General features: G+C 40.8%; 3 protein-coding genes and 1 long non-coding RNA gene across 14 annotated transcripts; 2 read left to right on the top strand and 2 right to left on the bottom strand.

Moving 5' to 3' along the window:
* Nucleotides 1-131,804: 131,804 nt before the first annotated feature.
* On the top strand, nt 131,805-345,703 carry HS3ST5 (heparan sulfate-glucosamine 3-sulfotransferase 5). Of its 6 annotated transcripts, XM_075414188.1 has the most exons (5): nt 132,634-132,869; nt 245,458-245,665; nt 312,410-312,547; nt 338,702-338,840; nt 343,973-345,703. In XM_075414188.1, exons 4-5 carry the CDS (start codon nt 338,734-338,736, stop codon nt 344,901-344,903), a joined length of 1,038 nt encoding a protein of 345 aa, XP_075270303.1. In that variant the 5' UTR covers nt 132,634-132,869; nt 245,458-245,665; nt 312,410-312,547; nt 338,702-338,733; the 3' UTR covers nt 344,904-345,703. The 6 variants fall into 6 exon arrangements, with proteins under 6 accessions (XP_075270302.1, XP_075270303.1, XP_075270300.1 ...); XM_075414187.1 differs by lacking the exons at nt 132,634-132,869; nt 312,410-312,547 and adding an exon at nt 131,805-131,854; XM_075414185.1 differs by lacking the exon at nt 312,410-312,547.
* Nucleotides 328,611-397,564, bottom strand: LOC142360578 (uncharacterized). Of its 2 annotated transcripts, none has more exons than XR_012763186.1 (4): nt 397,412-397,564; nt 374,076-374,194; nt 332,188-332,299; nt 328,611-328,896 (listed from the first exon to the last, which is right to left on the bottom strand). It is a non-coding gene; the product is annotated as an uncharacterized LOC142360578 (long non-coding RNA). The 2 variants fall into 2 exon arrangements; XR_012763187.1 differs by lacking the exon at nt 397,412-397,564 and adding an exon at nt 396,529-396,588.
* On the top strand, nt 396,846-420,029 carry HDAC2 (histone deacetylase 2). 3 transcript variants are annotated; one of them, XM_075414181.1, is made up of 14 exons: nt 396,846-397,027; nt 404,628-404,740; nt 405,187-405,304; nt 406,247-406,321; nt 406,621-406,759; nt 408,497-408,638; nt 412,324-412,416; nt 412,526-412,634; nt 414,044-414,184; nt 416,075-416,183; nt 417,726-417,856; nt 418,755-418,910; nt 419,383-419,440; nt 419,645-420,029. In XM_075414181.1, the coding sequence occupies exons 1-14, from the start codon at nt 396,976-396,978 to the stop codon at nt 419,673-419,675; spliced, it is 1,467 nt and encodes a 488-aa protein (XP_075270296.1). In that variant the 5' UTR covers nt 396,846-396,975; the 3' UTR covers nt 419,676-420,029. The 3 variants fall into 3 exon arrangements, with proteins under 3 accessions (XP_075270296.1, XP_075270299.1, XP_075270298.1); XM_075414184.1 differs by lacking the exon at nt 396,846-397,027 and adding an exon at nt 397,607-397,681; XM_075414183.1 differs by lacking the exon at nt 396,846-397,027 and adding an exon at nt 397,713-398,961.
* A 50,079-nt stretch (nt 420,030-470,108) lies between these two features.
* On the bottom strand, nt 470,109-477,304 carry MARCKS (myristoylated alanine rich protein kinase C substrate). Of its 3 annotated transcripts, none has more exons than XM_075414191.1 (3): nt 476,997-477,304; nt 474,576-474,748; nt 470,109-473,467 (listed from the first exon to the last, which is right to left on the bottom strand). In XM_075414191.1, the coding sequence occupies exons 2-3, from the start codon at nt 474,672-474,674 to the stop codon at nt 472,712-472,714; spliced, it is 855 nt and encodes a 284-aa protein (XP_075270306.1). In that variant the 5' UTR covers nt 474,675-474,748; nt 476,997-477,304; the 3' UTR covers nt 470,109-472,711. The 3 variants fall into 3 exon arrangements, with proteins under 3 accessions (XP_075270306.1, XP_075270307.1, XP_075270305.1); XM_075414192.1 differs by lacking the exon at nt 476,997-477,304 and adding an exon at nt 474,994-475,408; XM_075414190.1 differs by lacking the exon at nt 476,997-477,304 and having other exon boundaries at nt 474,576-475,408.
* Nucleotides 477,305-576,716: the final 99,412 nt, after the last annotated feature.

A 576,716-nucleotide genomic window follows, 5' to 3' on the forward strand; every position in this document is an offset into this window, starting at 1 on the left:
TGGATAATTTCTTCAGATTCCTTTTCCACTCTTCTATTGCAAACAACTGAATGAAAATGTCATATTTGCTCTTTCCAGAGAGTGCATAATTCCACTGATTTCTGTGATATACCCATTCCACATCGTAACACATACAGAAAACATTACACATCCAATGATTCTTGTGCTCTTTTCTGTAGAACCTCTGGTGGAAGTTTTCCTGCCTGTATTATATCCTGAGCTTTCTTCACGTCAAGTCCTGTTTCGTGTGTGCTTTCGCATGTCTCTGACTTCCTGTGGGCTGCTGTGTGATTGCAGCAACATGGCAATTCTCTTTTTTGTACCTATATTTGGGTATCATACATTCAGATGCACTGTTGTATAATAAAACTGAACAGATCAGCAGCAGTGCAGTTTATACACGTGAATATTAGAAAGTTGAGTTTCTTTTTTCCTATCTCTCCCATTCCTCTTAATCTGTTTTCTGTTGTCCAAAGCTTTTCTATCATTCATACGTTTCTGCTCCTGCTGCTGGTCGACGTGAGTTATACAAAGTTCGGGTTACCTTCAGACTAAATCTCAAGTATCATTACATTTAAAAGTCTGCAGACTACATCTGCAAATATACTTTTCTGCTAAAAGTTTGTCCTGGTTTCATTACTCCTCTATTTCTGTTACTACATCTCTGTTGCAGTCCTATGATTCTTTGAACTTTGGCTGGGTAAAATTTAACAGAGACAAAATTAATCTTCTGTTCATCATTTTGTGGATCATAAAAGCAATACCACAGTTCCACATGGGTGGATGCAGAATTTGTTCACCTGACGTCCAAGCAAAACTGAGTGTCAGCTGCAAATAAGTCTGTTTCTATGAGAAAAAATATGTGCTTTTTAAAAAAGAAAATCAGAGTGAGTACTCAACACCCTCACTCAGGTACAGAAATACACAGAGCACACATAGCTACCAGAAAGTGCCAGACATTCATTACCACTTGATTGAAGACTAGTTTATCTTTAACTGGGTGTCCTGCTTGTTTGAAGGCCACTGACAGCTGTAAGTCACATTACACAAAGCAGAACAAGGCTGTTTTGATTTATTTATTGTGGTTGAATATTTTCATCAATCTGGAAAAAAACTAATGGAAAAGCAATTTTTATATGCTTAACTAATTTGTAATGCTGATTGATAGCCATGCAACAAGGATCTCCTAAATCTGAAATGACGTGTCTCAGTGGAGCTTTAACCTGTAAATAAAGCGAAAAGCAATTAATGAATTAAATTTATATTCTGTCCTAAGAGAGTGAACCAGGTTTGTTAAATTCCATCTGTATACTCTTGTTCAAATGCAAATAAAAATAGGTTAATTTACATTGCTCAAGAATTTACTTTTCCCTGTATTATTTATATTTTGAAAAAAAATGGTCCAAAACCCCAATATTTTAAATAACATTGAAGAACACTTATATGGAGTCATATACAATACTTAAATACTTGTGTTAATTGTTTCTTAAATACAGACTTAGGATATTTTGTTGTTGGTTTTGTTGGGGAAGTAGGATATTTATTTTCTGTGAAACCTGCCAGGTTTGTACTGTTTATATTTTTCTGGAATTTTACAAAATTCCCCCAAAACAAAAAATGCATTTTTTATTTTGATTGTGAGTTGTTTTTTGTCAGTTGTGGTGGATGTCTAATTGTCCAGAGGTTGAATAAATGGTCCCTTGAGTTCTGTGCCCAGATCTGCCATGGACGTCATACTAGTAACTCTTGGAAGCAAAGCACTTACTGAATTTTGTTCAGCAATACATCACAAGCGTAAATTTGATAACTATAATTACCCTCACCATTCTGCTAGTTGTTTGGTTTTGCTCTGAAATGGATTAGGAATGCTTCCAGAGCCAGTGACAACAGACAAAGGCCTAAGAATCAGGTTTTTATTGTTTCTCTCCTGTTAGTTACTGCCTCCAATTTTATAAACATTACCTGCAGGAAGTCTGGAGTCAGGTTTAGTATGTTCTAACATGCCAAGAGAGAGGAGAAGTGAAAATGTGGTTAATTGTCAGACACGCTGTGGCTGAGCTGGGCCCACAGTAATGATCACATAGTGATGCAGACATATTTAGATTCAAAAACACAGAAGCTGAGTAAATACTCTGCTTTTCAGCATATCTCCCATCCACTACAGGGGTAAGAGATGGAATTCCATTTTTGATGCAGGGACTATATTGTCATATAACTTTAAGCACATGTAGTGAGGCAGGTGATGCTACTTGGGGTATGACCGTACCCTTGGCCTAACCTGATAACACCCACCCTTAGCATGAGTACAGCTCAGTTCTTGGTCACCGTACCCACTATTTTCACCAGAATGAGTCGATCTGTGCTCTTCTTGTTAATGAACGTCATCCCTCCTGATGTGTTCTGCAGGGTTTTATAGAATCTCTGGTAGGCTGCCCCTCACAAGACACTCCAGCAACTACTATGGTGGCAGGCCAAATGTCCTCTTTGTTTTGCGTCTATTTTAATATGTAGGGAGATGTCAAGTCCTTTGCAAAGGGTCTCTTTCAGCTCTTGGGAAGAGAAAGTGTTTCTTGATAACTGATTGCAGAAAGTCTGGTAAGAGTTAGTACATCACTACGAGAAGGACTGAAGTGTAACTGAAATGGTCACAGAATAATGTGAGGGGAAAAATAGTCAGCTTAATTTCTCTTCAAGTGTCATGTTTACCTGTTTCCTAGTGATTCATGGCTGTTGGTAACAACTCTTGAGGCAGCTAACAGCTAGCAGAAACCTGAGAAGCCTTCCAAAGTCCCTGGTACCAATTAGACCGTTGACTACGGTCTGGGCACAATAAAGCAGAGAGGCGATCCAAATCAGCAGCAAGACATTCAGCTCAGGCTGGGAATACCTGCTTTTTGTTTACTGCAGTAGATGGTGCAAGTGTGGCCATTTACCTTCTCGGACTTTCCTGGAGTAACCATGGTAGATGCAGGTGATTATTTTCACTGGCCATGCCCTGCACTGGCTGCCTACAGTTGGTTCCATCTTCTGTTTGAACTCCATTTTCACCTATTTTCCTGGGTGAGGGCTCTCTGTGCAGCTCTGTGTATGTGTGTGTGTGTGTGTGCATGGGGGTCCAAGTGCAGCCACTGGAGCAGGACAAGGGGTCATAGGGACCATTCACCAGCACCGGGAGTGGCTGGGGACACACACACTGGGAGGACACACACACTGTGCACATTGTGGGGGTTCCCGGGCCAGCCTGTGATTGTGTGTGAGTGTGTCTCTGTGAGAGAGAGACAGCTGGAGGAGGTGGCTACCATAGGGACAAGAGGGTCCTGGACAGCTGCCAAGGAGACCATGGGGCCTGGGGGTCGACTAAGAGACCCCTTTTTGAGTGCACGTGTGTGCTTCTGTGTGCATCTTTGTTGGAGACGGTGGTTGAGGAGCCAGGGCAGCTGCTGCATGATCCGTCTGTCTGAGCCTTGTTACACACAGTGTGTGTGTGTGTGTGTGTGTGTGCACGAGTGTGAGAGTCTGCACCACTGGCTGGAGTCAGGCTGCCGCCTCTGGGGCTGGCGCGCCCAGATGCCACCAGCTGGGAGACTGGGATCCAGGGATAGCTACTGGGCAGACTGAGTGTCTGAGCCCAGTTGTTGGAGGATCCATATTGTATATATGGGCAGTTGTGTGTGTGTTCATGTGTGTCTGCCTGCAGGGAATACACGCTCAGCCATGCTACTGGTTGGAGCTGGAGGCTTGGAGCTGCAGTAGCCTATCCCCTTTTGGGGTCTTGGATTTGGAAACCCCTAACAGCACCTCTAGGAATACACAGTCCCAAATGAGAAACAGAAATTCCAGGCCCAGCTTCAGAAACGGACGGGGATCTCTGAGTACATCCACCAAATACTTTTTACCACAAAATGAGAGAGACTCAGCCTGAGCAATTAACTGCACCTAGTGAGCCTGGACGCCTGTGAAGAGACCCTTAGGAACATGACTTCAGACTCGCTGAAGTTCTGCTTCTTACCTTATCTATTTCCAAAAATCAATATTCTTGTCAAAGGAAGGCCAGAAGCTATGGGATAAAATTAAATAGGATGTCTTCTTTTCTTATACTTTCTCCATTAGAAAGGGGAGCTTCCTTGAACTGTCTGATCACCAGCAGCAAGGTAGGAACTCTGTTCTCCAATAGATTATTCCAAATCTTTATGCTCTTTGAGGAAGCAAGGAATTGTTCTGGACTAGTGAGACATCCTTACTTGACTGTAGATTTCCAATCTGTAGTAAATTCATCTAGTCTAAGTCAAGTCAAAACTAAATATTAAAAAAAAAAAAAAAAGTGGAAATTCTGAGAAAATTTTATTGTACATTTATTGCCTAAATATCTCTTTCTGTTAGCTCTGGTCAGAAAAAAGTTCCAAAAAACCCTTTACTTCGCGGCTTAAAATGTTTTTATGTGGTTTCAAATCTAGGAACTTCAGTGACACAGTCATTGGGACAGTTCATCTAGGAGACCTAAAGCAACTGGTACATTAAATTAGAGCCAGCCCATATGCTGGTTCTTCTTTAGCCTTTCCAATAGCTGGCCGCCTCAATAAGGCATTGAAGAAATTACAGATTATTAGGGAATTCTCAGTCATTTTCACTTTCTTCAGGCTTGCTCGATGACAGTGATCATGTAAGAAGGCCTAGTCCAATGAAGTATCAGAATATGTTAAATGATTTTCCTACAGTCATGAAAACAGGCTGCAGGTTGCATAAACATGCCCTAACAAAGTAGAAAATTTCTTCCATTGTCTAGTAGACTCTGAGACAATCTATTTGTCCATGATCAAAAAGTACAGCATAGATATCCCAAGCAGTATAACACACACCTCTATACTCCTCTGTGCACAAAGTCAACCTCTGCAGAGAAAGAGCAGAATTACAAAGACTTATGGTAAAGATATGACAGGCAGTGGCAAGAAACACTGTCTTCATTGGGGACTGACTAGTATCAGCTTACACATTGCTATGTTAATCTTTCCCTACCCAATGTCTGGGACTTGATTGGATTCTGTAGGTTTTCATGACAGTCATATCATCCATTTGCAATGCACATTTAAATAGCAATGACAGCAGTACTCTCAGTTTTCATTTTCTTCATCACTTGACTTCCTATAAGTTCAAATAATTGTCTTGAATATGGTGAGAATTCCAAGACACAAGTACTTTAATTTTCTCCTTACTGTTCTATTCTCATTGCCTTTGCAGCACCGTAGCATTGTGAAAGAGGTGTATTTTACATGTATTACTGTGTTAACCCTCCTTGAAACTAAGAACATTTTTTTTGTTTGTTTTTCTCATTTGTTATGTATCAGTACCAGTGATCTCAGCACATCTTGGATAATTGCTTCCTGCTTGTCAAAACAGGACAAACATAAGCTATTCCTTCTCATAGGTCATCTATGATTTAATTATACTGAGGAAAAATGTGCATTTTAAAAATAGCCTCTAGATTTCTCAAAACATAATAATTTGAATTTATTATACCTTTAAACAAATATGTATTTTATAGTAACATTTATTCTTGAAAAGTTTAAGCAATAGTTACTATGTATAAGGCACCAAACCCTGTGAGAGGCACCATACGTTTTTCAAGTCTTGCTGAAGCTACAGAAATAACAGCCTTTTCCCTATCTGTATAGATGCAATCTGTTTGTTTTCTCTACATTGTATACAGAAGATCATGCGAATCAGTTGTCTGAAAAATTTATGGCAATTAGTCTAACTGGTGCCTAGGAGACATCCATACAAATGGTATAATGAAGGCTCAAAGTAAAATTACTGATTATTTCTTTTATTGCACTATCAAAGAAACAGGCCAGCACTTCATCTGTGAAGATTTTGATTTTATGACATTTGTGATGTGCAAGTAGGTTGTGAAGGCTATATGTGGAGACAAAAGCACATTGAAAGGGTTTCTTTCTCCTTTTTCAAAGGAACTTCACCTAACACCAAGCTGCTTGTGTAGATGTAGCAAAATCAAGCATTCAAGGCACTCCTATAAGGTACAAGGAAATGTACATTCTTACAACTTTGTGCCTTGCCAAGGCAATTACATACCATGAATTGAGTTTCAAGGTTGGTCACCTCCTGCAATTCTATTAGAAGAGTTGGGGTATCTGTCATCTATTTTTGAAACCTAACTCCAACAGTGTAATAATTATATGAGAATCTCTGGTTTGATTTTGAAACATATGGCTTTTAGCTCACCACACTGTAGTGAATAATCTGAGCAGTCAATCTCATTTTGGAACAGCAAATACTCATTTGAGGAAAAGCCTCCAAACTTACCAATAGGTCTGCCTTTCAGTGCTGTGATTTGGGGAACAAAGTTTTCTCATTTTGAAAATATTAGAATGCTATTATTTGGCTCACAATAGTGAATTTTTTGTACATTGGGGAGCCCATGGAATACTTGCATAGCGTATGTTCACTAATGCAGGGACGTTGTGACTGTAGTAGGACAAGGTAGACCATGACACGTACATCTCACAGCTCTGTCATTTGCTTCTTGGAAATACTTGCTGTTCATAGAGTGGCAGCTAACTACAGAGCCCAGGCAAGAAGTTCAGAGGTGGCTAAAAAATTTCCATTTATCCAGAGAAGACTGAACACATGACAGATATCTTTAGATAAAAAGATGGAAATATATAGTTCCTTTATCTACTGGACATAGAAGTAATGGCCTAAATTTTCAAAAAAACGATATTTAACTTGTAGACAGACATTATGTAAAGATATGAATCCAGCACTTTATGCTGCTGTCTCCAGTTATTTGATTTCACCTCTCTTCTAGGGAATGTTGCCCCGCATCAGAGGAGGCAGACTGGAAGTGTGAGGCCTCCTCAGATCCCGTGACGTAGTCTAGCAGCTTGGTTCAAACTACCTCCTGCAAGAGCTTGACTTTACACCACCAGTTTTCGGAGGTACTTAATTCAGTCAGAGTCTCTTCTCTGGTGCAGTTGCACTGATTTAATCAAAATAGTTTCTGTGTCAGTTTATGGTTTCTGCAGATAGGTCCTGGAAAACTTAGTTGTGCCCAAGAGTTTATTACGTTCTGTTGTTGTAAGTGTACTTGCCTCATAAAAAGGCATTACTGGAGTTTCTGCTTTAACCTCACAGTTCCTATCCGTGTCCATCAGTCTGAACTGCTACAAGTCTGTCCTAAGCGATAACATCTTCAACTGCCTCAAGTAATCTGACCAGGTTGCGAGTCTTTTAATAATTACACTAATGGTATCAGCAGCTCCAGGCAGACACGCTCAGGTTGTATTTTCAGGCTTTGCTTTGCTACATGCAAAGGCAGAAGGATTTTTCTTTTTGTAGCAAGATACTGCTGATGCTCTGATCCTATCCTGTTTCTGTAAGCGTTGGGCTCGGGAACTTGACTCTGAGGACGGACCTCCCCGAGCCTGTGGATTTGACTCAAGCCTCATACCCTCGTGCACATGGTCTTGCCTCAGACTGTCCCAGACTGGAGGGCTTGCTCTCACGTTTTCAGTACAGGACTGCAGTGCATCTGCAGCTCTGTGACCCCTACACCAAATGCATATGCCATTAAATCTCCCAATCTGGTGATCCGCTGTGCCTGGAATGGGTGGGTGGTGGAAGAGGAGAGAGTTCACTGCTCTTTATTGCTCTTTGGCCCTGTAGCTTCTTCGGGGGTTTCACATTAGAAAGCACCCAAGGGATGTCCTCCAGACGCCACATAGTACTGTGCATCCTCACCGTTGTATAACTTTGCATGCTAGATACATCATGTCCTTTAATGCATGCGTCGTTGCACATGGAAAATGAAGAAAACTGGAAGCTGGTAAGCATTTCACAGTCTTATGTCGAAAACTCAGGCACGAAGGCAGACTGTCTCTGACCCCCTTCTCGATATGCAAGATTTCCCTTCAGTACTGGTGTGAAAAAATACATACAGAACTATCAAAGATGGCATTGTGTTCTGTCTTCTTAGGCAGCCTTCAGAAATCAGAATGCACTGACTTTTTTTAAACTTCAAAGTGACTCCAATTCTTTTAAGACAAATGTAAAAACAAGAACTATAAAGGTATTGCCTTCATTAAAAGGCATCTGTTTCTCAGCTACAGTACACTTGTTTCTTCTTTATTTCAAACGTATACGAGAATGTGTTTTCTTGGTGCTTCCTGAGGTGCTTCCTGACAAATAGCCCTTTCCCTGTTCAAAATGAAATGTTGTGTGTATTGGGGGATGGGGAAAGAAATTAACGTTTTGATTAAAATTTTAATTATTGTAGAAATCCTTCTTTCTGAACAAGCTTCCCCATGCCCCACACTTGGGCATTATTTGTTCCTCTTTAAAAGTGCCCTGAAAATGCAGCTCTGGGGATTCGTTGTATTTTTATACCAGCTCTTTAAACAACTCTACCATTATTACATTCTGGTGTGTGAGTGATTCAGTATTATCTCTTAGGCTTTCATGATCTTGTTCCCCAATCAGCGCTTTTGTGTAACAAGCTAGTGAAATTAGAAATATGATTAGAAAAATGTGACTACATTATCTAAAACTTATACACACTTTTGTATTGCTTCAGCTTTTTAAGTCCCGAGGGAACTGACAGCGATTAGGATCTATTTCTAGTGAAGGTACAGTTGGGAATAAGGGTGGTTTGAATAAGTGAATCAACCTTATTATGACAGAAGCTCCAATAGAGATGTGCATTAGAGTATATTGGATTCCACTTTTGAAACCACAGGAAACCTTTGCATAAGTACTCACATTTCTGCCTGGACTAAGCAAATATAGTACTACAAATAAAATTTAAAAAATCTGAAAGTCAATAGTCCTTCCCGTCTCTGTTTTTACTGTAATACCTTACAGATAGTATCGCACAGTCAGAACAATATTTTTAATTTGTGAGTTTAGCCAGGATTAGTATAAACTTTTAGCAATATGGTTATTGCCTGGTAAACATCCAAATCCTCACATTTAAAAATAGTGTCCTTTTTTGCAAACGGTTCAAAAAATACAGTTCTTCTTACTGTGGACTAAAGTGAAATAACCACAAAAGAAGCAGGATGCAATTTTCACTCTGCCTGTTTATCCATTACAAGCAGGCCAGGCCTCAGGGGAACATGAATAGGACCATATTCACATGTTTACATAACACAGTTCACATGGTTTTAAAATGCTGGAATTATTTTAGCTAGCATAAATTTACTTTCGCATAGATGAGTGGGAGCAGGAAAAAGGGGAGGGGAGGGGGGGAATCAGTGGAAGTAGTGATCCTAAAGGATCCATTGAGAAAGCCTACTGGGACTAACGACGGAGCCAAATCGTCTGGAAAGGAGTGAGCATGACCTGGCCCAGACACTAAGTCAGAAATGGGGGCTCTGTGGAGAAAAAAGAGATACGTGATTTGCAACAGTACAAGAATGACCAAAATGGGTCAGGCCAAATGTCCACCTAACCTTCTGGCCTGACCACGGCTAATATTGTCTGTAAGAAAACAATATAATAGTGAAGGAAAGAAAAGAACAATCTCACTGCTGGCACACCTTGCCAGTTTCCAGCAATCAACAATTTATGACTAATATATGTTTTACATGATGTTTAATAGCCACCAGTACATATAGTAATGTAAATTATACATATATATCTTCCATGTAGCTCTGAAATCTCTTTCCAAAACTAATTATCCTTTTGGCCCTCACAACATCCCAGAGTAGCAAGTTTCACAATATATTTATTGTCTCCTTCTCCATGCTGAAAAGGATTTAATTAACTTCCATCACTTTCCTCCTCAACTGCTTCTTTCCTGAACTGAAGAGGTATCACTTGGTGAACTTCTTCTGTGGAAGACGTTTGTACCTCCGCTTGCGCTTCTCTGCTTCTTCCTTGGTTCTGCCATATTCAGCTACAGGTATAAGGACCAGAACTGCAACATTCAAAAGGCACCCACCCTGCAGGGCTGTAGCACCTTGATGGTTTCTGCTTTCTGAACAGGCTGCCAGCTGGGGTCAGGGAAATGAAAGATAAATGTGTAGATATTTGAGGAAATGACAGCTGAAGAAGAAGGAGGGATAAGTAACTAGATGTGGCGCATGGTATATAATAACTAGAAAAAACAGAGATACTTCTCCATGTTTAGTTATGAACGTGTAAAACATTTAATCATATCCATCATAATTTAACAAATTATTTTATAACATTTTACTCTGTATTGCACAGTAATTTTAAAGTTTTTACTAACCCAGATGTTTACATCTAATCAAGGTAACTTGAAAGATGTGTGGAAGATTGTGAGAGGGATTGTATGGAAGGAAACAAGAACAGTGACACACTGAGAACTCTTCTAATGAGAAAAAATCATCATATAGCTTTATTTAATATAATCTGAAACCTAATTTTAATTCCTACCAGTGGCAGGAAACTAAACCTGTCAGCTACCTGCAAGGACACTCACACATAGGTGTATAAGCCACAGATTCAAATCCAGCTCAGGATGACAATAACTCAGTAATGAACTGATACTGCAGCTATTTTGTAGTCCATGTGAAATAAATTCAGCCAGTCTCTCATTCCTAATTGGCAGGTGCCTGAGCCTAAAGTTTCTTTGTTATTAGTGCAGCTGGTAGCTGACGTGTGGTGGGATACTGGTTTCTGTAACCAGGGAGTAAAGTTATGAAAATGTAGGGATGATGTTTAACTCTTGGCAGCTACGATATGGAAAGGATTCAAGCTGACTCAGTCTTCAGTATTTTCAGAGAAAAAGCAAAGCAGCTAGTAGGGGCTTTGTGAAAACAAGCACTGCATTGTGCCATGGTGTGGTGACTCTAGTTTAGTCAGCACATTTGGTGAGTACTAAATAGGACATTTAAAATATGCTTATTATTTATGTACTCTTTCAAATCTATATTTTAAAGAGAATTTTTGCAGCAGAGAAAGTTTCACAGTAATGGTGACAATCTTTTCTCATTCTTTTCCTGGAAGGTAAAATGCATAAATATGAAAAATTATGTTCACATTTTTCAAGAACCTTAATAATATTTTATTAATTCCTTTTAAAAATGGATCTTTGTGCATACTGTGTCATTGTTAATACCATACACTGCATACAGCAGTGGCTAACTGGTTTGCATTATGAGTCTTGCTTCTTTGGCAACATGTACACAGACCCCTTCAATTCCTAGTAAATGCAACTCGAGTATATTGTAGCTGGAGAAAACAGATACTCTACTGCAATACAAGCTATGGCTTTTGATACAACTGATACACACTGAGCCGTATGTAACACCTTCCTTTATGCTTTCTTTCTTCAGTAGTATACATTTTGTTTGGCTTATCTGTGTACATTAGCTCACTGGTTTAACCACACTTGTTCAAAGGAGAAGAGTCATGAATATTTCATATTCCTGTGCTGTTACTTTTCCACAATATATAATGGCATTTATCTTTTTTTTTCCTTTTCTTTTCTTTGTAATGCAAAGACAAACATGTGAAGTATACTCTTAATTCTTACAGCCCAAACAACCTCATATATACTGCTTCATGTCTCCTAAAAATATTTGAATTGTTTCTGAAGAGTTTTCCTACCATTTTTAAGGAACTGTTAGAGCACTTAAAAACTTACACAGTAAAGGAAGTGAGTGTTACATTAGGGGAGATCACCTGTTCTCTAAATATGTCCACAAATCCTGTTGTTTTCTGGGCTGCCACTGTGAAGTGCTGTCTCTGTACAGACAAAGGCCATGTATATGAACATATGTGACTTTGCTCTCCTAAGGCTGCCTGTGGTAATGGGATTAGCTGAGAACCATTTTGCTATCTGTGTTTTTCATGACCCACCTACCATTTTCTTTCCTAGGTTGTTTCTTACGTTTTTATTTTTTTTTAATTTTGGTCCTGACTCCTGTTAGAAACCTTCTACTCCCAGGATATAACCCTTTCCCTTAAGTATTCCTAACACTTGCCTCAAACTGCTTATTAAATTCATGAAGGAAAGAAATATAATTATATAAGAATATGTGAACATAATAAAAGAAGCAGCTGTTTTAAAATGGATCTATCTCATAAATGTAGCTCTAGTGAGAGGGGGAGGAGGGAAGAATGAGAGGAATCAGTGTATCAGCCCTGGGGAAAAAGTGGACTAAATTAAAAAGGCAATTAAGAAATGCTGAACTTCTGCCGTGTCAATGAGCTTCTATGGTAGATAAAATCATGACGAAGAAGAACATATTCATGCCTATTGTTGTAGAACAATGAAGTGTGTCCTGCTTGTAATGCTGTTGTTTTAAGCATATCTCATAGTGTTTCCATTATTGTGTGTGAGCTCAGCAAAACCAGACGATAGACATGGCATTTTTGGCAGAAGAACAAAGGACACTTTGCTTCAGCTAGTAACAAATTGCTTTCATTAAGAACAAATGGTCTTGGAGTATTTTTCTGCTGTATGTTCTCCATAAGATGTCAAGCACAAATGATAACCCAATGTTTTCTCTGAATAATGGGGTAAAACCTAGATGTGACTCGCTTTAGAACACGTTTAGTGTTTGTGTGGATGGGCAAAAGAACTTGCAGTCTCCATCCTTTAAATAACGAAGTACGCTTAGACTGCAACTGGTTTGGACTCGAATTAAAGCTGACCATTTTAATAGGTAACATAATTAGAATGGTGATTTGCTCTGGATACACCACCATTTAGCAGTATCCTGATTCACTTTCTTAATGTGCTTTCAATGCTGCCTTTAGTGGTGTTATAGAGATGTTGTACAGCAGCAGTTGGCTGTCCTGAGGCAAAATGTCTGTCAGCATTCCTGGTGAATCTACATTTTCAAAAGAGGATAGTGTAGCTTGGCATTCTTTTAAAATACATTTCCTTCCCCTCCTCACAAAAGAATCATTCAGGTGATATGCGAACTCAGTTTCTGGAGATAAAAAATGATTAATAGGTTGTCACTGAACAGTTAGACAATATAAACTTTTTTTTTTGTGGCTTGTCTCTCTCCATTTATTTTTTTTTTTTAATTTGAAGTAAGGACCTTTATACTCAGAAATGAGGAAAGACTATCACATTGTAACGTGAAATGTATCTTTTGGGATGTTTCAATTTAGAAATGATTGCAAAATGATACTTAAGATTTGAAAAATTGGTTTTGATCATGTGTTTCATCCTCTGTTTAGAATATTATTTTGTGAAGTATGTTACCACATTACTTCTTGACTATGCATTTGTAAATATTTATTTTGAAAATTCAGTATCTCAGCTGTATAAAATAACTTTAGATTTCCATTCCAGATGCAAATGCTGTCTGATAAATCTAATAAAAATTGGTCAGGCAAGGATATTTAAAACTCCCATTGGTTCTGCAACACAGGTCTAATACAAACAGAACAAGAAAAAAGATGGAAAAGCTAGGCAGCCTGATACAGCAGCATCAAACACTACATATTCTCTTTCTGCCAGCCCCAGATCTGTAGAGCAAATTAGGAAGGAAAGAGATGGTATGCTATGCACTAAAATGTGCCTTTTATTCTTCCACTCAAAACTGATGTACATTGAATAGCCTAGGGTTAAGTCTAGAGGTTTTTTGAGTAAATATAACTCTTATATTTATAGTTTCCCACATTCCTCTGTAATAGCATATTTCATAATTGCATTATTAATGACCCAGGGAAAAACAAAAATTAATCTATCATGTTGTCAGGAGAAGGGGAAATAAAGTACTTAACTTCATGAAGAATAAGGAAAAAAACACTTTAAAAAGAACATAATACATTGAACCTCCATTGCAACTGCTGTGTAAAAGAAAGGGAGCAGAGCGCCTGACTTTTTTTTTTTTTAATGGCAACGAGTGACGCTATGCCTCATCTGTTGACAAGGTATAAGCTGAATTGCTTTTCAAAATGTGGAGCTCAAAAGAAATTTATAAAAAAATACACTGAAGGTACGTGAAGGCCAGAACATGCAAATGGGAATGAAATTTGAACCCTACAATCTTCAAAATATAGTGCAATGATTCTAGATGCTGTTAAAAGACACTGAATGACACATAGCCCTAAGATAAGAGGGACTGGTTATCATAAATTAAAACCTAATAAACCCCCTGGAGGTCAAATATTATATGGCCTTATTTTCCAAGCCCCTGGAGAATAATCTTTTACTATATTTTATATGAAACACGTTTTTCTGGACAGAAAAAGGGAAAGTCTTTCCATTTGTTTTCACTAGAGAAGAGCTGGGAAGTCTCCAGGATTATGTAACAGCTTGACATGAGTTGTGACAGTTGTGTGGAATGGCAACTGGAGGACATGTAGCTGCATGCAAACAGCTTTTGAATTGCAACTGATTTTTATGAAGCCTTTTAAGGTCTCAGAGCACACAGAGTCAGAAGTGGCCAGCATGATTGGTATTATGTTCCTTTCGGACAAAGGAGTCTTCTAAGTCATCAGAATACATGTCTGACTTTCATATGAAAGTGCCTTAGGAGAATAGAGTAGCTGAAATATCAGGGGGAGGTTTCTTTTCCCCGCAAGAAGCAGGAGCTGGAGCAGAATAAATTCCCTGTGAGAACTGCTGGTTCCCATGCTTAAGGCTAGGGAAATACTGTGCTTGAAGAGGAGGAAGAAAGAATCAAAAAGAAAAACTGTTGGAATGAAAGGAAACTTTTGTGACTGACAGAAAAGTCAGACAACAAGGGCTGTGGGATGTGGGGTGCTGGCTCAAGAATGACTTGACAGTTCAGAAGATGCGCCTGAACTACTGGAGTGAAAATCCAGAGTGGGCCCTGAAGATTTAAAGGAAACGCACACAATCTCCCCTTCACAAAAGCAAACAAACTAACCAACCTACCTGTTTGTTGATCTCCAAGGCAGGGCTTCACACAGCAACAGGTTTTAGTGTATCATTTGTACTGATATGCTGATTAGAACAGCCAGTAACTGTGTTAAAAATCCTGTACAAAATCTGTTAAGCATATCTGAAGGACTGACCATCAAAATGGTTGTAGTGTTGAAGCTGTGAAAAGGTTCTGTATTTTTGGCACGGCTCTTTAAAGACACTTAAGAATCTAGGGGTGATTGAATTTATTTCAGCCAGACATAGCTGGGCTGTTAAGTCGAGCTCTCTTTGCAACCTTGACAATACACCCTAAATTAGAGGTGACGCTTAGAACCTGCTTGGGCTCAATAAGCCAAAAAGACACAGTTCTGTACTGGGATAAAATCCCAAGCACCTGATGACTTTCCAGTCAAGGGGAGTTTGGCCTTTGTCCCATGTTTTCAGTAGAGGGAACATTCATTTTCCTTGGTAGTCCATCCAAGTGTTTCCTGCTGCCAAAGAATGTAATCTCTGCTGAATGTAGACACTTCATGGGAACTGACCTCAATTCAGCTACTCAGAACGTTAGCTGCTAAAAAATGGAAAAATAATTGGAATATCTTCCCCCTGTAGCATTTCATACCATAAACAGTAATTTCTGATATTAAAGGCTGATGACAGATATGGTATCAGTCCATTACTGTCTTTGTAAGGTGTGGAGCCTAGCCAGCAGAAATCTAACGAATTAGAAAATAACTAATATTGACTTGCTATTAGTTCATTAAGAGATGACTGGAGGAAGGTTAGATGTTTGCTTAGATCATTTATTTCTGAGCAATATGTGATCAATGCATTGGAAGTTCACCAGGAGTTTGTCTTTGTGATAGAGGCATGTGTCATTTGCACCTGTGGCAATAATATTCCACTGCATTTCTTCCTATCCGGAAAAGATTCATTCAACTCTTGGAATATATGTTTAATCAGTCATCCATTAAACACTATTTCAGGCTGAAGACTGCAAACTCTCTGGAAAGAACCTCACTGAGAATGAAAGATAATAATGCTCCTCTGAGCTACTCATAGGAAACTATGCTCTTAATACCATAGACAAAATTCAAAACATGATCACCGAGGTACTGGTCTGGATTCTTACAGTCAGCATAGCTGGAATGTTCATAGAATCATAGAATAGTTCAGGCTGGAAGGGACCTTTAAATGTCATCTAGTCCAACCTACTCTGCAATGAGCAGGGACATATTCAACTGGATCAGGTTCCTTAGAGTCCCATCCAACCTGACCTTGAATATTTCCAGGGAAGGGGCATCTACCATCACTCTGGCAACCTGGTCCAGTGTTTCACCTCCCTCATTGTAAAAAGTTTCTTCCTTATATCCAATTTAAATCTACCCTCTTTTAGTTTAAAGCCATTACCCTTTGTCCTATTGCTACAGGGCCTACTAAAAAGCCTCTTCCCATCATTCTTCTAAGCCACCTTTTAAGTACTGAAAAGCTGCAATGAGGTCTCCCTGGAGCCTTCTCTTCTTCGGGTTGAGCAAACCCCACCCAACTCTCTCAGCTTTCCATCACAGCAGAGGTGCTCCATCCCTCTGATCATTTGTGTGGCCCTCTTCTAGACCTACTCCAACAAGATGCTATACTCCAGGTGAGGTCTCACCAGATCACAGTAGAGCAGCAGAATCACCTCCCTTGACCTGCTGGCCATGATTCTTTTAATGCAACCCAGGACACTGCTGGCCTTCTGGGCTGCAAGCGCACATTGCCAGGTCATGTTGAGCTTCTCATCCACCTGTAGCCTCAAATCTTTCTCCTCAGAGCTTCTCTCCATCCACTTTCTGCCCAGTCTGTATTTGTGCTTGAGTTTGCCTCGATCCATGTACAGGACCTTGGACTTGGTCTCGTTTTACCTCATGAGGTTCACACGGACCCACCTCTCAAGCCTGTCAAGGTCCCTCTGGATGACGTCCCATCCATCCAGTGTGTTGACTGCACTACTAAGCTTGGTGTCCTCTGGAAACTTGCTGAGGGTGCACTCAGTCCTATTGTCCATGTTGCTGTTGAAGATGTTACACTGTGCCACTCCCAATAGTGACCCTTGAGGAACATCGCTCATCACTGGTCTGTACTTGGACATCGAGCCATTGACCAGGTCTCTTTGAGTGTGACCATCCAGTCAATCCCTTATCCACCTGGTGGTCCATCCATCAAATCCATGTCTCTCCAAATGAGAGAAAAGGATGTCGTGTGGGACAGTGTCAAATGCTGTCCTGGGTTCAGCCAGGACAGGGTTAATTTTCACCAGAATCCAGGAAGAGGCACAGCTGGGTGGGCTGAACCAACCCCAACCTGGCCAAACTGAGCAGGGTATTCCATACCATGTGCCATCATGCCCGGTTCCAGTGGGGGGGGGGCGGCGTGGCGGGAAGTCTCTCGCGGCTCAGGAGGGCACAGCGGCGGTGCGGTCCGAGAGAGCGGTTCTGTTCTGCGGGCTCTGTTCTGCGGGTTTGTTCTGTGTAATCCTCTTATCTGTATCGTTGTTGTTCCTGTTCCCTTTGTTTGCTGTTCTGTTAAACTGCCCTTATCCCAACCCACCAGTTTCTGCCTGTTTCTTTCCATTCTCCTCCGCACCCCAGCGGGGGGAGGGGCGGCCACGTGGCGCTTTTGTTGCCGGCTGCAGCCAAAACCAGAACAAATGCTTTGCTCAAGTCCAGGTGTTTTATTCAGAAACTCACTAGTAGCAACTTAAAATGCCACTTTTAACTATGTAACTAGATACCACAATACACAAAAATGGTCGAACTCTGTCAATTAGTTGTCTTTTTTTTTTCTGTATGGAAACTTAAATAGTATAGGTTAGAAGGCAGCATGGAAAGTTAGCATTGCATCTGTGTTATTTTCCTGAAAATACAGCAAGGTATTTCTGCTTATCCTGAAAATACTTATGCTATTAGATCATCATCTGGAACACTATATCCTTAAAATCCCTGGGAAGGAAAATGAAATACAACTATGAGACAGATTATGTCAAAAGTACAGAATTATCACATTAATGCACAATAACTCGTATGTGGAAGCCAAGATCAATGACTGATAAACTTGATTATTATCATAAGATTCAAATGAAGCATAGCACTGTCAGAAGTCAGAGAATATAGATACCAGGTAGTAGAAAGAAGTTTGAGCTAAGGAGGTTTTCTATGTTTCTGCCTGAAACATGCTGAAGTATAAAAAAAATCAATTGCTAGGTTTTCAAGAATTCTGAAAGACTTCCCATTGCAAAGTGAGGAAGAATCAGTGAAAACAAATGTCAGAGGGGATCCTACCTTGCCTTGGCAGCAGACATGAGCCATGTTCTCCAACAAGTAAGTAGCACTTGAATTCCTAAATCTTAGTGTGGTCATAAATGACAAACACAATCTTGACACAAGTTGGAGGCACTGGCTGCTCCCCTTTAACATGCTGGCAATGCTTTTGACTTGTTGAGGGAGAACTTAAACAATGTAAAATTCTTAGAGCCTGACAATTCAGATTTCTCTTAATATAGTGATTTCACTAAGGATATGTCAAAGATGAATAAGACTCACCGAGAAATAAGTAAACTAAGAATTATTATTGGTCATTAAATGGCATTTAGTTAAAATTGGTTAGTAGTAAGTAGCTTTGTCAAACCTTTTAGAAACACTTTCTTTGTGCAGATCTTGAAATCCTAAATTTTGGGTTGTAATAGTGGCCCAAATTCCATTTCAGATAATCATTACTTTTAACTAAATCACAATAATTGGAAAATTATAACAGTAAAGAAACCAATGTCAGTGTAACCACTATTTTGCAAACTCTGGCCTAAAATTTTGAAGGAACAAGAGATGGTATAAATGAAAACTGGAAGGCTTTTACCAGTGTAGTGGTGATATTGAGTGAAGAATTTGTGCTGCATATTTGCATAGTATATAAATAAATGAAAGGCAGAAAACACTTCTTCAGATGATGTCAGCTTAGCTTTGCTTATTGCTACTGCCTTCATAGTGCTTATTCTTCTGTACCCAGAACACCTATTCCTGAGAATTTTTGACTTAATAGAAATACAAGCTTAGGCGTCCAGAAGTTAATGGAGGTTTTTTTCTCACTATGTGATATGTATCCAAACATTGCTATACAGTGCAAAGATGTACTCCTTTCACTGAATCCAACTGTTAGTGTCCCACAAAGGGCATCTTTTTATGTCCAAGTCCATCTACATGTCTGCATCCAGCCTCCTTGCAGTCTTCCCATTGGTGTGCATGACCCTCTCGGTGAGCTGGGCAATGCAGGTACCTGCACGCTTGCCTCTGTGATTGCCCTGCCAGCCAGAGCAATTCTCATCTGCAAAGTACTGGACTCTGATAGCAAAGCTTCTGTGCCTGTGTGCAAATACTACGCAACATCAGCTGGAATGAGATAAACGGATCCATGTACATCCCGCACTGCTTTGTCATAGGCAGTGCCAAGAAACAGCTCGGCACAGATAAAAGGTGTTGCTGAAGGCAGCCTTGCAAAAGGGCATTGATTATCTGAGAGATGTAGCACAGTTGTTATTAGAGCAGATAGGAGTGCTACCTATGGGCCACATAAATATGAAAAGCTGTTTTCTATTCTCCAGCAGATTTCCTCTACCATCAGATTCCTCTGGAAAAAAGGGATAGATAAAAATAAATTTTCCCATGCCAAAAAGTTAAGAAAAATAATGTATGCTATAAAAGCCTGAGGTTTGCTATTCCTGAAATAGATTAGCAGATTTCAAAGTAACCACGCAAAAGAGGAGAGTTTCTTCATGAGGCTTATTTCATGGTGTGGTATGTCACCGGACTGTGTGACAGGTATCGGTTACAATTTGCTCAGACTTTTTCTGGAGTCTTCTGGCATACTCTCTCCAGAAGTCTCTAAAATTAGGTGTTAATGTTAATTGAAGCAAACCTATTTTTACTCCAAAAATATATAAGTAAACAACAAGACATAACACACTAATTAAAAAAAAATACAATAAAAATTAGAAGTGAAGACAAATCTTGACTTCCTAACCTAAGTTAGGTTTCTCTGGAGAGGCATTCATGTTCTCCAGACTTATTTTTCAGTTGAGCAGTGTTCAGTTGTTGCCTGAATTAAACTTCACACTGTGCCCTGCAGAAAGACTGTGCTGACCTCCTAGGAAAGTCTCACTCTCTCCACTACCTCTGAGGGCAGCTATAGACTCTGGAGCTAATACATCCCTTATGCCTCTGACCACCTCTCTATTTCCAGTCTTGCATTTTCTCTGCTTTCTGTGTTAATCCTTCTCTGCTTACCCTCCTACATCTTGGATATTTCTCCAAAATGGAATAGTCTCCGTTGTTCTCAGTGAAGAAGCAATTATCCCAAGAGGGTGTAATTGGCCTAGAATGCAGTTGGCAGTGAAGTGCAGGAAGCCACAATGAACTGTAAACAAATCCATTAAACAATCATACTATCTATCACAGATGGCAAAAGCTGTTATCACCCAGTTGGTTTCCAGTATACTGGCATGCCTTATACAACTGTTTCATTTTACCCAATTATTTCATATTCTATTTGGTATTGGCATTGCTACTTTGTTTTCCATTACCATTTTACAAGAGAGCCACGGGCCTGAAGCTTCTAGTTTTGCCATGTCAAATAGCAAGATTGGACAGGTAGGCGTCATGTTCATGTCTCAGGTCATGTTCTAACACCTGTACGAAATATGGACTTCTTTTTAACTGTATTTTTCCCTTGTGAAGAATCTTGATGACAGGCCTTCACGCCCAGACATCTACAGAAGTGTATGATAACCATTATTTCAGAAGAAGTACAGAAATTAAACTGAGGAAATCAAATATGCTGCAATTATTATTTAAAGAAAACAGGGCAGATAGCTGCACTAGTACTTGTCTAAGAAAAAATTAAGTTTTCACATTTTTCACTGGTCAAGAACAAATTATTATTGATCCAAAGAGACAACCCATTTCAACACATTATACTTTGCAGGAAAGAAGAAACAGGTTAATGAATATTCTAAATTAGGCAGCTACTGGTAGCAGTCCTAAACTGTTAGAACAATGTATATGTTAAGATAGCATTATAAAAATTGAGTCAGCAGCCTTGACAACTGTGGTTTGGGTGCCATTTGCACCAGGGACAAACTGTTCCTAATTGAAGAAAATCCTGAATCTTTTCAATATTTCCTCTTTGGTCTCTATAATCTACTGTAGATCAGATAATTTGAACATTGTTAAACCATTTGCTTGAAAAATTAAGATATTTCACTTGAGGTTTCTGTGACATGGAAGACAATGTCTCAGTCTGGATTTTTGAGGGTTCTGTGATGTGGAAGACAATGTTTCAATCTGGGTGTTTTGCTCCAGATCGTTGTGAGTCAACCAGCTGGTTTAGTAAAATAGAAAAGCCTTGAAAGACTGATGTAAAACAACGGGAATTTTCTATTTAAAAAGAAAGATATGAAGATTTAGGGAAAAAAGAAAGTTCCTCCACCTGTGTAGTGTACATGAGGGTTAATAAAGAAATTGTTCCCTCACTTCTGTTCCATAACTGCTATCAGATCACTGGAACTCTGGCAGATTAGCAGTGACTCTGGGGATCTGCTGGCTTGCCAGGTTTCTTGATTAGTTTGTAGATTTTCCTGTGGACCTTAAAAGCACTGCAGTGGGTGACTTACTGCACAGTCAAGAACTGAATAACTCCTCCCAGTGTCATTTCTGCATCTCAAGAGCCTGTTGTCCCTCCAATATGGGATTAAATACAGAGTTTGGGTTAAAACTAAACACTTAATCTTTCCAAAGACCTTTTTATAAGGCTAACATATTGCAAGAATGAAAACGGTATAGCTATGCTTTTAGGAGAAAAATAGTATTAAAAATCTATCAAATTAATTCAAAAGTATTGAGCCAAAAAGTTTTGCAGAATAAATGTCAGCTGAAAAAATTCTTCCATTCCACTTTTCCAGAAACTTGCTACTGACAATAGAAATGTCACTGAATGCCTTTGTCGTTGGAGTTCATAGGGTTACAAAGAAATTACATCACCTAGCAACAGAAACATCTATTTAGGATACAAGGATCAAATGCATTCTTTTAATGTGTTGTAGATCCCCAAGGATATACACAAATAAACTGCTACAGAAATCCACATGGTCTGCAAGGCAGTCTGTTTGTTTGTCCTTCATGTATCAGTGCCTTTCATTTGGAAGACTTTGGCCTTTCACTAGCAAAACTGATAATAGTCTCCTTGTTATGTAATTTATGTGTTTATTTTCAGGCTGAAAATCTGTGCTTAGTTATTTACTCTACGGCTTTTAGTAGGACTGAAAGTCTGACACTCACTTTACAGATCCTTCCAGCCAGCTCATTGCCTTTTCTCCAAAACAATATTTTATTGAATTTTGCAATTTTATATATTTATAACTAGAGTGGGGGAAGCAGCAAGTTTACTGGTTTGTAGGAAACTTTCTTTTTTAAATTACAAAGGTGTTTAAATTCTCAGCAAACAGAAGTTCTCAGCCCAGCATCTCCTCAAACACACTGGCACGTTGCGGGTTTTTCAGTCAATACCAGTGATGGCACTTCACTGAATAAGACATTCCCAGGGCCTTTGCAGTCAGGCTCTTCATCCTCATCTGCCCTGTGGCCATGGGTCTTGTAACTTTGTAGGCCCAGTTCAGGCTCACCACGAATGAAAATGGTCCTTCACAGGATCAGTCAGAGTAAAGAAATGGTTATACAGACCAGTATTGATAAATCTGAACTGATTGCAGAAATCCATGGAAAACCCCTTTCTGGGTATTAAATAGAGAAATTCAATACTTTCTCCTGTTCTGTCTCTGCCCTCTGAGTAACATGCTGGACTAGTAGTAATCTCATTGCACTGCGGGGGGGGGGGGGGGGCAGGGCAGAACAACCTGCATTATCCTCAAAGTTTTATAAGTCCAAAGTGAGTTCTGACTTTTCTGTGTGATTCTCTAAGTGTGTCTCTTCTCTTCCTGCTTTGTGCTTGAGTTCCCAGTCTGGAAAAAAATAATAATAGTAGTACTTACTTTGATTTTTACTCTAGGGTGAGATCTTCAAATGGGTTAAACATCTTTGGAAATCTTCCCATAAGCCGTTGAGGTTTTAAGATCAAAATCTTTTCCCAGAGACTAGGCTAAATTTCTTTTTATTCATTCCTAACTGATAGCTGTCTCATCAATAGCTAAAGTGTAGATGAAGCCAAAGGTGGACTGAAGTGTGATTTGAAAAGCTATGCAGTTGCATAGTGACCTATCAAATCATCAAGTGAGTGCAGGCAGTATTAGGTTTCCTAAACCGTTGTAGTCCTCCTGGAAATCCATGTAACTGTAGCATCGACAAAATTCAGTGGGCAGAGGACCTCGCACTATCAGTTTCTGGTCTCTAGTGCAGCCTCTAGTGGAGCTTCTGTTCATCACGAAGGAGAACGAAATCTAGCCTAAAAAGTTCCTGTAGTTTATTCCAGCATTTGTATTATCTTTTAAAGTGATGAGTGTATCTATGGCATAACCAGGCAATTTAAACAGAAAGCTATCATAAAAGAGCAAAAGCCTAGTTGGTCAGGTATTGACAAACTAGTCTCTCAGATGTCAAAAGTTTTAGTCAGCCTGGGAAGTCTGATTATTCTACCCTGCTCACACCACGTAATAATAAAAATAATAATACTGTAAATTTAGTTTATATCCAGGATTACAACATAATCTAGCCACATAGTTGGTAAGTACATCAAAAAATAAGACTAGTTTTCCAAGTCAAGCACACAAATGTTACTATAGACTAACATACTTGCAAGGCTGATATACAGAAATCACTTGGATACGACTAGATGACATACCAAAGAATTCTTAAAGAGTGATCATTAATGCACCAAAGCAGTATAAACTCGGTGAAACAATCAGAAGACATTAAAGAAAGGCATTTTTATGACTGCTTCAGTTCTGTTCTTCATATAAGTCAAGGCAAATCACTGTCATATCACATTTTTTTGCTGTGGGATGATGTGAGGGAAATAAGTGGCTCACTTAGCTCTTTTGTGTAACTCATTTAAAATAACTCAGATTAATGGAGACCTGTCTATTTTACCCTTGTAGGGGACGATAAATACTAAGAATTATTACTGAAGCCATTCAGCTGCCCATTAATAATACATTAGCAAATACCATATGATCAGATTTCTTTGAAGTATGTTTTTTTTACACCAGCTTGCAGCCGAGCCAAGTGTTGGCTTAAATAAGAGCAATATTTCATTCATGAATGGTAAGCATCCTGCTAGATTCTACCAGTACACAGGATGTAAAAGAAAGAAAAAACAGGTCCCAAAATACCTGAAATACTATTGTATCAAAGCTGAGGTAGAAAGGAGAATATTTTCCAAACAGACAAAGAACAGAATATCACAGAAAGTACAATGCTTCTTTTCTTGATTTTTCTTGAAGGCTAATGGCCCAAAATTTCACTCTGCTTAAATAGCCCAATTCAATCCCGCATTGTGCCATGAAGAATTCTTCATATTTCAGGGGTTTCTTTTCTTTCCTTTCCTTTCTAGAGCAAGATTAAAAAATAATAATTTAGACCCTTTGGCAATGAGTATTATTTTTATTCTCACTCCCTCGGGGGCTGTCAAATTGTCATGGAAATCTTAAAAAGATAACGTCCTTCCCTGGAATTGCTTTTATTCTAGAAGAATCTGTGGTCTTTTTAAAATTTCTTAGGAGATTAAGCCTTTTCTTTCCTGAAAATGGCCAAAAGTCTATTTTGCGAGTAATGACTGTGCTTTCTTAGGTCTAAATTTGCCCTGCTTATAAGGAATAGTCAGTTGTCAAGTTCTTGCATTTTTTTATTGGTGATTGTAGGTAACATCCTTCTTCATGAATAATAGTGAGCAAACCTAAAAGGAAGCTATTTCTTCTTCTCTCTTTCCGTAGGAAAGATTTTTTTTTTCAGAAAACATTCTTCTTGTTACATTAGTATTCACATATACTTCTTATTTCTCGATTAGACAGGCATATCTTTCTAAATCATGCCATGCCAGGACATGTCCTGTAGTAGCTATTCACTAATTTGAGTTATTTGTGTAATTAATTCAGTCTCTGAAATTGGAATTCCTTAAAAAATAATTTTAAAAAAGAAATCTGGAATTTTCATACAATGCTTTTTTTTATTTTCTGATTAGTATAAAAGTCCATTATATTTTTCAGTCTGTGTGGTTTTGATTTCCTTCTGCTAAGAAAACTGCTGGTCTTACATATATATATACATACATTTGTCTGTGTGTCTGTGTGTGTACAATAGGCAACACAATTTTTCACCCCTGGGATTTTTGGGAACTTCCAAGGTGATTTTTTTAAGAATTGCTGATATACAGTCCATGAATTTTAGAATTTTAGATAACTTCAAGAAAAACTCTGCTAAGGATAAAAAAAATGTATTAAATGTTACATTTGTTACACATTAGAAAATTAGATATATTAAATTAGGCCAATAAAATTTTATGGAAGTATAACTTCCCTGACACAAAAAAACACTGCAGATTTAAAGTTCTCTCCAAAGTATTTTTTCTTGTTTTCATTTGTCTTCTTTTTCATTTTAATCTGATGACCTACACAGCAGAAGGGAAAATTCAGCCAGTAGTCATCTAACTTGACTTTAATTGACATGCCACATTGTGACCTCCATGTAAAAAAAAACTTCCACTCTCAGGCTCTTGGATTTCTTAGCCTCATGGAGCAATATTTTATTCAAAACTTGCATATTTTTTAACATAACTACAAAGTGTGAAAGTTTCTTTGCCTCACTGTTCCTACAAAACCAAACAGATAGAAATGTTTGTCATCTTGAATCTTGTCTCAGTAAGTACCCTAAGAGGAAAATTGCTCTTGGATGCTATAAACTAATTCTTGATGGAAAGGTACCTCAAGGAGTAAGGGGTTGTAAGGCAATAAATTGTAAGGTAAACCTTAGTACTGGAAGGAACCCTGAAATGGAGGATTATTCCTCTAAGGTAAGAAAAATTCATGTACATCAGCTGCAGGTTGCAAGGCAGGAGCGCATAATTTGTGTATTCTTTTAAAACACCCGACCCTGGGAGAAGTGAACATTTGGTGTTAATTGTGGTATTTACTTTTGTCTTTTCCTAAACAAAAGGAAAAGGGAAAACAGATTGTGACGATCTGTTAAAATTTGCGATGGTACTTCACCAGAGAAGTTACCCTCTTCTTCGTTGCATTTGCAGAGCTTCTACTAAAATCAATTCCTGACTTCGACAGCAAAGGTATAATTACTTCTCATTAATTAAAAAAAAAGTCAAAACATCACTTTTATTTGTCTTCACACACAGAAACAAGGCTTCATTATGAAGACAAACAGGAATAGATCTGTAAAACTGCATACACGAACCCACTGTGTTTTCAAATTTCTGTGTTGGAAGATTGAAAGAAATACATCAAATAACAAACCACTTTACACATTAATTGATAATCCACACAGAAAATAAATCTCTTGTATTTATGATAAAACATTTACAATATGCCTGATTGTTTTCTAAACATGAAATTAACTATTAATCTGGTGTAATTGTTTATACATTATAACACATCAGCAAAATAAATAGAAAACTTCACAAAGCTTATAAATTTTATGTAAACCACAAGGCTGGATGATGTAAGATCAAAAGAATAAATTTTGAGAGATTGCAGAACACATGGAAGTATGTTCTGTTAACCTGGATTTTAGGATATCAGAGGTACTTAATTAGTCTGTCTCATAGAAGAAATCCTGTGAAGTGTTCTAAATGAAAAAAATATTTTTCTAAGTTGACCTGTAAGTATACCATGAATTTTTTTTAGTTCCTCTTATATGTCTTTGTATACTGCCTTAAAAAGCATCATTATTTACACTCATATTGAGATGGCTATAATTTTGCTAAAAAATTAAGCCCAAGTTTTGCTTGTTTAACTCTCCCTGAAGCCAGGATAGAGGATTTATTTTTCATTTGATACTTCTTAATTAAATGATAACTTAGCAACCATAATTGTTTCTAAAACATTACTCATCATAAGTGTCAGGGTGTTAGTGTGTCAGCATAAACTCCTGGAGCAACTCACATTGATTGATTAGGAACTACTATTTTATTCACTGTCCTTACATATGCTTTCATTCCAGAGTAAACAACAGTAGCTAATAGACATGGAATCTCACTGCTCTGTGATCGAAGACTAGCTCTTAGGACAAGAAGTAAATGCAGGTCTAATCTTTCTACTGCCTTTTAGAGGTACTTAACATTGGTCTACAAAGAGCACTGAATGAAAAGAATTAGTAATGGAAGAGACCTACTAAGTCATTTGTCTACTTCTCTGTCAAAGCAAGATTGCTTGTGTACGATATACTATGTTTTTATGTGTGATGTCCAGTCCAACCCTAAATTATTCAGCTGATCTGTTACTGTTTCCATTATATCCTTAGACATACCAGACCTATTTTATAATGTAGGTCAGGTTTTACTTTGCTTTATTTCATTTCATTCCTATAATAACATACTTTGCAATAACTTACACAGTCTTCTCTCCCCTTGTACATGTACTTCTCAGATGCCTGCTGAGTTAGCCAAGCTATACCAGCGTGATCATTTTTCTTGGCCATTCAGGCTGTGAAATAATTCTGCCTTGCATACAAGATCACAGGCTTTTACACCGTATTACACTTAAAGATCAAATCTAATTTACTGTCTATCAAATTCATCAAATATTATTAGGTTCTTACATGTTTCTAATGGCATTGTGCTCTTCTGTGCAGCATTATTTTCATATACATTATCCAAGTCACATTTGCAAACCTGTGCATTTAATGCAAGGAAACTTACCCTAGGGGAGCAACCTGCCCTACAGCTGCTGAGTGCAGTTCTGCTTCACTTTTTTGAACTATGTACACTAAGCAACAGTATCTTCTTGGCTCCGTAGGTGATATATTAATAAATTTTGCTGTAATCCTCTTTGTAATCCTCGCTGTAATGTCTCTGACATTAAATATTTACGTATCTTTTTGTCCCTGCCTTCACCTGTTTCTTAGTGTGTTGTATCTGTTAGACCAAATAATTTTATTTTTGGCACGTATTTTATCTTTTCTTTAAAAATTCTGTTAATCTAACTCTGATTTGGAAGAAGCAGTGAAGAGATAGCTCATTTATACTCTAGTTTAGGAGAAACCATTGCAAATCCTATCTGTAGTATTGTTAAGAACTGCCTGCACATATGTAATTGAAATGAAACACCCAAGGAAATTACATTGGCTGGGATGGCTGCTGGAATTGGGGTAAGAGAAGCAGAGCTTTTATCCTTCTTAAACCATTCTGGACACAGCTGTGGGGCGATATGACTCAAAGGAGTTTAACCCCTTATGTTGGCAGCAGATCTGAGAAGTCTGCTGAGGAAAGGGAGGGAAGGCAAGAGGGGTGGGAGGCAGCATGCAAGACTTCTTCCAGATATTGCTGTGCCCTGAGGATGTGCCGCCTTATTGTTAGAGGGCAAAAGTTCTGTGTAAAATGCTAGTACAAGAAAGGAAGTATTTCGAGAAAAAAAAAAAATTCCTTTAATAAACTGTAGCATTCACAATTGCCAGAATCAATATTGCTTAACAGGTACATCCTAGTGAAAACTAATAGCTATTACTACTCTCTTGTATTTTTCTCTTCTGAGATAATTCTTTGCACTATTTATGAGAGCACAAACTCTTTGCTCAGGATTGAGAATATCACCATCAATTATAATGTGCAGCACATGAGGAATATTATGGAAGATCAAAGCACACAAAAACCACAGAAATCTTTCTTTAAAAGCCCACTTCACTTACAGGCATTTTCTAAATAGAATATTCAGCCCTCCTCCTTTTATACACTAGAAATGCAGAGTTCTAGGTAGCACTTACATACAGCAGTAGGAAACCTGTTTCATAAAGTAAATTTACCTTGTTGTGTATTCCAAGTCCTCCATTTAACAGATTTTTTCACATGAGTTCTTAACATGTTCTTAACAACTACCATTTGCTGAGCTTCAGACTGAATATAATCTCCAGTCAGTCAATGAACAATCCTATACTGCGTCTGTCCTATAACTGTACTTGCCAGCTACAGCTAATTAATAAGAAGTCACATAAGAGAGTTTATTGTGTAATAGCTGAAATCAGTAGATTTACATCATCTGAAGGTCTGATCCAATGCCTCAATAAATAAACTGGGGGGGTGGAGAGAAAAAGAAGATGGAAACAGCAAATCGTTATTAACCGTCTTTCATTAAGTGGCACCGATAGCAAAAAATGTAGTAAAATAATAGTTGGCTATCTGACAGCACTAAGCTGCAGCATTCTGCCAGGCTTTAAGAAAGATCAGAAAAAACTATCACAGTGACCTTAAGGAAGGTGAGTGGAAGTGCAGAGAGTATTTCTTTGGGAATAGCTGGACTGCAGAGAATACCATTTTCCTACTGCTTTGGTTTTGAAGGTCCATCTTCCTTCAGCCCACCAGAAGTTTTTGTGGACTGTAATTGATCAGCCCTGTAGCCAAGTCACTAACGATGATCTCTGATTATTTTCTTGCTCAGGAGAGAGCATGTGCAACTTTTCCCATATCCCTGGTATTAGCATATTTCCCAGCTATATACATCCAGCAGCTGCAAGTGTCTTATTTAATTCCTACAACAGCCAGATGCTGGGAATTTGGTTTTTGTGCTTTGTTTTGTTTTTCAAATAACCCTTTGGTGATTCTGACCGTTACCAGATAGCAGAAATCAGACTAAATGACCACATAATCAAGTAAAGCAAGTACAGCTTTTAGCATGTGTATCTAGTTAATAGCTTTCAAAGGAGTAGTTACAGGACTAGAATAAAGAAACCAGAAGACAATATATAAAATATATAAAAACCAGAAAACAAGCTTATTTTGAATTATGACTATCACAAAGAAATCTGAATATTATCTGTTTTGAGGAGTCTGAACTTCAACCACTGTTGTGCAGTAGAAAAGGAGAGCCAACAGCAAGGATCTGTCTCTATCATTTGTAAAGCAGTATCTTTGTTCCCTTTCTGAACAAAACAGTCATGGCCACAGGGATCTGTTTTGATTAACCAGTAATCTGTGATGTCTTCCTGCTTTCACAGCTCTGTTACGAACCCAAGCCTTGACAGCAGCAAGACATTCTAGCAGAGACTTGCTGTACACAGACTTCTGAAATTGTATCCAGGAGTAGCTGTGTGTTTGAGAAGAATGGATGAGAATACGTTGCAACCAGACTTACAGCACCTTACAATACTTACTTTCTGAGAAAATTGGCAAGCCCAGCAAATATCCACCACACAAGTTTGGTTTTCTTTTGTTTTGCTTGTCTTCTTTGTGGTCCAATACCTTTCCAGCAGGAATAATTTAATGCTGAGAAGTGTACTACAAAGAGAAGTGCGGCAGAAGTTCTCATCCTAATTCAGTCCTTTGCCTTACATGATGCCAAGCACATTTGAAATCTAAACAACAATTAGCTCAGCTGGTAACAAAAGTAGCAAAGATGAAGAAATGTTCTCTGTAGAAGACAGGAAATAAGAAACATTAGACAGGCGATGGATGCAGTAGGATTCAGTGACAGGGCAATGTGCATTGAGGAATGTGATTGGGGAGCAAAGAGGAATGAAATACAATGTAGAAACAGCAGCACTAAAGAGGAATGAGGCAGAACAGAACATTATTAAGCTAATGGTTTGAAGGGATAGGATACTTAATTCACTGTGGATGGAGGCAGTACAATATGCACAGTATGAAATAAGACATTATAACAAAGACAGAGGGAAAAAGCTAGAATGTATTTCCCTGAAGGATTATGTTATTTGTTCAGAATAATGTATTGCAGTTTTTTGGACTACATTCTCAAGCACAGAAATGTCATTTATCTCAAGAGTTATCTGCTACATACATAATGTATACGTACAACTATTTATTTATGCACACGTGTATAGATACATACAATGACTTTAGTAATTATTGACAGCAGAATTAAGAAACTCTGACTATATTTCTAGGACATAGATACAACTAAGATTATTTTCTGGAAATAACAAATTCTCAAAAAGGCTGAACACGTTTCCCAGAGTGAGACACTCTGCATGTTTGAATTAATGGTCCTGAGTGCTCCCTTGTTAGTGCTAAACATGTAGTTTAAATAAAGAAATCACATACTAGACTCCAAATACAATTTGCCAGCTTTGCTTCTGGGAAGTGTGAAAGCAGTAGAAGTGAGAGTCATTTATTCACCGTCTGTTCAGCAACTCACCTCTTTATCACACAGAGGTGCAAAAGATGCAAGCTTAGTAAGTTTTCAGACATCAGGCTGGTAGAAGTGAAGATAGGGCTTTTTTACTAATCTTACGAACATAGTTTTGCTGGGTTTCCGTATGCCCCAGACCCTAACAAGATCACTAGCAATGTTATTCATATCATCCCACTACATCTCATTTTTACAGTCAGATCTGTGTAGTTAATATCTTAATACTTACAGGGATTAATTGAAAAGTATGGCAGTTAAGTGATTTGGGGTGATTTTTTTTCAAGGATTATGAAGTGAGAGGGAGAGGACGTCATAAGGGAGAGTGTCATTCAGAAAGGAGACTGAATAGCAGACAGGTTTTCAAAACTTTCTCACCATGTAAACTAGGCTGCACTAGTTCTTAATCCAGTTGTTCATACCGTTTGCCTATGTACATATGCCTAGAGAGGTATTTACAGTGTTACAGATATTACAGTGTGTATCTACAGGTGTTTGTTGTGCAGTCCTGATCTGCAGACCCTTCTACATATTATCATAATAAAAAGCTATAGTTTTTATCTTTCATAAAAGCGAGCTTCTTTGTGTTTGCGGAAAAAACCCAAAAAGAACAAAAAAAAAAATTAAAGACTTCTTGATTTGTGATAGTTCTGCTTTTTTAATACTACATTCAGGTGAAATAAAAAAGTGTGCATACAAGTTTCACAAAACCTTACAGAAGCATGAAGAATGCCTTCTTGAAAATTTAGCATTACTGTGATCTGAAAGAATAACTTGCTGCAGATAGAGGAAATACCATTTTTCCCCATCCAGAGTACTGATAATAAAACAGATTTTTATCAGAAAAAGAGAGTAGTGTGCATCATATTTATATAAATTAGTGACACTCTTCTTGTGGTGTCATATTCTGTCTCTCCAGACAGTGCAATACAGAATGAGATCTCGCACACCCCTGCACTCAGACCTGATCTGCAGTAACTCAAGTGTTTCCACAGGAGATGATAAAATCTGAAAGCGGTTCGCTACCTCACAATAATGTGATTAATGGATGTCATCACTCTACCTGTAGGATGTTCAGGTTTACAGATGAGTTTGAGTGCAAACCAGACATCACGGTCGATAGGAAGTGCCCTTTCTTGCCCCATCTACCTGGGTACATTGTCCACATGATTGCCTTTCTCACTGCTAGCACTTTTACACCGCTCCTAGTTCTTATGATTAATTCAAAAACTTCTCTTTCTGCTGCGAATACAGACTTTTACATCTATTCTTAGTTGGCCATCTTTGCTGCCTGCTTTCAACGGAAGTTGAGGATGAACAGGCAGTGTTAAGTGGTGCCTCAGTGGGAGTCAGAAGCAACAGGGGGACAAAAAAAAGACAATGAGAGTCATACAAACAGGTTCATTCTGCTGCTGGGGAACTGAGGAGCAGCTCTTGGACTCCCACACAAGCAATCTCATGGTCTTCACTGGGCTTGCTCATGGGGGAGAATCAGGAACTGGAATCTATCACACAGATAAAAAACATAACATATTGTGTAATTTGAATCCTTAGTGAGACTGCAGGGCAGCAAAGCTGTGCTGAATTGCAGGTGGACTATACAGTACCCTCCCTTGGCCACATCCAAAGCATCCAAAACCACATTTGCCCAGGTACTCCAGAGCAGCTTCCACCAGAAAATATTGTGCTGCACAAGTTATTGTTCATCTCTGCCTTCCTCCAGGAGCTAAAAGAGGAGGGTAAATCATGTCTAGCCTCTGTACCTGCCAAACAGTACTACCGCTCTGGGAAGCAGCCTGTCGCATCTACTAGTAATGAGCACAGAGCTCAGAGCTCCCAACCGGGGAGCAGCAGTATCAGTGCCATCCCCTGGTGCTCTTCCCACTGTGATAGACAGTGCAGTACCTACTAAGTCTTGTGGCTGCATGCCAGCACCTAACCACAGCAAGTTTATACACTGTCAGAATAAAGCTCTGCTCAGACAAAAATAAATGCATGCATGTGGCCAGCAGGACGAGGGAGGTTCTCCTTCCCCTCTACACTGCCCTGGTGAGGCCTCATCTGGAGTACTGTGTCCAGTTCTGGGCTCCTCACTTCAAGAAAGATGAAGAGCTACTGCAGAGAGTCCAGCGGAGGGCTACAAGGATGATGAGGGGACTGGAACATCTCTGCTACGAGGAGAGGCTGAGGGAGCTGGGCTTGTTCAGCCTGAAGAAGAGAAGGCTGAGAGGGGACCTAATAAATGCTTATAAATATCTGAAGGGTGGGTGTCAGGAGGATGGGGCCAAGCTCTTTTCAGTGGTGCCCAGTGACAGGACAAGGGGCAATGGGCACAAACTGAAGCACAGAAAGTTCCGTCTGAACATGAGGAAGAACTTCTTCCCTCTGAGGGTGACGGAGCACTGGAACAGGCTGCCCAGGGAGGTTGTGGAGTCTCCTTCTCTGGAGATATTCAAGACCCGCCTGGACAAGGTCCTGTGCAGCCTGCTGTAGGTGACCCTGCTTCAGCAGGAGGGTTGGACTAGATGATCCACAGAGGTCCCTTCCAACCCCTACCATTCTGTGATTCTGTGATTCTGCGAAATGCCTGAATGCAGGTGATGATATTGGCATTTTTTAGTATGTTGAAAATATTAGAATTTTCAAGAAAGTGAGGAGGTGACCTTCTTGATGAGGTCCTTTCTGCAGTCTGTCTAGCAAGTGGCTATGTCAATGATCCTTGATCCTGACAACCCATGAGGCAGCTATCCCAACCATACAGAGCTTCTTGCCCCTGGCAGCAGAGAAGTCTAACAGCATCCTGGGCTGGATTACATAGACCATAGCCAGTAGACTGAGGGAAGCAACAGTAACCTTTTACTCAGTGCTTGTTAGGTTACATCTAGAATATTATGTCTAGTTTTAGGCTTTCTAATGCAGGAAAAACATTGATAAACTGGGTCAGTTCAGGATATCCAACAGCAGCCTTTCAATACCTGTGGGGAAAGTATCAAGAATATAGAGACGGCTTTCCACTGCAGTGCATGGTAGGAAGATAGGGGACAATGAATTGAAACAAGAGATGTTTAGAATTGGAGGGGATAAGAAGAAAATAAAAAAGAAAAAAAAAAAGAACTAAACTAGTCATGGAAAGGAACAGATTCATCAAGGCAGGAAATCTCCATCCTTGGAGGTTTTCAAGACCCAACAGGACAAAACCCTGAGCAATCTGTTCTCAGCTCACAGGCGACCCTGCTGTGAGGAAGAAGCTGGATCAGAGACCTTCTGAGGTCTCTCCCAATCTTAATTGTCCTTTGATTACTATGATTTGGATTCCATCCCATAGTTTTATTATGCCAAATATAAGATCAGTAAATGGGACTTTACTTCTTATACATGGGATTTGAATAAATTAAAAATAGATCCTAAGAGTTAACAAAAACAAACCAGGAAGTTCAGAGGGAGGTCTAGTGAGGAGAGATCAAAGTTCATGAGTGAAGATCTGAGATCAAATGAGACATGTATGACTCTTACAAGTTATTTAAAGAAGGACTCAGTTATGTGTCTTCTAGAAGTTCACTCCTCATCTCTGCATTTATTTGTGATAATTTGGGGTTGATATATGTAACTTTACAGGGTGCAAGCCAATGCCTCCTTCTCCTTTCTCTTCAGTGAAAAATTGCATTTCTGGGAAAAGGCAAAGAAGTAAAAAGACAAAACTGTATTAAAGAAACAGTTTTATTTTTCCATGTACCTATTATTAAATATTAACTTTTCATTGCTTAGAAGCTTTACCCCATAGTCTAGTAAATCTAATCAAGCTCTAATTAAATGTTAATGTAGAGTCAGTGTGTTAAAAATTCGTAACGAGTGAGCAGACTCTGTGTTTCAGTCAGCATGGTCTAATCGACATGATCAGATCCCAGCTGTGGAAATCCTCTCACTTGACACACTGGCAGAACAGCTCCTGTTGGCTCTACATTTAGAACCACTCGTGTAGGTGGCAGTACACTAGTTTGGGACACAGGGGCAAAGGCAGAACTATCTCCAACCCATGGGCTATGTCCAGCCCACACTCTAGGAGTTGAACCAGGCTATTAGCAGCTGATGTAACAATGTAAAAAGCAGTTGATGGTCCGTACCTATTGACACACAACACAGACACTTGTACTGCATTTTTAAAAAGGCATATCTCACTTTTACATTTTAAGAATCAATTTAAAGTTCAGATTTTGAAAATAGAAAAACCTGAACTCAAACTCTACTTGACAGAATGATCATTATTTCCAATAACATTTTTATGAAAAAGGTGATTTCTCATTAATAAAGTAATTTTGGAACTGTTAATAAAAAATTACAGTAGAAAAAAAAGGTTAGATTTTTTCTTTAATAAAAAGTACTGATGAAATGCCAAGAGCAGTACAAAATGAAGTTTTCACAAGAGCCTTTATAGTCGTATTTGTCAGTTCTAAAAGAACACCAAATTAAATGAAGTTGTTTATCACAGAAGGAAACATATTAAATTATTATCTCCTCTATTGTTGCTCATTTACCTGTTATCTCTGTTTCATTTTAGTCTGCAATTTAGTTTATGTAGGTAACTGAATACCTTACTAGCCAATACAACCATGTAGTCGTAAAGTTTCTTCTGTGACAAGTTTTTCCTCTTCTAATTGTAACACCTCAATTTTATGTCTTCAGCCAAATTCGATGCTCACTGGGGCACAGACTGTTCCTTTTCCTGAGCTTCATAGGGAAATAATGCAGAATGTTGGAAGATGTGGCATTGCACTGCGTCAAAACATATCTGTTCTTTACTTTAGAGGACATACACGTTCCTCCCCTTTCTGTCTACTAAGCATATCACTCCCACAAGCAACCCTCATCCAGCACATATCTATTCTTCCTTGCATTCATGTGCTCTTCAAAAAGTATGCAATCTTGGTGCTCAGCTGAGGGTGGGACCTAGAACTGTGCCTGACCCTTTTTTGCATGCTGGAAAGATGAAGGAAATTTCCTTACTCCTTGCCATGAAAAGTCTGGCCACGCACAAGACAAAGCACAGCTCTGCTGAAGCCGTCACAGCCTGAATAATTAATTATCTTGGTGGAAATAACCCTGACAGCCATTTTGCTTGACTCATAACCTTGTGCTGTGTCTGCAGAAACACCAGCATTACAGCCAAATCTCTCTTTAAAGTTTTATGGTTCTGCAACAGTGCTGAGTGGGTCGAGGTCACTACTGCAAATGTACGCTGTGTGTACATTATTTCTACTGTTTAAGTTTGGCTCTACAATGTAAAGAAAGGCAAAACCCAACAGAAATTATTAAATAACAATGTCTGCAAATATGGCTTTTGTCATCACTGATGCTGCATAGAATTGCTGGGAATGTTTTCAGAGTCATTGTACCTGCCTATAAAAATACTGAAAGTAATTATCTCTTCCCACTAGAAGAGTCAAGCAAGAGATTGTTTCCGCATATGTTTTAAAAGAGTCTTGTCTCTGAGGCAATATTAGTATGTACTGAATGTTGATTAAAAATTAAGAAGCTTTTTCTGGGAGACCACTCATTAATTCTCCGGATTGCTTTTCTTTCCGTTATGTACATATTCCTGCATTTTATCCGACACAATGTGAAATTCTGTCTGAGACAGACTGCTTTGACTTTGTTCTTTTTTTTTTTTTTTTACCTAGGGTTTTATTTTGTTTTATTTTGTTAAAAATAGAAATTGATTTTCCAGATATTGTCAAATATCAACACAGTAGCTAGAGATTCTGGACAAGACTTTTTGTTGATTCTGTTGGTACATTAAACTCAGTTTTCCTCAGTTCTGGTATTTAAGATTCCCTGCACCAGTCATCATTACATGGGTAGGCTTATGGTACAGTAACGCGTGTATGTATGAGATCTGGTGATCAATTTCCCTGGGTGATTGGTTTGCTTGCCAGGGAAGGACCAGGGAATAGGACTATATCTCCTGGTCCACCTGCAAGTCATAGAATCATAGAATTGGAATAGTTTGGGCTGGAATTGACCTTTAAAGGTCATCTAGTCCAACTCCCCTGCAATGAGCAGGGACATCTACCACTAGATCAGGTTGCTCAGAGCCCCATCCCACCTGACCTTGAAAGTTTCCACGGATGGGGCATTGACCATATCTCTGGGCAACCTGGTCCAGTATTTCACAACCCTTAATCCAAAAAGTTTCATCCTTATATCCAGTCTAAATCTACCTTCTTTTAGTTTAAACCATTACTGACCTCTGTGCCAGGCAAGATTATGGAGCGATTCATCCTGAATGCACTCACCGGGCATGTGAAGCACAACCAGGGGCTCAGGCCCAGCCAGCATGAGTTCAAGAATGGCAGGTCCTGCTTGACCAACCTGATCTCATTTTATGACCAGGCGACGCACCTAGTGGATGAGGGAAAAGCTGTGGATGTTGTCTACCTGCACTTTAGTAAGGCCTTTGACACTGTTCCCCACAGCATCCTCCTGCAGAAACTAGCTGCCCATGGTTTGGATGGGTGTACACTTCGCTGGATAAAGAACTGGCTGAATGGTCGAGTGCAGAGAGTGGTGGTGAATGGAGTTAAATCCAGCTGGCGGCTGGTCATGAGTGGTGTTGCTCTGGAGGGCACAGTTCCGGGTCTGGTCTTGTTTAACATCTTTGTCAATGATCTGGATGAGGGATTGAGTGCTCCCTCAGTATGTTTGCAGATGACACCAAGTTGCGTGGATGTGTTGATCTGCTTGAGGGTAGGAAGGCTCTGCAAAGGGATCTGGACAGACTGGATTGATGGGCCGAGGTCAGCTGTATGAGGTTCAACAAGGCCAAATGCCGGGTCCTGCACTTGGGTCACAACAACCCCATGCGATGCCACAGGCTTGGAGAGGAATGGCTGGAAAGCTGCCTGGTGGAAAAGGATCTTGGTCAACAGCCGGCTGAACATGAGCCAGCAGTGTGCCCAGGTGGCCAAGAAGCCCAACGGCATCCTGGCTTGTATCAGGAATAGTGTGGCCAGCAGGACTAGGGAGGTGATTGTGCCCCTGTACTCAGCACTGGTGAGGCCGCACCACGAGTACTGTGTTCAGTTTTGGGCCCTTCACTACAAGAAGGACATTCAGGTGCTGGAGTGTCTCCAGAGAAGGACAATGAGGCTGGTGAAGGGTCTAGAGAACAAGTCTTATGAGGAGTGGCTGAGGGAACTGGGGGTGTTTAGTCTGGAGGAGAAGAGGCTGAGGGGGGACCCTATTGCTCTCTACAATTACCTGAAAGGAGGTTGTAGTGAGGCAGGTGTTGGTCTCTTCTCCCAGGTGACTAGCGATAAGACGAGAGGCAATGGCCTCAAGTTGCATCAAGAGAGGTTTAGATTAGATATTAGGAAAAATTTCTTTACTGAAAGAGTGATCAAGCATTGGAATAGGCTGCCCAGGCAGGAGGTTGAGTCCCCATCCCTGGAGGTGTTTAAAAAATGTGTAGACGTGACACTTCGCCATATGGTTTAGTAGGTATGGTGGTGTTAGGTTGATGGTTGGACCTGATGATCTTAGAGGTCTTTTCCAATCTATGATTCTGTGATTTTATGATTCTATGATACTCCTTTTCGTATCACGACAGGTCCTGTTAAAAAGTTTGTCCCAATCTTTCTTGCAAGCCCCCTTTAAGTACTGAAAAGGTGCAACAAGGTCTCCCTGGAACCTTCTCTTCTACAGGTTGAGCAAACCCCAATGCCCTCAGCCTTTCCTCATAACAGATGTGTTCTATCCCTCTAGTCATTTTTGTGGCCCTACTCTAGACCTGCTCCCACAGATCTACGTCTTTCCTGTGCTGAGGGCTCCAGAGCTGGACGCAGGACTCCAGGAAGGGTCTCACCAGAGCAGAGGGGCAGAGTCACCTCCCTTGACCTGCTGGCCATGATTCTCTGGATGCAGACAAGGATACAGTTGGCTTTCTGGGCTGCACACTCAGCTTTTCATCCATGAGAAAATATGAGAATATTTTCTCATATTGTATGAGAATAAATGCATGAATGAATGGAGAAAGTAAGTTTCTGAATTAGATTTTTATATTCTGAGATACAGTATTCTGATAGTAAATCTTTAAAGAACATAAAAGTTTTGTTTCTGAAAGATTTGGTGAAATCGGAGGTAATTTCTTTTCTGTGATCAATTCCAGTTCAAACTCACTGAAAACTGATGAAATCTCAGTGCTGTTTAAATCAGTGACAAAGATTCTTCAGTGGAGCAGTGACTTAGTTATCTTCATTAATGCACCTTGGATGAACAGAGGTACATTCATACTTTGAAATTATCAGAATGTATTAACTTCTCTGGAAGCACATTTTTACAGTCACATGCATTAAATCTTAAGTGTGTGGTTTCCATACAACTGAGATCTTATAAACAACTTCATGACTTCTTTTTTTTTTTAATTTGTTCTTTCAGTGCATTTTAGTGCTCGTTTACATGGTTACATGCTTTCTTGTACGTCCGGTACAGCTAACTAGTTACAAAAACAGGTCTGGGTTACGTTGTGAAATATTAAAAGCAGGAGTGCTTTATTTCTTGCTGTGTGTAGCGTTGAATGACGCTGTGTTGAAGCCGCAGCAAAAAGAAATTAAACCCAGGTTAAAGAGCATTTACCATCTTCAATGTTAGTCCTGGAAGTGAGTGAGTTTCTATTTTTCATAACGCATTTTATTTTCTGCTACACTACTGGTTGAAACCAAGGAGCATAATCTCTGTCTTTTACTGTTCCCTCTTCAGCCCCCCGCCCTCCCCGCCGCAGGGCACACGTTTTTGCAGGATCAGTGTGAAAAGAGCGCTTACATTTCTTCATTCAAGTGGCTGCTAAAATAGCTAGAACCATTGCAAGCTGGAGCAGAATTTGGTCCATTCAGTTGACTAGGCTTTCTCTTCTGCTTGATTTCAAGCGCCAGGAAAAGGGTCTTGTGTGTGGAAATGAGAGAAAGAGAGAGAGAAAATCCCGGAGGCAAGGATTTCCCAAAGAAAGAAGAAAGAGCAGTCAGATATGGCTGAAGTAGTTTGACCTTGACAAAAAGTCTGGAGAGCAAGTTTCCATGTAGCAGCTGGTTTCCTGGAGTGCTTGAGTCTGACTATATGCAGGGAATCACAGGACTGTGCTGTACATTCCTTGCAAATGTACAGGCTATGCTGCAGAAATGTCTGAGTCTGGCCTCTGTTTTCTGTCCCGTGGGAAGATCAGCAGCAAAGTTCCACATATTGATTATTTTGTTTAGAAGTAGTCATATTTTTTTTAATTTACTAGCAAAAAGAAATGCAAAAGCCCTGGCATTTTCACAGACTGGAGAACAAACTGTTTTACTTTGTGATGATGCATTAATCCAAAGCACTGCTGCTTTGATAATGATTAAAAAATGGACAAATAAAAAGCCCACTGTAGAAAACTTAGATTTATGTAAAGCCTTCTGTACAAATAATGATCTTGGAGCACTTTATTCAAGAGTCAGAGAAAAACAAACATCGCCTTGCTCAGCCTGGGGGTAAAAGGTAAGATGCTGACAGAGACTTATAATATGAAAATAATTTGCTGCACTTCATTATTTTCAAAAGGGAAGAGAACAAGCATGACCTGATGATGATTAGCAGCAAGCAATCACAGACAGGCTCCAAGGAATTGGTAGTTGCCTAAGCTTTTGTACAAAACACATTTTTGGCTGTGATTATTTGCATTTATTATACATTGGATACTCTTTTTCTTTTTTTTTTCCTTTCTAGCTCTCCAGATGAAATTTAAGTACAAAGCAGCCAGATTTGTACCTAAAATATATCTCAATAGACTGCAACAGCATTAAAGAGATTAACATGCTCTGTGAGTTAAAAATTTATCTTTTTGTATAAGGGTTTTCATGAAGTTCTGCATGGAAATTATCAGTCTAATGAAAACACATAAACAAGGTTGGATGTAGAAGACATTGATTTATCTTAACTCTCTGTTGGGGCTGTGGTCCCTTCATCGAAGGCAGCATATGCTGAGACGGAATCTAAAAAATCCATTTCCATGTGCTTTTGACAACTTTTCCACAAATGTGACAATGATGCACTGCACCAAACTCAAAGACCCAGTGCTGCTACCCACTGTGCTTGAGAACTTCAGAGATTAAGGGTAGTAGTGAACTGATCTAACAATTCCTTCCAGGTTGGTTTTAGTTCTCCCTATCTGGTTAACAACCAGGAAGGAAGAAAATGCATTTGTCTCAACGTCATTAAGAAGAAGCTGAATCTAATGACTTTGGAACAATAATGGAAATGGCTGACTCACACGAGCTCACCTGTGTAAATATGCAACTTAGAGAAAACATTTTCAACAGTTTAGCATCATTCACACGGAACATCAAATGTATTTTTCTACCAGTTATTATATGGAAAACACAAATGCTTATTGGGCTGAGGCCCAGTTTAAATTAGAATTATACATTACGGGCAAGAAAAACGTGCATTCAGTAATTGGTTCATACCTTTCTTTGTATCAGTACCCTCTAGAATGGGTGCTGTAGGCTGCATCGGGATTAGTCATAGAAAGGGGAAAAAATACTAAACGTTTGGTGTATATTCAGCTTCTCTAGACAGAATCCATTGCTCCATCTTTTCCTTTTTTTTTCTTTTTCTCTTTTTTCCTTCCTTGCGAGCCTGCCTAAATTTTGGAGGTGATTCTGGAGAGAGGAGAAATTTCTAAAAAAGAATTTTAAGACAGTACTATGTCTCAATAAAGGCAACTAGACTGATACGTGGGGAAACATCTTTTACTGGAGATCAGACTGGATGTACTCAGATGCCTAGTCTTCTTCCCTAGAAATACCTTTGTTGACAAATTAGCTTTTCCTGGATTAGGGCTACTTTAACTCCAACTAAAAGTGAAATCTAAATAATAAACCACTACAGTAAGCAACACTCTCTTCCATGGAAGTGTTCTCAAAATCTTGATCAGTGCTATTTGGCCTTTCCAAAAGTTCGTCTATGTTTGGCAGTTGATTCTTTTAGTATTCACTGGGGTTCAGCCAGGAACAATCGTAAGGTGTTTCCAAGTCTGTTTTTCTTCCTCGTTATGAAATATGTATTTTCCTAAAAGAACTTTTTAATATATTTTTTTTCATGTCCATGGTGAATGCTCTGCTTCCTTACATACAGGTGGTTTTAGAATAGACAGCCTGTAGGTTACCTAGGCAAACCTAGGAATTTCCTGTGTTTAAGATATCACTACTTGTGCAAGGAGCTGTATTCTCCTTAGAAATGTTGATATGAAATTTTTAGGACTGTGGAATGAGGAGCATTGCTTTTCATAATGAAACACTGCAGCACATTTATTCTCCCTTCGCATCCCACCCTCCTTAACTGTCCTTTCATAGGTGTTTAGATTCTCCAGTTCCAAACTCTGAGTCACTTTCAGTCTCTTCATCTACTTAGCACATCGAATATCACAGCTTAGGTAACTCTCTCAGTGTTTAAGTCTTGGAATTTGTTGGATTCCAAACTCAGATTTGAGCTGCATGTTATAGGAATTACCGTAGCAGGAACCACCTGAACCAATGGGGGACAAGTCTTACAAGAAACAGTGCAAGTACAGCAGTGACCTGACCTGAGCTGGCCTTGGTGCCCGGTAACACCATGTAGCAGACCACCTCTCCTGTCCTGAGTGACCACCATAACAAATGGAGCCCAAAGCCATAGACTAAATGGACTCAGTGGACATTTTGTGGACATTTATGGACATTTTACTATGTTTCATAGGCATGGTCAATAGACTAAGGGAATGATATGTGTGTATTTTATCAAAGAATGGGAAGGGGGGTGGTGGGTAATGAGGATGTATTGGATAGTGTGGGACCTGAACATGACGTAAATCGTATGGAATAAGGGATGGAGAATGTGCTGGTTTTGGCTGGGATAGAGTTAATTTTCTTCGTAGTAGCTAGCATGAGGCAATGTTTTGGATTTGTGCTGAAAACAGCATTGATAATACAGGGATGTTTCAACTATCACTAAGCAGTCTTTACACAGAGTCAAGGCCTTTTCTGCTTCTCACATCACCCCACCAGCGAGTAGGCTGGGGGTGCACAAGAAGTTGGGAGGGGACACAGCTGGGACAGCTAACCCAACTGACCAAATGGATATTACATAACATACAACATCATGCTCAGCATACAAAGCAGGGGGAAGAAGAAGGAAGGGGGGGAACATTCAGAGTGATGGCACTTGTTTTCCGATGTTACATGATGGAGCCCTGCTTTCCTGGAGAAGGCTGAACACCTGCCTGCTGAATGGGAAGTAGTAAATGAATTCCTTATATTGCTTTGCCTGCATGTGCAGCTTTTGCTTTACCTATTAAACTGTCTTTTTCTCAAATCATGAGTTTTCTCACTTTTACCCTTCTGATTCTCTCGCCCAACCCATCAAGGGAGGAGTGAGTGGCTGTGTGTTGCTTAGTTGCCGACTGCGGTCAAACCATGACAGTTGTATTCTCTCTACTTCTTTCTGAGGGTGTGTTTACGTGATCTCAAGTGAGGGAGTTTGTTTAATGAAAATATTTCCTACAGCTGGAGATTTCTGCTGCTCAGCTGAGACACTCTTACAGTGTGTATATGTTCCTTTTCTGTTGTCATGACAGGCACAGTTGATTAGCTGAGCCCAGTTCCAGCTTACCTATGCTCTCCTGTCAGCATTCTCATCCTATCAAGCAAGAACGGTGCAACCTGAACCTGGGTCTTCACTTGTGAGTAGTGTGTTTGGCTCACTGTGCCACCTAGTCTTCAAACACAGTAAATATCTCCTTGAATACCGATCATTTACAGCCTTTGGCTTTGCATCTACTAAGCGTTTCAATACTTGGTGTTTGCATTAAATTCTTTTTGATACAGTTGTAAGATTCATCCTGAAGATTCCCTGACCTCACAAGCACATACAGCATCAGTCAACTGTGGAGAGATAAATGACATAGATAGAAATCACTGTTCTTCTAACCAAAGAAAGAGAAAAGGACTGGCAGTGAAATCAGGGTGGCGGGGGGGTGGGGGGAATGTGTGTGTGGAGTTGTTTGCTTTTTTTTTCTTTTTCCTTTAAACTAACATCTTGGCATTGAAAAAGACAATTGGCACTACATCAGGAACCTAAACACCGTTTCTCCAAGATGTATTTACTAAAGCACAATACTCACAATAAAATCTGCTCTAACAGTTTTGCAGTACAGAAGAATCAAGTTGTGATCTCTCCCATGCAATCAATATTCTGTTTTGAACTGACTGTTGTTATTCAAAGAAATCAAACGTAAAAATCTATACTGCTTTCCCAAAGTTTTTCTTCTCCATTAAACTTTTCAATGCCAAGTGTTGAAAAAATATCCAGAAGTATGTAGATTCTAAGAAACTTTGAGATTTTAGGTATTCTAAATTAACTCTAGATTAACACTACATATATTGTACAACTTCTTTTAAAATTAGATGCATTAGAAGCAGGTGGGCTTTTTATTTATTTAATTAATAGGAAGACAAATCTACATAAAACTTCTAGCCCTGTAGAAATCTGTAGAGTCTGGAGATAAATGTAATCATCTGGAACTAGATTTTGGTGTCATTTGACGTGTGGAATCAAACTTCACAACTCAGAGAGTTATAAAGCAGGTATGTTTATTGCGGCGCTGGGTGCAAGGGGGATCCCTCCTCCTAACTTGTACACCGAGTCATGAAGCATGCACCTATTTATTACAAAGCTTATCTAAATAGGCTGGATTATTGTAATTATTTCTAGGAATTCATTATCATACTCCACCCCCCTTTAGCACTTGCGCAGTGTCATCTGGTGGTCGTCTGTGGGGGTCTTCTGGATGAAGGCTCGTAGTCTTCCTCACTGTGTGCTTTCACCTTTGGCTCAAAAATTCCTGAATTGTCTGTGTTGGCTGAGTCCCAAACCATAGAAACAGTTTCAGATAGAGAGTTGCTTCTTACAGACAACAAAGTTCTGGTTATCAGTCCTTGTTTCTCTTTGTCTGTCTCACAAGCAGTCCTTGTGAGCTACATTTGAGCCACAACAGTCCTTGTTAGCAAGATTACAAAGAACAGAACTAAACTGAATAACAGTGTTTAACTCTTACCTTAACATAGCTGCATAGCTATATAACAAACTAAACTAAAGCTATAGCAAAATCGAACTAAATGTCAATTTCCCACATCACATTTGCAGTACTGTGCTAGACCTACTTAAATAAATGGAATTATTCTACACTCGTAGTTCAGAAGAGGTACAATTTCAAAGCATTTCAAAGTACAGACTTTTACAGCTTTTTAATGGCAAATGGACTTATATTCCTCATTTCCCTTAGATATAGCAAATTTTACACTTAATAGCAGATAAGGAATACCAATATTAATAGCAATAATAAAACAATTTAATGTTGAAAAACTGTAATGACGCAATTCACTTTTGCCATCTGAAGTTATTTACAGTTATTTTCTCCTCTGCTATTGTAACAATTAATATAGAATTCCCATGTGTTTTGATTACAATATCTATGTGCTTTTCATTAGCCTTTTAGAAATATACAGTAACAGATATTACAAGAGTTAATACAAATACATGAAACACAATACTTTGTGCTTGACTTTCAGTGAAGTCCATGGGAAGGTAGGCTTATATGAGATCAAGTGGAAGATGTGAAATGAACTTACACAAAATAAATCACTGACAGAGCTTCTGACAGGCTTTTTGGGTCCACAGAGGACGTGAAAGAACAAATAGCCTGGTAAGGATGTTGGGTTCGGGTTCTAGAAATAAGACCACATGAACAGACTTAAAAGGCTTCTAACCCTGAAAACATTATTATTATTACCACTACTGCTACTACTATTGCTTTTCAATAGGCAAATGCAGTAAAGAGATATGTCATTCTAGATAAAATGTATTTGTTTTCAGAAGAGGAATAGCAGGACTCTGGTCCATTTAGTAAAGGAGAGCAGATGTTATTTCCCCCTTGCTTTGTTGGGAGGGCAGGCAAATGCCCACTGGTTCTCTATCATCTCAAAAGACTAATTAAGAAACATTCTACCTAAGTGGTTTTGGTTGTCATTGTCTTGGCTAGCATGATGAAATAACTGTGCTTCTATAAATCTTTATAGTCCGACTATTATGTCCTGAGAGAAGTTACTATCCTATATTAATTTGTGTCTATCTAAACTTATTTTGAAGGGAAATATAAAAAGAATCTTAATTTTACATTAAACAGAGCTGGCAAAAATATGCTGAGGATTCTTTATTCCTTTTCTGAAATCTGTGAATGGCTTCCTAAACTCTCCTATTTCTCCATACACATTGTTTTAGTCACTTATAAATAAACATGTCACAGAATCACAGAATCACAGAATCACAGAATCACAGAATGTTCGGGGTTGGAAGGGACCTCTGTGGGTCACCCAGTCCAACCGTCCTACCGAAGAAGGGTCACCTACAGTAGGCTGCACAGGACTGCGTCCACGTGGGTCTTGAATATCTCCAGAGAAGGAGTCTCCACAACCTCCCTGGGCAGCCTGTTCCAGGGCTCCATCACCCTCAGAGGGAAGAAGTTCTTCCTCATGTTCAGACGGAACTTCCTAAGCTTCAGTTTGTGCCCATTGCCCCTTGTCCTGTCGCTGGGCACCACTGAAAAGAGTCTGGCCCCATCCTCCTGACACCCACCCTTGAGATATTTATAAGCATTTATTAGGTCCCCTCTCAGCCTTCTCTTCTTCAGGCTGAACAAGCCCAGCTCCCTCAGCCTCTCCTTGCAGGAGAGATGCTCCAGTCCCCTCATCATCCTGGTAGCCCTTATCTGGACACTCTCCAGTAGCTCCTCTTCTTTCTTGAAGTGGGGAGCCCAGAACTGGACACAGTACTCCAGATGAGGCCTCACTAGGGCAGTGTAGAGGGGAAGGAGAACCTCCCTCGACCTGCTGGCCACACTATTCCTAATGCACCCCAGGATCCCATTGGCCTTCTTGGCAGCCAGGGTACACTGCTGGCTCACGGTCAACTTGTCTTCCACCAGCAGTCCCAGGTCCCCCTCTCCACAGAGCTGCTCTCCAGCAGGTCTGCCCCAAGCCTGTACTGGTGCATGGGGTTGTTCCTCCCCAGGTGCAGGACCCTGCACTTGCCCTTGTTGAACCTCATCAGGTTCCTCTCTGCCCAACTTTCCAGCCTGTCCAGGTCACCCTGGATGGCAGCACAGCCTTCTGCTGTATCTACCATTCTTCCCACTTTTGTGTCATCAGCAAACTTGCTGAGGGTACATTCTAACTCTTCATCCAGATCATTGATGAAGAAGTTAAACAAGACTGAGTCCACTACTGACCCCTGAGGGACACCACCAGTTACAGGCCTCCAACTAGACAGCGCTGCTGATGACAACCCTCTGAGCTCTGCCATTCAGCCAGTCCTCAGTCCACCTCACTGACCACTCATCCAGCCCATACTTCCTGAGCTTCCCTAGGAGGATGTTATGGGAGACTGTGTCAAAAGCTTTGCTGAAGTCGAGGTAGACAACATCCACGGCTCTCCCTTCATCTACCCAGCCAGCCATGTCATCGTGGAAAGCTATCAGATTGGTCAGGCATGATTTCCCCTTGGTGAATCCATGCTGACTACTCCTGATAACCTTCTTTTCTTCCACTTTCTTGATGATGACCTCCAGGATGAGCTGCTCCATCACCTTTCCCAGGATGGAGGTGAGGCTGACCGATCTGTAGTTCCCTGGGTCCTCCTTCTTGCCCTTTTTGAAGATTGGAATGACATTGGCCTTTCTCCAGTCCTCGGGCACCTCTCCTGCCCTCCAGGACCTCTCAAAGATGATGGAGAGTGGCTCAGCAATGACATCCACCAGCTCCCTCAGCACTCGTGGGTGCATTCCATCGGGGCCCATGGATTTGTGGACGTCCAGGTTGCTTAAGCAATCCCTCACACAGTCCTCCTAGACCAAGGGAAAGTCATCCTCTCTGTAGGCTTCTTCTCTTACCTCCGGGGCCTGGGATTCCTGAGGGCCTGCCTTGGCACTGAAGACTGAAGCAAAGAAGGCATTCAGTAGCTCTGCCTTCTCTGCATCCTCCCTCACCAGGACACCCACCTCATTCAGCAGCGGCCCCACATTGTCCCTAGCCTTCCGTTTGCTACTGATGTAGTTGAAGAAGCTGAACATATATTGTATTGGTATGATAACTACATTTAAATTTCTTTGTAATGTTCCTGGTTACATATTTTCTGCTGTGTAGTTATCTCCAGAGTTCATTACATGCCTGTATTGTTATCCAACAGAACAGGAGATTATACCAAGTTACTGCTTGTGTTAGAAGGATCAAACTCATTTCCACATAAATTTTGAGAGAGTCTGATATGATCAACTCTCAGCAGCCAATATCTTCCTGCTGTATGTCCAAGTAGAATTATTTTCCTTGGGATGGCTTATTAGAAATGCATACAGATGGGACACTGAAGTTCTCAAATTTTCCCTAACATTATCCCTATCTCTGTATGATTTTATTATTATCCCTCACTCAGGAATTCCTGGAATAAATAATTTGGGTCTCAATTAGTTGCAGCAACTGAGAGTTGAAGCTATTAGCAAGCTTTTGGCAAATAGCTGGGCATTAGTATTTATTACAGACACAGATGCATGAGAGGTGCAATCAATTTTGTCTTTGTTGGATTTCATCTCAGTGAATTGTTCATTGATTTTGGAATTTGAGAGGATTCTAGGAAACTATTAAACAAATGGGCAATTTTGGGAACTATTTTATAACACATATGACAGTCTAGACAATAGACATCACGCCATTTACAAAAAGTTCCTTTTCTGCCTCACTTGCTGAACACTATCTTCCATCTTATTACTTATTAACCTATGATAAATTGTGTTATTTAGACAATTTGTTCCTTGGCTATAAATGAAAATAAAAAGAAACATGGAAACACCTCATACACAGTTTTTATTTGGTCGTCATTATTTTTCTTCCCATTAGTAGTCTATTATTTTAAAATTTTGCTCCTAATACTGTGTAATGACTTCCCTGGTGCATTAGAATTCCAGAAGAAAAATTTATTTTAAAATATCCTTTTCTTCCTGTGTTTTGGGGATTGAGCTGTTTTCCCCTCTGTTTCTGAAATACACGGAATTATTTAACAAATTTCATGGATTTACACAATTAGTTTAGCCAAGGTACATTCTCTAAGCTTTGCGTGGGATGCAATTGTACAATTTGGTAACAATGCGGAGATAGAGAGTTTTGCAGCAGCTTGAATTTTCAAACCCCCAAAATTCTAGAAAGAAACCCAAATCTCCCCAAAACAAAACTCCCAAAGTGAGTTGAACAATGCATGAAACTTCTAGGCACATAAACATATTTTAGAAACCGTCTTTCAAGCACTTTAAAAATGTGACGCTGTCACATTGTTATTCATCAAACAGTTAGATTTGATTATATCCTATTCAATATTTGTTGTAGTGTATCATTTAGAAGAGCATTCATTTTCTCTTCTGTGGCTGTTAACTGTTTCACGGCCATGAAAGAGTGTAGATATTACTGCATAAAATGTTTCTTGCAACAGGGTAGGAAAATAAGGAAGAATCTTTTAAAACAGGACTCATTTTTCCCTCCCAGAATGTAGAATTTTCACTCCCAAATTTTATGCTATCCTTTACTGGCAGCAGAGTGTATCTGCCTATTTTAATAGTCTAATATATCTCATCTGCAAAAATTATGTCTTCTAATGCAAATCTATGCATTTCCTCCAAGATAATGGTGTGGGGCTTTTTGCCTGTGCACTCATCAATATAAATTTTAACATTATTGTCTTTAAAGAGGATGGGATTTTTTTCAACTAGAATCTATCTAGGAATCAGCATAATTCAGTTATATTTTTTTAAGTCTGTAACACATAAAATTTCTTCTTATGCCAGCTTTCATCGCATATATCTTTTATTTTCTTGTGAGATGATGGTTTTGTTTAAAAATTAATTTTTCATATTTTCTTAAAACCAGTCATTGCTATTTGAGCTGATACACTGAAATATAGGAGTATAGGCTGCCGTTAGTCTATGTCTGCATTTGTTCAGATACTATAATGCCTTCTTATCAAACAGTTATTGTCTTTACTGTTTCTTTTCCCCTTAGCTCTAATACAACTATAGCACTCTAATCTTTAAAGCAGCCATATTTTTAATGATTGTATGCTAGCTGAGCATCTCCTTTTCATTTAATTTTCTTAGTCCACCCCTTCTTCAGAGAAAATTTCGTCTCAGATAGAAAACTTACCAACCTTTCCTACCAATCATTGCCCATAGAACTTTACTTTTCCCCAAGATATGGGGATTTTTTTATAGCAACTTTAAAAGGTACATTTGAAAACTTTTGCTATTTTAAGTAGAATAAACATCCTTAGATAGTAATAAGCTGACGTTCTTTTTTTTCCCATGCTAAAGATGGCAAATAAATATTTTTACTCATGAGTTGTTTAAACATCACTGCGCAATAGGAATCAATTTCTCCCATATGTGTCCAGTCTTAGACTAGCAGCAGGAATACATTGTTGTTTATAGAATAACAATAACAAAAGCTATTGTGGTACATCCCTTCCTGTTACACTACTGTGTAACATTACTTGTAGTTACCTCTTGAGTCTGAATCTGCCTTACTGACTGATGTGATAAATCCTTACACTGTTTACTTAACCTACTCTACATAAAACTGCTGGAGACTCATGTACTGACACTGCTTGGTATAAACAAATTTTGTTTTAAAATACAAGTTTTAGAATTGTAAGTGTCCAAGAAGGACTTTAATGGTCTTTCTAAACAGCTTTTCTCACTTCCACTTGATGGCTTGCTCTAGTTGTTGTCTTTACTTTTCACCACTTACCAAAGACGCCAGTTTAATGTTTTCTGATTGTGAGGCTTCTGAGACATAACCTATTGCCAAGTCAGTGGAGATCCTTTCCTGAGGTCATTTAGCTTTTTAGGGTCTTTTGCTTCAAAGTATAATTTCAGCCTTTTAGGAATTTTTACCCAGGAGCAAAGTTCTGTGTTACAGTCTCTAATTTTATCACAAGTGACAGACATTATCAGCTTAGTTGAGCACTTCATTGACTGTTTTTTAATGCGAGGGAGGAAAAATCTTGAAAAATATCTGGTCCTTCCACTTATAACACAACATTTCATATCCTAATGGCTCTCATTAAGTGATTTGTGTTTTCAAAGCAGTGAAGGCAGGTAATGTTCCTTCAAACAAATGCTAGGTGATTATATATTAAAATTTATTTCTTTCCCCTTTGTCACAGTTTTCTTGACATGATCTCAAATATTTATTTTCTGAGAATTTCTTTTTTATTTTAACTGGGAATCTCTTTAGCTTTACATTGTTTTTTGCCTGCTGTTCTCCAAATATTGCATTTTAATATCATATGATATTTCTACTTCTATCTGATCTGATTGCCTAATGCAGATGATTTCCATCTTTGGATTTGGGATAGTCTGTGTTTTTTCCCATGGACCTGTGGCTCCTTTAGAGGTTTTGCAGATTCCCCTGTGGTTTATACACACTTGTTCTTCTCAGTCTCTTGCAGAGCTCTAAGAGGCAGATCCTGGACCCAGGTGGCCTGTACAGTAGAGAGCAACGTCGCTGGCTTAGTGCACCTGGGAGTTTCTTTAAACCTCTTCCAGCTTCAGTTGGTCTATTCTAACTTTCCAGTTTTGTCCGTTCCTAGAAGCATATTTGTAACTCCAATACTATTGATTTTATGTGAGGTAAATAATCATTAATATCTGTCTTTATGACAAAAACTTTCCTGTTCAACGTCAAGATTTTTGTTGTTGTTGTTAGTTTGTGATATCAAACTGACCCTAGAGACTTTCAGTTCCTCACTTCACTGCTTAAAAGGATAAGTATATGGGGATTTTTTTGCTGGTTTTGATTTTTTTTAACTTCATTCCTATACCTGGTCTCAGCTATCTCCAGACACTTTTTAGCTGGGAGTCTCAGGTTTCCTAAGAACTAAAGTGTGGTTAGGGACACTGCTTTTCTCTGACAAATCCAGGACCTTTGCTCTGCTCCATTGCAGGGAGTAAAAAGTAAGCGGACCAGTGGACCAAGGTTATCTCTCTGATGCTTAGATCCTTTCTCTGAATGGAGCAACCTGGTTTCAGCAGTCGTCTTCTTGATCCAAGACTGTCAGTCATGCCAGTGCTAAGCATGGGGGATGCACCAAATGAGGGCTGTTCTGCTCAGACCTCCTGTACACCAAGACAAGTGCCAGTGAGCTGAGTCAGGAAGAAAATTAAAATTAGTCCTTGACCACACCCAATGCGGTTGATTAAAAAAAAGTGTAATCATCCTTGAATGAAAGGATGTAAATTCTCTTGCTTGAAGAAAAATTATATTGAATTCAACTGTGAAATTACAGACACCAAACTGACTGCAACACTCACTACAGTTCAGTCTGAAGTTTAAGTGTATGTTATAACATCTGTGTTACAGTCCAAGAGGGAATTTAGGAAGACTTTTAAACAAGAAATAACACAGTAGATTTGATATTGCTATGATGTTCTCATACAAAGGGAAAATATCAACAAATAGAACCGGAGTTTCAAAATTTATTTTTTCAATAATTGGTTGCCTGCAGGAAAATATATTGTATTCCAGTGTCTTAACTGGTGCATGTCCATGTACTTCTACTTGTGTTCTGTCAGTTTACAGTGGCTGAAAATTTTGTCAAGCATTTTATTGACTTTCCAGCAAAGAGTTAAAAAATCAACAATGCGATTAAATTCAGATGCTGAAATTTTAAGTGAGGCTGATTCAGTCACTCAGAAATCAGAATTTATAAATCTTGAACGACACAGCTAAGCCCATTAAAGCAAGAAATCAGCACCAGGACTACATAAGTAAACATGATACAATTTTGGAACTTAAGATATTTTGGTATTATAAAGAAAAATATTAAATACATCTACTGAAACTTCATTTATTTCATTATGAAGAACCAAGGAAAAAGGAGAATAAAATGTCTGTCAAGTGAGCTGATTGAGACTGAAATGACGAACAGAAATTTATGCCTCCAATTGTACCATGTGTCCTGTTAGTTCTTAGAGGATTGATCAAATGATTGATTTATGGCTTAAGTAATGATATTTGGTTTTACTGAAAAATTTCAGCATTAAAAAAAAATAAGCATGACTCAGGTCACGGGAGGTGTGAAAATGGCCAAGAGTAATTTTTACAATGAATGAGAAAAATATCTTTCTTTGACCTTGAATTTTTATTGACTTCTGTCCCTGCCCAACATGAATGTCTGCATCTATAATAATTTGCATAATGCTGTTTCAAACCCATGCATTTTCTCTGAGCAACTGTTATTGGAAGATCCAGGAGAGACTGAATTACCCAAATTTCAGTAAGGAGCTCCCTCTCACTTCTCTCCAGTCCCTCCAGTTTGAGTTGCTTAATTCTTTTCCTTCCCCTCACCTGTCCATGTCTGATCACCCTCCATTACTAACTACTAGTGCCTGTCTCAGAGGAAAACTGTGCAACAGAAACTCTTCTCTTAAAGAAGTCCAAGACCTCAGAGGACAGGAGCGACAGCACAATGAAGAGAGGCAGGGATAGCAGCCTACATCCCTGACAGAAAATATCAACATGTGCGTGACACCAAAGCCATGGCATAACTGTTAGTATCCATGACCATATGTGGTCTTTCTTCACCACACACACAGGGAAGTGTCAGGATCCTCCACTCAAGGTGAAGACACTGGGCTAGGGACTTGGCAGTTGAAGGCCTCAAGGGTAGCTGTGGCAGGTGACGCTACTGAGGGAAATGGGAATAACGAAGAGCATATTCAGCACCCTAAATTGTAGGAGGGCAAATTTCCAGCTCTTCAAGGAGATAGTCAGAAGGACTCCCTGGGAAACGGTCCTCAGGGACAGGGGAACAGAACAGAGCTGGCAGGTCTTTAAGGATGTATTCCACAGAGCGCAAGAGCTCTCGATGCCCAAATGTAAGAAGTTGGGCAGAGAAGGGAAGAGACCGGCATGGCTGAGGCAAGAGATGCTGGTCAAACTGAGGAAGAACAGGGAACTGCACAGGCAGTGGAAGCAGGGACTGGCTTCCTGGGAAGAGTATAGGGAAGGTGCCCGGTTGTGTAGGGATGGGGTCAGGAAGGCCAAGGCACAGCTGGAGCTGAACTTGGCAAGGGATGTGAAAAATAACAAGAAGGGCTTCTACAGGTATGTCAGCCAGAAAAAGATGGTCAAAGAAAGTGTACCCCCGCTCATGAGCGAGACCGGCGAACTGGTAACAGCAGCTGAGGAGAAAGCTGAGGTACTCAACAGCTCTTTTGCCTCAGTCTTCACTGGTAAACGCTCTCCTCACCCCTCCCGAGTTGATGAATGGCATAAAGGAGACCAGGAGGGTAAAATCCCTCCAGCTGTAAGTGAAGACCAGGTTCGGGACCTCCTGCAGAACCTAAATGTACAGAAGTCCATGGGACCTGATGAGATGCATCCCAGAGTCCTGAGGGAACTGGCTGTTGTAGTTGCCAAGTCACACTCCATGATATTTGAAAAGTCATGGCAGTCAGGGGAAGTCCCCAGTGACTGGAAAAAGGGAAACATTGTGCCCCTTTTCAAAAAGGGGAGAAAGGAAGACCCTGGGAACTACCGACCTGTCAGCCTCACCTCTGTGCCTGGGAAGGTCATGGAACAGATCCTCCTAGAAGATATGCTAAGGCACATGGAGGCCAGGGAGGTGATTTGAGACAGCCAGTATGGCTTCACCAAGGGCAAGTCCTGCCTCACCAGCCTAGTGGCTTTCTATGATGGTGTAACAACAAGGGTGGACAAGGGAAAACCAATGGATATCATCTATCTGGATTTTTGTAAAGCCTTTGACACGGTCCCCCACAACATCCTGCTCTCTAAATTGGAGAGCCACGGATTTGATGGGTGGACCGTTCGGTGGATAAGGAATTGGTTGGATGGTCGCAGCCAAAGGGTAGTGGTCAACGGCTCAATGTCCGGATGGAGACCAGTGACGAGTGGAGTCCCTCAGGGGTCCGTACTGGGACCGGTGCTGTTCAATATATTTATCAATGACATGGACAGTGACATCGAGTGTACCCTCAGCAAGTTTGCAGATGACACCAAGCTGAGTGGTACGGTTGAGACACCAGAAGGACGGGATGCCATCCAGAGGGACCTGGACAAGCTGGAGAAGTGGGCCTGTGTGAACCTCATGAGGTTCAACAAGGCCAAGTGCAAGGTCCTACACCTGGGTCAGGGTAATCCCCGCTATCAATACAGGCTGGGGGATGAAAGGATCGAGAGCAGCTCTGCTGAGAGGGACTTGGGGGTGCTGATAGATGAAAGGCTGGACATGAGCCGGCAATGTGCGCTGGCAGCCCAGAGGGCCAACCGTGTCCTGGGCTGCATCAGGAGAAGCGTGGCCAGCAGGTCGAGAGAGGTGATTCTGCCCCCCTACTCTGCTCTGGTGAGACCTCACCTGGAGTACTGCGTTCAGCTCTGAAGCCCTCAGCACAAGAAGGACATGGAACTGTTGGAGCGGGTCCAAAGGAGGGCTATAAAAATGATCCGAGGGCTGGAGCACCTCTCCTGTGAGGACAGGCTGAGAGAGTTGGGCTTGTTCAGCCTGGAGAAGAGAAGGCTGCAGGGAGACCTGATTGCAGCCTTTCAGTACTTAAAGGGAGCCTAGAGGAAAGATGGGGACAATCTTTTTAGTAGAGACAACAGTGACAGGACAAGAGGTAATGGTTTTAAACTAAAACAGGGTAGGTTTAGGCTGGATATAAGGAAGAAATTCTTTACAGTGAGGGTTGTGAAACACTGGAACGGGTTGCCCAGAGAGGCAGTGGAGGCCCCATCCCTGGAAACATTGAAGACCAGGTTGGACAGGGCTCTGAGCAACCTGATCTAGTTAGTGGTGTCCCTGCTCGCTGCTGGGGGGTTGGACTAGATGACCTCTAGGGGTCCCTTCCGACCCAAAACTTTCTATGATTCTATGATTCTATTTCTAGGTGAGTCTGTAGCTTACAGCTGAAGTCCCGGTCTGTGGAGGTAGAAATAGCTGGAAAGAAGCAGAGAACATAGATGTTTAATTGTTCAGAAAGACAAAGACATAGGGAGATACATTCAAAGATGTAAGGAGATAAGGATTTGGGAGATTAAGATTTGTAATTGAAAATTGTCCTCAGCTGGGCTCTTGGCACGGACAGTGAGTGACTAACTAGTACATTTCCTTTTTCAAAAAAAAAACCAAACGAAACAAATAAACACCCCCCCCCCCAACCATTTAGTGAAGATAATGATTGGAACTTCACTCTTTACAGATGCCACCACCTGATTTTAACTCTGGAGATCTTGATGCATCTTTTGTCCCTCAGTACTGATCTTCTCTTTCTGTAGATGTGGAAATTCTTCACTCTTTTCCAAGGTTTTTCACAGAAGACAGTATAAAAGAGTAGAAAAAAATCTTACTGTTCTTTTTCTTGTTCTATTCCTATATGCCCCAAAGGAGATATGAAGTGGAGAAACTGAGCTTACAAAAAAACTCTGAATGAATGCCTTTCCCCAGAAGGCAAGGAAATAGGAAAAAAAAATTATTTAATAAGAGCTGAAAGGTTGTTAAGAGAGCTGGAGTTTCTTTCATTATTAGAAGAATACTTCTAACAAAGGCTACTTTGCCAAATTAATACTGTAGCTACTAACCCAATCTTTGAAATTATTATCCCTACAGATAAATATTGAGGAAATAAATAAGACTTTATTCTCTCTCTGGGAAGTCTGGAAGGAGGAGGTATTACGGAAAGTGTGACATGGTAGATACTCCAACCAATCTTTTGTAGTTAGGACTGTAATTTCACATGGGACCCAGCCTTACTTCCTGGCAGTTTCACAAGACCATTCACTCTTTCCTGAAGTGGTTAACTGCATAGTTTTTATGTTGTGTGACATATGCCAGGTTTTTGCTTTGCTTTCCATATGAAAGCTAGTTTCAGCCCTGTGTTCATTCTTGCTTCTTTACTTTCAGTATTAAACCAAGGATAGAAGTTTATAAGTCACTTACCATAAGATAGGATCCAATATTTTAAAAAGTTATGGGTAAATGTGACATATATTTCACTGCTTGATTATCTGCATCTCTTCCATCTGAAGAGAACACTTTTGTTCAATAAGAAATGCTTATGTTGATTCTCAGAAGAGACGTGGCTATAAAAGTGTAATATTATCTGGATCCTTCGAGATTCACCATACCAATGATTTTCTCAGTGCATTACAGAACCAGATACTGCTGTAATATAATGCAAATATGATCTGTGTTTAAATGAGAATACCTGAACTAACTAGCTTACCATAGTCTATACCACAAACCATCTTGCAAAACTGGAATCTCCTCTGAGCCAATCTTAGACAAGGAAAAGACATAAAAGTTTTGTACATGCTAACACCCTTTCCCTCTTGGGATTTGTCAAGAATCACTTTCTTCACCTCCTGGGGTGGAACACAGCAGCTATTTGACTGTGCACACAATGGTTTCAGAGAAGAAATGAAGATTAACACATTGTTCAGAATGAAAGGAAACCTTTCATAAGCCTAATGTAAACACTCAACAGGGCTGACAATTTGTCTAATGCTGTACGCTTGTGAAAGGCTTTATTGCATGTTTAATGTGGCAAAACTATTGCTTTTATGTAAATGACTGCCCTGTAACAAGCAAGAAGAAGTTCCCTTAGCAGAATGAGAGATAAACCTTGACTTTCCCATGGCTACTCTTGTTTTTGCACAAATGTTATTATACTGAGTCAATAGATACCTAGATGGTAAAACTGATGCACATAGGAAGAATTAATCAAAAAAATATCTGAACATTTACTCAAGGGAAACATATTGCCTAAGATACTGCTTGCCAAAATTTCTTTAGATCAGATCTTCTGCTAAAATAAAATATTTCTTTAGGTTTTTCATAGGAAAATAATGAATCAATTTAACTCTGCTTAGTTTAAAGTTGTTAAGATTACAAACTATGGTGGTCTGGTTGCAGGCCCCAGTAAGTATTATTAAGACAAAACATATATTCATCATGTTTGATGTCACTTTCATAAATAAAATTATTCAGGTATATAGTAACTTAGTAATCAATTTGCAGAACAGCTACATGCCAAACTTTGTGGTTACTTGTATGTGCAATTACTACAGTAGGACAGTCAGACAAGGTAAGTAACCTCATTCAGCACCTCATTCAACAAGAATTGCAAAGTTCTGCGCTTAGGGTTGAACAACGCCATGCACAAATATATTCTGGAGGCCACCCAGCTGAAAAGCAGCTTGGCAGAAAAAGACATGGGGTTCCTGGTGGTCACTAAGTTGAACATGAGCCAGCAGTGTGCCGTTGGGCAAAGAAGGTGAATTGTATCCTGGGCAGCATTAGACGAAGTATTGCCAGCAGGTCAAGGGAAGTGATCATTGCCCTCTGCTCAGCATTGATGAGGCCATACCTGGAATTCTGGGTTCAGTTCTGGGCTCCTCTGTATAAGAGAAATGTGGACGTACTGGAGAAAGTCCAGCAAAGGGCCATGAAGATGATAAAAGGACTGGAGTATCTCTCCTATAAGGACTGGCTGAGGAACGTGGGACTGTTCATCCTGGAGAAGAGAAGGCTCAGGAGGATCTTCTCAATGTATACAAATACCTGAAGGGAGAGTGCGATGGTACAATGCGGACAGAGCCAGGCTCTTTTCAACGGTGACAGGACCAGAGGCAGTGGGCACAAACTGAAGCATAGGAAGTTCCCTCTGAATGTCAGGAAACTCTTTTTAGCTGTGAGGATGACCAAGCACTGGCACAGGTTGCACAGGGAGGTTATGGAGTCTTCATCCTTGGAGATATTCAAAACCCAACTGGAAACAGTCCTGGGTCCCAGCTGTAGGTGGCCATCATTGAGCAGGCAGGCTGAACCAGAAAACTTCCAGAGGTCCCTTCCAACATCAACCATTCTGGGGTTCTGGGATTCTGTAACTGCACGCGTAAGGGAATATGAGGACATACGTGTACTGTCTGTATCTGTACAGAGGGTATTTGCATTTCTGTACAGCATGATGTATAAACACACAGCATTTTTCACAAAATACAATATAATGCACTGCAAAGGCATCTTAAGTAAAAACTGGATGTAGGAACACTTACTATGACAATATAGACTTCCTTATTTAAGGTGGGTTTCATCTGACAGTTCTTCCTGCCATTTGAGGTTTGTTGTCTCATGAAAATCGTAAGAACTCAGAACATCACCCATATATTCATCTGGTTTTACCTGCCAAGAATAATATCAAGATGACTAGGAAATAATGTAATGCTCTGACAAAGACTGAGTACCTTGATAAGGAGTTTGCATTCTCTGATGCAGGAAGATAAATTACAGAGGTTTCTCTCCACTTTAATGCTTTTTAATGATAGCACAAACAAGGTCAACACTGAAAAATAAATAAAAAACTAGAAAAAAATGTTAATTATCAACTACATTCCCACCTGTCTGAATTACAGAATCACAGAATCACAGAATGGTAGGGGTTGGAAGGGACCTCTGTGGGTCACCCAGTCCAACCGTCCTACCGAAGAAGGGTCACCTACAGTAGGCTGTAGAGGACTTTGCCCAGGCGGGTTTTGAATATCTCCAGAGAAGGAGTCTCCACAACCTCCCTGGGCAGCCTGTTCCAGGGCTCCGTCACCCTCAGAGGGAAGAAGTTCTTCCTCATGTTCAGACAAAACTTCCTGTGCCTCAGTTTGTGCCCATTGCCCCTTGTCCTGTCACTGGGCACCACTGAAAAGAGTCTGGCCCCATCCTCCTGACATCCACCCTTCAGATATTTGTAAGCATTTATAAGGTCCCCTCTCATCCTTCTCTTCTTCAGGCTGAACAAGACCAGCTCCCTCAGCCTCTCCTTGTAGGAGAGATGTTCCAGTCCCCTCAGCATACTTATAGCCCTCCGCTGGACTTTCTCCAGCAGCTCCTCTTCTTTCTTGAAGTGGGGAGCCCAGAACTGGACACAGTACTCCAGATGAGGCCTCACTAGGGCAGTGTAGAGGGAAGGAGAACCTCCCTCGACCTGCTGGCCACACTCCTCCTAATGCACCCCAGAATGCCATTGGCCTTCTTGGCAGCCAGGGTACACTGCTGGCTCATGGTTAACCTGTCATCCACCAGGACACCCAGGTCCCTCTCCGCAGAGCTGCTCTCCAGCAGGTCCACCCTAAACCTGTACTGATGCATGGGGTTGTTCCTCCCCAGGTGCAGGACCCTGCATTTGCCTTTGTTGAACCTCATCAGGTTCCTCTCTGCCCAACTTTCCAGCCTGTCCAGGTCACGCTGAATGGCAGCACAGCCTTTCTGGTGTATCCACCATTCTTCCCACTTTTGTGTCATCAGCAAACTTGCTGAGGGTACAGTCTAACTCTTCATCCACATCATTGCTGAAGAAGCTGAACAAGACTGGGTCCAGTACGGACCCCTGGGGGACACCACTAGTTACCAGCCTCCAACCAGACTCAGCGCCGCTGATGACAACCCTCTGAGTTCTGCCATTCAGCCAGTGCTCAATCCACTTCACCGAACACTCATCCAGCCCATACTTCCTGAGCTTCCCTAGGAGGATGTTATGGGAGACTGTGTCGAAAGCCTTGGTGAAGTCGAGGTAGACAACATCCACGGCTCTCCCTTCATCTACCCAGCCAGTCATGTCATCGTGGAAAGCTATCAGATTGGTCAGGCATGATTTCCCCTTGGTGAATCCATGCTGACTACTCCTGATAACCTTCTTTTCTTCCACTTTCTTGATGATGACCTCCAGGATGAGCTGCTCCATTACCTTTCCCAGGATGGAGGTGAGGCTGACCGATCTGTAGTTCCCTGGGTCCTCCTTCTTGCCCTTTTTGAAGATTGGAGTGACATTGGCCTTTCTCCAGTCCTCGGGCACCTCTCCTGTCCTCCAGGACCTCTCAAAGATGATGGAGAGTGGCTCAGCAACAACATCTGCCGGCTCCCTCAGCACTCGTGGGTGCATTCCATCAGGGCCCATGGATTTGTGGACGTCCAGATTGCTTAAGCAATCCCTCACACAGTCCTCCTAGACCAAGGGAAAGTCATCCTCTCTGTAGGCTTCCTCTCTTACCTCCGGGGCCTGGGATTCCTGAGGGCCTGCCTTGGCACTGAAGACTGAAGTAAAGAAGGCATTCAGTAGCTCTGCCTTCTCTGCATCCTCCCTCACCAGGACACCCGCCTCATTCAGCAGCGGCCCCACATTGTCCCTAGCGTTCCGTTTGCTGCTGATGTAGTTGAAGAAGCCCTTCTTGTTGTTTTTGACATCCCTTGCCAGCTTCAATTCCAGGTGGGCTTTAGCCTTCCTCGTTGCATCCTTGCATGCTCTGACCACATTCCTGTACTCTTCCCAAGTGGCCTGCCCCTCCTTCCACATTCCATGGACCTTTCTCTTCCACCTGATCTCCACTAGAAGCTCCTTGTTTAACCATGCAGGTCTCCTGCCTCCTTTGCTCGATTTCTTTCTCAGGGGGATGCACCGCTCCTCAGCATGGAGGAAGTGATGTTTAAACAGCGACCAGCACTCAAGTTTGAGACACTGTTGGACCCTTGTCTTTCTACTTTGATGTTGTCATTACAGTTCAGTGTGCATATATTAAATTTTGGGGAAGGAGGACAGTGTGCAACAATGTTTTGCTCACTTGTAATCTATTGGAAATTTTTAAACCCAACATAATTTAAAAACTTTCTGCTCTATCTTTTTTTCAGGCAGGAATAGCTTTTGCTATCTATGTTACTATGTGTCTTATCATCCTAATGTTCCTATCTTCCTAAGTGTTTGGCTAATCAGTATATTAAAATGATGCTCATAATTTTAATTTTTTTAGCACAAATTATTCTGCCGTTGATTCTTCCTATGTCACTTTTTCACCCTCTAACTTGTGACACATGCTTAACATCATTGAAGCCATTTTGTTTTGGCTAGAACATGTCCCCAGAGTTTTAGTGCAAATAAACGAGGAGAGGAGGAAAAGAAACAAGGTGAGCTTTAGAAGATGGGGCTGAAGATAAGAAAACAAGATACGAACTGAGAATTGACAAGACAAGTAGACAGGAAAGTGCAAGTGAAACAGCACTTGCATTTGAACCTGAGTGTAATCGCAGGCAGATCCAGAAGTGCCAGAATAACCCACGCACGGCAAGTACTCCTCTCTCGTTAGGAGACTCTGTGCTGTGGATTCCAGGATTGACTGCAGGAGTACCAGCACAGCACGTACAGACCCGTAATCACTTTCAATGGCTCCATTGTTTATGACTCATCTGAGAAAGGATGAGCAGCAGCTGAAGGTAACCACAAAATGAACATCTTAAAGTCATAACAGGCTGGTTTGTGCCATTTGTCCTCTTTGTTACCGTCTGCCATGTGTGTAGATTAATGTAAGGTTATTTCCTACTCTTGCTGCAGCCTTTTGCTATGATAATAACGTATGAGAATTTGAATGTCTAGCATGTCCTTGGAGTACAGGAGCGTTTGACATTTTCCATTTTAGTACCTAGCTCTGCCTTCCCCAGAAATAAGTATGGCTGTAAATGTTGATGAGTGGAATGAGTAGCCAACCAAAATTAAGAATATTATAAAGGGCAAGGTAATTTACCACTGCCATTCTCACTGTGTCATATTCTAGACACTGAACACCATCACTGCAGTAAAAACATGGCAAGATCACACAGGCTTTTGGGTTCATTTGTTTTTTGTTGTTTTGGTGCTTACTTCAAAATAGATGGTGAAAATAGCAACAAACAAACTAAAACCAAGACACTTTCTTTCCAACGCACAGATACTAATTGAATGGTCTTTGTGCTACAAAATGGTTTCCATTTACTTTACATCTGAAATTACTTTTAGAAAGAGAACATAACTGAATAAGGTCCACAGAAAACAAAATCTATAAGACCCAGCAGTAATAAACCAAAACTGTTCTTCACAGTGATTTATTTTAATTTTATGTGGCTTTTTCCCATATTTTTTTTTTAATCTTGTACACATCAAAATGGAAAATCAACTGTAACAACATCATTCTAAAGAGAAATGGAAATATGACAGTTGTCAATCCAGCCCAAAATGGTTGCAAAGGATTTATGCATGTTCTCATAAAACACAGCTGTGATATTGCTGTATTTGAGCCGAATACAAACTGTAATTTTAATGACAAAATGTTTCTGTTGTATAAAGCTTGCACAAAAACATGATTTCATCTAATGTTTTGATCTCATCAAACTGGAGAAAACTGCTAGTCGACCCCAGACATATGCTTCTATTATTAAATCTAATCTATTTGTGTATCAGTTGCACTTCTGTTAGTTCACTGAGCATTGCAAAAATATATGCCCTGAATTATTTGAGACAGATTCTTTTAGCAGAGGAAATAACAGATCAGCACATAGGACTGAAGAAAGCCCTTAAGCAAAAGCATTTAACTGGAAAATAAAAAACCCGGTGTAGACAGGACAGACATCATTGATGCTGTTCCTTTCAAATTTTCTTGAACAGGAGTACATGGCTATCATGTCCAGTCCGGCATGCTGTGATATCACTTTGCACAGTAAATAGGAAAATAAAGTCAGCCTATCCATCCTTTACGATTAGCTTGCCAGACATTTTCCATACTAAAATATCTGTGTCAAACTGACTTTCTTAAAGAAAAATAGCTAAGCTTGAAAAAAGCCTTAAGAAAAATGGTACCATTCTGAGCTGTGCTTACAGTCTTTAAAAGTGTTTTTTAAGTACTTATTTTTATTGAAAAAAGACACATAATTACAGACTATAATTATCCTTTTAATTTAGAAAAATATGATAATGAGGATATAGTAAGTAGTTGGATTTTGGTGTGATTTACAGTTATAAAATGGCATATTTATTTTGGATTCTTTTCTGACTCTTTCGAACTCATGCAGTTGCAGGTTTTTGACCAAGCCCATCTTCATAAGGGTTTATTTTATAGTGTTATGTCAAAATTTGAGTGAAAGAATTAAAAATGTTGAAGCATTGTTAAAATATATGTTATTTTGTTGATTTATTTTGCTATAAATAAAACATATCTGGTGTTGCCTAGACAACTTTACTGTAAGAAGAAGTGTTAGCAAAATAGGTAATGGTTATGAGTGGGAAAATAAACACAAAAGAAAGCCTAAATGCAATTCAGCAGCTGATTGGTCTACCAGTCAGACATTAAATATATTTTTAGAGACAGGGGTTAGTTTTGTGCTTCATTTTTCCCACGTTCTTTTCTCCTTCCTCTGGCTGAAATGTACCTTGCTTTGGGGACAACCTGACATCCTGTTATTGGTTAACAGATGTCATTTTTACCTCACACATGCAGGATCAGGGCTTCTGAAGGCAGACGCCTTTGGACTGGTTAGTGACTGCAAAACAACATAAGTATAAGTTTTATTGTTGGTTATTCATTGATTTTAGGATCTGAAGTGTCTTTTAATACCGATTTATTTTTCATTAATTGCATATAATTTGGTTAAATGGAATGATATTTAGAAAAATATCGGATGAATCATTAAATCAGTATGAAGTTTTAGGTTAATGACTTTTCCCCTTGTGTCTCTAGACTTAGCCAGGAGATTTGTTTCTCTAAAGCTTTAACACATCCTCACACTGCAGGAACCCTTATCTTATAAAATTAATAATCCTAATATTACCCAGCTGGATGGGTTTCTCTGCAACAAGATTTCTCGAGTAATTTGCTGAGGTGGAGGTTTTCAAGGACATGCTTGGAAATCTTTAGAATAGTGGAAGCATAGGAACACACTATCAATCTTTCTTTCTAAAGTCCTGAAATGTCCATCTGCTCTACTATCTTCTGGAAGATGAACCAGATTCTGCTATAAGGGCAGAGGAGACACCTGGAGCTAGTCTGGTCTTTGTGCTTCACTAACACATTGCATTTCAATGACCTTTGGCATTTTGTTCCTGGGGTGGTAGCCCAATGCTGTGTAACCAGCAAAGGGAAGACAAGGCAGCTCTGGTGCTTCTGGAAGGTCTTGGCCTGGAGATCCTCTAGTATCATGCAGCACAGCTGGGTTTTGAGGTCATCCGAACTTTAGCTGAGCTCAGATTTACTACATTCAAATAAAAATTTCTTCATAGTGATAGTGGTCAAAATCTGGAGAGACTGTGCAGGGAAGCAGTGGAATCTCCATCCTCAGAAATACTTTAAAAATCTTGGATAAGACCCTGAGTAACCTCATGCAATTTCAAAGCTAGTCCTACGTTAAGCAGGGGATCAGACTCAGTGGTCTCCTAGGGTTCATCCAAACCTATGCAATTCTAGGGAGTTGGGTCTTGCAAACTTTTGAGCTCCAGAGAAATCTTAAATGATTATGTGAGAAGAATTTTACTGAAAGTACAAGTCCTGATTCATCTGGCGCTTACTTGTATACCAAGATGACATAGTCTACACTTGATGAAGGCTTCAGTTTCTACAAATTTACAAGCTACTATAAAGCCAGAAAAATATTATTCATTACTATTGTAGCTCAGCTTTTATTACTGAGTAATTGTCTGACAGTAATTCCTTGTTTAACCTGCTCTTTTTAAGGGCAACCAATAAAGAAGTAACAAAATTTAGGAGATTCAAGAATTTAAGTAGTAACAGGATTTCATCTAGTTGCAGAAAGGATCACACAATGGCATTTCTTCTTTCTCACTATCCTTTGATAAATACTGTGCTAGACCCTTTTATACAAATCACCTTATTGGCACCTAGTATGAAGTAAATGTTTTTTGCTTATGACAAGATTCGATTTTGCTGGAGTAATGAAGAGGTCATATTTATTTTTCTGAACGGGGGACAGATCATGATACAGATTTTTAATATATTTTTTTCTTTTTACACCTTCATATTCTTAAATAAAACTAGAAGAGAATTTAAAAATATGTATTTCTGGTGTTTTCCTATTGCTCAGATGTTCATATATGGTAACTGTATTTCTGGAGTCAGTATATATCTTTTTCTGCTTAAGATGCACAGAGGATCTGGGAGATAAGTATTCATAAATGGATTTTTCATTTCTTTTATTTGAAATACTGATAGGCTCTTCTTTTTTTGACAGGCTTGCTAATGGCTTTTCGGGTGCTAAAAAAAAAAAAAAAGAAAATTCTAACTTTTAATGTCATCCATATTTACTGAAGGTTGCCATAATCTGCAGTTTTTCTGCCTGGAATGTGCCGTGCTTATCATAATAGCACCGTGATATTTAAGAATGTTATCCTTGCCAACTTGTGGAGGAGCCTTGCTAAAAATGATTTCTTTGTTTTGCTGACACGAAAGCAAAAGTGACGAAATTGCAAGAAGCTGGGGAAGGAGTGGTGGAGTCTGGTGAGGGAGGACATATTTCAGTAACCTCTTTGCAATTTTAAGATTATCTCCTTTGCTTCTGCAGTGTGTGTCCTGGAAGGAGGTAAGGAGCAATCTGATCTAGATGAATTGCTAAAATATGTGGTTAAGACAGCCTGGAAAGAAGGACTGCACCCTGCAAGAGGAGCACACTGCACTGAGGTGAAAGAGTCCCCTTCTCCTCTGAGGAGGGTGTGGGAACTCAGGGAGAAAGGGACCCTTCCTAGCCCCCCTTTACTTTAACTGCATCTTGCTGTCAATGAAGGCACCAAATCACAGTATTTGTTGTATTGTCTCTCCCCTACAAACCTAGACACTGTGAATAGGAGTAATTTCATCTAATTAGTTGTCTGAAAGTTCCCATTTTAATCAAAGTAAGTTATTACTTACTATCAATGATTGAGAGAGCCTAGAGGAATGAAAGAGAGGGACCTCCATAGTGCAATTATTCCCATCCTCTAGGGACCAATTCAGACCACATAGCACAAACATCTCTCATAAAACGGGATGAATAGCTCTCCAGAGATGCCCCTCTTTCTCTCCGCTGACTATAAAGGAAGTGGTAGGCACCTAGCACTGATGAGAGAGAGGCACTGGATACCAAGCCAGATTTAGGTAAAAAGAATTCCCTTCTGAATTTCTCGTATTATTGACACTGTCAAATAAAGTCAGGGTAATGAAATGGATTTTGTGTATCACTTTTATTTACAGGCAAACATATATTCCCTAAAATACTAAAGGTGAGAATATATGCTGTAGAACTTCATTTTTCTATCAAAAATTCAAATAAAGTACAGTACTAATAATTGCTAAGCTAAGAAGAACATAATTTAAAGTACAGCTAAAACTTGTGCCCTGATCTAGAATTCATGACAGGTAAAGTATTTTTGTTTACTTCTCTTTGTCTCAGATTCCCTTTACTTAACAATAAATTTTCAGCTATCTAGAAGAAGAAATGGTATCAAAAAGAGCAATAGGGATGATGAAAGATTTGGAAGATCTTAGACACTAGAAGAGATTAAAATGATCAGTACTCTCCAACCTGAGGGACAAATATGAAGGAGACTAAAATAACAACAAATATGAAAAAGTAAGAAGCGAGCAATTACACACTGCTTCCTGTGGTGAAATCACATGGAGGAACAGAATAAGCTAATTAGGGAAAAAGATTGAAATAGAAAAAGGGAATACTGTCTAATTCCACCTTGTTTGATTGAAACAGTGGACCTCTTTGCAACAAGATCTTGGGAGTGACTGAAGTTTACATGGACTCAGAAAGTATTCAGAACTGTCAAAGTCTATTAAATACAGTCTATTCCACAAGAAATCCCCAAATGGCTCATTGTCAAAAGCTTCTATGATATTTCAGGCAAAGTATCACAGTATTGTTGTCCTATTCATGTGTACTTTCCTAAGACCCTCTACAGAGAAAAGCTGCTCAGCCAATCAGAGCCTGACTTGATTCAATTCAGAAGAATTGTTCAGATACCCATAGAGCATTCTGGAACCTCAAATTTGAAGGTCCACAACATTTAAAGCATGTTATAATTATGAACCTAGACTACTATCTTTATTCACTGAAGCTGAGAAAATGTTTTAAAGACAAGTGGTGTTCCACTGGTATCAGATAATTGACTATGGATCACAGTGAAATAGTATCATTGTTTTCTCTTTATTTTTGTTGACTTTCAAATTCATATACTTAGAAGAGTCTTTAATTTCTTTGAAATCAGCCAACCTAGATAAACACCCTGCAAGACAGTATCTTCACTTGTGGTTTTGTCATGTTTGATATTCTTCCTTACTGTTTTATTTTTAACAAATAATGTCAATTCAGCTCCCTGCCAACATACCGTTAAAAACTTAGTTTGACAGCTATGCTACTAGCATGCTGGAAGCATGATAACTGAGATATACGTAATACCTGACTACGGCCCCATAACAAAAAGGACAACTCTTTTTCAGATTTCCAATATACTATCAATGTAGAAGAAAAATCCTGAAAGACATTACTGCAATGGACTTGCAAAACTTTTGTCTTATCCTTCAGAGCTGTCACTGAAATCAAGCTTCCTTCAGCTTCAAATTATGCATCGGTAGTTCAATACTAAATATTTTTATATTGCATGATGTGTGGGAACACTAGCAATAGTGACAGATCACAATTATCATTCAGAAAATCCCTTGGGGCCATGACATTGATTTTATGCTCTTTATTATGTTTGGCGTATCCTTCCTACCACTATAACCACAGAAAGTGGCAATTTTCAATTTGGCAGTTCAGAACTGATTGGTTGTTTTTCTCCTGTAATTGAATGTGGTCATCCCTAAAACCACCAACCAATTTCACAAGCTTCTATTTTTTGTGGATGTGGTCTTGAATTTTTTAATGAACTTACTTTCATTTAAAAAATGTACCAAATAAAACTGCAATTTATTCAATGTTGATGCCAATGGACCTGGGGCATTTCATCTCCCCTTCGAAGCTTTTTACATAGAAAAAATATTTCCCTTTGATGTCTTCTTTTAACTACTGGCAATTACTGTAGTATCGTACGTATCACTGCAAAACATTGATAAATCATATGTGAATATGTTCTATGCCAATAGCTGCAATTTTGTCTGAAATAATCACTCCAGGTTCGCTTTACTGTGACTGGAGATGAATAGCCATGCCAGAGCTTGACTTACAGTCATCTAAATAAGTCAGAGGTATTGACTCCAAAGTTTCTCTACTTCTCTCTCTCTTTTCTCCAAAGAGACTCCCACCTGGATCACATTTTTCTTTTGTGGGCATTCAAAGTCAGGTGACATGAATCTCACTTTTAAAAATGCAACAGCTAAATCAAAATATCCAAACATTCAGATCTCAGCTGCTACGTGTACTTACAGGTGCTAGTTTATTCGGTATGAGCACTACAGTGTGTGAGCACTTTGGTATAAGGTCCCTGAGCACTAGTTACCAGATGCTTACCATACAACAAATCCTTTATTTGCAAAAGTGGAAATTTGTCTTGTTCTTCTTCCTAGTCTGGAATTCTCCCAGATTCTGAGTATCATTACCAATAATACAGATGGTTTTGAAACAATGTCCTACTTGTCTTAGCTTACAGCAAGCATGCTCTTCATTGACCAGAGACAGTTTTAGTGACTGAAAAGATGATCTGTAATTTTGTTTTGTATAATGCACAAAGAACCTAGAATCTGCTCACCCCTTCCAAAATGTTGAAGCATGGGGAGAAACCAGCAAGTCTTGAACATTTTTCTTGCCCTTACTGGGCAAGTAACTACACCCAGAATCACACTGACTGCTCCTGTAGGGTGTATGCTAACCTCTAACATATTCATGTGAAACTTTTGTCTTCCTATTTTTTAACATGGTGATAATCAGAACAAATTGATTTTGTTTCTCAGATTGCTAAAATCCTCCCAACACTTTCTTCAGCACCAGTGCTGAATAAATCATTGTAATGTTCCCCTGAAGTGAATTGAAAATTAATTTACACAGCTAAGATGATCCTCCTAATAACAGGGTACATGGAATGGGGAAATTGGAAATCATTACCCAGCAAACATTATCTGCATTATTTTTGTAGCTGCTTTAGATTGCATTGTAATAGAAAATTAGGAGACTGGCTGTGAAGAAGTTTAAGAGGGTCCCCTGAAGAGCTTCTGCTTTAAAATTGATTCTTTAAGAAAGCATTAAAAAGCTATTGGAATTGATTGCCTGCTAATATAAAGGAAAAACTCTTTGCCACCATTTGTGTTAAAAAAGAGCATCTTCATTCATGCATGTTATTAAAACTACTGGCCTGAAAGCCCCTGTAGAAAGATAAAGGATATGGATGGGATATTAAAATAGCAATCTTTACTTTATCTGGGATTTAAAGTTAATATGTCGCTTTTATTAATTCAGCAGGAACCATTAGTTAGGATGTCAAATAAGGGACTTACAATTAAAATACTATAGAACAGAGGTGTCTTTAGTAAACAGTGAACCAGGAATTCTTCATTAATCTTCCAAGCATGAGGTATACCCCTGCAAAGAATAAATCCTGCATTAACAGTTTTCTCTATTTCCTGGTTTGCTATGAAGCAGCAATAACAGTCAGAGCTGATAACACCCCTGATTAGCTCTAGCAGCTTTCACTGCTGTGGGGTGACGGTGAATCAGATTTTAGGCAGCAATGAAATGGGGTCCACCATATCTTGTTTACAAAGACTCAATTGAGTGACCTCTGGAAGATGCCAGTGTATGTAACACATTTGTAATATTTAAAAAATACATGGAAATATAATTTGCTTTCTTGACATTGAACTGCTTAAAGTTTTTCATGGTTTTCTGATTTCTAACACATTTGAAAAAAATTTCCCTTGTCTTTTTTAATTTGCAATAACAGGAAACATTAAAGGGCAATGAACATTGAGGAAAAACCTTAATAATGATCCTATCAGAAAAACACAAGTTTTAATGCAGCAATTTACACGGGTGCATTCTTCAGTTTTCCTTTCCTTTATAAAGGGAAAGAGAAATTGTGCAAGAGGGAGCACCATTTTGGGAACTTTGCCCAACACAGGTATCAAAGTGAAATCTTGTCAAATAAAGTTGCAAAGAAACTCTAGTTGATTAAACTTTATTTCAATTGCAGATTCAGAGAGAAAAGGGATAGAAACAGAAGAGTGACAGACCAGATTAGCAGCCAATATGGAGATTAAAAAGAAATAGCCCCATCAGGAAAGTGACAAGCCAGACACAGCGGAAGGGCACCTAGCTGATAATAGCAGCCAATGTTTATTTATATTGGATTTTACATGTCCAATACTAGGAAAATATTTTCAGAAAATGAAAAACAGTTGGCAGGAAGCAGGGACGAATAAGCTTAAATGGAAAGTGAGGGTGATGAAAAGTGAATAAGGATCTTGCCTATGATCAGGACGTGATACAAGGACAGTAAATCTTTTTCCAACATTTTATACCTTTATGATGGGAAGGAAGATTATTTTGTAACTCAGCCTATGAACCAACACTAATTCTTCAGCGGAGTAGAGCTGAAAAGGAAAATGGAAATGCTGCAAAGAATTAAAGTATAGAAGTTTCTGTAAAGTGAGATAAATTTCTTGGGAATCCCTGGTTCAACTTTTGTGCATATCAGGTCTAGTTCCTGGAAAATAAGATGTAATGCAAACCTGCAAGGATTTTATCATCTGGCTCAGAATTCCGTACTTAATTTAGTTTGTTAGACAAATAACAGGAACTTCTGTCCCCAGGAAAATTCTGAAATTTTGGCCTCTGGCTTTGCCAATCAGTGTAGAAAGTCCTCACATCTTTGCATGAAATAGTACATTCTGAAAACATTAAATTAAATTAATAAAATATAATTTTAATGATGAACTCAATATGATGCATTTTACTTGTCACAATAAAATTGACTTTGCTGAAATGACAAATACTGATATTAAAATAGGCAAAAATCCATACACTCTATGAATAATTTTAATTTTTTTCATACCAACCTTTCCTGGCAAAAAGCACAACTATGCCAATAAGCGTTCCACCACTTCTAGTAATAACTCTTTTTTTATGTTTTATTTGTCTTGGAATGTAAGTTTTAGGAAAAAAGTATAATTCAAAAACGCTTTCTTGTGAGGAAAATCAAGTGTTTTTAAAAAAGAGCTGGTAAAAAACGATGTTAAAACCTTAGAGGATGCACTGGAAACAGGAAAAACTTTTATTTACAAGGAAGAAACATTGATTCCTGAGTGATGAAAGCTATACTACAAAGATGGAAAAGGTATACATGCAATTCTGAACATACTTACAACAAAACTTCTTAGAAGTTCACCCTCAATTATTTACTGTAAATAAGTGTTGTGACTGTCAATGATGGAAGGATCTAATTGCTTGTATCCACCATCAACAGCCGAACCTTCATTGATGAGCAAACACAAGTTACCTATAAGCTTCCATTGTGTTATGCTTGCCATTCACAAGTCTGGAGGAAAAGGAGGAGGATGATAATAACGAAGAAACACCCAAAGTCTTCTGAGAGCAAAGTAAGAGAAAAAGCCAGTTGCAAATTTCCTAGGCAGATATGATGAGGTAGGATGAGAAGCTGAGTTCAAAAAATCCCTGCACAGGAAGACAGCTAGATGTATCAGTTGTCACAAGGTAAGCTGGGATGTAGATTTACAGCATTTTTGCTACTCTAACAACAGTCGGAGTGCTTGCTTTCACTCTGCAGTAAAAGTGAGATAGCTTATCCGTCACTGAAGAAGAAAACTACCTACATTCACCATGGCATAAGAACAGGCAGTTATTACAGAGTAGCTGATATCATAAATTCAAGCTGTAACTTACACCTCATTAACCTGTTCAAAGACTGGGACTCTAGTAAGATAAGCACTGTACAAACACACAGGGGTAAATATTCTTTGTCAGAAAGAACAAAGAAAACAAAGGATGAGTTTAAAAACAATTATCTGAATCATAGAAATCAGATGACTTGCTAAAGGACATATCTTAAGACATGAAGTCACAAACCTGGGACTTGAATATTTGTCTTTGAAATTCCAGTCCTAAGCCCATCCTTCCTTATCTCAATAGTACAAATCCTCTTCTGCAAACAGAGCGTGCATTTAAAATTTATGGATGTTCTTTCACTTTGGCATTGCTATAATTTGCTGAAGTTACATCCGTACCCAAACCTGAAAGAAGAAATATTGGGTAAGAACACGTCCAGTATACTCACCAAAGGGTCACTGCAGCACACTTGTGGGAGGTTATCTTGTTTTGCTACCTGAGGAGATCCAGGCAGCTTCTTGGCCAGGTCCCAAAGGAACAGCTTACCTGAGGGACTGCTTGGGAATGGGAAGTGCTTGTGCTACTCGTATTTGTTTAAAATTATAACTCACTTTCTCAGCTGCTAACTGTAACGGTGCGTGCTGAAACAGTTAAACAGGAAGGTGTGCTTCTTGCTGTGACCCTGAAACAGATGCTGCACCAAGAAACAAGCTGGTCACTCCGTGCTACACCTGCAGACTCACTGTAGAGCTACAGGAGGTTATTCACAAGACCTCATGAGTCATGTCCTTCTCTCCTCCCTCTCTGCTTCCATGTCAGCATCCAATGCTGCTTTGGCGTCTCTTGAGACATCCTCCTGAGCAACAGAAGTAGCAGGGAGCAAGGCTTGCCCCTGCCTTCACCCTCCAGGAACACTTTGCTGAGGAGGGTTCTGGACTACCACGCCTAGGCCCTAACCCTTCCCTCATGTGTGGTTGGTTAGCATTTTGGAGAGCCGTGCAAAAATATTTAGGAAATTGCATCAAGTTGTAAAAAACGCAAATCAAGTAAAATAAAATCATGCACACCAATTACTGGTGCATTATGTGGCTTTTTGTGAGGGGGGTGGGGGGTTAAGCTGGACCAATACATACCTATACAGCAAGGGATATTGCTTTATGACATGTTGGGAAAAACTGCTGTAAAATCCAAATAATTACCCTTAAAACCCCCTACATTAACAGATTCTTTTTACGACAGTGATGTATGATATATTTCTGTTATGTCATAGACTGTGAAAGTAATTTTACAGATAACCTCTCCTTTCACTGTGTTGTATACTTTCTGTGGCTTCCTTGATTTTGAGATGGATCTGGGTCTTCCAAAATTACAGTAAAAGATCATCATTCTATTTTTCTCCTTTTCTACTTATTGTATTTAAACAGCCCACTTGCTAGCAGCCTTTATTTTTATTGGAAACTTGCATCAAAGCATCATTCCAGGCACATATTGGACATTCAACAGCAACTCTGCATTGCAATTACAAAGGAAATCAGCATCCCCTTGTAATTAAAATAATAACATAGCACTGCCTCTTGCTAGTTCCTAATGCCTATCTCTCTTTTGCTTATTTTTTTCCCTTGAGTTACCACAGTGAACAGCTGTGGTCATATATATGATACACCTGGCAGCTTCAAATGTCCAGATGCCAAGCTGATCTTCCCAGTATTGGCATTCATTTATGAATTTAGCTTTATTTGACATGGGGATTTTGCCTAGAAAAAACGTTCCAAGTGACAATTTTCAGAGAGGGAAGATGCTTAGCAGGAATAATTAACCTCTCATTTGAAATTTATTTTGAGTGGTCAGAGGTATCATAATTAAATGGGAAAGTGAATTGTGGGACTAAAGGAATCTTTGCCTGTTTGGAATTCATTAATGAAGGCTTTAATAGTTAATGTTGAACATTTAGGTAAATCTTCAAAGTGAATTTTCCATACGCCTCCCTTGGCAAATGGTAAGGCCCCTCATTCCATCTCCACTGATGGTTAATAGACAGGAGTAGGTTAAAAGGTAATAAGATTTGCTTTTCTGGAGCACTCAATTCCATCTAAAAGTGCCAGAAGGCATCCTCATGACACCCTCACAAGACATACCGTATCATTTTCCTCCCAATTTGCTGCAAAACAAATTGAGGAACAAAGAGGTTAAACTACTTGCCCATGGATTCATACAAAGCCTAGGGCATAGCCAGGATTAGAACACAAACTTCCTTGCTCCCACCCTATGTTTTGCCAGAAGACCATTCAATACTTGGTAAACAACAGACTTGTAACTCAGCCATGGAGAAAATACTGCAGTAAAGTGGTTTCGTTTTTTTCCATTTCACAGTATGAGCAAGGAAACTTCTGAGCCAAAGAAATGACAGCATTTTATAAAGAAGGGATGCAAATCTTAAATGTTTCTGAAATTCTTCAGCTCTGGGACTATCAGGTACTGCTCATTTACAGATCATATAACATTATATATACTGGATGATTAAATAATTGAAGAATTCATAAACTCCAAGGGTAGAGTTCACGCTGTTTAGGATGGCAATTAAAGTCTACGCTTGAATTATTGCAAAAGTGAAATATCAAGTCAGAAAACATTAGTGCCTTTGCAGTATTTTCTTCCTCTGGCCTACCAGTCTCTGAGATTTCCCTTCAAGCAGTCATGTCATTGTTAAGTCACACCTTTATTTAAATTACGTAAGGTCCCCTCTGTAGACTATGGCATTGCGTCCCTCTTCTTGTTGAGGCAGAGAGAGGCCATGCATATCGTCTTACAGAAATGGCATAAAGAACTTGTTTTGTGGGATTTTATTTAAATGTGCCACCTAAACCAGCATCAAGATCCAAGTCTACATGGCATATACACAGCATGCTCCAGATTTTCCAAACTGCAATAAAATCAAACCTTCTCTCTAAACAGAAAAATCCCTAGTCTTTCTTTTCTTTAGAAAGTCAACGTTTTATAGAAAACTGTGACACCACCAAATGCATTTCGCAACTTCAACTTATCTTCAACTTATCTCCCCATCATTTGCTTGTATATTTTATCTGAATCACAATAAAAACTAATCTAGAGCCTAATTCTGTACTGTGCTGTGGCTTTTTCAGGTGAATTCTGATGCCCCAACATGGGAAAGTTCCCAGGAAGACGGAGGGTCCCTGAATTGCATTCTACATTATCTCCCACTGCAATCCTGGAGACTGTCAGGAGCATTTCTAAGGAAAATCAGTCATAACTGAATATAAAGTGCTGTATACTAGAAGGTAAAGATCTATTGTTTTCCATACCTTATGAAATAAACTGGTCTTCAGGCAGTCCCAAATTCAGTGAGATACAAATGGAAACAAAAGATTGATTTCTGTCTGGTATCTGCTTCTTACAAAGGCTTGGAATAAAGTGAACAGTTTAGCAAGGGTGAGTGTGGGACACGACAATTTACAAACATTTAAAAATATACTACTATTTGTAACTAAACATATTACAGAGAAGCTCACATTAGATGACTTCAAACACCCTGAGGGAACACAGACCAAGCTAAAATGTTTGGCTAGCAGTAGGTAGTACTCGTTTTAAATACAAATAAGAGAATTTACTGATTTTGTGTTCCTTTGTGCAAAGAATGGTAATAAGATGTTGAACTTTCCATAAAGTCTCTTACTTGTGAAAGTGCTTGGTATAAGAAAAAAGCTTACATTAAAGTCTGAAGCTGCTAATAACTATAAAACCAATCAAAGAAAGTACAACCAACAATTTCAGTAATTAGAATCTACAAAAAATACTTAAGAAAATTAAGTGATTATTATGCGTTTTCATTTAAAGTGCAATTTAAACAAGAACCTTGGTTGTTCTCCAGTGCATTCCTTTCCTAGTGTTTATTGTGAGGTACGCTAGTTGCACACTGTGAAGGTATGGTACTAACCACAATATCAGGACTTCGTCTAGTCACATACCCCCAGACTTACTGTTTTACTTTTTTTGTCATTTTAGGGCATGGAGTTACTCTAAAATCATGAAATATAGTGGAGTGGAGATTTTACATGGGCAAATACTGACCTACTCATCAGATCTCAATAACTTGCAAGCCTCCAGAATGGAATGAAAGTCTTTAAAACAAATCTAAGGGAAAGGGGAAAGAATTAAAGGCATAACTGTCTTAAAACATGGCAGAAATTTCCCTGACAGATTATGCTAGATTAATCTGGTAATTTGCTTTGAAAATACAAAGGATTTCTCTGAGCTGTTCTTTTAAGCATTTTATATGGTATTTTGGGAGAACAAATTGCTTAACATAGAGAAGTTGTGGACTAGTAAAGTTAGACAAAAAGTAAAGGAAAGGGAGAAAATAGGTGAAAATGCAGAATGAAGCTTATTAGTAAAGAAACAGTACTGGGAGCCATCTATTTTTTTTTTTTTTTTGTGATCTTGGTGCAAAAATAAGCTTGTTTTAATGGAATTTACTGATGCCATGAACTTGGCAAACATCCCCAATGCAAGAGAGGTTTGAAAGACCTGATGACATTGGTGCTTTACGTAACAGTAGTGAGATAAATTCCAATCACGCAAAGGGCAATGTCATACACTTAGGGGCTAACATTGAGAACTTATAAGCAGAAATATTAGAAAAGAAGTTCTGCGTGTACCAGTGATGCCTGTGAATCCTAGTGATATATGTAAAAAGACAAATGTAATTCATACTTGTATCAGATGAAGTATTTCCGGAAGGATCAATGGCATTTGAGTGGCTTTATATGAGGTACTGCTGACCACTTTTGGAGAACTATGCAGTATTTAAGATGACTCGGCAAAGAACAGGTGAAGAAAAAGGATGTTGCAGTCATCAGAGAACCATGAGGCCTAGAAGAAGAGTAAAACTGGGTTTGTTTCAGGTAATCTAATAAAACAGAGGCTAAATTATATTGAATTACTATCTATAAATACACAGAAAGGGAAACACCAGGGCAAGAGAGGATCTATTTAAACTAAAGGATCCTACTGACACAAGAACAAATGGATAGAAACTGGCCATAAATAACTCTAGTGTGGAAATCAGAAGGAGGTTTCTAGTCATTAGGAAAAAGATATTCTGTGTAATATCTTTCCAGTAGACTTCTTCCCTCCTGCACTCAATAAATTCATGAAAGGGATTATGAAGAATGAACATATCACAGAATCACAGAATGTCAGGGGTTGGAAGGGACCTCTGTGGGTCACACAGTCCAACCCTCCTGCCGAAGAAGGGTCACCTACAGTAGGCTGCACAGGACCGTGTTCAGGAGGGTCTTGAATATCTCCACAGAAGGAGTCTCCACAACCTCCCTGGGCAGCCTGTTCCAGGGCTCCGTCACCCTCAGAGCGAAGAAGTTCTTCCTCACGTTCAGACGGAACTTCCTGTGCCTCAGTTTGTGCCCATTGCCCCTTGTCCTGTCACTGGGCACCACTGAAAAGAGTTTAGCCCCATCCTCTTAACATCCACCCTTGAGATATTTATAAACATTTATTAGGTCCCGTCGCAGCCTTCTCATCTTCAGGCTGAACAAGCCCAGCTCCCTCAGCCTCTCCTCGTAGGAGTGATGCTCCAGTCCCCTCATCATCCTCGTAGCCCTCACCTGGACTTTCTCCAGTAGTTCCTCATCTTTCTTGAAGTGAGGGGCCCAGAACTGGACACAGTACTCCAGATGAGGCCTCACTAGGGCAGTGTAGAGGGGAAGGAGAACCTCCCTCAACCTGCTGGCCACACTCTTCTTGATGCATCCCAGGATTCCATTAGCTTTCTTGGCAGCAAGGGCACACTACTGGCTCATGGTCAACTTGTCTTCCACCAGCACTCCCAGGTCCCCCTCCACAGAGCTGCACTCCAGCAGGTCCGCCCCAAGCCTGTACTGGTGCATGGGGTTGTTCCTCCCCAGGTGCAGGACCCTACACTTGCCCTTCTTGAACTTCATCAGGTTCCCCTCTGCCCAACTTTCCAGCCTGTCCAGGTCACGCTGAACGGCAGCACAGCCTTCTGGTGTATCCACCACACCTCCCAGTTTGGTGTCATCAGCAGACTTGCTGAGGGTACACTCCAACTCTTTATCCAGGTCATTGATGAAGAATTTAAACAAGACTGGGCCCAGTACGGACCCCTGGGGGACACCACTAGTTACAGGCCTCCAACTAGACTCAGCGCCGCTGATGACAACCCTCTGAGCTCTGCCATTCAGCCAGTGCTCAATCCACTTCACCGAACACTCATCCAGCCCACACTTCCTCAGCTTCCCTAGGAGGATATTATGGGAGACTGTGTTGAAAGCCTTGCTGAAGTTGAGGTAGACAACATCCACGGCTCTCCCTTCATCTACCCAGCCAGTCATGCCATCGTAGAAAGCTATCAGATTGGTCAGGCATGATTTCCCCTTGGTGAATGCATGCTGACTACTCCTGATAACCTTCTTTTCCTCCACTTTCTTGATGATGACCTCCAGGATAAACTGCTCCATCACCTTTCCCAGGATGGAGGTGAGGCTGACCGACCTGTAGTTCCCTGGGTCCTCCTTCTTGCCCTTTTTGAAGATTGGAGTGACATTGGCCTTTCTCCAGTCCTCGGGCACCTCTCCTGTCCTCCAGGACCTCTCAAAGATGATGGAGAGTGGCTCAGCAATGACATCTGCCAGCTCCCTCAACACTCGTGGGTGCATTCCATCGGGGCAAGTGGATTTGTGGACATCCAGATCGCTTTAGCGATCCCTCACACAGTCCTCCTAGACCAAGGGAAAGTCATCCTTTCTGTGGGCTTCTTCTCTTACCTCCAGGGCCTAGGATTCCTGAGGGCCTGCCTTGGCACTGAAGACTGAAGCAAAGAAGGCATTCAGTAGCTCTGCCTTCTCTGCATCCTTCCTCACCAGGACACCCGCCTCATTCAGCAGCAGCCCCACATTGTCCCTAGCCTTCCTTTTGCTGCTGATGTAGTTGAAGAAGCCCTTCTTGTTGTTTTTGACATCCCTTGCCAGCTTCAATTCCAGGTGGGCTTTGGCCTTCCTCGTCGCATCCCTGCATGCTCTGACCACATTCCTCTACTCTTCCCAAGTGGCCTGTCCCCCTTTCCACATTCCATGTACCTTCTTCTTCCACCTGATCTCTGCTAGAAGCTCCTTGTTCAACCATGCAGGTCTCCTGCCTCCTTTGCTAGATTTCTTTCTCAGGGGGATGCACTGCTCCTGAGCGTGAAGGAAGTGACGTTTAAAGAGTGACCAGCACTCTTGGACCCCCCTGCCTTCGAGAGCCCTGGCCCACAGGATTTCTTCCAGTAGCTCTTTGAACAGCCCAAAGTCAGCCCTCCTGAGGTCCAGGGTTTTGATCCTATTTATCGCCCTGCTTCCTCCACGCAGGATCCTGAACTCGACCATTTCATGGTCACTGCAGCCGAGTCTACCTCCAACCTTCACATCCTCAACCAGTCCCTCCTTGTTTGTTAATACGAAGTCCAGCAGAGCGCCTTTCCTTGTTGGTTCCTCCACTACTTGCATCAGAAAGTTATCATCGATGCTCTGTAGGAACTTCCTGGATTGCGAATGCCTAGCTGTATGGTCTTCCCAGCTGATGTCAGGGTGGTTGAAGTCCCCCATGAGAACCAGGGCCTGTGATGTGAGGCTGCTTGCAGCTGCCTGTAGAAGGCCTCATCAATTTCCTCCTCCTGGTCAGGTGGCCTGTAGTACACACACACCGTAATGTCACCCTTATGAGCCTGTCCCTTAATTCTAACCCATAAGCTCTCAATTTGTTCCTCATCTGCCCCCAGGCCAAGCTCAATGCATTCCAGTTGCTCCATCACATACAGAGCAACTCCACCACCTCTCCTTGTTGGCCTGTCTTTCCTAAAGAGTCTGTAGCCATCCATGACAGCATGCCAGTCATGCAAGCTGTCCCACCACATTTCTGTAATGGCGATCAAGTCGTAGCCGTCCTGCTGTATAATGGCTTCCAGCTCCTCCTGTTTATTGCCCATGCTACGTGCGTTGGTATAGACACACTTGAGCTGGGCTGTCAGTCTCACCCCTGACCCTGGCACGCCAAGCCTGGGCTCGTCCCTAGTGAGCAGGGCGATGTCCCCTTCCCCCTTCAAACCTAGTTTAAAGCCCTCTCAATGAGCCCCGCCAGCTCGTGGCCAAGAAACCTTTTTCCCCTTTGAGACAGCTGCATTCTGCCTGTCGCCAGCAGGCCCGGTGCTGTGTACACCTCCCAGTGATCAAAGAAGCCAAAATTTGACTGATGGCACCAGTCCCTGAGCCACCTGTTAACCAGGTGAGTTTTCCTGCCCCTTTCAGTGCTGTTCCCTGCCACTGATGGGATGGAGGAAAACACCACCTGCGCCCCTGATCCCTCAACCAGTCGCCCCAGTGCCCTGAAGTCCCTTTTGATGGCCTTGGGACTTCTCTCTGTGATCTCGTCCCCGCCAACCTGCATTACCAAGAGCGGGTAATAATCAGAAGGCCACACCAGACCAGGGAGTTTCTTCGCAACATCCCTGACCCGGGCCCCAGGGAGGCAGCAGACTTCCCTGTGGGATGGGTCCGGTCAGCAGATCGGGCCCTCTGTTCCCCTCAGAAAGGAATCACCTATGACAATGACCCTCCTTTTTTTCTTAGCCGAGGCAGTTGTAATACGTGGGGCTGTCTCACTCGTTCTAGGCAACCCCCTGGATGGAGTTTCACCTTCACCCACATCTTCTGTGGCCGGTCCCTCACCTTCCAGAGCCCCGTATCTGTTGCTTAAGGCCAGCTGGGCAGGTGAGGGAGGCCAGGGGGAGATTCGCTTGCCCCCCCGAGCAGGGACCCGTTTCCATTCCCCCCCCGTCTCTTAGGTCCCCCTCTTTCTGCTCAGTGGCAAGAGGGTAGGGGGTTCTCTGCTTCTCGTGGAGCCACCTCCTGCTGCCTCAGCCTCATGGAGGGCAGGGTGCGGCTCCACCAGTCGATCTCCCTCTCACACTCCCGGATGCTCCTCAACCTCTCCACTTCCTCTTTCAGCTCTGCCACCAGGCTGAGCAGATCATTCACCTGCTCGCATCGAACACAGCAGTTGGCTCTGCTGTCCGCCGGTACGAGCGCCAGGCTCAGGCACTCCCTGCAGCCAGAGACCTGGACAGCTGCATGTTTGTGCGGGACCTCCGTCTGGGTCCCCACGCTGCTTCTGGCAACAGCTTTCCCGCGGGTAGTAACCATAGTCAGAATATCTCCTGGATGGGCGATGCCCACTACTTGAGTAGCCAGGAGGGGGGGCTGCACCTTGCCCGCTCGCCTTCCCTGCGCGAACTGCCGCGCGAAATGCCGCGCCGCCTCCGTTCGTCCGCGCTCCCGGGGGCTGCTCTCATCCGTGAGGGGGTTTGGCCGCTGTCATCGCCCCCGCTGAGTCAGAGCTGCCGCTCGCTGGCACCTCCTGCTTTCCCGCTCGGGGGGGGGGGCTGGGGTCTCCTCTCTCTCTCGGCGCTTTTGCCGCCTCGCCGCTGCGGTTTTGCCGCTGGAGAAAGGGTCCCTCGGCGCGAGCCGCTGCTCCAGAGCCCTTCACCTTCAGTAGCTGCTTGCAGCAGCGGACATTTAGACCCAAAGATCCAGGAGTTTCCAGTCTAGGTTAAATGCCCATTCCTATTTTACTAAATGAAGAAAATCTGCTCCACATGACATGTCATGCCACAAAACAAAAAAGTTGAAGCTCTGTCTTTGCTGGTTGATGGGTCAAACTGCATGGTGGAGGAATTTAACAGAAAACAAATGTTCTGTAAAAGGTGTGAAAATAGAGGTTTTGTAAAATGCTCAACTGCAAATTGCTTTATGAAACTGCTGCTTAATAAGAGAGATTACCTGGAGGGGCAAATCTTGTGACCTAATCTGTAAAAAAAATCTGATGATGTAAAGTTCCTACATGTTCCCTTTAAAATTTACCGGAGAGTTGTGGCAGCCTGGGAAAGCATGCTGCCTAAGAATTTAGACCATTATTTATTTATTTGTACTCCGATTTATGTCAAAGCAAGAGAAGAAGAAACACTAAACGTTTTAGTGTAGTGAAGCTTGGCGTTTGACTTCGCTTGTAAACAAGGTGAATGAAAAATGTCTTGAAGCACTATACCTTCTGCGTCTGGCATTTATACAGCAGATTACTGGCACTCTCACTGACCTTGGTAGCTCTGCAGAGGACACACTCTATTTTCATTTAACCGAGCTGATTTAAAAAATCTCTTGTCTATGCACATCCATATCGAGGTGAAGCCCAACTTACCTCCATCATTGTGTCAAAGGGATTCATCTGAACTTCATCATACTTTCAGCAAACCGTATTTTGCAAAGGTGTGATTTCAGATGTTAAGTGTATTTAAAAGCCCTCTGTTTCAAAACCCCCAAGCTCTTAAATGTGCTTGTAGCCCAATGGGTTCACTGTAAACAGTTGTGGGAGTTGTTACATACACTCAAGAACCTACCAGATCAGAGGATGTAAACATTAAGGGTCAAGCTTTCCTGAGGCTCTTCTGCAATTGTGAGGAATAGCTGGACACAAGTTTTCCTCTACTTACAAGTTCTGTGTAAAAATTGTCTCTACCGCTTCAGAGAAATAAACTTTGAAAAGCAGGCCGCTGCCATCAGACTTGCTGGATGGTAATGGAAGGCCAACTGGCATGAAAGGTTCAGGGGAAAAGATGTAGCACTCAAAAGCAAACAGAGACTTCCTGCACTTTCTTTGCTTGGCATTTCACTGTACCTTTAGAAATCAGGTCTCCAAAAATTCCCAGAAGACTAGGCACCTCTGGGCCATCTAATCTCAGCAACACTTTAAAACCACAGTTTGGCTTTTGCTGCAATGCACTGCTATACTTGAAGTTAGAATAGTGGTAGCTGTAGCAGTGATCCTAGTCTCAATTTCTCTTACTGTTCTACTCACAAGAAGACATCAAATAAAAATGCAAAGAATGAAAATTAGTTCTTCTGGCAATATATTTTTTGTGTGTTTACTTCCATTACAGTTTTCATTATAAAGGAAAATTAGTTGGTGCTTAGAATCCAAACCCTTTGAGAAGAGAAACAAATATCTGAGAAATAAAACAGCCAAGATCATGAATCACAGAATCACAGAATCACAGAATGTTCGGGGTTGGAAGGGACCTCTGTAGGTCATCTAGTCCAACCCCCCTGCCGAAGCAGGGTTGCCTACAGCAGGCTTAAATATGAATTAATGTATTTCTGACCAATGGATATTATTAAATATAAACATATTAATACGTATGTACACCACTGTATGTATATTAACCTTCAAAAGCCTCTTAAAAGGTCTATTTCACTACATAGTAAAATTGATATCTATCAAAATGTGTTATTTAGACATAACAGAGTCTATAACACTTCTTTTGAATGTAGCATTTACCATTCTAAAAACAGATCTGGTAACTGCGCTTACTGAGTTTCTGAAGAGCTTTATTTCATGGACTTCGAGAACAGAAGAATCTTTTTACAGAATAGAAGACTCTCTTCTTTCATCAAATAACACAGTAGTCCAAAGAGTATGTTAAGTCAGATACAGCTGTCTAAAGTGTATTCTAAGAATCACTCAAAAAATTATATATCTGCAATTTAAAGTAGCAGGCTAACTGAAGAATGACACATTTTTCCAAGAAGTGTTTACCAGGTAATGATTCTTATTTTTTCTGTATGTTTTTTGTCAAAATTTTTCACAGATATTTTTATCAAAAGCAGAAATAACCAAAACCACCATGCAGTAGCTTTGTTCTTGCAGTAGAAAAATAAAAACTAAGCCCTTCCCCAGTCCCAGCAATATTAACAAGAAAAAAAATGAGAGAATGTTGGCTTTGCATTTACATCATTTTCAGCAGTCAAAAACATTGATCAAAATGTTCCCTAAAACTAATTAACCAATTGCAATCAATAGCAGTCTCAGTATTTTGCTCTTTTAAGACAGTTTTGTTCATTTGACATGTTTAATTTTGGCTGCCAAGCACAGAATGAGCTTTCTAGTCATCTAATTACCTGAAATTATGAGTATCTTCCTGACAGAGAATGCCACGGTCACAGTTAGATAGTCAGGGTGGAAGTCTTGGCTTTTGTTCCAGTCTTTATGTTGCTGATGTGACACAAAGCTGACCCACTTGCTTCAGTGCCCAGTCCTTAGCCTTCCTCAAAAGCATTATTGAAGAAAGAAGTGTAGGGGCGAAATGTGGGTGGGAAAAGGTAGAATGGTGTGTGCAGTGCTCGGCTGGAACCTTGGCCGTGAATAGCATGTGCAGCATTGTAAGTTAGAGTATCCTAAAAATAATCTTGTATTATGGAGCAGATTTTCTTCACTAGACAAGAAGTGTAAAAGCATAGGGAAAAGGCTGAGGCACCCCCTCCCTAGACATTTCTTCAGCTACTTTGAAAGAATGAAGTCTCTACTAACACCAGTGCAAGCATCCAAAATATCACATTTTCCATATACCAAAGGCATGAAACAATGAATGCCTGCTTTTTAAAATTCTTTACTATTTAATGGCAACCAGTGCAGGGTTATTTGAAGCAAATGTATATTTCAGTTCTCCCTTTGGAGTAATATTTTCTGTTAACTTAACAGGTTAAATAGTCTTCTATTTCTCTGCTAGAACCTGGCCTATCATGCTTATTGACATGAAGGAATTAGAGACTGGGGAGGGGGGAATCATAGAATGTAGGAATGGCAATTAGCATGTATATTAATGTTTAAAGAGTGTTATGTGCCTACGTAAGAGATGTGGCATAGTTTGCTGTATCGGTGCTATTTCTATACTGCAACAGCTCCTTCAGGTCACACAGCAAGGCAGCATCTCATTTAAAATGCAAGAGGGAACAAGGAGACATTGTTTCCATCTATCTTGTAGTTTCAAATATGATCTTAGTTCTTGGAAGTAAATTTATATGGTTTCACCTATCTCTCCAACATACAAAATTTCAAGAGATGTCAATTTATTTTTTGTACGTATTTTTGAGTGTATTCATTCTGAATGCTGGTTTTCATGTTTTTGCAATTTCAGATTGCCTGTCTTGGACAACTTGAGATATAATTAATCACACAGGAGTAGGATTACATGTTTAACACTTTACCTATATTTTGAAAAAATCGAACTCTCCAGAGGCTGCTCCATTTTCAGTGTAGCAATGTGTATAAGGGACTTATCAGCAGACATGTTTGAGCAGATATACGTAGCTTTACAGCTCCTCATTGGCTTCAGAACACAGGAAAAAAACACAGACTTGGTTACACTAATGAAATAGAGTAACTTGCTTTATAGAAGTTTTTGATGGGGAAAAAACAGTGAATTAATGACTGTTTGTTAAAATCTTTTCATGGTTAAGCTATGTTTTAATTCAGTATGGCTGACACATGATATACATTCACAGCAGGAATATAAAAGAAAAACTAATGAATATTAGGGGAAAAAAATCAGCAAGTGAAATCCCTGGAGATTATTTCTTTCTTCTGCAGAAAATCCAAGCATCAGCTACTGCTCAGAGGAAGTTCTGCAGCAAATCAGGGTGAAAATACCCTTCAGTGCTCTATCATAGCAGGCGCTCTGCATGGGATTCATCCGAACAAACTTAGAATTCTACATCTGAGTGAGGCTTCCTTTTTAGTCCCTGCAGAGAAGTAGGGATTTCTATGCTGAAATTTCTCTCATCTTGAACTAAACATCTGCATTTGGTTAGATGAATCTTGCTATAAAAATGCCTATCTCTTTCTACTGTGCTGCTCTCTCCCAGAGAGCTCAAGATGACCAGGTCAGATGTATGTGTCCGTGTTGTACTTTCTGACCTTTAGATGACAAGAATCCCACCCTAACTGCCACCTCTGCATTAGTGGCTAACTACATCTGCAGCTGCTTGCAATTCCCTCTTACCTCTATAGCGGTCCAGCTATATGTCCTTAGGCAGCTATGCACAAAAAACACTCCCTGCAATGACAAACCTGAGCTGGGTACTATTGCTGTCCCAGCCTGTATCGTCAGGTAAAGACTCAACAAGTCCATATGGGAGGAGTACTGACTGACTGGATAACGGCACGTGACTTCCACTATAGTAAAATAAGAGTAATGGCAAGTTAAGGTCATAAGGAAAAAACAGAGAGAGGAATTTGGTAAAAAGAATAAAACTACTTCTAAAACATAAAGCTGAAAAAACAGTTCAGCTAGGTCCATAGCAAATGACACAAAATTATGTTGTAAGGTGAAAAACTAGAAATAATTTTGATGATTGTTATAAAGCACAGTCCTTCTCCTTTGTACTCCGAGCAGAAGTCAACACAAGGCTGACCTGTACAATCCTTCTAAGGGTGTCCTGAGCTTTCACTCCTCACCATTTCTCTATAGCCATTAACTACACTTCTCATACTCTTCTTTGAACTCTGTGTTCAAGCAGATATGCTGTGGCTATTTTTTAAATTATTTTTCACATACTTCACTCAACCATCTTCCTCTCTCATTCATCCCAGAAACTGATAAAAATGATAAATTGACCTTTTCATTTGACTCAAATGTAGGAACTTCCTGATACTGCTGATGCAGCCCAGTCTTCTCTCCTGTTCTCAGTTCCACCTGTGCTGTGGACACTAATTGAGAGGGAAGAGCACAGCTGTTCATTAAAGCACAATGTGTACAAGAGCTTAGCCTCCTAAAGGAGTCCTTCCTTCGATCTGTTTCAATATGTATTCCTCTTGCGTATTTTCATATATATATATATAAAAAGAACAAAAAAAAAGAAAAAGAAAGAAAAATAAGACCTCAAGTCTAAGGGTACTAAATTCTTCTAGGGAAAGAATATTTGTTTATAAATGCCATCCATTAATTTATATTGAAATTATTGCAAAAGGTAGTTTTCTACATAACCATGATAGCTCAGAAAAGAAATATACATCAATAGGTGCAAGTAGTTGACATATCTAGAAACAACCGCTTAAGGAGAATTAAAATCAAGCATGCATGCATGATGGAGTAGGAGTATGTTCTGGACAGCGCCTTGCACTGGCAGCACCCAGGAGAAGACTAGAACACTAGAGGTGCCTCCAGCCCAGTATGTTATCTCCAACAGCGACCCAAAACAGATGGCAGAGGAGTAAGAACTAGTAGCCATTATTTCTCCCAACTAATCCCCTAGAGTTCAACAGTTTTCAGCTCAGACCATTTCCTGAACCAGATAAGATTTCTCTTCTTAACAATCCCCCATAGACACCTCTTCCAAGAATTTATCCAGTCTCACTTGAACCCATGTATCTACAACATCTTTTGGCGAGCAGCTTTTCAGGTCTACCACCTAAAAATTAGGTAATTCTAAATGCACCAGTTGTCAGGTAAAATCAGAACAGAAGAGTAAGACAAAACTAACAAAGAGCCATCCATCTTTAATTCTTACAGCATATACCCAGAACAAATACTGAGGATTTTCACAAATCTGTTGCACTTTCAGATACAAGCCATCAATTTACAAAATATTTTTTTATACTGCAGCAGTATTTATGTTACTCAAAATTTCCTGCTACTCTCTCCAGATGGCTCCTTCGCATAACCACTGATGGTCATTCTGTAAGGTTTTGACTCTTTGTATTGACATAATTCATTTGATATTAAAGTCAATGTTACTTGCCCTGAATTTATAAGGCTGTCATCACTGTGGCACTTCTCTGTTTGCTTGCTTGGTTTTGCCAGAATGTCGTAGATGGAGCTTGAATTTTTGCTGACTTATCCCAGTAAACTACTAACCCCATCCTGTTTCTAGACTTTTCAATGGAGAGTACGTCTTTTTCTTTGAAGAGAACCCAAATTATGTTTTAACAATTTCTCAGCTGCATGAGGGGCAACCTACCAAATCAAAGTTTTAGGCCTGAACTTTACCTTTTTAGGTTGGCTTTGAAATCTGCTGTGTTCCTTTTGCTTTGTGAATCCCTTTACTTGTAAGAGAGCCTACAGCCTATAAATCACTCTTCAGAAATATCCACCACAGTATCTGACAAAAAAGTAGTGAGCTTTGTGTTTGAATCTTAAAAGGAAATATTGTCAAAAGGGTACTGTAGAAGCTAGTAGAAGAAATGATGAATTACTTCAAATTATCTTTTTCAAGAAGAATAACTTAATAAAGATTTTTTGAGATACAGTGAAAATATAATGCTCTGATATCCTGAGTAAGTTGTAAACTATCAACAGCTTTTGCCTTAATAAATATTATTTTTCCCCATGTTAAGTTTTTTTTAAGTCTCAGGTGCCTGGGTTTCAAGGACTAACAATACAGATAGTGTGAGAAAGAACACAGAGACAGTGTCTTTGCATCTTAATTATAGCAGCCCTCTTCTTTCCAGCACTGAACCAAGCTACACCCAGAGCATGGGGAGATAAATGTGGGAGCTATAAGCTTGACGTCTAATATCTGCTACTGAAGATTTGGGATTTGATTTAGTGCCTCTATTGGAAGGTTTGAAAAAAACAGGTCTTCCATCTTCTTTTAATAAATTCATTTTCAGACCTGCAATTTACCTTTTTGGCAGTTTTACGATTCAGGACAATGGGCCTTTTTTAGTTGTGCAATTTTTTTGGCTGTTTCCGTTTTCTCTCACATTTATAAGCAGAAAAGTGTTGTTCAGTAATTTGCAGAATAGGGAATCAGAGGACATTCATAGCTCCCCAGCTGGAAAAACTTTACCATGATTCCTGATTGCAGAAATTGTTGGGGGACTATTTGACATTTTTTAATAGTGACAAACCGATACTTGCACATTACCAGGCCACATTATATTAACTCCATATACGCCTGCAATATTGGAATTTCTGAAAAGTAACAAATTCTGAAGTGACATCATACAAATAGCTCCCAGTAGAAGGGAAAAAAGATTTTCTGCAAGGAGGAAAAGAATCCCCAAATAGTATGGCTTTGCTTTTATTTCCCAGTAATCTAAAAATAAAAAGACATCAGAGCAGGGAGGGAGGAGGGGGAAGGAGATGTTTAAGAGGACAGAGATAAACTCTGGAGACTAGTCATCCTGATGAGTCTGAGACCTAATAAACTCTGGACACCAAGAGTTGGCAGAACTTGTGCAAGGCCACCAACACACACATCAACAGCGGGTTGTGTGATGACCCAGCCCACATGAAAGAATGTGGTGGCTGCTGTGGACAGACAAAGGCAATAGGATTACATGTTCACCACCCCTTGGGGACATTTGGAACTCGTACCTAGAGGCCATTGATGCATCAGTGTGATCTTCCACTTCTGAGTGGACTTCTCAGTCAGTCTCCTCATTCTTGCTCCCACCAGCTAACTATGAGTGAATGTGCGAACTGTGTGAGGAAACAACTAAATGTACTATGTCAACAGCTATCTGGTACTAATAACAACAGCTAGATTCTTTTAGCAACAACAACTAAATAAACAATAGTCATCCCAGTATATCTTGGTTATGATCTGTCCCCTTGACTGAAGAACCTGTCAGCAAAAAAGGAGGTAACAAGAGCAGCCATCACCCTTCTGCATACATGCACTGCATCCTGTCTGGTTTTGAGTAACACCTACACTATAACTGCAATTTCTTAAAAAATTGTACATTCTAACTCAGAAAATTAACAAGAGTGACACAGCTGTTGGGTCAAAGACAGCAGTTTCTCTATTGCACTGACGTTTCACAAACCTGATTCGACCAGTTTTTATATAAATTTTAATTGCTTTTAAATAAACTGTAAAGGAAGAAGAAAATAGTCTGTATTCTATGTAGATAAAGGTAGCATCAAGTAACCTGTCTTCCGTTGACCAAAAGAAAACAAAGAACTGCTGAGATTGATGTAGTGATTCAGTTGTGTCATATCACTATAAAACACAAGTAACATCATAGTGAATCCATCCTGTTAAGTCTACAACTCACTGTAGATGTTCTGTGCTCCAAGTTCCATTTCTTTGTTTGGAAGAAGCTGGTATGAATGCCCCTTGGCCAGAAACCAACCCCAGCGTGTCAGTCCTTTCATGTCTTGCTTGTACACAGATCTAGACAGGATCCCAGCGTGTGACTGCTCCATGTGCAGATACCAGTCCTGGCTTTAATCTCCCCTGCCTTTAGTAGTGCAGACAGGATGATCAGGGTGATAGGATAATAGGTGTTTATGGGATTGTTTCTATAGGGAAAATATCTTCCATATATCAGGATCAGTAACAAGAAAAAGCTTGTGGTATGTTCTTATTCAGGTTGCTCATGGGTCGATGTAAAGAATGTGTTGTTAGCTGTAGCATGGCTTTGTTTTCATTTAGATACTTTTCTATGGATTGTAGGAGGAATTTTGGAAAGATGCTGTGCTTAGCATTTATCTAAGAAATGAAATGAAATCACAGCATTATTTATACAAGAAAACATTTGACTTCACTTTCTCCAGATTTCCACAGCAGTTTACTATGTTATTATAAGGGAAGCACAACTGCTTTTATATTGCTGTTAAATTATGTTGATTAACAGTAAGAGTCAGGGTTCTATTCTTGTTCTTTTGATTCTTGCAGTCAACATCCTTTTCAGTAAATGAAAGTCCCACAGGGCATCTTTGCCCTTCCTATTTACCTATTTGTCTAAACCCAGTAAGAATGGCAGAAATACTCACAGGCTTTCAGTGGGGAAAAAGAAAAAAAAAGAAAGAAAAAAGAAAAAAAAAAAGGCACAATAAAACCTCAACCCAAACAATATAATTAGGACAATTAAGGATCTAGCCTCCACTCAGTATGCATACAGAACCCTGATTAACATTATCGACAAATACAGACTCACAGACTGGAGAATAGGTCCCTTAGCTCAGAAGATGGCATTACTCTTGTATCTGAATGTGTCCTTTTAAAAAATGACCCTTAAGTTTATCCCACAGCAACTATTTTCCCCTTTACTGCATATTTGAAACTACTTTGGTCTGAAGTGCTGTGAGGAAACTAAAATCTTGTTATAAAAATCCCCACAGAATTTGAACCACATGTTTAAAGAATCACTTGATATTAATTGCAGGATAGGTGGAAATAAATTCTGTGGTACCCATGTGGACCATCTCACAGATGGCAAGGGGGCTATACAGATGTAACAGTGAACAAAATCCGTCCAATTTATGCTCCTTAATGCAACACTGTACAGGAGTATTTTTGGAGAGAGTAAAAAGGAAAAGAAGAGGGATGGGAAACCAATCTTGTCCCCTTGTTTTCTTGAAAGCCATTATGATTAATGAATCATTGGGTTTTTCCAGGTCTGTATTCTGCACTAACAATAACAAAAATGGAAACATCTATATGCAGATACAGGCTCCAGTAAAAAAGCTTCTCAGACAATTACAGAATCTTACTTCTGTTACAATTTTCCACATTGTAGAAGGGAGGAAACCTATCTTAGCAAACCATTTACTGAAACGATCTCAAAACCTATTTCATTAACTCATGTTCCTCATATCAGCTGACAAGGAAAATATTCAAGGTTTTGCCTTCTCAGCTCTTTTGATGGGCAAAATATTACACCTCCCTCACAGATGTGCCATCATGCAGGGCTGCTTTCAAAACAGTTTAAACAAGAAATGCTGTACTGGCAATTAAATTCAATCACTCTGTTTAGCTAACACATCCCGAACAAAAATCTCTTCTTTTTGCTGGTAGAATACAGATGGGTTTCTAACTTGCTGCATACACTTGAGGGCCATCAGGTCATTTCTACCTAGATATACCAGAGATAGTCCATTGATTTGATACCAGACACTGTAATTCACTTGCGTATATACAGTTCAATATCTCTTGTATTCCTCTGTGTGAAGTCTGTTATCTCTTCACTAAAAAATAGATGTGTTTAATCCTGGTAGATTGTGATTCTTCTGGAAAGTTTACTGAGAATGGAAAGTAATTAAATAATTGGTGTGTAGCCTAAGAAGGGTAATGCTCTTAGTTATCCTTACAGAAAAAAAATAGTCTACTGAGGTCAACTGGAGTCTTTTAGATGGCTTCACAGAATTTTATGGCTAAAAGGAATAATTAAATCTTCTAGTCTGAACTCCTTCATACTAAATTTCATCCAATTAGCTTTAAAGTGTGTTCACTAACTTGTTTTTTGCTAAAGCATGTCTTTCAAAAAGGCATCCAACCTTGATTTTAGGACCTTAGCATTTGAAGGACTGGCTGCGTCAATACATATGTTGTTCCAGAGATTAAAATCTGTGAGAAAATAACATTTGCAAACATGTGCTTTTCAAGCATTTGAATTTTCTTGATTCATTGCCATTGTGCTTCCTATCATTGATAAGTTTTAGCCTTTTACCACCCACTATTTTCCTCAGAAACTCATTCACAGAAATAAGTAATTTCTCAGTCCCTCTTTTAACAAACATAACAGAATTTGTCTGTCTTCATAAATCTTTATCTAGTTCTAGTTAATCAGAAATTACCTTGAACTAGTTTCTCTAGTTTAAGGTAATCTGTCTGTATGAGACACAAAATAGATTATTTTACTTCCACTGTTTTTAACATAAATTTAGAAACAAGAACAAAAGAGTGGTTTGCAGATAATAGTCTGATTTAAGCCACATTTAGATGTAGAATTACGTAAATGTATCTTAAATAAAAGTCACTAATTACTCTAAAATTTGTTTTACCCTTTTACTACAGCATCACATTGGACAGTTTCTTGTCTGCTGTAACCACTTCTCGGAGGCATTACTTTCCAAAGTTACAGCCCCTCATTCTGTAATAACAGTTATACACTTCAGGTTTAGATGTATAACTTATACCTATGCAAATATAATTCTAAATTATGCTACTACTACGCACTTTGGGCATTTTCTACTGATCTTCAGCTGCCCCTCTCCTTCGTCTAATAATGAACTGCTGTACTGGGTGCTAGCATGTCACTAACACCTAAAGCTAGCTCCTTTTAACTCTGCATAAAGTTAAATAGAAAATAAGAGCTAGCGACTGGCACGAGTGAGTTTCGAGGTAGTGAGCTTGTACATTTGACTGAAAAGAGCAGGAAGCGCTGCAATAGCAGATATATTACATCATTCTCAAATGCAATTGTGCCAGCAGCAGCAGCTGGGAAGAGTATGGGGTTCTAATTACACATTGCATCAATCTCTGTGAACAGAAGCAAATCTCCTTCCTAGGTTTCGGAGTTGCAGCTTGCTTGGAGAGGCATAATGAGTCAGGATTAAACGTTCACTTACAATAGGATGACATTATAGGATGTAAGCAGATGTTGCATGTAAGAGCTCTAATGATATATATTTCAGTTCACCAAAACTTCAAACTTCTAAATTAAGTCATTATTAACCTAACTGTAAGCATAAGGATCCCTGTCTTTATTTTGGGATGCAGAAACAGTGATTGGAGGAATGTTCTCTGTGCATGGTAAGCAAGATTATAAACCATCTAGAAACGAAAGAAATACTGGAAGAGGGTTTTCACACAAGAGTAAGACAATGAATGCTGAATACAAATAGTGAAATTATAATGCTAAAATTCAAAGTTTACGAGATGATACTGAGAGGTAAGCATGTCATTATATTATTTTTCTGTTATAGTTTGGCTGTGGCCGGCAACAAAAGCACCACGTGGCCGCCCCTCCCCCCGCCGGAGTGCGGAGGAGAATGGAAAGAAACAGGCAGAAACCGGTGGGTCGGGATAAGGGCAGTTTAACAGAACAGCAAACAAAGGGCACAGGAACAACGATACAGATAAGGAGAAAACACAACACAAACCGCAGAACACAGAGAGCCACTCTCACCGCCCGCCACCGCGCGCTCCCCAGCCGTGAGTTCCCGCCGCGCCGCCCCCCCCGGAACCCAGCGTGACGGCACATGGTATGGAATACCCGGCTCTGTTTGGCCAGGTGGGGTCAGCCCGCCCGGCTGTGCCCCCTCCTGGATTCTGGTGAAAATTAACCCTGTCCTGGCCAAATCCAGGACATTTTCCCATCACAGCAATAAGACCCAAAGTACCCAAATTAAGATAGAACTGTTCTAGTTCCTTCAGTTAGGAAATCTATGTTACTAGCAATGCAATTGTAGTTCTGAGAGGTAAATGAAATTGAATTAAATAAACCTGACCTCAAAGCACACACATTATAGTCCAAGGGTTTGGTTCAGCTACACGTCCATTTTGTTTGCTTTTTATTCCTATTGCTCTGACCTCATCACTGCTGTTGGCTTAAAAAAAAAAAAAATCTACTTTATAAGGAAGTTTATTCAACAACAAAGAACCTATTGAAAACCCCTTTAAAAAGTGTATAAAAATCACTAGTAGGGGTTAGATGGATTTCCTCTGCATCATCTGTACCGTGAAACAAGGTATACTGATGCCCTTGTGCTCCCCTCTGTTGTCTAAAAGCCTACATCAAGACACATAACTCTCCAGGTGTTTGGAAGTCTAAGCAAAGTCTTAACAAATGGCAACAAGGGAATTATTTAGAAGCAGAAGACTAGGTACCTAAGCCAGGCTTCTGCTTCAAACAGCTGGCAGACCTGAGGGATCCTTACCTCAGAAGATCATTAAAGCCAATGCATCTGAGCTTCTGCTGATCTCCAGGCATCACATCTTCCATGAGCATCCTCTCATAGCAGGACATGCTGCTACGCTACTCTACACCAGCCTTCGTCTGCTGTAAAGGACTCAATGATACGTGTGAAGTTAGGACTGCCTGGCACTAAGACTGGCCTTCAGAATCAGACAGCTATAACCAGACACTGAAAAACCCTCCCTCTCCCATGCCAAGGAAAGTTCTAGTACAAGACTATTGACAACATCATTTGCTTGTAAAAATGTCGTTCGGATTGTCAGTTCAATTGGTGCTAGAAGACAAACAAATACAAGGACTAGAAAGCCAAAATAATCCCTTGTCTCCTGTTTGATGAAAAGGAACAAAAGGGGATCTGAGAACATTTCAGTTTTATATTCCTAATTGTTCCACAGAGTAGCTATCTGTGAGCAGAAAGCATTATCTTGCTTAATAAGTTTTCTTGCTTGCTAAAAAATAATCATGATCCTACAAAATTTTTAAAAGTCAAATAAAGCTTTTAAAATGCTTTTAATGGAAGTCCTTGGATAAATTTTATTGTAAACTCTGTGGTGCTGTATAGAAGCATCTTTCAAAATAGAGCTGCAGATAAACAATGAGCCCACTAAACAACTACTACTTGCTTCAGCAGTTACAGTGCTTCAGAGCAGTTTTACTTCCCTACTCCTCTTCTAGCAAGAGAGCAGTTCATACCTTCATCCCTGTGAATGATCTACCTTGTACACCATTTGTATCAATAAAGTTTTTTTAGAGTGGGGATGTCAGGGAGTAGCAGGAGCTTCTCTTCAAAGGAGGATGAGCAGGAGCCACAGCTCACTCCAGGACAGACCGTGTCCTCATTGGCAGGCACCACCCTGGACTACACAAGCAGGCAAGCAGGGCAGGGTGATCACAGCAGTGGATCCTATCAGAGTCCAGTGAAAAAGAGAAGAAAGTGAGATGATGAGTCAGGTCCAAGGTCAAGTCAACCCAGGAAATTCAGCCAACATGAGTTGGGGACAAGGCACAGATACATCTAAAACACAGCTCAGCAACAACGGCAGGCTGAGCTGAAACGGGGCACCCAGGCCCATGTGTAGGTGAGGGTCTCAGGTGGGGCTGGTCAAAGCCACTGAGGGCTATCGGAGTCCTGAGAGCCTTGACACAGGGACCTCTTCTTTTTCTTTTTTCTTCATGCTAGGTACATTGCTTCTGAGATGTAATTATAATGTACTTACTATTCTTATATTTTGACAGACGTGTACAGCTGTGCTCTTCAAGTACTTAAAATTCGTATTAACATGGGTTTATTCATTTCAGTAAGAGCAATACGCAATACTTATTCATAAATAAATATGAAATTGGGTCATATTAGTTCAGTGACAGTGGTTTATTTGTGCCTCAAAGCATCCTATGCAAAATTAGCCAGAAAATATGAAGAAAAATTCTCTTAGCAGTCTTCTAGGATCTATGTACAGAAGGAGGTAGGTTTGTCCAGCCACCCACTGTTGCAATGTCTTAACCACTGAGCGACACAGTCTCCAGGAACCGCAAAAACTCCAGTGCACTCTGAGGGCCCCTGCTCGCCATTTGTATTCACACACCTGCTTCCAGCAGCACAGCTCCATCCCTGCAGGCACTTCCCAGGCACAGTATGTTATTTTCATTGCTATGGCATGGAGAGCTTGAATTTAACACTGAGATTACTTTTATTTAAACACTGCACAACTCAAGCAGTGAGAGTTTGGCTTTGACTGCAGACCAGAGCCTCAGGCTTTGAAAATAGAAGCAAAACTTTGTTCTCTATAGCTACAACCCACTTCCTCGCTGAAAAATAGCAACTACTCCATGCAGAGCCTGTGCAGAAGTTGTGCATCTTCACAAGCATAGATTTTTATTGAAAGGAGTCCCTGCATAGAGAAAATGTTACTATTACAGAGGTACTAAATAAATGTAGTGACACAGAGCAAGGACAATTAGCTAAATTTAGAGCACAGATTCAAATCCCTCCACCTTACATTGCCGATTATGTCTATTTTAGGAGCATAGTTGCCACCAGAGAAAGACAGTTCCACAAATAAATCAGAATGCTAGTGGCCTGGAGGTGCTATATTTTTTCTACTGTCTATACACAGAGTCTAAGAGACTCTTCTTATTCAAGTGGCCCATGGTAGGTGATTTCATCTGAGCCTAGAATAGTACCTGGTAGAAATATCCCTTCTGCAAATCTTTCTTCTTTTCAGGCCATGGGCGCTTGATTTTAGAACAAGATCATCCTTTCTTTGCTCAATCAGATGAGAGTACAAAGATTATTCTTTGCCTCACATAGGCTGCTCAGGTGTTTGTCTTCTGACCAACCCAGGTTTCTGTATGCCTGAAAACAGTACTGGGAGGAGATGTGGCTGCTAGGATAGGCATGGTTTTGTTAGACTAGTCCTGCTGTAAATCCAAGAGTTTTAAGTGATCTGAATTTTCTTGGATTTATTCTTCATTTTATGTTCTCTCTGCAAGGGAGTACCAAAATATTGCCTTGAAATAAAATTTTATTTTTTAATTCTTCTTCTATGTGTGTAGGTTACACAACAAACACTGTTTTCTTTGTCCTCTCTCTTAATTACTTAGCCCTTTTAGAGGCTTTTTTTCCTATTTCGTTTCACAGCCATGTCCACTTTCCTTTGATGTCTTCTGCTCTGTGGCCACCGTTCTTGAAGAGCACTTTTTCCCATCACCCATCCATCTATTCTTTTGTTTCCATCTTGTCTCAGCAACCAGAATGTGTCCCTTTTTATTGTTTTTTTTTTTCATTCTTGCTTTTTAGTTTTATGTCTAAATTTTTTTTATCTCTTTGAATGTCTTTATGGATTCTGTTGACACAGAGAAAGCAAAAGTTTCATTATACTGGTTTTTAATACTACTTGTGGATTACTTATATCAGACCAGTGCCTTTTAAACCAGTTAATCCAATACCCTTCAAGTCAAGGAATTTTGCTGTTCTCCTGAAGAACTGATTTTATCATCTTGCTAATATTATAAATGCACTGCCTGGCTGCTCAGTCAACATCTCCATTAGAAATGCTATTCGTCTTACAACTCAACCATTTCAAATTGTACTTGGACCAAAATCTGGCCTAGAAGTACAGGGCCACTTACATTGTTTTGTTCAAATCTGAAAAGAAAAAACAAGGTCCTTTCAAAAGCCCTTACTATTCTGAATCCAACAAAAAGACTGTCATGGTAATGGCTAGACAAAAGCTATTGCCTGCCCTGTCTTCCTTTTCCATTCCAAGCTAATATTACTGCACATAACAAGTGCTCTTCTGATACTTCATCTTTAATTTAGACTTCCCTAGAATTTGTCAGCTTAAGCCGGAGACTTAACACTATTTTTATGCAGCTTTTTTGTACTTAACAACAGACAATCCATTCTTCTGCGGAGCAGTAAACAAGCTCACTGCAAGATGCCAATTGGGAATCACAATGGGAAATAACTGATCTCCTGTGTGATATTAGCTAAACCAGTGTGTCCTACAGCCAACCTTGAGACTTGGTAAAACATTGTTTTGTGAGAGATTAACTCACACTTAATACAAACTGCAGCAAACCCCATAAATTATTAGATAATACAGAGGGGTTTTAAACAATTTCAGTTTACTGAGAGGCGATTAAAGCTAGCAATCCTATATATCTGTCAAGAGAAGTCTGTGTATTTATAATTCACATGTGTGTATGAAGTTAAAAGCGACTTTAAATCTGACCTCTACTATTTTGTGGCCACTGATATTAGCGTAATCCTGAGATACTGACTGATTAATATAGAGATACATAAGAAAAAGTGAAGGATCAAGCTTACTTGTTTTCTCAGGTGGCTATGAGCTGCTGTGGTTCACATCAAAACAAAAGAACTGTAAATCTGAAATAACTGTCAAAGGGGAGGGGGTGAGTTTCTGACTATTTTGATTTAGAAAAATAGTCCAAAGCAGCTAAAATGTGCTGGTGATGTTTGCAAGCAATCTTAGTGAAACATTTTCATTACGCAGTGGTAAGATTGAAAGAAAGAAAGAAAATTTGGAAAAAGCCAACTCTTTACATCCATAAAATACTTGCCTCCTCTCTGAAAACAACCTGAGATTATAAAAAACATCAAACCTAAGTCTAACTGGGGTTTCTTTTTGTTTAGTGGTGAAAAAGTATAAGAAAGAGAACTTATTTTAAAACTTAATAACTAACAAACTAAGGATGATGCATCATCCTTGAGTTATTTTTAGGTTATTCAGGTCATGGAGAAGGTAAAACAAAATGTGGCAAAGGGAGAATTACATAAAAGGAAACCGTGACTCAGGATGCCTGAAAAATACCTGTCTTCATTTAAACAGATTAGTTGGGGCCACATGATTCACAAGCTAACGATTGTTCTTTCGTAAGCAGACAAGGAAAAGACTGGTTATTTTCAGTTGTTTCATCTCAAAGTAATCCTGGATGTTGCTGCACAAAGCATGGTTACATTCAGTGTGAAAGGATACTGTAAGGAAAATCAAGGAACTCCAATGGAGGGAAAATAAGAATTAGCAGCATTAGTAGTGGTCCAGGTCTCTTCCAGCATCATATTTCATACAATCAGGAGGCTGTAACTGGAAGCATACCAGCTTCCATCAGTCAGCATTATCCCATTTTCTCTTGCCACCCACTGTCTGAGAATTTCTATCTTGTACAGTTCAAGTTGCTCTGCCACCTGTTAGTGTTACCTTGATAAGTACCTTGCCTTTCCCAGTTAAAATGCATAGTAGGTCATGCATATGAAAAGGAGTCCTATTTCTTGTAAATGATCAGAGAACACATTATGTCCTGTGGTCATCAAAAAGCCCCTGTGAATATGTCCAACTGTTCCCCAGCTCAGGTAATGCTTAAAGTTGCACAGTATGGGCTTCAGGTATCGCTGCTATTAAATGCTTTTCTTTGACTGGGAAACTTTTATCAGAGAAAGCTATTCTCTGCCTTACCTCCTGGACAACACCATAAAGCTGGAGCTTCTTTGCTGCTATTTCTACAATGTACTTGCTACATTTCAATTAGTCATTCTTTCCTTTGCATATATGGAGATATATAGATATAGATACAGATATAGAAGTGGAAGTTCCCCATTTCATTCTGCAAATGGAAAACTAATAGCAATTGTCTTCATTTCTTGCTTAGTTACATTTGCAGGCACAGATTCCTTTTTAAATAGCATATATACAAAATGTGCTATTTGAGCACTGACAATATATGCCCTCAAAACCCGCTGTTACTTGAGGAGGAAAAACAACAGCAGAAGTAATACTTCCATATGACAAATTTATGCGCAATATTGTACCACAGTACAAACCAGGAACTTGACTCTTCTACTCTGCTTAGAGGCTCCCTGCACCGTAGGTTTCAGGGTAGGTAGGACAGCAACATCTGCGTAAGGGCAGTGCTACCTCCACATGCCTGGAGAGGGGAACAAGCAGTGTCAACACAGACAAGGAGGTCAGCTTGTGGTGGAAAGGCTTTCTTCTCTTTTGGGATCCTGAAGCCATGGAGAAGCAGCACCTGATCCTAGAAATGGTTTCACTAAGCAGTGCTTCATGCTGGAGCTTCACGGTAATTGTGTGGCTCAGGACTCAGATGTGTTTCCAGGAAAGCTTAAAATGCAGTAAGTGCTAACAGATTGTGACAGGCTTATATTTTCTGTTTAGTATCAGACATGATTCCCTGTGTAGTAATGTGGGTAAACATATAAAAATGATGATATTTCTATCATAATGCACTTTTGTCAGGCTGTACATGTAGATTAATAGGAAGCAAGCGGAACAGTTTGCCTCAAGGTCCATCACTTGGAGAGATTAGAGAGTCCAAACTTTTTACAGTAGAATATATCATAATATAGATAAGAGGCATACAGAGAGCATATATTCTGTATATAGTGGAGGGAGACAAAACTTTTGGCCTGGGTCTCTTTGATCCTTTGTATATCATTACCTTCACAGGAAAGCCTCAGCCAGGAACAAACATCTCCTCAAACTAGTCTCTTAGAAGAATGCTACGTGGCTAGGTCCTATTTAAAAAAAAAAAAAAACCACCAAAAAACACAACAACAAAAAATCCACCCCACAGTCCCCAAAAAAATCCACCACACATTTTTTTATGCCTCGCACATTTCTAAGGGCAGAGCAAGGAAATGCTGCTTAATTTCCATCACCTTGCTTCATCAGGAGGTAAGAGTGAATTCATTAACCTATCCTGCATCTCCTATGCTGAAAAATGTACACTTCAGAAGAAACAGCCTAAGGAGTTTATACTCTACATCTCTAATTTTCTAGAATATTGACAGTGAAGCCTAAAGCAATTTGGCTCATATTATAAGCATGTTTAGAGCTAATCCCGGGCCCTAAGTGCAGCCCAGAGGGGACTTTCTGAAATGGGAATTTCTTGGCCAAAAATGCAAAGAATTACATTGTTCAAGCCAAGCAGTGTAGCAAAATGAGGTCAAATAATGCTAAGTACTGTATTATTGACCTTCCCTGTGGTTTCTCTGTGTAAGCATTGGGCAGAATAACATAGCTGCTAATTAAAGTTTGTACATATTGTACAGCTTTCCAATATCAATATGATTTTCTTTTTGTCTCAGATAAAGCTAGAATCAGCATGTTAAGGGTCGTGTCCACTGTACATTTGAACATATTTGTAAATGTTTGCCCTTGAGCAAGTTACAAGGTTTGTAATAGTGTCCCAGGTGGGGTTTTTTGTTTGTGTTTTTCTCTTCATTTACTACAAGTCATATATTGCACAGAGGAGCTGGCTAAATTCAATCTGATATCTAGTCTGACTTTGGTTTATTGCTGCTATTTGATTCAAAGAATTATCTAACCCATGTGTTGCTTTAGCATTGGGCTTTCTCAGTAAATGCACTAGAACTTGTTGTTTTTCTGAATTCCTGGATGTGTATATGAAATACTTTGTACTTTTTTTCTCCTCATTAGCACCCTAGCTGATTTCTCTTGAAGTACTAAATAAAATGACACTAAAAAGTAGAGCAGCAAACCCCTGTTTGTCATCCTTAACAGCAGGAGGTGTTATTTCTTGCATGCAATAATGCATAGAAGTTTTTATCAGGGAACATACCAACAATCAAGTGCCAAGAGATTAAGTATGTGAAATAAAGGCCTTTTACATTTAAAGTTCAGTGGGTAGTAGAAAAAGACAGAAAATAAGACAGTGGAAAAATCCCAGAAAGGGAAGAAAGAAGTCAAGGCAATAGGCCCATTTGATACGATCAGCAGCAGTCATAATACACTCATTATCTAACCAAGTATGTTTCACTGGAATCCCAAATCATTAGACGAGCAAATATTTTGCCTTTAGAAGAACTCTGAATGATCTGATAATGGGAACATGGCACAGTATAATTGTCTCATGCTTTAATCCTGGCTTTTTCACTGCATAGCTCAGGACGAATCACTTTTCACCCCTAGCCATCTTTTAAGTGTGAATAATTATAGCTATCCTGCTTCACAAAGGTGGTATTAGGAACAATTTAATTGATGCCTGTGTAGTGCTTTAAGAAACTTGGGTGGGTAGATCAATGCTAAATTAGAGCAGGCAATTATATTCAGCCTGAGGGAGAGAAATCAATATCCATATGGCAAGGCAGGAGGAATACTTTCATGGGCCTGTTTTAAATCTCCCTTACTGCACTCTCACATCCCTGTATTCTGTGTACTTCCTTGGAATTGGTTCTGGACAGCACTAGAAAGACAAGAGCATGGTCAGACCCGATGAGTCCACAACTGTGAGGAACAATGGCCAAAATGCTCTGTGTGGAAGAGAAAGCAAAGAGCAAAAGTAGTTACAGGTAAAACTCTTCCATACCGTGGAGCGTATTTTGATTTCTCCACTTTTACACAGGCTTGGATTTTTATCGAGTTACCTTTTAGGGAAATATTTTTGTTACACTTCTAGAGGAAAACTGAAAATGCTGACACTGAGTTTTTGCATTTTATGGCATTGTCTTTCTCTTTTCCTTCCTTTGGAATAACAACCAAAACCTTTATTTAGTTACTGTGTTCCTAAAATTCTTTCTTAAATGAAGTGATGTATGACCTGAACTTTCAAAATCAAGCGGAAGAAAAAAATTTCTAAACATTATTTTTATGCCTAAATACATAAATTCAACTAATAAATATTTTTTAAATATTAGATCTACCTCAAAGTAATACTGAAACAGGAAAACAATACTTTAAAAATATTTTTCTCATGAGCAATGCAGGGGAAAATCCTGACAAATTTTATGAAAAAGCACAGATTTTGTAAAAAGAAAATACTATACAAAAAAGGTTTTAAGTAATTTTGTTTCTATTCACATGACCCAGATCTTAATTTTGTTGTGATCTCTGCACCACTCCAAAGGGTTCAGAGAGCTGTTTTATCCAGCGAGGACTGTTCTGGTGTGGGGCTGAGTTGTAGCAAATGCAGCGATCCACAGTTACTAGCACAATTCTTCTGGGCAAAGGGCAGAAGTTGGCAGCTGAGATTATGTTAGGCTAGCCCTGAAGCTTCAGGCCGCCTTCACGTCTCAGATCCAGTGCCAGAATTAAACAGCAACTCAGATTTGGGCATGGAGAGTACAGCATATTAATACCGACAGATGTCTTCCCAGAGAAAGCATATAAGCAGGCGTACATGTGTGTTGCACTTCGTGCTCCTGAGAACCACTAGAGAGCCTTTCAAGTCAAGACTGGATTAGATTTGAACACTGCTCCTTTTCTCCTGGTGTTTATTGTTAATGAAATGCATGTTTTGCAAACTTGGTGCAAAAGCACATTGAATTTTCACAAGTTAAAAAGGCTGGATCCTTTCACAAAAAATGTGTTTCTGCCTGAACTCTTTCTCTTTACTATTACTGGTGATGCTGCTGCTGGTTTTGGGGACTTGCAATTAAAAGTTAAGTGAAAGTTTTTTGTTTATTTTGCAGTAGAATTCTTAAATATTTATGAAGGACCTTAAGTCTAGCTTGCCTTGAGGAAATATAGATGAATTAATAATTTATGTGGTTGTTTTGCAGAAAATTAAAGGTTGGGAACAAGTGTTTAAAAATTAAATCATCCACAATCTAAGACAGCAGATGTTATTTTGTTAAAATCTTGCAAACAACAAAATACAATGAGGTGTTATCTTCTCCTTGGTCCAACAGAAATCTTCACGATTCATTACAATTGAGCAGATTTTAAAGCCTGAGGCTAGCTAATGTCAGAATAATGAAGAGGAACTTCAATTACGTAGCCTAGTTTTTTATATTTGTTTTTTGTTTTATTTTATTGCCTGCAGTGAGAAAGACTCTGTATCACTATATTACATAGTGATTTGTAAGATGTTGCACTCGCACAAAAATCACTGCCTATTTCATTAGTAATCCCAGAATGGAATCTCCTGGAACTAACATGTGTTTGCGTCTACCTGTGTAAATAATAATAATAATAATAATAATAATAGCAATAATAGTAATAACAATATTTCATGGGGAAAAGAGATCCTGCAGTTACACAGCTTAATAACTTAATGATTCTTACTCTTTTTTACAGCATCACTTTTTTCTTCTTTTTTCTTTTTATCAATGACAGTTGTCTCTAACTCTCACTTACTCTAGTCATCATAGTTATCCAATTTCTGGTCAGCATCATAAATCAATGGACTAGGAAATATGGCTTTCAGACAGGTTCTCTAATGGATTTCCTTTTTGGCTTTGATGAGCTGCCCTGACAATACACTTCCAAATTCTACTTTTTTATATTTAAATGCCTTCAATGATGAAATCTATGTATTAGAAGTCGTAAACAAATTGTTTTGCTGGAAGTAAGGCCAGGCATGCAGTCTTCTGGAGCTATCTTTTTACAATAAAATTCTCTTTACAACTTCAGTATCTATGTCCTAAACACGATCTTATGGTTAGTCCTGCTTCTCGATCTGTTTTCAGTGCAAGGCTTAGAATCATAGAATCATAGAATTCTTTGGGTTGGAAGGGACCTTCAGAGGTCATCTATCCCAACCCTCTTGCAGTGAGCAAGGACATCTTCAACTAGACCAGGTTGCTCAGAGCCCCGTCCAACCTGGCCTTGAATGTTTCTAGGGATGGGGCCTCCACTACCTCTCTGGGCAACCCATTCCAGTGTTTCACCATGCACATCGTAAAAAATTTCTTCCTTATACTCTGTCTAAAACTACCCTCCCTTAGCTTAAAATCATTACTCCGTGTCCTGTCAGGGAACTTCTGCTAAGGTCAACGCAAAACTCTCACAAAAAGAAAAAAGTAATTATACCAGAACTTGAACAAGATCCGCTCTATGAATACAAATTCTAAGAGGTCTGTAACTGCAGAACTTTAAACCAGGATCCAAAGAAATCATACACTGATTTCTCCCCTCCTTTTTTTTCCTGTTTGACTGTGACTTCAACAGCATGTGTAAAACTTGGTCATTTCGGCAGTGTAAAGACATGAGCATATCAGTCAGTAGCCACAACTGTACAAATAAAAGAGATTTTTTTACCCTTCAAATAAAAGATCTGTACAGCAGAGCAGATGAGAGAATTTTGTGCTTAGATTCCATCTAATAAGAACCCAAAGGATTTCACTGCTATTAAAAATGTAAGTTGAGACATCTTCAATTTAAAAAAAAAGTATATGTAGGGAAAAACCAGTCATACAGAGGTACTCTTTCAAGATACTGCATGAGGATTTAGCAATGTGACTCCCAAGATGTGAATAAAGACAGAACAGCTAAAAACTTGTACATTGCTTGATAATATAATTCAGCTCAGCAATTTGGCATTTTCTGTTCAGAGGAAGCCAAGTATTGGCAATTTATCTACACTGATGCTAAATGATGTTTGGTATAGATACATAATACCGTAATTGCACAGTAATAATAAATGAGAAACTCACAAAAACTACACACATAACAGTTCATAGACTCAGTCTGTTCCGTTTTCCTTCTAAGTGTTCATCTTCAATCAGCATTTAAAAAAGGAAACTTTTTTTCTTGGGATTTTTTCTTGTTCTAAATACGAGTTGCTGTTTATGAGATTGACTATTCCTAGTGATTTCAGAGGAAGCTAGGTTTGCCCAGCACACATATCTTAATAAAATGGCAGCACTGTGAATAAACTGGAGTACTTGAAAGTAGAATCACTTTTCTAAATGTTAAATGTAAGGGACATAATAAGCAGATTGATTTGATAGCATTAGAAGCTTGCATCTCCTGACATTCTCTAGACGTGTATTTCCATATATGTAATCTTTCCTTTTTTTAATGTTCTTTCTACTGAGCAAATTAATTTCACATTCCTACTGCTGGGGTTATTTTCATCATTTATCGTGTCAGTGTTATTCAACACAGTCAAACCATGAATCTAGTGCCTAGTTTTTAAAGGTCCATTACGAGATGCCGACCATTTTGTTCTCCCTTTCCAGACACAAAATGCAACTTCTGAATGTGATCAAGTTCTAAAGGTTTCCTGCGTGATGCAAAACATTTCTGTGACAAGTAGTAGTACTGCAAAGAAAAAATACTAGAAATGTTCAGATTTTGGAACAGCTGGTTTGTTTTTCTGTGAGATATGGCTGAAAACCACAGCTGTAGCACACAGAAAACATAAGGGGTCTGAAATTTCTTCTTGTTTACTAGTGGTTCAGAGGGGAGAGGAAATAAAACCTTTTGAAATCTGTCATGGAACAGAGGAGACCATCCAGTACGCCTCAAAATATCTGGCAACTCACTAGTTATCGAATATTCCTCACACCATGAAGTTCAAGGGTCACACCTTTACTCAAAATCATCTGAAATTAAAATCACTCCTTTCCTCTTTCCTGATAAAATTTCTGTGAAGACTTTCTATGAAGTATTTTGGTTGCAATGAATCATCATCTCATAACAAGGAAAAAATAATTTTGGACCGACACTGTTAACTACTGCATTGTTAAGTACTACAAAACTTTATGCAGTTGTGCCTCTAAAACAGACTAAAATTGAAATTGTTTAAATGTCTGAAGCTCTGTTGACTTCAGCAAAACAAAACCCCTTTTAATTCAATTGAAGTTCTGGCCCAAAGGATCTAAGAAAAACTGTCAAGCATTAAACGAAAATAACCTATAATTGTGTTTCTCAAAAAATATCCTTTTATCTAGAAACAAAAAGTAAGACACAGCAATGTTTTGAGAAGTTGATAATGTATCTGACACTTCTTCCAATTTCCAAATGATCTGGAATTCACAAACAGCTGGTTTGCATAATATCTACAAGCATTGCAGATTAGATGCAAGCCATCACTTTCAACGGGACCAGCCAATCTGAAAGTGCATTCTCCTTTACATTTTAGCAGTCATGTCTCATTACACAGCTAACGTTCTATTACTCTGTCTAATGTAACATGACATGACTGGTAAAATTTGAAGAAGCAGACAATTTTTCATATTAGAAACCTGCTCTTCCTCTCTCTGAACTGGTTGTCGATTCCAGTTTGAATGCACCAAACTGTAGTCTTGCCTAAATCACCTATATGGGAGAGCTTGCTAATGCAGCAGCTATCTTACTATCAAAGGAATAAAAAAACCAAGCTTGAACAGCTTGGCATGTCACTAAATAAAAAAAATAAAGCATGACATATGATGTTTGTTTCTTTGCAATTGCTTTGAAAGCCTGTTATGGTTGAATATAAGCTTTTTCTCTTCTGTTTATGTATTCTACTACCCACACATACAAAATATAATCGTGTTGCACTTTTTTAATTAAGAAAAACATCACACAGATAGATATTAAGGAAAATATATTGCAAAGTTTGAATCTTTTTGGAAGCTGAGTACTAAGAGTTGAGAGCAGATGGAAATATCTTAGTCCTGTACATATGATGTGATGTGTATTAAGTCTTTAGACCAATGCAATTCCTGTTACCTTTGGCAAGTGGTCTGTTTTAGTAAAGATTTTGAACTGTAATGAACAAAATACTGCTTTGGCATATCTGTCTGGAGGATGAGAAGGGCTGATGCTAACCTGAATGGCAGCTACAGCAGAATCTTCAGGTGGATTGGGGTTGGGGCAATCCAAAACGCAAGTACAGGCTGGGTGGAGAGTGGCTCGAGAGCAGCCCTGAGGAGAAGGATTTGGGGGTACTGGTGGATGAAAAGCTTGACATGAACCACCAATGTGCACTTGCAGCCCAGAAAGCCAACCATATCCTGGGCTGCACCAAGAGAAGTGTAGCCAGCAGGTCGAGGGAGGTGATTCTGCCCCTTTACTCCGCTGTAGTGAAACCCCACCTGGAGTCCTGCTTCCAGCTCTGGAGCCCCCAACATAAGAAGGACATGGAGCTGTTGGAGTGGGTCCAGAGGAGGGCCACAAAGATGATCCGAGGGCTGGAGCACCTCTCCTATAAGGAAAGGCTGAGAGAGTTGGGGCTGTTCACCCTGGAGAAGAGAAGGCTGCGGGGAGACCTTCTAGCAGCCTGCCAGTACCTGAAGGGAACTACAGGAAGGAGGCAGCGAAACTTTTCATAAGGGTGTGTAGTGATAGGACAAGGGGGAATGGCTCTAAACTAAAAGAGGGCAGATTTAGATTAGATATGAGGAAGAAATTCTTCACCATGATGGTGGTGAAACAGTGGAACAGGCTGCGCAGAGAAGCTGTGGCTGCCCCCTCCCTGGAAGTGTTCAAGGCCAGGTAGGATGGAGCTCTGAGCAACCTGGTCTAGTGGAAGACGTCCCTGCTCATGGCAGGGGGGTTGGAACCAGATGATCTTTAAGATCCCTTCCAACCCTTACCATTCTATGATTCTATGATTCTATGATTTATTGATTTGACTCTACCTGTTGTCTTCAGCAGGGCTAAGTGATATACACCATTATTGCAGTCTAAAGATTGGGGACCACTATACAGACTTAGGTCTATGAGATTTCCAATTCATAGAATCATAGAATCATAGAATGCTTTGGATTGGAAGGGACCTTTAGAATTCATCTAGCCCAAACCCCCTGCAGTGAGCAGGGATATCTTCAGCTAGATCAGGTTACTCAGAGCCCTGTCCAACCTGGCCTCAAATGTTTCCAGGGATGGGGCCTCCACTGCCTCTCTGGGCAATCTTTTCCAGTGTTTCACCAACCTCATGGTAAAAAATGTTTTCCCCATCTTTCCTGTAGGCCCCCTTCAGTTACTGGAAGGCTGCTAGAAGGTCTCCCCGCAGCCTTCTCTTCTCCAGGGTGAACAGCCCCAACTCTCTCAGCCTTTCCTTATAGGAGAGGTGCTCCAGCCCTCGGATCATCTTTGTGGCCCTCCTCTGGACCCACTCCAACAGCTCCATGTCCTTCTTATGTTGGGGGCTCCAGAGCTGGAAGCAGGACTCCAGGTGGGGTTTCGCTACAGTGGAGTAGATGGTCAGAATCACCTCCTTTGACCTGCTGGCCATGCTGCTGGGGATGCAGCCCTGGACACGGTTGGCTTTCTGGGCTGCAAGCGCTCATTGTCGGCTCATGTTGAGCTTTTCATCCACGAGTACCCCCAAGTCCTTCTTAGCAGGGCTGCTCTCCATCCCTTCATCCCTCAGCCTGTATTGATGGCGGGGGTTGCCCCGACTCAGATGCAGCACCTTGCACTTGGCCTTGTTGAACCTCATGACGTTCACACAGGCCCACTTCTCCAGCGTGTTCACGTCCCTCTGGATGGCATCCCATCCTTCTGGTGTGTCAACTGCACCACTTAGCTTGGTGTCAGCTGCAAACTTGCTGAGAGTGCACTCAATCTCGCTAAGTCATTGATGAAAATCTTAAACAGCACCAGTCCCTGTAAGGGCACCTGAGGGACACCACTTGTCACCGATCTCCATTTGGACATTGAGCCTTTGACCACTACCCTCTGGCTGCGACCTTCCAACCAATTCCTTAGCCACCAAACAGTCCACACATCAAATCCATATTTCTCCAATTTAGAGAGAAGGATGTTATGAGTGACTGTGTTGAAGGCTTTACAGAAGTCCAGATAGATCACATCCGTAGCTCTTGCCTTGTCCACTGATCTGGTCAGGCCATCATAGAAAGCCACTAGGTTGGTGAGGCAGGACTTGCCCTTGGTGAAGCCATGCTGGCATTCTCTAATGACCTGCCTGTCCTCCACGTGCCTTAGTATAGTTTCTAGGAGGATCTGCTCCATAATCTTCCCAGACACAGAGGTGAGGCTGACAGGTCAGTAGTTCCCAGAGTCCTCCTTCCTACCCTTTTTAAAAATGGGTGCAATGTTCGCCTTCCTTCAATCACCAGGGACTTTGCCTGACTGCCATGACCTTTCAAATATCATGGAGAATGGCTTGGCAATGACATCAGCCAGTTCCCTCAGGACTCTGGGATGCATCTCTTCAGGTCCCATTGACTTATGTATGTTCAAGTTCCTCAGGTAATCCCGAACCTGGTCTTCCTTTACAGTGGGAGGGGCTTTGCCCTTCTGGTCTCCATCTTGCAGTCCATCAACTGGAGAGGGGCGAGGAGAGAAGTCACAAGTGAAGACTGAGGTGAGAGAGTTGTTCAGTACCTCAGCCTTCTCCTCATCTGTTGATAAGAGATTGCCATTCTTGCTCATCTGGGGGGGGGGGGTATGCTTTCTTTAACCTTCCTTTTCTGGTTTACATACCCATAGAAGGCCTTTTTGTTATTCTTAGCATTCCTGGCCAAGTTCAGCTCCAGCTGCGCCTTGGCCGTCCTGACCCCATCCCTACACAACCGGCCAGCATCCCTATACTCTTCCCAAGATGCCTCTCCCTGCTTCCATTGTCTGTGCAGTTCCCTCTTGCCTGTTAGTTTGACCAGCAGGTCTCAACTCAGCCATGCTGGTCTCTTCCCTTCCTTGCCTGACTTCTTACACCTGGTCTGAATAAGCCTCAGTTCTCTGTGAGGCTAGCATCCAGAGAAAAAAGAAAACTTGAATGTCTGAACTTTCTGAAGCTTGATATAAAAAATATTTTAATGAGACACAATAAATCTCATGATGATCTTTCCTTAAGGAACACGGGAAAATAACCAGATTCACCTAGAATATTTCTGATGCCAACAACTGTTACTTAACACTTCAAGATATTTTCATGATCTCAAAGATGACTGGGTCTGATTAAGTCATTAACAATAACAGGAGAAGGATTACAGAATCAGTAATAAAAATTAGCCTGATAAAGAGTACCAACAGTCTTACAAAAGGGCATTCTCCCAAGTTTATGGCAATCATATGTTTGGTTAGATCGTAGAAATTCTAGTGCTTCTAGCTAGTGGTACCAACATTCCTAATTGCATATTGCTGGAAACAAAAACTGTTAATAAGACAATTTAGCAAAGCCCTATTGCATAAAAAAGGGCCCCGACAAAAAAAAATTGTGCTCTATTCTGATGTCAAGTGCTTCTTTCTTTCTCTGTTTTTTTCTGTCAGTCAATCAGTGTCTTTGGAGACAATTTCCCTGTCTTGGTAGTAGTCAGGTGAAGTATTAATTGGGCAAAGGTATTTTATGTGATAGAACTCTTATGGGTTTTAATGCATCAAAGCTGCACAATCATGAAGCAGAGCCATAACAGCTGTTTGTTTTTCTGCTGAGATTTTGGAAACCTTCTGAAATTTGTAAGATGAAAAATAACAAAATTAATTCTTTTCATACAATGATTTTAGATACACATTCAGTATTTTTGATAGCCATAACAATATTTTCTTTATTTAAGTATACATAAAATATATACAGTGTATTTACATCTGGCACCAGAAAATCATCAGAAATACTTTAATTTTTTGTTTAAAATTTGTCAGAAAAATAAATTTTGTTGTGTGGCCCTCTTGTAAAGAAAGGCTCTTTTTCAGTTTACGAAGAGAATACTTTCATGTTATAATACTGAATACTCTAAATACGTAGTATTGTAACAACCAGAACATTACAAAGTTTCCTAAACTGTGAAGTTATCTATACCATGCTTCAGCAAAATTATTACTTGTTTATATTTTATTGAGGTAACAAAAATAGTAAGTGGTTTAATCTGCAGAATAAATCCCCTACACGCAAATAGGATTTTTTTCAGTTGAAAGGCCATTATAAAAGACTGACATTAAAAAATACTCCTAGATTTTACCCCAATGTAAATAACAGTTTTTACTGCAAATTTTTCACTCAGTAAGGATATGCACTTACATATATATGTTTTTCGTACTTACAGAATAAAAAGAAATTATGAAGTAAGTGTGACAGAACTTAATTTTTTTTAGTCATACTGCTAATGAAAAAAAGGGATTGAAAGGAGAAAGCATTATACATTAAATATTTGCTAAAGCAATGAATAAAGATTTCTTTACGTAACCACTAAGACATATTCAGATTTTTGTACATGTTTGAAAATTGTACACTGGAACCCATCAAAAATATATTGTCACTCCAGCTGTTTTTTCTGACTGACCTAATTTTTATCTTTCTCAGCTTTCTTTAGATTTTTTTTATTATTTAGATCTCCCGTTTTTATAAATAATGTATGAAAATTAAATGTCTGAATATCAGAATCCAGCAATTTGAATATTTCTTGTTGTTTTTATTTCATTCTCACCTCATACTGTTAATATGCATTCAGAATACAGTATTTACTGTGCAACACACCTATCTTGCAGAGCAGCCGCTAAGACTACAGACAGGTCCTTGGGACATCCATTCTTGGACAACTAATTCCATGCAAATGACCATAAGGTGGCTTTACACAAACAGAGGCAGTAAATACTGTGATGGTCTAAAAAAAAGAGCTTTTGATTAATAGCTTGCCAGTATGATCTCACTGGGAGCTTAAAAAAAAAAGTGGACAGGACATAAAAAATTATTTAGCAAGTCATTTAGCTTAACTGTTAACTAAAGCAGGATTAGCTATGCCTAAAAAATTCCTGACAGTTATTTCTCTACACTGCACTCCAAATTTGCAGTGCAAAAGAATCCCTAACCTCCACAAGAAATCTGTGTCCCTATTTAACCACCAAAAATACACTTTTTCTCTCCTGGGCTGTAAGCCTTACAAAGGGATCATTCCTTGCAGAAGGGAAAAAGAAAAGGAAAACCGTCTTTTGAAAAGGTGTGTTTAGAAGAATGAAAAGCAATAGCCCAAGCTACTGTCTGCTGTGGACTTCATCAGGAGAAACAGTGTTTTCTTCTTCTGAAAGGCAGTTATTTATCATTCTGAGGGGGACAATTTTTACATTTTGCTTTCCTCCAGAAATATTATCCCCCAAACAGTCCATATTTTCAGTAGTCAGTTTCTCTTCTAAGTCTCAGATTTACTAGCTTCCTAGCTATACATATATATGTGTGTGTCTCTATGTACATAGATATAGATATTCGTATTCCAATCCCACACATATTTTAACTCTACAAAAGAACATATCCTTGCTATCATGTCAGTGTGCCAGCTGACTATGTATCCTTTTTTCTTGGTTGCCAGCACTATTACAATGAAATTGTCTCCACTTGTGATCTCATATTATAAAGATTCCCAAAGCTCTGACAACTCAAGGCACTATGATATACTCCTCTTACACTGTTAAAGCAGACACAGGGAGCAGAGTTCTCTGTAGAGCACAAGAAAAGATTTATAGACATGGTGAAAGAACACTTTCCCTGCTGACTTCTTAAAATAATTATGACTTTCCATGAATCTCTAAATCAAGTGCAGAATGACAAAAGCATAAGGAAACAAGCCACAAAAATACCATTTACAATAAGCCCTAGTGGACTTACTTCAGCAACATATCACATCCTTAGATGAAAAAGGTACATAATTATTTCAAGAAGACATATATGACTTAATGTGAAAAACAAGTGTTTATTGTGCCTGCCATGGTTTCCAAAACTTGCTTTCAGCCTTGATTGTTGTGTTACTATAATACTATAATGTGACGGTACTAAATATTGAAAGAGTGAACAGATACAAAGTGAGAGACACATGAAAGGACACTATGTGACATTAAATGAACATATTAGATTAACCAGTTCTAGCAGTCATGAAGAAATATTCTTATTTAGAAAAAATATAAACACCCCTGAAATTTTACAGAGACTATTGCAGCTCTTCATTCAGGCTGAGTGAGAAAAGTCTCTATTTCGTCTGATCTGCCCGCAGCAGCTACATGGGCTTATCAATACATGGGGTTAGGGAGCCACTGTGTTTTCAAGGGTATCAGTGACTTCTCACACTGCCATTTCTGCCTAAGCCTAATATATCTTACTGTGGCAGTACACACTGCTGAATTAACACCCTTCATTCTTCGTGTTAATTACACAGAATAAAACCATTCAAGATTAGTTGTTAACTTGTCAAGAAACGGTGGGGACAAAACCACCCTTCTGTTATATGGATCACAAACTCAGAATTTCTCTCTCAGGTGCTCTCTGATGGCCTCTCTCAGCTGCACAGTGCCTTGATGGGCTGTAAAACCATCCTCATCTCTGGATGCTCAAGTGCTTCAGCTCACCAACGCAGCCCCTCACCCTGCAGCCAAGGTTTCCCCTCAATCTTGCAAGCGCTGGGCAACACACACAACTCCCTCATAACAACTGGGCTATTTCATCTGGTGGAGGGCACCCAGCTCACGAGATGTCATCAGCAACCCTTTCAATGAACAGACTTCATTCACAGTCATCCTTAACTGAATATTTCCCTCATAGCTGATGTCTCCCTGGCAGTGTCGCTCCACCTAGGTAGGTAGGCTGAGATACACCATTCTCCTTGGGTTTGTAACCCCAGTTTTTCTGACCTTCAAACACTGGCACAGCCTCAGATGCTGTCTGTGGTTTCATGGTATGAACCTGATCCCTGCTTTTCAGAGACAGATTGCTAAAGCCATTCAGGTAGACCCCTGCCATTATATAGTAGTACAATCAGTTAACAAAACCAGATCCAGTGAAAACCACTAAATGAAGGCACTAAAAGATGATCTGGACACACTCATTTGGCCTCATTGAAACTCATACAGGTGGCCTCAGCCCATCAACCCTGCCTGTCCAGATCCCTCTGAAGAGCCTTCCTATCCTCAAGCAGATCGACACTCCCACTGAATTTAGTGTCATCTGCAAACATACTGAGGGAGCACTCAATCCTCGCATCCAGATCATTGATAAAGATGTTAAACAAGACCGGATCCAGAACTGAGCCCTGGGGAACACCACTCGTGACTGGCCGCCAGCTGGATTTAACTCCATTTACCACAACTCTCTGCGCTCGGCCATTCAGCCAGTTCTTTATCCAGCGAAGTGTACACCCATCCAAACCACGGGCAGCTAGTTTCTGCAGGAGGATGCTGTGGGAAACAGTGCCAAAGGCCTTACTAAAGTGCAGGTAGACAATATCCACAGCCTTTCCCTCATCCACTAGGCAGGTCACCTGGTCATAGAAGGAGATCAGGTTGGTCGAGCAGGACCTGCCTTTCATGAACTCATGCTGGCTGGGCCTGAATCCCTGGTCGTGCTTCATATGCCCGGTGAGAGCACTAAGGATGAATCGCTCCATAATCTTGCCTGGCACCAAGGTCAGGCTGACAGGTCTGCAGTTCCCAGGATCCTCCTTACGGCCATTCTTGTAAATGGCTGTTGCACTGGCAATCCTCCAGTCATCTGGGACCTCCCCTGTCACCCAGGACTGCTGAGAGATGATGGAGAGTGGTGTGGCCAGCTCCTCCGCCAGTTCCTTCAGCACTCTTTGGTGGATCCCATCCAGCCTCATAGACTTGTAGGTGTCCAGGTGGCATAGGAAGTCATTAACTGCTTCATCCTGGATTATGGGAGGTTTGTTCCGCACTCCTTCCCTATCTTCCAGCACAGGGGGCTGACTACCCTGGGAATAACCAGTCTGACTACTAAAGACTGAGGCGAAGAAGGCATTAAGTACCTCAGCCTTTTTCTCATCCTTGTTGGCAATATCTCCTCTCGCATCCAATAAGGGATGGAGATTCTCCTTGGCTGTCTTTTTGTTGTTGATGTGCTTGTAAAAACATTTTTTACTGTCCCTTACAACAGTGGATAGCCTGAGTTCTAGCTGGGCTTTTGCCTCTCGAATTTCCTCTCTACATGACCTAACGAGACCCCTGTACTCCTCTTGAGTTGCCTGCTCTTTCTTCCATAGGTGGTAGACCCTCGTTTTTTTCCTGAGTCCCAGCAAGAGCTCTCTGTTCAGCCAGGTCGGTCGTCTTCCCCACTGGTTTGTCTTGCGGCACATGTGGACAGCCTGCTCCTGTGACATTAAGACTTCCTCCTTGAAGAATGCCTAGCCTTCCTGAACCCCTCTACCCTTTCAGGACTCTCTCCCAGGGGACCCTCTCAACCAGCATCCTGAACAGGCCAAAGTCTGCCCTCCAAAAGTTCATGGTGGTGGTTTTGCTGGCCACCCTCTTTACTTCACCATGAAACAAGAACTCTAACATTTCGTGGTCGCTAAGACCACCAGTCCTTCTCTGTTAGTAAACAACAGGTCTAGTGATGCACCCCCTCTGGCAGGCTCATTTACCAGCTGTGTTAGGAAGTTATCTTCCACACACACTGCAGGAACCTCCTAGACTCTTTTCTCTTTGCTCTGTTGTATTTCCAGCAGATGTCCGGTAAGTTAAAGTCCCCCGCGACAACAAGGGCTAGCGATTGTGAGACTCCTGCCGGCCTCTTGTAGAAAACTTTATCTGCCTCTTCATCCTGGTTGGGTGGTCTATAACAGACTCCCAGCAAGATGTCTGCCTTGTTGGCTTTCCCCCTCATCTTTACCCATAAGCATTCGACCATGTCATCACAATCGTCAAGCTCTATACAATCGAAGCAGTCCCTAACATACAGTGCCACCCCACTGCCTCTCTTTCCTCGTCTATCCCTTCTGAAGATCTTGTAGTCATCCGTTGCATCACTCCAGTCATGAGAGTCATCCCACCACATTTCTGTGATGGTGACCAAGTCATAGCTGTCCTGCTGTACAATGGCTTCCAGCTCCTCCTGTTTAATGCCCATCCTGCATGCATTGGTGTAGATGCACTTGAGCTGGGCTATCGATCTCATCCCCAATCCTGGCATGCCATGCCTGGTCTCATAGCTAGTGAGCCTGGTTATATTCCCTTCCCCCTTTGAACCTAATTTAAAGTCCTCTTGATGAGCCCCGCCAGCTCATGGGCAAGAATCCTTTTACCCCTTTGAGACAGCCGGACTCCACCTGTCGCCAGCAGGCCCTGTGCCATGTAAACCTCCCCATGATCAAAGAAACCAAAATTCCACCAACGGCACCAGTCTCTGAGCCATCTGATAATCAGGTGAGTTTTCCTGCCCCTTTCAGTGCTCTTCCCTGCCACTGATGGGATTGAGGAAAAAGACTGTAAGCAAGACCTGTGAACACATCCCATTTAGATCAAGGCAGCAATGAAAGTTGTGCTCGTATGTTTCTGATGTTGTCACTGTAATACAGCTTCTTCTTCTCCCTTGTCAGGGAAACAAAACATAAGAAATAGCTAGAAATAATCAGAAATAGTAAAAACTCCTGATTCTGGGGCAAAAATTCTCCAGTTCATATAATAGATCTGTAATGCTCCCTGCATCCTACCAACATTTCTCTCTAGAAAGGACTGGCCTAAGATGATCTTAGACTCAGTGGATTTTCAGTGGGTTCACTAACCTACAAGTAGGTATGTTTTTTGAAGTCCCAGTACCCTTTACAAAAACCTTTGCATAGGCAAAGAAAACCAACCAACCAAGCAACAAACTGATTTTCTTTTCTTATTCTTTGATATGTATAGAAAAGCAAATAGAAAAATTGAAAGATCTGGAAATGCTGTCATGTAGAAATATACAAACTGAAGATGAGTACATTTAACTTACTTTGTATTTAGTTTTATTTCAAGACTTCATTTATTTCAAAGTTCACAGAGATCTAGTTTTGTTGCATTATATGTGGTAATTTTCACTTCTTCTTGGACTTCACCACAATAAAAATTGTATCACACTCAACAAAATCAAATAAGAAAATGCTTTAATTAACAATACTAACCATTCTTTAACTATTGAAATCTTGTCTATATTTTGATTGTGTTTCTATTAGGCTTGCTGATAAAAGATAGGTATCAAATACCTGTAAATATATATAGCATGAAAAAATTGTGCTGCTTTTTTTTGCTATATTAATTTAAAGCTATTTATAGAGATGTTTTTACTGAATAAGCAACGCTAATGACTCACTTTTCTTTTAGACACGTTACACAGTAAATTATGAAGTTTCATAGTGAGCTTGCAGACAAGAAATTAAAATGAACAAGGTTGAATGTTCATTTTACTTTCATCAAATTCAGTGAAGAATTGAATTGATATATTTTCCTATGTGTTTATTAATGTGTGTATATTATATATGTATATAGAGAGAACAATGAATAGCCTATATTTATTATCAACAGACTATATATCATTACATACTACTGTATTACACAGAACATACCATTTTTATATATTAAGTATGGATATTTCAGTGTACCAATCTCTAATTTGTAATGGCAGCAACAAGTTCAACCCTAAAAGACAGAAGAAAAGCTCAAGACAAAGTCTTTATATAATTTTTTCCACTGCTAGCTGTAAGGAGACAAAAAAAAAAGTTATTTTTTCAGTGAGTTCAAACACTACAGAGGCTCACTTTTAAAGTGTAGGCCTCTGGTACCCCTTTAACACTTCAGCAATACACAGTACATTTTCTCTTGTGCTCCCTATTACATTCACAACATATGACGCATGGCTGTTGTGTAATTAAATGCTTTACTCTTGACACTCATACAGAAAACATTCACGTTTTAATGGGAAGTGCTCTGTGGATGAAAGAAATAAGACCTATTTGTCATCCTTCATTATGTCAATTCACCATAATAAATTAACAGGGAAGAAATATTTTCCATATTTCCACCGTACATTCTATACCTCTTCCCTTTCAGCATTTTAAGAGACCGATCTCTTTAGGGAAATAGTGCAGGAGTACTTAAAAGCACTTTGCAATCTGATGTCTGAATTACATTCTTGTAAACTCTGTTTGGCATTGGATTAATATCTAATTTTGCTCTGACAAGAATAAGCAGAACTTGTGCCTGCTAAAGTGCTTATTTAGGCTGAATATGAGAACATTTGTTTCTCTGTGGGAAATATACATATAAAGCTGCAAAAGAGAGCCCGAGCTATGGAAAAAAAAACCCTCTTCAAGATGCAGTAACACTGGCAGTTCATGCAGCTGTGTACAAAAGAAATTACACAACATACATGAATTTTTTAATAATCCATTTCAAACTCTATGCAATATATATGATCAGTCACAAAAGTAATAAAGATATATGAATTATTTTGACAGAAAATGTAATGGAAATGGGTAGGAAACAACATATATCCTCCATTACATGAAAAGTGTGTTGTGAGATACACAATTAATTGGTAAAAAGATCTTATGGGAACATTGTATAGTCACTGCCCACCATAGTAATCCTGACTACAGGACTTCAGAGAATATTTATTAAACTATTGCATACTGTAGATGATTCTTGGTTAGGTCATGACCTAATTCTATGTCTTTTTTACTCTTTGTATCACAGCTGCTTTAGAGCTCTTCAAAACAAAACAAAAGCCAATTGGTCTTTTCGTTAAATGCCTGGGGAAATTTATCTTTTTCCTGACTCCTCTGTCTCCTGTTCATTACAAGAGACCTTGTCTGATGTGTTCTCTTTTTCAAAAAGTTAATCTTGATTCCGCTGAAATCAGTGTGAGAATGACCCTTGGATTTTAGTGAAAGACCATGAGTTCACCTAACTCCTTGAAAATTGCAGCTCAAAAGGTAAGATTTTCACAAAGCTAGAGTTGTCCACAGATAGCAAACTAGAAAGGATCACCTTGATTTCATAGTTTCCCCACATGTCATTGAGTACTTAACTACTCTAGCATCAAAATCATAAGTTTTGTTTTGCTTGAATATCTAAGCAGCCACAAATAGGTGTTTTCCATTTTTTGTTTTTTTCAACAGCTGAAAAAGCGTTCTCACTGTAATAAAGCAATGCGACAACAGCTTCTTGTCTCCCTGAGAACTGAGATTTTTCCTGTTCCATATATTTCTTTGACAATGTAAATTTTTTTCCCAGACAATGTAATGTATTTTTCTATTTAGTCATTGGATAGGTATATTTGATATAGTAACACTTGGTATACTATTAGTATATCTGGAAAAAATATTATCATTAATAGAGAAATTGTAAAATTGGCAACGATGCAATTTTAGGGAGAGCAGCCCACAGAGGTTTCAGATGGTAGTATCAAGATGGTTCACAGAATCACAGAATCACAGAATGGTAGGGGTTGGAAGGGACCTCTGTGGGTCATCTAGTCCAACCCAATCTTGTTTAGATTTAAAAGCCTCCTGCCATTTCTGCCCAGAAACTTCCCCCCCCCTTTTTCTTTTGTATGCAGTTACTGTCTTCATTTCAGTTTCCCCTACAGACGTTTCTTTCCAGTTCTGCCCCACGCTTTGTCTCTAGCACTTCAACTTTAACTTAAGCATCAGTTCTGCTTTTGCTTGCAGATTATTTTAGCTGCAAAAGTTTCATAGGCTGAGATAGCTTTCTCTATATATATATCTGTTTAGGAAATTACCAGGTTTTCACCTGTTCTTTTTAACTCTGGTGTTAAAATTTCATTTACTGAAACCAGTAGGGAGATGAAAAAACTTTACCATGCAGCTAAAATTTTATCACATCGTGGTTAGAATTCAATTAAATTCTTTATAATGCTTTCTTAGTCCTCTCAGAGATTGTTCGCTTTCTAGTAAATACATGGGCTGCATTGTTTTGCATAGGTCTGTCCATATTTTTCCATTTTGACATTTTAAGTTTTGTTTCTCACATACATGAGATGTGAGAGTTGCTTTCTCCTGCGAATAACCAAATCTCGTCATCCCTCAATGACACATAGACAGTTTCTCAGCTTTTCAAAGAAGACAGAGTGCTGAGAACCTTTCACAATTTTTCTTTCAGTGGCTTAATCAGAAACATAGATGATGCAGTTTTTAAACCATCAGACATCCTCCGGTTTCACTGGAGAATTTATTGGGGGAGAGGAAAAACACACAAACAAAAATGTCAAGACCCTCTCACTGCATCTAAAAGAAAACAAAAAAGATAAGGAGAGGGGACTTGTGTACCCAAGTCCCTCAGAATATGATCTTGGAACTCATCTGGTTTATTGTTTTCAATCTGGCACAGTTTTAGATCCGTAATGATAAAGTTTGTCGATGCTATGAAAGTGGAAGGTAGGATGAAGGAGATTAGAACTGAATACCAAAAGATCTGGATGAACAGAAATAGGACTAGATTGAAATGCAAGGTCATGTACGTGGAGTTAATAATAAAACGTTCTCCGGTATGCTGGAGGCTTATCAGTTGGAAATGTTTTGTAGAAATGGGGTGCGATAGTCAATCTCCAAATGAATGAACTGCCAGTATCATGCTGCATAAAAATGGCAAATGCATACTGAGAATGTATTGCAAAAGGTGAATCCATCAGAGACAGGCAAGCATCGGTACCATTACACTAGGCCCTGGTTAAACCTTGGATGACATACAGTATTGATTTTTTTTGGCAGGGAAAGGAACCCTGAATGAGAACAGGTGCAGAGAAGGTTATGGAAGAAAACAGGAGGAGAGGCCCAATTTTCAGGATGAGCCTGAAACTGTTTTCCTGGTAGGAAAATACATATAAAAATGCAGCAGAGAGGGAGGTGACTGAGGTCCATAAATATATCAGTGGATAAATATAAGAAAAAAGAGAGAATTAAATGATAATATTGAAACAAAATCTTTCTAGATGGACATAAACATACTGAGGTGGGAATGAAAAAGGCATCTAGCCATTACACCGAACAAATTTTACAGTGGCTTTCCAGTTAGACTTCATAGGAAGAAAGCTTTTAAAAGAGATCTTGGTAGATCTAATCCCATCATGAATGGGATTATTTGACATATGCCTGAGCCAGGAGGGAAGTGGGATACACGATACATGTCCCTTCCATTCTCACCAGCAAGACTCCAGGGGCATCAAGTGCGCTAAAATGATAGTATATGGTTCTGTAATCCCTAAAGGTACAGAGACTGAACCCAGGTAATTAGTGATGTGCGTCTCTTAAGGGAAAACTGAACAATACCAAAGCTCATATTCCCAAAGTTGGACTTGAAAGGTTAAGATTAATTTGTACACCAGCTTCTAAATATGGCATCTACAAGGACTATGTACACTTTATAGGATGTCACCTGCAACGCAGGTGCCACTTATCTGTATTTCTGCCAGCTACCTGTATCATGAAATGCAAATTTACTAAGCATGTGATGCTGCGTGTTTGGATTTTTTACCAAAAAAATCTGTTAAATATGGAAGTAAACATAAACAGTCACGCTCACGGGCAGCTCTTGAAATACATTATTCAACACATACTTGTATGTATTTACTGCTTTTTCCTGTAAACCTAGAGTCTGAGTTAAAGAAATTCAGCTGTTTCCATTGTCCAGAGCTTGTTGTAGATCGCTAGTTCAAGGAGGAAAACACATCAGCTAGGAGAGGGTGCCGAGATGTGCACGATGAATTTTCTGAATTCTGTAGAGAAGAGCGGAGATCCCAGCTCTGCAGCATCTCTCCACTGGGATCGAGTTCTGTGGATTCAAATAGGCACATAGCTCAGTCAAAGTTCAGAGCAGCAGTCTGCAGCATGGCTCCAACAGAACTGGTAAACTCAGAAAACTACAGGTGGTTACAGAAATTATGAAAAAAACAGGGTCCCTAGCTTTATTCCCCACAGTTCTGACCTGAATTAGGCTGGTTTTGGCTTACAGGTGAATCAGGTGATTGTCCATCTTGGTCCGGTAAAGCAATTCTTGGCCAACAAGATCCTAGCCAACAAGAGATCAGTTCAGAGGAAATATTTGCTTGGTGATTCTCACAAAACTTCCCACAGATGAAAGTCCCCACCTCTCGGTTTTAGCAGAGAAAAAGGAGCCCCCCTATTGTAAGTCAATCAGTCGTTGTCAAGCTAAACGCTTTTGATTTTCAGATTCGGTGGAAAATGAGTACCAAAATAACTGTAACTTTTTACATCCCATTGAAATTCGCTGAAGACCTAATTTAGCAAAATCATTTTCTTCTTGTGGACAACAAAGGAAAAAATGGTCATATTTCACTTTTTCTTCAATCCTTGTTCCAAACCAGAAAACAGGAGAGATTAAAGCCTTTGACACGGTCCCCCACAACATCCTTCTCTCTAAATTGGAGAGCCATGGATTTGATGGGTGGACTGTTCGGTGGATAAGGAATTGGTTGGATGGTCGCAGCCAAAGGGTAGTGGTTAACGGCTCAATATCCAGATGGAGAGCAGTGACGAGTGGAGTCCCTCAGGGGTCCATACTGGGACCGGTGCTGTTCAATATATTTATCAATGACATGGACAGCGACATCGAGTTGTACCCTCAGCAAGTTTGCAGATGACACCAAGCTGAGTGGTACAGTTGAGACACCAGAAGGACGGGATGCCATCCAGAGGGACCTGGACAAGCTGGAGAGGTGGGCCTGTGTGAACCTTATGAGATTCAACAAGGCCAAGTGCAAGGTCCTACACCTGGGTCGGGGTAATCCCCGCTATCAATACAGGCTGGGGGATGAAAGGATCGAGAACAGCTCTGCTGAGAGGGACTTGGGGGTACTGATAGACGAAAGAATGGACATGAGCCGGCAACGTGCGCTGGCAGCCCAGAAGGCCAACCGTGTCCTGGGCTGCATCAGGAGAAGCGTGGCCAGCAGGTCGAGAGAGGTGATTCTGCCCCTCTACTCTGCTCTGGTGAGACCTCACCTGGAGTACTGCGTTCAGCTCTGGAGCCCTCAGCACAAGAAGGACATGGAACTGTTGGAGGGCTATAAAAAGATGATCCGAGGGCTGGAGCACCTCTCCTATGAGGACAGGCTGAGAGAGTTGGGCTTGTTCAGCCTGGAGAAGAGAAGGCTGCGGGGAGACCTGATTGCAACCTTTCAGTACTTAAAGGGAGCCTATAGGAAAGATGGGGACAATCTTTCTAGTAGAGACAACAGTGACAGGATGAGGGGTAATGGTTTTAAACTAAAACAGGGTAGGTTTAGGCTGGATATAAGGAAGAAATTCTTTACAGTGAGGGTTGTGAAACACTGGAACGGGTTGTCCAGAGAGGTAGTGGAGGCCCCATCCCTGGAAACATTCAAGACCAGGTTGGACAGGCCTCTGAGCAACCTGATCTAGTTAGTGGTGTCCCTGCTTGCTGAGGGGGGGTTGGACTAGATGACCTCTAGGGGTCCCTTCCAACCCAAAACGTTCTATGATTCTATGATTCTATGATTCTGTCCTGGCATCACAGTTGTTAGAAAACTTGGAGAGAAAACGAAGGGTTTTCAGCCCCCAGCAATTTCCCTCTCCTGTACCTCTGCTTGGATCCTTTCTCCCCTTGTAAGTGCCATATTTTAAGTCCTCAAAAAAAATGGGATGACAGCACTAAAAGTGAAGTGGGCTGTCGACTTCAAAGCTAGAAATTTTCCAGGGACTTCTAGATAGTAGATGAACTTTACCAGTTTGGCTCCAAAATAAATGTTTAGCAAATTTTTAAGTAGCAGATTAATCTGAGATTTAGAGTTTCACTACGCTTCAAGAACCAATACTCAGTTATGACCAAAGCCCAAAGCATAGGTGGGTTCCAGTTTAGCTTGTATGTGGATTGTGAAGGTATTTTTTGTTTCTGCAGGACCCCTCCTCATCAGCGCACAGGGTGACTTACCTCTGGGGATAAAGTGGGGAGTGTCTTCTAACAATGCTGCCATCTGCTTTCTGCCTGCCTTTAAAAAAAAAAATTAGAACTTATACATTGAAAGAAGTTTCATTATGCATTTCAATGAATGTTTCATGGTGACATGAAGAGTGGGATACTATCCCCTTGCATCACTGAGAAGTTCCAGCGGTAAGCTGAAAAAGCCACCAAAACTGGAGTGTTCACGTATTTCTCACAAGTAATGAGTATTTTATTTTTGTATGCCCTACTTAAAAGCCTTCGTCTCATTTGTGGAACTGCTCACCTCTCAGCTGAAGTTAGCGCAAAATAGCTGTTCAAAAAGTAAAATGCTAATTTCTAGATAATTTACATTTGCACTCAAAATTGGTGGATACTCTTGCTTTAATTTGTTCTGTCTCAGTTCTCATCTCTACAATGGGAATGGAATGGAAGCACTGTGAAAATAAAGTCACATTCATTTGTGAGGTATGCAGATGCCATATTAACTAGTATCAGAGAAAATCTTCTGAAGATGCAATGAATACTTTTTCTCAGCAGAGTTTGAATAAATTGGTAAAAAGTGTCTGATCTGCACAAAGACCAATGAAAATAAAACATAACATCACACAGCTGCTTAGTCATTGAGCAGGACTCATCTTCTGCAGTGATAGATGTCCTATGATGATGGAAGAAAAATTAATACAAAGTTTTACAATTTTAAACTGTGTCATAATGTATATCCACAAGTAGAGAAGGAGAAGATTAATAAAGTCAATAAAGGCAACTTCAGTTCTAATGTTGCCTAACATGACAGCAACCCTTTATTGTAAAAAGAATTAGAAGGTCCCCTTCTTCCCTTTTCTTTTCCTTCCTCTCTCTCTTTTGCTTCCTTTCCATTTTCCATGCCTTTTCTGTTCACCAAAGAAGAATGAGCATAGATATTGCAAAAAATGACCTGATACCAACAAAGATTCATCGTCGAGGTCGGGAAGTTAGACCTACAGGATATGTTTCTGCCAGTAGAGCTAACGTCAAGCTTGACAATGGTAACAGATGGTCACCCCTTGTGTAGAGCAGCACCAAAGGAGAGCGAGGCGCACATTTTGCCAACAGGTTTCACAGATATTTATTGATAACAGCGAAATGCTGAGGTTTAGGATGGTTGGTTCATTTCCAAGATCTGCATGGCAGTATGCTCTGGTATTACAGACTTTTCTGTTCCTTTTTCTGCCTTCATGTCTTATTCCAGTTCTCTTGCTCTCTCCCCCACTTCTGGGACTTCATTCTCATCTTCACATCTTCACTGGCTTGTTTCCACCTGACTTTTTTCACTTAGCCAGCTATGGTCTTCAGTATTTAGATTTCTTCTTTTTCCTTATCAGCATATCCAAAATTAGAAACTTCTCACATAGTTTTCCCATCTGACTGCCACACAGACAGATCTGTTGTCTCTTCCCATGCGCTTTTCTTGCGCCTAGCTGTTAATCATCTGAATTCAGTCTCTTCCTTACCAGTTCCTCCCAGGTCTCAGATCTTTCTCCCATACTTTTTACCATTGAAATCCCTGTCACTTCATCTTTGACAGCTTCCCAGTCCCAAGAAATCCAGGGAAGCCTTCTTGTGCTCCTGTGCTCAGCTGAACCAGCCTGCTTCTCAGTGCAGCTTTGGCCCTATTCACATGAGGAGCAGAGGAAAGACAGATCTGCTTGCTTGAGAACAGCAGCTCTGGGAGAGACAAAACCAGGCAACATCTGAATATTCCCGGCTGGAGAACAGCTAAATATACACATTTAGCTGCAAAACTCTAACAAATTGCTGTTTAACATGTGTGAACTGAATTTCCAAATGTTCATGAACTGGAAAAATTTAAATGACTTTTTAGGAATATTCCAAGTGGTCCTCAACTAATACTTATCACCCCATCAGGTTAAAAGTCTCCTTTCCATTAACTGCAGGTGCTAGCCTTCTTAAAAAAGTAAGTCTTACAAGGAATATATTAGCAAGAAATAAAACAAAACAATGTCCCTCAATGTCGTTCTTGGGTACAGCTGAGCCATTTTTGTTGGTTATGTTAAAAACATGCAGCCTGAGGCACAGCTCCAGCATACAGAATTTCAGGTTTAATCACTGAAGTTTAGCAAACTTATAAGAAGCTAAAAGTAGTGTAAGATAATGGCAGTGTCAGGAAGGAACATTAAAGGGACAGTAAAATAGCTGAGAGTTGCCCCTCTTACATGCAAACCTCAGCTATTTTGTCAATGCCTATCTGAATGGAAAACAAGAGTCAGTAGGCATCGCATGTTAGTTTGGAACTGAACAGAGCAGTAAAAATGTCATAAACCTGTGAAAATGATGACAAGTATGGGCGCCCAATGACCAAATAACCCTGCACATACCCGTTGATCTTCTACTAAAATTAATGTTAGATCATTGCATTTTTTTTTTTTCTTTCTAAAGGGAGTCATGCATGGACATTTGAAGGTAGAAATTTGATTCTAAGCCTAGCATGTTTGGATTTTTTTTTTTCCCAACATGAAAGTCTCTCTTTAACATGCTGGTCACATTTCACTACGATTTTAAATAAGATACCTCTCAACCTATTATGGTTTAGTATGTTTTCCTGTATACTTAGAAAAAGTTGTCAAAACTCTCAGGTGCTGCAGCTAAGCCTGCAAAGAAGAGCTTCAATAAAATAAAAAAGGAGATGCTATAAATTCTAAAATATTTCAAAGTTAGATTACCTTTGTTGCTTTGTATATCTAAGATTTGAATTGATTTTTCTGGTATGAAAACAATGGGGGGAAGGGACTTCTGATGTAATGCTTTGCAGAAGCCTGGAAAGTCAATAATATGCAGACAGCTCAAAAATGTAGTATTTACCGATTCAGTGAAGCATGTTTTTAGTGGGTTATGACAGCAAGTTCCAACCTAACGGAAGTATATTGGTTAGATTTCTTAAGAATTATATCTATTCTTGAAATGCATGAGTTTACATAATCCTATGAGCTCCGTAAACACCTTAACTTTTTAGGAAGTTCTTGAATGGCACAACTTCATTCCAAAAAAGAAGGCAACCTGCCATAAATTAATAGAATATTGGGGTATGAGACACTTCACATGGAACAGAATGCGGTTTGAAAAAATGGGATATAGTTACATAAAACATAGTTTTATGACAGACCAGATGTTTAACAAATAAAGCAACACCCTCTTCTAATCGACAGAACTTTTACGGAAACTTGAATTTTAAACTACAAGCAGAATATATTTCTATTATTATTAGCTACATTATTTTTTAACAACTGAGATCATGTATCTATGTGTGATGAAACAGCATGGCTTTTAATGGTCAGACCTTGAACTGTGAACTGAATTTCATATTTTGTCAAAACACCACCATCTCAAGCTACCATCTTGGTTCATTAAGGTTATATAGGGAAGAATAGCCATCCTGTACCAATCAGTGCCATTTTCTCCACCATTTGATTTTCTTAGAAAACCCTCTTGGGTATCAAAAAGCTCACTTGTTTAAAGGGGTCAATGAGATTACAAGCCAATGCAGCCATATAGCAAGTGCAGTAAAGGCTGGGAGTTTAAATCCTACCATTCTTATCTATGGTTGCTGGCTTTGCTTTTTTACAGAGGACAACAGGTTTTGTTTACTGTTTTTTTATCAAAACCTGTTTGTAATAAATGGATACATACTTCTTCAAGTTACAGTACTGAAAATAAATACAATAAAGGTATTGGATAGTATGCTTTGTAGTAGAAAAAGATATAAATGAAATAAAAGGATTTTATGAAAGAACAGAGGGCTTAACTTTGTCTTTCCTTAAAATAATGGCTACCAATTATTGACTATTTTTGTACCATGTGAAAGGAAGAAAGAAGGAACTTCACAGTTTAGCATCAGCTAATATCAGTGCTATTATCCTACACAATATATGCAAAGAGGGACCAGTGTGTGATGCCCTGTACCTCTCCCACATTACAGTAGGCAACTCTCGAGTAAGGAGAAAACACACTGGCCTTAGTAAAGAAAACATGGTGGAAAAGAAACCAGCTAAAATATCCCTACTTTCAATATTTAACAGGTGATCTACAGTAGCGATAAGCACTCATTCATTTTTGAGCTATTAATGACTGCTCTTGCCACAACAGGTTGAAATATAGCCTAAATTTAGAACTATTTACACAGTGTAGATTTACATCTCTTTCCCATCCCAAACGTCTGCTCTTGAAGCCAGGCAGTCTCACGCACTCAAAACATTCTGCTAATGTATCAGTCACTTCTTGATTTTGTTACTGATCTTAATGAAAATGGAATGAAGACTTCATTTTCTTGGGTTAAAACCATAAAATACCCATCAAAGAGTCTTGAGCCTTTCTCTCTTCAGGCTAAGACAGCATAGTGCCAGGTGATTACATCCAAGGAGTTGGTCAGGGTGACAAAACCCAACCCTAAAATCTTCCTCCTTGGGGAAAACAAATAAACAAAGATCCTCTAGGAAGTGGTTCTGTGAACTTAGATTTTTTAGCATTTCCCAGAGTTTTATTTCTGTTCTTTTTGTGAAGACTTCTCCTAAGCCACAGAGGATTTAAAAGCAATGCATGGAGGTCTTGAGAAGATGTAGGTGTTATCCTACACCCCTCATCCCCTAATGCGCAATGGGACGTGTTTTACAGCACAGCCTGACCATGAGAAGCGAGAAGAAGGTTTTCTTGCATTCTATCTCCTCCTCATGAGACAGCACTTTGTTTCCAGGCCCAGTTTCCCCTGTAACACACCAGCTTCTCACATTCACTGTTGTCACCTAACTAGCCCCCCATCCTCATCTTCTTTCCAGTTCCTTTTCCCCAGATCCTCATGTGATCAGTCATGTTTTCGCACATACTATCTTCCACGCCCAGACCAGACAGCTCAAGTAAGCAGTGAAAGGTTCAACTTCTCTGAATCCAGACTTCCCAAAAATAAATGTTTTGGCACATGGCTATTAGGACCACAGCCTAATGTCAAAACATCCTATGTCAAAAAAACCCAGAAAATATTGTACTTCCATTTTTCCACAGATGCGTTTATATTAACTAAGTTTCTAGTGTAAAGAATAAGGTGCAAGGTATAGCTTTCATATTCTTTCTGTATCAGTGATTCTACTTCTCCTCCAAGTGCTAGCATTTTTTATAGCGCTCAGCAGGGGTTTGAGGGCTGTGTTTTTAGCTTTGCTTCTTTTCCACATTCATTTTCTGTACTAATTTTATTAATGCTTTTGAAGTATGTCATTTATATAGTGGGTATATATATATGACATGTACACATGCACACACATATACATATGAATATACAACTTCAGACAGAATTTATTTGGATTAAAGGGCATACACATATATGTGTATCTACATCTATAAAATATATGGAAGGAAAAAAGGGCCCTATATATCTCATTTTCATACTCTAATTTTGATTATGGTGAGCTTTGCTTGGTTTCTCTCCGTAAAAGTACTGGAACTAAAACTTTAAATGGCACACAGTCTGGTGAAGGTAAAATTGTCCAAAATCCTCGTTATGAAGTAAGAATTTTTCACATGCTGCTGCGCACTTTTCTACACATTAACTTAAGCATAGCACAATTTTTACCCGTAAAATGAACACAAAGTAGCAAGAAAACCCCGCAGTATATTACTTTCTTAGTGCTTCTATTGTCCAAGAGACCCTTTTTAATTGCAGCTCGGGAGAGGGGAGTTTACCGTGGAAAGAAAAAGGCTTGTCTTTAGCAGATAATCATTTGATCGCGCGCTGTTGTTGCCTGCCAACACCGAGCCAAAGAGGTGAATGGATCACGGGCCTGGCGAGCAGCCACGCTACCTCCGGCTCCACGCATTTAACTGTGCAATGCGGGTTAAGGCTTGGTGCCATTTTTTTTCACCAGGGCTTGAGTTGTTGGTAAACAAAAGTTTGATTTTATCCAACCTTCTTTTTCCCAAAAACAGCATCACTTATTACCGGTCTTGATGCGCTCCCCCCCCAGAGTCCACTCGCAACTCGGAAACCACCCCTCGGAGCGAGCGGGGAGTGCGTGTGCAGGCGGGGGTGCGTGCTTCGGGTTTGGGTTTCGAGAAGGGAGACCGAGCCCGGAAGGACCACCGCCGGACAGGGCGAGCGCACCCCCCCAGCCCCCCCCCCCCCGGCCCCCGACCCCCTTGCGCGTTTCTCGGGCACGCTGGCAGGCGGCGGCGGCAGCGCTGTAACGCAAATCACAAAGCGAGCAACTTTCAGTGCCGTTGTGGCTATTTTTGGTTTCCCTCCCGGGAACGGGCTTTTTTGGTGTGCGTATTGCTTTTTTTTTTCCTCCCCCCCTCCCCCTTTCCGTGCGATTGTTGTACTTATGCCCTCCCTCCCTTCTCCGCCTGCCCCCCCCCCAAAAAAAAAAACAACCAGGCAGCAGTGATGCCACTGCCCCCGGCCCTCTCCAGCGGGTCATTCCGCTCGGGCAGAAGGTGAGCCGAGCCGGGGAAAGCCGCGTTTGCGGGCACGCCGCGGGGCACCGCACCGCTGCCCGCGGCTCAGCCGGGCCCTCCCGGCCGCCGTCGCTCCGGGGCCCTCCGGCAGCTCTCCTGGGCAGCCGGCTCCCCCTCCCCGCCCCTCGCCTTCCCGCCTCCGGGCGCGTCCCGGCGGGGGCCGCCTCCCGGCGCCGCCCCGGTGCCCGCCGAGGGGCCGCCGCGCCCCGCGCAGACCCGGCGGAGGGCCCGGCCCTGCCCTTCGTTCGGTGGCCGGGCGAGCCGGCAGCACCTGCACAGCGGGCCTGGAGGGAGGGAGGGAGGGAGGAAAGGAGGGATGGAGGGAGGGAGGGATGGAGGGAGGAAGGGAGGGAAGGAGGGAGGCTCCTGCGTGCGCGGGGAGAGGCTCCGGCTCTCAGCTGGGCGCTACCGGCAGCCGCTGCCGTGCTGCACCGCGGGCGGTGGCGGGTCCCGGCGCGCTGCCGCGGGGCCGCAGCTCCGGGTCTGCGGTGCTCAGACCTCGGCCGCGAAGTGGAGACAGAGTTTTGCTTGTTTGTGTTTTTTTTTTTCTTTTCTGTCTTGGTGATTGAGCTTTTTTATTAGCATTATTTTTAACCCCTCCTCCCCGCTCCCTTCCCCCCGCGCCCGCGGTGCGTGTGCCACCGGGGAGGATGCGCGCCTCCCCCAGCCCTTTCCCCAGCAGCTCCCGCCGCGGCGGCGGGGCGCGGGGGGCCGCGGGGGGCCGCGGGGCCGGGGGTGCGCCGGGCTGCGCCCCCTGAACTCCCCCGCCGCCCCCCCGGTGCCCGAGCCTCCGCTCGCTTGCGCCCAGCACCGCGCACTCACGCACTCGCTCCCTCACTGCCGAGGTGCCCAGGCTGCCGAGCAGCGCAGCGCAGCGCCGCGCCGCGCAGCCCGCCGGCAGCCCCCTCCTTCCCTCCCTCCTTCGCGGCCTCCCTCCTCTTCCTCCTCCTCCTCCTTCTCCCTCGCTCCCGCCCGCCGCTCTAGAGGATGCCCGGTAAGTAGCGGCGAGGACCGGCACCTCTGCCGGTGCGTGATCTGACGGGTCGGGGACCGCTTTATAATGCTGCCGCCCGCCGGGGGTGGGCGCGGGGAGGGGGGGCGAGGGGAGGGGAGGGGACGTGACAGCGATCCGAGGCGGGAGGCGGCGGGGCTCGCCGGGCGCTCTTCGGGAGGAGTTTTTAGCTGCACGGCCGGGGCTTGGATGTGGGCGGCGAGGGACGGGGTCTGCGCACCGCAGCGGGCACCGGCCGGGCCGGGGGGTTGCTGCCTGCAGCACCGCGGTGAGTACGGGGCTCCGGGGCCCCCCCGGGGACGGGGGAGGTGTGGAGGGAGCGCTGCCGTCTGGGGGCTCCCTCCCTCCCTGCCCCCCTCGCCCCATTCCGCGCCGTGCTGGGGTCGGGGCGCGAAGGGCACGGTGTCCCCGGCGCGCCCCGGGGACCGTGCCCTGCTGCTCCCCCCGACCTCCGTTCTGGCGGCTTCCCCGGCATCGGGAGCCGCGGTGCCGCCGTCCGGGGGGCAGAGGGAGCTCCACCGGGGGTCTCACCTGCGGGATGGGGAGAAGGGACGGGACCGGAGCCCCGGCCGGTGCCCGGCACCGCGGCGAGAGGGGTGCCCGCGGCTCCCCCGCCTGCTGCCCGTCCCGGCTGCTCGCTCCCGCGCGGTGCGGTGGGCTCCGGCGGCAAAACGCTCGTCCCCCGGGGAAGGCTGAGTGTTCGCGAAATCAGATCGGTGCGGGGCTCTGCCGAGCCCGGCTGTGCGCGGGGCTGGGGTTCCGCTCCGAACGCCGGGGGCACCGGGCGGGGGGCGTTTTGCCCTCCTGGACCGACTGGTGCGATTCGTGGGAAGCGTATATAAAAGCTGACTGTTGCTCGAGATTTTTAAGCGGATTTTGCTAAATCATTTAAATATTTTTTCGTACTTTTACAATGTCTGCTTTGACAACGGTGTCTTCTTGCTGTGTTTGCTGTGCATCCTGGATGTGATAACTCTGCCATTGAAGTCAATGGCAAAACTCCCAACTGACTTCAGAGGAAGAAGGTTCTGGCCAATACCAAACACTTTTTGAATGAAAGGGACTGGGCGGAAGGCTGAGAGATGGCAAAGTGAGATGTATAAAAGAAACTTCAGTTTTGAAAGACAGCGTTTTAAGCGGAGAGATTTAGCTGCACTGTGCCAGGAATGCCCTCTAGATTTTCATTCCCACTTTGCAGTGGAGAAATGTCAGAAAGATTTCTTGACATGCTTGACCTCAAGATGGACTGAAGCCCGTTGTTTTACCCACAGACATTATGAAGTATTACCAGATTAGTATCTTATACTTTTCCGGTGCTGTTTGTCTTCTTTTCTCACTAAGAAGTTGGAAGCAGAGGGAGACCACTGAGACAACTGGATGGGCTCCCGCTGACTTCAGTGGCCTGTGGATCAGGCCCAGAAAGGTTCGACAGAGAAGTAACAAGAGAAATGTAGTACAGTTTATAAGCAAAGGTGTTGGCATAAGCATTTAACTCATGAACAGCCTCTCCCTAGGGAGGGGAAAAATCTAAATGTACATTAATTTCTTCTCCTGTTTTTAAGAACTCTTCTACAACACAGACGCAAATAAGAAAGAATGCTTTGGATTAATAATTAAAATGCCCATATCCATATAGACTATGAAGAAGATTTTATGCAAAAAAAAATCCATTAGCAAATGGAAGTTCTAGTTCACAGAACATACTCTGTTCAGCACAGTGTTCAGGTTGGGGGCAGTCACATATATAATGAAACACCAAATAAAAATATTGATATTCAAATGGCAGAAGCTAGTCTTATTCCTGTAAGCTGACTAACCACTTTCAGTTGCTTGGAATGCCTTAAAAAGGAAAGTGTGAAGACACACTTTGAAATTTTTTTCAAATCTGAGTGTTGAAAGAACCCCAAAAATGCTGCATGTGGTCAACAGCTTGTCAAGTAACAGAATTATGCCTATACTCCATGAAGAATGTGACTATGACATTGATAAGAAAATCCACCTTTCTCAGTTATGGTCTGATAATAATATTTCCCTTCTAAGCACAAGTGTGTGTTAATAAGCAAGTATAGAAGAAGTTTGAGGTGCTGCATCTCTTGTTCAGCTTTATTTGTAGCCATACGGTAGAATTGTCATTGAATTAACCTGAATGTGCCACTAACATTTAACTGTGAACATTTAAGATGTTGATGTTACAAAGGAAAAAAACCCTGTGAAACGGACAAATGCTTCACTGGTTATCTCTTCTCTTCTTGCAGTTACATAGGGAAGACAGAAACCTCCTTTTTAAAATGTCGTGTTACAGGTTCCTTTCTAATTTCCCCATGAACTCAAATGTTGCTTTTATCATGTGCCATATAGGGAGGTGAAGGATACATATTTTATGGGACATTGCGTGGAGAAAAATTTTCTTTGAGCTGCTTTATTGCTTCCTATATTCTCCACTCTATCTGCTGTTGACTAACACATTGTAATGCCACAATATATTTTTGTTGATAAGGCTTCCATTTCAAGTCAAATGTGAAGAATATGGTGATTATTTCTGTATGAAGAGTTTTGGGCTGGGTTTTTTGGGGGGGTGGTGATGGTGATGTTTTTTTTAAGGTCTGAAGCAATACCTAATCCTCTTTGCTTTCCTGGATGGAGAGAGTCAGCAGTTCTAAAAATGAGGGTATATATTTGCATAAATCTTCAGTTTTGCTCTGAAAGCCATTGGTTTGAAATTCTGTATTCTTTTCATTTGGGCGTTCCAATACTTATTCTTCATATGTGCATATGGAAATGCAGCCAGATGTTCTTGTGGACGGCATCTCTAAAACAGAAAGTTAGGTTTGTTAGGCTTACCTGCAACTGAAGAGTAACTAAGATTTGAATACTTAAAATGTGGTTGAAAGAAGCCGGTTAATGAAGTACCGGGACACTCCAGGAGGTGATTCTGAACAAGCATTACTCACTTTCAGCATCTTCATAAACCTCATCCTGTTTTGAGGAATAAGTGCTGCCAATCTTTATTCAGCTATATGTTTTTCTGGACTATTGAGAATTTGCTGTCCCTTGCCTGACTGAAACACGTTTATGCCATTGTATTGCTGTGATTGTTAAGCGAATGGTAGTAAGTGCTTGTGGGTCTTTCAGTGTATGCATTTAGGAAGCAGTTTGAGTGGGATTGTTGAAAGTTACCTGAATTTTGTGATTATTATGCCTTTCAAAGCTTTTTCAAAATACATTTGGTTGTTTGTTAATCTTAGAACACATTTGTTAGATTATTTATTTAGGACTGCTTTCTTCTATTCAACAATTTAAGAACAAAAGCCTCCACTGTATCTCAAATCAATCAAAATATTGGTTTTAGGTTATACATTGTACATATGGAACCTGGCATGTAAAGCAGATGGTATGTAAAATTATGCATAGCGTGTCTGGAGAGCCATACAATGTCTAAATGCGGTGCAACAGAACAAGGAAAGAGAGTCACATGCAACTTAAAATATCAATTACTTGCCTATGTCTAGTCTCAACTGCACTTTGTTTCACAGAATCACAGAATCACAGAATGGTAGGGGTTGGAAGCGACCTCTGGAGTCACCTAGTCCAAACCCCCTGCCAAAGCAGCGCGTGCGAGCATGTGTGTGTTCAGTTTTCTCTTCAGTCAGGACATTTCCTTGATAATGTGATCTTCCCTAGAAAAGCATGCTGATTGAAATGATATGCTACTAGCTAAATGAAATAAAGACAGATGCAAGAAAAACAACTTTAGATTAGTTTGGGTTCAGAATACAGATGCATGCAAGTTAGAAAAATGATCAAGAACAGAACTTTTAATCCTTTAAGGAAAGTGGCCAGACACCATTTACTACAGAAATTGTGTTTTTCTTTATTATTTATGCACTTGGTTTGCCCAACCCAGCAGCAGCACTTAACAGTGCTTGTCCTGTTGCATAAATACTGTGTGAGCTCCACACACTCTCTCTCTCAAGTATTACAAGTCTGTAAGCACAAAATTTCTTCCAGAACAAACAAGCATTACTGTGCATTGTTAACACAATCAGATGAAATGGTAATTGCAGAAAGATTCACATCAGCAAAACCCTTAAATAAATATTAGTCTTTAAGCATGTGCTGACCTCAAAGGGATGTAATCACATGTTTTGTTGAACAAAGATGCTTTCGAGATCAATGACCATGAAAAGTAATAATTTTCAGAAGTTTAATCAAGTGTCTGAATCTGTGGTAATAAAATATTGTCAGCATCAGACAACTTCAATTTTTAACTTCCAGGGGAAATGCTCGAAGTATTTCTACCTTTTTTTTTTTTTTAATGTTTTGTATACTTTAGAAGTACTGCAAGCAATTAACTCTTTTAAAAAGAGTTGCACAGCTGTACTCTGATATTTCTAGGAAAAATGAACTTTTGTAGATAAGATGTGAAGGATGAAGTTTAAAATGAAGGACTGCCACAAAGTGAACTCTAGATATAGTATCAGGAACTAATACGTCCTAAGGTAGACTTTAATAGGCAATTTTGTAAGATCCAGCCATTTTTCAAAGAGGCAAATTGAAGGAATGACCTGGTGTTTAAACTGTTGAATAACCCCAAACATGTTGAAGGTTTTTTAAGGTGACTGAGTTGATACAGAAAGTTTCACACTACAAACAGGTGGTAATTCCTGTACTTTTTGTGCACTAGCACCTTTAGTGTGTATGCATCTTACTGTTTGCACAGTGTCGCCTGAGAAAATACAGCTCTCTGCCTGGGGAATTACAGGAACACATTTGTCCTGGTACGTTACAGAACAGCGTCTATCCATCCCTTTCTCTTTTGGAGATGAATGAACTTTTATCCATTCAAGTCACTGTAATACAATCTTGTATTATAATGGCTTGAACAATCTTGTCTGCACACAGTTGCTGGAGTCTCCAAAGAACTGTCATAAATAAAACTATTAGACTGTATTATAGCAGACACATATTCAGAGTCTACCAAGGGATGACAGGATTTCACATTACAGTGCAAATCGCTAAAGAATGTCTATGAATACCAAAAATGATTGGTAGAAGGACTTCAGGAACCAATTTATAATCTGTATATATATATGTTATGTTTCTTTAACAGTATGTAAAGGAAATATTAATATTAATGGCTTAATCCTGTGTAGAATTAAGTGGAAACTGAGTCAATGAATAAGAGATTTGACCTCTACAACAGGTGCTCAGGCTGGCTCAGCAGCATGTAAACTTTCTGCACTAGCTGACGGACTTTCAACCTACATCAAAACCTCCCTTTGCAACCTAGCATTGCTACTATGATGGCAGCATTAGAAAACTGGCATCTCATGGGAGACAAGTCAGTTTACATCAGTGAAAATGGATTTACACTGCATCCTGGATTCTGTGCAGACAGGTTTGTTCTTATTTTTTTCTCTTACCAATACTGTTGTAGAAGCTCTGACTTTCACCAGCTGTACAGACACAACTGAGTTTGGCAAAACCCTAAATGAACCTAAAAACAAAGTTGGAAATGGTGGAGACATGGCAAAATGAGGTAAAAATATGTAAGGCTGTGGGTTTTTGTTTTTTTTTTTCAAGAGAGGAAAAAATGAAAGATTTTTCCCCTCTTTTATGAAAGATCCTAAAGACAGAAGTAAAACATAAAAATAAATGCAACTGAGGTTAAAAATAAAATACAAAAGTGGAATTACCTAACATGTTCTGGCCACAGGAGAAGTAATTAAATCTGACGTACTGATAGGATGGGAGCTTCAAAAGAAGGCAAAAGCCAGAAAATAACCATTTCCCATGTTGGAAATCCAGATGGCCCTAGCAGATTTTGTGTGTATGTGTATACATATTTATCTGTGTGTATACATGTGCATACATATATATATATTTTTTTTTCTCATACCAAAATCTGTATAATGCCCTACTTTGTTGCTGTCTGGTTTTCTCACCCCAGCAATGATTTGCTGGTTGTTCCTCCTTTCTGACCATGAAGATACAGAGGAAGGTATGACAGCACAATAAATAGCTGACAGTGGTTAAACTATTTCCTGGAGGTAAAACAGCAGGGTCCAATGGTTCTCCTGCAGAATGTTTTAAACCCAAGGCTATAAATAATAGCTAGTGCTGGGGGAAAAAAAAAAAGAAGGAAACAAAATGAATCTTCACCTCACTGTCTGAAGCCAATGTTACATTATGTCCTGTAAAACGTGAATCTGAAAGATATTTTGCCAGCTACAGGCTAGTGTCATCTACAATCATAGTCAAGATCTTCCTGTTAAGACTTGAAAAAGCAACTACAGTTTTATATTTAAGGACCAGGGAAGATTATCAGTGAATGTAATGTGGAGCTTTAGGAAAACAGACGTTGACAGGAGAGCAGAGGAGCATTTAATACAGCACTGCATTTAATACAGTAAATAGATATGCCATTTTTTAATATCAACCTTTGATGCCGAAAAGACAGTTGACTGGATTGAGTGCAGCTAACTTTGGCATGATGTCAGAAGTAAGATTTGGCAAAAATTATTTTAAATAATTTGCTGCTGCATGTTCTCACCTTTGTAACTGCTGTGTAAGTACGAATAATGTCAGAGGTGGCAGCAAATCCTTCCTATTTCTAATTTCACATTCCTGCCTCTTGTAAAGTGATTAATCTCCAATGTAAAGTAAAACAGATTTGCAGTAGGAAAAAAGTCTGTCAGTGTAGAGTCTACCAGTATAGTAAAACTACATGCCTTTATTTGTCTTCTGGTGGAAAATTACATTCCTGAATGGTGATGCACAATCTAGATAAAATAAGCTATTATAATCTTTTTGGTAAATAATTCAGAAAAAGAAAATGTGACTGACAAGCTTTTTACCAGCCACAGAGTTTTCACTCAGAGGCAGAAAAGATTTGAGGACAATTGGGGAAAATTCATTCTAGGATTAGAAGTTCTAAATTTGCATATGCAACACAATTCTGGTTACAACGGACATCGCTAACCCCTCTCTCAGTATCCTATATTCAATGGTTTCTGACCTAAGAGTGAAATTAATTTCCTTCAGGTATAGCTGAACAACCGGGGCTTCCAAAAGTTGAATTGTGCAACTGCAGAAAATGAAAACCCAGACCTTCATTCAGGTCTGCCTAAAAACATGTTCCATTTCTGTGGTTGATTTCCCAGCAGTTCCTTCATGACTGCTGCCTGGCTGCTAGAAAGGTAGATCCAGGTGAACATGAATCAGCAACTCCTTCTTCCCTTATATATCTGGTCTACAGTGTTGTAACCGCCTTTGCTTTTGTCCTGAAGGCTAGCAAAGAGACGGTTTATCGTGCAGATGCTTCAGAGACATTTTTGTATACCTTGCCTCACACAACTTAATAGCAAGAAACATCAAAGGATGGATTTCATAACAGAAACTTTACTTGCCAGCATCATCCCTGAGCGGGAATTATTTTCTTTAACAAAAATGGGTTGAAAAAGATTTATCTGTCATTCAGATTTGTCAACTTTCTTCTTCTGTAACAAAGCAAACTAGAAATCTTTGCTTTGTTTGGTTCAGAACCAAATAACATACAGGTTTCTTACAGATATGTCGTTTTTCTTTTCTTTTCTACTTGTGGGGAAGCAGGGAAGATTTTGGTGAGAAAGAGAAGAAAAAGAAAAAGGGATAAAAATATTCTTAAGCTTTCAAACAGTTTTATCCTTTACACAAAGTAAATATATCTGATTAATACCTCTTTATTATTTATCACCTTGAAAATATTATGTATGCAATGAAAAAATCCATTTTTTAATGTCACTTCAGAATGGATCACAACTTTCTATTATAAAAATATATCCTTTGAAGATATTTCAGTCAGCTCTCATGAAAACTTGAAGCTGGTTGAAATTTCTTTGAAATTTATGTTTTTCAGACCTTGAAATTAAAGGTGTCTGTAGAAAAGGCATATTTTCATATATTTTCTCTGTGCTGTGATCATGTATAAATTAAAAGATATACTTTTTTCTTTTTTTATCTATAAGGTGATTTTTTGTAAAAATAGGAAAAAAATAAAACCTGAAAAAATGTCCCCAAAATATTGACACAACACTCTTGATGTGTCACTCATCAAAATTTTTTTTTTCTAAACTTTTAAGATTTTTAATTTCCTTTCACAACTTCCAAAAAAGAATTTCAAAAGCTCTAAACATTTTTCCTGTTGGGGAGAATACTTCTTGCCCAGTTCTAGAGCACACACCATTGGGCAGGACATGATTTCAGTATACTGGATAAAGTGGAAGTATTGGAAAGGCAACCAGGCACTTTCTTGGAAAGGCACTTACTAGTGGAAGGTTGCTTATTATTTTATTCCTGAGTACAGCTCATGCATTGAGGCAGACTTCAGGCCTTAACAGAAAGAAAGAGGGAAAAAAGTGTCTTTTTGCCATAATTAAAGAAAATAGTGAGTGGGAAATCAGGTGTGTCTTTTTAACAACTTTAGGAGTGAAATGTCCTCTTAATGACCGAAGCGTATTTAGGCTCAGGATGCAGGTTTAAAAAACATTTAGTGGCCAGCTGGAAAGAAATCTAATTTACTTAGTCTACCGTTTCAGGAATTTAAGTTGGATATGTGTTGTTTATGTGACTTGACATGTATCAGTAAGTAGTGCCTATGGATGAGACAGCTTGCCTCTGGACTCGGAGGTGTATCAGCACCAGTGCACTGGATCAATATGGAAAGCACAGCATGGAGATACAGTGTAAATCCCCAGCACGGCGGTAGACAGAAGCTGGCCACTCTCTTCTGTTTATACCCCAGGGACATAAGAGAACAGATTTGTCAGGGTTTGTCTCTTTTATTCCAGTAATAATGAGAGATTAATTGGGAATGTTTACTGTTGGGAGACTAATTGGGAATGTTTGTTGTTTAGATTTTAATTATTTTTTTTTATTACAACCGCATTTCTGCTCCTTGCCTATATTTTTTATGAATAAACTGAATGATGCAAGGCCTCCCTCTAGCCTGGAGGCCAGCTAAGCGTGGCCAATTCCATATGGTTAAGCTCGCTTAGCCTCCCGAGCACAGGCTGCAGCTAGCCTGCCTCTTGGGAACGGTCCCCGGGCTGGGCTTGTGCCCTAGCCATGCCCAGGAAACCCTTGGGAGATGGCTGGTCAAGTAGCCAAGATAAAAAAAGTGTCAGGGACTGCCCTGAGATTTTATAGTTTAGAAAAAAACAGTTCCAGGGCACGCATTCATGCCCTAGCAGTATTTAATTCACTTGCATAGATGTAGTCTTAGTATTATTTAGGTCACTGTGGCTCCAAATCCATACACATTGTTTATTCATGCTTCTCGTTAGGAACAAACTCCACTGATTTAAGTGGTGTTACCACAGCACAGCATGATGTTTTTACAAATAGTGTAAAAGGGGCTTAATATTTGTTTGCAAGCAGTCCTTGACTGTGGTATATGCAATAATGTTCTGAAAGTAGTGGAAGATTTAAACATGGTAAAATGGTAGCTACTTTTCTGCATATTTTTCATTATTTATAGTTACGTTTCTCATTGAATGCTGGGGTCAGTTTATCCAGAAATCACCGTTATAGGAAAACTATTATCTATTTACAGTGCATTTGTTGTCAGAAGTTTCTAAAGTATTGAAAAATCTGGTTTGGAAATGTGAGGGTACAAACACTTCTTCTCAAAGATGCATTACTAACTTTTGCCAGAGAACGCAAATAGAGACAAAATCCTTATTTGGTAGAATATTCAATATTCTGTGTCTCAGAAAAAATCATGACAAACCTTTTAGGGTGTGGTCTCAGAAATCACACTCCTTTAGGCTTTAAAATACAGACATTTTCAGCTGACTGAAAATCATGCTTACACAGGAAAACTGTAAAAAATTTAATATATAATGGTATAACTGTGAATTAATTGCATAACAAAAATAATATTTCAGTTAGCTGCGGAGGAAACATACATTCATTGACAGTGGTTCTTATCACAGGTTTTTATTTCTTGGTGTTCTTGGTTTTCTTGGTGCATCTTTTGCAACATCTACAAGTCATCTTTTCTACTCCTTCATCTTTTACTGGTGAGCTTTTGCAAAGTTTTTATGATTCTTTCACTGATGCAGGATAGAACAACTTCAAACATAGTGAAAATTAGTCTGGGTATGGGTAAGTAAAAATGTTGCCTGGGAGAGATTCTACTTCTCACTGTAATCCTTCAGTACCAGTTTGTGGTTCATGGGTTGCATACATAAATTACTCTTGGGGGAAAATTACATAGCAGAGAGATAATTCCTACCAATGGTAAAATAATTGCCTCCAAATGCCGTGACCCCAGGTGTGTGGTAAGACCGTATCTCAGGGGGAAGATCATCAGGTCCCAGTGCTGGACAATGCTTTCAGCTAGGACTTGGGCAAGCTGCGTTCATTTAATATGTTTGGTGGTTTCAAACTGGGAGAAAGAACAAACCTTAATCTTTTAGCCATTTCTTCCTCCAAGTGATGCTTTTAGGATATGTCTATGGGGATTTTCAAGGAGTCTGATTTAACTATTGCATAAGTACATACACAACGGACCTGATGGACCCAACCTACAGAAAAAATTGGATCTGAATCTGACAAATAGACAATAGTTAATTATCAGTTTTGTTATTCAGTAGGAGCTGATTGGCTTGGCCAACAAAGAAGTGAAGATTTTTGCAGAAAATTGAAACTTAATGAAGTGTACCAGGATTTTGAGCTTAGCTTTCATTTAGAAGTTGTAAGTCACTTACTTTGCTTTCCTACTGAAATCACTGAGCTCCCTAAAATTCTTCATGCTTGGAAAATTATGTGTAATATGCAACTCCATAAATATATTTAAAAACAATAGGATAGTAACAGATACTGAAGGACCCCCGGCAAAAATCTGAGAAAGGTACTGTACGATTATTTATGTTATACCTGTCAATATTGATTTTTAATTTATTCTTACATATATATTGTACACACTCTTACCAAAATATAAACGCATTTTATCGCCAGGTATGGGGTGTCATGATTAAGGAGAAGTGAGTGTGTCCTAAAAAGTTTAACTTCTTTATCAGTGATACTTAAAAAGGAATAGTTAAATAAGTAGGTCTAAAGCTGTCCTGGAGCTTCTTTGGTGTGTGGCTGAAGCATGTCTACTGACTACAACTGTAATCCATGTTCTAGAGAGCATCCTGCTCCTTGCATTATGCTGTAATGCCTCCAGTGCCTCTGCCTTTATCTCTTCTCTTCCTTCAGTTTGGTTTGCAGGGATGGTAGCTCTCAGCTGATGAATACAAGTCATGCAGTCCAGAAGAAGAGGAATTCTTACCAAACAGTTGCTATTGGATAGTGAACTAGCCTCAAATCGGAGGCAGACACAGAATGTACCACAAGTTTGAGATTTTTTTTAGGTGCCTTTCTTTCTAAGATGAGGCTTTTTCATTCAGCCTGTTGCTTGGAAAAAGCTCCAAAATTGTATCTTAGCTCTGCAGATCTCTTTGCAGACTGCCTCAATATCAAAACACTGTCATTTGTGGCAATAAGTGTAAGTGTCTATTAAATATTTCAGCCTACCTTATAAAGGTGCTTTGAACAGATGTTAGGTTCAGTCATCCAGGGAGAAAGATCATGACATGTTTGATGACAATGTGGTACCAGTGCCAATAGCTTCCTATAAACTATGAAAAAGCAGCTGTTACTCTGGCCAAAATTGTACCTTCCTCTTGACTGCTTTCAGCGGGAGGTAGGCCTGACTCTGATTTCACCCACTGAACTAACCTTGAAGCTGCTGCTACGGTAATGGAGACCTCCCTATTAGCCTGGTCCTGCAACCCTTTGGCACACTCCATAGCAAAATTGTTCTAGCCCGACTGTGTCAGCTGCTGCCTCGAAAGTGATGCTGTCCGCTTATAACTCAAAGTACGACTCTGTCATACATACACTTAGTGCAGTATGGTTCTTAAAAGGCATTTTAATCTGCTAGCATTTTAGTTCGTAGGCCTCTGGGGTCAGGCTGAAAAATTACACTAATGCTGAACTTACTCTGATATTCTGGGCAGCCTTCTGAATTTTAAATAACTATCCTCAGCAGGCCACACTTTTTGAAAGTTATCTTTTAGACTGCACACAGAATTTTAAGCTCAGTTCGGTTAATAACACACTGATATGCAAGCTGATATTTATAAAAATGCAGAGTAATAATCTCTGAATTTATAGATACCAGCAGCTAGTTTAGTTTTCATTATGTGGCCTGTAGATTGCTAACTATAGGAGTTCTGTGTTACTGTAATTGTTAATATTTGCATCTCAATTAACTGTTGGTTTTGTAGTTGACTGCCTATTCAGATACATGGGATTATTTTGAAACCTATATAGGAAATGATCCTTTTATAATCTGGAATTTGGCAAGATGAAAGATACAGGTCCATTTTTCTAAACAATGACATTCCTTAATCCATTCCCTTACATGTATATGAAGAAAAAACAAGATTACTACCTCTTTGTCTTGAGAAAGATTTATGTAAGTATCTCTTATATACTTTATCCAGTATTTGTTGCTTCTCCCAGTGCTCTACTTGTATTGTTACTGATTCTCGTTCTCATGTTGCTCATTCTCAACGCAGCAATCCTCATGCCCCCAGCCGGTGTTTTGCAGCTGCTTCTTCTCCTTCTTCTTCTTCTTCTTCTTCTTCTTCTTCTTCTTCTTCTTCTTCTTCTTCTTCTTCTTCTTCTTCTTCTTCTTCTGTGGCCTTTTCTGTTGCAGAAGTGAATCTGATGATCCTTGCTTGTCCAGCCCAACCCATTGGGCTCCTTGTCTGGTCCTCTACCACCTCCTCTGGTCTGACCCTGCCCTCGCCCTCAGACTTCTGTTTCCAAACTGCAGATTGCAGTGGGCATCCAGCCATGGAATGGGACCAGCTTTTGGGCACAAAATAAACCCCACTGCTTCTAGGCAGGGACTGCAACCCGCTAGCCATCTGTTCTGCCGGATCATTAGGGATAAAGCCTACCCAGAGATAGTTTTTAGCAAGGTCTTGAGCAAGTGTACCTTTCTGGTTTATCTGAACCCTCTCTTACTAACAGCCTTAGAGGCATGCTAGATTTAACTTTCTCTGTATTGAAATAAAATTTTGAAAAACTGAAAACAGTTCCCAGCTCACAGCACATCTTCTTACTCAGCTTGACTGGAGCTGTTCTCCTTTGGGAGGAGGTCTTTGTGAGCCAGAGGTAAAGGAAGGATGAGTTCAATATATTCCCTGTTCTACCAGCTGCCACCAAATGTATTCATCTTCCCTCCAAGGAACTGTGAGTCTGGATCCATTCACACTGTGCACCCTGATGAGACAGAGTGACATTTTCTATGATAGGTGATGAGGCTATCGTTCCAACCTCTTTTTTTTTTTGTCACATCTAATGAAGAATGCCAAAGCAGATGTGTTTCACTGTTGTGCTTTCAGGAGCAGAATGAAGTAAAGAGCCTAGGGTAGGTGCTACAGTGAAATCTTGCAGCTTACCATGTACCTGGATTGTGAATAAAAGAGTTCCTTTGGCTTCCCAGATAAGTCACAGCCTTTATTGAGTGCTCCAGCAAACTTTAGGCAGAAGCTGCTCAACTACTTTGTGTTGGAAAAAGCTTATTAACTTCATCATGTGTCTAGCCCTTTGCTAGTTAGCAAAGAGTTTCTAGAATGCTTCTTCGGCTCCCTCTAAGATCATGTGTCTTATTTTTAGATTGACAGCAAACTGTGCCTGGCAGTGACATCTGCAAGCTATTCTTTCTGGGGCTGAATGGTTGCTTTTGTGCTAGATGTGTGATGCATAATACTCCAGTTCTGCTCTTGGAGTAGAAGGAGTGCAGGGTTTGCTTCAAAGGGTTTATTTTATCCTTGTCCTGATCTAAAATCATTGGCTCCTTAGGAAACGGGTGACTTCTTTTGGTTGTTAGTTGAGGAAGATGATGGTTCTGATTCTCCACTGGAGCCTTTTGGCACATATATGCTCCAAATAATCCAAGTAAGAGAGTGATGATTACGCTTTATATTATTTACAAAACAAAACAGAAGGAAAAATAAGATTATACAACTCCACAGATAGACAATCCATTACTTCGGTATACAAACTCTTCTGTTAATATATATAAGCATGCAGTTGTATAGAAGATGTAAAGGTGCATCAAGAAATCTCTATATCTTTTGATGTTTAGACACCTCTTTCAAGAGTTCTGGTTGGGGTTCTTATGAAGACAGAGTCCTCCTGCCAAACTATTCTGCTTGATTAGTTGTCCTTTTTCTCTTTTGGGGATATCTTTGCTGCAAAAAATAAGGATCAAAATGGCATTTCATTGCCTTTTTCTTCCTCTTGGGAAATACTCATAGATTCATACCTGTTTTTGTGAACTGCGGTTGTGATTGTTATCCAACAGATTCAGGTCTTGAATAATGAAATACTGTATTACTTTCTTTCATCATGCTGAGTGATCCATCTCAATTCTTCACTTATACGAAGAATGACCTATGCTTTCCTATCCTTTCCTCTCTCACAGAGTCTGACACAGAATTTCAGTGTCACAGGAAGAAAATAATATTACATCCATGCAAAAATAATCTGCTTTATCATATATCATTCTCAGTAGCATCACACTTTCACCTTTTTCAAAATTAGACGACGAATTAATAAATTGGTGTTTGTTCCAATCATAATGGAAAACTGTGACTACTTAACATGTTCATGCCCTCCTTGTAATTGAAATTTGCAAATATCAGTGAGATTATATCACTGTTCTGTCAATAAATATTATAAACTGAGCTCATTTATGTGGAGGTCTTGGGATTTCTGTGGAATGATTTTGCATTGCCACTAAAGATTTAATTATAAATCTAATGGATCCTGACTATCTTTTTTAATTAACTCATGTCCTCTCAAACTTTGTGTAACTTGTCACTGGGTATAAAGTAAACAGCTCTTGCACAGGTAAGCAGACAGGGAGAAAGCACGCTGACATTACTGTTGCTTATGAGGAGTTACCACTATCTGGAGCCTTGCGGTTGCTTCCCTAGCTGAAAAGTGAATGACAGATAATCTAGATCTATTCCATGTGTACCTTGTTCCTGAACGAATGCATGTCTCTCCTGGGCAAAAACATCCAGCACTATCTCTGGGAGACACAGCCCAAAGCTCCTACCTAGTTCCCATGTGGCAGCTATGCAATAAAAAGTGACCCTGCAGTTAACAAACTCCTTAGTTATTCATGCAAAGCTGCTGGAAGAAGGTGACTGCCTTTACACAGAGCCTGGCACAGCCAGAGCTGAACACTTGTATGCATGCAGAGAACAGGAACACTGTATGGAACAGCACCACTTGGTGACAGCTGCCATAAAAATACCATCAGTGGGGTGGTTCCAACTACCTCAGTTAAGTTTAATAACTGTGAGGTGTCAACGCTCAGTTTTGCAGGGGTTATAAGTTTCTGAAAACGTCTCTGAACTGAAATTTCCAAGATGGGCCTATTTCTGTAGGTACCTGGAAAGTTCAAGGGAAGTGGTTTCACTTTTTACCTTTAACTTCGCAATCATATTAATCATCATAAAGCAAAAGACTAGAATGTTTTTAACATCTATGAAAACTGAAACATCCAGGGCTGGGAAGCTGAAAAAGTTAAATCCAAAGCCATCACCTAAATAAATCTTTCTTAAAAGGTATTTGGTCATTCCAGTGACATTTGACTGAGCTCCAGCTTTTCAAAAAGTATATCGTGCAAGATTTTTCTCTAAACTTATAAAAAATGTAGTTCTATATATATTTTTGTAATTACGTCGAGTATACTGAGCATTCAAAGGAAACAGAGGCATCTCTTGTACTCTGTATTTGGATCTCTTGTACTCTGTATTTGGCATGAAGGGTGTCCTAGTGCACATTTTCAGCTTTTCGTTGAAGAAGAAAACTATCCTGTGGATTTCTTACAGAAAATGGGATAGTCCATATCTGAGACAAGCAGTCAAGTGACATTGTGTAATACACAGTCAGCATGTTTCAAACCGAGAAATCTTTTTTTTTCTCTTGTTACCTTCCTCTCATGTTTTCCTTTAAAGCAGTGTCGCCAGATAGCCTCTGAAAAATCCTACTAAAAGTCCATTCAGTGAGAAAAAATCAAATACGTCATTGTGCAAAAATGTAAACTTAGTAAAAATAACTCCTATTGCAAGTATTACCTCCTAATTTTCTGTGCCCTGAGTTTTGAAAAAGGTCAGACTAAATTATCATGTTGTTTCTTTCTGACCTTAGAATCTGTGTCAGCGCATTTCCTTTTTTGTCGGAACCTGGCACTGGCATTTCTCTGGTGTTTCTCTGAAGGTACTATCTTTTATTTTTAAATAAAGCAGAAAATCTGAAAAAAAAAGGGTAAGTCTCTAGCTGTGACGGTGACAAAGAAAACTTAAAAAAAAAAGAGTTAAGATTTTGTCTTTTTTGAAGAGACAGTGATTGGCACTTGAATTTTACTACCTGACATAGTCTAATTTTAAGTGTGAACAAAGCTCTCTGTATCTGCACTGGGCCTGAATTCGCCTTTGTGAGGTACAAGAATTCTGGCTCTGCTTGTAGCTGCCTGAACCCTGCTACAAAACTAAGCCATGCCATTTTTTTTTTGCAGTTAATTGAGAAAGAACTTCTCTGCTGTAGGAAACTTTCTGAAGAAATATGACATGAAGATAATTTACATAAAGAGAGATTCTGAAAATAATCAGTATACCATCTTTCAAATAATTTCGCTGATGATACAAATTCATAAAATCATGGCATGGCTTTCAGTATCATCTCTGAATTACTCTCATACCCAGGATATTTCCCTAGTATACTTATTGAGTTTTCCAAAACTAGAACTATGTCTAAATTGTATAAGAGCTAAGGAATTATTCCTAAAAAATTAATCTTCTTCATTGGATTCACTTAAGAGAAATAAGTAGGGAATTAATAAAATACACTAAAAAAATGATTGCAGAAACCATTACATTTGATTTCTCTGCCATATTACAGGACATTTTCTTCTTTTTTTTTTCATAATCTATATATTTTAGTTTAATAATTCTGCAGATTACCAAGTGCTATTGCAACATTCAGTGTAGTATCACAGAATCACAGAATCACAGAATGGTAGGGGTTGGAAGGGACCTCTGTGGGTCACCCAGTCCAACCCTCCTGCCGAAGCAGGGTCACCTACAGCAGGCTGCACAGGACCTCGTCCAGGCGTGTCTTGAATATCTCCAGAGAAGGAGACTCCACAAACTGCCTGGGCAGCCTGTTCCAGTGCTCCATCACCCTCAGAGGGAAGAAGTTCTTCCTCATGTTCAGACGAAACTTCCTATGCTTCAGTTTGTGCCCATTGCCCCTTGTCCTGTCACTGGACACTACTGAAAAGAGCTTGGCCCCATCCTCCTGACACCCACCCTTCAGATATTTGTAAGCATTTATAAGGTCCCCTCGCAGCCTTCTCTTCTTCAGGCTGAACAAGCCCAGATCCCTCAGCCTCTCCTTGTAGGAGAGATGCTCCAGTCCCTTCACCATCCTTGTAGCCCTCAGCTGGACTCTCTCCAGTAGCTCTTCATCTTTCTTGGACTGGGGAGCCCAGAACTGGACACAGTACTCCAGATGAGGCCTCACTAGGGCTGAGTAGAGGGGAAGGAGAACCTCCCTCGACCTGCTGGCCACACTCTTCTTGATGCACCCCAGAATGCCTTTGGCCTTCTTGGCAGCCAGGGCACACTGCTGGCTCATGGTCAACCTGTCGTCCACTAGGACACCCAGGTCCCTCTCCGCAGAGCTGCTCTCCAGCAGGTCCGCCCCAAGCCTGTACTTATGCATGGGGTTGTTCCTCCCCAGGTGCAGGACCCTGCATTTGCCTTTGTTGAACCTCATCAGGTTCCTCTCTGCCCAATTTTCCAGGCTGTCCAGGTCACGCTGAATGGCAGCACAGCCTTCTGGTGTATCCACCACACCTCCCACTTTTGTGTCATCAGCAAACTTGCTGAGGGTACACTCCAACTCTTCATCCAGGTCGTTGATGAGAAGTTGAACAAGGCTGGGCCCAGTACAGACCCCTGGGGGACACCACTAGTTACTGGCCTCCAACTAGACTCAGCGCCGCCAATGACAACCCTCTGAGTTCTGCCATTCAGCCAGTTCTCAATCCACTTCACCGACCACTCATCCGGCCCATACTTCCTGAGCTTCCCTAGGAGGATATTATGGGAGACTGTGTCGAAAGCCTTGCTGAAGTCCAGGTAGACAACATCCACGGCTCTCCTTTCATCTACCCAGCCAGTCATGCCATCGTGGAAAGCTATCAGATTGGTCAGGCATGATTTCCCCTTGGTGAATGCGTGCTGCCTACTCCTGATAACCTTCTTTTCTTCCACTTGCTTGTTGATGACCTCCAGGATAAGCTGCTCCATCACCTTTCCCGGGATGGAGGTGAGGCTCACCGGCCTGTAGTTCCCTGGGTCCTCCTTCTTGCCCTTTTTGAAGATTGGAGTGACATTGGCCTTTCTCCTGTCCTCGGGCACCTCTCCTGTCCTCCAGGACCTCTCAAAGATGATGGAGAGTGGCTCAGCAATGACATTTGCCAGCTCCCTCAACACTCATGGGTGCATTCCATGGGGGCCCATGGATTTGTGGACGTCCAGATTGCTTAAGCGATCCCTCACACAGTCCTCCTAGACCAAGGGAAAGTCATCCTCTCTGTAGGCTTCCTCTCTTACCTCCGGGGCCTGAGATTCCTGAGGGCCAGTCTTAGCACTGAAGACTGAAGCAAAGAAGGCATTCAGTAGCTCTGCCTTCTCCGCATCCTTCCTCACCAGGACACCCGCCTCATTCAGCAGCAGCCCCACATTGTCTCTAGCTTTCCTTTTGCTGCTGATGTAGTTGAAGAAGCCCTTCTTGTTGTTTTTGACACCCCTTGCCAGCTTCAATTCCAGGTGGGCCTTGGCCTTCCTCGTGGCATCCCTGCATGCTCTGACCACATTCCTGTACTCTTCCCAAGTGGCCTGCCCCTCCTTCCACATTCCATGGACCTTTCTCTTCCACCTGATCTCTGCTAGAAGCTCCTTGTTCAACCATGCAGGTCTCCTGCCTCCTTTGCTAGATTTCTTTCTCAGGGGGATGCACCGCTCCTGAGCATGGAGGAAGTGACGTTTAAAGAGTGACCAGCACTCTTGGACCCCCCTGCCTTCGAGAGCCCTGGCTCACGGGATTTCTGCCAGTAACTCATTGAATAGGCCGAAGTCAGCCCTCCTGAGGTCCAAGGTTTTGATCCTGCTTATCGCCCTGCTTCCTCCACGCAGGATCCTGAACTCCACCATTTCATGGTCACTTCAGCTGAGTCTACCTCCGACCTTCACATCCTCCACCAGTCCCTCCTTGTTTGTTAATACAAGGTCCAGCAGAGCGCCTTTCCTTGTTGGTGCCTCCACTACTTGCATCAGAAAGTTATCATCGATGCTCTGTAGGAACCTCCTGCGTTGCACCTGCCTAGCTGTGTGGTCTTCTCAGTTGATGTCAGGGTGGTTGAAGGCCCCCATGAGAACCAGGGCCTGTGACTGTGAGGCTGCTTGTAGCTGCCTGTAGAAGGCCTCATCAACCTCCTCCTCCCGGTCAGGTGGCCTGTAGTACACACACACCGTAATGTCACCCATGTGAGCCTGTCCCTTAATTCTAACCCACAAGCTTTCAACTTGTCCCTCATTTGCCCCCAGGCCAAGCTCAATGCATTCCAGTTGCTCCTTCACATATAGAGCAACTCCACCACCTCTCCTTTTTGGCCTGTCTTTCCTAAAGAGTCTGTAGCCATCCATGACAGCATGCCAGTCATGCGAGCTGTCCCACCACGTTTCTGTAATGGCGATCAAGTCATAGCTGTCCTCCTGTATAATGGCTTCCAGCTCCTCCTGTTTATTGCCCATGCTACGTGCGTTGGTATAGACACACTTGAGCTGGGCTGTCAGTCTCACCCCTGACCCTCGCACGCCAAGCCTGGGCTCGTCCCTAGTGAGCAGGGCGATGTCCCTTTCCCCCTTCAAACCTAGTTTAAAGCCCTCTCAATGAGCCCCGCCAGCTCGTGGCCAAAAAACCTTTTTCCCCTTTGAGATAGCTGCGATGCACCTGTTGCCAGCAGGCCCGGTGCTGTGTACACCTCCCAGTGATCAAAGAAGCCAAAACTCGAGCGATGGCACCAGTCCCTGAGCCACCTGTTAACCAGGTGAGTTTTCCTGCCTCTTTCAGTGCTGTTCCCTGCCACTGATGGGATGGAGGAAAACACCACCTGCGCCCCTGATCCCTCAACCAGTCGCCCCAGTGCCCTGAAGTCCCTTTTGATGGCCTTGGGACTTCTCTCTGTGATCTCGTCCCCGCCAACCTGCATTACCAAGAGAGGGTAATAATCAGAAGGCCGCACCAGACCAGGGAGTTTTCTAGCAACATCCCTGACCCGGGCCCCAGGGAGGCAGCAGACTTCCCTGTGGGATGGGTCCGGTCGGCAGATCGGGCCCTCTGTTCCCCTCAGAAAGGAATCACCTATGACAATGACCCTCCTTTTTTTCTTAGCTGAGGCAGTTGTAATACGTGGGGCTGTCTCACTCGTTCTAGGCAACCCCCTGGATGGAGCTTCACCTTCACCCACTTCCTCTGTGGCTGGTCCCTCACCTTCCAGAGCCCCATATCTGTTGCTTAAGGCCAACTGGGCAGGTGAGGGAGGCCGGGGGGAGATTCGCTTGCCCCCCCGAGCAGGGACCCGTTTCCATTCCCCCCCCCGTCTCTTAGGTCCCCTCTTTCTGCTCGGTGGCAAGAAGGTAGGGGGTTCTCTGCTTCTCGTGGAGCCGCCTCCTGCTGCCTCAGCCTCATGGAGGGCAGGGTGCGGCTCCACCAGTCGGTCTCCCTCTCACACTCCCGGATGCTCCTCAACCTCTCCACTTCCTCTTTCAGCTCTGCCACCAGGCTGAGCAGGTCATTCACCTGCTCGCATCAAACACAGCCGTTGTCTCTGCTGTCCGCCGGTACGAGCGCCAGGCTCAGGCACTCCCTGCAGCCAGAGACCTGGACACCTGTGTTCTTTCGTGGGGGCTCTGTCTGGGTCCCCACACTCCTTCTAGCAACAGCTTTACCACGGGTGGTAACCATGGCTAGAATATCTCCTGGATAGGCAATGCCCACTACTTGAGTTGCCAGGAGGGGCGGCTGCACCCTGCCTGTCCCCTTACCCGCTCGCCCTGCCTGCGCCAACTGCCGCGCCAACTGCTGCGCCGCTCCCCGGCTGCTGCGCCGCCTCTGCCGGCTCTGCTCGCCCGCGCTCCTGGTCCCTCGCTCTCCCCAGGGGCTGGTCTTACCCGTGAGAGGGTTTGGCCGCTGTCAGCAAAAGGTAAGGCTCTCTCCAAACTGTGCCTGCAAAAGGTGCTCTTCACTGTGAACTTATAAAAATAGCTGCTCTTCGTTTTCAGTTGAGCATGTATTCAGAAAATTGTCACATCTGTGTTTTTCGTAGGAGCATGTCCATGGGCTCTGCCAGTGTGAACGCCCTTACATGAGATCAAATGCTTAGCTGCGTATTTCAGTCTTTTCCTTTCTTTGTATATATAAACTAATTCGTGCAGAAACATATATTGTAGTTCAACACGGACTGAGTTTTGGAAAGATTTTCAACTGCTGTTACTTTAATATTTAACACTAGTTTTAAAAATAATATCTTTAAGTATTTCCAGTTATAAGTTGGAATAAATTTTTTTTAGTCTATCATTAAATTTCATTACTTCGTACATTCCTGTAGAATGTACATTTGAGCAAATTAGGTTTTCACCTAGTTGAGTTATTGAATTTATTTTCCTCCCTTTTTATGTATTTGTTCATTTTCATTTTTCAAAATATGATATTCCCAACAGTTTATAAGGAGACATAAGATACCTAATGGGACTGCAATTGTTCAAATAATCATTAAAAAAGGACACTACTCCACTAGTAGGCAGGAGATGTCTGTACTAGAAATGGTCAACAGCCCCTGTCACTTTTTAATATGATTGAAATCACAGACTTCTCTCTGATAAGGTTGACACTATTTCATAAAACTCTTGCATCTCTTAGCTCACACACCTACCAGTTGAATATGTGACCAATGACTGGAACAAATTAATTTTATTGGACATTATACCATAATTAGAACAAATTACAATGACTTCCAAAATAAGGAACCTGCTTTTCAGGGTGTTCTTTCACAATCTGAACTTAAAAAGTATTTTAAAGAAAAACATGGGGAAAAAAAACTTTACCATATCCAGCCTAAGGACTCTTCATGTATTTCCTGCATCTAACATAAGAGAACTAACTCCTTACCTTTTCTATTAAAGTTGGGTACTCTGCAGTATTAACTTGTTACAGGGTGAGTAAAAAAAAAGAACGCTGCATATCACATTGACAGCATGGTAAGAGGAGCATGGTCCCATGATAAGAGCATTGCTATCACTAAACATAGAACCTTTGTCTCGCTTTTGGAGTATGTTGAGATCTAAAGATTTAATCTATCATATAAAAAGTTAATTACAGCTTCTGCAGCATCAGTAATGGTGATTCCATGTATAGGTAAAGGTGAAGTCTGAGGCAAGATGTGTAGGCTTCTTTATAAGTTTTTGGAAGAATCTGATCCCGTATTAAGGTTTTAAGTCTGACTGCATTGAAAAGTGACATATGTGGAGAGAGGCATAACTACAGTAACGTTCATATTTGTAATTCAGAAGCGTGTCCCCAGATACCTTCTTGCCGAGCCCTGTTGTCACACTTATGAGCGGTGTATGAGATAAAGCATGTACTGAGCAGTAAGCCATTCCTGTGCTCACTGTCCTTAGGATCACAGCAAAAAAAGTGCGTCCATGTGTAGACAACATCCCATATGCATCATTTCCTACTCATTCCTTTCTTCTTCTCAAACCTTCTAGTTCGCCTGTGTTTGCTCAGCATCTGGACCCTCAGGTGCCCAGGACATGCTCCCATGCCCTGTGCCCAGCTCTGCAGAGCAGCAGGCGGACCACTGCGGCCGTGGCTCGGCAAGGAGGGTGTCCTGCATCAGTACAGAAACGATCCTGATGTATTTCACTACTTTCAGAACCTGTGGCATAACAGGGAACGAGCTTTAATGTACAACCGATCAGTCAACGCAGCTCAAATCTGTAATATCCCCCATACCAGTAATTGCAACTACCTTTGATGACAGGCCTCTCTCTGCCCATTGCATCTGGTGCCTGTAATCTGAGATAGGTCCCACCTTGGGTGAAAACATGGGAAGACAGCGGGATCTCTGTGGTGGCGGCTCTCCTGTGCGTGAACCGGTGTGACATAAGCTGCACTCCCAGCATGACTGCAGCATAGATATCCCTTTAAGATTCCAGGTAGGACAAATTTTCAACAGCTGCCTTAATACCTAATTAGCCCTATCCAGGGTTTGATATGTGGTTCAGTCACTACATGATGAAAAGTCTTATTTACATATTTTCTACCTGTATCCTGTTTTTCTGTCAGCCTAGGGTTGCTGAAAGTGTGATATAATGCCAAGCTTTCCCAGAGTGATGGTGTGTTTGAACCGGTACTATTAAGACTCAAACCAGATGCCTCCAAATTTTTTGGATTTTAACTGCATTAAGTTTTCACCTTGCTTTTCCTTGAGTCTTCTTTCCCAGGAGGAATTCAGAGTAGTCCAGTGCAACAGAAGAAGAAATAAAAGCATATCAGCCTGATGGAAGTGACTTTTCTTTCTATTGACACTGAATATAAAGAGGAGATATTCTGTATTTCTTTGTTCTTTGTTAAAGAAAAAGGGAAATAAAAGGACTAGGAAAGTTAAAATGTTTCTCATTCTTTCAATGTCATTTATACTAGGTTGATACTCTGAGGTCCTGAATTCAGAAAATGGCTATGATGGCCAGGGGTCCATCTGAGTCATTCCTTGCTTTGCAAAACTTTGGACTTTAATTTCCTTTGAATATTTATAACTCTTCTAGAATTGTACACAAGTAACTGATATTCTTGCTAAATCCTGGCAGTAAATAGGTTTGCATACTAAATAGTACTTGAGTTTGCGAAGGTAAAAATAAGAAGGAGTAAAAGACAGGAGATTGCTTTTGTGATGTATTAAAGTACTCTAAAATGATCCAAAATCAAACCATCCCCACAATGGGGGTGTTTCTCACAGTCAGCTACACGCTGCGGCATTCCCACGTGACAGTGGACTATCATTTACCACATAAGCTTACCTGTCATACATTTAAAAAAAAAAAAAACCGTAACATATACTGTCTTTCCTTTGCTGGTCTTCCTCACCCGCGGTAGTAACTGCTGGATTCTCTTGCTTCCTGTACTGAGTCTGCAAACAGGGCTGATGGTTGTGTTACTGGGAAGGAATGAAACCCCTGCTTGTCCTTGCAGATGAATGCTGGATCTCTTCAGCATGTTGCACGTTCCTGCACAGTTCAGAGTGTCATATGCCACTGCCCCTATGACCGACTGCAGCCTCCAGAGTGACTGTCACCATTATGCTGTTCACATGCTCACTCTTTCTGGCGTGGAAAGTGTATACTCACTGCCTTTAAACTAGGGGACCTTAAAATTTTTCCAGCTCGGAAGTGAGAGGTGAAAAAAATCTTCTCCTGGCCCCATATTGAGGGCAGACGTGAATGCAGAGCACCATGTTGCCTGGCCCTACACCACAGATTGACTTGTCTCTTCAACGACCAGCAGCACACCATTTTTAGCTGGCTACAGACATCATAAACTCATCTGCTATGGGTCTGCAGCAGGCCAGAATAGTCCATGTCCATGTAGTTATTAGCATCTTCTTTCTGGATTGGAACGTCCTTGTTTGCTTGTCTATCCTAGGAAATCCTGAAAATATCTCTTTTCTTTAGCTGTGGACTTGTTGCCAGTTTTTCCACACCTCTAAAATGGCAGTGTGATGGGACATGTGTGATTTTGCACCACAGGAGCCTGGAAGCGGGTTTGTCCTGCGCACATCCAGACACCCCTGGTTCTGCTTCTGCCTGGGCTACTGTGTGGGTGCACCGGGGGGCGGGGGAGATTCCTGCCTCAGTGCCGGGGGATGGGCACCGGGAGAAAAAGACAAGAGAGCTAATTAGCCGGACAATCCCTGGGATGTTCCAAGCTTATGTCTGAGTTTGTTACGTGTAAATGACTAATTTCTTATACACTAGTTTTTTACTTTTATAATGTCTGTAGTAGAGGGTAGTTCTCCAAGAAACCCATTAGTTGGCTTTAAATATCTAAATGTATTTTTGAATAATTTAATTTGTCTACAGTTCCTCTTAGAGGTGGACAGAAGGGTTTTTTTAAACATTAAGTATGAATTTTATAATTCATATATAACTTTCAGTAATCATGTAAATGTACATTCTAATCAACAGTGTAGAAATCAAATTATTCTGTTAATCCATGACATACCATTAAATCTGATATTTTAACCATGATGAACTATAATTAGATGAAATATAATTAGATCAAAATACTGTCCTGAACATTTGGTATAAAAGGAAAAATAATGTGGCTGCTTACATATGCACCAATATGATAAATTTATTACAAAAGAATATAAGCTAGTGTATTCTAGGTTGGTTTAGTGGTCTTGTTCAGCACATGGCAGGAGTAATTTAAAAGGATTTCTCTATTAGTTTTTATCTGCATTATACATAATGAAACTGTCAAATTGATTCAGTAGTATACTAATTTTGGCTCTCTTAATAATCCTTCTTGTATTGTGTAATCTTACACAACCTTACAATGATGGGGAGTGTATATAATTGTTGGTTGCACTAACAGCTTGTCTGTATAAAAAGAGAACAGATTTCAAAAATAGCCACTGCTTTCAGTTATGCAGTTTGAGAAACCTTATTTAGTCATCCAAAACCAGAAGAAACCAAAATCAAGGATCATGACATCAAACAAGTAACTTGCTTTTTAACCAAGATGTAAGCAAGTAAGCAGCTGTATGCAAACACTTAAAAATACTAGGAAAGTTTTGAAATCAAGAGCTCAAATGTTAGGAAACATCACAACCAGGGCACTTTGCTTTCAGCCCTCTTATATGGATGCATTATGATTCAGACTTCAATTACATGAGTGCGTAGTGCTTTTTCTGAAGGAATCTTCATTCATTTGGTATGATGATAACAACTGGTTCTCTGATGAGCAATATTTCAATTCTTTTTTTTCTTTTTGTTGTTCACTGAGTGAACCTATGCCTTATTCACTCCATGCCGTGAAGGCCTTATTTTGAAGACAGAAATACTGATTTTCTCATTGGCTTTTTCCAGTGTTCATTGCTGTAATTTGAAAACGTCACTGATGTAATTATTGATTTTCATAAATCCAGAAGAGGAAACAGGTTATCATTAGTCCATTTTTACAGTTCAGAACTGAAGCTCAACTGAATGTTAGGATATGAACTCATTTTTGCTCTTCAGCTTCAAATTCTGCAATACAGGTATGAAGAGCTCAAAGGGAAAAAGAAAGTAGGAGGTGGAGAAGAAAACTGGATTCTTTCATATAAAAAAAAACTCCCGATGGAACACACTAGCTGTTCAAACATTCAGTTCCAGAATATGATTCATTCAAGCAAATTTCTTATGTTTGAAACCAAAACCAAAGAAATGATTTTTCTTTCCTAAAAAAAAAAAAATCAACAAAAAAACCCCAAACAAACACATTTAGGAGCTTTACTTATTGAAATGACAAATTCTTGTAGTCTGTGTGGAGTGGGAGGGTGCAATGGTACCTCGCTAATCCATGAAGTAGTAACCAACTCAGAAAGTCTATGAGAGTAGATGGGGCTGTGGTTGGACAATATGTTCTACTACTAAAATGCTAGCCTAATTTTTTAAAATGTAGATTGACTCATTTACTTAAGTATATGTTTTCCTAGAGTCCATAAAAGTCCTAATCAATAACAGATCTAGAGGTCGACCTAAGATCTGTATTGAAGATCTATTATAATTTCAAAATGCTTGGAATTTAAATGCTGGCCTTTTTTTAATGCATATTTGAAAGGTGTATTTCATTAATATGCCAAATGTGTATAACTCATGTTTTCAATAATTATTTTTAATTCCCTTGTTTCCACATAAACCACATTAGAAATAGCTACTGTATAGGCCTTTTCCACTACCAGAAGTGTTTTGTTTGAAAGGAACCTTTTGTTTTTTTAATTACATTATCAATTTCCAATTATTGCTCAATTTGGATGAAATTAAAAAATAATAAAAAAAAAAATCCAAGATCTCCAAGTAATTGATTCTAGTGGTGCATCTTTGGGGGATTTTTGTTTGACTCTTTTTTTATCTTCTCAGAAGGAACTAACAAAACAATGCCCTAGTATGACACTTTGATTTGTATTAATATGGGAATTATTCTGCAAGGTCCTCAACCTCTCATGTCATAGGAAAATTATGCTATGGTACTTTTTACAAGGACAACGATGTTAAACTCTGGAGTCCTGGCTGTGTTCCAGGTTGATTAATTAATATTCTGCATAGTTTCTCCAAAATTTCAAAGGAAAAGATTGTTCTTTATTTAGACTCATAGCAACGAATGTACATTGCCCTGCAGAAAAAAATGCATTTCTTAATGCAATTTAATTTTATGAAGCCTTTCCAACTTTGAGGAAAAATAATTGTAGAAATGTTAGTATGTCACAAGAAACTAAGGTTGGCTATTCAGAGCAACGCTTACCTGTTGCAGGATATCATACCTTGCTTAGTGGATGAGGGAAAGGCTGTGAAGGTTATCTGCCTGCACTTTAGTTAGGCCTTTGACAATGTTTCATGCAACATCCCTCTGGAGAAACTGACTGCTCCTGGTTTGGATGGGTATACACTTCACTGGGTAAAAAACTGGCTGGATGGCCGAGTGCAGAGAGTTGTGGTGAAAGGAGTTAAATCCAGCTGGCTGCTGGTCATGAGTGGTGCTCCCCAGGGCTCAGTTTTGGCCCCAGTCTTGTTTAGTATCTTTATCAATGATCTGAATGAGGGGATTGAGTGCTCCCTCAGTATGTTTGCAGATGATACCAAATTCAGTGGGAGTGTCGATCTGCTTGAGGGTAGGAAGGCTCTGAAGAGGGATCTAGACAGACTGGATTGATGGGCTGAGGTCAGGTGTATGAGGTTCAAAAGGCCAAGTGCCTGGTCCTGCACTTGGAACACAACAACCCCATGCAATGCTACAGGCTTGGGGAAGAGTGGCTGGAGAGCTGCCCGGTGGAAAAGGACCTGGGGGTGCCAGTCAACAGCCGGCTGAACATGAGTCAGCAGTGTGCCCAGGTGGCCAAGAAGCCCAATGGCATCCTGGCTTGTATCAAGAATAGTGTGGCCAACAGGATTAGGGAGGTGATCGTGCCCCTGTACTCAGCACTGGTGAGGGTGCACCTCGAGTACTGTGTTCAGTTTTGGGCCCCTCACTACAAGAAGGACATTGAGGTGCTGGAGTGTCTCCAGAGAAGGGCAATGAGGCTGGTGAAGGGTCTAGAGAACAAGTCTTATGAGGATCGGCTGAGGGAGCTGGGGGTGTTTAGTCTGGAGAAGAGGAGGCTGAGGTGGGACCCTACTGCTCTCTACAGTTACCTGGAAGGAGGTTGTAGTGAGGTGGGTGTTGGTCTCTTCTCCCAAGTAACTAGCAATAGGATGAGAGGCACTGGTCTCAAGTTGCATCAGGAGAGGTTTAGATTAGATATTAGGAAAAATGTCTTTACTGAAAGAGTGGTCAAGCATTGCAACAGGCTACCCAGGGAAGTGGTGGACTCACCACCCCTGGAGGTGTTTAAAAAACGTGTAGATTTGGTACTTCAGGACATGGTTTAGTAGGCATGGTTACTATGGGTTAATGGTTGGACTTGATGATCTTAGAGTTTCTTTCCAGCCTTAATGATTCTATGATTCTATATTTCACAGTAAATTCAGCTTCATGTAAAAGACCAGGTTTTAGATGAGACATTGGTGGTACACATGGTAAAGTAACATGACAATGTTATCACATAAAGATGAACCAACATGGATTTTGAGATTCCTGTGACCTTACTGACCCCTCTGAGGACAGGAGCAACCGGAGTCCTTCACCACAGTTGTGCCCAGGATTGCTAAGTGGCTCTCTGGACTTGCAGGAGATGGGGTGTTGCACACACTTTCCTTTCTATTGAACAGCACAGCTGGCCTGTGCAGATCAGAGCAAGAGCATCTGCTGCTCCCTCTGAAATGCTGCTGCTGCAGTTCCCTTACCAATAGCTCTGTGTTGTGCTTGATTCCCACACCTGCCACTTGGATAATATAACTGAGAATTACCCCAGTGCAATACAGAAAATACATGATGCAATTTGTAACAGCAATTTTACATTTTTAAAATCCAACAATATCATTGTATAAATAGAGGTGGAACTAAAAATACAGTGATAGATATGTGTTTCATCTTGTGGTTTAGGAGACAACAAAGGAGAAGTATGCCCTCAACGAACCAGTTCTTTCTCTTCTGGTCTCTTTTATCTTACAAAATATAAATACTCAGTAATCCAACTGTAAGAGATGCTGAAGATCAATATCTTTGCATTCAAAGTTGTTGGGTCTTTTCCTGTGGTATGAGTAGGAGGAAGGAATTTGTGGAAGGACCTGAGGGTCTTTAGCCAAAGAAGTGATGGATTTCCGTTGGTTTGGTTTTCGTGATGTGATTTTTAGAGAAGGTGCTTTTGGTAGGACTGTAAAATACCAACGATACCAACCTGTGGGCATACCATTGTCCCATCCCACTCAGTGGGAATAGAGGAAGTTGATCTGTTTAGTTCTCTGCGTGGTACTGAGAGTCATAACAATGATCAAGAGGCTTGACTAAAACCAAAGCTTTACTTGGAATGGCAGCGGAATTACAAAAGATAATAACTTTGAACATTACTTTTAGCACAGGGGGGTTGGAAATGGATATTGATTTAGCAAAAGTTTCAACAACACAATGTTTGATTTCACAAAAATCACAGAATATAGCAGATTAACAAACTTTTACGAACGTTACCCTTACGTGCCAAGAAAACCAGAGACAGAGAGGAAAGCAAGAGAAGAAATAAGAGGAAAGCTATCGCCACCCTTGGATCGAGCATCAGTCTCTGCTGGTGGTCAGGGTCCTCTGGTGGTGGGCAAGCGCAGCAAGGGGCTGGCTCCCTCTGCTTTTGTACCCTTTGGCTGCATGTCTCATAGCTTCCTGAAAGTTCTTGAAAATGAGTCAGTGGGCATGGGGGAGGTCTTGATGATCTCACAGTCCTGTCCCCCCTGAAGACAAGTGCTTGACTTCCTTGCCTATGTGACATAGGTGGGTTTTGCAAGCCGACACACTGCCTCCGCAGGGTATCCATCGTCTTTCACGCTCTCTTATCAAGATGAGGAAGTTCCTAAAGCTCAATGCCTGATCTAGGAGTTTGCTTAATTCAAGCATCTAATCAGTTTCTCATGATGGATTTTTGAGACAATTGCCCACCCCAGCCTGGGGCTGCACAACCGTGTAATTCTGAATTACATAGTCACTCAAATCAAGATAACTAGGGACAAGCTGAAAACAGAGGTCGAGGCCTGGGTCTCTTCTGAATTCTGAAAGGAATTTCACTGGGAACTTTCATCCAGTCTCTGATGCAGATCTGGTTTCTCCACCCTGCCGGGATGCCATGCTTTAGTCAGCCCAGGTTGCTGTAGCTTTCCTGGTGATACTGGAGCCAGAAGGATCAGTTATCACTGAGAGATCTGAAAAATGTTCCTGGTGACTTGGGCTGCCAGCCCATTGGCACATGAATTTTCAGAGCTACCGATACACTCATTTTATCTGAGTCAGTCTCTAAATGGCAAGGGCTAGTGATAAATCACATTACATAATCCTGGGGAATCTCAATGCCTCACCTGCTTTAGCACAGAAAAATCCATGGCTTGGTCCTCATCTGCCACCTCCCCTTCACAGAGTACTCTGAGACAGTGATTTGAGGAGAGAATCTCGCTGGCAGAAAGGGTTTGAAGACGAAGCCTTGTTACAAGAAAAAACGCTAAGGTAAGAAAGGCAGGAGGCCATTATGTGGCAGGGCAGCACAGCTCACCAGAAGCTAATTGCTTCTTTCTTTGGAGAATGAAAGTGAGCAGGAGATAACATCAGTCAGAGAGGGAAAATAGCACTTGTCTGGGCTGGTAGTGTTTTTTTGGCCATGAGGTAAGCAGATGTAAACCCCTGATGGTTGGGGGAAAAATAGAGGGCCTGATGCCACATCATGCTGCAGCCTACTCCGGTCCTAGCCTACAGCAAGGCTGGATTATCCGCAGCCTGGAGCATTAGCGGGGCAAGGAGAGACCTCTGCCTCTACACACGATCTCCCCAAACTCTAATGACACTTGTCCGAAAGTTTTAATACTGTCATGATCCTTGATGATATTGTGCCTTTTTTTAATATCAGGGTTTTAAGACACTCAGGTGCATTACAAGTCGTTATGACCTGTTGGTCGTAGCTACTGACTGAAAGTCCCCAAAGCTCAGGGTCAGAAAAGCCCCCAAAAATATTGACTATGATATGGTGTCCTTTGGAAGGGTCATTCACTCAGTGCAAGTGTCACAGGTCTTCATCTTGCTTTAGCCTCACGCTGTCAGAGTAGCAATATAGGGAGCAATGTATTTCTCCAATGTAGCTATAAGGATCTTGTGTCATCAAGCTTCAATATTGTTACCGAGTCTCTTGAAAACTCCAGCCTCTCAGCGGAAGTAATTACTGTGAAGGTTCTGGTCTGGATCATTGCTGTGCAGAGCCCTGCTGCAGAAGACCACGCATAGGGAAGCTCGGATATGCAGCAGTGTAGTGGCTGCACTGGGGCTTCTCATTCGGGTCACACAGCCTGTATGACTGACAGGAGAAATAATCTACCAGAGCACAACTCTGCAGCCGAAATCTGTCTCTGCTGGAGCCCCTGCTGGGTCCAAAGCCAGCTGCACAATTTAGGGTTGCCTGTCACAGGGTATAACGTTCAAAAGGACAGGTTTCAGCACTCTGACACACCTCCTCCTGTCTGTTTAGGAGAGAATATGATTATCTGGGTTGTATGTTGCCATCATGAATAGGAAATGAGCTGTGATGGTTAGATTTTTCTGTTATATTCTTTGTGTCTGACTCTAGGGTTCTGAGCTTTTTTCCTTTCATTTTTAACTCTTCACTCTTGATATAGAGGGGATGGTAGATGAATGACAGTGCTATTGGTCAGGCTTTTTCAGACCAGAACAGGAAAAGACAGACAGTCAATATTTTTAGGTGGCATAACTGTTAGTTTATATCACTGTAACACCAATTCATTTCACGTAGTCTCTTTTTTAAATTTACAGTAACAGAATGGCTTCAAAACTGAAGAAGAGTATCACTCTCTAGAACTTTTATGGGCTAACTTCACTCTTGTGCCATCCATTACCAGTGCCCCAATTTCTAAAGCCGCTGTAGGTATATGACTGTTCATTAAGAAAAAATGGATACATTCATTGACAATGAGGAAAATGATCTTAAACTGGAAAAACACCAGATTTTCACACCAGAAGTCCCTACAAGAAACTGCTTTGTTATCAAAAAGAAAACACTATAGGCTAATGTGTTATGAAGGTGTGAAAAAAAGGTCTACAGTTTTGAAAGTTTCATAAAACTAATTCACATTATTTTTTAAATGATGCTAACTGTAAGAATTTTGCAAGTTGCTTTAATGATAACTGTGATCATTGTATTACATTATATATTCAGTAACAGTAGCAGAATATTCTGTATTAGTCTGAATAACTGAAGGCTAGAAGAGACATTTATGCAATCCACAAATGTATTATGAAAGTACTTAATCTGAAGCAAATACAATTGTATATGCTTTCATTATGTACTCTTCTGGATTTAGCCATGACAGAGTATCTTAGACAAAATTGAATATATTGCCTCAGTTCATCCTAATTTTAAGTAGGTAAGTCTTGGAGTTTTTTCAGGAAAACTTTTTCCAGTGAATGCAGGAACTGTCATGAGGTGGTACACCATCCTACTGCTTCTTTTAGGCAAATAGCTGCTTTCTGAATGGCAATTTATTTTTTTCCTCTGAGTTTGCTTAATGATGTTATTCATAGAGTGATAATTTGTCACAGTGTGAGGCTGCCTGCTCCAGAAGAACTCAGCAGGGGCTGGGAGCTGCTGCCTCTCTCAGGTCACTCCGCTGTGAGGCAACAGCTTGTATGCCTATCGGAACACACTAACATTCACCCTCCCTTCCCAAAGAAATATTACCCCTCAGTTCCCTCTTTCCTTTTTTTTTTTATTTTCAATACTGGGGAGCACCTCAAAAACCCAAAAGAAATAGGAAATAAACATTTACACATGGATATCTCCACCTAAATATGGATTTTATGAGTGGAGATAGTGCTTTCTGTTCTTTCTGAATGCATAAAATAGTTCTTTGATACTTTAATCTAAATCTGTCAACAAGTAACCAAAATATTAAGGAAGAGGACACAGTTGTGACGAAGGTGCTAGCTTAAAAGTCAAAAGTAATTACTTTCATTATTGAACTAAGGAAGTCTGTAGTTTGTCCACAAACTTAAATAAATAAATAAATAAAAAGCTTTCAATATCTTTTGACATGTCCTTTCAATGTCTGTCTCACATATCTAGAGCCAGTGACCATATTTATATGACTACTACTTGATGCTGACAAGAATATTATCTGAAGTGTTATGTGCAAACACATGTCTTTGGCACAGCTACATTTTGACGTAATTTCTCAAATTTCTCTGATTGTTAGCTCTTGGAGCTTTTTTTTTAGTGGCCATTATTAAAAATCAATGGGAGCTATCAACTTGTTTTCACTATGTTTTATCAGCCACAGGTATCAGAATATTATTAAAGGATTAGATTAATTTCCTCCACCAATAGAGAACAAATTGTACTTGGCTCAGTGATTCCTTCTAGAGAGTGGACATTGTAATATGTTAATTGGATATTTCCTAATCGCTTTGGAAAGCCCACAAACACAATGCTTTATTAGGAGGATCTGTAATAAGGTGTAAAATGCAAAACTGAGGAGCCTACTTAGAAAAAGCAAAAATGTCTCTCAAACTCTTGTGTCTTGCATAGCCTTTTGGAATTTAACATCTCTGTGTGTGATCCTCTTTCTTCTTTCCTGCCTTCTTTGACTAGTACCCCTGCAAACTTACTGAAACCTTCAGCAACAAAATAATGTTGAACTGCACAGAAGTACACAACTGCCTTAGCACCAGGCTATAAAATTTTTCTTCCTTAAATTACACTTCAGGGTCATTGTTCCTTTGGATTTCCTAAAGGCCAGAAAGATGCTAATTTCGGTGGAAATGGCCTAGACATTCACAGAGAGCGAGGCGAGGGGACTGGCCCATGGAGGGTGTTTTTAAAGCAAGGAATCTGGAGTTACCAGAGACCTTTGGCTTCTCTTGCAGTAGTGTTGCTCTGTTAAGATGAGTGAGATATGTATGGGTTCAGTGACTTTGAAAATGAGATTATATAAACTCTGCAGGGATCCTTGCTTTTTTTCATGCCCTCATCCCTAGTGCCATGCAGAAGCCGTGAGAGTCAAAGAGATTATAGTTTCCTGTCTCCTAATGCTTAGTGTCTTCCATCCTTTTGACCTGCGGAAAGCAGACTCCACAATCTGTAAGATTGTAAAGTAGGTATGTTTATTCGGAACCGCGCGGCACGGGGGGTTGTCCCACCAAAGTCGTGCGCGCCGAGCAGCAACTTGTCTCTTCAATTTATACAATCAGATATTACATATATATTAGATTACATATAGATTAGATTAGATTTTTCGCCTATACATATGCATCTATCCTCATTTCATATCAAAATCAGTTCCAAGAAATAATTTCCACATTATAATTAGTTCCAAGAAGTAATTTCCATAGACTCCTCCCAGCTGTGCTTGCGCAGTGCCTCCTGGTGGTGGTTGTCGGGGGTCCCAAGATGAAGGCTCATCCTCTTCATCACGGTGTCCGCTGATTGACCTTTGTTTCTGCGCAAACTCAGTTCTCTTCTGGCTTCCGTCCATACAGCTGGGTCGGTCTTGACCGGTTCTAGGCGACTCCCAGCCCCTATCAGGAACTAACCCCTTTGTATTGAAATGCAAGACTCTCTGCTTCAGTTAATTTAGACAATAGATAAGCACTATCAGTTTTTTTAAATGCACAGCAACTATTAGGTAATGCTACTTCTATTAAAATCCCTTTTAACCCCTTCCTTTACTTTCTCACCTTGAAATCTGGAGTTCACCTGTTGTCTTGTACTGCGTTCTTCACACACACTTCACAGTGTTGATTACACAGCTAAATTTAGACGTAAACATATACTTCTTTTGGGGGGGGGAGGATGTGAACCAGAGCTTGTGATGTTCTGCACTGAAGTTGTCAACAGTTTCAGCCAATGTAGTGTAATTTTTTTTAGATTTCCAGAAAGTCATGTTTTTTTCCTCCCTTTTCTATGTGAAAAAGTGGCAAATTAACATTTTTTCTAGCACTGAATTGATGGGAAATGCGACTTTTCTTTTCCTTTATGGTTTATTCGAGGGCATTTCTGCAAGAACTGGTAGTGTAGACTCCTTTTAACTTGGTGCTTAAAATTGATTACAATTTCTCTTTATCACAATAATTACCCAAAAGAATCTAAATGTCACAAGGAATCTTCAGGCTCATTGTAGATCATGGATATATGTATGTACGGATGCATTTGTTACGTGTGGAAAATGAAATTCTTATAGAAATTATTTCAATGTCATTGTATACAATTAAATTTAACAGTGATTGTCCAATAAAGAAGCCTTAATAATTAAAGAAAACATTTGAAGAATTAAAATCTAGGCTTATCTTAATTCTGTTAGTACTGTAGAACAATGTAGGTAATATGGAGTGAGCCCAGTCTCTCCTTTTTCTTCCCTAGCAGAATTATTTACTTAAGTTCCAGTCAATTACACCTATGGAATTCAATTGCAGACTTAATCTAAAGACAGGGGGGTGGCCCAGCATTATCTTGGGGGTTAATTTTACCTTCAGAATCTTTATTACTGGCAATGATGTTTGCAAAGCAAAGAGCACAGCTTGGCCTTCAGAAGCCAGGGTGAGGTTGTTTGGCTGATGCTTAGGAACAATAACAAACAAAGCCTTTGTAAGCTGGTCACAGATGATGTGTAAATCCCTAGAAAACAATAACAGTTAAATTATTCCCTTTTAGAATGTAAACCCAGTTTAACTTGTAGGTGCTGCAGAGTTAGTGTTGCAAAGTGATTTTAAAATACTAATTTACTTGCCTTAGGCTAAAAAAAGCTAAATCATATTAAACAAAGCAACTTGCACCAAGTATTACATTGTTCCGCACTGAACTTAGTGCTAAGACCTCGACTGAGCATTAGATCCACAATGAATAGTTTGGGACAGGCTTGTTTCTAACAAAAGTTGAATTAATTTTCCTAAGAAAAATAGCAATCCTTAAACTAAATCTGAAGTTCTACTCTACTGAGGTTGGACCAGCATATTTTATGTCCACATAAATAATGTCTTTAGCTACTAAGAGGACACTGCAATTGGCACTGATGATAGTTAGGTGTGATTTTATTAGAGCCTCGTAGATCCTCTTAAAAACTACAGTCAAACAAAAAGTTGGTCAACTGTCCTGAGAACAAAATGGCTAACTGCTTGCGTTGACACCAGTCTTCGGAAGAAACATGTTGTTTAACTCTATGGTGTTCATTAATATTTGTAAAGATACATATGCTAAAGTTAAATTAACCTCTTGATGGCCCTCTAAAGATTTAGCAGTAGATGTGTGATATGGAAACTCTGAGCCAAGACAGTAAAAGTGCGTGCTCTCCTCAAACTCCACTGGTTTGTGAAGCACTATCATCACTGACTTCTTCATGTTCTGTCCCTGCCCAGATGAGTCCTGCCTTCTATTTCAGGGACTCCTGTAGTCTGCTCATCACTTTTTGTTCATTTGGTTTGTTTCCCTAGAGGCATTGATTGCACTTTGCTTTTCATTGGTTCCCATCCCAGGTCTCCACTTCTCATTCTTTGATGTGATTTCCTATACATTCTGGCCCCTCTTTTCTTCCCAGACCCTCTTTCCCTATACTAATATTCCCAGTTTCCTTTTACTCAGTATGGTTTTGTTCTTCTGCTTTCCTCTTGTCAAGATTCATCACACCCTGTCTTATGAACCTAGAGCTTTGGGTCCCTATGGCCAGCCATGCTGGGACTCCTTTTGTTCTCAGTTCCATAGTAGGTGAAACTTCTACCTGTGCCTAAACACTCTCCTCTCTGCTATGGCGTTGGCAGCTTCTTCCCTCTCTCTCCTCTTCTTGTAATTTTATTTTCCTCTCTGAAAGATAGATCATTCAGAGCATCATCCTACAAATATCTATTGGGAAGATGGTTAGAGCCAATGTGAGAGCACTGTTTTGCTGCAAGGTATTAATTTATGTTATCAGCCCTATTGTTTGAGCTGCAGGTAACTGAAAAGGTGTTTGTAGCTGTTTAGGCAAATAGATGGTAAAGGCTTAATGTGTGATATATTTTTTCTTTTCATGTTTTCCACTTTTTTTTGTCTCTGAAAAATCAGTACATTTCTGTCCATTGAATATTTTCTGAAATTTGGAACATTGGTCATATGCGATATGCAAAAGCGTTATGGACAAAGAAATGTCTTATGCTGAACCAGAGGCCTTATCAGCATGGCTGATCAGTAAGCAAAGGGAAATCTTCCTGTCTGTCTTCATCCATTCCTGAGTAAGCAGTTGCCAGTGAGTTAAAAAAAAGGATATTGTTCTCCTTAGTTCTTATGGATAATAATGGTTATCAGCTGAGGCTTAGTTTTTACAGATGGATTTACGAAACTTGCTCAGATTGCCTTCTCAGTCTCCATGACCAAGTCTGTCTTTCCATTTATTGTTGCCTTTTATCTTGTGTTGGTTATATATAGTAGGATTGCGATTCATGTCACCTAACTTGCAACATCTATGGTATTTCAGTGAGATGGCCTTTACAGTTGAAGAAAAGAAAGAGACATTTTTAGGATATGATTCATTTGACCTGTTTCAAATGTCTATTTTAGGACTAGATGAAACATGCCATACAAGTACCTATTTCTCTCCACTAACTGCAAAGAAAACCTAGAGGGACTAGATCAAATGTAAATTTCTTTATTTTGTTTTTACATTTACTCAAATTAGAAATCTCAATTTAGTCATTTGAATTACTTAATGGCACCCACTTCTGTAACGAGTTGGTATACGAGTAATTTTTATTAAGCAGACCTTAATTTGAGAATATGTTTTTTCTCTTTGGTTTGGCTAGAAGGGACCTTTAAAGATCATCTAGTCCCACCCACCTGCCATGGGCAGGGACACTTTCCACTAGACCAGGTTGCTCAAAGCCCCATCCTACCTGGCCTTGAACTTTCTTCATAAGAGAGGCATTCCATCTTTCTAGTCATTTTCATGGCCCTCCTCTGGACCTGCTCCAACAGCTGTGTGCCTTTCCTGTGCTGAGGGCTCCAGAGCTGGACACAGGACTCCATGTGGGATCTGATGCGAGTGGAGTAAAGGGGCAGAATCACCTCTGTCGACCTTCTGGCCACACTGCTTTTGATGCAGCCCAGGATTTGATTTGCTTTCTTGTATAATGTTGAATGTCATTGTTATCTGTGCCTTTTCCCACAAATGAACCCTGCCTTCAGAGGGTTACATTGTTATGGAGGGGGTGGGAAAAAGAAAGAAATAGAGTGACGGGAAATAGCAGAAGGACAGTAGAAGGAATTGCTTGAAATACAAAGTAGAATTTATATCTTGCAAACAAAATCTAATGCAACAAAGCTGAAAAAATTTCCAATGTGTCTTACTAAAACAAGCAGGCCTTAAAACAAACATGAGTCTGATAGTTTCTTGACTTAGACCATGCCCTTAAAACAATTTGCTGACATAGCTGGGCTGAGGAGGGGTGAGGTGTTTTCACCATCCTGACATAAGTACGATAGCAACTCCCTTGATGCAGAAATGCTTATAAAACAGCAAAAAATACATTTTGCAAGTACAGTTTATTAAATTCCCAGAATGAAACTCCTTTGCTGTTGTTCTGTCTCCGTGGTTAGGATTTATAGAGTAAAGCTTTCTCAGTGAGCCCTTGTAAATCTAGAGAAGGCCTTCTGTCCTTTGGAAGAATCAACCCTTGTATTCTTGCTTCTTGGTAACCTTAGGAATTATCTCCAGTGAACAACCTTTTTCTTAAATGACCACATAAAAATATCCCTATGTGGTCTTTGGAACACATGCATTTGACCTTTTGTTGAACACCTTTTCTGCCATTCAGCCAATTTACACTGGGTCTCTTGAGTGGTCACTTATCAGCTATGTATATTCATTTGATAAAGATGTGCTGTCTAGCTGGATGTGTGCCAAAATTTTTTACTTCCCCTCTTCATTTCTGTCAAACAGTATGAAACTACTTCAGAATTTCTGGCATATTGTGTTTTGTCACTATGTATGACCTCACTGTATCCATATGTATGTGTGTTATACAGAGCTTTTATCTCTTCCTTTTCAGTGGGTGGGAGAAAGTGAACTACTTATCAGGAAACTCCCATGTTTAATTCTTGAGAGTATTTAGTTCCAGAATACAGTAGGATTTGCATATTCAGGACATTCATTTTGTGTCATACCTGGTCCTGTAACCTTCTGTAAAGTTCACAGAAGCTGTTTGTTATATTGCGAGGGGAAGTTTCATGCTGCTCTGTGTGCTGGAGAAGAGGTGGGTCAGTATCCCTCACAGCAGCATGTTTCTCACACCATTTTGAGTACACCAGCTTTTGCTAGTCAGAGCACAGTGGGCTTGTTAAGCATTATGGTCTTGTCAGCTCAGGGAAAGTAAACCCGTGTAAGCAAGGACAGGGTTTTAAAGATGTAAGTCCACAGGACTAAATCCAATTCATAAATTCCCTTATTTTAATAGGTTTAAGTTGGATTTTTTGTGGGCTTCTTTTCAAAATTAGACAGAAAATACAAAGCTACAAGAAAACCCCAAAGCAACTGTTCTTACTCCACCATGAGAGCATTCATATGAGGAGTTATACCTGTAAGACTTGTATGTTTGTGAGCAAAAACAGACAAGCCCTTAGAAAGAAATGTTTTATAGCTCACCAAGGCTGCCCTGCTCTTCTGAGTGTGGCAAAGGTGTGCTGCTGTGCTCAGGAGGATCCTGATTTGTACCCTGTGTTAGCATAATGCCCCACTGGAGGGGTGGTTATACCAGGATATCCTGTACATGAAGTTGTCTCAATGACTGCCTTTACTCTGTCGGTCCACAAATATCTCTGCTGGTAAAACAGCCTCCCTACTTTTAACTGATTTATGGGCTGTCTATGGCAAAGCAGTAAGCTTGCTCCCAGCTGCCTGGACTCTCTCTTCTGCCGGATTATACTGTCTCATCAGGTACTCCAGCATAACTGTTTGACTGCTAGCTACATTAAATCTGTAAAAATGATCCAGGTGAAAGTCAGAGCAAGAGATGTGGTTCCGTGGGGCAGAAAAATGGCACTATTCCAGCTGACCTGAGATTTCCCTAGGATCCATGCATTTCAGTATGAAGTTGCTAAGCTTTTTGTGGACCACAGCACGAGGTGGAGCACAAACTCAGTGTTGACAGTGCAGCCTAATAAAAAACAAATGAGATCTCATTCAGTTGTGTCTAATAGATTTTTTTATGAGAGGTGTGCCGAAAATCTCATCTTCTGCCAAGCCCTTAATGGTGTTTGCTCTTATTACTAAATATTGCCAAATTCCTTTGGGGGATTTCTAATACATAATCACCTACATAACATCACATGCGTTATCCTGGAGATTCCTCATAACTTGCTGCCTCTGTTCTTTTACCTTATGTTTTCTCTCTGAGTTAACTCTTCCATAGGCAGCAGCACCTCAAAAGAAACAAATTTGTTACACTCTTATCATGTTAGGTTCCTGATAAATGTAAAGTACTATGTCTCTCAGGTCAAACAGTATAATCCATAATATTACTGTTACAAACTAGAGTCCAAAGAGAGAGGAACAAGTTCCTGCACGTATCAAAGTGTCCTAAGGCTGCAAAAATGGCAGGACCTGAGATATGTGATGCCACTTATGTTGATTCAACTGGAAGGTTTCATTACCTCTGATTTTGTTATACTGTAGAACAACAATAGAAAGAAGTATCTGCTATGATGCTGTTCACTAGAAGAGCTGAGGAACTGACCAAAACAGGATAAATTATTGCAAACAAGGTTCTGTCTGGCACCTGAGGCTCTTTAATTAGACAGGAGACTGAACTCTAACGAGAGCAAATCACTAGAGGGAGATTTCTGATTTTTCTTGCTTCTTGCTGAGCAAGAATACAGTGAATAAAAGACAGTATGAGGTAAAAGTTCAGATAGCAGCTTGGGATTTTTCCATAACTATAGGAACACTTTTCTGGTTTGCTTTCTTTTTCTGTTATCCCTGTTGCGCTGGAACCTTTAGGCCAAAGAGGAACGAGGCGGCAGCTGTTTTTTTTCTGGTGCAGGGGTGAAAACTTTACAGCGCTCATTGCTCCATGTTTGTCACTGCCCTGCTGAGTGGTGTGCATGTCAGATGGCCTCTGCCAGCTTCCAGGGCAGCGAGAAACAGGCTGTTTAAACAGCTTAAACTGCTAGATGGAACTAAGCTGAAAAACGGGAAACAGTTGTATGAATTGTGCTGCTGGCTCTGTAGCGGGTGCAGAACCTTTGGCCAAAGTTAAAAAAACCAGCAAAAAGAAACAGGGTGTCCAGGTAGCTCTGTAGAGCCCAGCAGGTAACTTTTCCTCCAAGTATGCTTCATGGCTGAGTTGTGGACCAGTTCTGTCTTATTAGGTTAGCACTTAGTAAACATGACACGTCCAAAATGTGCATAAGAAGAGCCAGTCTCACATACAGCCAGTCATTTTGGGGAGTATTAAGCAAAGGCTAATTTCAGCCACCAGCAAACTGGTCTACAGTCTGTAGGAAGAGGGAAAGCAATCTCCCAGCAGCTCCTCCAAGTTCTAACATGAGTCACCACCTTAGGCAATCACTTAACTAGGAATCCCAGTGAATCAGATACTCATTCGTACTGCTCTTGTTTGAGAGATGAGATTATAGGAGTGGGGCTGAAATATCTTAGCAGCAGAGATCAGACACTGATTAAGCTGGGTTTAGAACTATATTGGTGCTGAGTTTGTTCCGGCTACCATAATTGCTCTTCTTCTATTTGATGGCAATCAAATGTCCACACTGACATTAAGGTGTCCACGATGAGATTACTTACAATTGGCTCATTTCTTTTCTGAAAAGATACAAGTATATCACTGAGTGATTGCCCCTTCTAGCTATTACATGCACAGAAATAAAATAGTTGGTGAGATCAGTGTCTCTCTATTCCTCTCCTTTCATCCCTTTTCATATAACAGTGAAGTTGAGGAAAAAAAGATGTTTGCTCCCTGTTCTGGGTTTACTTCATGTTTGGATAGCAATTCAAGTCACTCAAAATAAGAGCAACAGGGCTTGTAAAATACTGTGATGACATATTTTTCAGCCACTGCTCCGGTACAAATAATTGTATGAAATAAATACAGAGTAGGGAGACCAGAGTGAGCCGAACAGTGAGTCAAAAAACCTACAGGTACTTTAGCTGCACATCAGCAGTGTGCATCCTAACTGTATAGGTTAGATAAAACAATGCTGTTCAGATTGTTTCTTCTCCGATACATACATGCAATTCAACTCCACAGAAGATCTCTGTGCCTGAGGCAGCATGACTTCAAAATCCCTCTTCATATAATTTTCATCTTTAAAATAAGATTTCAGTGCCGATGGCCAAGAAGCATCCCACTTGGACGATCAGAAATGGTTGCGCTCTTCACCAAGTTCAAGGACTTCAGCCTTAGCTCACTTCATTGGAAGGGTAAGAGAAAAAAGTCACCATTCCCTCAGCATGCTTAACTGAAAAATAAATCCTCTGTGTAAAAAGCTAAAAGAATGATCTGCAGTTGTTCTTCTGGGCTTGGTGTACTTCAGCAAGTTTTCTTCATGTTTTGAGAATTATTTGACCCAGAGTGATTATATACAGTTTGGCTTCCTTTTCCATTTCAGAACTTCAGTCAGTTAAGAAAGGTGACCTTACTGTTGGGTGAGGACCAGACCAGTTCCACTGATGAATCATTTAATTAGCTCTTTACAGCAAGTAATGCATCTGTAATATGGTTGCTTTGATAGATCAAAACCCCATAAAAGGCTAATTTTTTTCTTAAATATTTACTTTATAAATACATTAGTACCAGCGTTCAGATATGGAAGCTCACACTAGATTTCTGTGCCTGAAATTCAAATGCAAACAATATTTAGTTATTCTAATATTTATCTAACATTTAATTAGCTGGAGTTTTACATAAGGAATGAATACATTAAAGTATTTGTGTGAAAGAAGCCTCCCTTCTTTACCTTGTGTCAGTAACTATCAGCCAAGCTTTTCCATTTTGGACTGCATGCAATGTGCTAGCTATTCACTGTTTGAGATTTACACTTAGTTTTGACCGAAACCATGGATAAAATTAACTTAATTGATTTTGATTGTAGTAAGTATTTATCTGTATGACAAGACTGTCAGAGACTTAGGCGTAATTTACAACATTTCCCAAGATAGCACTTGTAAAACAGCAAAGGTGTTGATAGACCCATTTTGTGCCTTTTGGCAGGCTTTTGTGAGGAAATTTGCAGTGTTGTGCCTACATTATGTTATTCTCACACCTAGTTAATGGGTTTCCTACCACTGTGACAGGAGATCCAAGAGCTCCTGAAAAATCTCCAAATTCACTCAAAAGTCCAACTTTAAATAGAATATTCAATGGGAAAAATGGAAGGTCAATGAAACAAACTCCTTCCTTGTTTTGTCTTTTAAATAAAATAGAGTAATGATTTAAAATAAGTAACTATTGTACGGTTTTCAGAATTTGTCTGTCTTATCTAAGATTTTTTTAAATATTAATATTATTGTGGATTCTTATAGATCATTCATCCTTGTGGTCATTATTGACCACTGTATTTTGCTACTTCAGTGAAATGTTCATAAAAGCTGTCAAGAAATTAAGGCTACTTTGGCAGACTCTCTATTCTTGTATTTTTTATTTGAATTTGAGTCTTAACAAAATTTTAAGCAATTTCTCAGATTAAAGGCATTCTGAAAACTTGAGGGAACAAAAACTTGAAAACAGTTCAGCTTGAAAACAGACTAGAGTAGTTTGCCTTTTAGCAGTGTGAGCCAGAAGTGTAGGTATTGATTCCAAACAACACAGGCATTGGAGACACATGATGACCCAGTTTTAAAATGCATATTGTTGATTAGAATGTTCATTTCATCTTGGTGGCGGAATGAACAATACTGGACCACATCCAGGCCCTTAAAACAGTCAGTGGCTGCCCTCCTCCAACAGATGTCTACTGTGTTTGTTTTATGGGGTAGTTTGGATCCGTGCAGCTTACTGCGTCACCGGCATATTGCAACTAGTTGTGCTAGAGTTGGAAGAGCCAATTCCACAAGCAGATGACCTGATTGTGTAATTTATACAAATAATTATCAGCATGCAGTCAAACCACTGTAATGAAAGGATTAATTTCTAGTGACTTAAAGAAAGGGTTGGAGTCCAAGAGGGTAGGTTATTGCCAGTTGCTCATTCACTGATGGCCTAATTTATTTTGTATTATAATAAATTTGGTAATTGTTGATAGAAAAAATCATACACACATGCCTGCTTCCATTTATCTTAATGGTAGTAAAACATTAGATTGAAGCATATATGAAAAGCTGGTGTGTTTCAATGCCTTGGCAGCTTGCAGTGACCTTCAGGAGAAATGAAATGCTCTGCTGGCTAGGGAAACAATTGAGCTGAAACCAGTCACGCGCAGTAAACTCGGAGATAGTCTTTCCAAATTAAAAGCTGTTAGCAGCAGCTCAAAACAAGGCAAAAAGTGAGAATGTAACATCTTGCTGCAAGGTGATTTTCTGTGCAGACTAAAACAGGAGAAAAAAAAGGCAAAGTTCAGATCTAAAGGAATTCCCATTAACTTGAAGAATTTTGGAAATTAGATTGAACATTAGCATCCAAAGCTAGCTGATGTATGAACACACTGTAGAAGCCATAACCTGTTGAAATGCGCCAAGATAAATTTAGGCTACTGACCTTTTAGCACATTAGGGCATGAAATAAATCACTGGCTGAAAGTAGTAAATTTGCTACAATCAAAATGCTTTCCAAGTACTTCTAGTTATAGAATTTTGCAGTCAAGAGCACTACATGTCTGGAATAACCTTTTAATATTTCAATTATGTCTGAGTATTATGGACCCAATCCTGCATTGTTGCATACCCAAAATTACTATTTATGTCAACGGGTATTTCAGAGGATAAGAAATAAAAGGTCAGACTTTAAATCCTCCAGCAATGTCCTCGTAAATTAGTGGTTATTTACAAACTGATAAAGAGCCCAGATTAATCTCCAACAAATTTCCACAGATTTCAGCTGCAATGCTTAGAAATTTATTATTCAGTGTGAAAATACGCTTCACCAGAAACCCTTCCTTTATTGCGTGGGTGTTGCTTCACAGGTGGGTACCCTGGGGAGGCTAGTCGACATTGTGGGAACTAACTAGCTACTGCTGCAAGTTCCAGTCCATACTTCAAACACAACTCAACGATGTTTAGGAAATAGATTTTGTAGCCCTGTTTGTTGTGCCCTGCCACCTTAGAAGAAGTAGTATTTTTATCTGTTCTAGCAAAACAGCTGTAACAAGAAGTCACTTCAAGTGCAGACAATGTTTTCTGCTTCTTTCTGTCCACTCCAGAGCCATTGTATGGATGATATACAAGTCCTTACACAGTTTTGAAGGAAAAGAGAGTATTGATGACTTGTATTTGGGGGAAGGAATTATATCTTTTTCTGTCTTTGTGCATTTTCCTGGCTCTAATGCCACTTAGACATGTTTCTCTTTGCAGAAGAAATAATAATTTAATCCATACAGCACATATTCATCTGTAAATATCAAAATGCATTCTTCAAGGTGGCAAAGCTTCATTCTTTCCCCTTATAACTGGGATGAGTAGAGCATTGACTGGCCAAACATGGGCTTTTTCAGAGGTCCTCAGGAACCACTGTCCTCTTGAAAGCTTGGAGGAGTTACTGGGGTTCAGCATCTTTCAAGATCAGACTTTGGAAGAGATAGGGAGAAGTGCTATCACACTGCAGTATGAGATAATGCTGGTTTTATTCTGCTAGGCCTTGTTACAGCCTCTTTGTTAGAGGAACTGGGAAACTGTATGGAAGGAAACATAACTCTGCTTTGTCAACTGAAACTGAAAGCTTTCTCACTTCACCAGGTCAGCAGCGTTTCCTGACCACAGCAACCCTGCTGTGGCCCTCTCCTTGGCTGGAGCAGTGAATGGTCCCCCTTCTCTTCCAACCAACTATTAAGAGAATTTAACAGGTGGATGATTAGCTTTTAATAAAAGTAACTGATTTATGGAGTGCTATCCTGGGCAGGGTCCTGCATGTTAAAAATCTCAACAAATAACAGCAATTAGCTAAGTATCAAATTGTTTTTATAGGTCTTTTTTTCCCTTTAGTATCCAAGGAATCTAGCTAGTCATGCCTGACTTGCACTCTTACATGCTTAGTACATTTTCCCTTCCCTGAAATAAGTATTCAAGGCATATGCTTTTATACTGCTTAGGGGACTACTTCTCCCCGGACAGCAATCTTGTGAGATTTTCAGGCAATAACATGCAGGAAGTCATTTTCTGCACAAATGTCTTAGCAAACCCAGAAGGCTGAAATTTGCAGGTTTCCTTCAATTCTGAGGTCGTACTAGCATCTAAAGAGACAAGGAGAGGTCAGGCATATACTGGTAGCTCCTTAAAAATATATACAGACATACAGACATAAAGCTCCAGGAGTTGAATTCAATCTCCTAGTTTCCTGCTCCTCAGTTTAAGAACATTAAGGAGAATATGAATGATCACACATGCCCTGAGATCTGCCCTTAATTCATGATAGTCTTGCTTGAAGTCGAGGTGCCATCTTCTTCTAGGCCTTTTGCCATGCAGGGAGACTTCTGTAACTTTACAGTGAGATGAAATTCAATGGAAAGATCTTTATTGCACCATATCAATTTGGAAAAAGAAGAATAAAAAAGAAAAAAAACCCAAAAAAACGCATTGTGTCTTTATTTTTTAACTGAATACCAGCCTATTTATGAGCAACTTTTCAATTATTTCTTAATTTTACAAAATCTGTTCATGAAGCTCCTTTATTTGGCTTTTCTTCAGAGTTTGACTTACACTATGTCCACAGAAAATTTGAATACAAAAACATCATGCACCTGCACTCTCAGCATACCGTTGGAGTTCAGAGCTCTGTACAACTTACTTGGCTCTCTGCATAATGCCCTGTTTAGCAGAGATATTTGGGTATTATGTCCCATTTATACCATGTTCTCAGAGTTTGGTGAAGTACAGAGTGGGAGGATTTGGGAAGATGCTGTGATAATAGTTGACCTTGCATGCAGTGATCAAGGACATAAATAAGTTACAAGAACCATAACGTACACGGAAAAGACAACACAAAAGAGGAGAGGGAAAGCTGAAACAAAAAGAGCCACTGGAAAAGGCAGAAACTGAAGATCTTTCGCATTCAATACAATCGCTGAACATGTATGTGCCTTTTATTTGAAGCTGATTTTTACAGGGATCAAAAAAGAGTTTTTTCATCCTAACCTCCCCTTCTGTTACTTCCTTTTTGTCTCCAGTACTCTTCTCATCTTTTATTTTGCTTCTTTATTTTTAATCTTTCTACTCCTCATCTTTTGGAGATATTTTTGAAGCTGTGTGTAACATGATCCTTTCATGTCTGCCTGTCCAACTTGGTAGCCTGTGCACTATCAAAATTTAATCAAGATTTGAGATTACCAGGTGTTGCTTTTAGGTGAGTACGTCATTACAGGGAAAGCAAGGGTTTTATCCATAAATTTTCAGAAATCTTTGTATCATTATCTAGCAATGAGTGAGAGAAAGAAGTGATTGCCTGTTAGGGGGTCATATGTCAGTCTTACTGAAGAAAATATTTACACTTATAATGTCCTTACAAACAGTAAGCTTGGTAGTTAATATATTTATTATTGTATAAAGAAATCACTACTAAGCACACAGGATTTGCAATAGAAAACAGAGACAACACTCTCGATGTTATTTAGTTTCTCTTAAGCATGTTGACAATTATTCTTCTTAAGAACACAGGGTACAGACAATAAAAGAAGGCCACAAACTGCGACGTAGGTCAATACAAACTGAAAGTTCAGTAAATGTTCAAAAGAACTTTTGTCCTAAACACACATGTCAAGCATCTATGATTTTTTCTCACACTGAGAATGTCAAAAGTACTGACAGCAGCTGGAAAAGCATCACCCGAATAATAACTCCAATGTCTTCCACACACCCAGCTTGAAGTATCCCTAAAAGTCGTGAGCATAGGTCTTTTAGAACCAGTTTTTGATGTGTGCCAGTTTGGGCAAAGCAAAATTTAGTCACATAAATTGCTAGGGTTTGAAAAGCTGCCAGTAGAAATTTCTGCAATATTAAGTATGTTATAATCTTGAATAGATTTCTAAAGAGCATCACCACTAACACAAATATTGACACTGTCTTTGTTCTTGCTCATGTACAGTAAGTGGATTACCTCAAGCATACAGTCCACATTCCAAGAGGACATTAAATGCATATAATATGCCTTTAAAATACTTGCTTTATTCATTTATTTTTTGGTGCAAATGCCTTATTTTTTATAACACTGTTTCTTAATTTAAAGCTCTTCCATATATGTGTCACAAGTGTCCATTTCTAATCCCAGCAGAAGCTGCTGCACACTCGATTATTTAAACCTGCTCTACTTTGTGCTTTTTCTGCTTTGGGCTCCCTGTTGTCTTCTGTGTATTCATTCCCCATCTATCATCTGTTGTATTCATTTTTTTTCTGGAGGAGATCTATTCCTTTGCTCTTACTGATCTGGAAATGAGGAATCTGTAGTGCAGAGTCAAGAATCTCAGTTAAAATCAAGGCCTTCTGCCTTACTGTGTTGACTGTACACTGCTATTTGCTCTTGGAAGTAAAGTATGGTTGGGCCCATTTAGCACTGAGAAAGGAAATATGACATTCCTGTTTTAGCACTAACCAAGGAATTACGATGAAACAGTTGATAGAAGTCAGTCTACAAAAACTGGAGGAGCAGAAAGGCTTCACTTAATCCCTTTGTCATTGTTAAATAAATAGTGGGATTCCAAGCAATAACCCGCCACCTTCAGCCAGGACCAGTCCTTCATTTCAGAACAGGAGAAGGAGAACAAAAAGATATTGTCTTCCTCTCTCCTGTCAGCCAGAACCTTTCCTCAAAGCTTCCCAAGTCCTTCCCAGATCCACACTTGCCTGTTGCTCATCCTCCCACTGAGCCTTCTTTTCCATGCTGATAATCTTTCTAGCCACTCTTTGCAGCTCCAATGTGACCTTTGAAGCTCTAGTTCACAACAGCAGAGAGTTAATTTATTTATTTTTCATTTCCAGTTGTTTAAGCTATGTTTCTGTTTTAGATGCAGTAGTTAGTTAAAAACCTAAATATTCCTGAATCCAAAATGCGCAGTGGGCAGCATATGAAAGGATTCTAAATATGAAAAGAAAATTAAATTCATAATTTAGCAGCACTAATTAAAATTTTTGTTTGTTCAGTGCCTTCATTGTTTATTTTAATATCAATATTTTATTAGGCATTGAGAAAAAACTTGCAGTTCTTCGTAAAATGCAAATTCACTTTTGCTGCTTTAAATAAAAATGCAAATTCCTTCTTCCCACTTATCTCTTGAAAAAGAGAACACAGCAGTAAAAAAAAAAAAAATTATTTCTGCCTCCTGCATTTCCTTCCCTAGCCTTGGCCACATAGGAAAGTTACATAGGTATAAACCAAAAAGATTAATTAAAATGACCTTGCTACATGGGTTAAAATCTGTCTGTGGACACTGTTTTCATTTTAACAGTGTATTTTATGGGTCAGCTGGGAACAGTTTTATGAATGAAATCACCTTTGCACTGGCATAAAGCCGTGGACATATGAATGCAGACACAGAGGTGAAGGCATCAATCAAATCACTCCACAGTAACTTCATGCAAAACCAACAAACAAAAAAAAGTTCTCATATTAACCCTCAGCTAGTGCAGTGTGGATGCTGCTTCATGTCTCTAAAGAGTTTTAAGCTCTTCATAGTCTTCTTTCTTCAAGCTATTCTTTTTGACAAGTCATCCCTTGTCAAAAATTGATGTATTCATATGCTTGAAGATTAATGGATACGTCCATAGTGCAGGACCAGAGGCAATTTCAGTGTAACAGGGAGACACAGATCTAGAATTAAATCGTACAGACTACTGCTACATTGTATTGGTATGGCAACATAAAACTTGGGATAGACTGATTTACCCTACTTATGTGAAGTATTTAGACATACTCTTTTTTTTAATGCACATGCAGGTGTCTATCACAGTATAACTATCAGCTTTGACATATTAGCAAGCGACCGGGTGACAATATGTTGCCAGGCATCAGCGACTCCATGATAACTGTTCATTGTGCATGCTCCATTTCCTCATGATAAATGTGAGGTATTTGATATGGGTTACCCTTTGTAAGGAGGGTAAGCTTCTTGATATGTACGGAGGATGCTGCAGAGTAAGATTATGTGTAAGAACATCAGAGCAGCTGGTTCCCAGGACTACATTTGTGTGTTAAAGCTTAAAGCCAGATTGAAATCCAATTTAAGTTAAATCAGTGCAATTCTGCCCTGCAGACAGGACATTAAGATCGGTGCATTTGTACACACTAAAAGCTATATTGGTACAACCTATGATTTAAACAGCCACCCATTGTAAGTGGGCACATATTAGTTCAATCCCATATGGAAAGGGAATAAGTCACTGGTTTAAGGCCAAATTTGCATTACAGGTTTTATTGGCGTAGCTATGTTAGCCAAAAGCCTGATAGTGCACACTCTGGTTGACACACAGGGCTAAAATCACTTAAAAGCATGTAAAGAAGCAGTTAAGCCAAGAATATTAAGCTTTTGCCAGCAGTAATCTACATTCAAAGATGCAGTGTTTGTGGTCACTCTAGATGTAACATCCCTAAGCGAAGCAGTAATGAAGGTAGAAGTGCTAGACCAAGAGCCAGAAAAAATTTATTTTGATAGTATGTGTTATTCTGTTCAAGGAGCTGGCTTAAGCTGTACCTGCAAAGAAAGCAATTTTATCAGAGTGATCTGTTTCTGTACTACAAAGGAGTGGCTGGTGTAATTCTATCAGTGTAGCTCTTATCACTAAACCTGTTAAGTGCAGCCGGGCTCTCAAGATAACTTATTTATCATAGGAAGAGGAAAGGTGTGCTGGAATAAAGTATATTGGCAGGAGTACAGTTTTGCTGATTTAAGTTGCCTTCTCAAGAGAAGCATTTTGCTTGTCATATTCCAGCACAAAGTACTCCTGTAGTGGCCCTGATCTTAGAAAACTTTTTATTGTGTAAGTGGTCTTATCAGGGCTTATACCAATATATTGCTCTCACAAATAAAGTAATAACTACAGTGGCTATGTAGTTTGTGTGTGGGACTGTGTAAAACAATCTCTGTGTAGACCAATATTTAGGCTTCAAATATTTTTCTTTGGAAGTTATGACTGAATATTTTTGTAGATTACCACTTAAGTGTTGTACTCTGGTCCTGATAGTTAACTTCCAGTGTCTTTTAGGCTATTTGTAACTTGTTCTTTACCAGAATAAATACAGATCTTATTTTGATGATAGCTAAGCTTCTGATGTCCTCTGACGTGTCCTCCTTTGCCTGGGGTCGCACTCATGTGCTGCATCCTGAGGATTCCAAATTTTTGTTCATATTCTCTGCGAGACAAGTTTCACATAGATATATTAACATATGTAGGTATGGCACAGGGAAAACTATAAAATGAGTTGGGATTTTTAATTTTTTTTTTTTAAGAGAATAATCTACAGACTTAATTTAATTGCAATGGTTGAAGAAAATGCTCAAAGCAAACCTGTCTCTTCAGACACATGTTTAATTTGGGATTTAGCAAGAACTTGCACTTCTGTGTATTTCTTCCTCATTTCTGTCCAAGATTTACCAGCTATTTCTTTCATCAAGATCTCTTCCCAGGAGTCCTGCTCTTCACTGTTTTTTCCTGTGCTGAAGGGTGCCAGGCTAAGCTAACAACGTTATTACTCCAAGTAACTTTAACTCAGTTTTTCTGGAAGATGAGCTACTTTATCTCAGTTCTCACATTTACCAAGTTCAGAAGAGAGACACACTCTCTCTTCACAATAGAATAGACAGCCAAAACCCTGTAGTTCATAGAATCATAGAATATTGTGGGTTAGAAGGGACTTTTAAAGGTCATTTAGTCCAACCTCCCCCGCAATGAGCGGGGACATCTTCAACTAGATCAGGTTGCTCAGAGCCCCATCCAGCCTAACTTTGAGTGTTTCTAGGCATGGGGCATCTATCGCCACGCTGGGCAATCTGTCCCAATGTCACACCATTCTCACAGTAAAGAATTTCTTCCTTGAGTCCAATCTAAATCAACCTTTTTTCAGTTTAAAACCATTGCCCCTTGTCCTATTGCAACAGGCCCTGGGAAAAAGTTTGTCCTCATCTTTCTTATAAGCCCCCTTTAAGTACTGGAAGGCTGCAATAAGGTCTCTCCAAAGCCGCCTTTTCTCCAGGCTGAGCAGCCCAAACTCTCCCAGCCTTTCCTCATAGGAGAGGTGCCTCATGCCTCTGATCACTTTTGTGGCCCTCCTCTGGATCTGGTCCAATAGCTCCATGTCTTTCCTGTGCTGAGGGCTCCAGAGCTGGACGCAGAACTCCAGGCGGGGTCTCACTAGAGCAGAGTAGAGGGGCAAAATCACCTCCCTCAACTTGCTGGCCATGCTTCTTTTGATGTGGCCCAGGTAAAGAGTGGCCTTCTGGGCTGCAAGCACACATTGCCAACTCACATCTAATTTTTCATCTACCACTATTCCCCAGTCCTTCCCTGCAGGGCTGCTCTCCATCCCTTCATCTCTCAGCCTGTATTGACACTGGTGATTGCCCTGACCCAGATGCAGGGCCTAGTTATTATACTTTGTTGAAAATAATAATCTGATACAACGATTCCCGTATCTTCACATTTCTAATTCTAATAGCTGAGATGTATTTATAATTGACTACGCAACATTAAAGCATTACTATATTTTCCTGTATATCCTGTATCTCAGAAACCTATACTGCAATGAAAGCATTGGCACTTAAAGTAATGCTTACCTTTACATAACCCGTACAAAAATAGAAGTGCAGATGGGATGCTTTTTAGAAAAAGGGAGGACTCAGTGGTAGTCATCTTCTTTTCCTCTTTCAGTTCTGGTACATGAAAAGGCTGTACTAGCCAGCCACCACTGCTTGGGTATTTGGTAATACAGATTAGTATCATTCACATGATGCTAACAAGACCACAATAGGGGTAAATTTAATATTTTTTATAAATGAAGGAACTATTTGTACTGTGAGGTTCTTAAGAACTATTTACAGATAGTGAACTTTTTTTAAACAACTAGTCTTTATTTCAGTTTTGTGTTGAGTAGGTAGCCTTTTCTCCTGGAAGAAAGCATGGAAAATGTGGAAGAATGAGCTCATTGACAACAATGAATACCATTCATCAAAATTTAGCCAGTACTGTTTTCATTGGTGTTTAAAATACTTTCATGGGAAGTCTATCCCTTTTTTCTTTTTTCTGTTTTTTTTTTTTTTTTATGAAGAAATTTTGGCCAGTTATTTTACAGAATTTCACCCAGTAGGATTTTGCATCCTAACCTGAAACAACTGTAATAGCCTTGCCAGTTGGGGTGTCCCAATGTGTAAACCAACAGCTTTAGTTCTGGACATTCTATCTACATTTAGGTAGTCACTTTAAGGCTCTATTGTTATTTAAAAAAAAAATAGATAAAAGAAGCAGAAAATATTACTTATCGAATAATTCCAAAGTTAATGGTAATGTAAATAACTTAAGTACTTCACCAGAAAATCACTGTAGCATCGTTCATAGTTTCATACTTGATAACTGAAGCAAGTTGATATAGGCTTTGCAAGCTGATTAAAATGTTCACTTGAGAAAGAAATGTATACAGATCTATGCAAAAATAAGGGAAGCTTTTAACCTTGCACAGCAAAAAAAAAAGAAATTTTTCCTGGTGAAAAGCTGGACCACGTATACCTGGAGTTATTTGTCATCTCTTCTTGAGGTTTTAGAGATGGACTGCAACTGGCATATCGTGCTAGCTGTTGCTGACCAGTAATTAGAGAAAGCATAAAGAATACTTTTCTGTGGTCAGCCTTGTTCACGCATTTATCCCTACACTATTCATGAGATCAAGAAGGAATGTTTTCCCACCACAGGTCAGTAGAGATCATCATGAGTGCAATAGACTTTTTCTGGACAGAAGTATAAATTGGGAGAGGAGTAGCTTGAGAGCAGCCCTGCAGAAAGGGATATGGGGGTGCTGGTCGGCAGCAGGCTCAATAGGAGCTAGCAGGGTGCCCTGGCAGCCAGGAGGACAAACTGTGTCCTGGGGTGCATCAAACACAGCACAACCAGACGGTCAAGAGAGGTGATTACCCTGCTGTATTCAGTGTTGGTGTGACCTCACCTTGAGTACTGTGTGCAGGTTTGGGCCCCACAGTTTAAGAGGAATGTGAAGGTCCTTGAATGCGTTCTGAGGAGGGCAACAAAGCTGGTGAAAGGGCTGGAAGGAATGTCCTATAAGCAGCAGCTAAGGACTTTGGGTTTGTCAAGTTTGGAGAAAAGGAGGCTGAGGGGTGACCTCATGGCTCTCTATAGCATCCTGAGGAGGGGAAATGGAGAGGCAGGTGCTGGTCTCTTCTGTCTGGTATCCAATGATAAGACATATGAGAAAGAATGGTTCAAAACTGCACCAGGAAAGGTTCAGACTTGACATTAGGAAGCATTTCTTTACGGAGAGGGTGGTCAAACACTACACTGGAACAGGCTTGCTAGAGAGGTGGTCGATGCCCCAAGCCTGTCAGTGTTCAGGAGGCATTTGGACAATGCCCTTAACATCATGCTTGAACTTTTGGTCAGCCCTGAATTTGTCAGGCAGTTGGAATAGATGATCATTGTAGGTCCCTTCCAACAGAAATATTCTATTCTATTCTATTCTATTCTATTCTATTCTATTCTATTCTATTCTATTCTATTCTATTCTATTCTATTCTATTCTATTCTATTCTATTGACTTCTCTGCACTGTGCAGTATGAGCCCTGTAGTATGATAAACTGGGCATGCCATACCTGTTCTGCTCTCAGTTATTGCTAGGGTTTTGAGGAGCAGTGACACGCTAGTTTCTTGCCTTGATGACAACAGGTTAATCACCTGCAGACGAAAAAAAAAAAATCAGTCCAGTCAAAATATTAGGTTCTAAACTGTCAAGTGGATGACATTTAATGAGCTGTGATATTCAGGAGGTCAGACTCAATGATGAAATGTTCTTTCTGGTATTAAATTGCCTGAAATCAATGACACATGAGGAAGCAGTGATGGTAAAATCAGCTAGACATACTGTCCATAAAACAATGCAGAAGTCTCATACAGTGACCAGAATGCCTCAGTTCAAGGAGAGAAAATACAGACTACCTAAAACTTATGTGAGAATTAAACAGTGTAATTTTTAATTCAAGTTCCATAGAATTAAACTGCAGAACAAAGGTGAAACATAAACGTTAATCTCTTAGGTGTGGTTTTTTTAACAGTCCAGAGAGCTTAATGGTATGAGTTTCCCTCAGCTGTTTTTTCTCAACCAAATACTTCACAAGTTTTTGGCCATACAAGTCAATTTTATACTAATGGCAATGTGGAGACATAAAGACCCTTTAATTATAGGGCACTGTCATACTAGTACTGTAAAAAGCCAAGATGCCACTGATATGAAGAATTTTGGCAGCCTACATTAGTTGGGAAAAAACCTAATTTTGTCTGAACATATTGACTGTCTATAAGATCAGCCTTTGGAGTGCTTTTAAGCCACTGTCTCCCAGTTATGACTGAAAGCAAATGTGTGAAAATGTGGTAATAATACAACTTGTTCAAAACAAGGACAGGCTTTTGTGAATTGCAAAATTTAAGATATTGCATATAGATCAGGGATCAGGTAACTAGATTTTTAGCAAATCCTATATGCACACTACAGTTATTTTTCTGGTATGGTTAACTGAAAGGAAGCTTTTTTTTGCTTTATAGAGATCAAACTATTTTGAACTGCAAAATGTTTGCATAAATTACCCCACATTAAATTGTTTCTGAAGCTGCAGGCAGTTTTTAATCTACCTCCCTACTTTACTGTAAAGTTCATGTTGTTCAGTTAATTCAAGGAAGGCACAGGGCAACAACCCAAATAGTTAAGAAGCTAAAGAAGACAGTGCTTCCTCATGGGTACTACTACTCAACTGTATGAAGGACAGAAATTAACTTGTAGATGAGTTCAAGGGTGTGCTCATGCTTTGAACTTCACCAAGCTGAGCTTGTTTCTTCCCAAAACAAGAACCTGTCATTACGCCAGCAGTGTTACTGCTGTCATGCAGTATACAATTCGCAGGGGAGCCTCAAATGACCTTCTCAAAGCCACAAGATAGTCTCCCATAACTAAATCAGCTTGATTTTGTGGTTACTTAATTTCTTGTGTATGGTAGTCGACGATTCCTGTAGTTCTTCTATAGTAAAAGCCAATTACACAATTTCCAGTTAAGATTTTAATGGTACCACTTTTCATGGTGGCCATTGCACACAATGAATCCCCATTCCTGTTATCATATCCTAAAATAACTTCAAAATGAAGCTCCAGACTGCTAGGTTGTTTTGCTCTTTGCTGGAAATACTGAATTGCAGAGTGAAGATCATTAATAATGGAGTCCACGAGCACCACCGAATTTTGGAAATGTGTTTCTTCGAATCCCCAGAGGGATTTCTGGCCTGGACAGGCTGGAGAGTTGAGCAGAGAGGAACCTGATGAAGTTCAACAAGGACAAGTGTAGGGTCCTGCATCTGGGGAGGAATAACCCCATGCACCAGTACAGGCTTGGGGTGGACCTGCTGGAGAACAGCTCTGTGGAGAGGGACCTGGGAGTGCTGGTGGGAGACAAGTTAACCATGAGCCAGCAGTGTGCCCTGGCTGCCAAGAAGGCCAAAGGTATCCTGGGGTGCATTAAAAAGAGTGTGGCCAGCAGGTCGAGGGAGGTTCTCCTCCTCCTCTACTCTGCCCTAGTGAGGCCCCATCTGCAGAACTGCACCCAGTTCTGGGCTCCCCACTTCAAGAAAGATGAGGAGCTACTGGAGAGAGTCCAGCGGAGGGATACAAACATGATTAGGGGACTGGAGTATCTCTCCTATGAGGAAAGACTGAGGGACCTGGGCTTCTTTAGCCTGAAGAAGAGAAGAATGAGGGGGGATCTCATAAATGCTTATAAATATCTTAAGGGTGGGTGTCAGAAGGATGGGGCCAAACTCTTTTCAGTGGTGCCCAGCAACAGGATAAGGGGCAATGGGCACAAACAGAAGCAGAGGAAGTTCTGTTTGAACATGAGGAAGAACTTTTTCACTCTGAGGGTGACAGAGCACTGGAACAGGCTGCCCAGGGAGGTTGTGGATTCTCCTTCTCTGGAGATATGGAGATATTCTCTGGAACACTGGAACAGGCTGCCCAGGGAGGTTGTGGATTTTCCTTCTCTGGAGATATTCAAGACCCGCCTGGACGCGATCTTGTGCAGCCTGCTGTAGAAGACCCTTCTTTGGCAGGGGGGTTGGACTGGGTGACCCACAGAGGTCCCTTCCAACCCCGAACATTCTGTGATTCTGTGATTCTGCGATTTAGTCAGGGCATAGTAGCAGTCTCTTTTGAGATACTTTTCTGACATGTGCTTTGTCCTGTCATTAAAGTCTGAAAAGGAGACTAGAAATATATACATCTCAGTTATTGCACTTGTACATAAACTCCAGCTCAGACATTTACATATACAGCCATATTGTACAGAAACATGTACACACAAAACACCACTATAGAGAGAACTGGTATTCAGGGAGATGCCGGAATTACAGTGTTTGTGACATCTTCATTCTGTTCCACAGGGTGCATACCAGGACACAGGGATCACACACTCACAGCCTGTTTTCCGTGCACTCTTCCAGTACACAGAAGAGCTTCATATGCAGCTGCATAGAGTAGTTCTTTGTCCTCATGGTTTAGTATGTCTTTACCCAGTCTTAACTATGTACTAGCTGTGCTTATTCTGAATTTAGTGGTGTGTTTTTCTATGTGTTTTTCCCTCCTCAGATGTTCATTACCATTTTGCCTAACAAAAACAGCATTTGCTGCACCTGCAATTGTCAGAAACTCTGCAGATCTGGTACCAGGAAAATAAGGAAAAAATGAGCAGAGATTAATCTGATTTAAACAACTCTTACAGCATCACATAAAAATTCTGTTACTTGATCATACCTTCAGAATGTCTTTAACATAAAAATATGTTCTATTCCAGTTCTGGAAATGTTTGCCATATCACTAAGCACCTTCCATCTCCCATAGGAAGTGAATCAATTGCTCGTGCAGGTCTCTGTCTTCTCCTCTGCATAATCCAGAGTCATTTGTATAGTAGGTCTGTCACTAAACCAGACAAGGCTCCTATTAAAAAAGACAACAGAAATAAAATTTAAAGTTAATATGTTGCATCTTTCAAAAATTGACCTTATGGCATCAAACAGATACTTGAGAGTACCTCAGCAGAGCTGAGAGACTCCAGATTCCCTTCCAAATGTTTCTTCCTTGAGGAAATGGTTATACACATCAGATAGTGAGAGTACTGCAGTGTTATACAACTGATGGCAAAAGTGAGTGGTTATGATCAGCATGGATCAGCATTACAGGAGAAACAAGCACAGATTGCCAGGTGATTTCACAGATACTTTGACAGCCATTTCAACCTCTTCCCTAGACTTCTTGATGTTATTCCCTAGACAATCTCAGTTGCTTGCTCCTCACCCAACTTGTTAGTCTTTGTTGCCTTGATTTATACTTATGTCTTACCATATTACGAAATATTTTTCACAGGCCATCTCCAGTAGCAGTTTCCCTCAGTGCCTGCCTTTTAACTACCTCTTCACCCATCTAGTCTTTATTTTTCTTACCTCATTTTGCCCTTTCTCTCTTTTTACTCAGCATCCGCAGCTTTCAGGTTGTCTTGGCCATCCCGTTCCAACTTTTTTATCCGGTTCCATCTCTCAGCTTCCTAGACGCCTAGCCCCATATCTGCTTCATCATTGTCTTTCCAGGTATTCCTGCTGAATATACCTCTGAAAACCATTGGTACCCAGTCAGTCCTAGCCAATTCACGCATCCAAATCTGAAATCTCCTCATCCTGTCCCCGTGTCCTACACCTCTGGCTGAACTGTCCTGTTGGCAGTCTCCTCTTCCATTCCCATAGCACTCATTCAGGCTCCATCCTCACCTCCAAACCTTCTTCTTGCCTTACACCCACACCTCCATAAGCACATGCACATGCATGCAGTGTACCTAGCCACTTGAGTTAGGTGGCTTTCTCCCACCTTGCTGGCTGGGATCCCAGCTCCCTATGCTCACTTCATAGACTCAGACTGGTGCTTGGGGTGGGTCACACAGCAGCCCAGAGCTGGTGCATGTCTACTGAGAACAGGCTTTTCAAGAAAAAATTCAGCTACAAAAATCTAACCTACTATGTATAAAAGTATTGATTTTTTTCCCCACATGATAATATATGTTTGGATGTAAGAAAAGGTAAAAGATGTATCTGTGGCACAAAGGTTGTATCTGTACAAGATTTGGGGGTCTTGCTCCCAAAGCATTCTAGGGACTCTGAGATCTATAAAATGAGCTGTCCCCACAGGTGTGTGTGTGGGGGGTATTTGTTTTGTGGGGTTTTTTTAGCAGTATTGTTTCCCAAGTTTCTTTTTTGAAATGACTGGATTTTACCAAAATGTTGCAGTCTGAGCCAGATACTTATGTTGAATGCTCTAAGTTACAAACAACTGAAATTATGAACTTGTGGTGCGAAGTATTAGACAACTTCACATTTCCTGTGATTGAAGCAAAGTTCCGACTACCAACTGATTAATAGCTGTAGAGTTAATGAGCATGCAGAAGACATAAAAAGAATCAATCAGCTTTCCACGGACTCTTTTGAATGGCTTAGTAGCTTTGGCACAAATTTATAATATGCTATTGCTTTTAGAAATGTTGTACACACGAGAGAAGGCTGGGGCAACGATCCTGCCCCACTTATAATGTGTTCATTCTTTTTCTTCTTTCCTTCTTTTTTTTTTTCCCCCTTGGCATCTAATGCCTCAAGAGTGGTATTCAGACTTTTTGGCTTTATGAATGTTTCCTTTTGGCTTTCATTCCTCCACTCTCTAACTTAGTACAAACTGTTTCAGTAAACAAGAATATAATACTGCAAATGGAAATCTGTGTTTTTGGGTAAGATATAAACTATGTAAAAAATGGAGCACAAGAAACCTTATACTGTTCTAAAATCAGGGAAGTGTTTGTTTTGTTATGCCCTAATTTATCAATAATATCCAACTTCTTTTTGTGCTGATGTTCTTAATATCCAAAAGGATATGAAATTCCATCCATTGTTTACATGCAAGTAGTCCTAACTTTGGAGCTGACTGATTTGGCATTCATGTATGACTCTTAAATATCTAGCACTCCTGAAACCATGTCTCAAGAATTCAAAGGAGTCTGAAGCAACCAGATCTGCTTCTCTTGCAAAATAAGTCCTGCTTGTTTTAAAAAATAATAATTTCATTATGTAAAGATTTGGTCTCTAGAGAAACAAACAAACTGGAAAAGGATTAGCCTCTTAAACAAGGCACTCTTCTGTGCTTCATAAACTCCTGTATGAGAGCTGTGAAATGTAGAGTGTATGTCCAAATTAGCTCAAATCTCATGAGGTGAAACACTGAAATGGCTAACTCTGTCCTACTCCATTGCAGTTATTTTGAATATTTCAAGTATGGATGTCTGGGACTCTCCAAAGTAGCCCGATTTTTTCAAGAACTGCCTGTCTCCCCTTGGAGCCTGGAATTCTGCTCTGAGCCACCTGAAATGAACACCCAGCATCACATTTAAAAATTGCAGTACAGTCAGCTCTGTAAAGCTGGCTTTTTGACAGTGTATACCAAATTGCCTGCGTAATTACAATCAGTTTTTATAATTTTCTAATGCTAGCTTTGACATGTGCCAAGTACACATAAAGGTGGATATATTAAAATATTTGAGATTCTTTTTGCTTTAAGATGATGTAGGCATTGATTTATGGCTTTTATTATCCTTTTGTTAAAAGGAAACTTCATGGAGATACAGGACCAATAAAATGTTACACCATTGTAGCACATTTTTGCTACTTCAGACAAAGCTACATAAATAAACATTATTTCTTTAAATTTTGAAAATATGTTGGGGACACAGAAATAACTAAATATTGACAATATTTCAGAAGACTCCACCAACTGTTAGACAACAAGGCTATAACACTCCAACTTCCAAGCTCAGATAAGCTATGCACATCCTGACAGGCTCATGTCTAATGTGTTCTTAGAAACCTTCAGCGAAGAAGACTTCACAGCCTCCCTAAGCAGTCTAATCTACCTCCTGTCTACACTCTTCACAAGTTTGAACTAATGCTTGTAGTTTCTTCATGCTCCTATTCTGTCAGGACCATATCATGTTTAAGAGGTGTCTGCCCCTCCCCACAAGTGGCCATGCATTCCTGCCTCTCTTTGAGCCCTGGTGTTTATTTATGCCAACTCAGCATTTTTTTCCCCTGACTATATATCAGACTGGTGAAATAATAGCATGTTTTTATTTATAGGCAAGACCTTTTCTTTTTTTTTTTTTTTTTCTCTGAGCACTTAATTTCTCAGGTCCAGTTTAGAGCAAAGCCATGTGAAGAGCTGAATCGGCATAACTGGGAGGAGAGAAATCTCCAAGGGGGAAACGGAATGAGTGGCTAAATGTAGAGAAGGTGAATGGTGTTTGGGCTATTATAAATGGCATGGTTAATGTTAAACCACAGTCTGCAGGTGCCTCATCTCAGGATCAGCCCCTTACTTGCTTCTCTGTTCCCAGTGGGTTCCTGATCAGAAGTTAAATTTCAAACATCAGGAGGTCATAATATGATGGATGAAAGATGGCAGAAAGATGATGAACCAATGTAACCGCATCAATATCATGAAAGATGCGGCTCACAAACTATCTGCCTGCTCTGATGTTCCTCTTTCTCACCCCAGCCTCAGCTACTCCCTGTCCTCTTTGCCACTTCTCTTGCTCCCTCCCTCTTTCTCTGGTGCACCTCCAGCCTCACAGGACTCGTATTCAGCTCACTATCCTGTCAGAAATCTACTTGCTCTTTTTGCTGGACTGGTGAGATGCACTGGTTCAGCAAACTGCCATGCGAGAAGCAGCAGGCAAGTCTGCACCGTAGCAGGGGCAGGAACGGGAAGCTGCGCCGTCACTGCGTGCAGCTGCCCCATCAGAGGGGTCTTGGATGCCCTTATGTCATAAGCAATAGCAAGATGGTTTTCATTCCTTGTGCTAAATAAAGCACGTGCCAACGATGCTGTCTCATATGTAGGCCCTTTCATGAGCAAAACATGAAGACTTGTAAAGCTGTGACTGCTGGGGTTGCCACATAGTTCAGTCACGCTTCATTCTCATTTATGTGACTAGACCCATTGACTTCAAGTAAACTCAGCACAGTTAATAAGTTCACACACTGGAAAAAAAGACTAGGGAAAGGGTCATTATCTTAATCAATAGAATGAACCTAATTTTCTTTAAATCTAAAGCACGCTGACTGCAAGACAAGCAAAAAAAAAAAGAGGAAACATAAGGCATGCTCGGCAGTGTCTGAAGCAAAATATTGGGCAAACCCTGCCTTGTTTCTTTCCCTGCAGGCAGCAAGAGACTTGAGCTTGAATCCCAAGTCTTTTCCTGAGATGAGGGTCAGCATGCCCTGACTCTCCACTTAGGGTCTGGGTCTGTGGGTGGCCTCCCTCGTGCTGTTAGACCTATTCAGCTGAGACGGAGACAGTGCAAGTCATCAGCAAAGGAAAAGCACCAAACAGAAGTCCTCACCCAGAGCGTAATTAGGGTATCCTACTGTAAGGATGAATTAATAGGGTAGACCTGGACTCTGATGCTGGAGCTTTTATACAGTTTGTTGTACTAGAAATAGGAATAATATTGCAGAGACCAATACCTGAAATCCTCCTTTCACATCAATTTCAGTTTTTGTTGTAAACATTGGCTTTCTTTTCTCCACTTTTCATCTAAAGTTTTAATTTCTATATTCCTAAACATCTGAAAGCCTAATCTTTGTCCTGGTGTTTAGACTACTTAATTCTAGTGAAAACACAACAAAGTGCATATACCAGAAGATACGTATGGCTTCGTATCAGATATAATCTTGCATGAATGGTTAATGAAGTGTTCTTTTTTTCTTATTATTTGGCTTCACATTGCTGGTAATCTCAACAGCTAAAGGTTATGGTCATTATTTATGTGGCTGATATTTCACATTTGTCCTCAAGTCTGGTTTGCTTGGGAAAAGTGGATTGTACATATGGAAAGCAATAGCTAGTCATAGTCACTGATTTACTATTTCTCTCCTTTGAAGTTTTTACTAAAATTAGATTGATATTAAGGTTAGCTCATCCTACAGAGTTGCCGTTTTCTCTAAGACTGATTATACATGCAATAAGATTAAAAAAATATCTAGCTTGTTGAAATATTGAGGGCATAGACTTTTTTGCTGATTTGACAAAAAGGAATCTGTACTTACACTGTATTTTTCTATGGCAATGTTGCACTGTGTAACAAGACAAAAAAATATTTCAAATCCGGATATACATTCTTATATTATTATTTCTAGTGGGTTTTATACTGAAAGAAAAAATTGTTTCTGTGGTAAAGAATAGTTCATTTAGCATCCACCTGTCAGCTTATAGCTTTCAGAATCACAGGCCAGTTCTGCTTAGGATTCTCATATTGTTCTGACTAAATTAAAAGTTTTAATTTTACCATTAAAATCACTTGTTCATAAAGCAATGAATTGTTCCATTGACTTCATTACTTTTAAATATCCTAAAATATTAATCGAAGATCATTCCTACTAAAAAATCATTTAATTTATGTTTTTATAACTACTCATAAATTTCCAAGATTTGTCCTGCAGTGCAAGTGTACACCACTGTTGCTTCTTCAAGCTACCTTTCATGGTATATTTGAAGAGAAATGATCCTTTCACAAGGAATCGTTCTTCCTAGTTGCTGCTATAAGGCGGCTGAAAAAGGTACAGAAGTAAACAGTAGTTAAGTGATTGCTTGCTAATAAAAGTGAATTCCTACTTAACCTGTGCAGCCAAAGAACACTAGCACACTGTTTTAAATCTAGAATCTTATACTGTAAAATACTTATCACATAACAATATGAACTTCTTTAAAAATTGAACTGATATACAACATATGTATTTTCTTTTAGTTCAGCAGGTTTTCTGAGGGATGACTGTGTATCAGTATATAAAAGGTTGGTTAAAACATTTTTTCTTTATTTTGCTGCTCTATCTGATTAGATTCTTCTTAACGCAGCCCCAGCTTTATGCAACATTCAAGCTGAAAAGCGTAGTTTGCAGAGGGCATTTAGAATTATATTCTGTTCCTTTAACAATATTTTCATAATTGTATCTAGAAGGGATCTTTGAATCCTCCCTTCTAAGTCTAATCAACTGCTAATTATTCCGAGCCTACAAAAAGAACAATAACAAAGTATTTGTCATTTTAAGCCCCCAGCACGATATGGAACAGTTATTGTTTTTGGTACAGTGAACACTTTTAAAAGCTGATTCATGCAGTGTTTAGCGCATCATTCTAGACTGCTCTTTGAATGTCAATTAGATTGCATCTGAAAATGTAATAGCAATAGCTAACTATGGGAGAGGATTTATATGTATCTTACGTCAACATGTTGACACTGTACACAAGTATGAAAGAGAGAAGGGAAGGAAGGTTAAAGGGAAGTGTGATTCGCAATTATCTACTGAGTTTTAGTAAAAAATAAGAGTAAACTGGAAAGCTGCACCACCGTAGGGAGGCTTCAGTAATTTATGCACTCATGAAGACTGTCAAGAAGTATGCCGTTTATTTTTTGTAACAGAAGTTGTTCCTTGCTACTTTAAAATGAAAGCCAAGATCAGTTCTGAATAGAAAAATGAAATGAAAAGCAGAGGAGTAGATAAATTTTGAACATTGAAAAGGATTGAAAGCTGGAGAAAATATTTGTAGATTTCATTTGTAGTCCATTTTAACCTGATACTCCTTGTATTCAGTGTAGCACAGAGACAAGATGCTGATTACAAAGGAGTTCATTTTATTATACCCTGATGAGATCTGCAACAAGACTCAGCTATGTTGGATGAGGGAAGAAGGCCTTTCTGAGATTAAGGGTCCCTCTTTAAGAAGTTATTGCCCGTTTTCCTCTGTATTTAAATCAGGGAGATGGCCTTTTGCTAGTGACAATCACTGCACTCTTCATAGTTGTTCAGGTAGACAGAGCACAGACTACCACTCTCTTTACAAGCAGGAGGATGGGCATAAACTTGTGAAAGAAAGAACTCTGTAACTTGTCAGAAACTCTCTACTAGCTTAATTTTCAAAATTGTCTTGAAGTACAGCCTCATATAGAGTAAGTTACAATTTTTAAGGGCAGAGAATTTAATTTCAATCAATCAAATGCAAGTTTGATTTACTTATTCAAACTGTGAATCTCATGATTCAAGAAGGCCAAGTGCAAGGTCCTGGACATGGGTTGGGGCAATCCCAAGCACAAATACCGGCTGGGCAGAGAATGGAATGAGAGCAGCCCTGAGGAGAAAGACTTAGGGGTGCTGGTTGAGAAGAAGCTCAACATGACCTGGCAGTATGTGCTCGCAGCCCAGAAGGCCAACTGTGTCCTGGGCTGCATCCAGAGAAGCGTGGCCAGCAGGTCAAGGGAGGTGATTCTGCCCTTCTACTCCACCCTCATGAGATCCCACATGGAGTCCTGCATCCAGCTCTGGAGCCCTCAGCACAGGAAAGACATGGACCTGTTGGAGTGGGTCCAGAGGCGGGCCACAAAAATTGTCAGAAGGGCTGTTCAGCCTGCAGAAGAGAAGGCTCTAGGAAGACCCTATTGGAGCCTTCCAGTACCCTATAAGAAATCTGGAGAGGGACTTTTTACAAGGGCATGTAGTGACAGGACAAGGGGTAACAGCTGTAAACTAAAAGAGGATAGGTTTAGATTAGATAGAAGAAAGAAATTCTTTGCTGTAGGGTTGGTGAGACACTGGAACTGGTTGCCCAGAGAAGTTGTGGCTGCCCCCTCCCTGGAAGTGTTCAAGGCCAGGTTGGATGGGGCTTTGAGCAATGTGGTCTAGTGGAAGTTGTCCCTGCCCATGGTAGGGCGGGGTTGGAGCTAGATGATTTATAAGGTTCCTTCCAACCCAAATCAGTCTATGATTCTATGAAATATTTTCCAATATAGCTGCAATTAAATCAAAAAAACCTCACAGTGGTCCGAGAGTGAAGAATATATACACGGATATCTAGAGAATTATGAAACTTTAGAGTTTTTGCAGGTAGAGGGAATAAAGTGTATTCTGCTATTTAATAATACTCACTCCAAGGACTTTCACAGTAATTTAACTTTTAATTCTCCATCCTGGCTTCTCTTAAAATTTTATATGACAGAACAAGTCTCACGGGTATACTGTATCTAACATCATACCTTTACTATTGAATCAGATTCTGAACTCAGCATCTTTCTTTAAAAACAAGTTAAGACTTTAAAATTTGATCAATGTTTTATCAAAAATAAAATGCCATCTGTAGGGTGGTAATTATTGCTGCCATCTTGCTAGGTAATGGATAAAGCACATTAAAATCACCAAAAGTTTACAACCTTTTCTGGGAGTTCTCATCATAGTTTACAATGACTATATAGCACCTGTCAGTTTTAGAATGTGCATATATTTTAGCATTTCAAATAATCAATACTAAATTTAGTAATATGGATTACTTTTTTATCAGTAATCTGATGACTAATCAGTTGACTTTGGATCTTCTGATAAAATGTATTGTTGTGATTATCTCAGTTAAGAAGACTTTGAGAATGGGAAACAAATACAGATGTAGTCAAATTTAGAGGTCATAAAACCCTGATGTTGCAAAAGTGCCTGAAACATTTGTCTGATGTGTAAAAATATGAGAGCATCCTGACTATGGACTATATAAAAATCAATCTGTAGATTGTGTTTTTTTCTAAGTAATTGCATTTTGATTATCTTAGCTCAGAAATGAAACATTGCAGCAGGGCAGAAAACTAAAATTTTTCCCAAGACAAACTAACTAATGGAAGCAAACTGTAAGGGAAAGTGTTGAGCTCCCTCATAAGGAGATACAAAAATCTAGAAATGTTGAAAAGATGTGAAAGCCCTTGTGTATTCTAACTGTATGTAGTGGATGATGTTCAACTTCCAAGTAGCTGCCTGCAGACTGGATGTGTCCTGGAGACAGGTGTGTGGCTGCACAGAGGATGCTACTAAGAGAACTCAGTTTGCTTTACCTGAGATGAAGTTCCATGAGCAGTGGGGCAGGGATTTAAAAGAAGAAAGCAATATCTTTATAAAGTTTTGGAAAAAGGTTTTAGAGGTAAAGAATTGAGACAACTGAGGAACGAAAGCCCAAAGGTAATGATAAAGAGCAGAAACCTGCACAAATCACAGAAATTAGGAAAGAAAAATTTAATGAGAATAGGGTCATAAGGGGAACATGAAGGATGATAACATATCAGTCTGCTGAAAATCTAAGATACATAGAAGTATTCTAAGGCAGAAATGAAGAACAAGAGCTGGAAATCTCACTTTGAGATCAAAATATTATTTCACTGGTATAAGAGAGACATACCAATTACTCCCCTTAATTCGTGCAACATAAATATTCAAGTAGAAGTTTACGGTTCATCCAAGGACAGACAGTGGAATAAAGGAAATGTTCTTTGTGTGGTACATGACAAATGATTCTTTTTAACTTCTGGCTTGGATCACTAGAAGACAATAGACCCAATATAGGTCGAAAGGATGAGGCTTTTTGTGAGTATTTTTTATGAACATGTGGCAGAATTACCCAGTGGCAGTTGGGGATTTTGACCATAGATAGAGAGCACTGCAGGGGTATGATGTCCATCATTTTCTAAGAAAGTGGCTGTCAGAAGATTTGGATACAAAACTTCAAGCAAGTATTTAGAGGCAGACATTTTTCTGGACTGGTTCCAACCAACAAGAAGTTATTCACTGATACTCTGAGGGCTGAAGATAACTTGGATGAGAATGACAGTGAATTGACAGAGGTCACAGCTTTTCAGAAGAGAGCCCAGAGAGCAGAAAAACAAAACAAAAATAAGCAGGCAAATTCAGCAAGCACTAAGATTTGTGAAGTAAGCTTAATGGGAAAGGATTTAAGCAGAACAGGCTGTTCCTTTAACAAGCAATTTCAACGTAGAGGTTGAAACTGTTCCATTCTAAAGGAGACATAGAAACAGACCAATATGGCTAGAACACAAGCTGTTTAATGACTCTCAGACAAGCAGAAAAGCTAAGGAAGAGGAAAAGTAGATTGGATTACCATGAACAAAGTGTAGGAACAAAGCAAAAGACCACAGACATACCGTACACAGAGCTATAGTTAGGAGGGATACGAAAGCCTCTCTCTCAGAAAAAAAACCCAACTATTAAGTACGTTTGTAATAAGATTAACAAGCAAAAGCTGATATTAAAAAGAAAACTACTAATAGATGATTCTGGGAAGGCCAAATAGTTTAATAATGTCGCAAAAATATTGACTCTTTTAACACATTAGGTATCAGGGTAGAATAGAGAACTAATGCATTCTAGAATATTAAACTAGTAACATTCAGTATCTTATTTATGTTTTCAAAGTAGCCATCCACGAGGAACCAGATGATGAAAAGGTGAAATTATTAGCTCATAGCTTGGAGAATTTGTAGAAGACAATTATGGAACTGGGATCCTGGAGGAATGATGTGTGCCCCTCTCTAATTAGGAAAATAAAAGGAGGAGTTTATAAAAAATTATAAACCTGCCCTTGCACATTCAAATTCTAAAGTAAAAAACAGATCTAACTATTTATAAATGTCAGGCTGATAACAGAGAGATGAGCAGAAGTCTGTACAAATTTGTGAAGAAGATACTGCATTTGATTTTATTCTTACAGATCAGTGGGCCCTATGGAGAAAGGGAAATGCTTTAGTAACGTTCATGACATGATTTCAAAAGAGCATTCAAAAAGTGAGATTTTTTTTTCCTATAAAGCCATAATTAAGTTCCATGAAATATATAAGCAACTATGGGTATTTCTATTTGCCTACAGTTGGAAAGCATGAAGTAAATACTTCGCAAAAGACATATTTAAAAAAAACCAATTTCTTTCCAAATTCGTAAGTGAGATTCATTCAAAACAATATAGCTAGATAAAATTAGTTTATCATTTCCATGATTTTAGAGGTTATCCAATTTAAATTGAGGACACAGAAAAAATGTTCTTTTGCTTTATCACACATATATGGATGTGTCTGAATATGTAGCTGAAGTGAATTGTATTCTTCCAAAACATCTGAGATTGATCACTGTTCACAGAATCACAGAATCACAGAATGGTAGGGGTTGCAAGGGACCTCTGTGGGTCATCTAGTCCAACCCTCCTGCCAAAGCTGGGTCACCTACAGCACGTGGGTCTTGAATATCTCCAGAGAAGGAGACTCCACAACCTCCCTGGGCAGACTGTTCCAGGGCTCCATCACCCTCAGATGGAAGAAGTTATTCCTCATGTTCAGACGGAGCTTCCTAGGCTTCAGTTTGTGCCCATTGCCCCTTGTCCTGTCGCTGCGCACTACTGAAAAGAGTCTGGCCCCATCCTCCTGACACCCACCCTTCAGATATTTATAAGCATATATTAGGTCCCCTCGCAGCCTTCTCTTCTTCAGGCTGAACAAGCCCAGCTCCCTCAGCCTCTCCTTGTAGGAGAGATGCTCTACTACCCTCACCATACTCGTAGCCCTCCGCTGGACAGTCTCCAGTAGCTCCTCATCTTTCTTGAAATGGGAAGCCCAGAACTGGACACAGTACTCCAGATGAGGCCTCACTAGGGCAGTGAGAGGGGAAGGAGAACCTCCCTCGACCTGCTGGCCACACTCTTCCTAATGCATCCCAGGATCCCATTAGCTTTCTTGGTAGCCAGGGTACACTGCTGGCTCATGGTCAACCTGTCGTCCACCAGGACACCCAGGTCCCTCTCCACAGAGCTGCTCTCCAGCAGGTCCACCCCAAGCCTGTACTTATGCATGGGGTTGCATAAATACTGCGCCCAGTACTGACCCTTGGGAGACACCACTAGTTACAGACCTCCAACTAGACTCAGCGCCGCTGATGACAACCCTCTGAGCTCTGCCATTCAGCCAGTGCTCAATCCACCTCACTGACCACTCATCCAGCCCACACTTCCTGAGCTTCCCTAGGAGGATATTATGGGAGAGAGTGTTGAAAGCCTTGCTGAAGTCGAGGTAGACAACAACCACGGCTCTCCCCTCATCTACCCAGCCAGTCATGTCATCGTGGAAAGCTATCAGGTTGGTCAGACATGATTACTCCTTAGTGAATCCATGCTGACTACTCCTGATAACCTTCTTTTCTTCCACTTGCTTGTTGATGACCTCCAGGATAAGCTGCTCCATCACCTTTCCCGGGATGGAGTTGAGGCTGACCAGCCTGTAGTTTCCTGGGTCCTCTTTCTTGCCCTTTTTGAAGACTGGAGTGACATTGGCCTTCTCCAGTCCTCGGGCACCTCTCCTGTCCTCCAGGACCTCTCAAAGATGATGGAGAGTGGCTCAGCAATGACATCCGCCAACTCCCTCAACACTCGTGGGTGCATTCCATCGGGGCCCATGGATTTGTGGACGTCCAGATCGCTTAAGCGATCCCTCACACAGTCCTCCTAGACCAAGGGAAAGTCATCCTCTCTGTGGGCTTCTTCTCTTACCTCCGGGGCCTGAGATTCCTGAGGGCCTGCCTTGGCACTGAAGACGGAAGCAAAGAAGGCATTCAGTAGCTCTGCCTTCTCCGCATCCTCCTTCACCAGGACACCCGCCTCATTCAGCAGCAGCCCCACATTGTCCCTAGCCTTCCTTTTGCTGCTGATGTAGTTGAAGAAGCCTTTCTTGTTCTTTTTGACATCCCTTGCCAGCTTCAATTCCAGGTGGGTTTCGACCTTCCTCGTCGCATCCCTGCATGCTCTGACCACATTCCTGTACTCTTCCCAAGTGGCCTGCCCCTCTTTCCACATTCCATGGACCTTTCTCTTCCACCTGATCTCTGCTAGAAGCTCCTTGTTCAACCATGCAGGTCTCCTGCCTCCTTTACTAGATTTCTTTCTCAGGGGGATGCACCGCTCCTGAGCATGGAGGAAGTGACATTTAAAGAGTGACCAACACTCTTGGTCCCCCTGCCTTCGAGAGCCCTGGCCCACGGGATTCCTCCAAGTAGCTCCTTGAAGAGGCCAAATTTAGCTCTCCTGAGGTCCAAGGTTTTGATCCTGCTTATCGCCCTGCTTCCTCCACGCAGGATTCTGGACTCGACCATTTCATGGTCACTGCAGCCGAGTCTACCTCCAACCTTCACATCCTCCACCAGTCCTTCCTTGTTTGTTAATACAAGGTCCAGAAGAGCGCCTTTCCTTGTTGGTTCCTCCACCACTTGCATCAGAAAGTTATCATCGATGCTCTGTAGGAACCTCCTGCGTTGCGCCTGCCTAGCTGTATGGTCTTCCCAGCTGATGTCAGGGTGGCTGAAGTCCCCCATGAGAACCAGGGCCTGTGACTGTGAGGCTGCTTGCAGCTGCCTGTAGAAGGCCTCATCAACTTCCTCTTCCTGGTCAGGTGTCCTGTAGTACACACCCACCGTAATGTCACCCGTGTGAGCCTTTCCCTTAATTCTAACTCACAAGCTGTCAACTCTTTCCTCATCTGCCCCCAGGCCAAGCTCAATGCATTCCAGTTGCTCCCTCATATATAGAGCAACTCCCCCACCTCTCCTTGTTGGTCTGTCTTTCCTAAAGAGTCTGTAGCCATCCATGACAGCATGCCAGTCATGCGAGTGGTCCCACCACATTTCTGTGATCGCGACCAAGTCGTAGCCATCCTGCTGTATATTGGCTTCCAGCTCCTCCTGTTTATTGCCCATGCTACATGTGTTGGTATAGACACACTTGAGCTGGGCTGTCAGTCTCACCCCTGACCCTCGCACGCCAAGCCTGGGCTCATCCCTAGTGAGCAGGGCGATGTCCCCTTCCCCCTTCAAACCTAGTTTAAAGCCCTCTCAATGAGCCCCGCCAGCTCGTGGCCAAAAATCCTTTTTCCCCTTTGAGATAGCTGTGATGCACCTGTTGCCAGCAGGCCCGGTGCTGTGTACACCTCCCAGTGATCAAAGAAGCCAAAATTTGACTGATGGCACCAGTCCCTGAGCCACCTGTTAACCAGGTGAGTTTTCCTGCCCCTTTCAGTGCTGTTCCGTGCCACTGATGGGATAGAGGAAAACACCACCTGCGCCCCTGATCCCTCAACCAGTCGCCCCAGTGCCCTGAAGTCCCTTTTGATGGCCTTGGGACTTCTCTCTGCTATTTCGTCCCTGCCAACCTGCATTACCAAGAGGGGGTAATAATCAGAAGGCCACACCAGACCAGGGAGTTTCCTAGCAACATCCCTGACCCGGGCCCCAGGGAGGCAGCAGACTTCCCTGTGGGATGGATCCGGTCAGCAGATCGGGCCCTCTATTCGCCTCAGAAGGGAATCGCCTATGACAATGACCCTCCTTTTTTTCTTAGCCGAGTCAGTTGTAATACGTGGGGCTGACTGACTTGTTCTAGGCAACCCCCTGGATGGAGCTTCACCTTCACCCACATCCTCTGTGGCCGGTCCCTCACCTTCCAGAGCCCCATATCTGTTGCTTAAGGCCAACTGGGCAGGTGAGGGAGGCCGGGAGGGGATTCGCTTGCCCCCCCGAGCAGGGACCTTTTTCCATTCCCCCCTGTCTCTTAGGTCCCCTCTTTCTGCTCGGTGGCAAGAGGGTAGGGGGTTGTTTGCTTTTCGTGGAGCTGCCTCCTACTGCCTCGGCCTCATGGAGGGCAGGGTGCGGCTCCACCAGTTGGAAAGCTCTGTTATATTTAATCAAGCCAATGTCATCAACCACGTTAGACACATTTTGAATTGCATGTATTGGAATTAAATTTTCTAGAGTTTGTTTGTACTTGCTGAGCAGTACTGTATGGGACAGAGAAATCCCAAAAAAGATCTCTTTTCCTTGGTAGATCTGCAACATCACTTCTCTTGTTTGGTATCACAGATACCTGCTACCATCTGGGACTTGTCTAAAAGAATATAGCTCCAAACTCAAGTGCCCTTTAACATGTTTCACAGACAAACTGGTTAATCTCCTTTTTTTGTGAATCGGATTCACATCCCATTCTCTAGAGGTGAGATGCAAGTAATTGAAAATCAAGGTTTTCAGACTTGTTGATGTCCATTTGTTGTTGAAGTCCAGCCTCACCAAAATCTGACAACACTGTCTTCCCTTTTTTTTTTTCTGCTCTCCGAAGTCATTACTCTAATATCTTCATAACTTTGATGACATAAAGTACAAGACAGAATAATAAGTTGAGCCAAATTATTGGTCACAGCAGAAAATTTTTTTCAGCATCTGAAAGATATTTCTTGTTTGGATGTTTCATTGGAGGTACATTTTTCTTTTTTTTTTAATTTTCCTTTAACTTTAAGCTCATAGTTCTTATGAAAAACAAGCAAGTAAACAAAAATCGAATGCTTTTTAAAATGTATTTGTCAGATACTCATTAGCAAACTGTATTCACTCTGTCACTACTCGCTCATCAAACTCATAACAAACGTTAAGATGAATCACAGTGGCATGCAACAGACAGATTGTTCTGTGTTGTGCTTCTATCAGAAGGAATAACAACAAAAAAGTGGGGCAGAAGTGTAAGATAAATCCCACAAGAAAATATCTGACTTTTTTGTTCATCTTGTTCACTTGTTACAACTTATTTAATTTGGTATATACAAATGAGATTTAAATTATATTACCTATAGCCTAAAGCAATAAGCATTTATTTTAATTTGTAAAAGGGAAAAAACATATTTTACTGTCTGCTTAGTTCTGTGTTATCTAATGTTTTGGCAAATATTGACTAAAGAAAAAATTCTGTCTACTTCCATTCTTCCTCAATGTTTTTCTTTTCTGACAGGAATACAGATAAAAAAATATTAATCTTTTTAATGTTTTCTTCAAAATCCAGTGCATTGTCAAAATATAGTCTATGGCTCAGAGCATAAATTTCAGTTTTCTGGTTGTATCTGGAAAATTACCCATTGATTTGTTTGGCAATTTTGTTTCTACAAGATAGCTACAATTACACAAAGAAGTCTCGCAACTGTTAGTATTATGGATTCATATTCTACTCACAAAAATGATTTGGGCATATTTTACTTCTTTTTGGAATAAAAAGCAAGAAAAATAGTCACTAGTTCTGAAGCAAATTGCATTTTTCTTCCATCAAAACAGAGTAGATCCAATAATGCACTGCAGATCACTATACATTCTTGGTTTCTACTAAGACCGTGAAGAGCAATTGGTGATCTCTGTGACTAGTGCTCTCTATTCAGAACAAGGATATGATGGTTGTCATAATATTTAAACTACACTTTTATAATAGGAAAACTATTGAAAAGTTCAGCATGATCCTAACACACCAATCACCATAAAGTTGCCAGTCATTTGAATCATCCAGAAGGGAAGTACAGTACAGAAAATGAGGGAAGCTTAAAAAATAGTCAAGAAAGATGAGAGATGAGTACAAGCTTGATGTGTTCAATCAATTTAATAAATTGTATAATTTTGTGAAATATTTGATTCAGGCACTCCAAATTTAAGTGAAAATGTTGCTATGAATTTTGTAAATGGCTAGAAGTAGACCTTGATCCATCAATAGTGTAGAAGAATACTTGCACCCTCCAACACATGGATAAACCTGTAGGAGCAATTGAACGGTTCATGAGGTTCCACCAGCCACTATAGTGCTTGCATAACCCAGCTGTCTCCAGTTATCCTACTGCTCCCATTCTTAAAACATCAATATTCCTACTGTTACAGAACTTCCCTTACCCTAGTGCACAGGATGTTGAAATAGCAGTAAGAGAAAGGAGAGATTTTTCTTCTTAGCAAGGTCATCACCGCTAGTTAGAAACAAATATTCAGTCAGTTTTTCTTCCTTGAAAATATTGTCATTATGCCTAAGATGCCTGATATATAGTTTGATCAAGACTTTTTTTCCTATTCTTTGAAGAAATGGAAATCCAAAATATTTTGCTGTGCTCTGTTTTTTGTAAAGTTGTGTAATTTTTATTACAAGATCTTTTGAAAACTAGTCCCCTGTCCTCCCCAAACCATGGGAAAACTTTTACCTTACTGGTCTTTTAAACAAAACACAGACAGAGTATTCAACTACATTTATGAGGAAAAGCAATGTTTAAAGTTTCAGCACTTTCCAACTATATCTGAGTGTGTCACTCTAAATAAATTGTGTAAAATTCTACACTCCAAGGACTTTATTTTTCTAGTATGTTTGTTTTCTGGATACATTGAATTTGTAGGTGTAATGAGATCTGCTGGATGTGTGAAAATTTTGCAGCTTAGAATGGCATCAAACAAGAGAATATTGCCTAAAGCATCAACCATAAATTAAGGGGTCAAATAATACTGGCATTTGCCTATGTGTCAATCTCTAACAGGCGAAAGTAATTCTTGTTTCATTTAAAATCACTTTCATTTAAAGTTTGGAAAAGACTAAAAAGAGCAGTTTTGTATTTTTAATTGTTATTGGAGATAGATAGCCTATTATTAGAACATATGCTTACTACCAAAAAATTACAAAACTATAAAACAGAATTAAAAAAAAAACCAAACAACAAAATCCTGCACCCTGCACCCTTCACTAGAGATCTAGATATGCACACATTTTACTGAGGACTCAAAAATCCCCAATATTATAAAGTCTAGAATGCCACAGGTAGTGTGTTCAGTGTAGTATCCTTCTCATCAGTTCCTGTTTCCATGTTTTTCCCTTCTGCTGTCTTAGAGAACACCATGCATGTAGTGTTTATAAACAACAACACCAATTACTAATTTGAAGTTAAAGAACAGATCTCTCCAGTACTTTTAATCTTTGGCCAAAGCTCGGAGCATCTTGAAAATGATCTTACAAAACCATGTCCTACCCTAGATATTGTGTAATATTATACCTCTGTGCAAACCTTCAACATGGTTTCAGAGTCAGGAGACTATTAGAGAGACTGAATCAAATTTCTGTGTACTGTCCCTAGGGTCAGTGACAAATCAGCAGTGCTTGTTTCCATCAATAATAGTCCATCTGCTGCTGCTGCAAATAAGACAAGTTTGAATTCCTGTGATTCGGCTCAGGCGAGACAGTGGGGTGGGTGACTGGATTTACAGATTTTAGACCAGGTGCATTGTTGTCAGCTAAGCAGAATGGATAGTGCTGATGCTTAATTACTGTGTACTTGTGTAAGTCATGGATCACACAGTAAAAAAAGTCAGAAAGGATTGCAAGGTATGTAATTCTGTTAAAATAATCTATATAATATAGCAACACTGTCTTGAGATTAGAAAGTTTTTTAAAAAGACTAGATTTGTTCTTCCCTATTAAAGTTGTAATTTAGCTACTGCAGTACTTGATTATCAGAAGATTTTCTGATATGCGGTTGTATTTCTATAAATCACCAGTAGAGATCACATGTAAAGACTAATCCAGTAAAAATTTCCACTGGTGATGATAATGACATTCATTGATATCTCGTTTCTTCTTTGGGGAGTAAAGGAGTGGGAGCTTTCAGAAACCCAGTTACAGTCTTTTGATTCTCAAGGGCCATCTCCAGTTTTAATAATTTACAGCAATCTAAAGAGTAGCCTGTTGGAGCAGAAGTGCTTTCCTTTCCATGCTTTTCCCTGTCCTTTGTACACCTGATTGCTGGGAGCTGTCGGAAGAGTGCTTGCTCGCTATGACTCTCCTGTAACAGTCATCTGTCTGCATGAGATTCTAAAGGGAATGTCGTAACAATAACAACAGAGTCAATAATATTACAGGTAGCCTTGTCCTGATAGTTATTATAACTGAAGTGACTGAGACACATTAAAAAGCCGATGTATAACATACATTCCTTAAATATGCTTTGCTTCGTGCAAAGTTTTTTTTGAAAAAATAACATCTTTCATAAGGCCAATCTAAAGCCTGTCGAACTAGATAGCTTCAACAATTCAAAGTAATAAGTTCAATGAGCTTCAGATCAGGTTATGAATTTCACCCTGCTTTCCACTATCAATATTTGGTCTACCTGCCAGGTCTACCTGCCAGTCTTTTGTAAGTGTTTGTGATACCACCAGAGGTATTTCTGACATCACTAGATCACTCTCAATGTCATTCAGAATCTAGTAATATTTAGAGGTTTATAAAGAAAGACTCTTTTTTTTAAGTAATGAAGTATTTGAAAAATTTAGAAGGCAAGTGGATAGGTCATCTCAACGTCATACAGATGGTCTTGCTAAAAAATTTTCTAGGTCTGCCATAAATTATGTCTTTGATCATATTTATGTTTTTTTAAAAAAACTACATAATTTTATGGGTGAAAAAAACCTAATTGTGTAAATTTGAATAGTGAATCTGAGACCTGAGCAGCCCTAAATACAGACCCTGATGAGATATCACAAAGTTTAAACTGACTCAAGCCCTAGATCTACTCACAGCTTACAAAGACAGTTTATCTGGATCTAAATATTAGGGTATTAGAAGTTCAAATGCATCTCTTAAATTTATAGCCAGTGTTATTTCTGAATTGTTGTATCTGTGCGTTCACAGTAGTATTTGCCCCATAACATTCAGGAAACAGCATTCATAAGCTTACAAATGTTCTCATCAATACATGGTTTCACACAGGTTGTATTTTGGCAGCCTTGTCTCAAGGTGACAGAGGCACAGGTAACAGAAGCAGCATTCCCATCTCAAAGAAATGTTTCTATCTCACCATACAGAGGTGGAAGAACTCACTGTTACTTAACTGCTATGTGAACACTGAAGAGCAATAAAAAAATCTGAAAAGCTGCACACATTTTGAATCTACATAACGTTATGTGGCTTGTACAGATGTGATGTAATCTGCATTTCCAACTTGCTTCTTTCACGTTATTAATATCAACGCTCGTCCAAGTTCTACTGCCTGTATGACTATCCTGCGCATATTAGAGACAAGACATTCCCTTTTTCCTACCCTTTTGAGAAACCTCATGCCCCATATGATGGATAGGAAAGCAATGTATTGCAGAATTAATAATCTGTGATTATCTTAAAGTTTAACATTCCACATGCTTTAAAACACAGCTGTATCTCAAAGGCGTTTGAATACCCATCTTTTTCTTTTACATTTAAAACAAAAGCTAAAAACTGAGCTAAGCAAACAGTAATAGACATCCTTCTACCTTTCCCTTGAAGCAACGGCCCCCTTACAAGTGGAAAGACTGTCTAGGGAGTGAGCTGGAACCAGGAAGTCAAGGCATTTTCTCAGCCATGTGTACAGAGCCTGCAAGAGGCAGCCTAAAATTCAGTCCCTAACACCAAAGATTGGACCTAGGTTATATCTGAGCATGGTCAGCAATGTGCTACTTGAGTCAGCTGTATGCTTTTGCAGCGATGAAGGCTAACTACAGACCAGTCTGCATTGTTATGTTACTTGCAGTCATTCAAGTGACTATTTTCCTAACATTGACACTTGTGAGACTTCATCTGGAGAAATGTGTCCAGTTTGGGACCCCCAAGACATGAAAGACATTGACATGGTAGAGCAAGTCCAGAGGATGACCACCAACATGATAAAGGGGATGGAGCACATGAGATATATGGAAAGGCTGATAGCAGGAAAGGTGGAGCCAGGCTACTCTGAAAGATGCAAAACAAAAGGACAGGAGTTACAATGATTGGTATTCCAGTTAGATACTGGGGAAACAATTTTTTGATCCTTTCAAAGTAAGGGTGATCAAACATTGCACAGATTGCCCAGGGAGGCTGACGAATGATTCCTCTTTGGAGATATTCAAAACTTGGCTATGTACTACCCTCGGTAATCTCATCTAAATTCAAAGTAAGATCTAACTTTAAAGGTGGCCCTGCTTTGAGCAGGGAGTTGAAGTGACCTCCACAGGTCCCTTCAAATCTAAGCTATTCTATGATTCTGATATAAAACTGCACGCTTCCTAGCTTTATAATCTTTCTCTGCCAGCACTATCAAATGTTCTCTGTGGATTTATGAAAGACTTCTTTGGTTCCTATCACAATAACTCATAGCAATCAAAAGTTTTGCATCTTACCTCTCACAACAAGATCCACAAATTATTTTCTTTACTACCTACTGATTTCTTAAAATATATACAAAAATCAAACTCTCAGTCACGTTCTCTTGTTAATGAAAATGTCTACGAGCTATATTCAATTTGTTTCCAGATAAACTCTTTGATTCCAAACAAGTCAGCTATGCAGGCTGCCTTTTTGACCTAATTATATGCTCTAAAATCCAGAGTGCATCTTTTTTTAAAGCACACTTGATGTGATACAGATTTATTATCCTCTCCACATACAGAACAGCAGGAAATCAATGTGCACACAACTTACTCATCTTCTAATAGCTGATAAAAAAAAAAATACTGAATGTACATTCATATTTATGGTCCAAAATGTGGTCTGTGCAGTGTGGAAGAGTAATAGAAGGGGATTAAAAATTCTTTGTGAGTTTTTAAGGCAAATCATCTGCTAGCATGAATTATTTAAACATTCTTAAAGTCAATATAGCTATGAAAATTTACAGCAGCTACAAACGTGTCCCTACCAAGTCTTGATTTTCTGCATTTTAGTTAGATTTTGAATCAAAACACTTTAATAATCTCCTTTGGAGCTCAACCGAAGCTCACTGAGATAAATGAAAATGTATCCAGGAAAAGAAAGGGCTTTTGATCAGAAGTATTACATTTAAGTTACTTACATTGCAATTGTTACCTCAGTTCTGTCAAAATGACTTTATTTATCTGGGGAAAAAAATTCAAGAGCTCTGGGATATGCAGAGAAATGATTTTAATAGAAATTAATGAAAGAACCTAATGTTAAGAATGATCCAAATGCCTTTGCATCTTAAAGAATGAGATGTCATTAGTCAAGCTGGAAACCATTTTTATGGAAGCTACCTCCCTTTCCTCTTTTGGTCACATTATGCCAATGGAGCTCTCTCTTTTTTCTCCCCCCCCCCCTTTAAGGTTTACATGCACACATACACCCCTCTTAGAGTGCATTTTTTTCAATGAAGTTCTAATGGACATAACTTTTGATGGCAGTGTTATTTGGTAGCTGAGAGGCAGTTCAAGTGTCTCACTGGAAACAGTGTCTTAGAGAGGGTGAAAATAAAGTTCTGATAGAAAAGCCATTATGTTTTGGATATGGTTAATGAAGAAACACACCATTAAAAATCTGTGCACCCCTTGTCTTACCACAGCAGATAGACCTAAAAGCCTATCATCTCATTCCTTTCTTTTTTTTTAGCAAAGAGTCGAAGAGATTCACAGGTAGCCTTAAGGGAAGGAAGGATAGTATTGAAGAAGAGGGAGTATTTCAGGTTTTTTGTTATTTTAAGACTAATTACCCTTTTGATCATAATATTTTAAAACATTAAGTAACAAAACTGCCACATGAAATCTGGATATGACACCACATAGAAGTGTCTCAAGCAAATTCTTATTTTTCACTGTGGTATAAATATGAGACGTTAATTTCACATTAAATAGCTGAATCATGAAAGAGCTGGAATTTGTGCCCAATTGGTGCTCTGCCGATGTGTAGCTGTTAAGAGAATGATAGGCACGCAAAACTGTGTGAAAGAAAGCCTGAAATTTATTTTACCTTTTTTTTTCCTATCTAATTCTGCATCATTATTCATACTATTAGCAAATCTTACATAAAAGAAGGCATTTTTTTAAACTTCACATCACAGCTTTTGAATTCCTTCTCTGTTAAAAGAAATCTCACATGGAAGCAGCAATTGTGTCCTCTATGATGGCTTTAGATATTGGAATAATTTCAAAGTTTTTTTCTAAAAAAGACCTCTTTAAGCATAATGAAAAAAGAACATTTGAAACTTTTTAACTTCAGTGGGATTGTTCTCAAGGACTAATGACTGCAGCACTGGGGCAAAAATTTCTTCGCCACTGATATAAGACTGTGAAAGAAGGCTCTTTGCTGCTAGACTTCCTCCTGATAGAAAAATTTCACTGCCATAGATAATACGTATCTTTTTATTTATTATTATTTTTGGCTATTTATGTTGTCCATGTTTCTGTAGAGTAATGCATTACAGTCTTGAATAATGATAGTTTGTAATGAACAGATTATATAAGAGATATAATGTTCTTTTTCTATATGTTATTTGACTCCTTACTCTAATATTGATATGTATTTACATTATCAAATTAATGAAATTAATTAATAAAAGTATGAACACAGGATGTCTGGGACAAACAAAGGAGTAACAGCTTTTTTTTTTTTTTTTAAATATACTTCATTAAAACTTTTAAGATAGCACACAGGTTCTTCAGGTATGACTTCAGCCAGATTTTATTTACAGAGAATTTTGTAGAGAAAGTTGATTCAGTCTGTTAGCATTCAGTACTGCCTGTGGAAGAAGAGGTTCAGTTTAGCTGACTCGGTCTTTTTGCTAGGAGAACTCAGATATCCTGAGTTTGTAAGGACTGGGATATTTTTTTAATGATTTCCATTTTTAGCAGATAAGGACAGATTAAGACAGTTCCCCTTTGAAGGATTTTAAACTCAGTTTTCTTTCTTAGAAGGGCAATGAAGATGGGAAGACGATGCTGAGTGACTGGTGTTATAAGAGGTACTATTTTAGATATAATAGTGAACAAATAAGACAAAACCCCGTATTTTCCAGTAGTGGCAAAATCTGCCTAGTGCAGGAGAACAGCAACCAACAGAGTTACAGGTCTGATTTGTACACATTGATCCAGAGAAAGACTTGAATCTGCCTATTGAATTTAATGCCAGCTGTCTGCAGTACCCCTGGGACAAATACGCCAGATGGAGGTTGCCAGAGCAGTATAACAATCTCCCTTCCCTGCCAATATGTTCCTTTACACCAGTGGGACTTGGGGAAAGCACTTGAGCTAACTATGTCGCAGGGGAACTCCTTAGCTGGGGTTTTCCTCTTCCTTTGTCCAGAAGATGTAATGGAAAAAATCAAAGAAGGAAAAAAAAAAGCCAGTGACTATATCTCTGCATCTTCCTGACCGTATTTAAGCTATCACCATCATCACGACTGTGGTTCGAAGCTGCAAATAAGTTTCTCCTTTGTTCTTATTCTGACAATATTTTCCTTAGCACTTTATTATTTACTGTAGCTTTTCAGTATGTTTTCTCTATATTTTTTGTTTTGCTAATAAATAAGATCAGAGTATGGTCTCAGTACAGGCCTGTGATTTGATTGTTGTTTAAACCCTTTACATGTCATTTTTCTCAGGACTTAGTTTTCTGAATTCCAGAATGGTTGCACTTGAATTGCACTTGATTTCCAATTCATCAGGCAATGGATTGTGTAAATCTACTACTAAATATGACCATTCCCTACTCCTTTTCGCTTGCATGTACTACACTCATTCCCTCTTAAAGGTAGCAGAGCTCTTGTGCAGGCTGAAGAGCTAGGGACATCCAGGTCTCTTTATCCTTAACCAGTGATGGCACAGGGCTATACTGGTCGTCATTTGGTCTGATTTAAGAGAGTCAGCTGTTAACACAGCCAGACCTAAATCAGTGTTTAAAAATCCTTTGTATAAGCTCTGTTCTACTGTGTCCTTCTGGGACCTTGGCTTTCCGTATTTCTAGAAGGGTTTTTCTAAGTTTGCAGCTATTTAGAAAACACAGATGTTGTTTCTTCTTGTCACTGTCACGGGTGCATGGGAAGAGGTAATCTAACAGTGAGTTATTATGCTAAAAAATTCTGCTGTCTGCTTCTCAGGTGCACATCACAAAAAGACTAATGTTGTGTGGATTTTCCTGTTTGTTATCAGAGGCAAAATGGGACTCTGATATTCAGGTATATAAAAGTGGTTTTTCTCTTCTTTCCTGCATTGTGTACAGTGAGAGAGAAGGATAGCTGCAATTCTTTCAAGCTATCAGGAAAGACGTATTATGTTACCTTGATTGTAAGTCAATAATTTAAACTCAGTAAATTTGCTTTTGAATAGGGATGTGATCTGGCTTGCAAGTTAACTGTACCAGGGGTGAGGTGATGCTCTGTGTTATAATGCTTCCAAAGCGAGCTGACACATCACTTAGGATATCTAGGTCAATACTCTGTTGTTTTCTTTTCTCACTTACTTTTTAATTATATATACTTACAATTACATATGGTCTGTGTGAGCCATGTTTTTGCATTGTCTGGGGCCCTCCATTATCCCAGAAGATCAGGAGCTGACTGTAACAACTCTGTACACGTGTACTGAAAGCAGTAAGAGGTTACTGATAGGTATTGCAAGAGGTTAGAACAGCAAACAACAATAAATTTCAAGCAAGTCTGTCCAGCATACAAGCATTTGCTTACTGAAACTGCCTTCACCCCATGTTACTGTGAAGAGGGCTAGAAACCATCAAGAGCAGAGGCCTCTGTGAGGAGAATGTGTTCCCATTGCTCCGTTCACGATGAAAACAAAGCCAGGAGCTACCGGCTTAGAGCGGTACACAGGAAAGGCTGCAAAGCTTCTTGAGGACCTGCAGTCCAGATAGCAAGGAAACAGCCATAGATGGCATATTTGTATATTGATCTGTTTCTATGCATTTTCACATTGGCATGAAAGACTCTGCTGAAGTTCTAAAGTCTCAGAATAAGCCCAGCTGTCATTTCAAGGCAAGAGGCTGCATAACAAACTCACTGCCTGCTGCAAGCTCCTTTTGACTGAGAAGTTATTACTGCAAGCAGTATTCAGTTGCACAGCTAGTGTCTCTCGCCCTATCACAATGAACTTTCCTTCCTTCTTGTAAAGAAAAATAAGCAAGCTCAAAGTCAAATACTAAAGTATGTTGCAGTGTGTTCAGATTTTTCGCACTGTTGGCTTTTTTTCCTCCCTGCCCTCCTCCTCGCCGAGTGGTAAGCTACTGGTAAACTGTCTGGATTGTCTGGCTCTCTGCAGGCTATTTCTTATTGCTTCACTTTTCATTTTGAAAAATATGCAAACTTCCATCTGTTTCTTGAATACAATCCTTCTGAGATCTATGTATGCATGAGCTTTTTCTGCTGAAGAGGCAGTTTTCTTAGGACTGTGTCATTTTATGTAAATGCATTTTGACATTATTTTTCTGCATCCACATACTAGTCCCACCTGCATATTGTGTTTTAGGTGCCACTCAGAGTAATCACGAAACTTCTGTAGTGTTTGCAATACAGTTGGGCAGCAATCGTAAGCAGAAGCAAAGGCAGAGCTGATCAACAGTAAAATCTCAGGTTTCTCTTTTTAGCCAGGGTGTATGTGCTTATACTCTACAGCAGATGTTTCTGCCTTTGAGGCAATTTCAATGCTGAGCTATTTTAAAGACAGATTATTCTACATGAACAAGTAAATTCATAATTAATTCTACTTTCAACTACTCAAGACTATTTTTTTGCCACTGAGGGAAAACGTGTTACTGCCTAAAACGTAAGCTCTGAGAGTTTATATAATTCTTGTTTAATCAGGTGGTGTTTCAGTGGCAAAGGATAATGTGTTCTGACCAGAGGTGGCTTTGATTCATACCCAGCACTGAGAGGTGAGATGTGAGTCAGATAGCTAAAGGCTGACATTATATAACTGAAGAGATGCGTGTCAACTAGACCCCATTAGAGCACATTGCCTAAGAATTCTGCCTCTCTCTGAGACAGGTGATGTTGACAGCACTTCTTTCTCCCCTGTCTGTCTGTATAAACGGTGTTTATTTTTTAAGCTTGGGACAAGACTCACTTAGTTTGGAGACCCTGACTATGCAACCTCTCCTCGGAACTCTCTGCCATCTTTGCTGCAATTTCAGGGTACCTGCTTTAGGGTAAGGGAGGCCTCCTTGATGAGCAGCAAAAAACAATGTTGGCAGACCTCTGTGTGCACCTGTGCATTTTCTGGAAGAATATTTTTATGGCTTCTTGTGATATGGTAAATATGAGTTGCTGTGGTGACTTGTGACAGCACTTCCCTGTTCTGGCCTCCTGGGGGAAACTGGAATTGCAAAAGATGTTATCAGTGGTTTAGCATGTGCCCTCACCACAAAATGAAAGAAATGCTGACCCAAAAGAAACTCTCTAGATTTTAGGCTGTCCGATTTAGTGATCCGGATAGCACAGATTTAAACACCAGCAGATTTGGATGAAATGTTCTGGATAGACACAAATGGAAGAAAAAAGCCGTGTGTGAAAGCACAGCCTGAGCTGCCTTTTCAGCAAAAACTGCTGAGATGCATCAGCTGCAGGTGAGCTGAGATGTCTCTGTAGCTCAGTGCAAGGTTGTACCCTAGGAGTGGTTCAGCTGCACCTGGCTGGCACAGGGACATGTAGGGTCAGCTGGCCTCAGCATCCTGCCGTACCGACTCCACTACGTCTCTGTTCCAGAGCTGTAGGTCTTTCTCAGTTCAGATACCTGAGTGGAGCAGCACATCGCTGCACAAATACACCTTTGCTATGAGATACTCTGTTCACATCCTTCCATCTCTTGCTGCTTTGACTTTGCCTTTTTCTTTACCTCTTCAATGACTGAGATTTTGTGTATGCTTTTTTGGTGTGGCTATTGAAGTGATGTGATTATGTTTGTTTTCCTTTCAAGGGTTGTTGGTGTCCAGATTATAGTATTTTGGAACAATTATTGCATGGTAAAATTTATCAGAAAACAATCTGAAGAATGTGATCTTGTGGATACAAACACACCTCTGAATGGGTCAAAGGAAGTTTTGGCTCTTGGAATGGCTTCTTCTTTTACTACATCAATGATACTGGTGATGTACAGTGTTAGCAATCAGCCTTTAGGGAAGCAAGGAAAAATCACTAATGCTGACAGCAGGAGCAGTTGTGCTGCATGGCCTTATGGATTTAAATTTCTTTTTTCTTGCTCCAATGTGTATATTTACAGGGTGTGTATTCTTGAGAATTTGTGTTTTGGAGTTCAAATGCAGCTTCAGACAATACAGCAACATTTTCTGATCATCTGTCTCTTACTAAGGTATAAAAGCTTCTGTGGTTAATATGGTATTTTATCTTTTTATAGTCTTCGAAAACTTTTATATTCAACAAAGATCAAGGAGGAGACAACTTTTGGACTTTATAGTTCTAATCCTCTGTTATGTAGGCCACAGGTTCTTTTTGAAATAGATATCTCATTGTCTTCCATAAATACTAAGGCACTGTTGGTCCTAATAGTCAAATAAAAATTATATCAACTAATTTAAGACCCAATGTTGGAGTTTTGGTTCCACTGTTTCCCTCCTGAGCGCCATTCTTTTTGTAGAATAGAAATTAGCAAGTGAGGGGAAGATGGGGGACGGCAAAATAACGAAGAAGGAGCATTTTTGGAAAACAAAAACCGTGTGTCACTTGGTTAAAGCAGGAAGTGACAATCAACCGTATTTTATTAAATCTAAATGGAAGAGAACAAGCTTGTTAATGCTGTGTTCACATAACCCTAAATCAATGAATGACTCAATACCAAAGACTTTGTTTTTTCTTTCAGAAACTCGTGTCTCGAACACAGGCTAATTCCTGGAGGCAGCCATTCATCCAAACGGAACTTGTAGATCAAAATTAACGGGTTTTAGTGCTTAACAGGAAAGAAAGACAAAAACTGTGTGCAAATAGCAGATTCCTTCTCTTTGCCTCCCCCCTTAAGAAAAAGCTTTTGCTTTGAAATGCCTTTAGTAATTTTGCATTGAATTAAGTTTACTGTCAAATTTCGTGTCCAGATTGCTCAAAACAGTATTTGGCCAAGTTGACAGCTACTACAAAAGCCTTTACTTGAGCCCAAATAATCTTTTCATTGCTGCTGAAGTGCCTCAGAGAATATGAAATAAAATTGAATAGGCGGCATTTTATAACTATTAAAGAGCATTCTTTCTAGGCATATAAACTGTCAAAAATGGTAAAATATTATAAAAAATCTCTTGCCTTTTTAATATTTATTAAGGCTGACATATACCATCAATTTTTGAAAATCATTCATGTTATGTCAGTTTTAATGCTGTTGATCATGGCACAGGATTTCCCTTGGCTTTAACCTAATTTTAGTATTTACTTGAAGTAACTTTTCTTTAATATAGATGAAAGCTACTTTTTCCTTACATACTTTGTAGCTTATTTTTATTTTTCAGACACAAGCTATATTGTAACATTGTTTCTTTTTATTAATTCAGTAATCACTTTTGAAGAATCTGAATAAATTAATATGTAGTTGAGTTGTATTTTAGGTAAGAAGAATCTAAATTAGCTTATGCAAAAGACAGACAAAGTCCCGATTCCAGACAGTCCTTGAGAATGTCCTTAGTTTTCAGTCCTTAAGACCTACTTGAATCCTATTTACTCCAGTTTGCTTCCCTGGTTTACAGCACATTTCAGTTCGAGTTTAGCAAAGCATATAGGTGTGTGCTTAAGCCTTGCTGTTCAAAAATCACAATGTAAAAGTAAGTCAAAACAATCCAACAACATTTGCATTTATTTTTATTTGCCTTCTGTTTTTATATATTCTGATAATATTTCCAAATTTCAGCACAACTATTGAGGCCAGAAATATGCTTAACAACAATAACTCAACAAGTAAAAATAACTCCTAGAAGCTAGTTCTTTAAGTAAAGAACGCCAGGAGACTCACAAAAAGTTACAGGGGCTCTCAATATTGAGTTGTCTCGAACAAACTACTTAATGCTGAATTATGGATTACATCTAATAGCAAAATGAGTAAGCAAATGCTTTAACAGACTACTGCCAGGCTAGCTTATTCCCCAACCTTCTCCTAGGCTGGATATGAATCAACTCTAGTCCAGAAACTACGTAACTATGTCTGTGTGTTTCTAATTTGCTCTGCTGTGTTTCACTTACTGTCCTTCTAGTCTGGGAGGCTAGTGGGTCAGGCCCCTTTCTAAAATGTTATAATAGAAGGTTTTTGTGTTTTGAATACTTTATCTGAAACTTCTTGTATTTCATATTTCTTTCCTATTATTTTAAAGATGTTTGGTTTCTCATTAAAATATGTACCCTGTGCTGCAGTTTGCATTTTTGCAGCAGTGACTGCTTTGAATCTGCTCCATTTTCATTAGACAGTGGGTAGCAAATCACTATGTTGAGGAGTCTCACTAACAGTTCATGTTTTATAAATACATGGCCATTGTGTATTGCAGTATGCTACTTTAAAAATAGCTCTTTCTGTATCATTCTTGTGGTACAAAAGGGAAAATAAAAGGTAATTATGTGATGCTTCACAAATCTGTGTTTAAAATGATTAAAAATTGGGATGATGTTTCCCATTGTGAATCTTCTTAGTAATGACAATCGATAATGAAATTATACAAAGAAATGGAATTAAGTATTCTACATTCTTTTGCATATCCTGTTTTTTCAATTGTCTAAATAATAGCTTCATTTTTCAGTAAGTTTTTTTCGTATTTATTTCTCTTTTATGTTGTGGTTAATTACTTTTATAGTGATCAAAGAAGCCTAGGAATCGTGATTTACAAGTGCTAAACTAGAAAGTTTACTTCTCACAGTTCTGATTCTTCTATGATTATGGTCTATTAATGTTACCAAAGGCTTAAAAGTGCTTGTGAGGCTGAGGCTTACTTTCAAACAGAACTGAAGCTGTGGGAAACATTGGAAAGAAGGAGCATGAAAATTAAGTTATTCTACCAGCATACGCTATAGCCCTATTGCTGCTGTGTGTCGGTTACAGTCTTCAGGACTGTGCGCATCAGCTAAGTATTTAGAAGTCAGACGTTAGAAAATGGCTTCTGCCAGCTTCCTCCATCTCGGCACTGCCTGAGGGTCGGATTTGTTTGACCGAACTCCAACTGTAAGAAAATTAGATGTCTGAAAAATATCAGTCACCTGTTGTGGCACAAAGAAGACAGGTTCACGTGTATAGAGATTTATCAGTGGGGTCCATAGCTGGTGGCATATATCGACAGTCAAAGTAGCTTTTAGGAATATACAAAAACAGAAGAGGAGAGAGAGGGAAAAGGGAAAGTGAAAACTATCCCCGGTGGCCATCAGGGGAGAGAAGTGACAAGGTCCACAGCTGAGCACCCCCAGCCCCCAGGCTCCGCTCCCACCAGTAGCAGGTGGTTTACCAACACACACACATGAACTTCTCTAGTAACTACGTGGATCTCTTCGAGACTTGCTCAAACTGTCAGTTGTTTACAGTCATAATGCTGTTGATGCTGAAGGAAGACCACTTTGAGGGACGGGTGCTGCAGGCTGATTAAGCTGTGTGTGTGCATTTTCCTGTGTCCACTGAGTAATCAAAGCATAAGGAAAGGATGGAAGAAGGGTGGCTCTTACACCAGTGGTAGTTGTTTCCCATAAGAAAGTGACGTAACAACAACTTTGAGGCTTTCAGGTGCAAGGATCTGTGAATGGGAAAATAATGCCATAAGACTTTGAGAAAACACTGCCATGGTGACTTCGATGAGAGATTTGAGCTATGAGTGAAAGGCATGCTCCAGAGTTGCGAATAGAAGGCCCTTGGTTATAGAAAACACAAAGATATTGTGGAACACTACCTTGGGAAGAGAGGGGCCATTCCAGGGAGATGCCTGTCTCAACTGGCTGTGGAGGGATTCACAATGAAGTTTGTTGCTTAGCTTTTAGTTAATGCAAGTAAAATGCTACTCCATATATACACGTCTGACAGCATGATACTTTTAATGTGAAGTTATATATCTGCCTTCAGTAATCTTCATAGGCCATGCTCCTGATAATACTATATTTTTCTTGGTATATTTATAACTATCTTTAGCTTAGCAGCTTTTAGGAGAATACTTTTATTTATATCAGAATGACATATTGTGTAAAGAATTGACACTCCTCTGAAACGATCTGAGAAAATGGCCTTGTCCACACTCAGAAGTTGCAGCACTTCAGCTGTGCCAGGAAGCTGAAAAAGGCCAGTATGCAATAACTGAAAATTATGCCTAAATATTTCAGCAGCTCATGTTGTTATGTCATCAGTTATATCTTGCTTATCCAGGCTTGTTCCCATAGGGTTTAATGAACTGCTTAGAGTGGTAGTACTTCAGTCCCATTAGCAGCTGGAGAGGTAAAGCAATTTCAGTAGAAGGAATCCCTTCCATCACAGAAACAGTTACACAGGCACAATACGTCATGTAGAACAGGACTAAGAAACCGTTGTAGGATGATTTACTGACTACAGCACTGGGTTTTTTATTCTCTTCCCTGCCTTTTACCACCTGCTGTAGCCAGTTTTTAAGTTGGATTCTTCCTTTGACAGAGCATCACTCATGCAGATCACTGTCCTGTTAAGGTTATTCTGATCTATTCCCTTTGTGTGCCTCCCTCTCTGAAGATCAGGCCCTTCACCCAAGTCTACAAGGTTGAAGAACTGCCTGCTGTTCTAGCTATGATCTCTAGTTCAGGAGTGAAAGGACTAGCAGGAATAAGACTAGTCCCCAGGCTCTTTAACATACAGTATCTCCAGTATAGTGAACTGGCTTACCTTATCCCAGCTCCTGTACTGCTCATCTCCGCTTCATTGAAGTGGCTATTCTCATTTTTTGGTGGGTGTTAAATTAACGTGTGGTTCATACTGCCCAATCCCAAACCTACAAATACACAGATGCCAACACGCAGTTGTATCCAGGAATGAAGTTCTGCTGGTCAGATTGACATAGTCAGTAATTCACATATCAATCATTTTTATATGATTTGGTGGCAGCTTCTGTTCCTAAGGAGTATATATATTCACTGTTTCTATCAGCAGTAAGACACGCGCTTGATGTCCAGCAGTGAGCTTGGCTGGTTTGTCTGAAAAGTATAGATAGTGTCTTCAGCAGTCATATAGTAGTCCTTTTTAAAACATTTTTGTCAAATAGTTATCAGTTTTGCAGGTATAAGGATTAAACAGAATAATGTTTTTTGGCAGCTTAACTAAGTTTGAAACCATCAGGCACCGGCATTTAGATAATGACACTGGCAGGAATGTTTTTACTGCACTAGATGCCAATTAAATTACTGATTTCATAATCATAAATCAGCATGTTATAGTGGATAATTAATGTTGTCACACTCAAGCGGAAATACTTTATATAAGCAAAAGCCTTTCCTTCTGTTGATTTACTAATTCAGGAAGCAGAAAATATTGCATATCATCTTTTAATATTTGAGTACGTATCTTTTAGGATTCCTGCTCCTGCCTGCAGCCATAGCAGCGCACTCTGCTATTTAATAGCTCAATTTAATGAATGCAGACAGTGTTCAGAAGGTACATAATGATATCCAGGGAGAGAAGTGTTCATACAAAATTAAGACTAGATTTGGGGGAAAAAACCACAAACACTTAAAAATAATCATCCGATTTATCATTTTACCAATAAGAACACCTGTTAGAAGGAAATGTGGTTGGCAACTCACAGTAGCAAGGACTTGGTGCATGCAGAAATATTTTTTTGTTAGTGTGGAGTTGCTCTAAATCATAAAAGAGATGGTGCAGATGTAGTCTTAGAATAAGGTCTTTGGTCCTATAATTACGAAGTGTAATGTCCCCAAACTTCTCAGCTAATTGATCTTAGTTGGGGTCAAGCTGATTGATTTTCAGTTGATAAGTCACACTAATAAATGTACAACGAACCTTGCCATAGAACACAGGCCAAACTACAGATTTAAACACTAGTGTCCATCTTTGAGCAGAAAAGAGGGTCTGATTTGTCAGGAGGATGGGGCCAAACTCTTTTCAGTGGTGCCCAGCGACAGGACAAGGGGCAATGGGCACAAACTGAATCATAGGAAGTTCCGTCTGAAGATGAGGAAGAACTTCTTTCCTCTGAGGGTGACGGAGCACTGGAACAGGCTGCCCAGAGAGGTTGTGGATTCTCCTTCTCTGGAGATATTCAAGACCCGCCTGGATGCGGTCCTGTGCAGCCTGCTGTAGGTGACCCTGCTTTGGCAGGAGGGTTGGACTAGATGACCCACAGAGGTCCCTTCCAACCCCGAACATTCTGTGATTCTGTGATTACATATATGTGTGTGTGAGTGTGTGTGTGTATATATTTGTTTTCTCAGAAATAAAAAAGCTAATGATAGCTGACCATGTGTCAGGACAATACTTGTACTTGTAACCACAGATGTGTTCTGTTGATTTGGGCTAGGAAGTGGGAGGCCAAATCTCAAGGCCATTCCCGTCTTCAGGGAGTTTAAAATCACAGTTCCCTCCACCAGGATAACACTGCCAGACTAGTGGGCTTTCTCTGAAAAAGCATCTTCTAGCTCTCTCTTTTAATTGGGCCACACTGAAACCAGGAATGCAGAAGTGGTGGGGCTAGAAGAATAAGCACAAGAGACCCATTTCTGGTTTAAAATTGAAGACCCTTTTGCTATTAGCCAGATATAGGGCTCCAGCCTCTGCTCTCAGAACTTTTGCGCCTCTCTTGTGCAGTATTGTTGTATTAAAAATATACCACAGATGCTCTCAGCATGGTCATTAAAAAAAATGATCTTTATGTGGGCCTATCCAAAAATTTACAGTCTGGTTTATACAGGGATCAGATATGAATGGGAGCAAAATACAATCAGAAGTTGCTTTAGGCCACCGTTTGTCTTCACCATCTACGGCAGCCACCCCAATGTCATTTTACTTTCCCAGCAATTTAATTTCTTTAATTTTCTTTCTTACCAGACCAGAGAATTCTGGTCACAAAGTAGAACTGCTTTTACTGACTGCTCAATAGGATCTCCAGCCGCTAGGTATGAACCACGGGACTGCCCAGTGTACACAGCAGTGGAGAGTGACATCTGTTGACCCAGTCATTCATATTTACACTAAAGAAAATCAAAGTAAAAAGTTTACTATGTTATAGATCTAAGAAGATGTGATTTTTACCAGTTTATGGCTTATGATAAAAGTGTATTAATATAAAGACATAAAAAATGAAAATAAAATTAGTCTATTTTAAGGTAATTTTTCAGTACTAAAACAGGGAAAATGTTATACTCTTGCAAAATGTATGTATTTTCTTCATCAAATATAGTGGAAAGATAATTGTGATGCTTTTATGAGTTATCAGGAATGACATAATGACTGATTATTCTATTTTCTACATACCCGTACATTTTCTCTTTTTTACACTATACAGCTTTAAAACATTTTTTGAAAGAATTAGTCCCGAGGGTTTTTTATGCCATTAATAAATTTGTAGTCCACAACTTTTAAAACTGAAAACTAAACCTATTTTTGATTATCAAGACAAAACCAACATTGTCTTTATAAATATGTATATACACCCAAAGTTAATCAGTTCACTGTTCTGGAATTAGCTCACTTGTTTGCCTTGGTGTGTCGCCAATTAGCATGAACTCAGGGACACTGTCAGCTGACAGCTGGAAAGAGATCCCAAGCTCTGCAGCATACGGTTTGCTATGTTGTACAAAACCCTGAGCTGATGGTATTAATGCTTTAATATCACCTATTAGAATTTTCATCAGCAATCTGTCTGTTACATTTTAATGAGCAAAATATACTGCTAGAACCTTACAAGGAGCTGTTTTCCTCAAAATCATACTTTTTTTAGTGTTTGAAAAAGCAGCTTTCTGGTTGGCATTCCTAAAAGGGGTTCGTGAGGAGAAAAATGAAACAAGAAACATCACAGAATGGGACAAAGGGTAGAAGAAGGAAGTCATTTTACTGTCCAAGGAGCTGCATAATTCAGAATGACTTCTGAATAGATCACCTTTAGAGAATCATTAAAGCAGTTTGTTAATGGAATTTAGCTTTAGAAGAAGAATACATGCTTTAAAAATTAAATGTTAATTATTACTTAATCAGGTTGTACTTTTGCATTCCAAAAGTGGATTCAAATATTTTTTTCAGTAAACAATTGTGAATGGTTGACTTTTTTCTAGCATAGAATATACACTCGAAATACAGTATACTGACATAACAGGTACAATATAGAAACACAGTTTGCTTCTTTTAACATTTAGAATAAAATGTAGTTGTTTTCCTATTTTATTTATTCTTGAGAGTCTGGATAAATATAATTACCTAATATAATCAGAAAGTTAAGCCCCACAAGAGTGAGCAACATGGAAGGTATGTTTTTTATTTTCCATCCTTAACTTTATTCTTCTCTAGAGAAGAATAAATTCTAGAGAATATATCTTCTATGTATCTTCATATGCATTTATATGGATAGAATGCAATTCTCCTTATATTTCGTATATGATCCGTAAAAGCAACCCTGATGTTGAACACTCCTAAAGTCCCTGTCACGACTGGGTAGGAGCAGCCAGTCAAAACTTACAGCATGGGATGTGTCTGGAGTAATAAATATAGAGCTCTATGGGAATTACAAATAAAAAATTCAAGATTAGTATTGATTTATTTTTGCATTATTTACAGTTGCCCTTGAGTCCATATGTAGAGATTTAATGGGGTTTAGCTGCATTAGGATTCAAGCTAAATATCACATTAGAAGCCCCCCAGGGAGAAAAGCTTTCTGAGTACAGTAATAATGGAAAACGCGTATCTGTGGAGTGCGAAAGATGACTGTATAACCTCTTGTGCTGGCAGCTACATAGATTCACGCATGACTGTGCAAAGTAATAGATATTTGTTGATAAGGTAGAAGTAATAGGTGTAGTTAATGGACTAAAATTTAAATTGCCACATTTCTTCCTTTGTCTGGAGAAGTTTCATCACTAAATTTAAACTTTAGGAGAATAATGAAGTGAAGAAAACTTTTTTCCCCAGAGAAATCTGAAAACAGAAGTGTGGTGGCAGTGAGCGATCTTGCATGTTTCACAGGCTTAAATAGGCTCCCACTGGTAGCGTGGTGTTGCAGGGCAGATAAAAATCCTGCTGTTATCATCAGGGATTGCAATCACTGCCACAGAGCTTGTGCTGTCTGCGGGAGCAGCAGCAGAGAGAAGTGCAAATTTGAAATCAGTGTTATCTGTCAAGAAAGAGATTTGTCTGTGAGCTGGAGTATTTTAAAATGTACACATCGCTCATTTGAGTTTTGGCAGTTCAAGCAGATCCACAAGCAGGACTGCTGCTTCAGCACTTTCCCTGAAAAAGCTCCACAAAGACACCTAGACAACGTTAGGCAAGATGTATCTGTGCTGTGCAAGGAGGAAATGGCCAGGTGCACGGGTGCAGCTGGTGCTCTGCTGGGAAATTAGGGTTATGTGTGCAGCAGCAGCACAAGGTGGCAACATCGATGTCGGCCAGTCTTCCTGATGAGGCACCTGGAGATGTGATGCTGGCACCTCATTGTATCACTTATTTCCAGGCATGCTCTGCTTTACTGCATGTGAGCTTCAAGGACAGCAGTCAGCAGAACAGCCTGACTCTTCACCGTATGATGTTCTCCCTTACCCAGGATAATTTTCTTTCTGAAGTTATGCTGGCTTTAGGGGGCAATAACTTGCAGTAAAACTGAGCGCAGCTCCATCTTCCTGGGGAGTCTAATACTCTGAGTTACAGATACAGGAAAAAGATGAGTTTATTACTGGATAAGAGCGCAGGACTTGCTAACATAGGGTTCATTAATATTTTTTAATAATGGATTGTTACTGAACAAATATGTGTAATACAAAACAGTGAAATTGTTGGCTCTGCATTTATAGCAGCATAACTGAAAAGCACGTAAAAGACAGTAAGCTGAACAGATCTGTCATTTTACTCAGTAGCATGATGCAGTTGGTATAAATGTTCTTACAATGGCCTTTGCGTAAACCAGAGAACCCTGTCTTTCTAGCCCTGTTTGTTTGCCCTACCTTTCCAAATCCCTGTAGCCTGGGACCTTGCTCCTTCCAGATCATAGACCTTGATGCATTTATACTTCCTGAAAATTAGATAGCAAGGAGAAAATTGAGTGTTTCAGGATTTTTTTTCATTTTCATTTTTAGCATAAAGTTGATGATTATGAGTGAATGTGGAGTTTAGATACGTATGAGACTGAAAGCTATGTTTAACATTTGGACACATATACTTATACTTTGGAAAGATTCAGATCGTGTTTCAAAGAACTACATTTAGCCATTCAAATGTAGGTGTCCAGATGAACTTGGTGTTTATGCTCTTATTATTGTCAATAGTCCAGTAGTCAAAGGCTTAACACAGTCATTCTAGAGAGCAGGCAGCAGGTGTTTACAGCAATCAAAAGCATCAGCACTGGTGTAAAAATATACCCTTCCTGGCTGCTTGACCTCTTCTAATGCTGCTTGTTACAGGTTTCCTGCAAGATCTCACCCGGTACCAAAGCCCAGAGGGACTAGCTCTTGATTTTTAGGGCTACAGGTGGGGTTTTTTGTTAGAGTCAATAGAAATCACTAATAAAACTCAGCCTTCTTAAACAGAAGTTATTAGGTGACAATTTGTGAGAAGAGCTATACTATTGAGATAAGCTGCTGCAGGCAAAAAAAATTCCATTAAGCATAAGAACTCAAGAAAAATAACAGTTTATTCTAAATAAGCTTGTCTCGGACAAAAATGCATTTTTGTCCATATTAAATATTAAATAACTGCTCATACAGTTTAGTCACATTTCATGAGGTTTGAGTGTTCTGTGATCTGCATATCTTCAGCACTTAGCCTTCAAGGAAGCTGGATGTAGTGTCACCCAATATTTGGGTGGCAAGTACACCGGGACAAAAGTTTGCCTGGTGCCTACTGCCTGGGGGGAGGTAGAGGAAAGAAAGGAGATGTGGTAGGAAAGATGATTGAAAGAATTCCTGTTACTTTTAGGTAACAGTGTCCTCTTCTGTTTGGCTTAGTTCTGATCCCAAGTGCCTAAGACCATGCTGTAAGACAGTGAAGCAGAAAAAAGCTGCAGAACTTGTATATGATGGTGATATCCTTGACTGGAGACAATGCATTCACTTTCAGCAATTCAGAGGACCTGAGGTGGAAAAGCACATTTGTGCCGAAATGAATATGTTCTGCTGAGAAAGCATGAAATCATGGCCATGGCTATAGTGCTCCCTGACCCAGCTCATGTGTTTCTCATCAAGTGATAGGACGAGAGGCAATGGCCTCAAGTTTCGCTGGGGGAGGTATAGACTGGATATTAGGAAAAATTTTTCACTGAAAGGATTACCAGGCATTGGAACAGGCTGCCCAGGGAAGTGGTTGAGTCATAATCCCTGGACTGTTTAAAAGATGTGTAGATGTGGTGCTTAGGGACATGGTTTAGTGGTGGACTTCACAGTGTTAGGTTTATGGTTGGACTCAATGATCTTAAAGTTCTTTTCCAACCTAAATGATTCTATAATTCTATGGTCATGTTGTCCAAAATATAAAACTCCAAAATTGTCTTTAGGCAGGAAGTGGAGCCAAGGAGAACAGTATCTGTACCCTCTGCTTCGACAAGCCCTTTAACTTCATCCAGGTTTTTGTTCCTGGGAGCCACATCAGCATATTACTGGTTGCTCCATCCTGGAGCAACATAATCAGCTAAAAGTCCTCAGAAAGTCAGAGAAAAATCATGAGGGACTAATACGGATCCCACCACTATCAACACTGTGTTTGTAAGTCAGGAGAGTTGAGACTGCTTTCTGCTGACCAGACTGTTCTACAAGTCAGTAAATTCTGTTAGACTGCAAGGAGCGTCCCTCACGCACCTCCCAAGGCACATGCTCACCATCAGCATTCATTTCTCTATTCCTCGAATGGGATGTGGAACCTCAGCTGAGGTTCAGCCTTTCCTCATCAAATGGATGAGCTACATTGCCAAGAAATCACAAGAGTCTATCTGGACATGGTGGAAAAAAATGAGTGTTTCACAAGTATAAGAGACTAGTTCTTCTTTAGATAGGAGGATCAAGAAAAACACTTATTTCAGCTGATGCAATAGACAGTTAATTTCAGTTCAGAATTATGTTAAACTATTATTTGTGACAAATAATATTGTAAAATTAATTTTAACACCCCAACCTATACAGATATCAGTTTCATTTTCTGATTTTTCTGATCTTGGTGCATTTTTTCAGCCTCTATTTTGTTTGATCACGCCTTGTTATCTTCATTTCCTCTTCCTCCTCAGAGCTCACTCACTTGTAGGTTCATTGTAGGTTATTGCATATATGACTGAGCTTTCCACATGTCTGTGCCCAGTGCAAGAACTTCTTGGTATGGCTGTTGAGCAAAGACTGTATTCACATGGTTGATGCTTTTAGTCTAAGAATTTTTTTTCACCAGTGGGCAGTATAGAAGATCTAGTGTTTCTTTTTCACTATTTAATTTTTGTTGCTTTGTGTAACAATATTTTTACACATGTTCTGGGAATGGAGATCACTGCCTTTAGTGTTACTGGAAGAACTCACAGTTACTAGTCAACAGTTAAAGAACAATTTTTGTACTGATACTAATTTACAATTAAGCACATGTACAGAAACAATATAATTTTTTACAGTGAGTGATATTTTTTCTCTAGGAATAGGACAGAGATGCAAAACACGCAAAAAGAATACTTCTAGTATTTCACAAAAGCCTTTTTGTGCTGTATTTATTGTTTCCTAAATATGCCATAACACTTGCCAAGTATTGCATAAGAAGACTTGAGGGACCTTAAAGATCTGTCATTCTCATCAAAATCAGCTTTCACTGAGATAGTTTTTTAAATTAGACTTTAGTGCTCTTAAGCTTAAAGCTTGATGAAGCAATTCAGTTCTGGGAGGTGCCCTGTTTAGAAAACGGACTCCCTTGTTTTAGATGATTAACTGTCATCACAGACTTTGAGGTTTTACTTATGACATTCCAACTCCATGGAAATTCTTTGAAGAATTCGTCTTACTATATTTTCAGATTGCATTGGAAACCTATAGTGTTACCTTCTGTCTTTAAAAGCCACCAGGTTATGGATTCCTTTCTATGAATTTTTGATAAGATGGTCCAGAACAAGGGAAAGAAGTAGTAGCTATCTGCCAACTAATCTGATGAAGTCTGTGTTCGCTGTTTAAATGCTTGCTTTGCAGAGCTGAAACCGATCATGAAAAAACTCCCAGCAGATCCATGAATAAGAAATATATTTTTGCTTATATATTATTTACTGCTGTAAAGCTTCTGCACTTTTCATGAGAAAACAGATCGTAGTTCATTAAAAGAAGAAAATTTCAACAATGGAGAATTTTTCATTACTTAGTTTCATCAATCAGTTCTGTCCTGTATGCAAGTGTCATATAAGACAAGCCAAACTTGCAAAACTGTGTTTCTCACAGCTGGTCTTGGAACTGAGGTTTCCTTTGGGACAATGGGGAAGAAATCCTTGGAAGTCCTGCCCACAATTGTAGATGCACCTACTGGATCAGTTCGGCTCCCCTGGTCCATGGACTGCGTGTTCGTGCTGCCATGCAGCTCTGCTTCATGCCACCAAGCCTCTTTGGGGCCTCTTCTCCTTTTTGAAAATATGGATATGTATAAAACAGTTCCCTGTTTGTTGCAGCTTGAGCGGTGGACAAAGCAGAATATTGCAAATGTGTACACAGCACAGAATTTATCTATCTGATTCATCTGTAGAAATCGCATTTCACTTCACCGTGGTAGGGTTGGTGTACTGTATTTCTGGAGCCTACCTATTACATGCAGAAGTGTCAGTTTTCTTCCTGATGAGAAAAGCTGAAAAAACTAGAATACTATTTCTATCATATTTGTCTGCCTTCAGAAGTTATGAAAGCATGTTCAGAGAAGATAACAAAAAGGTAGATAAAAAACGAGTGATGTTATGGAACTATCACCAAAAAAAGATAGAAACAATTCAGTGAATGCTAATCTTTAAATCCAATCAATACAGCAACAGTATTGAAAGAAATGCTGGGGGTTTTATTTTCTGAAAGATTCATAGCAACCATAAAGGAAAAGAGAACAGGTATAGTTCTTTTGAGGGCACACACGACAGGACACTAAAATGTAAAAATAAGTTTTCTGTGTTGTGTAATATTATTCTGACAGGGGAAAAAACAGTTAAAAGAAGTAAAATAGTTTGAGTTTGTTGTTTTTTCTTTTTAAACCTGTGATTCACTACAGAACATCTTGCAAAGTCTTGTATTGCTTGTTACAGGCGCTTTTTTATGATGATTCATAGCTTTGACAATTCAGCCTATTGATATCAAAACCACTTTGTGCAAATGCTCTGTGCTTCTTTGTTCCACTGACAATATGCAAAAGCCTTCTTATATCACCCGAGATGTTCCGCTTTTTGAACTTTGAAATTTCTAGCTTCAAACATCTCTTTAATCGATACATTTTATAAAACAACAACGCTTTAGGATTGTTTTCTGCTGTTCCAGGCACAACTAGCGTAAGGAAAGACAATGTTTTCGTGGGTTTAAGTTTAAAAGAGTGTTTTTACTAGCTGTTGCAGAAAACTGCAATTACATTTCTTTTGTGTTTACATTCTGGATATGTTACAAAATTACTATAATTATGTAGAAAAGAAAGTGATGATTATATGGTCAGCTTTTTACATTTCAAAACTATAAAAATATTATAATAACATTACATGTCTGAGTTACTCTCATAGGAAAGTGAAGGGCACAAGTTTCCTTCTGGCCTCAAATCAGACGGTTTATTGTATATTTCAGGTGATCCTCTGTAGGTTGTAACCACTGCAGTAAGCCCTGCAGTCTATATGATAAGCATAGTGGATGATTTAGGTACCTAACAGGAATAAAAGAGAAATAGTTTTGGAATACATCATCCTTGCATTAAAGGTATGAAATTAGCAAATGACTAGAACCTTTGAAACACTGAAATCCGTCTGAATTTGTTTATCTGGCCTGGCAACCAACACCTTATTAAAATCTCACTCCCAACTAGATTTTGATCACTGCCAAATTCAAAAAAGACTTGTCGTTGTGTTACTGATCAAGAAAAAAAAGAAGAAAAGTATGTCAGCAAATTGGGTGTGTGCACATTTTCATTTGTTGCCTGGACAGGCAAATTTGGGGATTTTGCATAAATTACTTACATAGGTTTCTCTCTTGGATAATAAAAGTTTTACTTACATAGGTTTCTCTCTTGGATAATAAAAGTTTCACACCTGTGACACTGGTGAAATCATTTCTTTAAATGGAGAATACTCTGTGACCTGACCATGCTGTAGGCTCCAGTCTTATCAAGGTGCAAGAGTATGACCAAGGAGAGAAACATAGTAAAATGCTTTCTTTAAATAGAGTCACAGCCGTGACTCCTAGCTGCGGTAGATTCCCAGCTTCTAAACCAAAGTGAATACTTCTGACAAATGGCAGGCAAGTACACTGGGTGCCTGGGGCTTTGCTCTCTTCAGTAGGGAGAATAAGTGACCTACTTAAAATTTCAGCAACCTAAGGAGCCTCACTCTACATAACTTTTGAGTCCTAGATAGGGGGATACTGTCAAATAAGTCAACCAACAAGTGCTCTGTTTAGGAAATGGGACCCAAAAGGAAATTTCAGAAATTTGTATCTTTAAAGCAGGGGTTTTTTAATGGAACTCTTGTTTGAAACCTTTTTTCTTCTCTCTTTTCAGCTTAGTTTTCCCTGTAAGCATAGAGTTCAAAATTTAACTGGGGAAAAAATACAGAAAAGCTTCTTCCCTAATGTCAAGATAATATTTCAAACATAAAACCCAGAGGATAACGATATGAATACTACCTCAAAAACTGGGTCACTTGTCACTCTTCTTAAGTAAAGTTCTGCTCCAGTCTTAGAGTATATCAGGAAAAACACAGTACTTTGATAGGAGTAAAAAATCACTGCGAAAACAGCAGGATAGATTACAAATTATTTTTATTATTCCAGTCCACCTTGCTTCTCTGAAGTTTTCTCCCAGAAAAGTTTTTGTGGAATGAGCCAAGTAAACTCTTTTCTACTATTCTTTCTTCCTAAATGCCAATGACGGGAGCTAACAACTTTATTTGTACCTGGAGTTTTATAAAACTATCATCTACCTTGTTTCCCAGTTACTGCTCTGAGTTTTCTAGACAACTGAAAATTTTACAGAACACCTTCTATGTTGTTGTTTCTTCATCTTTATGACAGTGATTATCTCAATCTATAGTAAGGAGAGGCACAGTGCCCTCCTTGCACTTATGATCTGCTTGGCTGAAGGTGTAGATGTCGAGTGTACTTACATGTTAATTCAGCATTTCTGCTCCCCTGGAGAAGAGCTAAATAAAGATTGAAAGTGAGAGGGGAAAAAAGCATGTCTTTGGTAAATGAACACAGCATTTTTAGGTCAGACCCTCATTAGTGGAAATCAATGTATCGTCATTGACTTCTATGGAGCTATGGCAAATTGCACCAGCTCAGAGTCTGTACGTGGTGATGATATTTGCATTTGTTGAGGCTTTGAACAAGAGCTGTAAAGCTTTCATATGGAACGGATTTGTTGCACTGGGAGTTCATAAGACTTTCTGTTTGGAGTGTTTGGAATTTGCTGCTTTTCAGACTTTCAGTAGTGCTGTACAGTGTCATATTACTTGTTCTGCTGGGATTTCCTAATTAGCAATGCTGAGCAGGAATTGTTTTGAATGTAGTGTGAACTGCTGAACCTCTTGTCCATTTTATACATTTTAAAATTAGTCTGTTTGATCAGAAACTTACCTGTAGAAACTAATTAAATGACCACGGCTGTTACACCCGAGTTCTTCAACCTGAAAGTTTGTCTGTGCAAGTATTCATGTGAGAGGTAAAACTCAGTTGCGTAAATATATTTGCAAATAAGTTTATTCTTCTGCCTTTTCAGCAAAACTACCTTGAAAAGTTTAAAATTTTGATCCCCAAAAATACAGGAAAATATTTATTTTATTTTCCTTTTTTTGACTATCTCTCAGTCCGTGACTACACTGAGACAATACCTGCTCAGGGCAGGGTTAGAGGACACAGCTGCAAATACGTCTATGACTAGTCAGTGTTTAATTCAGCTCTGTCTTTCCCATTGCCTTTATGTTGATGCTTCAAGAAAATCAGAGGTAGAAGTGGAAGTTTTGCGGAATGTCATTAATGTCACTTTAGCCTGAGTGAAAGGCAGTGTAAGAACCAGAGCTGACACTAGCATTTTGGTAGGCCCACACAACTGTTTCCATGTTCTGGCATCCAGCTGCCTCTGACTTCCATTGTGGTCTCTGCTGTTGTATACAGAGTGGGCCTTAGGACCTGGGGAATGGCCGTTGATGTTCCTTTTGGGTCACACACTATGCCAGATCAACCCAATCTGCCAGTAATGCATAGCTGGTGTGGAATGCAAAATTAACTGGAGAGGGAATTGTAAGAAAACATGAGACCTCTCTCTCCATAAGCACCTGCTTTGAAAAGATGGTGTTTTGCTGATGGGTATTTTGTTTTGTGTTTTTTCAGTGTTGCCAGTGCTCTTGATTTGATTGTAAGCCCAATGATATTTTGTGGTCTTTTTTAAAGCCCAGAGTTAAGTGAGCACATAAGAACCTCAGTTGTCATTGAAGAAAGAATTAAAATAGACCTCACGTTGTAGGCAAAATAAAACCTAGAAAGCATGCCCTGATTGCACAGGGAAAACTTGGTCACCAGAAGAGTATAGAAAATAATGCTGCTTTTATCAGAAGGGGGAAAAAAATCCTCTTTTCTTATTTTAATTCAAAGGAGGTTTTTCAGCTGCAGATGTATTTCATGCTGCAGCAGTGGTGAGAACTCCTAAAAAATGTATATTCTGCATGTTTTTAAAGCTCATGGGTGGAGTAGTACACATGTGGAGCTAAATCAGTGCTCTTCATGTCCAGTTTGTTGAACTGGGGCTAGCAGAGTCTCTGCTTAACTTCTTGCACCCCATTTGAAAGCTCTCTGTGCAAAGTATCATATTAACGTAAATGGAAATGTTTTACTGGAAAGGTCCTCTAGGGTTGTCTTTAAGGCTTCTTGGCTCTGTCACTGAACTAAAAGTTTCATAAATTAATTAGGAGACGTTATGGCTGCAAACTAGAGCTGTAAGAGCTGTAAGAGCTCTAGTTTTGTGGCTAAACAAACCTTCCGTGCATCCACAGAAGCTCCACCACTCTTCCACACAGACTGCTGCAGCATTATCACAAGTGACATTCCTTCAATATGTTTACAGTTTCAGCTCATTTCAAGTTCTTGTGTTCTTCTTACCACCCCAGAGCGTGAGCACCCTAAAGATTAACAATTTCCAAAACGGACATGCATGAGAAGCAATGTGGTTACTCACTAATGCTGATTGGCTTACAAAAAACAAAAAGCTTTTCAGATAGTGCTGATCTTGATAAGTTTAATGGAAATAGAAAGGAAAATATCCACCAAAGTGAAAAGAAAGTCTTTTGAAGCATTCATCTTCCTTTCTCAGTGAAGCAGCTTCTGTCACTCACCTGCCTGTCCCTGACAATCTTCATTTGTCATAAGCCTCTTTTTCAGTTGTTTTCCCCAGCCTTCCCGTTTCAGCTGATGAAACACCATAAGCAAAAGACAGCAATTGTTGGTGGTCTGCTCTAGAGAACTTGTTGGTTTTTACCAGAGCTGGTAAACACATGTGCATAGAAATAACACGGGAAGTGGGAACAGCTTAAGCTTACCCTGTTTTCGTTTCAGTTGCTTTTTCAATTTTTGTAGAAAACCTTCCCTATTTTTTTGAAGAAAAATTCTTGTTTCCAGATATGTCACTAAAGAGAACTGGCTAGTTCTTCAGCACCACTTGATAAAGAAATTCATATGGACATGTAAAACTGAACATCAGCTTTAACTCTGTATTTTACTGGATTGATACTGTTCTCATTCTTCCAGGTAACCGCAAATAGCAGCAGATCACCTTGGAGCAGATAGAAATTCTTTTTTTTCTTTTTTCCCATGAGAAAGGATGGTGTATTAAAGCTGTCTGAGCAAGGTTTTGTGTTTGGGGTTATTTTGTAGTCTTAAGTAAAGTAAATATGACCATGGGGAGGAACTGTCTTATCCCAACAGGCCTGATGCTGATCGTTTTTGTGGCAAAGTAAATCAAGAATAATTTTACCAACATCAGTACAGCCACATCAGTCAAATTCTAGTGGGAGTATGGAAAATGGCACAGTATCTCTGTAAAGAATAATGAAAGATTGCAGTGGGAATTGTTGTGCCTGTGTATCTCTGCAGGAAATCAGTGGAATTTGGTATTTTAGATAGTTGAATAAAAGAAACTTCAAATTTTAATTAATCAGAGCTAAGTTAATTAATCTGACGTAATGGGAGAACACTGTGAAACTTCAACAATCTCTTCTGAGACTGGACTGAATACCTCTGGTCTGGAAAGGAAAAACTCTTTTCAAATCTGCTGTTAGTGTGATAATGATTGGCAACATTTGGGCAGGATGGGAAGTGACATAAAAGCAAACTAGAAATAAAAACTGCTGCTCTGTCTCAAACGCGGCTGTTACGTGACACAGAGCAGTTCTGTCTGTGTGTGCTTATGAAGGAAACCAGGAAACAGCAAGATAATTTTGTCAGCACAGGCAATTTTTTTGCATTCTTCATGGCTGACAATGTCTTTGCTCAAAGTGCAAAACTGGTTTCTGAAAAGGTGACTGTTTAGACTGCTTAAACAACTGTCTGGGGAACGATAGGCTGCTTTTATGAGGTACGCAGATAAGATACCGGGTTCATCCACAGCCTCAGCGCTGCCTGTCCCTCAGCATGCCCGTGGAAAACTCCTGTCTCTCCACCAGCTGCCGGCATTGCATGTGGCTGCTGCAACGGCCAAGAGAGAGGAGGGGTCAGTAGGCAAGGTACCGCACTCAAGGGATGCTGCCTTTGAGGGAGAGGGGTTAAATCAGATCACAGGAGGTTCAGTGCAGGACTACGTCCTTTTCACTGCCTGCCTGGAACCACACTAAAACCTTTCACATTGAGAAGATGTGAAACTGCTGAAATAACAGATGGAACAAATAAGCTCAGCAGTCAGAGAAATTAGAACTGGAAAATAAAGATTCATCTAATCTAGATGCTTATCAGTTTAGGGAGAGAGGGTCGTCAAGGAGAGACACTTAACTCATTTTATAAATGGCCTGTGCTTCATTCCTAAATGAGAAAAAAAAAAACTTACTATAATGGGCAAAAGTACCGAAAAGATAAGCCATCATGATACTTGCATTGAGAATGTATTTACTGCTTCCTACTGTCTGTGCATCTTTGTGAGTCAGCTCGTGTCTGTGAAGTTCGGTTTACATGAGGCTGAACTTCCTCCAGAAAGCGGATGGGGCTGAGACTCTGGGTCACATACAAATCGTGTGTGATACGTAGGTATTGCATATATGGTGTACATGTGGAATATGGTGGATTAAAGGTATATACATGCTCTTTTGTGGTGCTTTGAACAGTTCTCAGGTATAAATGAGGTTTTGTTTGTTGTACATACCGCTGTTGAAGGGTACATTGAAAAAGTTTGTTCATGACTAATTTATTCTTGTTTTTCTTATTAAACATTTATTAGAATAGAACCTTGTTATTTCAGACTACTGTCTCAAGAGATTTACTACACATTTCACAGGTTTTTTTAATGTTATTTTAGTTTGAGAATTTTTTTTGGCTTGTAGCTTTCCTAGTGTAGACACACTGCACTAGGTTGACACCATAGTAACACGTTAATCAGCATAGGATGTGGATGCCAATTTTGTATGACAGTTAAACAGGAGAAACAGGAGGTTTATGCTTATTTTAAAATGTGGACACACTAGCACAGTGTGTTTACCAGCCTCTATTACACATTGATGCAAATAGTCCAAGTTGTGTTTTATCACACTCAAATGTGAGTTCAGAAGGAAAAATGTACCTTTTTAAAAATGCATGTTGCTAGTACTCAGCTTTTTGGTGGCAAATTATCGAGCTGCTTGAAATTCATTTCGTCATGCAACCACAATTTAACTTGGAACTGAAAAGCTGGGGATGAACATGGTGGTGTGGTAGTCATGATGACATGCCATGGCTTCACATGTCTCTAAAACATTTTGAATAACAGCTGAATAGGTAACAAGTGGCATGTCAAAATTTCCAAGAATGGAGAGTTTTCTCTGTGGGTAACTGCACTTCATATGTATGTGGCAGGTGGAAGAAGCAATCTATAGAAATTCCTCCCAGATTTCATCAAGAATTTCAAGACTATGTGCGGTCAGCTCTGCAGGTCTGTGCTGGAGGGCTTCCCAATGCTACTGCCCTAAGACAATCTGTCAGAAAGGTTTACCCCCGAGATACAAATACTGGAAGCTCTGCTTTCTTAGAAGTTGGGGCAGCGTGATTGTCAGGGTTGGACAGATTCCATAGGTTCAGAAACTTTGGGTTATTCTGCAAATGACTTTCAGTGAGCAGAGGGAAGCCAGGAAGTGAAAAATCTGTGCAGGTGAGAACCCCAGAATTTTTCATGTATTTAATGTTTTTTTTCTTTTTTTGTCCCCAGTGACTTAATTATGGCTCTGTATGTGTTTCCATGGCATTCATAGCAAATTCATTGTCTTTTTAGGGAACAGCTCTGACTGTGACTTGAACCTGCCAGACCAGCTGTGACACTTGCTGCCAGGACAGCCTCTTCACTACCAGGGAAGCAGCTATAGCCGCTCTCTGTGCAGTTTACACAGCAGCATCTACAAGGAAATGTAGCTTTAGACACACGTTAACTGTTGTATTATTCAACTATGAAATCTGAATGTGGGCTCAAAATAGCACTAAAACCAAACAATGAAGTACTTTTCATTCAGTCTTCATGTGAATGATCTTTGGTGTTTAGACTTACCTCAGGTAGTTACTACTGCAAGGGATCACAGTGATAAGTAAAAGAGAAAAAATGTCTACCCTTTGAGATTTAGTGCCTTCTATCTCACTCTGATGAAGCAGCATGTATGATTCAGCTGTCATGGTCTAATCTAATTCATATTATACATTGCAATGGACAAGGTGCATGCACGTGACCAGTTTTTGTGTATTATTTGAGGGAGAGTAACATTCCTGTGTGAAGAAAGAAGAGGTCACTTCTTAAAATGTACAAGTGTTCAGTTGCTTGCTATTTTCAAAACTGAAAAAAAAATAGTAATACTTCTTTTTAAATTTTGCCTTTCCGGAATCAGGAGACTCTTGTCTTTTCATCTGTTTTTATAAGTTTTCTTGCAGAATGCTTTCTTGTGCTTGAAAGACACAAAAAAATGCATCTAGCCGATTCGGAGAAGGAAACCAGTAGACCAACTCAAGTTCATTGTTAAAAAACAAACAAATAAACAAAGATAACTTTCAGCAGATCTTACTTTTTGGTGTGCCTTGACTTATGATTTTTAATGCTTGGAGTCCACAATACTGGACACTGGTGGAGCCACACAGCTACGCAGCATCTAGCTGCCCTTGGTAGGAGTGGGAATCAGCTCAGCGTGGAACAGTTCAAACCTCTATGCAGTGCAGGTGGCTCCTCTTGAGTAGTTTCGAATGAGAGACAGTGATGTCCTTTGCTTTGAATTCAATGAGCTTTTGAAATGCTTTTAAGTCATCAGGTGGCTGAGTAAGGGGTTTGCTGTCTTAATGGAGGGGAATGATATATCTACACCAATTGTTTTTTCTCTTATTGTTTAGTCCTTCTCTCCTGCTGTCTCTCCACTAAGTGAGTGGAGGAAAGGCGGGAGATGCATCATAAGGGCATGTGGGAGTATGTGAGAACCACAGCAGGCTGCGTTATGTTCAAACACTGTGTAGGACAGAAGGTGTCAAGCCTGGCAAGGTCTAGTCCCTACGACCTATGCGGAGTGATGTCCATGTGAACTCTGGCCAAGGTGATGGCCAGGTGGGGAACCAACCAGCTCATTTCAAAAGGGAGCCCAGCAGCAAAGGAACATGAGGCAAGTGAGCACAGTCAGAGGACTAGGACCCAGCAGCAATTCATGGACTAAAGCAGTAGATAAGGCTTTGCAAGCAGGAACTGCTTGGATCCCTAAATATTTTGCTGCTTCTTTATTGTTAAAGCCCTTGGATCTGTCGGAGTGTATCATATGGCTTCTAAAGAAATGAGCTAGAAGATTTTTTGTGCAAAAAGAATGACACAGCTTATTGGTTAATACTGTTGACACTAATGCTAACATCCTTACAAGAAAAGCAATCAGTCCGTTGAACAGAATCCTAGTCTGAGAAAGAACTAAAAGTGGTTGGATCTACCATGTCCTTTTACCCTCTTGTAGGGCATGTAGGCCCCTGTGGATCTTGGGCATGGAGTCGGAAAGGACACACTGGCCAGAGAATCTAGTCTTAGGTAGAGTGGGTAAATGTACATTGAAAATGGACACATCTGTAGTGTTCTCATTAGCCGAAAAAGAAAATGTTCAATTAGAAGTCAAATAAGAAAAAAAAAATGATGCTACCCCACTTAATTTGATTTTTCACTTCATATATATTCATTTAAACTGTTTACAATAAATAAATTGATGACATTTGTGATCATTATATGTAATTACAGATATTGATATTTGCATACATTCTGTGTTGAATTGTGGCTTTTATTGGTAGATCTGTCATTCCTGAAACTTATTGTTTATAATCAATATGAAATTTCATCAAATAACAGAAGAGAAATCCTATCTGTTACTCAGTCTGAAAACAATCTATTCTTGGCAGAATATGTGTGTTCATTTAAACTGAACAGTATCCATTTTATAAATAATTGTACATACTGTCAACACATTATTGACTAGTCTCCTTAAGCCTGATGGGAAACCAGTCCATTCTGCAATTGCAGAATGCCTATAAAATGATAGGACTTTCAGCAGCATTACTCTTAGGAAGCTTGAGTACTGCCCTGGAAAATTTTAAGTTATTTAATTCATGTAATACACTTATAGGAAAGAGCGGAAATGTATATATGCATCTTTCCTCCAAAAGTGTTTTCGTATCTCCCTTCTTGTCTCTGAAACCTCCAAGGTAGTGAAGATTGTCAAAGCACAGCCCTCAGAATACATTTTATTCTCGTGATCAACTTAGCTGAAAGTCCTGTAACTCAGACCATGACTTATTTGTGATACATCAAGAGCCCTTGAGAGCTTCCTCTTAAAGGTTCTATCGCATTTGCTTCCCTCACTGTCTGTGTCACACATATGAGTGATGGCAAACACTGTTTGGATCTAATGCTACAGTCTATATCTCTGTCATGACATCAAAGGGATCAGATCCTTCTGATTTCCAAAGTCCCATTCTCACGTCTGAGAGAGGAGTTCGTTTGTCTTCATGTGACTATTAATCTCATTTCCAGGGAGAGCTTGTATAATTACAGAGAAGTTTTGTAGGGTTTGTTTGTTAGTTAGTTAGTTAGTTAGTTTGTTTGTTTGTTTGTTTGTTTGTTTGTTTTCTGGAGCCAACCTATCAGTTTTCAAAGATACTATTCATGATACTGGCATGATTTCACAGAGCAGTAGTTGAGAGGTTTTATTAGTTATTTCAGCTCAACATTTACTCTATGAAACTGAGCTATCAAAAGAGGGCTTTTGGGACATTATCAGTTCAGTCTAATGTATGAGCTCGAATTATTGTATCATTATAATATGCTGCTTGCTGTCTTTTGCCATTGATTTGCCTACATTTTTTAAATTGCTTAATCAGAAGCCATTTGTCTGATAAATTATTAACAAATGAATGTTTCTGATGGGAAAAACAAGTAATTCAGCATTGTAAATCATGTATCAGGCAACAGCAGTCAGAAGTAAACTACTCTTGAGCCAAGTAGTTTATGTAATGTAGATGGAAATTATGTAGTGAAATAAACACTTCACTGCAAATAAAAGATGGCTGTTATTTTCCTAGACTTATATCAGATTCTGCAGTTTCTGCATTGTACATTTCTATATTCTTTTACTGGTCTATCAAACATAAAAAAAATTTAGTTTGAAGTGTGCAAAGGCATCTGCACTTGTTAGACTCTGACCATACTGTAAGGTGCTCAAACTGGTGGTTCTTTGTAATATTTCTGTAGAAACATTTTGATTTAATTCTGCTTTTCCACTCACAAGTATTTTTTCCTGAGTAACAGAATAATTACAGAGTTAATGTCTTTTGGCAGGTCACGTTGGCAATGATGATTTTGAGGGCTTAACTGTATTCCAGATTCCTTGGGACTTGATTTACTTTGAAAGAAAGTAGATATATTCATGCCTAAAGCTAGAAATTGTAGTACAGGGTTTGCAATTAAATACCATAGTCACATTTGTGTCTGCGTCCCATTTCTTCAGTATGGAGGCACAGATAGATTATAAAAAAAAAAAAAGAAAACAGAAAAAAGACAGGAACAGTCAAGCAATTCTCGCTAAACACTATTAACATTTTCTTCAGATGGGTCTGGAATTGTTCTCATTATAAAAGTAGCTTTTCTAGTGATTTACAAAATGGCTGCAAAACACATTTCTGGTCGATGTCAAAGGTAAAAGGCAGCAGAGCAGCAGTAGCACATGCAGTACATTGCCTCTTGCCAGCAAAGATCTAACATTCTTTTTCCTGCAGCCCTCTTAAAATACGTGTAATTAGCAATTTTCTGTTATTTGGAATGGTTTTTGTTTGAGGCTTACCATTGTGAAACACATTCGCCGTCATTTTTAATTCCCCTTCCTCTCTAAACTGCGCTCCAGATTCCAGGCTGCCAATGCTCACAAGATACAGAGACAGTACTTCCAAAAGCTTGAGCTGGGAAGTACCACCTCTGGGGCCCTAATGCATAAAATTTCTTTTCAGACCTTAGAAAGGAACGGAGTATTTGTTTTATTGGTTTGGGTGTTTTTTTAAATATGCAACAAGTGTCTTCTCTTTCTGTACAGGCTTTGCGAGTTGCACACCATTTCAGCAGAGATGTCTGATCTTCCCATCTGCGTACCTGGAGTTGCTTTATCCCTTGATTGGTCTTTTCAGTAACCACTGAAGACTTCTTGAGACTGGACATTGGAACAGATGAATTAAATTCTTCCTGAATGTTCTTCGTCATATGCGGATGTACTGGACTTTCTGGATGTGCATAAGGACACAAAGGTTAGTGTATTGCTTAAAAGCCTGAAGTTTCATAACTGTTTCATTTAACCATTAGCAGTGCAGACTATGTTTCAATTTGTTGCTTAAACATAGCCACAGGTGGATAAAATGGTGATTGACATCACATATGTAGTTGAGATCATGCTCTTAACTGCCACAGAGTAAATGTACTTAGTGAGCTGGTGCAACTTCAAGCCCTGTAAATGACTTGCTGGCCGACAAGAGCAAGGTCTACCCATGTTCTGAACTTCATTGCCATTAGCCTTTTCTGTGGTATTTCTTCTAAGCTTGTGTTTAGTGCATTGCAATCACACTCATCTGATTTACGACTGGTAAAAAGGGGACCAGAAGAGTATTCTACTTACCTCTGTTCACAAGATGGTCCTCATTCATAGTCAATGGGGATGAGGGGGTAAATGTTGTCCACCTGTGTGCTCAGTTGTTCTAGATGGCAAGTGGGCTTCAGGGGAATGCCACAGACATACATAACGTGTTGGAAAAAAATAATTTCTTCCTAGTGGCAGCTATTCACTTCCTGGAAGTTGTGAGATGTTAGTAAAACGCTTTTTCTATCCCTTGATTTCAGTTAAATTATGTAATCTACGGATATGGGTCTCTCACCACTTTGCCACCTCAGGAGATCACCCTCAATAAGGACAATTCACTGATGTTGTTTTTCTGTGCTATGATTGAAAATGTAGAAGAAACCATTCTACAAACAGATACATGCTCAGAAAGGTGATGGAATTTGTGTGGGCATATGTGCACATCTAGTTATGTCTCAGACACATAACTGACAAGGAAAGTAACAAGATCATAAAGATACATCAGGATTTTCATCACCAATCACAACATTATAAAAAAAATATGTTTAGAATGATGTGGATAATGCTACATGCAGTAGAGAAGAAAAGTGAACAGTCATGTAACCTTGATTTTATTCTATGATTGCCATCTGTTTTTCAACTTTTGCATAAATTCTTCAGGATTATTGCTCTGTCTGGGTTTGGGAGAGGAGGTGGCTTCAGTTTTACTCTGTCAACCTCATTTTATTTGATTTGGCCATTTTTAAAAAATGATTAGTTTTACAAACACTCTTTGTTCTTATTAAACATCTATACAACCTATTAAAATGGTTTCAGGAAACCTATTGGCTCGAACTTGGTGCAATTAGAACTACATGAACCGAGTTCTGCTTTCTCATTTTTGTGGAGGGATTCTAGCGATGTCATCTCAATGATAGCTTTCTAATCAATCTCTTTTTGTGTGCTACTCTAGCTAGCATTTTTTTATGCCTTCTAAATGCCTCCTCCCTCTATAAAGTAAATAGAAGACAAAAATATCATCTCTCATCAAAAGGAATTGTTTCCCCTTTGGCACCAAATATCTACTCCAGACAGGAGGAGAAAAAAAAAAGTAACAATATCGTTTTCTTTCATCTAACTTCTGTTGAAGTTACTGAGAGTTTTTTGTAATAGAGTTCAGTAAGAACAGGAACATGCTTATGAAAATACAGACTCCATTTAAAAGCAGAACGTTAGAGGAGTTGCAAGATTTTGCAAAGATTTCCATATGGAGGAGAGCTATGTTAATTCTGTGGTGTGCCTTCACTGCAATACCTAAATATTTTCCGAGAAATTAAAATTCATGTGGGCATCTATTGTAGCTTTAACGTGTAGACTCTTTCTTATAATATTACATCTTTATACTTGCGTGTACACTAAGAGGTGAATATCTCACACAGTTGCAGAGTGGAAATATCAAAAGTGTCATGAACTCCACCTCCTTGCACTGCATGTATGTTTGTACTTCCTGGGGGATTTGTGTAATACGTGTTTGTATGGATTGTTAAATGTATAGGATTATGAGTTCTGCAAACTCAGTACAATTATTGACAGAGCCTTGCTATATTAGGATAGGTAACGTTGGAAGATCCTACATATTTTTCATTTTGCTTACAGTGTTGCTACTAAAGCACACATTCATTAATACCAATATATAAATTTGGATGGAAAAATATGCAAAAAAATGCTTTATTCTTCAGTTTTGTGGATTTTGTGCTTTATGCTATATCAAATGTTACAAACATTATTTGATAGATTGGAGAACAATCTTTCTTTGATAGATAATGGAGATGTTAATTTAAACAGCGCAAGTGAAAAAGAATGAGCTAAACTATATGACTGGCTGCAAATCCAGTGGAGTCTCACCTGTCCAAATTTTCTATGATGAATTATATTACTGGCTAACCTTTATCTTTTGCAAGTACCTCCCTGGTTAGGTCAAAAGAAACTTTGTGCATTTAATGAAGAAGCACCAAAAAAAAAAAGATACAATTGCTTCTGAAGTGGGACTGTTTGGCATAACCCCAGATTTAAAACTGATCCTGGAAATTTTCTGCTAAGCCTACAGCACACAGACTGAGTCCTGGAGGTTACAGCAGCCTCCTGGAGGTTGGGAAGAGAGTCCCCTGATGTGGGGAAGACTGAAGCGTGCCCTTCCGTGTCTTGGGAGGTTGACCTAATGTATGGGAAAAAAAGATGCCTTATGTCACATGTATTTTGAGGAGAGGGAAAACAGAAATACTTCCACCACTTCAGAAGCAGGTCAGAGCTGTGAATCCTAATCCACAGCAACAGGACTGCAACTCAGTATAAGGTCCCTTAAGGTCCAGAAAAAAGTCTTGTGTTTAAGGTATGTCTCTGCTCTTGTTATCACCTTTGCCTGACTTGCTGGCTCTCATGAGAACCATCTTTCACACAAGAGTAAGTGTATCTTCCTCTCGACCATTATGCCTCAACAGCAAACCTAAACTACATACATCTATCTATAGCAGTAAAATAGGGCTTGGACATTAGTTTCATCCCTGGCTTCTGCTCATCTATCCCATCTGTTCACATATTCCCTACATGGTGTTGCCCCACAATCCCACGCAGTGCCAGGGTAGTAGGGTGAGCAGCTGAATAGTTCACGGAGCAGCATGGGGTAGGGACAGTTTCCAGGGATCAGCTAAGCATACGGCCACCTTGTTTCGGGGTGGAGAGACTGGAACACCCACGTTCTGGGCAAAAGAATTACCCCTGGTCTGCTCTACTTACGAACATGCACACAGCCGAGTGTTGGAAAGCTGCGGCCTCTGCTGAGTCTAGCTGTGAACCACTGATGTCTGTACAAGTTGTTCTGCCATTCTCCTTTATCTTTAACCTTGTCACTGTCCACTACTAAAGGGCAGAGAATTTGAGGAAGACAAGCTGAGCCACCCACTCTTTCATTTTGGACTCTCAGGCAGGATGCAATGCAATGGATCCTTGCAGCGTTTGCTGCTTTTACATAGTACATAGCAGAACATGATTGTTCAGACAGTTATGGTGACCTCTAATACTTATCCCCAGGCCTTTTTCCTTTCTTTTTTTTGGTACAATCTCTAGCTTCAATGAGAAGAAGAATTTGCATGAATGCAGTTATGTTTTCCATTTTACTGTTGTGGGGGAAGTTTGTTCCCTGTTTCTGCTTGCTAGATCATGGTCTTTTGCTTGTGTTTGAATAGTCTATTCTATATACTTTGGGTATGTGTTTTAGCTTACTAGTGTGTCGAGCATCACACCTATCAGCTGATTTTGGTGAAGTATCTATATTACAATTCCCTTTTGTACAAAATAAGCAACTCAGAAACATGGAATTTTTTCAGTAATAAAGTGATGAAGGAGATATGATTACAAGCTTTATCAATCCAATAATTATGATCAAAATATACAACCATGAATTCTAGACACTTTGTCCCTGCTATCAAAAATCTGAATATTAAATAGCTTTTACAAGAGGAAGTGAAGGATATGTGACTTTCCCTTTCTCAGTAATTTTACTCACATAAGATTTAAAAAATATTTGATTTAAGAAAATGTGGGCATTTTTACTCACTTTGAAATAAAAGCATTTTAAACAGCAGGATGTAATTTCAGACTATTTGCAGTAAGAGGCCTCTGCTGAGCAAAATACTCATTCAATTTAGGAATGCAGATTATAATAATTTTCCTATCTCCCTCACAGCAGGATTCCTGCCATCGTTTTGCAAACTCACAGGTTGCAGTATTGAATGACTAGCTAACTTCAGTTCCAGGTAACACACGCTTCAAGCATATTCTCATTAGCTCAACTTGGTTATAATGCAAAGCTGCTTAGTTTCACCAAGTTAAATGGGATACACTTAAATTGCCTCATCTAATACAATACTCCTTCTTAATACATGCAAAGTGGTTTATGATGGCAAAGCTTGTAGAGCATGAAAATCAGCAGGGAAAATAAGGCTTTCTTTCTAAAACTGTCAAAAATAAGTCCTATTTTGTATCATTTCTTTTTAAAGTGGTTAAGAATGAGGAAGAAGAGACTGGAGTAAGAAATAATCAGTTCAGAAAAATGTAAATTTAGTACATTAACCTTTTTAATACACCAGCTCTACCAAACAAGAAAATTATCAAGTAAAGCTGTTCTTTCAGTAATGTCTTCTGCACCGTAAAATTAAATGTAAAATACACAGTAGCCAAAATATATTGCAGTAAGAAACAATAGTCTTTATTCTATCTGTTTTATTCCGAGAGTTTTATATTGTGTACCATGTTTTCATTTGCTGGTATCATTAATCCAGCTTCCTGTGGCTGTATTAGTTTGCAAAGACTTTTTAATTTTAGACACTGACAAGGAATTTTTTGTCTTTCTTCTCCCTTCAAATGCTGAATGAATGTATCCCAATCTTGTATACCTTTCAGACACAAAACCTGGTTTCAATAAGAACCAAAAACAACACTGGTAAAATCGTTTTTCTTTCCCAATATCCTGCACCTGCATTCTGACATTAGGGCTATAAAGGCTCTCCCTACATCCCTTTTCAATACTTCCAGAAGACTGTTCAGAGAGGGTCTAAGCTGCTACAGGCTTTGCAGATGACACCCAAGTGTATATCTCATTTTCCACAGATGCAACCAGAGCCATCTAAAGACGCTGCACTGCCTAGAGGAAAGTGGCTCCTGGAGAAGAGCATGTGGCTGAGACTGAACTTGGGTGAGATCCAGACCATACTGGTTGAAAGACAGAAATGATCCAGACAGCCAGCCAGTTGAGCAAGATTCCTAGGCATATGCCTTTAAGCATTAGTTTGCAACGAGACTGTTTACATCCTTGGAAAAAGGCAGGGATAAGCATGTTGTTCAGCTGTGGCCCCAGAGAATGAACCAAGAACTCTTCCCACTCCAGTTAAAAGCATCTGAAACAGGAGTTTTTTCAGCCTTTCTTAGCTTTTCACTGAGCTTAGAAAATGAGGCAGCAAAGATAATGTGTAGAAACTCTTCCATGCCTCCAAGACAAAAGCCTAGCCACAGAGATCTCTGCATACTTTGTAAGTGGTTGATCTAACTCCTTGTATCCAGGGCTGTTTCATTCTTCACAATAAGAAAACATTGCTCCTGAACCACAACGTCTCTCAGGCTCCCAGTCTATTTGCATTTTGGATAGAAAGCATTGATCTTGTTTTTAAAGGAACCGTCATTTTGGATCTCTTGATATCCATGATTACTTTTACATTTTACACAAACGGATAGCTTCTAGAAGAAACAGTTTAAAACCTTCTGAGCAAAGAGGGCTCATGAGAGAGGCATAATGGTTATGCAGTGAGCTTTTAGGGTCTGCATGCACTGCAGAGTCCTTTCAACAAAGAATCTAACTTTTGGAACTGCTGTACATCTGCTAAAACAAAGCCTTCTACTCTTGGTAGGAGAAAGGTGAAAGGCAGGTGATTTAAACTTTAAGTGGTCATAAAACCATCCAACATCTGTGAAGTGCCAGGACACAACAGTAGTAGCCTGTAGAAATAACTGCTGAGTAGAGGTGAGATCATATGTGAAAGCTGCAAGCAAATAACACCCCATGAAACCACACAGTTGGAGAAGCAGCATGCGATACTCTTGGGGAAGCTGGAGTCTAATTTCAGGATGAGTCTGGTCCCAAACATTAATGAAAAGTTATGAGCATCTTTATGGAGAAGAAATAACAGTAAAACTGTTGGTTTTCACAGTCAAAATCTTGAACCTGCTCCCTGGCAGCATTATCTTTGCTTTACTCAGTTCCCTCAACAGGGAGCAGAAAAAAGGCATGCTGGGGTCTCACTAGTGAGGATTTCGTTGGTGTTAGCAGCCACCTGCAGTATGCATGTTTATTCTCCTGGATTTTCTGAGGTCACAGCATGACCCAAATAAGACATGCTCCTCTAAATATTTCTCTTGTGTTTCCGCCATTTCACATTTGTGACTAAGCAAGAGAAAAACGATAACACATGTCATTAGCTTTTCACTTTTCTTACTGGTGATTGCATGGCTTTGATTTTTGGTAAAGACTTGTCAGAGAAATTTCTGTCAAACAAAGATGTTTCCAGACAGTATTCCAGTGACTCTGTTTATTTTCCATATATATTTTACATTTATGAACTGGAATACTAATCTTAATTGGTTAATCTTTGGGCCTCATAAGGAAAATACATTCCTAGAATATTTTCCTCCTGGTAATTTCTTCCTTGTAGTCTCTTCACTGGCTTACCAGCTGTGCTGTTTATCACAGCTTCATTCACTTTATGAAAACTATTTAAAATGTTCACCATTAAAGGCTGTGTAGAAAACTCGATGCACGTTTGTGAGGCACTTGTAGGAACATGTAGTTATTGGGAGGAATAAAATAAAAAATGCAAAACTACTATTCAGTTGGTATGTGTACAGCCATGCTGTACTTATTGCTATCATGAATAAAGCATTTGTTTTTCTAAATTGTGTGTATATTCCTAGAGGGGTACTTACAAGACAGAGCTTGTTAGAGGAGGCATGGAAACAATGCAGAATTTCTCCCATTTCAGTACTCAAATCATAAGGTATAATCATAAATCCTGACTGCAAGTCCGACCAGCTAAAAGGGCACAGGGGACTCCTCCAGAAAATGGGGAATTTCTTTTCCTTGACTGTTGGTGTAACCCAGCTCCTCGGAGAAATGAATGGCCAACTGATCCACTTCGGGGTCCTGTAGTGTCGTCCCCCTCCAAAACACCCACGCTGTCGCTGTGGGGAGTCCTAGCAGAACCGAGGGCAGTAGGCACGCCAAAACACTTTCTGGTCAGCCTCTCCCTATCAAGTCTTTATAAACCAGAAGCTGAGGTGGGAACATTTTGCTCTCAAGGGGGTGTAATGAGAGCTGAGGTGCTTTGGTCTGCTAGGACACTTATAGAAAATACTGCCTTAAAAACTCTGGATTCCTTGGGGAATTTGTGCTTGTTGGTTTGGTTGGTGTTTTCTTCCACATTACTTCAAAGCCTACATCCTCCTTCCTTTCCTGAAATAGAGTTACAAATTCAACTGCAAGATGTGTATACTATAGGATACCAAATGCTTTCCGTGTCCTTCCTCATTATTCTGTCATTATTCTCTCTTTTATTAATATGCTGGTATCTTGATTGAGATCAAGAAAGCTACTGTCTTAATAGGCCTGACAAAGTGAACCCTGCTTAGCAGCTATTGCATAGTGCTTCAAATATCTATTAATATTTCAAATATAGCAAAGTTATGTACATGTTGTTTACAAAAAATTAATCATGAGATTCTTTTAAAATTAGTAACAGAAAAGGAAAAAAATATTAAAATAGCTTTCTTTTTCTTATTGTGTTTGTTGTGCTAGCTGACTTTTATATTGTGTGGCACAAATACCATTCTCTGATTTTTTCTCCTTGCAGATTAAGGTGCATGGAAATGAGGTAGCAAGAGTATTTTCTTTCCATAAAGCACTTCCTTTTACAGCTGTATGTACTGTGTGATTCCATCTCATGGTAACATAGGAGTATTGCTACGTGAATATTTGTTGCAGCTTGTTTGAAAGTGTCAGCTACACCCTCATACAGTCATAAGGCTTACCATAAATAAATCTTGGATATTTACATTTTTAACAACTTGTAGATGTAGCCTTCTAAAACTGTGTAAATGCATACAATGGATAGAAATTTCTGATGCAATTTTGCTGTCCAGTGTCGTGTAATGTTAAATTATTCCTGAGTTATGTCCTTAAGAACAGAAGTCAATGTCCTTATATATGTTTCTGGATTATTGGCATGGTCCTAGAAGCATGTAAGTAGCTGAAGTATAATGCAAGCAGTATTTGGATACAGAAACCTACCAATGTAATTTCAAAAAAAAACACCGCACAAAAAATTTTAGTGCCCATTTAGTATTTGAGGATTCACAAGTACCTTAGCTTGCAAGAAAGCTTCAAATCTTGTGATCACACAACCCAGAAGCATTGCTGTGTTGGCTGTGCTGTGTATTCAACTAACTCTCATATTCTGCAGGCAGTTCAGATCTCACAAGCCAGGTATCTCTAAACACTTGTATTCTGCATTGACCAGACACTGAATGTTTCTCAGCAATCCCATGCTTCTCACTAGAGAACATGGCCAAGTACTTAGGCTTTGCTGAAGAAAAAAAGGGAAGAGAGACTGGAGTCTCAACTCTACATCCCTCTTGCTTTCGGAAGTAACAGACACCAAGCCTGCTTCCCAACATCAAGCCAGCAGAGATTGTGGAGCCGTAGGATAACGTATGGAAAGCGTATTCACTAAAATACTTCACTGCTTCAGTTTTCACTGACTTGTGGTTATGCATTTGCCGCCTTCTGTTATCATGAATAGAAACTGTATTCAATGGTAAATGGAAGAAAACCAAGAAAAATAAATGGGCCCTGCACTTTACCCACCTCTGCTTATTGTCCCATATCACAGATGCTTATTTAACATTCCATATCCCTGAGCGGCTCAAATTTGTGGGTGTTTTAAAAAAAGTGTTTCTACTTTTGTCCTGTTTTGCAAAATTCAGAATGTCATATGAAAATTGCCCCATTTGTGGCTCAGAAGAATAGGTACATTTCTTTTCGATTTCATGTTCCAAAAATGGCATGGATCTGAAGTCTATTTTCTTAATATTGTCTCTCAAAAAAATAGAGGAAAGATATTTTTGCCCCACTTAAATAGCTATTTCTTTCATCAAATATAACAGAAATTTTTAAGTCATTTTCGGAAGATATTATAGCTTCTTCCTGTCCTCTTATTCACAGTAACTCTTGGAACCTGGAAGATCAGTCAGGTGTGAAGAATAATCTCAATTTTGTAAGCACTCTAAATATACTGGAATTTGGTTTTTCAGTAAATAAATGACATGAAATACTTTTTTTTTTAAAAATCAATATTCATTCCAAGATAGTTGTCTTACTTACAAATGATAGTGAACTAATATAGAGGAATGCAGAATTTCTGTGCTTATAGAAACTGTGGTGGAGACTTGAAGACATGCATTTGGATTCTTTGTCCTTGTTTCTGAATATCATGACTCCTTTATTTAGAATATGACTATATCTCAAATATAAGATAAAAATAGAAAAGGAAACATTTTCCACTTTTTTCCCCCCCGACAAACTGCGTAGATCTCACAGGCCCAAATTCGAATTGTGCAATCTGTTCCTTGGCCTCATTGGAGGGACTGAGGAGTTCTCCTGCCTAGAAGCATAAGCACATAGCAGAAGTCTCTAAATTCAGAACTTGCTCATTTTAAGCTGATTCTGTAATCATCAGCCCAGATCTGAATCACATTCTGGAAGTGTTCATCTCTTGGAATTGATTATAGGGAGAGTTTAAGGTGACTTCAGTTCCAAGTGTAGGCACTTAAATGAGAATGTTGTCGTGATGGAGGGTGAATCCACACCCTGATGTTATCACAATCCTCTTCCAGTTTCTACATGAAATCCTGGAGTAGCTGAAGCTGACAGGAGTTGTGTCATTGACCCGAAACACCTAGAAGCTTTCCTCAGACCTTTATTCAAAACGTGCCAGAATGTTTAACCTTGGAAAATAAGGGCATACAGAAATATTGACACAGCCTTGAAAGCTGTAACTCAAATACGTCTGCAGCAAAATGTATCAAGCTTGTAGCTTTGACACAGGAATGGGATGATGCATAACTCAATGAATACAAGAGGTCTTTTCCTTTGAAACTCCAGACAGCAGTGCTCTCTCAGCAAAGCTTAACAATACATAAATATCTCTTTGTCACTGTCATGAATGCTTGTTTACAAGCCCCTCAAGCCCACAGAGTGCAAATAAAAATTGACAGGTAACATTATAATTGAAGGTGCATGCATATATGCTGCAGTGTTTTTTATTAGTGCAATGTTGTGTTGGGCTGTGCCAAACACACTGAAGAAATGCGACAATTGCAATCATTTTAACAAGTTATTTGGCTGCGTGCATGATGTGATTTACTTCTGGGTCTCACAAATGCATTCAGCTTTATTTGTTAACCTAGCAGAACATTATTTATTAATGCGTTCTTCATGCTTTATTAAGCCTAATGTCAAAACACCTCTGTGGGACTCTAGGCATGTTCTCTCTTTGTGCTAAAGCCTTCTGAAGAAAATGAAAAATTATGCAGCAAAGCTGCAGATAAAACCCAGTAGATATCAGTTCAATTACTCTTGATCCTGGCAGATGATGTTTCTGAATATTTGTGAAAGCACAGCATCTGATTGTCTGCTGGCTTAAATTAACGCATTCTGCAATCTCAAATGTGTGTAATTAGGGCGCTTAGAAACCTAACAAGGCTACTGTGGTCTCCAAAGCTGAGTGGAGTGTTCAGATGGCAAAAGCTGACAAGTTCACCATGGAGGCAGAATTCATGGGTTTTTTCTATGAACTGATGTTCTGTATCAGAGGGGGAGGCTTCTTCATGGGAACATTAAAATGATTCAAAGTAGTAACAGGGTGAGTTATCTGTGATTTTCTGTAATTTGAGAGGACTGTTATGGCTCAGGAAACTAATACTGGAGTTCAACAAACTTTTTCACCCTTGATCTGGCTGAAAGTCTTGTTTTCTAGCACTGACATGGGATTCAAACCCAGCAGTTCTGCATATCTTGACCTGTAAGAATATCCTGGGATATGTTTCAGGATTCTTCTACGTGCATTGGTATTTAACACTGGTTAAGCAGCACTAGCTTTTACACCACAGAAACACAGAGAGAATGGAATAAACGTGATTTTATGTAGCTGAAAAAACAGTAATTCCCAAAAAATCAACAAGTTCATCACTTTTTGCATGAAATATATATAAGCTTTACATGTATAACAAACCTTCAGATAAAGTTCTTGATTTACTGTCATCTATTTGAAAAGCAACCTTTTAAACATGTGCTTTCTAAAAAGATTTTGGTCAGCAGACTTAATGTCCAATCATGATCACTTGATTTATCATAATAAGCAGAAATAATTAAAAAAAAAACTCTTAATGTATGAGAATAAAAAAAATGTAGAAGTCAGTTCCTTTTGTGAATGCACAAAAGAACACTTTTAACTTCTGAAGTGACAGACAAAGCAGTTTAGCTGTTGAAATCTACAGGATTTGCGCAGTTGAGGTGCCATCTTGTTTTTACTCAAGGCGGAGTTTCATCATAGATTTTAGTGGAGAGTATAAATAAGGTGTAGTGCCTCATCACGCTAGTCGACATTTATTTAACAGGGAAATAAAGTAGCAAAATCTGACCAAAGATACAGGCCAAAAGGACTGACTCACTTTCTAACTCCAGCAGCAAAAATTTATGGAAAGAAATTCCCAGGGGGAGTTGCAGATACATCATTTGGACACTGTATAATCACTAGTGCTTTATTTCCTATTTTCTGTTTGTAATTACTACCAGTTATGAATATTTAATGTAAACTTGTTTTGAGTTTTTCCTTTTTCTTTCATCTTGCTCCTTTCATCGTCTTTCACAACATCTGAGAGATCAATGTAAGGCAATGGTATGGTGGGGGAACGTACCATGTTGTTACTGTATCATAGGAAATATAAATAATTGGGGGGACAGATTCTCAGCCAGTGCCAGTGAGCAAAGCCCCCTGGTTTCAGTAGAAGCGGGCCAGTTACAGGCTGTCACACTGAGACCTCTTGGCATAGAGATTTTGGTAACGTAAACCAAAGACTGCCAGGCCCTCCTGCTGGAGTGCTTTGTCCCGTTTTCTGCCAAATAGTCACTGGAGCCTGGTTTGCCTCTTTCCAAGTTGGTGCCTAATCATCAGAGTCCTGCTTGTCCGGTGCATTTTTTTTGTCTGGCACTAGCTATAAAGCTGTGATATAAGCCAGGGAAGGCAGAGGAGCGCTCTGCTCTTTCTCTTCTGGTTATCTTTTGTGATAAATAATTGATATTGCTACAGATGTTAGTCTTCAGATCTCAATGGGAGGGAAGCACCCACTGCTAGCACAGGAAAAAATCTGGAATTACACAAAAGCAGGATCAAAATTAAAGCCAGCTCCTTTCCATTGGTGCTTCCTATTGTTTAGTTTGGTTAGCTGCAGAGGGTTTCTCCTACAGGGTTTGTTTGTGCTTTTCCCTTGTTACTCAGCTACCAGAGTTATTATGGATTTTCCTCTTCCATCCTTCCTCGTGCATTGCGTATGTGTTGTATGCAGAGCACAGAGTGTAGATGATGAAGGGTTGTAAAGCATGGCATTGCAGTGCTGTGCCCAGCCGCCTGCTCTGGATCTGGCTCAAGAAGCCCTAGACTGTACAAAGGCCAAAGAAAATGGGTAGCCTGGCTTCCTGAGAGCTGTATGACAAATCAGACTGGTCACCAGCCCCAGCATAGGCAGCCATGTTGCAGGTATCAGTGTTTAATTGTGTACACAATTTGCTAGTTTTACACTGCTGTTTGTGTATGCTCAGAGGCTTATGCTAAAAAGAAAGCAGAACTAGAAGAAGCTGTCACACCAGACCCTTTATATATTTAACTTTTTTCTTTTATTGTAAAAAAGATGTCAACAAAATTGCGTTTGTTTCAGAACCAGCTAAACATAATTTGTCACTAAGAGTTAACTAGAGTCCAGAAACTCAGGAGTAACTCTTCTTAGACCAAAGGGAATCTGTTGAGAGCTTGTTAGGTCCCTCTAGACTACAAGGGAGGCGAGCAAGTCTGCATTGTACAGTTTTCCCAAAAGGACACAATTAAAAATCATCCTGTTCAGGAAATACTTTACATGCTTTTGTTTTTAATAAAGCCCTTTGAGACCAGCAGCAGTGTGTAATATTCCTGCTTTGGGTCTGTGTATGGTCTTTGTGCTGCTCATCGACAGTCTGCCACTCTTTCTTCACAACTGTTTGCTGTCTAATGAGCAAATTCATGATTAAATGGAAGGCCACTGCTACTTTACACAACTTCAGTACAAACGCAGCATGGAGAAATGTTGTTTCATTTCTGTGATTTCTGGAAATACAATTTCAGCTGGTTAATGTGATTTTATGATATGTATATTCTTGTGAACACATCATTTCTTCAAAATGCAAGTTCTCTATTTACTACTTATGCTGGTTGAGACCATGGTTTAAATCTTTCACTGAGGACGCTAAGCTTTGCTGGCCTCAGCCGTGGGCTGATTTTGGTACAGACTGTTGCTGACATGATGCCTGGCACACTGTTGCATCTCTCTGTGCTGTGCATGTGAGAGAGCTCACAGGGAATGGTGAGGCATGTTCCTGCACGTGGTGGTGTTCGGAGGAACCTGCTGTGGAAGGAACTGTCAGCTGAGACAGGTCTCTGGAGAAACTGGGGTTCAGCCTACCCCTCCAAGCTTGTGGCACTGAAGACTTAAAAATCCTTGCATCTTAAATCAGTGCAGTTACCGAGATGTTTGTTCTGGAAATCAGAAAGAGAGCAAATACGCTCAAAGAGTCTGGGGTTTGTGCAGTCTCATCTTATGGCAATTTTGCTTAGTCATGTAATTTTTACCCTTTGTTGTACAGATGTGCAGCCCATCATACTATATCACACAGTAAAATATGACTTATTATATATGCAATAATGAAAAGGGAGAAATAGCCCAATCATATGAAAATTAGTGCTCTAATGAGTGGACTTTTGCTTTGTTTTGGTCGTGTTTGGGGGAAAAGTGTGTTTGGAAAGCTCTTCTCTGTCCTCAATTACTGCTGCTCCAGGCTATTTATGCTGTTGTAGCAGCTCCAATAAACCCACAGAAGACAACTGCCTTTTCTGTTGACAGCACATTTGCTGGTATTTCTGCAGCAGTGCAGTAATGTCTTTATTGTGTAATGCTGTATTTTAATAGTCAATTAAAATTCCCATTGAATTGACAAAATGGACTTAGGAACTTCTGAAGACTATTTGGCTAAAAGTACTCATGAGACTGTTCTGATAATGACTGCCACAGCACTATTCAAAATTACTCAAAAGCCTCACCTTATTACAACAGGAAAAGTAGTGAGGCAAGAGAAAACATATTTTCATAAAGGAAGCCTGTTGCTGAATGGAGTCTCATTGCTCTGTCATGCCCATCTCCTCTGTTTTTAATTTGTCTTCCAGCACCACCTCCATGTCTCTTCTGCCTTTTGTACATTTTCCCCACTCTATCCGTTGTCTCTTTTTTCTTTCTTGTTTTTCTCTCTTTCTCATGTTATCTAATAATAACAAATGGTGCAGTGCCTTTGTGATGAGAATGCGAAGGTGATGAATAGTCCTGTAGCAAGATTTCAGGGCTTCACACAGAGTTTGCGTAATTTTATTCTTTTCATAACAAATGTGTTTACAGCCTGCAGGTTAAAATGAATGAAAGTAACAAAGAATACATAAGATAAACTCTGTATGAGTAAGTACACCGCTAACAGGGAACGGGGCTTGCAAACACATGAGTCACTCCAACTCATCTGTTGCTCACTTCTGCCATCCCTGCAATGTCATGCTCAGTCCCGTCATACTTGCTGGGTTTCTTAACACCCCCGCCACTGGAATGGCTTATTGAATGAGGACCTTTGCTTCCATTCAGCATGCTTCTCAGTTGTCCCAGTTTCATTAGAGGAATTTTTTTTTGCAGATGTCATCGGTAGATATTCTTTTGGCACATTTCTGATGATTCCCTGAGGGCCTCCCTCATACAAAGAGGTAACAAGCTTATGCCGCGTAGCGCACTGCCAGATGTGTTGTGGGATCGTGTTCATAATATTTAGCAACTCTTGCAATTGCTCCACAGAGGAAGCATGTTCCAGCTTTTGCAGTCAGACACTGCAAGCAAGGCAAATGACAAAACTCAGGAAAAGCCATAAATAGGAAGCTCACAATTCAAGACACAAACAGATCCATAGGCCTACCACGTGAGAGAATAATAATAATTTAGGCTTTTGAAAAGACAAGGGAAGACTGAACTGCAAATAACATTTCAGTCTTGCTCGTTCTATTGCCTCTGGCCTTTTGCTTCTCCAGTGTAGTGTGCAAATAAAAGTGAATTGGCACTTTCAGATGTACTTCTGTGACCCTACGGATGTGTTATTAATGTGGATTTTTGAAGTTTCAAGGCACAAAAGGGCTGTGAATGGATTATATGAAAACATAAATAGAATGGACATCTGCTTACAGGGCATTCTTCCTTCTATTACTTACTACGGATTGTGAAGAACCATTTTGAACAGAAATAAATGGATGCTGGGGGAGCACACAAATAAGCTTTTACAGGGAATAAAATCTGGGGCATGATAGGCAGAGGAGAGTGAAAAGACTTTTAGATTTTCAAAGTGGAAGAAGCAGTGAAGCCCGTGGAAGAATTGCTGCAGAGTGAGGCAAGGGCTTGCTGAAGGCAGGTGTCGGGGACAGTAGCAGAAGGACAATCAGCATGAACTAATGCCAGCAGTTACCAGTCCAGCATTTCTTTGTAGCTAAATCATTCATTCATAGAATCATAGAACCATAGAATCATAGAATCATAGAATCATAGGTTGGAAAAGACCTCTAAGATCATCAAGTTCAACCATCAACCCAACACCACCGTGCCTACTAAACCATGTCTCAAAGTGCCACATCTACATGTTTTTTGAACACCTTTAGGGATGGTGACTCCACCACTTCCCTTGGGCAGCCTGTTCCAATGTCTCACCACTCTTTCAGTAAAGACATTTTTCCTATTACAGAATCATAGAATCACAGAATAGTAGGGGTTGGAAGGGACCTCTGTGGGTCATCTAGTCCAACCCTCCTGCCAAAGCAGGGTCACCTACAGCAGGCTGCACAGGACCTTGTCCAGGCGGGTCTTGAATATCTCCAGAGAAGGAGACTCCACAACCTCCCTGGGCAGCCTGTTCCAGTGCTCCATCACCCTCAGAGGAAAGAAGTTCTTCCTCATCTTCAGACGGAACTTCCTGTGCCTCAGTTTGTGCCCATTGCCCCTTGTCCTGTCACTGGGCACCACTGAAAAGAGCTTGGCCCCATCCTCCTGACACCCACCCTTCAGGTATTTATAAGCATTTATTAAGTCCCCTCACAGCCTTCTCTTCTTCAGGCTGAACAAGCCCAGATCCCTCAGCCTCTCCTCGTAGGGGAGATGCTCCAGTCCCCTAATCATCCTCGTAGCCCTCAGCTGGACTCTCTCCAGTAGCTCTTCATCTTTCTTGAACTGGGGAGCCCAGAACTGGACACAGTACTCCAGATGAGGCCTCACTAGGGCAGTGTAGAGGGGAAGGAGAACCTCCCTCGACCTGCTGGCCACACTCTTCTTCATGCACCCCAGGATTCCATTGGCTTTCTTGGCAGCCAGGGCACACTGCTGGCTCATGGTTAACCTGTCGTCCACCAGGACACCCAGGTCCCTCTCCACAGAGCTGCACTCCAGCAGGTCCATCCCAAGCCTGTACTGGTGCATGGGGTTGTTCCTCCCCAGGTGCAGGACCCTGCATTTGCCCTTGTTGAACCTCATCAGGTTCCTCTCTGCCCAGCTTTCCAGCCTATCCAGGTCATGCTGAATGGCAGCACAGCCTTCTGGTGTATCCACCACACCTCCCAGTTTGGTGTCATCAGCAAACTTGCTGAGGGTACATTCTAACTCTTCATCCAGGTCGTTGATGAAGAAGTTAAACAAGACTGGGCCCAGTACTGACCCCTGGGGGACACCACTTGTCACCAGCCTCCAACTAGACTCAGCGCCGCTGATGACAACCCTCTGAGTTCTGCCATTCAGCCAGTTCTCTATCCACTTCACCGACCACTCATCCAGCCCACATTTCCTGAGCTTCCCTAGGAGGATATCATGGGAGACTGTGTCGAAAGCCTTGCTGAAGTCCAGGTAGACAACATCCACGGCTCTCCCTTCATCTACCCAGCCAGTCATGTCATCGTAGAAAGCTATTAGATTGGTCAGGCATGATTTCCCCTTGGTGAATCCATGCTGACTACTCCTGATAACCTATTATCCAGTCTAAACCTCCCCTGATGCAATTTGAGGCCACTGCATCTCGTTCTACCGCTAGTTACCTGGGAGAAGAGACCAGCTCCTGCCTCACTACAACCTCCTTTCAGGTAGTTATAGAGAGCAATAAGGTCCCCCCTCAGCCTCCTCTTCAGACGAAACAGCCCCAGCTCCCTCAGCCTCTCCTCATAAGACTTGTTCTCTAGACCCCTCAACAGCCTTGTTGCCCTCCTCTGGACATGCTCCAGCAACTCAATGTCCTTCTTGTAGTGAGGGGCCCAAAACTGAACACAGTACTTGAGGTGCGGCCTCACCAGTGCCGAGTATGGGGACATGATCACTTCCTTACTCCTGCTGGCCACACTATTCCTGACACAAGTCAGGATGCCGTTGGGCTTCTTGGCCACCTGAGCACACTGCTGGCTCATGTTCATCTGGCTGTCAACCACCATTCCAAGATCCTTTTCCGCCGGGCACCTTTCCAGCCACAGTGAAGTGTTTGCTCCCTCTTCTCTGGTGGGACCTCCATGAAGTAGTGTACAGTATGGTTTCAAGTACACACTTCAAGCAAAGAGAAAAGACTTACGCCACGTGGTGAAGCAGTCTGGGTGCTCCCTAGGTACAGAGACCCAGAGATGCCGCTGTGTGCTCCAGTGCACCTCTCAGTACTCCCGCGTAGACGGGCAAATGCTTCAGATTGCTTCTTATTTACAAGCCCAAGTTTTCTACCTTGAAAAGCAAGAGTGCATGGAGAAATTACAGATTTTTGTCCTGAAATGCAGCCAAGGTAAGTACCCAGGGACTAGGGTAGCCTAATGCAACAGTGATTTGCTCCCCTTGAGTGTATGCATTATAGCACAGTCTTTAGTTCATGATTACATACTATTTTTTCAGACCTCTGCTTCGTACACTGCACAGGAGGGACTATGCATTGAGAATAAACTAGCAATACACAGAAAAAATATGCTAATCTCTGTAGGATGCCTCTGTCATATGTGGTAAAAATGGAAGTTCTATGACTGTTAAAGAGGAAAAACGCAGGAAGAAAAAATTAAAGCACCTGAGGCTTCAGAAGTGGGTATAGCATTTTTAGCAGCTACTGCCCGCCAGCTGTTCATTACTATCCTTTAGCTGGAGGTTTCTACCTCCACAACTGAGTTCCATTCACTGCTGACAGTTTAAAACAAGTCCAGTGACTTTGTGCTGAAGCAGACTTGAACTCTTGATGAGGGCATTAAAACAGTGTAGCTGTGGATGTTGTAACCGCAGGGGAGGGCAACTTCTTAAATTGCTTCTAACTCTATCCCGGAGAAGATGTACCTAGAGAGAACACTCTGCCTTGGGTATTTCCTGTCCTCTGCCATAGGTTGATGGTGGGCAAGTGACTAAAATTTTAAGTGTTCACAGCTGTCCACTAAGTGCATTTTATTCCCAATTCAGTCCATTTGGCTAAGCAAAAGGAAATACTTCGGGTCTGATTGACAGAAATTGTGAACAACTCCCACCTGCAGCTGAAATTCATGATACCCTCCTCCGAAGATGCCAGCAGAATAAAGCCAGGTTGCAGCCTTCTCGGACTGAGTTTCATGTTAGCTGATACTTTTGGCAATTCATCTTGAACCCCTGTAAGTTGATTCACTGTCTTATGTGAACACTAGCAATGCTCTCTTCTCATGTAGGCCTTCTTAAAATATATTTATTGGATTTTATAAAGAACTTCATCACGGAAAGACTTCGTTTAAGGAAACTGTCACTCCTATTAGAGGAATAAAGTGAAATTCATCCCATCTGTTGTGTGCCGCTGTCCGATTTCAGCTTTTTCTCTCATACTTGTAAAATTCTTGAATGTGACAAAAAAAAAATGACAATTTTTTTTAAAGTTGCTCTTCAAACCATGTGGCAAATGATACTTGGATATTCTTTTCACACTTGCAATGTGTGAGTGAAAGGATGTATGTAGAGTCTTGTCTGCCTTTTCTTTTCTTTTTCTTCGTTCAGGAGTAGAATGTCTCCTTTCCCAATATTTCAGAGTGCCTTTCTGTGTGTGCCTTGTTTTCTGCACTGGCTAGCATCATTCTGCCAACTCCAGGTAGTGCTGATTGGGAAACTGATACAGTTGCCAACAAGCTATATTTCATGTGTTGATTTCAGCCAACGGGATGTGTTTTCTTGGTACTGGTTAAGCTGATAATGTAGTAAAATATGTGATTGATTTATTTTCTGGAAATTTGCCATATATCATCACTAGATGTAACAATTGTTTACATTCCTTTGATCTGATCATCATACGGTAAAGCAAGCAAGACACATCGGCTCGGTTATCTTCCTCGGTGCTTCCTAATAGTGACTCTACATTTGTGGTGAAGAAGCAGCAGTTTGAAATATCCCTTACTGATAGTGCCAGAAGAAAGCTGGAAAATCTCCAGAGCTCTCTCATTTTAAAAACATTGCTGAATTTCTTTGTGAATATATAAATATACATATCTTGCTTATTTGAGCAACAAGATTTTTTTTTCCTCACTTGCCTGTACTTTCTTCTTGTAGTACATATTGGTTCAGCAAGAGAGTAGAGCTTACCCCATGTATCGAGGATGGTGAGAGGTGGCAAATTTAGCGTTATGCATATTAAAATTAGGAATTTACAATTTTTTTATATATTGCATGTTGTAAATAAGAGGAAAGTTAGAGAAAAGCATACACTCAATATTAAGTATGACTGAATTGTCACTGTAATGGAATTGTTCCAGAATTGAAGGATAGTTGTTTAAAACAGGATATTGATTAGAAAACAGAATAACAAGTCAGTAAAATCAAAGGGCCTGATATCTACGAGAATTGCAGCCCCTCTTGTTTGAACAGAAACAGAAAAATGAATTAGGAAACATGCTTTTGTATGTGGTCACATGTGGAAGAATGTCTAAACCCGTCTTTGATTTAATTAACATTCTGTATTTTTTCTGCTGATGGTGGGAGGCAAGCTGTAGAGATACCTCAAGCTTTAGGAAGGAAACTTTGGCCTCTCAGATTCTGCTGCCACCCCCCACCAAGCAGCCGGAGAGGCAGGTTCCCCCTGAGCAGAGTCTGATCTCACCTTACCACTGCCAGTGGCTTCATTTCAACCTTTATCATTGCGCAGGAATGGCGATCATAATCAAAATTACAGCATGACTTAAAAAGCAAAAAGCCTGAAGGTGATGGAGAGTTTGTCAGATAGACAGAAGGAAGGAAAGAAGGATGGATGGATAGACGGGTGGGTGGGTTGATGGATGGATGGATGGATGGATGGATGGATGGATGGATGGATGGATGGATGGATGGATGGATGGATGGAAGGATGGATGGATAAAAGCTTCCTCTTTTTCCTCCACTGCTGAGCTGTCAGTCAGCCAGAAGAAATTAGAAAGTGAAAGTTGTGGCCCATATGAAACCAAGAGAAGGGAGTACATTAGAAATGCCCGCTGATTGCAAACACAGGTGAAATGGATGCAAATTTAACAATGTTATTGCTCAGTGAGGAGGATTTCTCAAGGATAAAAAGCAATATGCACGGAAATATCTTTGGGCAAGTGCTAGTCTCTAGTGTGACCTGAACAAACTCAATTTTATTGTGAGACTTGTTAACAAGGAGCTGAGCCTATAAGCCTTATAATAGTAACAAAAAAGCAATTTATGCAAAATGGGGGCAATCCTCATCTTGTAGTATCTAGAGAATATGCAGTTTTATAGGTGATTAATTCAAAAAAAAAAGAAAGCAGAAAGAAAAAGAGGCTTGCATAAGTTATTTAAAAGCCTTTTAGTAGGCCGCTACTGGGGAAGTATTAAGAAAAATAGAAAGGGTATGGCGTTTGAGGAAACAGCAAGGCATTGCGGGAATATAGTACAAAATAAAGCAGAATTCATTTATGTAATTATTACAGAGACACAGTCGTCATACAGTAGTTAAAAGTTATGCCATGATTCCCCAAAATAAACTTGTCTTCATAAAAGTTTGTTTCTTTATCTTTTCTACTGGATGCTTTTATGGAAAGTACAAAAAGTGTAAACATATAAAGAAGTAAATAAGTATTTCTAAAACACTTTTCCAGGTTCAGATTTTGTTTTGCTTTGGTTTTGTTGTGGGGTTTTTTTTTGTGTGTGTTTTCGTCATAACATCTGCAAAATGATTTAACCTATGCATTGAAAGCATAACCATTCCAAAAAGAATTGCATACTGTTGCCTTTATGTATATTAATCAGAGTTGAAAGACATATAGGTTTACGTTTTTAAAAGCAGTCAGTAATTCACACTGTGAGTGCTCTATTTGATATGCATAGAAAGAAATCACTGAGTATTGAATCAACATTTAATATCAGGTTTCCTTAAGTGTGTAAACTTAGCTACCTGACATAATTAATCAATTGTGGTATATTAGGCCGTAAATAACTAAGTTTATTTTTAAAGCAATAAACAGTCACGTTTTCTGTTCCCGTACAAGAGATTAATTATGGCTGACACTTTCAAAAGAGCTAAAGGATAATAGACACCCTGGGTTAAATCACCCCAGCCTTTACCACTAGAAACAATAAAGGACTTGGAATGAATTTTAGAAAGTAGTCATGAGGACTTCCATACTCATCTTGAAAAAATAAATAAAAGGATATCCACTTCTGTATTGTCACTTCTGAGGTGCTGAAAATCTTTCAGTAGCAGTTGTTTATTTCAGTTTTTAAAGTTCTTGATCCATTTTTTATGTTTCTGCAGAGGCATCAAAGGTCTTTGGCCTTAGGGAATTTAAATATTTCCTCTGCACAGGAAAGTACATTAACCACCAGCCTCTCGATTTATTTTGCTGTAGCCACAACACAGTCAGCAGAAGCTTCATACATTTGAGACCAACTGCTTAAAGCACTAAAGCTAGAAAAGCCAAGCTTCAGGTCTGAAATAAAGCAGCACCTTTCAAAGTTATTAGTGAGTTCAGACCTAATTGATACATATTGGTTATCAGTACATATCTCATCAACCTTGAGTCATTTCTCTTAGCTTTTTTTTCTCAGTCCCAGGGTCATGGAGGTACCTGCCCATCGCGTGAGCCAGGTTCCTAACCCTGGGCTGGGACTGAGATTTTGCACCTACCTCTGCACTTGGTGTTTCCTTCTGTTTTGCTCAAGCAACTTCTGCTTCATACGCTACCACTCCCAGATGCACAACTCTCTGTTGCATTGCACATTAGACAATACATGGTATTTCTGACTGTATTATGGGCCCAGCATTGAAATTCCTAACTGAAGCAAGTCCTTGCCCATGACAGTGGTGCCACAGTTGAGGAAATCCTGAAAGTGCCCACCTCAGCTGGAAAAGTGAGAATTTAACCTTATCTTAGAAGAACATGCAGCCTAACTCTGTCAGCGTCTGAAGTCCCAAAGTACTGAAGCTTCTGCTTTTGCAAACCCCATCTAGACTAAAGGTATTCCAGATGGGTGGTTAAATCCACCTTCAGATGGCCTTTGGGCAACAGGGAAGTCATGAATACACATATTTAGAGCAAGGGCACAACCTAGTAGAGAGCCAGCAAGAGCCCTGGCGGTGGCTCAGAGGTGTCTCAGTCAGCACAGTGGCAGGTCCTTCAGCCCAAGACAGGTTCCCCTCACCTATAAATTGTGCAGAGTACTTTAGGAGAAGGTCATGGTGTGTGATGTGAAGGGGAGAGAAAGGCTTTCAGCTATTGAGGCGAAAGCCTGCTGCGCTCAGCTCCACCATGACATGTGGAAGCAGCTTTAGCCCCTGTAGAAGTAGCAACTACAGGATTATCTGCTGTGTTTCAGCACTGAGAAAATAACCACTGTATTTTAACTAATCTCTCAGATTTATACCTGATTAGCAAAACCCTGTTGATGGTATGATTAAAGACTTTCTTGATATATATATAATCAACTTTTCACTCCAATTTTATAGTTTGCAGACAAAGTAGTAATTGGATAAAGTTAGGAAAGTGCCTTCAAAACATGTCTCTCGGTGAATTAAATAGCTGCAGCTTTTCAAAAGCCTGATCATGGTTTAAAGGCATTTTTTCCATCTAAAATATTTATTCCAGGCTACCATTCTAGAACAAGAGCAAATTATTTCTGCAACTAAGTAGTTTGTACTTTCCTTTAATTTATTCCATTTCTGTCATTATATTGTCCTTGAAACTATTTTCTGTCACTGTCAAACACGGTAGCCTCAGGACACAAACGAAAGTGAGATAATATATCTCCATGAGCTTTTCTGGTGAAATGTTTTTAAAAGTTTTCAAATGCAGACATTTGGATTTTAGCAGAAGATGAAAGAACAATGAAACTAGGAGATTAAAAGAACAAAAGCAATTATTTTGAATGTTATCATTTTAAGGTTCCAATATTAATCCTTGAACACCGTTATAATTGTACCAAATGATTTATATAAGTAACATAAAAATTATTTTATGCTACTTTTCCTGTTCGTCTGTGAAGAATAATGTCTTCTCTGTCAGTCTCTCTTCTGTTAATTATGATTCCCAGAAATGTGTCACTGTGACATTTTTCTAAATATGGTCTTAATAAGAGGCTTAACTTTAATGGTTTAGTGCCTTGAAAACTTTCATAAGATTATCAAACCAATTCTTAAAAACATGTAATATATTCATTTGCAGAAACCAATGTAAGTTCAATGTGTGCCATTTTTCCCTTTTAGAGATAACCTAAGCAGAACAAGTAAATCCAAAAAGTAAGACTTTCATTGTTGGAATAATGTGGGAGCTAGAGTGAGGGGCAGAGATTAGAGGATTTATTCTTTTGCCGTGTTTCTTCAGTGCATGTGATAGAACTTATTGATTGTTTATTTCTCATGTGCTTACATTTCAAGAGATTATTTCTAAAATAATTACTTAACTACTCTTACATTTTCTCAGCTGGAATGTCCGTCATTTAAGTTTTGAATTTCCACAGACTAACATGCTTAGAGGTAGAGTGACTGGCTGGCTCAGGAAACCCATGTCTTGCTTTTCAAGAAACATGATTCAGGCATCCTTGCATTGCTTTGAGCGTTGCAGTGTTTTCTTTACACAAAGTCACTCTTGCATGTCTGTTTGCCTTTTTATTTTCTCATTGTTTAGCACTAGCAACTTCATTAACCCCTTGCAAAAAAGCAAATAAGCATGGTTTTCTCCTTCAAAGATTCCATAAAACAGACACAAAGACGGTTCAATGACAGATGTTTTACTGTTTTAACTCACTTCCAGTTGTTGGCTGAACTGAGGTCTTTCTGTTATTTTGACGCCATTTCTGATGAGCCAGAAACTAATTTATGGCAAATGGTTTGTATAAGATTGGCACATTTGTGTAGGAGCTGAGAGCACAAGCCCTCGTCCCCATCCCCAGGACAAGGCAGTTTGTTCGTAGAGACAGGATGGAGGAGCCCATTTATTTTGTTGATCTTACCATGACGCATTTTCCTCATCCAAAGGAGCCTTTACTACGTAGTGCTTCTCTTAGATTATCTCTGCAGCCTCTTAAAAATTTCCTCCCCCATGATTACTGTCACTACTGAACAAGAATCTCAGGCAGGTTTCACTCTTTCCCTGAAGAATGGTGGGTGGGTATATATGAAACAGCGCTGTTCAGCTTGCCTGCTATTACCTATGACTCAGCTGCTTACTTTTCAGCCTGCTGACACAAGGAGGGATATTACCTGAGGGTGCGTGTACATATGTGTGTGCGTGTGTATATACACATACCTTTAAATTCAAGAAAATTCTAGCGGTGCTCAAAATGTATTCAAACATTGCTGGTTTACTTGCCTTACACAAACAAACAGACACACAAATTCGTAGCTATCTTTATATGAATACATGTGTTTGCATATTCATGTAAAGACATGTATTTTTGTAGACATTGACAAACAAGTTTTTTAACTGTCAGTGCATACATTTAAAATTGTAATTAACCGCTGTATTATTAAAGTGATTGAGAAGACATCAATAAAATGTAGCTCGTAATAGTCTTGAAAGCAACTAATGTCTTCAAATGCAATTCTCCATTATGTCAGCATGCCTTTTTCAACATTTTTGTACTGTCACGAGGTTTTATAAATCACTGGCACCAAGCGTGCATGTTCTATACACCAAAAACTCTTTACCCACACAGATGGATGTATGTGTATGACACTGAATCACTCTGAAATAAAATATTTTTTATGAAGGAATGTGTAAATACTAACTAGTATTTTTCAAACACTTTTCCCACCAACGCAAGAAATAGTTACACCAGCATTATTAAAAAAACATATTTTAAAGAGACAGAAATTCAGGCAAACAAATCTTTTTGAAAGTGGCTATTAAATTTGGATGGCTCAAGAGCTGGACATCTAGCTGGGGAGATGCTGCCTTTTAGGAACACCTAACTAGAAATGTGATTTACCTTAGCAGGTACTGGGAGTGCTTAGTGTCACTGGGAGAAACACTTGAGAGGACACGAAACAAGAATGTGCCCATAAGAGGTTTAGAAAGTGCCAGCAGATGGCATGCATGAGTCCACGGCTGTGGTTTTTACAGGTCAGGGGGAGAGTTCAGAAGCAAAACTTTCTGCAGTACCCCAGATGACTTACTGTGCACAACTTTCGAACATTACTCTGGAAACTGAGATTTCTGAAGACGTTATGCTAGGTAAGGAGAAAGCAAAAGAACTCGAAACTGATGAATACATTTAGGAAAGGATTTGCCTGAGTCATTAAAAAAATGTGTGTCTGCAGTATTGAGAAAACTCAGTTCCTATTACAGATACAGATTAAAGATGCTATTTGTATGCACTTCTTGCTGATCTTCACACTTGTCTTCTTTGTTGGAGTTTTATAAAAACACATTAAAAACATCAGCATTGCAAAAAAGGATTTAAAAGCAACTTGTCTTCTGGAAAACATTTGTTTCTTTGATGTTTGAGCTTGCACAGAAGAAGTAGTAGAAACTGCATCTCTGATCACTGGAAAATGGATTCTTGTCAAAGGCACTAACTGTCCTCATAGCATGATGCTACGTCTTGCTCTGTCTCACTGCCAGGCTCAGCTATAGAAACAGCATAATTATACGAGTAGCAACAATTCCCTTATCTAGTGTGAACACTTGCTACTGTTAACTGCATTTCAATGTGCTGAAGACGAAGCAGAGAATTAAAATTTAAGCTGAGTTTGTTGGGCCTTTTAATCCAAAGGAGACTGTTTTTCTGTCGGGTTTTTGGTATTGTTTTTTTTTTTAATTTCACACTTTTCAAAATCTGCCAGCCAGCCCAGGAGCAGGTGGTGTTAGCAAAGCCAGGAGCTGCTGCTGCCCAGGGCACACCACCTGCCATCATCTGGGCACTCTTTACTTCCCTGCAAAAGTGTCTCCTGGACCTGCTAAATTTCTGTTCTTCCTAACTTCTTGGGCCACTGCCATTACCATGACCTTGGGACTGTGGCATCTGAGAAGTAATTTCTTCAAATAACCTCCACAGAAAATTCTCCATTTCCGTCTCTGATTGCCCCATAAGTGTATTTCCCAAGTGTAGACATTACTAGTAAATCAATCTGGATATCCTCATGCTGTTCTTAAAGATAGTCAACTAATGGTCCAAAATTCCTGATTCAAAGCTTATTTATTAATGTCAGTGAAGTTCTAGAGAAAACTCTGGATGTCATGTGAGGGAACCAGAATAAGAATGTTCTAACCTACCTAACCCATGAATCTATATGGATATTTAAACCATAACAGTAGTTGTAATGATATTAAGATTTAGGGAACTTATGATACTAGAATATCTAGTTGTTTGAGTATGATTAGCAGTTATTTCCAAAGCATCTCACAGAATCACTGAAATAACAAAGACCTCTGCAGAAGGCAAAAAAGAAATACTTTTGAGTTAGAGCAGGAAAAACTGGAGAAAATCCAGCTAAGCATGACGAGTGGAAATTCATTGTATATCGAACGGCACTAATTACAGTGATTATGTTTTTTGTCATCGTAGAGTTGATGAATATTTTCCAGAGTAAATGGAAATTTCCATCCCACAGTCTTTGTAGTTGTCTAATATTGCTGTATATTAGCAAGTTAGAGGATTGTGATAGTGTCAAATATAAACAGATTACTGTAGACAATCACCAGCCAAAACCAACAAAGAGGCCAGATTATATCTAGGCCTTCTCATGATCAAAGCTTTAATACGCTTTATATGCTGTTTCATAAATAATGAATGTGAAATGGTTGCAGCAGTAACATCAAGGCTTACATATTTTTGTAGTAATTATTTCAAAATTAAATATAAGTAAACATATTTAAAATAACTGTATTCATTAAATATAAAGCCCGAAGAGCCAAACACAAAGAAATAGCTAGGAGGAGATTTATCATCTGTAGCTCACTTGTGTCCTATTTGTAATGATTCCTTTCCTGCACTAAAGAGAAAAGCTAAAACAATTTCATCAAAGTGTCATCTGGTAAAAGATAACCCTTTCTTTGGAATTATTTCTGATTTGTTGCAGAGTTTCAGAAGGAAATATGCCAGCACCAGGATTTATTTTCCCCTTTTTGTTTCATACGTGCTGATTTATGTATTTTGCTGGTCTTGTTTAAATAGCATACCATCTTTTGTGAACTAAAGAGACTTTATTAGCAGCAATGATATCAACTGTTCAAATTGGAATACATAGAATTCCCTGTTATTTCACATCACAAAATAAGCATCCTTATCTCTATAAACTATATAAGTAAACAACATCTAAGTTTGAACATTTAACTTGCTCATATTATCTTTACCTGGATGGGAAAGAAAACTAAAAGAAAATTACGATAAATTTTCAATGCCTTGCCAAAGAAATTCAGGTGACAGTTCAATAAAGTTAATCATCCTTTCCACAATAATGAGGAATTAATACTTAAATAATCTACATTTGATACACTTTATATTCAACAATGTCATTTAAACCTTAAAACTGCAAGAATTATGGGAGCTTTCAAGCTAATATTGATCTAATGCCTTCAGCTCAATGACAATGTCAATTACTCTATCTTTTATTTTTAGTTAATATGGAAAGTACCCATGCTGTTAGAAACAGTACACGACAGAAAGGACCTCCTTCAAAAATTGAAAAAAAATCATTTAATGATTTCTTTTCATTTAAGCTCAGATTTTAACTCAAAGCATTTATAGGTTTTTCTTAGGGAAAATTATGAAACAGCTTACATGTGTAAACTTTGCACTGTTAAAGAAAATTGGTTTAAGCTTTAATTAAAAATCCATTATAATTTGCTTTCTATTTTTATGGTTGGAACTATTGTTCCTTTCCCAGTTGCTTCCCTTTCAGGATGCTATAACTTACTTATCACCTGCCAGTAAAATGTCTGCATCATTCCATTCAAATTCAACACCTGAAAATGCTTATGCTTGTTATTCCTTCTTTCAGTCCTTGCAGAGAAATTAAAGAAATCCAGGATTCCTCTCATTGTTTGCACAATATCATTTTATCTCTTCATTTAATACCTCCTTGCTATTTTATGTCAGGACTTTGCTAAACAGAAGTATCTCCCGGGGTAGATCACATACTTACCAGTTCATCACAGGAAGGTTTTAGGGAATAACGGTAGTGCACTGGTCTACTAAACACGCGTAGTGCACTTCAGCTGCCTATATCTAAGGCTCCACTGTACAGATTCTTTACAAAGTATGGGTCAGTGCAGCATGTGTGAAAAATGTAGCAGGTGTCTGACAGAGCACCCCTCTACCGCATTGGAGGCTCTTGTCTCCTGCTTTCTCAGCACGTTCCTGAGTGCTTCACAAGGCAGGCCAGGTGCCTTCTACTGCTCAGACAGTGCTCAGCCCATTATGGGTATTACCAGAAATAAGCTTGTGTACTAGCAGCCTGTCTACATCTTGACAGAGCAGCTACACAGAACAGGTTTTAATTTCCAGGTGTTCGTTGCAACAGAGCAACAAGGTGTTGATTGACCCCAGCCTGTTTCCTCAGGGTTAAGAAAATTCTGAATGTTTTCTTATGAACACTCTCAAAGCAGTGTCTAAAACAGGCCCTCTGGGCTGCAGCTGGTTTGAATTGTTTACACATTTATTAATAACACACTTGTAATAGTAACGTCAAGCCTTAAGCAAAGGACAGTTCAAAAGACAATTTTTCCTCAAACCCAAGTTAAATCTCAGTTTTTTCTTATCAACAAGAATCAGAACAGAAACAAAAATGTTGCCTGATTGGTCTGTGATGAATTTTTCAGTATGAAGACCTGAAGAGTTTTCTGGTGTGGGGAGTGGTTGGTGCTGTGAGGATGTGCCTCTGTGGCTCTGTGCTGCTCTGGCAGCTCTGTGGAGATTTCACACGGTGGCCCACAGAGTACCTGAATTATTGCTCCCAGTGGCCCTTTATATGAATTTCTGATCTCTTGCGCTGTGTTACCATGTGCCTTGGGAGTGCCTCTGGAGCTGATACGTCCGCACATCTTCCTTCAGGCCTGTCGTACAGCACCTTCTGGTTTAAAATATTGTATTTTTCAATGGGAACCACTGAAGCACAATACCTAGCCTGTCTTCACATCTGTGAAAATGATGATTGAAACAAGAGACCACACATCACAGTCTCTGAGGCAACCTATGAATATTTAAAGATTTTATGCCCAGAAATGTGGGCCCTTCTTGGAGGGGAAGGGACTGCACTTGAATGGACTGTGCTCTCACTTCCACCACTTGTGTGAGAGTTTGGGCACGCTGGGTCTGTCTGACAGCAGGGATGAAAGAAGGTGGCTGGTCCTTGTTGCCTGTTCATTGTTAATACAGGGGATATATGGAACTGGCTTCATATTTCTGCTGTCACTGGATTTCTTCTACACAGATGTGCAAATTTATTTTAAAACCTCACAGCTGTTGGCTCACCATGGTGCATTACCCTCAGCTTCATCAGTCCATGGAAGAACAGCTCTAACCAAAAAGAAAATGATAGTGCATCGAGAATTGTCACAAATGAGGCCTTTCTCTAGAGGATTCGTACTAAACTTTGTTCCAAAAACATACCAGTGCAGCAAGAGCACAAGATGTCTTACACAACACAGCTAAGCAGAGCACACATGTGATGACACATTTAAAGAGACAACTTTGCTATTTAAATAATTACATCCTTAAAATCTCAGATAATAAGTACTGCTGTAAGTACAGAGCTGGGTGTATTCCTCCTAAGACCCACAGCATTACCTTCCATTGTTACTTGCTGGTCATCTAGACATGTTGTCTCTCACCTTCCCTCTCTCTCTTCGTTTCTGAGTTGGAAGAAAACACGCATCACTGCAGCTGGTCATTGCTTACAGTCTTCTAGTGACCTTTTAGTTCCTTTGAAAGAACAGCTGCTGCATATATTCTAGTATCACGGGCATGAATGTTTGAGACTGATAATCATGTCATCCTAGAGGGATTAACCTTGGAAAAAAACCACAAATAAATATCTTCAAAGCTGAACGAATTTAACTTCTTGTATACTGAATGCTTTTAAAGACCCTTACAAAAAGATCTCGCGGGAGAGTCCCCTATGAAAAAAGGAATGTCCTGAGAGATGTGATACAACAGAGAACATTGGAGAAACCTAACAGCTGTTTTACAAGAGATTAGGAGTTAAGACTTCATTAAGGAATCTTACCTACACAGGGGTCCTGTCTATATTGAATGATGTGTTTGTTACGTTGAAGACAATGGCATGTTATATTGTTGCATATGATCCCATTTTAACCACTGTAGGTGGGGGAATGGCTCACATGCTTAGACATAAACTTTCCCCTAGCTGATTAATGGAATGACAACTTACGGATTTCCTGATGATCAGGAAGAACCTACCCTGAATTCAGGTAGTGGAGTATAATCACTAAACTACATGATCCTGTTGTCTGTTGGTATGTTGGGTACAATCCCACACAGCAAAGGTTAGGTTTCTTTAACTTGATTTGTAAGTGTTTCATGGGTTGGTTTTCTTTCTAGTTTGTTACAGATGTCATTGGTTTCTAGCAATCATTTCACAAAGATTTATTTATTTCCTCATTTGTTCGTAATTAACAGGAGCTATTGTCCAGTAAGTCATGCTGGGAAGTGCCATCTGAGAGCAGTGTCTCAGGTACTGAGTATTAGCTACTCTGTGTAGTAGGAATTCAGCAGCAAATTCATCATTTGCCTTAAAAATTACTATAAGACAGTTTCAAGCTTCTCAGAATCTGAAAAACCAAACAAACTGATACTACCTTTTGTTACATACAAGTGTAGGCTTGACAAAGTGATCAAGTCAGGGGATGCTGTGATCAACAACGACAACCTACATACTCGCTTTGATTTTTTGCATCCAGCCCAAGCCAAAATAGTGAAGGAAAGGATGAAAATAATTATTTCTAATTCTAGTGATCATGGTACCATATCTTTTGCCTCTAAAATGTGTTTGTTCCTTACAAATATCCGAGACCCCATCACTGTGGCAAACAAAGCATTTCTCTTGGCAGATCAGCAATCTTTGTTTCTAGTAGCACACGTTAGTAGCTCGTCAGTCAAAAACAGCTTAGTGCTTTTAGCTTCTTGACACATACAGAGTGTCTAGTTCTAAATTGACTCATACTTTAGAAGATTGTAGCATACTGCCATCTCTGCTACAGAAAACCTGTGTCCAGTATTGGCAACTACCACAACATTTCTGGTTTGCCTTTGACAATCTTGGATTTCTACTAGCACAAAACTATTCTTGGTAACTTTGCTGATACCGCTACAAATACTTATCTTTCTGATTGACTCCAAAGGATTCTCAGTGGCTTTCCTCCATTTTATATACTGACCAAAGTACTTCTTGCAACAATTTTTCAAGACTTGATGTCCCTGAAAAGCGGTAATGTATAAATGACCCTCTCCCTTTCAAGCATTAAGAGTCTCATGCCTATACTTAAATGAATTCACGCAGAGTTACTACCTCCTAATTTATATCACAGTATGCTAATGCATTTACATTTGTTCTACTTCTTCCTCTGGAGCATGGTACATGGATTATCAACATGTTCTTACACAATTCTCCAGTCACTTGATTGCAAGCATTGGCTTTGTTCACTTTCTTTGGAAACGCTTCTCAGGTTGAAGCTACATTAAGTAATAGCAAGGGTGACTACATCCTCTTTCGTCAAGTATTAAGTGTAATTATCAATAAAGAAATACCTCGTATTCTTTTTTATCTGATGGATCGCTCAGTTGCCTTATGCAATATACCAAAAAAATGGACAGTGGTTAATTTACAGGCCAAATTTTGTAAGCTATACTTTACAGTAAGCTTCCGTATCACATGGAGATGAAATAAAATCGTCTAACTACAGAACAGCAAGACAGTCTTAGTTCTGTATTCTCTGCTTCATTATTCTGTAAGACCATCTGTAAATAAGTGCACTTAATGCTTTTTAAGTTGTGAAGTATCTTCTGTAACACATGATCCAGAAAACTGCCCTAAACCATGAAATATATATGTGTCCTTTCAATGTGCTGTTTTTCTTACTGTATCTTAGTGGAAATGGAACAGAAATACATCTCTGACATTACCTGTTTAATGAATTTATAACCTAGACATGCTCAGAAATTGATTTATAGTCCTGTTATGTTTTTTATCCTATTGTCCTTAAGTAAAGCCTACACAGGTAAGCAGTGTATCTCACTTCTGCTTCATTAGAATGTGCGGATGAGTCTTTTGGAGAATAACAATCAGTCCAGTTTTTCTGACCAGAAGATGCATGTCATGGACACCATTTCCCGTGGAAGGACGTGGCTGCTCAGTTCAGGTTTAACACAGTTCCCCTCCTCCCATTTCCATTATATCAGTTCTGAAAAATCTTGGGTAGCCAGTGTCTCCATTCATTGCTTTTATTTGCAATGCTGTTTTGCATTTCTCATATCCTACCCAACACCTTGTGTGCTCCTTGCCTCGGACCGACCCTTTTTTCAGATCTTTCATTTTCCCTTCTGTATGTTGCAGTGTTCCAGGCTGGGGTTTTTGTTAGTTCCTTGGTTAAACAATGCTGAGAATTTACTGCTTCATTGATAGTCTCTTCTTTACATGTATATTACACCTGAGCTTGCTAATTCATGGATATCAGCAACACATTCATCAGCCTTGCAGGGAGTTTTGGTTTCTCCCAAATGCTGTGTTGCCCTATATCATTATTTTCATACCATTAAGTGTATTGACTTTCTTTTATGCTTGGAAGCTGGTCTATTCCTTCTAGCTGTATCAGCTGGTTTAAAAAAAAAAAATCTTACTCTCCCTAAAAACATTTTCTGGTCCTTAACCAGCAATGAACATTTTAAATGTAATGTACCAAACCTATTTAAATATGTCCTACCTCTTTACCTTATTAGAAGTTGTATAACTCTTCCTGCCTCTGAGACTAGAATTCTTCTTCCTATGTTATAGAGATATTTTTGGAGAGGGAAGGGCCTTCAAAATGACCATAATATTTTAACTTCTTCTTGTAGTTACAGTAATGAGTGCTGAAAGAGCTGAATTGCAGAAGAAGTGGTAATTTTCACCAGTGGTGCAACTTCATCTGTCCTCCAGACACAGGATTTTGTCTCTCTGGTACTTTCTCACTCTCTCTCTTAATTTCTCACTTTTTTGTAACCAGGAATTCAACGTTTTTCAGTGGAATATGCTCAGTGCTGCAGAAAGAAAAGATATATATTGCATTACATTACAACCTCAGCCCCTTTCACTAGCAGGGAATGTCATTTTTGTGACATTTCAAGACATTCAACATACAAGTATGCAAACTGTATTTTGTTTGGGAGGTTTCTTAGATATTTATTTATTTTGTAGATGAAAGAAAAGAGGAGAGAAGGAAGTGCTGCTTCATGCAATATGGTCTGTGAAGCTGAACTGTTGTCATAGCTGGTATCTCTTTTTAACTTTGCAGGTCTTGATGAAAAAGGATCTGAGTTCAGGCAGTTATTGAGCGTATGCTCCAGTGACTGCCAGATTGATGCTTCTGTCATACAAGAATGTGACAATAGTTGCTATGGGTTTCCTGATTTGCTTAATTAGATTTTTCCCTGTATAATTAGCACATCTTTAGTCTGAACTTCAAACTATGTCACCAATTTATTTCGAAACTGCAGAAAGTGTTGGAGAGGATTTTATTCCTCCCATATCTTGTAAATGTCTGTGCTAAGACCCACTAGGAATATCACAGAGCAAAACTGTTAAGAGGTCAGTGTGTGATGTGGAAACAGGCTGTTTGACCTAGTTTTGGCTGTGGCTCAGATACAAGAGCTCACTGAAGAGTGTCTGTGAGGAGAATCTCTCTTTGTTTCATTTCTCAGCATCGAGGTGGGAAAGAGTAAGGTAGCTTTGTAATTATATGAAATAGCTATTCAGTTCTAGAGGTCATCGCAGACACAAAATATTATCATAGCACAAGAAGGACTGGCTCACCATAGAGGGAGGGAAGGAAAGAAGCAGCACTGCAAAGCAAAGAAAGATACATACGCGGTATGAAACTTTTGTAAGTCATTTTATTCATATGGGTAACCACAGGAATTCAAAAGCCTTTGCTTTGTCCAGTAAAGTTTCTATCCTTTCATGGGCTCTTACAGAACTATTGTACAACTATCAAAAGTTTAGTTAAAAAAAGCCCTGTTTTCATACTACACAATGTTCTATACAGCTGTGACAGGGATGCTGTTGGGGATGTTTGGCTGAGGTGTTATAGTTAAGCTGGAGTTCGCTCTATAGATCCCCAAACTTCTATTATGATTTATTTTTAACATGAAATCTGTTGCTGCTTTAAGGCTAAACAGTATAATATATGCAAAGAGAAATTTGTCATTTTTAGAGGCTTCGGGAAAACACGTCAGCACTCTGCATTAGCTGAGTCTTTACTTTGTGCAATGCAGAAGCTCCTTAAAGATTTTCAATAGGCTGCTGCAGGCCAATACTTCACTACAGAATTATCTAAAAGCACATTAGCATGAGGATACATTTCAGTGGAGCTGGAAGGGGCCAGCAGGCGTTACAATGGGACTGTGACATCCCCGTGCATGACCTGAACCAACACATATCAAAGGCTGAAGCATCCTCAGTGCACCCTCTGGCACCACGGTCCCGTGGGCTCGCCGTGTCCCTGCAGCGGGTGCTGTCTGCACTGAGCTGCTCATTCAGCCTCCTCCCACCCTCCTGCTTTCCCTTCCTTTGCAAACACACACCGTACTGAGTGGGATTTTTCTTCTGCCGTTGTGGCAATGGAAGGTCAAGTGAGCAGCCTTTAGGATGGTGCTCTGTAGCACACTGTTGGTTGGTACTCAGACTTTCCAATGGCAAGTGACATGGAGCTCTGCTTAAAATGTGAATGCCACCAAACAGGCCAGGTCACAAAATTTGCCTATGTTTTTGTTTTTTTTTTTTCTTCCATACTGGAGAAAAAGGGATGGCAATAAAGAACTTTCTGCCATCTAAAGACATCAGGGTTAAGACTTTTTATAACCCTTTCTTGTCTCTCATAGAAAAAAGTACTAAAATCACTTTTGCAGCACAGGTTTATGCCACTGCTGGCTGCTTTTATAAACATCACTGACTAAACTTTCATTAATCCAGAACTGTGATTTCAAAGCAGAAACACTGGAACTAACAATGCTTACGTAAGCACAGATGGCCTTGGTATTCATTTGGAGAAAAAAATGCTAAGAGATTTTGTGAAAGGCAAAAGGTAAAATAAGTTGACAGACTTAGGATGTCTTACTTTTCTTTGAGAAGTTCTTCTGCGTCTGTGCCTTGAAGCATATTGATGTTTTCAAGTCTAATGCTATTAATTTAGTATCATTGCACATACTGCCACATAACGGGGAGCAACATGTGTTAGTCCTTCTTCCTGTGAACTACATCTCCTAATTACATTCTTCAGCTATTTAGTTCCCAAAAATATCTTCAAAGTTTGATAAAAATTTATGTTGTCAGTATATTAAGTCAATGTTATGGGATCCAACACAACCAGCACCTGCTTATGTGAGGCCTGAAGACTACTTTGGGTCTCTATGAAGGCCATTTGATATCTGCCTTCTTTTATGGTTGACCTTGAAGCAGAGTTCAGTTTGGTAATTTATGGCAAACACCATCCAGGAAGACCCATTTGCAAGATTCACTGTCACTTAGTGCTAAACGATCACTCCTGACTCTGAAGACAATCTGAGTCCCTGACAGGGCAATCCCATAAAAAATATTGCCTGGCCGCCCAGGTGTCTTTTCCAATTATCTGGAGTAGAAATTAATACTTTTAAAAGCTGCTAGTTTTTGAAAGGTTATTACAATTTATTCCAGTAGTTTCTTTTACACATTATGATGAATTGGTTTATTACGCCGTTATTTTCCATGTCAGCTTTTTAGAAGATTGAATCATAATGTTGAAACATTAGAGTGAATGGCAAACATATTATTTTACAGCTGAGTAATATATTTCCTCTAAAAAATTGTGCTCTGTTTTTAATAACAGGTAATTTTATGATTATATTGCTTAATGCTGTTGTCCCACATTATTTATTTCTATGTAGTAGGGACTGGAGGACTTTCTTTTAAGATGTCAGTGATAGCTTGGACAGGACACAAAATATATGAAAATAAAATAATCCAAACTCTGAACTGTGCTTGGAAGCATAGCAATTCATGACTTCTCAATATCAGTTTAAAATATGGAGCAGCTCCAGGGAGAATAAATGGTTAGCTTCACTTTAGTGGGCTTCTAAATATAGAAGCAAGTTTTCTTAATGTCATGTTTTCTTCTTTGATTTTTTTCTTTCTGTGATAATCTCTGGGTGCTATTTTTGTTCCCCAAATCCTCTCCAACTGATCTATAAAAGGGCAGTAATTAGCATTTTAATGGGAATAGTTGAATCTCACTGTTTCCCTACAGTGAGCATATTCCTATTTACGTAGATCTCAGCAATACTCCAAGACAGAAGAAATTCATCGTTTAAATTTTTTTTTTTTTTTTGGAAGTAGGGAGAGGGGGAGCCGGGGTGGAGGAGGAGAAGGAGCAAAGCTAAAGCTCCCATCCTTTTCAACACTATCTGCATGTAGAATAGTTTCTTTTTCCAGTATTCAGTACAAATTTTTGGCTCTCTGTCATCAGTTCTGCAGGTGGCTGAATACTTTGAACTCCTATTGACTTCCTTCACAGCACAATAAAGTTTCCATCCTGAGGTGCACAGCAATACCCCATGTATTTTTTAATTGGAACAATTATCTCAGAATGGTTTAGTACGAAGTACTATTTCAAAAAGACAATTTCCTGTAGGTAAATGGTGTCAATTTCAGAAGTTGTAGGTTACTGCTAATGAGTGTCTGACACTATTTTTCAAGCAAGTGCATGTATAGCTAAAGATTTGGAACTCAGCCCAAATGTTTAGAGAGTAAGACACCTACAGCTCAAATAGTCAGATAATGGCATCAGAAATAATCTTCCCTCAAAACTGGAACTTCTGCCCTTTCACTATCATAAACCCCTCTTCTGTCTGCTGTGTGAAGGGCAAACTTCCATACAGATATTATTGATTTTCATCCTCCATTTCATTAGGCTGATTTGCATGGCAGCGTGGAGGGTAAGGCCATGATGAATTCATCTTCTGTGTGATGTACAGGAATAGTTTAAGTTTGTAATAAGTCATGTATAGATTGCTGCTTCGTGCCTTAGCCACAGGTCCTATAGAATGCCATTGTTCACAAAAGGCTGTATGGTTTTATGGATAAGAAACAGAGCATATTGCAGGAGAACAGGGCAATGTTCCTGGTTTAGCTGGGACAAGCTGGCGGTGCTGTGTGTGAGACCATGGAGCTGGTCTGCCTCGGGGCCCCACGAGGAGGTGTGTGCCCCAGCCTTATCCAGACCCTGGGCCACCTCCTTCACCCTCCACACAGTTTGGATAGGGCCTTTGTGAATATTCACACAATGTTGCTGAACAGTGCTGAACTGTGCGTACATCACGAGGTTCCTGGTTTTACCAGACCACAAATCAGTAAGTCCGTGGTTGTGTTGACCAATCTGTTCATTCTTAAATGTAAATCCTTCCTGACTCTATTCAGTATATTCCCTAGAAATGCTGGTGGAGATGAGTTAGGAAAAATGGTTTTCCCCAGTCCTATAAATATTTTTCCCATTATATCATATTAGTATCAATGAAAAAGGTTACACACCTGAAATTCAAATCCATGGAGGAGCAATTTCTAAATATTTCTGATGAAAACTCTGAGACTATAAATAACAATATCTACATAGTAGCCTCTTGTTTTTCTGAATATCAAGATTTATTTCCCCTGAAGATAAATATTGACCTTGGCTTTAAATTGGTCAGAATTAATCTTTCTGGTCAATAAATCTTGGTATTCCCTTCCACAGAAATCAATATCTGTTTAGTATATCAGATTATTGAAGGAAATTAATAAATTTCGCTCTGCATGAAGATTTTCATAAATGGTGAGCCGTCCAAATTTAGGAGGCTTCAAAAAGGCTCACAACATACTATATGGACTATTTCAGTTTCATGTTAAGAAACTGCTGAACTGTGCATTAAATAAATTACTGTATTGCTCAGAGACTCACAGTAAGGTCTATTAAGTACTTATTTAAAGACTTGGCAACAGTGAACAACAATAAATAATTCAAGTAGCACCTCTAATCTTGTTTTCTTTCTCCTTAATTGGTTTTACAGCATTGTTTTGACATTTACCCTTGAATTTCAAAAAAAAATACTCACAAAGAAAATGCATGCTGTGCACTAATCCAGCTGCCAATTGAGTACTCACATATTGATGCATCAGAATAGCAGAGGAGCTCCACTCTGTCTTCGAGCTGGCAAAGCCCATTATTGGTGTGAAGAAGTACAGGTTTCTGAGCTTGCAGAAAAACTGAGTTCAAGAACTGTTTGTTTATACAGATGCACATGTTCAAACACTAAGTTATTTTAAAAATACAGAGACATTGCATCATTATCTCAGTGAGACTCCAGAACAAATACATAAGTGACTATGTCTCATCTATTGCCCAGGGAGGCATGTAGATGCCAAAAATTTGCCAAGAAGGACAGATGGATCCAGAAGAGCTCAACAGCTGGAAAACTCAAGAATTAAAGAAGGAGAGCCAACACTTTTGCTGTCCAGGATTCCCCAGCCTGTTGAGAACTCTGGAGTGACTCTAGCCTTCAGGTTCTGAATTCAAAGGGATTGTGTCAAGTCATATTTGAACTCAGTTTTTAGAAATGGAGAAATTGTTGTTGTTGTTGTTTTCAACAAAGTTCGTAGAAAATAAGACATAATTTGGTTTCTGCAACTATTTTTCAAAATTTTATGTCTAAAATATTTTGGGCTAATTGGCCTTTTTACTCAAAATTGTAATGTTTATAGGCAGAATTTCTTTCAAATTCTTTTTTTTTTTTCCTGAAGAGAAGAGAGAACAGGAAAAGCCATATATTTTCCTTTCTTTGTGTTTTAATTTTGCTATATAATATTTTTGAGGATATGTAGGGTGTAAGTTTGCGTGTGTGTGTCTGTGTGTGTAGGTAAATAAACACATACACAGAGATATGAAAAACTAGATTATACTGGCCCATTTCAAGCAATGTATAAATATATTCAAAGCATACTTTTAGTGGAGCCCAAGTTGGTAAAAATACGGCACACACTGCTTTTAAATATCATATTGGCACCTCTTGGAACTTCAGATGGAAGTATTAACACTTTTGTCATGTACCTATCACCTCCATGCATATGCATATTGAGACTTCTATGCATAGTAAGTGAGTTTTTTCTCTGACAAACACTGTATGGTTTTGTATGTGTAGCCACTGTTTAAAAAATGACATTTTCCAACACATTCTTCTCTTTCTTTAGTTCTAAAATAAAGGTTTTTTTGAGAACAGCATTCTTACTGTGTATGAAGATATAAAATTTAAAGACAAAGCAACCATTAACCAATATAAAACTGAAGAATATATTTTTATTACACAGAGAAAGGTGGAAATACTCTCAGCTTGGAGTTTGTGGCCTTCCTTTTAACAGGACATATTTAAAAAAAAAAAATGCTGTTTCCTTTGTACTTAGGCCGTGAAGGTGTTCCCAGTGTGCAGAAGCCCTGCAATACCTCTCTAGAGAGATATTCTACTGAGTAGTGGAAGACTGCAGTATGGTTAATCTATTCCCCTCTGATGGCAATGAATTTCCTCTGTCTTCATTGTGATATTTAGTTGAGGTGATACATGTTCACACCTCCCCAGGAAGTCCAGACACTAAATGTGAAACCTACTGCTCTTATTTCCCATTCAATTTCCTGCATTTGTCTTTCAATAAACATCCTTGTGAAGCTTAATGTTCTTAGCATATTTATTTGTTCACCTATATTAGTTATATTCAATATTCGACTCACCATGAAACATGAAATAAATCTAATTAATTCCATATTTGTTTTGAGCCAGGTTATTAACAATTCATTATTAGGATAAAGTAGATTTTATATACCATATTTAGTCATCCACAAGCAATGACTGCATTGCTAGCTCTGGTGATAGCCCGCCAAGTGAACTGGGTTAAGTCACTTTATTCCCCTCATTCCTTTCCCTCATCAAGAAAGAGAAACATTTAACATTAAGTCCTTAGAGCTTGTTCCGAGCTCTGGGAAACAAAACCCCTAATGCATTATTAATATCTGTGTGGCAATAGTGTAACGGCCCCCCAGTAGAATAACTGGGTGGGATTCATCTTGCTTGACACTGACTGAAGAAGAACTAGGAGTCAAGACTGAGGTAGTTGGTTAAGACCTGCTTGCTACAGAATAAGGCAACCTTCCACAAGTGACAGGTACTATCTATCTCAAAATAGTACCGTAGGTTGAGATGAACTGCCTTCAGGACCCAACTGCTACTCTCCATTGAGAGAGCCCCCGTAGCCTGAATTTGAAACCTAGGGAATGAATCTGGTATCTAAATATATGTCCCTAGTATATTTAGAGGTTCCCAAGAGTATCACAGCTCTGAAAGGTGGGAGTCCTCTGTCATACCTATATCACACCCATTAGCATTACGCATGTATCTTGAAATATCACAGAGCATCTCAATTAGCGTTAACTCTCTGTGTCTAGGTACCTGAATCGTGCTTCACCTTCTTAGGGCACTGCAGTTGAAGGAATTCGTCCTTCTCCTCAGGCAGCATACAGTGAGTTATACACATAGGCACAATGTTACAGCGCTTGGACAAGAAATATCTTGAGAACATGTTTTCACATGCAAAAAAAAAATTTCCTCAAAATTAAAAATATTCTTTCATGCAAATAATTTTTTTTTGGTCAGTCAGTTTTATGTTTGTCCACCCTGACGCACCACTGGTATTTAGCCTGCCTTAGGTAACTTAGTCATGGTAGCAGGACTAAAGCAATAACTCTGTTATTTTCAGTCTTAAAATAATTATTCTGGTCTGGTTTTGTTTTATTTCTTCTCTAAGAACATGTTCTGTCTGCAAACACACGACTTCTTTTCAAAAAGAGTTCTTCTTTCTCTAAAAGGAAAGAAAATCAAATAATATTGATCCAATTGTGCACTTACTAACGAGTGTCTCAGGAAAGCAAATAGTTCGGGCAAAGAAGGTGACATGTTTGTAGTTTGGTCATATATATTTTCATCTTAATTTCATAAAACTATGGATTGGCCTTGAATTGACCATGCATTTTATAAGCTCAGATGAACAGTTATGCAACCAGATCAGCTACCACTCCAGAGAGCAAAAGCAGTCAGTTGATCAGTCACTTAAAATCAAGTATAGTTAAATCATGAACCTATAGATTTTGCATACGGTTTTAAAATAAATCTCTACAGTGGTTTTTCTTTGCAGCTACATCACAGGCACTCTGTGGTCTGGACAACTTTGTCATTTCCTTTGAATTTACATTTACCAATCTAACAACTTTAGCTTTCATACCCTTCTCTCAGGTGTCCTAATTCAGCTCCCATTAAAGTCAATGAAGTTACCTGGTTGGCTTCAGTGAAAGCTGACTTTTCTACTACACAGAGAACAGCTGTGCAGGATCAGCTCAAAAGTGCATTTACTCCAGTATCCCATTTCTAACAAGAACGAATAAGGAGTGTTTATGGAAGAAGTCTTTAGAAACAGGGCAAATACAGAATGGTACTTTACCTTGTACCTTTGCTACTCCCAGTAATTTTCATTTCAGACTTTGTGAGCTATATGTTGTAATCACTTCACTATATTTGATAGCTTTTGATGGATTTTTCATTGAAAGTCTTCAATCTGTCTTTGAATCCACTTATACTTTTGACATTCACAAAGAGTTCCAACTGAATTATGCCTTATTTGAAAAAGTATTTCCTTTTGTTTATTTTAAACCTTCTAATGATAATCTCATTCGGTTCTTCCTAGTTATTACATGCTGAAAAATAATGGATAATCAGTCTCTTTTTCAGTATCTCCATGCAATTCGTAATGTTATAGACTTAAATCAGGTTCTCCTTATACCAATATTACTTTTTCAACCTGAAGAGTTCCAGCTTATGTAACTGTCCCTCACAGGGAGGTCATTGCCCAACCTTATCATTCTTCTTTGAAGAATTTGTACTTCTACTTTGTCCCTTTTGAAGCGACACAACCAGAACTCTCTGCAGAATTCAAGATATAGGCATACCAGGAATGCACACACTTACATGACGGTGTTTCCTCTCTTATTATCCCTTTATTTTCTACCATTTCTTTGTTATTTCAGCTGCCCTGAGCACTAAGCTGACATTTTACAGAGAGGATGACTTTCCCTTGGTCTAGGAGGACTGTGTGAGGGATCGCTAAAGCGATCTGGATGCCCACAAATCCATGGGCCCCGATGGAATGCACCCACGAGTGTTGAGGGAGATGGCAGATGTCATTGCTGAGCCACTCTCCATCATCTCTGAGAGGTCCTGGAGGACAGGAGAGGTGCCCGAGGACTGGGGAAAGGCCAATGTCATTCCAAACTTCAAAAAGGGCAAGAAGGAGGACCCAGGGAACTACAGGTCGGTCAGCCTCACCTCCATCCCGGGAAAGGTGATGGAGCAGCTTATCCTGGAGGTCATTAACAAGCAAGTGGAAGAAAAGAAGGTTATCAGGAGTAGTCAGCATGCATTCACCAAGGGGAAATCATGCCTGACCAATCTGATCGCTTTCTAGGATGATATGACTGGCTGGGTAGATGAAGGGAGAGCCGTGGATGTTGTCTACCTAGATTTCAGCAAGGCTTTTGACACAGTCTCCCATAACGTCCTCTTAGGGAAGCTCGGGAAGTGTGGGCTGGATGAGTGGTCGGTGAAGTGGATTAACTGGCTGAATGGCAGAACTCAGGGGGTTGTCATCAGCTGCGTTGAGTCCAGTTGGAGGCTGGTAACTAGTGGTGTCCCCCAGGGGTCAGTACTGGGCCCAGTCTTGTTTAACTTCTTCATCAACGACCTGGATGAAGAGTTAGAATGTACCCTCAGCAAGTTTGCTGATGACACCAAACTGGGAGGTGTGGCAGACACACCAGAAGGCTGTGCTGCTGTTCAGCGAGACCTGGACAGGCTGGAAAGTTGGGCAGAGAGGAACCTGATGAGGTTCAACAAGGGCAAATGCAGGGTCCTGCACCTGGGGAGGAACAACCCCATGCATCAGTACAGGCTTGGGGTGGATCTGCTGGAGAGCAGCTCTGCGGAGAGGGACCTGGGTGTCCTGGTGGACGACAGGTTAACCATGAGCCAGCAGTGTGCCCTGGCTGCCAAGAAGGCCAATGGCATTCTGGGGTGCATTAGAAGGAGTGTGGCCAGCAGGTCGAGGGAGGTTCTTCTTCCCCTCTACTCAGCCCTAGTGAGGCCTCATCTGGAGTACTGTGTCCAGTTCTGGGCTCCCCACTTCAAGAAAGATGAGGAGCTACTGGAGAGAGTTCAGTGGAGGGCTACAAGGATGGTGAGGGGACTGGAACATTTCTCCTGTGAGGAAAGGCTGAGGGATCTGGGCTTGTTCAGCCTGAAGAAGAGAAGGCTGCGAGGGGACCTAATATATACTTACAAATATCTGAAGGGTGGATGTCAGGAGGATGGGGCCAAGCTCTTTTCAGTAGTGCCCAGCGACAGGACAAGGGGCAATGGGCACAAACTGAGGCACAGGAAGTTCCGTCTGAACGTGAGGAAGAACTTCTTTCCTCTGAGGGTGATGGAGCCCTGGAACAGGCTGCCCAGGGAGGTTGTGGAGTCTCCTTCTCTGGAGATATTCAAGACCCGCCTGGACAAGGTCCTGTGCAGCCTGCTGTAGGTGACCCTGCTTTGGCAGGAGGGTTGGACTAGATGACCCACAGAGGTCCCTTCCAACGCCTACCATTCTGTGATTCTGTGATTCTGTGATTTTGAACAGAGTTATTTGCATCCATTTCTCCTGATGGGCAAGAGATGATTTTCATGACCATGCTTTAGTGTACATGTATACTTAAGGTTCTTCCCACCAACATACAGTAATTTGCCTTCTTCAGTATTGAATTTTGTATGGTATCTCCTTTTCCTGTCATTTGGTACCACAAAATTCCTTCTGTAACTCTTCTAAATCAGTTTTTTTCTGACTAGCATGAAATTTTTGTCATACCAACTGTTTCACTATTCTATCTCACTTTTAAGCTCACTATTCAACTCAGTTTCCGAGTCAATTTTGTCTATGTGTAATGACAAATCACAACAGAGACTCTTTAGAGAGCTGGTTATTGTTCATTAGTGGTTAAACTTGTTCATTAGAAAGAACCAGAATTTTGATGTAGTCCTTGAGCTGAAGTTTTACAGTGTCATAGCCTCCCACCTGTCTGTGGAAATGCATCCTCCAAGATGGGTCTCTGTGTGAATCCTGGCTCCTCAAAGTTTTCTTTCTCTGATACATTCTCACCCATTCCCTCACCCTAGACAGGTGAATATGCCTTAGCATTTTTAATTTGGGATTAAACCAGTGTTTACTTCTTTCAGTGGCAATTGTGAGCATTCAGGAGTGGCATCCTCCAGCCAGTCCAACTACCCTTCCTCCAAGGCTTCAGAGTGGCCACAATCCCATCTGCCAGCAGAGCTGGACTCTGTTCTCCACACTGAGCATGTAGCTTTTAGTGCCTATCTCAGAGGCCCTATTGGTACTGGCAACGGAGCTTCTCTGAGCAAGGCATTTGATGTGTTCTAGCCTGGGTGGTACATTGTGGCGTTTGTGCAAATCTGTTTCTGGTAACCCTTTCGAACACAAGCCTCTGCTGTGCCAGGTCTATAAGTGCTCATATGAGTTAGTATACAAGGGTATTAGTTTCAGATCAAAACTTGGATTATTGAAGAATATTTTCCTTCCACATGCATAGCCAAGGTATAACAATTTTTCTGTGTCTATCTACAAAACCGTCCAAATATTTCCTAATACAGGCCACAGAAAAGCCCACAAAATAATACAGGTGTGTAAAGGAAAATGGCATGTGTCAGTACAGGGAGTAGTAATTCAGGGGTAAGGTAAGGCTGAATCTTGCTGCACGTGGAGGATTTCTCCGTGTTCCAGGAGGAACTGCGGAGCTGAATCTCTTGAGTTAAGGAGGTGGGGAATAAGCAGTAGGCAAACTCAGCTCTGGGGCTTTCCAAAATATTTTAAAGCTTTGGATAAAGCTTTAGATGTGCATACCAAAGCATCAAGGGACTTAAACAGAAAAAGGTATATGAAAAGTAACAGCAAGAGAGCTAGCACACCATATACATTACTTGATGAAAAAGCACAGATAAATTAGGTGCATCCCTGCAGGGAACTGTGAATACAACAAAACCCTTGATGTTAACATACTATCTAACATGCTTTAATCAAAAGCCACGTGGACCTTTTGGATGCTCTCTTCCATCATTGCTGTGATTAACATCATCTGTTCTTTCTGGCAAGCAAATAAATAGATAACTAAAACACGCTCAGATGCTCTTGCATGAAATGTGACAAATATGCCTTGCCAGCAGATGAGAAACATCTCTTTCCCAGGGATGGGCCAAAGTCAAAAAGTTGTGAGGCTTTTTTTAGTTTACATATGCATGTGAAATTTGGGAGTGGTACACTTCTTGAGTAAAAAAAACATCATACGTGTGAGTATATCTCTTGAGCAAGAACTGATACCAAACATGTCAGCCTATGTGAATTACTTGATGGGATGAATGAAATCATCTGCCTTTTTATCCTTTTTTTCTGAAGAGAATGTGATTTACTTGAATATGCTCTCCATATTTGTCTGGCAGGTTCTTATGCCTTCCTATTAATTTTTGAAACCACTGACCAAACTTGAAAAAAGGTAGAAGTCTTAGTGATAGCTATGAAGAGAAAATTAATACCTGAATTAAGTCTTTGCTAGTTATTATTTGGGTATATAAAGTGGCTATTTTCATTATTAGAATATTTTCTTTTGCTATGTGGAAAGGTTGTGTGCCTGAATTAAAATAGAAAGTGTTAGAAGTCATAGTTATAATGAAAATATCAAGGTTTAATTGAATTTTGTTATCTGCTTCGTTAGCGGCTTTAGAACCATATTTAGAGAGCTGTATTAAAAAAAAATAAGAAACAAAAATTTACAATTTTGTTAAAAACAAATCTCTCTGCACATGGAGGTGAACAGGGAAAGCACATTGCAGGCTGCATGTTCCGTAGTGCCTCAGTGAAATTTTTATATCTAAAGAACAGCTAGATGTCCCAGGTGTGTTGCAGCATTTCCTCTGGGCTAGTTTAGCCTTCTCTCCAACAAATTACAAGATAGAACTCTGTACTCCGCCTTGTAGGTGCAAGCAGCAACAGACAAACAAAAATGAGAGGAAAACTGTTTCAAATTGATAATATTGTAATGGAGTCTGCATTTAAGAACAGCCTTTATTAAAGGCTTCCACATATTTTCCTTGTCACTCATACTGACATATTATCAACCGAATACTGTATTTCCTGGTAGATCAGGACATATTTTGAATTTCCTTTCATGCAAAGTATGAAACACAATGAACATACTACATGTCAGTGAAAAGAGCCGTCATTTTCTTGATAGTATGTAGCATGATGTGTGTGAGTTTGTATTTAAAAAATGAAAACTTTCTTTCAAGAGGCTAGATAGTCATATTCAGAAATGTGTGCATTATAATATCCCCCCAGAGAATACTCATTGTTCACATGTTGGTTGTTATTTCAAGAAAAGAGGTCACAATTCTCATGATTCAATTTGTTTCACAAGCTAGATCTCAGACATCAACTTTCCATGGAGGAAAGGTTACCTAAAGACTGTGGATTGTCCAATACCGGTAGTTTTCCTGCAGGCAGTGAATTACATAGACCTCAGATTTAATCTACCTTGGCAATTCCTATGCCCCTGTGTTTCTTCTAATCCCTTCAATGTAGCGTCATATCAATAGAAATCCTGAAAGTGTTGCCACTACATGCTTTACGCAGGAAAAGCAAATTTATAACTGTATAATGACTAACACAGAAACAGTGAAAGGTGAAGGAAAGAGAGTTTCTTATGACAGATATGTAGGTGTGCTGCCCACGACAATGAAACACATTAACAGCATTGCTAACAATAACCACTTAATTATTCTGCTTTCACAGGTGTTTTTACAGATGCTTTCACAGCAATCCTTTCACATAACCTTCATGCTTTTAAAATACTTTTTCTTGAAAGCAAATATTCAGATAATTTTCTATCTCAGAAAGCCCACACTAAGGGAAATGACTTGGCTTAATGCCACGAGGGATTAAAAAAAGGAGTTTGTTTCCTGATAAGAGAAAGGACTTTATGCTAAGGGATGAAGTCAGGAAAATGCTCCAATGCAAGTAAAATATGATGGAGACAAACAAGGGGGATTCACTCTGTGATGAGGGAAGGGACTCAGGTTCCCCCACTCATAAAAGTGCAAACACCTTTTTAATTTGTAGGTCACAAATAAAATACAGTAGTGAGGAAGAAAAAAGATTTGAAGAAAAAAAAAATCATCTACAAACTGCTATTGACAGTTAGCAATATTACATTGTGGAGTAAAATTGGGTAAGAGATTTCAGGTGAAAATATTAAGCTTAGCATTTGGGGTGATTGCAAACAATTCAAAAATTAACAGAAGTTTTTTTCCAATCAGAATAAAAAAAAAAGAAAGATTTCCCTTCAACACTTTTTAAACACAGTATTTCAGTTTTCCATGTGATCATTCCCTATTTTTTCAAACCTTAATACCAGAAAATCAGTTCATGGTTTGGAGAATCTGTGATTCTGACGTTGGGGTGGTTTGTATATCTGGACTTCTCCCCAAGATGTCTGAAGTCATGCTGAAACCAAATGAATAGTTTCCACATCTATAATGATTTTTATTTTCAAAATGCAGGTAATCATTCCCACTTCAACAGACTTGACAAATTGAATAGATTTAGAGCAGAAACGTGTTTTACCAGCAAAAGAAACAATTCTTTAATGTTCTCTCAGATGTAATTGGGAAGAGATGACAATGAGACAACGCTGCCTTATTGCCTACTCCTTTGTGGCTGCAAGTCACCTTGCACAAGTTTGATAAAAGACTGTATGAAATAAGTCCTAGACATGTACTACACTCTGAAAATGGCAAAATGATTAATTTTCCTTTTATGAGCACCCTAACACTCAATTCAGATCCTATCGTCTGCCTCTGTGCATACTTACTTCTTTTTCATACTCACTCTTTCACTTACTCTCCTTGTTGGCTTCTATATTCTGTCCCTCTTTGCTCTCTCCATCATAAATTCCTTGTGCTTTTTTCCAATTATTTTTTTTTTTGAGACACAGTTCAATACTGGTTCTTTTCCTATTCTCTGAAACAGCTGAATTATTTTGACTATGAAATTTTTTCTATGCCCAAAACTGAGGCTGATAAAGACACCAGACGTAGAAAATTCAATCCTGCTTCCTCAAACTCCAAGAAAGTTTGACACTGCAAAAAGCATGCTCTAGTGTTATACCAGGAAATTTTTACTAAGGTCAGCAATATCTACCTCACCTTTAAGTCCTTCCTTTCTAGTGGAGCAGCAGATGTGCCAAAAAATGCAAGAGAACAGAAGGGTCATGTTCAGGTGGTAAAAATGTACATCTGTTGGACGAAAGACCAAATAACAACCCATTCATTTCATTGCCTGACTGATGCCAGGATTTCACTCAAAAACATTTCAGGCCTGTGACGCTGAATAATTTTATTCATACTGAGCTCAAAGGGAGCTAATGACTCTCAGTCCCTTCCACAAGTGCTCATTAACAAATAAGCTGGCCCAGCAGAGATAGGACCTACAGGACAATCACCTCTACACAAGGTATCTGATTCCCTGGAGAAGAAATGTTTGCCTCAGGGTTGGCACCCTGGAAAACAGCTGTACTGGAAAGCTGAAAACTCCTTTGTAAGCACAAGTGTTGGCGTCAGGCTGGCTGTGGGGCTTGGGGTAGCTTTACCCTCGCCAGCAGTTGACGTAACTGCTGAGGACTGCCTTTAGGTCCTCTGGATCCCGCTGCACACCTCTCCGGCTCCCGCTCTGTGAAACCAAAGAAAGGACAAAACCAGTCCAGCCTTTTGCCCCCACCTCCTTCATGGACCACTTACTGTGAAAGCCCACAACACCAGGCAGCAGAAGAGGCGTGCTCCTAGCGAAGAGAAGACCAGGTCTCCTGCCTGAGGCTGGGCGGTGTGTTTCCTGAGAAGACATCCCTGGTCTGTGCTTGAGCACCACATCCCCATCCCCTTGGGCAGCGCTCAGCACAGCCACCTGCAGCGGCGGACCGCTGGGGTGACTGCGAAGCTCTGCGGGAACGCATGTCATGGGACAGGACGGAGACACCAGGCTTCACTCTCTGGTGGTGTGAGCGAGTGCAGCTCAACAGGTCTGATGGAGGCAGGTGTGTCATTTTGTGTACGCACACAAGAAGGCCTTAGATAAAGCGTGCTCTCTCTGCAATATAGTTCACTGGATTAATCACTCTGATAAATTCAGACTATATTTTTTTCCTTACATCTAGCAGGAAACATAAGCTATTTTTCATTCTGGCAAACACTAAATAACATTCTTTTGGTGAAGAAAAAGAGGAAAGAAAATATTTTAGGTTTGCATGTTCTCCAGGAGCTGAAATTTTGAAAAATCTTTAGTAGCTTAAATCCCCAAATGGTCTGTCTTATCACTCAGCTGTAAAAGGCAATTTGAAACAGAAAGTTTCATATATTATTTAAAGCCTTGTAGATTTGTTATTTCCTGAAGGCCATTCTTATTTCATGATGCTGTTCTGTTTGCTACAATTTTCTCAGTGTAACTGTCTTGAAGATTTAGATTAAAAATAACAAATATATCATACAAATAGTAAAAGTGTCTGAAATTCGTAGAGGAAATTCAGAGGATTGTTAAAAGCAATGTGGAGGATTGATGCACTAAAGCAAAGTTAGTTTTTAATTTCCAGAGGTTTCAAAAGTGTTTTTCCCTAGTTTGTGTTACTGGTATTATTCTTAAAGGAGTGCCTTATCAAACAAGTGTTAATTCTTAAAACCTCCTTAGGTAGATAGGTAAGACCATGGCCCCTTAAATCTTCGCACAACATCTTTTTGCGTGAAATCTAATAAGCAACATCCCAGTTATATTCCAGATTCCCATGAGCGCAATTGCTTTTCCCTTAAGCAAGCGCCCTGGACCCCGCAGAAGGATGATGCAGAGGTGAGAGGTTGGTTCCCCTTCGCCCCACAGCACCACAGCCCACATGCGATTCCCTGCACACTGGGCAGGGCGGGAAGGCTCTCACGCTTCTCTGCTGTGCTGAGCACCACAGGCAGGCCCCGACCATGCTGAAAGCCACATTGCACGAAACCATGCGGATAACCACAGTTATGGGTTGTTTTGCCCAGTGTCACTTCTCGCCTAAGGTTCTGGTCCAGTGTGCAGGGAATCGCATGTGGGTTTTTTTCATGGAAAGTCTCATGCTGAAGTCTTTACAGGATCTAGGCTTGCCTCTCTAGAGATGTGAGATTCATTAATCAAACTATGTAAGGAAAATTTGAAAAGCTGCTCAGCACCTCTCTCTCACATCTACCTTGTGTGAAAGGAAAGAATGCTATCCCCCCTCTATAAGCAGGGCATCATATACCCCAAGTAGTAATGACATAATGAGCAGTGCCAGGAAAGGAAACTAGAAATTATGCTGTCTCATGTACTTTAACCTTAAGGTTAAAAAAAAATCCAAACCCAACAAACTTTACCTTGATGCAAGGCAAGTGAAAGGCAATACCCCTCAGGCCACTGCTGGCTACAAGTGTCAACTTCTTGGAAAACAAGTGGAACTTCATGGAAAACAAGAGGTGCGATCAGCACCGCTGTGGTCCCTGCTGCCACCAGGAAAGCGCAGCCAGTCAAGAACTCCCTGCAGACATCATGAGTAGTCAGTGATGCAAAAGGGAACTTCCCAGCATGAGTTCCTGCACCTGCTCGAAATGCCGGGGCTCTTCCTTCCTTCAAAGTCTTCTTCTTGGTCTATATATAGAAGAAATGCAGATGTCTGTTGTGAGGGGGTGGAAAGCACTGTGGAATAGTTGCTTTCCAAAGCTACAGAAGTTAAGGCGCCTGCAATAACGCACTTGACTCATCCATGTGCTTGGCACTGAGTCAGCATCTTAGAGCAAAGGAGGGATAGCGTGCAGCGAAGCCATACGCAACTAGTGACAATCAGCCTTACAGTACTAAGAAGCAAGCCCAGCTTATTTTAGTCACTTTCATAAAATCATTATGGAAAAAGGTTACCCAGGACTAAAGGGATTCTAAATACTCTTCCATTACCAAATTAATGTCATGCAACGGGAAGAGGTTTTAAGCTGAGACATGTTCCTCAGTATTGTGCCTGAGTCATTCTCTCACTGCCATAGTTTGCCTGAATGAAACAAGCAGTGCTGCCCTATGGATGCCCACCAGACCTCCACCACACATATCCATGCTGGTGGCGATACCAGGCAGTGGTGAGAGTACCAGAGACGGTGTGTTCACTGGTGAACTGCCTGTGCATTCATGTAGGAGAGAAAGGGACCTCCCACCACTTGTTCCCAGCATGTTACTCTCAGTCTTGCGTTGGTGAGAACATTATGGTAGCCATGGATGGGAGAAGCCTTGTGTCTTTCCTCCTTAATTCCTCCCAGCCCTGCTATGGAAGTGGAAATTAGCTGGGCAAGGGACAGATAGGGGTAGCCCACTCCCTCCATCGAATAAATGGAAAGGAAGGACGCAAATTTTGTTTGCACACATCTCAGCTTTATGTAAACCAGTTTTTGATTTTCATAATTTCTAGCTCTTAGCAGTTTTCTGCCTTGGGAACTGGGTTTGTTTTTTACTGAAAACTGGTCTTTTCAGCTGTTACCTGGGGGGATATAAAATTACCTTGAAAGAAAGATTAGTATAAGTTTGCTTCCTTTTTCACTCATATCCATACTTATCTGAACTTTTATTTAACTCATAGCTATACACTGTTTCATCAGCCTACAGGCAGAAACAGGGCTTCAATATTGTATTTACAAATTGCTGGGAATTTTTCACCTGAAAAGATTTTCAATAATAAATAGGAGCATTATTAATGACAATGTTTGTGATTAGAAACTACATTACGAACTGCCTCTTGAAATGATTGTTTATTTGTTTTTGCTGGTATCTGTCCAGCTGGCTAGAGAAAAATTAGTATCTTCCAGATTTTCTTTCTATTTTTTGTCAGTGTTCTGATGGAAAATGTTGAGGGGAAAAATGGCAGCAATACAAAACAAAGCAGCGTTTTTCAAAATACAGTTTATTTAGAAAAAATGCCCATTTCTCGCTCCTTGAAATTTTAACAGCTCTGATTCTGATGTAAAAATTAAAGGAGGAGAAGAATTGTTCCACTAACTTGTCCCCTTAAGCAGAAAATCTTGCCCATATGTCTTGCTTGCGCATGGCTCTTAGCCATTTTTCATCATACTTTGCCCATTTACATCCCTTCTGCACCCCCTGTGTAGCCTCGTACCATTTGCAGAACACTTGCAGGTGCTGTTTTTCACTGGCGTTCCCCAGTCACCCACACCAGGGTGACTGCTTAATTCAGTGTGCTGGCAGGGCTCCACATGGAGCCCTCACCAAGATTTCCCCCTTCTCCCTCTTGGTATAAGAATGAGTACAAAATAAACTCAGCAGATATTTGCATTCAGGTTTACACGGACTGAGCACGGAGTTTCAATGGACTAACCAAACTTATCACAAGATTTCACTTTGCTTTCGGTCGTGGGTAGAAAGTTTGTCACATTTTCAGTTTACTCCATATAAGAAAAGAGCTGCATACAGTTAATGAAAGTCATAGGAACCGTTCAACTGTGCTGTGAAGTTCAGAGCATGAAAGATCATATATCACTGTAACCTACCTAACCTTCCCTGTACTAAATGACAAACTGCTGGAAATAGCCTTTGGGTTAGGTCTCACATTCACTAAAATACTTGTCCTTCAGCTGAGGACTCTGCTGAACTCATATATCATTCAGCATCTTAAATCACACAGACTTGCATAAATGCTAAATACTAATTAAGATTAAAAAAAATTAGTGAAAGATAAAGTCCATGAAACAGGTCAAATCAAGGCTTAATTATATTTAGAATTTATCTTTTTTGGGTGACCTTAGGAAGATAAAAGACTGCAATTTTCTAAGAGTTTATTAGATTGCTACTGTACCTCACGCTGCAACTCATATCACCCTCAGAACCCATTCAGACTACAGCTTGTGCTCACCCAGAAACAGATTTCCAGTTGGACACTTCAAGGAGTGGGATGTGGTAACATGGCTGAGCTCACAGTGGCTTGGCTGGTGCTGAGCAGCTTTTCAAATTTTCCTTGCATAGTTTGATTAATGAATCTCAGTGAGCAGTTCTTATAAGGTTTTATTTCAAAGGTTTTATTTCACATACAAGGCATCATTTGCTGGGAAAATGTTGTTATCTGAAACATTTCTAGGGCCGATATAAAAATGCATTTTGGAATAAGCCAGGAACTATAGGTGGTGGTTTGTGCAGTTAGGTGCACAATGAAGTTAGTAATTATTACTTAAGCACTAGTCCATGCATGCTAATCACTTTCTGAGCAGTGTTTCTGCCCTGAGGAATAAACACACTAAGAGGAGACAGCTAAATAGTCTGCAGACACAGAAAAAGGGAAGACGAGAAATGATTTATATATCAAATCAGTCAATTCCCTGCAAGTAGCATGGTAGAAGTGTTGGAGTTTTTTATGTGGCAGAAGGCAGGAAAGTAGCAGATATGCTCAGGGAGGTCGGGCAGTGAATATAGAGCTTTTAGGTGATGGAGAAGCTGACAAATTGGCTGCTTTGATGTGAATTGAATTGCACTGGGGTTTTCAGAACCAAGTAGCATGACTTTGTGTAGGGCACATGGTATAAATAATGGAAAAGAGAAGGAGATACGGTACTGAGTCATATGTTTTGAGATAAGATACGGGTTGCTGGCAGGGAGATACAGGGCCTATTCTGAGCACAACTGCAGAAGAGAGGACTCTCAGGCGAGAGGTGATGAGGGAGGGGAGAAGGCAATAATGGTGCAGGAGGTCAGGAGGAGTTGCATACACATGACAAGTACTTTTCTTCTGCATTTCAACATGTGATGTTAGCACAGCAAACAGATCTGAAAATAACAACGTCAAGAAGTTTGTTCCTGCCCTCTCTCCATTCGTAGAAATCGGACACAAAGAGCAGCACAGCACTACCTCAATTTACTGTCTGTCGCATTCCCTTCTGCAGCTGGTCTGCTGCGAGAGTGTTGTTACTGCCGGCCTCCGCATCTAATTCAGCACCTCCCGATGCAGAGGAATAATCCCCTCTGTCAGCTGAGCTATGGCATGTGCTGTGCTGTTGTAGTCCACACTTGTGAGGTAGTCCCTAGGAAACCATTACCAGCCTCTGGAATTTAGAGAAGGTCCAAAGCTGCTTCGAATTACACCGCAGCTATGATTAATGCAGGCACGTAATGCAAACTGAGCTTCTGTAAACTGCAGGGCAATATTGTGCAAGGCAAGGAAGGAAAGAGTCCAGGGTAATTTTTCCCCTCTATTGTTGAAAAAGTCACAATATATCTGCAGTTTTTTAAATGACAGTTAAAAGGAATTCAGACAGAATTGTGATTCTTAGGTGTTTGATATGTCTTCCGATTAGTCTTTGTTGGAATTATCTGTACTGCAGAATAATTATCTATACACAATTACTTGTATTAGCATTATAACCTAATCACGTCTATATAGCTTTCTGTCTGACTTTTTAAATTGGTTTTATAATAGCCTTGGTGTAAAAACAGTAACGCAAAGTGATTAGTCATTCATTATTTTCCCTGTCCCTGAGTCAAAAGAAAAGAGATGAGCTAATCAAATCCATACCACTATCCAGTCTTTTCCAGAAGCAGCTAGAAGTAACAGAAGTTGCTTTTACAGGGCAGAAAATCACTTCAATGCTTTCCCCAAATGACTGCACAAAATCCAGTGTGGAGCTCCTACACTATCTTCTTTGAAACCACTGTGGATTTATTTACATCAGAGAGAGAATTCATGTAATTGTGTGTAAGTCCAAGCCTTATTTAGCAAAAAGGCAAAACATATTTCTTTTATGTCCAGCACTATCTTATTGACAGGAAATTTGTCACTAGATTAATCAGTATTAAAAGCTCAAATATGGTACTAATTAAACAGTATAAATGAAAATAACATATGTAGTATTTATAACATGCAGTTAACTACCCTGGCTTATGTTCTGCAGTTAGATAAACTGGCACTGCCTTACAAAATTAAAAGCATTATAGCTAAACAGCTAGTTCTATATCTTGAGACAGAAGAAAGAGGCTATTTGTCATGGTTTAACCCAACAGCCAGCAACTAAGCACTAGACAGCCACTCGCTCATCCCTCCCTTTCCTCCCCAGTGGGACAGGGAGGAGAAAGGACAAAAAGTAAAACTTGTGGGTTGAGATAAAGATGGTTTAATAACACAACAAAGTAAATACTTATACTAATAATACTAATGAATATGCAATATAAACTATACACAACACAGTTTTCTCACCACCCAAAACTGATCCGCAGGCAGTTTGTGAGCAGCAATTGTGGAAATTGCAACATGTGGATTTTTCAAATTTTGCAAAAGTCCCGAAAAAGACCAAACTCCCAGAAGAGTTTGAACACCCAGACAAGAGAGGATGCAAACTCAGAGAAAAGAGAACTTTTGAAAAAAAAAGGATTCCTGCCCCTCAGCGAACCCCCCTTTTATAAACTGAGCATGACATCCATGGTATGGAATATTTCCACTGGCCAGCTCAGGCTCGCTGTCTGGCCGTGCTCCCTCCCAGCTCCTGCACACCTGCTCATTAGCCGAATATGGGACTAGAGAAAGTTTGCAAGTTCTTAGCAACAACTGAAAACATTGGTTATTATCAACATGCTTCTTGTAGTAAATCCAAAACACAGCAGCTAATGGGAGGAAAATTAACTCTATCCCATCCAAAACCAGGACACTATTGTTTCATATTCTTCATTTAATATACAATTTTATACATATGTATAATATGTAGCTATAAGCAATGCACAAAAACGTATGAGTGTAGCATACAGGCTTATGACAATATTTCATCTTATATATGATTTATGTACACTGTGATGATATAGGTTTTTGTTATTTAAAGGTATAGGTGACCACTATCAGAGGTTAATATTATTAGAGGTATAGATGTCACCACTTAATGTACTAGTGCATATGTATCCAATACACTCGGTATAACAGTTCTTTTTATATTAATCACTGTACTTAGCTAAAGAAAGTCCCTAACTTGAACAGTTTGAATCTAATTAAATGAGATGGAGAAAGGAAATATTTTAGGATATGGTGCTGAGGCACAGATATACTTAATCACCCAACAAGTTGATAGTCGTTAGGTGAAGGGGAAACTGGACTTGGATATCCTGAGTCCTAATGAAGTATCTTAAATTCAATGACATCCTTCCCTGCTAACGTCCATCATATTTTGTTATTCCCTTTTTATCTTCTTTTATACAGTGCTGTACTTCCTTTTTCAGCCAGAGTATATAATGGTCAAAGATCATGTTGGTGCCAGAGGATAAAACTTCCATTAACAAGATGATAATGTTAGATGCTGTTACCAATTTATATATTTAAAACTGCAGATCTGTCAACAGAAAACAAAAAGGGAACTTCTGTTTCCCTGAGTCATCCCCAAAAGATTTAACAACTAAGCCCAGGGCATCGAGCTCAAATGATGTCATACAAAAGCTAAAGAGTTGTTGTTCAGCATCTTCACGGCCCTAGTGCTCTGCAGATTTGTCTTTTGTGGGATCCCTCCCAATGGTCTGCTCTACCTCACCTGTCCTGTTGGTCTCTGGGATGTGCACTAGAGAGGTACCCTCAGGCACCAGGACCAAGGAAGAGGCTTTACAGTGATCTCCTTGCCCAGAAGACCACTACCACAACCCTCTCACAGTCATGCCCTGCTGAATAGCTGCCTTCTGATACTGGATTTACTTGGACTCAGCATGGTCAGCCAGAATATCTAGTTAGACCCCAAAAATCATGATATTGCTAAAGATTATTGAAAAAAATTGGCTTTCTATCAACCTTGAGTTTAGCCTTTGGACAGCACTTCAATAATGTTTGCAAGCTATTCTCCATGGCCATTAAAGCTGGTTAATTGGCTGCTGATACATTTGAGTGGATTTCTTTTATCCTGTTTCTCCTCCTTAATCACATGGATCTAGCGAATGAGGCTTTATAAAAAAATAAATCACTGATTATTATCAGATGCACCATAAAAAAATGAAGGTGGGACATAGAGAGAAAAAAGAGCCCTTACGGACTAACAGAAATTTTATACTTGTAAAGGCAGCAAGTGTGATTCAAATGGAGCTGTACTTTCAAGAATATCTTTTTTTCTGCAGCATATATGAGAGAAAGACCCTATTTCTCAGCTATGTTTTACCCAAATACCATTAACCTGTTCCATCCAAATGCTTATAATACTAACAGATCAGAACAAGGTTGGCATATCATGTTATTAAAACACCTTTCTTCTCCCTTGTCTGCACATCTTTTGTCATTTCAACTAGTAACATTTGGCATTTTTTAAAGCTAAAGCCTACAGCATGCAAATTTTTCATGGTGATTTAGATGTCCAATTAGTGTAAGCCCATGTTGTGTCAGGAAGTACAGGGGAAAAGAATTACAAGGGGGAACCAAGGAAAAAAGGTGGACAATAAGTGGGAACATGAAAACTGATAGAAGAAAACAGAATACCTGTCTTGTCATTATGCTAGCAGAAGCCAAAACTCTGCTACATTATTTTCTAGTAAGATACATTTTTTTTAAAAGATGTACGATTGTAAATGATGTGAGACATTACGAGCAAAAGAGCACAGACTGAAATCTCTGAGCAGGAATTCAGCAGAGCTATTCACTTCAAATTAAATGTAGAAGCCCTTTTCTTATGTTCCTAAGTACTGCTACCTGCTAAAAAATGTTATTGAATATCCAGATTAAATGATACCATTGCAACAGATCTTGTTATCAAATACTAATGACGTGACTTCAGAATTCAGCAGAAGCAGATAAAAATTTCCAAGCAGATATTTTTTAAATATACACAAATCGTAATTTATGTACGTGTGTGTATATATATACACATATGAAATCCTGTGTGATCTCTATAGTTTTCACAGAAGAAAAACTCTGGGAATTTGACACATTACAAATCCTAATCTCACTCTCCCATCACACCCTAGTTTATTAAAACATTTTTCCCAGGAAACAGCTGTCTTCTGAAAATTAAAAGCTGTGGACTACGCTCCATGCTCACGCACATGAGTCTGTCTGTTCCAGTTGCCTTTAAGGTGAGCTTCCAGGCAAGCACAGCGGGGCACTCACTGGGATCCTGACCATAGTGGGATGGGTGAACATTTGCTCTCACAGAGAGAGACAGAGCCTTAAAGAACACACAAAGAAAGAAGGACAGTAGAGACTGGGTATCTGATTTATCTACAGCAAATATCCAAATTCTGGCCCCAGTTGCAATTTCAAGAGCTGGCGAAACAGAAATGGCAGACACTATTGCAGAAAAGCCACATAGTGAGTTTGTTTGGAGGAGCTGTTTTCGTTGCAAAAAGCAAAAGAAAGCAGCACCCTTTTGCACCAAGGGAAAAGCACGGTATGAAGCTACAGAGCCCAGGGTGCTGCCAGCGGAGCTCCTTCTGCTGCCTCTCAGTGAACAGGCCCCGCTCCCGATAAAGGCTGTCGAGAGAAATGGGGGCTGCTGGCATTGCACAGTGCCACCAGTGCCATGGCTCTGCAGCTGGAGTGCTCCTGGGCACCCGCCCAAACCTCCTCTGCTCAGCAGCCTCTGCATCCTGACAGCCCCGCACACCTCAGTCCCTTCTATGCGTATCTGGTAGCTTGGTGAATTCAGGGTAATGAGATCAGTTTGCAAGGTTTGATACAAATATGAAGGGAATGATGCCGCATTTACATCCTTCTACAGGCAAGGACCATATCTTGGATGTTTTCTACAACCAGGCTACATTCACAGACCTCTGTAAATAGGTATTTGTAATATCAACAGGAAAAATGCTGTGTCTAAAATGGTCAGTGGCTGCATGAACAGTGACAATTGCAGGCACAACAGTAGCTGTACAAGCACTAGGGTATACAAAAGAAAACAGCAGGTTTACATTCACCTCACTTTTAATAATGATCCATCTCTGGATTGAGACAGTGGCAAGAAGTTAAGAATAACAGGTAATTCTCACACTACTGTACTTTCCTCAAAAACAGCCAGGTAAATCTTGGAGCTATTCAAAAGGAGATTCATCAAAAAGTGCTTGTTAAGAGAAAGCCTGCATGGGAAAAACACAAACTAACACGTCACTTTAATCTATCCCTCCTAGAGAACAGCTCAGTAATTGAATTAAAATTATCCCTGACTTTCACAAATGTATTTCCTATAGGAACATATTTGATGATCCTCAACAAGTTTGTTTCTAGGCCTGATAAACACAGGAGAATTTTTATTTTGTGGAGAAGTAATACTGCAAAACTATAGCCTTGTTTTTTTCAAAAGGATCTGTTTCATGTATATTTATGCTTCTCTGACAAATATAAGTACCTGATGCCCATACACCAAGCAACCGTCTGTGTAAAAGTTAGCAGCAGGCAACACAATGGGAATCTTCCAATAAATCAATGCCAACAAGTGACAAAACAAATTTTGTAGTACTTGGTAACTGTGGTGTCACTTCATCAGGAGAGAAATGAATGGAGAGGCGGATGGAGAGTCCATTTCTTTTTCTCCCTCCCACCTGCCCCAGCCCCTAGATAATCCAATCTCAGTAAAGGTACAAGATCTCGGTAAAGGACTTGGACTGGTGGCCGGATATTTTAGCTCACTGGGAGATCTTCACCACACTATGATTGTGAGAATGCTTGTCTGCAGCATATGAGCCTTCCTATCTCAGTATAGTCCTTTTCTTTCCTACCTGTTTCCCAGGACTTGCACACCCCCAATATTCCCACTCCAAGACCAGCTTTGTTGGGGAGAGAAAACAAAGCTTTTGGCTAGGAAGAATAGTTTTGCAGCATCTCAGCCTTGCAAGGAATGAAGCCAGAGACGCCGTGAGAGCAGGCAGCACCGGTGGGAGCACTGGGCTGTACAGACCAGAACAGCCTCAGGCACACAAGTACCGTGGGCTGCACCTACACCAGCCGGACAGTGCCAGGGTACGGGCTCAAACACTGTCCTGCCGTTGTTTGCTAGTTGCTGGCATGCTCTCTGACATGCACCTGGGTTCGTGCCAGCTACCACTCCCTAAACCAGTGCTCCAGCACCATTCAGGAGCTGTAAGCAAAATAGATGAGGTCATCCTTATTTAATGAGTATTTAGCTGTCTTGGTGCAAACTGTTTCTAAGGCCAGAGAGCAGGCTATGGACTGCTTTATTAGTCCAAATGTAGTGATGTTACCACAATAGTGATGACACTTTGTGGCTTTAAAGCATTTTGGTACCATGTAATTAAGCTTTGTAGTGCTACTACATAGTGGAATATCTGCCTTTAACATGAAGGAACTGTCCATCCAGCCATGCATGTGGCTGTGTGTGTGACTGCTACGGATATGCTGGGAGAAATGCTCATGTTAGGACACGTGAGCATGCACACCTTATAGAGTAAAATCCTTCTCTCTAATCTTGTATCTCTAGAGGGCTATTAAAAATGTTTTTTAGCAGTATAAAGATACAATGTTTTGCTCACTAATTCTGTTTGTGGCAGGAAAATTGTTTGCCTAATCTCTTACTCCTGAGAAGCAGAAGGGAAATAAAGCCAATATTATTAGTGCCTGGACTCTGAAAAGATGCCATTGCAATTTTGTCACTACTCTACAGAGACCCGTTCACCAGCATCAGATTTTTAATTGTTTCAAACCAATCCAGAATTCAGTTAATTGTGCCTTTTAAAAGAACACTTTCTGCATAAAAGTAGGTTAAAATATTACCTTAATATGTTCCCCTTATAGATGTTTACATTGCTGGGCAGCCATGTCTGTTATCCTCATTTTGCCTTGTAAGTTTGACCTGAGATAAAAGGACATAGATATCTCAGCAGACACGGGATATGCAACGTTCATTTGTACCTTTGCATCTCCTTATCTATTTACGTCCCTACTTATTACACTCACACAGCCCTGCTTGCCATCATGTGTCTAGGCCAGGATTATAAATATAAATAGGCAGGCACTTGCTTGGCTTTTCAAACACAGATCTCTCCTGTCTGCCTTTTCCAAGCACAAGACAGCAGCATCTCATCACAGGTAGAAGAGGGGGATGCTGCTGACTGGCAGCCCTGCTACAAGGCTCCTGTGAGTGTGCCCTCCAAGCAGCCAAGGACGGCAGCCATTCTCCTGCTCCAGGACGATGTGCTTCCAACGGAGCTTGTCGGTAGCTGAGGCCCACCCTGAGACATGGGGCCACGAAGCAGGGAAGGGGCCGTAGGACAGCACTGAGAGAAGGTGACGTGCCAACCTGGCTGGAGAGGAACAAGTGGCAGACGTCAGTGATGGCAAGCAGACACTCAGGCCAATACAACTGTCAAATGTCTAAAGTTGCCTAAGCCCTGAAGTGCCCATGGCTTCACACAAAATACCTCTGTCTCTAACACCAGTATTACATAATGTAGTGAACTTCAAAAATTTGAAAGGTGAGATGTGTTTAATAATAGTAAAGAAAGGGAGAAGAGGATGGTCTCCAAATACCTTTCTTCTACATGTGTCTTGATTGCCTTTGGATTCTATGGTGTCAGGATCCAAGTTGTTGCAATTCTGAACTTCAGATAAAGCCAAACCAGAGAACAATTCATGTACAGAGTTTTGTCCTGGGTTCTCTGATGTTCGCTCCAAGGCCAGAAGTGTTCAGCTCTGCAGAGGTTTCAGTTCGATTCACATCCACACTTGTGATTGGGATCAAACTGGTTGAGACGTGGTGATTTTTCTTCAGTTGTATTTCACCACTAATGAATGCAAAACTTAAACTGATTAATAACCAGTGTGTTGCAAGCCCCGACTGACTCAGGAATAAATGATTAGCCAAAGGAGCTTGCTGTCAAAAGAAATGATTGAGGACATGAACTGAATAGGATTAAACACATGTGACATCAGAATTTTAAAGCATGTAAAGCAGAAAAGTACGACATACAGAGCATAACCCAGTTGTTGACTGAGAGGATTAGAACTAACTTCCCCGTGAAGCAGGTTCTTCTACAAATGTACACTTTGATTATATTTCACTATGTTGTTTCTTACTCATTTTGTACCATTCGGTTTCAGGGAGAGAAAGAAGGAGCATGAAGGAAAAAGCCAGCACACTTTGGACTCCATTGGAAACTGCTAGGAATAACTTGCTCAGCTTCCCTCAGTATAGGGGGAAATAATAGTCCTGAAAATAGGGGTCTGACCCTGCATGCCCGGAGGCAGCACAGCCAGAGCTGCGTCAGGCAGGCCCTGTGAAGGGGCAGTGGCATCAGTGAGCAGGAGGTACCAGAGGCAGGTTTTATTGGGCAGTTTGGACACTGGCTGGGATGCTGGCAGCAGCTTGGGCTGAACTTTACAACCTGCCCACAGCACAGCCCTACCCTGATCACAGAAATGGAACCACTACCTAGGCAATCTGTCAGTCTGACTTAGTCTGGTGATATCCCTTTTCCTAATGGCAATTTCTGGTATTTTTAACAATGTAATCAATTTTGATAATACTAAATCATGAGTACCTGCATGGATTTGTCACTTAACAGTTATTAAATTTTTGTGCAGGTAAACAGGTGTAAAAATCCCAAATGACTAAGAAGACCAACTGATGTATTTTTTTTTTTAATTACTCTAGCCTTTAATCTTTCATTTCAGAAAACATGATGTGAAAGAATGGGACAACCTATAGCGGAGTATTGTATTGGAAATCAGCCTAAGTACAGCATTGGGTCTGGCCATTTGAGAGTATTGTGCCAAATACATTGTGTCAAATGTTTTATACCGAATGCCAACTCATGCCAAGAGTTGCGCCACACACAGAAATCATCTGCCTCTGTGAACAACCATAAGTCATTAAAATAATATAGTACTTGAATCCTGGAAGAAAATCCTGGAATTGCAACCCCAGGAGAGAAATTTCTTTTGCAGATTGTGTGCCAGGCTTTTTCTGAATTATTATCACAGATGGTGAAAAATTCCCATGGCCTTATCCTCATGTTCTTTTTCATTCCAAATGGAGTCCTTTGTGAAATACCAGCATGACTACATATGTTTGAACTCTGACTGTCCACTTAAACGTATGTTACACTTCAGTGGTGTGGTCTCCGGGAGAGACTGTTAAGCTCTGTTTCAGGAGGTCAGAACAATTTATTTTCACCCCAAGGCCACTGAAAACTTGCCTAGTATTATCTCTGCTAGACGATACTGCTAAACTAGAACAGTCAGAGCTGAAACACAGTCCGTCACGCTGTGCTTAATCCAATAGAGCTGCAACCTTCAAAAAATCAGTTCCAGTCTCTCCCTGACCTCTGTACCCAGCTCCAAGTGCCCATCACTTCCCTCAGCTCTGGTCAGCAAACTTTCAGCTGCAGAGTTATTGGGATCTGCTTGTTGATTCAGTGGAAGATGATGTGTGGCTGGCTCTGCAATCTCTTGGTCATTAGTCTGACAGATGACCACAGACAAGGTGCTGCAGCTCCCTCTCTGTCCCACTTATGCCTCAGTCAAATGGAGAAATGATAGTCGTGAGGTCTCTGTAACTATTTTCTATCCTGGTGAAAGATCTTCAATGACAGTCTATTTCTCAGTAATTAGGGTGAGCCTATTTAACTGAAAGGAAAGCCAAATGTAAAATTACTCAGCTGATCTTACATCTTCAACCTCAGATTTTCTTATGTTTGTATCAACAACTATATGCCGTATCAAAAGAAGCATGGCCAGCAGGTCGAGGGAGGTGTTTCTGTCCCTGTACTCTGCCTTGGTGACACTCCACCTGGAGTCCTGCATCCAGCTCTGGAGCCCTCAGCACAAGAAAGACATGCCCTGTTGGAGAAGGTCCAGAGGAAGGCCATAAAAATGATCAGAGGGATGCAACACCTCTGCTGTGAGGAAAGGCTGAGAGAGTTGGGGCTGTTCAGCCTGGAGAAGATAAGGCTCCAGCAAGACCTTGTTGCGGCCTTCCAATATTTAAAGGGGTCTTATAAGAAAAATGGGGACAAACTTCCTAGTAGGGCCTGTAGCAGTAGGAGAAGGGGTAATGGTTTTAAACTAAAAGAAGGTAGATTCAGACTAGATATAAGGAAGACATTTTTTACCATGAGGGAGGTGAAACACTGGACCAGGTTGCCCAGAGAGGTGGCAGATGCCCCATCCCTGGAAACATTCAAGGCCAGGTTGGACGGGGCTCTGAGCAACCTGATCTAGTTGAAGATGTCCCCACTCATTGCAGGGGAGGTTGCACTAGACGACCTTTGAAAGTCCCTTCCAATCCAAAATATTCTATGATTTTATGATAATGCCCATTTGTTGCTTTGTATGATAGGTATTCAGAATGAATTTGGAAAGTACACAGTATCAGAGATCTGTAAAAGCAATCACAGAAGCTGTGGGTATTCTTACAGTGGGTGTGAAATGTTGTACCTGCTATAAGTTTGGGATGAAAGTTCTGCTCACATTTTGCAGCTAAAAGTAGCACTTGAATTTCAGAAGGCGGGGGGGGTGGTAGGGGAGGGGGCAGCCAGGCAGCCTGACTGCAGCCTCTCTGGTGTGCCCACTGTTTTGTCACCTGATAGGGGAGAGCTGGCTGCCCAGCCGTCCTGCCCTCGTCCCTCACCCTCCGGCTGCTGCTGCGCTGGGGCACAGGGGTGGCCGCTATGGCTACACACTGCTGAGCTTGTAACCCCAGGGTGACAGCCCATCATGATGCACAGGGGTAACTGTCCTCGGCTCCCGTTGGTGGAGCAGAAACAGCTGGAGTGTGCTTATGGACTTGGCATTTAATAGGCTTTTTGGTGAGTAGCGGTACAAGCCTTATGTATCTGGAACTGGTATACAGTGTCCAAGCAGCATTGAAATGGATCCGTTCTGCAGGAAATATGATTTTACGCTTCCCAATTAAGCAATTAATTTGAGTTTTGTCTACTGTTTTGCAAATGTCAGGGGACAAAGCTGAGAACAAGTGCATGCTGTATTTGCATCAGGAACTGAGGGCTAAAGACCTGTGTAGAACTGATAGTATGCAGAGTTGATTTCAAGATTAATGTCTGGATGCATTTAAATAGATAGTTCATTTTACTTTTTTCTTCACTGATTTGATATAACATGGTTTGAATCCCTCTCAACAGAATAAGAATACAGATTTAAAGCAAGTGTTGTTTAACTGATCCCTATGAGTGTCCTTGAAATTCCTTCTTTTTTCTTATTACGACAGTGTTCTTTTCCACTGGGAAACACATGTTGTTCTGCAACTCTAAACTCATAAATGCAAACATCAAAAAACCTTGGATGGTTAAATAAAGATTAATTTGCACAGTCTGAGCCTGACAGTTGTTTCATACAGTTTGGGCCAGTCTGTGGAAATTTTGAAAAATTAATAATCAGAAAAATCTGTCTCAGGTAAAATATGCTCAATGTGTTCCATCCAAAGATACTACTGTTAGTCATTGAAAACACTCTTGAATAAACCTTGGTTCATTCACAGAAAATTAACCAGTGCTTTTGCTTAATAAAATGATAGCAAACTTGTTTTGTATGAGCATGTACTCCTTTACCATACATTATTTAGTTATCACATGTATCTCTGTACGTAGATAATTAGAGGCCTAATCCAGAAAACACCAGAGAGGGAGAATGAACATTGTGCTGTTTGTTACATCAGTTCTGCACCACTGAGGAACCCACTTTATTTATGGAGAATCCCCAGGAAAGCAATGCAGGCAGTCAACAAGGTACTTTACACAAGTGGGAAGACTCTGGTCATGCATGTCTAAAACGTGCCATAGAAAAAGATGTGATTGCCCATTTTATGGTGTGTTGGACTTTACACGGAGTCTGCTTCTAGGAAAGAACATTTCTAAGGTATTGCATGCAATAAATAAATCCTCTAGGCTCTTGTTTTCAATGTTTCATTCACTTCTTTACTGTGAAAACTTCTGTGGAGGCTTCATGAGCTAAAAATTCTCTGAGGAGAGGTTCTGAGGCTCCAGGAAACAAAATTGGTGATGTTCTACCTCTGGGCATCTGTGCTCCTGCCATTCTATATTCAAAAATCAATGTATGACAAAGATGTGGTTTTAGAAGGCTCACTGTAAGCGAGTGGCTATTAAAATGGTATTAATGGTATCTTAGGCAAATTGCCATGTGTTAAGCATATGGGTAGTATTGTTAGCATGACATATGCCTGACATTGGAGTAACAGTCATCAGTCTATCTGAAACAGAAGGTGACTTCTTCATGGGTCAGTTCTGTGCTGAAATCTGTAGAGAGCTGAATTGAAACTAAACAGTTATTGAACCCAGTGCAATTTGGATAAGCTACCTGTTCCCTACATCTCCCATGTAAACCGGAGATTGAAGGAAAAGCTGCAGTTGACTGAGAAGGCTTGTTCAACAGAAACAAATGAGGTGATATGGCTACCTTCATCATGCAAATAAAAACATCTGCAGGGCGATAAAGTGCCCGGTGTCTGTGTGGCAGCAGCTCCAAAGGCTGTGTACTGTGAGTTTTGAAACTAAATCTTTCTTCCTCCTATTGACTTCTTGCCCTCTGGTACATTGAGTTGGCTGCTTGAGATGCTTTCACTAAGTACAAAGTCAATTGACTGTAAGTGGTGATGAACAAAACGTCGTGTGATTAATATTACAGTTCAAGCTCTTCTGATCAGTCACAGAAAGAGCAGTCAAATAAACTCAACTTCATTTCGAGGAATCACACACTATTAATGGTGGAGCGTCTGCCTGGAGCCCAAAGGGAAAAACAAGCCACTTGAGGCAAATCTCTCTTCTTTTACATAGAACAAACTAGTTGAGCAGTGTTAAAAGCTGTCTATTGATTTGTGCCCAGACTGAAAGCCATGCAGTGATGTAAATGAAAATGTGTCAAGAGTCAATATTGATTTTTTTTTCTTTTTCTTCTTCTGTTTTTTTAAAGAAAGGCCACCTCCCTTGGGAAATACTGTTAGCTATACTGCTAGGCTTGTCAGTGAGTGAAGTAAGACCCTTTTCCACAAGACTACATATGTCGAGACATCAAATTTCCTTCCTTCGCTGAGGTAATATGGACAGCATGCTGAGAGGAGCCATGTTGACAAAATTTCTTTTTTGAGAAAATTGTTAGGCAAAGAAAAAGAAATGGCAAAGAGAAGAAATCAGATTTTCTGGGCTGAGCTTGCAGTCTAATACCTGCAGAGCAAACCAAATTTTTTAAAAAAATCTTTGCTTGCAATAAATTTGTGTGAAATATAAATTGCATTCAGCAATAGCCAAGGACAAGGGAAAGGTAGAAGGGGAGTCTTGCTGTCCCTAGAGAGGCGTGCACTCAGTTGGAGTAGACTTGACAAGAGTTTCCCTTCAGAAAGATGGAGGCTGCAGCAAGAAGACCTCCAAGAGTCTCTCTTGTGAGTGAAGGCTAGCAGAAGACAAATGGGGGATCCCTGAAGGGTAATCCAAATATATTATTTGTTGAGTTCACACTATCCTCAGCTAGGGAATATATAAAGCAGTTTAGGAAACTACAGCTAGCAGTTGCCTATTTTTTTCCTTTGAAGAATTAGATGCAAATTGCAATAACTGCTGTTCTCAAAATCGATGTTGTAGCTTTTTCTATTAGATTACAAACTGCAACCAGGCTCTTTAACCAAACTTTCTACTTGGCTGCCTCTTAGAAAGTAATATTCTTCCAAGTCTTTGACAAAGATTCCAAGACAAAATAAGCTCTTAGCAATCTGTGCCATCATATCTGGCAACTAATAGTCTACACCTCACCTAGAGGTGACAACAGGATGTGGCAGACAGCCCATTGCAGCTCCAGTCTTCTAAGAATGAACAAAGACCTACAAGGGAGGGTTGCATTTAGTGTGGATGCAGCCTTGTGAAAGATGCTTTTTATTTTATTGGCACTTTAAGGCTTTGGATGCTTCCACAGCTCCCAGCTTTGCCTCCTGGACAGAAGAAACACTGCTCCTTCTATGGTGGTGGCTTCCTTCTCTCCATTGAACCATCTTTACTGGCCTCTCTCCACGAAAGAAAAACGTTTCTCCTAACTCTGTCTTTACCCCCAAGAAATCCGCACCTCAACTATAGTTTTCCTGGGGTGACAAAAGAACTGTTTCAAACCGAAAATAAATAAATGGAGAAATTAAATTCTAAATTGTACAGAGAAACAGACCAAGTGCAACAGCTTCAAACTGGCAGTCTTCCAGCCACTGGCAGAAAAAGGTGTCCCAAACGAGGAAAATGTTGTAGCAAATCAAAAGTGCAACCCCAGACATATTAAGCGTGTGGAAATATTCCTATCGATTTCATGTTGATGAGTTTCAGGTTCCAGCTGGTTAAAATAAAATTTCATTTTTAAGACTCCAGCAAACTGAATTTGGCATTCTATTACAGGCTGTAACTGAGTTATAAATGGATGCCTGGTTATTTGTGCTGATGAACTGAAAGTAGTAGAAGAAGAGATGTACACATGGCTCCCTTTTTATTTTTCGTCATCCAAGACAGGTTTTTGATCCTTTTCTTTTCTTTTTTTTTAAAAAAAAACTTTTTGTTGCCAGACAGAATGAAAACCATAACTGTAGTAATGTTTTTTTTTAAAAAGAAGCAGCATGAGGATAATGACATCTTCTGTATAAACTGGATGTAATTTGTCACAAATATGGAAAGTAAGGTTGTTCGTGCATTCTGCCTGGTCTGTCAGGCAGGTTGCTTTCAATTTTGAGTTATAACCATTCAGACTTACTATTACTAAAATTCAGGCAGAGGGAGACAGAAGAAGAGATCCAATTACTCCACTGTAATGTTCTGTACATAATGTGCAGAGGTATTCACTCAGTGGAATTCTACAGTAAAAGAAATTAACAAGAAATATGAAAGGCAAAACACTTATGAATTAGATGCATTTTATAAATCTGTTTTTAAAAAGTATGAATAGCAATGATCTGACATTAACACTTTCCAAACATTTTACTTGTCTCATAACAATGTTGTTTGCGTAAATGATTTTATTTTGTCAACATCACAATTTCCAGAGGTGTCTCACACTTTTCTGGGCAGAACTGAATATAATATGAGCAATTTCAGCCAACTTTGGAAACAGCTCTTTCTTCTGTACGTCTTAAGAACTAAACAGGAGAAGGGCTGTAGGTTACACCCACTTAGATGCTCAGGCATGTAGAAGACAGGTACTGCCAAGCAGAGGATTTAACTACTGTCTCCTGGACTCCTCAATCCCTGGTGCGGCGCTCCACCTGGGAACTGCACAGGAAGCCAGGGGAACTAACCAGGAGTGAAATGAAGAGGAAGAAAGCATCTGCCCCTGCCCAGACAGACATCTTCTTTCTCTTGATACTCTTGGCTGCAAACTGCCCTACAGCTAGGTGCCAAAGCCATCTTTCCGTATTCAATGAAGCAGACACCATGATATTTCACATTTGTCCTTGATATTTCTTTCATCCGTTGATTTGTTCAGTCACTCGCTGCAAATAGAGGCTTGTGATTAATTATTTGTTCTGGTGTAGGGACTTGAATCTTGATAACCCAGCTGAGTGACCTAGCTGTTGGCAATACTTCATATTGTAAGTTTTAACACCAGGCTTAGACATGTTCTGAAAGCACCTCTGTGATCCAGCACAGCTAGAAAAATGGGTGGAGAGTTGCCTTGGTTGAGAATTCAGCTTTAGGCACTCAGGATCTTTGGTTTCTGCTAGGCCTCTTACCTGGGGTGCCATCACTTCTCTTTCAGCCTGCCCAAAAAAAGGTGCTGATACAGTTCTGGCATCTCTTCCACCCCACAGGAAGAGAAGCCAAGCTAACTCCAGTACAGCATAAAAGCAACACAGTTGTAGCTGAGTCCTGAGCTTTCTGAGACAGTTTGACTTCTGGTGTACCCAGCGAGGCAGTGATCTGACCAGATGATGACGTGGCAGACACTCCATACCAGGAGCTGCCCAAATGCAGACACAAGCTGTAGCCAAGGGGGGGAAGACTTTTTTTTCTGGAACTGCTCTTCCTGCACCTAACCAGTCGCCTGGAATGCAAGGGCTCTCACGCTTTGCCAGCCAGGGCAGAGGGAAGGACTCAGTTACGCGTTTCATTCGCAGCAGTCGCTAGTTGAAATAACAAGTAGTCTTTGAAGCAAAAAGCAGAAAACAGGTCTTTTTCGCAGCTGAGTGCCCTAATTGCTGCCCTATGGTTATGCTCTGTCCTGCTTTCTGGCCCAAGGAATCCTTAATTATTTAATGTAAAATAAAACAGATTTCTCAGAAGCAGCACAGAGTGCTCTGCCCATCTCTCTGTCTCTGACTATTAGCGTATGCATGTGCATACATAAAGACACCACTCCATAAATGGAGAGGCTGCAATTCTCTTGGGGGGTGAGATACGTGAGTTTGAATCCTCTTAGGCTGGAGGGCAAGGGAGGATTAATTTTGTTTTGTTCAGTCTTATATTAGAAGAGAGTTTTAATGGGGGGCTTGAAGGAGGATAGTAGAGTGACCTTGGGAATGTTGTATGCCTGGCAGTATTTAGTTGAATGCTAAACTGTTGAAGGGGAGAGAGGATGATAAGCAGGGGGAAAGAGGCAAATCAATTGATCTCAAAACTGTATTGGTTAAATTAATCATTTAAATGATCTGATCTGGGTGCTTTACAAGATGCACACTTTTATGTGTAAGTCACTTGTGGTTTTACAGATGAAATGCTTTGAAGTCAGTATAATGATATGTCCCATTTCTCAGCACAGGACACAGAGGGTAGACATGATAATAGCTTATCTGTTTTTATTTTAAAAGTAATATATTTGAAATATGCTTCAAGATGGAAAAAAAAGAAATACTAATATGGATGAAATAGCAGCTGTTCAAGAGCTCCACTTTCTCTGAGAAATCTTTACGAAAAACAACATAAACAATGGTGATGTTTAACGTTTTCTTTGCTTGTTCAGACATTACATTCAGAAGTGAATTCGGAGTGCAAAAGAAGAGGCTGTGCCTGAGTTTCAGAAAATAACACGTTATGTGACTCACATTATAGAGAAAAGACAGGGGGGAGAAAAGTTACTCATTTTGCTCTCCTCTAACCCAAGCCTTTAACCTTCTTTTAATACTCGTCTTGCTTCAAGCAACATGCTTCTGTCCACTTGAATCCAGTGCAGAGTCCTTAGTCTCTCACCCCTGGAAGAGGGAAGAGCCTGTCTGGGTCCCATTGCTTTGGGGGTGTGACGGAGTGGCGAGAGGGAAAGCAGAGGTTTGTGTTTTGTTTAGATGAAAAGGAGACACACAGGGGGAAGGAAATACTGTGTGAATAGGAATACAGGTTATGCATTCCAAAGCCTTTTGGAAATCCAGGCCTCCTCCCTTTTCCCTCTAACTACCCCATGAAATTATTCTGGCTTTGATCCCATCTCTCTCTCTCTCCCCCTTTGTTCAGTGACACAAAAATATGTGACCCATGCCCTGAAAGGTATCAATTCCCATTTCCTTTTCTGCTTAACTTGGATGAGAAGGAGGAACCATTTGAAAAGCAATGGTTATGAAATGGACTTTTAATGCGAGCTCAGTACTTTTTTGTGCCAAAAGGATTTAACCTGCCTGATTACTTAGAAACAAAAGCAAACACAAATAGACTGGGAACACAGTTAAAATGTGATTTCTAATTTATTGTAGTGGTTAGGAGCATATTTTAACTCAATTTGCCATGCTCTCCCATGATTACTGTAGGCTTGTCAACGAGAAAAACTCTTCTCAGCAAAATATCTGGATTCTTGCCCTTAAATAAAACAGTATTGTTTATGCCTTCTAATCAAGGATATTGTTTACAGGGCAGATAACTGTTAAGTCTTTCCATTATTGACTACATGATTTATTTCCTTTTGCAACTGCATTTAGATGTGCTAAAACCTCTCTTGACTGTTTACAATCTTCTCAGTACCTTGCTGCAGTATGTGAATGAAGCACAGTCATATCAAAACAGCTGAGTGTAGAGCAGAGTCCAAGCAACTGGTCACCTGCGTCAAATGGCTCTGGCAGTCTTTTTACTGTTTGCTTTCTGCTCTGTAGCAGAGCATGTAAATACACTCAGGAAATGGTGTATTATTGGACACGGGTATAAAGACTTCATCAGCTTAATGGAACAATTAACTCAACCATTCTGCTGCTCTTGATCTGCAGAATTTTGCTTTAAGATTAGAGTGATAAGGTGAAGATTAACACCTCTGGGTCAGTGGGGCTGATGAGACATGATTTATTAATCCTCAAAGAAAACCTTAATTGGACACTGGAGCACTCTTTCCTTCATTGTTAAACACTGCCAGTTCCCCGGATAATTAGGGTAGATGGTGAGTATGATAGAGACTTATTGTAATTAGATGCACCAAAACTGAAGTAATGATTTTTTCCCCTGGGAACACCATGTGTTATTTTCTCCAAATAAATCAGTGCCGATGTTTGTGAACAACTGAAAAAGATCCCCTACAAAAAGTCATTGATTACCCAAACATAACTTATAGAAGGGAGCTGGAGAACAGGATTCATAAGAATCCTTTGATTTAGAGGAGCTGTCTTAAATCCTGGCCTTCAGAGCACAGAGAATTTACTCTGCGAGCAGATTAATGAGCAAGTTGATTTACTCTTTCTTTTTTTACCTATCATTACTCATTCTTTCATCAGGTTCTTTCCATTAAGCACTGATTTATAGGAAGAAGCACTCCTCTAAGGAGTTTGGTAGATTTTGAAACCAAATCTTGGAAATACTTCCTTTTTCAAAGAAATGTCTTTTTGCAGGCAATATAATTAATGGGTTGATTATAATGCAACATGCAGCAAGATGGGAGAAAAGTCCGTAGGCATACAATTCTAGCTACTGTACCCCAGGCTCAAGAAATGGAGCCGTGGGACTTGAGGATTCATTAAGACACTTGGTGTAGTGCAGTCCTGATGAAATAAGTTAATGTTCTCATTAGGAGGTTGGAGCAATCACTTGGAAAAAGCCTCCTTTGCTACATTTGTTTACTGTGTCACAGGAAGCATGTCCTTAGTCAGCTGGGATAATCATTGTCAGCGTTTTACACAGTTACAAAGCAAACTAATAAACCAGATTGTCGAATTATGTCAGTCATGCCTAAACAACAACAAGCAAATTGCTGTATGCAGATGGGAAATTTGTAAAAAAGCCTAGATATTCAGGACAGTGTGAGCAGTGCACATTGCAAGACTGTGATTTAAGACTAATATCCAAGGGAACGTGACTTTCCACCATGTGGCTCTGAAGCCAGATTGCTGTCTCTATTAAATTGTCTGGTGAGACTTCTGACATTTTGACCGAGGAGAACTTGTATCATTAAGCATTACGTCCTGCTTCTCCTACCCCATCACTGTACTCACCACATTATCACACTGGTATATTAGTTGTCTTCTTGCTGCCTCTGCTGGAGTCCTCAGGATTTATTGCAACTTCACACCCAGGCTGGCTTCCCAAGGCTCTAGCCAGAGGAGAGATGAGAATCAAGAAGTAGTGTCAGAATTTTTTCTGCTAAAGACAGAGGAAAATTATATATATATTCCTACCCAACCCTGTTGGGGATTGGAGTAGACTTTTAGACCAGCGAACCTGATGTCAGCTTTCTGAGTGACAAATACTTTTGGCACTTGTCGTCTTTGCACCAGACGCCACTCCAGGGGGAGAAGGGACCTGTTTGTGCTGGTAGTTGCTGAGTGCTTGTGTGATTTCACCCCTGTCCACGCTGATACATAAGGGACAAAAGAATGAAGAGCATAAAAAGTGCTATAAAGCTTCCAGAATACTTAAATAGACTGAAGTCGAGATTGCACAAGGAAGTAAGATAAAAAGTAAGACATTAATCTGCAGAAAAAACAAAAGCTCTATTAAATTAATCAATAGGTCTTTTACAGTGGCAAATATAATTTAGTTAAGGAAACATAGACAGTGCAAGAAGAATATAATGAGTTTTCCACCTGTCCTGAAAGTAAGGATTGAGACAAGCAGTTACTGACTGATAGGTATGTTTTTCGGAGAGGAGAAGCATGCTCTGGAGGGTGGGTCTCAGAGCTGTGCTGAAGTTGCAGAACCCCCTGCACCATACTATCCTGTGGGAACACGGACTCCAACTCATAGCAGAGAGATATCACCTCATCAGGAATGATGGAACATAAGACACACCAAAGCCAGTTTCTGTCTTTCCTCATATGTAGAAAGAAATAGCAAGGAATATACATTAGTTTCCCAGCAACTTTAACTGTCCTTTGGGAACATGACAAAATAATAGGAAAAAAATGTATGTTGTAAACAGGGCAACTCTCTAGCAGGCAATGGGAAGATCTCTCTGTTATTGCAGGTACCAGCAAGTAAGTTCCAAAGGGTTTGATGCTTGTTTTACCCAAGACGTAAACTGGATTGTTCAGTCTTAACGAAGTGTAGATTTGCATTTTACTATGAAGAATATAGTGTGTCTTTATCCAAAGTTTTTATACTCTGATACTGAAACTCCATCATTTTGATGGTCATTCCTTACTGATGAATGACTCATTTAATGCTGCATTGTTTTTCCAAGGATTCGCTCCCAGAGCTAGATTTTCTTGCATCACTGTTGCATGTCCTATTGCATTGATTTCCACTGATCCGTGATCATTATTATTTGGGACTCCTTCGTTCATCCTGCATTACATGGAGTGCTTGCTCCATATTGTGGTTTTTCTTTACTAACGTAACTTTGAAATACAGTCATGCGCTACCCAGAGCCCAGGAATCTGGGGACTCAGACTTTTGCAATAGTTCTCCCCTGTAGCATCACAAGACTTAACTCCAATATTATTAGTTACACTATTGCAACTTGCCAAGAGTTTAAGTGCCACAGTCTGAGTAGAGGTGCAGTGCGGACTGTCCCTCCTGCTAATTCTGAATGTTCATGGCCAAATGCAGCCACCTGCTATTCAACAACAGTTTCCTGAACCGTTGGCAAGAGGAGAGCAAGAAGCACTAAATTAAACTATTAGTGTAACATACAGAAGGGGTAGGGGTGAACAAACTGTATCATGTCCCGTCTGACTGGAGTACCGATGTTATTAACTTAAAACTGAACCAGCCATCTGGGCTCTTTAGCATCCATACATGTTATGCTGGAGTCTGATCCTCAGAAAGGGGGAACCAGGGAAAATTTAATCTGCCATGCTGAAGAAAGGCGATGATATTTCCTTTTCTCAGTGTGAAGCAGCCTTTGCTGAGCAGGAATTTAGGAGGCTCATGGGGTCTGTATGTGCTAGCAGGCACAGAGGTTCATTTTAACTTCATCTGGCCCTTTGGGAGACAGTAAACACATAGAGCATCTTTCTTTCCACACAGCTTCATAATAAACTTCCAGAAGAGCACGAGTTTGACAAATCTCACTGTACAATTCTAATTAAAATAGATCTTCCTCTAAAAAAATCGATTCTGTTAAAAAAAAACACCTTTGCAGTTCTGTTTCGATCTCCATCTCACTAGAAAGACAAGTATCAGTAAGCTGTTGGATCTTGTGAAAAAAACATACACAACCTGACTGATTGATTTTAAAACGCAATCAATTATAAATCACACTTGACTTTTGTGGTTGGACCTTAATTTGATTTGGAATGGGTTTGTGTCCTTGCCTACTATTAATTAGCAATAACAACAGTGTTGTTCTTCTATGGGAATTTCAAACAGAACTGCCTTCCTGCTAGGCAGGTGGTTGGTACAGCTCAAAGCACCCTCGGTCACAACAGAGGTCTCAGCTCCATTACTTCTGTTAGCTGGCAAGGGAAGGCTTGGGTGGAAAAAATGGTAACCCTGAACAGAGGAAGAAGTTTTCAGTGAAGCAAGTTTATCTTTTCCAAACTGCAACCTGAGAGACAGCTACAGGCCAGCAGAGCTGCGGCATTCTCACAGCATTGCCGCCATCAAGGCTTGGGTGCTGGGGCTCTGCAGGGAAATGTATCGGAATGCAGCAAGGTAGCCGCTAGAGCCTGCTCTAGAATTCCAAGTATTAACTGGTGTCAAACAATCTGATCCACATTTTTATCTAAAGCATTAGGCCAGGCCTTCCTTGGCCAAAAGCAAACTCAATTGCATTATCTTCTGTTTGTTCAAGGGATAAGCCTAGCAGATGTTCTTGTTGTGCAAGGTTTATATCTGCAATAACAAGGGAAGCTCCATGCGTGGGGACTGGCCCCTTCAGTGACCTCGGAAGGAGCGGGATGCACAGCCCTGTGCAGAGCGGTCTCTCACTGATAGCAGATGATTGGGTGGATGGCTTAATTTTCTTTTTTTTACCTTTGCACTTACCTTTACACTGCAGACTAAATACTGGTCTGCAGAAGTGCTTTCCATTAATACTCAGCTGACAGACTTAATTTCAAAGCAAGTATCTGTTATTTTCATAGGTGGAAAGGAGCTGTTATTATTCTGAGATAAAAGAGATTTTTTTTTCCCTTTTTCTTACTTGTACATCAAGGGGTACAAATAAGTTCATAGTTCTACAGCTGGTTTCTCCAGTGTACCCTGGTAGAGCTATGAGGATTTAGGACAAGGAGTGTGAATGTACATGGAGTACTGTTTTCTTTTTAATCAGCCCTGTTCTTCACACAGCAGTGTGAATAAGACCTGAAGCTGGACACTGTGAAAACTGATGTCGAATGGCATCTTTGGGGGTAAGCTAGGCAGAATAATGCATAGTGCCAGTTTTCATGTAGTACTAGCCTAAGGATCCGCACAGAGATCCACAAGCTGCCTATACAAACAGCACAGGGAGCCCCTAGGGATCTCAAGGTGCCCTCTCACTGGGTCTTGCTAGGCTGAGCTTGGGAGCAGGGGACACCAGCTGCATGACTTGTCCCTGGTGGCCTGGGAGTGGGGGCAGATTGGGCAGAAGCCCGACACCTTCTCCGTGGGAGAGGCTTCCTACCAACGAGCAACTGGGGGGAAGCAGAGAGTAGTGGGGAGCTGTTACCCCACAGCAGGGAGTCACTGTTTGCCGAGGACACATGTACTTGATACAAACTTTGCGCCTGGAGTCCCAGCAGGACCACGGGAATTGTTCCTTTGACATGGGGTAGTTTGAGAAACCTACTATTGCTGAGGCTATTTGGTCATATTTTCTGCAGGTAGATTTAGCTGGAGAGGGCACTGAACCAGCTCCTTTCAGAGACAAAATAAATATACCTGCAAATACAAAGGGCAAGGGCGGAAACATGTGTTGCAATGGAAAGCAAGGTTCTTTGCCTGTATTAAACTTCAACTCCGTGATTCCTTTTTACCTATTACATACCTGTGTTTTACTAAACAGAATTTAGCAACTTTCTTAGCTCGTCTAATACAACATAAAGACATCTTTACAACTGCATAGTCTGTTAGGCAACTGTTAAATAGACAGCATCAGGACCATTAACTTGGAGGTAAGAGGTATCCTATCTCATACCCTGCTCTCCAGAAGTCTGATTCTGTTGATAATGACAATGTGGTCACTGACATCATCCCACCTGCTTGGATTCTTATTTTTGATCAGTCCCACAGAACTACTAAATACATTAAATTTAATCAAACACAAAACATTTAGTGCTCTTGGAGTAAAAGTGCCTGCCATTCTCAAGAACTGCTCAAGGAAGTAATACAGGACATCAGTATATTAACACACACAAGAATCACAATTATTTCTAGAGAAAAATATGATGGTTAGTTGGCAACAAGAATGTTCACAGAGTCATGAGAGGAGCATCTTCAAAGACTAAAGGATTAAAGTGAACCTGCAGATAGGACAGAGTGCTACATGAAAGAAATCAGTCAATTATCCCATAGCTGGTACTAGAAAAATAGTCTTAGGTAATACTGTAATATTTTTTCCTTATTCTAGGCTGTGATCTTGCATTTGCAGAAAACGGGGCCTGTTGCAGAGATGCCAGGAGGCGAATCATTCTGCTGAGTGGCTGTCAGCATGGGGGAAGAAGTGCGGTGCTGCCGCCCGTCCTCCACCCAGACAGGGGCCGCAGGTGGGGACGTGCCATGGCTCTGCAGCACAGGCAGCGCCATCACAGTCTCACAGCCAGCTGGTCAGCACCGTTACCACTTCACGCCTGTGGATTTTTAAGCAGATATCACCAGGTCTTCTTTGCATAAGGGGAACTACTGTTGGACAGAAATAGTCACAAGCACTCTCCCACCAGACCTTCTCCTTCTTTCTCCTCTTTTGCAAGAGGGCTTCAGCCGAGGAGCCCTGGGAAGGGTCAGGAAACTGATGTGCCACATGGGTGCGAGGGGAAATTCTTTTGGACCAGTGTAATTGAGTCTGCTCTCATACCAAACAGTGAGGACAAAGTTTTCCTACAGGCTCAGCTATGATCTGGCTCCAGTCCATTAGCACATGGTTTAAGGTGTTAAGCTACCTATATATATTTTTAAATTGAAATCTGCCTGGTAGTCTGCTACCTGGTAATTGCATCAGCAGAGCAATGATGGTGAGGGATGGCAGGAAGGGACGTTAATATGTTACGGGAGTAAACCAGGAGGAAATCAATCATAATAAACATTTGCTTTAAGAATATATTGTATGTTCTGGCATGGAAAAAAGACTAGCATCTCCTTTACACTCTGTAAGGTGAAGTAATTGAGAAGCTGTTCCATTCAGATGCTATTCCAACTGGGAAGCTATGAGATGAACTGCCTCAAAAATTAACTTCAAGGAGACAGACTTAAAGTCTATCAAAGAGGATCGTTCTCTGAACTTAACCAACATAGCACGTAATTCACTAAGCTTTAATGGTGAATTTACGATATGGAAAAATTTATTTCCTATCCCATCTTCCCACCTAAAAAAGAAAAGAGAGAGAGAGAAAGGAAAATAGAAATATTTCTTACATAAACTTTCGTTACATCTTCTGGTGAAATGTCAGGATGAAAACAGTAATTAGGGTTCAGGGTCAAAATGAAATTCTGTTCACATCTCAGTCCCTCACACATCTTTCTGCAAAATGAGATCACTAAACAGAGGAAGAATTAACTGATTTCATTTAAGTTTAGAAATTGCAAATGCAAAATGGGTATCATTCTGCAGACATGGTGCCAGACTACAACGCAAACTAACGAAATAATGGTAGTCTTGATAAATAATTTATGCACCATATCAAAAGCTGAATGAGATAAATAAAGAGAGAGCCCATTTGAAAATTTGGATATTGCTCAAAGCTCTTCCTCAAGTGACTCCCAAGAGGATGAGCACAGACCACTAATAAACTCTGTGACCGTGTATAATTCATAAACTTTCCTTCATTTTTTGATTTTCAGTGCTTACAGTTTACAGTTAACAAAGGAACAAAGAGTAGAAAAATCCTGTTAGCAGTTGAGAGAACATAAGCCAGCTGATTCCTCCACTTAGTCTATTCATAAAGGGCATCTGTTTTTGTCCCAAACTGCACATATATTCACCATTAAACTTAGCATTCTGAAAACAAAAAGAAACCCCTTCTGCTCACTTCCTTATGCCTACTCTTTATATTTGTATTTTTATGACACTAATTACAATATGAGATTATAACACAACAAAAGCCATTTTGGGATTCTTGTTTTTAACAGTATTTTGTCACGGCTCCTGGTTAATGTTCAGACTGGATTTGTTCTGGATTCATTCAATGGCAGTAGAGCAAACTCAGAGCAAACCAGTGGATGCTATCTGAAGGCAGTGGGGTGTTTCTGAATGCACTACATAGCAAGAAATGTCCTTTCTCACGCAGCCACTTTGGAAAAATATTACTAAATTAAACAAATCTAAAAATTACATTCAGATAAGAATTGCCTTGAAATTATATTGATGATTGTGGTAACAAGCCTGTGAAGTCATATTCTGAAAAGACATGGTGGGCAAGAGGGTTATTTTTAACTCTTTGCACACCAGAAATTTGTTGCTTGATTTCAGGCACAGCACATTTCAGTTGCACAACCAGACTTTTGTAATCTAGTGTGGATCTGAGTAGCTTGATGGTTTGCCCTTTAAGGATGCAAAATCAAATATATCAAGCTGTTAAGACTTCTCTTTTCTCTAGGACACCTTGGAGTTCTAATTTTCATTTTTGCAGTCTATCTAGAAACAGGGGACAGTATCCTGTGGCTTTCAGAGGGAAACCCCCTGCTTCCTACCTCGAGTACACAAGCAGAGCACAGCACACTTCTCAGCTGCATGACAAGTTTCAAGCTGCTGAAAGGCTGCGATGGCACCCGCAGCCTCTGCTGCCTCGTGTCACAGCAAGCAGCGACTGGCTTGGGCGATCACAGCAGAAGCCAGTGGAGCACCAGGGAAGGAATCTCCAAACAGCTTCTCACAGTCACCAAAGACACAAAGAAAACACACAGTGCTCTCAGGGCACCTTTGCAGATCTGTTGTCCTGGGTGGGTAGGCGGGAAGGTAGGTGATTCCTATCAGCAGGCTACAGAAGCAGCTGCAAGGCAGCTGCACAGGCTGTCATGAGGCTGACGAAGGGGATCCATTCCCTCAGTTCCTCCCTGGCTGTCCTGCCTGCCTCTGAGAGCCTGTTGAGTGTTATTCAAATATTGTTTATTTCATTAATTTCCTCCTGCCATCAACTGATGAATAAATTATTCATAAGTAAATTTATAAATTATTCTACCAGTTCTATTGATGATTGAATAATATTGACCAAATAAATTATTCATTCATCTTTTCCCCCACCAAATGACAAATAAATTATTTGTGAGTATTCTTTTTTTCATTCTTAGATCAACTCTTCCATCTATTGAGACATTTATAAGATGTCATTCACTCTGATAGCTACGCAATTTGTAAGCAGGACCTTTTAGGACCTATATCTTCACAGACAAACAGAACTAGTTTAACTTTATTGTATACTTATGTGACAGTTGCTTTAAATATAAGGTCCTTTAGAAAATGAGGAGGTGTTTTGGGATATTTCAAAGTATACTAAACAAAACGCTGGGATATTCTGGAGTTAATTCTTACCCAAACAATATATTCTGAATTGTGCAGACTATTTTACAATTTCCTGTATTTGTACAAAATGGTCAGTGTTGAGGCTGCAGCCAGCCCTTGTTCCCAAAAGGTATTAGGAGATAGGTTCTGTAAATGAGCATCAGGAGCAAAGCCAAACCAGACAGATAATTTGACTGATGGCCCCTACAAACGTGAACTGCATAGGCCAGAGGTTATTTCAAGTTCCTGGATAAATTACATGAGCTTTACATCTAGCTAGATCCATTGCTTCTCTCTCTTCTGTCACTGATTCACCACTAACTATGTGGCAGACAAGTGACAGCCTCTTCTAGTGGCATCATTTCTAGCACATTTTACCATGCAGAGAAAATGTGTCTATATCCAAAAATATGGGCAGTCCATGTGGTGACTGTCATTATGATGGGTCAGGGGGAAAAAAATATTAATAAATTAATACATATCTAGGAAAAGGTTACTCAGTCATAAGCACTCATAGAGAGTTAGATTAAGTCCACCAAGTCAATCAAGTTGCACTAACATGAAATCAGTATAAGGACAAGGACCGTGAATAGTGCACTGAAAAGTATTCTCTAAAGAGTTGCTCAAAAAGAGACAGAGAAAGAAGGCCTCTCATGCCAGCAGAGGAGCAGCCCTTCTGTAATTTTTCAGGTGTGACTGCCAGTGAGGATCAGAAGCACGTACCTCTCTGCTGGCATCTTTCTTGCCTCAGAGACCCATCAGTAAAGCACGTACAAAGAGGTTTCAGCTTACTTTTCATGTTTTTATTTTTTTAATTTAAAACAACGGAGCAGGCATATTTGCGAAGCTGCATCCATGTAAGAGAGTGAGTACAGCCCCAAGACAGCAGTTACTGCTCCAGCTCACGGTGCCCAGCGGAAGGAAGATGAGCGGGCTGTGCGAGGGAAGCAGCACTGCTCAGCAAGCCCAGAGCTCATCTGTGGGCAACTCTCCAGCACCGCGCAGCTCTGTGGCACCTGGCTGCTCCAGACGTGAGCTGTGTCTCTGTTTCCTCTTGTTTTTCCACGCAGATGGGGGCTGTGAGCTGTCACTCGGGCCAGTATAGCGGTGTAGTATTGGCCTTTAAAACACAAGCACAGCAGAAAATCACAGCTCTTGTATTTTCAGAGAAAACTGTTAATAGGTCTCCCTCCTTCATGCAGGCACTGTAACAAGTTCCTGGTTAAACCGGCATTGATATTTTCACTTAGCTTTCCACATTAAAATAGGAAGCACTACTTAGGGAAGTGTTGTGGTCAGGACTTACAGGGGAAGCACCTAGACTCTGCAATCCAAAAAATAGCTGAGTGGTCTTTGGGGTAAAGTTTTTAAACTCCCTTTCTCCCTGTTCCCCAAGTAGAAACCCCATGGAATACCCAGACACAGAAATGTACAGAAAGGTATGACAGAGAAAGTGGGCAGGTAACAAAAGAGTGCCTAGCCAGATGTGGTGTTGTCAGAGAGACGGACTGGAAGAATACTCTTTGCAGCGCTGTTCAGAATGGATGTGAATGGAGTACAGCCACATTGGTCAAGGCCAGAGAAAAGACCACTGCAGTAGTTAGGACATAATGGTGAAGTGAACCCACGGGAAAATTTTAGATACATAGGTATGTAACAGACTGTATATTTGGGACATTTATACAGAAAGAAACTATGAAATTTAGCCTGCAGATGAGGTTTCAGACAGTAGTCTGAGCTGAATATATCTCAGATTAAGGATCTGAGTAAACGACAGGGAGGCACTGATCCAGAACAAATGTGCGTCCTCCATGTTAGACAGTGTGATGTCTATTCATCAGTAATGAGGCTGTCCAGAATATGAGTCTGGACAAGAGAAAAGAGATGAGTCAGTGTACTATCGGGCAGGTGGGCAAGAGAGAGCTTCGTGTACCACAGGACTCTGGGGAAGCTAAGGCTGCAGAAGAGGCAGATCAGAGAGTCACAGAAGCTGAAAGAGAACACGACCACAAGAAGACATCATCACATTTAGTTGTCTTGCAGTATTTTGAAATATCATCTCACTGCACCTGGTCATTTGCATCAATAATAGGAAAAAGGACTTTTATCCCTGCTGCTTACTCCAGTTTAGCAGTCAGAACAAGACACAGCTGTGCAGGCGGTAGGTATCACTGCAGCACACCCAGCATGGGAGTTGGCAGCAGTGTAGCTAGGCCAATGTATCTGGCCTGAGGAGGTCTAAGATTGGGCTGCAAAAAGATGTTAAACCTCACCCAAATTATTTTTTCATAATATGTCCATATATGCACAGAGGGGTGGCTGGGTGGGTGTTTCTAACTGGGGAGTAAAAGCCATGAGCAAAAATCTACTTAGGTGTTTTTTACTGTAAATGCAGCGTACCAGCAAAACGCATTTGCAGCTTGGTTACGTTTTTGCTGTTAGTTTTCCCATCGATGCTTTTGACTCCTAGTAATATTTTGCATTTAAGTCAGTTTTTCTGCTTTTCTAAATGAAAGTCACAGAAAACAGAGCTGTAAGGAGCTGCACAAAGCCATCTAGATTTTGCCACCATAATAGCTAAGAGGAGAATTAAATTGTCTGCCAGTTTTAATTAGTTAAAGAACCTTCAAACAATCTTTCATACGTCTTGTTTCAGGTATGAAATTATTTGGGAAAGGACAACTTTTTCCACCAAAAAATAAAAGGAACAATAATCTGCAAACATGGCTTGAAGTAGTGGAAAAGAGCATTTAAAAATTACAAGTATGTGAAAAGATGTAATTTTATTTCACACTGAGTCATATGAAGCAATACCTCCCTGCCTTCATATCCAACTCAGTCCAGTGAAACTTTTTATGAGAGATATTGGACTCTAAATGAAGGACAGAAGAAGAAAGCTCTGGTTATCTACCTGCTTACCTTTCTCTCTGAGGACTCATAATCTTCTTCTTTAACTCTTTCCCAGAGATGAAAAACATACTGCTTACTCCTAATGTGACAGGGCTATTTGCCTCCCTTTATGATTTCTCTTTTGACTTTTGCAGTCATTCCTCCCCTCTGTTCCATTTCACTGCATTTTGCACCTCAACCTCCTTTATCCTTTTTGATTGCTGTTTTTGGTTGCAGCTGTTGTAATGCCAGCTGGAAGAAATGAGGCTTGTATTCTCTTTTGAAGACTGTGAAATTAGTATCTATTATAAACTTTCTACAGTCAGAATTGCCATTCCACAGGTTTTCTATCTTAGTGTCATCAGCTCCACCATTCCTGAGAAATTGAGCAGACAAGGAAGGCGATCATTTCCGAAAAAAAAGGAGGGAAGTAGCTGGGGAAACACCATCAATTCGGAGAAATCAGATTAATCTTGTGCTCTATGAAGAGCGGCACAGGGTAATATACTTAGGATGCTGGAAAGGAGACAGGCATCTGTATTATGGACTAATGAAGTCCTATTGAGATCTATGTGCTTGGAAGTGTTCCTAGACCACTGTAGCTATGCGTGGATCATGGCAACCTAGTCATCACTCAGCAGAACACGGCTGCCTGCCTTGCCGTCTCAGATGCAATAAGGCAGTTTTCCTAAGCAGATGTGTCTGAGACCTCAAGGGCATCAAAGCGTCTGAGATTCCTAACTACTCTGACAATCTGGAAGCAGATCTGCTTGGCACAGGGCACCGCAAAGGCAGTAGCAAGCTTTGGAGTTGTTTCTCTCTTCCCAACACCATCTTGCTCAATGTCTTTCAGTACGATGCAAAAAAAAGAAGGGGTCAGGCTGAGAAAGGAATGTGATAAAGAGCTGGCTATGGCCTTCTGTACTGTTGTCACTTGACACAGCAGCTACCTAGAGATAGTAAAACTATGGATAGATGAGTCTTGAGGGTGTCTGGAGTTAGATATCCTGTGGGCAGTGGACTAAATAAATAGACATTACCACTCTCTACAGGTTGGAGAGATCCTAGATATGTGGATGTACAACCCAAGCCAGCCACAATGGGTTTGGGATTATGACTCACAAGTGCTCCTTCAGCACTGATAGTGTGCTAACTTCTGTGAAATAAACATATGTTTTCTTATCTAGTATCCACACAGAGAAGCTGATTTTGTGGATGGTCTCCCAGAGTAAAGCAGTCTTTCTGGAGCAAGAGTCTTACCACTCCTTTACACAAAGAACTGGTTTCAAGGGCACCTTAAAGGCACTCCTAAATGTCAAAACTCTACAATAGCAGACAAAAAAAAGGTACTTTTAAGTTATTGTCACAGCTGTGGCATAAGATTATAGGAAATCTTTATGTTGGAGTTTATCTGCATCATTTTCTGTTTTCCATCAGCTTTGCTGACATTTTCTTCTCCACTCTTTCAGTCAATATGACTCACGAGGAGAAAAGGACGTGTTTAGTACACAGAGATATTTACCTGAATCTGTGAACTTGTTCCATGATGTGATCATATTTCCATCCATTCTTCCTTCACAACCTGAACTGAGCAAGTGTGCATTAATCTTATTTCATCCCATCTCACTCTTATGCTAGAAAGAAAAAATTTAAACACTGTAATTACTCATCAGAATTAAATTTCCTTTTGATATTGAAAATATGAATGATTAAGGAAAATTAAAAAAAAAAATCCGAATTCCATTTCTGCAGGCTCAGTACATTGCCATTCTCTCAGAAAAATGGTATTTTCAGAGCTTTCAGTTCCTGTTATCAATTTAACTTTACATGTCAAAAAGGGGAAGAATTTTGTTTGTTGCTAGGCTATTCAGTGCTATTAGGAATGAAAAATCCTCTCTCTAATGAAAAATCATGTTCTGCTTTATCATGATTATTCTAGCTGTTTAATACAGTCCACATGGTACAGCAGTACTGTTGCAATTAAACCATCGACGCAAAGTGTATTAGGGAAAAAGTACAGCACGACTGCATCTTTTCCTTGACACTAGCTTAGACATAGCACAAGGGGAAGGGGAGGACCTGAGGAGGCTAAAGAAAGAGCAGGAGCATGACCAGCCAGAGCATGAAGAAGATCCTGAGTTGATGAGCTGATGCACAAAATCTGAGGGATAAATTTCCTCCTTTCCCAAGCACCATGTGATTTCCTACCCCAGATAAAGTCATAGTGCTTGATATGTATGAACTTTACTCACAGTCACAAATGTAAGAAGCCGTAGTTAATATTCAAGGAACACAATACAAAATCAAGAGCAATGGAAATGTGCCAAGTGATCAGTTCCCTGGCTTGTTTTCTCAGTCACTGTGTTTAAATCCCGCATAAACTCAAAGATCTTTTCAGTGTATGAAGGCAAATATTTGTTGGTCAACAGATGACCCCTGCTGGCGTGCAAAATCAAAAAAATCTATGCCAACTAATTGATAAATTTGACTAAAAAAACACCTCCTATTTGTTAATTTTTCTGGCCTCCTTTGTGTATATTTGCCTGTGGTTTGTATTTCACTTTGATTAATCACATCACTCCGTCAAAACTGTATCTCTTCAGTCTGTTTACCAAAGGATTGTATGCTGCCTTTCTTTCTAACACTTCTTTCCATAATCAACCACATGCTATTCCTTTGTCAATAGCATCTTCTCACCTCTGCTCCACGTGTCCAAAAATTTTCCTCTGATCATTTCCAAACAAGTTCCTGGCGATCTTCTTGTCTCACTGTCTGTTTATTTGGAATAGGTGATTATAGCAGCAGCTTCTGTTTTCAGTGCTTCTGCACAATGTGCAATGTTATAAAATTCAGGCTTTTACCAGTATTACCATCATTATTGGTATGATTTTTTCTATTTTCTCCTACTTATTTGACTTTGGCCTAACTTGAACCTAAAACTAACTTTTACAGGAGTGCACCAAAAATTCACATTATTTGGCCAGCACATACAATATCTTCCTTTATCCATGGTTACTTAATCTTGTCAGGAACCGTCGATCTGTTTTTCAATTGGTATTATCATCACAGTTCTACATAGCTGTACTGTCTTCTCTTGGCAATTTACTCAATAACCCCAGTTGTCTCACCAGCAAGGATGGGAACATGGGGAATGGGGCTGGGTGAAGCATTCAGATCAATATGCTGATAAGGCTACTTTCTAGTGCTAAATGAAGCTTTTTATTTAACTTTACCCTGTCAATCTAACAAGTTAGATCAGGTAAGCATCTGAAATCACAAAACACTTTAAATTTTTTTTTCTATGTGATATTGCACACATTTTTATTTTTAGAAATTATACATTCCACATTGTGAATTGTATTGTTTGTGCATCGTGACTCTCTTGGATAGCCAGGAAGGGACTTTCACAGAATCATAGACTTTCCTCATATGCATATTTAACTACATTGTTAAAGATAGATATTTCTGACGTGAGCCCACTGGAGATGTGCAACAGTACACTGTTATCTCTTTTGGTGGGAGGTGTTCAGCATCCAGCTACTGGGAAATTTCTGCCTGCAGCTTTCGCAGCCCTCCTCCTACTGGTCGGTAGCTTGTGTGCCAGTTCAGCTGTCATCCCTAACAGAGAGCAAAATTATTTAAAAAACACCCTTATTTGCCTCAAATAGCTGCTAAGATCTTGTCAGCTTGGATTACATTTTATCTTGCCTTCCAGCTTCTTGTTAAGTTTAAAAGTATGTGTTCCTTACAGAAAACTTTGTGCAGCTTATAATATGCCCCAGAATTTTCATTTCTTCCTTTTCATTTCTTCTTTCCATTTCGTTTAAGTGTTGCCATTTAATGTTAGTCTCCAGCAACTTTTCCACCTTAGGGACCTTCACCTTAATCATATTCTGATTGTATTAACACCATGGCTTAAATAGAAGTGTTTCTTCATTTCTCTCCTCTGTCACTTAGAGCTGTCTCAGTACATCCATTGCAAGATGTAGCCTTATCTGAAGCTGAGAAATTATTTCCCTACAGTTTTTTGTCACAAAAAAACTAACATCTGAGGAAAGTATTATAGAGGTCACAAACTCTCTGGAATAAAACTCCTTCCATGTATTTTAAATTAAACGCTGAAAGTAATAACAAAAATGAAACAAGGAAATAGATAATGTTATATTTACATTTGTAGTGGGTGTTTAGTACTTTCCGTTCTGCGGAAAATTTTTCTGTACTCGGGTACATGCAAACACAGCAAATGGAACTGGTTTGGGTTCGGTTTTCCTTTGTTCAGTTTTTTGGCTGGTTTGGGCTGGTTTTTTTGGTGTTGAATCTATTTCAAACATTAGTATTGAGGTCACGAGACCTTGTGGAATCTATTTCAGGAAACAGCTTGTCATTATTTGATTTCGTTATGGCCTGATGACCTCCACAGCCTTAGTGAGGGTTGCAGGTAGGACTTAACTGGGGTCCAAGAGCCTATTTAGGGACAACATGTTGGACAGCACCTTAATTTCATGTACAGAGAGCTGCATATATATGTTTTCTGAGAGATGAAGTTCAGAAGCAATTGTCGTAACACTGAAGGGATACTTTTATTCAGAGAGAGCATCACTGAGGGATTTAAAACTGAAAACCTTTGAAAATTTGCTGTCATCATTATCATCATCATCATCATCTTCATCATGTCCTTCTCTTTCCTCTTTTTTAATTAAATAACTTAATTAAAAGAGTAATTAGCAGTAGCATATCAACACAGAGATATAGTATCTCTGCATTTTTCTGAATAATTAAGCTTCAGCTGTGGGTTTTCTGCCTTACTCAATGTCTAGAATTCCTCATTTATATGCCATTTTTATGCGTATTTTTCAATGCTAAGAAAAAGTATAGTACAAAAATGCAAGTTTATCATGTAGTTAAAGCACAAGATAGCAATTCAGACATTTCACACTGAATCCCACTGGTGCTACAGGTTTTCTCTGTGACCTTGAGCAAACTGCTTAATCTTTCTGTACCTCTGCTACTCATTTATTTTTTAAAGGATGATAATAATTCTTCTGTCTCTGTATTTACATTGCAAACTCCTTTTACTCTGTGTTTTATACAATTCTTGTTGCAATAAGGATCTTATCTGAGAATTGTTATTATAGGGTTGCTTTTATCTATGTAAAAAGTGATATATTCTGTATGATAGGTTATCCCATATGACAGGTTATCCTGAGCTACGACCTGGCTGTACAAGGAGTTACTATTATTATTAGCACACCAGAAATGTGTTAGAGACCCAGTCAGACTCAGAGCTTCAGCGTTGCATGGCTGTTTTATCAAGAGATGATGGGCTGGTCTTACACAGGCTTTCTCTACAGCAGTAAAATAAATGTGCTTGGGAATGACCAGTACAGATTGACCTGCATCCATACCATTAAACTCAGCCAGCACTAAGGCAGACTGCCTATTGGGAATGGTCCCTGGCTTGAAATAGCTCCCTAACTGTGACCTGGAGTCCCATGAGAGCTTTCTGGGCCAAAAACTTAGCAGTATGTGCAATAAAAAGAAATATTTGCAGGCTCTGTTTAACAGTGGCCAGTGAAACTTTGTACTCTCACTACCCATTCTGCTTCTGTATATAGTTATATGCATATAATAATCTATCCCAGTCTTGCTTGATGCAAATCTTAAGGCTGGAAAAGAAGAAAGCGATCTGCAAAAGGAGTTTTTCTAATAGTAAAACATAAGAGACTTGACAGCAAAAATTGTTCAAAGTAAGTCCAGTCAAAATTCAGGAAAAAAGCAGTTTCTGTTGAAACTACTCCATAATACATTAAACATTCCCTGGTTGATGGAGTGAGACTATGGATGAGCAGTTCAGGTGATTCAAGTTTATATTTATGTTTTTTGTATCAAGAGGATCAATTTGGTCATTAAAGCATTCATTTGGTAGGTAGACGATATAGCTTTACAGCCCCTGAGCCAGTGAGAGGATCTGAATTTAATTCTCCAGTATAGTTATAAGAAAGACCAGGACTGGTACAGAGTGAAGAACCACGTCATCTTTGGCTGTGTTCTGAAGGGAGAAGCTGACCTCTCTCCTCAGTTCTTGTAAGAAGGTATTAGGCATGCAGCTCTCAGTCTTCTAAACAGGTCTGCGGTCTTGAACATAAACTTCACGTCTAGGGAAGAGTCAGGCTAAAGACAGTTTGACTCAGCATTTCCTTCTACCTTACCTATGGACATTCTGGTTATTCTGGTTGAATCTTCTTGGCACAAGGTCAGATCTTTTGACTCCTGCCTGCCTCATATGTAAAGCATTTGAAGCAAAGATGATTTGTGGGCTTGATATGGTCTCTGGAGCACATCAGAAAAGGAAATCTATGTTTTGGTGTTGCTGAAATCTTGGGATATAGGCATGCTCAGTTCAAGGATGCCAGTTTGTGACTGTTGCGTTAAAAGGGGTAAAGGAGTCTGATAAGTGGCAAAAGGAAAGCCCTCCCGTTGAGGCACAAGGTTCAAAGCAGACCCCCTTGTGTTCTAAACTGTCCCAGAGAGGAGTCTAGGTACAGCTGGATCCACTCTAAGTCCCAGACTTAGTCAACTGTTTATGTCTAAAGGGTTAAGTATGTAGCCACTTACCAGATTCAACATTTGCCTGTGAGAGCCCTTCCAAGGATTTTCACTGAAACAGTTTCACAAAGTTGAAACAACAGGTAATTTACTCAAGCGACAGGTATCACAGATTTGGGATTGCCGTTGATAAATGCACTGTCTACAAAAGTTGAGCTCAAGGTAATAACTTCGCGCTTTAGTTAACAATGTATTCCTGGGGATACACCTAACCAAGTCAGAGGTGTGACTCTTACCAAAAAGGTGTTCCTTCTTGAGGGGGAAGAGAGGTTCAGCCCCTTCGACCCGTCCGTCACTTAAGGTTTTCGCTTGGCTCCTCCTCTGAAGAGAGTTTTCAAGTGCCAATTTTTACACTTTTGAAAATCTTTTTGTGAGATGGGACGAAGTCAATTATTATGTGTGGATTGGCTCTTGGCATGGAATGTTGTGTCATTAGAAGTGAGACTCAGCAGTTCAACACACTTTCAGAGCGGGCATCTTGGTATGTGCTCAGGGGGGCATCTGTTTTTTATCTGAAGCAACTTCTGGCTGTGCAGCCTCCACCAGGTCCCAGAGATCACTTGATTTACAGTGATGGGTTATCCCCCCGTACTTCTGTCTGATAAAATAAGTGCAAGTCCATTGCTCCCTTTGTTAACTCTTCAGCTCTTGACTCCCGAGTCCGAGCATGTCTTTGCTCTTGCATTGACAAGTCCAGCAAGGCCATCGACCCCTCAGTACCCCATCAGGTCTTGAGGTGACAGCCAAGGCTGATGTCAGGCAGATGAGGTGCTAAAAAGGTTCTCCACAGAGCAGCTCAAGCTGACTCCCAGCACAGGGAAAGCTGATAGGATACACTGGTGTCGAGAAATCATCGTTGTGCCCACCCCAGCTACATGCTTCTCAGATCTGTCACCATGGGCTTGCTGGCACAGATCAGGAAACACATTGTTTTAGATTTCTCTACAGCTTACGCTCTAATTACAATAAAGACACAGTAAACGTGCACCCTTACACTGTGTGCACAAGACCTGCGCGCCTAACTCCTGGTTACTGCTGCCTCACCTGGCAGCAGAGCATTTAAATCTCTGTTGAAATCTAGCCCAGGCTGATTCTGAAAGGCTTAAAGTCTAAACATATGTACCTAACAAGAGATCCTATTACAATACAAGCCCCTATGCAGTCAAGACCCACAGTGTGGCTATCAGACAGCCCTAGTAATGGTCAGTGTAGCTGAACTGTCACTTCCAGAATTATCACCCTACCCCAGATACATTGTCTGGTGTTACCATGTGGTACAGAAAAACAGCAGAAAACAAAAAAATTTTAACTACTTCTTTTGCAGTTTGAAAATATTTTGCAAGTGCGGCTTAATCACTTGCAACAACTGATTCAACATCACCCTGCATATTGCTTTCTGATGAGTGTTTTATGTGTTCTTGTCTCTGCAGACTGAAGAAGTCCTGAAGATTGATGGAGGGCCATGCTATTCAAACAGCAGGCGTTGCTGAGACAGAAGCTCTTTGTACTAGGCAGCCTTGCTATTGGAAGTCTCCTATATCTAGTTGCCAGAGTTGGGAGCTTGGATAGGTAAGTCATTAAGTAGCTGCTCTCCTAATTAAAAATGGGCTCAGATTGTCTTTTTTTTGCTTGAAGTGTCTGATTTCTTTCTTGTTCTTTTTTTATTTCTTTTTTTTTAGTGTCTACTCATGTATAGAAAGACAGAAAGACTGTCTATTCTAGTGCTACTTTTCATTGTTCTTTCCTCCACTTTGGAGAAGAGAGTAAGAAAATAGAGTCACAGGTCATCCCTGTCAATGTATTTCTGTCTGTCCATTTGTATTCCAAGCACATTGCCACTTGTTTTCAGAGAAGAAATAAAACAGTATCCAGCAAAAATGTCATTACAAGTAGCTCATTTTTGTCTGCATGCATCTGTGTGTTGACCTCTAGTTTCATCAAAACAGTTATGATGTATTTATATATCGTCTTTCTAAATTTATGAGCAAGCAATTAATGTGCCACAGTGGTAGTTAAAATTAACTATGAGCCTGCAGAGTAGCTCGTCAAATTTTGAATACTATTTCACTTGAAAGATTGCTTCAGGGTCTGAGAATTTTAACTATGTTAATTAGCCAGTATTTTCTGGAATTGAATGTGCTAAATAAGTGGGTTTTTCTGCAAGTGATTTCCTGGAGAACAGCAGAAAATCCAGCAGAGGAAATCAAAGAGTATTTGGCACTTCTGACCAGGCTGAGCTTTGACTGGTTATTGACAGTGCAACAGTAGCGCTACCTGCACTGACACTGCTATTTCTGTCACCTTCAAAATGCCCTGGGATTGTCCTAGTAGGTGCTACACAAAGACAGGATAAAAAAAGACTGTTTTGAAAGAATTAATGAAACACGACTTCAAGATTTCCAGAAGCTGGTAGACAGCTTGCCAGTGCTAATGCTTTAATCGTGGTCTTCTTTTAAATGATGGAAAATATCATTTGAACTCAAAATTCTGACACAATCCTGTGTGAATACGCAGTGCATGGAAAGTGAATTGAAAACAGAGCTACCTAGTGTCCATTGCTAGGTAATGTTGAGTTCCATCTGAGGTCACTGGGTGCCTTCTTCAGCTGCTTACATCCACTCCAGAAGAAAAGGGAGACCATGTACTCAGTTAGGACCAATTGCGTTGCAAATTAAGCCTTAGAATTTACATATTCTTTCCCCTGGTGGTCAAAGCTTCTCTGATACTTCAGAGATGAAAACTTCACTGAGACTAACGTGATACTGTAAATGGAGGCAGAATTCCTTACTGGTCCCTGTAAAAGTATATTTTATGCTCAGAGGCATGAAATCTAATTAACCTTATGCTATTATCTATGCTTGCACATCTACAGAATTTACTGATGGCTATAAAATTATCTCGCCACAGTATTTGACTCACTGACCTCCTGCGGCAGTGAATTCCAACAGTTTCATATATAATGTTGCCAATGGCAGTAAAATTCAGTTTCTTTCTCTCGCATCACCCAGTGTGAAAAACACCACACTGCTAGAAAGCAGCCCTTTATTTGGACTTGTTTGGAGAGAGAGAGAGAGAAAAAAGCACTGGAAAGCATGAGACAGATGAATTAACTGGAAATGTTATTCTGCTTTAGCACCAGGGCACAATCAAAACTTGTTGAATTTGTCAGTAAAAGGACACTGAGTGGCTTTGATAGACTTTGGAATAGCTAATTGTTCAGGAAGAAATCTAGGTTCATTTGTGTTTAATTTATGCTGATCCAATTTGAACAAGAGAGCTGGAGATGGTCCAGTTTCAATAGCCTCAGATTAGGCTGTTCAATGGGAATTTTTTGAGTTTTCTTAGGTCTGAAGGGAAATTACCACTAGCTTATCCGATTCATTGAGTCATAAAGTCAGACTATCTGAGCACTTCCCTCCACCAGAGGCCACCGTTCTTCAGATCCTGAGTGCATGGAGCTATTTCCCATGTGGAAGCTCAGACAGATACTGTGCCTGGCAGTTTTGAGATCTGGACCAGTCTTTGAGTTGCCTGACTCTCTCATTGGCAGTATGGGGAGCCTCTGCACCTAATTACAACGCTCTGAAACACTCCTGGTGGAACCAGGCTCATAATCTCTTGCCACTGTGACACCTACATTAGCAAGCATTCTGGATCAGGAAAGACAGCACTGCTACTTGTTGTGAAGATTGCCCAGACATACTTTAGCTGTTTTGAAACTGGTCAAAAATACAGTTCCCTGAGGTTAATTGTTCTATGGTGGGTTTTCTCGAAAAGAATATTTGTGGAGTTTTACTGTAGCAGTTTGAGAAATTGCCTGTTTTGGGAGAGCAACTGCAGTGGTATAATAAATGTCATATACTCTTTCTTTGCAAAAGGCTGTTATTTTAATGGAAAAACATGACTCAGAAAAATAAAAAAAAACCCTCAAAACTATTAATATGTTGTGATATAACAGCAAGTAGTTACATCTGGGGATTCAACTATCAATACCACCACTGCCAAGCTCTTTTAAAGGATATTTTTTATTGTTTAGAGAGAGGAGAAGAGAGGGGAAAGAGCAAAATAACTGAAATGTAAAGTGTTGAGGAAGGACTTTTAACAACCTCCAATCTTTTCCCTTAGGCTAGAGGATAGCTTGAGTATTTATTTACTTTTAAAGGAAACCACCCTGTTTGACAAGCTGTTGTGTTACACCGAAGGCATTGCTAACTGTCTTTTTGAGCAGAAGAGATAAAATTAGTTGAGATGGGTCTGGAACTGCTGTTGTGGAATCCTTTTTGCTTGAAAACAAATAACAAATACACAGAAGGAGAGGGACTAGAAGAACAGAGATAGCAATTGCAGCTTCTGTTTCTTATGCTTTTAACTGCCACCTCGCTGCTGCAGAAAGTCTGCCTTACCAGCCACACCAGTCTGACCAAATTGTACTACTGTCAAGTCATTTCTTTCTGCTTGTTTTGTTGGTTTTTTTAGTTGTTTTTTTTATCGGCAGGCTTGCATCAGTGTTGCAGTCCTTCAGTCTTTGTGACCAAGTTACCCTCTTTTCAGTAGATGTCAGAGAGCAAAGGAAAAAATGACACTGGAACTTGAGAAGAGAAATAAGAGACTGGAAACTTGAGAAGAGAAATAACAACAGGAACTCACTTCTCATCATACTTTCTAATTAGTCTGCAGGACTTAGCCAGAGCTCATGTGAAGCCAGCAATGTCATCTCGGTTGTTTTTTCGTCTCTGTCTGGAGCGGCTATATCTCTCGGCATCTGGATAATCAAGGAAACAGCTAGCGGGCCAGCCAGGGGGATCAAACTTACTTTGTCCCAACCATCCATTGTCCTAGCATCAGTGTCAAATTAGAGACCCCAACAAGCAGTGATGGATGGAAAAGCCATAAAGAAATAAATAATTCTGTCCTGAAAGCAGGGTTTGAATAATATGCAGTAAATGAGTGAGAGGCCACATGCTGAGAAACCAGAATAAATACTGAATACCTAAACAGCTATTAATGAGCATTGCCCATCTGGTACCCTGGCTGAGGCAGGGGTCCTGTGAAAAATAATAGCATGTGGCCCTGTAATTTAAAAATCATATCTTAATATATATATTTACAGCGAGCTCGTATTAAAATTGCCGAGGCAACCTTTGTTCTTGCATATCCTTAATTTTGGACATCATGGCTCCACAAAATTATTAATGATATTTTTCTGTAGGACTTTGAAAGCTCTGTCTACACACCAATTTAATCTTCAGTGCAGTATTGGTCTGTATAACGACAAAAGCACTGATTTGGAAGTGGAGGTGAGAGCTTATTCAAGGTTCTGTAGCAAAAAAATTTCAACATTTTTCTTACTGAGTCATTTCTTGCATTCAGTGACATCAAATACAAGAAAGAAATATTAGAAAAGTGGAAAATCGGTGAAATAGTTGCAGTTGAATATGAAAGAATAGCACAAAAATGCAGGGGCAAAAGAAGAAATAGATCAGCACAAAATGAGGTTCAGTGGGAGGATACAGAAATGATGAGAAGAAAATCATTGATGTAATGAAGCAATAAATGCGTTTTTAAAAACTTTTCTTGCTGTTCTTTCTGTGCCTCACTAATCACGCCTGATTCAGAGCCTTGGTCTTTATGATTCTGTCCCAGGGAAAACACCAGGCACCTTTTAAAGATGAAGGAAAACAGTGAAAGGTGATGCCTAGAAAGTTGTTTGCAATCCCTTTTGCTCCTCTTCACTAAAAAGGCCAACTCTGGATCAGCAGCTAATAAAGTCAACACAAGGTGAAGCACAGGAAATAATTCAGTCTAGAGTAGAAGGACATGGATGTATTGGAGCACGTGCAGAGGAGGGCCACAAAGATGATCAGAGGGCTGGAGCACCTCTCCTGCGAGGACAGTCTGAGGGAGTTGGGGCTGTTTCAGCTTGGAGAAGAGAAGGCTCCGGGATGACCTTATAGCAGCCTGCCAGTACCTGAAGGGGGCCTACAGGAAGGATGGAGAGGGACTTTTCACAAGGGTGTGTAGTGACAGGACAATGGGGAATGGCTGTGAACTAAAAGAGGGCAGATTTAGATTAGATATGAGGAAGAAATTCTTCACCATGAGGGTGGTGAAACACTGGAACAGGTTGCCCAGAGAAGCTGTGGATGCCCCCTCCCTGGAAGTGTTCAAGGCCAGGTTGGATGGAGCTCTGAGCGACCTGGTCTAGTGGCAGGGGGGTTGGAACCAGATCATCTTTAAGGTCCCTTCCAACCCTTACCATTCTATGATTCTATGATTCTATGAATAGGATAATTGTTGGAATGAGATGACTTAAATGAACTAGATTTTCAGATCAAAATGGCCAAATAAAATTGATCTTAGAATGTTTTAAAAAGTGCCAAAGCAATCACAAAGTAATAGCAACGTGGCAGCTGAGGCAAGGTTCAAGAAGTGCCAAGAACAGTAAACATAATGCCTGTGCTTGAAAAGAGCAGAATGGTGGAGTTACGAATTACTCAGCCAAATCACACCAAAATACTAGAAAAAATAATCAAACTATTTACAAACAATTTAAACACTGGCTGAATAAAATAAAATTTGAAAGCTGCACACATCACATCACATCGCATTGCAAAAAGTTTCCATGAGCGTAACTACCTTCTACAGAAAACTTGCCTTAAGAGATACCCTCTTTTTACAAATACCTCTTCTTTTGCTTGTAGGCTGCAGCCCCTCTGCCCCATCGATGGTCGCTTTGGACCCCGCAGCCAGGACGAAATCCCGCTGAGAGCTCTGCAGTTCAAGCGAGGGCTGCTCCACGAGTTCCGAAAGGGCAATGCTACCAAGGAACAGATAGGACTGCACAATCTGGTTCAGCAGCTTCCCAAGGCCATTATCATTGGGGTGCGGAAAGGAGGCACCCGAGCACTGCTGGAGATGCTGAACCTTCACCCTGCAGTGGTCAAAGCTTCTCAAGAGATTCACTTCTTTGACAATGATGAGAACTATGCCAAGGGGATTGAGTGGTACCGGAAAAAAATGCCTTTTTCTTACCCTCATCAAATAACAATTGAGAAAAGCCCTGCATATTTTATCACCGAGGAAGTACCTGAAAGGATTTACAAAATGAACTCATCTATCAAATTATTGATCATTGTCAGGGAACCTACCACAAGAGCTATTTCTGATTACACTCAGGTGCTGGAAGGTAAGGAAAGAAAGAACAAAACTTACTATAAATTTGAGAAGCTGGCTATTGATCCTAATACCTGCGAAGTGAACACTAAGTATAAAGCAGTGAGAACCAGCATCTACACAAAACATCTGGAGAGATGGTTAAAATACTTCCCAATCGAGCAGTTTCATATCGTGGATGGAGACCGGCTCATCACAGAACCACTGCCAGAACTCCAGTTGGTTGAGAAGTTCCTAAATCTTCCTCCGAGGATAAGTCAGTACAATTTATACTTCAATGTCACCAGAGGGTTTTACTGCTTGCGATTTAACATTGTCTTTAACAAGTGCCTGGCGGGTAGCAAGGGACGCATCCATCCAGAGGTGGATACCTCTGTCATTACCAAATTGCGCAAGTTCTTTCATCCTTTTAATCAAAAATTTTACCAGATTACTGGGAGGACATTTAACTGGCCCTAAATTAAGCTTCATACCACACTTTCTGTTGCACCTGAGACATGCAATAAATGTCTCTGCTAATATATGCACTTTTCATAGACACAGCTATCGAAGTAACTTTTTTCATGCATACGTGTATATATGCAGTGTGTGACCAAATATACAGTGGGATCAATTTTTTCTACAGAGTAGTAACTAACATAAATTTACTGTCAGCATAGTTGCATCTTTTAAGATATAATAATAAAGAGAAAGGAGGTATTTAGGGACATAAAGTCAGACACCGTTAAAAGGGTCAGTGTTCCTCTCGCTTAAGTGAAGTGTTTATGTGACATACGTATTGACCTAAGCAGAACGTTAGTCTATGCCACAAAAATTCATGTCAAAAGTCTGTGAAGCTGTGAGAAATCATAATCTTCAGGCTATATTTGGTATGTATCTCGCTAAAGGAATACTGACACTTTAAACACAGTGCTGAATTTTTACAATGAGAGTGGACAGTACTATTTTCTTATTATTGGAAATAAATATCTTATCTCATACAAACTACATAGTTTCAGAGTTCCTGTGGTGAGTTTGCACTATTGTTTTATTGTATGGGCCATAGTGTCACTTGTAGCATGTCAATCATGTGTCAAAAAAAGCTCAAGTAATTTTTTCTTCTATGCTTGTGTGTCAACAAAGCTAAACATTGTGTACATAATGTACATTGTTTGTAAATACTGGTTTCACACTAAGTAATTCTATTTTGTAAACTGAATATGGCTATTTAATTTATTGTGAAAATTAAATTTATTGTGGTATTTAAAAATGGAATGGATTAAAATTACCTATATGTGCAATGGCTTTTCACCTTTGCTTGATATACATCACTGTGGTCCCTTAGCCCAGACAGATCATGTGCATGTGCGTGAGAGAGAGCTGCACATGTAAACTTGGTTTCTAGACAGTTGAGAAAACTGATAGATGCAGTGAAGCTGAGTTTATTAAAAAACTCATCCATCTGGGAATCTGGTGTAATGCACACCTCAAAGAACATTATTGCTGTTCTGTTGCAGTGCTTTGCTATAATTAATTCAGTTGCAGTAGCCCGTGAGGCAAAAGAATGACTGTAAAATCTTACTGTAACCAGGTATATCAAAAAATCAGAGCTGCCATTAAAACCAAAAGGACAGACAGACAAACAAGATTAGAAGCAAAGTTACAGAGGTTTCATCACTGAAAACTGGTGATGTTTCAGAAGGAAACAGTTGGTTTTATCTAGTAACATACGCACCTGCTCCAAACAACCAACCATAGTGTTGTTATTACTGGTATAAACATACAGCTCATGCTTCCATTCAGTAAGTGACAAGAAATTAGCTCAGGAAATGAGTATTTTTATGCTTTATACTTTGCATGGCTCTTAAAGATTCATTAACAAAAGAATAAAAGCCACTGAAAAATGTCTTTTAAAATAAGAAAAAAAGAAAGAAAGAAAAAGAAACCAACAAACTGCCTGCCCACTTTAAAATCAACATCTAAAGATTGATGGGGACACAGATTTCGGAACTTATCCAGAATATCTGAATATTCTGAGCTATGGTAGCAGAGTAGCTGGTAGTTCAGATTATAAGAAGATCACGTTTTCCCTGTGGGCTCTTTATCTTGCTTAGCGATTTGGAAGCATTGGTTTTCTAAATAAGTGATTTTTAAAACTCTTGTGAGAGATTGCTACTTGTCTTGCTGTATCTTTAATCATATGTGCTAGCACTGTGAGCAATGTGCCCTTTCTTCATGCTGCTTGGGAGCCTTGCCAACACAACATGGTAGAGCATATGTGAAATTTTCCGCCAAAGCTACAATACTACTCACTGTTTTCCTGCATGAGAGCCATTTATCTTGCCCATGTCCAGACATAAAGGCTGAGACATTTAACTCACCTAATAGTGTTCAACAAAGAGATTTTATCCAATTTAACATTTTCAGGATCTTCAGGTTGGCAGACCGATTCCAGACAGCTTTGGGTGATACTTACTGGTTTCATATAGTCCTGGCTACAAACTACGACTGAAGGCTGAGACGTATTTTCAATGAAAGGGACGAATTAGGCCAAAGCTAACTCTAAGCATGAAATACGCCTTTGAAATTAATATCTTTCTGCATTGATCAGAAAAATCACAGACACTGTGATCTAGTAGGCACGACTATGCACTTTCCTGTTAAAGTCAGCTGTCTTGATTCCAGCTTATCATTTGCAATTTTGCAGACACATGGATAAATTTAGGCAATATCTTAGAAAAATCTAGTTCAAAAAAGCACAGAGGAATAGCCAGGAATAGCAGAGGAGGCACTGCAACGTATTAGGAAGCCTGAAAGAGCAGGAGACTGATTCACTTTCACTGAGCCTTCAGTGCAACGCCCTCAAGTCTTTTTGACATTACCTAGTGAAGAAAAAATTTCAAAAGCGGTTATTATACATGGATCCAACACGTCACTCAAAGCACAATCCTAGGTTAATGGGGATTTTGCTGCAGTATTCATAGCTGGTTTGAGAAGTTCTGACCTTATGGTATTTACCTCTTCAGGAGCAATTTGTGAATAATTCATTTCAGCCTCTTTGCTTTGCTTCCCAAATCCCGAGTGAATCATTTCTATTCAAATTGATCATGAGTGTTCAGACTGGGAAGAGCGCTCATAGCTTGAGTTTCTGATTGCAGAGTGATGCACAGCTATATGAAGTTGCAGCTGTTAACTTATGGCATTGAAGTTCTTTTAAGACATTGCATCTTTCATATTTTCTGTACCGTAAAATTGCAGGCTTCAGAGCTCTGATAAATGTTTGGATTAAAACTGCTAATATTTCTGCGCATTTTTATCAGATTATCCCAGCTGCTATTTAAACTATATAGAAAAACAATCTGCAGCATAAAAAAGAATATCAGAGATGAATTTGAAATTGTATTTTCAGAAATCAGTATATAGGCAGATAAAGGACATTTGGAGATCAGTGATTCATTTAGTATTAACACACTATACTGCCTTTTTTTAAGAAAAGGAGAATAAGCATGATGAAAATGTATTTGCCCTGTTGTAATGGATTTTTTTTTGTCATGATGTCTAGGAACACAAGAGAGACAACATTTTTAGTCACTTACTTTAATATACTAGTCCAAGATTTTTAAGAGGCGAGGGGCACAAGGAGAAACACAGGGGACACCATCTAAACATCAGGACAAATTTTTTTACTGTGAGGCTGACTAGGCATTGGCACTGGTTGCCCAGAGAGGCTGTGGAGTCTCCATCATTGGAAATATTCAAAAGCTGTCTGGATACAGTCCTGGGCAATCGGCTTTAGGTGTCCCTGATCAGTCAGGGGGTTGGACCCCTCTTCCAACCTCAACTGTGAAGAGCTCCCCCTAGCATTAATGTTATTCTTAAGTATCACCCATCAGTTCAGTGTTGCACAGACCTCAGAGAAGGTCCAAGCCCAGTGTCACAAACCACTCCAATCACTGTTCAGACCCAAGATGTGGAAGTGCTACTGTGCACATGTTTACTCCCCGGCTAGCTGACCTAACTCATATCGGGAGCCTGTGCAACTTACTGACACCCTCTGATTGGAGAAGGTGAGGAAGTAGCTTGGACAAATCTTCCTTTTTCACATCCTGGATGACCTCAGCAGTGATAATGAGTGACAGAGGATATAGTAATGCAAGGTCCGTAGCCGGTAAATTTCCAGAAAAGAAAATTTAGTGAAGCTTTTCTTATTTAAATTCTCTGCAGTTCAAATTTATATTAGCAGCTACTTATACAGGACACATGCCCTAGGGATATATCCAGAGTGTGTGGGCTGCTGAGTGAATGCAAAATATTCATGTCTGAATACATGTGGTAAAGATTTAACTTATATTGCTTCTCCATTTTGTTTAGAGTTATATGTAAGACCAAAGTGTAGATCATAATTTGAAGAAAACAAAAGCAAAAGTTCAATCAACCCATGAACACAACAAAGTTTTGGAGAATATATAAATTTAAAAAAATTATACAAAATTATATATACATTTGTATAATTTATATAAAATTACTGGGAGCTGGCTTGTGTGAACCTTTCAGATGATGATTTTGTAACAAATGAGACTTTACTATTTAAATGCTCATGCACCTCTCCAAGGTGGTAAGCTCAGAAATTTCATGAGTTTTAGGCTTTTCTGAATTCCACAATTCTGTTTCCAGGCATTTTCAGTTTGATGGCATAAACTTATTGTTAAACTGGGGTACCTAAATCCCACGCTGAAGTCATTGCATCCACTTATTTTGCAGACACAATTTCATACATGCAACTGACTTATCTGCCACGAGGTATGGTTGAGTGCTCTAGCAAAAGGTGTTTGCTTGCAGTTTAACTCATAGATCTCGCTGAAGTTTCAGCAGTGCTAGAAACTGTTCCAGCAATAGCATATCACTAAATGAATTATCTGCAACCTTGAAGAAGGCCAAAGACAGAGCCATCACTGGAAAGAATTTTTAATACCCATTTGAAAAAGTTCAAGGCCCAACTTCTCTTAAGGCAGCTAATGTTGGAGCAAGGATCATGCAGAAGCATCATTTGTTAATGACAGGCTAACAAATCACTGCTGCTGGTACAGTGACTGAGAAGTCTGCAGTAATTAGAAAGTTCATGAATGACCCTTCTTGATGAAGAAGAGGTCAGAAGCTGAAGATTTCTCTGCTTTCATTTAAAATGGGATGAAATGCTAGTAATTTTCTGTGTAAAAAAACAAACCAGGTTTGTAGAAGGAGCCTACAACCCTAACACAGTTTAAGTTAACCCAGATGATGCTTGCCAAGGTCCCAACCTCCCTGCCCACACAATGTGCTCTTTCCCTCTCCTTTGCACTGACCCTTACGCTCCTTCCACATGGAGATGCTTTAGTTCACTACACAAGCAGAAGACTAACCTGACCTAAAGAGGTGAATAATGCCACTAAAACTGTACTGGGTCAGAGCAAAGCTCTTTTCAAACCAGGATCTATCATCAGAAGCAGCCAATAGCTGAAGTACCAGAAAGGACATAAAGACAAGGAAAGCATGAAGACATTTCCAGGCTCCAATGGTTTGTGGTCATTGGATGTCTCCAGTGGGACAGTGCAATCTTCAGATGTAGCAGCACTGAGCGCCTTCCTCTTCCGTGTACTTACCCAGAAACCCCTTGAACTCACTGACAAGCTCTTCCAGAGCTGCACTCTAAACCCTCCTATGTTATCAGTTTGCAAGAATAGATGTATAAAATGGATCAGAGAAATTTGGGTGGTACCTTTAAAATTTGATAATTATTATACTGATATGGTAGTAGAAGTTTTATTTTCTTTCCCAACTCACTTTGAAATGCTATGGCTTGTTATGCTATGGCTTGTTTTATTAATTTCTCAAAAGAAAACTTGCCACAGTACTGTAAATTTATGGACATGCCTGTGCATACTTGGTCCTCAGATTTGTAAAAGACTGCAGAAACAGACTAAATTATGGTAAATTTTACTTTTTAAAGAGCTTGTTTGCAGACAAAGGGACTGCAGGTAAATGCTTTAAAGATATTTTTAATAGTGATCTCAGATATTTTTTGTTATTATACCTGTCAGCTCCAAGGAGACCGAGTGGGTCACAGTGCTGTTAGTCTTCTACTTCAGTGTCAGTGGTCAGAGTCTATCATGTGAGATTTACTTCACAGAGGAAAAAAAAGATCATTCAGAAAGCTTGGCAACATAGAACTAGTGAGTCTCAGATTGTCATGAGGACTTCATTTTGTTACTGAAGGTTCACACACGTTACTGAAATAGTGATGTGCCCAAGGTAATCATCATTGCTACCTACCTATGAGTAGATTTTTTCCTTTGTTTACACGATGAGCTCTGCCTAATCTGTTCTTTCAAGCCTAATTTACCTTCTGACAACTCTGAGACAGACACAAGCCCATCTTCAGAACTAAGAGCTATCACTAACTGCATTTATATTTATAGAGAAAGCATTTTTAATTCTTTCTGCAATAGTTCGCTGACGAAAGAGTCAAGCCCTTAGAGAACACCCGCGCGTTATCAATCTGGATACCAGCCTTTTTCCCAGGGCTTGAACTGACAAGTGCATGGAAAGCACAGAAAAGACTAGAACGCCATCGTCCATCTGCTGCACCGTGCTTAGCATATGGTAAATAAGTTTACCTGCTGTTCTGAGATCCCCCTTAAAACTGGCAGCAGCATGACTTTAGGAGCTGATGTTGACCAGGCTACCTCTTTTTAGTTCATATCTAGCTTACTTTCAGCTCAGCTTTCACTCCATTCAGCTTTATATCAGTTACAAAGTTCCCTATCATGGTGCACAGTGATTCACAGCTCTTCCTGAAATGTATGTCTTGTAAGACAGAAAAAGAAACATCAGCAGAGGCTATCACAGTCTTCGTCCCTGTGACTGCAAAGAAAGATTGTGGCACACCCAATCTCATTCTGCTGATGTCCTTGTATTTAGCTGCTTCCCTCTAACACCTTTCAAAATAATCTCCCTCCAGCAGCAGTGGTCGCAACTTTAGAAGGTTGATGCTTCCATGAAAATGTCCTGATTCAGGACTCAGGATTCAGGAAAAATATGAAATGTCTCTCTCTTTAACAAATTGCATTCCTTTGATACAGTACATATACTGTACACATAACACACAGCAAATCATATGACATGACAAAGAAACAATGCCACTTCAAACCACCTCATGTTATGCCTCAGGCTGAGAAAATAAACAAAAAGAAATATGACAGACTCATGCACATCTCACTCCTGGCCTTAATTGCAAACTACTGTTTTGTAATGTATGAGGCCTTTGCCATCCAATTCCTTGGCTGATTTTCTAGTGATAAAAGACTTTCCACTTCGTTGAACTGTGAAGGCATCCTTTCTATTCCAAACCCATGGAGACAGAAGAACTCATTTAAAATTCCCTACTATATGAAAAAAGTGATAGGCATTTCATAAGAGGTGGGACTAGCAGCAGCACTATTACTAACTTCATCTTCAGAAAATTGCTCCAGCTGTTACAAGCTCCTCAGTGTAACTCCGCTAGTAATACAGCTTCAGGAACATAAAAAAGCCTTTTTACTTTGGATGGCTGTGGTGTATCACTGAACCTTGCAAAGAGGCAGCCTGGACTTATAGGGTTGGTGAAGTGAAACCATCATTTGTCTCAAAAAAGGAAAAATGCCAGGTTTGCTATGCATTGAAAGGGCAAGCCTGCATCAAGGAGATAAAAGAAATAATAGTTTGTTTGGGTTTTTTTAAAGTGAATGGTAAAACCAATCTTCTGAGAGGTAGCCACGTGTAATTATCGCTACCATCAGTAGTAATTACAAATCCATATCCTATACAATGGGCAGTTACTGCTACACCTTCAGGCTCATTTAAATCAATTTGCTCTGAAGGCCCGCAGAATTAACTGGAAGAGAAACTTGCATTCTGTGCTGATTAGGGAAAAAGTCTGACTATGTTTCCACCCTGGAGTCTAAAATTGCCACCTGCATGCACGTGGTCAGCCCTGGTACAGTGACCTGCCATTCTATCCACTGATAACAAAAGGGTAACAAGTACAGCTACTCATACAAGTTCTTTTACATTTAAGATCCAATAAAATTTTCTTTGGTAAAGCCACACAGGCTTTATTTTAAAATGTTGCAAACTAACATTGAGTGTTTCACAGCTGTCATGTTCACTTCCACTTTTGACACTTAGCTACTAAAATAAATCCAGAATACAGCTACTCAGACATCTTATCAAGCCTTGCAGCTACCTAAACACACCATATTTCTATTTTTACTCAATTTTAATGGATTAGAATAGCAATGACACAAATGCTAAGTTACTTGATAAATAAAAGTAGTAGCAATGCATTTTTACATTGCATAAAAGAGTAGAAACAATCACAGCAGTACGCTACAATTGTAGGGACCTTCTCTTCCTGGTTGTTGCTAAGTGTTCACCTACAAGACACTTCCTGCCAGCTTTCTTGTTCAACCCAAAAAGTGCACTGAGCTACATCCAAAGGGTGCTTCTATTTGCACCATGTCAAGGATATTCTTTGAATATGTGAGAACAGCATTCAAATTCCACCAAGCTGAGGAAACTCTGTAATGTAAAGTTGCCATTTTTGGGGGCAAGTACAAACCAGAACTGCTGGCAAAGCAAGGTTGTGTGCTATGTCTATTTGCTGGGCTTGTTTAGCACCAGCTGATCTTCTACAACCTCCTCAGAAAGCCTAATTGATGGATACCATGAAGTCTTGGAGAGGTGAGAGGCTATACTGATATTTCCAATACAGATTATATTGGTTGCTGAATCATTAGAAGACACTGTCCTCACTCATGGTAAGGGTTACCTAGTACCTACTTCTGGATTACAAATTCTGCAAGGCAGTTAAAAAGCTTAGACGTTACAAAAATGATCCCCAGTTACCCCAAATGTCTTGGTGTGACACCCTTGAACTAGAAAATCTCCTGTGCAAAACCAGGCTCTAGGTCTGCAGGTCAGCAGCCAATTTAAAGCCATCTAAGCTTATGAACATAGTAGCAGCCTGCATAATGAAACTAACACTATCACTGTTTCCAGAAGAGAGATGAGACCAAGTACTCCACAATATTTCATCTCTGAATAGTGAATTACAGGGCTGACATTATAGGTGTTCACGGGGTGTGGGGAAATCTAAATACTCTGACTAGTTTGTGTAGAACTGCTCTACTAGCCACCAAGCAATCTTCAAACCTAGTAACGTATTATGAAACCAGCATTAGAGTTCGTTTGAGTAACACTGGTGACCTCATTTCATTTCTTTTATAGCTCTTTATTAGTTACATTTCAGCAGATCTGATGTCCTTTTGACTTGCAGAGCTTTTTGTGTAATGAAGCTGAAGGTGTAGTGGCACTTTATATTCAATTAATTCCAGATGAAGCTCATTTTCTCCCACAAAAATAGTCAAATCCAAGATAGAACCAGAGCCCACAGGAATGAAGTACTACTGTCTTTAAGCGACCCTGTCTGCCACATCTCTAGTAAAATCAGTGGAGACAGGTCTGTTAAACCCAACTTTATAATCCTGCAGAGAAAAGAGGGAAGTTTCAGGTGAGAAAAAGAGGGGAGCATCACAGCTGCTGGAGGCATTGTTCAAAATAACGTATCCTCAAAGACAGGCCAGGGCTGCGTAGTAAATATGCCTTGTCTGTACTGATTTTTGGTCCTAGCATATCCAGCCAGTGTATCCCAGCATATTTTCTGCTTGCATCTAGAGTGTGAAATCTCCATTGGTGTTACACTGCCATGCCCTGAGTATGGTCAGGTAATTGACAGAAACCTCTCTGGGGACAGACACAGCACCCCTGGGAAGAGGTATTCACCCGTTCTCCTCCTCCTCCTCTGCCTTACCTACCCTTCCACCTTCCCACTCTGATGCCTGTACCACTAGGCTCCCCATAATCTCTACCAAAAGAAAATACAAATCCAGAATAATGATTAATCCAATGTCTCCCATGAAGGTGGTTGTGGATGGTGCTGACTTGTAGCAAAGGGATGAAAGTAGGGAAGCTCCTGAGCCATGTACATCTCACGAGCAGCCTCAGTGCAGCTCCCAAGGTTGGGCTGAGGGAACCCGAATCTGCAGTGGTGGGACGGAAGGGGCAAAGTGGGTTTGTTTGTTAATTCAGGTGTGTGCGCCCTGGTCCATCACTCAGTAAAGAGGATTGCTCCCTGGCAGGGGCTGCTCTCATCTTCTCCCTAGGGATAAAAGGCAAGTCTCTCCATTGCTATTTAACCTTTCTGTATATGTAGATGCAGAGCAAGCCTTATCCTAAGTCTTCCATATAAACCTGCTATTTTCTAGTCTCCAGAGTTCACCCCCACCATTTCTGAGCTCTTTCCACCCGGGAGACAGACACACCTGGCATGAGTCTGCTCTCAATCTCTCCCTACGGTTGTTTAAAAAGATCTCTTGGTAAGACTATGTTTGTTTATTCACATATATTGTTGTGGTTTTGCATGAGGGAAGGGACTCCATGACTTTTGTGAGCTGGGTTTATGTTTTTCTGTAAAGGAGTAGATGTGTAATTGCTCAGTCTTCTCACATGAGAGAAATCTTGCCCTTTTGCTGGATTTCTTGCCCAATGACTCACCAAATTTCCAGGGGGGGTGCAGAAAGAGCATCTTTGGATGTGAAGCCAAAGGCACTATAAGCATGACTGAAAAAGGTTATTACTCTCCTAACAAAAACATAGGAGAAATTAACCACTTAAAAAGGAGTTAATTCTAGTCGACCACTCAGTGTTTCAAAAGAAGAGAGATGTCTGCATACATTTTGAGCTACTCTGAAACGAGCAGGGCCAAGCTGCGACTCCTGACCCACACGAATTTTACTCAGGGACAGTTCGTGCATGGCTTTCAGGCATTATGTTATTTCTCCAAGTCAGGGAACTGCATTAGGCTGCAGGATGCAAGGGAGTTTTATAAAAGTTGTGGATGAGAAATCTTATGCACTGAGCTAGCCAACTTGAATTGTTCAAATGAATCCTTGCCATAACCCTGCAGCTTGCATCTTGGAAGGATAAACAGCTTCTGTATCTCAGAATAAAAGCTACACAAAAAAACTTGGAGAAAATAGAAGTGACAGACAAAAGGCACTAGTTTTTGCTATGGAAAGAAAGAATACATAGAAGCAAGCACAGATGTAATTTGACAAGAAATCAGAATAAAAATCTGTGGCTGTAAGTATGAAAAAAATTACATCGAACATAGGAAAAGAGGATACAACAAATTAGTTGCCATATGTGAGGGCACAATATAAGAGATGGAAATAAGCAAAACCACTTAATGCCAAAGTATTTAAGATGAATCAAGAAGGCTTTAACAGGTATATTGGAGAAAGGAAATGACAGAGAAAATAACTTGATAAATAAACCCGTACATAGATTCCCTGATGTATGGAAAACATTTGAAAATTAAATAAAAAACAAAAAATAAGAACTAGAATAAACTGAAGACACACATTAGAGCTTGTATTTTCTGACAGCTTTTTCTCCAGGTATATGCCTTTGCCATGCAGCTCATGAACCCCTACATAATCCTGAGCATCCGTTTGTGCTATCTGATGCAACCAGCTGAATTCTGCACCCTTGTGTTTGTATGGACGAGGGCAGAGGCCCACCAGCACAACTGTTCTGCTTTCCCAGTTAAGAATACATGAGTCTACAAAAGTCTAATTCATTCTTGTTATAAATAAGAATAACCTACCTGAAGTGGACGTCTTCAGTTTAACACCAGATATTTTTTCTGTTTTCCCTTTATAAGCCAAATTTTAAACAGATCCACTCGCTCAGCTGAGTGCCCCAGTTCAGCTGTGAGAGCTGGGCTTCCTCCCCTGCTCCCAGCAATCTTCCAAACCTTCCTGCCTTCAGCCCACCTCCAGCAGAGGGACCAAAAAGCAGCTTCCACCAGCCGGATACTTAGGCCTGAATCCCCTCAGCTTGTGGAATCTGAAATCTCAGTCTTGAAAAAGTGTGGCATTGCTGAACATGGATCTCTCTCTTTGGGACAGCACCTGCCTGTTGCTTCTCTGTTCTTAAAGTGCCTGCCAAATTGGGTTCATAATCAGGTCATGTCAAGCTGTCGCAAAGGCAGGTAGTCCTAATTTTGAATAACTACCACAGATGTAATAACAATAATAACAACAATAGCAATAGTAATAACAACAAGAGTGTGAGAGCTGGATTATCCAACAGAACTGGTGGAGAGGCCACTCAGCTTCTTGCTCAGAAATGGCAGTTTTCTATTCAAAGGCCTGAGTCATAACTAAGATGAAAACTCATAAGCAACAGAACAAGCTAAGGAGCAAGACAGCATAACCCATAAACCAAAATATAAAAACAAATAAGACTACAAACTATGATCTTATCCTCAAACCCCACTGCAGAAATGCACTGTAATGGTCTAGGATAGAGAGAAACTTGTTTGACCCATTACCTTCCACTGAGCTTCAGATCATTCCTTGTCATGCAAACTTGAATGCTTTAAAAGTTAGAATTTCAGTTAGCAACATAAATCCTAGTAATAGTAGCTGTGATGGGGTACTGCTGTGTATAAGCTCCCAGCCATCAAATCTACCTAGATAAAAGGATGGATGTCTCCTTAAAAATCTGTCCCAACATTATAAGAAGACAAAGCAGCATCACAGCTGATGGTTTAGTCCAAGAGCATTTCTGCTGGAAAGCTCAAAATATTGAACATAACTTCAGTGGTGCATCTTTTTAATATGATACTTTACATACACTATTATTTAGTAATTAATTACATTTTTAAACACATAATGTTCAATGGCTCTTTAATATTTTAGCAACATTGATGAGCATAGAATTCTTTCCCCAGCCCTTTCTAGATACTATAAAAACTGGTGGGAGAATAAATAATCAGGAAGTCAGGTACTGTTACTCAATGATTGTATTTTATTGTCATTTTGACCGAAAATACTTCATTGGTTTATCGAACCTGACAAAAAAGGAAGACTGAGATCAGTTTCCATGCAGAACTGCTCCATCAGTGTCAAGACCATTTACATTATGTCTCCTTCAGTATCACCATCCCTCCTTCCAAATTTGTTATTCAATAGTGCACAAGTCCCTTTTGTGTCATCTGCAGGATAAGTTATCAGGATGCAAGGTAGTTTTCATAGCTGTCTGGGGGTTACTATATTTCTGCTCTTTTGCAAATGACTTTAGCATATGAGCTATCTCCGTTGCGCACAGCAGTTATGCTGACAAAGCTAGGATTTCCAAACATCTGGCTGTTTAAGTGGCTTAGGAACAACAATTTCACTTGATGTGCTGCATATCCAGCAACCTCAACCCAAAGGATGGGGCCCTTAAATCATGGCTGGGTCAAAATTGCTTGCACTGGGTTGAAATTTCTAGGCCAAAATAAAAGCGCACATGCTCTAGGAGAATAGCAAGTTGTTCTTTTTCATGAAGAAGCCTCAGAACTTATCCCACAGTGCACATGAAAGAGGTTTCTTTGACAGCCCCATTGACTGAAAGCTGCTGTGAATCGCACCAAACAGCCAAGAGTAGCATGATTTTCTCTGTAGTTATCAAGTGCAGGACAAAGCAGGACAAGAGGAGAGAGTCTGTTCTAGTATTCATGCCCATTTCAGTCCTTTGCTTTTCAGCTTATTTGTGTGACAGGGTCTCCTGTTCATAAAGAACACAACTTTAGATTCTCACACATTTTATTTCAGTAAAATGAGCCCAGGAATAAGGGCATAAGCTGTCATAGCCAAGACTTCTAAAGGTAATAGTAGCTACTCACTGGTGAAAATCAGAGTGGTAGCTTTTAAGAAAAGATCACTAAATAAAAGCTCAACAAAGACCCTTGAAGAAAATACGCCAGTTTAATGTCATAATTAAGACAAAATCTTATGGGTATTCTAGAGATTATAGAACAGTTAGTCTAATTTCTTTTTTAGTAAAGCATTAGGAACCATTTTTTAGAGATGGGAACACTTTAAAAAAAAGAAAATGTCTTGATTTAAGGGTAGGCAGCCTTCCTGAAGAGAAGCATAATCATGTTTCACTTAGAAAGGTAATAAGAAGCAGCCAACTCCTTTTAATCTCAACTAAATTGAAAGGATGCAGATAGCACAATTAAAATCTCAGAGAGTGCATAAAAAAGTTTCACAGTGGTTGTGAAGGGCTGAGAGTTGTGAGAAAAATGAAAGAAATTTTTCTGGAATTAATATAGTATAGGCTTTTGGCAACAATGATACTTCTCTCAATATCTGTATGGGTTTGCCTATTTAAAGCTAGAAAACAAAGAGTTCCACAACATTAATATTAGTGCCAGTCTCTAAATTGCAAATTAAAACATAGGAAAACTATTTTTACAAGTGGCTTTCCCACTTTCAAGAATGTATTTTACAACTTAGAGTAAACATCAACAAAAATCTCAAAAGAAGCAGCAAGTCAGCAGCTGAAGAAGCAGCTGACAGCAAGATATTTATGAAAGTACACACAAATATGCATTTATATTTCTAACCTTAGGCATTCAAACTAGAAAATATTGGCTTTTAAGAAACATATATGATCTGATAAAAAAGAAGGCTCATCTTACTATTAAGACTGCCTGAAAATGCAGGCACTATGGGTTGAATTTCTGGCTCTGCCTTACTCTCCCTGAATGACCTTTGGTAGATCACTTGCGTCTCAGTTTCTTCTTAACAAAGTGGGAATCATGTTTCTGTGCTGTGTAGAGGTAAATTCATTAACATCTGAGCCTGACAATGCACAGCAATAGGGAGCACATAAATTAGACATGTATCAGAGAAGTCAGCGGCAACAAAAGTCGGTGTTAGTGTGACAGAAAAACAATTGCACAAATAAATGTAATGAATTCTTTTTCCCTTGACATTTAGAGTTGCTGGACTTTTACCGAACTGCAAAATGTCTTTAAGCTTCAGTAGCTTAGCTTCAGCCTGATAAGGCAGCAGATGCCACGTGAGAGAAGGCACCTGTTCTGCACCCTTGCTGCATTAGGTAATTATGTGCAAAACAACTTAGATATGCAATCTCTAAAAGTCAAACGATTACCACTATCAGCATCTTGATCTACTCATGGAGGCAGTGAGTGTGTGTTGAATGAACTTACAGTGAAGCACACCTCCTCAATTAAATTTTTCTCTGTGTGTGTGTGTACACATGTGTGTGCATCTGTTTCTGTGTGAATCCATATATTCACAGGTGTCTTTTTTTTCCTCAAGAAACATGAGGATAAAGCTGTAAAAGAAATCTTAGATTTGTGTAAATGGATTGGAGCCAGATGGTGGAATACTATAAACTGAAAAGTTCATAAGGTCAAACAGACATATGGTTGAAAGGCCAAAATGCCACATTAGGTCAGAAAGTGTCACCACAAAATGAAATACACAGGAGTATTTCTGCTACTTCGGAAAAGAGATAGGAAAGGGATAATAATCCATCACTGATACTTTCTGCCAACTGTTCTTACAGGTCCCAAATTACAACTGGCTCTAGTCAATAGCATTGATTTAACTGGTGGGTGTGACTTGAACAGCTCATTCCTCAGAATGGAGATAACACTTTCATTTTTTAGCTGAGGAGTTACACTCCTGCTAACTTTGTAGTAGTCTCAACTTTCCTTCTCATCAGCTTGTTTTATCAATGGCAACTTTTCAGTCACTTGTCTGTCAAACACATCTGGCTTCCCCGAGGCTGCATGCCATAGACTACATGATCCCCTCTGCAGCTGATTCTAACTTAAGAACTGAGGAGCATATTCTTGTACTCTCAGCCACAGTGGCCAGCGCTTTAGAAGAATCAGTTTTGAAGAGTATCAGGGTCAAGAGACACTCCATTGGTGCTTAAGGGTCTCTTTCCCATCAGGCTCCTTTTCCATGTATAATTGCGAATGCAATAGAATTTCTTTCTATGGTAACTCTACCACCACATTAGTAGTAGGGGAAAGTAAAGAATGAGGATATCTGCAATTAAGAACTTGAAAACTTTTTCAGACACCAAAGACTTCATGGCTCCTCCCAAGCAAAGATGACTTGGTCATTATTGTGCCATTTAAAGTAGATAAATGGAACCAAAGCAAGGAGCAAGGTGATATATGACATACTATGAATGAAGGGAAATCTGGAGAACAGAATATCATTATTAGCAAAAGAACATGCAGAATGCAAAGTGTTGCTCTGATACAGCAATAACATTTTAGCAGTTGCACTTGTGGGATCTGTCTTTATACCTTCTTTCTTAGTGAAATAAATGAAGGAAGACTGTGGACCAAACTGTGGGAAATACAAGAGTAAAGGTACAAATGTCTCAATAAAAGCATGCCAAAGTCAAATGTGGACAAAAATCAACAGCAGAACTGGTCAAAATGTTTTTATTCTTAAAGAAAAGGTTTTGTAACAAACAGATTTGCATTAAAAACACCCAGTAACAAAAAATCCAAACCAGAAGTGTTCTAGCTTGAGCTGTAGTAGAAGTAATCTCTGCAAAGTGAGTCTAGGAAGAAATAACTAACATACACTATAAAGGAAGTTGCACATATATTCTGAAAAATAATTGATTTTTTATTGAATGAATCCTGTCTGAATATACTGACATCACCTACCTGAACCACAACAACACACCCAGAAGTACGAGAAAAATCAGCTGTTTCCACTCTATTCTATGTAATGCTATGCATGTATTTTGTAACCAGCAGTTTCTGCTCATCTTTGAACAGCATGGTAACAGCTAAATCTGAAGATTGACAGCAGCCATTATACATGGTAAAACAGCTCAAATATTTTTTAGAAGTCTTTTGCAGTATGACCAGAGTTTAATTTCATGAGGGAAGTACTAATCCACAGAAGGAATATTCATTTATATTGAAAGTAAAAGCAAAGAAATATTTATGGTTTTTGCATTTGCACATGTAAATCTAATTTGTACAGTATGCCTAATGAACCATACATTTGCAGAGAGAAGGAACAATTCAGCTCTGTTTGCTGCCTTTTGTTTCCATTTGCTTTATGTTTGTTGGTAAGTGATGCTAGATTCCCAATTACGAGGTTCATTGTTTATTGACTTTTACTGCTGGGCTCTACATACATGCAGGAACTCACGGTCCAGAGATTTTTACTAACTGTGCAGTGAGACCTGTACACAGGCTTTTTCATCAAAGTCAGTGAAATACCAAGGAGGTATTAACATGCTATTCCATCTTCCAATTTGCACCGCAGACAGTCACGACGAGACTAGGTCTGGCTTTGCTGTGCAAGAACTGTAATGCTGTCATCATTTCATGTTTTTACTCATAGAGAGTTGTCAGGAAACTTTTCCATTCTGTTATAGTTGTGGGAAGAAATGTCCTAGGCCTGCAAAATGCATCCCTAGTATGACTGCATGGTTGTCAAGATGTTTCATTAAAACTTGATACTTTCAGTGGAGTTTATGCTACTTTTCCAATAACCTGCATAAAAGACATTCAGGAATTTGAGATTGGAGGAGACTAACTTGCTATTTTTTTACAGCCTAGTAGTCAAATCAAAAGTCTCAAAAAGGTTTATGGGTGAGGAACACAAAGAGGTTTAGGTTACTGATATAAAATCTTCAAGAGTTGGATCACGCACCTACTTAAGATGATAGTTATAGAGCAAGCTAGACGAGCAATTTATCATTTCCAAGTTGTTTGTCAAGGAAATAACTGATGCCAGGAAATACTGACAAATGTAGAAGAGCACCAGGTTCAGCAAGATACATCCTTTACAGGCAACATCCTATCTTTGTGTGAAGTAAAGGGCAGGTATCAGAAAAAGTCATGCAGGAAAAGGTGTAAAACAACCAATACAGACTAAGTACCATTTAAATACTAATAAGTAATAAACCATTATACCTTTATACTTTATTTGATTTATATTCTATAAGTCTAAACAATAATATTGGGGAACTAGAATGCCTCATTTAAACAAGGCTATTGATACAATAATAGGTGTATCAGGAATTTGTCAGAAGGAAAACAACCTGTCTATGGCTAAATCTCTACCAGTAATCTAATCAGGGCCAGGTCTTAGTCTAGATCCCTGCCTCACCATGCTGCTTGTTGCTAGCACTCCTCATGGCAAGGTAGTGATTAGTGGTGACGAGCACTCTCCAGGTGTCTTATCTGTTAGTATATACGTAGCCTATAATACCAGAGGAAATGCTACAATACGCTTAAGTTAAGATGTATGTCACATACACAAGCAAGGACACTCTCAGCCTTTTTTTTCAGGTCTATGCCAAATGGACTATCCCTTCACTTTTGCTAATTGTAACTTTGCCACTTTACATTCCCTAACAGATGAAGTAGAGTGGTCTTGGCTTCTTCCACACTCCAGACAGGGGAGTCCGTTGGGCATGCCCAAAGGGAACACCCGAAGCCTCTTTGTAATTAAGAGTAGTTCAACATAAAACAGATGGCAGAGCTAAAGGAAGGAGCTGCTTTGGAGATGGGAAAACAAGAATCCCTTGGTGGAGCCATCTTGTGCTGAAAAACTGGGATAAGCAGAAATAAGTCTAGCTTTGTCCAATGCCAGGCATGTTCACAGATCTGTGTGAGGTACTTTGTCCCAGCTCCTGAGCCTTGGCACTTTACTAAGACATGAACAAAGCCCAGAAACATGCTGATATTTATTACTCAGTGCAAAACTTCAAGCAGCTACCGATCAGGGGCTATAAAATTTACACAAAGCTGTCTTCAAGGTTTTAATTTCAATTAATGTTGTTCTGTCCCTGTACTTGTCAACATCATTGGCAATATCCATCACACTTGGACTGTATGCTGTCCCTTAGCTGCATGGGTACAACTGGCAGCATTGACTATCACCAAGGCTCACCTTCTAAAAGGAAATGGCTGCATTACACAGAATCACAGAATCACAGAATAGTAGGGGTTGGAAGGGACCTCTGTGGGTCATCTAGTCCAACCCCCCTGCCGAAGCAGGGTCACCTACAGTAGGCTGCACAGGATCTTGTCCAGGCGGGTCTTGAATATCTCCAGAGAAGGAGACTCCACAACCTCCCTGGGCAGCCTGTTCCAGTGCTCCGTCACCCTCAGAGGGAAGAAGTTCTTCCTCATGTTCAGACGGAACTTCCTGTGCCTCAGTTTGTGCCCATTGCCCCTTGTCCTGTCACTGGGCACCACTGAAAAGAGCTTGGCCCCATCCTCCTGACACCCACCCTTCAGATATTTGTAGGCATTTATAAGGTCCCCTCGCAGCCTTCTCTTCTTCAGGCTGAACAAGCCCAGTTCCCTCAACCTCTCCTCGTAGTGGAGATGCTCCAGTCCCCTCACCATCCTTGTAGCCCTCCGCTGGACTCTCTCCAGTAGCTCCTCATCCTTCTTGAACTGGGGAGCCCAGAACTGGACACAGTACTCCAGATGAGGCCCCACCAGGGCAGTGTAGAGGGGAAGGAGAACCTCCCTTGTCCTGCTGGCCACACTCTTCTTGATGCACCCCAGGATCCCATTGGCTTTCTTGGCAGCCAGGGCACACTGCTGGCTCATGGTTAATCTGTCGTCCACCAGGACACCCAGGTCCCTCTCCGCAGAGCTGCTCTCCAGCAGGTCCACCCCAAGCCTGTACTGGTGCATGAGGTTGTTCCTCCCCAGGTGCAGGACCCTGCACTTGCCCTTGTTGAACCTCATCAGGTTCCTCTCTGCCCAGCTTTCCAGCCTATCCAGGTCACGCTGAATGGCAGCACAGCCTTCTGGTGTATCTACCACACCTCCCAGTTTGGTGTCATCAGCAAACTTGCTGAGGGTACATTCTAACTCTTCATCCAGGTCGTTGATGAAGAAGTTAAACAAGACTGGGCCCAGTACTGACCCCTGAGGGACACCACTTGTTACCAGCCTCCAACTAGACTCAGCGCCGCTGATGACAACCCTCTGAGTTCTGCCATTCAGCCAGTTCTCTATCCACTTCACCGACCACTCATCCAGCCCACACTTCCTCAGCTTCCCCAGGAGGATATCATGGGAGACTGTGTCGAAAGCCTTGCTGAAGTCAAGGTAGATAACATCCACGGCTCTCCCTTCGTCTACCCAGCCAGTCATGTCATCGTAGAAAGCTATCAGATTGGTCAGGCATGATTTCCCCTTGGTGAATCCATGCTGACTACTCCTGATAACCTTCTTTTCCTCCACTTGCTTGATGATGGCCTCCAGGATAAGCTGCTCCATCACCTTTCCCGGGATGGAGGTGAGGCTGACCGACCTGTAGTTCCCTGGGTCCTCCTTCTTGCCCTTTTTGAAGATTGGAGTGACATTGGCCTTTCTCCAGTCCTCGGGCACCTCTCCTGTCCTCCAGGACCTCTCAAAGATGATGGAGAGTGGCTCAGCAATGACATCCGCCAGCTCCCTCAGCACTCGTGGGTGCATTCCATCGGGGCCTATGGCTTTGTGGACGTCCAGATCACTTAAGCGATCCCTCACACAGTCCTCCTCAACCAAGGGAAAGTCGTCCTCTTTGTAGGCTTCTTCTCTTACCTCCGGGGCCTGGGATTCCTGAGGGCCAGTCTTAGCACTGAAGACTGAAGCAAAGAAGGCATTCATTAGCTCTGCCTTCTCCGCATCCTCCGTCACCAGGACACCCTCCTCATTCAGCAGCGGCCCCACGTTGTCCCTAGCCTTCCTTTTGCTGCTGATGTACTTGAAGAAGCCCTTCTTGTTGTTTTTGACATCCCTTGCCAGCTTCAATTCCAGGTGAGCCTTGGCCTTCCTCGTCGCATCCCTGCATGCTCTCACTACGTTTCTGTACTCTTCCCAAGTGGCCTGTCCCTCTTTCCACATTCCATGGACCTTTCTCTTCTGCCTGATCTCCGCTAGAAGCTCTTTGTTTAACCATGCAGGTCTCCTGCCTCCTTTGCTAAATTTCTTTCTCAGGGGGATGCATTGCTCCTGTGCATGGAAGAAGTGTTGTTTAAAAAGCGACCAGCACTCATGGACCCCCCTGCCTTCGAGAGCCCTGGCCCACGGGATTCCTCCCAGTAGCTCCTTGAAGAGGGCAAAGTCAGCCCTCCTGAGGTCCAGGGTTTTGATCCTGCTTATCGCCCTGCTTCCTCCACGCAGGATCCTGAACTCGACCATTTCATGGTCACTGCAGCCGAGTCTACCTCCAACCTTCACGTCCTCCACCAGTCCCTCCTTGTTTGTTAACACGAGGCCCAGCAGCGCGCCTTTCCTTGTTGGTTCCTCCACCACTTGCATCAGAAAGTTATCATCGATGCTCTGTAGGAACCTCCTGGATTGCGCCTGCCTAGCTGTATGGTCTTCCCAGCTGATGTCAGGGTGGTTGAAGGCCCCCATGAGAACCAGGGCCTGTGACTGTGAGGCTGCTTGCAGCTGCCTGTAGAAGGCCTCATCAACCTCCTCCTCCTGGTCAGGTGGCCTATAGTATACACCCACCGTAATGTCACCCGTGTGAGCCTGTCCCTTAATTCTAACCCACAAGCTTTCAACTCCTTCTTCACTTGCCCCCAGGCCAAGCTCAATGCATTCCAGTTGCTCCCTCACATATAGAGCAACTCCCCCACCTCTCCTTGTTGGTCTGTCTTTCCTAAAGTGTCTGTAGCCATCTATGACAGCATGCCAGTCATGCGAGTTGTCCCACCACATTTCTGTGATGGCGACCAAGTCTTAGCCGTCCTGCTGTATAATGGCTTCCAGCTCCTCTTGTTTATTGCCCATACTACGTGCATTGGTGTAAACACACATGAGCTGGGCTGTCAATCTCACCCCTGGCCTTGGCACTCCAAGCCTAGGCTCATCCCTAGTGAGCTGGGCAATATCCCCTTCCCCCTTCGAACCTAGTTTAAAGCCCTCTCAATGAGCCCCGCCAGCTCGTGGCCAAGAATTATTTTCCCCCTTTGTGATAGCTGAGCTCCACTTGTTGCCAGCAGGCCCGGTGCTGTGTATACCTCCCCATGATCAAAGAAGCCAAAATTTGACTGATGGCACCAGTCCCTGAGCCACCTGTTAACCAGGTGAGTTTTCCTGCCCCTTTCAGTGCTGTCCCCTGCCACTGATGGGATGGAGGAAAACACCACCTGCGCCCCTGATCCCTCAACCAGTCGCCCCAGTGCCCTGAAGTCCCTTTTGATGGCCTTGGGACTTCTTTCTGCTACCTCATCCCCGCCAACCTGCATTACCAAGAGGGGGTAGTAGAATTCAGAATACTTGCAGGACCTTGGTAGCAACCATTGCCACTGCTGCAGCAAGGAGCTGATGATGAGTCACTCTCCTTCAGGCAGTGGCTTCTGCTCACCCTGAGCTCTGGCTGGCAGAAGGGAGCAAGCTGCAGGCTTGCCCAGAGGGGAAATTCTTGTTGTAGTAGGGGGCAGCTTGCTCCATGATGAACTTCACAAATCCAGTAGGAGCTGGAAACTGCTGCCCTAGCTATACATGGTGCCTGTGAAAGGCTGCCATTGAGCAGATGGGTAGCTTTTGATTTGTACGTAGGAAAACATGCATTTTGCTTTTCTTTTGCTCCTCCTTTTGAGAAGGTTTGCCTGAAAGGCAAGATTCCTGATGCTAGGTAGTCCTGTAAGTCTGGCCTGCTTCAGCCCAGCAGCCTTTCTCTGCCCTTTGTGATAAAGCCTTCCTCATCATCGGGGTGAACAATGGCTGTGTTTGACTGTATGCTCCGCAATAAAAGAATGGTGGTAAAGCACATCTTCAGACTAATGACTCCCTTCTCAATGCACAACTCCCTTATGTTTGTATATGGAAAGCAAGTGAAAATGGATAAAAAAGTAATACAGCGTATTCAGGTTGTCATAAATTAATCTTGTTGCATTTATTCACATAGGCATAGGTATATCTTAAAGAAACAGTAAAATTTTTTTCATACTCTTGGATGTCAAAAATTTTGTAGCAGTTAACTCTTAGAGTGCAATTATAATTCCATGTTTAAATGAACCTTAAAGTAGAAAAACAAAACAAAAAAAAAAGGTGAGGAGGGGGGAGAAAATCCCTCTCAGTAAAAGAGAGAGGTGTTCAAGGAAGAAAAATGACAGTTGGAAGACTTTACCCTACTACGGGAATCTCTGAACCTGCAGCTTAAAATGCAGTACCACATTCCAAAAGAAGGGTGTTAGTACTCCGTACAGAATTTGTAGCACTTTTGTGCTACAGACCTTGTTCTCAAAGGCTGAGAATATTAACTTTCTTTCAAATACAAAAGATTTCACTGATTTCTCTCTGTGTGTCATAAAATGATTTCTTTTTTTTTTAATTTAACTTACTGGAAATTTTTATTCCCTCTAAAGTAGCTGGGAACTCACACAGAAAGTAATATATTTGCTCTGGGTTGGAGAGGCCAAGAAATTGTGTGTACACAAGGAATACAAGCTGAAAGCACAGAAGCCGGTTGCACCATTGTGCTCCCCTGAAGATGACACAGAAACCCTGGTTACAAAACTTTACTGCATACTAATTCAAAGGGGACAGCTGGAAAAGTAGTGTATCAGCTAGAAAATTAAGCCTGTTATATACGACTGAGAGATTCGTTCCATCAATTGGCTTATTAGCATCTTTAGAAAATATTCCCTTACTTTGTAAGTTTTTTTTCTTCAGTGGATTTCACCCTGAGTTGTTTTCATTAACTGGAGCTCCCCCTCAAGGAATACAATGGGAAACTAGTTTTGCAATAAAAGAGACAGATTTCTCATTTTGACTAGAACAATCCCAATATCCTAACCTACAAAATCTTAGCGATTTTCTTCAGGGTATTCCCTCGCTTATGGCTGATACATAGTTTGCTAAGCAATTTCATGTAGAAGGGAGGCTGCTCTTAAATAAAGAAACCTAGGCCAGAGAAGATCAGAACATTGATTCGAGTGACTTTGGGGACTTAAGTATGATTTTCCTCAAACTACAATTCTTGTACCATAAAGTGGCTGATACCCACACTCTGCTGTAGTACAAAAAGCCTATGTTTTTGCTCAGCCCTGTCCCTCGCAGTTCAGTAAAACTTAAATGAGACCTGTTAGATGGGTCACAGCATGGAGTTCTCAGCAGAGCACCTCTCCAACAGCTCCACTGCTCACTGTCTGCCAAGGCAGTACATGCAGAAAAGATGATGGGCCAGAAAATATTCAGTGGATAGGGAGGACACAGGAGCACAAGTCACCCACACTCTGTGAGGGAGGTCTAGGCCATGGTATCCAGAAACATTCTCTAGGTTTAGTAAAACTGTGGAAGGAATTCTTCCCAAGAGATGAAGATCCTCATGAATCTTACAGCCTTACGTTTTGCACTGCTTCAGCTTTGAATTCTCTCATAAAGACATTTTGCAGTTTAGAAAAATAAACACAGATCCTGTCAAAGCAATAGCAAACAATACACAGAGCATGATTATTTTTGGGTGGAGGAGAGGAATGACTCAAATATAGCAAATGGTAGTCACCTGGCCGGCATTCATTACTACAGCATCATTATATAATGTGATGAGACCCAAACAGGGAGGGCTGAGGGAGAGAAGAATGAATACCCAGTACCAAACAGCTACTAGTGTCTTTAGTACTAAGCAGGTTGTCATAGTTTAACCCAGCAGCCTGGAGCTAAGCACTAGACAGCCGCTCGCTCACCCCTCCCCTTTTTCCCAGAGGGATGGGAAGGAGAAACGCACAAAAGGTAAAACTCCTGGGTTCAGATAAAGACAGTTTAATAAGACAACAAAGGAAATTCTAACACCACTACTACTACTACTACTAATGATAATAATGGATATGCAGAACAAACTATATACAATACCATATTCTCACCACCTGATGACTGATTCGCAGCCAGTCCCTGAGAAGAGATTATGGACAGCCCGGATTTTTGCAAATTTCACAACATTTCCCCAAAAGACCAAACTCCCAGAAAGTTTGAACTCCCAGACAAGATAGGATTTGAACTTCCAGACAAGAGAGGATTCGAATTCGTGGAAAAGAGAATTAAAAAAAAAGGATTCCTGCCCCCTGGCCAACCCCCATTGATAAACTGAGCATGACGTCTATGGTATGGAATATTCCTACTGGCCAGCTTGGGCTATCCGTCTGGCTGTGCTCCCTCCCTGCTCATTAGCTGAACATGAGAAAGTAGAAAAAAATCCTTAATTTCACAGCAACAAGTGAAAACATGAGTGTTACCAATATTCTGCTGGTACTAAATCCAAAACACAGCAGCCACTGGGAGGAAGCTTAACCCTATCCCAGCCAAAACCAGGATGGAGGTGAGCATGGGCGAGAAGATCATCAGCATCATCAGCAAGGGAACATTACTTTGTTCCCTTCTCAGTGCCTCTAGTATCTCCACTGTCCCCTCACCTTGACTCATTATAGGATCAGTCACACACACCTATATAACGAACTTAGTTGGGAAAAGACATCCATGCTTCTTACAATTTGAACAAAATACTATCTGCAATGATTTGGTGGCATTACAGCTTTCTCTGCCTGTCCGCATTCAGTCATACTGTGGTGGCAAAATTATTAATATTTAAGATTTGAGAGTTCTGGCTAAGAAGTTTTTCCTAACTAAAATAACCATTCATTTTTCACTAAAAGCTAACAGTCTGTGACTGTTTCCACCTCCCCACTCTGAGCTAAGATAATACTGATTCTGCCACTCCTATGGGCTCCACCAAGATTCACCTCTCCACATTGTTCCATTATTTACTGTTTGAGTCCTTCTTTAAATTGTGGCAGTTAGCAAAATACTTCAAAAGTCCATCCCTCCCAGGGATGGATACCTGGTTTTGTTAACATTAAATTATTTTCCTCACCACTTTCTTTTTCTTTTTTTCTGAAACAGCTTATAGGTTGGGTCTCTGCAACCACTTGGCAGAGAAAAGGAGAGCACAGGGGGAGATGCTGGCTGAATGTTCACTCACTGTGATCCGAGTTAATAAAGTTTCTGTCTGATCTGTGCATTCTTATGCACTTGGAGTCCCTGGATCTATGACAAAACCTTAGGAAAAATCATTTTTCAGGTTCTGCAGGGACCTCATCCCACTCTTAGCACTCTGATACAGCTCAGCACAGCATGATTAGTGGCTCCAAAGCCTGTTTTCAACTTCATTTCTTCCAGAAAGTGGATGAAGTCACAAAGCTTAACCTGACGTAAGTTGTACAGTAGATAGAGAGCAAAATGCCACACACTCTTGGCACCTGTAATATCACTCTGCCATTCATCCATCAAACCCCTTACATGCTATAGCTCTATGTTATTTTTGTTGCACAATAATTAGATTTTGTGTTTTGCAGGCCCCCACCGTTTTGCTGCAGCCTCAGCAGGTGCTGCACATCCAGCCATGCTGAGAGAGGAGACCGCCTGCCCCCTGCCCGGCTGGCTCCCTCCTGAGCCCTTGCTGTAGGGTGTTGCCCCTTACATCTCCTCAGCAGCCAGAGCAAATGTTCAGTTATGCAAGAGCCAGGTTGCCAGAGATCCAACAGTTAATCTTCATAAATTATGCTTATTTATTCAACTGGGCAGGGACGACACAGTCAGTGTAACCAGAGGGTATCCTGGGAGCTGCTGTACCTGTCTACCTGTAAATATGATACAGCCGTAGAGTGTGCTGAGACGGAACTTTTGCTCAGTTTAAAAAAACATGAGTAGCAACTGTTTGAAAGTGAAATAAGCTGCAGTTAAAAGGACAGAAGGGATTTAATAGATTTAATTATGTCAAATGTAGTTAAATATTGTTCAGCTGGTGCAAACAAAGCTACTGTTCTATCTTACTAGAACAAAGTCTTTAGAACTTAAAGCAAATACTTACATTTCCCAACTCTCCCAAGAATTAACTTAATGCTTAATATGACCCTCCACCAAAGTCAAGGCCTCAGTCTACTTTCCAGCTCTAATGTTACTCCTTTTCTATAATGACCCAGCACAAAAACCTCTTGCCGGGTCCTTCAGCAGCTCTTTTTCCTTGTATGGACCCTCAGGATCCTGACTAAATTTCAAGTGGTAAATACACCACTTTGAGAGGACAGCAGACACTATACCTCTGCAGAGCTGACAGTCCTTTCCTGCCCACCCACACTTTTCTGAGCTAAAATCAGTGTTGCATGGCTTTTCTCAACGCTACAGACTCTGGGATATGACCTGAGAAGTCCAAGTGCTTCAATCTGCACAATGAGAGCTGGAGGGAACACTCAGCCATCAGGCATGTGTCTACTCACAGCCACATGAAGCCATGCTTCATACTTTGCAAACCGTGAAATTGAAGTAGGACTTTTTTTTTATTTTAATGCAAATTAATTCCCTCAAGTAAAAGCATACATATCTGTCCTTAAAACAGTAGAAATAGCCTATACACTGCAACACTACATATATATATGTATATATACATTTTTTTCTAGAGAATGTTTGCTCTGATTCTTCTATCTTCCTGTTAGCTAACTAAACCTTTCCTTCACCACCTACAGCTTTATTCCCATGATATGCAACATACAGACTTTGCAAACAGTTCAGTTACACTGTCATTGCATTTATACCCCATCTCCTCATTACTGCTAGCCTCTGATTTGTCACAAACAACGTGTGACTAAGCAAATGCAAGCTTGTAACATCCAGGCTGCATCACAAATTTCTGTTCACGCATGAAGGAATAATTCTGTGCCCTGTGTCAGCTGGCTTTGTGATTTGCAAAGGCTGGCTGATTAGAGAAGAAAAGAAGAATGCAGAAAGTGCAGTTGGTTTTGCTACTGCTGCCCCCACTGAAGCGAGCACTTCTCATTTGCCTGTGTAACGACAGGGAGCTTTCCTGAGCCCCAGGTACATAAAGAAAGAATGTGTGCATGGGGGGTCCCCACTGTACAGTTACCCTAATGTTTTCAGGACTCTTCAGATGGCTCCCGCTGAATTACATGCGTAAAGGAAGAACTAATCTTGCTGAATCAGGAAATGAGACGACGGGGATATTCCATATGATTCCCATTACCTTTATATTATAGTCTGCAAAGGCTGCAGGTCTGAAAATATGTTACTTGTCTAATTCCCACTGAAGTCGATGGGAGCTTAGGGTACAAGTTCAAACAAGCTGCATGGGGAACAGGGAGGACCCAGGTGACCAGAAAAAGAACATTTTCTCTATTATTCAAGTATTTAGAGTTCGTTATCTCAGTGCTTTGAGTCTCATCTATAAAATGGGATTATCTAGGCTTCAGAATAAAACTAAGAAACAATTTACAACCTTGTTCTCTAATATGCCTTAAGCTTCTGGTGATAAACCATTAAAATTAAAAAACACAAGGAAAAAGTTCCATTATAGAGCAACAAAGTTCTTTTTAACTGCAGACCATATGTTCTAATATCACCTGTCTTTCCATATTGTTAACTAAACTACTGGCATCAGCTTGATTCTTTGAATAAATAGATTAATTAATCTAAGAGAGACATGGTACACATCCCCATTATCTTCCACTCTGTGCACAGAAAAGAGCAATCATGATGCGCACTTATATTAAATTTTGTCAGTAAAATATGCTTGCTTGATATTGTAGGCATTTGCATTTTATATACTTCAGTTACCATCTGCTAATGGTAATTTAATCATTCAATAAATAACACTAAAGAGAGCAACATTAATGAAGACTGGAGAATTTTTTAATATAATGAATAATTTTTGGTTTATTTGTGAGAACTGCAACTGCAGCCCACAATAAAAAGGATAATCCATTAAAACCAGAATACAATAATGAAAGCTGTTGTTATGGTTCTGGCATAGTGGACGACCAAAGGGCATTGTAAATTCCTCGAGTGATGACTTTCCCTACCCTTTCCTAAGAAATAATCTGTGAATCATTATGCTATAGACAGATGGGACTACTCCAGAGAGGCTGTGATTGTATGCTAGCCTAGCAGAACTTCCAGGAAGCATCCCTAGCTTGGACAACTGCAATGTCTCCAGCAGGGCAGGAGGAACCTGGGTATGGCCAAACTCTTTAAAAGAGTGCAGGCTTGCCTGGACAAGGTCCTGTGCAGCCTGCTGTAGGTGACCCTGCTTAGGCAGGAGGGTTGGACTAGATGACCCACAGAGGTCCCTTCCAACCCCTATTATTCTGTTATTCTGTGATTCTGTGATTCAGATGCTAGCTCAAGAAAGAATGCCTCTTAGGGAGGGCACTTCAGGCCTGCTGAATAGTTAAGTCAGCTTCACTAACACACAGCTTTAAATATAAGCATGTCCTTATAGGCTTTTCATAATAAATGTATGCTGAGATATGCTTATAGGTATTTCTTCGCTACCTAAGATTTTCATTCTATTTTTAGGTCAATCCATCAAAGCATGAAAAATGTTTTGCAAAGTTTTAAATGTACGCTGAATTTGATCCTGTTTTCTGAGGTAGAGCCCAGATTTCTTCTAAACTGAGACTTCAAACGATTCTTTTAGTAAAATGGAAACAGGCTTAATCCCCAAATACAGAGCTTCCATGCCCCCCAGTAAATTCCAGCCCGCCAGAGCCTGTATCTCCATGCTCACATCTTCTGCACTGAACACCATTTGCCATTCTGTATGAATGAGCTCACACTGTAGCTCGGTATTGCATAGGGCCCCCTCCATTTCTGCATTCAAAGAGCATATACACAGCTTTCTGGCAGCTACATACCTGATACCCAGCAGGGCCTCATAGCCAAGTACTTTGGATACTTTGGTGTGATGTATCTCACATCAGATCAAAGTCGATTCAAAATCATCCTCAGAGTCACAAACAGTATTTCGAAGACACTAGGAGAGAGCAGTAAGTGGTAGTTATTCAATGCAAGGAGAGGCTGGTTTAAATACAAAAAGAAGCACCTTGATTATCATGAGACCATAGTACAGCACAGGTGAATCCATCAGCTGTCCTTTTTCTGCCATGAATTTTCAATATAGTCAGACTTGACAGGCTTTTTAAGACCCTTGGACCATTAGAGATTTTTGGGCAAACGAGAAGAGACTTAGGAAACAGAGGGATCAAAGGACTTGAGACAGGTCATATGAGCGGAAAGACTACAGTGAAGGATCCAGGAAATGTATCAGCAGCAGTAGTGTTGCAGCCAAGAAGTGAGTAAAATAAGAGGAATTCATGATAAAAATATATGTCCTGTGGATCAAATGAACAGATCAACTGTTCATTTGCCAAGTATTTTCCCCTTGGCTATGTCAATAAGAGGTGCTACGTAGGGAGACATGATGAGCATAGCGTTATCCACTATTCCCCTTGTCCACCCCCAGCATTCATAATCATCAAGGATGTTAGAGGGCACATCCCTGCCTGTTTCCTTACAATCTGTTTATGGACACACTTTCAATGGATTTGTCTAATCCTATTATGAATTTGCTGATACGGTCTGCATCCTTCAACCCTCTTCAGCAACAAATTCCAGAAGTATGCAGAATCATAGACTATTACAGGTTGGTCAGGATCCCTGAAGTTCACCTAGTCCAACATCCTGCTTATTGTAGGGTTAACTTCAATGTTAGATCAGATGGCTCAGACCCTTGTCTACCTGAGTGCTGGAAATCTTCAGGAACGGAGATTCTGCAGCCTCTCTGGGCATCATGTTCCTGGACTTAACCACGCTCATTGTGAAAAACATTTTCCTAATTGGAATTTCTCTTGTTTCCCTTTCCTCACTCCAGTTTGTCAACCTTCCTCTTACATTTTTTCTATCTACTGTGTAAAAGCTACTTTTATTTGTTTTAAAACAATCTCCTCCTAATTTCAGGGATTGCCCCCTAGTTATAGTATTGTCATGTGGTGAGAGCTGCTGTTATTCTTTTTTTACGAGAGAAATTTCCACAAAAGTGAGAGGATTTTGCTCCCTTATGGATATTAAACTCAGTGAAGTGGTCTTTGCTTCCGTCGAGGTGGAAATGTGAGTGCATGTCAGCCTTTGGATGATATATAATCCAAGATGAACTATGACAGTAAAACTAAATATGTAACCAATGACTTCTTCTTGACTGAATATGATTGATTACTGCTAAATAATTTATTCAAAATCGTTTGCAGATTGAGCGATGACTGCAGGTACAGGAATATGTAACATTAGCAAACACTTTTTATGAATGTCCTTCTTTTGTACAATTCCTGAACAACCTGTGGTTGTAGTAGGTACAGAATACTTAAAAAAGACTTTGGGTCTGGTCGGTAAGTGGTTCAGTACTGATGGTCATTTGTCTCGGACTAGGGTAACTATGCCCAAGACAGGTGAGTCTAGCTCATCACCCTACCTGTGCTAGTCCCATCTGCTTTATTTTGCTTTCATTGTTTTCATATGAATTAGCTTCCTTCAGGGAAGAAATTTCCCATTATCTTTTCTCACTCATCCTGTAGCTTTTTGTCTTTTAGTCAAAGACCTGCTAAATAATTGCTTGTCAATGAAATTACTTTTTCCCATTGATCGATGTTATCCTGCTATAAACCCAGAAAATGATCTCTCATCCGCACTGGAATCTTCAGAGTTAAATATTTTCCCACATCAACTAGTGCGCACAATAAGCCCTGGCTTAAGCTTCCAGCAACTATGGACTGAGGCACCATTTCTTCATTATAATTTTAAAATAAAGCACAATAAAATATTTTATTATTGTCTTGAGTAAAGGATGACATTTCAGGTCTGTGTTTCTGAGACACAGCAGAGAAGAGATGAAATACAGATAGTAAATTTAGACAATTGTAGGTAGTTTACAGTGCAACAATAATGCAAAATGCTATTGAAGAGAAACTTGCCTTTCTTTCCAGTGGCAAAGACCAAAAAAAGAAGAAAAAGGGATAAGGAATGATGTGATGCAGGAATTGTGCTTAGATTTTGGCTCACATGTCAGACCAGAGGTGGACAAGGATGGAAAGACAGAAACGGCAGTAATGGCCAAGAAATTCTGCCTGGGTGCACGTAGTACGCTCAAGTGCCTGAAGGCCTGAGGCTACTCAGGATTACTGTGTCTGGTGGGTGAAGAGGGATGTTGAGGGAGGAGGAGCAGCAGCAATTGCAGCTCTCAGGTGGCGGTTTGTCTCTTGAATATCAGCACAACTCTTCACTGCAGTCTGTTCTGGAAGCAAAGTCCACGTCCATCCCAGACTGGGCTGAGCAGATGTGCGATGGCTGTGGTGACACACTGACTTCTCAGGGCTCATTGCCGTGGTGTTCCTGCTTTTTCCCAATGATCCCTGCTGTAGCTACTGTGCCTGGCTTCTCCATGGCTTCAGGCAATGCTCCATACCTGACACCTACAGCCTTCTGCTCTAGTGTTGCCTACTGGCCAGTTAAGAGGGTCCTGTGGATCTGCAGAATTCCAGCCCAGTGCTGCTGCCCCTTCCCTTTGCATGGCTCAGCTCGAAGCTCAGCTGTCGTGCGTGTGGATTAATTGCCTACATGGGATGAACACACACATCTCCATCTAGTATGCTTCATCTCCTGTCCTAGCACCCAGGTGAGCCCAGAGGGCTGAACCCAGGATATCCGGTATTTCCTTCTTCTGAATTCAGGCCAGAGGCATTTTGGGGACAAAAAGGATCTCCACTGGACAATGCCTCCCTCTTATCATCTCTTAGCCTGTTTCCCAGTCTTTGCCCACCCTCCCTCCCCCCACCCCCGAACTGCTTTGGCAGTGAATGGCCTCTATATTTTTCACTATTTCTAAACAAACAGGACTTAAAGTTTTTCCCAGTAGCCTGCAGGGAAGATCGCTGTTGCCCTCAACAAGCTAATTTGCCTGACCCCAGCTAAAGGGTGAAACCAGCTATTCAGACATAGGTGAAAAGGAACAGAGCCACCCCTGCTATTCCCTACAGTCCATTTTAGTGAATTTAGTTCCCATTGGAGGCATGAAAGCAGGTGACAGCAGCTATAGCCTGCTTTGTTCTGATTATTTCTGGCTTGCTCTAAAAGTAATTTACTACAGAATAACCTGAGAAAGAAGCTGTGGCTCTGCAGTTTTACACAAAGCAAGTATAGCTTGAGCATCCTTCCTACGCTGTCCTGACAAAGAAGAGTCCTCTCCCATGTTGAGAGAGTGGTTTACTTCCCCCCCCCCAAACTCCTCCAGCACCTGGGTCTGTCTGCTAAAACATTCAGTGAGGTTGCCACTGGTAACAGTGTTTTATTTTGGATACAGAATGGTACTTTTTTCCAGGTCTAAATGTCTGGCAAGCCTATTAATTGTCCCTCTTCCAGCAAGAAGTTGCAGAGATGTAGTTGTAACACTTCACATCCAAATAGTCATTCATTAAAAAAAAAAAAAAAAAAAATTGAAAAAACAGTTTATGCTTAGCACTAGAATTGCACTTAGTTCTTGCAAGTCCATTAGACTGGAGTATTGCTAGACTGAGAAAATGCAATTTGGAGCTACACAGACAGCCTCAAGGTAGGGTAAGCCTTGGACAGTTTGCCACTTTACCACTATTTTACCAAAATCAAAGGGGCTGTGCCAGTTAAGGATGAGTCATTGGTCTATTAGAACACCAAACCATGAACCAAGTAGGAAAGTTGGTGCTGCTTGAGCTAACCAAACAGCCATGTGAAAGCTGAAGTCACCCAAAATAATCACACAGGCTCCCTTAGCCTTGTGTAGCTGAGCTCAGCCATCTCGAGCAGAATCCCAATGGTGCTGGAAGGCTAATCTATGCATAAGCTGCCCAAACCACTTACCAGGGAGAAGGAGATATTGTATTATACCTACTTCAGGGGTTCATTTGGATGGTGAACAATCCTTGGAGACTCAAGAGCGAACAACAAGCAAAAGTAAATGCATAACCTGAACAACCTAAGGGATTATGTATTTTAAATTCTGAGGATAAGGTACATACTGTTGGGCACATCACTCTTTGAATTAAACTCCAAGATATTTAACAGGCAGATGTGTTCCTTACATTCCCAAGGGAGACACTGAACATTTATTCCTTATGCCCTCTTCACTGCAATCTGTTTAAACAATTGCAGCAGGCCTTCACTGCAGAGCCAGCTGAACCAAAATACCATAAAAAGCAATTTTTCTAGACATCCATTCAGAGACCCAGGAGTTCTCCTGCTGGCTAAAATAGCGATGTGTGGTATTTGGACTCTGCCAAGCTCGTGCCCAGTGAAAGACAACAGGCAACAAACTCGGAGCCTGTGAACAATGAGGAGACAAAGGCAAGAAAAACAGCACCCACTGCCCTCCTCAAAAGCTAGGGAGAAAGTGTTGCCTTTACCATTTTTTGCTGTCTGCACTTTATGCTATGGAGATTTTTGTTACTTAGTAGTATAAATGCAGGGTTAGCCTATATGGGGAAAAATGTTAGTCTCAGGATTGCTGCCTCAGCCAGTGTGAACCAAATAGTTGTTTCATCTTCTGAGAATAAAGGAAAGTGTGTAGTCATAGGGAACCTATCAGTGGGCAAATACAGACAGAAAAAAAGCTGCTGTGTTTATTAGCGCTGCAAAAGATACAAAACTCACCAGTTCAGACTGAGCATTTTCTGTACACCTTGCATTGAAAGAAAAGGATTCAAGTATGATCAAATTATGTTTATTACAAAGTAATGACTTATTTCTGCTATGGAATTGGCTGGTTATGGACATTCAGTAATTTATCATGTTGGTTCAAGATTTGCCTTCGACAAAACTCAGTTCTCATGACAGCCAACAACATTTCATCTGGGGTCAATGCAAGCCATTTTATTTCCATTTTCCTGGCTTTACAAAGGTCCAGCTATGTATTCTAGCATATTCATGCACTAAGGAACAGAAAATTCCTAAGAGGCCTGGGTTTTTCTTTGTTTGATTGGGAGGTGGTGCTTGAAAAAATTCACAGCAAAGTCACAGGTAAGAAGAAATGACACATCTGTCAGGAAGCACGAAAGTAAACTGAAACACTACTCCAGCTTCCTTCATAGAAAGTCTGTTAAAAATAATTTTATATTTTGTAAACATCCCAAATACTACTGGATAGGATGGCCTTTGAACATCCTCATCTTTCACAGATACTAACTTGTCCTCCCTCCCAGGAAGACTGATGTGGGACTGTCTGTATATATCGGTTGTCCCAGTGAATAGCTGGGTGATGGGAGCACATCGCACCTGATTCACAGCTGCACAACATCAGCTCCTGAAGCTGAAAGCTATTACGCTGGCAGAGAACTGCAACGATGTAGGCTGCAGAAAAAGTAGTAATCTCAGGACTGCATCCAAACCCTCATGATTAAGTATCATAGGATCATAGAATCATAGAACCATAGAATCATAGAATGGTTTGGGTCAGAAGGGACCTTCAAGATCATCTAGTTCCAACCCCCCTGCCGTGGGCAGGGACACTTTCCACTAGATCAGGTTGCTCAAAGCCCCATACAACCTGGCCTTCAACACTTCCAGGGAGGTGACATCTACAGCTTCTCTGGGCAAACTGTTCCAGTGCCTCATCACCCTCAGAGTAAAGAATTTCTTGCTTGCATCTAATCTAAATCTAACCTCTCTTACTTTAAGGCTATTACCCCTTGTCCTATCGCTACATGCAAGGGCACTTGCGTAAAAAGTCCCTCTCCAGCTTTCTGGTAGGCCCCCGTCAAGTGCTGGAAGGCTGCTATAAGGTCTCCCTGGAGCCTTCTCTTCCCCACGCTGAACAGCCCCAACTCCCTCAGCCTTTCCTCACAGGAGAGGTGTCTGATCATTTTTGTGGCCCTCCTCAGGATGCACTCCAATAGGTCCATGACCTTCTTGTGCTAAGGGCTCCAGAGCTGGAACAGGACTCCAGGTGAGCTCTCACCAGACCAGAGCAGAAGGGCAGAATCACCTCCCTCGACCTGCTGGCCACGCTGCTTTTGATGCAGCCCAGGATTTGGTTGGCCTTCTGGGCTGCGAGTGCATATTGCCAGGTCATATTGAGTTTCTTGTCAACCAGCACGGCCAAGTCCTTCTCCTCAGGGCTCCTCTCAATTAATTCTCTGTCCAGCTTATATTTGTGCTTGGGATTGCCCCAACCCATGTGCAAGACCTTGCATTTTGGCTTACTGAATTTCATGAAGTGCGCACAGGTCCACCTCTCAAGCCTGTCAAGGTCCTTCTAGAAGGCGTCCCTTCCTTCCTGCGTGTCGACCGCACCACTCAGCTTGGTGTCATTGGCAAACTTGCTGAGGGTGCACTCAGTCCCACTGTCCATTTTGACGACAAAGATGTTAAACAGCGCTGGTCCCAACACCAGCCCCCGAGAAACAGAGGAACACCACTTGTCACTGGTCTCCACTTTGACACTGAGCTGTTGACTGCAACATTTTGAGTGCGACCATCTAGTCAATTCCTTATCCACCGAGTGGCCCATCCATCAAAGCCATGTCTCTCCAATTTAGAGACAAGGATGTCGTGCGTGACAGTGTCAAACAGTTTGCTCAAGACCAGGAAGATGACATCAATTGCTCTTCCCTTATCCATCAACGCTGTAACCCCATTGCAGAAGGTACCCGAATCCTTTTCTTTTGATGCAATACGTACATCAAGTGCTTAGTCTGAGCTGATTAATTACTTTTATCTTTTAAAGCACTAGTAAATATATCAGTATCAGGGGATGTTGAAATGTTTCAGCCCACTTTCTCCCCTCCCTATAGTTTCCCGGCACGGGGGTTGGAACCAGATGATCTTTAAGGTCCCTTCCAACCCTTACCATTCTATGATTCGATGATTCCACAGGGAAGAAGCCCAGATACCCAGACCTCCAATACCTGGGATCATGCTGCTGGCTGCTGCAAGGGAAAATGTGCCAGCAGTCTGTGCCATGCACCCACTGCTTAGGCGAAATGCAGTCACAGTGATCCCTCAGCTTCTGGTGTCCCTTCCTTCACTAAAATCTTGAGTTATCTCTATTTCTTACTGAAATAACTCCAATGAGAATCACCATGTGTGAAAAAATTGTGTATGGGAAGAAAGAATCCAGTCTTGACATTAAGTCACTGAAATTGCTGCAGACTTAGTTCGAAGTAAGTGGAAGCAGAAATAGGGGTATAATAATCTGACAACATTTTGAGGGTATCATTTTCCCCAGAACTCATTATCAGTGTCACTTTGTGTGTTCTTTATTCACCACACATTGCACTGCAGTTTCCTGACTGGACTGTGACATTTTCTAACAACCCTTCAGCATTATTGTCAAAAATGTCTAAACTAAAAGCTAAAACTTTAAAATAATCAATTTTGCCAGTTTGTTTTAGTCCTATCTTTGCTTCTGGAGTCTTTCCAAAATCTATAATAGACCGAAATCAGTCCAAATTACACTCCTTGAATTCCAAAAGAAAGGGAGAAGAAAAGAAAAGAAGCTTTTGGAGGAAAGCTTAGCAAGTCAATTAAAAAGAAGTGCAGCCTAAAGAAGTGGTTGCATGGTCTAGGCAAAAAAATCATTAGCAAAATCTTACAGAAGACATTGACTTTAAAGTCAGAATTGACACTAAGGACAACAAAGAGAATAAAAAGTAATGAAATAATGTTTCTTCCTCATAATGAAAAAGGAAGAATGAGAGGTTTAGCATTTTCTGGTTTTAACGGTTTTCAAAAAAAACCCTAAATACACCATTTTGTGCCCCACTGGTGTGAAACTTTGCTGAAATGTCAACTAAAAAATGTCACTTGTAATGTATGGGGCAGCAATACAATAAACTCCTGGTGTGACTCTTCCAAAACAAAACCTGCAAAAAGAGAAACTTTATGAATGCAGGACCTTTATTTGGGCTTGGTTCTGTCCAGACTAAGCACTAACACTATACACTGTGCATTAACGCAGGAAGCCCAAAATACAATCAATTCTTTTCCTGTGACTCTGCTAGTAAGCGAATAAGCCCAAGACAGCTCTGTAGCATTGAAGTCAACTGGAACAGCACAGCCCACGTTCATAACATAAAATTACCTCACCCTTCAAAACTGGATGGCTTCATCCAAACTGCCTATTGGAAATGATCCATAACCATACTAACTTCCAACCCATACCCAAGGCCTATGTTTGGAAGATTGATGACCAGTCTGGGTCAAAACCAACAATGACTGGCAGTTGTACAGCACAGCCACTTGAGCTGCAGTGTTTGGGAACACACCCTGCAACTGTTTGGATTTGCTGCTATAGACGCAGACTTTGCAGACATTGGTCCTACAGCGAACTCAAAAGGCTTGCTATGCAGTCTTGGTGACTTTATGACACAGCTTGAAAGCTCAGAAAAGGCTCTGAAAACCAGAACCTTGAATAAGACCTCCTCCACCATGAGTCTGGGAGGTCAGGTAGCTGGGACCAGATTCAATATCAAGTTGTATGGTGAACAGAGGCTGTCTGCAGGAAACCAGCTTGATGGGAAGCCACCTACAGCCAGCTAACAAGAAAGGAGAGAGCTTTGCCTGAAATATGACCTTGTGCTCAGAAGGATCTCGAAGAAAGTGCCTCTATCTGGTTGTAACCCACACATGGCCTTCTCTTTAAAACTGGTACTGACTGTAGTTTCTCCTGAACCTTTCCTCTAATGCATGTCTGGAGCTGCCTTTCTTTATCTGTATGATGCTCAGCAGGTAGAACGCTTATGGGAGAGCAAATTTCTGATGGCAATGGAAATGTAAGCAGCTCTTGTCCCTGATTGTTTGCCCTACAATGTTCCCTGCCAGAATTAAGCTTTGTGATTTCTTCTTTTGTCCTAGAAGTGGGGAAATTAAAAACAGATTCTGCAGCAGCCAGTCATGGTTGGCAGTGAGCTGTGCCACAGGGTAGTAATCTCCTGTCTGGGAAGCTGTAATTCATGACACGTGGACAGGCAGGGAAGGCTCTAATGACAACAAAAATCACTTAAGAGGGTGCCTGGCTCTAATCCTGAGACCTAAAACTTTTCCTATGCAAGACAGTTCTACAGGTGTATGATCAGTCCTGAAATTAGTCAAGCGGAGGGAGCACTTGGGATACTGGAGACACTGATATGCAAAGGCAGTAAAGTCAGATTTCTGATGATCCTGAGAATCTTCTCACCCATGGTGACTTGCTTAGTAGTTAGCACACTAACAACTGTTTGTCACTAGGTCTCACGAGCTCTCCTCTCCTCTCCTCTCCTCTCCTCTCCTCTCCTCTCCTCTCCTCTTCTCTCCTCTCCTCTCCTCTCCTCTCCTCTCCTCTCCTCTCCTCTCCTCTCCTCTCCTCTCCTCTCCTCGCCATGTAAATCATGTAATGCATTTTGTCCCTTATATTTCTCACGTAGAACAGCTGTTTCCTTAGATTCCTAGGTCTCTCAGCCACATTGTTGTTAGCATACACATTTTTAGCCATTTACACAAAATGTATTAAAATAAGTTTCTCCTGCATCACACGTGTAACTACTAATAGTTAACATATGCACAGTTTGGATTTGGCAAGTAAGCCGTAAGATATATTGGCTTCTTTTAAAGGCTATTTCTTTGTTTTCCAGATCCTAAAGACTTGGGAGGTGAGGGGAATTAACTGTGTTTGTTGCTGTTTCACTCTGAATGAAATCTCTAGTTAACATGGTCGGAGAGATGCACTCAAACATGGGAGGAGGATGTAACAGATGTAGTGGCATCTGCTTGCACTTTCAGAACCTTAACTAAATATGTACTGAGGAATGATTTCCCACAGTCTTCTCAGTGAGCACCAACTTAGCTACCCATTTATAATGTTTTAAATGTCAACACCTTCTATCGCCGCTTATCAGAGACAGAAGAGGAATGGCTGCAATATACCATCAAACTCCCCCAACCCCCACTCTGAAAAGAACCTTAAAATACTTACCAATGATATTCCGCCTTTGCAAGCTGAGGTTGAGCCAACGACATATGCAGCTCAGACAGCAGGACTGGGGTCAGGAACCCCAACATTAATTTGGAGGGTGGGGGACATATTCATGAGATCATGCATGTGTCCTTCACATGCCTTGTCATCTGACTGTAGAACACTGCTATGTCTGGGGAAATATTTTTTATGAAAGGTTTTTTATGTTACAAATAACTAATACTATCAATTATTAACATAAATATTTCTCACATAAGGACAAATTCTGTCAAGCAGAGCTGTGGAGGCAAGTATTTAGCAACTACTGTTACAGGTGGAAGCAAAAATACCAAGGTGAGGGGTTTTTTTTAAATTATTTTTTAATTTGGGGCTATTTTCTGATTTCCTTACTTTTTTCTTCCTTTTTTCCTCTGTCTCTCAGAAGAACCAGGAATCCACTAAGTTTGCAACCTCAGAATATGTATGAAACACAAACAAAAGTCCTTTGTTTCTATTCTACATGTCTGTTAACAGCAAAAGTACTGCCAGCAGTGTACTTCAAAGACAACAACTTCTTTCAGAGCTTTTCCTTCCTGCTCCAAGGACATGGTCTAAATCAAGAAACTATGTTAGACAGGAGAGTCGTGGTGGTTAACTGATGACGAATACAGCTCTGTAGAAGTTCCCTTATGATGGCTTCAAGACTAAATACCTAACTTTTGGAAAACTATTTGGGAACATCATAAAGTTGTTCTTTATTATCTTTTATTCTCTTTACTATCTGTTTATTATTTGCGGGGCAAATCTGATGGCTACCTAGTCCTCACAGCGCTTCCAGAAACCTCTAGATATGCCCTGAAAGTATAGTCTCCTTCTCCAGAAAGGGCTCAACTTCACCATTATATATCTCACAAGGCACTGTAATGTGGTCACTGCATCTTCACACCAAGTTCCACTGCGAGCATGAGACACTGTTCTTAAAAAATCCCACAGCTCTCTTGGTATTGAGCCACACGTGCAGGAAGTCTTCAGCCTGCTACTCAGACTAAAATGCTCTGACAAAAGACTCTTTCCAGAATAGATTTTTGTAAGGCCCTAGTTTTGCTATGGTAGACCTGAGCTGGTTCATTCTTTACTTCATTGATGTGTAGATGTCCCAGTTAGGTATACACAAACGTGGAGGTAGTGCTCATGAAAGGAGAAAACAGCTATAAGACGACTAATGACAAGAATAACTGCTCAGGGTAAGCGGGCTTTCCTACTTCAGATGAAGTGTTTCAGGAGATCACAGCAGATAGCAATTTGTGCAGCCTCTAAGAGAGCATGGGAGCAGGGAAAAACACGGAAAAATACCAGTGATAAACTCTGGGCTGCGTACCAGAGAAAATCGCTTAGCGTATCCACAAAGCAGTGGATGGGGCACTGAACTTGTGCAGCAGGGATGTTCCCTAGCCATCGCCTTGACCACAGAAACCCTGAAGATGAAAACAGGGAGCAAGCACTGAGATTCATTTCTGCAGAGTTCAATCCTCCAAGCTCTTCTCCACAAGAGTCAGCAGGCAACACTGTGTCTCCTGCCACCTCCTGCCCTCCACCATCTCCTCCCATCCACTCATCAGCCAGGCCTCTTCACTCAGCAGCGAGTCAAGACCATCTGGAGATTAACTCTTGTTGGTCATCACACAGTATATACTTTCAGAAACATCAAAGATGGTGAACTAAGTCTTGACAGCAAGGACTTCATTATACTCTTACTATGTCAGAGTAGCTACCCTGAGATTATGACTGGTACCCGACAGGCTGACATGGTCCTTGAAATCAGCTTAAGTAGTTTGGGTGTGAGTATGCTGCTCCCTACTTTGGGGTTTTTGAAGCCTTTTGTTCCTTTCTCATCTTTCCCACCATCATGTGCTACCGCATATATCATATTGGTATGCTTGCTAGAAGATACTGAGGCACTGAGATTGGAGTAGGTGCTGAGGACCTGCATGAGGGGTCAGCACCGAACAGAGTGGTCACTAATAAAAAAAAGGGCTGAGGAAAGTCTTTCCAGGCACAGTGATAGAGCTCCTTTCTCAGGATACCCTGTACACTAAGTTACCTATTCATAAATCAAGTGTTTTGTATCATCCCTCAGGGCTAGAGCACAGACACAAGCAAGGTTTTATGGCTTGCCGCCCTCTCATTTGGACACACCCCAGGAGCAATCTAACAAAGTAGTCCAAATGCGTCAGAATCTTCTCTGCTCACGAAGTTGTGGTATTAAGTAAAAGGAAACACAACTTGTAAAGACCGTATCACAACCACCATTTTTTACTCATCAGAGCAGTAAGGTAGAGATTTGAAAAAAGTGAATGAATTAGTTCACATGGCTCCTTGGGCAAATTCCAACACAAAGTACAATTTTCCGAATCTCCCTAAACAGAAAGAAGAAGGTTAGTGGAGTAGATAATCTTCATGAAACCTATTGGCCTTTCATCCTATCTTCTGACTCTGAGAAACTATACTGCTGTCTACCAATGGTTTCCTTCTGTCTGCTTTTTCAGCTGCAGACCTGAGGGGGAGCATCTACCCAACTGGCGACTGCATTTTCTCTTTGTTGGAAGATGACTCAGCTAGTTGTCTGTACTGCTCCAAGAGTCGGCAGGGACAGAAGTACAGCGAGTTCTTCCTGTACTCTAGAACGCACACTGAACACTGAAACAGACTTTGCCACAGCTAAAAACAGCACAATAATTAAAAGACCCAACACTTCCCAATGATAAAATTTCAGTTGTATATACCCTCTTGCTGTGAAATATAGCCCCCTGAGAAAGTCACTTCAAAGCTTAGAGTAACAGCTTAAAATGAGACTGGACTTGTCTTCAGATGCACAGGAAGTCAATATTTTTCTTCTAAAAAAGCACCAAGAAATGCGACTTGATTTGCTTTGCTTTTCTTGAAAAACACAGGTTTTGGCATAAGTCTTTATCACTCTTCAGAAATTCCTTGAACACTAGACAATATGGAGAATCTGCCAGTTGTCCAAATTGCAGCAACTGCAGCCCCTAACTGGTAAATTCACTATCTCTTATTTTTAAGTTGCAAATTTGAAAACTCTTGTTTCCTTAGCTTTTTGCTAAACAAAACTGCAGGTGCTTCTTTCCCACCCCTGGAACAGAAGACAGGCATATGCACCTTCATATGTTTATCCTATGGTTCAATAATACGTTTCACAACATTGTGAAAGCCGCATATCGATACCTCGCAATGTTTAATCATTACCATCTGAAAATCTGTATCAGGGGCCACTTCACAGACAATACTAAATCCTGCTTTAATTCTGGACTCCATAAGAAGCATAGTGGAGAATCAGACCATCAGGTTAGGTATGACAGAGTAACCTCAAGTTTTCGTATTGTCCATGACAGAATATTAAATACCTGTGTTGTAAAAAAGAGATGAGATTTAGTTCTGTTATTTGCTCTTCATGTCACAAATAGAGCCCTTGGTTTCTGCTATATTTTGCTTTTAGAACCTAAGTCTCTTGGGAGACTGAAGATATATTTAGAACTGTTAAAACTTTTGACAAAAATACAGTAGCAGAAATTAGTACTCAGCGGTCTCAAAATAGGTTTGGCTATTTAAGTAAATTGCAATGAAAGTTGGTAGTCTGGGAACTACTTGGAATGTCACTTCTCCAGATCCTCAGCTGGTATAATTATCTTAGGTGCCAAACCAGCTGTTTGCATAGACATTTAGGCTTAAGTAAATAATATTTGAAGAAAAGGAGAAAAAAAAAATGCTTGATCTAAGTTAGCTAAAGCTTAGAATTTAAGAATTCATTCTCAGGCCCTGAACCAGCTTTCTCCCTCTGCATTTCTCATCATACCAATGCATCTTTTTGACTTGCCTCATCTCTTCAGGCAGGAAGCATCAAAGAAAACCTAAAATACAGGAGTGACTGGCTACCAGGAGACTCTGTAATTCATGATGCTGGGAAAACAGTGAGAGACCCCACTTGAGGTTGGAGGTAAGAAAGAATCAGGCTAGATTTAGAGCTCAGGTATGTGTAAGATGCAACTAGTCACAGCCAATCTTTCTTGGCTATGATCTTCCTAAAGCAGAGTGCTTCCTTGTCATTCCTTCAGGTCATTTTAGAGGGCAACTTTGCTATTATGCTGTCTTTTGCCATTACATTTCATATCACTGTTTTTCTTAGTTTTCAGACTAATGGATATTACTTATTACTGTAATACCATAGAACTACAGAATTGTAGAATATCTCGAGTTGGAAGGGACCCATAAGGATCACGAGTCCAACTTCCTGCTCCTTGCAGGACTACCAAACACTAAAGCATATGACTAAGAGCATCATCCAGATGCTCTTTGAACTCTGGCAGGTCTGAGGCCATGACCACTTTCACGGGGCTCCCACTGGGGAGCCTGTTCCAGTGACCGACCACCCTCTTAGTGAAGAACCTTTTCCTAATGTCCAGTCTGAACTTCCCCTGATGCAGCTTCATACCATTTCCATATGACCTATCAATATATAACACCATACACGTACTCAGCAGATCTGATGCACATTATCGTTCTTTGTTTTGGAGAACACGGATCGGATCCCCATACTCTTCTCACTGGTGAAGCACCCTGTGACACTTGCCATGCCCATGCCTGTCTGATCTTTGCCCAGAATGGCATTCTGACAGATGTGCCAATGGACCTATTGCCCTGCACAGAAGCCAAGGTAGGGACTGAGAAGATGAGGATGGTGCATGAAACAGACACTTTTCTTGGTCCACTTGGCCTGGTGTTGGGGTGCACAGCCAAATCTGGAAACAGGAAAGTGCTGGAAGGAACAATAAGACAGATGCAGCCATGCCAGCCCTCAGACAGCCTTCTAAGATGTCTGTTATTTAACCCTCATATCAAATATATCATGGGCTCAAACTGATTAGAAAGCAAATAAAATGGCATGGACAATTTAATAGTGAACAAAAATGTAACAGGGACTTTCTTTTTTCTTCTGCAAGAACCTAAAAACTGTTTTGGTTTGCTCCTCGATCACTTCAGTGCCAAGAAACTTGCTTCAGCCTGCCCTTCAAATGCTTTCATCTCCCAGCCACCACCTGCATGAATGTGATATTCCTGGAGAAATCTGCTTATCAAGTGAGGTGAGGTGAAGAAACTGGAATCTTGGCAGAGAAGTGAGTGCACAGCCAGCACACAAACATCAGTGACTCCAGGCAAAATTATGGCAGCAAGGGTGTTTGTGGTTTGACCCCAACCGGCTGCTAAGCACTACACAGCCGCTCGCTCACTCCTGCCCCTGCGGGACCGGGGAGAGAATCGGAAAGGTAAAAGTGAGACAACTCGTGGGTTGAGATAAAGACAGTTTAATAGGTAAAGCAAAAGCTGCATGTGCAAGCAAAGAAAGACACGGAATTCATTCACTGCTTCCCATCGGCAGGCAGGTGTTCAGCCATCTCCAAGAAAGCAGGGCTCCATCACGCGTAACGGTTACTTGGGAAGACAAATGCCATCACTCCGACCGTCCCCCCCCCTCCTTCTTCTTCTCCCCGCTTTGCATGTTGAGCATGACGTCATATGGTATGGAATCTCCCTTTGGTCAGTGGGGGTCAGCTGTCCTGGCTGTGTCCCCTCCCATATTCTTTTGCACCCCCAGCCTGCTTGCTGGTGGGGTGCTGGGAAGAGCAGATAAGACCTTGACTCTGTGTAAGGACTGCTCAGCAGTAACTAAAACATCCCTATGTTATCAACACTGTTTTCAGCACAAATCCAAAACATTGCCTCCTACTAGCTACTATGAAGAAAATTATCCCAGCCAAAATCAGCACAAAGGGGTAGAGAAGAACTTGCTTCCTTTTCTAAAGGCAGTGTTGTTAGTAAAAGGACAAAATATGCACAGCATATACAACACACTACTTTCATCTGGGTACAATATGATACATTATTACAGACAGCCACCAATAAATCAGAGGTCCTAAAATAGGAAATTAATATGGTTTCTAGAATGTAATATTAAGATGGGTCAGTGGGGTACAATGGGTATTTTGGTATTTGGGAGAGATAATGCTTCTTTTTTTTTTCCAGTGGCCTTCCTGAAGAAAAACGTAGTTGCTTAAAAACTTCTAAATGATGCCTTTTTTTGACTAGATTTATGAGAAGCAACGAGAAAATCTTTCTTTGGGACTCATTTTGCAAAAATGCTTTTGCTCACCTTTGCTTCTGTTCTTTGACACTTAGGCTTGCTGTGCTGCAAAGAAATGTTGTGGTACATTGCACCTGTGATATATCCACTCTAAGAACAGATGAGGAGAGAAGGAACATTCATGACTTTGCAATAATGAGATTGCTGATCCACAGCCTGCTGGTAATTCCCGCACAGTGGAAATAAAGCCAAAGAGAATTGCCAAGGATCTCATCTGCATGCTGACAACGGCACATCTCCTCAGATGCATCCATCCTCAGGTCACCTTTTTCGGTTTTTAACCTTGCACTGGTATGGCTAACGGAGTGGCAAGCAGTCTTGTCCTCTGAGCAGTGAACTGTCTACAGAATCCAGAATTCCATTTATTTTGTCTGGTTTTATTCATTGGCAATTTATTCATTGCCAGGACTCTATCATATAGGAAATTCAAACTGATAGGTGCCAGCTGTATGAGAAGTTTGGCCCTGTTTACCTTAAATTGTTATCTAATTGATACAAAAGACTACATGGACCCTGCTTTATATCAGACTAGCCTCTGAAGATTAGAATCAGCTTAAATTGAAGCTAACCTGCTGCTGTCAAACTGAAAGAGTGTTCATACAGTGCCTCACTACAGTTTAAATTGGTCTTAAATGTGATTTAAGTTAGTGTATTTTCCTTATGCAGTTACAGCTTGATAGGTATAAACCTAGCACTGGCAGGGTGTTTGCATAGTCAATGGCTCACTGGTTTTAGCTTGCTTGAGGTAACCAGGGTTTACCAAGGAATCGGGAGGGAGAGGGAATCCTGCAGGGACCCGAATGTCTTATTAGCTGCGACCTGCTCAGCCTCTGAGACAGAGAAAAATAAGGAAGTGATTTATAGGCTATAGCAGTTCAGGACTCACATTTCGGGAGTTGCTGGAGAGCAGTGGTACTCTGCACACTGCTCAGATATGCTGTGTCCTGATATGCTCCTCATCTGAGGACTTTCTACCAGCAGACTGTTTCCTGCCAGCAGGGTACAAGTTTCCCACTACTTACTGGAAACAAAAATTTACCTGTGTTTGTCCATACCAATTGCTGTAAATTAGACTGCTACTAAGAACAGAAACATTTAACCCTAGCAATCTGCAAGTATACAGAGCTATTAAACCATACTTTATAGGTTGAGAAGACCTGTCTGCTACGTTTCACAAGTTTACCTTCCACCCAACTTCAGAATCTAGCTCAGAAGTAGATAGGATAAAGCAAAGTAAAGCACACACCAGTAAGTCACAAGTACTGTGCTTGATATGGAGGTCTGTGGCTCTTGGAAATATATTGTGATGGATGGCTAACTTTTTTGTCTGTATTTTTTGAATGTCATAACCTTCTGTCAGATTTGCCTTTAAAAAGATGCCTATCTTTCTTCAGGTATTACCAGATACAGAGAATATCATTCAGTCATCTCACCAAAAGCTAGCATAATTTAAACTGATCTCTCTCTTTGCAAACAATGAACATTGGAAGACACTATATACTGGGTGCTCTAGCAATCATCAAGAAACAGTATTTTAAGTGCAAAAGGTAGTGACAGCCATCTAAGTTCTTATAAAGGTGAATATATACCATTTTCTTTAGGTATGTCAAAGTCTTCAATACAAACAGGAAAGGTTAATTACATTACTCTCATTATACCATACCTAGGCATTGCAAATTTCTTCCAATCTACCTTCCACTCCTAAGACCTTTTTAAAAAGTAAGCTTTTTAAAAGAAAATATTTGAATATTGAAGATTATGTGTTAAAAAACCTTACAGAGCCATTTTTTTAAAGACAACCATTAGATCTACTGCATTATATCATGCCGCTTTGCATAAACCCTGCATCTGTGCTTACGTGCTGCACACTGAAGACAGACTTTTCCTGGCCATGAGTCTTACAGGCATACAACTGCACAGGGAACCAGTTTCAGGCAATTACAGAAGAGATTCAATGAGCGGGTACAGCTGCCCCAGGCAGACTATACTACTGATGTATAATGTTTACACATACCACATAGAGATGAAGACTCTACACAGAAAAATGACAGGCATGGAAGAGAATATACTGGCCTACTACTTAAACTGAAATCACTGTCACGTTCTACTACTGACATGAGCATCCAGGAGCAGGGCAAGTTCGCTTAGCTCCCAGACTGACAGTAATGACTATTGAAGAGCATTTATACAAAACCACTATGAGTCCTAGTGCTTTCCAGCAACGATTAAGGAAGAATATTCAGCAGTCTACCCTCTTGAAACTCAAAAGCAATTAGCAGATAGCCATATTGCCAGTGCTTATTGCACAAATAAACAAGGGAGAAAATCTAAACCTCGCAGCTAATTTTCTATTTAGTTATCTTTTTCTATTTGTTCCTTAATGACTTCGACATTCTGCAAAAGCGATTTCATTAGCAAGGTATCTGCATGATGAAACCTGTGTTTCCTTCTCAGGAAAGCAGCCGCAAAGCCCTATTTACTCTTCTGCTTTCTAGAACTCTTGCAAGGTCTATGCCTATCTTGAAAAAAATACTTTTTCCATGTTAATGCTCTTCTGCGCTGTCAAGAGATTATCAGCATTACTGGACAATGGGATAAGTCAATAGTATTGTCTGTGACTTTCTCCTTACATTTATGTATGTGTGATTACAAGTTTGCGGCAGTGAATGCTGCTAATAGGTAGCACCTGAAAATGCTTCCTTTTCACAGATAAAAAAAGTGGGGAGGAATGAGGGGTATGAGTATGGCTAGGGCTAAAGAAGGAGGGGCAGGTGGGAATACTTAACGGTATAAGGGATAACTATTCTATGAGGAGATAAATTAGCAAATAGATTTTGTGTGTATCTCTAGGTTAAATTAGTTTGGGCTTTTTGAGTGTATGGTCTGGAGTGAGGTAATTTAAAAGGCTCTTTCTTGCCCTTGATAAAGAGGAGGCTCATTAATTGTTAGGTGAGTAATTTCCTTTGCTCTTTAAAGATTTTTAGTCGGGTTTTTTTTTTTTTTGGTTGTGGTTTTCATTTTTCTGGGGTTTTTTGTTAACTTGATTAGTTACTGAGTTCTGCTAAAGTGAACTGAGGTGGCTGTATGTACGAGTGTGCCTGAGGTTGCACAGTTTGGGTAATGAGCTAGGTGATGGCAAGCTTTCCAGCTGTATCTCTCTGCTTCTAGATTACGCAAGGAGAGAGAAAATGATCTGGTCATAATTTCTGTGGTATATGAGTAATGCCCGTTTCCTATAGCAGCTGCTAGGAGGAAAAAAAAGTAGGTGCTACAGGGCCTTCCTTTAAGCCCTGTGTTTTAAAACACCTTTGTCTGCTTGGCTTTTATCAGGGGGGTCCTTTGGATTTGAGAATGCTATGTTGATCGTTTATTGATAGAAAAATAAAGGTTTAAACTTTTACCTATAGATGATTTCTCATTCACTGTTTGCATATGCATTCATTGAGCTTTGACAGTAGATTGTGCTTTAGGAGAGATATTTAAGAAAAAGCAATACTTTCTATTGCAATGCTGGCTGCAAATGCTGAAGCTAAAAGTTATTAATCTGTTTAAAAGCTCTTTATTGCTTTTTTTTTCTTGTCACTTACTAAATAAACATTGTCTAAGGTACAACATAAATACTGTGTGAAAGAAGCAGCTAATGATACTTAGTATAATGATGCAGAGAAAGGGTGAAATAAAGCTAAAAGCCATCCAGTAACAGCAACAAGCAATTACAGAAAGGTATAAAAATACCTCCATTATGTTGTAAAATCACGTCTGTAAGTAGCTACATATTAAAATGGAATGGTCACCTCTCCCACTGGTGCTTTCTTATATACCCCTTACTGTCTCAGAACCGGCCTGGGAATCGGGTAGCTGATGTTCATATGTGCTTACTGTGGGGAGTGACTGCTCCAGAGTTTCTTCCATGTCATTGCTTTTTGTGCAGCATGGCTGCCATGCTGTTTCCTTAACAAGCAGGTTTGAATATACCTGCAGAACCTGCATTTCTAGAAGTGAGACTGGGCCAGGAAATCACCCTTGTATACATATCTTTGAAACTCAGTATTTAAGCTTTACTGAATTGTTAAATCTAATGGCATCCTTACTGTAATACCAAATTACTTCAAATTCAGTGAATGGATTCTTATCTCTTGGGCTAAAGTATAACTTTGTATGCTTGTTTGCACTTGCTAGATTAGAGTTACTATTCTAGGAGCTTCTCTCAAGGAGAACTACACTTACATAAATTCAGGTGTTTGAAGAACATGTAGTCATTTTTACTCTGAAAGCAAAGCAGCTTCTCTTCATTTAGCCAATGTCACTTCAGTTTCATTTAAACCAAAATAAGCTATATGAGACGAGTACCCATCTGAAACCAATTGCATAGTGTATTAATGCAATTATCAACACTTTTCTTTAGATAAAAGTCCCTAATAAGAACTTTGACAATACTTCACTGCTTGTATTGATTTCCCTTCACAGTGCAAGTAGAAGTATTCCTCTTACTGAGCCAGCTGACTTGTGCTATTGCATTGTTTGGATACAAATGTTTATCAGGCAACTGCAAAACATCCGAAAACTTCACAAACACATTGAATTTCCATGGCCAAAGAAGTAATACTTTATTTTGTATTAGGTAACCAATGTACAGAGCTTCTGGAGCCCAGTCTAACTCTGGTCAAACAGTGACAGCATTAAGTTGGCTGACACGAAAAGGAAGTTAGCAGTAAGCAAAGAATATCATGCTTATTGCAGCTTATGTCACACAGGTATTTTACTGTAGTTTGCAGCAAGAAGCACATATCGGCTGTATGATAAGCTGTAGAAATCAATTTTGTGTGTTATTTCTAAGAGAGAAGTTTCCAAATGGAATATGGCAAATAGGTTTGAAATATGCAACACCACCTGGCTACATGACAAAATAGTATCCTTTTGTTACAGCACGAAGAGGGAAAAAAAAATCCAGAACCCATTTTTATTTCAGTGTCCTAGGTTTATCCTCAGGACGTTGCGTGTATACCTGTGGTCAACAAATGTATTTTACAGTTGGTTCTTTCTAACAATATAAAGACAATTTTTATCAGCTACAAGGACCCAGGTTGTTATGTATCTCTAGGAGTGAAAATAACCTAATTCTGGGAATGAAGATGTAACCTGTGTTTGGGCATGTACGGGTTTTCATGAGTAACGTTGATAAGAAATAGGTATTTGCATTTATATAACCTAATATAAATATACATGTGGCAACAGTCAGGGTTTCTAGGTGCTTTTAGAGACTCCAATTAATCAAGGAACCTTGGTCAAGGACTTCTATAATGAGTGCAAGTCCCCAAATACTGGATTTTCACGTCAGTTGAAGAAAGTAAACTTTTGTGTAACTGGTATACACCTCCAGATTCGGATACATCAGACCTCAAGTCCTAACAAGTGTGAACCCTTGTACAAATGCAAATAAAAGAAAGCTGTAGTTACTGGCTAAGTATTAGTGTGATCATGTTAACTTTCTGTATTTCTTTCTCCTGCATTTGTAGCTGAGGTGAGGCAGGCAGAAAAAAAACTGCTGGTAGATCTCAAACTGAAACTTGACTCAAATGTCAGGACCTTTACCTAAAACCCCACCTATTACCCTAATTTTGGAAGAAGTAATCACTCTGCGTGTTTTGAAGTATGCTTTGAGCTCCTTCTAGAATAGAGATACCAACAAGAGTAAAATGGCAGCTCTTCCGCACACCTCCAGAACTCTATCAGTTAACAAAAGGAACAGAAAAAAAACCCAACTCAGAGTTGTACATAACTCCAGTACTGGAAAGAAAAACCAACCAAAAACCGCAACAGAAACCACTTTTGTTGTGGAAGAGGGGGGGACGGGGGACACCGACGCGACAAGACAACTCCCCCCCCAAGCACCTGCGCCCGTCCCGGTCAAACAGGCCGAGGGTGAGGCACCGGCCCGAGGGAGGCGGCGGGAAGCGCTGCCCGGTCACAGGCGGGGCAGAGCGGCGCCGCCGCGACTTACTCCCGCGCCGAAGAGCGGAAGGGCCCGCTGCTCTCCGGGCACGGAATCCGGCCGGTGAAGCAGGGGCTTCTGCTCGCCGCCGGCCGCCCCGCCACAGCCCCCACCCGGGCGCGGCCGCTCCACCGCAACCGCCATTCGGCGACGTACCCTCACTCGGCTGCAAGGGGCGGTCACTCCGCGCATGCGCCAGAGGGCTCCGCTGGGGGGCGGGGCCAGAGAACGTCGCCCGCCGGGGGACCGTACCACTGCGCAGCATAGGGGGGGGCGCGGAGTGGGCTTCTCCCAAGAGCTCGCTTATGAGGACTCTGCCGCGGCCCCTTCCCTGACTGGGTGTGTGAATAATCAACAATGGCAGGGACGAGCAGGCGAGGGCCCGTGCTCGCTCGCACGCGTCCTCTCCGCCTCCTTCTGCTCCTCGCCTCCCCCGGCGGCGGCGGATTGGGCGCGTCCCGCTTGCTCGCCCCTCCCCCAGCCCATGTTCGGTCCCGCTCGCGCTGCCTGTGGCCCGGTGTCGTAGGTTACCGCTCTACCGCCCCCTCTCTCCCTCCCTCCCTGCCGGCTCGGCGCTCGCCTCGGCCTCCGGCTCCCGACCCTATGGCGTACAGTCAGGGCGGCGGCAAGAAGAAAGTCTGCTACTATTATGACGGTGAGCGGGGCCGGCGCGGGAGCGCGCGGGCGTGTGTGTGTGTGAGCGGGGGGGAGCCCCTGGCACGGCCGCCTAGGGTGGTCTGTCCCCCTCCCGGCTCCGCGGAGCGAGCTCCCCCCCCTCCCGGCTCCGCGGCGTCCCCGGCCGGGGCTCCCTGCCGCCTCCACCTGCGCCGCCGCGCCCCGCTCCCGCCATCGACCCTGCGCGCCCGGGAAGGGGCGGCGGGGCTGGGGGGAGCGTTGGAGCCGGGCGAGGTGTGGGTCGCGGCGCTGCCCGGCCTGCCGCGGGGTGGCTGCTGGGCCCGGCGGCCAGCGCTGCGTCTATTGTTCCCCCCTTCCCCCCCCAAAGAAATAAAAGAGTAAAAGTTGGGACACTCCCCCTCACCCGCCGAGCGCGGCGGCGCTGGAGACGCGGCCGCGTCTGGCTCCTCCCCTGCTAAAAGAAGCCCGGGCCGCTCGTGGCCGCGGCACCTGGTGGCTCCCGGGCCGGGGCCTTGCCCCTTCCCCTGGCTTTCGCGCGGGGGTCGGGTGCGCGGAGGGGGCGGGCCCCGCAGGAGCGCGCGTGGGCGCCTGGCGGCCGCTGGTGGTCTGCGCGGTCGGTCCCGTCGCGAAGGGGCGTGGGGCCTGCGCTGCGATCCGCGTCGCTTGCTTCGGGGTTTGGCGTTTGTTTTCGCTTGTCTTGTGCTGGGAGGGTAAATGCGTCGGTCAGATTAGAGATTTTTTTTTTATTTCATTTTATTTTATTTTGTTTAAAGTTGCCTCGTGCTGTAACAGCCCTTAAGGCCGGCGTGTGAGGCGGGTGTCGGTAGCCGCCGGGAGTCGGGGGTGGGGGCTGCTTTGCCGTGGCCCCCGGGCGTCTCCACCGTCTGGGAAATGCAGATGCAGGGCTCGGCGCCCTGAGGTGTCAAAGGCGCCTGCTGTGGCGGGAGCGGCCCTGCCCTTCGTGGGGGGGACGCTTCAGGGACCTGCCGTCCGTGGGGAGGAGTGCCTGAGGGACCTGCCGCTCGTGGGGAGGAGTTCTGTGGGGCCCGTCTCGGTGGTGCTTTGCCACGCTGAAGGAGGCAGAGCGGCGGTTGCCGCCCCCTTCCCTTTGTTGCTCGCTCGGGTTCTTTGTTCAGGCTGGAGGGGGAAGGAGGCCCCTGCTCGGGGTAGGTTTGGTGAGGCCTGGATCTTGCTTTTCTTTGGGAAGAGGAATCGCTTTTTGCCTGGTTGAAAGGGAGCCTGCAGTGATAGTTTGATAGTTTAGAAGCTGTCTCTGCAAATTTTTGCGTGTGGTTTTTTTTTTTTTTAATAAGTATGCTTTTTTATGTCATACAGTCATGTGGCTACAGTTTACTAGATACTGGTATCTTCAGTTTTTCTGTGATCCCTGGATTTTGGTGCTCGATGCTAGTGTCAGGCTCCCTTAACAGCCAGAAGGCCGTACTGGTGAAGAGGGGGGAGAAACTGGAGAAGAAGGAAGAAGTTTTCAGGTGGCAGGACAATGGCGACTTAAAAGCGGTTGTAGCCCATCTCTTGCTTGAATGCATGGGCTAGGAGAAATGCAGTTAACAATAATGTAGAGAAAGGAGTACCTATTGTAAAAGTTATTTGGAAAAAATGCTTTCTCTGTGATATAAAGAAACAGCTTTGGAATGTTTTTGATGTCTTATTTTTTTTTATTGCCAAAGCCAACAATTATTTTACACTTCTTTTGGAAACAGAGTTATTAGAAGAAATGTTACAGTTAATACCTGCAGTAAATGTTTTTAATGCTGATTTGTGGTTCGTCTGGCAAGTCTGAGTATCTTGTAACTGTCTTGTACCAGCAAAGTCTTGAATCAAAGCGAGGCGAGTGTTCAAAGCTTTAAAATAACTCAAAGCCAAAAAATACAAAGATAACCTCAAGCACACAACTGAGATATGACTATTTTTGTCATAATTTTCCCTCCACAGGTACTTTCACTTTGTTTCTCTGAAAGCATACACTAAAAGGTGTTGAAAAGTACTAGATGCCTGTATGCATATCTTTTGACATGCAATAAATTCCTGCACGCTTTTTGTGAATCTTTTGTCATTTAAAGTTGCTTTTCTAAATTAGCCTATCGCTTACCAAGTTTTCTCAGAGTGTACTGCCGTTCACGTTTTCTGATAATTAACAGGTTTAGTAGCCTTCACACTGTATCTGGAACCAATAAACTTTGGGTAGAAGAAGCTTGAATTAATTTTCTGCAGTTTGCATATAATAGACTGTCAGCCACATCCAGGTTGCAGGATTTGCATTGCTCGTGGTCGTGCTCAGGTCAGGAATTTTATTTAAATTTGAGCCAGTATACAATGAGAAGAACTAAAACTAAACAAATTAAGATACTTTGGTCGTCTTATCTGAAATATTTGTAATAACTGCTTCTAGTCTTAATATATATGTGGACATAGCTTAGCAAAGTCTGGTGCTGACACTGCCTAGAACCATGCCGGATGTGGAAAGATGTTGTAGCTTTTATTTTGGACTCTTACCATCTGTCTTCAGGTTGTTGACACAGTCTCGCAACACATGGCTCAGGGTGTTCAGTGGCCTCTTCCAAAATAGGTACGTGTTGTAGAGTTGTCCATAGCAATGAGGACAGGACCCAGATGGTTCTAGAGATTGTCGCAGCAACTAGTATGGCTACGGTTAAGAAGTGTATTTATTCCATGCCAATGCATTAGCAGTATTGTTTAGATTGCTTGTTGTGCATAATTAACGTGGGTGTTCAAAAGACTCTACCTTCATGAAAAACTTAAGAGATCTGCATCAGAATATGGTTGGTTCCACCGGTAAAGACAAGGCTAAACCTGTTTTAATAGGGCAATAATGCTGCTATATTCAGATGTTGTTGAAGTATGTTACCATTTACAGTTTAAGTTAATCTTCTCTGCACATGTAAGCTTCAACTGCGTTTCATAGAGATTCATCAGTGCTTTACGCAGTGGCTTCCAAACATGGCGGTGGTGTCCACCCTCTGCTCAGGGCTCGAAAGTCATAACTCGGCTAGTCTTCTGCATATTTTTAAAAACCAGAACAAAACCCCCAGCCCTTCAGATGCTATTACAGTAATTTGAGGCCTGTTTGAATAGCTGTTTGTTAGACTGATCAGACGTTGATGATCTTTCTTAAATTCATCTTTACATGAGTTCACCCGTTAGTGTTGCACAAGTCAACCCAAATGTAACTACCACTATTAAGATTTATTTTTCATGCGGTTTCCATTGTAGCAGTTTGGTTTCTGCACTTAGTGCAGTTCTGAAATACCTCATGATTTCATCGTAACCATACTTATAATAAGCCAAGATACCGTCAGTCTACATAATTTATCTGTTACAAAGCTGCAAAGTAATGTAACTTATAAGTTACAAAGTACAAAAGATAACTAAACATCATATCTTGCCTCTTTGTCAGGCCATTAAGACTGTTTTGTAATGGGTTAATTGAAAGGTGTTATTTTTCTATATATCTTAGTAACTAGAGAGACTAATGTACTTATTTGGGGATGAAGCAGCTTTTGTTGGTTGTGTGTTTGTCAGACATAACTGAAGTTCCTTTAAGGCATGTGGCATCTTGTATTTTTCTGTGTATTAGAATATTTAACATGCATCCGTAGACTTGTCTAGAAGTCTCAGACAGAGAAGTGTCTAAAACTTATATTCATCAGAGGAATCATGTGGATTTATTTTTATTTGATAGCTCTCTTCAGAATTTAGGCAAGTAGCTTGTATGAATGGAGAAGTAATTTTTTTAACATACTTGAACCTAAAGCATGACAGTGTATGTAACAATTTTCAAGTAGGTGTTCTGGTCATTTGTTGGTATCACATGGTGAACAGTGGAGGGCAGTAGACTCCTGCTAGCATGAAACTGGCACTTGGTTTGTCTCCTTTTAGTTAAGGACCCAACTCAGAGATTATGTTGTTACTTCTCAATAGGAGCCATTTAGCTGATATTTTCACTGGTATAAAACAGTAAATTTCAGTCTTTGAAGCCTTGCTGTGAGAGATTAATAAATTTACCACCTTTCTGCGTATAATACTTTGCATTTTTCCCCCTCTACTTCCTCTTTCAGTTACGTTCTTTTCTTTTGCACTTCCCATGTACACCCACACTGAGTGGTGTAAAATATGGTCATAACACTTCTGTGTGATTTTTACCCTTGTAAAGAGAAGTTTAGGATCAAGTACTCATACTATCTATCTGCAATACTTGTCCACTTGGCATTGCTGTACTTGTTTGATATATATCCAGGCTCTAGTCAAAGTTAGTCTGGCACTAAGTGCAGAGCTTTTTAGCTCCATCGATGTGGGAGGTGTCCCATCCCTGCACACGCTAGCTCTTGGTACACCTTGCTTTGCTCACCAAAGTACTGTATTAAGGCTGTGATAAATGAAGAAGAGATATATGGAATCATAGAATCGTTAAGGTTGGAAAAGACCTGTAAGATCATCAAGTCCAACCGTCAGCCCACCACCATACCTACTAAACCATGTCCTCAAGTGCCACATCAACACTTTTTTTGAACACGTCCAGGGGTGGTGACCCCATGACTTCTCTGGACAGCCTGTTCCAATGTCTGACCACTCCTTCAGGAAAGACATTTTTCCTAATATCCAATCTAAACCTCCCCTGACACAACTTGAGGCCATTGCCTCTCGCCCTGTCGCTAGTTAGTTGGGAGAAGAGGCCAACACCTGCCTCACTACGACCTCCTTTCAGGTAGTTGTAGAGAGTGATAAGGTCTCCCCTCAGCCTCCTCCAGACTAAGCAACGCCAGTTCCCTTAGCCGCTCCTCATAAGACTTGTATGGAATCATTAAGGTTGGAAAAGACCTCTAAGATCATCAAGTCCAACCATCAACCCAACACCTCCATGTCTGCTAAACTGTGTACTGAAGTGCCATATCTACGCATTTTAGGTTTTAGGATCAGTGCACAAAGTGTTTGCACCAGAAACGGCACCCTCTCCTTCACTGGGTAAAGGAGGAGAGACTTTTGATGCCTTTCCCCTCACCACATGATGTTGTCTCCAAGATGGGACCCTTTGTGATGTGATGTTGGCTGGAAATCAAGGGGCTAATGAAAAAAGCAGAGCCTCTTGCATACCTTTTCCTTCCCCACCCCTGCCAACATACACATTGCAACAGTCCCTTGAAACTTGGCGGACTAATGCCAAAACCTTTTTTTTGTTGTTGGTGCTAAGACCTGAAAGATGTAAATGGTATTGCCTGTTGCTAAAAGTGTATTATATTGATGTCTAGCATTAGTCATTACTGCTGAGCTCTACTGTGGAAGGATCAATGTGCTTCTGCCAGATACCCACCCACAAATCTTCTATTTGATTAGATAAGTTCCTATTAAATTTACCAATTTGCCAGTTCTTTTCACAGATATTTTTTCTGGTAAAAAATAAAGTAAAAGTTAAAAGGTATGCTCAATTTATGTATTGATTTTTTTTGTGTGTGTGTACACTGCAGTGTAAGGTATGTACAATATACTTAATTTTGAATCTGTTTATTTGATTAATTGCAGTATCTTGATGTGTTGCAAGGGTAGTAGGGAAGCTTGTTAATGTTTTTGTTCTTTTACATAACGGAAAATAACAGACTTTACATTTTACAGAAGATAGAAAACCATTCTTAATTGTCTGCTTCCTTATCCATCAGCATTTTGAGTAAAAATGTCGGTGATAATGACTACACAAGCTGAAGTAGTTAAAATGAAAATGACCAGTTTAACAAAAAAAGATCAGGGTATGAAATACATACAGATTCTTTAAGCTACAAATTGCTTTGGAATGAAGTTTCCTCAAAAGCATGTTATTGAAAGTCAGTATTGTCTTAAAATTTTGAATTTTTAAGCTCTCACTAGCTTGATGCTTTGTAAATCTGGGACTTCACAGTAATTTAATAAAACAAACTAGAGCTAGTAAATGGTTCATTTCCATCTTCCAGTCATTAGTTTCGAAGGGCTGTGGCGGATCTTTCCTAAACACCGAATTTGTGCATTACTGTTTTGTAAAATGCTTGGAAATGTTTTTGCTGGTGGGAAGGGGTGTGGTTGTACTCCCTTCATACCTTTTGCTCTTGACCTACATGTGACCGAAATTGCAGGCTTGCAATAAGTATCTGCAAGACTCCAGGTCTTAGTAACTGACAAGAAGTACTAATCTGCCACTTAAATATCTAATTTAGGAGTAGATACAGTTTCTTCAAAGTTTGTAAATTAATGCTAAAACTTGGTATTTCCATTCTTATGGGATGGCTAAGAGCTAGGTGTTAAGCAATTGTTTTTGTAGATAGCCTCATCTTACATTATATGAGGATGTATCTATTTTGCTAAGTGTCCTTACTCTCCTTGTCACTTTGAAAGCTGAATGCTGGATTTTAGAATGCTTTGAGACTTAGAATCTTACTGTAATGCTTGCTTTTCTTGGTAGTTGGTGATGCTGCTGCAAGCTGACATTTTCCCTTCCTCCTGAGCTGGAGCTCATGCTGAAGAGCTGAAACTGAAGCTGTTTTGTAGTGGTGCTTCTGACTAACAAAATTTGTAAAATAGTATGACATTGTGAAAATAGTATTTGTTTCATTTCAAGTGGACAAGGCAGAGCATGTTGGAGGATATGAAAGAAGAGTAAAAATTGCAAGAATACAAAGTTCACTAATAGTACCAGGAAATTTGATCAAAAAGAAAAGAGGTGTTGTTGCAAATAGTTCTTACAGATTTATCCGATTGAAAGCCATTGACAGCTAGGCATACCTTTTAGGCTTGTCTGCGTGTCCAGAAACATATGGACTGACTGCTAGTTCTATTTAAAATGGTCTGTGTCTTGGGAATGTCCGTGTTCAAAGTGGAGGCGTGTATGTGCTAGTAGTACCCTAGCTGGGGAGAAAGCTTAACTAGCCCGTGATAGCAGCCATTCTTTTCTCGGAAGTAAGTGTCAAATTTGTTGTCTTAATCGTGGCTCTAGTCGCTCTCTGGTTTGACAGAGCTGGGCTAACCTGGGTTACAAGGTTCTGTTAGACTACTGTGGGTCCCTAGCAGGAGATGACTGGGGAATGTTTGTGCGTGTGGTTGCAGCAATGGAGCTGAAGCTAACTTCTGGAACGTAACTGCTAGGGTTAGTAGCTAAGGGCAGGCTCAGGATGGTGTATTAAAATCGGCTCCTGCAACGTGGTGGGTTTTACTACAGCCTCTGTTGTGGTATAACCTGGCTGTGTCATCAGCAGTTTCTGCTGCTCTTGATGCCGGTTTGGTTTCCCATTACTTTATTCTTCAGTTCCTGCCCACTATTTTCTTCACTCTTGATTTGATACCGCTTCCTGTAGGCGTCTTTGCTCAGTCACTGCTGTTTGTAAAAGTGTTAGATTTGGCCTCCTTTTTGTCCTCTGCTTCTAAGGTATGAAATCTATGGGCAGTTTGTTTTCCTCGTGTCATTTTTGAAATAGACAGTAGTCCCTTTCTGGTGGTGGCTTTGTTTGTTTGGTTGGGTTTTTTTGCTTGGTTTTGTTAATAATCATACCTGCTTTCTTCTGGGAACAAATGAAAAGTTGGTTTGTAATATGAATAACTATTAATTTGTGTGATATTGACAGGTGATATTGGAAACTATTACTATGGACAGGGACATCCAATGAAACCCCACAGGATCCGAATGACCCACAACTTGCTGCTAAATTATGGCTTGTACAGAAAAATGGAAATTTATGTGAGTATAAGCAATAGAATGTCCACTGAAACATTTGAAGTTATTTTTAAAGGGCTTGAAATATTCTCACACAAATAAATGGAGAAGTGGAAGTGGAAACAGAAAATTCTTAGTGTATTCTCTCTTACTTAGAAATAAAACAGTATTTTATAACTGGTGAGGACTGCAGATTGTTGTCCATGTCTGGAAGAAGTGAGGTAGAGCCACAGCAGAGACTTTTTACCAGTATTTTATGATTGTGGGGGTGGAGTGTCGCGGGGACATTGGGGTAATTGCACAAAGCATTAACCAAGTTGTATACTAACAACAGAGTAGTCCTTGCTTTATTTAAAACAGCTGTTCTCCCTTCAAAGTACATTAGATTTCTTTCGAGTTGTCCGTTTTAGCCCATTTTTAGCTGATTTGGCAGAGCACTGATTATTTCTATAAACTGTTCTTGTTTTCAGCGACCTCACAAAGCTACTGCTGAGGAAATGACCAAGTACCATAGTGATGAATACATCAAATTTCTCCGATCAATAAGGCCTGACAATATGTCTGAGTACAGCAAGCAAATGCAGAGATGTAAGTGACAACATTAGGCTAAATCTATGTGTACGTGCTTTGGTGGTTAGCATTGTTTCAAACTTAATATTTACCAGTAGAGAGGTATGAACATGGATTAATGGCGTGGGTGGATTAGAGAAATACTGTAACAACAGTAACATGTGCCTGCCTTTAGCTAAGCTAATTTGGGGCTTTTCTATGAAAAGCAACCATCATGACAAAAGTGTTCTTTAAGCTTATGGAAGGATTTTTGCATCTCCTTTCACAGGGTGTATTCTATATGTGAAATACTACTTTCCATATGCTTAATGCACAGATTAAACTTTAGCTGTGAGCTGTTTGCAAAAGTGTCTTAAAATCTGTTCTAATGCAAAATCTCTCTGAAAAAGAATGGCCTTTAGAAGAGTAGAGAAGTAAAAATGTGTGAAGATGTGTGCGAGTCTAGAAAAGGAGTTACTCATCCCTGTTAAAGGGAGATGGTAAAAGTTGTACATTATTCACTGCTCTCCCTTTCTGTCAATTTATTTCTTTAATTAGAGGAGTAGGCTCAAAGTACTGTTAGGAATGCGGTTTGACAGCTATTATATCAATGTAAAAGGCAGTATTATAACCTCTTTATGGTGCCTTATTCTCAGCAAATTATTTTTCCAACTAATCGTGCATTTCTTAACAAGACCTACGTTAGTCATCACTTCTTCAAAAATGTAAAAATTATCTAACTTCTGGTTAACAAGACAAAGCTTCCCATGGAAACAAAAAAGAAGAAAAAAAGATAGTTTGGAGTCATCTTAGATTATAAAGACTTTACATTGTTTTCAGTATTTAAAATTTAGCCTGACAAAAATGAGAGGGGAGAGTAGTTAAAATGATGAATGAACTATACGTTGCATCTGTGTTATCCATGCATATAGCAGTGCTGTTGAAATGATGTGTTTGAAAAGTAATGCGTTTCTTACACAGTTAATGTTGGAGAAGATTGTCCTGTCTTTGATGGCCTGTTTGAGTTTTGTCAGCTGTCAACTGGAGGTTCTGTTGGTAAGTATAGGTAGTTTGCCAGCTATTTTGTAGCTTTATTACATTTATGTCAGCAGCTTAAAACTTTGATAGTATATTTAAAACTGGAGCAAATGTGTTTTTCAATAAAGAAATAAAAATTGTATATCAGTTAGTTGATATCTCTCATATTTGACAGTCTGTATCTCAGTGTTATTAAGAGATCAGATTTAAGATCAACTTACCTAACAAATAAGATACTATTTCAAATAACAGATTTAAAAGGCCTTCAGAAGTTTCTGGCTACATTTCCTTTCATTTTTCTGTATGTCTTTTTACAGCTGGGGCAGTAAAACTGAACAGACAACAGACAGACATGGCTGTTAATTGGGCTGGAGGACTTCACCATGCTAAGAAATCGGAGGCATCTGGTTTCTGTTATGTCAATGATATAGTGCTTGCCATCCTTGAGTTACTGAAGTAAGTTTATGATGGGAACAAGATAAAATTGTAGAAAGTGTCAAATTCAAGTATTTAGGTGTTTGAAGATACAAATTGTAATTATTATTTCAGTGAGTTTTCATAGCCCATGTTGAACTCATGCAGTTTCAGTTAAGAAAACTCCAAACTCTGCCTGGTTTGGCTTCAGCAAGAAGTTTAAACTAAAATATAGGCAAGCTGGAAAGAAAACTAGTAGGAGAAAGGTTTAAAAAGGGTATTGAGAAGTACTGCTTTAGACAGAGGATACTGAACTTCTGGAACTTGATGTTACAGGAGGCTGAAGGAAGCAGACAACAACAACAGATTCAAAAGAGATCAGACATAATCATAGACAAGAGGTCTGTGAATGGATACTAAAGATCCAAGCAGTGGTGCACCCTGTACAGTGCCATATGCTGTAATTCTAGGTGATGGGGAAATACTAGGGTAGCAGACTTCAGCAAATGGACAGGCTTACACGCTCTCTGTAAATATTAATCTCTTCTTGCTACTCGTGGGAACAGAACAGTGGTCTAGATGGATCACTGCCCTGACCCCTTAGGGCAGTTGTCATGCTCATAGTCACACACCCATTTGGTTTCTCAATATGCCTGCTTGTTTCCTGTCATTTGAGTTGTTACTAAACCAAACAGGAATATTCAGGAATATTCAGGGAAGATCATGCATGGAGCTTCCTTGGTTTGTTACATGAATTAATGTGGCTGCTATGAATAAAAAATCGTAACGCTTTTCTTAGACTGCAGAGACATGTACAGCATGTATTCAGGATCTGTCTCTGCAGGCTAAAGAAAAGCGATATGATTTTCTGTGGTCCAGCCTTGAGCTTTTTAGCTTAATGTACGTGTGAAGGAAGGAAACTTTCAGATAGTTATGGGTTATGTAACTGTAGGAAACTGTCCTATTCAATGTCTTAAGCCAAAAATCTTAGCCCACCTGAAATTATGGCTGCTCAGACTCACATTCTATAGCACTATGCAAAGCATGATGAAAATGCGTGTTCTGATGTTGATAGACTTTGTTCTTTACTGAACAACATAGAATTTAAGGGATACTTACTGTTGTTTCTAGTGCTCTGAGGCTTCAAACAAGTGGTTTCTTTATCCATCTCAAACTGATCTGAAAGTTGTAGTATTGAAGGAAATAATAGCAGTAGCATAGTAGTTTCATGCTAATAGTAAGCATGATACACCTGAAAATAAAGAGTATGCCTATCCTTACAAGCTGCGGAGGTGAAGACAACTGATTGACGGCAAATAAGTATTTAAATTTATTTTTTGCGGGCTTATGGAACTCGGGTTATTCCTGCTCCTGGCACTATGATGTTTGAAGAGAGGTTTTAGTGCAGATTGGTAATTCTTGAGAAGGCAGAAAGAAAGGCCCTGTGAAAGAGGCGAATTCAGCAGATGTGAACAACAGAAAGTGGTGTGGACAGAAACACAAGGTATAGGTTCTACGAAGTGAGACAACTTGGGGTAAATACTGAATACGTTACGTACTTAAATGACTGATGAAGATAAGCTTACTTTCATTATTATCCAAACTGTACTGAGAATTCTAAGAGCATATGGTCACTTCAACCAAAATCATCAAAATTATCATTATCTTGGATTTTAGTGTTTGGTTGGGTTTTTTCCATTAGATTTTTCTTTGTTAGGTATCAGCATGTTATGAACATAACAGATAATGATGATTTCTCATATGTGATTTTCTTCCTAGGTATCACCAAAGAGTGTTGTACATTGATATTGATATCCATCATGGTGATGGTGTTGAAGAAGCATTTTATACCACAGATCGTGTCATGACAGTATCATTCCATAAGTATGGTGAATATTTTCCGGGCACAGGGGACCTTAGGGTAAGTTTGAATTTCATTAGGGGATAAATTGCCTCTTAATTCTTTTCCTTGTAGATACTGTTTTAGTACTGGGTTACAGTAACTATGTCCAGTAATAATACACAGCAGTAAGTTTTCAGAAAGTGTTAGTCTAGAGCGATAGATTTGTTGAAGAACCTTAGAGAAAAAACATCCAGGATAGCAAGGAAGTAAATTATTCACTTCTACACAAAATCAACACCCTCTGGAGAATTGTCTGAACCTTTAGTTCAAATATATAATAAGTTTAGTTCACTCAGATTTTTGAAATGTCTCTAGGAAGACAATGTGGTATGTTTATAGTGATTATCTGTAAATTTCAGTTCTGCACATACAGTGAAAAGTAGCTGTTTGGAGCTTTAATAGTCACAAAGCTTCATGTGAAACTTGCACTTGATGTGTTCTTTTTTCCTAGTAATAGAGTTGGCTCATTTTTGGAGTATTTCTTATGTCATAAAGTGTGTTTTGGGTTCTCATGGTGCTCAGTGCTGAAGAACTTTAGCATGCCTCACAGACAACTGTGTGCTAAGCCTTATAGCCAGCTTGAGGGGGAGGGAGCATTGGCCTGTGAAGAATTATTGTTTAAGCTGTTGTAGAATCTCTAGCAAAGCTGAGAATGGAAACCAATTTTCCTGGCCCTTCATATTAATTTTTAAGTTAATCATTCCTCATGTTAGACTCTTGTCCATTAAAGAGGAAATTGTTCCATTTTGCATCTTGAAAGAATATTTCAAGTATTAGGATTAATACATTCCTAGCTTCAAACTCATACATTAAACCTCTTTTTATCAGAGGCGGCCCAGAACTCACTCATCTGGTATTAGCAACTTTGTACATTAATTTGTGCATACAGTTAGTAATTTTTTAAAAAACTGTAAACATTTCTAAAAAGTTGACCTACAAAAATCCTGCGCTGGGAAAGAATGCACTGTTTTCCTACTGTCTTTAAATTGATTCAAGTGATGCAGATATTTGCATTTCTGCTGATACTCCCGGAATGTGTGTTCCCCAGCGTGCTAATGATACCCAGAGGACACAGGAGTAAATGGAAGTTGAGCTTTAAAGCAGTGGGGTGCGAAGTGTTCGTTTCAGTGTGGCGGTTGGAGCTGAATGTTAATACGGTTGTTAGACTTTATATTAAACTGCATTCTGAATTGATCTAAGTAGAAATTGGATTAGGCATTGTTTTTATCGGTGTGGTTTAACTTGACTGGCCACAAGGTGGTAGCAGTGCTTCAAACAAAAAGCAGCTCAGCCCGGGCGGCTTATAAAGGCAAGCTGTTGTTGCTGAATTGGGCTAGAATTTTTTTTTTTTTTTTTTTTTTTTTTTGAGGCTTAGATATCTTGTCTTTTTAGAAACAGCACTTCCCGTTGACAGAGAAGTTTATGGATTCTTCACCTCACCACACCCAGGACAAAGAATTTAAAGATACACAGCTGAAATAAATAGAAGATTATTGTATGTTATTGTGATTTCGTTTTTTTAGCACAGGATCAGTGACAAACAGTACCTTAGGCATGGTAACTTTTATTCTGTGCTGCTAGCTAGTATTTTGAAATGAGCATTGTCTGCATGCAGACTTCAGCAGGCTTTATTGCAATTATGACATCCCAGTAGGAAAAAAAAACAAAAACAAACTTTGTCCTGTCTCCAGAGTTTGCAAAGCTAATTGAACTAAAGGGAGAGCTAATTCTCTGAAAAGCCAATGTTCTTTCCTGAGACCAGTGTTGTGCCGGTTGCTTCTGCTCGATTTGATGTAAATAACCAGCAATGGCAGATCAACTTTAACAACAAAATCTTTGTTTTTGTCAGCATTTTGGCACCATTCAAGCTTGTTTCTGTAATCCTTTAGTTAGTTGGTCTAGTTTGCTGATCAGGTTACGCTTATTTGATGCAGGAACAAATCATAAATCAGCTGATATTTTTGTGATTGCAGCTCCATCAGTGTAGCTGAATCTCACAGAGGTTGTGTAGTTCAGCTGCATTCATCCTTTTTCTACTGAAAGTATTGTGCAGTCTGAACATACAGTGTCGTTAGTAAGTTATTTGACCTACTACACATCTTGGATGATAGCACTAATGTTGACTTACATATATGTAGATAAGTCAGTTGAGACTGTAGTGCTAGGTGATGGCCCAGGTTCTGGGAGGAAGTTTGATCCATTGGTGTGAATGGGCAACGACCGGAATGCTATATTGTTTCATTAATGTGTAAAACCACTGCAAGTATTAGCTACAAAAAACATCTAGCTCTGACTAGAAAGCGATTACCCTGTTTAGTGGGAAATTGTGTGAACTGTTTTCTTTTTTTTTTTAAATCTGGAAAGCAAGACACCACAACCTCAGAAAAATAATGGACCTAAAGCCTAGGCCATTCACTTTGGCAGATTCTGAATAACTGTCATGCTCCAAATCAGCCAGAGTTGAGTTCAGCAGGTGTCTTCAGTGTCACTAATCTTGCAGTACTATGAAATATTAATAATGTGCTGGAAGAAGGAGGAAAAAAAGTCAATTGTTAACATTGTTCGTATGCTACATTGGCTATTCGTCCCCATGTCCGTCCCCTATGTCATTCGTGTGTCGTGTCCCGTCCCCCCCCCAACATAGTTACTGGAAGTGACTCGTTACTGTTGCATTCACTGCTAAGGAGGCGTTGTTCAGGAAGAGGAAAAAGGGAAAAAGTCCATAGCTATTTCAGTAGCTAGTGTTGGGAAGGTTAGTATTTGTATTGCTGGGCCGTCCTATGTCCTAGTCGTGACTTGTAGTTTTTGAAGGATGTTGGACCTGGAAGTGTGCTCTTTCTGCAGAGCTGCTGTTTGATGATAGTTTACAGCCAAACTGAACAGATCAAATCTTATTGTCATCCCCACTGTACCTTTATTAGTGGTAGAGAACTGCTCTGTAAACTGGATCAGCTTCTGTCTGGTGATGAGCTAAAGGGAAGAAATGGGAATGTGTGGCAAGCAGGGATCTTTAAGTTTTGAGCTGATCATCAAAACGGTAGTGGATGGATTCAGGCTTTATTCACTTGATTTTTCTGCAAAGAGTTTTTTCTTTTAATACATAGGTTGTCCAGGAAAGCTGGTAAGATAGACTACTACAGTTTCTGCCTTGTCACCTGATGGAACTGAGAATAATCTGCAAGTTCATTTTTTTTTTTGTCTCAGTTTCTTCAAGGGCACCTATAAGTGGCCTCTGCCTGATTTTCTTCTCTCGCTTTTGCTGCAGCTAGTTCTTAATCCTGTGTTTGGAGCAAAGAATATGGTTTTAAAAAGCTTCTTAAATACAAATCTCTGTACAGCACCAAAACCATGCATATCACCTTGCTCTTCACAGTTTTCTTGCTTGTTTCTGCTTAACTGTTTTTACTGGGCTAAAATGATCAGTTATATTTTGTCTTTTTGTCTTAAATCTTTGAATTAAATCAAGCGTACTTCCTGCAAATTTAGTCTTGGTGTATAATTCCTACACTCCAAAATGATTTTATGGGAGAATGGGAATCAAGGAAGGTACTTTGCCTCTTTTCCCCTCACAGACATGAATAATGGTACAAATAGCCCATCAGACTCATGTATACTTTTTACCGTGATACCATCATGTGCTGCTGTGTTTGCAATAAAGCGTTTGTCGTGTTTGCAATAAAGCGTTTGTCATCTTTGCTTATAGGACATTGGTGCTGGAAAAGGCAAATACTATGCTGTCAACTTTCCAATGAGGGATGGTATAGATGATGAATCATATGGACAGATATTCAAACCAGTGAGTACTTATTGTGTTTTTTAGAGATCTCTAGAAAGATACTAGTTTCATTTTGTGGATTTGTTTTCATAATGTGAATTAACAACTTGCTGATTTATATTGATTATAGATTATATCCAAAGTAATGGAGATGTACCAGCCCAGTGCTGTGGTATTACAGTGTGGAGCAGATTCCCTGTCTGGTGACAGGCTGGGATGCTTTAATCTTACTGTTAAAGGTAAGCAGAAAAGTGGTTGTTTGTTTGTCTGTAACCTTTTATTTAATAGAAACCTCTATTCTTCATACTGGTTTCCAAGACACTTGCATGATAAGGACTGGATTCACAAAGGTTTTGTGCATTACTATGATTAATCACCTCTTTCTCTGCTATGCGAAGATGGCCAAAGAAGTTGCCTCGTTCTTTCTGACCATCTAAAAAAGTTAAGAAACTTGGTTTTCCGTGTTCTTCCTAGCTACTCAAGTGATTCTCTTCTTTCTGTGCACATGCTTTACATAGCTGTAGAGCATTATTCTGGAATGACAGAATGACAACAACCATCCTACTGCAACACTTACTATGATGGGCAAATAATAAAACCAGTGGTTCACTTAATAGGACTAGAGATACTAAACTTCAAATGCCTTGTTTGGTGTAAAATAGCTGTTACGCAGATGAGACTATTCACTGCTTTGTTAAATTTGTACTGATGTTTGTTATACTGAGCCTTATGTTAACATTCTTTTTTATTAACTTTTATGGAATTAATTTATTTTGATATCACTTGCATTTCTACCCAAAAGCATGATTCTCAAAATTGGGATAAGATGTTAATTTAGCAAACATTATTATTATTAAAGTGATAAAATATTAAATACATGTTGAACTTTCGCTGAGTCTTGAATCCAGCCTGTTTAAATCATTCACTTTCTGGGTTTTCTTGGTTTTGTGTTTTCTTAATGAGGCAATTAGAGTTTTGTAGGTAACAAAATGCAGTATAGTATCTGTCGAGTGTGCAGTGTTTCAGGGTTCTTTTCTTGATTTGCACCAGATGGCAAAGCTACTTCAGTTGCCCATACAGCTCAGATTTTTTTCCATCTTGCGTATCTTAGAAATCAAGAGAGCTGCTGCCTCCTACAGATGCCTTTCAGTATGCTGTACCTCCCTGGAATGTGTACTGTCTTGGCACCAGTTCGTTCTGTAAGCAAGACTTAGCAACCTCTAATACAGGTTCCAATTTAGAAGTAGAAAGGACCAAGTACCAATTTGCTTTTTTCCCTTCTTCCCTCTTTGCATTTAACTGAGAAATTATCCCTAGATTTGTCACTGTGTATTGACATCAGTTATGGAAAAACATAATGCTAAACATTCTAAGAGCATTTCAGAACAGCAGCGATAGACCATCATGCAAAGTTTCTGAAGACTGGGGTGGATTATGTTTGATGTATTTTGTACATTTCTTATCTGTAGTTCTTGACCTTATGTGAGGTTGTGCTTAGCTCTAGGGGGAGACAGTTCTGTTTTACTTGAATCAATTCAGTTCTTACTTGAGAAGCGTGACTGCATATGTCTGATTAATTAGTTCATTATATATTTTTCTGTTTAACAGATACTTTGCATATATTGTCAACTCTTCTTGTGATTTACAGGTCATGCTAAATGTGTGGAAGTTGTAAAGACTTTTAACTTGCCATTGCTGATGTTAGGAGGAGGAGGATATACTATTCGTAATGTCGCTCGATGCTGGACATATGAAACTGCCGTTGCCTTAGATTGTGAAATTCCTAATGGTAAATATTAATACCCAAATTAATACTTTATAAATAAAATAATCATGGGAAGGTTTAAGTGAGCAGATAGAAAATATTCCTGTAGCTAACTGTAATGCATCAGTTCAGAATAAACTATGTAGAAAGCTATTGTTAGGATTTAGCCAATAAATTTTTAGTAGCTTATGCACTACGTAAACTTAAGCATTTTGGGCTTTTTTTTATGCTTTAGCAAAAGCTTTAAATGATTGGATCATTTTTTGAAAATTCAAAATGTAAAACTTACAGAACTTTCCTTGTAACTATTTTTAATACGAACATCATCAGTATGATAGAACATATACTGCATTTTGATTGTAACAGCATAGACCTGTGTAAGTTGGGCACCACCATGGGCATGGTATTGACAAGATATTATTAATGAGTATGGAGATGTCCATTTTATGTAGTAAAACGTAACTGTTTCTTCATTGTATCTATGGGTGAAAAGTAACTGTGAAAGTATATTGACTTCCACTCTTCCATTTGACTCAATTTTGACTATACAAGCTAGCCTAAAAAAAAATTGAAATCAAAAAAACAATAGTAGACTTCTTTCAAATAGTTGAATAGTGAAGTAAATTCTCTGAGGAAGATCCCCAAAGATCCTGCAGTGCCTTTACTTCTGGCCAAATATACTTCTGGACATGTTTTTGGAATGCCTCTTTATAAAATTGATGTTTGGACTGTTTTGTTGCACATCAGTCATGGCAGTTTTCACATAGGACTGCAACTTTTGCTGATAACCTTTTGGTATTCATGTATCTCTTGCTGGGTTCATAGTGTTTCCGTCTGACCTCAGTGGAATGCTGATGTCAGTGAGAAAAGAGTATTTGGACAGTACCTTTCAAGACATATATTTTCCATCTTGCAAGTCAATATACATTCTTTGCCAGCCAAAGCTTTTGAACAGATGGTAGTGTTTCCTTATCTTGGGACTTTTTTTCTCTCCATTAGCGCGTCCCATTCAATGGATATATATAAAGTTTTTGGGTTTTGTTTTTTTAACATTCCTCTCAACTTTGTGGGTCCCTGTCATCTTTAATCTGTTCTGAGAAAGAACAGTGCATTTTGAAATGTTGCAACAGCAAGTTAATCTTCATCTCCTTTCTATCCACCTAACAAGATTGCTTATCCTGTCATAATCGTAAATGAAGAAACAACACAAAGGGTTTAACTAGAAGTGGATTTCAGTGTCTTATTTTTTAAGGGTTCTAGTTTTTTTCAGATTTCTGTTAATGTATCTGGGAAGACACACTCTCATTCAATATAAAATACTACCGTTTTCCTGGATATGGAGTCTTCATCGACTTCATTTTGGGGATTAGATGTTCCAGTCAGGGGATCGTTATCTGTGAAAATACAGAAAGTGGAGGAAGGGCAGGGGTGGGGGGAAATGGACAGACATGGGTGTCACTGAGCTTACAGCGCTTACCATGGATATTGAACTACCTGTGATCTTCGGCCTAATAATATGTATTGCATGTTCTGCTGAAGAAATATTTTGAATGGCTCATTTAGACCTTTAAACTGGACTAATTTTGAAATTAGTTGTAAGAAATCATCAGTTAATCTTTTCTGAAAAAGTAGCATTTTTAATTATTTTACCAAACTTGTTACTTATGGTCTAACATGATTACAGTAGAAGTTTCTCTTTCTCTTTTTATTTTGCCAACAAATTGAAGTTCATCTATTGAATAATTTAGAGGAAGAACACTGAACAGTTCAGGCAGTACTTAAGTATTACTGTTTACCCGAATACTTCAGGTTTAATAGTTGTCTAACTAAAATCCTGTCAAAACTACTGTTGTGTTTAAAATGTTTAAGATCTTTTTTGGGTCACAAAGTTGTCTTTTGTGTTTTGGTTTATAGAGTTGCCATACAATGACTACTTTGAGTATTTTGGACCAGACTTCAAGCTTCATATTAGTCCTTCGAATATGACTAATCAGAATACACCAGAATATATGGAGAAGATCAAGTAAGCAGTGATTACCTTACCTATCAATTAGGTCATGTGAATCGTATTTCTCCAGAGGTTTGATTATTAGGCAGTTTTGAAAACTGTATGCCTTTCTCTGTTACACACTAAAAATAAATACTGAATAGATTTGACATATTTTTCATTTGTCAGAAGAGTTACTTTTAAAGTCTGTTCCTACAACAGTATGTATGCTTATGAAGCCCTATGGCTATAAATAAGACCCAGCTTGGATTTTTACTTTTTCCAGCAACTAAAGAGATGACTGTTTTACTTGGCTTCCCATTCTAATTTTGTAGAAAGTTTATCCTGTCAAGAAGCTGGTATGCTGTGATGATTAGGATTTCTAATTCTCAGCTCTGTGTCTAAACGTGAACCAAGATTGTCATTCTTTGTAGCTGTCAGCTGTGAAAATAAAAAGTCACATGTGAGCTTGGACATCCAAAAATGTGGAAAGATAGCAATGTGAGTGCAGGCAATTGAGTGACTGTGGTTTGATAAATCCACAAATTGAGAAGTGCTCATTGACAAGCTATAGTGGGTATATGTTTTTAGCCTGTGCTATTTCACACTTAGTTTATTCTTACTCACATCCTGAAGGTTTGATTGTAAACAAATATTTTACTTTGGGGACGGAGTAATGCAATACAATCAATTTTGTACTCAACTGAAAAGAGATAGTTGACCAGCCTGAAGTACCCTTTGCTTACCCAGGCTTGTCCCTGCTCTGGGTTTAAAAGAATAAACCCCTACCCCTGCTCCAAGTTTAACAGGCTGTTAATGGTTCACAGGAATTCTTTTGGTTACTAAAAATAGCTGAATAAAGATGTGAAACTAGCTGTATTAAGTTTGCCAGTACTGCTATAACCTGTAAAACTGTCAAATTGCAAAATTAACCAAAGCAGTTAAAATGCTAATTTTTGAAGTGGTTAATGTATAGACTGTGATTGGTGTTCATAGCACAAGTATATAAATCACAATCAAATTAAAGGGTTTTAGTTTTTAATAATGTGCAAGGGGGGGAAAAAACCCACACATTTTTCATTAATGCAGTTCTGCAAAACTTCTCTGTAATAATAGTGCTCCAGCTGGTGATCTGCCAGGCTGCATGCTGTATATTGTGTATTGTTGAGCTTTCATGGTGCAAGTAGGCTGCAAAACTTGTTTGCTCTTTGACGCATCTCTGGGCACAGATTGTGTGTGTTCTGTCAACAGAGGTACAATCTCACATCCTGTACTAACACCCACAAGAAGAGCAATGACCCACCATTTCAGAGAATCTTCCTTCAGTTAGTTGTATGCTTTCAGAGAGACCTAACTTTAGGGGAGGGGACTCCCTGGACTGGCAAAACTGTTTTGCAAGGTCCTGTGATTTGAACAGAGGCAGAAACCATAAGGATTCTGAAAAAGCATCAGTTGCCATTTGGCTCTTCAAATTGGGCAGAAGGATTCAGAGATGGTTGTTACAAGTGACAATGTCACAGTGTGAATCAGTGACTCTACTTTTATGTAGTAATAACTTTCCTTGTCTGTTACTTACAGGCAGCGCTTATTTGAAAACTTGCGCATGTTGCCTCATGCACCTGGTGTACAGATGCAGGCCATTCCTGAAGATGCTGTTCATGAAGATAGTGGAGATGAGGATGGAGAAGATCCCGACAAACGCATTTCTAGTGAGAAATATCTTCTCGTGGTAGAGCATGTCCAAGTAGAGCCTTTTTAGATTTAGTTGTTCAGAACCTTAGTCCCAGGAGGGCGGTATTGGAAGATTGGCACTATTGTTTCCTGAGTGAAAAACTTTGCCACTGATCTGCCAGTTTTGCTGTTCTTAAGGTAGATGGCATCTGTGCACAAATCTGAACCTTTTAAAGGGGTCTAAAGAAGTGCTGAAAGAACATGGGTTTTTTGCATCTTATGAAACAGTCGTCTTATTTCAAATCTAAAATAGATACTCCAGAAGTCTCAGATGATTATAACTAAAGGTGTACAGGACTTAGCTTCTGCTTTTTGTTACTCACAAAAACGTAATGTTCCCTTTTGATGTGAAGTGAGATACTGTCTTCAGAAAAAATTGTTATATAACATTTTATTTGCTTTTTTTGTTGCGAGAGAGGGGTTTTCCATACTCGCAACACTACTCTTCATTGCTGTTAGCCTTTGTATGAACAGTGAGTTGTTCTTCAGCTACAGCTAAGAGTTTCCTGCTACCTGTAACCTTTTTTTGATGGTGATTGGAGTAATTCTGTAACCTCTTATTGGTGCACTGTTGGTTTTCTGAACTGTTGAAACCATAATGTTTTCTCCTGTGATTTAGTTTTTGATATTTGAAATTCATTTGATACATGTTAAAATACTCCCACCCTCCCCTTGTGTTTCTCTAAAGCTATTTTTGGAAGTCATTGTGAGAGTCCCAGGATATCTTTAAAGACAGTATTTTTATCCGTAATTTAGTTCATCAGCATTAAATGATTATAGTATATTATTAATCATTCTTAATTTGATAGTTCTTTTTTATTAGGCCTATTGTAGTTGGACTTTATGCTCAATTAATTTCATAACTCTGAATCCTAGTTCGAGCATCTGATAAGCGCATAGCCTGTGATGAAGAATTTTCAGATTCTGAAGATGAAGGGGAAGGTGGGCGACGAAATGTTGCAGACCATAAGAAAGGAGCAAAGAAAGCCAGGATAGAGGAAGACAAAAAAGAGACGGAGGACAAAAAAACAGGTAGGACTCTGGTGTGATTTCATCCTCTATTTTAGAACTGCAAATGTCAGTTCTGCCAGGAGAAAGATGCTTTTTCTGTTAACAGTTAATTAGCTGTTGAGATGATGATTTATTTTTTCCATCGTATTTAAAGCATCTGTTTTATCAGTTTCAAGATACAGCTGTTCACACTAGACTAGTGTTTTCAGCCAAGGGTTACTGTTACTGCATACCATCATTATGGCCAGTCAAGAGAGACTTGCCCTGAGGTATTTTGAATCACTTGGCATGGTGCTCAGATCACTCCTTTGGATAGATGCATTTAACACTCTATGTTAATATGTAACCAGTAATAGGACGACTTCTAAAAGCTAGTTCCCCCTGCCTAGGAGTATATACAAAAAAACCCCGCCACTTGGTCATGTTTTTTTCTTCCAAAGTCTTAAGGTTTTCTTGCATATTTTAGTGTATTTAAAATCTTGTTGGTTTTCAGATGTTAAGGAGGAGGATAAATCCAAGGACAGCAGCGGTGAAAAGACAGATGCCAAAGGGTAAACCATAATTATTTAATAATGAATGTCACCTTTTTGAAGAATGTTTATTAATTTAAAATACTATGAAGTATTGATTTCTGTAGAGATCACTTTCAATTCCTCATAATACTAAATATTTTGGACTCATGATTAGTAATTAAAAATTGCATTTTTAAAACAGTTGAAAAAATGAAACAACAATTTGTTTTTGCCTTTGTACAGAGCAAAATCAGAACAGCTGGGCAATCCTTGAACAAAAGATAGCCTCTCATCAGTTGCAGAACATAGTAATAGAGCTGGAGAATACCTGAAAGAAGAAAAGTTTTCGTACTGAGAGAGACTGCTGATTTCATTTTGTACTATTTGGCATGGACCGTATTTATTTTCAAACGGCTTTGTTCTGGTTTTTGGCAAGTTGTATTGTGAGTTTTCTAATTATGAGGCAGAAATGCCTTTCTTCACCATGCTTTATGTAATAGTATTTAAAAATGGATGTGAGTTATTATGTTAAATGTCTAAACTGATCTATTAAAGTAATTTGCCTTTCTTGAGCTGATTTTACCTTTTTTGTAATTTTATCTTTATTAAAAAAAAATTGTACTTGGTTGTCTTTTGTCCATCATTGAACTATAAAGAGGAAATCTCATATAAATTAAGCAGACTTATCTAGGAGTAGCTAGTGGATTTAAATGAACAGCGGGCAAACACTCAAGTTGAACTGTGTTGCTTTCATTAACTCCACATGTTTCAGTGGCTTTTGCATGGGGTGAAAACAAATGCATTGGAATATGAGTACCTGAGATTTCAACAGGCTGGATAAATAGCTGAAGAGATGTTGGAGTAAGGTGGTTGTATGAACTCGTGCTTTGATGTTAAGAATTTAAAACTGCAGTTGCATGCCGTGTGCTGTCTAAGAACCTGTCCCACCATCAGAATCTACCCACGACCGATTCATTTGCTGTTCATGAAATTTGTATATTGTCATCCTTCAAAGCTTGCAAGATAGAAGATGAAAGTTTTTGGATTTAACTTATAACCCATTCCAATTTTTTACAACTATAAGCAACATAAAACTTTGTTCCCCTTAAAAAGAATAATTTTTGTTGCCTGCCACCTTCTTTGAGACATTACTTAGTTTTGGTGACTGGATTGAAACAGACTTGAGTCCACACATTCCTTTTTTGCTTTCTCACTCTACAACAGTTGTCTTACAGGTTGACATTTAATGATGAAAAGCACAAGCTTTGGTACCAAGTCTTCAAAGTCTTCACTGAGCACAGAAGTTTGCAGAAATGCATTGCTACCCAATCCTTTTTTAAAATAAAAATCTTACTACTTTTTTTTCAATCTATTCTCTCTCCTTTCTGTAAAATTCTGGGATTGTGGTCTGTGGCCTAATTGATTTATTTGTGTTAAAATTCCAATGCACTACTTTGAACTATTTGTGCATTTGTTCTGCCCAAATGGTATATTCACTGAAGGCTCTTCTGAAGCCACGTCATGTGTTGACTAATTTGACGATTTTTCCAGTGAGAGTAACTCACCAAAGCTAGGGCTACTTCAATGTGTAGGAGGGGAAGGGAATCCTACTTTAATCTTCATGAACATTTCATCTTGGAGTCTTCTCTTCCCTTTGTACTCTTAGGTAAACTTAATAAGGGTTAGATTCTTAAACATGCAGAGAGATATAGTAGGATTTCTCAGTATAGTGGGTTTGTATGATTATATTGCAAAATCAGATTTAATATTTTTGCTGCAGTTCAGTCAAGCTGACCAGTGCTTCCCTAACTGGCAGTTGCATAATAATCTGTTTTAATAGTAAATGTGCCCAGTGGTTTAAATACTGTGCTAACCTGTTCCTATATACGGCTACAGTTACAAAGTGTAGTAGGAAGTAGAATTGCCTGCTTCAAATCTTTGTAACCTTTTTGGCTGTGGTTTAGAAATAAGATAGCAATTCTCTGTAGTTTAAGAGGCTGGTAATTTTTAATAGTTTGTGGATTAATTGCTGGTTCTGTTGGTAACGAAGACTTAAGTGTGTGAGTAGAATTAGTGGACTGAAATACAGTATTTAAGGGGATAAAATAGGTTTGGGGTATTTTTTATCTGAATTAGACTGTTGCCATCAGTAGACTCCTTGACGTGTCAGTGTGTTTTTGCTAGACTGAAAACTTTATGCTTAGTGTTTATGTCTGGAGAAGGGAAATTTCCTTCCCTTGTCTGTTACAAAACTGATCCATATTTCAAGAATAATTTGCTTTTGGCTTTGCCTAGCCAAAGGAAACATTTTTGGTTATTTCAAACACTGACAGTCACCATCCGGTTTTTAAAAACCTGAAAGCTAAGAATAACAATAATTTACTTTTTTTTTTTAATATTCATGTTGGCTATCAATCTTGAGGGTTTTTTAATTTTTTCTTAGATTTCATTTATTGCTATCCATTCTTTTCTGAAGGTTCTTGTAAAACATTTGATGTTGTCACTTTATTAGGACTTTGAATGATTTGTCTTAGGAAGAGCTCAGGATACTCGATTGTTTTTCCAAAATGTAGTGTTCAGATATTTCTCGGGCTTTATTTTGGTGTAAACGACTACTTTCTGCTCAGGTAGAAATATAAGATGTCCCTATTTCATGAGCTGCAGTACCTGGACCCTTGGTATTCTTTGAAATGCTTGCTGTAGGTCTGCGTACAGATGGAAACAGATTTTTGTGTTGTTGATTTCTCTTTGTTCAACAGGAATATAAATATGAATGAATATCAACACCTATTTCTTGGGAAGGGAGGGAGAAGATTCAGGATTTTTTAAATTTTAATTTGGATTCCTCCTTCGATTCTGTTCCCCAAGTTACTATGCAATGTTTGGCTGGTCTTTCGGGCAGGACAGAAGTAACCGGAGAGGAGCAGCCCTTTCCTTTCAGCAGAAGAGCTACTTGAAAATGGACTTGGAATTGTGGCCGAAAACTTGAATTATAACGTGGTTTGCATTTATGTATTCACAAGCCCTATTGAAAATACTTTTCATGTACTCGCAGCTTCCTATTCTTTCAGTAAGTAGCATTTTGGGAACATGAGTTTGTGTGTGGGGAGAAAAAAAATCTGAAAGGGAATCCAGAGTCCAGTATTTCTTTTGCCCAGAGCCTAGAACTGCCAACTTTTGTTCACATATGTGCTAGTGGTTTAAGATGGGTGATGTGGCTCTTTTTAGCCAAATTTTCAATGGGATTTAGAAATCTGTTAATTGAACCGTATTAGAAAGAATTATTATATATGATTAATAGACATTGCAAACATACAGTATGCAAGATACTATTCAGAACATGGCAGCAGAAATAGTACCTATTATTAATACAGTTAGCAAACATGGGATTTTTTTAAAAAAATGTAATAATTTATAATAGTTATGTATCTGTGAGATGAAGATGTCAAAATGGAGACTAATGTGTGGCCATATTTGGTCATACTATAATTCACACCATTGAAAGTTGACTTCAATAAATATAATTGTAAATGCAAATGTAAACATCTGTTTTTGGGTATGGTTCAAGCACTGGCAAGAATGAAGTGTTTATGGAGGGAGGGGATTAGGTAAGCTGCAGCCATCACCCTTGTTCCCTCTGCTGCTCTTTCCTCAGCACCACCAAATATGTTGTTTGTTCCCCATCCCTGGCGAGAGAGTAGCTGCAGTCTCTTCCCCCTCTATATCTGTATCTTGATTTAACCAACTCTATTACAGTCTTTTTTTTTTAAGTGAGATAGTTTTGCACATGAAAATGGTTCTTCAGCTCACTAAAACTATGGATTGATGCAGCTATTTGAAAATGTCTTCTAAGCAACAGTTTTGTTCCTTTTTTGCTAGTTAAAAGAATTCTTCAAAATCTTTACTTTTCTGGCTTACTTGTGTCATTCAGCTTAGTCATATCACATCTGTAAGAGTACGTGCAAATGGAACAGGGAATTACATGAGCTTATTTAAAAAGAGGTTGTATACCACAGTCAGCAGAAAATTTAGTAAAGTGTTTAATGCTTTTCAGCTTACCTTAGAGAATACTGTGTCATTTTGAAACGACGTGCGTTGTAAATAGATGACCTGGCAAAACTAGTTATTGAAGCTGGATAGCAGCAGGCAGAAATAAAGAATAACTTCCTAGGTTAGAAACTTGAATTAATAAGATTCTAGGCCTAATGTTTTCTGTGATCATGCTGCCAGAAGTAAGGAAAAGGAGGAGAGGGAAAAAAAAAAAAAAAAGAATGAAAAAAGCTATGGGCAAGCTTTAAGTAATTCCATGTTGCAGTTGCCAAACCAGCTCCACATGGATAATGCATATGCTGAATTGCTCTTTGTTTTTAAAATCTATTTTTAAAACTTTCTTTATGTGATGCTGCTTTTAACAATATTTGATTCCATAAAATTCCCCAGAGACTTAGCTGGTAGAGGAAAAAATTCTATATCATTGCAGATTGTATCATGCTGCTTTATTGAGCCTAGAACAAAATTAACTCAATATTTTAAAAGCAGTTACTCTTTTCTTTTGTTTTTCAGGCTAGCAAGCAATTGAAGATGGACAAATCAGCATTCAGGCTCGAAGTGAAGGGAAGATCAGAGTGAGCGAGGAGGACTGTGAGTCAGAAAACCACGCAGCTGTGTGGCTGACTGAGACCCCATTCGGTCGGGAAGGTTTTTAAACACAATAGCAACATTCTTTTAAACTTTCTACTTAGTACCTTTCTGTGGAGACCAAAATTATGAGGGAGGTTTCTGTCAACTCAGATTGGAGGAGAAAGACTTAAACATCACGTACTTTCAAATGGAATCTTTTTGTGTGCTAACAGTCTTCATGTTTGCCCCATTCATTCGCATAATGAAAAGGTTTCCTTCCCCCTACTTGCATCACTGTGCAGGGTTTTTTAGTTGTTTCCTTTCCTTTCCCTTGCTTTTTTTCCTGTTTTTTGGCAGCGTTTTTTCATTCCATGGTCAGTGAGTGGTAACACACTGAAGGAATCCATGAATAGACAGTGCTGCTGTAACTGCAGATACGCATGTTACCAGACTAAAAAAATTGTGCTATGCACCTGAACATCAAACTCGGTTTTTCTTTCTTTCTTTTTTTGGAGAAAAGAAAAAAGACGAATCCTTGTCCTGAAGAATCTTACATGCTTCTTCCATCTCAAGAGAAACATTGAAGCCAGTAAAGGTGGCACGTTCTCATCAGAGACCAGGGGTTGGTGTAAACCATTGGCAGCACAGGAATGAAACGTAAATTCCCGTTCCCTCTACCCACAGCCAGCAGGAGCCTGTGACTCCTTGTGCACACAGAGCAGGAGAAAGCCAGTGCCATTGTCACTGGTGCTGAGATCACAGCGTTTTGCAGAAGTGAGGGCTTGTGCCGTATGTGTCTGATGTACAGGATGAGGAGGAAGCACCGGTACAAGGCTGTGCCGCTCTGCGAACCCTAGCGAAGGTGCCTCGTATGTGGTATCTTCAAAGGATGTTGCTCAGCTTTCAGCAACAGTCTGAGAGGGACAATACGGGTCTCTGTTTAGCCTAATTTAAACTTTCTCGTGTTTACCCCTCACAGGCTGGTGTTTCTTAGCCCGGCCTGCATGCAGGGGGCAGATCTAAGACTCCCATAAGCTCCTAAACCACCTTTGTTTGGATACTCACTTCATTCTTTCTGCCCATGCCTAAAGCTACGTTTGCCATGTCAGAGGGAAGCAGGCTTGGAGAAAGGCAAAAATCCAACCCCTGTTATCTGTAAATTTTGACAGAAGCAATTTCTGTTTGTTACCTTACTAGATGTTTTCTATTCCCAGATGAATGGTGCCTTAAGTCTTAAAATGATGGGTTAAATTTAAGATATGAGCTATTTTGGATGCCTAATCTGAAAAAGCCATTTGGGATTTGATGTTGAGAGGCAGATAAACAGCAGTTCTGCAAATCTGCACCTCCAAACGAAAGTTGCTATGGAGAGCCTGAGCATCTTGTAGTTTCTGAATTGATGAACTGAAATTTTGGAATGTGAGTTAAGCTTTTATGTGACAGCAACAATGATTAGTTACTGCATACATGCCTGTTCTGGTTTCTCTGTGCTGCCTGAAGATGTGAAAGGTTTCCTTACAAATTTCTGGTTTTAATATTCAAAATATTTCCAGTACTTTTACAAATCCACTTCAGTATGAGTTTATTTTTTGCTTTCCACAGCTTGCCAACTTGTCCTCTGAAAGCAGGCTGGGAGAATTACGATGCAGGTCTTGGCACGTCCCTATCATGTTCATTATTAGCGCATGGTAAGCATGTCTAGGCACGCTACAAGGGAGCAACAGTGCATGATACCATGACTAGTTTGGCTCGTTGAAGCCCAGGGTCATACAAAACTTGACAGACGGTTGGGGTAGCTCCTACAGTGATCAGCATTGAGACAGACCACAGCCAAAGGCATGTCTCTTAAACACACTGGCTTGAAATGAGCTTGCTCAGCTTTCAGTATCAGTCTTGCCAGGATAGAGTTCAGCTCAGGTGGATTTAAAGTCAGGTCTCAGGTAGGCTGTGTATAACTGAAGCAACGCTTTTCAGGTGCTGGCTGAGTGTATCACAGCAGGGGAGATTGATGTTAAGAATGAAACTAAGATATGTGATAGGAAATGGATAGAGGGAATTCTGTTACTCTTGCTGGTCACGTCAGAGGGTGCAACAACAGGACTGCCATTGTTGGTCCTGGAGAGCTTGCTTCACCAGAGCCACCTTCTCCCCCACAGCAATCTCTCATCTGTGCTTGTTTAAAAACAAGCAGGTGCTGCCTGTGCAGTCCCAACCACGGCACTTCCTACTTGAGCTCTCCAACAAGAGGATATGGGAGCTAACAGGAGTACCGAACCCTGCGAGAAGGGCCTTTGGGTAAGGCAAATGTGGAGTTTCAGATGTTGCAAGGTTAGCTAGGGTGTGCTCCTCTGTTCCCTTTCTTTTGGCGGATCACTTCTGTTTGCAGGGCAGCGTGCAGCTTCGTTCTGAACGCACGCCGTGTGCTGCACGAGCTGGCGGGCACGGCCAGTTTCCTGTGCCCGACCAGAACCTGGAGTCGCCTCTGGGAAGCATGAATCTGTGGCTCTGCAGGGGTGGGAGCCAGCAGAAGAGCAACGAGGGGCTCCACCTCTTCCCTCCTCCCGGTGCAGGAAGTTCTGTGGGAGTCTGTTGGGCTGTCACCATCGCCGGGACACTGCCTCCAGGACAAACAGAGGAGGCATGACCTCAATCAGCTCTGCTCCTTCGCCATCAAATGCCATAAACAAGGGCTGCCTGCATGTGATAGTTCTCGTTAATCTAAACACAGCTAATACAAAAGATGTGCAGGGCCCTCCAGAAACTGTTCAGCAAAACATCAGAGCCAAAAGCCTCATTAGCAACCACTTAACTAACATGCTTCTGATTTTTGAAAAGAAGCTCAGAAAATACGCAGTGAACTCCTGCAGCCTCTTTCCTGAACTCCTGGATGGTCATTAAAACTACTGTGGCCGTTTAAGGAATTTGAATTGTGTTTCTTAAGGCTAAAATGCGTTCAGAGTATCCCCCATCTCACCCCGGCAGAAGGCGGCCAGTGCTAGAGAGCACTGGATGAGATTTGCTTCTCTTTCTGTTGCCCTCGCACCTCCTCACCTGTGCCATTAACCCAGTCAAAGGTGACGTAACAGGCTGAGTTGGGGAGTTGAGCTGGGACTTGGAATAACCCAGCAAAATGGTTCTGCACTCTCATTCTCTCGTGGGCTGGCACTGCTGCAAGGCTCGCGCAGTGGTGACAGTAGGTGGGAAGTGGCAGAGGTCACTTAATGTGGTACCAGTACTGACAGGGTTATCAAACAGTTTTTCTTTGGTATTCTTCTTGTTACTCACAGGGCTCATTTTTCAGGGTACAAATTACGTCAATTTAAAAGCAATATTACAGAAGTATTCCATATTGAAGGTGCCTAGTCTTTTCATTATTAAAGTGCAGGTAGTGAGTAAAGTAGTCCTTGCTTATTAAGACAGCTGGAAAATATTATCTGGTTTTTAAAAGGAGAACTGTTCCCAATTAAAAGAAGCCTTGAGTGTTGGATGCTTATCTCCTATTGAGTTCCTAGGCTGCTGCTCTAGCAAGGACATCTTGTTAAGTTGGTGATAAAAACTTGACTATTTTTTTCAGGGTAAAATTTTACATGCTAGGTTAAAAAAAAAAACACAACAAAATGGGATATCTGCAACATACTTTGCCTTGTTTGATCTCTTCAATATTTCAGCTTGCTTTTCCTTCTGTCCGTATATTCCAACCCCAGGTAGTGAGGCCAGTGAAATGCTGGTGTTACTTGTGTTCATGGACAAACTTGGCACCAAAGAGACATTACAAACCACTGTCGTGGTCCTGCTACTATGCGTAGTTCCATGTGTTGTTTCACTTCTGCCTGAAGTTTTGTTATGGACAGAGGGTTTGTTTGTAAATTCCTCTGGAGTTTCTCAGCTTGGTGAGATCTGTAGGGGGTGGGGTTTCAGTGTGTTATTTCTCTGGCAAAAACACTTGAACATGTCCTTCAAATGTTCTGTTGTCTTAGGCTTCTTGCAGCTGCTTGATGATTTTTTTTTTTTCTTTCTTTTGCTATCCCTACATTCACTGTTTGCTGGGGTTTTTTCTGATTCATTGTGAAGTCCCAATTTAACAGTGATGGAAACTGTGTAGAATTATTTACTTAACAATGTGAAGTCCCTTCTTAAACAAGTTGTTGCTTTATGAAACTTGATGGGATGACCTGGCACTTCATGTACTTCTGAGAGCGCCCTTGTGAGTTAGGTGAGTTCTATTGCTTCCTTCTATTGATAGAAACAGGGAGGCAACAATTAGCAAGTCCTAACCCACTGCAAATTAAAGACACTCTTTCACTGATTTTTTTTTCTTTTTTTTTTTTTTACCTCCCCTCCCATCTCTTAAAATTTTTATACCACCACTGAGTCTCCTTTTTATGCTCTAAAGCAGACAATAGATAAAAGATCTGAGTGAAAATAGCTGTGGACATGAAAAATGCCAGATATTGAAAGATGATATATAGCACAGGGTAAAATGCTAGTAAATCATACATCGATGCTGACCTTTGTCCTTTAATGCCAGAATGCTTGTGCTACTTGAAAGCAGCATATTGAGAAATAAATCACTTCTTATTAACCCCACCCACACAAATAAGGCAGTTGTAGCACACTGTCACTGTCCTGAAGTAGAAGAAAAAGCCCTTGTTATACACATGGCTAGGAGATTTTTAAAGGCCTAGTTTAGGCAATCTGAACCCCTCTCCTCAAGCCCTTAAGATCACTTGTCTTCTGGAGAAGTCCTATTGAAATAGCAGGCCAAATAAGATGAAGTGGAATGGAAATGTATTTCTGTGGTTTGGATCATTAATTTGGAATGCTCTAGTGAGTAAGTAATTCCCTGAAAATTGTATGGATGCTCTAAAAAGCATTAGAAAGATTTTGCTCTTTTTAACTATGTAGACTTTCATCAGGTAAACTTTTCCTTTCTACTCAGCAGCCAAGAAACTGTGCTCTGCATAGGATAGCTGAGGGTTACATGGGTGAATTGGATCCAAATGTTGTGAATTTTAGCATCACTGTACCTAAATTTTGATTGCCCGGAAGAATGCAGATTCTTTAGTTTTGTTCCTAAATTTTCTATGACAGAAGTGAGGCAATTACACTTGCAGCCTACTGAACAGATAGCTTTGTAAAGTAGGCCTTAATGAAAGTTGATGTATGTTTTCAAACTGCTTCTCAAGCACCCCTTGGCAGGTACGCACTGAGAGGTGTTCCATTTTCCTCCAATTTCTGTACTCTGGACCTCCTGGCAAGTAGGTACCTGAGTCTTGAATTTAAAAAAGGCAAAAAAAATTTACTTTTCTTCCCTCTCTGAAAATCACAGTTGGTCAAAGGCTAATGCTGCTTCTTGCACAAGTCATTCTGGCTTTGGAGCCATGATTACATCATGCTTTCTTTGGAGCTAGCTCTTCTACAAGTCAGAAACTGTGTGGGGTTGAATTCTCTCAGGAAGAAGATACAGAGCTAAAGTTTATTGTGTCTTGGGTCAGTTTCCTAAATGCTGATCCATAAAAGGAGAAATACCCTGTAGGTGTCCTCACGGGATGCAGAAGGCTCAAGGCTCTTACAAGGGAAGCAGAGGAACACCAGGCAGGCTTCCAGCTGTTCACCTTCCCTGAATCCACAGATCCAAATTCTGAAACCCAGCGTGCTTCTGCACTGCAGTGTTTTCAAGACTAGGTAATATGCTAGCATCGACTTGGATGATCATAGGATGCTTAAATTCCTACACTGATACAATTTCATTCTCCATTGTATAAGACAGCATGAGAGTATATGGCAAAACACTTTATTCCATATATCTGTGTCTGTGTTACCACCTCTGCCTCCCTCCCCATCCCACTACATGCTATCTGATCACAGAACTTCCTAGAGGAAGCTCCTATGTTAGCGGTGTATTGGCAATGCAGAGAATGGATAGGTACTCATGGTGTTCTCCAGCATCTTCAGGCATTGCGCATAAAGCAAACATGCTGGCCATGCTGCATTTCAGAAAATAAATCTGCTTGGAAGTTGAGAAGGGATAGGACTGGAAACATGGAAATTCTTGAAGGGTCTCTAGTATAAGAAAAAAATCTGAGGATATGTCAGCATCACATCCTGGAGTCCGGATGAGGACGTTCCTGAGCTGTACTTGGAACCAGAAGTGGCATAATCACATTGGATGGTGTTCCCCTCAATTAAGTTCTGCTGAAGGACAGGACTTGTTCAGCAGAGAACCATATGGACATGGCTGATCTTTATTTAGCTGAAAAAAGACTGTCTCCATGCAGTGCTGTAGCTGCACATCTCCATTGGCATTCCATTGCACAGCTGATAGGAACTTTCAGTTCATGTTTCAGACCGGAAAGATAGGTCTTAACTGTTTAATATGCTTAAACAGAAACTTTTAAAATTAGTTTCTGAAAATTATTGTAGTAGAGCTGTTGATAAAGTCCATAATCCCCCTTTTCTCATCCCAGGAATGGCCATGCTGAAGAAAATACTTTTTTTTTTTTTTTTTTTTTTTTAACATTATAAACCTCATGTAGGATCAAGAGAGAGCAACCAGTTAATTAAATTATCTGTGCCAATCTGATGCTCAGGTTAAATGCACCCAAAGGGCACATCTATTATTTTAGCATACGAGATGTTCTGCATTAACTGATCACACGGTTTCCAGGTAACTATCCATAAAAAAAGGGACAAATCATTCAAAATTAAGTATCTAGGTAATACAGAAACTACAGCAAAACATCTTTTAAAAGGTCAGCCACAGACGATGAGGAATTGCGTCATTCAGGAAGCAGTGGTAAAAGCACGTCGAACAGACGTCATTGGGGAAAATTCTCAGCTGATGTAGATAAGTGCGGCTGTACTGACATCGGGCCCGTTCAATCCTTGCTGTTACTATCCAGTGCTCACAAATTGAGAAAACGTATTGACACGTGTGCTTGCTAAATCTTTCAACTACATCAGCAGCAGCAAAAGGAAGGCTAGGGACAACGTGGGGCCGCTGCTGAATGAGGCGGGTGTCCTGGTGACGGAGGATGCGGAGAAGGCAGAGCTAATGAATGCCTTCTTTGCTTCAGTCTTCAGTGCTAAGACTGGCCCTCAGGAATCCCAGGCCCCGGAGGTAAGAGAAGAAGCCTACAAAGAGGACGACTTTCCCTTGGTTGAGGAGGACTGTGTGAGGGATCGCTTAAGTGATCTGGATGTCCACAAATCCATGGGCCCCGATGGAATGCACCCACGAGTGCTGAGGGAGCTGGCGGATGTCATTGCTGAGCCACTCTCCATCATCTTTGAGAGGTCCTGGAGGACAGGAGAGGTGCCCGAGGACTGGAGAAAGGCCAATGTCACTCCAATCTTCAAAAAGGGCAAGAAGGAGGACCCAGGGAACTACAGGCCGGTCAGCCTCACCTCCATCCCGGGAAAGGTGATGGAGCAGCTTATCCTGGAGGCCATCATCAAGCAAGTGGAAGAAAAGAAGGTTATCAGGAGTAGTCAGCATGGATTCACCAAGGGGAAATCATGCCTGACCAATCTGATAGCTTTCTACGATGACATGACTGGCTGGGTAGACGAAGGGAGAGCCGTGGATGTTATCTACCTTGACTTCAGCAAGGCTTTCGACACAGTCTCCCATGATATCCTCCTAGGGAAGCTGAGGAAGTGTGGGCTGGATGAGTGGTCGGTGAAGTGGATAGAGAACTGGCTGAATGGCAGAACTCAGAGGGTTGTCATCAGCGGCGCTGAGTCTAGTTGGAGGCTGGTAACAAGTGGTGTCCCTCAGGGGTCAGTACTGGGCCCAGTCTTGTTTAACTTCTTCATCAACGACCTGGATGAAGAGTTAGAATGTACCCTCAGCAAGTTTGCTGATGACACCAAACTGGGAGGTGTGGTAGATACACCAGAAGGCTGTGCTGCCATTCAGCGTGACCTGGATAGGCTGGAAAGCTGGGCAGAGAGGAACCTGATGAGGTTCAACAAGGGCAAGTGCAGGGTCCTGCACCTGGGGAGGAACAACCTCATGCACCAGTACAGGCTTGGGGTGGACCTGCTGGAGAGCAGCTCTGCAGAGAGGGACCTGGGTGTCCTGGTGGACGACAGGTTAACCATGAGCCAGCAGTGTGCCCTGGCTGCCAAGAAAGCCAATGGGATCCTGGGGTGCATCAAGAAGAGTGTGGCCAGCAGGACAAGGGAGGTTCTCCTTCCCCTCTACACTGCCCTGGTGAGGCCTCATCTGGAGTACTGCGTCCAGTTCTGGGCTCCCCAGTTCAAGAAGGATGAAGAGCTACTGGAGAGAGTCCAGCGGAGGGCTACAAGGATGGTGAGGGGACTGGAGCATCTCCACTACGAGGAGAGGTTGAGGGAACTGGGCTTGTTCAGCCTGAAGAAGAGAAGGCTGCGAGGGGACCTTATAAATGCCTACAAATATCTGAAGGGTGGGTGTCAGGAGGATGGGGCCAAGCTCTTTTCAGTGGTGCCCAGTGACAGGACAAGGGGCAATGGGCACAAACTGAGGCACAGGAAGTTCCGTCTGAACGTGAGGAAGAACTTCTTCCCTCTGAGGGTGACGGAGCACTGGAACAGGCTGCCCAGGGAGGTTGTGGAGTCTCCTTCTCTGGAGATATTCAAGACCCGCCTGGACAAGATCCTGTGCAGCCTACTGTAGGTGACCCTGCTTCGGCAGGGGGGTTGGACTAGATGACCCACAGAGGTCCCTTCCAACCCCTGCTATTCTGTGATTCTGTAAATAGTTATTTACTAGCTACGTCCAAACATACAGGCCTTTGCCACTTTGACAGCAGAGTTTGAATGCATTCTTACAAGATAGCAAAGCTGTATTGTTCAAGTTTTTCAATAAGCAGAGAATTTTATGCCACATACATGTTTCAAAATTGGATTGAATGTGGGTGAGGTTTTTTTCCCCTTCCCCCCAATGTATTATGTGCTAATTCTGCTTCATCAGTCAGCAGGTGCATTTGATTCTAGGTATCAGTTCTGATCTCCAGGTATTAGCTCAGGATTATTCTATTACGACTTTTTCTTTCCCAAGCTCTTTTCAGTGGTGCCCAGTGACAGGACAAGGGGCAATGGGCACAAACTGAGGCACAGGAAGTAAATCCGTCTGAACATGAGGAGGAACTTCTTCTCTCTGAGGGTGACGGAGCACTGGAACAGGCTGCCCAGGGAGGTTGTGGAGTCTCCTTCTCTGGAGATATTCAAGACCCGCCTGGACAAGGTCCTGTGCAGCCTGCTGTAGGTGACCCTGCTTCGGCGGGGGGGTTGGACTAGATGACCCACAGAGGTCCCTTCCAACCCCTACTATTCTGTGATTCTGTGATTCTTCCATGTGAAAAGAGTGTGGGTGTCTGAGCTCACTTGATGTTGAATTCAGTGAATGTCTGTGCTCACTGTTTCTTTGAAAGACTAATGTAGGTCAGGGTTTTAAAGGCCTGGATAAAAGCTTTAATTATCTTATCAATCCATCCACCAATGGGCTGGTTTAGCAGAATGTACAATAAACTGCATTTTTTCTGGTGCAATTAAGATATCTTTTTTTTTTATTTTCTCTTTTCTTAAAATTTTAATTTTAAGGCCATAGCAGGCCATTAATTGGGGGGGGGGGGGGGGGGGGAAGTGCTTTGTCTTAATACAAGGCTGCATTTGGATGCAAGTATCTTGAGATGCTCTCAGAGGACTGACATTTTTTCCAAGAAATGCTTAGTACCTGGAATGGTTGTACAGACAGATAACACTTTCCTGTTGTACCATAATAAGGCCATGAGGGTGCGTGCATGTGTGCGTGTTGGTCACTACGAGTACCTTGCAATTATCTTCAGTCTGTTTTACACACAAGCTTGATCTAGGTAGGTCCCGAAGAAATACTCATCAATCTAGAGAACAAGCATACTCTGTTTTAAGGAAGAGCGATCCATATATGATTTTAGGCTAACGGTTAACACAGAAATCACTGTATCTGTGGGCAGTATCATTCTTTCCATCACTGGTGCTGCTGGTGGGTTCCCTTCTCACTCCAGGAGTCTTTGAAAATCACTCAAGGCTTTGAAAATGCCGAAGTCCCACTTCTAGCCTTCCCCTCCATTTGCAAAATTTGTTACTCCCTCTTCAAAACCAATTTATGCTAGTAAATCTTCAGGTCCTGGCACAATCCTGAAAAACATCACTTTCTTTCTTCATTTTTTCTTCTGCTTTGGCTGGAGACTGTAATTCTCTAAACCTCTGGCATTCAGTGCTTTACCAATCTATCTGAGGCTTTCTGTTGTTCTCTGCCAAACAAAACACAATATCCTTCTTTATAGCCTGATGACTTAGCATATGCTGTATATTACCTTCTGCAGTGGCATGGGAAATGAGGATTTGTATGGTTTTGGAAGACCCAAAATTTTCTGTAACTTCGTGTATATATATAGAGAGAGATATGTATCTCTGATAATCTGAATTCTGATAATCATGCTGTGGCATTACTGAAACAGCACATCCTCAAGCAAGTTCGTTCATTGAGCTTGAAATTGAAGAGTTTGTGGAGAAGTTACGCAGGCCTCTGTCAGTTAATCTGTATTAGCAGGAGGATGTTTGTTTCTATGAAACTTTCAGGTAGGGCCTTAAAATGATAGCTTTAATTTTTGGGCCAATTGAGCGTCTTCAAAATTTCGTTTCTTTCTGTTGTTACAGTGTGTGTTCTCAAAAGGAAAAGCATTAGCACTATGAAACAGTTTGACATATTAAAGCACATGACCTGTGTGTGTTCTTTGTGTGACACTTTCTGCTTGATATTTGATGTATTTGCAGAACACATCACATGCTGCAATTGCTGCTTTCCAATATCTGTGTTTATAATTTTCACTGAAGCAGCAGAGCCCAGAATTCTGTGTAATGAAAAGTTTTCTGTTCTTTTTCATTTTTCTTTGTAAAATCAAAAATGCTTGGCAGTCCCTTCCTGCTTTGGAGCCTATACTTTTCAGACTTTCTGCAATCTCAGCAAACCTGCTTGCTGTTTCAAGTGGACCAGTTAGACATGCAACAAGTTACAGATTTCAGACCTCTGTATACAGCAAAGCTGTTCCCTTTTTCCTCTGGCAGATACCATGACCTGCTAGATGTATCCAGTCTCCCAGTTCTCACTTAATCTCTTAGGCTTGTCAACTGTTTCCAGATTTTTGGTTGTTTTTTTTTTTTTTTTTTTTTTTTTAATCCTGGTTCTAGCTGTAAAGTAGGTCATTCGGAGTTAGAATAGGTTTAAGTTTTTCAGATCTTATTCCCAAAATATGTCACTTAGAATCAACTGCAACCATTTTGAGCACTTCCAAAAGCTGAAACTATGCAGAATAGTCAAATATTTCATTTAAAAATATTTCCTTTTAGTCTTTTATTTCTTCTTCCTAGCAAGCTGAAGTAAATTTTCAGTCTAGAAGTAAACCTGAGTTAGTGGTGTGTAGTGCCTTTTTAATTTCCTATTGTCAAGAAAAAGCAGTTTTCTTTGGATGTTTTTTAAAGTTGGCCAAGAAGCGCCAAAAAAAAACCAAAGCCCAAAGAAAACCCACACCAGCAAATATTCACTTTGATTAGCAAATGAAAAAGCAAACTGAGCAATCTTCAGCGCCGCTCTGCCACCACTTCCAGTGCTGGAGGCTGTAGACTTGTCTGCCTTTTCCCTGTAGCGCTGGGGTCACTCCTGATTCTGTCCTCTCATTCAGGATCTGAACACATTAGGCATCTGGGGAATCCATATAAGGGTAAATATAATGCAATATTATATGCAAGATGTGAGTAGTATACAGGTAGTGAGTATATGGGAATATCTACGCAGCTGCACCTGGGTTCCAGGTTACTGTCTTTATTAACTGTGTACAAACATACTGACCCTCCAGATGTTGTTGAGCTGGCCTGCCTCTCATGTGGAATGCAGAGACATGAATAAATATTACTTGGTTTCTGTATACTATGTAATCTGTTGATTTGATAGCTGAAAATCTGTGCCAATATCTGTAATAGGATCTTTCCTTGAAGAGGGGAAGGAATGTTTTTATGGATAGGTGCATACTATTACAGTTACATTTGTAATTAGCCACCTTGAAGAATGAGATATGAATCTCAGGGGAAGGGCAAAACTCATTTGAAATTACCTCCATGGGAGAATCCTGAACAGCCTTCCAAGATCTGCTTTAAATGTGTTCATTTATTCTAATGAGAATTTATTGGATGTATTTAATATTTCCAAGTGTAGTGGGACTTCGGGTTTTATAATGCTGAAATAGACCATAGTCCTTTTCTAGCAAAAGAAAGGGGAAGATGCTGAATGTAAATCTCATCCTCCTCTTAAACATTAAAAATCATGTCTGGAAAACAGTGAATACAGAAGAAATATTTTGTTCATTATTATGCTTTTCAAAGGAGTGTACTAGTAGAGTTGTAATTCTGGAAGTATGCTGGCTTTTTCAGATGGGAGATACTGAGAGCAAGGGATGCTTCAGTAATACAAGTATCCAAAATAGTACGGGCAGCAATCTGAACACTCATTCTTATGGAAAATACCAGCAGAGCAGCACACTACCAAGAAATGAAAATACTTCAGCTGCTTCTAGGAAGGTAGCAAGAAAGATGGATTTGAGCAGATGCCAGGAGATGTGTAAATAATGACTATGATTACGGTGGTCTTCCTGCATAATTAAGGCTAAATGAAAAACATGCTCCAGCAATCTGCTCCGAGGATTTAACCCCTGAATGTGTAGTGATGCAGCCCTGTCATTTCAGGGAGCCGTGGTGGCCACAGGCCTCTTCATGGCATCTGCTGTGAAGGTCGGGGTACTGGGGACGAGCTTCATCAGCAAACCACGCGTCTCTTCACCGAGTCCCAAAATGTTTCATGCTACTGCAGCCGGTCAAGAGGCAAATGTGAGGCTTGATGTTGTTGCACTCTGGTGCCAACCAGCATTGTGGTGCTGGTTGGTGCCTGCTTTTTTGAGATCAAATGTGATGAAAGTAGTCTTGCATCTTTCACTTTCAAGCTGACTGCTGCGGATGCCAACAAGTGCAGTGGCTGGGTCTGTGATTTCCTACCTGACCAATGGCTTGTTCTCTCCTTCCTGGTGTAGAGCCATCCGAAGTATGCTGATTACATCACTGTCTCCCCTTGGACATGCAGGCAGATCAGTAACATTATTCTTGGAAAAGCCATACGTGTATTATGTCCCGGTTGCTGGCACACTGTTATTTGAAAAAGCAGTAACTTTCTGAACTTGATCTGTTTCCGTCACTTAAAATAATAACAAAGTTGTACATCAGTTCTGTCCCACACTCATGTGTGAGAACACATGGAAAAATCACAGCAACATGTTTCTCATTAATTAAAAAATGGCACAAACTCCAGAAAACAATGAACTAATAAAAATCCAATAACAGTGTGGTAGTCCTTTGCAAACAAACCATGCGGGCAAAATCTGAAGAGTAAAAATTGAACTTGTTGGAAAACATAATTACTTTCAACCTGACCTGAGAAAGGAAGCTCGTACTAACCATGTGCAGAATTTTGGTAAAATGTACAATGCATTTATTTTCCCTGTTTCTTTCACTGGATCAAAACTATTGCAGAGATACCTTTGTCTACCTGATCATCGCTTAGATTAGGACTTGTGAGACAAGCACTCCTAAGCTCAAGTGTAAATCTGCACCATAATGTTAGAGCCTGAAAGGAGTGATTTAACCAGGACTTTACTGATTATTAAGTTTCTAACCTATTTCTGATTCTTTAAATCAGATTGTCATTCCACGTTACTGTTTCTCAACTATAAAAAGCGTTTCCCACTGTCCTTCAGGTCTCTTTCCTGCCAGCTCACTTCTATCCCCAAACAGCGTTCTGTCCATGCATCTGTGGCATGTTCCAGGGCCACACTGACAGAATGTCCTATGAAATAATCTGAGTTAGATTTTTTCTTTTTAACCATCCACAGAGGTTCGTTTTGTTGCTATGTTGTTCTGTTCTGTTCCTCTGTTAATCAAATTGTTTCATTAAGAGATTCCCACTTTCCCCTGTCCTTCAACAAAGCAGTTGCTTGTTTGCTTCTGCATAAATGGGATCATTTCACCAACGTGGTTTATTGCACAGCCATGTAAACAGAACAGTAACAGCAATAAAGTGCAGATTGAGAATAGGAATAAGCAGGTAGGGCTGGGGAGTTCTTGTATCTCAGGATTTCTTATATTTGCTCTATTGCCTGAGAGAATGTTGCATGGAACAACTTCCTTGCTTATTTATATTCTTTGCAGCTGAGATGATAAGAAGGTAAATTTCAGCTCTGGATGTGTCTGAACTTTGTGAACAGTTGGACTCAAATCAGTATTTCCAGCAAGTTTAACCAGAATGGTCCTTCAAGGGCTAGGAGTCTTGCTCTGTTAGGAGTTTCAAGACACTCCCTTGACACGTGTTCCATTTAGATCACTGGAGGTTGAAATTTCAAAAATTAATTGCAAGTATGACTTACAATTTGGACTGAAATACCATAAACACTCTCCAGTGGAATAAGTGCTCACGGTCACCGAAAGTACATTTTCACAGCCTAGCTGAGCTGATGCCATTGCTGTGGTTGAGCAGCAGTCATGTGCACATCACTCCTCTGCTGCCCTGCTTGGGGGTATAGTCCTGCTCCTTCACGTGCACTGGCTTTGGTATTCTTCTGACCTTACAGCAGGCCCAAACTTTAGGAACTGAGGCAGAGTAACCTCTTTGCTCTCCCACAGAGGTCAGCTTTCTGTAAATTTAGGTTTCTGAACTGGCTCACTGTAGAGTCACAGGAGCGATGCCAAAGCCAAGGCAAGTCTTCCAGAAAGACCTGCAGGCTTGACTGGGAGAGATCACAAAGTAGAAAGCCATCTTCTCTTTGACTATCTCTTCTGGTGGTCAATAGCAATACCTGAAGAAGCATTGTGTCATGTTTCCAGTTTCCCCTATCCAGCCTACCTCATGGCCATTGATTTGCACTGTGATGTGGACTTGGAGGGATGTAAAAGAAGCAAGATTTTATGTTTAAAGGTCCCCGAAAGAGACATATAAAAAAGCAGAAAAGCATGGCAGCATGGCCCTTTCTAGCTCCCTCCCATCACGTTTTGTGTCCTGCCCCCAGCACAGAGTCTGGCACAGTGACTCTGAGCACCTGACAGTATGTTCTGCAGGAATACAGCTAATTACTTAGACATGAGTAGCCTCATTTTTGAGGCTGAGCAGGGAACACTTCTGGGTCCATTTGCATTAGTACTGCTGCACGTATTTCTGTAAGAGGAAGCTAAGGTGAGCCTTTGCAAAAATAAGCATTCTGCTTCTTTGTATATAAACAGTTGCTTTAAGTCCCTTAATTCATATATTTCTTCTAGAAAAAATCCCAGCTGCCTGATTTCTGCTGGAGGCAAAATTGCCAGCATTCAGCAGCGCTGAGTAGGTTAATGATAACCACAAACCTGTACCTGATGTACAAGGCATCACCCTATCTGGGTTCCAGTTTCTGGGGGTGGCTCAGAGTAAACCTGTTACCACACAAAGGAGTGAGAAATGAGCAGCATCTTACATTCACGCCACCAATAATTAGCTGTTTCAGACCTTTAAATCAGGCACAGTGGAGACTGAAGTCAGCTCTCCTTTTAGAACTGGAGTATATTGATTTTCTCCTTTTGGCACTAGTCTACAAAACACAGAATATTAAATAGTTTTTGGAATAAGGCTGAAATCTAAGTTGCCCTGGAATCGTAGTTCAACCTGGCAGCCGGCAACTAAGCACTAGACAGCCGCTCGCTCACCCCTCCCCTTCCCCCACAGAGGGATGGGGAGGAGAAATGGACAAAAAGTAAAACTCGTGGGTTGAGATAAAGACAGTTTAATAAGACAACAAAAGAAATACTAATACTACTAATAATACTATTGATTATAATGATAATAATGAATATGCAAAACAAACTATATACAACACAATTTTTCTCACCACCTGATGACTGATTCGCAGCCAGTCACCAAGCACAACTGCGGAACCCCGAAAATTGTGAACACCGAACTCCCAGAAAAGTTTGAACTCCTGGCCAAGAGAGGATTCAAACTCAGGGAAACGAGAAAGAAAGATTCCTGCCCCCCAACCAACCTCCACTGATAAACTGAGCATGACATCTATGGTATGGAATATTCCCATTGGCCAGCTTGGGCTATCCGTCTGGCTGTGCTCCCTCCCAGCTCCTGCACACCTGCTCGTTAGCTGAATATGAGAAACTGGAAAAAGGTCTTGATTTCATAACAACTAAAAACCTCAGTGTTATCAACATTCTTCTCATACTAAATCCAAAACACAGTAGCTAGTGAGAGGAAAATTAACTCTATCCTAGCCAAAACCAGAACACCTGGTGAGTTCAGTCACCACCAGGCTCTCCCTGAGCTACTGAAGTCCACCTGTGCATCTGGCCACACGGATTGTGACTGTCTCATCTGCTAAACAGGGACTGTAATGGTTAGACAGATGCGATCAGAAGGCTGCTCACTTAATGTCTACATGTGTTGAATTTAAAAGAAGGCTTTCACACCTCATAATTGCTAAGGCGCCAATCAAATTATTTATACAGAGCTTTAAGCATAAAATGAGTATATGTATGACACTGAATGAGGAGTTACAGTTAAATCAGTATGAAATTTAATAAGCCAAATTAATTTCTTATACTGATCAAAGTCTAGAAGAACAGCTTCGAAATCCAGTGACTATTACTTGACATTATAATGTTCCAGGGCACATAACTGCAAAGAAACTGAACCATTACTATTGACTGACCGTCAAACTGACCCAAAAGTGTGATGGAATTGATTATTTTCTTTTCAAAAGCATGAAATATAATAGACTATCACAGTTCTCCCCCTCAGGGACCAGAATGCCGTTCTTGGTCTTTATGGCATAACACTGAAATTGGAGAAAAGCTTACAGCTTCAATAGTTCTTTGCAGCATCCCAGGAGTGTACATTATTCACACTTTAAAGAGCTTGTCACAGTTCTCCTTTTACTTATGTAAACAGAAACAAACTTTTAAACTGTAGGCACAAACTCTTTTGTAGGCAGGCTCCAACAGAGGACTTATTTTTATTGCTTCTTTTATTTTTTCCACACCAAAAGGCTGTCTACACGTAGGTGACAGGGAATATTCCCTACCTCTACAGAGACATGAGAGGAGGATTTCAAAGATTTCAGTAACTATGAAGTTTTACTTACTTTGGCCTTTCAAATTGTGTGTGCCCCTTATTTAGCTGAAAATGAAGAAGTCTGAGGCAGGCTACAGTTTCCTCTGCTAAAAAGCCCTCATTTTGTTTTTCCTGTGGAAATGGAGGAGGGTCGTATTACCCTAAAATATGCTTTTCTGGATCAAAGCCCTATTGCTTTGGAGCCCCAGGAACTGCATATCACAGTTGACCTGCCTCCGAAGTGCCAAGGCTCTTTCCTTTAATCCCAGCCGTATCCCAGCCGTATCCACACCACAGCCAAAGCCTGCCCTAGAAATTGAAGATACTCCCTTGTTCAAGAGTCATCATTAGCACAAGAGGTTTGGAAAGTGCTCGTTTGCTATGAAAACCTGCAGTTGCATATGTTGCAGCCCATTTTTACATCTTCCTGCTTTTAATGTCATGAGGGAGGTGGAGGTTAGCTGTGGCAGTGACATCTGCAGAAGGTCCTGGTGCCACCCTTGTCCCCCAGGGCACCCCTGCTGGGCAACAATCCCTTCTGCAAATCAACGCGTGTTTGCTGAGCTGGATTTCTCCCCAGCAAAGTGACAGGAGCTCAAAGGGAGAACTGAAGGCAACTAAATCGGTGACAGCCTTCTAAAGTTCTCTCCTCACCAAAACAAAAACCTGAGCGAGTCTGTTTTCCATTCACCCCACGAGCTCTGCCGCGGGTAAGCCTGGACCCGTGTACAGCCGAAACCGTACCCTGGCGCAGGCGGGACCCCACGAGCTGGGACCCTCACGCACCCTGCCAGCCACCTCCAGGTGCCTTCAGACGCAGCCGGGCAGCCCGGCCAAAGGCGGTTTTTAGGCTGTCAGCAAGGCAGCCGGATGGTCGGGAGGCCTCAGGGCACGCCGGGCTCCATCCTGCTTGTACTCTTGCCCTTCGCTGCGGCAATGCTATAACCTGAGTGCTGGGGCAGGGAGATGAGTTTTCAAGGCACGCAGCAGAACTTTGGGCTTTTACGGGAGTGATTCAGAGTGGTTTGACCACACTGGTAACTTCTGGTTCAGTTTAGCAGAGCAATATGGAGAAGCTAACCATAAGTGGGTTGAAAGCAAACTCCTGTGTTCTCCCAGTGTCTTCTGGTGCTGTATCTACAGGAGAAAAAAACCCAAACGTTGCAATCAGCCTTGCAAGCTCATGCCATTCTCATGATGGGACCCCAGTTTCCCCAAGGCCGTTACAGGAGCCTTTGGTCAGAGCACGGTGCGCTGTCACCATGTCCTGCAGCACTGGGTGCAGTTGCCCAAAGGTGCTGCTTGTATGTCACCACACATATGGCCGATGGCCCTGGGAACTGCTCTGTGGTGTCTGCAGCTTCAGGCTAGTTATGATTTGATATCATTGAGTTCACCAGGTTGGCAGCACCAGCGCATGGATACTCCAGTGAAGAAAATCTTCTATGGAAATGTGGTCACTGTGGATCCTGTGGATGCATCATTTTCCAGAGTGGTTCAGTTAATGAAATTCCCTCCTGCAGCTATAGCTATTAGAATAAATGACAGTTCCTATACTGTGTAGTGAGAAGACCTTCAGCTGACAAACATTAACCCTATGAAATACAATTTTGCTGTATCCAGTTTTTCTATAGGCGCATTTAGTGACCTGATGGACTTGTAAAGCCCAGAAACGTTCTTTTAGTCAGAGGAAATATAGATTCTTTGCAATCGTAAGCTAAAAGCCCCATAGTGACAGAATCCTAAATTATAAGCATTAGGAAATGCTCAAGAGAATCACAAATTAATGTATGTACAAACATAAAAGAAATAGTAATGTTCATTCACTCACAAGAGCTTGGGTTTCAGGGCAAAATGTCCGCATCAGTGCTAGAGAAGGGATGGAAACCCAAGCAGCTGAGGTGGACAGAGGTAGAAGAAATTAATTTAGCCAAACCTAGTTACACTGGAAGGCAGGGTACTTCCCTCTGATAATGTTCATCTTCCTGAGAAAAACAGCTCCAAAACTTTCAGAACTTTAAATTCTTTCCACCCTGAGAGAAAGTGGTAAGTGTTTCACTGCTGAGGAGAAACCACATCTGCAGGCAATGGTGGAGGAAAGGAAAGGCAAGGGTGCAGGCAAGGAAAACACCACATTGATACATTTACCTTATTTAATGGTCTGGAGGGAAGCTGAATGTTTTTACTATTCCCATCACAGCAACAGAAACAACATAGTATTTTGGACAAGATTTGAGTCATCCAGATATGTGTGTGTGTGTACGCACATGCTGTACTCCTAACCCAGTCAAACTGGAAATGGTTATTTCAGCCAGGACTGCATTGTTGTAAGAGAGCCTTTTAGGTGGACAAGTTTAAAGTTTAATTTTCTATTATCCCAATAAAAGAACTGAGAGAGAAAGTACAAAACAGAAAAAAGAAAGCTGAAATGGAGTAAGCCTGTTGATTTGGTTCTTTTCAGCAGTACACAAATTGACAAGAAAACCACTTACTGATTGACAGTTTAAGAGGTATGAATCTTTCCAACATTGTCAGCACTGGCATTTTATCCAGGTATACAACAGTAATCATAATAGCGAAGCTGGAACTCAGGGAATACACTATTTCTTGCAAATGATGTGAAGCTATTTATACATGGTGTGAGGCTAAGAAGTCTGTGCTGCTAGGATTGATATTGGTGTCTGCATTTACCCATTTAAATGAACAATGTGGTTTTAATGTTTATGAAAAGACAGTTTCTGTTCTCCACGTAGAACACTAGGAGGTATTTGAAAGAAAACAATAGAAATTAATTCATATCGTGCCATCAGTATACCCATGTTCTGCTTTGAACAGGCTGTGATCAATACCATCTATCTTGAGGTGCTCCAGTTTATTTCATGAAGCTGCTACTGCTTTCCATGGGTTTGCATGTGAGCAAACAGCCCTTTTGCAGCCCGAGAACAGGATCACCCACCCTTCAAATGCCCGTACACAGATCATAGCTGGAAGTGAAACCTGGAAGTCCCCTGTCCCAGTGAGCTGCCCATCTGTGTTGAGGGAGGGAGTGAAAAGGAGCACGTGTTTCTCAGCTAGACGTATTTCCCCTGGGAGTTAGGCTGAGCACATCCCACACATTTGACATAAGCCGCTGAAGAACCCTCACTTAGTTAAGAGCTCTGAGTGGTTTGCTGAAGGGGTAGGATCTAACCAGCCTGAGTGCAGGAAGTCATCATATCCCATTCCTGCTTCCCTGATCTTACCCAACCATCCAGACATTCACTTTTTAACATGTGTAAAGCAGCCTGCTAAACTGGATTCAGGGAGTGTATCTTCAGAGGGTAACATAGAAAGACCGAAAGCCAAAGGAAGAGAACAGGGAATTTCCTAAACCTCCCATCCAACCCGAAGAACCTTCTCCGGGCCCACCAACAAGCAGCCTTCAACAAAAAGACGAACCCAGAACCAAACAATGATCACAATTATGTTTCATACTTGAAAATACAATTAGATAAGTGATACTTCTAAGAAAGTAAACTTCTTCTATAAATGCTTGCTACAGACCTAAACACTTTCTGAAATACAGCAGCTTGCAGCTGGAGAAAGAGAATGCCACAACATTTATGTGTAATCATTAAGAATTATGTTAAACAATTTGATGGGGAGAAAGTGCAGTTTTCCTGAAGAAAAATTTCTAAAGAAAGAACTCACAACTTTTGGAAACAAGATTCAGTGTACCAGATGTCTTTGATAAGACTAAGTAATTTCAAACATTTTTTACTGTTTCTATGACTTGTTCGGCTTCATGGAGTTCAGCAAAAGCCAGCCTGTTTGCACAGAGAGACTTCCAGACAGCGTTAGTATCTCCATTACAAGTTTGATCACAAATCCACTGAAATCAAGAAGACCTCTCCCATTTTCCAGTGGGACTGAGCTGGGTGGGACATTTTATGCAACTGGAAACAATGGCCAAAAATGAAGCAAAGGATTATTGAGGATTTCTTAGGAACAAACTGCAAGGCACCACACAGGATTGAATCTTCATCATCAAGAAGACTCAGCATCGTTCACAAACCCAGGATGCATTTTTTTTTTAACTTGCTGTAACGTTAGCTACTCCAAGTTCTCACATCCCTCTGATGTTATAACCCAGCCCAGTCCTTGGAGTGATGCTATCACATTCCTTTTTGGCTTCATTTCCCTTGCAAGGGACAGAGGAAAGAGGACAGCGATAGCAACAGAAAGTGAATAACATAAAAGGATGATATTAGTAAATATATTTGTTTCCTCTCCATCTCAATATAAACTGGAGAGAGTCAATAAGAAGAACCACTGCTCCTGTCTCCAGCCAGGGCCCTTGCTTCCAGCCAAGGCAAACAGAGGGAAAGAGCAGAAGCCTCCACGGGTACAGCAGAGACAGGACAAGTTGCTTCTTCTTAGAATGCACTTAATTGTAAACAGAAGTTATTTTCTTTTACAAAGCACATTGCCCTAATTTTTTTTTTTTTTTTTTTTTTTTTTTTACGTAGGAGCTTCCTGCTCAACCATGAAGTTTGTCGTACTTCACTCTTCCCAGCTTGGTAGCTACAGCCAAAGACCCCAGTTAACAGAGGTTTAAGGTAGACTGATTTCTAGAGCCCACAGATCCTGTTAGTGAATCCTGTAAGTAGCCAGAGAAAAATTCCTTTGACTGAGTCCTTGTTTGCTGACTGAGCACACCGTGTTCATTCCCTCTCTGTGTGAACCGACACCTCTCTCTGGAAAAAACACAGGACAGACAGACATTTGGATGGATGTGCCTGTCCCCGTGCCTTCAAGATGATTAAGTTTAGTCCTGGGTTCGCTCAGCCACAACTCTCCTTTGAAAAAAAAAAAAAAAAAGAAAACCTTGGGGAAAAAGATTCCTTGAAAAAGAAAACTTATTCAAGAAAGGATTTTATTCTGCATTTAGTACAGAGCAGACTTTGACATGCAAAATATCAGTTATTAAAACAATCAAAGTATAATCTGGTCAAGGCAAAAATAAAGATGGGTTATGTACATATTTCATAAACATAGTCATATTATGTGGCATACCCTTTCAAAGGAAAAGACTGTCAGGCTATGATGGATAGATCAGCTGCATCAGATTTTCTGTTACCAAAATGTAGCAGTGAAACAGTTAACAAGTCTGGCTTTTACATTGTCATAAGCGGACTTCATTGCTAGCATCCCACTGAGATGAATGAAGGCAGCTTATGTCTAGTGTTATTGTTTCCATGTGTTTGGCTCCAGACTCAAGCCAGCATTCCCTCACAACCAGAAGAGACAGAAACTTTCTGAAAATATATGTATCTGTAAAGAGAAGGGCAAATACAGGTTAACTCCACTTCTTCAGTTCCAGCTTTCCTGAATTAATGTTTTGATAGTTATAGCGAAAAGAATTTTGTTTACAGAAGCTTCTGATTATCTGTGTGGCTGAGATGTCCCTTACAGCACATTTGCTCTCTTTTCAATATACAGGGCAATCTGATTGATACTAAAATAATGTTATGTTGTGGTTGATAATTTTCAGTCTTTTGAGCTAGGCAATGAAGTACCAGCTAACAAAGAACAGAGCAAAGTGTGAAAGAAGGAATTGCAAATGGAAGAAACAAACTATGAGTGTAATTTTGAAAGGTGAAGGCATTTGGGTAAATGAAAATATACTGCTTGTAACAATAGTGCTCGAGAATGAAAATCTGCGTAAAGAGTGGAAGTATTTCAATCAGCTTGAGTTTCACCATGTGATTCTCTCTAAAGCCTGGGTTCGTTTCCCTTTTCTCCATCAGTAATCTACCACTGAATTTTCTGCAGGGAAAAGTACAGGTTATTGTGCATTACCTGTGCTTCCCTGGAGACAAGAAGGATTCAGAAACAGCTTATGCACATCATTATTTTTACCCTGTGTTGAAAATTATCCTTTTTCTCTGAATGACAGAATTCAGATAAAGGATAATTATTGGAAGTATTTCTCTTAGAGAACAAGAAAAGTGCTAAATATAGTGTCTCCAGCAATATCTATTTTTGTTTTTTGCTGAATCTAGAATTCTTCTGATACAGTCTCATACATACGCCCTAGCTATAACACTGTGTGGTTCTTATTTTCTGTAATATTAGGGATTTTTCCTCTTCAGAACATGAGATTTTTATTTTATTTTAAAACTGATCCATGAGGATATCATTCCACAGACTATTTTATTAGACATCTGGCAAGAAAAGAGGTAATACATTGACAAGGGTGATGTAGGAATGGCATTGCAGTGCCTAACTTTTAGGCACCCCCTTCTCTTAAGGTAGCAAGAGCCCCATACAGAGAGTTATCATCAGAGTTGTTTTCAGGTGGCCTCAATTCCAACCTTGTCCTCAGCCCTCAGTTTCTTATCAGCAAGAGGCCTCTGAGAGCTTAGTACTACCATGAGGAAACATTGACTTAGGTGGCATTTAGGATGTCTGAATATGGTCCCTGGGAGCTCAGAGAATCAGACCCACGAAAGCCAGTCTGCAGGCTGGGATGCAGAGCTGTGAGCCGACGGGAAATGGGAAAGAAAGAGGGGGTTATGCCTTAAGCTGGGTCGTTTTCAGGAACAGATCCAGAACAGGACTTTAACACTTCTATCCTGTGGAAAGTCACTCTTTAGGCAACTTAATCCAAAGCTGAGGTCAGCATATCATTTATTCATGTGCCCAACAACAAAAGCATAGGCTCCCTGAGGGCTCTATTGCCTGAAAAAATTTACTCAAGTAAGTTAGGGACGGGTAGATAATTTGAGAATTACAACTCTTGCTGTAGATACCAAATGTTCACAAAGGAGAGACTAAATCTATTAAACATATAAAATACGTTAAAATATAAAGACCATACTGTTGATTGTGGGATTTTTTTCCTGTAAAATTCTCTTTTTCATGGATTTCTAATTTTCACGACTGAATTTGCTAAACAGCCAGAGACAAGGTAAATTATTAAATGTACAAACGTTCTAATAAGCTTTTGCTAAAGGATGACTTTGGCCACCTCAGAATCAAAAGCAGCAGGCCCACTTCTCATCCAGTCTATGTGACATGAGAGCTACACTGATCTACACCAGAATGCAAGAACCTGTCCTACAAAGAGCTGTTCCTCTATTCAGCTTAATCTCGTTGCATTTTACTAACACTAACCAACACAGCTACTCAGGTCCACTAGCAATGTCAGTCCTATGGTGTTAGTACGACAGGCTTCAGCAACAGCTGTTCAGTGAAACTCAAAGCTGTGCACGGCTCATATTCTAAAATTCACCAGTTCATCATTACAGCCACTTCAAAAATGACATTTTCTGAGACTCCTCATGTAAAGTTTGAAAGGTCTTGCAGAAAGCCTGCGTGGCTGCAGATGCGGTGTTCCAGAGAAGACAAGCCAAAACCAGTGGGGACAGGGTGACCTGGAAAGGTCTGTCCTTTAAATTGTTGTTAAGGTGGCATATTGCTTGAGTAACCATAATTGCCTCATAATGAAGGTTTATTTTGATGGGGGAAGCAGGAGTGAACATGATTGCTGATCTTTTTTAAGAGATACTGAAAGAACAGGCTACAATCAAATTCCTATCATTAGCTAATGACAACAGAACGGACGTAATGAGGTTAAAGCAACAGCAGAGAAAAATTAGCCTAAATGGAGAACTCTTCATCTGTGGAGTTATAGAGAGATGGATTTTATCATAGCAAGTTGTGTAAACATTTTCATAAAAAATATGAAGGCTTAGATTAGATACCTTTCCAATGAAGATGGTTCCCAGGATAAAAGGTTCAAGATGCAGGATGCAGTAAATGCCCTCCTTCTTTCACCTAGATCTCAATCCATTCTTCTTTATGTACATCATCCTCCTGTCCTTGAATGACTCAAGAAAATCTAAAAAAATTCTTTGGGCTATTTTATGACCCAGCTTTTACTCTTTTGCTTCCATGACCACCCCTTCTCAGTCCCCTGGGATCGCAAGCTCCCTCCCTTGGCTGCAGAAATTTAATAAGAAACAAATTTTGATCTTGGTTGCATCTGTTCAGCCCTAGTGTAATAAATAGCATTATGTGAGTGAAATGGTAATTAGAAAACACAGCTAAGGTGAAGTGTGAGGAGAATCTTTCAGTCTCTCTCATGCTTTTAGGGCTCAGGTTCTCCTTTATGGCTACATACCAAAAAATACTATGTTCCCAACAAGAAGGCAGTAATCTTGTCTGGGACGCAGGCTTGGAGCTCTTTTGGCTGCTGGGTGGGGAATGCAGTGGCTTGGCAGCACGGAGCCAGCGCAGCAACAATTTCAGCCTGAACCAACCTCTTGGGTTCTGCGAGTATCAGCAAATTTAGCCCACCAGCTCCCAAATTTGAGAAGATCTATTTCAGCAGAAACAAACTCACTACAGAAGTGCAGGCAGGAATGAAAATAGCATCAGGAAGGAAGAGAAGGGATTGTGAGCAGGTAGCATTGCCTGAGTGTGTGAGAGTCTCTATCATGCTTTTGCTTGCGTTTGCATCTCATATTGACATTGACTGCTGTAATTATATTGAACCTGCGCAAGGCTCATGTGAGAGGCAAGACACAATCACTGAAATCAAGGGAATTAATGTGCTCCATAGCACTGCCTCCCAAGGGACATCCATGTCTACGAAGTAAACTTCAGCACAAGGCAGAAAATTGGGTTGCCCAGCCGCAGTGGTGTGAGGAAGGGTGGACCACCCATACTGGCTTACACAGACATGGGCCTTCCTTGTGCACAGAGCAGCTGCAAAGGCAGGATCTGTTCTGCCTTGAGGTGTTTGTTAGGCAGTGGAAACCAGTAAGAACATCATTTCCATCATGCCAGCATTGCACAGCAAAAACTGTGGAAAGTTCTCCTCTCCTGTCTTCAGGGGCACTTGTGAAGGACAACCTCGAGCCATAGCTCCAGGCTCACACACAGAGACTCGCCTCGGCTGACATGCTGCATTCACAAAGCTACCAGCAGGAAACCAGCCCAGCAAACGCTCCACCGTGGTGCATGAAGACAAGGCAGTGGGGGAGGCCGTTTTGCATGCGATGGTAGACCCTACAGAAATGCCCAAAACCCAGTTCCTGATGCCCGTGGGCCTGGAAAATTGCTATATGAAAGTCACATCTGTCTTTTCTTCTTTAGCTATACAAGTTGTGGTGTATCACACCTGGTCTTCAAAATCTCTCTCAGTCATGCCTCCATGTGAGAAGGCTTTCCCAGGGACCACAGGCACCTTGTATCAACTGCGCTACAGACCTGCTAATTCTTGTACTACAGATGAACACCCATACGGTATCGTATTTTTGAGGTCTTCTTATCTCTTATGAGACTTTGAGTAGTTGTCATGAAAGTCTGGTTCTCTTCTTCCTGGAAAAGCAGATTTAATTTGTGGCTGTTCTTTTCAGTTTGGAGCACAAAGATAGGATCCTGTCAACAGCTGGAAAGAAATACTTAAAGATTTGACTACCTTCCCTGTCTCTGACCAAATGGCTACTTGGAATATAGCTGCAATGGAGGCAGTCTTGTGATAGTACATTGCTTTAAGGAGTCTTCAGGTCAATAAAAATTGTGTAAACTAATAAAGAGAAAACTACTAACAAGCTGGGAAATCAGAAAATAGGAATACATGCTCCTTTTTCTCCTTTTCACTGAGCTCCTGGTTTGGAACCTGTAGTGGAACAACAGTATTTCCACAAATACCTGGCAGGTTTGCTTAGGTAGAATTTAAGCTGTCTACTTTACTATTTGGGATTTACAGATATCCGTGTCGTGTTTTCCTGGACAAATCACCATTATGAATAGCAGCGTTTATGACATCCCGGATTCAGGCTGGCAACAGAATCACAGAATGTTAGGGGTTGGAAGGGACCTCTGGGGATCATCTAGTCCAATCCTCCTGCCGAAGCAGGGTCACCTACAGGAGGCTGCACAGGACCACGTCCAGGCAGGTCTTGAATATGTCCAGAAAAGGAGACTCCACAACCTCCCTGGGCAGCCTGTTCCAGGGCTCCATCACCCTCAGAGTGAAGTTCTTCCTCATGTTCAGATGGAACCTCCTCTGCTTCAGCTTGTGCCCATTACCTCTTGTCCTGTCGCTGGGCACCACTGAAAGGAGTCTGGCCCCATCCTCCTGACACCCACTCTTCAGATATTTATAAGCATTTATGAGGTCCCCTCTCAGCCTTCTCTTCTTCAGGCTAAGCAAGCCCAGCTCCCTCAGCCTCTCCTCGTAGGAGAGATGCTCCTGTCCCCTCATCATCCTTGCAGCCCTCCACTGGACTCTCTTCAGTAGCTCCTCATCTTTCTTGCAGTGGGGAGCCCAGAACTGGACACAGTACTGCAGATGGGGCCTCACCAGGGCAGAGCAGAGGGGGAGGAGAACTCCCTTGACCTGCTGGCCACACTCTGCTTAATGCACCCCACTATGTGTGAGGTGTCTCTGCGGACTGGAGTCCCTGTGCTTGTGCTATGCGGAGAAAGTATGTGTGGTTTTGTATGTGATATTCTGACTAAAACACAGGGGTGCCTACCTGACAGACAGTATGTGCCTGGGCTACTCTAATTCTGCTTTCTGGCTGTCAGCAGCCAGGGCGTATGGCGACGCTATTGGCAACCTTTGTTATTTTACGTGCTTTGAGAAAAGAACAGAAGGGAGTGAAGCGATTGGGAGGACCAGTCACTTCTCTCTGTCCATCCTCACCATGCAAGCCCTTGACAGTTCTTGGGAGAAGCAGGGGCAGGGAAGATAAATCTTCAGGGACCAAAGAGGAACTTGATTCCACAGGACTTTGGAGGAGGGCAAAGAGCAGCACAGTGGGGACTTCGTACGTGATGCATATGGTGAGGCAGGAAGACAGGCATGGTTCTTCATTAGAGAAGTAAAGATTATAGAGCTCTCGCATGGTCATTAAGAAAAGGTCAAGCTTAAAGCCTGTCATGTCATTAATGTAACAGGTAGGCTAAAAATTGAAAGGAGAGAGCTTTGGGAGGACGGAAAGGACTCTGTGTGTCCCTCAAGCTGCGCATGTACACTACTAATAATACACTCGTTCGAACTAAAATGTTTCCAGTTGTTACACTTCAGCCCCCATTTTTAACAGCCATTTGCCCTTACAAGGAAAACAGCCTGAGAGAGAATTTTGTGACTGCCTGATGAATTTTCCACACTGTTTCAGAAAAAAATAAATAAATCTGCAGTTCCATTATTTGTATGGAGAAAAACTTTGAGCGCTGACAACTGTCGGAGTCTTCTCCTGTTGAAAATCACTGGACATATTTTTTTCCCTGTAGGCGGAACTGGAAGAGACCCACTAATGTGACTTCTACAAAATGGAGCAGTTAAGGACGAAAGGTAAAACAGTTGTCTGTGGGGTCTCTCTTGTTTTGAGCCACCGGAGCCAAGTTCTGAGTGATGCTGGCTGCTGCGATAATGCTTTGAAGCAGCTGGCTGCAGCTCCCACCCGCCTTCACCACGCTGCCTGCATGAGGGTGTGGTGTGGAAGAAGCAAGAGGAATCCTCCCTGACCCGAGGATGGGTCTGCTGATGGCCAAGGCAGCTTGATGCTGGGCAGTGACAGAAATCTACTATAATGCACCCTAACATCTGGACCATGTCATCTTTTTCTGGTTCAGCCGATGCCTTTTATCATGTGAAAATACTAAAAACAGATCCAAAGCCTCCATGTATAATTGAGGCTGTAGCTGTTGTTTCTTTTTTTTTTTTTATTATTTGAGAAAACCTTTATAGCTCCCTTTAGATTTTGCTGCTCATGAATTATAACTCTGCTCTTCAAAGCAGAGGAATGCAGCTTTCTGGCGCTGGGAGCTGTCACATCTCCTGTAGGAAGGTAGACGGTTTGACTGCTCCGAGCTGTATAATGCAACAGTTGAAGAAAGGATTCACTTCTTTTTTCCTTTCTAGGGCACACGATACAAAGAGACAGACAAGCTGTCTTTACATTGTACCTCAAAAACAATTTTCCACACTGTCCTTTCTAGCTAATCCCATTTCTCCATTGAATGCTCACAGAGGAAGGGTAGGAGTAGTGCAGACCTTGCCTTGTTCACTGTCTTTCCCGCAGAGCGCTTCGCATGTTGCCTCCAGAACATCCAAGCTCTTTAGATGTCATGTGAGTCTACAACCGCCTTCTCTACGCCACTTGGAAGGACTGGCTAGGTGGGAAGAGTGCGACCTTGGTCTCTGGCGATCACACGGAGCAGCAAGGGGGCTGGTAAACAGGGGTACTTTGAGGACAGAGCACCATAGCTTTGCTATGAGGAGGGATTGTCCTGCCGAAGGCTCCCAGTGTATCCCCTCCACAGCTGGCAGGCAGCTGTAGTGGTGGGACTGGCCATAGCTCTGCAGGCACTGGTGGGAGAGGCTGCAGCTTCCCAACACTGGCAGCATGCGACCCTGCCCAGAGGCAGATGAACCAGCAGCTGCAGGGAGCAAAGGAGCTGATGGGTATGGAGGTCAGAAGAAGGGTGTCATAGGACCACTGTGGGATGTAAACTCTTCCTGCGCTTTCTGGTTTTGGCTGCTTTCATCTCTAGGGGCAGGGTGCCCTGTCTATGTTTTCACAGCCTGTAACAACAGATGCTTTTTAATGAGTGCACAGACAGACAGCCTATTGTCTGGGTTTGTGCCTCAGAACTGCATGGTGGGAAGGGCTATTGGCACTTGCTTTTGTTTACTCTGTTTCTAAGGATGTGTGGTCCGTAAAAGGATGGCGGCCTTTCTGTCTTTCAGGTGTTTCTATGGGCCAGGCCAGAACATAGCCTTTTTGTGTTACTCTTGTTTTTCTCAGAATAACTCAACTCATGCCACTGCTTGAAAAGGACCTCTGCGTACATTTAAACTGAACGGACTCTGAGGGTATCCAAATGGCCCCAGTAAACAAGGGCCATATCTTCTGGTTGTGAACGTTGCAATGTGGGCTGAGCCTAGTTAGAAAGCCTGGCTTGTGTGTACATATTTTGTCTTCTTTTAGTGTCCCAGCGGGGCAGAGAGTCCCTGGAAGGCTATCAAGCATGGACTGACTTTCAGAGCTTACTCCTTGCCAGCAGCCTCTCTGTGTGAGGCCAATAAAATTTGTTTGCACTTGACAACAATACAGTATTTTTGCACTTCACAGTGTGTCTCCTCAGGACTAACTGCTGTTTGGGAAGGCCCTTAGGTCTATCCCTCCTCTTTATCCCATGCAAGATGAAGACACCACCCTTTCTTGCCCTGTCTCTAGAAGATGGTGACTGCTATAAACGCTGCTTACAGACTGGCTGGAGAGGAGCTGCTTCCAAGCACAGACCTGGGAGGGGTCAAAGGAGGTATAAAGGCTGGGGAAGTGGAACTTGGCTCTGAATTTAAAGAACTCGTGGGTGAAGGATGTTCTCTGAAGAGGCATTCAGATGTGGTAGGAGTGTGGGGCAGCTAGCTGTTCTTCCTGTGCAGCTAGGGGCAGATCAGATGATGTAATCCCCTCTTGTTCACCCCTTTTCCCACCCAGCCTCTGCCATCCACACCAAGCGGGCCAAAGGGAGAAGGCTGATCTCGTAGGGGGACGAAGGCCACAGGGGCACTTCCAAGCGGATGTGAAGGCCAACCCTGAGTACAGCTACATGTTTCATCTATCCTGCTAAACAATGCTTGGGAACCTTTTTTTTTCGAGTGGTGGGATGGGAAGATGCATGTCTCCCTGCAGCACGAGTCTTTCTCTTCTGCTCCCCTCCCTGCTAGAGATTTTAAACGATAAGGCAAGCGGAGGGCAAGTGCTTTTAGTTTAGCCAGTGTCTCTCTTTGAAACACACTGGTGTGGGACAGAAGCACATGACCAGCGTGCATCGCAGCCTGGGGATGGCCCATGGTGATCAGGGAGGCATCTGAGCACGCCATGCAGCCTTGCTGGGTCAGAAAGAAGTGATCTGTTCTGCATGGCTGGAGCTCACTTTGGCACTGGGCCACGCAGAGGCCTTTAACTTTCTGAAATTGTCAGCATCAGGTTGATCACCTCATGCCCGGAGGGCACTGTGGTCCCAGGAGCAGTGTTAGCCCCGAGTGCCCAGGAGGTTGGGCAGCAGCGTACTCTGGGAACTCTGTTCTCAGTACAGCAAAGGGTGTTTCACCAGCGTAGCGTAATGCTGAGAGGGGTCAGGCACTAACGATTGCAAAAGTTTTTCCTCTCCCTTTCTGTGGCCATCAGGGAAGATTTTGGCTTCTTCTTCTTTCTTTCTAGCCTTATGAGATAACTGTGGACACTAAAAAAAAATGGGATAGGCTGGAAAGCAGGTCACAGGGTTGTGGCTAGGACTGATGGCATACAGCAAATGAACAGGGCAGTGCCTTCCTAAAGGGTGCCAGAATGAGCTGTGAGACCGATGTTGTGCCTGGGATGACCCAAACTCCGTGCAGCGGGGACTTGCTCGCAGCAGTCTAAGGCGCCCTGCGAATCTGTGAGAAAAGCTCCTTCACCGAGCTGTGACACCCTTGCTGGCACAGCAATCCGTGGAGCAGCTGGGCAGGCCCCGCCATGGGCAGAGACTAGCGTTACGCTCACGGTGTTGCTAACCCGATAGTTTGCTGACCATAGCGCTTCTCTCACTCACAGCGTCTTCAAAACCTAACATCACGGACGCCTTTTGTTGTGCTGTGCGCGTCGGTTCTAAAACCCTTGTAAAATAAAATACTGTTCTGAGAAGGATAATTATTACAGATCTTATGATCCAGAAAAGTTTTCTAATAACTCTGATCCACGTTGCCTCAATTATTTTGTAATGCTAAGAAAATGACAGTGTATCTATTTCAAAAATGGTCCGAGAGGGTTATATTTAATATGGTTGTTTAAAACACTACACAGTATATTTTATGGCTGTGCAATAAAAAGAAAAAATAGTGTGAACAGTTGTATCTTCCTCAAGCTTAGCAGCTGGATCTTTTTTAAAATCTTAAGAGCTGGATTTGCCCAGTTCTTGTAAGGGACAATTAAACATCATGATCTACACTTCAAAAAATGACCTGTGATTTTGAAGTGCTTTATTTTTCAAACTGATGGTGTTTGGCAGTTCTTGAAATGCAAAATGGAAACATCTCAAGCGGACAAAGCCAGCTTTTCCCATATGAACGGCTGACAGACTACTAGGGCAAAGGCTGTTATTATATATGCATTCACCTGGGGGTTTGAATACGTACAATGGATTGCAAAATGTGCTCCACTGAGTTTTTAAACAGGAGAATATAAATTTTGGAGAAAAAAATGAGTGTTTTAGTTAAAAGAGAACTAAAATCAGATGCTTCCTAATCTGTACAATAGCATAACAAGAAGTTTGCATTGTAGCTGTTCCACTTCCATAGTAGAAAACTTGTATGGTCAGTCTGGTAAAAATTAGAAGCTTTAATAAAGTTTTCTGGCTCATTTATAATCTAATGGTTTTTGTAAGATTTCAAATTGCTGACAACAGAGAAAACATGAAGGGGTAAAGGAGAAAAAGCAGTACAAAGCACCTTATGACTCGTGCTTTTCATTGCAGAAACGACACATCTATTTGAGGAAGTAGTTCATATACTTGTTTAGTTTTGGAAAGGATTATTTGTTTGAAAGCGACACAGAACAGCTTTGGCTGCCTGTTCCTGATAAATCAACTTTTCTGGAAGGTGGCTGACTCCTTTGGAGCTTTGAAATGTGTTTGCTTAGCTGAACAAGATAATGACAAGCAACCAGTCTGGCCATTAATTATATAATTAGTCGTTTTTAAGTCAGCATTTACCACACCACAGAGCTGTACATGAAAATTAGGTTCTCGCTCCTGTTGCATGCAGAGTCTCTGTGTACTGGCAATGAAGTCAGTTAGACGGTTGCCATGAAGAAAGCATGCAGGATTCAGTCTTCACAAGGGACAAAACTGAGGCCTTGCTGTTTATTTCAGGCAGTCATAGCAAAGGCTGAATAAAAGCTAATGATAAAATCAATTAGCAGTTGAGGCCTGCACACAAAATATTTTTATGCTAGGGATTCAGTGCAATGCTTTCCGTATAAATATCATGATTCATTCCATTCTTTAACACTGTTAAACAATGGGTGTTCCTTAACAAGGGACATCCCTATACATGCTATTTTATGCGTCTTGGTAAGTACAGGCAGCACTCACTCTCGACAGCTATAGATCAAATTACAAGCAAGCCACGGAGAATTATGTTTCTGTGGAGGGAACCCTTAGTCCCCCGCTGGGCTGCTGTGAAAGAGGTGGCCAAAAGCCAGCTAACTTTGCTCCCCAACTGCAAGGAGCCAGGCTGCGTTACACTGCTGGCAGCACTCAGCATCCCTGAGGAGGTTTTTCTGAGCGGAGTCCAAGCTCAGCCACCACCCAGGGCTGCACGGTCTGGTCTGCAGCTGGGGGAAGCTCGCGTTGAAGCTTGTGACAGGGGTGGTGGCCAGGAGAAGACCCAGCCAGGGCAGCTCGAGCCTCGCCTCTTCCAGTCACCAACACTGCTCCTGCGAGATGTGTCGGTGTTGGTGTCGGTGCCGCCACATCCACGCCCGTCTGCTGGCGCTTGCCCCAGGGGCTGGGGGAACAGCCGGCACGGGCGCTGCCTGCAGCGAGTTGTCCCCTCGGTTACACCATGCGAGTGCCACTGGCCTGCTCAGGGTGCAGACCCCCGGCTCTCGCTTCCCTGTTTGCCCCTACCCGAGAGTGTTGGGATCGATGCGAGTGTACATCCCTCCGACAGCCCGTTCTTCCATGGGAGGAGAGCAACTCGCGCTGCTAAAATTTGCTTCGCACAGGTACAGCTGCGGCCTCACTGTGGATTGTATAACTCATTTGGTAAAATCGACGACCCAGCGAAACAGTACAGCGAGCTAACCTATGAATAAAACCTTTATTGTGTACAAACAACAAAGAGAGATTGTAGGATTCTATAAGGCCACACAACTTAAATGGGGGTGAGCGGGGATGCCTTTACCAATTTCTGTTCTGATAGTTACCGTTTACAATTACCATTTCCATTGTTCACCAAAACATTTGCAGCCATGCTTAATATTGGTTTTCAAAGTCGCAGTTGATGTTTATTTGCGTTCTATGCCAAAACTCATCTCCTGCAAGACATATGGGGTTTTATATAAATATACACACTGTAAAAGTCATATTTCTTTAAAGGCCTGGTGGAACATTTCGAATTTCAGTAACGAGCTTGGCAAGGCTGCCCTTTAAAAGATTCATGAGTGACCAGGGAGGATTTTTGTGGGTCTTTTTTTTTTTAACAAAGTACCCAAAATGCCTGCAGCTCTATTAAAAAATCCATCCTAACGACTGCTTAGGTAAAGTTCAGTGCCAACTTTCATTTTAGCTTCAAGTTAGCACCTCTCATTAATTTCTTACATTGTTCTGGGACTGAGGATTTCCATATTTGGTTTTACTCTTGGATTATGTCAGAAAAGTTTGAACAAAATAGTTTCAGCTAAATGAATGTGAAAAAAAAATACCTTCCATATGTTGTTCTCAAAATCTTCTGCATCTGTTTAAGTCAAAAATGGCAAGCCAGAAAACTTTGTGTTGGCTTATGATATAGCCTCTTCAAGAAAACATTCTCGGGTTGAAGAAAATTGTAAAGTATTTTTAAATCAACCTGTCATTTTTCTGCATACTATCTAGACCTCTTTCATTTTTCCCCTCTCCCTTTTTCTTAACTTAGTTTTAAACCCTTGTTTAAAATGAGTTTGCCAGGGATTGATTTACTAATAATATCTTTAATGACATCTCAGTTATGGATACATTTGTCAAGAACTCCAGCTGTTAAGGTCAATTGACTTGAAAAAGCCAGAGTGGATGCCATTGCTTCAGTATATGAGGGATAAAAAGGTTTTTAGCAATCTTCCCCAGTTCATACCAGTTAAAGTGTCAGACCTGATGACCTTACTTAAGTCAGTACAGTGACATAATTTTGCATGTGTACAGTCAGACTGTTTCTTGCCCTTTTAGTCTAAAATAGAGAAACAACATACAAAACCTAAACTAAATAGAATAGTTGACAAATACCCACTTAGAAGCCAGAAAATCACAAAGGCTGTTGCTACAACAGTGCTAAGACTTCACACCCTCTTTATATTCCTATAAAGCTTACAACCCACTTTGACATAAACCCATGTCTAGAAAAAGAATAAGCCTTTAAGCTCAACTACTTAAATCCAGGAAAAAGTAAGACTTAAGGTAGCTCATTCTCTGGTCCACTAAATATCTTAATAATTTGGAGCCCAATGGGATGGCCTCAATGAGAGAGACATTAAACTCTCCCTTTCCAACTCCTTCTCTCCTGCAAAAGTGAATACATGGGGAGGGAGGGGAGGACTTTTCTGTGAGATGGGTATTCAAATCTCTTCAGCCAGGCATGTAAGCTCGCCAGCAGTTCCCAAGAGCACTCTAACTCTCAGCTATTGTAAAAATAAGTACATAAAAACATATGTAGAATGCCCTCCACATCCTTCCTTTCCCCTCTTTGCTGTGTTTCCCACTAGCTAAACAGGGCAGCTGGGAGCAGGGCACTGGAAATGTCTTTCCCAGGTAGCTCACTTCCCCCAGACATTATAAAGGGAGCCTAGACATCAAATCCATGTGTGAAGTTGAGGAGTTATGTTATTCCCCCTTATATAGGGAGAAGCACAGTGCAGAGCAATTAAAAACAAAATTTCTAAACAGTCCACTACTTCTGCATTCCTCATTCTCGTGCAGAAAACCTTAAATACCAAAGGACAGACTGTTCCCATTTTGTAAGGCTAGACTGGTAAATATTCAGACAATCTGAAAAAAACCCACAAAATACTTCTAAAATATCAGACTAACTATTTGCCCAAGGTTGTATGGCAAACCAGTGGCAGAGCACGTTTCCCTGGGGCTTCAGCTCAGTGCTTTGAGCGCACAACAGTCCGTTCTCCATTTCTCCTTTGCAACCTGAATTTTAGGGATGTAAGATGTAAAAGATGTCAACCTCATTCTGTCCTGTTTTGAGCAACACTGCGTTACTGTTTTATTTGCTGATCTACTGCATAAACAACCACATCTCGGATGGTTACAGGCATATGAGGGGTAGGTACTACTGAAACCCATGTGCTGGCTGAGACAGGCACATTACAAAAAATCCTTCATGTTTAGGATGGCATTATTAAAGTTTCCATGAAAACTCTGTTTGTTAAAAGAAGCCAAGTTAAGTTTCATGCGTAGCTTTATTTTTGACAGTTTCTCAGCCTTGGCTTTGTACTTTGTCTGCATTTCCTCAATTTAAGAGGAAACTGGGCTCGCAACAGATATCTGAGAGTCACATTCCTGCATGTTGTTTTAGTGGATAAATGAGAAATTTTGATACTTTAAAAAGAAAAAAAGGGGAAAAACATGTTTGTTCTGAAGTGCTCAGACTGACAGGAGCCTGAGATCAGGGAATCCTTGCTCAGACCAGGGTGATTACTGCTCATGGAGTGACGGAAATCTACCAAACTCTCTGTTGGCACTTGGGTGATTAATGAGATGAGATGAGAAGCAGGTGGCTGAATTTCCCTTGGAATAAGACCAGTTACATTCACAGAAGAGTGTTAAAATTTATACACTAGAAGAAAACATCAAATGTCCTGGGTAGACATAATGTGTAATGACTGAAATTGTGATGGAACACCTAACACAACGTTCCCTGAAGCCCACAACCTCTTCCCACGTGGTCAGTACAGTGAGGTAAACAAGATCATCTCTACTGTTGTTTGTAGACTGTCTATATACGTATGCATGTGTATATGTACTTGTATATGTACATATGTCGTGTGTGTATATGCATAAAAAAGAGGTTATAGACTATGAAAAGTTGTATCTGGTTTTAGCAGCTGAAGATCAGTGCAGAAGCGAGAACTCAGTGAGGAATGATGAGCATACCTCTGCTGAAAATTTTTTTTTTCTGACTAATCTCAGCTGCTGGTCAGCATGTTACAGCTGTGTTTGCCATTGTGTACAGTTGCACTCTACAACATTATTTAGGTATATAACACATTTGCTGCAGGTCTATCATAGATTATAACATATAGCTATAGTTGCAGATATGTAAACTGTTACATTTAGCAGATGGTCTTTGTAACTTTGGTCACCACAGACAGTAAATTCAAGTGGTTTAATGCCAAATGCCAAAGGACTGGGGCACTCTTACTGGTAAACCAGTTTCTCCTCGTGAAACCAGAATGTCAATGCTTCAGTGCTGTTTTTTTGCAACTCTTTTCCTATACAGGCTGTAGATTTTAACAGGGATCTCATTTTTTGCTGTGAGTGTATAATATCTAACTCAATAGAGTTCACCCTTTAGACTGAATAGTTATCATATAAGGGAATATTAGATTACTCTTTTATAAAATAAACGTTAAAAACTATTGATTTATTTCCAAAATCTGTTTCTGCTTAAAGACCTTACTGATAAACGCATTAAGAATAATATGTGGCTCTGTTAGTGCATGTGTATTTTTATTTAGTTGAATGTTTATACATATGTATCTCATGAGGTAAATTCTGGACAACTGTTACTGTACCCTCCCTTTCCTGTACACCAGCTTAACTTTTACTGAAACACAAGACAAAGTTTTCCCTGGTCTCTCAAGACCTACTGGAAATCACTACATTCAATTAAAATTCTAAAGTAAAGATATCTAGTTAGGGAAGGGATCTTGAGCTATGCTTTTCACCACCACTGCCATTAAGGAAGGATAAAGACAGACTGACCCTTTGAGACTATCTGTTCTAACCTCAAGCCTTCACAGGAAAGAAGGTTTCCCTCAACTTTCCTGTTGTGTAATCTGCTAGACCATTGAATTATGCTTGTAGTTAGAAATCCTCTCCTAAAACTCAAGTAATATCCTCTTCTTACAAACTATACTAATTATTTTTGGTCCTGCCTCCAGCTGATGTACAGAACAACTGATTTCTCTTTACTATAACCTTGCACATGTTGAAAAAACAAACTAAACTCCTAGCCCTCGCAACCTCTCCTTTCCTGGAGACCTGTGTGTTGCTTTCCTGTGCAATTTCCATATTGCCTAAGCTTGCTCTTAAAGTGTATCTTTCTTAAAAGATGCTCAAAATGACACTGTTGAGCCCTTGTCTCTGCACTCAGAAGAGAACTAATACTTGACTGATACTCTCTGTGAGCCAACTTGACACCAGTCTCCTTTCCTGTTGCGTGATTAGTCCCCATTTTCTGTTTATGAACTGGACTTCTACTTCCTGAAGCATAGCCCTTTGCTGAACTTCTGCTTGATTTTTGGATCATGTCCCCGGTTTATTGCCATGTGAAGCCCAACAGTATTCTGAGTTCCCTTCTATGTGCATTTCCAGCCCTCACAGTATGGCAGTAAACCATTCATTGACTGTTATACCTTGAGGTTATTTCTTTCAGTTGACTTTGCTCAACACCTGTTTTCCTGGTTCTTTTTTCCCTGGCCGTGCTTACGAGAATGTTGCACAGGACAGCATCGAAAATATTAGCAAAGTCAAGATCCATCACAGCTCCTGAGTCCCGCTGAACTACTAGGCTTGATATACTGTCAGAAGAGAAAATTACATTGACTTCACATGTTTTATTCTTTTTAAACTGATCTTGACTATTTCTTACTATTTTATTTCCCCATAAATGCATTTGCTCTAGTGTATTTTCAATTACCTCAGTTGGCTGCTCCATCTGTAATTTCCCTAGTCCTTGATTCACAGTGTTGTGGTTCCAAAAAGCACCATCTCTTTTTGTCCTTCTGCTAGTCCCTCCCTTTTTTTTCACTCCGCAACCACTCTCGTGTCTGTTTTTCCCCAGCTCTTTTGTGAAATCGTTCCTAATATCAGTACTGTATTTGCCTTTCCCCAGTTTTCCAGACTATCCCATTTCTATTTCTTGTCAAAAGCTCTCACTAATGGCTCAGAAATTGTTCGGCTAATTTCCTAATGCTGTGTGAAATCCTTTGACTGATACTTCTTTTTAATTATTAACTTATTCTTTCCTCTTGGCATGTTGTGGATAGACTTTTCCAAGTTTAACACTCTTGGTAGCAACAAGTGCTAGATGTCCCAGTGGTTACATTGGCTATAACAATTTTAGGGAAATTCCCTCCCTTAGCTCTCCCATGCTGCTAGCAATACAGAAACTATAAATATAGCCAAACCACAAGCACTTTTACCACTTTAGCTGATTTATGCAACACGATGGTGAAATGTCATCAGGCAATCCCTGCACTACCATTCCTGTCTATCTTAGAGGAAAAGTTGGAGAAGTTTTTAAGCTGGTGATTTGTGGGTAAGTGCCTCTGATAAATTTGACACAGTGTGCTAGAAATGATAGTGAATACAATCAATTTGACAAACCAGTGAGGCCATTTTCTTTCAATGCCATGTGAAAACAAGTATGAAAAATCTCTAATAGATGTGCTTTTTCTTTTATTTAATGCACAATATACACCTGCATCTCATGGGGCTGCTGGTTTATGAGGAATCCCAGCATTTCAGATGATGACTCTGAATCAATTTCCCAGTAGTTCCATTCTCTTGTTTTTCTACAGTAAGTCAGCAGGAATACATACATTTTCTTCTGAAATCTGTAGTTTTAAACCACAATTTGGACTGCGCAAACTTCTTATTAATACTTTTAGGAATCACAAATAATAACTGGAAAATTCAGGGTGTTAAGGCACACACTTAATAGGAAAGAAAATCCATGAAGAATCTTAATTTCTGTACTTTAATATGCCAATATTTAATAAAGGTGAGGATATATTTTGATGAAGCATGAACAGTCCCCCCCAAAAAATCATATATCTACTTGCAAATATTCTCCTTAAACCAGGCACCTCCCTTCCCTCCTTCCGAAAAAGCCACGCTACTCCCAGGGTGCGAGTTGCTGCCAGTGCACAAAACAGCCACCCGAAGGAGTGAAACGTATTTTAGTTTCAGTACATGAAAATAGCCTCAAAGTGTCACTAGAGAGCTATCAATAATCTGGTTCTAGCTACATTTTAAGGTTTTTGGGCTTTGTCATCTTGTCACTCAAGAGCCACTTCTCATTTAATCCTTCTAATTGCTTAAAATGCCCATCACTACATATGGTGATGAAAATGCCCTGGCCACTTGTACACGGATGGCAAGTCTTTCAGTATCACAGTTCAGGTTTTATAATGGCAAAGAGCACGAAGTGAGAAAAGAAACTTCCAAACACCACAGATCTTGGGGGGGGGGGGGGGGGGGGGGGTGGAAAGGAAGTTGGTAATTTATTCCTTCCCCCTCCCCCTTCATAATCTTGACCAAGACAAATAGAAATGTGATTTTAACAATGGTAGGAAGTGAAACAGCCTAACCTTTCTGCATTTAGCCTGGAAGCTTTTTCAGAGCAGAGACTGTCTCTCGTATGTGTTTACATAGTGCCTGGCACAAGCAAGGCTCATATTTAATCTGGGCCTTTTGAGCCCGTATCACAATATAAATATTTCCTAGTAGTAGTTCTTACGAGAACAAACCTTTGTTCACACTGCTGTTCAGAAGCGGTCCCTGGCTGTGCTCCTCCTTCAGGATTCCCTCCCAGCTGGCCACGTCACTGTCATCTGCTATTTGATTCCCTTTAACGCAGCAGATTCATGCAAAAGGAAGCCTGCAGTAAGATCACAGAAAATTGTAAAATGTCCAGTTTCACTTGCAAATGGTGCATTTCTTACACACATGTTGCTTCACTCAAGTGCTACTGGGAACATCTTGTGTTCAGCTCCTTTTTACAGCATCATCTGAACTTGTATGGCTTTCCTGTGGAGTTACACTACGCATGTTCCTCATTTTATCTTTGTCACAAAAGATAAAGAGTGTATTATTTCTCCTAAGATCCTCAAGAACAACTTAGTGCTTCCATCTTCTGCCACTCTACATGACAGAGCCGTGGAGAGTGTTTCCCGTGACTGCTTTTTTGCAGCCCCACCTGGTACGTCTAGCATGAAGCACTGAAGAGGAGAGAAACTTCGAAAGTACTATTTTTTTCCTACTTCTATATATCCACAGATTATTAAACTAATAACTATCATAACATGTATGCAATAACAACAAGAAGATGAAAGCCAAAGCCCTAAAGCCTCTTTAGATTAGATTAGATTAGATTAGATTAGATTAGATTAGATTTGCACTGGGATTTAAACAGAGAACAGTTGGCTTTGAATCTCTCTTCTCTGTTTATTAAAGTTGATGGTCCGATTCTAACATCACTGGAAAGGTATTTTCCTCTTCTTTCTTCCCTTTGGTACAATTTATAACATCAGAGGCTTCACAATATTGAAATGACAACTTTCCATGTCGGCAACACAAAGGCAAAAAATTTACCAGATAACACAGCATTCAGTGGATATGAATGATCATCAAAAGTTATGGTTTATATTGAAAACATCAAACTTTTCTGATGATTTATCCACATGAGCTTTTACACATATTCCTACATCATCACTTCAATGTAGAGGCTTGTCGAGTATCAGTCATCATGTGGTGGCGGCAGGGGAAAAGCTAGGCCTGATGAACCTCCAGGGTGTAAACTCTCACATATATAATGAGGAGGATAAGCTTCCAGTGGCATCTAATTTTTGTCATTTGTGACAGCAACACATGAAGTACTCCTGTCTGTTTCGCCAGTGTGGTCCTGTGTGTCTTCATGCAAACACAGTCACTTTCTTGTCCTTTTATTTCATACGCTCCATTTTGGGTAGATTGCAGCTGGATGCTGCATGGAAGAATCAAATGTATTTCTCTTATTGTTAGCAAGATTTATGGGGGAATTTCAGAAGCACTTTGTACTGCGTAACTCACCTCTCATGTATCTCAGTGACAGAAGAATGAGGCCAAAATGAGTACTTTGCAAAATCCCTTATCTAATTTAGTATACATATGTCATTGCTTCTCCATGTGAGCACGAATTTGTAAAGTTAGGTGTTAAACTTCAGAATAAAACATTAAAAGAGAATTCAAGTACACCTGTATAAAAAAGTCCAGAGAAATGCATTCAGAGAAATTTTGGAATGATTATCTCTCTGCTGTTTTTTCTTCCTGGACATTTATTAGAAACCAAATACGTATGTAGGATATGTTAAAAAAAAGAACCAGGAGGGGGAAAATCAGGTTTCTTCATGTATTCTGAGTATCAGCCCATGATTTCTGCCATTTTGTTTGATCACTGAGACAGAAAATATTTGCTGCCCAGTCTCCTCAGAGGTGCTGTGTCTGGTAAGCTTGCTTTAACAGGCTCCTGAACCGCAGCGTAGGGCTTGTGACTGGCCTTATGATTCATTTCTGAAAAACGTTACCTTCGTCAATTTTGGACTCAGTTTCCTTGGTGGTTTTCGAAAGGGGCTTGGCTTTGCACTCCAGTGGAAAGAGTGTCTCTAGTAATTAAATTATATCTTTTAAAGACAGAAGGGGGGTACTTCACAGCTAGGACAGCCTTGCTCCAGAGGGTTATAAAAAAAGCAGTTCCTTCCTTTAGTTTCTAAATTTTGGTGGGTTTTTTTTTTTTCCTCTTAGTCTTTCTAGTCTTGTAAAGGCTCTGCCTATGCAGGTCTTCACTTAGTGGTCCAGAACGGTTCTTTTCCAGCAAGGAGCTTATTAACAACAGGTTCACAATGGGTTTTGTTTCCTTAGAACAGCAGGTGACCCTTGTAGGCATGGCTTTTGCGTTATCAAATTAATTTAAAATATTCAGGTGGGTCTACATACCAAGTTTCAGAGAGATAACTACTCCAGTATAGGCTAGCAAGTCACTTCTTGCAGCTGTTACAGCTACTCAGCAAGTACAATTTCCCTAGCCAATAGACTCATAGGTATTTTATTTTCTCTCTCTTTTTCAGAAATTAAGCTATGAACTTCAGGAGACGGAGTCTAATTTGGACTGTACCTAAAAATTAATCTCTAGTCACAGTCATCTCTGCTAAGAACAACTATTAAATACTTTATTACCAACAGTATCAGCTGTGGTGCTTGGAAAGGACCTCAGAAAGTAGCATTGCTCGGCTCAAAACAATTCCTCTCCAGCGCTCTTCTAGCGCAAGTTATCGCATACCTGGAATTAACCTAAGAATCCCAAGTCCTGGAACATGTACCTACTTGGTGATAACAACTCATACGCCACCAGCAATGCTTCCCTGTATTGCTGTTCTGAAATCAGAATTGTGTTAGGCACCAAAAAAAAAAAGAAATTAAAAAAAAACTTCTAATTGAATAATGGCTTAGCCATTTTATCTAAATTCATCATAGCTTTGAAAACTGATATTCCATCTACCTTGTTTGGGTCTTTCTAACTTCAAATATTAATGTCCTATTTCATCTGGTATCTTGGTAGTCCTGTCATCCTCTAGCAAAGACTGAGGGCAAAGATGCATAAAGAATACTTGTAACCCTCCTCAAAATTTCAAAACATTCGGAAAGCATTAACCGAAGTTTTACATCATCTCTTCCAGACAACATCAGCCATATCCTAAAACAGGGGCATCCTGAAGCCGAGTCTCTTGCTTTCATACAGAAAGTGTACTCAGTAATACAGAGCAAACTGACATATTCCTAACTCTGTACTTCATGCAAGGGGCAACACTCTGGGCACCCATCTGTTTACCCACAACGATTATTTTGATCCCACTGCCGACCCTCTTCTGATCTTCCCAAGCGGCAATGTTCCTGCTTCGGAGCGCTCTCACCTCAACAGCTGTCTCAGCAAATGCATCGCCAAACGCGCTGCTACAGCTTCCCTTTCCAACTCCTGGAGCAAGCAACAGGCCCAAAAACCTCACCGCCGCACTGCCTCTCCCCAGGGCACGCGAACACGCCGACTTCCAGTAACCTCTAACCTCGTGCTCCAGGGCAGCACCCCTGGTACGTCCCTGTCTCCAAGCGACGGGCGGCTGCCTGGCCTGCTCGCCTCTGCCCCGCCGGGCTTGGCTGCAGTCGCGATGGTTCCCGTTCACCCTCTGTTAGCTAAGGTCCCTGGAACTGTAAAGCGGAGAAATTAACCTCACTGTCTGCAGTATGTTATAAGCACAATATACTACTTCCAGGTGCTGCGCACTCGAGGAAGTAAAGCACCTGCTTTATTCTATCCCAGTGACCTAAGCAGAGTAGAAAAATTTGCCATAACCTAGAAACGGGATGCTTTCAACCAAGCTACATCATCATGGAAAACACATTTTACCTCAGTCTCTGAAAACCTAACAAATGAACCCTGAAATGAGTCAGGTATCACCAATTATGACCTTTAACTACTCTTTTACTACACCAATAGCATACAGCCTGAATTCATGGGACTGATTTTGCAGGAAAACATTAACTGGTATCACAGCTTCAGATGAGCACGTGTATTATTCTAGATTTTTTTTTTTAAGCAATATAAAAGGACTTGCAACTTAGAAAAACCCAAACAAACAAAGCAAACGAAAACCTTTGACCTTTATCTAATCATCTACAAGTGAAATTCAAGACTTAGCTGTTTCGAGCAGTATTAGATAACAAAAAATATTCCTAAAACACAGACAACATCCTCCCGCGTAACAAAGGAGCAAAATACTCGTATATGCAAGGTTTGCACGGAGTACAGCCAACAGGAGTTTTCAGGTACGTCAGAAGGCAATACACGGACACGGATTTGTGCAGAGCGCTGGCGTGTGCAGGCGGGAAGGTGAACGCGCTCCAGCAGAAGCCGAAGCCTCGGCTCCACCTCCCTCACCCAGCTCGCCCTCGCCTCTTCTCGCCTTGCTGCCTTGCCTCAAGGCAAAGCCTCTACAACCTCACATTAATAACTACCAGGACCAGATACAGAATTCGAGTACTTGAGGTCGGGCATTATGCTTTGGAGAGCCTGAAATTAAGTTTAGATATTACCAAGATAGGCGTGAAATTCGAAAGGACTTTCGTACAATCAAGTTTTGACATTGAACAAGGAAGATCATTGCCTCGGTCTAAGTAAATAAACATAAAAGAAGTCAATCTCTAGAGTCCCTAGTCAGGCAAAATTAGATTCCAGTGTAAGTTTTACCTAAAAAAAATGACATTGTTTCAGCACTACAGAAGTTACCTTGTTCATAGCAATAGCAACATTCTGCTTAGAAAGAACCACAGCAACCCACAAGACAGGAAAACCAGCTTGAAATGACACATCTTAAAGTCACGTTCATTCCAACTCTGAGAGAATTTGTTGAAATCACAATCCTTATGATCAGCATTTTCACTGAGGGAACCAACACAATAGAAAAAAGGTAGAACGCTTTCTCAGTAAGCAGATTAACCACCTCACCAGTCACTAACACCCAGCCCCTTCGTTTTCCTTGTACAGAAACAAGGATGTTCTACAGTCGCACTGGAGTGACCACTCAGTCCCTCACGGACCGAAGAAGGAGGGATGCTCTTGCACAATTTTTTGGCAGGAGGAAGCAGCTCAAAACTCCTCCATTTCAATTAGTCCAAATCCCTTCTGATTCCCGCCTTCTTACACCGCACGGTGGAAAACTGCTGTCACCGAACCTCACCCGACTGCTGGGAGCAGAGGAGGAGACCACGCAACTGGTCTTCTTAGGATGCATTTTTGAAGCTCTGTTAGCGTAAAGACTTGGAAAGAGATCTCAAGCCAAGCCAAGCCACGGAATGATAAAACCCCAGCCCAGGAGCCCGACTGCTGCGGCAGGAGCAGTTCTGCACCCCCAGGAAATGGAAGTGCCTCAGAAACGCCACCAGCTGAGCGAGGAAAGACCAGTGAAGTTTGAGGAGACAAGGCTGGGAAAAATCTGAAAAAGAACTTTACTAGCGATTACTTTCTTCATATGTACACATACAGTTTGACAAAGAAAAAAGAAAGAAGAAATTCAGACTTCTCTTTAAGAATCCTCGGATTTAAATATATATATATTTATTAAAAAGAGACATTGACTCTATGGCCAAGACATCATGCGTCTCAGAACAGGTTTTTACAGCCATGTTATAAAAACCCCTTAGCAAAGCAGTTATGCACTAGACTTCAAACACATGTACTCCAAGAATGACACTGGTGTGGAGGATCTTGTTTTACATCCATTTATTTTTGTCCCTCAGCAATTATAGCATAGTTTCAATACATTTCTAAAGCTATAGAGAAATACCAGGGCAACTAGAGTACATACAAGCCAAAGTTAAAATGGTAGACAGCTGAATTAAAAAAAGAGAAGAAAAAAAAAAAAAAAGTAGGCATTCAGCAGGAAATCTACTATACTTCATTCAGTTTAGGCTTTGTTCTTTAGGGAACAAGGTGCTAACGTGCCATTTTCTCATAAAATGAATCATAATTGCTTCCAAAGAGTTTCTGCTGAAAATTTAGGTGGAAGCAAATAAGTGTAACACTAAACTTTCTCCCATAAACTTAGAAGCAACACTTTCTTGAATCAATTTCCACCCTCCAAATACCACTGCTGCTTTTTTTTTTTTTTTTTTGCATGAACCCACTGTTTTATTAAGGCATAATATGCCCTGAGCAATATGCTGGAAATTAGCCAAAAAAGCCTGACAATTAAAGGCAAGCACCAAGTGATTATTTTTATAGACAAATTTTGAAATCTGTTTCGTAACTCACCTGCACTTGGGAGTAGCACTTGAGGAAAAAAAGAAAATATTGCTTTTAATTACTTTGAGCAGAATGGCAGTGTGAATTCCCCCTTTCTCCCTCCAGGCTAAAGTTTTCAAGCCGATCGTCTCGGTACCTAAGGAGGACCAGCATACCAAGACGTAAGTGGGACGTCTGTCCAAGAGCTTCATTTTTAAAAAGCTGGACACAAAAATTTCAGGGCCCTACCCTAAGCAATTTAAAATTAAATCTCATTTTCCTCAAGAGGCAAGACTCTCATGGGCTGGATACCTCTGGTCTTAAAAGAAAAATGGAGCCTGGGCAGGAGAATCGTACACGCTGTACACGCTCAGACTGCCTTCCAGCCTTCTTTTTAACGCCAGGAAAGCCTCTGAATTACCTGGTGCACTGCCCAATTTCTCTAACAGATGCACAGCATTACAGAGACCAGGATCTAGGAAGCTAGTTTTCAAAGCTAGTGCTAACAGCACACATGACTTTCGCTATACAAATTTAGGCAATACTGGCTAGTCCCTTTAAGCTACCAGAGTATCCATAAAAGAAAGACAACCAAATTATACATTTTATTCACATTTATTTTTCGCTTTTAGTGTGCTCACAGAAAATTAGAACACCTTAAGCAGGAGTTTAATAGCAATTTTTGTAAGCAAAGTTACATTCCATCTCTAAGTCAAATTGGTCAAAGCTTCTCCAGTATTTACAAAAACATGATAGACAAGATGCTACACAAAAAAAAAAACATTGCATCTGAAGAGTTTTCCTTTATTTTCAAAGACAACTGGAAAAGAAAGCATTGTCTGCTGTAATCAAAAACATACCACAGTATAAACAGTAACCATTCCACTTATCACAGCTTGGTTGAGTTTAAAATTTGTGTTTAAAAGGTCCAAGATGACTGCAGTTTTACAAAAATGGGCAGGGTGGAAAGAGTTGCAAACTTCATGTGCTTCTGGATATCAAGATCTGGTTTTTTTTTTTATACAATAGTCACAGTTAAAAACACCCTGCTGGTAATACATAATTACACTTTATTAAGGTCATAAACCAGCAATAAACAATAAAGCCTATACAACTTGTATTTCTACTTAATCACTGACTGATACAGCTAACATGAGATAAGTGAAAAGTTCCTATGGTTTAAATGAATTCCTAAGACTATGATCTCTTTATCTGGGTATTGATTCTTATTTTTATTTTTTTTTGTCCTTTTTCCTTTCCTTCTTAATCAAGACTTGTAGTGTTGTAAACCTTATAGAACATCTGCCTCACAAAATACATCGTAATAACTTTCTTTTAAAAAAAAGACTAACCCCTTACATCATTTCTGGCGGGGCGCGCCCCCGGTGAGGGCTGTGCGCCCCGGGTTCCCCACTGCGGCCCCTGTCACTTCATTTGATATCCCTTATTGACCCACCCATCTCCTTCATATATGGGCATGTCCATAGAGCGATCGGGAAAAGTTTTATAATATGGAGAGAGTTGTAAAGTATGGAATAGAAAAAACAAAAAACAAAAAACAAAAACAAAAAAACGAAACAAACCAAAAAACCAAAAAACCCGAACCAACCAAAACATTAATACTGATTAGAAAAAAAAAAACCAAAACAAAACCCCAAAAAACCCCGAACTATAGAGGGTGGGAGAGGGGGGCGGAGGGGGGCCCCCCTCCGCCCGTTGGAATGGCGGCAACACGCAACGATTTGAGATGGGAGCTGCGGGGGGAGGGGGGGGAGAGGGGGGAAAAAAAAAAAAAGAAACTTTTAAATCAATCCCTGGTTGTAGACAAGTTCTCCGAGACCAGTACCTGGCACCACTCCAACAAACAAACAGGGGGGGAAGAAAAGTCCGTCGGCGAGGGGGCGGCGGCGGCGCTTTACTCCGCCGGCTCGGCGGCGGGGCCCTCCGGACTGCTCTCGGAGGGCGGCGGCTCCTGCCGCGCCGCCGCCGGCTCCTCCGCGGGGGCCGCCTCCTGCTCGCCGCTGCCCGCCTCGGTCGTGGCGGCGCCGGCCGCCTCCTCCGCCTTGCCCTCCGCCTGCTGCTGCTGCTGCGGCTGCTGCTCCTCAGCCGCCGCCGGGGCCTCTTCTCCCGCCGCCTTCTCGGGGGCGGCCTCGTCCGATTTGGCCTCCTGCGAGTCCCCCGCCTCCTCCTTCCCCGCCTCGGCGCTGCCGGCGGCGGCCGCGCAGCCCTCCTCGGCGGCGGCCTTGCCCTCCTCGCCGCCCGCCGCCTCGGGGGCCGCCGACGCCTCCTCCTTCCCGCCCTCCGCCGCGGCGGCGCCGCCCTCGCTCTCGGCCCCCTCGCCGGCCTCCTTCTTGTTCTTCTTGAAGGAGAAGCCGCTGAGCTTGAAGGACTTCTTGAAGGAAAAGCGCTTCTTTTTTTTTTTCGGGGTCTCGCTGCTGGACGAGGGGGTCGCGCCCTCCTCAGTCTTGGGGGAGGACTCGCCCTCGGCCGGGGAGGCCGGCTCGGTGCTCTCCGCCTCGGCCGCCTCCTTCTCGGAGGCGGGCTCCGACGAGGCCGCCTCCTCCTTGCCCGTCTCCTCGGCGGGCGCGCTGCCGTTGGCCTGCACCTCCTCCTTGCCCGCCTCCGCCGCCGCGGGGGAGGCGTCGCCGTTCACCTTCACGTGGCCGTTCTCCTGCAAGACAGCGACGGGCGTTACCGGCGGTACCGGGGCGGGAGACACGACGCACGGGGCAACGCCGCCGCCTGCGCCTCCCCCCCCCCCCCCCCATTCCTCCTCCCGCCGTTCAAACCCCCGGGGGCCCTCCGCCGCCCCGGCCGCGGCGGGCGGGACGGGCGACGGCCGCCAGAGGGCGCCGTGGCTCCACGCCGCGGCCGCGGCGCCGCTCCCCCCCGCCCCCGGCGCGCCGCGTCCAGCAGCGGGGGGGGGGAGGAAGGCGAGGGGGGGGGAGGCTAACAAAGCTCGCCCGGCCCCGGCCCCCCGCCCGCCCCTGCCCCTCGCCGCCCGGCCGCTGCGGCGAGGCGCCCCCGCACAGCCCCCCCCCCCCTCCATTTGCATCTTTCAGCAGCGCGGCTGGCTGCCCCGGGCGGCAGCTGTGGGGGCGGCGGGGGGTGCCCGCCCGCAACGCCGCGGCTGCGGCGGGGGGCAGCAGGGGCACGGCCGGCCCGCCAGCCGGCTCACACGGGGTGGGGGTGGGACAGAAAGCCGTGCCCCGCGGCTGCCGACCCCCCCCCCCCCCTTCCCCCCCCACGGCGGAGCTGCCGCGGGCGACGCAGCCCCGCGCCCCCGCCGACCCCCGACCCCGGCGGCTCCGGCTGCCCCACGGCGCGGGGGGCGATCCGCGCCGGGCGGCTTCGGGAACAGGGGGTGAGGCGGGCGGGGAAGCCGAGGAGCGGTGTCAGGTCCTTCCGTTCACGGAGCCGCCGGGACGCTTCACCACAATACACGAGGGATTTCAAAAAAAAAAAAAAAAAAAAAAGAAAAAAAGGAAAGGAAAAAAAAAAAGATGTGCCCCCCCCGCCCTCCCGTAGGAAAGAGAAAGGAACGAATCATTCAAAGCCGAGCCCGTTTCTTTTTAAAAAATATAAATAAAGACATTATTCCTTTGCCCCGCGTTGCAAAGATAAAAGGATCGACCGTATTCTCCATCGAATGTGCCACCGGGGCATCGAAGGAAGAAGAATTAAACAGGATGCGAAAGAGAGTCCGTCGAAGTCGGCTTAAAAAAAAGGAGTAGGTTTAATATTTTAAATTTTTTTTTTTTTTTTTTTTTTTTTTTTACCTGTCCATTCGCCTTGGATGGAGACGCAGCCACTGCTTCCCCAGGTTTCTCGGCGGAGGCTTCGCCCTTTGCAGCGGTCTTGGAGAACTGGGCACCCATGCTGTCTTATTCAACAAAGAAACTCAACAGATCCAAAAGGAGGGGAAACAAAGAGCGTCGGGTCGGTATAAATACTGGGCGGCCAGCAGCAGCAGCAACACACACACACACCAGAGGGGGAAAAAAAAAAAGAGAAGAGAGAACAGAACCGGTTACAATGCACTCCTTTTAAAAAATTTAAAGTTGAAGAGATCAAAAAGCAGCAGCACAGGAGGGAGGGGAAAAAAAAGGGAGGAAAAAGTCGAGCAAAAAAAAAAAAAAAAAGGAGCCCAAGTTTAGTAAAAAGAAGTAATAAAAAATCCCAGATTTGTAGCCGTACTGTAGACAAGGAGAAAATGGAGAAATCTCCCTGGTTGCTAATAAGATGCGGAGTCCAACGCCCAAGTGCACAGATGAATGGGCTTCCCGAGCGGTGACGGCAGCCCTCCGCCCGGCGCCGGCCAATCGCCGCCGCGCCACACAAAGGGGGGCGGGGCCTGGCCGCCCGGCGAACAATGGAGCCGCGATGGCAGCGGTTTGAAATCAGCCCCCGGCCGATAATGAATGTGCCGCTCCGCTCCGCCGCGGTGCGGGCGGGCGCGCGGAGCTCCGCGCCGGGGAGCGAGCAAAACGCCCCGGAGAAAGCGGGGCGGGCGGGCGGGAACAATGGTGCGGGGCGCGAGCGTGAGTGTGAGTGCGGGCGTGAGTGCGAGTCCGTCCCGGCGCTGCCGCCCGCCCCCACCCGCTGCCGCCGTGAGAGAGCAACAGATAGTGTGTGTGCGCGAGCCCGGGGCGGGGGCAGAGGGAAGGAGGGGATTTGCTGCCTTTTCCTTTTTTTTTCCTTTTTTTTTTTTTTTCCCCGTTGCTTTTTTTTTTTCCTTTTCTTCCCCGGGTTTAATTGGTCGCGATTGTTAAATCGCCCCCCAATTTGGAAGGTATTTGAACCACGTAGATCGGGTTTCGCCGAACGAGATCACGAGTCGAAATTAGTGGGTCTGCGGGCCAGATGTTGCCAGAGCAGCGGCGGCAGGAGCCGCTGCCGGAGCGGGAACGGACCCCTCCCCACCCCACCCCCCCCCGATATTAGCTTGGAATAAAATATTTTGTGATTAGCCCACGGCTCTGATTCAGTTCTGCTCTCCGGTTATTCCTGATTTGTGTTTTTAAAGTGTTTTCCGTGGCGCTGACCCATTTCGAGATCACGTTTCCAGGCGCTGAGGCGGCGGCCGAAGCGGCAGGATCAGGGAAGCGGTTTGCGCGTTCCCAGCCCCCGGCCCCCAGCGTGTGTTTACGTTGAATTTAAACCCTCGAATACGACGTAACCCGAAACTAACGCGTGCGAATTAACGGTGATCTCCAGCCCTCGACAGCGGAGGGGGGGGGCAACATCGCAACTGCGGCCGGTTCCCTTTCCCGGGGGAGGGGGCGGCGGGCGCGGGGACCCGAACGTCTCCCTCCGCCGCGCCATGGAGGAAAGGCTGGCCCAAACCCCCCCCCCCGACACCCCCACCCCCTTTTAAGGAGCAGAAACCGGCGTCAGAACGATCGTTTCCCAAAGTCGGGCGATCTCCCCCGAACGCCCCTTGTTTATAAACAAGGATGTTCGCATCGCCCCGATAACGCCGGGCTGCGGAGCGAGGAGGCTCGGCCCAGCCGCCCGCCTGCCTCTCCCCGCGGGTTACCCGGCGCTGGCGGGGCCGGGGGGCTTTGTGCGGCCGCCGCCGCCTCCCGGTACCCCCGGCGAGGGCGGCCGGTTATTTTCAGCCGGGCAGGGGAATATTTCTCTTCTTGGAGGCACAAGCGGCATTTGGCTGTGGGGATTATTTTTTTGTGGGGGGAGGATCGAGCCTCTCCCCCCCCGTCGCCGAGAGCCGCCCCTGCCCGCCGCTCCCTTTGTCTCTCCCGGCGCAGCGGCCTCCCGCTCCCCCGCGGGGCTGCCCCCACCCGCGCCGCCGACACCCGCGCACCCCCCGCGGCCGGGGCCGGGGCGAAGGCCGGCGGCGGGGCGGGGGTGCCGGCGGGGCCGAGGCCGCCGCGCCCCGGGGCTCCCTCGGCGGGGCCGCGCCGCCGGCCCGTTTCCCTGGCGACGGCCGCGGGGCGGCGGGGGCTCCTCGGCGGGGCCGGGAGCGGGGCGGGGGCGGCCCCGCCCGCCCCCGCGTCACCTGCGGCCGCCGGCCCCGCCGCTGCGGGGCTGCGCTGGGCTCGGCGGGACCGGGGGCTGCTCTGCAGGGGTTCCTTCGCCCGCCGCCCTCCGTCCGCGGGGTGCGGGGGTGGGGGGGGGAGCCGTGCGCGGCGGAGGGGACCGGCGGCAGGAGGGGACGGGGAGAGCCGCGGAGCGCTCACCTCGCGGGGCACGGACGGACGGACGGATGGACGGAGGGACAGACGGACGACAGCCGCCGCCTTCGCGATCCTCCGCCGCCGCCCGAGGGGACGCCTCCCGTCGCGCTTCCTCCGCTCCTTCCACGCCGGACCGCGAGCGGAGCGTGGTTCTGCCGCCAGTGGCTGTGGTGGGGTTCGGCGCCGGCTGGTGGAGCAGACCACCCGAGGAGACCTGCTGGAGGACCGCGAGCGAGCTCCACGGCCAGTCTGGACTCTCATCCATCCGCCTTGCTCGGGCACACGGGATTTCACCTGCACGGGCAGATGCCGTTTTACCTTCCGAATTTCAGAGCAGGGTCGCCGAAAAAATTTCTGTGGGAGTTTTGACGACGTATGCTTTGCGTTATGCTTTTGATACGTTTTTCAACCATTTCAATGTTCTGCAACTTTGAAAGAAAAAAGAAGCAGCCTTGACTGATGTTATTCCGGGTGCTCCGTTCCACAGGTTCTTCTGCAGAGTCTCTCTCTGGACAAGCAGGAAAGCCAGAATGTACGCACACTTCCTCCGTCAGTCCCAGTGCGCTACAACCTGGACAGCCATCTCTGCTTGCTAACCCGAACCCTTGAACGTGAGGTGAAAATGCAAGATTTAACCTCTCGACCGACCTCTTGAGCCCACCAGTTACCAGGCTGCTCCCTGTCACACTGCACCTTGAAGCGCCAGGCAAACAGATATGCTGGAGAGGAGATTCCACGTTCTTCAACCTGCACTTTACTCAAGTTGCTGATCTTTTCATCTCCTTCCAAGGGGGGAAAAGAGAGAAAAGAGAAATAAAAAAACCAAACCCAAAACAATCCCTGATCGGTGTATTGCAGCAGGACTAATCAGATATGAACGTGTAAATACCAGTTTTCTACAGTGCCTTCCACGCAGAAAGATGTTGCAGCATTTCTTTGGCAGAAACAAGGATGTACCAGCATAAAGGTGCTTGTGTATAGGCTGTTGGAAATTCGGTGCCTGAAAAAAGTGGTACCACTGTAAGTGTATTTGCATCAGGGCTTTTACCACGATAGCTGTGTCAGCAAAAAATCGCATCCCCCATGTGACATGGGTGATGATATTTCTAAGAAGATGACAGCTCTGAGGAGCCCCAAAATTAAAAAGCTCTTCTCAGGGAGGCAGCAGCCTCCCCCCAACTGTGCCAAAGGTTAAGGGCACTGCCACAGCCAATTTCCTCATTTCTAATCATGTTTTGCACCCCCCAGACGAAGATGTCTTTTTGCAGTACTTCCAAAACATGATTCCTTTCAGCACGTTTCACCTGAGATTATTTTCGTCCTCTCCATTTGGGAAGGGGAAGGCGGAGGTGTGGACTGACGGAGTGGTTTGTACAGTGCTGCCTGGCAAATCAGCATCGCAGCTGACTCAGAGTTACTGGTGCTCAGCTGTGGCTTCATGATCCTTAACACCGAATCTGTGCCTTGCAGCTACAACTTTGGTTGGGCACAAAGACAAACCCTTCTGCCAAGCTAGCCAGGTATAAACACGGTATATAGTGCTTATGTCAACTTTACACTGGCTTTCTGTGGGGAGGCTAGAAATAAGGCTGCTAGCTTTTGGCCCAAGAGCAGCTGAGGCAAAGCTGCCCCTGCAAAGTGTTTGGCCACATTCGGAACAACAGCTGAATGCCATGCCACGCTCTGGGTTACGTGGCTATCGAAATAGCCTTACATTAGGTCTTCCGAAACTGCAGTTTGCCACCCTATGAAAGCATGGCTTCCAACTCCTGTAACCACTGCCCAGCCTCCTATCTCACTAATATGCAGCCTTTAATTTTTTTTTTTCCCAAAAAAAACTGTATAAACATCCCTTTTCAACCGTTCCTGCAACGCAGGTAAACAAAATGTTTCATTTGACAGATCAGGAAAAGGAGAAAGTGGCTAATTAACAGCCCATACAGCAGCTGCTCTCTGGAGTCCCAGGAAAACCCAGGAGTGACATGCACCCCTGGCTAAGGTAAAAGCACAATCACAAACACATTTTAACTCCTGTTAAATTCTGAAACTTTTAAAAACTTGTCCTAACTTGCCACCTGTAGATGGGACACATGTATTTTAACACATTTGCTGGCTAATGCACTAAAATGCAACACACCCTGTCAACACTGAGAATTTGAAAACATGTTAATTAAAAGTTTTCACTGAGACTTTTTTTTTTAAAATACACCTTTATCCTCGTCCAGACAAGCCTTTAAAGAAAGTGAATCTAAGAGCGGTTTTGGGAGCTGGAATCCAATGTTTACAGAAATCCTGAAGCAGCGTGTGCTTTCTGGCGTTCCCGTTGTGCCTCTCCCCTGGGCTATCCGAGCTCTGAGGAGGCGCTGGGAACCTCCTTGTGTCCTGGGGTGCACGGAGACCTTCCCTCTGTGCAGGGAGGGCAGCAAGCAAAGCAACAAATGGTAATCAAACTTTACACCAAGAGACAATGTTCCCTATATGCCAGTCTACCCCAAGGCCCTTTCTTCTCTTGTCCCGCTCATTATGGAGAAACAGTGTAACATAAGCATAGGACAGAAAACATCTTGCTTTCCCAGGACTTGTCAGGCTGGGACAGTGAGGGAATTTCATTCTTGTTTTAATCTGTGTATACTTTATGATAACAAGAGAACGGGACGTTATGATCTGAAAAATGTTAAAAGTTTCAAATTCAAAAACTAATTTCAGATTTGTGGTATAGTTGCATCTTTTCCTGTTTCTGACAAAGGATTATTTCTTGATGTCCCAATCAGTCCTGAGATTTCTTACTGACACATCACTCCAGTTTCTTCAGGCTTTACTCTAGTTTGGTGCCATGCTACCGAAAGCTTTTAACCTTTATGTCACTCACAACCATTACAAGCCCTTTACTAATATTTGCCAAGCTTTTATTAACTGAATACATTCAACAATGTTTGTTAGATAGGATCCAGACTGTTTGAATGTCTGGTGTGCTGGGAAACTGAAAACTTGACAGAGCTTATATGTTTTTAAAGTATCATACAGTTTGTCTTTCTCATACCTACATAAGAAAGTATCTGTCAACCAACTAGATAACCAGCCTTCAGTAATGAGGCTGGTTACTTCTGGGGAAAAAAAAAAAAAAAAAAAAGAGACTCACAAACTGGAATCAAGAATAAGAAAAACCAACAACAAACCCAACCCAAAACAAACAATAATTCCTTAGACCATACAAAAGCAAAAACACTCCAGTAAAGCTCAAGCCCCTCCCTTAAGAGCAGTCACAGCAAGAAACAACATACAAGGAAGGTGCTGATGTACCACCGTTCGACTGGTCCCTGCTGTATGCTGATTCTGCTTTAAAGAACCACCTCGCAGTGGCAAAAGACGGCCGTTGGGGCTCCACTGCATTAAGCAGTGAATGGACAAACAAATGGAGTTCGTAGCCCTGCAGTAGGGAGTCGGAAACAATCTACATCTGTCAGTTATAAGGTTAAACACTGCTCTCACTGTAGTTCCCCAACAGTTTTGCCCAGGCGAAGTCAACGCTGTGGCAGTCCTCTGCTCCCTTCGTTCCTGTGCTCTGGCCCTACAGCTCCGCTCCCTCCATTGTCCGTGCCCTGGCTTTTCTCTGACCTCCTGACAAGCCATTTTAGAGGGTTAAACCAGCAGAAAACTATTCTCTCTCTCTTTCCCCCCTCCCCTTTTTGAGGGGGGAAGGGTAGTCTCCTGCTGATTGAGCTTCTGTAACTCTTGGCATGGCCAGACAAGTAGTAGCGATGACAAGCAGGTGATAACCTTGCTCGGCATAGAATTAAACTGCAGTTCCAATGGCATTTGCTTCAGCAGCACTGCTGCCTCACACAATCCCCCTTCTCGGCAGCTTCTGCTTGTTTCCATTTTCATGGTCTTCCTTCAGTTTTACTGGGAGGACTGATCTGAGTACAAAAATGCCTGATAACCAGGTATTCATTAGAGTGGTATTGACAGGTGATGCCTCATCAATTTCTTTTTTGAAAGATGACATGTGCTTTAGTGCCAAGTGCTTTGTGTCACGTGGCTACAGTGTTTTTGCTGAACAAGCCATCCCAGCTTTTATGAATTTCAGCTAGATTGAGGGGGAACTTAAATAAGAGCGGAACCACGCACAACTAGGCTGAGAAGTGTCACAAGGTGAGAAACGAAACTGACGTCCCCAGCCAAACAGAAAGCGATTTAAACAGGAAATAGGAAGCCTTTGTGCTTGCCTCGGAGACTTAGATACCTGGTATTTAGTTGTTGTGCACAGAAATAGGTTTAGGGCTAAATCAAGCAAGGGCTTGGGGTTGTGGAATTAACAACCTCCACATCAAGTGCCTCGGCTCTCCGTAGGGCTTGGGCTGCGGGGAGAAAGCCAAGTGCCAAAGCCTGTAATTTGTCCAGCTGGCAGGTAGAGGCTGGTACCCTGAGTCTGGTTTTATGATTCTCACTGCCTGAACAAATACGCTGTAGCCACAAGGTGCAAAAGGCCAAGCCAGTATGAGTTGTTGTTATTATTATTGCTACTATTATTATTATACTCAGCTAAGGTAGAACGTTTTCTTCAGGTAGCTGCAATAAACACTGTGCAGTGTATCCCCGGCAACTTGGCAAAATGTGTGTGACCCGTACTGTCTGGTGTCCGAGGAGGGCACAGATCTGATGTCAGCGGACATATAATCCCCAGCTGCACAGAAATACATCTGAAATAGGAACTACGAAGCAAGTGTTCCTGTCTCAGAGGCTTGGATTCGTTGTATTTGGTTGCAGAGCAGCATACCCCTTCCCTCGGGAGCCGGCGCTGCAGCCACTTTCCTGCCGTGAGGTGCTTGAGCCCCTTTGAAAGCCGAAGAGGCAGTCCCCTTTCATCCAGCAGCTCGGTGGTGGGGCTCAGGAAACACGGGTTTAGTTCCCACTGAAGAAAGTTTGAATCGCTTCATTTACCTCCCCCCGCTTTTCCCATGAATTTCCAGGGTGAGAGAGTGAGCTCAAGTGTTTCCATTTTCTCTTGCTGAAACTGCCCAGCAGAGGAATTAAGAGTAACTCTCTGGCACGGAGAGTTACGTTGTAATTGCTCCAAAACCCGAGCAGGATTCTGCAGTCAAACTGTTTGGCCTGCTTGCCTGGGAGCGGGAGACAGCTTGCCTCAGGTCCTTGCCCTGGCTACTGCTTTCTAGTTTCCAGCTCTTGGAGCACACAAGCGCTGGCACCCAGAGCCCAGTGCTAGCAGTCTGACGCAGTCACTACAATACACAGTCGTGATCCCTTTTTATCTCACTCTTCAGCCCTCCAATAATCATTTCTCTGCAAAGTGGAGCAAGCGGAGCAGAGAGAGCTGGTACGTCCTGTCACCGTCGTGCTTCCAGCCAGGCAGGTCAGCTGCATGGCTTACACTGGGGGTGGGAGAGGACTGCATGTCAAGGCACCTTCCCATCCACGTGACAGGAGCTCCTTCACTTGCAAGGTAGGCCAATGCCCACCTGAACACCAGTCTCTCTGAGCATCACACACGTAGAGATCCCCTCTGTGTATCTCCAGGGAAGGCCCTTGGGAAGCTACTTCTGAAGCGCTTTGGAGACAGGACGACGGAGATGAGACACAGTCCATTGGCTGGGCACCTGTGGTGACACCTCTGGCCTCTTCTCTCTCCTGGCATTTTGAAAAGCAGTGACAGATCACACCTTCAGGCTGGAGTTCCTGGGTCCAGTCTGACGAATTCAGCAACGGAGTGATGGTTTAAAATTCTCACTTGGGTTTGGGTGACCAAAATGCACGTATGTCCTTTTGTAGATGTAGCTGCAGTTTGTAACCTCTCAAAAGAGAGACAGGTTCACTGACGCTTCATATCAGACACGTCAGACTTTCCATCTTTTTTTATTTTCTTTTCACTGGCACAGAGAAAGAATGAATCAGACTATTCAGACTATAATTTAGGTATTATATACCCACAACAATTTTATTGTGGTTTACATTATGACTAAATACCTTCATATTAGAAAGTGTTTATTCTATGTGTATTTTGTCTTTTAGCACCTTGCTTCTCATAGCAACCTGATGCAAGAGGATGAAGTTCATACTTAGTTCTGCAGACCCCTAGAAGACTCCAGCTTATTTATACAGCGAGTCCAGTTTTCAGTAGGAGTATGGAAGTGTAGGATGAGAGTCACCAATTTAAGTTTAATAGGTAACAGAAATTACTGTCTGCACATTGACGGGGTTGTTCCAACCTCGTAGTGTAAGAAATGGGTAATGAAGGTCTTTTTTTTTAACAGTGGCCTTAGAAGTTTGATGTATAAATGTTCCTGCAGCCACATACTGATTTTTAATCTGTAGCGACTGGAACAACCAGGGAGTCATTTCTATGGCTGATATTGCACGAAAGCAGAGCTGTGAGGCCCAGAGGCTGCCAGCTGCAGGCCAGTAAGTTAAGTGTTGTTAGAACAAATGGGTAAACAATTACTAATTCAGCTGTTTGATTTAGAATGGTACATATATGTAATGCAAGAGACAGGAGGGGCTGTTGGTGAAATAACTAGTTTAAGACAGGGGCATCTGTGTCCAAATTCCTGCCCTGTGGCAGGCTGCCTATGTGATTGGGGTAGGTCTCTGTAGGTGTATCTGCCTGCAGTCCAGGGTGTTGGGTTGGGGCACCAGCTGCATTGCATCTTCTTGTGAATGTTGGAAGCAGATGTGGAGAGAAGGAGGCATGAACTGACTCCACACCTCGTTAAAGAAAATTTTTGTGCCTTGAACTCTCTGTGTCTGTGTTGACAAACACACCTTGTACCCAAACTGCTGTCAAGCCGCTGTCAAGCCACTGTCAAGCAAAGGCAGCAGGAGGGTTGTATGGATGAACAAGGAGATCCTGACTAAACTCATACTTAAAAAGGAAGCACACAAGAGGCAGAAGCAGGTGACCCAGGAACAGTATAGACACAGTGTGCAGGGATTGAGTTAGGAAAGCCAAAGCCCACTTGGAGCTGAATCTGGAGAGGGAGGGATGAGGTCTTCTACGTGTACATCAGCAGCAAAAGCAAAGCTAGGGAAAATGCAGGCCCACTGCTGAACAAGGCAGGGGTCCTGGTGACAAAGGATACAGAAGAGGCCAATCTACTGAATGCCTTCTTCACTTCAGTCTTTGCTGGCAAGACCAGCCTTCAGGAACACCAGGCCTCTGAGACTAAAGGGAAAGTCTGGAACAAGGAATACTCACCCCTGGTGGAAGAGGACTCCATTGAAAGGAACATTTAAACAAATTCAATGTATACAAGCCCATGGGATCTGATAGGATGCATCCACAAGAGTTGAGGGAGCTGGATGAAGTCACTGCAAGGATACTCTTGGTTATCTTTGAAAGATTGTGGTGATCAGGGTATGATGATCAGGGTATGATGATTCCTTCCCGAGTAGTGGAAGGAAGCAGATATCACTCCTTATCACCAAGAAGGGCAAGAAGGATCTGGTGAACTATAGGCTGGCCCATGTCCCCTCAGCTGCCAAAGAGAGGCTGTGGAGTCTCCATCCTTGGGGATCTTCAAGAATCACCTAGACACAGTCCTGGGAAACCAACTCTAGGTGACCCTGCTTGAGCAGGAGGGTTGGACCAAATGATTCCCGGAGAGCTCTTCCCACCACAGCCACGCTGTGATTCTGTGTGATTCCGTGTGTGATCTTGTTTTTAGTGCTGCCTCAGCTGTGCCTATACTCACTTCAGTATCAAGAGGCTGCATTTCTGTGACCTTGTGCCTTAGTTAAATGGTTTGTGGAACAAGGATATTAATACACTCCCTTATGTGCCTTGGAAGAATAAACACGTCAAAGATTGCGAGGTGCTTTCGGTGAATGGGCTATACAAATGTCTTCTGTGCACATTTGTAGGAAAGAGAAACTTTGTAATCTTATTTCCCCTGTACAGTACAAATTACATTAAAGTGTGAGAAAACAATATCTGTAATAATGTTCTTGAAACTAGGTCCTAGGAAGCTGAGAAAATCATAGGTTTAATGTGAACCCCTGCCTTTATAAGTTCCCATGCCTTCTATGATACTATGTGGGAGCCTATATAGAGCAGATGAAGTCTTGTCATAGTAATTTTTGTTTAGGCCTTTTAAATTATACTTTCTCACACTTTAGTAAGGTCTCCCATTTCCTCCCATGCAGCTATAAAAGGCTGGCTTCAGTCTGTTTAGGCTCAAGCCCCGCAAGCAGTCTTTTATTGACAAAAGCAGATGGCGATTTCCCCTACAATCCGTTTCCTTTTGACTGGCTGGCATGCGAAGCACGGAGAGCGTACTGGAGGACATGCCGTCATTCCACGCCAGCCTCAGAGCACTCCCCTCGCAGGGGAGAGCCCAGGACCTGCCTGCCTGTGAGGGCTCTGAATTACTGGAAACTATTTCACATTTGGCTTAGTGCTATTTTGACAATCTTCAGCTGTATCCTTTATTTCTTCCTTCTTAGCATGTAAATGTGCTTTTTATAGCAGCTATTCTTACAGAATTTATAGTTCTCTTTTCTTAAAGCTTCTCATTCCCACTTCCTCATTTTTATTTAAGTGAGTCCCTTTTCATCTTCTGGCATACCACGCTATGCAAAACGCATACATTCAAGTGGTGAAATCTTGTGTCTTCCTCAAATTATCTCACGACGCTGGCCTCAGTTATCCAGTTTTTAATCTTCAAAGTGGCAGTTATGTCCTGTTTGCCACTCTGCCTCTCATGCTTACAAGGAGCTCTGCAAAATGTGTCATTATATTCCTTCATACACTTGCTTAATACTCTCCTTTGCTATTACACCTACCAGCGTGGAGCAATGACTGGCTATTCCATTGATTTCCATTTTGGAATTACTGGTAGCTGTTTGGAGTCTGGAGTCTCTATGAGGTCAGGCTGTCTTTGTGGGCTGACATTGCCTGATCTGTTAGCACAAGGACAGGAAAACTGCAGATTTAAGCCTCTGAGGTACTTTAATATTGGCAGTCCCTGAGCAGAGTTCCCCTTTCTGCATTGTAGCATTGCTAGGGAAGATGTGCAGCTCGCTCAGTGTGTGGGCATAAAGCCTGTAAAGAGAGCTTTGGAGCAATAACTGGTTTGACACAGCACATACAAGGAATTATTTATCTTTTCATTCTTAGACCCCCATACATTATGGGCACTTTCATTTCTTTTTCTTCACCTCTGTCAGGATTTTTAGATTGCTTTTCATACGGCCATGTTAAGCACTATTTCTTTCAGAATCATTTCCATTTAAATTTTTCATGCATGTACAAATAAAAATTTCTGAATTGGACTAATAAAGAATATGACTCATTTAAATGCTTATAAGCCTAATATTGTATTCACAATACTAAAAAATACTGATATATTTTTCTTTAAATATGAATTTTATGAAACACTTATGATCATGGGAACTTTTTGTATTCTGAAGCACTGTGAAGTTTGTATATACAATAGCATTTGCGATGCAGTCATGGGTGGTCTGGAAGACTGTGAGCACCAAGCATGAAGCACTGCTACGCTAGTAAGGGCAGGAAAAATTCAAGCCAAAAATGGTGGGAAAGGCATAATTATCACTGGATGTGCATCTGGCTTTTCAGTGCCCAAAGAAAACAGGTAGCATCACGCTTTATGAGATCCACTTCCAAGCTTCACACATTTGCAGCAAAGTGAAATACAGTTTTGGAGGCTGCAATTTCTGTGGGGATGACAAACAGAAACTCATGTTCAGGCAGAATCAGAATGGAGCTGCCCCTGGGTTAAGCTGGCAAATTGAGAGCATTGAGTCTACAAAGTTCATTCTTCATGGAAAACACAATTTGAGTCTTGAAAGATATTGATAATAAAATATATATCAAGGTATAAACACGTATTACAGTGCTGTCAAACTTTTCGAGCAAGGGGTCAGTGTTTCTTGAAAGATTCAGATAAGGAGAGTTTCTTCTCTACGAGCTCATCACTCCCCAGATAGAGCAGAGACCAGTCCTTGAAAGGCTTTTGTACCTCACTTCTCATACCTTGCACCTGGTTTATAACCTCTTTCTAGAGGACAGAGCACAGGGTGACTCCTGCCCTCCTCCTCTCAGGGTGCAAGACCCCATTTCCAGCACAAACCCTTCTTCTTCTTCTCCTACTCCCCCCCTCATCCTCTTCTTGGGACCTAAAGGTCCACAAGTGACCTTACACACGCAAAAACTCTGCCCTGCCTTGGCACTTGCTTGAGGAGTAAGAGGAGCATGGCTGATGGGGATGAAGAAGGAGCCAGGAGCTGAGGTGAGCTTGGCTGGACCTGACCAGTGGGACAGAGGGGCAGGGTGCTCGTGCCCCAGACACTCAGCTCGGCAGTAAGCTGTCATGTCATTGTCCTTTGGTACCATCATCAGCAAGCACAGCTAGCCTGCCCCTCCCAGGAAAGGGGTACTACTCCCCGTCTCAGGAAAGGAAGCTTTCTTTGTTCTGTACAGTCAGGTTGTGCTTCAGAGCAGATAATTGTATCTCAGAAATGCATTGTGTATGATTACAAGAAGCCAGGCTGCCTGAAAGGTTTCAGAGAGGATGTTTTGGCATCACAGCACCTGAGACTGCGAAATGATTGTGTTATCTGCTTGTTTCACCTCAGAGATACAAACTTCATCCAGCTGCCTGGCCAACAAAAGGGTGAAAAGAGGAGGAAGGCCGACCACACCTTTCTCCAAGCTGTGGGTTCCCTTCATCTTTTTCTGCTGAGACAAGGCAAGAAACACAATTTATGTTTGCCTGGGTGTTGATACAGACTGGTGATACAAGGCCATGGTCTCCAGCTCATTGTTACAGTTGGCAAACTGCTCAGGACAGAACATTTTACTCACTCTGTATGAAATGCACATCTCAGGGGTGGGATAAATGCCCCCCTGAGTTGCTTCTAGCAGTACTGTTTGGAAACTCCAGCTCACTGCCCTGGTGGGTGGCCCTGTGCCCATGAGTGGGAAAGCAGTGGTTGTCAAGTGAAGTATTAGTGGACCAGAAGGTCCCCAGGCCTCAGAACATAAAGTGGACTGCTCACAAGCTGCATCTTTGGATGTATCATACTGTATCATAATGTTGTGAGTTGTTTCCTTTCTGATGCGCCAGAAGGAGGTCTGGGGCAAATCAGCCTGCTTCTTTCTCTTCCTCAAACCTTTATGGGTGGCCCCACAGAAATATCACCAAGTTTGACAAGGGAATGAAGAAAATGTGGTGGTTTAATTTTTATATCTGTATTTGTTTTCTTTTTGGTTTGAGTTACTTGGAAATCTCTTTCTATAAAAATACTTTGCAATGTCATTTGTTTCCTTGGGCGGAATTTGTCTCAGCTCTGCAGAAATGCTGTACAAATGTTATACTCTTACAGTTGTACTTGAGCAGTTATCAGTCTTCAGAAAAGGTAACAAAACATAAACCAGTAGAAGCATTCAGAGCTGCTATGCCTTAATTTTATTTTTAGTAACTGATGATAGATTGTGTGTTCAATTAGATGCAGAGGAAGCCTTCCAAACACAATGTTTTTCCCCTTAAATCTTGTACTTCGAACTCCAGATCTGTATATACCTACAAGTGCATCTACACAAAAACATATGTTATACATTGACTCACTAATTCATTCACCATACACAAACCTTTACAAGTACCACAAACTTGCTGCAGTTAAACACAGATAAGAGCAACTCAAGTTGTTTTAATTCTGCTTTACTCGACATGTGTGTTTACATCTGTCAATTGTAGATGAAATTTCTGAAAGGCATCCTTGGTTAAATCAGTACACATTTTAAGTTACTCTTGCAGTTCATTAATGAAGTCATGGTTTGGTATTTACTAGGTCTTAACCACTGAAGCAGTAGATGCATAGGATTAGGAGAAAATGTGAAAGGTGAAATGTTGCACTACTCAAATCACCACTATGTTTGGGTATTTCTGAAACAGAAAATTAAGCCATCTCTGGTTTCCAAGAAGTTATTGAAAACCTCAGTGACAGCTGCACATGCCGGTTGCACTGTACTTTTATTAGTTCTGTTAATGGTGTCAGGTAGATACATACTGTTCTCTTTCAGACAGCTTGCACAGGTTTAGTGCTTTGTTTTCTGACTAATTTTCGTGATAACTGATAACAAAGAATACATGGAAATAGTAGAAATTTACTTTTCTGAGAACTGTTTTGTAGCCAAGTCCAACAGTCCTGTGGAAGATCTGCCATGCCCCTGTGTTAGTCTCCTGGTTGCAAATATTAATAATTAATTATGATAATAATAAGCAAATATTAATATTAATATTGCTAATAATAATGTTTTTTAGAGTAGCAGGGCCAACAAAGAAAAGCTTTTCAGGGTGGTAGTCACATGCTGAGTAGTAGATAGCCCTCCCCCAAAGCCCAGGGTTTACAGTTCAACAAGACTAACACAGGAATGGGGAGAAGAACACAGCACCAGAAGCAGAAACAACCACAAAAGCATCCCCCTTTTTAGGGGGATGGAAAGGGGTTGCTTGTCAGGGAGGAGGACAACCCGGGGGAATGGAGGAGTGTTGGGGGCTAGGCTGGGAGGAGTGAGGGAGAGGACAAGGTGCTCTGTGAAGCTGGGGAGATCAGCCAGGAGCAGGGCAAGCTTCTGATCAGCACAGAACAAAGAAAGACTGCAGGAAAACCTCCAAAGGTGCAAATGTCCAGCACTTCCCAGTTCAGTTCCTGTTATTCCTGTCAGCTGGCAGCTGCCTTCCTCTTGCTTTGCAGTCCTTCCCCAAAGCCATATGGAAGTAGGATTAAGGTGGGTGGAAAGCACCACCTTTCTCCTCATAACCTCAAAGCCAGGGGATCTCCTCCGAACAGCTTGGGGCCTGGCATTACTGCCACCATCTGTTAACCGTTCCTCTGCGGTATTACGGCCATGGTGGTGTTCAGCAGCCTCGGATAACATGCAGACAAGCTCCACCGTCTGCAAATGTAGTCAGAGGCAGCTGTGAGAGCTTGCTGTGTTGTGCTGGTGGATGGGACAAAGAAAACATCCTCACTCTCTTTTTTTTGCATGGGAAAAAACGTGTTAAATAATTTCCCTTAGGTCACAAAAATTGTCAACAGAAAGGGGAGAACAAAGCTTATTTTTCCTGAGCCCAGCGTTACACTTGAAGTCTAAAATCCCTGCAGCTCTGTTACAGGCAAAAGGGAAGGTAAGGAAAATGGAAAAAGGATTAGTGAAGACAGGACATACTGGCTCACAACTGCTCATATGAAGCGCCTTAATTGAAGCTAAGCTTTTACACCACAGCTCTGCAAATGGCATGGAATTCACATCTGAGATGAAAATATTGATAGAATTGTGGTCTGGGGCTCTATTTTACGTTCTGTTTTTAAGATCTGTGTTACTGTATCTGAGGACCTCCTGATCATCAGCAGATTTTATCCTCACAAAATCATAGCAAGAAAGAAAAGTTTTATCCTCATCCTGGGAAGGCAGAATTTAGGCAAATAACTTACTTATGAAATATGTTATCTTGGAGTCCCTAGGAAGACGGAATCTGGGTTCAGCTGCAGAGCAAAAGCTTTATATGTTTAAATTTATATTCCTAAATCCCTTAAATAACGTTTTCTAAATTGGATTTTTATGAATCTGAAATCTACAGCACAGTCTGTGTTTATATTGCTCTCAGAGAGAGGGGGAGAGAGACGTGTGTCTTGTGCTCTCTTGCTGGATCTTGCTTGGGGATTTTGTTGGAAGAATTACAAGGAAAGGCCTGGGCCTGCTGCAGGATAGGGTGGCTAAGGACAGTGAAATTGAAGGAACAATGCCATTTGCTCATCAACTTCAGGACTGTTTGGCTACAAGAGTAGCCTTGGGAAGCTGTTTGTGCGAGGAGCTGGAGGAATGCACATCGGGTGCTGAAGGAACAAGCATTGGGAAGGGGAGATTGCAAGAAGCAGCTTCTTAAACTCTTCACTCGGGGCAATTGATCTGATGGGAGGTGGACATGATTGCTTCCAGTGACACCCCTGCCACCCCTTGCTCCCGAGCTATGCCCCATCATCATATCATACTCTGTCTGTGGCTCTAACAATTGTCCCTGGAAGCTCGTGAATCAAGGGACAGATGTAAAGGTTGGGATCCTGGAATCTCTTCCACAGTCCTCTCACAGCTCATTCGGAAGAAATTTGAAGCCTCTCCCATAGATTTACCTTGCCATTCATCTCAAGAAAGTGTTTTAGGATGCATTCTCTGTGTTGGAACATACTGATTGTTTTGTGCTCTTGAGATCTTGTTTATTATTGCCTTTTCCTCTCACACTGAGTCACAGAAGAGCTATTCAGTTTGCCCCCCGCCCATCCCCTCCCTCCCTGCCTCAAGAACAAAGCAAATCACTGGATACTGGTCCCGCTGCTTATGAATGCAATTTTTCTGAGGCCTCAATCAGTAAGGCATGTCAAGGCTTAGATCTGGATTTCCCACGTCAGGGCTCAGAACCCCAGACAGAGGCTAGGTGGTTACTAAAGCATCCATTAACCTGAAAAATATTCACATCATTTCTATATCTCTTTTTATACCTAGTTTACAATTGATAGATCTGTTAGACAGTCTGCAGCTGATACTCTTCTGGGCAGTGCAAGCTTAGATGCCAGCGGAAATCTGTGACGATCTGGAAAAAGAACAGGATATTTTATGGACAACAAATAGGCCAGTTAATTGTATTTCCTTACTAATATTTTGAACATTGTCCGTAGGTCTGAACTTCAGCCATCAACTGCTCGATGACCGTGCAGACAAGTATACATTGTGTTTATTGCCACATTGCAAAGAGCAGCCTATCATGCCAAACACTTCAAACTCTACCTGCCTTATCATGACAGGATCATGTTGTGTCCTGTTAGTTGGTATCACAACAGAGGCTTTGTGTAATGCTAGACTTGAGTCTTCAACATAATGAATACTCTCTTACAGCTAGTTTATACAAGGATTGTTGCCATTTTTCACAATGAGTTTTTTTAAATATATGCCTGTGTATAAACAGCCAATATAACCTAGAAGAACTTGAAACTCCCATCTGGATGGTGTATTTGATTCTCATATCCAAGCATCTTTTCTACGATACTGTATCAAACAGTGTTCTCTTGTTCTTTCATTTTTTTTTCTTTTCTATAATTAGGGGAGAATGTTTGTACATTAGATAATTCAATTTTCTTCTGCTTAGTGCTTAGATCTTCTAGATGTTGTAACTCCTTAATTTTTATTTTCACCTAGTATATTAGTCTCTAAAGAGCCTACCAAACTGTCAGTCACGTTTCTCTGACTCTATTCCACAAAGCACTATCCACCACGTTATTCTATTTTGATTTTTTTCTCATATCATTAGTCTGTGTGATCCCTGGCAAAAAAATAAACATGGTAGGTTCTCAGATATTTGTTTCCATCATCAGAGGAGAAAGGCTTTGGTATTAGTTTCTTTTCAGGGTCACAGAATCTTTTAAATGAGAGCATCTAGTCACAACTATCTTCTCTCAGAACAGTAGCTACCTTCAAATAACATCTATTCACAACCTTTTATGCCATTGTAACTGGTGTAGTACACTCCAGCCTAATCAGTATTGTTACCACAGAAAGGAATGCATAATAGTACATTTATGTCTCTACATTCAAGAATAAAAATGTATAGAGGGAAAGGCACAGGGAGGTCATGCTAGTGCTTGAATATAACAGCCGCAAAGCAAATGAGCTGGGGACAGTCAGTGTCTACACTCAGAGTTTTGAGTCTCTAGTTGTGACAGCATTCACAGAAGCTGCTTTACAGATTAGGGAATTGTTTTCAATTAGGCCATTGTTTTCAGCACTGGCTATCTAACCCTGCTAACCTTGAGGTTAAAAAACACAGTGGTAGAATGGTGAGCCTGTACAAGCCTTGTCCGAACTTCATCTTCTACCTTTTTGTCCCCAGAAGAGACACGGTACAGTCCCAAGGAAGACAAGACTGATACATCCAAGACAAACAAGAAATACAAAGTACCTGTCCTTATGCATATATGGTGTATAATCCCACAGCATAGCTGTCATTAGCAGTTACTACACTTGAATAGAGATGACGGCAGTCTTCCCTTACTTGTTCTCTTGCTAAAGCTGAGCTAGCAGCTACCATGGAGTTCTCTTGCCAAAAAATGTCTGGCAAAGATGAAGCTTCAGATGCACTGAAGAGACTGGGAGGGGATGCTGAAATATGGCTGCAGGTGGAGATGTCTGAGGGGATGTGTGACCATGCAGAGAATCTTTACTTTTTATAAAAAATTGTAGTCAAAGAGATAAATATTAGCACAAGCTTAAAAAAAAACAAAAACAAAAAGACGAGAAGTGCTAGAATGCTCTCAAGCCCCTGGCAGCCAAAAAGATATGTTTATTCCTATGTGGGTCTATGTATTTAAAAAAGAATAAAATGTTGTTCTCTGAGGATGACAGCTTAGACATATACTGCAGTAGGAGTTGTGGTGTGATTAAAGGAAAGTGCATACCTCTGAGGATAATCAAGAATTGATTTCCCTAAACATTGTACAAGTTTTAAAATCGGTATCTCTTCTGGACAGCATCCTAGGAGGATATCCAGATACAGTAAATCAGGGAGAAGTGGCTGAAATGTCTGGCAACTTTTCTTCCTAGTATAATTGCATTTGAAAAAATTACCCTGAAAGGGTTTGCACAAAAGATTGTGGCAGAAAAATGTTGTAGTTAAAAAGAAAGAAAGCATTTACATTATAGAGAAAGGATCACAGGCATTCCTGCTTGAAATGATAGGATATGGACCTGCAGCCCAGGGAGTTGCTATTCAGGTGTTACTGTCCACAGCACTCTGATGAGACTTACTCGCAGAACATGCTCCATGGAGTATACCTGGTGGGATTATTTTACAGTCCTTCTAAGGGGTTAAAAAGAAATTTAAACGTCAGAAGAGGGAGCTCAGATGCAATTGAAATGACAGTGGTGAAGATTAATATGCAACCTCTGCCCTTGACAAGTCTCTAAGTCTTGGCAGTTTCTCACTAGAAGTCTATAAAATCCTTAGGCATGATTGCTAGACTTTGGGAAGAGCCAAATTCCTGAATTCTCTGAAGGAAAAAAAAAAAAATTATGCTCATCATATATACTTCACTACCATGAGAAGGTTGCCGAGTTGTTTGTATATTTTTTATCAATTCATATCGCTTCCTACAGTTGGCAATGAAACCCTCACCAAAACTTTGGCAGACAACTAAGAAAGTGTACTGCCAGACATCATTAATACAGATCAATCTGGTTTCCTTTGCATGAACCAGAAGATTACTTTCCTGAGGCAAATCGCAAATGGTTTTTTCCTCAAAGGCTTGCTTTTTCAATCCTATTGCATGCCAACAAATCTGGGATACCGCATAGATTTGTGGTAGTTAAAGCGAGAAGGGATGCTTAGATCATTTACTCTGACCTCCTGTATGTTTCAGACCTGTACATTTCACCCAGTTACCCTTGTACTATGCTCATTAACTGGTGTTTGGCAAAAGCACTTCCTCAGAAAGTTATTCTGTCTCGATTTGGAGACATCAAGACAAGAAAATCCCCCGCTCCCTTGGCAGTTTTTCCCCACCCCATTAATTAATTACCTTCGCGGTGATTAAAAAAAAAAAAGAGCTTTTCTTTCCAAGTTGAATATTTTTGGCTTCACCTTTTAGCCACTGATTCTTGGCACATTTCTCTCATCTAGATTAAAGATCTTAGTATTATGTCCTCATTAAGAAATTTACTCACTGTACCTCTCAATGTTTGATAAACTAAATTGACTGGGTTTCTGAAGTTTCTCACTGAAAACATTTTATCCAGCCCTAAAATAAATTTTGTGATTATTTTCAGCACCTTCTCCAATTTAAAAATTGTCTATGAACCTTGAATAAAGTATGGTTCACATGAATATTGAACACAGAGGCAAAACCCATTCGCCTAGTCTTGTTCACAGTCCTTCTTTTGCTAAAAGGTAGGATAGCTTTAATCAGAGTACTTTCTGACATCATCACAGTGCAAATCAATGGCCATGAGGTAGGCTGGATAGGGGAAACTGGAAACATGACACAATGCTTCTTCAGGTATTGCTATTGACCACCAGAAGAGATAGTCAAAGAGAAGATGGCTTTCTACTTTGTGATCTCTCCCAGTCAAGCCTGCAGGTCTTTCTGGAAGACTTGCCTTGGCTTTGGCATCGCTTCTGTGACTCTGCAGTGAGCCAGTTCAGAAACCTAAATTTACAGAAAGCTGACCTCTGTGGGAGAGCAAAGAGGTTACTCTGCCTCAGTTCCTAAAGTGTGGGTCTGCTGTAGGGTCAGAAGAATACCAAAGCCAGTGCACGTGAAGGAGCAGGACTACACCCCCAAGCAGGGCAGCAGAGGAGTGATGTGCACATGACTGCTGCTCAACCACAGCAATGGCATCAGCTCAACTAGGCTGTGAAAATGTACTTTCGGTGACCGTGAGCACTTATTCCACTGGAGAGTGTTTATGGTATTTCAGTCCAAATTGTAAGTCATACTTGCAATTAATTTTTGAAATTTCAACCTCCAGTGATCTAAATGGAACACGTGCCAAGGGAGTGTCTTGAAACTCCTAACAGAGCAAGACTCCTAGCCCTTGAAGGACCAACTTTTCACAAAGTTCAGACACATCCAGAGCTGAAGTTTACCTTCTTGATCATTTCAGCTGCAAAGAATATAAATAAGCAAGGAAGTTGTTCCATGCAACATTCTCTCAGGCAATAGAGCAAATATAAGAAATCCCGAGATACAAGAACTCCCCAGCCCTACCTGCTTATTCCTATTCTCAATCTGCACTTTATTGCTGTTACTGTTCTGTTTACATGGCTGTGCAATAAACCACGTTAGTGAAATGATCCCATTTATGCAGAAGCAAACAAGCAACTGCTTTGTTGAAGGACAGGGGAAAGTGGGAATCTCTTAATGAAACAATTTGATTAACAGAGGAACAGAACAGAACAGAACAACAACAACAAAACGAGCCTCTGTGGATGCTTAAAAAAAAAAATCTACCTCACATTATTTCATAGGACATTCTGTCAGTGTGGCCCTGGAACATGCCACAGATGAAGGGACAGTAAAACGCTATTTGGGACAGAACTGAGTTTGGCAGGGAAGTGAGACTTGAAGGACAGTGGGAAACACTTTATACTTCTGAAACAGTAAAGTGGAATGACAATATGATGTAAAGGATCATAAATAGGCTAGAAACTTAGTAATCATTAAAGTTAGTAAAACCTTTTTCTTTTCAAGTTAGAGTTATTCTGCAAGAAAAACTTCTTTATATGCTAGAAAACTATAGCCTTATCAGACTAAACTTAAAGGGAGGTGGTAGAATCAGTTTGAGTAATAAACTACCACTTTCTTCTACAAAATCCCAAGCAAGTTTCCTTGGAGAAGGTTAGATTACACAGTAGAAAACATCCTGACCAACGGTCTCCCCGGCATGGCAACTGGGGGTAGATATGAGTTCTTTGGGGAGGGAGAAGTATAAAGTGCATATACAGCCCCATTAGCCTCACTACTTCAGTGGCAGAGGCCCTTGCCTTTCTTGTTCTTGCTTGCTGCTCCTGACAAAATTCTTTAGAACTTAAACAGGAAGTTGCAAGTACCTGACATATATATATATGCATATATGTATGTTATATATCTATATATACTTTTTTTTTTGTCACAATGATTTTTTCCTCATTGAACATGGTCCTTGAAGAAATTCCTTCACTGTCTACTTTGCTCCATGGTCTTTCTTTGTGATCTGCTTCTGTAAGAGTGGATACGTCTGGTCTTCAAATGATCAATTATGGGACAATTTTGCACCAACGCCCCTATGGATCACTCCTCTGTGCTAATAACCCTTATACTTTATTTCTCATTTCCTGGGGAATTTTCTAGACCCATGTCAGACCTCCTGGAGTTCCACAGAATGGAGGAGCACCCTGGTTCCCATTGCCCCTTGCCTTGATCACTCCAGGTTTCCTCCAGGTTGACACATGCCTTCAGCACCTCCTTCACCTCAGACCATTTCCTCAGGGAGACAAAAGGGAGTGCTGAGACACTGATATTTCCAAATGGATCAAAGAGGTCACATCCCCAAAGGGAATGGATGTGAAGTAGGGTTAAAAAATTGCTTCTGAGGCTTTGAAAATTTCATCTGAGTTACTTGCTCTTCCCAGTTCCAGGAAGTTATTTAGAATGACATTTTGTGGCTGGGCTTAACGTGAAGTGATCCTTTTGTGGTATTAGTTATCAACTGAGAAGAATAGGCTGGTTTTGAGTAAAGCTTTTCCCATCCTGTGGTACATATTTAAGACAAGTTAAATGGATTACATCCCAGGAATACCTAATTCATAGCTCTGAATCCCTCGTGTACCTTCCCCATCCGCCTGGCTTGGCCCATAGTAAAACTTGGGAAGATCTTTGTGCTGCTTTGTGCTATCCTCCACAAGCTAGGAGCTGCCAGGCTGCTGTGTAGAGCAACCGAGTCCCCTGATCACCTTCCAACCATTCTGCTTAACCCTGCTTTGTACATCGTAGCACCAACAAAGAAGAAACAGACACTTGGCTTTTCTTCCCAGAAGTAACCACAGAAGCTGGGATCAGTGTGTCTACACCTAAATCACCCACCAACCCTGCCCATTTCCACATCCAAAGCAGCCGCCTCTCTGGTCTGTGTGACTGTGACAGACCGGGTCACACAACCAGGGAGGCTGCTGTGCACAGGGCATGAGGAGGGCGAGGGCTGCCACTCTGGGCTGCAGCTTTAATGGATTTTTTGAGCTGTGTGATCTCTTTTCCTCTTTACGATATCATGCACTTGACACAGCTGGGAGAGAGACAACAGCTTGGTTTTGCCCAGATGCTGAATTGAGGAAGGGAGTCTGTAGTGGGGCCAACTACTCGACTCAACAGGCTTGTGCTCCTCTGCTCCTTCCACATGGTCTCTTCCCTGCCCTCCAGCAATGCAGGAAATTCTGCAGACATCTTTTCTGGCTCCAAGCGGCAGGACAGTATGGGGAGGGAGTGCTAATCCCTATTTTCTTTCCAGCGGTAACCCATCCACCTGAAAACTATTTCAATGAAAATTAATAAACTAGATGCAGAGGATTGAAAAAAATAAAAATTAACCTTTCCCTCCCCTGCTTTCCATCTCCTCTGTCTGATATCTGCAGTACCTTGTTAAATTTATCAGCAACTTACAAATTCATGTAAGAGTGCAAACTCTCTTTATTTGTAGCAAGCATTTTGACCCAGATCGATGTAACTACAACTGCTGTAAATCTGGGTAAAATTTGTCATCTCAACAAAATCGTACAAACTTCAAGACAAAAATTTTTTCTGCTAGTCCAGAATTTGCTTCCTAAACTCCTGGGAACTTTATTGGAGTCCATCAGAGGAATGGAATAAACTCTAGAACACTTAAAGTCCTCTTAAAATTCCTGACTTCTTTTTTTGCAGTCAAACTGCTATAGTTACTCCTGCCTAAGGTCAGGTGGGTAGAATATACGTTCTGAATTGCAGGTGCAAGCCTTGGAAACCGCAGCTTTACTCCACATCTCCTCCCCTTCGCTCTCCTTCCCTTCCTTTTGGGGCAGAGACAGAGAAGAAGAGAAAGAGATGTTGCTCTTTTCATCAGCTCTGTTTAATGCAGCCTGATTTAGTGCACGTAGAAGTCATTTATATAGCAAGAATGAGCCATTTTGCAGAACTAGAATAATTCCATTGTACTGTATTTCTGAAGAGTAGCAAAGCTCATTGCTATGACTGTGAAACAGATTTGAACAGGAATCATAGGCTATATAAACAGCTCAGTACATAATTCTAAATGAAAATATCATACTAATGTGTGAAAGATTTACACCAACATCACCTGTCTCTGCAAAGAGCTAGTGTTTGTTCTCATGCTTTCATTTTCCTGGGTGGAAAATTAACTATATATATTTTCTGATTTCTTTCTTGAAGTGGTTTCATATTAGCATAATATTTTTTTTCCCACAATTTCACTCTCACACAGATTAGTAAACTGGAATACACTGTTTTTTAAATATAGTTCTTATTCATCAAATGTATCATTCAGACTTCTCATATTTACAGCACACAAGTATATCTGTCGCAAGCATATTTTCCCCTTGCTGCAAGCAATATTCTTTTTTGTTTTCCTTTGGATAACTACGTAAGGCTGTTGCAGTGACTGCATTTCAGTGCTCAAGCGCCAACACTTTTCTTATGGGCTGGATACCATGTGTATGAACACTGCTAGCAAACCTAAGAGGGTTACTGTTATGACCAGGCACAAAATTTGGCCCTGTGTAAAGACTGATATTTGTACGTGCCGTTAGGACAGCAGTTTTCAAAACCATGTGAATGACTGGAGGTCAAGTTACACAAAGATGTTGCTGTGGGGTAATGAGATACCGATGGATCCAGGTGGCTGTGCATCTGTGCAAAGGAGAGCTGGTTGCTCAACAGCAAAAAAGTGTTTTGCTCACAGGTTTCTGTGCTGAAAAGGGTTTTAGACATATTGTGGGTTTGGTGAGCAACATATGCATTTTATCTACCCACTGCTTAACACTTTTTGGAATAGAAATGATCTGATGACATGTGCCTCACAGAAGTGCCCTAATCACTTGCACAGAAGTCTCACTCTTTTTCCTGCCTTCTCTCTGTCCCAATTTATCGGTTTTTTTTTTTTTTTTTTTTTTTTTTTTTTTTTTTGCAGAGGGTTACATTTCGAATAGGAGTTAGAGACATTCCCCTCTCTCCTCCTGTCAGCCCCTGAATAGCTGCAGCCCCATGTGTGGGGATATTCTCATATAGAAAGAGACATAAGTTTCTTCTCCACTCCTCCCTCCTCTGGGGTAAGACAGACAATAAGCCCGTTTTACTGCACACTATATTTAAAAAGGAGAGAGTGCAGAGTTGTTAACTCCAGTCTTCTGTGGGTCCTGGATGATTCTCAGGGTTAAGGGTCTATAAAACCCTCCGAAGAGTAGGATTTGAGACAAATCCCTCCCTTGTGAGTTCTTGTTGACTAGATCTGTCAGTTTCTTGCTCTGGTAACCAGTAAACCTGAATCTTACATGGCAGTTGGCTTTCTGCTGAACTAACTTTATTAGTCCTGTATTCAGAGCCTGATTGTCTTGGGAACTGACATGGAGGTATTGCTCTGGTGAGGGTCAGTGCATCTCACCGTCGGGAGAACCAGACCTCGGGACTGGTGTGAGATGATCTCATTGAGAGCATGTGCTGCTATGCTTTGCTTGAGTGCAAACAGAGAAATGAATGCTCATTGTGTGACTTCCCAAGAAACTATTAAAAACTTCTTGCAGGGGTAAAATGTAATTTTCCTGCTAACATCCTACTGCTTAGGACTCTTTACATCCTAAATGCAGAGAGGAAGTGCAGGGACTTTCCTATGACCCTGTGTCCTACTTCCTCTCAAAACTTCTCGTGGGCATTTTCTTGCGGGTCAAAGGTTTCTGTGAAGATAACTGCTGCAGAACAAGTCCAGTTATGACTGTTTTAGAGATTCTATTAACATCAGTATAATTTGATAGATCAGGTTGCCAAGTCAGAGAGGTGGCATTATTAAATTTATAGAGGAGGACAAGGTTTTGGCAGGAGAGGACAGGATAGAAATTATAATGCAATTTGAGGTGAGTTTCTAGGGTAAACAGGATTGTCAGACAAGTTCTTAATACGCCAGAAAATGGAATTAAATTCTAAGGCTTAGTTAAGGAAAGTTTTCCAGATGTTTAGTGTTAATAGAAATAATGATGTGGGAAAATAATAAAGACTTGAAACTAGAAATGTCAAGACCTTCAATACTCACTTCAGTGCTGGCATACACATTAATAACTGACGGATTTACCTAAGTTCTTTTTTCTGAGAGCACAGAGCCATTTGAATCTCTTAAATGCTTTCCCTTTAAAGAGGACTCAGGTGTCCAAAGTGTTACAGGAACATGTAGCCTTAGCCACACTACCGAATGTGAACCAGGAAGTCTCAGAAAGTCAACAGGTTTGCCTCCGCTTTCACAAATATTTAAAATCCAGCCAACACTTCCCCTGCCCGCAAATGGCAAAATAATATTTTTATCTGAGATCACATTGGTGTTCTCAGAAATCTGTCCCAAAGTATCAGGAAGTTTAATCATTGTTGTACCCTTAAAGGAGCTCCAAGAGCCAGTGAAGCCCAGATATTTTCTGTTCCAAATGAAGGGAAATGAAAAGCTGCTTAAGAGTTCGAATGACTGGGGGAGGCTCTGAGGAATCTTTGCTGGGGTATGTCTGAACAGCTTGCCTGGAGAATCAAGAGGCAGCAAAGCACGAGAGAAGGGTAAGGTGAAGGGGAGCAGGGCAAATATGAGCACTTTGGGTAAGCGTCTGGCTAAAAGCATGGGAATACAGTGCCATCATGTTCTGATCTGGCAGATTTTCCATGCTGAGGGAAATCAAGCATTGTGAATTTCTTCTAAACAAGGTCACATCAAAGAAAACCCCAGTTTGTCAACTGTTTGTCTTCCCAGCTGGAAACACCTACAAACAGCTAGATCCTTTGATCAAAGGAGGAATAGTAGTATCAAAGCCTTTGAAAATGGCGACCTGGATCTGGACAGACCATTTTCTTACAGATCTGTTTTGGATCTAAGCTGCTGTGAATGATAGGTCACCAGGTTTGTTACTCTCAAGTGGTGGGTTTTTTTTTTTGTGACCAATTGTTTTGGGACTTTCCTAAACAACAGTTATCAGAATAGCAAAAACTCACAGAATCACAGAACCACAGAATGTTCAGGGTTGGAAGAGACCTCTGTGGGTCATCTAGTCCAACCCCGTGCCAAAGCAGGGTCACCTACAGCAGGCTGCACAGGACCTTGTCCAGGCAGGTCTTGAATATCTCCAGAGAAAAAGAATCCACAACCTCTCTAGGCAATCTGTTCCAGGGCTCCGTCACCCTCAGAGTGAAGAAGTTCTTCCTCATGTTCAGACAGAACTTCTTGTGCTTCAGTTTGTGCCCATTGCCCCTTGTCCTGTTGCTGGGCACCACTGAAAAGTTCGACCCCATCCTCCTGACACCCACCCTTAAGATAATTATAGGCATTTATAAGGTCCCCTCTCAGCCTTCTCTTCTTCAGGCTGAACAAGCCCAGCTCCCTCAGCCTTTCCTCATAGGAGAGATGCTCCAGTCCCCTCATCATCCTCGTAGCCCTCAGCTGGACTCTCTCCAGTAGCTCCTCATCTTTCTTGAACTGGGGAGCCCAGAACTGGACACAGAACTCCAGATGGGGCCTCACCAGGGCAGTGTAGAGGGGAAGGAGAACCTCCCTCCACCTGCTGGCCACACTCTTCCTAATGCATCCCAGGATCCCATTGGCCTTCTTGGCAGCCAGGGCACACTGCTGGCTCATGGTTAACTTGTCATCCACCAGGACACCCAGGTCCCTCTCCGCAGAGCTGCTCTCCAGCAGGTCCACCCCAAGCCTGTGCTGGTGCATGGGGTTGTTCCTCCCCAGGTGCAGGACCCTGCACTTGCTCTTGTTGAATTTCATCAGGTTCCTCTCTGCCCAATTTTCCAGCCTGTTCAGGTCACGCTGCATGGCAGCACAGCCTTCTGGTGTATCCACTACTCCTCCCACTTCAGTATCATCAGCAAACTTGCTGAGGGTACACTCTAACTCTTCAGCCTCGCAAGGACCTTTAACACCTGCTCATAAGCCAAGGTGCAGTTGGTCTTCTGAAGGCCATAGTTGTACCTAGCTGAGGTCTGTAGCATTTTAGATAGTCAGCATGGTCTCCAGCCCATGACAGGGTGGTTGGCACTAGATAATCTGTAAGGTCCCTGCCAGCCCAAAGCATTCTATGATTCAATGATTTTGTTCCCTCCTGCTGAAATATTCTTCATCCCACCCCCATCCTTTGTCCTTCTGCCTTTCTTAGTACCTGACATATCATCTATATGTTTTTGATAGGTTAGTTTTCAGCACAGTTAGGTCAACTCACAGAAAGGACCAGTGGGCTCCAAAACCAGCATGAGGAAAGGGATGGGAGTCTGTGCCTGGCTGTGAGGTTGGGACACACCCTCCCCATTTCAGCTGTTAATGAGTGACCATGTCTGCTCACCTTATGTAATGCAATTGTTTGTGAAAATACAAATATTCTTCTCCTTCAAGTTAGGTGTAAATGGAGGAGTAATCCTTATCTAGCAACTGCTCGAGCTGTACCAATGGTAGACAGCACGGTTTACTCTGGGCTTGCTTCATGTCTTCTACTGTCGCTACATCTGTATTTCCAGAAATAAATACGAATGAACTTGGAAGGAGCTCTCAGACCTCACTTGCTGTGAGCTGGACAGCTGATTAACAGTGGTGTCATGTGATGTGAGCAGGCGGAGGTGCATGCGGCACTGCGTCTGGCCCGCTGGGGAGGTGTGATGCTGCCAGCATCTGTCATCCGTGTCCCAATGAGGGTGGGACAGCGGCTGCTCGAGGAACACAGTTTGAGCACAGACACTATCTGAAGAGACAGTTGGGTCCTGTCTGCACTATGTAAGTAACTAAATGTCGCATCTTTTTTTTTTTTGTTTTGTTTTCATTCAGTTAGGATATAGCTGCTTTGTCTTAACACACCAGGTAACCCCATCTTTCTGGATGGAATAAAACAGTATTCGAAGTGGTCTGCTAAAGCTTGGTCTGCTTCAAGCTACTAAAACAAGTTTAACTGAACTATATTTTAACAGGCAGGATTTATGAAAAGATTTTAACTAATAGCAATTGTTTCTTTTACCAGTATATCTGTTGTTAAAATACAGATGGAGACAGTTCACAGAAAAGGTTAGATGTTCAGAGGTCATAAGCTGGCACAGGTTTAGTGGAATTTACAGAATTGCACTGATCATAGTTAAGGGTCTGTCTCTCTTTTCTTTTTGCAGCAACTGAAATATATCATGAGAGAAACTCCACCAAAGGTCCACCTAGCATGTGCGGCACAGTGCAGTTGCAAGCAATCACAAATTACATCATGTCTTTCTTTCCAGAAACCATTTGAATTCCATTTAAGAATTGTTAGGATTTTTGCATCTGATACCCATTTTGGGAGGTTATTTAAGCAGCTCAGACTGCTGGTGATTAGGCTTTAACTTTCTGCTCAAATTTGTTGTCAGACACTGCTTATCCATTTGCTTTTGTGACAACACAGTTTTTAAATTGCATAATATTTTCTGTTTTCCCTTGGCTATATTAATAGAGGTCAACCATCATCACTCTCAGCCTTGCTTCACTGGACTAAGCAAGCCAAGCACTTCTGGGCTCATCTCAGAAGATTGGCTTCCTAGTCTTCAGACTGTCCTGGAAGTCTTCTCCATGCAACCAGTTCAATCAGTTCTCACCATCATGCCTTCCCTTGAGCAGGTCTGACCTGAGCTGTGCATAACATGCCAGTAGACCATCTCTACACCAACATGAGCATTTTTCTGACTGCAGGTATACATAGCAGGATTTATAATTATCTTGTTCATAGCTGGGCCACTGCAGATCTTGGTGTGCCTTGTGTTTAGTGAGTATTCCCAGGTTGTCCCCCTCTTTTAACATCTTCAGAAGTTCATCTCTGTATTTATCTAATGTTTCTGTTACTTGCTTTTAAATCCATGGCCTTGCATTTTGTGCCTTTTATATACACCCTGGTTTATTACTGTAGTTCTCAAAATCATCTAGTTATTTCTGCTTGATCTCTTCATCCTCTTCTGTTTTGAGGTTGTCCCTAAATTTACGTGTTACCAACAAATTTCTTCATCAGCCTTCTGTTTTCCATGCTAAGTGAAAATATTAAGCAAGATCAGCCTCAATCTTACACAGTCAGAAGAGTCACTTGGAGTCAGACACGCAAGTATTTAGATGTCTAAGATGAAAAGAAGTAGATTGCAGGGTTTTCAAAATTAATTAAGGTATTGCTGGGGTGAAAAAAGCAAAAAAATTCTGATGCATGGTCGTAAAGCACTTTCTGGCTTGCCTGAAGATGACAAATAATTGCTGTGAGTGGAAATAGTATGTACAAACATAGTAGGACATATCAAAACTGCCTGGATTCCTGTCTGCATCTTTAGACACCGAAATGTGTTTCAAACTCTTGAAGGGGAGCGTGTTCCCATCAGATGGATGTTAGATGGGGCAATACCTGGAGCAGGTACTGTGACCAAAGGTTGAACAACATAATTAAGTACGAAAATGTATTAATTTAAACTTCTGTGAAGAAGTTTCATAGAGAAGAAAGGAATTTGGCCATGGAAGGGAGAGCTGCTCCCAGAATCCCAGAATATTAGAAAAATACAGTGGATACTTTTTGTTAAAGAAATGTGATTCTTATTATTAAAAAGATGTTTTTGGTTTGAGTGTGGTGGGCAAGACATGCTTTACTGAACATTAACTGCACCAGGTAGGTGGAAGAAGTAAAAACTCCTTAGAATGGCAAAATGTGCTATAGCTCATTTATTGAAGGAAGAAGTTCCTCCGGCAGTTGAAAAGGTTACTTCAAGCTACTACTTTCTACTCCGCGTAATTCTTTGAAGTTATCATACAGAACATGCGGATGACAAAACAGGCCATACTGAAAGAATATTATTAAAATTTAAAAGTTACATTGTGCTGCCGCTGTGACTGCTTTGTTACTGGAGCCTGTTCCCTTATGTGCAAACATAATCGCAGAGTAATTAATGGCTTAAACGCTCTGTTTTTTTCCAAAGGGCTTCTTCGGCACTCCTGGAGCAGGATGGGCAGCACTCACGGTGCAGGCAGGCAGCCCGTGGCTTGTTTTCGGCTGGCTGTTCTCTGTGTGGCTGCATGCTTTGTAACCCTCCTTTAAAGGCAGAGTTACGAATTTCCATCTGGGCTTCCCTCACTGCTCTGTGAGACTGTTTTTTCGGCACAGGCTTGTGGAGTTGGATCTTTTATTTTTTCTAAGGCACAGAAAAATTAACCTGAAAGCAGCCAATTATTTTCGGTGTCCAAAGGGAGTTCCCAAGGAACTGATTTTTGACAGTACCTTACACTTAACTAAACTTTCTATGTTCAAAGTGGAGATCCCACTAACTTAAATTACAAGGCTTGGCATTTTTCTAAATCCGATCCCTGGTACTTGTTTTGGAAAGACTGGGATTTCTAGCTGCCACTGGGGGAAAAGCGGAACAGCCCAGGGTGGTGGGAGGACCACAGAAAACTTTAGTTTGGTTTTTGTTGCCTTTCCCCACAGTACACGTGCTTTCATGAGCACCAGCTTTGTGGAAGGGTGGAGAGGAAATTTTTACTGCCTTTCTCTTCAGAAGTCTCTGTTTTGTCCTGGTGTACATATAATAGGGCATTCTGGGGATGTAAAAAAAATATCTTAGAGCAGCAGAAATGCCCCCTGGCCAGGCCTAGTCCTGATTTACACCTTCAGGACTAGCAGCACGGGGACACCCAATGTATACATTAAAGGTTGCTTCTAACTGCAATGGGCTGCTTCATTTAAATTGTCCCCAATTTCCCTTCCTCCCTCCCCTCTTTGCTCCCTGTGAAAGCATGGATAGAAAGGAAAATTTTCTTCTTTAAATATCCTTATGAAACTCTTTCAAGTTCTGTGTTTGAGGTATGTAATATTTGGAAACTTTTCAGGGTTTTCCACACTTCTGTACAATGTATATTTTTTTTACTGCTAAGCCATCCTATATGAGTTAAAATTCTTACATTTTACAGTATTTTAAAGGAGATAATTTTGTCAATAATCCAAAAAATATGCAGCAGGCTGTTTTTCATACCACATCACAATTCTACTCCTACTCGTTCTTAAAGACAATCAAAAATTCCAGATGTTTTTCCCGCAACATCTGGCTCCCTGGCACAGGCTTCTGAAGCAGTGTTTGCAGCCTTAAAGCCATGTCTCGGTTTTGTCATTTAGTTTACTGATGGGTTGTTGGAGTCACTGGTGGCACAAGGACTGGTTAGCTTTGACAACTCTTTCAGTCTAAACGAAGGAGACGGCCTTGCAGGCCTGTTGGGATTCTGCTCAGCAGTTGTTGGTGCTCAGGAATGTGACAAGCTCAGCCACCTCAGCTTCCTCTCTTGCAGAAATACGTGCAGCAGTATTAATGCAAATGGACCCAGAAGTGTTCCCTGCTCAGCCTCAAAAACGAGATGGCTCATGTCTAAGTAATTAGCTGTATTCCTGCAGAACATACTGTCAGGCGCTCAGAGTCACTGTGCCAGACTCTGTGCTGGGGGAAGGAGACAAAATGTGACGGGAAGGAGCTAGAAAGGGCCACGCTGCCGCACTTCTCTACTTCTTTTATGTGTCTCTTCTGGGGACCTTTAAATATAAAATCTTACTTCTCTCACATGCCTCCACCCCCCCCCTTCCCCGCACCCATGCTTCGATCACCAAGCTGTGTCTTTTGACCTGACTCTCATGGGCTGTACACAATGCAACAGGTCCCATAGGATACTTGCTTTCCTTACTTTGATTGACTGAGAGGCTAACTCTTGCTTAGGATTTAAGTGCCATATGTACTGGAGGCCTTGACAACTAAGGTAGCGTTCCAGGTGAGTGTCCTAACTACTAACTTCTGCTTATTTCAGGAGAGAAGATACCTTTTCTTTTTGCTTGTCTTTCCCACCCCTCTAAAGATCCAGAAAAGTTCTGTGTTCATCCCAGCAAGGAGAGTAACAATGTGATGATTTTTCTGGGTTGGAAGAAACCTTTCTCCCTATTTGAATGGTAAAGCTGCTTTTATCAAATGCATGTGCTACTGCCAGCAATATATCTCAGCTAGGGGCACATGCTGCTCACTTTTCATCAAAGAAGCAGAGGGAAATGGCTTCTCGGAGCATGCTCTGCAATTGCCTGCTGAAACCTCTGAGACTGGCTCCGAATTTCTTTGAAACATTTTGCTACCCCAGAAGAATGGTTCATGAAGCTGGTACGAGGCAACCACACCTCTCTTCTGGGCTCCAGCATGCTTTCCCATATGGGCAGGATGTGGCTCTCTATGTCCTGCCTCCTCCTAGTTCTTTGTTTGTGTAATTAAAGCTTCCAGACCAACACAGCGTTCTTGCATGTTTTTATGTAAGATGTGATTTACAGTCTGGAAACACCATCATCCTCTTCATTTGCAATGTGTACGCTCTCCTCATCGCATTGTTGATACTACCTGTGCAATAGCATAAAGCACTCACAGAGGTGTTATTCTGCTGCTTTTTACGTGCAGGCATGGCAAGTGCTAGGTTACGTCTTTTACATAACACTCAACTGAGGATTTTAGCTTACACATCTTGGTGGGTTACAAACGGCATGGCCGAAGCAGGGACCTCATCTACCCAGCTTGTGTGTTGGAGGTTTCTCCCCATAGCAGAGTTCATGAATCAAGTCTTGAAATTAGCTTGCTTTAGTAAACTGGTCAAAAACACCACAGCAGCTCCAGGTCTGCTCCAAGATGTGCCCAGCTATCCCCATGAGGGCAGTACCCTTCGAAGAAAGGATGAGACAGAAGACAGAACATCATGCATCTTTCAACCATCTGACTTTAATCCCCTACCACATGTGAGTGAGAACCCTTAGATGTTTTACAGGATCATTTAGTTTTGTGGCAAAAAGCACAAGACAATTGTTTAATGTACTAAAATTTTCACGAATAGGACTTTTGCTATCTAGACCAACCATAATATATGTGAAGTGAGAAACGATTAGCATGAGAAAAGGGTACTAGAGACCAGCATAAATGAGCAGAGGATGAAAGAAATAGAAAAATGAAGACAATAAATATAAAACAGAGTGAGGCAGTAGCCGTGATGTCTTCTGCAAATAGATGTGAACTTGTTCTGCATTCCTCATCTCCTGGCCAGGTGGGGCACTACTGACGTTTGTAACTTTTTAATCCAGCCAAAACCTAATGTATCATTTGGAGAAGAGGTAGATGCATTTTTCCAGCTCTGAACAAGCATAAGCAGAAGTCATCCTCTGACAACAGAAGGGAACCAAGTAACTCGTCATGCGTGATGGTTTAATGCCCTCCACCTCATTCAGGGCCAGAAGTCTAAGGCCAAGTCTCCACTGCCTTGCAATTTTTTTGTGCTGGACACAATGGTGTGGGACACAGACCGGGATCCAGGCTGGGCTATTCAAAAAGGCACAGTAAAACACACAGAGTACAAGTTTTTTTGCTAACAACGGTTTTTAACAGCTCTGCCAAAGGATACGTGTAAAAGAATAGGGAGGGTAGGAAGACCAAGGAGATGAGGAGTCTGTGCAAGCGAAGAAACACTGCAACGTAAATCTGAGCAAAGGCTGTGAGGAACAGTTTGTGTTGTTTCACAGAATTTAGAACTTTGATAGATTATGACAGTACTTGTATACTGTAGTATCTGTGCTATTGTGAGATGTGTGAAATGGACTGGTTGTTTTACTTCAGCACATAAATTCAATACTGAATGCAGTTTTTTGTTTTGTCCAGTACAGATAAGGTGCCTTCCACTAATGTATCCTGGGGATGACTCAGGGTGGTGGTATGACAAATTCTTTACACCACATACACATAAAAATGTCCAATTCTTCTATATCACAGTTACCAATTTTGGGAGGCCAGCTCCATCTTTCACTCTTGGCACTGTATCAATTATTGGAATCTCTTACTTTCAGCAGATTTAATTAGTATGTTGCTAAATATGGTACTATGGCAACATGCCTACCCCAGGATTCCCTATGCTGTTAGGCCTGGTGCAGCTGAACTAATAGAAAACGCTAATGGGAAAGTCTAATGACCATTTTTAAAGTTTAAATACCAGTCATTTAATCTGACACTCCACAAGCAGCCAGTTGTTTCCTTAGGATGTTCATGGAGCAGTTAAATGTAAAATAAAATTTGCAGTCAGTGAGGTTGCTTTACAAATGTTCTGTAATGCTGGAAATCTTCAGGACTCCCTGAATATAGTATTCAACAAGTGATATCTGACTGGCTTTTCCCCTCCCCCTCAAAAAATTTAATGTGCACATGCACTGCCACGATGCATAGGAAAAATCCTATGGAGCAGTCCAGCATACACAATCTGTCAGACCAAGAAGAAATAAAGGTCTGTTGTTAATTCAGACAAATGGTCAGCAGCTGCAAAATAGTTTCCACAAGAAACAGAGCAAAACCCTCTCAGTTATGGATAGAATTTTTTACGATTTTCTGTTGCCTTTTCCAGGGCCAGAATATACTGTATATATTCCGATGTAACTTTTATTCGTATTCTCTGCTAATTCAGTGCTGCAAGCCAGAGCAACAGAAAGGTCTCCTTAAAGTGAGAAAAGACTGGTAATTTTTATACTGCTTTTCAATGTTTTAAACAAATTAATTGTCCCAGTCATATCATTACAGAGAGTACAAATGTCCCAGCAGCACAACTGAAAATTGTTATTCTGCATTCTCCTTATAAGACTGCAGCCGTGATGATCAGCATGGGTGTGCTTGCCAGCTGAGGGTACTTCTCTAATCACGGTGGGTATATGGTCACTGAGTTAGGGCATCTCAACATTACATCCCAGGATGCTTGCTATTCTTATTTTAACAGTGTTTTTCTTACCTTTTTATGTGCATCACAAGGATATCCTACACCTCTGACGCTTTGCTACTCAGGAGAACAGGGAGAGTTTTAACAATTCCAATTGAAAATATGCCAAAAAAATCCAAATTGTGGTGCTATCCAAAGCCTTTGCTGGTGCTAGGATGAACTCATGGCTTCTGATGCAGGTTCCTATACCTGAGGGTCAGTTAAAAGGGACTGCAACATTATCACAAGTTTATTCTCTCCTTGTATCTTTACAGACACTGGCAGGAGTGACGGCCGGGAAGATGAGCTGTGTCAGATGCTTCTTTCCTAATGTGTTAAGGTCAGTGTTTGGGTTTGTGTTATTCAGCTCTGCATTTGCAGGTGATAAGGAAACAAAAGTCTCTGAATAGCACAGTAACTTCTGTCCTTTAATGACTGTTCTTAGGTATTTTGTCAGGACTGTATTAGTGTCCACCATCATAAATCCTGGAGTGAAACCTGGACCTATGTTATTTAAAATACAAATAGCAAACTGAGTTTTATTCTATAAGATATACTGAAACAAAACCATTTTGTGTGTAACTTCTCTTAAATCATAATTTTAGTCCGTAGACCAGGAGGAGCTTGAAGAATTATTGGGCTATTGGAGATTAGAATTTTAATATTGCCCTCTGTAATCTGATGAAGAACACATAATCTGCAACATTTTTACTGTTTTTTAAAAACCCAAGCAACAAGAAAACAGTCCTTATTTGTCCACCTGAGACAGATTCATTAGAGCTCAGATGTGGATTTGGATGTTGAATAAACACACATTTCCTCCAATTTTAGAGAGTGTGGGATCTTTCCCTTGCCCACTGCTGACTACAGTGCCTGGCAATTTTCAGAGTATCTACATAAACTGCAGCATGCGATTTCTTCCTTCTCATCTGTGTCAAAATCTTACAGGAAAGTTCTCTGAACTGAATGTGTTCATTCAGCCCCAGAGACATGCAGTCTGTGAGAACTGCATGGAGAGAAGAATTCAAAAGGGTTTAAAAAGAGCTTAAGTTTTTACAGAGACTGAAGCGAGTAAACTGCAAGCGCAAAACGTTTCCAGAACTGCATCTCCAGTGCCCTAACACTGTTTTTATGTGTTATTATCACCTATTTTAAAGAAGATTCCCATTTCTGTACAAATGAAATTACATCATACAAGCTACATAAATACCACAGACCTAGTAGCACATTCACGAAGACATGGTTTATTGCTGTATTTTCATGGGCACCTGATTTAAATATTTGATACTGGTCCTTCGTAAGCTGTAGGTGACGATGTGGACTCCTCTCAAGTGAGCAGAATTTATGTTGGCGTAGGTTCAACCTTGTGGGCTGGTACCACTGAGTGGATGTACGCTGTCCTTCTGAAGCAGAGGTGGTGACATGCAAGTTCTCCGATAGGCGGTTCTGCAAGAACTTTTGATACATGCAATTCTTTTTCAAGTGTCTCAAGGTGTGAGTTGTTTCAATCTCACTCCCAGGAAAGGAACAGCCTTCTCCCCTGAAAGATTCAAATTACTGTATGATGGGCTGCAATTCTGTTACAGAAAACGAACCAAAACCAAACCAAGCCAGCCGTTAGACCGTCGTGTCAAGAAATCCTTAAGCTCCCCTGGACCTTTCCACACATTTCAGTCTCATTTGCTACAAATGCTTCTGCAGGGTAAAGGGTTTTGGTTCTTCACTGCTTCCACTGCATGTAATAACTGACATTTGGGCAAAGTGAGAAAAAAGAAGTGTGGAAGAGAATGCTGATGAAATAATAACAGGTATTATTATATGTATGAAGTGCAAAACAAACTTCCATGTTAAGCACTAACCGTGACTCCAAATTAGACATAGTGAAAGCCTTGGGTGGCTCAGAGGGTTATGTCAAGAACATTATTCCGTTTCTTTCATGCAGTTTTGTGTGTTGTTCTCATTCTTGAATTACTAGAAAGTTCTGTTGCCTACATTTTAGAGGGAAAGAATATATTACAGATCCGATGGAGAAATTTTATTGAGTGCTTTTGTATATAGACGAGTGCAATGGGCCAGAGCCAGAACAGGACTTCAGCAAAGTAACAATGGTTAAGAGCAAAACTCGGGAGCCTGGCTCCAGAGATGGGCTTTACCTTGCTGAATTCCCTGTGCTTTGAATGTGGCAGAGTTTGTGCTTTGTGAAGAGGATTTGCAACAGCCATGTCACTGAGCGGAGGAAATGCTGGAGACGGCTGTGCCTCTGAAGGTCTGTCCCTCAGAAGTGTAACTCAGTGCTAATACAGGTATCTCGGTGAAAATGAATTCCCTGTCTGAAACCACTTCCCACACTTTGGTATCTAAGATTACTGGCCTACTGATTCTTTTCAAGGTGGCAGCGGTAGCGTGAAGGTGTGTGAAAGTAACGGGCAACCTTTTATCTTTCTGGGAGCTGTCATGAGCAGCCACCTTACATGATAAATTGCTCTTTCCTGTGAGGTATTACTCGGAGACATGCAAATGCCACCTCCTGGATCTTGCAAGCAAATATTCTTCTCTTCGGTTAGCAAAGTGGGCTGAGTTGACTCCAGTTTCTTGTGAGACTTTGCTTCCTCTCCCTGTAGGTTCTGGATGTTTAAACGACAGAATTTCCCAGTCACTTCTCACCTAAGCACAAAAGAAGCGAGCTTTTATATTTCTCTATTAAAAAAAAAAAGGTGGAGAAGGTAATTTTTGTTTCTCTACTGAGGAATTTTTCTTTACAGAAAAAAAACAGAAATGGACCCACCTTGAAATGTTTCGTGGGAGACTGAAGCTTTCAGGCAATTTCATGGCATTGTTTTTGTGCCTTCCGTTGACATGGTGTGCGGCTGTAGAAGACAGAGTGCGAGATTTTGTGTCTTCTCTCCCAGCAGTAACACAAGAACATTTCCTTTTCTAAACTATTGCTTCACTAAAGCATTTCTTAATCTTGTAAGGGAGGGAGAGAGATTTTTTGACTTTACCCAGAAATGACAGTGCACCTAACTCTGGCATACATCTGCTGTGTGGGGAACGTGCATCCAGTGTGCTATGTTTTTTCCCCCTGTCAAAGACAGAAGATATCTATTTGAAGCCTCAAGTCAAATAAACAGTGATCCTGCAGCAGGTCACATTGTGACTTCTGTAAATCAGTTTGAAGCAATGAGACCTCACACAGTGGAAGTGCATCCAGGGCAGGATGAGACCAGGGCTGGCATGTGGCAGGGCTGAACTGGGATTTCCCACAGAACAGCTAGAAGTAAAACAGGGGAATTCAGGGTGAAATTCTAAAATGGAAATCAAGTAAGAAGCTCAAAATAGGCCAATAATATGTTTCCCTTTTGAGTGAAATTTCTGTAAAAATTTGGAAATATTTTTTTCTCAAACACTTTTTTTTTTGACCCTGTTAAATGTCTTAAAACATTGAAAGATTTTAGTGACTTGGTAAATTCCAGCTCATATGCAATCAGATTATGTCATTGAATCAGCTGTAGTTGTAAAATCTTGTTGAAGACATAGCTGTAATTCTTCTACAATTGTACTTTTTGAGCTGATAGACATCGATGTTTCTGTCTGATGTCTTACCATTCTAAGGAGTTTCCTATCACTTATGTTATTTTATTACAAGTGTTTAATAAGTTGGCTATTTTAAAACACCCTGTGGGGTTTGAAATGTACCCTTTTTCCCAAAAAATTTTTCAATCTCTGAGCTACAGGTTATATTGAATAAATATTATGAGTGTACTACCAGACCAAAGGTTTCTGGATATAGTAAATAAATCTTGCTTTAATTGCCAGTTTTGACAAAAAATAATTCCAATTAATATTTGGTGATAATTGCATTAGACATCTTTCAGAACTGATCCACCAAAAACCCCTCCAAGACCAGCATGGACCTAATTAAGCATAAATAATACTCTTTATTAAAAATATACTGTGAATTCAAAATAGTTTTATAGGATTTGCTATAGTGTGATTGCTGCTTCATTGCTGAATATGAGACCTGATTCTAGCCAGCACCTACAGAGGAATTATGTCTGGAGTTACATAAATCATACTTTGAATATGGGCAGCCTTTGAACCACAGCAGCTTAAGCCCATCTCTAAGTATACCATAATGTGATAGCTGGTTTTGCGTATTCGTATGCATCTCTGTTTTAGAGGACTCTGGCAGACGGGCTTGCCTTGTCTCCCTATGGCTGTTTCGGACATTTTTGGCCCAAGCTGTTAGCTTGGTCCCTGTGCTGGATCCTGTTTTTCCACCAGGGAATCAGCAGCTGGGCAGCCCAGCCGCATCACTGCCAAACTCACAGTCTAGATAAACCTGTCTTCATTGTCCATCAAACATAGGCCAAACTGTCATCGAAATGGCTAAGACACTGGCACATGGTCCATTTTTGTTGTCTGGGTGAAGGGACCTTGGACATTGGAGCAAAGTAAACTGCTGAGCAGATGATCACTGCCTGAAATCTCTAGGTGTTCCAGAGTTTGTCCCTCACTTACCTGAAGCTGCTTTATATTTCCGTTTCAATTTTTCTTTTCTGTTAATTATTACTCTCTTATTTCCCAGCAGGCACATTAGACTTGAGTCTTCTCTTACATAAAGTTGCATTGACGTGATTCTACTGAGGTCATATTATTACAGACTTATGGAAGTTAAACCAAAAGCTTGGAACCTGTGTGGCTTCCACTTCTATTTTATCTTGGTAGTTTTAATGGGAGGAGATCTTTTATTAAGCAAGACAAAATTCTCATTATAACAACTTGAATAGCAGTGTCCTACAGCAGTGGCCTTTTCTATCTAAAACTGTATTTTCCATCACAGTGTCACACAATATTGCTGTATTAGTGTGTTCCCTGTGACTGCCTAAAGAAGTTGAAAAATCCTGTTTATTTGTCCGTGCTAACTTGTGCCCTACACTGTTTCCAAAAAAAAGGAGACAAGTGCTAAACATTAATAGATGCTCAGGGGGAAAACATATTTGTGAGACCCCTTACAAAGTTAGAAGTCAGCCTTAGAAAGCAGACATTTTGAAATTCCTTATAAAAGGAAAACAAGGTTCTTTTTTGCTCTTCATGGATATCAAAGGAATTCTGTATGTGACTGGGAGCATCTGGCTCTTATTGTGTTAAATAGCCTTAAGCATCTGACTTTAACTATAGAAGCTGAGAAATTCCACTACAGCTACTGCTTCTTCATATACCTTTCAGATACAGAAGGAATCAGGGTGCTGCTTGTATTTCAACAACCAGCCTTAAAAAGAGAGAAACATGACAGAAGCAGAATATTACAGCAAGTTTTGATTTTGGAACAAACAACACGCTCAGCGTGGATCAGAAGAGGAAACTGATAGAGAAACTGGAGTCTCTTCTTAAAAAAAAATTAATTCGGCCCAATTGTTTTGCATTTTCAGACTCAGACAGTATGAATGCAGAGTATTATGCGTACATTCACACTTACATATTAGCAGTATGAGCAGCATGTGTTATACCGTGCATGATTTAGTTTTCATTTCACACATATTGCAACCCTACCAAAGTGCTTTAGACAATAAAATTTCTTTATAGTTACAATATACATGTGAAGATTCCTGAAATTATGTATGTTTAGGGAATTACATTTTAGAACTACGATGGGAGACTGAGAGAGAAAAAAAGAAGCTTAAAATAAAATTTAATGACAGGCTTCCCTTTAAGATGAAGTCTTTCCTTTCATTGCAGTGTTCATTCGTTTCTGTGGAGTGTGAGTAAACAGAAAGGAAAAAACCTTTGGCCTGATGAGCACTGGGAGGATGTTTCTGTACAAGAATACTTTGTATGCTGTACATCCAGACAGTTTTCGTTGCACTGACTGGAAGAGATTGCCAGGCATTAATGTTATTAGTGAAAAATGCTGAAGCTGAAGAAGATAAATCCTCACCTAAATGTTATAGCTCAAGCAGTTAAGAAGTCCAATGAAACCGTGATATAGTTTTAAAGTAAAGAGGGCATAAAAAATGAGTTTGTAAGCAGCAGCTGTCACTATATATAAATAGCTTTAGCAGTCCAGAATTATACCTGCTGCAAATGTGATTCTACAAATTATGGAGTGCAGTCGCCCTGATCCAGCAACGATATGATTTCATATTGTGCATGCCCCACTGATGAAATGACTTACAGTCCTGATGAACACAAGAAAAGCTGAATAGCACTAGAGACTTACCTACTGAGACCTACAAAGCACTGGGCTGTGTTAATGCCATCTTCCTAGCCCCCTGCTTGATCTGCCTTTGCATTATGAATTTAGAAAAAAACCTGTGTTCTTTTACACACAGACCAGAGCACCCCAAGTAAGGCAGGATGGAATGAAAAGGCAAAAAATTAGGGCTGTCTGCATACTAAATTATAAAAGATCCCATTCACTGCACAATAGTTTAAACAAAAGCAATAAGACATGACGATCTTTTTTTGCTGTTATTTAGTTTCATATGGAGAGCACTTTATGTTTACAGTCAGTGAGCTGTGTGAGTTCAGACAACTCTAGGCTGAGCTGTTTGTCCTTGTGGTATTTCATATTTCACACCTCATGCTGTAAAACTTTCCAGGACCAGCTCTGTGCTTTGAAGTATACACTGTATGGCAGTAAACATTAACGAGTCATAAATATATTTGGCCAAAAAAATGTTATACAGATTATACTTGCCTTAGCCTGTGGTGTTACCGTTCATTATTCTGCAATTTCAAGAATGTGTGGGATGGCAGATAGCTCAAGATCATGCTGCTTTTATGAAGCAATCGGACTTTCAGGAAAACTTTTGTCTTAAAGGCTTAAAATAAACAAACAGACATTGAAACAAACTATTGCGGCCTTGTGTTTTCTTGACTCAAATAGCTAAAAGGTTTTTGCTGCTGCTTAACCATGAAGGAGTTCCCATTCAAATGAAATTGTCACAACAGCAAACAAACTCAGAAGAATATGACAGTTAAAAGTGTGATGCTTAAGAGCTAATATTTTAATGATGATAATGCTTGCCAGCTTATGTTAACAAAGGGCTAGTCTAATGGAAGCAATGTGTAATTATTTGCCCTGGATACCAGCTGTCAGTGTATGGATATCGTACATTCAATTATAGAGAGCTGAAGATAAATGTGCTATACCCCTAATAAATATTTGCAGCTGTACAGCTGCATTTAAGTGTCTGTACAAAGTTACGTTTTGATAGACTTTATGAGTACAAGTCAAAATCCCAGCCACACTGATTTCAGTATGTTTGTCACAAGAGCTACTTGCCTAACGTTGGCTGATTTCTGATGCGCTGGTGAGAGGTTTCAGCGCAGGCGAGGCCTCTGCACTGAGCTCAGAAGTAAAGGTCATCATGGGGCTCCAGTATTTTCTTTCTTACTGTTTTCTCATAGCCTGTAATGGCAGCGACATCTTCCTCAGCTCACTCCACCCGTGCATTCCTATTCCTTCTGGTTTTCATGTCATCCCACTTTCCCTCCTGAGCCCCTGGGTAATGTTAAACACTCTGTTTCCTGTCTTAATTGGTGTGGCCTCCTCACACTTATTTCAGGTTTCACTCCTGTGATTACAGTCTTTGCAGGCTGACTCCAGAGAGTTTTGTAGACTTGCTGGGAAATAGATTGACCCTCTGCATGGGTCCACTTGCAGAAGTATGTATTAAATGCAAAGTCTTCACAGAAAGAAACTGATTAATTACGACAACAGTGAGTAATACTAGAAGACTAAAAAAAATGCACACACAAGGATATGTACAAGTACACATATTGAGGTTGTTATATAAAGGAGTAATTCTTCCCAAAAACCAATACCAAGCACAAGAGATTTATTTTTTAATTACAAAGTAAAATACTCCAAAATTGTCTAATTGATGGATGGGAAGCTTAGCAAAGTGCTGAACATAAGGGAACCTGACATTAAATGTTTGGTACGCTGCCATGACATTTGCTGAATTTTATTTTTATGCTGAATTTAAACCATCAGTGCTGCTATATTTGATTCTTAGAGGAATAATGCAAAATAAAGGAAATATAAAATAGAAAAGAATGTAACTCTTGTGAATGTGGTCAGATACTACATTTTATACTTCTGAAAATGATAAAAAAAGATTTATTGTGTTTTGCTTTGAAATTCCTCTACATACAAAGAGTGGAATGTTCTTTAAGAATTAGCGGGTTGCTTTAAAGAACAATCCTTTAGCTTTCCTTCATTTTAAATCTAGGCTTTTCAGTACATTCAGTTTCTTTCATGTTTTCTGTTTATGGAAGGAGAAAATAAATACCCCTTATTGATGTGAAAATTTATATTAATCCTCAAGATGCTGACATTCAACAGGCTTGACCTACCCATTTTGTGAATTTGCAGTAGTGAAAAACTGTTACCATCATTCCTTATTTGTCTTTGCAGACATGTCTTAGGTAAGATAGGTATGTTTTTTGGCTTTACCTGTATTAGGAAGATAACTTGCACTGACCTTTGATTTTATTGCAGGTATGTCTCAAGTGTTTTGCAAGGTGGAAATAATTAGGGCACTAGAGTATGCCATATGCTTAAAGAACCTGTATGGTCATAGGAAAAGTCCTCGCAAGGACAAACACTGCGCAAGTAAAACAGGAATTCTACAAGGATTGCCTGGCAGTTTCCCTGAACGGTAAGATAGTCAAAAGGGCCAAACAGGTTTACCATGGGCTGCCTAAGTTGTCTGATCAGTCCAGTTCATAAAGTTTGTCTGGGGGTCCTGGGACGTAACCCAGACCAGGTGAGTGTAACGGCTTCCTTATCTAACCATAAATTATCATCATCACGTCTCTTACATCCTTGAGCGTGAAGGATTGTGTGCAAGTCCCTGTGGTTTCTAGAGTTAGGAAATACAACCAGTGGCTAGATAAGAAATCCATGAGTAAGTCTGAAAGGATCATTGCTAGCTTTATCTTGGCTTTTTCTGGACCTTACCTCACTCTCCCTTCCAACAATATTCAGTACTTATGGAACCTCAAGGTATGGTTGTAATTTAAAGACATACATGCAACAGTGTAGGGAACAGTGACTGAGCTATATAGTGACGACTGATGATTTCAAATTAATTTGAAAAGAAGACATTGTAAAGTATTCTTATAAGAGAGTTAGACAAATCAGCAACTTCTGCTGACCATTTAACCCCATCTAACCACTGATGCCTAGAACTGGATCAGTGTTTAGAGAGGTAGTATTACTAATTTGACAGGGCTACTACTGCAGTGTTCATGTACTTTCTCTAGGGGAATTGATTAGTCATCAGGACCAAAAAGGAACATTTGACGTTTGTGCCATGTCCACATTAGGGGGAAAAAAAAGATAATGTGATGTTTTTGAACTCATACACGTTCACAGTTCTAGAGCAAATAAAATGGATCAGTTTTAATGTGGACAGACCTAGTTAAACCAGTTAAGATTTTTTAAAACTTCAGCTGCCCTTGCTTATACTAAAATTTTTACACCCATTAGGTAGAAATTTGCCTACTTTTTGTGAAAAAAGGCCAGGTTGTGAATCAGGCAACATGACCTATGGCCTAAGGCTTTGAGCTGTAGCAGACTCAGTGGGCTTCAGAAGACAATTAGGAGGCTATTTTTCCTTTGTTGAAGTTTCTTCCCAGATAACTTTAAGTGCTTGGCAAAATATTGATATTTTACTACATTAAAATTGCAGACCATGAGCAGAAAGGTATGTCTGCTGTCTCTGCCTTCACTCCAGGATGCCCTCTGTCAATGAGGTTCTATGTTTTTCTTATGTGGACATCAGTTCCCCAAAGAATCAACGTACACTGTTGTCCTGGTTTACTTTTGAAGAAAAAACTGGAAGGCATAAATGCTGACACTATTACTGACCAGTCCAGCAACACTCAGGGGATGTCTGCTCACCTCTTCTTGAAAGGGGAGGTGGCCTCAGGGCGAAGGGTGCAGCAACCTTCTAACACACGGTCTCCTCTCTGCCGTACCTAGGGGTAGACTGAGGCACTTTCTTCTCCCCGTATGTCTTTCCATGCACAGGAATCTGAGCTTTTTACTTCTTATTTAAAGAAGAAATATTCTAGGCTTAGTTGGGAAGACCAGATTTTACGATCCCATTCCTTTCCTGCAGCTCCCCCTCCTTCTCTGCTTCCTGTCAATAGTGAAGAGAGAACAAAAGATTTGTGTCTTTGAGGGAGGGAGGACTTCATCCAAACTCCCCTGTGTTTGCAGAAAGCCTGGTATAATGCTGCAACAGAAGTTGCTGGAGTGATGATACACCCACCTCTAGAAACTCAGCAAAAGTCAGAGACTTTCTCCATGGGGAAAAGAGTTCTCAAGGTATGACTGTATCCCAAAACAGTACATCCTTAATCCAAATGAACCTTGGTCAAAATAGCTAACATGGGTTAAACTGTCAATGAAATGGTCTTTAATTCAGATTAGCAGCTCAAATTCTGCTACATTCAGTTTCTCATTCAACTGCTTTGCATTATTCCAGCAGCACAAAGTGGTATGTCCCAGTACATTTTTTATGAAATTGTGGATTTGTCTAATAATTGTTAAGCCAGCTTGATTTGCCCTTTTAAAAAGTCACCTCAGTGAGACAGCAGTAAGCTGGAAAGTTTTGCAGTATGGCAGCTCTAAGAAGATTTTTGCCTAAGGGAGCATCATATGTTACAGAAGTCACGAGAAAAAACAAACCTTTGAATGTTTTCCTCAGCTTGATTACAATTTCAATGTGCTTACTGCAAAACATGCAAACCTAATATTTCTCCAATTTTCTGTGGGATTTGCTTTCCCATTCCTTCACTGTTCTACTTCACAGTTTAAGTCTATCAATTCCCTCTTTCAGGTTGTGAAAAATCTCTCTAGAATAAGCACCCCATGGAGCCAATTATTTGCATGATTTGAAATGAGGAATTTGTCGAACGTAACCCTTTTTTCCCATCCTTCAACAGACAAGCTCCCACAAATATGTTTGCTGCTTAAAATTGCCTGTCAATGTAAAGAGAAGTCTTGTTAACAGGAACTACTGGAAAGAGCCTTGTAATTTCATAGCATAACAAGCTTTCGGGATGTCGAGGTTGTGTGCCATGTGTACTTTGAGTTCTGGTACAAGTTCTGTCTTATTCCTCAGTCAAGCATTTCCCAGGACTTGCTCTCACATAGCAAAATGGTTAGTGAAGTGCTATAAAAAGTGGTGGATGCAATAAAAATGACAATACATAAAGGCAGCTTGGAGTAATATGGAACTAATTTATTGAACATAAATGTAATTTTCCATACCATACATTTTATAATTCAGCAGTTCCAGAAACTGCATATACAGCAGTAAAAATGAGAACGTGGACACCTTACTGAAATAAGAGCAAATTTGTCAATGGCTTCAGTGGGAAGGTGCTGAGGCCTGGGATTGTTTTTTAAAGACTGTTGCTAAATAGAAAAGCACATTCCAAAACGTGATGATTGCAAGTACTTGGCAAACTGAACACATAATTTGCTGAGCATGGAGTTTGGAATATACAAATTGTGTTCACAGAATTGGAAGCTGAGCTTTAGTCCAGATAAAATTGATACCTTTACAGGGAAGAGGTTTAAGATATCTTTTTGTCTTCTCCTATTTACAACTAGTCCACAGATTGTTTGTACACTGATTTAATTTTATGACAGTTTATGAACATATGATAAGCTGGTCAGACTACTTCTGTTTTAATTAAGAATGTCGGCATATTTGAATGATTTACAGTGATTTAAATGAACCAGGTCCTATAGTGCAGTCATTAAATCTGCTAAAAAAAAACATTTGCAAAAAACCTGTAGGATGCTGTTTGATCAATTGTTAGAATAGCAGGTAAGTTCCTCCATAATTACTGCCAAAACACGAGCTGCATAGTGCAGTCTCTCAAAATAAATACATTCTTTTGCAATTAGGCTTAAAACCAAACCCTAATTATAAAGGATTTGTAGTATTAATTTGCCATAGAATGGCAAATACAGCAGGAAGAATTTACCCTATGAAGGGAAATATTCAAGGAAGTCTAAGACATTTTACACAGAAGTTTATGGATTGAAAAAAGGTAGAGCTCAACAGTCCAAACGATACATTGGTCCAATAATGGGTAGTTCTTACTGAATCTTTAAATTACAGGACAGGATGTTTGGGTCTTAAAACTCCCTTGCATGAACTAGTCTTCTCAGCTCTATAAAGCACAAAATATGTAAACGCTGGGAGGGGGGTGCTGACTGCATCTCGTGAGAATCATGTGCAATTCTTGGAACATCCAGGGACGATGAATACATTTCTGGGAAATATTTCCTTATAAGAGCTAGGATCAGGTTTGACTTCAGTGTAAGCTACAGGCTGTCAGCCATGAATCTAAAGGGCCCTATCTGTTGTTTCACTTCTGGCACTTGAATTAGCCAGTTTTAGGCCAGCCTTAAAAATGATATTAATTTTGTGATTATATTTGTTAAATTTATTAAAACTGAAATGCACCTAGTTACCCAGCTGTCAAAATGGTGATATGAATGAATAAAAAGTAAGTTATGTTTATCCTGGTATTTGGCTTCTCCCCTGAAATTGAGAATTAGTATAATGAAGGATAGAAGCTGTTCTTCATCAGAGCCAAACTGAATCAGGACAGAAGTATTTGGAGTTACGATTACACATTTCAGTAGCTGGCTTCTAATTTCAGGTGATGATTTAGAAATAGTCAAATAATGAAGGACAAGGTCCTTATTGGGCGATGTTCCTGGCACATTCAAGAGATTGCCCATAGAGAGAGGGTCTGTATTTGAAATGTTTTACTTCTACTCTGGAAGGAGAGTGGTGTTTAAACAAAGGCTACCTTCCTTCAGATGATATCTCGAGAGGAATGACTGCAACAGCTAGAAAAAAAATAGCCTTGTGACTTTTGGATAGTCCTGTCTTTCTTTAGTATAGACTTTCTTGAAGTCAGTTCGAATTCTGCAAGTAGGAACAGCATTCCAGGTGTGTTCTATTACATCTAACCATTTTAATAATTCTTTACATTACCAGGTATTTTAGGGCAGTAGCAAACTATACACTGTGAGGAACCGTGACCACAGTCTCTTCAATAAAGTTTCATAGGAAGAATTTCCTTTGTGCGCAACTTGGCTGGAGCAAAGCAGAATCTATAAAAAGTTTTTATGTTGAGTTCATAAGATTACAAGTAATGGAGTTAGTTTCTCCATAATTAAAATACCTGCTTGCTCATATACCTCTGTGTGAATGCCAAAAGCAGTTGCCCGTGGTATCTTACATGGAACACGCATAGATCTTCTTAAGGTGGATAAAGTTTGATTTTCTTTACATGCCGATGTATTATTTCAAGATCTTTGCTTTGCACTTTTTAAAATAACTGTTCTTCCTCTTTATTTTTCTTGTATCTCCTTTCTTTTTTAGGAGAAAACACCCTAAAAGAAAGATCAAATAAAATGGAAATTGTAATAAAAAGAGCATAACCTTTAAAATATTTAGACCAGTAAAATTCACGCTCACATCAAAGAGCTGAAAATAATATACAGTTTGAGTTTCTTGTTTCCCATACAATGAATCACTAAGCTTAATTGTAAGCATGTTAAAGTAGGTAAATAACTGCTATGTGATGTTTTCCTGATCAGAAGCAATGCACACTTCCTTGTATCTACCTAAACCAGAAACGCACACAATGTGTCTTGTGTGTACACAGTGCACGTGCAGTACGTTGTGTATACACATATACACACATGGCATGTTAAGCTCAACAAGCAGAAGGTGCAACAGCCATAGGTGAGCAAAGGGGCAAGCTAGATGGCAAAGCAGAAGGCTAGGGGCATGATAGTTATGGCATGCATAGTTTTTTCTTGCAAGACCTGAATTTCACGCAGTATTTTATCTTCATAAAAAATATGCGTTTGCTGCATTTTTTGGCGAGGATGTTTCAAGACACACACCGGGTAATACAGAAACAGTGAAGACACAAGCATTTGTACAGAGTTTTGAAGTGGCTTTCAGACCTGCCTGAGGACCAGTTAACTGTGCGCTGTAAAATGAGTCTCACGAAAAGCAAGGGTGTTGAAACAGACATTTCTGAGGTGTTTACGATGAAAAATACGGTGTGAGGCGTGCTATAGGATTGCACTGGCTAGTCAATCAGATTGGTGTAGCAATGCCAGGAGTCAGGCAGTTAGTTACTGTGGCAGTGGCTGTGTGAGCCAGCCAAAAGGCGTCTGGTCCTAATTTTGTGTGGCTTTCCATGGGTGGGTGAAGAGTCTTACTCTATTTCCCTAACGCATTTTTCCAGTTGCTGCAATTGTTTTCCTTTCAAAGTGGCCTGTACCTACCTAAACTTGGCACAACTGATGAAAATTAAATTTCTTGTGTCCCTGTTAACATTATAAAGTCATGTAGTATTATCAAGCCCTTTCCTTACTATTTTGAAGGAATATTTAACAAACTTTGTGCCTGCTTCAGATTTCAGTGGCACTAATGCTGACCAAACACAACTAGAACCTGGAGACACAAAATTTCTCTAATGTGAAATGCTGACATTAAAAAATGTCCATAACAGACAGGAAATGGAAACAACTCTAGTGGCAATGCAGACAGAACATCTGAAATACATGCTGAACTTTCTTTCTATCCCTCTTCCATACATCAGCCCCTATGGCCACTCTGAGTTGCTAAGGTCAAACCACTGCCTTCAGCTGCCCGCCCCATGTTGCTACCAGACCTGCGTGGCAGTGGCAGCAGGACAGGTGCTGTCTCACTCAGTGGCTTCACCTTTAACTCCCAAGGTGGCTAATGTAAAGGGCGATTGATGGTTGTTTGTGGATATATGTGGTTGTAAATGAGGGCGGCTGAACAGCCAGCATACATTGCACTCACTGCTCCTGCGAGAAGGACAGAAAGCTGGCACGGCCAGCAGTGAGGTGGGCAGCAGAAAATGTCCTCTCCATGCTCACCGGTTAAATTGGATAGAGGCTGCAATTCAGGGTCATCGTAGTGAGCTCTCCCCACACCTAATTATATAAAAAAGTGTTTTTGTTTATTCTGTAAACAGAAGATCTTACAATTACCAGACAAATGTAAGAAAATCCTCCTCTAGGGTAAGCAGTATTTTTTAGGCTCTAGGAGATTTAAATTCAAGGTATTTTTTTCACTCAGGTATGTTCCCATGAAATGCTTTTTTTCTAACAAAACAAATTGTTCCACTGAGACATTTCTGACTAACTCCAGTTATAATCCATTCAATACAACTAAACTCCTGTAGAAAGAGGAATAATTTTACAGATTGTGTTCCTAAATCTAGAATGCTTCAGAGGAGCCAGATTTATACAGTATTTCTTTATTTTCTAGAAAAATACATAGTAGTATCAGGTTATGATATACATCCAGCATTTTGATAATTACAAAACTATGGGGACCCTTTCATATCACACTTATGTTGAGCTATCAAGTCCTATATTGTCTTCACAATTTTGTTCCTCATATTCACTCGTTTACCCCAAAACCTGTGCAGTTCCGCACCAGAAGGGATTCCTAAGGTGTCCAACCCAGCAAATTCCACATACGTAAAGTAAGCGATGTAGATGCTTGTGTAAGGCTTTGAAGTGATGACTTTCCGAGGTCCTGATGGAGGATACCCAGCCGCTGAGTTAACTGGCAGGTTAACGGTGATGTGTAAAAAGCCTCCCGTTCACTTACTGAGTCAATCGTGCCTCACGGATACACATTCTGCCTTTATTTCTCTTGCCATCTTGCAGCCTGTGGGGAGAGGTGTGAACAATTAGCTAATGAAGAGCACACTATGTCTAGACACAGCTAACTGTTAGCAGATGATCAGTGTTTATATCCGTCAGTGAGCTGAGTGACACGAGCAAGATAGATGTGCATCAGGAATAGATATCACTGGACTCCAAATTACTGTCCTTCTTGCTGCGTTTTTTTTCCTTCGCTGTCAGAAGTACAGAATGTGCTAAGTCCCAGCCTCATCATTTCTTCAGTAATGGAGAGGTGTGATGATAAGACCTTTGAAATATTTGCCTCTGCACAGGGTTTCCTCTTCTGGTTTTGCATTTTAAAAATAGAAGTAATGATATGTATTGCTTTTCACCCACTAGGGATTAAGGGATCACGGTTTAAATATTGTACTGGCAGCACTGTAAGAAACCAGAGCTAGACTTGAAGATAGCTGCTAGCTTGGGACTCAGGAATCAACAGGTCAGTTCCTGGCTTTGTCACACGTTTCCTGTTTGACCTTGGGCAGATCATTTTGCTCCATTTTGCCATCCCTTGCTTTCTCATCTCTAAAGTGTGGATAAAGGTGCACTGTGCAAGGACAACTATGTGAGAAGTGTTATGTTGTTGCAAACAGGGGAAGCAGCTGCATATATTCCTGTCAATGAATTTGTGTGTGGATGTCTGCCGTACATTTTCTTTTACATAATGATTTAGTGGAAGGTAGACACAAGCAGAAGTGAAAGCACAGGAGTAACTGCTTGTCATTTCATCTGTCTTGCTGCAGTCAAGGCTTGAGAGCTAGATTGTTTTGTGGTCCTACAAGTATAAAGCGGTATTTCAGTAAACATTCAAGAAATCATACAACTCTAATGCTTAAGTTATACCAAACAGTAGAAGCCATTAGGACAACTATTGTCTAGAAATAGGGTTTTAGGTATAAAGAAGAAATTTATGGTTCAGTCTGGTTTAAAATGAAGTGGGAATGTTTTTAAAGGGGTTGCTATTAGGAAACATTTTGTATTTTCTTTATAGTTATAAACAGATGTTTATTTATATTATGCCAGATTTACTAGTAAGGCTGCTTTTCATCAGCAATACATAAATCCCTCTTGACTGATTGGCAAAGCACAACAAATAAGTTGGCATACAAAGGGGGAGCTTGCTTGTTGTCCTGGCAGTGATTTTATAGTCCTTTTCCTGAAATATTTCTGTTGACTTTGGTGGTCCAAACTCAGTTTTTAAGATCTGTTCACAAGAAGAAATTCCAAGGAATCATACTTTGCCTGCTCTGAGAGTTGGATGCAAACTACATCATATACAATATAAAGCAAAACTCTCAAAGTCAAAAAGAGACTGAGCACACTCTGTCTGTTTTGTGGTCAGTATTTCCTTGAATAAATTACATGGATATTACAAAAGAAGAAGGAAATGTTATGACTTTGCTAATGTGATCCTGCATTGTCTCTGTAGGTTTTTGAGCAGCTGTCTACCTAACCCTCCAGGCTGTATCCTTGCCTGGAATTGATCTGAAAAATGATGCAACAAAACAGTGCATCATAAATCCCTAACAGATTGATAATGACTGAAAGTGATCACCTCTCTAGGGATGATGATGTTTATTACGCTGTCAGTTGTCTATAAGAAATGGTGGCATTTGTAGGTGTGGTAATGGAAACCCAACACCACGGAGCCCTCGTGGACAGGACTTAGAAATGGAATTGCAAAATACCCTTGCTCTCTGGGGGGATCTTTTCACTTAAGAGCTGGCATATTTCCAGCCATTACTGGCACTTGTATTTTGGTGATAAAGAGCATAGATATGAAGTCTACTGCTGGCCCTCTTAAACAGAACGAACTCCAGTCACGGTTTTGAGCTGAAAAAATGAAGTCTAGGCATTTACAGACAGATGTCTATATCCTAAGTCACCACCCTTTGCTGCTTTGATAGCTGTGTAAAGAAGAAAAGTCACTTTTAGGTCTTGATCCACGTGATTTAATTCACGCTTCTGTGTTAGCACAATACAGATATGAAACTAGAAATACCATGAATGGCAGAACTCAGAGGGTTGTCATCAGCGGCGCTGAGTCCAGTTGGAGGCGGGTAACAAGTGGTGTCCCCCAGGGGTCAGTACTTGGCCCAGTCTTGTTTAACTTCTTCATCAACGACCTGGATGAAGAGTTAGAATGTACCCTCAGCAAGTTTGCTGACGACACCAAACTGGGAGGTGTGGTAGATACACCAGAAGGCTGTGCTGCCATTCAGCGTGACCTGGATAGGCTGGAAAGCTGGGCAGAGAGGAACCTGATGAGGTTCAACAAAGCCAAAGGCAGGGTCCTGCACCTGGGGAGGAACAACCCCATGCATCAGTACAGGCTTGGGGTGGACCTGCTGGAGAGCAGCTCTGCGGAGAGGGACCTGGGTGTCCTGGTGGACGACAGGTTAACCATGAGCCAGCAGTGTGCCCTGGCTACCAAGAAAACTAATGGGATCCTGGGGTGCATTAGGAGGAGTGTAGCCAGCAGGTCGAGGGAGGTTCTCCTTCCCCTCTACACTGCCCTGGTGAGGCCTCATCTGGAGTACTGTGTCCAGTTCTGGGCTCCCCAGTTCAAGAAAGATGAGGAGCTACTGGAGAGAGTCCAGCGGAGGGCTACGAGGATGAGGAGGGGACTGGAACATCTCTCCTACGAGGAGAGGCTGGGGGAGCTGGGCTTGTTCAGCCTGAAGAAGAGAAGGCTGAGAGGGGACCTAATTTATGCTTACAAACATCTGAAGGGTGGGTGTCAGGAGGATGAGGCCAAACTCTTTTTAGTGGTGCCCAGTGACAGGACAAGGGGCAATGGGCACAAACTGAAGCATAGGAAGTTCCGTCTGAAAATGAGGAAGATCTTCTTCACTCTGAGGGTGATGGAGCCCTGGAACAGGCTGCCCAGAGGGGCTGTGGATTCTTTTTCTCTGGAGATATTCAAGACCCGCCTGGACAAGGTCCTGTGCAGCCTGCTGTAGGTGACCCTGCTTTGGCAGGGGGGTTGGACTAGATGACCCACAGAGATCCCTTCCAACCCCTACCATTCTGTGATTCTATGTTCTCTCCATTGACTGTGAAGGGAGCCAAAGGTGACTCACTTAGGTGCAGATGGAAAAATTGAAAACCTCCACTAGATTGCATTAATGTGGCTCAAAATGTTTAAGTTATTCTGCAGAATTTGGGAATCGTAAGGGTTATGTCCCCTTTTAAGATCAATACAGCTGTCAAAAGTCTCCTTCAAAGGTCGCAGTGACAACTGAATTAAAAGACTTATGTTTGAATGGGAGGACCTCTCTTCTGCTTGTTGTGCAAGGTGAGGAATTCCACTCTACATGCTCATTGTCCCTGTGAGAGCATTAGAGGACCTGACACTAAAATCCCTTCTGTAGATCAGGCAGTTTGTTTGACAAATCTCTGCTTTGACTTGGGGGAACTGCTTTTTTTGAAGTTTGCCAATTTTGCACATTGAAAAGGGGTAGAAAGAGGTCAGCTACAGTTCAGTAGGAAATGAGTGGAACACCACTGGCTTCACTTTACTGAGGATTCCTTAGAGACATTTAATCAGAATGAATTTCTCTTCAGTCTCATCAAGGCTGACAAACTTCACGAGAAGACCAAGCCATTTATCTCTGCTATTACAAGCTTGAGATTTGGAGAGGACTAAATGAAGGGAGCACTCATTATTTGTATTTATACAGCATACACACTGAACTATTTTTAGCTTTCATGCTGTATTCCTAACACATTTGAAGTATAGAAGTGGAAACTGGGAATAATTTGTCTGTGAACTTCATGCCTGTGGGGTGTCAGCTAAAATGCCTTCTTTGATCTAACAATGGAATGAATTTGTGTCATGGACCACACACTTGAAACAAGGCAAGCAGTGGAAAGATAGAGGGGTGGGTTCAGGCGTTCATGCTAAGGTCCACATACAGTGTGTCTTTTCCTCTCCACTCTGCCCTAAGATTAAAAGGAGTTGCTGGGGTATTTAAGAATTCTGCATTGCTGTGGAGCCCAGCATGACTTTGAGCTTAGAACTAAAGCACATTAGTCGAAAACAAAATTATTCCTTTTTGCTTTGCTAGTGTCCGTGTTTTGACAATTTTGTTGTTTTTTTCTAAGTGCTCTTTGTTCAGAGGTGGGAGAAATTGATTCATTAGGTGACTTTTTTAAGTGGATTGCTTTCCATGTTTCCTAGCTGACAGTGTAATGGATTTCAGGACTTTCAGTCAATACAGGATGTGTTTTTACACAGCTTCTTTGTTTCCTTTTTTTTTTTTTTTTTAACATGCTAATCTTATTTGTCACAGACCAGAAATGTAGGTCTGTGGTTATGCAGTGTATGTATGTTCTGTAAATATGTTTGCATTAAGATATACGGAACCAAATTCAACCCTGTCACTGATTTTACTGAGGTTGTATGAGGGCTGGGTTTGCCTCTTTGTGAAAGTTAGCTGATGGTTTTCATCATGAGGAAGAGTCTGAATAGAGGTGTGTCACTTACTTGGGATATCCTGCCTTTCCTCTCAAGAAGAGACGAAAAAAATGTTGTCCTAATAGTGGTTTCATCATACTGCTTCCCACTAGATACAAGCATTATATTTATGACATTAAATATTGGGTGTTTTTTCATAATAAATGAAGCATAATTAAAACAGAGTGTTCTTATGCTAGAAGGCAAACAGAGGAGAATATTAAAAGTGCTCTAACTGTGATCAGTGAAATTCTTAGGTGTCCCAAAGTGACTTCGACTCACTAGTCTGATTAATTTTTTACAGCAGTTATGTTTCTGAACCACTTAGTGTTTTTGGAAATTCAACATACTCCCAAATGCAAGTACATGGAAATAAGAACTCTGCCTGACTCATTGCAGTAAATTAAAATCAGATGTCTGAAGACAGCCTCTAGCTGCCTGCCCTGTCTGTCTTCTGGATGGTGTTACCTATAAGTTAGAGATCTCCTGTAATGGAGTGTTTGAATTGTCACAGTGATTTGTGCAACACACTAAGACAAACTGAAATCAGAGCTGGTTTACCTTACACAACCAGTTGAAAACAGAGGCTGAATTGCAAGCAGCTTAGACGATGCTGTCCTGAGGCTGGCAATGTCCCCCACAGGGGCGGGGTGGGCAGCTCAGGGAGTGAAGAGCTCAGCCATCCAACTTTAAAATGCCACCACAAGTCTGTCATAAGCTCCAGCTGAAAAAGAATAGCCCTAGACATGCAATAATTACCATTCAAGGGGGGAGCCACCATCTTAGCAGAAGGCATGGTCCTGGTCTCTTGCTTCCTTACTGACAACAACAGAAGGAGCTTTGCCCAAATAAGGACACCATGGTTGTGTCTGAGGAAGGGGACATGGAAAGAAGTGTCAGATAATTTTAGAAGGGCACTAGATTTTCTTTGTTGACAGCCTTTGGACTTGAGTCTCACGTAAAGCAAAAGTCTCATGTAAACTAAAAGAATGAGCAGAGACAATATCAAGCAATGACTCTCACACCTTGACAAAGTGAATGGTATTAGGGGGACATTAAAATTACCTCCATCTGGAGAAAACCTTGTCATTGCAGATCCATACCACTGTCAGCTCTTTCCAGCCAGTGATGACACTGTGAAAAGTGATTTGAGTGCTGGCTCGTGGACTGCACTGACTCCAGCCCTGGGCTGTTGCTGGTCTGCAGGCTACTGAGGGCAAGCACAAATGAGATAGTTTGTGTTTTCAGTTCTTTCCAAGATGAGACACATGGACATATTTTTCTAGATATCTATTTAGACTTTTTTCTCAAACTATTTTTTCCCTGCAAAGGTATGAAATTGCCAGAAAGTTGGCATTAGCAAAAGACAAAAGTTTAATTTTCTCAGTTCATGAAGACTTTTGATTAGAAGTCAATTAAAGGTGATAAGTTAGTTTTTAACAAGTATTTGTTTTGATATTTTTTGAAAACACCTATTTTTGAAGTTTGTTTTGACTTTTTATTTCCAATTTAGAATTTATTTTTGGAAATCTTACAGACTTTCACAGGAAAAAAATCTTTCCTCGGGAAGCTTACCTAAGAATTTTAGCTGCAAAAGAAGATGAACTGAAAGGGGATAGAAAATTCTCTATCTTTTATGACCGATATCACAAATGTGCTACGCGAATAAATGCAATAGCTGTATTATACCTCCCTCTGAGTGCTGAAGCTGCTAATTTGTCTGCATCTGTAGCATGTTATTAGAATTTAATTACTGTTGAAGATTTGTTTTCTAGGAAAGTGGTTGCATAAACTCTTATAACCTATATATAAACACCAAAAGGGCTCAAAGACTGGATTAGGCCTATGGCAACTGGAAGCTAAAAGCAAAGAGAAAAAACAGTTTTAATGACAAAACTGTTTTCAGTTTTAATGAAGTTTTGTAATGGTACTGAAAAAAGTCACTCTGAAATAGGGGTCACCCAAAAATACCAGAGTAGTCAAAAGTCAGGAACACTGGTAGACATTTGTCTTCTAGTACGAGAGGCCGTCACCTGGGAAGAAAATACTATTTTTTTGGTTTCCTCAGTCAGCCTAGAATCAGTTCATCCTGTGGAGCCAACCTTAAAACCGACTTCTGGATCTGAAAGCCTCTGCAAGACTGAAATGAAACATGAGGTTTAAAATAAAGAGGTGGAAACATGGTGCTTTTCTTGCTCTTTGCTGACAGGATTTTCATATAATTAAAGCTGCAGGTGTACTTTTGATTATGCAGGTATTCTCTTGTGTGATTCTGTGTAAATAATATGTTTGCAGTGCTTGATGGCAGATTGTTCATTATGAGCTCATTTATTTGATTTCCCTTGTGCAACTATGAAAACATAAGCCAAATTCCGGGTTAGTTTTCCTTGTGTGAAAACCTGCACACAAGGACAGAGGAGGTGTTTTTCTGGGGAGGGTACAGTTCCTCTCTTTTCTCTTCAATATGCCAGAGAATTCAACATCTTCGGCTAAGTGATACTTGAGAACTATTAAAGAATCCATGGAGATGCCTCTCTTAAGTTCTCTATTTCCTGAAAGCCAAGAAAGTGGCTCCATTGAAGCTACACAGCCAGATTTCCCCTATACAAAGAGTCTGGTCATTCACGTTATCAAAATGCCGAATAATGGCAAATTCTGTGGGTTTGATCTGAGATGGAAACTGACCCCTTCAGTGTTCTTCCACTTGATCAAAGATATTTCAATAATTTAGACGGAAGAGAGGAAATTAAAGGAGAATATTTTGGAAGTATGGGCCCTGGTTAATCAGACTTCTTTACAGGTTCCTGGAAAGTTTGTACCTTGTGCTGTAACAGTGGCTTAATTTCAGCCTCCAGCTGTGCATTCATTTGAAGGCTTCGTCATGTGCTGTGTACCACAACATGCCCTTTTGCATGATACCCAACATATGTCAGTCAGTCCTTTGGATCCTCGGACCTTTAGTAAGCTAGACTATAGCAGCTCATCATTTCAGTGGTCTGGATTCAAGCATTGAAGTCATAGCCTAAAATCTGAATTCTTCCTACACCTATATTTAAATTTAGCAGACGTACATTTTTGCCGTCTATATCCTTCCCTTCTCTCTTCCGTACCAAGAAGGCATATGTAAATTGATGTGAGAAATAATAGGAGTTCTGTTATCTAGGTTCAGATATTTTGACTGCTGGTTTTGTTAGCCTACCTGAGAAGAGGCCCCTTTCAATGTAATTTTTAAAATCCAGTTGTAAAGTAACCCACAATTCTGCTTCTGAGACATCACTAAGAGATGACCCAATTAAAGAGCTGCATATCAAAACCGTGAGTGCAAATCATCTTTTGGAAGGCACTGATGAAATTCCTTTTCCATTGTCATTAGATACTTGCTTTCTGACAACCAGTTAATCATGGAAATAATCTTTTAAATATGCGTTAAACCATAGCTATTCCTAATCATCCCATTAAACATCATCAGGTCATTCTTTGTGAAGATAAACAGCTTAAGGAGCATTCTTCCTTTGATCATGTTATCCCCTGATGAATTTTGAAAGATAGCTTTTGAAAGGAGGGTGAATGCATCCTCCAGATTTCATCAGTCCAAATCTTCAGTGAGCTTCTGCATTGTGCTTGCAGTTTCCTCAGGTGACTGGGGTGTACAGGTCTTCATGATCAGACTGTGTATGAATTTTAGTGTATGACAGGCTGTACCATAACGAGTCTAAATGTTGATTGCTGTCTCCTGTGTGGAGGGGATACTGGAGTACATGAGTGAGGAAACTAGACCCATTATGGCAATAACCATATGGCTAAGTTTTTAGGAATTACTTCAGCCACTGTTTACAGCATAAACAAAACTGGCATTTTCCTCAGGAGTGTGTTCAGACTGAAACAAGTTAGACTTCCAATGCCCAAGGAGCTATCCTGCCTTCTAGCTCAGCTGGGTGATCTGCAGTGACCATGTGTAGGCTTACTCTCTTCAAAGCAAGGGGTTTCAGTCCATCTCAGTCAGTCCTTGGGGCACCAGCTTTTCTTTCTATCAAGTGTAAAGGGCCAACGTATCAAGAATGAGGAACACTCAATCCCCTTGCTAGGCCATTTGCCCACTGCTTAGATAACATGGCACATAAATTAGGCTGGGGAAAAACAACGATTCACTCTCTTTTCCATTATTCTGTGTTCCCCATCTTCTTCGGTAGTGAGAGCTCAGGGAAAGCTGTGTCTTGTGGATTGAAGAGCTCATCTTCAGGCTTGGTCTCTGAGACACATCCTGTCTCAGGGTCTGAACTGGGAGAAGGGCTCAGTGAGTGCCACCTTCTGTGAGATGAATATGTAAAGCTGGGGGGTTGTTTGCCAACTACTTTTGCATCAAGAGACACACCCCTGGTCTGTACTGTGAAGAGAAATGGGGAGAACTGGGTCTTTGGCTAGTGTAGAAACAGATATCAAGGTGAACCACACTAGTTACCTCAGTGTGAGGAATGTAAGCACGCATTCTTTATTGATAAGGTACAGAATAGTATGTGGACCTGCTTTAAGGCTGCGGGGAAGAACACAAAACAGAGCCAAGATGATGACAGAAGTTATTGCAGCTTTGATAGCCCCACTTTGAGTGTGCATTCTAAAATGCAGGCACTTTCATAGATTGATGTTGAAAGGATATTACCCCTGGCCGTGGCAGAAAGTCTGCCTATGCTCCTGACATACATTTCCAGAAGAACAATTCCTGCAGGGCACTGTGGTACAGACTGAGCATGCCATCAGAGGCCAAGCTTCAACTGACAGGCAAAGTCCAATCCGCCACACAGGCAGCAGTTGCATATTGGTCAGTGACGGATGTCTAGCAGCTTGGCAGATAGATACATCAGTGCGTCAAGGGGAGGTAATGTCTGTATTTTAGAGGTTTCAGAACTGAAAGTACAGCTGTCCACCTGCCTTGCTTTGCAGTTAATTGATGTGTATACATGAGATTAAAGGTCTAATGCTTGCATCTTTTCTACATTATATTTATTATTTTATAGCCCTACTTGGCAGATTGTAAGAGTACATGACAGTAAGGTAATTTCCCTCCCTGCTTCAGCAGGTGTTTTGAAATAAGAGAATTTTCCCAAGCATACTCCAAAGCACTAAATGTCAGCAAGGCATAGTGAAAGCTGGAACTGGATCTTAAGGAATGCTTAATTAACACTGTGTGGGACAAACTAGCCTTTTTCATTAGCTAACAGTTTTTCATTGTTGTTCATTCAAACTTTTCAAGCACTGGATTAAAAGGCGTTTGTTTGAATAATTTGAGTGGCAAAACAGCAAGTGTGGTGTGAACTACGGTGCATTAGAAGAAGCATGGGTTATGGCTAGCTGGGGCGGTAATGTCTAACCATACGAGCCAGCAACTGTCTGAGTTTGTCTGGCTATGCTCTTTGGAGAATGCATGTGATGCTGTGTGTTATCTCATAGCACTGTATCTTGCAGGAAGATGACACTCTGCCTTTCAAAGAGCAGCTGTTTCCCTCTTCATTCCTGCAGCAGGAAGCCTTGCCTTTTACGTCTGCCTATTTAATACCTTTGCATGATGACATGATTAGAAAAGTGCAGATTCCCTACTGCTCGATGTAGAAAAAAAAATCATTCTGGTTATATTTTCCTGTTTTCTTCTCAAAGCTTTTTCAACCAATATAAGTGGATGTTGTTACTTGAATGATGGCCTGGCTTTCCCTTTTTCTAGACCTGGCCATGCATTTCTGCAAACACACTTACAGCAATTTTAATGGGCATCGTGGCTGGGCCATGATCTGGGTCAAGGAACTGACCTCAGCAAGAGTTAATTTTTTTAAAAAAAAAAGGAAATGTTTTTGAGGCTTCAGCCTCTGCAGCTATGAATTGACATTTCTCACCTTATTGGATTCAAGAATGTGCAATTTCACAGCAAGGACAATTGCTTTTTCCCTTTCACTGCTAGGCATTCATTAAATTCCAGGTATGCAAAGTGATGCTATCAATAGTTTAACTAAAAAATATGTTGGGAGTGCCTCCAGCATAGGGATGGAAACTCTTTATGTGAGATGAATTATATTAGAGTCTGAGGAAGGAAGAAACTCATTTCAGCAGTAAAGAATGAGAAGATGCAATAGGTAGGATCACAGTCTGTTAGCACTGTATCACCTTAGGAAAAATAATATTAACATTATTGCGAATCATGCTAAAGTTCCATCTGGTTTCATACACTCACAGCTGCCTTTAATGCAATCTCAGAAAAATAGTCTAGCAGTATATAAGTATATAAAGATAATTTATTGCACACCGTACCTCAAAACAGTCTCCTATCTTCCTCCATTCCATGCTGTGGGCTCTGTGAGCAGTAAATAGCATTGTAGCTTCAAGTTTAATAAGCCGTTTTTCCCCATGACTTTTTTTTAATAGTGTCCAATGCTTGTCTTAGACTACTGACATCTAAATACACTGTGGTGATGGGGTCTGTTATATAAACTTCTGATACATAAAAGTGAAGGAGTTTTGCTTGTTCGAACCTGCTGCCCGATTTCACGGGGTTTCTCCTAGTTCTTGTTCTCTGTAAAATTGTGAGTAATCATTCTGAATTCAATTTCTCTAGACTATTCATGTCTTCATGACGCTCTGACAGTTCTCCCCTCAATCAGCCTGTGTACCTCTTCCTCAGACAGAAGCCACAGGCCAATTTTATATCTTTTTTTCGTACTGACATTTTTTGTACATAACCTTGGTTTAGCAGAGCTCTGACTCCTGCTCACCATCTAACTAATGTTGTGAAGAGCTTTCAACAGGGCCTTTCGGATCCCATGCCGAAGCAGCAGCAGCAGCGAGCGTGGACCCGGGCACTGTGTCAAGGCAGTGTTGCTGTGCATTCGTGAACACCGAATTTCATTTGCCATTTTGTCGCCCTGTCACACCATACAGTTTTGTGTCACAGCTGTGCAGGGGTGAAGTCCAGTTACGAATACACAGTTTTATTTGTAATACCACAGATAACATTATCTTTAATGAGCTTTTCCACATCTGCTCTCACCATTTTTATGTAGTTTATGAACAACACGAACATATGTGAACAGTTTCCAACTCAGTCCCTGTGTGCAATCCGCCTCTCTGGCAGATCCCATTTGTTATGAAAACCCTCATTCATGGTTTATTATCCCTACTTTCCTGTCTTAGCGAGTTATTCTATTTATCTTATGAAAATTTTTTTGGTTTTTTAAACCTGTGGTGAAGATATCTGTTAAAGTGGAGTCTTTAGGGAACCTTTCGCAAAGGTATTCGGGCCCTGAGGGCACTCCTGGGCCTGGCTGTCCCTGTGCGGCTCCCCTGGGACTCCCACCGTCCACCCAAGGCCCCGGACCCCACGGCAGCACCTGGGGCCATCAGCCCCTGCAGCGGGGCCGGTCCCCAGCTCCCCACAGCCCTACCCAGCCTCGCCATGGGTCCTGCCAAGTCTGGGCCACTCACAAGCCCAAGTCTCAGCCTGGCCTCGGCCTGTCCTTGTCCCCAGGGAGGTGCCCGATGCCCGGGGCTGGGGCTGTCCCAGTCCCCCCGGCTGCCCTGCTGCCGCCTGCGGTGGGACAGGCCCTGGAGCTGGGCCCTGCCCTGGGGCAGCCTGGCTGCTCCGGCCGCGGTAGCTCCCGGCCTGCTGGGCCCTGCCAACAGCGCTTGCTGTCACTCCACATACCTCTGTCTGGTGTAACTTCCCTTGCGAAGTCTGGATGGACTTCTCTCACTCTATTGTCTAATTGTCTATAAATGCTGTTCTTGCTGCAATTGACCATTTCACCTGGTGCAGAAATCAGTCTCATTTGTCAGGTATTTTTCTCTGGAGCCTCCCACAAAGACTTGAAAGAAAACTCTTAAAACTCTTAAAACAAAACCTCTTAAGCTTGAGGACCAGGCTGAGTGACAAAGCTATGCGCCACAGTTAATAGCCAGGGCATTCATAGCTGAGATTGCTTTAGGACAGCTGGGGCAAAATTGTTTGTGACTCCTTTTTTTAGTGTGGCTTTTTTTCCTAAAGCTGTTGATGTTTTACTTTTAAACACTTTCTTAAACTTCCCTCTAACAGTAACCTTCCAAACATGTCTGTAACAAATATTGATGCAAACCAACCATATATCTTTTATTATATGGCTTCTTAGAGTGCCCTTGAACTTCAGTCCCACCTGAGCTCTGAAGACTCACTTGCTACCTGGTTTCTGTTTTTGGAAAATATACGGCTTCGATGTGACTAGAAAGCTCTTTCTCAGACTCTCTTTTGACACCATATTACACATTTACCAGCCTTTTTATTCATCTCAGGTTTCTGTTTCTTTCACAAACTTTCAGTTTTGAAAGATGTCATGATGCTTATAACACTTTCTTGTACTCTCCCTTGTAATTATCCTAACTTTTCTTAAGGTTTTTACAGTCTTTTGATTGTGGTATGCATTTCCTTTGAACACCTCATTTCATTTTACAAACTGTCTCCATGGCAACTGTAAGCATTTTTATCCTTTTAATTTAACAAGCTTCCTAATTTTTGGTGATGCTTTTTTTTTTTTCCTGAATGAAACCACTACAGTTACAGGGTTGGAAGTTGTAGGGTTTTTTGTTCTAGCAAGAATGCTTCAATAAGCAGTTGGTTATAAAGTCTAAAAATTTTATTTCTGCATCACACCCTTTTGTAACATCTGAAGTCTACCTCTGTTGTCTCCCATCCTGCTGAGTCAGTGGCACAGCTCTGATACATATATTTCAACATCAATGTAGAACTTTAATACATAGGTGTACAAGTATTCCTTATACTTTCCAATAAATTTAATTTATTGTCTTTCATCACTTAGAATATAGCACTCTGCACAACTGCACGGTACTTCATGGTTTGTGGACAGTGTTATCCTTATTATCAGTGTCACACAGGTTGTCTTGCTTCCACTAAGTTTCTGAATGCCTGTTGCATCGAAATAGATGTTTGAATTTACTTAGTTTTGCATGTGTTTAAAAATGCTCTCCTAACCTTTTTTTCAGCTGTTGCAAATAAGATAACTCCTGCAAGAAGCATGCTTGTGAATACTGCTGTCTTGTGCACCTCTTCGCTCTCCCTTCTTCTGTAGCTAAAAAAACACCCTGTAATGTTTCACATGTCTGGGAACTCTGGTTCCAGGTTGTTTTGCTGTCATATGTTATCTGAACACTGGGAATCTGCGTTACGCTGCCCTCCCATCCTTGGGACCTCCCTGTTCTCCGCAGCTCAGCATTGTTCAGGCAAAGAGCTTTGTGCAAAGCATGAAGCATGAGTTTCCAAGTCTTTTGGCCGTGGAAGAATTGTGCAGAGGAGATGGACTGTGCTTGATAGCCACCTCAGCTCCTGTAATAGTGCTAAGCCTCTCTCTGCCTGTTGATGACAGCTTCAGCCTAATTGCAGGCTAGGCTTTCTATGCACTGCTATTAAACAGATGCTGGCTTCCAGCGGGACTGCAGTTGCCTGGCATGTCAAATCATTTCTTTACAATAGAGCTTATCATTGTGTCGCCTATATAGCCCCACTGATCCTTCCCAAAAGTCCTTTTAGCACATGTGCGGACTTATTTCCATCCCCTGATGTGCTGAGTGCAGTAATTGCTGGAGGCCGGGGGTAACTTGCTGTCCCCCCCAGGCAGCCTAGCATGCTCTGACAGGCATATCTGGCAGCCGGCTCATGGTGTACATAGCTGAGGGAGGGCAGCTCCTGGGTGTTGTATTTATTTGAAATCTGTGGTGGGACGCTGGTAATGGTTGAAGAAGAAGTGACAAGATGTCACTGTCTTCACGGCCTCAGCTGCTTCTGGGGGCTTATGCAGCTGCACAGCTGGATGTCCAGAGGATGAAATGGAAGCTGTGCTCTTGGCTCCCTTCCAACTGGCTCCAAATGCACTTGAGAAACTTCCATGTGATAGTTAATGTAGCACCTGCTCAACAAACAAAAACCAAGTTTCTCCTCCTCCGTTATGCTGTACATCTGTTATTTTGCTGACATGGAAACTAGCGTAACAATTAGATTCATTACTTGCCCTCTAAGCTGATTCCAGCTAAGCTGACAAGACCTTAGTGTGTTCACTCTGTGACTGTTTAGGCTGCAGTACAAATTAAGAAATTCTCCCTCCAATGAGATTTGTTCTACACTGTAATTGCACTTGCATGTGTGTGTTTATACTTGAGGTGAGACGGAGAGGAAACATTTTCTTTTGGCCAAACACAGACTCCAGCTCTCAGCAGAGGCATGTTTGCATTTGGAGTTCTGGTTCCAAGTGTAATTAGAGATCAGAGAGAGCAAATATGCAAATGCCCAGAGAAGACAGCCACATCAGAAATGGCATTGTTATACAGATCTAACCACCTCACCTGTCCTCTGCCCTTTAAGCCTTCTCTGATGGGACTTACTGGAAGATTCCGAGTACCACAGCAGTTTCAGACAGCTGCTGTTAACAAAATAATCTGCCAGAGAAATGTTTCCTTTTTCTGTACAAACTTGGAATTTCTCCCTTCAGAAAATCACTCTAGTTCAAGGTCAGGATAGGGAACAATCATTCTTGAAGACGTGACAAGGTTAAAGTCCAACTCCTCTCCCACTCCTCAGCTCCCTCACAGCTGTTATTTACTGCTGCTCTGTGATTTTTTATAACCTGCCCTGCAAAGACTTACATTCTATTGGGTTACTCATGTGCTAAAGACAAGTATATGCCTAAAAGTGGAAGGTAAGTGGTTTATTATTGAAACCTATGTCTCTTTCTGATTTCATTCAAGTTGTTTCATAATTTTGCTGCATATTTTAGACTTCTTTCTGTTCAGACAACTCCTTAGCTTCGGAATTAATGAGGATCAGATAATACCCTGCAGCACAGATCTAAAGCATGCTGCATTTTGGGAGATTTTGATTCCCAGTATAAGCACTGTGCTCTGTATTGTCATCTAGAATATACATTGCTCTGAAGCAGGTATTTTGCAGCAATCAAGTGCAGGATCTCCCATTCAGTGTATTGAGAATGATGCAATCAGTTTGTCTTTACTTTCTTCTCTTGCTTTATTTGGTTTAGCTTGTTTCATAATGGCCATTTTGTCCTGTGCCCTCATATGGAAATTATCACAGAAATACTTTCAAAAGGTAAGCAAACCCATTACAAGGTAAAATTTTTTTAATATATCAAATCAAATGAAATTCCTAAAGACACTCATGTCTCGGGAAACTACTAGAATGCCTTAAACTCAGTTACACCAAAAAAAGAGCTCTTCACTAAGCATAAAAATTTTCTGTGTCAAAACTCTGAATATACAGAAGAGTCCTGAGCGAGAACAGCTCTGTATTTTACTCTAAGCTTTCACTCAGGTATCAGCATTGTTTTTGTTACTTTCCTATTTTTGGCTTGGCTGCCCTGAGCCAAAATCTGTAGTGAGACTTTTTTTACTGCTCAGAAAACTGCCTCCATGAAACCACTTACCTAGGATGTAAGAAAGTCTTAATGCAGTCCTAACAGCTGGTCACAAGGAAAGTAACTACTTCCCTGTAAGCCTTCATGTGTAATGAACCAGCTGCTGTTCATTTTGCATTCACTTTTGTTAGAAATCCTGAGGCTTGATTCTTCGTGAAATTTTGGGCACCCTAATTTGACATATGAACTATTGTGGCTTTTTGGAAGGCAGGAATTCACTTAGAGCGAAAACAAACTGTATCTGTTGTGGTGGTGTTAGAGAGATTATGGCATGATCACAGCGGCTTTAACGCTGAAAGGGTGCTATGTTGCTCTCTGCCATGCAGGGATATGCGGCGGGAGAAAGAGAGGACACTTTTTGGAGCAAAGACAACAAGCCTGGAAGGGGTCTGTCCAGGCACCTTGTGAGCAGCTGCTTAGGAAAGAATCAGAGCCCACCATCAGCTCAGGCAGGCACTAGGGAATTATGCAGCCCCATCTAACCTTCAGGGCATCAGTCCATCCCCAGCGGGACAGCAAAAAATCTGTGTGAGTGCTTTAGTTAGACTGCAGCACAAGCCTGCAACTTAGTGACTCTTGCAAATTAGGATTCTAGGCAATCAAGCTACTGTGTGGTTTTATCCTCTCCCTACCAATAACATCAATCTATCTCTGTTAAAAGAGGAATTTCTTCCATAAAACATTCCTTTTGGAAGCAGGATGGTTGAAGAGGTATCCTTCCCATTTGTTCATGCTGCTTATGCAATGATGCCCCACTAAGCTGTATTTTTCATTTTTCCCATTGCTATTTTTGCTACCAAGTGTAATAGCAGAGCACGAGCCATCTATCTTACAGTAAAAACTTGTTTTTATTCGGGATGTGGGGCTTATTCAAAAGAAAGCAAGATACAGCTTTGCATAACTATTAAGGTTCTTTTCAGAGGTTAATTTAGATTATCTGCTCAAATACTGTACATTCCCTTACCCTGAGGCACAGAGGTTCATTAAATGAGCTATGCAGTGAAAAAAACAGCCTTTTTTAATACAGTTTCTAAGCCTTCTGGCAGTTCAGTGCAAAACATCCTTCCCATGCTCTCAGTTATGCACAGTCTTCCAAGGGGGACCCACTGTGCATCTGTCATAAGCTTTTTCCAGTGTCACTAGTAATAAGGATTAACCTCCCTATGCCTAGCTCCTGAGAGTTGGCTTTTTACCCAGACATAAAGCATGTCTGGGGGCAGAAAGCAAAGCTGTACTGGTGCAGGATCCTTGGCTTTAGCATCCGCATCACCCCTTGGCTTGACAGACCCTGAATTAGTTGACCTTCGAGGTACGGTGAAAGGCCAGTCTATTTACTCAGCTTTGTGCCTAAGGGAGGCAACTGTAGGAATAGGAAACATGTTAAACAAAACAGTGCTCAAGGATGAGACACTATCTAAGCCGACATTTTGTCAATTAACTATGCAAATTGTCTGAAAGTTTTTCATAAGCAGAGGGAGTGTGTGGGGTGGATTATGCAAATCCCCAAATGAACAGATAAATAAATAAAGCTGCATGTTCTAAAGACAGAGATAAAAGTAGGTGAACTCCTGCTGAACCATTAGAAATACCACTGGAGCACTATCATTTATTAATAGGCAGCACATAAAACTGGACTACTGCAGTTGTATTATCCTAACCTACCATGCAGTGTTTGTAAGGGGACAAATTCACTCTCTCCTGGCCCAGGAAGTTGCACAAAAAGCTGTCAGAAACTGAGGTTTCTGATGACTCAGCACCCACCCTCCCAGCCTCACTTGTGCTCCCTCTCAGACCAGCATCTTACTCTCTTTTCCAGCTGTGCCAAGAAAACTTCTCCCCTGCAATGGAGAAGGGGCTCAGAAGAAGTCAGAAGGTGAAATCTGCTCACTGGTGGGTTTTGTAGAAGCCTCCCTCACTAGACATCATAGATTGAAGCCAGCCTTTGTGCTGCAGACGAACTTGCTCAGTCTGTGTGGGTTTTTTGTTTCCCCAAGAGCTGGAACTGCCACTCTCCAGAGCTGTAGTCAGGAGCTGGAGGGTGTTAGCAACTTCCCTATGCCTCTGTAGTCCTTCCCAAAGCTGGCCACGCTTGCAAGAATCTTGCTCACAGGCACCCAGGATTTGCCGTCTCTCTACTGCTTCCAAGGTGCTCAGTTCCTCCAGGAGAAGTCACCTGGTTGCTGTTCAGCCACACAGGACAGAGTGAGGTCAATGCTTCATCCCACAGAGCAGCTAAGGGTGAGAGGGCCAGCGAGTAATGCTGCAGGCATCGTGCCTCAACATCTTTACTGGTTTCTAATGCAGCCTCTTGGGACAATTTGCCTGTAGAGCTCAACTTTTGGTTTTAGAATTTTTCTGGTTGATTCTCTTGAACAAATATTCTCTAAGAAATGGACTACTTTGCTTTCTTGAAAATATCAGTTATGCAAGCAGGAGTAACTAGTGCTGTGGCAGCAGAACTGTTTTACACAATTGTGACCTAAATTTCTCTGCCCTGAGGCTTTAGTTGGTTTGAATGCATGAACCTGGAGGCAAAATGAAACTATGAAGTTTTTTGTTGGTTTATCAGGTATTTTCACCCCTTTAAAATCCTGTCAGAAAAATCAGGCTTAACATATGAATCTGTAACCATGCAAAGCTAAAGTAACACAACAGAAAATATATAGTAAATACCCAGTAAACACTAAATAATCTCCATATAAAATATCTGATGATATCCTTATTTCTGAATAAAGTGTGGCTGGGCTAATCATAAACAGGCAGGGGTATGTATTTTGATTCCATTAAGCAGCGTGTTGTAAATGACAAGTGTTTATATTTATTCTGTCATTCTGGAGGATGTAAATGAATATAGCAGTTATACTAGCTGTTGTACTCCTCACTGGAAGCTCATCTCTTACTCATATGGATAAGCAGCAATGGGTGGAATTCTCACTTCTTTATTCTTTCGTTGTTCACTGATTTCTTCTTTAACTTTTTTTATGATTATGATGCTCTTGTTATGTATTCCATGATGTGCATTCATAGCAACAAGTTTATGTCCTCTGTGTTTTGACAAAGTTATTAAAGGAAAGCTGATTATTAACCCTATTGAATATCAGGTGTTTGTAGATCAAGAGTGAGATAGCTTGATGTATCTCCCTTTTTTTTAAAGAAACGTTATATACCTTCCAGATCTGAATCCAGTAACTGGGAGTTAACGCATACAGAAGTCTTCAGTTCTTGACACTACCTTGTCTGAGTAAACGCATGTTCAGCCATCACTGTGTTAATGGATTCAAGCACTCCTAATGATTTTGGAATTAGTTTATGTACTGGGATGCATGGACTTCTTTATTTACTGGAGCGGCCAGCTAACAGGCTTTGTTATCCTACAGGCTGTGGGCTTTTGTGTATGCATGCACTAGACACCCAGTGCAGATTCTCAAATTGCATCGTCTTTCTTGCCAAGATGGCAGGCAACTGTCAATGTGGACACTAGCAGCAAACACAGATGGAGCAAGTCATTCAGGAAGGGATGCGTTATTTGCCAATTCAGACTTCCAAGGGGCTTAGCAGGTTGGCAGCTACCACAGCCTCACGTTGTCTTGTTCGCAGATCAGCGTAACGAATCATGCCTGGGAGACCAAGTTAATCCCTTTCACGTTCCCTGGACTGTAGATCTTTCTGAATTTTGCTTTCTTTAGCCCTTTGTTTTCCTCCTGCTTTGTACTGAAAGTTAACTACAACAGCAAGAATGTATTAGGCTACTTGGAATACTGTCTCCGATTCATCCTGTCCGGCTGGCACATGGCGCAAGCTGCACAACAAAGAAACCCCTGCCTCACTGCTCAAATGGGCCAGCAAGGGGGTTCATAATATGCAACGTCTGTGCACACACACACAAATGCACGCGTAAGTTGGAGTTGCTCTTGTCCTAGTTTGAGGGTAAATGCAAATCTACTGCTTGAAGCCACCATTGCTGAAAGCCTGCACAATCTGCCTCTGTCAATCCAAGGAGTTATTAACTACTCCCCAAGTACTTCCGCGTCTCCCAGCGCATGGCATGCAGGTGGCTTCCTCCAGCTGGTTGGATGCACTATTCATCACTTCAAAAGCAGTTACAATGCCCTCTTCTGCACTCAGCCAGAAGAAATATCCCATCCCATTCCTGGAAAATTCAGCTTGGGGCACTCTTCTCCTTGTATGAACAACTCCCATTGTGTCTTATAGCAGGGGGTATGGGATGTTTGGGGATTAATCCTGTCCTCACTGAGGCACATCTGTTGTCCATTAGATTAGAGAAAGGAGCCTCAGATACCCTCTACACCTAGGGCTTTTGTATGGCAGTGCAACTCTATCCTGCCATGCAGTTGGACGTGTCCTTTTTTGACCTGACTCTTTGCAGTGATTTCTCCCAGCTGTGTGACTGTTATGTGGACATTGGGTAGCAAAATACATTGTGTATCCTCTTTTAAGATTAAGCAGTGTGTGAGTAAATTTTGATGGCTGGGCAAAATACTAGTTTTACTACACTTTCACTGTGGTGGTATAAGCCATCAACTGGAGAGGGCTTCTATATAATAAATCTCCAGGCTAAGTAGGTTTGAATCTCTCATCAGTAAAATACAGAGATACAGCATTCCTAAATTAAAATGAGATTTGGATTACCCCATAAATATTAAAGGTCATTTCAAGCCTTTTACACTTCAGCATAACTTCGCCCATTTAGGGCTAGAATGTTCCAAAACTTCTTTCTTTTGTATCAAATGAGACTGTTCGCATTTACCCTATGTTTGAATCAGGCCCAGAATACTCAATAGCCACAAAGTACCTGTTTTTATAGTAAAATAGTGGGTAGGTATGTCATCTGTTTGGGAACTTTGCTCAGAAACAGTGCTATCTACTTTCAAAGTGTTTTTTCCCAAACTATCATAAAAATCATATAACTTTTGCAGTATTGCCAACTGCAAGTTTAAAAGGTGATGATCTCTGAGATTTTGATAACAGTGATAGTGCTCCTGTGCTTTGGGAACCCCTTCTTTGATAGAAGGAGGCAGCAAAATCATTGCAGATGAAACTAGGCCAACATGAGTAATTGATTTTATTGGTTCAGCTGTAGAATTTATAAATAATAAAAAGACTAGTACAGATCAAAGGGAATAAAATAAAAATTTATTTGACAAGGCAAAACACCCAAAAATGTCACTTTGCATTGCATGGGATGTTCTATTCCACTTGAAATGAAATGCTTGCTTTTTTGCAGGAATATGGGGAAGAAAAAGCAAAGAAGGCTGCTTTAGAGTTACAAAATATTCAAAAAGAATTCACTTACAGGGACAGATAAAATGTATCACTAGTAAGGGTGAAAGGCTGAGAATAGATGGCCAAAATCACCTCTGAGGAAGGAGTGAAGAGCTCTTACACTTGGGCCCATCATTCATTCATACATATCCAAGCATAAGACTGGGTCTTAATACTGCAGAAAGTGTTTCCCTGTTGGTGTAAATGATAAATAATAAATAAATAATAACTAGTACCAGTAAAGTTTCCTATGCTGTGTTTGGTAAGATTTTCCTATCTCCAACTGGTTAGTAGACAGATCAGTCATTTTCACTTGATTATGACATTTTCACGTGATTATGTCATATTCATGTGATTATGCTTGTGCTTCTCAAAGGATTTGCCCATTAAAAATAGAAAAATTCTGGTATTTGAACCATCAGAAGAATCAGACTTAGTATCAATCAGAAGCCACATCTGTTCCAGAGGGGCATTGGCTGTTGTGAAAGTTGTCATGGAAAGTTAAACAAATCTTGAATAAAGATTATGTGTTTGTTAAAGCACATTGCAGCTGTGCAGGTTGGGAGAAAAACAATTTTAAGCCACATCATGATTACATAGGAATGACTATATCCATAAGGCTGCTCTCTTGCCATTCCTTGCTTAGCATCTTCTGCTAGCAAAGGAGGACTTCAGGCCTGTTCAATGTTTCCTGCCACTTAATTTTTATTGAGGTTTGAATTACACAACCACAAGGCAAGAAGAGACTTTAAGAAATCCCTTAGTCAACTCCACTGGCCCCAAAAGGCTCATGTTGTTCCTGGGATAATCAGTCTGTGGTATGGGCAACAACAGAGGCTTTGATACCACTTTTTACAGGGTTATTTGCTTTGGTCCTTTAGCTGGTTAACTGTTTCTACCTCTTTTCCTCTTTCGTCATTACTGACTGTGTGAGGTGGGTTTGGCTTTTTTTTTTCCCTTCATTGATTCTGTGCTGATTTTATTCCCCCTTGCTTTGATTGTGGGAATCTTTGCCTCAGATAAATATGAATATTGCCCTATGAGTGTTCTTGCAATTATTAGGCTAGATTCTTTAGTAGATGTCTGCAGGGGAACAGCTGAAAGGTTCCTACAGGCTAAACTACACATATGTATAATCTATAGACAAAATCCATGGTGGCACCAAAGATATTTAGTTATTCAGTCCACTTGCAGTAGAGTGTATTTTAAAGTTTGAGGTGATGTCAAAGTGGACAGACTGGAGCCCAGCATACCTCAAATTAGTGACTGGATTGTCCGCAGTGACTAGCAAAGCTATTATACCTGAAATTATGAATTAATACATTAGAATATTTCTTCCATGACTCACGCCTTTCATTTGGTAGAAGAAGTGAACGGGAAACCTAGTCACAAAAAAACACTAAGTAGAGGCTAGTTAAGAATGTTGTCAGGTTTCATCCAAGAACTTTTCAGATATGGTGATATAGTGCAAAAAGAGGTTACTTGTGACTACAGAGAATAACTCATAAGTGTCAGCAGAATGAAGGGAAATAGTTCTGCAAAAATTCTCATCAGGTTTTGTCATTTTTTAATATTATAAAGATGTCAAAAATATCAGAAATTGTAATTTTATCAGTTTGTCTCTTCCATCATCTATTTCTTCTTCTTTATAAAAAGGAGAAGAAAGAAGATTACATCAAATTGGCAGCAGTATCACTGTATTTTACCATTGTGTTAGATTTTGATAGCTTTATTTCCAAATGTTGGAGAAGTTATCTACTGTTTCTAGTCTATTTTCAAGCTCAATATACAATAACACTTCATGTGGATATTGAAAGAGCTTGGTCCACATTACCTTACTCAGTAATTGCTGGCTGTCAAACTACTATTTACGTTTGCAGAGACAGATTTCTTTTGAGGTTTCACTTTTTTAGAAATACATCTAGCAGAAAACTCATTCTCGCATAGTCTTAATTATGCTATATATCAAGCTCTTAACACAAAACTGATTTAAAAGTGAAAAGCAACAATTGTTCAGTAAAACTTTGCAACGTATCACAAAATCACAGAATTATTGATGGTGGAAGAGACCTTTCTAGATCATCTAGTCCAACCCCCTTGCTCAAGCAAGGCCAGCTAGAATAGGCTGCCCATGACCGTGTGCAGTCTGGCTTTGTGTATACCCAAGAACAGAGATTTCACAATCTGTCTGTGGCAGCCTGTTCCAGCGTTTGACTACCTCACAGTATAAAAGTGTTTGCTTACATGCAGAAAGAATTTCACATGTTTCAGTTTGTGCCTGTTGCCTCTTATCCTTTCACTGGGCACCATTGAGAAGGGTCAGTCTCCCTTTTCTTCATATACAGTGTGATAATTCAAGGTAGGATCCATCTCAGCTATGTTAAAGGCTGAAGATAGGTGTATAACCTACTCCTTTGAATGTGGTATCTCATCCTAGAAGAGGTGTCTAAGCAACATGAGGATGTTGGCCATTTGTATATGGATTTTTTGTCATTGACTATCAAGGGAGCCTGTGGCAATAAGTGTAGATAAAAGATATTAATTTCTAAGAAGGTGAAGATAGTAAATTTCATCTCTCCCTTTTTGTTTGCTTTTATTTGTGTTTGGCATGATGATTACCTCATATATATATATATATATACACGGTATATAGAGTATTTAGGACTTTTTGTTAACTTCAGTTAACGTAGTGGATTGGTTAAAAAGAGTTGGTTATTCCTACTTCAAGCTATAGTAGTTAGCTATGATTCAGCAAATTAAATGCATGTACTGTTGCACTTTGGTACTCCCTGAATGACAGTTTAAAGTAATTCCAGAACAAATACTTGAATATTTAAAAGTAAATTGATAAATTTTGTGACTATTGGAACTGAGCTTCCGGAAACATCATGAAATTTACCTGAGAGAAACAAAGGATAGACAGTGGCCACTGGAGATAGGCTTTGGGAGTTGTCTTGAAACAAAATGAGTAAGTTTCGACCAAGCTGTCCTCTTCTTTAACTCTGCATGTGTTACAGGAGAAGCAAACCAACAGAAGTAAGAAACACAATGGCTGTGAGAGCCATAAAAGCCTTCCTGTCAGATATGTGTGAGAAACCTTATTTATCTTCATTCATTTGTATGTGCAGGTGCATGCATATTTGTGCAAAGGTAAAGAAGAAGGAGGTCGTGGTTCTAAATCTGTATCAAAACTTACAGGAGCTAGCATTATATTTTAAAATTTAAAAGCTGTTTAAAAATTCATTTGATTTGTATGCTTTGTGGAATACGTCTTTGAACTAGTCAGAAGGTTCTCAGCTATCATCTGTAGCAGTCGACACTTCACTTATCATTCACAGCTGAAAATATGTTTTACATCTGTATGAATGGTGGCTTCCATCTGTGTGTATCTCTTGTATAGTATCTATGTCATATAATGGAGTTTTCTTCTTATAGAAATTTTTTTCAAGAAAAACAAAACCCTGTTTTGCTGAAAAGTGTTCATTTCATGAGAAGGGTTATGAAGGTCTGCAGAGCTTACAAGATCAATAATGGCTATCTTTTTAGATTGGCTTGAATGAACAGTTTCAAGGCCTACTGTTAGCCGTGCATTAGTTGTGTAAAGATAACATCAAGCTACGAGCAGAATGTTATGTGAGCCAATAATAGGTCACTTCTGAGTGTTTTCTAAAGACCTTACCAGAGTTACTCATTTCCAGGGATGATGAAAAATTGTTTGCATGTGTGCAGCTTGCCATAGTCAAACAATGCTGATTTCTAGTGGTGTGTAACAGATGACATTGTAAACTCCTTGAAGAAAGATAGCAGTAGAATGCTAAAATGGTATTAAAACCTCAATTTACATCATATGGTGTTGAACCCTTCAAGACTTTTTGAGAAATGTCTGTGAAAAGAGAATAGTTGCTGAAAGCTAGCTGTGCGTCCCAAGTACTAACAGGCAAAAGACACACGCTGCATGAGGTGTTACGTGGGTTTTCCTTTTGATCACTTTGTTTAGCCATAATTCACCTGAGGGACAGCACAAACTTTCTCCCTGTGTACTTTCTCTGTCTGAACAGCATTGTCAGATTATAATTACAGGCTAATGTTGCACATGCTGTTTCCCCTGTTGTCGTTGTCAGATGGAAGTGACGTAAGACAGCACAGTATACTGGGACTCTTTTTTATTGGTGGTGTTTTTCCTGAACTGCAGATGGGTATGGACTGCTGCCTGGCTGTAGGAGAGAGGAACAGGCGTTTTGGGAAGCCTGAAAACCTTGAGGCTGTCCTGGGCCAACTGAGATCAGACTTCTGGTTTAGGGTAGAGGTGGCACACAGCTTGCATGGTCCTGCAGACCTGTGTAGAGTTTCAGGCTTCTTGTGCTTTGCCTCCGGCTCTTTCCCAGTGATTTCAGAGGGATTCTTATTTTGCCCAGTGATACTGCATTAAATGGGCCCTATCAGTTTGAAAGAGCTTAATCAATCAGCACTTGCAGATAAGAAATCTATTTCCTGTATTTGCAAAATTCATTGTGACTCATTTGTTTGAATAATGTCAGTCACCGATGAGATATTCTCTAAGATGAATAGAGGTGATATAGAGATGCTGTGTTGCTGGGCTGTGATTAGTTTTATTTCACCGTTAGAAGCAATGTCTTTCCTCATTGATCTGGTCTTTCTGACTTATCATCTGCGACAACAGAAAGGTAGGGAACATCATTCCCAGTAAATGGCCTGGGTCTGTTTTTGCATTTGTGCTTTTAAGAAGCCACCTTCCAGTGCAGCACTGTATCTGGCTCTCAGCTTCAGCCTGTAGACTGGTGGCCTTGGACAGAAGAGCCAAGTCTTTAGATCCTCATTTTTCTACCAAGATCAGACAAACGTTTCTGATTACCGCTTCAAGAATTATCTCACCCAGTAAAACAAAAGTTAATTTAAGTCTACAAATACATGCTTATTGGGAGAATAATCTGGTTTAGACATGCTGGGTGGGGTATTAACAGTGTTAGAGCTTTAGCCTTGGATTCATAACCTTGTCTCATGTTGACCTTTGAGATACAAGCAACTCTTTCTTCAAAGCGTACCTTGGAGAGCTGTAAATGATTAATTCAGCAATCATAGCTAAGAGTTGTCTGCAGAGGACACGCCTGAATGAGTACACAACACATGTGACAATGAAAAGTAGATGGAAAGTTGCAGTGCTATTGAGTTAAGTAGGACCTTGGTCTTCCTGATATCCACAGATGTCAGATGACTTGGTAATAAACAAATTTAAAACATAGATTAGGTTCCTAACATTAGATTTTCAACAAAAATGCATAAAATTTTGAATGAAGATTCTGACTGTGGGTTTAACTCATGACATGAAATCTAATAGAGATGAGAAGTAAGGCTAGTGTGAGTTACTCTCTACAGGGTTTTTGTTCATAAGCTTTGAAGAAACAAGCATAAGAGCAGTAGTTTTATCATATTTTGAAATGCTCCTAGGCTGATTTAGATTTGCTGTCTGAGGTGGTGGCGAGGACACTGTTCTTGCAATTGCTTCCACACAGGGAAGGGTCCCCCAAGGGTCCCTTGGGTCTTTCACTGGTCTCCTGCAGCCTGAGAGACAAACCAAATCGCTATAATTTTTCAGCAAAATCACATGTGAGGCTGAGACATTTGGCCTTCTGTAGAGGGGTAGCACTGCTTACAGCATGCTTACTGGTGGATTTTTGATGGTAGAGGATACTATGAGAAGTTACTTTTCTTTTTACCACTTTCCAGAAATTAGTTTAAGGTACAAACGTATTTCCTTTTCTGTTTTACTTCCAAAAGCACTTGGACTTCCCTGGGAGTGTTATCAACTGCCAAAACTAAAACTGCAACCAGTCTATTAGAAAAATCTTTTTCATAATTAGATATAGAAAGCACTCATCATGTCAGGTATATCAGCACGAGTCATTAAAGTTCAAAGACTGGAGAAAACACAGCTAAGGCTTAGTAAATAGCAGCGTGCTTACAGTGGCATTATGGAGACCAAATAGATTACGCACTTTAAATGCATCCAGGCTAGGAACCAAGCTGAACGTGGATAGGCCTGGAAGTTGTATGGTTGGGCACGAGGCAGCAATCCAACTCTGGCAGCTGGATTAAAAGACCAGCATGTTTTGCTCTTCAGTCATCCAAAGTTCGTCTTGCAGGCCCTGCCGGGTAAAGTAATGCAAGTGTGTACGGATATATCAATCTAATTGAATTACACAGATTACATTATTCACTCTATTAACAAGCACAGGTCATTTTACCTGTGAAGCGACAATTTCTTGAAGTCAAACGTCCTGTACATTCCCCTAAGTGTTTTTGTCATCTCATAATTGGATCTCAAACTGTTTTGAAGCATCTCTAATAACAAAATATTTGTGCCAGCTGGATGTTCCTTCTATGGGGGAAAGGAGTACTTGCACTGGAGATGCTGCTCCAGTCATCCTAGTAACAAGGAGACCGGTTTTGACCATAACACCTGTGAATTAAACTCTTCTCCCTCTCAGAAAGCAGAGCTGGACTGCGTCAGTAAATCCCCACCTCCACTTTCATCTTCTTGTGGACTTTTAGATAATTCCACTCCAGCAATTGCCCAATGTAAACCACAGCTCATAGCTGCCAAAAATTCCTAAAGACGAGAAGTGAACGTGCAAAGCAAGCATAATGGGGCCCAAGAGAATTACACCCCAAGAAGCTGTGTGTATGAGGTTGTGGGTTTAAGCAAGCACAAGTACAGACTGTAGTTAAAAGGAGCGGGTTTTCTTTCATATTTTCTTTCTCCTTGGTTTCCCAAGGCCCTGGACTTTTGTTCATGCTCTATCCTTTGTGCTGCAGCTAGTATTTGTGAGGACATCCAGAAGGCTGGGTGTGAGGACAAGGATTCAGCTGATGAAAAAAAAGCCTCCTTTTTGATACTTTAGCTTTTAGGCCTTTCATTAAATTTACTCTGTAGCCATGTAACAAAAACACAGAGAGGCCAAAATGAGGGCCCATGTCTACTCCTTACACTTGAGCTTACTTAGAACAAATGGGAAACTGTTTCACCCTTAGGGATTTGTATAAGCAGGTTCACACAAGTACTTTTCGAAAAGGGCAAGTATGGGAGTGGGAAATGCTCTCATGGATGAGGCAGAGCAACTCTATCCAGCCCTATCACATTATGATCAGAAACTGTGCTTCTGTTTGTCTTGCAGACAAGCAATTTTTGTTCCTGTTCTGAGAAATCAAAAAATATTTTCCATTGTCATGTGAGAGATGAATAAATCCATGTTCCAGCTTCCAAAATAAAATCTGTTTGGAGTGTTTTTACTTTTCTTACTGCATGTCCTGGTTTCTAACTGCAGTGCGGTACTGCAAGATTCACTACTGCAAAGCAATGTCTTGATTCACCTTAAACAGTGCCCAACTTAAAATTAACGCCCAGAATGGGTAAGCAAATGGGCAGTGCAAATGCTGAAAAGAAAGTCTAGCACATTGTGTCTTGTGCTAAGATTCTGGTCTCTTCAGCTATGGCATCAGTGCTGAAGAAAAAAACCCAGCCTCGCATTCTCTCTTCTTGGAGGAGTAAATCCTGGGATGATGCCATGTTTGCAGCTCGTAGGTGTGTCTTAATCAAGAGGCTGCAAGCACAATGCATCATCCCATTAAGGGCAAAATGAAATATAGGCCTGCAATGCTTAAGGTGCACAATCTAGTTCTTTATGACACTGCCAAAGGCATTTGATAAACCCACCCTCATTTACTGAGCTTTATCTGATCGTAACTCTGTAGACGTATCACTGCACTTGCAAAACCTGTATTGTGACTCTATAGCTCCCATAAAATCTATAAAGCTAGTAATTCTGAAAGAAAATTTAAATAATTCCAACTGTGTGGAAACCCACACTGCTTACAAGAGTTTTTAGATGCCAACAACATGTAAAGATGGCTAGAACACAGAAGAATGATTTCTATTATCTTAATTTCACATATTTGCCTTCTCTTTTAGGAGCAGTTGGGCTTTCTAGCACTTCGTGTTCCTATTCTATTCTATTCTATTCTATTCTATTCTATTCTATTCTATTCTATTCTATTCCAATTTGTCTATTATAGGCCTAATGAAGTGGCACTTCAGGGAATGTTTCCCTGTTGGTTGCTGATCTGGATTATGAGATGTGATGCAAGGAAAGAGGTGCTGCACTGAGCATTTGTTTTACATGTGTGCTGTGGAAAGAAGTAAGCTCTGGGGTTTGGCAGAGGCTTGTCCAGTCACTTGCACGGATTAATCACAGGTTTCCAGGCATGATAACAAATAGATTTAGGCCAAGAGATCAATGAAGTTCTTCCTGGAACTGTATGAATACCAGGTGGCACAGAGGACACAGAGTGAGGGAAGGTGGGAAGGAAAGGAGGCAGACACACACTGAAGGTGGGGGCAGGAGAGGTGGCAGCACAGTGGTGTTGCCAGTAATACTTTGCACTGTCTGCCTGGGAGTGAACCCCTCTTTTTCACACCCGGGGACTATTCACTGATGTGGAAAAAGTCACAGTGGGTTTTGAGTTGGTTTCTTGGCAGCTATGCAGGTGATATTGCCTTTCTCTGGTGAAATCATTTAAAGCAACAGGACGAAATGAGATTAATTCAACCTGAAAAAAACCCTCACATTTTAGTAGAGAAAGTTGTTAAATACTTGCAGAAATTGTCCACCAATGTTATGGGTTCTTTGTCACTTGGGTTTCAAAATCTATGGCTCAAAAAAATACTTTGTGCAAGAATTGCAAGATGACATTCTGTGGCCGGTGTCATGACTGTGATGACTCCTGTCCCTTATGGTCTTCGTAACTATGAGCTAGTGCTGTTCCAAGCTAAAGAAGATCTGCACCCACTTTATTTATGTCGCTATTGGGATCGAGTTCAAAATTTTCTAGTAAGAAGGGAAGAGCAAGAAACAGTGTCCTCTCGCTGCACTGAGACACAGAGACCATTCAGTGTGTATGTGTTCCTTCTCCTACAGCCAAGCTGACTTTCCTGGACTCCTCTCCTGTAGTCACAGGTTCCCATATCTGTGTCCCTGTTTACTGTCTGTTTAGTTGTGCCGATTTTGTGCATTTGAAACGATCTGGATTAAAGATCCTCATAAAGTGGATCAAGAGGGGCCTGGTGGCTGGGAGAATGGGAAGTTCTGATTGTGCTTTGGGCTGCCAGAAAATTGTGGTGGAATGTACCTGTGTGTTTGCTCACCCTGCCCTGGGATAAGCAAGCCATCAATGGCCAAAGATTTCCTGAAAGCACAAATGTGTCTTATAAAAAGATGACAGATGACCAGTGAATTTGAGCAGTGTTATGGAGCAAGCAAGTTTGGGAACAGACTCTAGAAGACTGGAGTATAGGTGTACACGGACTAATGACAAGCTATTATAATGTAAAAAGAAGTAACTACCTGGAAAGAATTAAGGAAAAAAAGAAGCTAAACATTTCTACAGCTCACGAGATACAGAAAATATTTTTTTTTAATTTTGAGTAGGAGTTCGGGGGGGGAGAAAAAAAAGGTGGCTTTTTAAGCTCCTGAAACTTCTTCAGATGAGTTATATTCCAAGAGGGTTTCAGTCAAGCTTAAGTCTTCTAATCCTTTCCCTCTGACAAAGTCTCAGAAAGTATCTCTACTTAGTGGATTTAAAACTGCTGATGTTAAGCCGAATGCTGCACATTTGCATAGAAATGTAGTTACAAAACAAATGCAAATGATTTCGGAGCTTTACAAAGTCTAGCATCAGGCCTCTTTCATCGTCTCACACCACCCAAAAGATGTGGGAAGATAATCAGCTGCTGTCCTGAACAAGAAAAACACCTTTCTTACAAAAATAGAACTGGTCTTTTCTTTCTGCAAATAATATCCTAAGTATACAGCCTCCTTTAACCATGGTGTTATTAAATCTGAGGTTTGATGTCATAAACACTTGGTAGGACTGTTAATTTTATGAGGTACTTTTAAACTAATTTAGGTTAGCATTTTAAGGATGTCTTTTTATGTATTGACCTAACATGGCAATGTTAAGGTACAAGTTTATATAGTAGTGATTGTTTCCTGTTATCCTTTGGTAATTTTTCTTTTGTGGTACTTTTCTCACACAGTTATTATGTACAAAAAGGCATACCTCCTGATGGTGCAGGGCTAACACTGAGTGGAACAATCCTGGTTCCCCTTTCTGGCATGGCCCTGCAGTAGAAGGAAAAGACGTAGGCAATTTTTAAGGGATTTTATAATGGTGCTAGTGTTTGTGGCTGGTCTATTCTAAAGTTGTTCACAGAGCGCAGTAACAGGGATCAACATGAATGCTTTAATTAAGGGATGAGTTCTAATGTATCCTTAAACTGAGGATGAACGTGGTCTTTTAAATTCATTGCAAACTGAAACATTATACCCTCTACTCAGTCTGATTCATGTCATGGTAGTCAGTTTGCAATAAATAAGTTATGTAGATGACAATTAAAGGGTAAATTGTAGGTGGCATATATGTGTCTCTGTAAATCACAGAAATTAGAAAAAGGAAGCATTTTAGGTCATATCACGTATCCTGTTGACAATGCAGCTTTGCTTATTGTATTATACATCTAAAACGTTTTCGGCCATCTTTTAAAAATTATATGATATTTTGGCAATAATTAATTAAATAAAGAATTATTTCTCTTTTTTTACTGATGTTTTCCATACCATGCAACATTCTAGACTTTTATTGGATTCCTTGGTTTTTAGAGTTGAAAACAGAAATATCAAAAAGGGGGTGACTTCTCCTGAGACAGGGGCTAACCGACAGAGCTTGACATTCAGAATCCCAAGTACACACACTCACATATTGCTCAAAAACCCTGAACTAAGAGTTTCCCACCCACAGTAGCTGTAGGCTCCTTAAATTGTGCCTTGGCACCAGAAAGTCTGCCCTGTTGTTGCAGATAGAGATTGTTAGAATGTTAGAATACATGCATTTGATTTCGGAGGTGTTTTCACCTCATTGTTCGTATAGTGAGCTTAAAAGGCTAATACTGGCACTCTGAGCAGTTCAAATAGTGCTATGTTTCGGCATTGGAATGCCTAAGCTGGAATCATAAAAATACACAATTAGGATCTTGCCCTTAGTGATCATATACTTCAATAACCTTTAAAATACATTCAGACCTGGCCAAAACTACTACCTGTCTTCTGTTCAAGGTACAATTCTTGCAAAGGATTTTGCAAAACCCAGCCTTTGACCTGTTTACACTCTTATTCTAATACAGAAACATTCAGAATCTGACAAGTTCTGTCTCTCAGGTGGCAAATATTGATACTGGGTACTTTAATAAAAGGTCAACTTTTTCTGTGAAATTGTATATAATTATAAATCCTAAATAACCAAACTAATGTGGTACTTACATACTTGACTGTGTAGTTTAAAATTTGATCACTGTTTAAGAGGTAATTGTCTTGCTCTTGTTTATAATGACAGCACCTTCTCAATTTACAGTAAGGAGATTTCAACCTTATTTACACAGGACCAAAATGCATGGAATCTACAGCTCTGATTCTCCCCATTTATCTGCACAACTGTTTTTTAGTCCGGTTCCAAGGAATGGTTTTCAAGCTATTCTCCTATGTATTTCTCACAATGTAATTTCAAATTACTGATGTGAAGGAGTTTCTCCCATTTTTCTTTGACATTGGTGATGGGAGAGAAAAGAGAGAAAAATGTTTCTGAAAATCTGGAATCTAATAAGAAAAATCTAAAATAATCTAATAAAAAACAATCATGTTGGAACAACAGCCAGTGACGGAAATGAGTGTTATGGTAGGAGAAACGAATAAAACTGGAAAAAACAAGGGGTTATTGGAGCCTGTGCTGGTTTTCAGGGTGTTCCTGAGCTTTCTTCTCCAGATGAACTTCATTTACAAGAGTGAAATGAAACCCTCCTTGGATATACAATGGTGGTAGCATTTGCCGTTCGTTACCCGAGCAGGTAACTCCTAAGTGATTCTTCACATGCCTGTTTCCCCCAAATTGGCAAGAAATTAAACTTAGAGATAGGCACTAGTGAGCTCAGGTTTTGGGAAATGATTATGAGAGCAATGCCTTACTTTAATATTATGTAAAGTGGTAAACTGATTTTTTCTTAGGCACAAAGAAATTCCCTAATATTACTTTCCAGTTACGTAAGTCATAGGTAGGTCTGCATTTGAGAAGTGACAAGAATTCAGACTTTTGCATCTCCTCTTTGGCTTCTCAGAATGTAAATCTTTAAATCATCTTTAAATATACTGGGTATGTGCCAGCGGCAGATTGGTCCAATGCTTGTGTATGAAAATTTCTGTCCTTTCTGAGGGTTTAAGAAGCTTATACAGTTCCTAACGACTTCTATGACAGCTAGATGAAGTTTTGGTGTCAGGCACCTTACATAAACTTTTCCTTCACTTCTGAATTCGACCTCACGCAATTTCTCAGCAATATTGAAAACTATTATGCAGCAAAAAAAGACTGAGAACAAAGCACAAATAAGGAGGAAGTCCTGTTTTCTTCTTTTCACTTCTAAAATTTCCAACCCCCATTGAAGCTCCCTGAATGAGAAAAAATGGCTTTTGTGGGCATTGCATTTTTTTACGTGTTGAAATTGGCAGCTAAACACCCTACTTCAGTATGCACAGGGAAAGCAATTATACCAAAGGATATTAGTGACATTATTTCATCTGCTTACAACACCAGGCAACACTGCAAGTGGCAGTAATTTGTTTTCAAAAATAATTTAAAAACTTTTCATTATCAGAAAAAAAATAGTTGATGTTCATCCTGTTCTCTTTTCAGTTCCCTGTCACTTTCTCCATCAGTAGCTATAATATTCTGGAGACTCATGGTGCCACAAATGGTTTTAAAGGTAAAATATTCAACCTTTAAAGTACTCCATTTGCTAAGTAGTGGAAAAATTTGCAAAATCAAACTTACCATTAGTGAAGTTTGTCCAAGCATTCCTTTTTTCACATCTGTTAAGGGAAGTTTTTTTATAACAATCCACAATCACCCTCTGCACCCCTCACTCAGCACCGCTACCCAGGGTCTGGCCTCTCCAGATCTGTCTCAGCTGGTCGTGTTCTGGCCAGGAGTGACAGGGCTAACAGAATAAGGTAGTAAAGGTACTGTGCTGCGTACCTGATTGCCATTGATCTGCACACTTTGTTTTCTCACACATAACATGAATAAATAATGAAAAATAGATCTTAATCTGAAATGAATTTTTGTACTCAAACTCCATTACACCTTTTATTTCCAGTACTGTAAGCTGCTTGGGAACGCTAGCACTTGCAGGCGCTCCAGGTAACAAAGCTAATGCTTGCCTTAAAAAGTACAGGAAATTCAGGGAAACCAGACCAATCTTAACCAAATTAGGTTTTAACTTCTGTAGATTTTATTGTCCATATACCTGATATATTCAGAGGTTAAGTAATAACATATGGGCTTAGGTAAACACCCAGATGTACGTAAAAATATGGTCTTGAGGAAAGCACATTAAAACTATTTGGTTCCATTTTCACAGCTGTAATTTATAGACTACACGGGGCATTTTTAATGGCTTGTATCAGGCATCACCAGGCTGCTATATGTGGCCAGATTCAGGTCTCAGTTCTACCAGAAAAACTATTACTCAAAGCTTTCTGTTTTTCATTCTCCTTGGTCTCTTTTAATGGGGATTAAAGTTACAGTGCCAGTCCATATCAATACTGCCAAAATGCTGAAAAATTGAAATCTCTTGAGAAAAAGGAGAAGGCACACATTTTCAGTAAACTAGTTTACACTGTAAACCTGCACTCCTCTACTTTTTGAACTGCACTCCTCTGTAACCCAATACTTTCTACAGAAGTCTTTGGGTCAGATTTCCATATTTTTACTGAAAGTGAGTGGTACCTACTCCTTGGGTAACCTAATTGGAATCCCACAATCCTGACATGTTTCTCTTTTGAGTTGCGAATACTCATTTAACAGTTAGGTAAAGACTGTGAGACGGTGAAATTAGGCCCTATGCTCCCGGATGCAGAGCTCTTAAAGCTCAAGGCATTTTGTTATTCACTGCTTTTCCCTCTCTGAAAGCACTTGCGAAGTACAGGGACACTATGAATCTCTGTCACAGAGTGTGTAGGGAGCTGAAAACAAGCTGAAAATGCATTGCTTTGCAGCATTTCAGGCATGACCTTAAACAAACAAACCTGCCCCGCTTATTCACCTCAGCGTCTCATGACTTGTTTCAGTGATATCCAGATGGCATCTCTGAGGCAAAAGACAGTGTCCTCCTGACAGACACAGCTGCCTTTTCCAGAGGGGAGGAGACCGGAGCCGCTGCCCGGGCTTTGCGAGGTCTCCAGGCTGCCCACCGTGAAGCACTTTGCTGGACCAGCCGGCATGAAGGGAGGCAGTCTGGTGGAAACGCTGTGGGGCCGTGCCATGTTGCTAACTAGATATGAAGTTAAAGACATATGGGTTCCCATAATGATAGTCATCGTAATTCAGCTATGTTATTTTGGTACCAGTTTTTCCACAAGGAAAGCCTTTAATTAGGCTATAGTTTTCTCATGTCTCTAGACATTTAATTTTCTCCCCAGGTGAGAAATCTTGCAGTCATTGCTGACCCTGAACTTTTTTTTCCACCAGCTTCTCCCTCTGGTTTGTCACTGTGGTTGGACCCTTGCCAGAGGTTGCCCTTACCCTGACCCTGTCTTTGATGAAATACTTGTTTATACCTTACTCAGTTCTCCACTCAGCTAATGCAATCCCCTCCTTTAAATTCCCTCTTGAATGGTCTCCTTGAGTTGTCTGGATTTAATTCAGTGTTGCCAGGATAACACAAGATGCATACTCCTGTTGTAACAAGTTTATTTGGTATTGGATAGAGAGTGACAAGCTGAGGATATAGGATTACAATACCTTCTCTTTTTATTTTCTTTTTTTTTGTTTGTTTGTTTAACATGCTCTCTTGTTTCTGCTGTCAGAGCCCTGTTTGGATAGATTGTTGTTGAATGTGCCTGGGTTGTCAGAGACACAGCCTGACACAGGAGCTGAAGCTTGGCTTCTGCAGGAGGAGGCAGGCAGGTGGCCAGGCTGACTTAGTGACAACAGCCTGGAAAAGCAGGGCAGGGGGTGCTGGTGGCTGCTGGGACCAAGGGGCTGTCAGCTTGCACAGATAATTCAGACAACTCCAAGCTCAACAGTGAACGTTGTTTGGAGGGGAGAGGGGATCTGCAAGAGGAGTTTTCGGCTGTGGAGCAATAGTAAGAGAGAGGACTGGGTGAACTGGATGGGTCTGGAGGAGACAGGTATTTGTGCTGAAAGCTTTCTAGGACAGTTAAGTGTGAGCATGTTACTCATAGCAGTGTACTTTCGAGTATGTTAGGTCTTTCCTTTGTTATAAAGAGATTGTGATGAGTTTTAATTTTAATTAGTTTCCATGAATAAGTCCAGGTCCGGGGTTAAAGAGAGAGAAGGAGGGAGTTCTTGAGGTGGGAGGGAAGAATTAAGAGGGAATGAGTTTGGGAAAATAAGGAGAAGGTTTGAAGAGATTAGTATGAAAAGGTTCATTCTGCGGCAGCATCTGTGGAACTGGGAAACTGTGAGACCTAGGGAGAAAGGCCCAGTGAAATGAAAACATTTTTCAGAAGGGAAATAGGAGAAAGTTAGAAGTATGAGGACTTCTATAGAAAAGATTGTTTCTCTGCAGTAGTAATAATCTCTAATTGGAACAGTCTCGAATCTAACTTCTATACCACCCACAGCTAGTTTGGAGATCCCTGTAAAATATTTCGTTTGTTCTCCTTATCTCAGCAACAATGAGGCACTACCAGTGAAAGGGCCTTGCAATGGGCATAAATTGACCCAGTGCTTTTTCAAGACCACTTCCAATAACAAGACTTTTTCAGGAACAAAGCCTAAATTAAAATAATCCTAGCAATACTACAAGTGAGAGACCAAATTTCCTGGCTTACTCAGTTGTGCTATTGACTCCATCATGCTCTGCCCAGCCCACTCTTTGATTCCTCTATCAGGACCTCATTACTTTCTAATTTAATCCAGTCTACAACTGCTTAAGCTGAACTTTTCTAGAAGGGAATGAGACAATATCAATGACTGAGCATATTGTCTTGGTTTTAGGGTTCATCAAAAATCTTAATTCAAACAGTTGCATTTCACAGAATCACAGTATGTTAGAGGTTGGACGGGACCTCTGTGGGTCATCTAGTCCAACCCCCCTGCCGAAGCATTCATATAATTTCATATGATTATATCACATTTCCTAAGTATCTGCCATCTCATTCTACCATTCCTGATATTTTAGTACCAGAAACATGTTTGCTCAGATATTTTTCTTATTTCAGTTTACAAACAGAATATAAGATACTGTTTTGGACAGTCATCCATTTTCATTTTTGCCTATCTTACAACTTCTTCATGATGACCCTGGAGCCTGTCGATGAGACAGGAAGACTACTCTTGTCAAATAATTTTTCAGAGCTGTCCTAGATTACTGTTTTTAACTGTGTTGGCAGAAATGACAAGATCCTTGCTATGTTTCTTCTGTTGACTAACGGAGGACATAGTTTCCATAAGCTGTCAGTCAGGCTCTTTTCAGAACAAAATTAGTCGTAATTGAGGTTTTCCTCCTGTAACATCAAAGTAATTGAAGAAGCCTTTAGAATGTATAAAGAAATTCTACTGATTTGATTCTTCTTGCTTCAGATCCAAAATGTCCCTTAGAACATTTGGGCTCTTAAATTCATTGTAGTTCACAAAAATAAAAATAGTATGGCCTCTTCATACCAAACAGAGAAAATACTTTTATAAATAATAACATTACAGTAGGCAAATAACATTATCCATACATAAACTGTTCTAGGAATGAAGAATCTTATTCACCAGTTTCAAAGTCTGTCCTGCACTTGCTTAGTGACCTTCATTACATTACACCACCTTTATGTACCTGTTTCTTCGTTGTAAAAATGCATCAGTTGTGAACTATTTTGAAATCTAAGGTCATGAACTTCACATATTTCATATAACTATTCTTATTTGAAGCAAATTTTTAACAGTGAGTAATCAATATAGAGTAAATTATTCTCATTGATAAATAGTGAGCATTGTCTCAAAACTTTCTGAATCCCTTCCCAGATACACGCACATTACAGTGTCTGAAAAAATGTAGCTCAAAAGTCCATAGTAATTGTAGCCATAAAAATCCACTAAAAAAACCAAGTTCTGAACACAGTTTAGTATTTTTCTGTAATGTTGCTGTGATCAAATTTGAGTTCATTGCTGAAACTGCATCATGGACAGGATCAGATAGAAAAAATACATTTTGGAGATGTGAAAACTGCAGTATGTGGTACACCATAAATGCATGTATACCAGATCCAGTTCATACCTTAACCTCATTTCAGTTTTGCCGACTGAAATAAAAACGCGCTTGAACAGCTTCCACCTAACTTTTCAGTCTTTTGAAGAATTAGAATCTTATTCCATATCTGACATTTCAGATTTAGAGCAATTTTGCTATGAATATGAATGTAGACCAAATTAAATGATTTACAATCTTAAATTATATTCATGGAGAACATCGTTGCCACCTTTTTGCCTTAATCCAATCCTCCCAATCTGTTGCTTAAGGAACCTCCCTATTGTTCAAATCTTGCAGTGAAAACAAAGAGGGAAGTATGTAAACATCCATTTAATCAAGTCCTGGCTCCCTTTTTTCTTCTACCTGGTGAAGTCTGCTGTATTTTGCCTTGGTTAAAATATTGTGCAAACATAATATGACCTTTCTGTCACCATCTCATGTAAGCCTATCTGAAAATGAATGTACACAGTGCTAAATATAGGCATCTGGGGGAATTTTGGCTAGCAAGATTGTTAAGATTAAAAGCATACAAAAAAAAAAAGTAGAAAAGGCATTACTAAATCATTAAAATATGCTAAGTGGGCATATAAATGTGTAACATTTTAGATCTTCCACTCTCCATCTCAGCTGCTACTGAGTGGTGGAAACATCCAGTATCACTGAATCATTTTTTTTATGCGAGCTCCTTGAAAAGTTAAAATTTTGCTCTGCAGAATGCTAAGAAACACTTTAGGTTTTGTAAAGTCAAATTTTTCAGCTCACTGGCTGCCTCAGCCCAAATTTACCAGGTTCTGCTTCACCTGCTGTGGCAAATGGGCTTTTCCTACAGAGTGCAATGCAGGAATGGTGACTGTTTCCCTTCGAACTGAGATTACAGAAAGAGTGATCATGGCATTGGCCTTGTTTACCTAGTGTTTGTCAGTTAGCATCCTTACTCTAGTGTGAGTTGAATTTTTTCTCTTAACTGATGGGGACAAGCTCCAACGTCCCATAGAGGCACCTCACTTCCAGGACATGGGTGCTGGAGACTGGTTTGGTTTTTTTTTCGATTTTGAAAGAAAGAAAAACACACAGTGAAATAGTCTTCAATTTCTCTTTAATGTTAATATATGCTGAAGTCCATTCTCATCTCACACTAGAACTTCCAGAACTGACTCAAGCCCTTTAAAATAGTTGTTCATAAGTGAATGGAGGGAAATTGGAAATCATGTTGGAATTTAAAAAGAGTAAGATTTCTCTCTTTCAAACTCTTGAATTCGTACTCTTTTAGAGTAAGTCCATGTCGGTAACAACAACAATTTTCCCTTAATCACGTTTTAGCAAACAAGTGTTAATTAGCATAGTACCTTTGTGATGTGAACAGAGCCACTCACACAGTAAGTACCAAGGTACTTCAAGTGTCATCGGAGATACTCAAAACTCAGCTGGACAAGGCGCAGAGCAATATGATCTCACTTTGAAGATGGCCTTGCTTTGAAAAAAAGGTTGGACTTTTTGACCTGCACAAGTCCCTTCCAAACTAGATCACTCTGATTTTATAACTGTTAACTTGCATTAAAACTACAATTGCTCTTTCCACACACAGATTTTACACAGTGCCCTTGGAGTTATTCCTGACTGACTAGCACTTAGCTATGAAAGTGAGCAGTCTGGCTTTGGATTCAAAACATCTACCTCTCAGTGTGAACTTTAGCCTGCCTAGTTTGTGAGCTAAGCTAAAACTGGTATGGGATGCTCAAAGACCATGCAGAAAAGCAATGTCTACTCAGGATGGCAACTGATTGCCAAGGTGTAGCCCAAAGCTGAGCTGGCAAATGGATAAAGTCATGTAAGGTACATTTAATTTAGTCTGAACTCAGGCAGCCCCTTCCAGGGGAGACTAGCTCTGTCCTTCCCAAGCTGCCTTACTGCCATCAGAAGGAGCAATTGTGCAGCCGCAGAGAGGGCCAGATCCATTTGAGCTCTTAGTTTAATCCTCTGAAGAAGGTAATTAACTAATAATATGCTAGGGCTAGCAATATGTTAAATTAATTTAGTCATCTTTAACAGTAACACGTTTTTCTTTGAACATATCAATTTGTGGTTTTAATCGCAACATCTGCGCAAACTCTTAATTCTGTTGCTCTCCCTTAAGCATTATATACGCTCCTTTACAGAGTAGAGCATGTATCTAGGAGTTTATCAGGTGGCCTAAAAGGACATTTTCAGCATCCAGTTGCAAGAACCAGCACAAGAGCAATCCTGTCTAACACATTTACTTCTGCTGAGTTACATGGCAGCCCTGAGTGTGGCATGGGATATGTTTTCAACTATGGAGTATCTGACATAGGATATCCTACTATTTTTCTTATCCCTCCGTGGATCTTGTAACTCAGTGTAGGAGATAGGAAGAGAGTTAAGGGTCTTAATTTCCTGCTTCCCTGACCAAGCTTGTATCTTGAGATGCAAGACTTGCAGAACAAAACTTCTCATGGTGCCGTGCTGTTGGTGATTTAAAGAGCAACCACATGGCATCCTAAAGACTCTCTTTGAGGCAGTGTCCTATGTTACTGGACTTTCCCAGCCTGGTTGTCTAGTTATGCTTGAAAAGGGTAGGCCTATTCTTTCCTTCCACCTGAGGAACCGTTTCAGGATTTAAGCCAACCCGTAGGCTTGCAATGTTAATTTTCAAAGTGTATTCACTCTCTTAATTACCAGATTAGCTGTAGGAACATGTCCTTACCTGACTCGCAGCATCAACTCCCAGAGAAGTGTTAATAAGAGACTACTTCAAGAAGAATACCTTCTTGCAGGGTTTCTCCTTATAATTCAACAAATTTCTCTAAGTTGCCCCAAAGCATAGATTTACTGGGGAAAGGCTATACAAACTGATCCTTTGTCAAAAGTTCGAAAAAACCCCAATCCTAACACCTTCCCTCACGAGCTGTGCTGAAAAAAAATGTCTGCCATCATATTTTATTCTACCACTTCACCTAACACTGAAATCTCAATGTTGCAGCTTTTAGTATGTATATATTTTTGTGCGCGTTGTAATAAACACGTGGGACCATGATACTGTCAGAAGTTTTTCCAGTCCAATGATATAAAGTTTAAATCTTCCAAGTCCTTCACCCTGTAGACCTCAAATTAGTCTCGGATGGCTTGACATGCCCTAATGCTGCACTTGTATATTTGTGAAGACTCAGTGAATTGGTTATTACTTATGCTTGGCTATTATCAGTGTAGACAGAATTGACATGTTTAAAACAAATCGTGGTCTAAGAAACTATTGATTTTTTTTTGCAGTAAGTGTTAAGGGAGTTCTACAGCAGGGAGACTAATTTTCTTTTTTACATTCTGCTACCATATTAAGGGACTTTTGCATTTTAAATTTTTTATTTCACTCCTGCTTTTGGTTCTTTTAGGCCCAGGGGGTTAGTAGGCTAGTTGTTTACCTTAGCTCTGGTCATTCTGAATGCCTATTCTTCCCCTTATCTCTCTGGTGGTATCCTCTCCATCTGTTCCGTAACCACTAACAATTTTCAGCCTTATCTTTTAAGACAATCTTCAGGAGTAGTTTTGCAAATGCTTTCTGAAAAGGACTTGGCACTTAAAAAGTCCAGCTGCAAAACCATCTAAACGAGATTTCAGGGGAGAACATAGAGAAACGAACATAAGCACTGTTGCCTTTATTTTATTTCTTATGTAGAATTCTTCTTGGCATTTTCACTGAGCTTTAAGCCCCTCCACCTATGAAAAGCCAACATTTTGAGAAAGGCTGGGAGATGAAGGGCAAGGCTAAATTGGTAACTTTAAGTCAAGTGTCCTTACATGAATATATTCCACCAATAGGTAAGTAAACTGAACACTATTAGAGGAGGTATACATGATCTTTAATATGAGTACTTTTACAGCAGTAAATGTAGTATATACTAAAGATGATAAGGATGAATGAACATAGTTCATCTCCTTTCCTTCTTCTCCATTTTCATATGGAAGCCTGAAATTAGATTGACTACTGTGAGAATGACTATTTATTTGGCTTTCTGAATATACCCTCAAGCAGGCTTAGCACAGCAACATAATGCAAGTTTGCTCTATAAGGCTATTAATATAGTCTAATTATAAAACATCGTAATCAATCATCTGGCTTATTGCAGGGTGTTTTACATATTTTGACTTGTCTGAAGGAAGGAGACTGTAATAGTAAAGGACATTGTATTATCCAGATCACCATCTTTCCAGTGACAGGTCCCATAAATTGTAGGAAACAGGAGGAAGAAACACGAACTGATCAAAATTCCACCAAATCTTCTGATAATTACAGCATTTTCAAGCGTGTCTGTATCTTGAATTAGGGTGAAGAAAATCTAAAATTGCCTAATAAAGGAGTTACATGTCAGTTTAGATAACTTTCTACAAAAGTTACTCACGAAAGTCCCCTAAAGAAGTAGTAATTAGAAAATAAGGAATTGTTTCACATGGATAAAACCAGTTAAAATAAAGGAAACTCAGAGCAGAAATAGATGGTCAGCTTTAAGTGGAATGAGATCACCGCTGAAGTCCCGTAGGGATCTCTGCTTGAGCCTGTGTTGTTCAACAAAGCAATAAACAGTCAGAAAAAGGGTGTAGGTGACTGGTGAACAGGCAAAGTTCTCTGATGATAGTGAGTTATTTAGGACAATAAAACCAAAATTTAACTTCAGAATATTTCACAAGCACATTGTGGTGTTGAGTGTCTACACAATACAATAGCAGATTATATTCAATGCACCTAAATGTAAAGGAATGCTCGTGGGAAAAAAATCCTGTTCTATTGCAAAGTGATGGGCTCTGAGCTGACTGTTATTCAAGAACTAAATCTTAGGGCTAAACCAGGAAACTTGATAAGAATATCAGCTGAAGACCTGGTCCTGATCAGAAAGTTGAATTGATTACTACAAGGTAATTGGGAAAGTGGGGACAGCAGAAGAAGGAATGTCACGACACTGCTGTTTGAATACATCTGGGGCTCTGAACTGGATGGCCAGAGGGAAGGCAGCAGCCGACCACAGGGACTCCCACACCCTCCCGGCCACCTGACATTCTTCAGAAATCTCATTTGTCTCCAGCCACTGACATGTGTAAACAACTCGTGACATTCAGGAGAAGAATCACAAGAGTTAAAATCTTGGTTTCCCTCATTCACACAAATGAGTGAAGATTCATACTGATTGGGAAAGAGTCATACTGAGAAGTAAACAAGCAAACAACTCCTCCATTAAATGTTTAATGAAAACAGTGCAGTTTAAGAGTAAGGATCACCATAATTTCAAAACACATCCTTTTTCCTGGGAGCACTTGTAATGAGCTATAGAAGCCAAAAATGACTACATTGCTTATGTGCACAGAAGCTGTGTGTTCAAGTAATTGTAAGGATAATCCAATATTTAATAAAAAAATCAGAGTTCTTTAAGTGCACAACATTGCTGATGCAAATCAGTCTGGACAAGACTGGGCTGAAAGTTTATATGTTTTACAACTGTGATCCAGAGTCACACACTTGCATATTTGAAGACTTTTCTATATTTTTTATTGTGAAAAATTGGAACTTATGCATTACTGAAGAAAGAGTTAGCAAGGTTTTTCTGCCATGTACTAAGTTGTCATTAACATAAAACACACTGGCAAATCTTGCATAGTAGGGAATATGGGGGCAGAGGAAACTGCATCTCACAAAACTGATAAAAAAGAAAACACCAATAAAGTATTTTGCACCACTGATAAGATACTCATTAGACATTGTAATGTTTATCCATTTTCCTGCTGAAGGAGTTAAACCCCTTCATTGAAATGCTGATGGACTGTACAATCAACTCTAAAAGCAGTGGGTTGGAATCTTATTTCTGAAAGAAAGGTAAGTGCTAGCGTACTTGTGCATATTCTATATAGGCCTGTTACACTTGGTACCATGAACTGCTATTGCTCTCTAACACATCTCTGACAGAAACAGACAGCATTCTGCTTTCTGTCATTTATTTGCAAAGCTCTTAGTGTTATTTGGTATGATTCTGTGTGAACTTTATACAATAACTCCATCAGTTAGACACAGGAAAACCTTAACAAGAGTAAAAATAGCATTTGGGGTGACGCTTGCAATCTTTGAAGTCTTTGTGTGGTTATAGAATCGGGAATGCGTAAGAGCACTATTGAATACGAGGGTAAATTGGGAAGGAATCAGTTTCACTGTTGCATTACCTTGGGGGGGAGGCAAGGATTAAACATACCTCTCATCATGCAGTCAGGCAATGGTGAAAGCTGTTGGCTTTCTCATAGAAACCTTTTTGCCAGGCTGTAGATTGAAGTTCAGGGCAATAACCCAGGAAAGGGAAAACTTCAGTATAGAAGGAAACACTGAGGATTCAGTTATAGAAGGAAACACTGAGGATTCAGTTAAAGCACGCAGTGGAGCAATCGTGTGGAAAGTCAAGCTAGTGAGCACCTCAGCTACAAAGTCTGCTTCTGGGCCTGGACTCATATCTCTAAATACTGCTGTTTCACACCACAGTGATACCGGATGTAGATGTTTCCACAGTGCATCCTATTGCTTCTTTAGAGAATTTGGACTCCACTCTAAAAATACAGTCCTCTGTGTTGATCGTAAGCCAGTCAGGTCTGCCATGGTCCTGTCCTCATACTCTTTCTACTGATCTCCAACTCTATCAGCAGCTGAGTGTTCGCACCTCAGTCATTGGAGGTCGTCTGACTCCATAATGTTCTGGGTTTGGGAGCAAAAGGGAAAAGCACAGAAATGGATAGAAAAGCACTGAAATGAATAGAAAAGCAGGGTGTTTGGTTTTGTTTTGGTTTTTTTGCTTGCTTTTTTTTGCTTTTTTTTTTGTTTTCCTTTTGTTTGAATATACTGAAAAGATGGTGCTTTACTGGGCAAGCACCTTGCCATCTCATGGAGGAAAAATAGAAAGTGGGGCATGGGGAAAATGATCTTGGGGTAGGACCACAACAGCTCTGGCTTAGATTGGTTTACGTTGCCAAGAATTTGCATCCTTCACCTCTTACAGCTCAGAATGCATCCACAGTAACACAGTAGTATAAATCAGGATTTTGTTTGCCTTGTTCCTGTTTACCATGCTTTGATTTGCATGACAGAGAAGTCTCCATGCCCAAGTCGTATTCAGCTTAGAAGGAATTGAATGATAGTTACACTGTTACTGCACTGCAATCATGGAAAGACAGTCGGCCCGTGTAAGTGGACTAGACCTAGTCTGAAATCCTCCCACCAAACAAAAACCAACAACCTCCTCCCATCTGCTTGGTCTGCTCCTGTTGCACTGTGTCATGTGCTAACCAGCGCAGACACAGCTTCACTCTTTGTGGAGAGGGTAAACTTGGAGTGGACTGGGAGGTTTTTTCTCTGGTTTCAGTCTTCAGCCAGTAATTTCATTATCCCGAAACAGAAACCCTTGATTTAAATACTTACTTTTACCTCGGCATATGAATAAGGCACTTCACTGTGACATTAGGCAGGAATAGATGAGTGGTCTTGGAAAGCGTCTGTGATTACAGGGGCCCAGATTGCCTGGCACTCTTGTGGTTCCTTGCTTTGTGCCAAAGCATGTAGCACTCTACCATTAACACCTGCTTAGTACAGGTTGTCTCCGAAATCCCAAAGATGTGAAGGTTTGTAGAGTAGGAGGAAGCTATTACTATGTGGCCCACACAAGTGTTCAGCAAGGTTACGAGCCAGGCCTTCTAAACCAATCATGCTTAATTTACTGATTGGTTGATTAAAAACCTTATTTTTTTAGTTAGATTTTGATTCTCCTTTTCATTACTCTTGAAGTATGTTAAACTCAAAAATTAAACAATTAAGAAAAACAGAAAATATAAAATGCTTATATATTCACATGATTCTAGCACCTGGTTTTCAAATTATTGTGAGGCTTGTGACAAAACTTCAAGGTCTGGCAACACTGTGTTAAAAGAAAGAAGGCAAGTGCTTAGAATAAATAAACAAAAATACTCACTGACATAACCTTGTAAAAGATTACATAGTAGTGAGCAGTTATGGTAGCTAAAGTGATTAATAATTTTTCCTCATCCTATTGTCAACATTGAAATACATTGAAGTAAATAACTGTTCTCTCTTAAAACTGGGCCTTATTTATTCAAAATCTTTTTTTCTGAGTTTGTCTCATCTATATCCTCCACCAGCCTGGACATTGCCACAACACACATACATACATACATATACATATATATATATGAGATAAGAAAACAGGACTAACTATTATTAGCTGTCTTCCAGTCTCAAATATGTGCTAACTTTTCTGTTTATCCTAAGTAAAGCTTTCTTACTCTCCAGCTTAATAGTGTGTGATTGTAGTCACATACACAGCACCCAGGTCTAATGAGCTTACTGGGTACTAACCAGAGGAACATTAATTCAAAGCAAGTTAACTGACAGCGGTTATATTGTTCTAACAGTGTGACACAAAAGGCACCTGATTATTTGGATGCGTATCCATAACCTTAGATGTGTTCTCAGATGTTTCAAGTCTGTAGTATTATAAAAGCCTGCCTAAGTCACACAGAGGAGGAAAAAATGTATGCTACTTCTTTGTGCTGTAAGGGAGAACCATTTATCTTTCATAATTTTTATATACTGTCTCCCCCCTGGGAAAAGAAGCAAATTTTTATTCCTACCCCATGGTTTATTTTGGTTGCCTGCATAGTCACCAAATACTTGCTTTCCTTGCAAACACATTGTACCTTGGTCTCAGCCAGTTTTTAGGCTATTTTTCCAACATAAACACTTAGGGCATGACCCTTTGTTGTACTCAATGTTTTGTTTATTGACTCATTTGCACTTAAAATATATTCTTGGAGAGACTATTTTTTCAGTATATTAGTTCAAAATTGCTCCTAGACAGATTGTTTTAACTAGTGCAGTAATTAGCACATATGTTCTGAGACAAATATTGAGGATTTTCTTGTTTTTGCTGTAAGTTTGCGAAGTAAATTAGTACAAGTCACAGTTTCCCAGAGTTTTTTTTCTGTTTATCCATTTATTAGTTTATATCTGTAAATGTTTTTGATCTCCTCCTCTGAAGGATCCTGTGTAGGTGCAAATTGTTATAAAAGGATGACAGAATATATCTCTACTAAGACATAAAGTGCTGATTTGCAAAAGAGAGAAAAGATCAAATGATTCAGCAAAAGCTCTGATATTTTTGTGGTTCCCTGCTGTCCCATCAAAGCTCTTCATCCCACCTAATTGCTCAGAGAAGAGCTGCCTCATTTTCCCAGCAGTACAATGTTAGAGTGGGCATTAGACAGCTGCCCAGAGGTAATGTCTGTAACTCTGTCTGCAGAGAAACGTCTTTAAAAACAAGACTATTTAGTGTTGTGAAATGTTTCTAAGAGGCTGTTTGTTTTTCTGAAGTTTTCCTTTTTTGCACGAATCACTGGAGACCAGTCAGATAACAGAAGAGAGAGCCTTTTCATCTCCAGACGACTGTTCAAAGAGGTGGATGGGAATTTAGCCACATGACGGCTCCCATTGAAGGAAGATGTACAATTTGATCTATGTATGATTTAATCAGTGGTTTTTGACCTTTGTCTGTGAAGTTGTAAACATTTTCTGTGGAAGATATGGTCTCTAGAAATTTCACAAACATGGATGGTTTCATGCATATATGAAGGTGGTTTTCATCATCAACTTTCAGATTTGCATTACAAAGGGTATGTGAGTCACTTTAGCCATCTACAGGCCATTCTCCAGAAGAATTTCATGAACCTTTTCTCCGTATCGTTATTCCGTGAAGCTCACAAACATAAAAATGATAAACGTCTTGTTAATTTAGCTCTAGATGTCAGTTTTCTGTAGCATTAGCAAGTATGAGTTATAAGCAATACAGAACAACAGCTTTTTTCTACAGAACTTGAGACTTCTGTAGAAGAAGAACCTGTAAGGCCTCATCCAAAATCTACTGAAATATCTGGGATCCTTTCCATCAAGGAAAACTTTCTTGGTCTTTGTGCTGACATTGAAAAAAGAAAATGCTTTTCTTCATCTAGCTTTGCTTTTCTTGAGTATATTATCTGTCCTCTGGCTACAGTTTCTGCTGCTGTAATGACTGTACCCTCTGTGCTTGTAATGACAACTAGACTTCATGAAAATCTTTCAAACACTGATGAGGTCTTCTCACCAGAAGAGGAGAGCTTCAATGTCTAGTCAGGACTGAAGAGAAATTTTTCTTCTCAAATGACTCCATTAGGCACCTCTCCCGGTTAGTCAGCACTTCAGGCACCTTAACTTGTCATGGCTTCCCAGTAGAGAAGAGATTTCAGAAGTACTTGTTGTACCGCAGACTTTTACAGACTTGTCTGCCCATCTCACATCTTCTGCTGTGCCTGTAAGGGCTGGCATAACTCAGAGCTGAACTGATCTTGTGGTTGGCAAAATGCACTGGGAGTCTTCTGCGTGAAAGTTGTTCTCTGACAGCAGCCCTAGCTTCTGTACATAATTTTCTTTGCTCTGTCCCATTAGAATAACTTATCTAGTTTGAAGTATAGAGGGAATGAATTTAGGTCATTCAGAATATAATTACCCAGGCTGGTATTTGGCCAGGACATTGGAGTTAGCAATACTGAACTTGAGAAAAACGTTAGCGATGTTCATATATTTCCTTTTATTGTTATAATGAAGTTGCTGTTTCTGCAGTGAATGCGGCAGGTGATTGCACATCTGACATTGCCCTTCTGATGCATTATAACTTTATCTGTATTTCTACATTGCTAGGGTCAATGTAGACCCAGAGATGGGTCACTCTGTTTTTTTTTCTTAGCACTGATGGAAGACGTTTAAATTGTAGATGGGCCATGGTTAAAGGTCAGAAAGGAAAGATTACTGGAATAAGAGCTCCAGCTGTGATGAAGAAAAGAACTGCCAAATGATGTGTGCTACTTCACGTATGGATGGGCTTGTTCTGGGGTGGCAGGACTTAGCCATTTATCTGTACATAGCTAAGTGTAACATGAATTTAGGGGTGAAGTCACTCAGTACAACTGCATACTAGGGTCCCCACTTTGAAAAAGGAAATGCTGAAAATTTTGGTATTAGGATGTTTTTAGAGGCTGGGATTTGGAAGACCTCGATTCTGTCTTCCAGCAGAAGCTCCCTGTGTAACTGCAGGCAAAGCATATTCAAACCTGGAGAGAAAGAATTTGCACAGGAGCCAGGTGCCTAAAAGTGAGGTTCTGTGCCATGGAGCTGTTGCAGTGCTCAAGTGCATTTTGCAGACTGGAACCTCAGTCTCTCTGTTCCTTAGTTTCTGCTGCTTGCAAAATGTAAGTAGCTGTCCTTCCCTACCAAGAAAGCATGGGGAGAGCAAGTGCCACAGGGCAGATGAGGTACTTTGGTACCTGTATAAATACTGTGTTTAAGACAGGTGGATCAAGACAGTGATTCATACAGAAAATCTGTTTAGTGTTATGGACATTCCTTAATAACAGTAAATATTTTCTGTGCTTTCTGGTAGCTGATCCATACAATGGATGAAAGCCTGGCCCTGCTCCCACAAAACAGAATCGCATCCACCTCATTTGACTTGGCTGAAAACGTGAGTCTTCCTGTCTAAGCTGCAGTCTGTGAGTAGTTAGAGAAGGGGGCGAGCCCTTCCAGGAAGCAGCTCATACCATCTTAAAATGGGTGTTTAAGCCAGAGGAGGCTGAGGACAAGCCCTTATGAGGTACCTGTCTTGTTTCACAAGCTAGTGAGGAGGGTCTCTGGATGGCTAGCTCAGCCAAGGC

Source organism: Opisthocomus hoazin, chromosome 2 (genome assembly GCF_030867145.1).
Source record: "Opisthocomus hoazin isolate bOpiHoa1 chromosome 2, bOpiHoa1.hap1, whole genome shotgun sequence".
NCBI lineage: Eukaryota > Metazoa > Chordata > Aves > Opisthocomiformes > Opisthocomidae > Opisthocomus > Opisthocomus hoazin.

What these genes read in the sequence shown, in the direction of transcription:
- HS3ST5 (XM_075414187.1), top strand. Translation starts at nt 338,734, where the DNA reads ATGCTATTCAAACAGCAGGCGTTGCTGAGACAGAAGCTCTTTGTACTA. An exon ending in AGAGTTGGGAGCTTGGATAG is followed by an intron (nt 338,841 to 343,972) that starts GTAAGTCATTAA and finishes TTTTGCTTGTAG; the next exon opens with GCTGCAGCCCCTCTGCCCCA.
- MARCKS (XM_075414191.1), bottom strand. Translation starts at nt 474,674, where the DNA reads ATGGGTGCCCAGTTCTCCAAGACCGCTGCAAAGGGCGAAGCCTCCGCC. An exon ending in CATCCAAGGCGAATGGACAG is followed by an intron (nt 473,468 to 474,575) that starts GTAAAAAAAAAA and finishes GCTGTCTTGCAG; the next exon opens with GAGAACGGCCACGTGAAGGT.
- HDAC2 (XM_075414181.1), top strand. Translation starts at nt 396,976, where the DNA reads ATGGCGTACAGTCAGGGCGGCGGCAAGAAGAAAGTCTGCTACTATTAT. An exon ending in GCCATCCTTGAGTTACTGAA is followed by an intron (nt 406,760 to 408,496) that starts GTAAGTTTATGA and finishes TTTTCTTCCTAG; the next exon opens with GTATCACCAAAGAGTGTTGT. An exon ending in ATGGACAGATATTCAAACCA is followed by an intron (nt 412,417 to 412,525) that starts GTGAGTACTTAT and finishes TATTGATTATAG; the next exon opens with ATTATATCCAAAGTAATGGA.